This window comes from Loxodonta africana, chromosome 22 (genome assembly GCF_030014295.1).
Source record: "Loxodonta africana isolate mLoxAfr1 chromosome 22, mLoxAfr1.hap2, whole genome shotgun sequence".
In the NCBI taxonomy this organism is placed as follows: domain Eukaryota; kingdom Metazoa; phylum Chordata; class Mammalia; order Proboscidea; family Elephantidae; genus Loxodonta; species Loxodonta africana.
Genome location: NC_087363.1, coordinates 42,908,264 through 43,484,979, shown reverse-complemented (window position 1 = coordinate 43,484,979; position 576,716 = coordinate 42,908,264). Strand labels below are relative to the sequence as shown.

The 576,716-nt window shown below is 43.0% G+C and overlaps 2 protein-coding genes and 1 long non-coding RNA gene across 13 annotated transcripts; all 3 read right to left on the bottom strand.

Moving 5' to 3' along the window:
- Positions 1-8,849: 8,849 nt before the first annotated feature.
- RAD18 (RAD18 E3 ubiquitin protein ligase) lies at positions 8,850-143,433 on the bottom strand. Its single transcript, XM_010590024.3, has 13 exons — positions 143,262-143,433; positions 139,564-139,645; positions 128,880-128,941; positions 127,163-127,233; positions 98,304-98,614; positions 96,149-96,248; positions 91,336-91,520; positions 79,688-79,764; positions 77,937-77,997; positions 57,097-57,234; positions 54,084-54,258; positions 25,159-25,221; positions 8,850-9,686 (listed from the first exon to the last, which is right to left on the bottom strand). The coding sequence occupies exons 1-13, from the start codon at positions 143,310-143,312 to the stop codon at positions 9,584-9,586; spliced, it is 1,479 nt and encodes a 492-aa protein (XP_010588326.2). The 5' UTR covers positions 143,313-143,433; the 3' UTR covers positions 8,850-9,583.
- Positions 143,434-167,532: 24,099 nt separating this feature from the next.
- SRGAP3 (SLIT-ROBO Rho GTPase activating protein 3) lies at positions 167,533-503,434 on the bottom strand. 11 transcript variants are annotated; one of them, XR_010319058.1, is made up of 23 exons: positions 502,669-503,433; positions 346,456-346,648; positions 319,265-319,427; positions 285,604-285,666; positions 259,755-259,940; positions 249,357-249,485; positions 247,713-247,934; positions 245,214-245,315; positions 241,759-241,956; positions 238,544-238,628; positions 228,099-228,126; positions 222,923-223,025; positions 217,334-217,394; positions 215,158-215,235; positions 205,718-205,852; positions 195,827-195,932; positions 195,387-195,614; positions 192,566-192,645; positions 181,998-182,178; positions 180,475-180,624; positions 178,022-178,349; positions 173,571-175,773; positions 167,535-172,710 (listed from the first exon to the last, which is right to left on the bottom strand). XR_010319058.1 is itself a non-coding variant. In XM_064274983.1 (22 exons), exons 3-22 carry the CDS (start codon positions 319,325-319,327, stop codon positions 175,360-175,362), a joined length of 2,940 nt encoding a protein of 979 aa, XP_064131053.1. In that variant the 5' UTR covers positions 319,328-319,427; positions 346,456-346,648; positions 402,829-404,146; the 3' UTR covers positions 167,533-175,359. The 11 variants fall into 11 exon arrangements, 9 of the variants coding, with proteins under 9 accessions (XP_064131053.1, XP_064131055.1, XP_023403755.1 ...); XR_010319059.1 differs by having other exon boundaries at positions 167,535-173,731; positions 174,088-175,773; XM_064274983.1 differs by lacking the exon at positions 502,669-503,433 and adding an exon at positions 402,829-404,146 and having other exon boundaries at positions 167,533-175,773.
- A 33,373-nt stretch (positions 503,435-536,807) lies between these two features.
- Positions 536,808-543,369, bottom strand: LOC135228495 (uncharacterized). Its single transcript, XR_010319057.1, has 3 exons — positions 541,342-543,369; positions 539,860-539,973; positions 536,808-538,465 (listed from the first exon to the last, which is right to left on the bottom strand). It is a non-coding gene; the product is annotated as an uncharacterized LOC135228495 (long non-coding RNA).
- Between the last annotated feature and the right edge of the window lie 33,347 nt (positions 543,370-576,716).

The window sequence follows — 576,716 nt, the reverse complement described above, 5'->3', positions numbered from 1 at the left end:
TTGGACCCATGACCCCTTCCCCTTCTTTCCCTCCAATTTTTTTCATTTGAGAATGGAAATGTAGACCCTATGCCTGTACCACCATTGTATTTTGGAAGCAAATAATTTGTATTCTAGATTTCACAGGTCCACAGATGGAGACAAACTTTGCTCCAGGACAGAATATACTCAGTCTCACCCATTCTTGATTTAGATAATTTAGAGAATTACATTTGCACTTAGAGTTGTTGCTGAATGTGTTACCGGATAATGGCCTCGGTTCTTGTCTTCAGTGTAGGAAGGAATTCAAACACTGAGACAAATAGTGCCAAGTGAGCAGAGGTTTATTAGCAAGCATAGGGTTAGTAGTAAAAGCACACTTGACTAAGAAGCGTCAAGCGGGCTACTCAGGTAGAGAAAGAGTCGGAGTGTCCCATAGTCGTCTTTTTTAGGGTTTTATACACTTTTTGTCTCTTATCTGTCTGTTAACATTTAAAAGCCAGGACAGGCCCCCTATGAAGACTACTCCCTTGGCTTAAGGTTTAATTACCAAGTTAGGGATCTTATCAAGTTAGGGACTTTATCAAGTTAAGGACTTTATCAAAGACCCTTGTAAAGATCATTTCCTTGGCTTAAAGTTTAACTATGTAGGGACCATCTTATTGAGGAATGTTACTACCCCATCTCTTCCCTTGTAGGGATTGTTTTATTGAGGAATGTCACCACCCCCTGCCTCTTCCTCTTCCCGAGTGCAAGCTCTCCTCCTCCCCCTTACAAATGGGTTGACTTTGGGGGATGCTGGGATGGATGCACATGGGAAAGACATGAACTTTTGGCGGGCAAGAGGACGAAACGTTATGGATTGAATTGTGCCCGGCTCCTAAATTATGCCGAAGTCCTAAACCCTGGTACCTGTGAACATGATCTTGTTTGGAAATAGGGCCTTTGAAGATGTTATCAGCTACGTTAATATGAGGACATACTAGAGTAGGGTAGGTCTTAATACAACTGAGTGGGGTCCTATAAAAGAGAAGAGACACAGAGGGGGAAGATGGCCATGTAAAGATGCAGCTGCAAGCCAAGGAACTTCAAGAAATGCCTGGGGATACCAGAGCTGGAAGAGACAAGTAAGGATCATTCCCTGGAGAGAACAGAGCATGACCTGGCTGATGCTCTGTATTTGGACTCCTAGCCTACAAGACTATGAGACAATAAATTTCTTCTAAGTTACCTAGTTTGTGGTACTTTGTTATTGCAGTCCTAGGAAACTGATACAGATGGGATAGAGAAAGAATCTGTTAGGAGTGAGATCAATGAACTAGGGGCCTGGGTGGTTTAAGAACTGATTGGGTAAAGAAATGGAGACAAACTCCTCTTTATCTCTTCCTACTGGGATTATCTGTTCTCACCTAAGAGGGTTTAAGGAGTTTGAAGGCACTCACTTGTCCCTACCCTCAACACTTCCTGTCTGGATCTTAAGGCCTGGATAGTCTTTCATGGAGAACAAAAGAGAGGGAGGAATCCTGCCTTAGGCGAAGTTGCTGCTAGATTCTCAGGCTGTCAATCCCAGGAGTCTGCAGAGCCACCAGTCCAGAGGTACCAGATAGGTCACTGGAGGCTTGATTTACCTGGAGTTAGAGTCTCAGTGCCATTCAAAGTAGCCTCAAAGAAACATCCTTCTTTCCTGCCCCCTCAGCTGGAGACTTGCTTTTCCAATGCCGCTTACAGTGCTGCCCTCTAAGAGCAGGTCTTAGTCGTAGGCAGAGTAGAGTGGACTCCTGCCTCATGCCAGAAGTCCGGTCTGAAATTTAGACACTGTGAGCATTAAAGCCAGAAGGTATCTGTTATAGACTGAATTATGTCCCTCAAAAGAAACGTGGAAATCCTAATCCCTGTACCTGTAAACATGACCCTGTTTGGAAAGAGGGGTTTCCTTTTGGTATGTTAATGAGGCCATACAGGAGCAGGATAGTCCTAATCACTTCTGAGTGGTGTCCTATAAACAGCAGAATAGACAGACACACACACAGTGGGAAGCCACTCTGAAGATGCAGGCAGATGCATCTATAAGCCTAGGAACACCAAGGCTTGCCAGGCAGCTGCGAGAAGCTGAATGCGACAAAGAAGGACTTCCTCCTAGAGCTGATGCCCTGAATTCAGGCTTCTGGCCTCCTGAACTGTGAGACAATAAATTCCTCTTCTAGAAAGCCAGGTGTGGTATTTTTGTTACGGCATCACTAAACCACTGAAAACCAAACCCACTGCTGTCGAGTTGATTCTGACTCATAGCGACCCTATAGAACAGAGTAGAACTGCCCCACAGCGTTCCCAAGGAGCACCTGGTGGATTTGAACTGCTGAATTCTTGGTTAGCAGCCGTAGCACTTAACCACTATGCCACGAGGGTTTCTTACACCACCAGGGTTTCCACAGCATCACTAGGTAACAAAAAATATCCAAAATATTATTTCCTCACTAAATGTTCCCCAACCTATAAAGGGAGGGGACTGAACTAAGGTCCCCTCTAGCTCTGACATTCTGGATTACAGTCTAAATGTTTTCTTGATGAGGAGGCAGAGCCCTGGGAGGGAAAGTGACCCACTCCTAGGAGAGTTGATCAGTCAGACTGGAAGCTCCATCTGAGCAGGGAATGTTTCTTTCTTGTACATCCTTTATCATCATGCCCTAACACAATATTCATGAATATTCATTTAAGGACATTGTTTTCTCTTTACTTAGTGGGTATTTTAGTGAAAATGGAGTGAGGAAAAGGCACATTTGAGGAGCTTTGGGCAAATGAAGGGCAGCCTGAAGGGAAACAGCCATGCCATGAAGTAGGAGAAAAGTGACAGAACACTGAAATCTAATTCCTGCCCACCTGACCTTTATCTCCTTCCAGGGACTACCGTCCCTCACCTTACCACCTGAACTGGGAGTAAGCCATTATCATTTTGTGTCTATGACATTCTCCCTGTCCCTTTCTGCTAATGCAAATTGAACTCATTCTTAAATGCTAGTCCAGGTCCCCATCGCTCACAACAAGTTCTAATTCACAGAAAAAGAAAAATACGCATATGGCTAATTTGTTACAATCATTGTTACATTTAATTAGCTTCGTCTGTTATTGTTTTGCTTTCTGTGTGATTGTGCTTCTTGTAAACTACATAAAGTTAGACTGTTCATTTTCTAAAAATTCAGTCTCAAACTGTCACACAAATGGCAGTGTATTGTTGGAGTATATTTTCACTTCTGTCTCAGTCTCCTCTATAAAATGAGGCTAATAATTGTGCCCACCTAATAAGGCTGTGATGATTAAATGAGTTAATACTGGCAAAGTCCTCAGAACACTGCCCAGTACATACTACCCATTTCATAAACGCTAAGTATTATTAACACTTGAGTTTAATCATTTCTATTTACAGTGAGTACTGATATATTTGGAGCCCTGGTGGCGCAGTGGTTAAGTGTTCGGCTGTGAACCAAAAGGTTAGCACTTGGAACCCACTAGCCACTCCTTGAAAACCCTATGGGGCAGTTCTATTCTGTCCTATAGGGTTCATTTGAGTTCAAATCAACTCGATGGCAACAGGTTTTTGTTCGTTTATTGATATACTTGGACTTATTGGATCATGAGATTTGAGATTTCTATTCACCATGCTTTTCTTAGTCCCCCCTTTTTAAAAAAGAAGAACCTCTTCTGCCTTGTAGGGTTTTGATCAGGTTTTCCCTAGACCCAACTTCTGGCTTGGAAAATACTACACTGTTTCTCTAAGGGTTAGCCTTAAAGCCTGAAAAAGTATCTTTGACTTAGAATGTAAAGTAGGTCAATGCCTCCCAAATAATACCAAGGGCCTCAGAATGCCTTAATATCCTGGCTCCCCTCTCTCATCTTCCATGTTGTCTGAAGTTTTATTTCCACTGTTCAATCTCCCACCATTAAGGCTTTTCTTCTTTTTTTCTTCTATATATATTTAGATTTACCAATAGGTTTACCAATTTCTTTGCTCACAACTGCCTTTTATATTCCACTAGTTTTCATCTGGATCCATTTCATTCTTAATAAAGAACATCCTTTAGCAAGTTACTGTTTGCCCATCAAAACTTAAGAGTGAAGTCTGGGTCCCTCAACTAATATCTTGCATGAGGAACAAGCAGGTTTAAACTATGCCACAGCCCAAACCAAAAAAAGCTAAACCTAACACATTGACATCTAGTCGGTTCTGACTCAAAGTGTCCATATGGGACAGAGTAGAACTGCCCCATCGTGTTTCCAAGGAGTGGCTGGTGGATTCGAACTGCTGACTGTTTAGTTGGCAGCTGAATGCTTAACCACTGCGCCACCAGGGATCTGTCACTATTATATTCTTTTACTTTTCAGGGGAGGTGGGGGCGGGGAACCCAGCCCTGAACAGGGTATGACTTTTAGAAAGAATTATTCACATATTTTCCCCTTCTGGATAGAAATCAGCAACGGTCCAAACTGTATGACCTTGAAATAGATCTATGTAAAAATTTGCCTCTATAAAGCCCATATTTCTATAAAGCTGACAAGATGAATAAGAACAGTTGCATGACAGATCAGAGATCAGGCTATGTTATGTTATTACAGGCTCTGTCTTAGCCCTATCTCCTTTAAGTCTTTTACCTTTTAAATAACTGAATACCATGTATTGAAAATATGAAATAAATTGCTCTATGTAGATGTCATGGTTTCAGAAATTTATTATTAAATCTGACAAAATAAATACATTTTCAGCAGATACTCTTCAGAATTCAAATAGTTAATATTATACAGCTGAAGGCAACAATGAATTTGAGGTTACCTAGAGGTACATTTTGTAGTGAAAACATGGAAAAGTCAGGGCTTCTCAAAATCAGATGCCACGCCAAAGGAATGATAAAATTCTTTTAAGATTGTGATGCAGTTCTTACTTAATCCAAACTGAAATAAACCATGCCATGTGGGATTCTGGAGTTTCCATGGTCACTTGTGTAGTTTCAAAACTGTAACACTGGGACAAAAAAACCTCCTTGCCTGCTGGTATTCCTGGGCCCGCCTGGCCCTCCATTCAAGTGAAAAATGTTCACAATAGGATGTCAGTCTTGCCACCTATTCATGTGGCACCCAAAGCATCTGGGTCCTTCTTGGCCAGTGTAAGAACACTAACAGCAACAGAACGTTGCCGGAAAATGTATCCAGCTACCGTCCAAAGCCTGGGAGTAAAATAGTATAAAAGGACATCCTTGCCATTCCCTGTAGAGATCCTAAATAAAAATACCAAGTCAGAAGAGGAAAAGTGCTTTTGGTTTTCGTTTGCTTATAACTCTATAGAAGTCTGCCCTCAATCCTCTTCAATTTTGGACGCTCAGCTCTAATAGTTAGCAGAAGTGGCCATAAGAAAGCTTTTGCACTTATTATGAAATTCCCACCGAAAAGCTCCAATATGTTTCTTTTTTAAAAATTTTTATTGTGCTTTAAGTGAAAGTTTACAAATCAAGTCAGTCTCTCATACAAAACCTTATATACATCTTGCTATATACTCCTAGCTGCTCTCCCCCTAATCAGACAGCACACTCCTTCTCTCCACTCTCTAGCACTTTGAAGGCTGGCCTCTTTGGGATGCACTGCGAGATGGCATCCTAGGCAGGACAGGATTCTCCCAGGATCAGCAGCAGGGCACGTGACAGCACTGGTGAGCCTGACCAGAGAGCAGCAACACATTCAGGCGTGGACATGAACAGTCCGAGGCCTGGGGATACCCAGAAATATCCAAGGAGGGGGCTGGAGAAATACCCACATAAGGCCTAAGTGTAGGTGGGGAATACAGAGCCAGTTCCGGTGGAGGAGTTCATGTTAGTGTGATCCGTTTATAGCCTCAAGATGGTTATTCCTAAGGACATCTGAAACACAAAGACTAAAGCCAAGGAAGAGCATCAAAATGGTAATGAACTTAATGGTTGTGATGACTTTTTCTTTCAAAGTTCATAATTACTTTCAGAATAAAAAATACATAACAGGAGAAAGTATGTCTCATTTGAAAAATCGCCGTTTTATCAGATGATAAGAATTTTGTAATCTATCGTTTCTGCCTTTTCCGTAGTTCAAGGGAATCTCAGAGCCCCGTTTAGTGTTCAAACACAGTAACTACATTAGTGTAGTAGTAGGTACAGTTGTCTGCTTTGCATTCTACAGGGTCAAAGGCCACACAGAAAAAAAAAAAAAAAAAAACACCTCTACAAAGCCTTTTCTTACTCTTTGGTCTATCCCCATCAAGACACGTGAATCTTTAGCACAATGTAGTCTTTAAAGGTATACTGACTGCCCTTTAGGACTCACGTTGTCTTGTGTGTAGGAATTATTTCTTCAACTAGGCCAGTGATTCTCAATGAGGGTAGGAAAAAGAGAGAAGGATTTAGAGGAGGAAAGGGTAACCTGACAGAACCATCTGGATGTCCTTTTCTAAATTACGCACCTGAACCTACCCCAACAGTAAGAATCACTGCCATTGTGAGGGGTGTAATTGCTGAGGGTTCTTATATCCCCGATGAGTGAGGAGAAAAAGAGAATTAATAACCAGTGAACGACTATAAGGTTGTTGAACATTGCATTTTCACTAAAAGGTGAATTTTAGAATCAGAAGCATATGGATTTCAATCCTGGGTCTAACATACACCTCAAATGGAGATTAAAAATAACTCTTTTTCAGTGTATGAATATTAAATGCATGCTAAGTGCTATCGTACAGAGCTTCAAAACCAAAACCAAACTTGTTGTGGATGAGTCGATTCTGGCTCATGGTGACTCCAGGTGTTACAGAACTGAGCTCCATAGGGTTGTCTTGGCTATAATCTTTACAACAGTAGATCACCAGGCCTTTCTTCTGTGTGCTACTGGGTGGGTTCAAACCGCCAACCTTTTGGTTGGTAGCTAAGTGAAAACTATTTGCACCACCAGCAATCTAACATATAGAGCTTGTTGTTGTTACGTGTCATCGAGTTGGTTCTGACTCAAAGCACTAGGTACAAAAGAATGAAACATTGCCCAGTCCTGTACTATCCTCACAATCATTGCTATGTTTGAACCCACTGCTGCAGTCACTGTTTCAGTCCATCTCACTGAGGGTCTTCCTCTTTTTTGCTTACCCTCTGCTTTACCAGGCATGATGATGTCCTTCTCCAGGGACTGGTTCCTCCTGACAACACGTCCAAAGTACTTAAGACAAAGTCTCACCATTCTCGCTTCTAAGGAACATTCTGGCTATACTTCTTCCAAGACAAATTTGTTGGTTCTTCTGGCAGTTTGTGGCATATTCAGTATTCTTCTCCAACATCATAATTCAAAGTCATCAGTTCTTCTTCGGTCTTCCTTATGCATTGTTCAGCTTTTGCATGCCTATGAGGTGATTGAAAATACCATAGTCTGGATCAGGACCCTTGGTGGCACAGTGGTTAGGAGCTGTGGCAAGCTACGGCTGCTAACCAAAAGGCTGGCAGTTCGAATCCACCAGGTGCTCCTTGGAAACCCTATGGGGCAGTTTTACTCTGTCCTATTGGGTCACTATGAGTTGGAATTGACTGGTCGGCAAAGGATTTGGTTTTTTGGTTTTGGGTCAAGTGCACGTCATTCCTCAAAGTGACATCTTTGCTTTTTAACACTTTAAAGAGGTCTTTTGCAGTAGATTTGCCCAATGCACTACATCATTTGATTTCTTGACTGCTGCCTCCATGGGCATTGATTGTGAATCCAAGTAAAATGATATCATCGACAACTTCAATATTTTCTCTGTTTATCATGATATTGCGTATTGGTTCAGTTGTGAGGATTTTTGTTTTCTTTATGTTGAGGTGTAATCCACACTGAAGGCTGTACTCTTTGATCTTCATACAGAGCTTAGCACAGAGCAATTGCTCAATAAATGCCCTTTAGGTCTATTTTTCAAGTAGACTTGTGAGTTCTTTTAGACCGCGGATTTTTCAACTTTGACAGCCTGACATTTTGGGCTGGATAGTTGTTTGTTGTGAAGGCTGCTCTACGCATTGCAGTGTATTCAGCAACAACCCTGGCCTCTACCTGCTGATACAGGAACAACGCCTGCCTCCCCCTGTCCAGTGGTGGCAGCTAAAAATGTCTCCACACATTGCCAATGTCCCCTTGCAAATTACTTTTGCTATAGTTAAAGTGGTGATTACTTCCAGTTTATTTTACAGCAGACTGTGTAATTTTTAATGAGACAAGCAGCTTCATTTTAGGATAATTTCTGGCAACTCAGTGACGCAAATACCACATCAACGTTAAACCCTACTTCGTTTGATATTGCTCACTTACCTCACATCAGATCCTTTGATGGATTCAGTGGGTGGTGCTGCTTTTAGTCTCCTTAATGCATCACTCATGATTTTTAGTAGACGAAATGACTATGACAAATTCTTATGGAACCATTTAAAGCTCAGAAAACTCTTAAAGAAAACAAATGACCATTTAAGTGTGAAAACACTGAACCCTCAGCCTCAATGAGACTACACGTTATCTACAAATCCCAAAGCATAATGAAAAGCCAGAGTCAATGGAGACACTCTTTGGAAAGAGGAAGTCATGAATGTGCCTGGCACATTCATAACTGTGTTCTCTTAACACTGTCGGCATCTGCTGTCATGTTATTGGAAAGCTGAGGTGTTTGGGTTGGGGGCAGGGAGGGCTGGCTCTGAAATGCGAGAGAGGCATTATGAACTCTGGAAGGAAATGGACCCTCCTGGACATATTGCAGACAGATAACAATTTCTGACCAACCCCTTCCAATGATATGTAGCATATATTCAACTATTCACAGGATATTGTTTCAAAGACATTATTTTAAAGTGATATAGAGTCTATTCACTTAAAAAATCCATTTATTGCATACTTTTTGTTTAATAGCTAGGGTGCAAAGTAATAAAACATTCTATCCATCCAAGTGGCAAAAAAACCTAATAGTAATAATTTCTAAGTACTATTTCAGAAGAATATGCTCAATGTTTCAAAGTTGCTGTTTATGACTTCTTTAAATTACAATGTTGACAACCTACCCAAGTAATGTGTAAGCACATGTCTGACCAGCTACTACATTAAACTTGGGCAACAACAATCATTAACTGGGTGCTTACACACACCAAGGGTTTGCATTATGACATTCAACCTTTCCAAAAATAAAGAAATGTTTAAATCCTCCGCTGCTCCTTGTGGTAGAGAGGTTGAAAACAATCCTGTTTTGAAGTTGGTTTCTCCACGGAAGAGAAAAACATTCTTAAAGACATTCTTAAATTTGAAAACAAACAAAACAAAACCCCTTTACCAAAGAGGCCATCAAATTTGCAAAGTGGGTGAACATGTGGACGTGAATATTTTCAGGGGGAGATATTTTAGAGGTAGGAGGTAACTGACCAAGAGAAGGCGTTTTGTTAAAGAAAAAAAAAATTTCTGGAAAGGCAACAAGGAAAGAATGAAAGTCAGTTAACCATAATATTTAGAATTTAACATCTTCTTTTAGGTATTTTAAAACATGAAATCTATATGGCAACAAAAAGTACCATATTTCAATCACTGCATTGGAAGTCAGCAAAAGCCCACACTAATTCCTATTATGCTTATTTCTTGGTTCAATCTCTGCATTTTCAGCGGCTCTTTTGCGACAGGTCTCTCTTGGACTTATTTCCGTATCTGGAAGATGGCTTCTGAAAAGAGAAAAAGGCATCTTAGAAAGTGATGATCATTATTCTACAGCAGTCTCTTGTTTACAAGTGCTTTCACAGGCATGATTTAAACCCCCAAACAGCTCTCTGCTCCATTGACAAATCTATTCTCACTATTATTCCAACTTTATAAGTGAAAAAACAGTGAATTAGCAAGGAGGGACAGTTAGTACGAGAGAGAGGCAGAACTTCATTTCTTTCTTCTGAATCAAATTCTTGCAAAGTTTTACACTTCTTAGTATGCAGTAAGCTGTAAAGTAAAACAAAGCAAAACAGAACAAAACATTGTTCCCACCATAGAAACAAGAAAAGCTCTGGATAATCTAGCAAAGTTGAAACTTTTCTTGAGCCTGTTAGAGAGCTGAGGCTGTAGGGCAACCTTAGAAAACAAAATTCCAGAGAAAGATAAGCCCCTTCAAGGAGAGATGGGCACACAAATTCTCCCACTTTTGGCAGGGCATGGGAGAAAGAGGTAGCTGCCATATACCCTGGTTAGAAAAAAAATCCACTAAAATTTTAATGAGCTCTTAAGTATGAGCTCAAACATACCAATGATCATGAATTGAATAACAAAGAAAGACACAACTATATGCTGTCTATAAGTAAGCCCAACATAAATATATCAAAAACCGTAAAGTCTGAGATTTTGCCCTATGTGCACGCTAAAGAGTTTAGCCTGCCACAACTTCATAGATACCGGCAGAGGACACAGGACTCCTAGGTAGAGGGGAAGGACAGTTTATTATTCACAGCCATAGTTGTAGCCAGAACTCTTGTGCATTGCTGGTGAGAATGTAAAATGGTGCAGTGGCTGTGGAAAATAATGTGGCAGTTTCTTAGAACTACCATACGACACAGCAATTCCACTCCTAGCTATATACCCAAAAGAACTGAAAGCAATGAATCAGACAGACACATGTACGCCAATGTTTGTTGCAGCATTATTCACTATAATCAAAAGGTGGAAACAATCCAAATCCCATCAACAGACGAATGAATTAACGAAGTGTGGAATATACATACAATGGAGCATTTATTATTCGTCTATAAAGAGAAATGCAGTTGATATACGCTGCCACACGGATGAACTTTGCAAACACTGTCAAGTGAAATAAGCCAGACACAAAAGGCCAAATATTGTATGATCCTACTTATATAAAATATCTAGAATGTGTAAATCCATCAAGACAAAAGATTAGTGGTACCAGGGCTGGGAGGAGGGGGCAGCGGGGAGCTTAAAACAAACAAAAACTTTGTAGACTTGAAGACCTAAAATGGGTGATTTTTACTGATCATAAACCCCAAAACCACTGCCACTGAGTCGATTCCAACTCATAGCAACCCCACAGGACAAAGCAGAACTGTCCCAAAGGATTTCTAAGGCTGTAAATCCTTACAGAAGCCAACTGTCAAATCTTTTTCCCGAGGAACTGCTAGTAGGTTTGAACTGCCAACCTTTCGGTTAGCAGCTGAGCTCTTTAACCACTGTGCCACCAAGGCTTCTTTACTGATCATACCTGATATAAAAATAAACATCTATCATAGTTCTAGGAAGATATCATATAATACACTTATTATGTTTGCACTCTTTAATTTTATTTTTCCCTCTGTAACTGTTAAATACTTGCCTTTATGAGTCAATGAAAACTTAAACTTTTTTTTTTTTCATCTATAATAGTATGATAGCCTTAAATGGAATATCTGTTGTTCTATCCAAGGTCACAAAGGAAATTTGTTTTCCTTTTTAAAGCAAACTGCAATACAAGTTACATTACACATAAGGTAAGTTTGCTTGATGAAGCATACTGACAACACTTTATTGCAAAAACATAATATAGCAATAAAATACAGCTAATTTTTTTTTTTTTTTTTAATGAGTCAGGGTGTGCTTTGGCCACCCCGCAAAGACAGGATGGAACTCCTACCCAAAATATGGTTTGGATATGGAGAACAGTGACAGCATACACATGCCAAGAGGGTATGAAAAGGTTTATTACTCACATAGTGAGGCTTTCTGGGGAGAACAGGGCAGACTTTCTAAGCTGGTCCAAAGATGGCTTGAGACCCAAGAAAAGGAGACTTGTTTAGGGTTTTTATGGTGGTCAGGAGGAGGGTTCCCACACATGGGCAGAGTTTTGTGTGGCCTGAACATCCTGCAAGTGCCAAAGGAAGGAGCACCTGGGCTTTCTTAGCAGATTGCCCAGATGTGGGGGTGGAAAAGGAAGAGGGAGGTGAGGCTTAAAAGCTATCAGCAGTCAAACAACAACAACAAAAAGAAACCAGACTCTTTATTACAGGTTGTAAATTGATGAAGAACTCAATCCAGACAGAACATTTGAGTATAGCTGTGTAGCACTAATTGACAGGTATGGCACAGTGGGAAAAGTACTGGACTTGGGCTTAGGAGACACAAGTTTGAGCTACAGCAATGAATCAGACGTGAGATTCTAGAGAATTCGCCACCCTTCTGGGCTTGAATTTCTGATAAAACAAAATGATTATAATTCTTTATCTACCTAGTTATCACAGGGATTCAACAATAAAATGAATATGAAAGTACCTACTTAGGTAAAACAGCACATATTAGGAATTTGATAGATATGAGGTGAATGCCTGACATTTGTCTTCTCAAATACTCAGAAATAATTTTGGTAATTTCATTAGTATCTACTACTTAAAAAATAAGGGCATAAAAGAAAGAAAAAATATCAGCCAACATGCAGCCTTTCTTGGGATAAAACTATTTCTGTCTCTGGATAAAGGCCTCTTAAGAGGGATGGGTCTCTCTGCTTTTGTTGCCAGATGAAAGAACACTCTTTGGTAGGCAGTATTAAACCAGAAAGGAGAACCAGTATGCCACATGAGAGAATTGGTTTCCAAAACTTTCTGTACGAGCTGGAGGCATAAGATGAATCATAGACAAGATAATAAATGTAAGGACCTGTATTTGATTCCAGAAACTATTTCCCAAATTCAGAATAGGAAAACATGGTTTAATGGCAGCACAGAGGTACTGACTTCAAAAGAACAGAAAGTGAGAGATGGCTGTCAATAGTAAAAAACAAACTTAACATTCTGAAAAGTCAACTAAGTGATAGAAAATAGAACTGCACCATAGAGTTTCCAAGGAGCACCTGGTGGATTTGAACTGCTGACCTTTTGGTTAGCACTCATAGCACTTAACCACTACACCACCAGGGTTTCCATATTTGTGATAGCCCTAGTATATTCTGCATTGTAGTACTTACTAAATTTCGTTCTCGGTACATTTTTAAAGGAACATGGATAGAGTCTATAGAATGTGCCTGGGACTTGCGAAGTCAGGAAGCTTTCCAGATTTTATTCTCTTAAGGAACTCCCTCCCACTCACCATTACAGGCCAGGCCACTGATGAAAAAGATCACTGTCTAGAGGTAAGCCCACAGGCACACTCTGTCTTTAGCCTACTTGGCTCTCCACCCACCAAGAACTGTAAACAAGGTGAGGTTAGGCCCACCCACAATAATCCTTTAGTGGACTTTTTTCCTTGAAAAACTATGTGCTTTCCTTTCCCACCTTTATTCTCATCTTACTCTAATTTTCAAGGTTTTTTTTTATTCTTTCTATTTTTGTTTCATGTATTTTGGGGCTCTGTTGTTAGGTACACATATATTTATAATTGTTATGTCTTCTTGAGGGATTTACTCTTATCATAAAACATTCTCTTTCTCAGTGTAACAATTTTTGTCTTAATGTTTATTTTGACTGATATAAGTACAGCTACATCAGCTCTGTTTTAGTTACTGCTTGCATGGTCTACCTTTTTATATCCTTTTGCTTTCAACTTATTTGTGTCTTTGAATCTCAAATGTGTCTCTTGTAAATAGCATATAGTTGGACCATGTATTTTCTCCATTCTGTCAATCTGTGCATTTTAATTAGAGTGTTTAATCCATTTATACTTAATGTAATTACTGATAAATTAGAATTACACATGCTATTTGCTGTTTGTTTTCTATAAGTCTTATTTTTTGTTGTTGTTGTTGCTCCTTTATTCCTCCATTACTGTCTTCTTTTGTGTTAATAGTTATTTTCTAGTGTACCATTTTACTTTCTTTGTCTTTTCTTTTACTATATTTTCAGAATTTATTTTCTTAGTGGTTGCCCTAGGGATAAAGAGCCCTGGTGTGCAGTGGCTAGAGCACTTGGCTACCAACCAAAGGTTGGCAGTCTGAACCCACCAGCCACTCCGCAGGAGAAAGATGTGGCAGTCTGCTTCTGTAAAGATTTATAGCCTTGGAAACCCTATGGGGCAGTTCTACTCTATTCTATAGGGTTGCTATGAGTTAGAATCAATGTGACAGCAGGGGGGTTTGGTCTGGGCCCTGGGGGATTACAATTAACTTTTTAAAAGTTTGTTATTGTTGCTGAGAATTTATACAGCAAAACAAACACCAATTCAACAGTTTCTACATGTACAATTCATACACTGACTACATTCTTCGAGTTGTGCAACCATTCTCACCTTCCTTCTCTGAGCTGTTCCTCTCTCATTAACATAAACACACTGTCCCCTAAGGTTCCTATCTAACCTTTAGAGTTGCTGTTGTCAATTTGATCCCATATAGATAGTTCTTAAAAGAACATAATGGTCAAGGCAGGCACTTTTTACTAGTAAAGCTAAGCCATTGTTTGGTTTTAAGAAAACTTCAAGGGATATTTTTGGTTTAAGGTCTAAAGATTATCTCAGGGCAATAGCTCCAGTCTGTGGAGTCCATGAGAATTTGAAATTCTATTCTGCATTTTCACCCTTTTGATCAGGATGCTTCTATGGAATCTTTGATCAAAATTTTCAGTAATGGTAGCTGGGCACCATCCAGTTCTGGTCTCACGGTAAAGGAGGCAGCTAATCATGGAGGCAATTAGTCACACATTTCATTTCTTCTTCCTAGTCCTGACTCTCCTTCTTCCTCTTGTTCTAGACAAATAGAGACCAATTATTATGCCTTGGATGGCCACTTGCAAGCTTTTAAGACTCCAGGCACTATGCAATGAATTAGGAAGTACAAGAGAAGTACTAAACATGTTATTAGGCCAATAAACTGTGATAACCCATGAACCAAATTCCATGAGGTATTTGGCTGTACCTAAGCAGCCTCAGCACCTACTCTTTTTTTTTTTTTTTTTGTCATTGTAAATATGTCTATCACACAACTTTTGCCAATTTAACTTTTTACAGGTAACACAACTTACTGACAGCACCTACACTAATAGATTGTGCAACCCTATCCTTAATCAATGTGATTTTTTCATCACTGTAAACTGAAACTCAGTATTCCATAAGTAATAACTTCCTCTTTCCCCCTTCCCTCTTGCTCCTGGCAACCACTAATAAACCTTGGTCTTTATACATTTGCCTTTTCTTATCTTTTTATATAAGTGAGGTCATACAATATTTGTCCTTTTGTGTTTGACTTATTTCACTCAGCAGGTCTTCATGCTCCATTCATATATAATTATTTATTTGGCTTCTGGCTCTGTATGGGGCAAAGGACCCATACAGAATACCAGTGCATAACCTTGATACCAAAACTTGACAGGCACAACATGGAAGAAATGTTGTAAGCCTATTTCTCTCATAAGCATAATAACAAAAAACCAAAATATTAAGGAACCAAATCTAGCAATACATAAAAAAGACAAATAATCATCACTAAATTAGGTTTATTTCAGGAATGCAATATTGATTTAACATTGGAAAAACCAATCAGTATAATTCACCACAGTGGCATAATAAAGGAGAAAAGTCACATGTTCATCTCAATAGATGCATAAAAACTTAAAAAAATTCAATACCCGCTCATGCTAAAAACTAGGAATAGATGGTAAAATATTGAATGTTCTCTAAGACTGGGAATGAGAAAAGAAAAGGATGTTTTTATTACCACTTCTATTCAACATTTAACTAGAGGTCCTTACCAACACAATTAAGCAGTAAAGAAGATATAAAAGGTATTAGAAGGAGATGACATGGCTACATATGTTAAAAACAAAACAAAACTATGAATTATTAGAATTGAGCAAATTTATCAAAATTGCTGAATACAGGGTCAATGTAAAAAATCAATTTTAGTTATATACACTAGCAACAAGCAATCAGAAAACAGTAAAATAGAATACCATTCTCAATAGCATCAAAAATACCAAATATCCAGAAATAAATCTAACAAAAGATGTATATAACCTCTCACAGAAAACTACAAAACAAGATTAGAAACTAATGATTTTACGAATAATTAGAACATAAACAAACACTTATGATACCATATTCACAGATTAGAAGCCTCAATATAAAAGAGCTTTCTGAAGATAACATAGGAAAATACTTTTATGACCTTTGGATAAACAAAATTTCTTACAAAGAACATAAAATATGCTAACCATAAAGGAAAAGATTATTAAACGTAACACTATAATTAAGAATTTCTGTTCACCAAGGCATGGCACGAAAGCTCCACAGACACATCCAAACTCCTTGAAGGGCTGAATTACTGGACTGAGGGCTGGGGACCATGGTCTCAGGTAGCATCTAGCTCAAATAACATAACATAGTTTATAAAGAAAATGTTCTACATCCTACTTTGGTGAGTAGCATCTGGGGTCTTAAAAGCTTGTGAGCAGCCATCTAAGATACTTCACTGGTCCCACCCCATCTGCAGCAAGGAAGAATGGACAAAACCAAAGACACAAGGGAAAGATTTGTCCAGAGGATTAACAGACCACAACTACCACAGCCTCCACCAGGCTGAGTCCAGCACAACTAGATGGTGCCCAGCTACCACCACAGACTCTTCTGACAGGGATCACAATAGAGGGTCCTGGACAGAGCTGGAGAAAAATGTAGAACAAAATTCTAACTCACAGAAAAAGACCAGACTTACTGGTCTGACAGAGACTAGAGAAACCCCAAAAGTATTTTTCCCAGACACCCTTTTAACTCAGTACTGAAGTCATCCTGAGGTTCACCCTTCAGCCAAAGATTAAACAGGCCCATAAAACAAGACTAAATGGGCACACCAGCTCAGGGGTAGAGACAAGTAGGCAACGGGGGTCAGGAAAGCTGGTAATGGGGAATCCAAGGTCGAGAAGGCGAGGGTGTTGACATGTCGTGGGGTTGGCAACCAATGTCACAAAACAATATGTGTATTAATTGTTTTATGAGAAACTAATTTGCTCTGTAAACCTTCATCTAAAGAACAATAAAAAAGAAAAAAAGAATTTTGGTCCAAAACACACCATTAAGAGAGTGAAAAGGCAAGTCACAGAGTGAAAGAAGATGTTTGCAATGTATACATCTAACAAAAGACTCATATCCAGAATACACAAAAAACTACTATAAACAATAAAGGGATGGAAAAAGGTAACCCAATTAATAAAAAGGGGGAGGGGTGCAAAAGATTTGAATAGGAACTTTACAAAGCAAGATAGCTAAAAGACATTGTGTGTATAAAAATATACACAACATCATTAATCAACTGAGAATTATGTTCAAATCACAATGAGATACCACTACATACCCACAGAATGGCTAAAATTAAAAAGAATAAGAATATCAAGTGTTGATGAAGATATGGAGCAACTGGAACTCCCACTGCTGATAGGGGTATACATTGTTACAACTACTTTGGAAAAATGTTTGACAGTATCTACTAAAGCTGGATATGACGCAGCAATACCACAGTTAGGCATATACTCAACAGAAATGGGTGTACATGCACCAAATGACATTTATAATCATATTCCTGACATCTTTATTCATAATAGGCAAAAATTCTAAACAAATCCATATATCTGTCAACAGCAGAATGGATAAATGGTGACTTATTCATACAATGGGATACTACAGAGCAGTGGTTCTCAAACTTTAGCATGCATCAGAATCATCTGAAAGGCTTATCAAAATACAGATTGCTGGGCTCCACCCTCAGAGTTTCTGATTCAATAAGTCTGGGGCAGGGCTCAAGAATTTGCCTTTCTAACAAGTTCCCAGGTGATACAAATGCTGCTGGTTTAGGGCCCACACTTTAAGAACCACTGCTATAGATAAAAAATATATATATAGATAGATAAAGCAATGAAGAATAAACTCCTGCTATACGCGGGCATGAAAAAAATCTCACAGACATAATGTTGTTCCAAAGATCCAAAGAGCACATACTATATGATCCCATTTATATGAAATTTAAAACCAGGCAAAATTAATCCATGGTGCTAGAAGTCAGACCAGTACTTACCTTTAGTGGGGTAGGTTTTGAATGATATGAGGCATAAAGGAGGCTCCTAGAATGCTGGTAATGTTCTACATCTAGATATGGGTGGTGGCTGCACATGTATTGTGATAATGTTACTTTGGTGGCCCCCAGTGAACCATACTTCTTGGTATTCATTCCTTTGTGTAGTCCCCTCTAATAGGTTTTAGGGCCAGTTCCATGACTCACTTAAACAAGAGAATACAGCAAAAGTGATGCAGTGCTAGTTTCAGGACCAAGTCTCAAGATGCCTGACAACTTTCATATTTGCACTCTTGGGAGATTTATCAGTCTGAGTTCCATCAGGAGGAATAACTTGCACAATAATTTGAACACAGAAGTTTAATATAAAGAAATGCTAACTATAAAAGTAACAAATGAATGGTTAGTAAAAGAGAACTTTAAGAATATAAAAATAGCAGAACTCTAAAGAATATAAAAACAGCCACCATATGCAGGGCTGAGATAGAGTACTCAAGAAAGAGGCCAACCCCGCAGGACAGATCCAGACCTGGTTGGGGAGGGCATGGCTGTAGCTAACTGAGAACCACTGCGACAGATAGGGCAAGAGCTGCTGGCCACTGTGCACTGCAGGAGCCTGGAAAATGAGTACTATACCAGAACCAACAGGCAAAACCCTTTCCTCTTGCAGTGCCTTTCCAGTGCCCTCTACTGATAAAACTCATGAGAGCTAGCAAAGGAAAAATAATTAAAGGGCACAGTTCAGTGTTTTCAGAGCAGGCAAAAAAGATGAATTTGCCGCTGAGAGGCAATAAATTGATAACTAGCACAGGAACCCTGAACCTCCATGTAGGAAATCCAACTATCCTGCTGGAAAGACCATGTAGAGACGCCACACGAAGAAGATGCTCCAAGACTACATGGACAGAGATGGAAGTCCAGACATCTCAGATGAATATATATAGCCCCCTACTAACATGCAAGCAGAATGCAGACATATAAATGACCACCAGCAAGGCCAGCAGAAGAACCACTCAGCTGAGCCCGGCCAAGACTGAAAAATCATAAGCAAACAAAATGGCTGTTGTTTAAGCTCCTAAGGCTTAGGGTGGTTTGTTACACAGCAATTAAAAAACAAAAGAGAATGCTATTTCTGTTTTGGTTATCTATTATTGTTGTTGTTAGGTGCCGTCGAGTCGGTTTCAACTCATAGCTACCCTGTGTACAACAGAATGAAACGCTGCCTGGTCCTGCACCATCCTCACAATCATTGTTATGCTTGAGCCCATTCTTGCAGCCACTATGTCAATCCATCTTGTTGACGGTCTTCCTCTTTTTCACTGACGCTCTACTTTACCAAGCATGATGTCCTTCTCCAGGGACTGATCCCTCTTGATAATATGTTCAAAGTATGGGAGATGTAATCTCGTCATCCTTGCTTCTAAGGAGCATTCTGGCTGCACTTCTTCCAAGACAGATTTGTTCGTTCTTTTGGCAGTCCGTGGTATATTCAATATTCTTCGCTATGACCATAATTCAAAGGCATCGATTCTTCTTCAATCTTCCTTATTCATTGTTCAGCTTTCATGTGCACATGAGGTGACTGAAAACACCATGGCTTGGGTCAGGGGTGCCTTAGTCTTCAAGGTGACATCTTTGCATTTTAACACTTCAAAGATGTCTTTTACAGCAGATTTGCCCAATGCAATGCATTGTTTGATTTCTTTTTGGTTATCTATTACTACAAAACAAAAAAAAAAAAAATTTTTTTTTTCTTTATTACTACAAAACAAATCGTTCTTAAACATAAGAGGCATAAAACAATGCAATCATTTATTTGCTCATGATTCTGAGATCTCGGTAGGGTTCAGAATAAACAGTGTAACTAGTTCTGCAGGTCCACTTCCAAGATGGCTCACTTACATGGCTGGCAAGTTGGTGCTGACTTTTGGCTGGGAGATCAACTAGAGGTGATGGCTGAGTCCTCAGTTCTCCTTCAGTTGGCCTCTTCCTGTGCCTAGCGTGTTAGGCTTCTCATAGCAGGATAGCTGGCTTCCAAAAGAGCCTTCCAGGAGTGAGTGTTCTGAGAGGACAAGCCCCCATGTACAAACGCTTATCAGGTTTCTTCTCACACCTCATGGCCAAGCCCAGAATCAATATGGGATTCAAGGGTGTGAATACCAGGAGGTGTGGTTCATTGGGGGTCACCAAAGTAACCCCAACCCCAGGTATATTTAGCTTCAAAAATTCATTGACTATGTACCTAAGATTTGTCCACTTTCATGAATGCATGTTAAACGCCAATTAAAAAAAAAGTTCTAAAACAAAAAAAAAGACAATCAAATTATTAATATTCCTCCATGAGAAAATATGACAGGCTAATAAGTATATGCAAGTGACTTCTCATGGGGTTAAGATGAAAAGCAGATTATCAATAGAGAAAATGATTATTTCTTTTCAGGTTTTATAAGAATATTAGAAAAAGTTATTTTCTAAAATTTTCTTTTTAAGGCACCATGAGATCAAGAGTAAAAAGATTCTGAAGTGGCAATCCTTATCCATTCAGATTCCTGAAGCCATGTAAGCTGCGTTCCCAGTAACCCAGTGCCCTCGAGTCAATTCTGACTCATAGTGATCCTATAGGACTAACTCCTAAAATCTACTTGCCAGTAGATTCAAATCCATTAAATACTGACTGACTGAATGACACATTCATTCATTTACATACTTATTGCGTATCTGCTGTGTGCCACCTCGGCACGGTGTTAGGTGCCAGAGATTCAAAGTCCAATGGACTTATTCTCTAGAAAGGGAGTCAGGTGTTAAGTGCAGAGTGTGGCAGAAGCAAAGACAGTGGCTTCTGAATGAAGTTGTGAAGAAAGGAATGACAATTCCTATCTCAATGAAGAAAGGGGAAATTGCAATTCAGACAGAAGCAACAGCGTGTGCAAAGGCACAGGGGCAAAGGCAGTATGACTCATTGTGGCAATGCTGAGCAGCTCAGCTTGGAAGAAACAAACAGGAGGGAGTGAAATGCCATGAGCCAGCCAGGTAGGCTGGGTCCAGAACCCAAAGAGCCTTAGATGCTGGGGAGCCCTTTAATGACTTTAAAGTATGAGGGAAAGAACACAGTGTATTACAGATCTCACCAGCAGAAAGAACCGGTAATGACTAAAGGCAAACACACAGTTGAACAGCTGTTTTAGCAAGCTGTGGAAAAGGATGAAGGGCCCGTACCAGGCAGCGGCACAAAGAGAAGGACAGAGATATTAGGGAGGTGATCTATAGTAGTGCTACCTGAAGTATGGTCCCTAGAAACAGCATTAGTCACACCTGGCAGCTTGTTAAAAATGCAGATTATTAGGCTCCATCCCAAACCTACTGAATCAAAATTCTCAGCATGGAACCTACTAATTTGTGTTTTAACAAGCCCTCCAAGAGATTCTGATGCATAATTAAGTCTGAGAACCACTTATCTATAGGACTTTGCAACTGACTACATGTGAGAGATAAGGGAGAGTTTCAGGTTTGAATTGTGAATAAATTATACTACTACTATTCACTGACATAGGGAAGAGCTGATGAGGAGCAGGTGTGGAGAGGAGGGACTCAGACTCTCTGAGGCATTTTTCCCACACATTTTATGTATAAGGAAACAGACCCTGAATCATGAATACACCAGGATCATTTTCCTTCTTGTTTTGATTCTGTCCAACATAATTATACCTTACAGTTCAAAATGGTGTGATGAACAAATATATGTTTTATTGACATAAGATCCCAAGACCAGTCTGTACAAAACAAGCTTTTTTTTCTTTTCTGGCTGCTTATGAAAATACTGCTTTATATGGGGCAATGTGTTGCAAAGGGAACCTCTAAATCATTTGTGGAACTAGGAGAATCTGTTGGAACTGAAGTAGCATATTCTAAGACTAAGATCTTAAATATGCCACTGTGGTACCACAAAATATGCCTATAAACTTAAGATGGGTATTTGTAGACCTAACACATTTTGTTGAAAAAGGTAGCTGTCGAGGCTTTTCCTGACTCTACTGGTGAAGCTAAATCATGGTATAAGCTCACACACAGCAGGATCCATGGCTGTTTAAAGGGTTCTATAATCAGCTGAAATCAGAAGCCCTGGTTTCTGATCCTGGCAGTGCTAATAACTAGCTGTGGACCTTCACCCAGTCATTTCACCTCTCTGGAGCTCAACTACCTTCTGCATAAAATGAAGGGATTGGACTAGATGAGTTCTTACATCCCTTCCAGCTTTAACATTCATTACCTGTGAGGATTAAGGGACAATATTTGTGTTCTAAGAGCTTTCTTATAATAATGATTTTAAAAGATCATCATTAAGAAATCTTTGGACTCAGGAATTCTGGGCTACAGTGTGTCACAGCCATTAGTATCTGAGTTTAATTCAGAATGAACAGGGTGATTCGTGGTACAGCAAAAAAGTAGTTACCTAAGTTTTTTTTTAAGGAGTAACTTTCATAGAACCCAGAGTTAACACTTAGGTGGAGGTAGTGCAGGTAGCCAAGATCTCAAACTTTAATAAAACGCTGCTGCTTCAATCACCAAATATCTCATTGGCCCAATAAACCTACTCACAATGTGTTCCCCAGATGCACCGTGCTTCCACTGGGCCAATGATTCAGCTATGAAACTATAAAATGTCAACCGCAGACTAAACCCCTCCTTCTTTGGAGAGATAGTATAGTTTAACGGTTAAAAGCACTGACTCTGGACACTGGGTTAGTAGCTCAGCTCAATCACTCATCACTTAATTGTTATGGGGCCTCGGACTAGAGGTTTCCATCTTTAAGCCTCAGTTTTCTCACTATACAACAGGAATGATACTAGTACCAACATTATAGTGTTATCATATTTAAATGATATTACATATATAAAGCAATTACTGTGGGTCAAGCTTGTGTTGACACTGGGACTACAATGTTAAACTTAGGCCAGTTGGGGAGATGGACAGTGTGCTGGAAAAAGGACACAGTGCTGTAAGAGCCTATAACAGGAGGATCTGATCTAGTAAGAACGGTCAGTGAAAACCTTGAGGAGAAGTAACTCCTGGGCTGATTAGGTGTAAATATGTGAAGAACACCTGAGTAGAGGGATAAGCCTGTTCAAAGGCCCTGTGACGGGAGGGAGCTTGGCATGTAGGAACTAAAAGGTCTGTAGGAATGGATCAGAGAGAGAATGGAGCATAGGAGTATAATAAGAGGTGAGCCTAGCCAAAGAGACCAGATGACTTTTAGGCCTAATACAAAGTCCTCTCTTAATCCTAAAAAGGAACAAGAAGCCAATGAAGATTTTTGAGGCAAAGGGAAAGTAACAGGAATCCTGTTTTGCATTTTGAAAGGATTACTCTAGCTGCAGTATGGAGAAGAGATTGTAAAGAAGTCAGAAAATAAGGACGGACAAATTAAGAGGCTATTGTCTAATCAAGACAGATTGTAACATGGATGATGGTGATGAGAGAGGAGGAAATAAGTTGATGGGCTCAAGAGATATTTAAAAAGAAAAATCCATAGGACTGGTCATGGATTAGACATATAGGCAATGGGGAACAAGATGCCAAGAATGACACCTTATTTTTTGGCTTAAGCAAATGGCTAAAAAGAAACATTGGAAAAGGATCACGTTTTTATATTACGTTAAAATTTGGAGGGAGAGCCTGAGCAATAAATAAGATCAAGTGTACCGCTTTTTATAAGCTGATTTTGAAAGATCTTAAAAATATCCAAGAGGAGACACCAAGTAGTTGAATACACGTCTCTGGGGCTCAGGAGAGGTATGGGCAGGAGATATAAATTTACTTGGAGATAAATTTAATCTTCACCAACATCAACAATCAATGGCCTGGCTAAGGATGAACCAGAAAAAGCAGCAGAAAAGAAACGGCTGGGGAAACAAAATAAAAACCAGGTTACTATAACTTATTAGAAGCCAAGGAAGTGAGACATTCAAGAAAAGTGAAGAGGTCAATAGTATCAAACACTGCTATGAAGCCAAGCAAGATGAGGCCTAAAAAATGCCTCTGGATTTAGCAACACTGAGGTCTTCAATGACATTAGTGAAAGCTATTTCAGAAAAGTGATGAGGAAGGTAAGGAAATGAAAACTACAAGTAGAGAATTACATTAAGAAGAGAAGGAAAGATAGAATGGTACTTGCAGAGGAGCCTGAGTGAGGTAGTTCTTATTTGTTTAAGATGGGAAAGATTTGAGCATTGCAGAAACTCTGCAAGAAAGATAGAGTTGAGAGGGAGAGGCTGCCTACACAAGAAAGAAAGGGGAGAAAGAATAAAGTTAAGTTCTTGACAAGAGGGAAAGGATGAGGTGGAAGGGGGAATTAGCCTCAGATAGGAGGAGGGGCATCTCCTTTATTAAAAAAGAGGAATGAGGATAAAATATATAAAAAAACAGGCAGATTTATGTCTTTGGCATTGGGAAGATGAGGATTCCCATATGATGCCTTCTATTTTTCTCTATAAAGAAGAGAAGAGGTCTTTAGCTGTGGGTGGAACCATTGAAAAGAGGTGAGGTCGGAAATAATCACGGTAAAGAATGGAAGAAAGAACTGAGCACAGAAACATTAAAGTTGCTAGGTAGTTTTGAGGGCCCGTTTGAAGTGTGTGACAATGAAATGATAGTGAAACCAGCCAATGTGACCTGGTGTATTACAGATCACTACTTGTAGGGGGAGATTTATGAAACTGTAATATTCTTCCGCATGGTTCCTTTCCTCTTTACTGACCAGTGGGGTCTAGAATAGGTCCCCTTCATCCACCGACATTCTTAGTTCCCTGACTGATTCATAGGTGGAATGAGCGAAGGAGTGATATTCATTTATCTTACACTAAGCCGGTCTCATGACTGGCAACATCCAGGAAGGGGTTAAATTCTCTAAATATCTTGAGCCAGTACTTAAAGCCGAACTATTAACTGCCAGTAAGAATGATTTATCTTTAGAGAAACAACTTCTGATAAGTAACTAGAGTCATTACACTAAGATCCCATTTCTAAGCAGAAATACAGAAACGAGTAGTAAATAAGGAAATCTTTACCTGTATGTGGATTGTTTTCTTATGTCAGCACAAATATTCTTGTGTTTGAAAACCAACCGTACAGAATTATAATCTCTCAGGTCAAAGTATACATTTATTTCTTGATTATGAGAACTCACCTATGTGATGCTTCCCAGGCTTCCTCTTCTTCTAGGAGATCTCTTATGATGTCTGAACTAGAACTAAAAGGATATGTACATCGTCAATATTGCCAGACAATAAAAGATTGGATGGTTTCATTTATATAAAATTCTAGAAAATGCAAACTAGTCTGTAGTGACAGAAAGCAGACCAGTAGAACAGTGGTTGCCTGTGGCAGTAGGGGCAGTAGTATGGGCACGAAGTGGCACAAGGAAACTTGGGGGTAATGGATATGGTCATTATCTTGACTCTGCTCAAGGTTTCATAGCTACATACATACGTCAAAACTTACCAAATTGTGCGCTTTAAATATCTGCAGTTTATTATACATTAATTCAATCAATAAAGCTGTAGAAATTTAATAAATTTACATAATAATAATAAATCACCAGGCCTTAAAATAAACCCTTCAACATAAAACCTGGATTCAAATTGAATACACTCATGAGTCTTGTCACGACTATGACACGATTCCTATGGCAACTGAAGATCAAACTGTGTTTTAAAAACTGCATTAGAATAATGAGATTCACAAGTGATACCAAGTCCTTAAGTGGCTTTTAGCCTCTTTTAACTAAAATATAATTTAATTAATTTGAATTGTGCTAATAGTGGAATTTGTTATAATGCAACCTGGCTTAAAGCGCTGTGTACCTTTGGCCTACCTGTGCAGGGGTGCAGGGTAAAGACTGTTACTGAGGGCATGCTTCATTTCTTTAAGACAAAAAAATGAAGGCTTTTAGTGACTTGTTCTTAACCAAGTTAATTCCTACCAATCCTACCAATAAGTGTTTTTGTTTGTCTCTTTGTTTTAAAGATATGTACATCAATATCAAAAAGCATGTGTTTAGACATCCAAGCAGCAGAAAGTCCCAGGCACTGTACTAAACAACTGAGAAATAGGGTCACCACCCCAGGGCTGAAAAGGCTGAAACAAAGGAATGAAATACCATTCTCTCTCAGGTGAGAAACGACAGGTTTGGAAATGTTAGTGGTAAACATATTTCTACTGATACTCAAACAAAGAGCAAGAATTCAAAAGTTATGAAGAGTTAAAGTGCTAATGAGTAATTCCCAGCCACTTTGGACAACTCTTTGAAACAAGGTTTGTTTATGATGCCTGTACAGAAGAAGGCAACACGGTTATTAAATATAATTCTGTACCAAATGTTTTACTTGAAGATTTCCCCCTAAATCACCAAGACTACCACAGAGTTACACGCAGGGTCCCTCTGAATGTGAGTCATACGTGCAATGGTCTACGTGCGGGGTTCCAGTAGCACTGCTAGTGTACTGACCTCCTAATATATCTTACACCATGCTTCCCTGATCGTTTCAGGAGAAGAATTCTCAGATTGCAGTATCGAAATTTTTAGTTATTTGTGGCTTGGGAAAATACATAGTGATAAAGAACTATTATAAATTCATCAATACTTTTATCTGGTGTTTTATTCACTATAGCAGCATGCGCACGCAGTTTTCAAATAGAGTACATGGATTTTGGGGGCATTCTTTATTTTGTCTACAGACAAGCCTTGATGGGCATGTGCTTTCGCACCTCCACTGCAATAATTCCTCCAGGTCCCTGGTTTGGAAACCACAGATTAAACCTGTCAAGGTCCCTAGGCAGCGACCACTCCTTCACATTGCAGGTGGCCCCCTGAGAACAGTAACACGTTAATTCAGCATCAGTCATTTTCACCTTAGTGTGAACTGGCTTATAACAATCTTTCCATTAAACTGCTAGCTGAAAGCAGTTTTCATTAGGAGGGAAGGAGGGAAAAGCATCCAAGACAGATTTCACCAACTTTATTATTTTTTATGTATTATTTTTATCCTAAGAGATAGACCCACACAGCCACTCACTAAAGAGTGCTTATATTCGCTGCCACCCCTATCACCTTACTTTGGAGATAACTATTCCAACTTTGAAAAGAAAACTGGTGCTGTTTTAAGTTAACTTTTTCAGTCTCTTCTCTCTACCCTGTAGTACCTTGATATCATAATCCATTCTTCTTTATTTGGACAGAGCTAGAATAGTATTTCGCAACCTTTTTTCATTATCGTTCCCTAAGTAGCCTTTCCAGACTTTTTTTCCCTAATCACTCCCCAGCCCATGTAAATTTAATGCCACAGATATAATGTATACCTGCTTACATACTGTATATGTTTTTGTGCATATTATACATAAAGATTAAGATTTTTTTGCCACCCTTTCCCCCAAGAACCAATTTCTGCCCTTTGGGGCACTATCGTTTCTACTGAGAACACACAAACCAGGGAAATGTGACATGGTTATGCAGCTCCGGGTCCTAACAGAGGTCACAATGCTAGAGAAATAGTAAAGTCAGCTTCTTGACAACACCCCCCTCAATACACACGCACATGCACAATTTTTTTTAAATACAGGAAGGTTACAAAGCACCCCTAATATTCCAGCTAAGTAAGCAGGATGGCCAAGCCTGTCAACAAACCTAGTATATTCTGTGATCAATGTACCTTGGGGTTTCAAATCACCAGCACAAATCACTGATTTGTGAAAGGAAAATATTTGCAGTACATTTAATGACACAAACCTAAGAGGTTTTTGTTATGCTACCTCAGTGATTGTACAGGAAGTTTAAATAAAGCTCACAGAAAACTTGCCTGCCATCTCCTCTTCCTCCATGACTTCAATACCATTGACTAGGAAGGCTGTACAGCTCCCTGGTTTTCTCAGTTCTCATTATCTTTCCTTCTAATTCAGCTCAGTCACTAACCTGAGTGATAACCAAATCACTAGCCTAAATAATAAAAAGGGTGGGAGGTTTGAGGTTCACCTAAAATGAAGTTTCAGGATTCTCTGATGCTACGATTCTACGTCACCACTGAATAACTGAGGGTGGATGCTAATACAATTAAAATACCAACCAAAACCAAACCCACTGCCGTTGAGTCAATTCCAACTCACAGTGACCCTTTAGGACAGAGTAGAACTGCCCCATAGCATTTCCAAGGCTGAAATCTTTACGGGAGCAAATTGCCACATCTCTCTCCCATAGAGCAGCTGGTGGGTTCCAACCACCAACCTTTGGGTTAGCAGTTGAGCGCTGAACCACTGTGCCACCAGGGCTCCCTAAAGTACCAACAGAACTGTTGTTCCTTTTTTAAGTAACGTACTTACTATGTTCTACTTAAAAATTACATTCCTGAAATTAAATATACAGTTTCACAATAAGATATTACAAAGAGACTATTAGGCATGACCATCTGTGTTACTCAAATCATCACTCTCAGATTTCTTCCCCATGGACAGAAGCAATTAATATGCCTTGAAGATCAAAATTTCTTTTAATATACTTTTGATATTTAGAAATTCCTCCAGAGAGGAAAGGAGAATGAAGAACACCACAGACACAAGGTAATCATAAGCCCAAGAGACAGAAAGGACCACGTAAACCGGAGACTACAATCAGCTTGAGACCAGGAGAACTAGATGGTGCCTGGCTACAACTGATGACTGCCCTGACAAGGAACACAACAAAGAACCCCTGAGGAAGCGAGAGTAGTGGGATGCAGACCTCAAATTCTCATAAAAAGACCAGACTTAATGGTCTGACTGAGACTAGAAGGACCCTGGAGGTCATGGTCCCCAGACCTTCTGTTGTCCAAGACAGGAACCATTCCCAAAGCCAACTCTTCAGACAGGGATTGGACTGGACTATGGGATAGAAAATAATACTGGTGAAGAATGAGCTTCTTGGATCAAGTAGACACACGAGACTATGTTGGCATGTCCTGTCTGGAGGGGAGATGAGAGGGCGGAGGAGGTCAGAAGCTGGCTGAATGGACACGAAAATAGAGAGTGGAGGGAAGGAGACTGCTGTCTTATTAGGGGGAGAGCAATTAGGAGTATCTAGCAAGGTGTATATATACATTTTTGTATGAGAGACTGACCTGATTCGTAAACTGTCACTTAAAGCATAATGAAAATTAAAAAAAAAAAGACTAGAAGGAAACAAAATATATCATATTACCGATCAAAAAATTCTTCCAGAGAGGGGTTCAGAAGCTGGCTGAATGGACACAAAAATAGAGAGTGGAGGGAAGGAGTGTGCTGTCTCATTAGCGGGAGAGCAACTAGGAGTATATAGCAAGGTATATATGTTTTTGTGTGACAGACTGACTTGGTTTGTAAACTTTCACTTAAAGAATAAATTTTTTTTTAAAAATTCCTCCAGAGAATAAACCACTCACTTCAGTATACACAAGGTCAGATCACACACAACCTTACACAGCTCTAGCTTTTAAGTCTATGACAAAGAATTTTTTAGTAAATTTTAGCTTCTCTGCTATTCGGGTTTGGAACATTCTGGTAGATGCTTTAAGAAGCTATATAAATATGAGATCTGGTACATGAAAGTTAAAGCTCCCCTAAGGGAGGGCATTTAAACCATGCTCTGACATCACTGCCAGTCCAGGTTAGAGTGGATACTAATATATAGATTAAATACACATGAGAAAGACTGACAGGGAAAAATATCAATCCTGAATTTATGCACTTCCCAACCTCTGTTTAGGAAGATTCTGGTAGGCTTCTACTGTTTAGGCCTTATTTCATTTCAAACTTTCAGAAGCATAAGCTCTTTTGTGTATGCTTTGGCCTAGTTGGCCTTCCCACACTATTTTATTCTTGCTATTCTCTGACCAAAAGCAGCACTTCTCATCAGGCAAAGGAAAACCCTATCCTTGCATATTCCTGTTGTAACATCTCATTTCATTCTACTAGTGAAGATTTTACCACCAAAGCTAAAAATACCTCTGGTGAAAGTATGGCTGGTAATATTACCCAAAGTCAGACAAAGCTGAGGTTTCAGTCCTGTTTCTGTCACTAACTGTGTGACCTTGGGCAAGTTGCTTAATTTTTCCAAGTCTCAATATCCTCACCTGTAAAGTCAGGATAATAATACATGTATTTCATAGTGATGTTTTTAAGATTAATGAACAAAACACATGAAATGTTTAGCATAGAGCTTGGCACATACTAAGTGTTCAATAAATATTGATTCCATTTCAGAAAACAGATTTGGGTCTGAGTTACCTGAATAACTGCCTCAGCATTATGCTTCATTTTGCCCTAGGAAACCTGATCACTGTGTGCTTTATTTTAATCTTTGATTTCTACTGTTTCTGCAACACCAGGGTACACATTCATCAGAACCTGTTGTTTATTCAGCATGGCAGGTACACAGAGTACTGTGGGGAAGGAAAAATGCAAACATCCGCTATAAAAATCCTATGGATCAAGGACTTCTTACAAGTAGAATTTTTCTACTCTCTAGTAGTTACTCCCCTCCCCAACCCCCAATCTATTCTCTTAATTGTGACATTAATTTGAATATGGTTGAGTGTATCCAATTTAAGAAAACTGTTCCCTAAGGACAGATCACTGGAGGACTGATGGAGAGAATGCAATGCCTACCAGGCAGCAGGACTTAAGTAAAAGTTAGCCGCTACCATGAGAAGCTTTGTCAAACATTTATTTTTAGTAATCTGTTCTGTGGGGTACATGATTTCCTATCAAGCTAACATGATCAAGATAGTTCTCTACTGGCTTAAAGAGAAACAGATCAAAGGAACAGAAAGAAGTCTAGAAACACAACTACACATACAGCTGATTGAGACTCAAAAAAGGTGCCCAAGTAGTTCAATGGGTAATCTTTTCAACAAACAGAGCTGGAACACCTGGCTACTAGATGGAAAAAATGCACTGATTCATAATTTACAATGTGCAAAATATTAACCTGAAATGCACCAAAAATCAAAACATAAAAGATGAATATCTCTACAATCTTACAAAAGGCAAAGATTTCTTAGATTGCATCTAGAAAGCAACAATCATAAAAGAAAAGAAAATTGATAAAATTAACTTCATCAAATTTTTAAAAAGCTTCTACACATCAAAGAACACACACTTAAGAAAATGAATAGGTTACTCACAGATTGGAAAAATTTCTTCACAATACATATATGTAACAAAAAACTTGTATTCAGAATATATAAACAACTCCTGTAATTTAAAAATAAAAAGGCAAAGAATCCAATTAAATAATGGGCAAGAGACTTGAAAGACAATTTACAAATGAAAATATACGAATGGCCAACAAACTCATTAAAAAGTACCCAATATCATTAGTCATCAGGGAAATGCAAATTAAAACCTCCACAAGGTACAACTACACACCAACTAGAATGTATGTAGTTTTTAACTAAAATTAAAAAGACTGATACTATCAAGTGTTGGTAAAGATACACAACTGGAGCTCTGATACATTGTTGGTGGGGATATAAAATGGCATAACCAATCTAGAAAAACATTTGGTAGTCTCCTATAAATTAAACATTTACCTAACCTGCAGTTCCAGTTAGGTATTTACCCAAGAAATATGAATATATATATATATATATACACACACACACACAAAAAGACTAGCACAAGAGTATTTATAGCAGTTTTATTTATAATAGCCCCAAACTGAAAACAACTCAAATATTGGATAAATAATATTTTCATATAAAGGAATACTAATATTGCAATGAAAAATGGGTTACTGATACACACAATAACAATGATACATCTCAAAAGATTATGGTGAGAAAAAGCAGACCAAAGCATAAGAATGCAAACTGTATGATTCCATTTATACGAAATTTGAGGATAGGTGAAAGAAATCAGAACAGCAGTGGGGACTGGCTGGGAAGAGGGATGCGGGTTCTCTCCAGCATGATGAAAATATTCTATATGTCGATAGAGCTGTTGGTTACAAAGCTATTTGTCAAAACTCACCGAAGTACACTACTCCTATGATCTTTGTATTTTACTGCACATCTTCTGCCTCAACTTATTTAAAAAAATGAATGAAGAAAAATATAGAAACCAGATCATAACACTCGCCTAGTTTAAAACCCTCCACTGTCTTCCCATTGCACTCAGAATAAAATCCCAACTCCTTACAAAGTCCTATACAATGTGACCCTACCTCTCTGAACTTATCTCCCTCCACTCCTCCTCTCACTACCCAGTAAGTTCTCACCTTGCCAGCCTTTAACATGCTGAGTGTGTCTCCATCTTGGACACTCTCATTAGCTACTCTCTGTTACAATGCTCTTCTCTCTGATCTTTGCTTGGTTGAGTCTTCATTGTTTCTAACCTCTCAGTTTAAAAATCACCTGCTCAGAGAACCTAAGCTTAGCCACACTTCCTATCACTCACTATGACCTATTCTAATTATTATTATTATTATTTTTGCTGATTTTCTGGTTTATCTATTCAGTCATTTAACTGTTAATAAAAATATGGATATAATTTGTCTTGTTCACAGTCTTATCCAGTATCTGGAAATTGTGCTTGGTATATAACAAAGCCTTGAGGCAGAGGTTGGCTAGGCACACACCAAGCCCACTCATTCTTATTCCTGAGCATAAGGTAACAACATTTTCCAGCCTCCCTTACAGGTAATGGTGGTCCATGTGATGGAGTTCAAGCCAAAATAAGACTTTTAATGTGTTAGAGAGCCAAAAAATCTCAACTAAGATAAAGCATTGGGGATGTATGAGTTATTCCTTCACAAGAATAAGATGGAAGAGGTAAAATGAGCGCAATATTCTCAATAATTGCAAAAGACACAGCTGAAAGCCCCTAATTCTTCATCATCTGAGGATGGCTTGACCAGTTTGCTGAGATTGAAAGAATTGGCTGAAGAAAAGGGAGGGAAACAAGCATCTGACCTGATTTTCGTACCTGTTCAATTCGGGTCCCACTCTGATTATTTGAAAAATATAAGGCTAGGTTAGGAAGCAGACAATTAACAGAAACTTAAAGGAGTTCTGGCTGTTCTTCATCAAGCAATATATGTGATGTGTACTGTCATTAAACTATTCTATTCTTTTTTACTACTGTCTGAGATCTACAATGATAGTTGCATTCCACAATAGTGGATATAATTTTAACATGATTTATCCATGATTTCTAGGGCAACAACTGTTTAAAGGTACAGGCATCCAAGTTGAAATATTGATCTTTAAATGTTTAGATCTAGTTCTAAAAAATAACTTGAAACGAATTCTCCTGCAATAGTCAAATCTGTTCCCTCTTTTCTAACCATGTTATCTACCATAGTTCCTGTACCCTCTCCACCTCCACACACAAACCAAGTAAACCAATTCAAGTATTTCAATCACAGCTGGCATGCCTTCTTCTGGATTCCTAAAACTCCCCACAGCCAGGCTTTTCTACTGAAGGGACGCATAACACTCTATTTTTAGAATAGACTCTAAATCTGAAAATCATATACTTCATACATGCACTGATAATTTTTTCATTTTAAAAGCATGATAAATGCTACTCTGAAACATAGCAACAGACTGGATTTTTCTTCCAATACATGCTTTACCCTCTATGGTTCTGCAGTTCTATGAAAATAATGGAAGGGAAAGCTCATAAGCCTGTCACTTTTAATTGTTCATCTGTTCATTCAGTTCCACTTCAACAAACACAGAACTTTAATCTGGCCTCAGTGCCTTCCAAGGATTTTGGTGAACAGGAAAACCAAGCATGAAAAAGCCTCTGTATCCTGGTATGCCACACAAATACTATTATTTTCTGTGTGTGAAAAGGGTTAGGAAACACTGTATTAAAGAGAGAAGCATTCCTCTTCAGCCAATCGACTTAAATTCTTATAAAACATGAAGAAAACGGCTGCATTTTCTAAGGAAGGTAAATACAAAAACACTATGTTAAGTCCAATATTGGATTTCTCTGTCTGGAAAAATATGATTAAACATTTGCCCTTATAAACCAAAACCAAACCCACTACCGTTGAGTCGATTTTGACTCATAGAGATCCCAGAGGGTTTCCAAGGCTGTAATTTTCTACAGAAGCAGGCTGGCGCATCTTTCTCCTGCAGAGCCACAGGTGGTTTCGAACCACCAACCTTTCACTTAGCAGTCCATCGCTTTAACCACTGCATCACCTGGGCCCCTGTGTGTACTTATAGTTAACTTATAAACTTAATAAATAAAAGAAGATACCAACTCTGGGAATCTAAGGGAAAAAATTTTAAACTAGAAAAATTGTCACTGCTACAACTAGATACTGAATCAAACTCTCAAGTTAAGTGGGCAGGGGGTAAAAATGCTTCATTTTATTTTTATTCTTTCTACTGTCAACAACATAAATGGCCAATAAAAATAAAAAACAAATACTAAAAGATAAGGAAATCACAGTAATAGGTTACAGAGAAAAACAAAAATAGGCAACATGCCAAAGATAAAAATTTTCTCTACCACTTAAGGAATTTTAATTTGATTACAAATTTCTTTGCTAACAGGGGCCAAGAGGTTGAATATGAAGCTGGTGATGAGAATGGCATATCTTCTGCATAGCCAGGCCTCCCACACATGTTCTACCCGAGTACCATCCTGACAACGTACACTCAACTGTGCAAATGTGGTATTCCTGGTCAATGACACGCCCAAACCATAGGAACCCAATATCAAGTCAAACCACAGGCCATAAAATTCCAGCCTTTAATCTGCTCAAGGAGGAGAAGAATTTAAAAACTAACTGACTATATGACTAGATTTTAGGCAGTGGATAATGCATTAGACTAAATGATCTAAAGTGTGTGAGGAAGAATTATCCCTCTAAAACTGTATTTATGCCTAACATTTAATGTTCTGATAGATATTTTTAATTTTTTTTTTGTACTACTACCCACACTCCAATAACAGGTCACAAATGGCTCTAATAAAACATGCTTACTAGGACAAGAGAAGCATCCCAAACCCACAAATTAACGAAATCTTTAAGGCTTCTACAATTGCCTTCTGCAAAATTATCTGGAAAAAAAAAAAAAAATCAAGCCTCTGCATTTGAAACCTATCATGCTTTAATGCTTGAGTCCCTCTGAGGAACAAGAACACTGTGCACTTCCGTGGTAAAATAAACAAAAGTAAGCAAAATCAGCAATTTAATATGTACCCATGTTCCAGAATGTGATTTGGCCCTCAGGATTTGTGTGGGAGTAAACAGAAAAGAAAAGACATGCAAATTAACACCGCATGTTCTTCTAACAAGGCGACCACACGATCTATCATCCAAACCCAGACATTTCAGAGAGTGACATCGGGTACTAGGAATAATTATGGCTTGACAAGAAATGGAAACCAACCTATCCCAGGGAAATCAGACCATATGGTCATTCTATGTCTAACTATATCTAACAACTCCATTAAAATGCTACTAACAAAAGAGGCGATGGTGTCTAAGACGTGGCCAGACAAAAACTCTGACACAAGTGGGGACACACCTGGGCTGACTCTACTTGTGGAGTAAGTCACATCACCTCCAGAGGCCGCCATTTCCTTATCTGCTAAATGAAGTGACTATATACAGTGACTTCTCAAAGGACCTTCTAACTTGAATATGTTTGTATTCTAACACACCTTTTCCCTGGTTCTGAGGGTTTCTGTATCTCCTAACATCTGTTTCTCTGATTTAAAAGCAAAGATAATATGAAATGAGGAAAGAGGAAAAAAGCTCTGATTTTAACAACTTCCAAGGAGATTGTAATAAAAGATAAAGTTGATCAATTGAGTAAAAACACAAAATCCCAATAGCATGATTATTATAAACTACATACTATTTATATGTCATTCAATTTAATTCACCAGAAGAAGGCCAAATAGATTTTGCTTTTTTTTTTTAAACCACAGAAAGCTGTTAATGTTTGGAGGACCAGGGATACTGACCTACAAACCATTATTAACTGTGTGTCTAGTATTCAGAAGGAGCTGGTAGTTCCTTCAAGGTCTCATATTTACTCTAAATAATTCTGAAAGGTACACCTTCACCTACTTTTTTCTTTTTTAATGAAGAACTGAATTCTGAACTAGTCAAGATAGTATCTCAGCTTTATGAATCAAGCCAAATATATGCAAAAGCAAATGGGTCAAGAATGCCTATAAGGTTTACAAAATGTCTGAAAATTTAAAAAGGGAAAGTAAGCTTTAAAAAATTCAATCTTACGAATGTATTACTATGACTTACCAATTTCAAACTCTCAACACTACAACTACTGTGCCAAAACTGTGGGTGACAGCCAGACATGCCACATGCTATGAAACTGAGGGTATCATTTAATAAGACTGGGACCTGGAAGGAACCGCCAATTTCAATAAGGATTTTAGATACACAAGTAATGATCTAGTATGGATTTCTCAAACTACCTCCTGGTACAGGATACTGAGGGCTTTGAGTAATTTTATGGAGAATCTCTATGTCAAGGCAGTTCATAAGTTTGGTGAAAACAAACAAAAATATCTGCCACTTAGGGTTGACTCAGAATGATGAAAAACCAAGAATTCATTACAAAACAACAAAAAAGCTATTATAAAGAAGCCCATCAGATTGCCCGATGAAAATGCATAATTAACAACCCCAAGAAGTGCTGACATGAACTGCCGGAGAATAAAAAAAAACTTATTACTCAACAGCAAATATCTTTGGCAATGAGTGCTGGAGAGAAGAGAAGACTATTGTATTTTAACACTGTTCTTGGAGTATCACTACTTAAATCACTTTTACAATCATATATTCACTAATAAGAACAAGGAAACCCAGGAGGATGAGGCATATTGTAAATTTCTGCATGTGTTTTCTTATGATGAAAAATAAATGTATGAGGTGACACCAGTCTTTAAAATAAAAATATTAGCACAAGAAAGCAAAGTTAATAAAAGTAAAACAACAGAGAGGAAAATATAATTCTTCCTTCATGCTACATTTATGTATTAAATTTTAACAAAGAACAAAATAATACACCCACTCCTCACTTATTGACTTGGTTAGGTTCCAAAGACCATATCATTATGCAAATATCAGGGTTATGCGAAAATGGAGGATGACCACATCAGATCACAAAAAATGGAGAACAACTACATCATTACATAACTGCCAAATTACATCATTACATAACTGCCATACCACTGAGAACCATGGCCCAGCCAAACTGATGAATAACCTTAACCATCACAGCTACTGTTACTCTTGCCTTGCACCTCAGCATTTGACACTGCTAGATGTATGTCATTAAAGTGCAAAACGGGTGAATAGTAGATTTTTTACTGTTGTTGTAAATGCTCAATGTCAGATAACAGGACAGTTGATAAATGAAGAGTAGGTGTACTGCATTTAATAGGATTCATTAAAACAAGATTTTATGCATTTATATAACTAAATGTAACAAAGTATTATACGAAAAGGAAAAAAAGACTAGTTTAATAATTAAACTTTCTATACCCTAGAAGCAGTGTTCAATTTACCATTGAAGAAAAATGAAGTTTTGATGACTTCAATTTTCCAACATCAAATACATCCTTTGAATATTTTCATACTGATATTATTCTTTGATGTTGTGATGTACTTTTTTAAAATAAACTTTTTATTTTGGAATAGTTACAAAAAAGTTGCAAAGATAATGCAGAAAGTTCTCATACACCCCACACCCAGTTCCCTCTGTTGTTAATATCTTACATTGCTCTTGTTAGGTGCCATAGAGTTGGTTCCAACTCATAGCAACTCTATGTACAATAGAATGAAACACTGTCTGGTCCTGTGCCATCATCAAAATTGATGCTATTTTTTAACCCATTGTTGCAACCACCATGTCAATCTATCTTGTTGAGGGTCTTCCTCTTCCACTGACACTCTACTTTACCATGCATGATGTCCTTCTGAAGCGGCTGGTCCCTCCTGGTAACATGTCCGAAATACGTGAAACGAATTCTCACCATCCTCGCTTCTAAGGAGCATACTTCTTCTAAGACATATTTATTTGTTTTTCTGGCAGTTCATGATACATTCAATATTCTTTGCTAAAGCCACATTTCAAAGGCACCAATTCTTCTTCGGTCTTCTTATTCATTGTCCGGCTTTCCTATGAATATGAGACGACTGAAATCAGTAATCCATACTGAAAGCTGTAGTCTTTGACCTTTGTCAGTAACTATTCCAAGTCCTCTTCGCTTTCAGAAAACAAGGTTGTGTCATCTGCATATTGAAGATTGTTAATGAGTCTTCCACCAATCCTGATGCTGCATTCTACCTCATACAGTCCAGTTTCTCGGATTATTTGTCCAGCACACAGATTGGATAAGGATGGTGAAATGATACAACCCTGACACACACCTTTCCTGATTTTAAATCACACAGTAGCCTCATGTTCTGTTCAAATGACTGCCTCTTGGTCTATGTACAGGTTCCTCAGGAGCATAATCAAGTGTTCTGGAATTCCCATGCTTCTCAATGTTATCCATAATTTCTGATCCACAAAGTTGAATGCCTTTGCATAATCAATAAAACACAGGTAAGCATCTTTCTGGTATTCTCTGCTTTCAGTCAAGATCCATCTGACATTAGCAATGATATTCCTCATTCCACGTCTTCTTCTGAATCTGGCTTGAATTTCTGGCAGTTCCCTGTCCGTGTACTGCTGCAACCATTTTAAAATTATCTTCAGCAAAACTTTACTTGTGTGTGATATGAATGATCTTGCTTGATAATTTCTGCATTCTGTTAGATCACCTTTCTTTGAAAGGGGTACAAATATGGATCTCTTCCAGTCGGTTGGCCAGGTAGCTGTCTTTCAAATTTCTTGGTCCTAGATGAGTGAGCACTTCCAGTCTTGCACCTGTTTGTTGAAACATCTCAATTGGTATTCCGTCAACTCCTGGAGTCTTTGTTTTTCTCCGATGCCTTCAGCACAGCTTGGACTTACATTAGTATGGTGTATTAGGCATAACTAATAAACTAATATTCATACATTATTATTAACTAAAGTCTATACTGTATTCGGATTTCCTTAATTTTTACCTAATCTCTTTTTTCTGTTCCAGGATTCCATCTAGGATATCACATTATGTTTAGTTGTCACGTCTTCTTAGTTTCCTTTTGGCTGTGACAGTTCTTCAGGCTTTCTTTATGTTTGATGACCCTGACAATCTGCAGAGTGTCAAGCCAAGGTCCAGGGTGGCTAACAATAGTATGACTTACACACAGGCACTGGATGGACAACTCTTTACTCACATAAAGAAGAGACAGAGTAAGATCAAGGTCAGCTTCAATAGTAGGCACCAGTCCCCCAAGGGCAGCAGATCACCTTCTGAAGCTGGCACAGGGCAGATGTTCTGCACACACATGTACAGGTCCTCTTCCTTCCCAGTTGGGAACACATACAGTAATGTGGTTGGTCAGGGGCCATATAACACTTGCACATGAACAGAACAGACAGAAAGTGTCTGTGTACTCTGAACAGGGAGGGCGGTTCTCTGAGAAGAAGAAATTGGAAGACAGCCTCTGTTATCAGGGCCTATGCCTTCTGATTAGGCAGTCCAGGTAGAGGTCAGAAGGCTACGTGACAGACTGCTTTCCCACTTTTCCAACAAAGAATATCAGTTAAGTATTTTGTGGAATGTACCTCTCTTCTACCTCAGCTGAAGTTTGCCTGATGTTTTCCTCATAAGTAGAAAAACATCAGGTTTTTAGGAGGAAGACCACAAAAGGTAGTTTCATTCTCATCACATCACATCAAGAATACATGCTTTCAACACGACTTTACTGTCGATGTTAACTTTGAACACCTGGCTGAGGAAGCTTCTGTCACATTTCTCTACTGTAAAGGTCACTGCCCTGTCCTTCCATACTGTACTCTGCTCACATTTAAGGTGTGGGGAGCTATGCATCACCTCCCTGAAGAGAGAGTATCTACATAAATTATTTGGAATTCTACTGCACAGGAAATTTGTCTACTCTTTCCCCATTATATCAGTATGGATTTATGGATTTTATACTTTCGGTTATAATTCAATACTACATTATTTATGCTGTTGCTTAAATTGTTCCAGCTTTGGCCACTGAGAGCTCTTTTAGTTAGTTCAAGTGTCCCATTGACATACCTCACTCATAGCTTCTGCTGCTGCTTCTTTGTTTTAGAGGTCTTCTTTGCTTCCTGGTACTCCAAAATGCTCCAGGCTCATCTTATCTTCTTGTTTCAGCCCTAGAATCAGCGGCTTCTTAAGAATCCGTGGTTCCTTTCCTTGGAGAATGGAATTAGGAACCAAGATCTGGGCAATGAATGTGATTGTTGCCACTGGAGTGTCATTGTTTCTCAGCTCTCTCAGCTGACAGAGGAAGGAAATATATGTGTGTACCCTAGCTGACTTATGTATGTATCCATCTGCATCTACATTAAGCTAAACATGAGTTCACACTGATGTCTCCAACTCTAATCTAGTACCACATGGATCATTTTAGTCCTTCTCCCTTACTTGTTTATAATCTCTCACTCCAACAGTAAGAAACCTGGCTCCCAACATCCACCATCTATTGTATAGACAGGGATACATATTTAATGTCACAGAAAAGATTATACTAAGCTACAGATGGTTAGGATTAGAGAAATGTTTTTTAAAATGACAAATCAAAGAGAAACTTCAGAGGGTATATACGAGAGAAATATTTGAGCTCCATATACCAGTGCAAAACCAAATAGTACATTTCAAAATACCACCTTCTAGCTCTTAAGCATAAAGAAGCAATTACATGTTAAAAAAAAAAAAAAAGTAATAATTACCATTAAATGTGTCAAACAGAAAGTTGGCTTTTTTTTTTTTTAAGTCCAAGGAGAGTTCAAAGTCACACGATATTGTTATCTACTAACAAGATGCTTTTAAAAACTTTCTAAAAAAGACAACAGGTTTATATTCTGCCACAGCCAGTACAGTAACTTTAGAAGTGGGAGAGGATGTTTACATACACCACAAGGCCTTTTAATAGTAGTCATACCTCAATTAAGGAGAAACACAGCAGGATAGTAAGAAAACACCCCCAAGGCAATCAAAGAACTCCTAGTTTTGTACCTATGATTTTTTTTGCCTAAGGCCAAGAGATTTTTATTTTAGTTTTACTTTATTTAAGTTTGAGGATGGATTACTTTGTACTTCAGTTTATTATCAGACAAAATGAGAAGGAAAATTGTTTCTCACAATCACATTTCTCCCTTCATTTTGTGGACCCATTTGGTTCAGAGAATACAGGGCGGGAGGGGGGGGGTAGTGGTGCAGTTGGCAAACATAGAAGGCGCGTTATTTGCATAAAAATTCAGGAGCAATTAAGATTTCTTTACATTATCTTTTTGCTCTCTTGTTCTTAAGAATTTTAGACAGAAGTTTTGTTAGGTACCATTCAGTTGGTTCCGACTCATAGCAACCCCATATACAAGAGAATGAAACAGTGCCTAGTTCTGTGCCGTCCTCACAATCATTGTTATGTTTGAGCCCACCGTTGCAGCCATTGTGACACTATCTCACTGAGGGTCTTTCTCTTCTTCGCTGACTCTCTACTAAGCATGATGCCCTTCTCAGGGACTGGTCCCTCCTGATAACAAGTCCCAAGTACGTGAAATGAAGTCTCACCACCCTTGCTTCCAAGGAGCATACTTCTTCCAAGACAAATCTGTTCATTCTTCTGACAGTTCAAGGTATATTCAATACTCTCTGCCAACACCATAATTCAAAGGCATCAATTCTTCGGTCTTCCTTATTCATTGTCCAGCTTTCGCATCCATATGAGGAGATTGAAAATACCATGGCTTGGGTCAGGAGCACCTTAGTCCTCAAAGTGACATCTTTGTGGATCCAAGTAAAACGAAATCCTTGACAACTTCAATCTTTTCTCCCTTTAGCATGATGTTGCTTATTGGTCCAGTTGTGAGGATTTTTGTTTTCTTTACGTTGAGGTGTAATCCACACTGAAGGCTGTAGTCTTTGATCCTCATCAGTAAGTGCTTCATGTCCTCTTCACTTTCACCTAACAAGGTTGTGTCATCTGCATATCAAAGGTTGTTAATAAGTCTTCCTCCAATCCTGATGCTAAGCTCTTCCTCAAACAGTCCAGTTTCTCAGATTATTTGCCCAGCATGTTTTTATGTAGGTTGAACGAGTATGTTGAAATGATACAACCCTGGCACACATCTTTCCTGATTTTAAACCATGCAGTATTCCCTTGTTCTGTTCAAATGACTGCCTCCTGATCTATGTACAGGTTCCACAGGAGCACAATTACGTGGTCTGGAATTCCCATGCTTTGCAATGTTATCCATAATTTGTTACGATCTACACAGTCGAATGCCTTTGCAAGGTCAATAAAACCCAGGTAAACATCTTTCTGGTATTCTCTGCTTCAGCCAACAACCATCTGACATTAGCAATGATATCCCTCGTTGCACATCCTCTTCTGAATCCAGCTTGAATTTCTGCCAGTCCCCTGTCTGTGTACTGCTGCAACTGTTTTCAAATTATCTTAAGCAAAATTTTACTTGTGTGTGATGTGAATAATATTGTTTGATAATTTCCACAATCTGTTGGATCACCCTTCTTTGGAATGGGTACAAACATGGATCTCTTCCAGTCAGCTAGCCAGGTAGCTGTCTTCCAAATTTCTTGGTATAGATGAGTGAGCACCTCCAGCACCAGAGTCATTTGTTGAAACATCTCAATTGGTATTCAGTCAATTCCTGAAGCCTTTTTTTTTTTTTTTTTGCCAACGCATCCAGTGCAGCTTGTAGTCTCCCTTCAGTACCAATGGTTCTTGATCACATGCTATCTATCTGGACAGACAGCTCTTTCAAAAATGATTGAAAAGCGAAAAAAAAGTCGTAGCAAAATATATGAAGCATATGGCCAATGGTTAATTAGCCATTTTGTCAAAGTGTCTGTTGTTCTGTGCCTTCTGTGATGTTGGGCTTCCTACACAGATTGTTGCTACTAACTTAATATCAGAGAAGAGGTGATAGTTTTGCCAGGAATTGTGAGAAATGATAAAACTCATTCTTTCACTCACAACTTATTTGACTCAGGTTCTTTTATGAGCAATCACTGGCGTGTGCAAGAAGACTCACCAAGTTGTGAAATAAACTGGTCTTTCTGAGTACTGAAATCACAGTCCCCACTTTATTAGCCTAGGATCTCTAACATACCAAGGCAGAGATAACCGTGCCTAGGTGGTTCGGAACAGGCTGGCTGAAATAAATGAAAACCCTATACACCAAACCATCTAGACCCTTGGCTACCTCTTTTTTTTTTTTGTCAGAAAATCACAAATACAAATCTTTCCTTTGAGAAAATCTCCTAAATGTATAAATCAGCTATTTCTCTTCCTTATAGTATGAGTGAACTTTGATTATAAACAATGATTCTTAAAATTTTTTTTAATTTTTAATGATTTCAAGCATATAAAAAAGTAACCCTTATACACCTCACCAAGATTTTCTAATTGTTAACATTTTGCCCGTTTGCTTTATTACTAGGTGTGTATGCCCACACGTATGTATGTTATTTTTTAACTACTTGAGAATAAGTTGCAGACATTTGGCCCCTTTAGTTCTTCAGTGTGCTTTTCTTAAGAACACATACATTCACTTACATAACTACAATGCAATTATCAAAATCTGGAAACTGAGTTTTAATACAATATTATCTAATATACAGACCTTATTCAAATTTCACCAGTTATCCCAAAAGACAATGTCTCTTTTTAACTTATTTTGCCTAGACCTAAGTGCACAAATATTTTATTTCTTAAATAATTATCTAAAGGTTCTTCCAAGAAAAAGCATGACTATTATTCATTCCTGCAGGAATATAAAGCTTTTTCTCGAGGGTCATAATCAAAAGCATCTTTTATAACTTAGCCCTCAATAAAAATGCAGCACCCTCTGCCTGCCAAAACTTGGGAACAAAAGCTCTCTCTTCTTGATTAAGTAGAACAATAAGTTAATTTACAGAAGGCTGGACAAGTCTCTTGAACTCCTGGAAATCATCTATTAAGAATTTGTACAAAAAAATCTAAAATTCTTATCAATTTATCATCTATCTTCAGAGAGGATCCATATCACATTAATAATTAAAATTTTATAAATAATTACTTAGAGGTTAAGAATCAAGTCAGTTAACAAGGGATATTTTTTATAATAATTATTTGGATTAGATATATCTATTGGATCTTAAAATAAGATTATTCTTGGTTGTCAGCAGTCTGCCATATTATGTAAGCTTGATTATTGCTCTAACACAAAGAAAACGAGCATCATTATTATAACATGATATTAAAATCTATATTCTGTATTACAGTATGACTGCATGAATTAAGAAAGCAATCTATATTTATACTCATGTCAGACCTAAACCAGTATGAATTTTGTTAAAAAGAAAAAAATCATATAAAAAATGACAAAATAATGTGGTCCTCCTTTTTTCAAGACATGTATCTATCTGTCCATACCTCCATATTTAGAAGCATGTACATATGAAAGCGTTAACTGTATTTCTGGCTAATAAAAATTTAAAATTTCATTCTTTTTGCTTATCTAAAATTTCTATTTTTCACAACAAATATGTGTAACACTTACTGTTAAAAGTACATTTGAAAATTTGTGGCCTCAATGAAAGCAATAAGCCTATCAAAAAAAACTTTTTAAGTGAAAAATTTTTGTAAAAAACGTGAAAGGGATAATAAAGAGAAAAACTTCTGTATAAGGCATAAATATAATTCCAGACAGTTGATTTGCATTTGCAATATACAAATGGTAAAAGAGCATAAAAATCACCAACTATTATACCATATTTAAAATAACAGGATCACAGAATTTCAGGGTTGGGAAAGATCTGAACAGTCACTACCTGTAGTGCCCCATCTCCCTCTCCTCTGAGGCCTGAATATTGTGGAAAGTTAAAGTGGGACCAGTACCATTACATAATCCCTAGAACGGCTAAAATTAAAAAGACTGATGTTACCAAGTGCTGATGAAGGTGTGTAATAACTGAAGCTTTCATACGCTGCTTGTGGAAATGCATACCTGTAGAACCACTTCGAAAAACAGTTTGGCAGTTTCTTAAAAAGTTAAATACTCACCTACCATACCATTCAGGCATTCCTCTCCTAGGTATGTTGTTGTTACTGTGTGCCTTCAAGTTGATTCCAGCTCACAAAGACCCTATATGACAGAGTAGAACTGCCCTATAGGGTTTCCTAGGCTGTAATCTTTACAGAAGCAGATTGCCAGGTCTTTTCTACCATGGAGCCACTGGTGGGTTCAAACTGCTGATTTTCAGTTAGCAGCAGAGCTCTTAGCCATTGGCACCACTAGGGCTCCTTTCTCCTAGGTATATATCCAAGCAAAACGTAAGCATCTGTCCATACAAAGACTTGTATGTGAATGTTCACAGCAGCTTTATTTGTAACAGCCAAAACCTGGAAACTGTCCAAATGTCCATCAACAGTTGAACGGATAAACAAATTGGAAACCCATACAATGACTGCTACTCAACAACAAAAAGGAACAAATTATTGATACACAACATAGATGAATCTCAAAATAATTATACTGAGTGAAAGAAACCAGGCAAAGAAGATTACATACTGTATGATTCCATTTCAAACATATTCTAGAAAATGCCAATTAATCTATAGTGACAGAAAACAGATCACTGATTGCTGGAGAATGCAGTGAGTGGAAAGAGGGAGCAATTACAAAGGGCATAAAGAAACATTTTGGAGTTACAGGTGTGCTCATTACCTTGATTTTGATGATGATTTCCCAGGTGTATATGGACGTCAAAACTCATCAAATTGAACACTTGTGCAAACCAGTCCAGGGAGACTAAGATCACCCACCTCTGACACCAAATTTTGTGGTGGATAACAAATCCCACTCCACATACCAACTGCATCCTATGGAAATCTCAGCTTCCCTTCCCTGTTCAGTTCAGATCCCAGCTGCCCACGCAGCCCTTCTGTCTCTCATCCCCTGCCACCCAGGGCTAGGTCAGTGGGTACTGGCTACAAGCCTGGTAGTCCACATGACTCCCTCTACTTCAGACTGGCCAGCTTGCCCTGCTCTTTTGTGTCCAATAATTCACTGGGACAACTCACAAAATTCATAGAGAGGACATCAGATCTGCAATAACAACTTTAATACGACAAAAGGACACAAACAAAGAGACACATAGGGTGAGGTCTGAGCGGAGACATGGTATGAAGCTTCCATGTCCCAAGGACTGGTGCTACCCTCTCCTGTGCATGGTCACCACCAGGAAGCTCCCTGAGCCTCCATCTTCCAAGGCCTTTATCGGCCTCCCCACGTGGCCATGACAGATCATGTCATGCCCCCTGAGGCTTAGTCAGCATCAGACCCCAGGTGGTCCCTCTTAGACTGTTCAGCCCCTACTCATTTGCCTCAGGTGTTGGTATAGCTCAAAGGAACTGAGAACAAAGGGCCAACTTGTTTTCTGCAAGATGATTCCATACCACACAACACTTTAAACATGTGCAGTTTATTTTATACAAATTACACCTTATCTGTTGTTAGGTGCCATAGACTTAATTCTGACTCACAGTGACCCCATACTGACTCCACAGAGAATTGTACTATAAAGCATGGAAAAAAGACTAGGAATTTAAATAAATTATTAAAATGTTAAAAAAAGTTTTTTTTAAAGGTGGACCAAATAAAGATCCCTTATCTCTAATATGCTATGATCCTACTAAAGGTATTTGGTTGTGATGGGTCCCTTCTTACTTCCAACTCTTTTCCTGGTTTCTATGGCTAATTAAGTGGTTATCTCTCGACTAAATTTTGGAGTCAATAAATAACACCGGCATTAACCGATGGATCACTGCATTTTGTGAAAACCTTCTACCAGGCTACTACCAACTAGTATTGTGCTGTTGTTAGGTGCTGTTGAGTCGATTCTAACTCATAGCGACCCTATGTACAACAGAAGGAAACACTGCCCAGTCCTGCATTATCCTCACAATTGTTGCTATGTTTGAGCCCATCATTGCAGCCACTGTGTCAATCCATCTCGTTGAGGGTCTTCCTCTCTTTCACTGATCCTCTACTTTACCACTGACCCTCTACCAAGCATGATGTCCTTCTCCAGGGACTACTGCCTCCTGATAACATGTCCAAAGTACATGAGACAAAGTCTCACCATTCTCCCTTTTAAGGCGCATTCTGGCTGTACTTCTTCCAAGACAATTTGTTCATTCTTCTGGCAATCCATGGTACATTCAATACTCTTTGTCAACACCGTATTCAAAGGCACCAATTCTTCCTCGGTTTTCCTTATTCACTGTCCAGCTTTCGCATACACATGAGGCAGTTGAAAATATCATGGCTTGAGTCAGGCGCACCTTAGTCCTCAAGATGACATCTTTGCTTTTTAGCATTTTAAAGAGGTCTTTTGCAGCAGATTTGTCCAATGCAATACATAATTTGACTTCTAGACTGCTGCTTCCATGGGCATTGATTGTGGATCCAAGTAAAATGAAATCCTTGACAACTTCAATCTTTTCTCCATTTATCATGATGCTGCTTATTGTCCAGTTGTGAGGACTTTTGTTTTATGTTTTGTAGGCATAGGATTTTATCTTACATTACTGTTGTATACATATAAAAATCTATGAAATAAATTGGTTAAAGTATTCTCAAAAGATCTTCAGATTCAGAGTCTGACTCTTCTGCATCGTTTTTGCCTCAGCTTCTATGACGTCTGGGTTTTTCCCGACAAGGTCATTCTCCACACTGACCAGAAGCACTGGCGACACAGCATTTCTCAAAACTACTTGACTGTTGTCTTTGGGAATCTCACCACAGTCACCGACACCCTTTCTGCAAACTAAACTCGGAATTGTTTTCTTTCCTCACTTTTTATGTACAGCTGGGAGGTAAACACGTTCTGTTCAAAGACGGCATGAAGCATCTGACAGACTCTCTGACGTCTTAACAACAGTCCTTTACAACACATGAATCAGCCATGCCAAACTGTTACTGCTTTGAAATTTCTTCCACCTATTTTTAGGGATTTGGCCATTCTCCTGCCTTCGCTTGGTCGTGTAACAGGCAATCCTTTGCACGTAGCTCAGTAACAAATGTAACAGTCTTCATCTACTTGTGAGTTTCTTTCTTAGGTCCCATCAACAGTTGTTTTGCAAGAAAATACAAAATTGTGGTCCTTCACTCAATGATGAATACTACCTCACTAACATCAAATTTACTCCCTGCTGCACTTTTTCTGTACCTTTCTTCACACAAAACAACTTTTTTTGTTTCAACACCTTGTTGAAGACATTTTAAATAATAAACTACTGTAATGCCAGCAATCCACGTAACTCAACTGAAGGGATGACAATATGAAGAGCCGTGATGAAGTTCAAGCCCGCACATGTCCTGGCAAATACATCATGACTATAACCTGGCTATAGTGACAATAAGATACCGTTGATTATAAGATACATCACAATTTCAGATATTAAGATGTAAAAAAAAAACATACATATACATCTTAGAATCAACAAAATGAATGAGATTTACTCATTCTTTAATAAAGGCCTTATAGTAGCCCCTTATGGAGGGCTTGGTGGCACAATGGTTTAGCACTCGGCTGCTAACGGAAAGGTCAGCAGTTCAAACCCACCAGATGCTCCTTGAGATAAAAGATCTGGTGGTCTGCTCCGATAAAGATTTCAGCCTAGGAAACCCCATGGGCCAGTTTTATTCTGTCATATAGGGTCATTATGAGTCAGAATTGACTGGACAGCACACAACAAAAACAGGAGGCCCTTAGTAGGAGATTTTTTTTTAAGTAAGTAGCACAGACTCAGTTCTTAAGGATATTGATGAGTAATAACAAGAATGACAAAGATAGTCAAATAACTGTAATACAAGATGGGATTTGATTTAGATAAACTGCTATGGGAATTCACAGAGAAAGGAGAGGTTGAATCAGCCCCTCCTCCACCCCCTCATGACACAATGGAATGAAATGCTAAATGGGAAGAATAAAACAACATAGAGATCAGAGGAAGGGCTGAGATAAAGGGGCCATCCATGAGCAAACTTAAGGAATAACTGATGGGGCAATGTCTTGGAGGAGGTGCATGAATTATTCTTAAGAAATAACAAGTGTTTATCTCACTATTGTTAGGGAAGATTCTTAAGAAATCTCTTAAGAAATATCTTTCCCTTAAAATTAACAGGAAAAAAAGAGGACAGAAAGTACAAGAAATCTTAAGATGGAAAGGAAGGCACCGGAAACAAGGTCAGATTAGCAGTCCTCAGTAAACTGGGAGACAAGATGTCTATTGAAGTAAGGAAACAGACACAGGCAACTGGTTTGGAACAGGTGCCATGGAGAACGTAATACGGCATAAATGAGAAGGCTGCCTCATCAGTGAGGACCCAGCTGAAGGTGAACTAAATGAGTTTCTAATGAAATTAACCAGCCTAGGTTCACACCCTTCTCCAGCAATGTGCAGAAAAAAAGTAGGGGGGTGGGGTAGAAGACTGTGGGATTTTCTCTACAATGTAACCTAATCTTCATGAAGGAGTCCAGGGTTGTGAAAGCACTTCCGAAAAGTTCAGCCATAGAGTTCTAAGTTTTCCAGTATTACTAAGAAAACACAATTGATTTTGTTGTTAAAAAATACAAAAATAATCACATATTTATCAAAAACTTTCACATCTATTATCTCATTTCCTCTTCCCAACAGATCCGAGATAGATGATATTTTTATTTTCTTTTCATTGGTATGGTAACAGACTTCAAGGGACTGAATCCAAACTCACTCAGCAGAACTTGACCTCAAGCCACTCAAATCTAAAGCCACCACTTTTCCTGCTACACTACCGTGGCTTTCTGCTGTATGCTCACTCCTCAACGATCTCCACCTGAGTCAGGTGCCAAGTGATCTGCCCTGGTATCAAACCACACGCCATCAGTTAAGGCGCACTTCATCCCCACTCTCCCGCTAACCTGAGCTTCTAGGCCTACTACACAAGGAACGGCCTTTACCTTCTAAACTTGAAAATCTTAGACTGACAAAACAACAGGGGGTAAAGCAAAAGAGGGCATAAAAAAGAAACCAAATAAAACATTTTAAGGAATAATACACTGAATATGTACAACGTGTATAACACTGATTCATACTTGAGACATGGGTAATAGAGGAGACACTACCCACTGTTTCTAAGCAAGCCAGGCAAATTCTTACATAACACCATCAGAGAAACCAGTCTTACAAAGTATCCAGGTGAACTCCATGATTTTTTTTCCTTGTTAAACTGCAAATAGAAACAACCCACACGTCCATCAACTGATGAATGGATAAATGAAATGTGGTCTATCCATATAATGCAGTATTATTTAACAATAAACAGGAGTAGTACTGATACATGCTGCAATATGGACGAACCTTGAAAATGATACGCAAAGTGAAAGAAGCCAGGCACACAAGATCATCTTTGGTATGATTCCATTTACATGATATGTTCAGAGTAGGCCAACGCACAGAGACAGAAAGTACATTAGTGGTTGCCAGGGGCTGATGAAGTTAGGAGAAAGTGAGGAGTGACTGCTGACGGGTATAGGGTTCCTTTTTGGGATGATGAAATTTTTCTAAAATCGATTGCTGTGATAGCTATACAACTCTATGAATGTGCTAAAAACCACTGAATTACACACTTAAATGGGTGAATTGTATGGTATGTAAATTATATCTCAATGAACCTGTTAAGAACTTGAAATTAGTAGCCAATTCCACTGACCGATGAGTTTGTGTGTGTTGGTTCAGAAATATACACATACATACCTAATTATTTAAGACTGACTATAACAGCTTATATTTATATAACAGCTTACATTTGAAAAAAAAAAATTTTTTTTTTCTTTAAATGTTTTGATCACTGCTATACTCCAGCATCTAGAATAGTGCCTGGTACACGATACATATTTGTTGAATGGACGAGTGCAATGCTAGACCCTATTATGGACAAAGAAGAAGGGCCAATCTAGCACCACTATGCTTATTTTGAGTTGCTAAAAAAATTTTCATCTCAAAATGTCTCATAAAGCGGACCCTACAGGACTCTTACCAAGAGGAAATCATTACAGATGGGCAGAGACACTGTCTGATAACATTACCCAGGATCTGGGTCAGTAGAAAGGTAAAAGACCAACCCCCTAACGATTTACTACGAGGAATTAGGAGATGCCCAAGTGGCAGCAGGAATAGTAGGTGACTGTGGATAAGCTTAAAGGTACTTAACTCTTTGCTGAGTGAAGAATTACAATAACCAGAATCTGGGCTAAAATGACCCAACAAGGTTTACTCCATTTCCCCCTCAGCCATATTTCCTTTACGCTTTCTATTAAAACCATAGCCTGTCTACTGTTTACTGTATTTCCTGCGTCAAGACATGCCTAAAAGCAATGCCACCTTCCTTTTTAATAATTCTATCACAGTTCAGTTATGCCAGTAAGTTGTGTGAACCAACTCATCCTATTTACCGTCCTCCAGATAAACATCTGCCTGTCATGTATTTCCCCTTTCAGTTTCCTCCATTCCCACTCCAACCTCACAAATATTTCCCGTTTTACCCTGGCATACTGAAACATTCAAGCATCCCATAACTGCAGTTAAAACTAATCTTACTCCCCTTGACTCTGATTTTCCTCCATTTGCACCCTTGAATTCCTAGAAGATGGAGCCCTGGTGGTGCAATGATTAAGATTAAGAGCTCGGCTGTTCTGTGAGAGAAAGATGTGGCAGTCTGCTTCCATAAAGATCACAGCCTTGGAAATCCTATGGGACAGTTCTACTCTGTCCTATAGGGTAGCTATGAGTCGAAATCAACTCAGTAGCAACGGGTTTTTGGTTTTGGTATTTCTAGACTCGTGTCTAAAAACAAATACAGCTCACTGGTCTTGCAGGAATGGCCTAGTCTAGAATAACTGTACAGCAGGCAGCACCACACTCTGGGAGAAAACTCAGGCCACCAAGTGTGTTCCCCTCAGACCTGAAATACAATATGCTTTTGACTTTGAAAACATGGATGGGGTGGGAAGATTTTCCCTTCCTAATACTTGATCCTGAATGATTTAAGACTGTTTGCCAAAAAGCCTAGGAAAGCAGAAGGGCCCTGGGTATACTCCTTTTATAAAACTTTATTTCTTAATTTGATGTTTCAGATTAATCTATCATCATGTTAGGGCACTGTTAGCAATTTCTAAATTAACAAATATCAAAGATTAAATTATTTCCAAGACACGTTTACATTCACATGCTATTGGTATAACATTTAAAATTGGTAATATTCATCTGGAAAGCAATGATAACACCTACCAGGGTCAAAATGACATTAATGGTCAAGAAATAATACAAAAGAAGCAAAAGGCTCTATGCAAGAAGAACTGTAGCATAGCAGCAGGCACACAAGCAGAACACTGGGAAAAATGTATATATCTTAACAAGAAGTGAAGGGTCTGGTCAACTATGGTAAAGAAACACAAGAGAACACTGCATTCATTAAAAACAACAGTCAGAAAGATGAGGTAGAAATATGGCTAATGTTTGTGATATAAGTGAAACAACAGAACATAAAGTGGCAGACGGATATAGACAGATCATGATTTAACCCTATATAACTGTCAAATCTTCTAAAAATAACATTTTCAAAAATAATTTGGGAAAATGGCTTACCCCCAATTCTGGGGAAGGCAGCACAAATTGTAGAAGGTAGTAAGGTCATGGAAGCTCCATAGACACATTCAAATTCCCTGAGGGGCTGAATTGCTGGGCTGAGGGCTGTGGGGATTATGATCTCAGGGAACACCTAGCTCAACTGGCATAACATAGTCTATAAAGAACATGTTCTACATTCTACTTTCGTGAGTAGCATCCAGGGTCTTAGAAGCCTGTGAGTGGCCATTTAAGATCCTCCACTGGTAGGTCTCACCCTGTCTGGAGCAAGGGAGAATAAAGAAAACCAAAGACACAAGGAAAAGATTAGTTCAAAGGGCTAATGGACCACAACTACCATGACCTCCACCAGACTGAGTTGAGTACAACTAAATGGTGCCTGGCTACCACCACTGACTGCTATGACAGGGATCACAATAGAGGGTCCCAGACAGAGCTGGAGAAAAATGTAGAACAAAATTCTAACTCACAAAAAAAGACCAGGCTTACTGGCCTGACAGAGACTGGAGAAGCCCTGAGAGTATGGCCCCTGGACACCCTATCAGCTCAGTAATGAAGTCACTCCTGAGGTTCACTCTTCATCCAAATATTAGACAGTCCCATAAAACAAAACAAGAGCTAAAGGGTTATACCAGCCCAGGGACAAGGACTAGAAGGCAGGAGGGGACAGGAAAGCTGGTAATAGGGAACCCAAGGTCAAGAAGGGAGAGTGTTTATATGTCATGGGGTTGTTAACCAATGTCATAAAACAGTATGTGTACCAATTATATGAGAAGCTAGTTTGTTCTATAAACCCTCATCTAAAGTACAATTAAAAAAAAAAGTCAGTCCTAAAAAAACGGCTTACCATAAAACCTCTAATTTATAAAGCTCCCTCATCTATTCTACTCACTCAGTTAAACTTTTCCATTTTTCTTTACTGTCCTACATAACGTCTTTCTGGTCCTCTTTCTTTTCCAGTGTAGTTGTCTTTATTGCCTTCACTCGTTGTTTTGACAAAAATTTCACTGCCAATCATGCTTTCTTTTCCAACTCCAGGGAAAACACTTATACAAATGCTACAGAGGGGAAAACAAAGCCACTGTGTGGTCACTGCACATACCCTCCATATCCTGCCTTGCTATCACTGCCGGCAACACAGCAGTAAAAGGAGACTGGAGAACTGTACCATGCTTCAGTGCTATTTTCTAGGTATTTTTGCCTATCTCAGAGTGCACAGGAAGTAGACAGAGATGTAGAACAATCGACTACCACAGGTCTCTCACCTATTGCATGAGTCGGATTCTGGTGGAGAAGGAGCTGCTTCTTGAATATCGGCACAACTAGAAGAATCATCTGATATATCAGGCCCCAACTTCCCTGGGCAGTCCAGCGCCGACTGAGGAAAATGGTTTGTTACCGATGTCATATCTAGGAACTTCGCTTTATTATCTCCCTGTCCTAAAAAGGAAAAAAGAAGTGAAAAAATAAATAAAAGAAACCATTCACAGTACCTTAAAATCTACAGCCCCTGTATGTCTATTACTTCTATAATATTTAATATTGCTACTTGTACTTAGTAAAATACAATTGTACATAAAATTGATCCCAAAGCTCTAGTGACAGCTAGAGAATAAGAATCGAAACTACAATGGTATCACCTAATTAAATTGTCCACCCCGTGTTTTTCCAAGATTACTTAATTTTTGAACAAAATCTCCTTTAAAACCAGGAGTGGGGAGAACCTGGTAATTCTAATGGAGCATCTATTTACAATATTACCAAGGAATTCTTGCATGTTTCATTGATTAGGGAATAGTGACAAACAAAAATAAAAAGCATGACAAAAAAAGACTAAAGATGAATCTTTTAACTAATAAGAACTAATAAGAGAACCACAATATTGGTCATTGACTACTACGTGGTAGTGAATCTATCCGGACATTGTTCTAAATTTGTTTAAAAAAGAATCTATTTATTCACTATGGAAAAGGAAAACTAACCATAGTAAATATTTATTATTATTACTATATATCACATTTCTATGCATCCCTTGTCACATTCTCAATTTCTGAGATCTCTTATTGTAGATGAAGGTCTAGGAAGGCTGGAGGGATGCGGTGACAGTGTTTGCAAGAATGTGACCTGCAGGTATGGCCAAATGCCTCCAAGTATGAAAACAATACCCATGAAGGATTCTTTAGTGTATAGGACGGACTCTCCCTCTCACAATTTGTGCCAGGACTGTGCTGGGATTTTCAATTGTCCAGTCCTTAAGATTCAGGAACTGGGTAAATACCTAACGCGTAAGCCACAAGTACCAACAGTATGGTGCTCCCCCTTTCGAGAGTTTCATCACAGAGAAGCAAAGCTTCCACAAATCACTCATCCAGTTGCTTATAGAAAAAGTGACCTTTAACAAAAGACACCCAAAGAATTTTCTAGGTTTTCTTATGCAGAGAAAATTTATGGGAAAAGCATAGGACAAATTCCCCAAAAAGCTTTTCTAAGTCAATATAGTTACGATTTTTCCGGAAATAGTTATAAGTTTTTGTTACACTGGGAGAACAGCACACATCACTAGAGTAATTTCTATAAATAAGCTCCTGATGTTGCCAGGCTATCAATAAGCCATCAGTACCAAAACAAAACTGCACCCTCTAATGCTTATCTGGGAAAGAGAAAAAGGAAGCTAACCAAGATGACCATCCAGGATCTCTAGGATCTCCTGTTGTAAACAGACCCTGGGATCAAGGTAAGAGGGATCAATTACCCTTACCCTGTAAACTCACTGAACCCAGGCAACTCTATTATTCAATGGGCCAGGAGAATTCAATCAAGCTTGGAAACCAGGGAACAGGAATTCAACTTAAAACAATGTTCTATTTTTGTACTTTTATCCATTTTCTTCTCCTACTTCTTCTCTTCTTACATAGCTTTTAGAATATAAATTTCCTCTTGGGAAAAACATCATTTAGCAATTAGTGGGCATTGAAAGCCAGTTATCCTTCATCTCTGCTCTTAGATCTCAGAATGCAGGACCTCAAATAGAGGCCCAAACTGTGAGGCTGGGACATCAGACCTCCTCACAGACATGCAACAAAAACAGATTCTGCTTCTTACTTGAGAGAACATGCCTCTTGATGACTTTATTTTGGTACTTCAATAAGCAAGTTTATTCTAAGGAGCAAAAATTACACTAGTTGTATGATGTTATATAAAACTCACCTTTTCAGTCAGTGTCCGTCTGTCTGTCCTCCTCTCTCTCATATTCCCCACCCTTCCCAGACATGCTTATTCATGCACAGCACTCTACCAGCAACCTCTGAATGCCAATGAGTGCAACATTTATGTACATATACACATATAACCCCCAAGCAATCAATCATATTTGAGGGATTCAACCAATATACAAAAAGTTCTCCTGATGGGAGCTATGAAGCCAGATTTTCTCAGGAGCTTAACTACTTTCTAGGAATATCTTTTAGCAACTGCATGAACAAATTCAAATTGGTCAAAGACCATGAGGCATATACTGAGGCAGTAACTACTAAACAGCACCAGGAGAATTTAGGACAAAAATAAGGAATGATAGTTCTTATACTACATGGAGGTACTGAACTGTGAAATATAGTTCCCTGTACATTTTCTTCCCTATTATGATTCTGTTTTGTTCACTGGCCCAAAATCCTGGCAATAGAAATATAATATTAATCTCAGATTTTAAAAGGAGTCAAAATGAAGGAATGTGTCATGGTTTGGCATACCAGGTGTATTAGCCTTACTTTTTTTTTTAAGGGTTTATTGTGGTGAAGTATACATGACAAAAGATTTGCCATTTCAGCCATTCTGAAGTGTCCGTTTCAGTGACATTAATTACATTCACCACGTTATGTGCTCTAGATTTTTTAGCAGAACGTTCCACTCAAAATAATTACCAGTGTTCTATAAGAAAAACAATTAATCTCTGTAGGATATCTTAGGATCTCCCGCAATAAATCCTATACCTAGAAAATATCCTCAAGCTTAAAAGAACTAAAAAACTTGATTATCATTAACCAAAAGGAAGACAGATTTTAGATACTCTGTTTCTTCAAGATATTCTCCCCATCACCTTTCCCAGAGTAATAAACCTAGTTTATCTCCAAGGACTGCTATATGAAGTTTATCTTAAAAATACTTTTGCCCATTTCAAATACCTACTAACTTCAAAGTAAATTCCTTTAATTTTATTTTCTTTCATATCACAAGTAAATACTGAAATTCAACACGCTTCTGCTTTTAATGAAAGTCTCTTACTCATGCACACAGGTAACAGTTTTTCTGTAGATTCATCTTCTCTTTTTGTTACTGTTTTTTTGGACATTTCAACAGTTTTCTTGTATCCTTTTCTGGCCTGATCGACCAGAAGCTGAAATTCATTCTGATGTTTTTTACCTGAAATTCAAAAGATCTTCTTAGAAAAGCAGGGACTATAAAGGTTAGCCATCCACAACTAACAAAATAAATATCAAGAAGTGTACAAACTTGCTCTAAAACCGCACTCTTAGGAATCACTTGCAATGAATTTAAAAGCTGCCAAGCACAAGAATACAAACATGAAAATGATATGATATTCCTAAGGGTATTCCACGCTCTAGAGAGGCTTTTGATACAGCATGAGAGCCACTGCTTCCTTAGTATACCATTAGAGAGGGAAGGTGCAAACCCAAAAGACATCATTCTAATTTCCAAGATACAAAACAGTACTAAGATGAAGAGTAGTAATTTGGTTATAAAAACAAAGGATATACATGCCAATTCCTTTATTTTTCTTGCCCATTTCCCACTACAACCCTGTTACTTTAACGTTCTAAGAACGTCCCCCAATCCACCTTATCTTAAGATATTATAATAACATCAATCTTAATTTACTACCAAAAAAAAAATTTTTTTTTTTAATTAGTAGAGGAGCCCTGGTGGTGCAGTGGTTAAGAGCTTGGCTACTAATCAAAAGGTAGGCAGTTCAAATCAGCCAGCCATTCCTTGGAAACCTTATGGGGCAGTTCTACCGTGTCCTATAGGGTTGCTATGAGTTGGAATCGACTTGACAGCAACGGGTTTTTTTAAGCATAAGTTAATTAACCCTGACCTCAGGTCACCATTATTAGTCATACATTATTTTATTCAATAAACAGTAGCCTGTCAGCTTTAGAGCAGGAAATTTCTGACATCTGTTCGTGATTCTATATCATGGTTTAAATAGCCGAGGTTGCAGTTCACTTATCTAGCAACCATAAACATGTAAGCCATGGTTCAAGATAATGTCATAAATTCTGCATGATACATTTTAGAAAAGAATCATACTACAAACAGTTTTGGAACTGTTTTCAAAAAATAACCAACAATATACTATTTAATCACATGGTGTCTTCCATTTTCTCTGTAGCAAAATACTAAAAATAAGTGGGTTTAAGGGGAAATTTGTGCTTCATCTGAAAACTATGCATTGTCCAGAGCCACTCTTCTAGGATTTGAGTCTTTCATTGCCTTTGAGCTATGTTACAACTCTGTAAATCGTAGATAACTGAGAGCAACGGAAAATAACCCCTGTGGTAGTACAGAGGTTAAGAGTTCGGCTGCTAACCAAAAGGTCAGCAGATCACATCTACCAGGAGCTCCTTGGAAACCCTACGGGGCAGTTCTACTCTGTGCTAGAGGGTTGTTATGAGTTGGAATCAGCTCGACTGCAACGGGTTTGGTTTGTAGACATGCAAATTTCTGTCTGGTAGAAGTTGAACTGACTTCCCTCCCCAAATGTGGAAGAAGCCAATTTTGCCTGCATTTGTACATTCATTTTAATATTCCTGATCTATAAATGTGTCTGTTCTTTGGACTCTCCTTTGAATGCTTTATAATATCTAAGGGCACTCTCTAATAATGAGTTAAATAAAATCCGTAACACGTGTTTATTTTATATCTATATGGGAGTGTTGATTTTACCTGTGTTTGAAAATAACCCTTTCACATGGGATAAGAGAGCACTAAATTATGAAATAAAGAAGAGAAAAGTTGGATTCCTATATTTGGATATTTATAGGCATAGGAAAGACTGCTCATAGTTTCAATATATTTAGGTGATACCAATGTACTGAGTTGTAAAATTTCTGGTAAGTTTTAAATATGAGTCTGATTAAAATATCTGCTAAAGAAATGTAGGCTGGCCATAAAGATTTAGAAACAGGTGAGATTCTGTCTAGAAAAATACAAGCTAAGTAATTTCTTTCAAGTCCTATTTAACTTTATGCAGTTAAGGGTAATTATCTTGCATTTCTTCAACTCCACAGAATCAATGGGCTACCACCACCACCACCATTACGTAGCTTTTGATAGCTAAGGGTAATACAGCTCTGTGGCGTTTACATCACCTAGTGAGACAGATCCAGGCCTTCTGCAGAGCTGACATTTTCCTAGTAAGGTCACTTCACTGTGTACATCTGGATTATGAATTTAAGAATTACTCCAGAAACTTGCTAAAGCAATCTCTATAACCGTTAAAGATACTTAATGAATTCATCATTTCAAGTAATAAAATCCCAGATTCAAAAGAGGCTGTCTTTTTCTTTTTTTTAACTTTATTATACTGGTTGGAAACCAGAAAGTAAATGGCAGCCACTGCTCTGGCCGGGGTCCAAGAAGTCCAACACCCTGCTCAGAAAGTGAACGAGACCAAAAGATTATGCCTAATGAAAATTGTTCTCACCTGTTCACCTCATTTTAGGCACTCTGCCATTTGGCAAGGAGTACTCCAGAGTTTAAATTGTCAGTTCTGCTGGTTACTTGCCTTGAATTTACCTCTTAAAACTTTTAAGTGGCTCAGCTAATCGTGGGATCTGATGAATAAGCCCCCACTCACCCAACTCATATTCTTCAAGGTTTTTAATACTTGAATCATACCACCCTTTTTGCATTTTCAGGTTGAAATATCCTAATTTTTTCTAGCACCAAGTCGGGCTCTTCACTCCCTGCTCACTGTAACTATTCTTTTTTGGACCAGCTTTTACTGCCAGAGTGTCTCTGAGTCTGCCCAGTGGTGCACAAGGCTGAAACCAGGCTCTCCAGAAGTGAGACAGACTCACACCCCTCTACAGTGATGCCACTGAGATACTTATTCATCTACTTTAAATCAAGAAACTGGTTTGGAGTCAGTGTATTCCAAAGTAAAATCCCGTATTATTTTTTTCACCAACCACCTATGACACCCAAGCAGCTAAACATGGATGGAGAACACAGTGACAATAAAAGCTAACATTCACTAAGGGCTTATCCTTTAGTCCTGAACAGGTGAGTCTCACTTTAAATTCATAATCATAAGTATCAAATGAACACTCAATAGTGCTGTACAACCCTTCTATCTTTCTTTAGTGAAGTTTGCTTTACCATTCTCCAAAATGACTACTTCACACTTTTTTGTCTTTATTCAAACCCCAATACACCCTTCTCAGTGTTTCAGTTGGCCTCACGCTAATTTGAAAACACAGAAACATTCTAACAGGAACTCTATCGTCTCCCAGCCACCATTATACCTGCATCTGTGCACATGATGATCTATCTCCCTTGTTGCTAACATGTAACAACTGTCCTTGCTGAAATCAAACGCCAAGTAATATTCTGGATCCCATCCCGAAGGCCTTCTCAAAGACAATTCCTGCAATTATCTTTTCTCTTGCCTATATCGTCTATTTCTCTCTTTTGAATCTTTCCACTGGCATACAAATATGCCTGATGTTGTATTTCTGAAACTGAGAGTGTGGGCTTTGAAAACGACTTTGTAGGTTCAGATTAGCACTTTTTCTTAATAAAAGAATAAGAACAGAATACCAGACTGCATTCAAAATGAAAACCAATATTGTTTTATGAAGCTTTTGTTTCAGTAATGTGTGTATATAGCTAGTAGTGACATAAAATATATTTCTCACTATAGGTTGCAGTCTGAAAGGTCTAGAAGCCAGTAAGTTAAGTATGTCCCAAATTAAAACAAACAAGTAAAATTTTCCCTTTCCCCAACATCCACCTCCAGCTACCACATCATTTCTGACAAAGTAAAGCTTCCCCTAAAGAGATGTAAATGGTAATGGTCTCCCTTCTTCACCTCCAACTTGGCCTCAACCAATTCTAAGTGCTTCCGATGCGTCTTCTCTGATGAAACTGTTCTTGCAAAAGTTCCCAAAAACCTCCAAGATGTGAGATCCACTGGTTACTTCCATCTCCTCTTACTCAACCTTTCAGCAACATCTGACACAATTCACCATTTCTTCTTTCTTGAAACAATTTCTTTTCCTAAATTTTCTGATACCACATTTCACAGTTTTCCTCCTGTCTTATGCCCACTTCTTTACATTCTTAGCTTGCTCCTTCTCCTCTGACCATCTTCTACACTCTAAAATAGCAGATTTCAAAGTGCACTGGCTGACTGCTAAGGTTTCTTAGACTCTTTCAGAGGGTTGATGAGGTAAAACCTGTTTTCATAATAATACTAAAAAGTTATTTGCTTTTTTTTATGTTAACATATGCACTGACAGTTTAATATCAATCGTGAGTAAAACTGCTGGTAGCATGCATCAAGGAAGTGACATAAAACTGTACTAGTAATCACTGTATATAACACAGACATGCACTCACAATTAAAGATGTCCTTGATAAAGCAGTAAAAATATTATTAATTTTACTAAATTTTGAGCCTTGAGTCTTTTTAATAACCTCCATGATAAAACAGGAAGTAGGAATAAAGCACTTCTGCTGCATACCAAAGTACAATGGATGCTTGAGAAAACATTTGTGTGATTGACTTGTGAGCTAAACTAGCCACTTTTTTCATGGGACACTATTTTTACTTGAAACAATGACAGAAGACAAACTATAGTTATTCAGACTCAGTTATCTGACACAGGTTTTTGTCAAAAACGAATGAGGTAAGTCTGTCATTTCAAGGAAAGCAAGTAACAGTATTTACCACTAAAGATAAAATTAAAACTTCCCAGTGAAAATCAGAATTGTGGATAACTTGCATCTACCACTGTGAGCTTGACAGCTTCCCAACTTTTCTGATGAGATTTGGAGAAGTATTAAGGAATGCTGATTTTTTTCATATCACATAATGAAATGTGCAAACATTTGGAAAATCTGAATAACTCAATGAACCAATATTTCCAAATAACCAACAAATCATGTTACAAAATCTGCAGAGGTAAAATATCCATTCAAAGTACAAGACAGATCAGTGGATTTTAACGTAACAGATAATGTCACTAAGTTATGATTTCAGGATGAGTTTCTTAAAAAATTCATGTATGGTCATGTAACTACCACCACAATCATGATATAGAAGATTTAAATCACCCAAAAGAGCTTCTTCATGACCCTTTGCAGTCAATCCCCTTTCCACCTGAAGCCCCTGGCAGCACCAACTTGCTGTCACTATTATATTTGCCTTTTCTGGATTTCATACAAATGGAATCATATAGTATACTATCTTTTTTGTCTGACTTCTTTCTCTTAACATAATGTTTCTGAGACTAAACTTTGTTTCATGTATCAGGAGTTCATTCTTTTTCATTGCTGAGTACAGCCTTGGAAACCCACTGGGGGAATTTCTACCCTGCCCAATAGGGTTGCTATGAGTTGGAATCAACTCGAGGGCACATGACAACAACAACAAGAATTCTTTATATAATATAAATACTACTTCTTTGTCAAATATAAGTTTCACAAGTATTGTCTCCAAATATGTAGTTTGCATTTTCATTTTCATAACAGTATCTTCTGAAGGGCAGAAGTTTTAATTTTAGTGAAATCTAATTTATCAATTTTTTTTCTTCTGTGGTTCATGTTATTTGTGAGCTAGCTTACCCAAAGTCACAAAGATTTCCTTCTAAAAGTTTTATAGTTTTAGCTGTTATACTTAATCCTGTGATCCTCAAGTTAATATCTGGGAACGGTATACAATAAAAGCTTTTTTTTTTTTTTTTTTGGCGTTTGGGTATCTAATTGTTTTGCCACCATTTGTCGAAAATGAATTATACCCATTGAATTACATTGACGTCTTTGTCAAAAATGAATTACATTATATGTGTGCATTTAGCTCTGGACTCTGTTTTGTTTAATTAACCTATATGCCTATCCCAATGCCAATTCTTTTTATCAGCTTCTGCAGTCTGAAATTGATCGAACATACAATCAGGATGCATTGGTAATTACTGGCGATTGGAATGCGAAAGTTGGAAACAAAGAAGAAGGATCAGTAGTTGGAAAATATGGCCTTGGTGATAGAAACAATGCCGGAGATTGAATGATAGAATTTTGCCAAGACCAACGACTTCTTCATTGCAAATACCTTTTTTCAACAACATAAATGGCAACTATACACATGGACCTCGCCAGATGGAACACACAGGAATCAAATTGACTACATGTGTGGAAACAGACGATGGAAAAGCTCAATATCATCAGTCAGAACAAGGCCAGGGGCTGACTGTGAACAGACCATCAATTGCTCATACACAAGTTCAAGCTGAAACTGAAAAAAATCAGAGTAAGTCCACGAGAACCAAAATACAACCTTTAGTATGTCCCACCTGAATTTAGAGACCATCTCAAGAACAGATGTGACACGTTGAACACTAATGACCTAAGACCAGACGAGTTGTGGAATGACATCAAGGACATCATACATGAAGAATGCAAGACGTCACTGAAAAGACAGGAAAGAAAGAAAAGACCAAGATGGATGTCAGAAGAGACTCTGAAACTTGCTCTCGAATGTCAAGCAGCTAAAGCGAAAGGAAGAATTGATGAAGTAAAAGAAGTGAACAGAAGATTACAAAGGGCGGCTCCAGAAGACAAAGTAAAGTATTATAATGACATGTGCAAAGAGCTGGAGATGGAAAACCAAAAGGGAAGAACATGCTCGGCATTTCTCAAGCTGAAAGAACTGAAGAAAAAACTGAAGCCTAGAGTTCCAATAGTGAAGGGTTCTATGGAGAAAATATTAAATGACGCAGGAAGCATCAAAAGAAAATGGAAGGAATACAGAGTTCTTACACCAAAAAGAATTAGTTGATGTTCAACCATTTCAAGGGGTAGCCTATGATCAGGAGCCGATGGTGCTAAAGGAAGAAGTCCAAGCTGCACTGAAGGCACTGACGAAAAACAAGGCTCCAGGAATTGATGGAACATCAAGTGAGACGTTTCAACAAACGGATGCAGCGCTGAAACTGCTCACTCATCTATACCAAGAAATATGGAAGTCTGCTTCCTGGCCAACTGACTGGAAGAGATCTATATTTATGCCTATTCCCAAGAAAGGTGATCTGACTGTGGAAATTTTCAAACAATATCATTAATATCACACGCAAGCAAAATTTTGTGGGAATATCATTCAAAAGCACTGCAGCAGTTTATCGACAGGAAATTGCCAGAAATACCTGTGTTTTATTGACTACACAAATGCATTTGACTGTGTGGATCATAACAAATTATGGATAACATTGCAAAGAATGGGAATCCCGGAACATTTAACGGTGTTCCTGAGGAATCTTTACATAGATCAAGAGGTGGCTGTTTGGACAGAACAAGGGGATACTGAGTGGTTTAAAATCGGGAGAGGTGTGCGTCAGGGCTGTAACCTTTCACCATACCTATTCAACCTGTATGCTGAGCAAATAATCTGAGAAGCTGGACTATATGAAGAACAGGGCACCAGGATTAAAGGAAGACTCGTTGACAACCTGCGTTATGCAGATGACACAACCTTGCTTGCTGAAAGAGGACTTGAAGCACTTACTAATGAAGAACAAAGACCACAGCCTTCAGTATGGATTACACCTCAACATAAAGAAAACAAACACCCTCACAACTGGACCAATAAGCAACATTTCGATAAAGGGAGAAAGGATTGAACTTGTCAAGGATTTCATTTTACTTGGATCCACAATCGACAGCCACAGAAGCACCAGTCAAGAAACCCAAAGACGCATTGCATTGGGCAAATCTGCTGCAAAGGACCTCTTTAAAGTGCTGAAAAGCAAAGATGACACCCTGAAGACTAAGGTACGTCTGACCCAAGCCATGGTATTTTCAATCGCATCATATGCCTGTGAAAGCCGGACAATGAATAAGGAAGATCAAAGAACTGACGCTTTCGAATGGTGGTGTTGGCAAAAAATATTGAATACACCATGGACTGCCAAAAGAACGAACAAATCTGTCTTGGAAGAAGTACAACCAGAAAGCTCCTTAGTAGCAAGGATGGTGAGACTGCATCTTACATAATTTGCACATGGTGTCAGGAGGGATCAGTCCCTGGAGAAGGACATGATGGTCAGTAAAGTTCAGAGTCAGCGGAAAAGAGGAAGACCCTCAACAAGCTGGATTTCCACAGTGGCTGCAACAATGAGCTCAAGCATAACAACAATTGTAAGGGTGGCACAGGACCGGACAGTGTTTTGTTCTGTTGTGCATAGGGTCTCTGTGAGTTGGAACTGACTTGGTGGCACCTAGCAACAACAAAAATGCCAATTCTAGTCTTAATTACTGTGGCTTTACAGTAACTTTTTTTTTTTTTTTATACTAACTCTTGAACTCATGTATAGTAAATCCTTCTTTGTTTTTCTTTTCAAAACTGTTTTGGCAATTTCACGTTTATGTCCGTTAGTTCACATGTTTGGCTTATGTTCCAAGGATATATGCATATGTATGTGTATGAGTGCGCATACACATAAAAATACATGCATTTTTGTATATCTATAAACCAGTATCTAAATAAATGTTACTTTCTTTTGTTTTGTCTGCTCTAGGTCCTTTGCATTTCCATATAAACTTTAGAATCAGCTTGTCAAAAGTGTGGTGAGACTGTGTTGAATAGAAAGGTTGATTTAGGGAGAACTGACATCTTAATAGGGCCCCAGTGGCACAGTGGTTAAGAACTCAGGCTGCTAACCAAAAGGTCAGCAGTTCAAATTTGTCAGCCGCTCCTTGGAAACCCTATGGGGCAGTTCTACTCTCTCCTACAGGGTCACCATGAGTCAGAATCAACTCGACAGCTACAGATTTGGTTTTGGGGCCATCTTAACAATAATGAGTCTTCTAATTCAAGAACACAGTATATGTCTCCATTTCTTTAGGTCTTCTTTTATTTCTCTCAGTGATGTTTTGTAGCATTCAAGGTACAGGACTTGCACATGTTTTGTTAAGTCTCTGCCCAAATATTTCATATACTTAATGCTATTGTAGGTGGTGGTTTTTTCATTTCCAATTATTTGTTGCTATTATATAGAAATACAATTGATTTTTGTATATTTTCCTTGTATTCTGCAAACTTGTTAAGCTTATTATTAATTCGAGGAGCTTTCTGTAAATTCTTTAGGGTTTTCTATACAGATGATCATGTTTTTGTGAATAAAAACAATTTTGTTTCTTCCTTTCAAATCTCTGTATTGTTTATTTCTCCTTCTTGCCTTTTACACTGATTAGTGTGTGAAAGCACCAGAATTGAGGCGCTTGACCTTAGTAAAATGGCTGCCCCAGGTCTGAGTCCAGACTCCATCTTTACTTCTGCCCACTTACCCAGGGATTATAAACCTTTGACAGAGATTTAAGCCTGTAGTTAAGAAATGTTTTTCCTTGTGGTTAAGCTAAGGGTGTGGAAAGAGAGTTTTCAAAGGGGGTCTGCTATAAATAGCTTATCAGGAATCTCCTGCTAAGTAGCCCTCAGGAAATATCTTGCTCAAGAAGCTATTTTAACAGAAGTCTCAGAAACAATGCCCTGTGATTGCCCCCCTTTAGGCATGTACTCCTATATTTTAAGAGAGTAACCAACCCAGACAATCCACATATACGCTTTATACCAATCCCCTTTAGTCCCCCACTTCAATATGTCCTGCCCCTCACTTGCCTAAAGGCTTGAAAATCAACCAAAAAACTATTGCTAGTCCCTGATTCCACTGTATAAATGTACCTATTCAGCTTCAGTTCCTCAGAGTGTCTGGTTTCATTGTGAGATCACATGTATCCCCAGTTCGAACTGTCCTGAGCCCTTAATAAATCTCTTTGCTTTTATTTTTACGGAGTATGCGTTCTGACTCTTTGATACTAGGACCTACAGTATGATGTTAAATAAAGTGGCAACCAGGGGGAAAGCATTCACTATTTTATTATTAAATATGATGTTAGTTGGAGGTTTTTTCCAAGATATCTTTTATCAGATTGAAGAAATTCTAGTTTACTGAGAGTTTTTATCATTAATGGGTGTACAATTTTGTCAAATGCTTTCTCTACATCTCTTGAGGGGATCATACAGTTTTTTCTTTTTCAGTGTGTTAACATGGTGAATTACACTGATTGATTTTTAGACATTAAACCAATCTTGCATTTCTAAGATAAATCCCACTTGACTCAGATGTATTATCCTTTTTATGGAGCCCTGGTGGCACAGTGGTTAAGAGCTATAGCTGCTAACCAAAATGCTGGCAGTTCAAATTTACCAGTTGCTCCTTGGAAACCCTATGGGGCAGTTCTATTCTGTTCTATGGGGTTGCTATGAGTCAGAATTGACTTGATAGCAATAGGTTTTTTTTCAGGTTTTGGTGGTGAAACAACTAAGTGCTTGGCTGCTAACTGAAAGTTTGGCAGTAAGAACCCACCCAGAGGCTCCAAGGAAGAAAGACTTGGCAATCTGCTGCCATAAAGATTAAAAAAAAAAAAAAAAAAGCATAGAAAATCCTATTAGGCGGTTCTACTCTGTCACATGGAGTCACTATGAGTCAAAATTGACTCAATGGCACCTAACAACAACAATCCTTTTTATATATGCTGGATTCAATTTGCTAAAATTTTGTTAGGGATTTTTGCATCTGTGTTCATGAGAAATATTGGTCAGAAATTTATTAGAAGGTCTTTGTCTGGTTTGGTATCATGAAAATTCTGGCCTCACAAAATGTGGTTAAAAGTGTTCCCTCCTTTTCCATTTTTTGAAAAGGGTTTGTGTATAATTGGTACTTCTTTTCTTATGTTCCACAGAACTCATCAGTAAAGGAATTAGGACCTGGAGTTTTCTTCCTGGGAAAGCAAAATAAATTTCTTTAATAGATGTAGGACTATGCAGCTTATGTACTTCTTCTTGAGAGTTGCTGTTGTTGTTGTTGTTGTTAGGTGTTGTTGAGTCAGTTCCGACCTACAGCAACCCTATGCACGACAGAACAAAACGCTACCCAGTCCTGGGCCATCCTTACAATCGTTGTTATGCTTGAGCTCATTGTTGCAGCCACTGTGTCAATTCACCTCGTTGAGGGTCTGCTTTTCCACTGACCCTGTACTCTGCCAGGCATGATGTCCTTCTCCAGGGACAGATCCCTCCTGACAACATGTCCAAAGTACGTAAGACGCGGTCTCGCCATCCAGGCCTCTAAGGAGCATTCTGGCCACACTTCTTCTAAGACAGATTTGTTCATTCTCTGGCAGTCCATGGTGTATTCAATATTCTTCACCAACACCACAATTCAAAGAGATCAATTCTTCTTCAGTCTTCCTTATTCATTGTCCAGCTTTCACATGCATATGACGTAACTGAAAATACCATGGCTTGGGTCAGGTGCACCTTAGTCTTCAGGGTGACATCTTCGCTCTTCAACACTTTGAAGAGGTCCTTTGCAGCAGATTTGCCCAATGCAATGCGTCTTTTGATTTCTTTTTTTTTTTTTAATAATTTTTATTGTGCTTTAAGTGAATGTTTTCAAATCAAGTCAGTCTGTCACAAATAATCTTATATACACCTTACTCCATACTCCCACTTACTCTCCCCCTAATGAGTCAGCCCACTCCCTCCTTCCAGTCTCTCCTTTCGTGATGCTTTTGCCAGTTTCTAACCCTCTCTACCCTCCTATCTCCCCTCCAGACAGAAGATGCCAACACAGTCTCAAGTGTCCACCTTTTACAAGTAGCTAACTCTTCATCAGCATCTCTCTCCAACCCACTGTCCCGTCCCTTCCATGTCTGATGAATTGTCTTCGGGAACGGTTCCTGTCCTGAGCCAACAGAAGGTTTGGGGACCATGACCGCTGGGATTCCTCTAGTCTCAGTCAGACCATTAAGTCTGGTCTTTTTATGAGAATTTGGGGTCTGCATCCCACTTCTCTCCGGCTCCCTTCTTTTGATTTCCCTACTGCTGCTTCCGTGATTGTTGATCGTGGATCCAAGCAAAATGAAACCCTTGACAACTTCAATCTTGTCTCCCTTTACCATGATGTTGCTCACTGGTCCAGTTGTAAGGATTTTTGTTTTCTTTATGTTGAGGTGTAATCCATACTGAAGGCTGTGGTCTTTGATCTTCATCAGTAAGTGCTTCAAGTTCTCTTCACTTTAAGCAACACAGGTTGCTAACAAGTCTTCCTCCAATTCTGATGCCCCGTTCTTTTTCATACAGTCCAGCTTCTCGGGTTATTTGCTCAGCATACAGATTGAATAGGTATGGTAAAAAGATACAACCCTGACGCACATCTTTCCTGACTTTAAACCGCTCAGTATCCCCTTGTTCTGTCCAAACAATTACCTCTTGATCTATGTAAAGGTTCCTCATGAGCACAATTAAGTGTTCTGGAATTCCCACTCTTTGCAATGTTAACCATAGTTTGTTATGGTCCAAACAGTCGAATGCCTTTGCACAGTCAAAAAAACACAGGTAAACATCCTTCTTGAGAGAGGTTTGGTAATATGTGTCTTTCGAGGAATTCATTCATGTATGTTCTCAAATTAATTGTTACAAAATTGTTCACAATATTCCCTTTTTATTCTTTTCATATCAGTTAAGATCCTTAGAAATTAACCCTGTTTTAGTCCTGATATTCAAATTGACTCGACGGCAGTGGGTGGATTCATAATTTGTGTCTTCTCTCTTTTTGTTCTGATCACACTTGCTAGAGGTTTATCAATTTTATTGCTCTTTACAAAAAACCAGTTTTTGGTTTTATAAATTCTCTCTGTAGTTTTTGTTTTCCATTTCATTGATTTCTGCTCTTGTCTTTACTGCCACCTTCCTTCTGCTTACTTTGGGTACAGTTTGGTCTTTTTTTTCCTAGTTTCTGAAGATGAAAGCTTAGATCACTAATTTAAGACCTTTTTTCCTTTTCTAATATAAACATTTAATGCTATACATTTCCCGCTAAGCACTGCTTTAGCTGCATCTTACACTGATACGATGTATTCTCATTCAGTCCAAAATATTTACTAACTTGCTTTTACCTGTCCAGTGAATTTCTCAATTACATATGTTCATCATCTAAGGAATTCCACTAGGGTTTTTTTTTTTTTTTTTTACATCTTCCATTATCACCTCAGCAGAATCCTTATTCTTCTGCCTTGAGTATATTTGTAAATATTTTAAATATTTTTGTCTACTAATTTCTTCATCTCTGGCATTCCTGGGTCTGGTTCTATTGATAGATTCTTCTCCTGTTTAAGCATGTTTTCCTGCTTCTTTGAATTTCTAATAATTTCAACAGGATGTTGGATACTGTTAATTTTAGAGTTGATTGCTAAATTTTGTTCTGTTCTTAAATTGGGTGATATTTTGTTCAGGAGCACATCAAGTTACTTAGAACCAACTGAATGCTTTCAAAGCCTGCTTTAAAATTTTATTAAGGCAGATTACAGCAGCCTTTAGTCTAGAGCAGAGGTCAGCAAACAATGGCCCGCGGGCCAAATCTGAGTCACAACCTCCAGCTAAGAAGGGCTTTTATATTTTAAAAGAGTTGTAGAAACAAAACAAAAAAGACCACGTGACAGAGAAGGTATGCAGCCTGCAAAGCCTAAAATATTTTATCATCTGGCCCTAAGGTAATTTAGCCGTTATTAAAATTCTGCCCAAATGCTCCATATACTACAAGGTTTTTCTACTCTGGCTGGTAGAAACTCAAACTATTCTTTGCCCCATGTAAGCTCCGGAAACTGTTCTGCCTAATGCTTTCAGTGGTTCTTCCCCTAGTCTCAGGCAGTCTCCTTTCCTGCATGTGCAGATTGCTAGAAAGCCAAATACCTAATAGGATCCTTCTGCACATCTTTAGAGCTTTCTTCTCTATGCATTTCTTTCCTGCCTGACATTCTGTCCTGTAAATTCTAGGCACCTTGGCCCTCCAGAACTTTGATTTCTGTCTCGACTCTGTGATACCACCAGGCTGCATTGTGGCGTTCTCCCATCCTTTGCTACAGCCTAAAAATCACCTACAGACTGTAAGCTGCTAGAATTGTAGAGGCTACTACTTTGTTTCTTCGTTCTCTCAGGGATCACAGTTCTGTGTTATTTTCCAGCACCTGAAAACCACTGTGTCACACATTTCATCTGGTTTTCTCCAGTTTTTTAGTGGAGAGGAGTAAATATAGCCTCTGTTATTCCATCTGGGCTAAGAGTAAAGATCGTCATTAAAAATTTTCTTTTAACAAAATGTCTTTTATGTTAACATGTAATGGATTTACTGTTATCATTTTTAAATGAGTTAATAAATATTTTTGAAATTTCCTGGTTTTATTTTCTTCTTTGACCCATGGGTTACTTGAGTGTATGTAATTTAGTTTCCAAATATTTGGTTATTTTCCAGAGAGCTTCTTGTTACTGATTTCTAATTTAATTTCATTGTGGTCAGAGAACACATGTTGTATGCTGAATGAATACTCGAGGTCTCCACTCTGGTGCTCCGTCCTATAAATTCTAGCTACTTTGATTTCCCTGGTCCCTCAGCTCTTTCCCCTTAACTCAGACTCCACTAGGCTCTGCCTGGGTCCTCCTCTCCCTGAACTGCAGCCTGGAAACTCTCCTAAAAGAGTAAGCTGAGACAATTACTTAGCTCATTTCATTTTTTCAAGGATTCCTGTCCCTTGCTGCCTGATATTCAGTGCCTTAGAAACCACTGTTTCATATGATTTGTCCACTTATTTTGGTTGTTTCAAGCAGTAAGATAAATCGGGTCTCTGTTGCTACATTATAGCCAGAAGCAGAAGTCCTCTAAGTTTTATTTTGTAATGTAATACATATCAATAAATATAAACCATACAAACAAAAGCTGGTAATTTTTTAGAGTGTACAGAGCCTTGGAGAACTAAGAACCTTTATTATAAATGCTGGAGTACCCCCGACTTACCCTTAGGTACTGCTTCCTAGCAGCACTCTACTTCCAGGTTATCTTATCTAGTAAATGCTACCTGTAACCTAACGTCTTCAAATACGTCTTTTTAGTCAGGTAGACTCACATATTCATGGCTAATTCTCTTTTCCAGTCGGATATCCAATAGAAACCAAAAGTTAACACAGACAAAACGGAAATTTTGATTCCATTTCTCCATCCACAATCTTCCCCTGGTCTTCTCCATCTCAGTAAATGGCACCATCATCTCCCTCCCCAGTTGTTTAAAACGAAAATGGAGGAGTTATTCTTGATTCCTTTCAGTCATCCACACATTCAATTCATCAATAAATACTACCGCTTCTATTTTCATAGTTTACCTGGAATAGCTCACTATAGTCCTAGATTGCAACCACTCTAGGCTAGGCCACGTCTCTGGCCTAATTTACTGCAATAGCCTCACTTCATTCAGTTCTCTCCTCATACATCACATCACTTCTCGAAGAGCCCTTCCTGGACCACCAAATCTAAAATAGCAGCTCCATCACTCTCTATCCTTGCCTTGTATTTCTTTATGAAGTGCTATCACACTTATCACTATCTGACTATTACACATTTCAACTGTCACTCTCCCCATTGTGCATGTGGGCAAAGACGTAGACTGTTTTGGCTAATGCTATATTCCCAATACCTAGAATATTGTCTGAGATGCAGTAATTGGTGATCAATAAATACTTGAGTGATAAAACTCCTGATTGATTTTCTGGCTTTTTTTTTGTCCCACCCCTACCCTGCTGCAATTATTTCTCTACTCAACAGACATGATTTTTTTTAATGTAATAGATAAAAATCACTTATCTTTTTAAACTTCCCATTGACTTCCCACAGGAGCCCTAGTGGCACGGTGGTTAAGAGCTCGGCTGCTAACCAAAAGGCAGCAGTTCAAACCCACCAGTCACTCCTTGAAAACCCTACAGGGCAGTTCTACTCTGTCCTATAGGGCTGCTATGAGTCAGAATCAACTCAACGGCAATGGGTTTAATGGCTTCCCACTGGGTTAAAAATAAAAACCAAAATAAACTTTTTCAAGTTCTTACATGGTCTGGCCCCCTGCCTTTCATCATACCATCTCCTCTCTTACTACATTCTACCCACACTTGCCTCCTTTGTTTCTACTTTAGGGCCTTTGCTCTGGATGCTCCCTCTGCCTGGAACTTTCTTCCTCCAGCACTCTTAAACAGCTGCTTCTTTATTCTTATTTTACTTAAGACTCATACCAAATGTCAACCTTTCAAGAAATGCCTTTCCCTGACTACCTTATCTAGTGCCTCCCATAATTTCTATGATATTACTGCTTTATTTTCTTCAAAATACTTGCCACCTAAAATTGTGTTATTATATGTCTGCTTATTTATTATGTTATTTATCTATCTCCTACTAGAACGTAAGTTCCACAAGAGGAGTGACCTTGTGTACCTTGCTTACTGCTGTATTCCCAGTACCTAGAATACCAGCTGGCACATTGTAGATGCTCAATAAATGTTTATAAAATTAATGAATTTCCAAACAAAGGAACGAATTAAATTATGCTATAATGCCTTGCCTACTTAACAAGATTATGTTGGTGCTCCCAGGAAAAGTTTCAGGAAATAGTGTTCATTGAAGTTCTTTCTAACCCAACCCAGAATCCAGTGCCGTCGAGTTGATTCCGACCTATAGCGACCACACAGGACAGAGTAGAACTGCCCCATAGAGTTTCCAAGGAGAGTCTGGCAGATTTGAACTGTTGACCTTTTGGTTAGCAGCCGCGGCACTTAACCACTACGCCACCAGGGTTTCCGAAGTTCTTTCTAGCAGACTATAAAACTATATTTTACCAAAGTAAAGAACATGAAGATTCCAAAAATTATGTCTTAATTAAGAACACTTACTAAAAGTATCTGATATCTGAAATTCACAGGTAACTCATTCGATTCAACCTCTGTATCAAATACACTTTCTTCAGGTCCTCAACCAAAGCTCAAATTGACTGATTTTACTGTTTCTTTACTTAAACGAGAAAGTCATGAATATCATTCTATCCCAAAGGTTGCTAAAGAAAATAAAAAAGACATATCATCACAAAACTATCAAATCAGCCCATTCATAAAATTAAGGTCATTGTTGTTTTAAGTGTTATAACCTTAAATTAAAGCTTAAACACATAAAAAGGTTTCCAAACATGCAGTTATCCTTTCAGCTTCAAAGCAGGCAGCAAAGTACAATGCAAAGGGCATAGACGTGAGTAACTGGTATTTCCAGTACTGATTTTTACTAGCTATAAGGGCAAATTGCCCAACATCTCTGAGTCTCAGTTTCTTCCTCTATGAAATGAAGAGAATACTCACTTTACAGATTTGTTGGGAGGATTACTAAGATAACATGAACTCTGGGCACAGAGTATATACTCAACAATTGTGATTTCTGTCTTTTCTTTTAAAAAGTGACAAAATGGAAATGAGTAGAAGACTGTTCAAGTCAGAAAATATGAGGTAGCTGAGCCATAACTGATAACTGCTTGGCACGTAGAGCTAAACTTACATATTTCTTCTCAAAAGGAAAGTAAAATCAAATAGTGAGAGATATGGAAAAATAAAGGAAACAAAAGATAATCAGAGTGATTGGAATATAATAGACTTATAAACTTGAGAGTAATGGAAAGCCACTGAAAATTTTCTGATAATGGCTGGGGGGCAATGAAGCAGGAACGACATGATCAGAAGATTCACCAATTTTATCTTAGCATATCTTCATTGTCGTTGGTTGCCAGATTCCAATTCATGGTGACCCCACATGTGCAGAATAAAATGGTTCCATAGAGTTTTTAAGGCTGTGACCTTTCAGAAGGAGATCACCAAGCTTGCATTCCAAGGCACCTCTGGGTGGGTTTGAACTGTCAAACTTTCAGCTAGTAGTTGAGCATTTAACTGTTTTCGTCACCCAGGAACTCCTTAGATTTACCAATTTTAGAAGATGACTTTGGCTTCTGAGGATTAATGGATCAGGGAACAGCAAGAGAAGATGGGGAATGACTAGCTAGGTGGCAACTGTGGCTAGGATCATGGCAGAGGACAGAAAAAGAAGTGCATAGAATCAGAGATATTTAGAAAATAGAGACTGACAGAACTGGATGAACTGAACATGAGTATGTCAGGAAAGGAAAAAAAAAATTGTCACATATGAAAGACCAAGAATCAGAATGGCAAGGTATTTACTGAGAGCAATGCCGAAAGCTACAAGACAATGGAAGAATTCTTCAAAATTCAGAGGGAAAAGTCTTTCCAACCTAGAATTCTATACCCAGCCATACTATCAATCACTTGTAAAAGTAATATTTTCAGTTATGCATGCATGGTCTTAAAAAATATTTCTCTATATACCTTTTCTCAGGAAGATTCCTGGAAAATCTATTCTACCAAAACAAGGAAAGAAAATGAGAACATTTGGATCCCAGATAAAGTGAGTCAACACAGGAGGGAGGAGAGTAGAATCCTCAGATTCTATTCAGAAGTAACCTCAGAAGGTTTGCAAAAGGAAATTCCAGGATAGCGGCTATATACAAGGCCCAAAGAGCAACCAAAGTATATTGGATGTAGGCAAGATATTCCTGAGAAAACAATAAAGTTGAAAACAATTAATGTGTTTAGGGGTTTAGAGAGTGATTTACACTTCTGGTGGAAGCCTGAAAATAAATTAGTACTAAGCATATAGTCTGTCTTGGAAGAAGTATAACCAGGATGCTCCTTAGAAGCAAACATGGTGAGACTATGTCTCACACATTTTGACCATATTGTCAGGAGCGATCAGTTCCTGGAGAAGGACATCATGCTTGGTAAAGTAGAGGGTCATCAAAGAAGAGGAAGGCTCTCAATCAGATGGACTGACACAGTAGCTGCAACAAAGGACTTAAGCATAACAACAATTGTGAGGATGGCACAGAACCGGGCAGTGTTTATTCTGTTGTACACAGGGTCACTATGAGTTGGAACCAACTCAACGGCACCTAAGACAACAACAAAAACAACAAGGTATATAGTAAGGTGGAGCCACGTGGTTAAGATCTCAGCTGCTAACCAAAAAGTCAGAAGTTCAAATCTACCGGCCGCTCCTTGGAAACCTGATGGAGCAATTCTACTCTGTCCTATAGGGTCTCTCTGAGTCAGAATCGACTCAACGGCAACAGTTTGGTTGTTTTTTATACAGTAAAATAAGCATATAAAAGAGAATTATTAATTCCAGGAAAAACATGTTTTCCTGAAAGGCATTATAACCATAGCATGTATACTGCCTCGCTCAACTATAAACAATGTATCTAATTAAATACTGATCTTACAAAGTTTACTATATAACAATATTCAGAGGATGGGAGGGTGGCAAAGGCAGGGGTCAGGGTGTATAAAAAAGCTAAATCTTTATTTTTCATATTAGGCAGTCAATGGTTAACATGTTAAACTGAAAAACTTTAAGAAATAACAGAAAGAGCAATCTTTTTTTATAAATATGAAGCTAAATACCAAAAGAAAAGCCAAAAGGCTTGAGAGTTATTATCTCTAGGGAACAAGAATGGAGGCAGGTTGCTGGTGGAGTAGGCAGGGGATTGCTGTTTTTTACAATAAACCTTATAGAATTACATGGTTTAAAAAAAAAGTGCATGTAAATTATTAAATATTTAAAAGGAGCGGAGATAGCAATAGTATATTTTTGATACTAAATCAAAAAATATGACTAAACTGTAAAGCTAAACATTAAAGATTTATGAAGTGCATAAAAGTTTAAAAATATATATATATTTCCCAGGTTTTTTTAGAGCTAAATTAATGAATTTAACATGACCTGTTTATTAAAGATAAACTTTTTTTAAGATACTTGAATGGTGGGCAATAGATATTTGTATATTTTCTTGCCTGTATCTTGTACACATTTTTCTTAGTGTGGTACAATTTTTAGACATCATCCCTTGAGTGATTCGAATTTCTTTCTCCCTGTGCAAATTTTCTGGTTTCCTTATTTTTACAAGCTTTATTTTTGTCAGTTCAGTAATCATTTGATATTCCCTTCTCTATCTCCTCTCTGGCTTCTCAAAAGTTTATCAAAGGCACTCACATCATACTCATCTTTCTAGCGACAAAATAACACAAGCTTTTGTTGTTCGGTCTATGGTCCATGAATACCCTCGGTTCCTTTTCCTACTCTAGTAAGGCGTTGGCCATCACACCCATATAGAGTGCTGGTGTACTTCATCCTCCCTCCTCTACAGTAGAGCACTCCTGAACTTTCCCCTTCAAAATTTAAGAACTGGGAAAAGAAAACAAAATTCTCTTAGCATAATTAAAACGTACCAAAACAGGGAGTATTCATTCAACATACATTAAAATATTAACTATCTACTGCTTCCCAAGCACTTAAATTTAAGCTAAAAACCAACCAAACAAAGAATAACAACAGTCAATTGACAAAACAGTAATACGTTAGCCCCAGGAAAGATATATAAAAAGACCATTTAAAGAAAAGGAAATGATAAAGTTAGGAAGTTAGTAACAACTAATAAAGTGAAAACTATTTTTGGCACAAATTTGAAAGTTATAGAGGTGTTGACATTCTTTATGGAAGTGCCCTCGTTGAGTGGCCCAAGGATAGGATGGACAGTCAGTTTCCATTTTAAACCCATTATCTTCTCACAGAGATGCTTTGAAAGCAGCAACTAATTAATACTTGCAAAGTGTTTTGTCATAAGCTCAAAGTAGAATATTAGTCATAAATCAAAAAGCAGGCACACAGAGTTATAAATAAGGTCACTGTTTGAGTAAACACTTAACTAAAATTCAGTCTCTTAAGTAATGTTAACAAGAAAAGTTTACATTCAGCATTAATGTAAAACTTAAAAAAAAATTATTGAAGAGGAAAAACTAAGTAACCCAAATCCTTGTTGCAAATAAAAAACACTGCACAACTTACGGTATGTACTATGGATTTCATCTATTTCCTTTTCTGTTTGGTCCTTTGTAAAAACCATGATCTAAAATAATACAGAAAAAGCTCATTAAAAAAATTTTAACAAGATAAAAAAGGGAAATGAGTTCTACAAACTTTAAAATCTCAAATGCAATATTTAACAAAGAAAAACAATAATCTCTTCATCTCTATTTTACACAGACCTAGTAAAAGTAATTCTAGTGTTACTTCCCTTGAATAGGAAACTCTGGTGGTTTAGCTGTTAAAAGATACTGCTGCTGACCAAAAGGTCGGCAATTTGAATCCACCAGGCGCTCCTTGGAAACTCTATGAGGCAGTTCTGCTCTGTCCTATAGGGTCTCTGTGAGTCAGAATTGAGTCGACGGCAACAGGTTTGGGTTTTTTTTTTCCCCTTGAATAGGATGTTTTCATAATTAGTATACATTTCACACATTACTTTTTTTCTCATCGGTAGAAACCGTAACACTAATTCCATTATAATATATGAAAAATTAGCATAATGATTAAGTTTCCTATTTTCAGTATTTAATTTTCACATTCATTAACAAAACAGGCAATACTTGATGCTACAAGACTGAAAAAATTCAGCGTCTCCATTATTAAGGCTGCTCTTCTTGTCTATCTTTTGTTTCCAACCTAACTTCTCCAAGGTAATACTAGAAAAGAAATACACATAGAAAATGCAATAATACAAGTGTAGTGCATCAAATTTCTAGTTCCATTTTTTTTTTTCTTACCTTAAAAGGTCAGAAATCTATTTATACAATTCCCATCTTACAGGTAGCACAGGTAATAAAGTCAATGGAAACCCCATTTTTTCCTACTGTCTGGTTATAAACTCGGAGCCCTGGTGATACAGTGGTTAAGAGCTTCGCTGCTAACCAAAAGGCTGGCAGTTCAATCCACCAGCTGCTCCTTGAAAACTCTATGGGGCAATTCTACTCTGTCCTATAAGGTAGCTATGAGTCAGAATCAACTCTATAGCAGTGTGTTTGGTTTTTGGTTATAAACTTACTTCCCTAAGGCCACTGCTTTCTTAGAAACTCACTACCGGTACTCTAGGGAAAAAAAGCCTGCTTGGGAGAGCCCAAAACACCTCCTCCAGTATCACAGGACACAGTGACTATTTTCTTCTTTGGTAACTCTTTCCTCAAGTTTTGGATCATCAAGCTAGAGGAAGGCAGCAACAGTGAAGAACTTTAGATCTCTGAATCCCTCAGTAAGCTGAATAGAATACTCAATCCTCATAAATTTTTACAATGTACTTAGTTTCTCCATACATAGAATCTCAGAATTGCAGAATGCCAGAGCTAAAAAGGGATCTTAGCGGTCATATATTTCAACCCCTTAATTTTACAGTTAAAGTCCCTAAGAGCCACTGAAGTTAAGTAGCTTAACAAACGTCCCCAGAAGAGAAAGAACCAATATTAAGGCTACCTGAGGAACAGGTATATGTTTTCTTCACAGGACTCCAGTTCACTAATAAACCCTAAATAAGCTCTAGTTCATTAATAAACTCAACTTGGGATTGCATTTTGTGCTAGAAAACTGCTAAATCCTAATAGTATTTTGTATTAAAAATGAGCTGCAAGTAATCATATTACGTGGAAATGTGTTCCAGTACATTTTCCGCTGAGCAGATTTAATAAGGGCTTGCTTTAATATTAGTAGGGTGTGAAACTTTTCCTTCCTTCTTCTCTACCAAGCTACTGAAACAGATACCATCAACATACATTTTCATTGAGTTTACTAGCTTCGAGACGCATCCTAGTCTTCTCCATATTTTCAATTTCTTTAGCAATTTCAGCAGCTGTTAAAATAAAGACATACAACCAATGTTAATTTCATGCTTTTTATCATTATACTAAGATTATCTAACATGTTAACATTAAGGGGAGCTGGGTGGCAGGTATATGAGAACTCCATGTACTATTTCTGCAATTTTTCTATAAGTCTAAAATTATTTCAAAACAAAAGGTTAAAAGGATAAGGACATAGAGTTAAATCACTAAGCTCTTATACATGCGCAACAGTTCAAAATATAACTAGAGGAGTAAATTCAAAGCATTTTGTTTTCTCCTCTGAGTACGTTAAGTGTAAACTGCCGTCCCAACAGGATACGAAAATTGATTCGTTAGTGTGAGTTCAATTCTTAGGGAATGTCTATTCAAATTCCATGTACTAAACGTAGTACAGCAGTCTAGTTTTCAAGCAGAGAGAAAGTCCTTCAAAATATCAAGGAAAAAATTATCTTGACTCCAAAACCTTTGTCTGTGGGCACAGTTACTAATCACACACATCAAAGAGATCTGTAATACACCCTGTCATAATACATAAATGCCTTTGAATGCAAAAAGCACAGAATTTGCAAATGCCACCTTTCTACCTCCAAAGTCAACATATTAAAACTAAAATACAGATGGTATAGAATAAAAATCTATAATACCTTCCACACTGAAATACACATAAAAAGAAATGACATCTGGAATTTGTTTAAAAAATCATCAATGGGAGGTATAGATGGTAGATGAAACGAGAGTAGGCATGGGTTGATAATTGTTAAGTTGATGACAGGTAGATGGGGGAATCATACTCTTCTCTCTACTTCTACATATGTTTAAAACAGCCCATATTAAAAGGTTAAAAAAAATCCTACAGTACTTGAAAGGATCATTTAAGAACACAGTTTCAAGTTTGTTTTCTAAGCACTGAGAGAGATACCTTTTGCCTCTCTCTACTATAAAACTGGTAGAAACAATGTAAACAATATTTCCCTCCATGAGCAGGAACAGCTATCAGTTCTCTCCTAATTTACCAAGCCATGGGATAACAAGTTAGCAAAAGGATCATTTGTATTCTATCCAACCCATTAACACAAGTATAATTCAAGACAGAGAACATCTGGCAAGCCCTCTTCTAAGGCATTAAGAAAACTTATTAGGATTAGGTACAAATTTAGGGGCTTAAATGTTTTTCAGAGAGATTTCTGATTCCATTTAGGATGTAGAAACCTGGAAACAACAAGAAAAAGCTGAGGTTGGGTTGGGTTTTTTGGCCTCTTTTGCTAGGTCTTTATTGTGTGGGGTTGAGTAAACCTTTTCAGCAGCTGAATGTGGTTTGGGTTTTGTTCTTGCTATAGGTGCCCTCAGTTCACCACTGATTTCACATTCCTTGAGAATTTCCTTGTACTTAGGCTGGTGACTGAATTGCCAGAGAATTTCTTTATTTTTATTTTTTTTTATGTTCCTGTGTCATTCATAACTTGGCTTTCCCCATGAGCCTGCACCTCAGAGAGGGTCTTTCTCCATGCTCTCACTACTCTCCTAGGGGTTGACTGCTGTTATTTGTCACTTGGAGCATGCTAACTTGGAGGTAGGATGTAACCTCCTGGTTAGCAGCCATAGCACTTAACCACTACGCCACCAGCTTTCACAAAAGAGAAGACATGTTCGTTTCCAGGCACAAATACTATTTTCTTCAGTGTTTAGATTCCTACATACAGTCTGGTTTTCAACCAAAACTTACAAGACACAAAGCAAAAACAAACAAACAACAATATCAAAACTATACTCAGATACCACCCACTTGTTGGAACCATCAGGCATGAAATTTAAAATAACTATGATTAATATGCTAAAGGTTCTAGTGAAAAGGTGAATAACATACCTGAATAAGTGGGGCATTTCAGTAGAGAGATAAAACTAACAGAAATAAAATAGAAATGCTAGATATAAAAAAACACCGTAACAGAGATGACTCAATTCAGCCAAGGAAAGAACCAAACCAAAAAACCAAACCTGTTGCTGCCAAATTATTCCAACTCATGGTGACCCCATGTGCCACAGAGTAGAAATGCCCCATAAGGGTTTCTTAGCTGTAATCTTTACGGAAGAAGACTGCCAGGTCTTCCCTCCACGGCGTCACTGGGTGGGTTTGAACTGCCAACCTTTAGGTTAGGAGTCGAGCACAAACTATTTGCACCACCCAGAGGCCTTAAGAAAGAATCAATGACTTTGAAATAAGAGCAACAATATTACCTCAACTGAAACACAGAAAGAAAAAGGGTGCAGCTGAGTGCCTAACCACTGTACCACCAGGACTTCTATTAAAAAAGGGGTGGGGGCGAGATATCAGAATAGAACATTCATAGCTGTGGGACAATATCAAAAGGTATAACATACATGTAATAGAAATCCCAGAAGAAGAGAAAGAAGAAAAAACAATATACGAAGAGCTAATGGACAAAACTTGCCAAAAATAGTGAAATACATCAAACAATAAATGCAAGACTTTCCGAGCACACCAGATACAATACAAAAACAAAAATAATAAATGAACAACAACAACAAAAGATAACATGCACAGACACAAAGAGAAAATCTTGACACCAACCAGAGGCAAAAAAGCATATTACATAAAGAAAAATAAAGAATTACAGCACACTTCTCAACAGAAGACAACGGAGTGACATCTCGAAAGTATTGAAAGAAAAAAATTGCCAATCCAGAATTCTATATTCAATGAAGGTATCTTCTAAAAGTGAAAGAGAAATAAAGGCTTTGAGACAAACACAGAATTTATTATTAGCAGACCTGCACTACAAAAACGTGTTAAAGAAAGTTCTTCAAGCAGAAGGAATATCAAACCAGAAAGAAACTTTTATCTCCAAGAACAGAGTGCTAAAAATGATAAGTATAAATTACACTTTCTACCTTATTTTTAACTACTTGAAAAGAAAATTGACTCTTAAAAGTAAAAAAAAAAAAAAAAATTGATTTTTTAATCCAAAAACAATAACTATATTGAGTTAATAGCATAAAAAGTAAAACATATGATGACAATAGCACAAAAAACAATAGTTCGGAATTGGGAGTACATTGTACGGTTCTTCCACTACAAGCAAAGGAGTATAATATATCTGAAAGTGTTGTTCTTATTAGATGCCGTCGATTTGGTTCCAATTCACAGTGACCCCATGCACAATAGAACGAAACGCTGCCCAGTTCTAAGCCGTCCTTACAATGTGTAGCCTGCGATTAATTAAGAACATACATTGCAAACCCTAAAGGAACTACTAAGATTTTTTTTTAAACTGGTAAAATTATATGCCAAGAGTAGAAATAAAATTCAACAATAAAAAATGTTCAGTTAATCCAAAAGACAGCAGAAAAAAAAATTAAATGCAACAAACAGAAAACAACCAGCAGGATGTTAGATTTAAAGTCAATTGTATCAATAATTATACGGACTGTAAATGGTAAAAAAGCACCAATTAAGAGAATGTCAGACTGGATAAAAAAGCAAGACCAAACTACATGCTATCAACAAAGAACCAATCTTAAAGACACAGACAGGCTAAAAATAAAAGAATAAAAAAAAGGTATATTACTTAAAAAAACAAAACAAAACACCAAACTCAGAGCCGTCAAGTCGATTCCGACTCATAGTGACCCTGCAGGACAGAGTAGAATCGCCCCACAGAGTTTCCGAGGACCACCTGGCGGATTCGAACTACCGACCCTTTGGTTAGCAGCCGTAGCACTTAACGAGGACACCACCAGGGCTTCCTATATATATTATTTAAACATTAATAAAAAGAAACCTGCAGTGGCTATACTAATACGAGGCAAAATTGACTTCAGAACAATCAATATTATCAGGGACAAAGTGGGAAACTACGTAATGATAAAGGGGTCAATTCACCAAGAAGACACTGCAATCCTAAATCTGTATGCATCTAGAACAGAAACTGAAAATACATGACAAAAGACTTCCAGCTCTGAACAAGATAGAGCAGACTCACTTCTTCCTGTTCTTCCCCCACTAAGTACAACTAAAAACCATGGATATAAAAAAACAATCCTAAGAGAACTCTGAAGGGTGGAAAGGGGAAGATGGACTGGTTATCTCCGGATCTGCGTAACAACTCGGTGGTGAGTTCCCTAGGCTTTCTTTTTATCTCCTGTTTTTTTTTTTTCGGTGGTGAGTTCCCTAGGCTTTCTTTTTATCTCCTGTTTTTTTTTTTTTTTATGTTAGAGAATGGACTCTGGAGAAGCCTGCAACCCAGAACCAACAACAGGCACAGACACAAAAGCCCCAAGAAAAACCTGCTCTCTCTAAGCAAAGGACTAGAAAAGGGGCAGCTCAGAAGCCGTTTTGATAAGACCAGCTAAACATCCAGACCCCACAGTATCATCAGAGAGCAAGTGGGAAATCCGAACTTTCAATCCCCTCACCTGACAGGAGCAGGAGGCATGCATCAGTGGAGGCCTGGTGAGGAGTACAGACTTTCACCCCCAGCCCAGAAGTAGAAGGCAGGACCCTCACCCTCTCAACTAGTAATGGGAAGGAGGATCTCAAAGAGAAAGAACTTGTAGAAAGGCATTCTTTAAGCCTGCATTGGAAATCCTGGACATACCCCTGACCAACTCACACATGACACTGTTCAGAATTATACACCAAATGATTTGAGAACTGAACTGTAGGGTGAAATACCACCTACACAGGTTTTCAGAGTGGCCTCCAGATAGCACATAAACCGGAAGGCATACCAGAATAGCACTGCAAGGTCTCTGAAAACTAAATTGCCCTTAGAATCACAGCCCACAAATGGAGGCCAGAATCTGCATACTAAACCTAAACAGAGAGACCGTCTGCTAAAATTGAGTAGTTAAATAGGATCCAGAGATTCTTAACATAATACCTAAAATGTCCAGGATACCATACAAAACACTCATCATACTAAGGACCAGGAAAATCACAACTTGAATGAGAAAAGACAACCAACAGATGCCAACACCAAGATGACTCAGATTTTCCAATTAATTTATAAGAATTTTAAAGCTATCATAAAAATGTTTTAACAAGCAGTTACGAATACTCTTTAAAGTAAAGAAAACAAAACTGATACTGTATGTAATACTTTTATGATTGTAGTTGGTCCATTACATAAAAATATATCTCTTGGGTAATTTATATGTTACACTGAAGTTATTAATTTCTTATAATTCGAAAGGGGGACTAAAAAACGACTAAAATTGGAAGCAAAGTGAAAATAATAAACCCAGTGGTATTTCCAACAAATAACATAACAACAATGAAGGGAGATAAAAAGGGACTTAGGAACACAGTATTCAACCACATACCCTCAGCTGGGGGGGCTGGTGGGGGACAGGCGGGGAGGGGTAGGTTCATTCTGTAGTAGTGCATCGGTTAGGATGAAGCAATTGTGAAACCACTTTAGATAAACAAGTTAGTAAATGTGTTGATGTCGGGAGGGAGGGTTCTCACTATGGAAAAAAGGGAAATATAGATATAAAATAGAAAAAGTAAAGAAAAACCTGTGGGGTTGGACTGAAGCAGAGGTACTGGTGTGTTCTCATGATTCTAAAATATGTAAGTGCAAATGCATTTATGTGTATATATATAGTACACATACGTACATGGCCCAAATGGCTTGTGCTGGGCTACTAACCAAAAAGTTGGTGGTTCAAATCCACCGAACGGCACGACAAAAGAAAGGACTGGCGATCTACTTCCATAAGATTAAAAAAAAACACAAAACCCCAAACCAGTTGCCACCGATTCTGACTCATGGCGACCTAACGTGTTACAGAGTAGAACTACTACGTGGGGTTTTCTTGGCTATAACCTTAACATAAGCAGACAGCCAGGCCTTTCTTCTGTGGTACTACTGGGTGTGTTTGAACCACGCAGTTCTCCTCTGACACACATGGGGTCACTATGAGTCAGATTCGGCAGCAACACGTTTTGATTTTTGGTTTATAGAAATGGCTGATTTCAGGGCTGCAATATCTTGTTATGCCAGAAATAAGAAAAATGATAAGGAAAAACAAAACAATGAAGGCATGTCACAAGAACCAGGAGTCAGCATGAAGAGGCTCCCACTGGTCAAATATGGAACAATATAAACACCAAAATAATTAAGGATGGTAATAAATTATAAGTCTGTGAGTCCACTGCAATAATAGAGAAATAAGGAAAAGAATAGAAGAGAAAGGATGGCTCTTGTCTTTAGAATCATGTCAAGTACCAACTGGTAAATGTGGAAGGATGGCTGAAGTTAGTAAATCACCATTTTGCAACTATCAGAGAAAAGATTAGTTCAGGCAAAAATTACCAAAGGATGCTAAATATAGGGATAAAATTTTAATGATATAGGTGTTAAAGGGTCTCTCCATAGATTTATTAGTGGGATGGGGGGGAGTATAACTATTCAGTGGAGAAACTGACCAGGTAATCAACCTGACATCATAAATGAGGGGCAGATAGATGTCAAGTGCCTCTGGATATGATATTCTGAGAAGGATGTCACTTACACAGTATTCTAGCAGAAATGTACAATTCAAATGTAATCACAAGAAAACATTGGACAAAGCCAAAATGAGAAATATTCTATTTAAAAAAACAAACGCTGTATTCTTTAAAAAACACCAATGTCGGGGGTTTGGGGACCATGGTTTAAGGGGACTTCTAAGTCAATTGGCAAAATAATTCTATTATGAAAACATTCTGCATCCCACTTTGAAATGTGGCGTCTGGGGTCTTAAATGCTAACAAGAGGCCATCTAAGATGCATCAATTGGTCTCAACCCACTTGGAGGAAAGGAGAATGAAGAACACCAAGGTCACACGATAACTAAGAGCCCAAGAGACAGAAAGGGCCACATGAACCAGAGACCTACATCATCCTGAGACCAGAAGAACTAGTTGGTGCCCGGCCACAATCGATGACTGCCCTGACAGGGAGCACAACAGAGAACCCCTGAGGGAGCAGGAGATCAGTGGGATGCAGACCCCAAATTCTCACAAAGAGACCATACTTAATGGTCTGACTGAGACTAGAGGAATCCCGGCGGTCATGGTCCCCAAACCTTCTTTTGGCCCAGGACAGGAACCATTCCCGAAGACAACTCATCAGACATGAAAGGGACTGGAGAGTGGGTAGGAGAGAGATGCTGATGAAGAGTGAGCTACTTGTATCAGGTGGACACTTGAGACTGTGTTGGCATCTCCTGTCTGGAGGGGGGATGGGAGGATAGAGAGAGTTGGAAGCTGGCAAAATTGTCACGAAAGGAGAGACTGGAAGGGCTGACTCATTAGGGGGAGAGCAAATGGGAGTACGGAGTAAGGTGTATATAAACTTATATGTGACAGTCTGACTTGATTTGTAAACGTTCACTTGAAGTTCAATAAAAGTTAATAAAAAAAAAAAAACACCAATGTCATAGAAGACAAAGAAACACGGGAATTGTTCCATACTGAAAGAGACTAAAAAGATATTACAACAAAATGTAATACATAATCCAAGACTGGACCATGAACAATAAGAAAAAAATGCATAAAGGCCATTGTTAGTTCCACTGAAAAAACTGGAATACAGGTGACAGACTAAGTAAAAGTATTGCAACGAAGTGAAATTTACTGAGATTGATAACTGTACTGTGGCAATAAAAGAAAATATTCTTTATTTTAGAAAACACACAATGAAGTATTTAGGGGAAAAAGAGCCAAAATTATATAGCTGATTCGCAGTTTAATAAAAAAAATGTGTGTGTGTGTGTGTGTGTGTGTACACAGAAACCCTCAGTGGCACAAACGGTTAAGCACTCAGTTACTAACAAAACGGCTGGCAATCTGAATCCACCCAGACACACCACAGAGAAAAGATCACAGCCACTGAAAATCTTACAGAGAGCAGTTCTACTCCGAAATACATGGGGTCGCTGTGAGTCAAAATGAACTCAGAGGCAACCGATTCTCCCCACACACAAACACACACACAACACACTCATACATAGGGAAAGAAAAGGAAACTGTAGTTCATAAAGTAACTGGGGAAAAATGCTAACAATAAGTAAGTCTGTGTAGACAGTATATAGGTGCTCTTTATGATAGTCTTTCACCTTACCTGTAATTTTGAAATTATTTCCAAATTTAAATTTTTTAGAAAGAATACAAAATTATGACCATTTCAGACAAATAAAAGCTAAAAGAATCTGTCTCGAAAGCATACCTACACTATAACAAGTATTAAATAAAGTTCTCAGACAAAAAGAAAATGGTACCAGATGGAAATCAGAATCTATACAAAGAAATGAAAAACAGATGAAATGGTAAATGTGTAGGTAAATATAAAAGACTTTCCTTTTCATTGTTTTTTTCTCTATAAAAGAAAATTGACACGTCAAGGCAAAAATGATAGCAAGGTATTATGGGGTTTATAACATATGAAATATCTATGACAACAATAAAACAAAGAATGGAAGCATACTATTTTAAGATCCTTATTATGTGTGGGGAAACCCTGGTGGCACTGGGGTTAAGAGTTTGGCTGCTAACCAAAAGGTCGGCAGTTCAAATCTACCAGGTGCTCCTTGGAAACCCTATGGGGCAGTTCTACTCTGTCCTGTAAGGTCGCTATGAGTCAGAATCGACTCGATGGCAATAGGTTTAGTTGGTTTTGGTTTATTATATGTGGAGTAGTATAATATTATTTGAAGGCAGGTTGTGATAAATATGCATATGGTATACCAAAAACCAAACTCATTCCCATCAAGTCAATGTGGACTCATAGGGACCCTGTAGGACTGAGTAGAACTGCTCCACAGAGTTTCCAAGGAGCACTTGTTGGATTTGAACTTCCCACCTTTTGGTTAGCAGACGTACCTCTTAACCACTACACCACCACGGTTTCCAATAGGCCAACAGTGAAGATAAAATGGAATAGTAAAAAATACAAAATTAATCCAAAACGAAGCAGGAAAAAAGAATGATAGAATAGAAAACATACAGAAGAAAATAAGGATAACTGTGGAATTCTATGAAATAGAAAACAGACACAAAATAAAGAAAAATCAATAAAACCAAAAGCTGGTTCTTGGAAAGATCAATAAAACTGATAACCTCTAGGCAGAACAATCAAGAGAAAAAGGAGAGACGATATACATGACCAATACCAAAAATGAAACAGAGGGCATTGCTACAGGTCCTACACACATTAAAAAACTAATGAGGAAATATTATTTTTTAAATTCTATGACTGTAGAAGGATACCCTAGTGGCATAGTGGTTGAGAGCTATGGCTGCTAACCAAAAGGTTGACAGTTCGAGTCCACCAGGCGCTCCCTGGAAACGGTATGGGGCAGTTCTACTCTGTCCTATAGGGTCACTGTGAGTCGGAATCGACTTGATGGCAACAGGTTTGGTTTTTTTGGTTTATGACTGTAGAGGATATACAAATAGCCAACAAACACATGAAAAGACACTCATTATTAACCACTGAGGAGATGCAAATCAAAACCACAGTGAGATACCACCTCACCTCTACTAGAGTGGCTATGATTAAAAAAAGAAAGAAAAAAAGAAAAGAAAATACCAGGTGTTGAACAGGATGCGGAAGAGGAACATAAAATATTGTAGTAGCTTTGGAAAACACTCTGCTAGTTCCTCAAAATGTTAAAATAGAGTTATAATACGACTCAACAACTCCACTCCCAGAAAAATGAAAACATATGACTACATAAAAACTCCGTACACAAATACTCTTAGCAGCATTCTTCATAATTGGCAAAAGGTGGAAAAATTCCAGACGTCAATCAACTGATGAATGGATTAAAAACTGTAGCATATCCACACAATGAAACAGTATTCAACAATGAAAAGGAATGAGGTATTGATACATCACAGATAAACCTAGAAAATATGCTAGGTGAAAGAAGGCAGTCACAAAAGACGACATGTTGTATGATTCCATTTATATGAAATATCTAGAATAGGCAAATCTATAGAGACAGAAAGTAGATTTGTGGTTGTAAGATATGTGAATTTTATCTCAATAAAGCTATTAAAAACCAATGTAATAAACCATACCACATAATAATTTTAAAAAACCCATATGACCATATATGCATACATCCAGCAAAAGATCTGTACCCAGAAAAGGTCAAGAACTCTCACAAGTCAGCAAGAAAAAGTTAGACCCCCAGCACAGAAAAAACGGGCATAACACATTTCACAAAAGAGGACATCCAGATGACCAATAAACATGTGCTGACCATCATAAGTCATTGGAGAAATGCAAATGAAAACCGTAAGGAGACACTACCACAAGCCACCAGACGCATAAAATGAAAAATTAATAATACTGATGTTGTCAAGGATGTGAAACAGCTGGAACTCTCATGCCCTCCTGATAAGAGTATACATTGGTAATGAGTTTTTGGCTGTGTCCGTGAAAGCTCAACATCTGCAAATACGTAACATTCCACTCCCACAAGACGTGTAAAACATTATTTGTACCAGTATTGTTCTTAATGTCCAAAGAGGGGGAACAATCCAACTGTTCATCACCACTGAATGGATAAAGTGTGATACATTTATACAAAAGAATACTGTATAGCAACAAAAATGGAAAACCACAAATTCACACAAAAACATGGATGAAAATGCACAAATGATACCAGATTCAAAAGAATACATAAGCTGTGATTCCATTTACATGAAAATCAAAAACAGGCAAAATTACTATATGGTGTTGAAAGTCAAGACAGTGATGGAGGTTAACAGTTGGGAGGGGAGAGGACAGGCCCTTCCGGGATGCTGGTGGTATTCTATTTTTTGATCGGAGGAGTGGCTGCAAAGGCATTTTTACTTGTGATAATTCATCGAGTAGTACACTTGTAATTGTACACTTCCTCTTTGCATGTTATACTACACTTCTAAAGAAATTAGACAATTCTATTTTTATATGTGCTAGTAATAGATCTCCAAATTTTGTGTGGTTAAATGAAAAACATAAACCATAAAACTGTATAATACTCACATTTTAATAAAAAAAAGATGAAGGACGTATGTTTATGTGTAATAATCACAATGGTAACATTTATTGAATGCTAACTACTCACCAGGTACAATACCAAGCACTTTACATACATTTTATCATTTATTCCTCTCAAAAACACTTGGAAGTCGATAGTATTATACCCCTTACTTTACAGATGAGAAAGCTGAGGTATGGAGAGATGAAGTAACCTGCCCGAAGAAGTTACCTAGCCACAAAGCAGCAAAACTGAGATTGTAACTCAGGTTCTCCAGCTCCACCCTGAACCACCACACTATCTCTGGAAACTGGCAACCATGGTCGCCTCTGAGAAGAAGATTTGGGGACCAGGAGACAGACTAAGAAAAAAGCTTGTTTATCACAGTATACTCTAGGTACCTTTTGACTGAATACAATTACACGTATTCTCTATTATCGAAAACGTATTTATTAAATTTTCTTCTATTGCCCTATGGTTTATAAGCCCTGAGCTACTCAGAAAAGCTTTATTCAGAGGGCAAGCATAACTCATTGCTTTACCTGATTTAGGGTGCAGAGCATCACACTGGGCATTGTACATGTGTACAAATTCCTGGTGCCTTTTAATGAGCTGTTGTTTATTTCCTTGAGTAGATAATCCATGCTGTTTTAACTTTTTCTTTAAATCGCGATCAGAGAGCAAGTTATATACAGTTTTGGCCAGTGGCTTTCTTTTGCAAACAGAACTGAAAAGGAAAAAAAGAGTTCACTGAGGATTACTGTTAATTTAAATGCTTTTCATGTAAACAGTAATTTACCTTCTGACTCAACACCTGGGTGACTGGGAGAACATTAGAGCCATTAAGAAAAAAAGGGAAAGGAGGAGGAGGATCAAGTCTGTGGATGATGTTGACAGCACTCGACATGATGCATCTGATGTGACTGCGGTACCCTCAGATAGCGTGTAGGAGGCAGCTGAAAGTGACAGACTTAGGTGTCAGAAAGAGGTCAGGCCTAAAAATGCAGCCTTGGGACCCATCTAGAAGGCTTATAGATCAAATGCTTGAGAACTTCACTTAGAATCACAGTTAGGTGGACCTATTCAATTCTCCACCACTTTAAAGCAAGTTTTTCCTAAAATGCCCAGGGTTTCCATGCAAAATCCCTGTAAAAACCAGTTATCTCAGGTGATTAGAGTGCAAAAGCTATTGAGGGTTAGGCTTCGGACTTAAGGATATATTATCATATTTAGCTTTTGGGGAAAAAAAAAATTCTGATCCACAAGCAAAACTGCTCCCTTAAGCCCCAGGCAATCAATTTGCAAAAACACTAGATGAATAATAAAAGAAGACCTGTTAGGATGGTTGGCTTTACCCAATTCATTACCACCAGGGAAAAAAGAAATCAGAAAGTTGGGGGATAGACGGTATTCTTGCAGTATCATCTTCAAAGAACACAACTGAAAACAACAAAAAACACAACTGAGTTTTGTTCAACTTCAGTAACTTGTACAGCACTACAAAAAGTGTACTAGCAAAATCGTCACCTGGCTTTTCATTGTATTTACATAATTACTACAGTGATAATCACTAAGCCACAATTTTAAATATAATAAAGCCATATTAATATACTTTCTCCCACTCCCTCCAAAGGAAGAAATAAACATTGCTTCTTAAAATGGAATAGAATTCAAACTACCTAAAAGTACCAATGACTTGAGACCATTTTATTATGGTCAAGTACAATGCCTAGCTCAGTGCTATGGCAATTAAAAAAAAAAATGGCAATTAGGTGTTTAATAAATACATATTAAAGGTGGTCATTACAATTGCAATCATGTGCAACTGAGAATCTGAAACTAATAGGTTTATCTAAAAAATAAGATTTTATGAAAGACTTGTATATAACTAATTTCCACAAGGCTGTGCTTTCTAAACTTTAGTGTACCTCAGAATCAACTAGAGCGCTGTTTAAAATGCAGATTCTCAGGATCCTTCCCCACCAAAATCAAAAACCAAACCCACTGCCGTCGAGTCGATTCCGACTCATAGCAACCCTATAGGACAGAGCAGAACTGCCCCATAGAGTTTCTAAGGAGCGCCTGGCGGATTCTAACTCCTGACCTCTGGGTTAGCAGCCGTAGCACTTAAGCACTACGCCACCAGGGTTTCCTCCTTCCCCACACCACCCACCAATTCTGCTTCAGGTGTGAAGTGGAGACCTAAAATCAGTATTCGTAACAAGGTTCCTCAGGGTAAGTCTGATGCAAATGGTTCAAAGGCCCATCTGTATAGATAATAGCCTGAAACCAATAAAACATTTCTCTATTAACCATCAGTACCATTCCCTGGCTAAATTAACTTTTTTTATGCTCTGTTGATAAAGTCTAAAAGCCAGAGATCACTACTTTAACTGTGGAAAGGCCTGCAACCCCTCAGCAGATTACATTTTTCTGAAAATTGTTCTTCTTATAATAACAGCTCATTGGATACTAAAAGGCTGATAGAATTATGGCATAATAAAATCACAGTAGGTAGCAACAGCTGAATCATTTTGTAGGTGGTTATACAAACACAGTGAGGGACAATTCATTAACTTCATATCTAAAACATTTATTTTATCAAGGATAGATGATTAAACTTGTAACTGTAAAATTCCAGTGAAAAACTGTACTATTCACTGGCATTTACAATGGAAAGAACCACCAGAGTTCAACAAGTTCCATGAAGAATTTTAAAATATGACACCTGATAAACATTTCCCCAAACATCAAAATGACACTGATCTTTCTTCCTTGATTTAGTAGCCCTGAGTAAAGCATTTAAGGGGCTCTGAAGACATCAAAAGGAATAGGGTATTGTTTGAGTCAACTCCTGGTATCAATCTATAGAATGGGTTAAGAGTCGTCATTCACACCTAAGAGATGCCCTGACACAGTGTTGGGGAGGGCATTTAAAAACTGACGAAGGCTCATCTATGTGACCAGACCCCAGGATGTGGCTCAATGCTTCCCAAAGTGTATCTTCACAAACACTAGTTTTCAAAGACGTTAATATATATAACTAATGAGGACAAAAAGGTTTTGTGGTCAAATAAATTTAGGAATCACTGGGTTAAACAATCCAACATTTATCTTTGATGTAGGACTTCTCAGGGCCTTCAATGCACTCGCCTGTATAGTGAATCTCTCCCTAAGGGCAAGACACAGTATGCAAGCTCCTTTGTTGCACTACAGAGCAACCAGCAGGATTTAGGAACCATTATTGGAATTTAATCTTAAACACATGGAAGAGTATGTCTGTAGGAGAAATTGGCAGAACTAAATGTGCTAGAAGAAATACGACAGATGCGTCTAGAAAAAGAGGGGTCCAAGCAAGATTATCAGTGCTGATTCTTTACTCTTCAAAGAGAAAATGCTAAGCTTCTATATTCCCAACTATTCTTCAGGAAGAAACATGTCTGAAGAGAAGATCAGCTCATCGGGTTATTACAGTTTACAGGAAATAATCCTTGGGATTATACATTTATTCCAAATTTTCAATAACTAAGCAACCTAAAAAGTGTAAACTTTATTCTTATCAACCAATTTACCTATTTGGAGGGGTACTGTGTATGCAAGACTGCCGCCAGGTTTCAACACGTATGTTGCTGAATGTAAATTAATAATGCATCATTGAGCTTTATACATTAGCTTTTGTAAGTTATAACATCATGAGTTTGTCCCTCAGAACCTGCATTCCCCTGATTAACTCATAAAAAGTAAGTGACTTTTTTTTATCTTTAGTCACAAAGAATAATAATAGTAACAATGAAAAAATGGTCCTGCCTAACTAATATGGTCTTTGGAAAATACTCTTCCAAGTCCTTCAAACCGGTCAAACACGAGAGCCAATCATTCTATTCATCTCCACCTCTCAGGTAGCATTAATTTCTTCAGCTTCCCTCCTCATTACTAACACCAAATTTCTCTGTATTATCACCTATTCTCTCCCCCGCTTACTCCTGTTTCAGAATAAAGACCCTTTCTGCATGGCAAGGTTAACCTCATTACTAGACTCATGATCTCTTGTGCTCCTGACCTTGTTTCATTTATCATCTGCTTTCTGCCTGGAGACAGTGGAAAGAAAGAGACTAAAGGCTTAAATAACCTCTATTTTGAAAAATAAAATCTTCCTTTGATCTTAGTGCCCGTTTCTTCCCCAAACTACCAATTCATCTATTTTCCTCCCTTCGTCACCAGACTCACTTGATACATAACATACCTCCTGCTTCCTTATTATTTTCACTGACCACTGATTACTTACAACTCTATAATTCAACTTTGACTAAAATTTCGATCCTGAACAACATACATGTAACAGTACCGCACTAGCTTAACACATTGAAGGAGGCCTGGTGCACAGTGGCTAAGGCGATTGGCTGCTAAACGGCCTGAGCCCACTAGCCGCTCTGTGGGAGAAAGATGTGGCAATGTCCTCCCACAAAGACTGACACTCCTGGAACCCTATGGGACAGTCCTACTCTGTTCTATAGGGTCGTTATGAGTCAGAATTGACCCAACAACAGTGAGTTTAATAAATCAGTGTGACTATGATGTATAAAACAGAACGACATAGTAGTTTGAGCACAAATACTGAGGTGACAACTTATTAGTTGTGTTATCTGAGTGGTCTGAGGTGAAGGGAACATTACATCCCATACATACCCTTTTGAATCTTTTTATATCACGTGTACAGGGATGGATTACCCAATATGCAAGGTACGCCACGGGCTTACTTCTGCTTAGTTACTTTGTAGTGCAATTTCACAGTGAAACCCACGTGAAATTGTGCGCTACAGATTAGTAAATAAGCTCAAGTGAGCCCGTGCATACCCTGCTTACTGGTTAACCCACTCTTGTATGTGTATATAACTGCCTATTCAAAAAATTTTAATTAAATTCTTGAAAAAACTTGATCTAAATATTTTAAACTTCTGGCCTTTTTAAGAACCAAAGAAAGATTTTATATGTTTTACATTCAGAGTCTAACTCTGCTTTTTTTTTGACCAAGTGGCTTTACAGTAGTTCTAAAATACTAAGTGAAGAAAACAAGTTTAAAAAGAATTTAATTCTAAGTCACTAATTTCTTGTTACGTAAAATTTTATTAGGAATTCAAGCATTCAATATAGTATCTAGCAAAGTGAGAGCTGAGAGACAACAAGGAGAGGGAACACAAGAGTTGGCCAACTGGATTAAAAGAAAAAGCAAGGGGGAAAGGGAATATGGCAGCTGGTCACCAGAATAAAACAAGCACTGGATTTTTTTTTTCAAGTTTATAAAGCACGAAAAGTAGCTAGCTAAAGTAAGTCAATGGTTATGCTTAACTTTCTTACCTTCTGAGGCTTTCTTTCTTCTCTTCACGTGATAAACAGCTGTCTAAGTGCTTATTAATGTGATTTTCTGAAATACTAACCCCACAAACAGGACAATCCACTGTAATTTTTAAAAAGAGAGAGACTTCATTAAAGGGTCAAAATAATATAACCTGGCATCTTCCAGCTATTAAGATAAAAAAAAATACAGAATTCCAACCTTAACATGAACTTAGGAAAGAAGGAAAAAAATAAATAAAAGACACATAAGGGCAGCAGGAGTGGGACAATCTGGTACTGGGCAATGGCTGAACAATTGGAATCCTGGGCCCCGAGGAAAAGACTGCAGATAAACTTGGAACTTCGTTTATTAGAAAATACTTCAGTTAAGTTTTTTCTGCCAAGGTCTGACCAGACTATAAAACTAATGTTAAATTTTCTCAAGCCATCCATGTTTAGTACAGAAGTAATCACAACACCCTGCGAAAGACATACCTGGTGGGGGTGGGGAGGATAGGCACAGCTAGATTACAGCATTTACTGGATTAGGCCAACTACTGTTCAATTCTGTCAATGGTTACAAATTCATTAACTTAGCTCTCGTTTGTAATTACAAATGTAAAGTTAAGATTAGAACATGCGATAGTTCTTAAATGGTTTCATAGAGTTGCATGAATTTGTGAAGGTATCTTAGGGCCAAGAGACCATCAAGGGTAATGTAACTATCAAACTAAAAGCACTACAATGAGAACTGTCAATTGATAAAAAGACTCAGCCAGGATGACACATGCTAAGAAATGTGAGTAAAACTTACATATCCGTATAAAATTTAAGCATTTGAGTACTAATAAACTAAGTTAAATCAAGTTAAGTTTAATAAACACTGAAGCCCTGCACTACATGTGGCATGGGTATAGTGAAGATGTCTAAGACATAGTTTCTGCCTAAAAGGTGCTCAGAACTTCACTGGTAAAACAAAAGGGTAAACAAGCTATCATAGTCATCACAAAGTTAAGCAAATGACACATGAAACAATCCAGAAAACATACTTTAGTGATGTGAAAAACCAATGGTATCTAAGCTAACCAAAGAATAATTAGGATCTCAATAAAGTCAAGGTGTAGAATAGGGTCAGCAAACATTTTCGGTAAAGGCTGCCGTTGTTGTTAAGTGCTGACAAGTCGACTTTCAACTCATAGTGACCCCGTGTAATAGAACTGCCCCACAGGGTTTTCTTGGCTGCAATCTTTGCAGAAGCAGGTCACTGGATCTTTCTCCCACAAAGTTGCTGGGTGGGCTCGAACCGCCAACCTTTCTGAAGCAGCCAAGCACTTAATCGTTGCACCATCAGGGTTCCTCTCAGTAAAGGAGCAAACAAACAGTAAATATTTTAGGCTTTGCAGGCCATATGGTCTTTTATGCAACCACTCAACTCTGCCTCTGTAGCAGCAAAGCAGCCATAGAAAATAAGTAAACAAATGGATGCAGCATGTTTCAGCAAACCTTTATTTACAAGATAAGGTGGCACGTCAGCTTTGGCCCATAGGTCATATTTTGCCAATCCCTGATGTAGAACATAGTTATTCCAGAAGTTTAAAGTTCTTCAGCAAAAACCTGGAGATACCTACGCACAGAGTGTATTGAGAGAACAGTGGGGAAATCAGCGTGGCTAGAGCAAGTGTTTTTTTGGCAGGGAGAGGTGAGACGTGAGGCCAGAAAGGTAGGCAGGAGTCAAACTGTCAAAGGCTTTAAATGCCAGACAGAACAGCGAGGATTTTATTCAAAACACACTGGGCAGCCACTGGAGGCATTCAAGCAGTGTCACAGTAAGATAAAAACAGCCCTTGAAAATTAAACCAGAATTGATACGTAGAAGGAGAGGAGTTGGGGTGGGGTCTAAAGCTGACAAGTAGAAAACTAATGCAATACTTCAAGTGTGAACTAAAAGTGCTTTGTTTTTGCGGCAGCCAGCCAGAATTCCTATTCTATGGGAGAGAAAGAGAAAAAACATAACTAGAAGCACTGCCATGTCAATCTCTGGGATTGTAATAAGGTGAAATCTAGTTTGCCCTTTCCCACTCCTTCCCCCTCAAAAATTGCTGCTCTTTTATTCTTATGTGATGTGGGGTGAGAAGATTTCCATTAAGAAAACACACATAGGAAAACATTTTCCTACCTTTAGTAACTTGTTTCGAAGTAGATGTAGAGGGTGTCTCGGGAGCTGTCTTTTCTCCAGGAGTTGTCTTTTTGTTTTCTGCAGGAGTGTTGGCCTCTTTTTGACGGCTGAATTTACTTTCATTTTCTTTTATCAACTCTGACGTAGAACTACCAAATTCTCGGATCAAGAAATTGTCCATTAACTTGCTCCCTGGCTTTAGAGAATGTCTGGAACCTACAGGAATATGCACTTTAACAGCAAGATTCTTTGAAGAGGTGGAAACAGGAGAGGTGGGTGGTGACTCTAAGGCAAACTGCAACAGATGATTCCTTGAAGCACAAAAGACACAACAGATAATTAAAATATCAAATTACACATAATAAATTAACTACATAAGTTGTTTCTCCAATTAATACTTGTTTCTATGAAATACAGAACTTACTCTATGATGACAACCAAACCAAAGTGGTTTCTTCTAGAATAAAATATAAAACAATAAATCTGACTTAAAAGGGAGTTAATCTGTCTACAAAAGAAAATGGAGGACTTCAGGTTCTGGCTATGGAGAGTAGTTATTATCAGACTCACTCTCCAACCATAAACATCTTTAAAATCTAGATAAAACAATTGTTTGTCGGCACTGGGCTATAGTCAACACAAGGCTGCAACTCTTGAGAGAGAGAGAAACATAAGGTGATCCACCACTCACGCAAGCTTTACCCCGTAAGCATTTTCTAGCAGTTGAGCATTGAACTGGAGCCCAAACAGAGAATAGCGTTCTTATTGGGTAAACAGAGATCAGAATTCTAGGCAATGGTGGCTGGAATTAGGGGGCTGAGGGTGCTGGAGAGGGGCAAGGCACAAAAAGGAACCTCAAAAGTCTGCTTAGAAATTCTCTTTTATTCCTGATCATCCCCAGGGCTGCGCGTGCAAACTACAAAAGGTTTGGGAGGCTGAGATTCCAAAGGTCAGTGCTGGATAGAGGTTGGAGTTTGAGCCCAGCCAAAACTGAGTGACTTTTATGAGGGCCTTGGATATTCCTTTAAGACCCCACAAAGACTATACCTTAAAAGAAGGACCACATTCTAGAAATATACACGAAAGTGAAAAAGACTCAACCCAACAAAACACTAAATCAGGCTTTGACAGAATAAAGGTAAAAAGCTGATAATTTAACTGCCTGCCAGAACAAAACTCATCAACCTTCAAAGGAAGATAACTCACAGCCTCTATATATATAATATTTCATTCACAATGTTCAACACATTTAAAATTTACTAGACATGCAAAGAAGCAAGAAAAAGTAGCCACTAATCAAGAGATAAAATAATCAATAGAAGCAGACCCAGATGTAATCCAAAGAGTGGCATTATCAAATAAGGACTTCGAAATAACTATGACGAATATTTTTTAAAAAAAAGAAGACAATATGGACTAATGAATAAAGAGATAGTATATTTTAAGACAGAAATAAGATCCATTAAAAAAAAAAAGACTCAAACATTCTAGAATTGCAAAATATAATATCTATCATTATTATTATTATTAGGTGGGTATAACAGCAGACAGAAGAAGAAAAGATTAGTAAACTTGAAGACAGATCAACAGAATATATCTAAACTGTGACACAGAGAGAAAGAAGTACTGTATAAGAGAGGTATGGGATATGGTTCAACATTGTGTAACTGGAATCCCAGGAGGAGCAGGAAGAGACAGCAGAACATAAGCAAAATTAGAGTAATGGCTGAGAATTTTCCAGATCTAATGGGGGAAAAAAATCAACCCACAGATTCAAAGACAGCAAACTCCAAACAAGATAAAAACAAAGAAAACCAAATCTAGGCATATTATAAATAAGCGGCTAAAAATCTAAAATAAAGAAAAAATTTTGTAAACAACCAGAGAAAAATAAGTGGGCAATGGTTAAGCACTCAGCTACTAACTTAAAGGTTAGTGGCTCAAACTCATCCAGCGGTTCCACAGAGAAAGAACTGGCAACCTGCTTCCATAAAAATCATAGCTCTCAGCCTCGGCACTATTGACTCTTTGGGCCAGATAATCTTCTTGTTGTGAAAGGCTGTTCTGTGCACTGTAAGATACTTAGAGGCATTCTACAGCACCCACTAAATGCCAGTAACATACCTTCCCCACCAGGTGAGAACCAAAACATCTCCAGACATTGCTAAATGCCCCCTGGCAGCAAAATTGCTCCCAGTTAGGAGAATAACAATAACAAAATACCACTTACTGCTCAGCAGAAACTATGGAAGCAAGAAGGTAATAGAATGATATCTTTAAAGTATAGAAAGAAAACAAAACTGCCAAGAATTCTACTCCCAGTGAAAATATTCTCCCAAAATGAAGGCAAAATAAGGACACACTCATGCAAACAAAAGCTAAGAAAATTCCTCAGACAAGAAACACTACAAAATATGTTCTTCAGGCCAAAGGAAAATGATCCTACAGGGAAACATGAAAATGCCAACAAGAGCCAACAGCTCCAGAAAAGATAAATATATGGGCAAATACAAGACTATTAGCTGTTTTAAAACACCAACAGCAATGTCTTGGTAGATATATAACATATACAGAAGTAAGATATTTCAAAACATAGGAAAAAAGGGATTAAATAATGCAAAAGTATTGTAAAGTTCTTGCACTGTGCAGGTCATGGTAAAAGCACTAATTTACGGTACACGTAAGGGTATATTTTGCAATTTCTAGGGTATTCACTTAAAAGAGTAACATTAAAAGATATAAAGAAAAAACAAAAGAGATAAAATAATAAAACCTATTAATATTATTAAAAAGACAGGAATGGAGGAATAACAAAAAAAGATGGACAATTAGAAAACAAAGAGCAAGGTGGTAAATAGTAGCTACATTAAATGTAATGGACTAAACACTCCAACTAAAAGATAAATATTGTCAAAAATGGATTAAAAAACAAGACACAATTATATGCTGTTTAAAAGAAAGACTTTAAATACAAAGACTCAGGTTGAAAACAAAAGGATGAAAAAAAGACATACCATGCAAACACTAAGAAAAAGCTGATATGGCAACATTAACAGCAAACAAAATAGGCTTCAAGGCAAAAAATATTATGAGAGATAAAGAGGGAGATCTTGTTCTGACAAATGGTTGATTCAGTTGGAAGCCATAATAATCATAAACGTATATGCACCTAATGGCATCACTTCAAAATGCATAAAGCAAAAACTGACGGAACTAAAAGGAGAGATAGCCAATCCACAATGATAGTTTAAACAATAGTGTGTTTAAATCTAATTAATAAATAATTGAATAATTTTAAAAAAAGAATAATTATTATGAATTAATAATTATTATCATCAATAGATAATAGACTAGACAAAAAATTCTGTAAGATTACAAAAGATTTGAACCAACCACATAACTAACAAATATAAAACACTACATCTGACAACTTCAGAATACACATTCTTTTCAAGTACACACAGCACATTTATCAACACAGACTATATTCTGTGCCATAAAACAAGTCTCAACAAATTTCTAAGGACTGAAATTATTGAGTCTATCTTCTCTGACCACTGTGGAATTCACATGGAACTCAATAACAGAAACAAAGAGAACAAATGTTAAAAAATTAAGCACCACACTTCTAAATAACCCCAGTCAAATCACAATAGAAATTAGAAAATATTCTGAGTTGAATGATAATGAAACTGCAATATATCAGAAAGTGTGGGGGTTTGCTAAAACAGTTCCTAGAGATTAAGTCATAGTTTAAATGCACATATTAAAACAGCTGAAAATCCATACTCCAAACTTTCAACTTAAAAGCTAGGAAAAAAAGAGCAAACTAAAAAAAATAACAATTAGTCCACTAGAAAAGAGACATATAAGAGAAAGTGAACAAAGCTAAAAATTGGTTCTCTGAAAAGATTAAGAAAATTAATAAACCACTACCAGTACTGGAGCCCTGGTGGCATAGTGGTTAAGCGCTCAAGACAGAAGCGACTCCACGGCAGTGGGTTTGGTTTTTTTTGTCTTTACCAGTATTGAAAAAGAAAAAATGAGCAAAATAAAAACTACCAAAACAAAAGTAGACATCCTTACAAATCCCACAGAAATTAAAAGATAACATTTTATACCAATAAATTTGAAATTTTAGATGAAATGGACATATGAAAAGCATTCATTGAAAAACACTATTCATCAAAACTGACAAAGGTGTGTGCATATATCAAAATCCAATGAATTGTACACAAATGTATTTCACTATATATATATATCTCAAACACAGTGTAAAAGTGTTTACAGTAACAAAAGTCAAGAGACAGTAAAAATAACAATTTTTAAAACCTCACTGATATACTACCACAAACCACCAGAAAGGCTAAAATTAAAAATATTAAGAATACCAATTGTTGCCAAGAGACAGAAACGGCCACATAAACCAGAAACTACACCAGAAGAACTAGATGGTGCCCAGTTACAACCGATGACTGCCCTGACAGGGAACACAACAAAGAACCCCTGAGGGAGCAGGAGAGCAGTGGGATGCAGACCCCAAATTCTCATAAAAAGACCATACTTAATGGTCTGACTGAGACTAGAAGGACCCTGGAGGTCATGGTTCCCAGACCTTCTGTTAGCCCAAGACAGGAGCCATTCCTAAAGCCAACTCTTCAGACAGGGATTGGACTGGACTACGGGATAGAAAATGATACTGGTGAAGAACGAGCTTCTTGGATGAAGTAGACACATAAGACTATGTTGCCATCTCCTGTCTGAAGGGGAGATGAGAGGGTAGAGAGGGTCAGAAGCTGGCCAAATGGACACGAAAAGAGAGAGTGGAGGGAAGGAGTGTGCTGTCTCATTAGGGGGAGAGGAATTAGGAGTATATAGCAAGGTGTATATAAATAATTTTTGTATGAGAGCCCAACTTGATTTGTAAACTTTCACTTACAGCACAATAAAAATTAAAAAAAAAGAATACCAATTGTTGGGGAGGATATGAAGGAGCTAGAACTCTCATACTTTGCTGGCATGGGTATAACTAAATCTAACAATTTTGAAACTAACTTTAAAAATACAAATAAATGAATGCCTATGAACTAGCAATTATATTCCTAGATATATGCCAAGAGAAATACAGTAAAAGGGCATGCATGAGAATGTTCACAGCAACCGTATTCAAGATAGACAAAAAGAACCTATAAAAAACCCAAATGTCTATCAATAAGAGAATTGTTGCTGCTGTTAGGTGCCATTGAGTCAGTTCCAACTCATAGCAACGCTGTGTACAACAGAACGAAACAATGGCCCAGTCACGCGCAATCCTCACAATCATTGATACGTTGGAGCCCATTTGTGCAACCACTGTGTCAATCCGTATCGTTGAGGGTCTTCCTCTTTTTCGCTGATCATTTACTTTACCAAGCATGATGTCCTTCTCCAGGGACTGATCCCTCCTGATAACATGTCCAAAATACTTGAGAGGAAATCTTGCCAGCCTCACTTCTAAGGAGCATTTTGGCTGTACTTCTTCCAAGACAGATTTGTTTGTTCTTCTGGCAGTTCATGGTATATTCAATATTCTTCACCAACAACATAATTCAAAGGCATCAATTCTTCTTCAATCTTCTTTATTCATTGTCTAGCTTTCACATTCATATGTGGCGACTGAAAATATCATGGCTTGGGTAAGGCGCACCTTAGCCCTCAGAGTGACATCTTTGCTTTTTAACACTTTAAAGTGGTCTTTTCCAACAGATTTGCCCGATGCTTCTGTGGGCGTTGACTGTGGATCCAAGTAAAACAAAATCCTTGACAACTTCAGCATTTTCACTCCTCATTGTGATGTTGCTTATTGGTCCAGTTGTGAGGATTTTCGTTTCTTTATGTTGAGGTGTAATCCACACTGAAGGCTGTAGTCTTTGATCTGCATCAGTAAATACTACAACACAGCAACACACAAGCCAACACAGTACAACAAACCAACATATGAATGGTGGAATAAGGGAATTAAGAAACAAATTATGCACATACTCTCACCCGAAATCCAAAAACTCAATAGAAAAAGATCAAATGCTGACCACGATGATATATTATTTGATTGGATTTTCCTGTCTCTATTGGCCTGAAGTCAACAAAATCACTCTATCAACACTCATACCACTTAGGGGTTGGCTGCTTCAGTGAGAGGACATGGTATAAACAGAACAAAGTAGCAATTGTTCTAGTCAGCTTCACAGTTTTACAGAAATTCATGAAAATTCTGTTTACAAATACATACACACATCAAGATGTCCTGCTTCATAACCTATTTGTCAGCCTTCAGAGAAACATTTTGACTCTTGTAAATATGTCCTGAGACTAAGAAATATTACCTAATACTTTAAAATGAATAATCAGTGTTGGGGGAAAGTGAGTAGAGATATAGAAGAATCAAGATTGTTTATGAGGAGGCAAATGTTTGAGGTAGATGATGCATTTATTATACAATTTTCCCTACTTTTGCATATGTTTGAATTTTTCCACAATAAAAAGTCTGAAAATAAATAAGTAAAAGCTACAGAGGCAGGAAGGTTTTCCTTTGAAGAAAAACAGAAATACAATAAAAATACAGAAGCACAATCACAACAGCCTCTTGTCCTTCCAGGATCTGGATTTGGTGCAAAGACGGCTCTAAGAAAAGCTTTCACTGCATTATGGCAAAGTAAAGCACACACCATTAACTAATAGATAAAACCGTCTGGAGTGAAACACTTCCACATTACCACAGGAGGATTTCTCTTCATCTCAGCGTTTACTAGAGATAACTCTGCTTTTTGTTTTTATTCACAATTCAGATGAATTTACTTCTGCTACTTTGCTCTGTTACTTTAATACATGCCAATAAAGAGAGTGTCAGGCTATAGTATCGTTGCAATGTTAAAATAATCCCCTATCTTAAAATTAAAATTCAACAACTTATTCAAGTGCTAGTTGTCCTCATGAAGCTTACACTATAGTAATGGAAGACAGAAAAGACACACATAGCATGTGGGAAAAGTGCTATGAAAAAAATAATAATAAAGCCAAGTACGAGGAAGTGTTACGGTTTGAATTGTGTCTCCCCAAAATGTATGTCAACTTGGCCAGGCCATGATTCCCAGTATTGTGCGGCTGTCCACCATTTACAGCAATTTATGTACCTTAAAAAAGATACACAGCTTCATTAGCCATCAGAGAGATACAAATCAAAACCACAATGAGATACCATTTCACTCCCAATAGGATGGATAAGTAGGGAAACCCTGGTGGTGTAGTGGTTAAGAGTTCGGCTGCTAACCAAAAGGTTAGCAGCTCAAATTCACCAGGCACTCCTTGGAAACTCTATGAGGCAGTTCTACTTTGTCCTATAGCGTCGCTATGAGTCGGCATCGACTGACGGCAATAGTTTTTTTTTTTTTTAGGATGGGTAAGCAGGAAAAAATAGGAATAACAGGATCTTTTTTTTATACATACAGAACCCCCAAAGAGTCCACAAGAAACCTACTGGAACTAATATAAAGATTCAGTAGAGCAGCATGATACAAGATCAACATATAAAAATCAGTTGGATTCTTAGATACCAACAAAGGGAACCTCAAAAAGGAAATCAGGAAAACAATACCATCTATAATAATTCCTAAAAGGATAAAATACTTCAGAATAAATCCAACCAGAGATGTAAATGATCTATACAAACAAAACTACAAAACACTATTGCAAGAAACCAAGAGACCTACATAAATTGAGAAACATACCCTGCTCAAGGATAGGAAGGCTCAACATTGTGAAAACGTCAATTCTACCCAAGGCAATCTACAGATATAATGCAATCCTGATCCAAATACCAACAGCATTCTTTAATGAGATGGAAAAACTAATCACCAGTTTTATAGGGAAAGGAAAGAGGCTTCAGATAAGCAAAGAATTACTGAAAAAAAGAACAAAGTAGGAGTCCTCACATTGCATGATCTCAGAACCTCCTATACATTCACAGTAGTCAAAACACCTGGTACTGGTACAATGACAGACACACAGACCAAAGGAACAGAATGGAGAACCCGTATGTAAACCCATTCGCTTTGGGTCAGCTCATCTTTGACAAATGACCAAAGTCCATTAAATAGGGAAAAGACAGTCTTTTTAACAAATGGTGCTGGCAAAACTGGATGTCCAGCTGTAAAAAAAATGAAACAGGACCCATATCTCATACCATACAAAAAAACTAACTCAAAATACATCAAAGACCTAAATTCCCTGATGCCATCCAGTCAATTTTGACTTATAGCGACCCTGCAGGACAGAGTAGAACTGCCCCACAGGGTTTCCAAGGTTGTAATCTTTAAGGGAGCAGACTGCCACATCTCTCTCAAAATGATAAATAAAGACCATGGCAGAAAAAATAAGGACAACACTAGGGACCCTAATACATGGCACAAATACAATATAAACCATAACTAGCAACGCACAAACACCAGAAGATAAACTAGATAACTCGGAGTTCCTAAAAATTAAACACTTACGCTCATCAAAAGACTTCACCAAAAGAGTAAAAAGAATCTACAGACTGGGAAAAAATTTTTAGCTACGACAGATCTGACAAGGGTCTAATCTCTAAAATCTATAGAATACTACAAAACTTCAATAACCAAAAGACGAATAATCCAATTTAAAAAATGGGCAAAGGATACAAACAGACACTTCACCAAGGAAGACATTCAGGCAGCTAATAGACACATGAGGAAATATTCACGATCATTACCCGTTAGAGAAGTACAAATGAAGACTTTACTGGCACTAATCTAAATAAATAAATAAATAACAAACATTGGAGAGGTTGCAGGGAGATTGGAATTCTTACACACTGCTGGTGGGAATGTAAAATGGTACAACCACTATGGAAAACAACATGGCGCCTCCCTAAAAAGCTAGAAATAGAAATACCACACAATACAACAATCTCACTTCCTAGGAATATATCCTAGAGAAATAAGAGCCATCACATGAATGGACATATGCACATTCATGTTCATTGCAGCATTATTCAAATTAGCAAAAAGATGGAAACAACCTAAGTGCCCATCAATAGATGAACAGATAAACAAATTATGGTACATACACATAACGGAATTCCACCAATGATAAAGAACAACAGTGAATCCGTGAAACATCTCACAACATGGGTGAATCTGGAGGGCATTATGCTGAGTGAAATAAGTCAATCGCAAAAGGACAAACATTGTATGAGGCCACTATTATAAAAACTCAAGAAAAGGTTTACACACACAAAAAAAATCTTTGATGGTATGAGCGAGAGGAGGGGTGGGGAGGGGAAATCACTAGCTAGAGAGTAGACAAGTATTAACTTTGGTGAAGGGAAAGACAACACACAATATAGGGGAAGTCAGCACAATTTTACCGAAGCAAAAACACAGAAGTTTCCTAGACACATCCAAACACTTTGAGGGACCGAATTGCTGGGGCTGGGGACCATAGTCTCAGGGGACATGCAGGTCAACTGGCATAACATAGTTCATGAAGAAATGTTCTACATCCTACTTTGGTGAGCAGTGCCTGGGGTATTAAAAGTTTATGAGCATCCATCTAAGACACATCTATTGGTCTCATCCCGTCCAGAACAAAGGAAAATGAAGAAAACCAAAGACACAAGGAAAATACTAGACCAAAGGACTAAAGGACCACAAGAACCAGAGACTCCACCAGCCTGATGCTAGAAGAACTAGATGGTGCCCAGTTACCATCACCAACTGCTCTGACAGGAATCACAACAGAGAATCCCAAGTCAAATGGGAGAAAAATGTAGAACAGAATTTAAATTCACAATATAAAACCAGACTTACTGGTCTGACAGAGACTGGAGGAACCCCAAAGGCTATGTCTCCAAGACGCTCTGCTAACTCAGAACTGAAACCACTCCCGAAGCCCACTTTTCAGACAAAGATAAGACAGGCCTATAACAAAATAAAAAATAACACACGTGAGGAACGTGCTTCTTAGCTCAATCAAATATACAAGACCAAATGGATAACTCCTGCCCAAAAGCAAGACGAGAAAGCAGGAAGGGACAGGAACTGGACGAATGAACACAGGGAACCTGGGGTAGAAAGGGGGAGCATGCTGTCACATTGCGGGGATTGCAACCAATGTCACAAAAAAATGTATATATACATTTTTGAATGAGAAGTTGAACTGTAAACTTTCACCTAAAGCACAATAAAATCCATATATATGCACACCCTGGAGTCTTCCTAAAAATGAACAATAGTTCGGCTCAACCAGCAAAAAAGGTCTGCCTCCAGACTTAATGGTCTGACTGAGACTAGAAGAATCCCGGCGGTTGTGGTCCCCAAACCTTCTGTTGGCACAGGACAGGAACCATTCCCGAAGACTACTCATCAGACATGGAAGGGACTGGACAATGGGCTGGAGAGAGATGCTGATGAAGAGCGAGCTACTTGTATCAGGTGGACACTTGAGACTGTGTTGGCATCTCCTGTCTGGAGGGGAGATGGGAGGGTAAAGAGGGTTAGAAACTGGCCAAAGGGTCACGAAAGGAGAGACTGGAGGAAGGGAACGGGCTGACTCTTTAGGGGGAGAGTAAATGGGAGTATGTAGTAAGGTGTATATAAGCTTACATGTGACAGACTGACTTGATTTGTAAACTTTCACTTAAAGCACAATAAAAATTATTAAAAAAAAAAAAAAAAGGTCTGCCTGGGGCATTATGTTTTTTTTAAGAACTATCTATATGGGATCAAATTGACAACAGCAACTCAAAAGATTAGATAGGTACCTTAGGGGGCAATCAGTTTATGTTAATGTGGAGGAACAACTCAGAAAAGGAGGGTGAGAATAGTTGCATGACTCGAAGAATGTAATCAATGTCACTGAATTGTACGTGTAGAAACTGCTGAATTGGTGTACTTTTGCTGGGTATATTCTCAACAATAACAAAATGAATTTAAAAAAATTTTAAATCCTACGGGAGGGAAGTGAAGTGGGTAAAAATATTAATTCCAAAACTGACATTTAGAGTTAAATTGGACTGGTAATTTTCTTAGTTTTCATAACCGCTACAAACCTATATTAAAGTGAAATGGTATGACAATGTCTATTGTAGCACTCGGGTTTACTAACTTGATCAGTCACTCAGCTAGTTAGGAAGTGTGCTAAGACTAGACCCCAGATATGCAGACACTTAGTCCAGTATATATATTTGCCCCCACATGTTTTCTTGCTCTGAATAAATAACTGTGACTCAAGATAGTAAAGGAAAATCTCGTCATTTATTAACTATCCAATAACCTTACCTCTTCAGAATGCAGCTTAGAATCAAGGGTCAAATAGGCCTTTTGGTAGACATGGACATAAAATCCATGCAATCAAATTCATGGACTTCAGTAACTGGTTAAAGTCCCTCCAATGCTTGTTCTGATCTGAAACATGCAAACAGCAGTCTGGGACCATTTGGTTAAATAGGCAAAAGCCCACCAAGCACAAATTCTTACTCTCTCTCTCTCTATATATGGCATCGATGTATGATAGGACAATATAATAATAAATATAGGTAAAAAAATTTATGATAATATTAATAATAGCAATCTTTTCTTTTTTTTTTTTTAAATGTCCCTTTGTTCCAGGTACTATGCGGGGCATCTTTTACTATAACTTCTCATTTCTAATCCTTACAATAATCCTTCCAGATAGCAACAGTATCATTTTTCAGATGAGAAAACAGAACCAAAATAGGTTAAATATCTTGATCACAACATCAGAACTAGTTTAGGAGCCCACTTCTGCCTGAACGCAAAGCCAGTTTATGCTTCAAACTACACTACAAAGAAAGGTTAAATTATAGTCTATATACTCTCTGTGACATGCCATGGGTAATAATTCTCTTCTAAAATGTTTCAATTCTTAAAGCTGGAGTGCTTGGAGAAAGCCTCATACCTCAATGGTGAATAAACCAAAGCTGTAAATGCTGTTCTGTGCTCTCAATTCGTACAAATGTGAGAGATGCAGACTGGCTGTGATGCAAAATCAGAGAAATGATATTTTCTTACCTAGGTAAAGATGTCTCATACAAAAAAATTTCTCATAAAATTTTTGCTCAACACAATAGTTTAAGAACATTGTTTTAAATAAAACTGAGTCAAGAAAAAACACATTACTTGAAAATAAAAGGCAGAGATCAGAAGAAAATATAATACTTGCATGTCAGCCTTGTGTCCGAAAATTTCCAAAATTACTTCCAATATACTTCTATTATTCAGTTTAGAAAATTAAATTTTTAAAAATCGTAATGGCACATAAAATGACAATGACAGATGGGAAAGACAGGAAGAAATTAAATTGACAAGCAATATAAATACCTTACATTTTAGTCATATGATTAAACTTCCTCCCTCATCATTAGTGTTTGGACAAGTAATGAAAAAGATTAGCTTAAATTTCATCCCTACTAATTTTGCAAACGAAATACCACAAATGTCCACCATAAGGATAACGCTAGTAAGAATGGCAATTCCAAAAAGGCAAACAGGGAGAAGCAAATGATAAAATCCATACCGTATCTACAAAGAATGCTTCCCACCCCACCACACTCATTATACCGAATAATTAGCCTATTCCTTTTTGGGGGGATTGGCGGGGGAGAGAAGGAGAGTGCATCCATTCCAAGTTCTCCCTTTAAGTTACCCAAAGGTCTGTGATCCCAAAGATACTAATCATTTCTCTTCAACAAGCAGCTGCTATTACTTGTAATGCACCCTTATCCTAGCACAAAGGTCGTTAAGCTTTCAGCAGCGGCACAGGAAAAAAGCCTTGGGACATAGTTTACTGTCTCAGAGAAAATCAAACACCCAATAAATTCCAGGCTGGAAACATAACATGAACAAATCTGCAGGACATTACGCTGAGTGAGATAAGTCAATCACAAAAGGACAAATATTGTATGATCTCACTCTTATAAAAAGACAAGAATAGGTATACATACAGAAATCAACGTTCGCTGGTGGTTACCATGGAGGTGGGGAAGGGGAATCTCCCTCTAGAGAGTAAACACTTGTTACGTTTGGTGATAGGAAAGGCAATACTGAATGTGGGTGAAGTGTACACAACTTGACCAAGGTAAATGATGACACTAAGTACACAAGAATAAGGGTCGTTTTTGGCAAACGCTATGACATATACAATTTTGCAACAAAAGCAATAACAAAAAACATATACATGCATGGTTACATAAGTAGATATGTATGTATATAAGTGTATAGGAAGGTATATGTGTGTATATACATGTGCTGTATACAGGTGTATCTATATAGGCACATATATGTACATGTATATGTGTGCTGCACATATATTCACATATATAATAAAGCACATAGGGAGCAGGGTTATGGATATTTCCTAAACATAACAAAATACCTCGAGGGATTGGTTTACTGGATTTGAAGGCTTCAGACCTCTTGCAGGACAATTCAGTCAATTGGCATAACATAGTTCATCAAGTTTATGTTCTATATCCTAGTTTGGTGAGTAACACCTGGGGTCTTAAAAGCTTGCAAGTGGCCATTGGTTTCTACTTGTCTGGAGCAAGCGAGAAAGAAGGAAGCCAAAGACTCAAAGGAGAAACTAGTCTACAGGATTAATGGCCTACATGAGCCAACACCTCATCTATCCTGAGACCAGAAGAACTAGACGGTGCCTGGCTATCATGACCAACCCATTCTGATCAGGGACACAAGAGATGTCCCAGATAGAATGGGAGAAAATTGTACAGCAAAACTCAGATTCTTAAAAAAAAAAGGTGGGGGGGCAGAGTTACCTCCTAAGAGTTAAATAATCTATGCTCCATCAAAAGACTTTACTAAGAGAGTAAAAAGAGAACCAACAGACTGGAAAAAAATCTCTGGCAATGACTACCTGATAAGGGTCTGATCTCTAAAATATATAGAAAACTTCGGCACTTCAACAACAAAAAGACAAACAATCCAATCAAAAAATGGGCAAAGGACATGAACGAATACTTTCAAGAGGACATTCAGGCAGCCAACAAATACATGAAAAGATGCTCACAATCATTAGCCATTAGAAAAATGCAAGTCAAAACTGCTGTGAGATACCTTCTCACCCCTGTAAGAACAGCAATGATCAAAAAAACAGAATACAACAAATGCTGGCGAGGTTGTAGGAGGATTAGAACTCTTATACATTGCTGATGCGATTGTAAAATGGTACAACCACTATGGAAAATGATATGGCTAGAAACAGAAATATCTTATGATCCAGGAATCCCATTCCTAGATATATATCTTAGAGATTTAAAAGCAGTGACATGAACCTATGTTCACTGCTGCATTATTACAAGACAGTAACAACCTAAGGGTCCATCAACGGATGAATGGATAAACAGACTGTTGTACATATATACAATGGAATAGTATGCAACTATAAAGAGCTATAAAGAAGAGTCTGCGAAACATAATATGGATGAATCTGAAGGATATTATGCTGAGTGAAATAAGTCAATCACAAAAAGACAAGTTTTGTACGGTCCTACTATTATAAAAAATCAAATAGATATACACACAGAAGGCAAAGTTCTTTGATGGTTACCAGGGATGGAAGGGATAGGGAGGGGGAATCAATTTCTAGACAGTAGACACTTGTTACTTTTGGTGATGGGAAAGACAAGACCAAATATGGGTGAAATCAACACAGCTTGACCAAGATAAAGACACTAAGACGTACAGGAGAAAAAGGGACAATTAAGCTAAATACTATGACATATACAATTTTGCAACAACAGTAAAAACAATCAAATACATTATGTGTGTGGTTACATGGATAGATATGGATACATATATGTGTACTGAATGGCATACACAAGTAAATACATGTGTGTGCATAGGTGTATCTGTAGGCATATGAATATACATGTATAAAACAAGCCACATGGGGCACAGTTATGGAGGCTTCCTAGACATATCCAAATAGCTCACGGGAATGGTTTACTGGGTTAAGAAGGCTTGGGACCAGAGAGCAACTTAGTCAATAGGCATAACATAGTTCACAAAGAATGTTCTACATCCTGGGGTGGTGAGTAGCATATGGGGTCTTATAAGCTTGTGAGCGGCCATCTGAGATACAACTATTGGTCTCTACTCATATGGTGCAAAACAGAATGAAGAAAATCAAAGGCTCAAAGAAGAAACTAGTCCATGGGACCTACTGCCCACATAATCCACAGCCTCCTCTAACCTGAGACCAGAAGAACTAGATGGTTCCTGACTACCACTACCAACCATTCTGACCTGGGACACAATAGAAGGTCCCAGACAGAATGGGAAAAAAGTAGAACAAAACTCAAATTCCTAAAAAAGGCCAGACCTACTGGATCGAGACAGACTAGAGGAACCCCTGAGACTATCACCCTAAGATAATCTTTGAATTTGGATTTGAAGCTATTTCTGTAGGTCACCTTTCAGCCAAATAGACTGGCTTATAAAATAAACAATATCCATGAGTAAAGTGCTCCCTAAAACAATTAACTATATGAGACCAAATGGCCAACACTTACCCAAAAGTAAAGATGACAAAGCAAAGAGGGAAAGGGAAGCTAGGTCAATGGAAAGAGAAAGAACAGAAGGGAAATAATGAGAATGCTGACACATTGTAAAAATTGTAAGGAATGGCACAGAACAATATATATATGAACTGTTAAATGGGAATCTAATTTTCTGAGTAAACTTTCACCTAACACAATAAAGTATTATTAAAAAAAAAAAAAAGCCAGACTTACTGGACCAATACAGACTAGAGCAACCACCAAGACTGTTGCCCTGAGACACCCTTTAAACTCTGAACCGAAACCACTCCCGAAGGTCACTTTTAGCTAAATAACTGTTTGGCTCATAAAATAAACAGTATCACCTGTGAGTACTGTGCTCCTTTTAAAAAATCATCTATATGAGACCACACAGTCAATATTTACCCTAAAGCAAAGATGAGAAGGTAGGTGGATGGGGGAGCAGGGAAGCTAGATTAATGGAAAAGGAACAACCAGAATGGAAATAATGAGAACGGTGTCCCACTGCAGAAAATGTAACCAATTTCTCTAGACAGTATGTACAAAAATTGTAAAATGGGAACCTAATGTGCTGTGTATGGTATGGTGAAAGAATACAACCTTGATGCACACCTTTCCTGACTTTAAACCAATCAGTACTCCCTCGTTCTGTACAAACAACTGCCTCTTGATCTATGCAAAGGTTCCTCATGAGCACAATTAAGTGTTCTGGGATTCCCATTCTTCGCAATGTTATCCATAGTTTGTTATGATTCACACAGTCAAATGCATTTGCATAGTCAATAAAACACAGGTAAACATCCTTCTGGTATTCTCTGCTTTCAGCCAGGATCCACCTGACGTCAGCAACGATATCCCTGGTTCCACGTCCTCTTCTGAAACTGGCCTGAATTTCTGGCAGTTCCCTGTCGATATACTGCTGCAGCCATTTCTGAATGATCTTCAGCAAAACTTTGCTGTCGTGTGATATTAATGATATTGTTCCATAATTTCCACATTCGACTGGATCACCTTTCTTGGGAATAGGCATAAATATGGATCTCTTCCAGTCAGTTGGCCAGGAAGCTGTCTTCCATATTTCTTGACATAGATGAGTGAGCACCTCCAGCGCTGCATCTGTTTGTTGAAACACCTGAGTTGATATTCCATCAATTCCTGGAGTCTTGTTTTTTGCCAATGTCTTCAGAGCAGCTTGGACTTCTTCCTTCAGTACCATCGGTTCCTGATCACACGCCACCTCTTTAAATGGTTGAACATCAACTAATTCTTTTTGGTGTAATGACTCTGTGTATTCCTTCCATCTTCTTTTGATGCTTCCTGAGTCATTTAATATTTTCCCCATGGAATCCTTCACTATTGCAACTCGAGGCTTCAATTTTTTCTTCAGTTCTTCCAGTTTGAAAAACACCAAGTGTGTTCTTCCCTTTTGGTTTTCCATCTCCAGCTCTTTGCACATGTCATTATAATACTTTGTCTTCTCAAGACGCCCTTTGAAATCTTCTGTTCGGTTCTTCTACGTCATCAATTCTTCCTTTTGCTTTAGCTGCTCGACGTTCGAGAGCAAGTTTCAGAGTCTCTTCTGACATCCATCTTGGTCTTTTCTTTCTTTCCTGTCTTTTCAATGACCTCTTGCTGTCTTCAGGTATGATGTCCTTGATGTCATTCCACAACTCATCTGGTCTTTGGTCACTAGTGTTCAATGCATCAAATCTATTCTTCAGATGGTCTCTAAATTCAGGTGGGATATACTCAAGGTCATATTTTGGCTGTCGTGGACTTGCTCTGATTTTCTTCAGTTTCAGCTTGAACTTGCATATGAGCAATTGATGGTCTGTTCCACAGTTGACCCTTTGCCTTGTTCTGACTGCTGATATTGAGCTTTTTCATCATCTCTTTCCACAGATGTAGTCGATTTGATTTCTATGTGTTCCATCTGGTGAGGTCCATGTATATAGTTGTCGCTTATGTTGGTGAAAGAAGGTATTTGCAATGAAGAAGTTGTTGGTCTTGCAAAATTCTATCATTTAATCTCCGGCATTGTTTCTATGACCAAGGCCATATTTCCCAACTACTGATCCTTCTTCTTTGTTTCCAACTTTTGCATTCCAATCGCCAATAATTATCAATGCTCCTTGATTGCATGTTCGATCAATTTCAGACTGCAGCAGCTGATAAAAATCTTCTGTTTCTTCATCTTTGCCCTTAGTGGTTGGTGTGTAAATTTGAATAACAGTTGTATTAACTGGTCTTCCTTGTAGGTGTATGGATATTATCCTATCACTGACAGCGCTGTACTTCAGGACATATCTTGAAACGTTCTTTTTGACGATGAATGCAACACCATTCCTCTTCGAGTTGTCATTCCCAGCATAGTAGACTATATGATCATCCATACCTGTTCAATCTGTATGCTCAGCAAATAATACGAGAAGCTGGGCTATAAGAAGAAGAATGGGGCATCAGGATTGGAGGAAGATTCATTAACAATTTGTGTTATGCAGATGACACAACCCTGCTTGCTGAAAGTGAAGAGGACTTGAAGCACCTACTAATGAAGACCAAAGACCACAGCCTGCACTATGGATTGCACCTCAACATCGAGAAAACAAAAATCCTCAGAACTGGACCAATGAGCAACATCATGATAAACAGAGAAAAGATTGAAGTTGTCAAGGATTTCATTTTACTTGGATCCACAATCAACAGCCACGGAAGCAGCAGTCAAGAAATCAAAAGACGCATTGCATTGGGTAAATCTGCTGCAAAGGACCTCTTCAAAGTGTTGAAGAACAAAGATGTCACCTTGAAGACTTAGGTGCGCCTGACCCAAGCCATGGTATTTTCAATTACATCCTATGCATGTGAAAGCTGGACAATGAATAAGGAAGACCAAAGAACTGACTCCTTTCAATAGTGGTGTTGGTAAACAATATTGAATATACCATGGACTGCCAAAAGAACGAACAAATCTGTCTTAGAAGAAATACAGCCAGAATGCTCCTTAAATGCAAGGATGGCGAAACTGCATCTTACATACTTGGGACACGTTGTCAGGAGGGATCAGTCCCTGGAGAAGGACATCATGCTTGGCAGAGTACAGGGTCAGCAGAAAAGAGGAAGACCCTCAACAAGGTGGAATGACACAGTGGCTGCAACAATGAGCTCACGCATAACAACGATTTTAAGGATGGCTCAGGACCGGGCAGTGTTTCATTCTGTTGTGCATAGAGTCGCTACGAGTCGGAATGAACTCGACGGTACGTAGCAACAAAAACAAGCAATGTGCTGTGTAAACTTTCACTGAAAACACAATAAAATACTACAAAAAAATAAATTCCATGCTAAAGACATAGGTCCACCCTCTCTTACAGTCTTCAAAAAGTAACTGCTGAAAAACATTAAAATAAGAAAAGCAATGAACTTTAATCATGAGATTCAGAGAGACCGTTAGAGTTTCTTAATCTAAGGAAGTATACCACCTTTTTATGACCTTTGCTTGGGGACACAATTAGCCAGTCAATTCCTAGACTATCTTTTAGATGACTTCAGAGCACTAAACTTGATCATTTTTATGATGGGAACCAATGAATAAACGTGAAACTCTATTGTAAGAAGTCACCTTACATTTTTAGAAGCAATATCAGGTAACTTCAAGAACGTTCCAATAAGCCTGGAAGTCATACATTTAAATACACAGGCACCTAACTGTAATCTAAACATGGTACATTCTTAGTAAAAATTTCTGCTTGACTTGCACGATGATAATTCAAGAAGGACTTCTGGCCAACATGGCACCATTGACAGAAGCACCACGACAACCCTCCACAGCAAAGACCCGAAAAACGAAGTAAAACAGACAAACGTCATTCCTGGAACCCGAAGTATCAAATGAAGAGATAAAGAAATCAGCCAAACACTGAATAGAATAAGAAGCTGACAGAGAGCAAGGAAAGATATGTGCAGAGGTTCCTTATCAACTAATGCAGAACAAATTTCCCATCTCGGACTCCTGTCGGAGATCGGCTGACAGGGAGCATAGGAAAGCAGATTCACAGAGCTCCCAGCAGGGGACAGAGCACCTCATAACCAGGGATACGTGCCTTCCCACCCCTCATCCTCTCCCCACTACTCTACCTCCAAGCTTCCTGGCTGGCTGCGGTAACTCGGCTGGCTGGGAAGTTCAGCATCTGTGCCACTTAGATTCGCCCCGCCCACATCGCATTTCTGTGGACAGGGAATATGGGAAAGCAGCTTCACAAAGTTCCCAGCAAAAAAAAAGAACACCCGTTACCAAGCCATACACACTTGCCTAACCCCCACCCTTCTTCCCCCCCTCCTTCAGCCTCCTCTGCTTCCTGCCAGCTGCAGTCTCTTGGCTGGGAGACAACTGCTTCCACCCCAGGCCGCTTGGATTCGTCCCACCCACACTGGCCAGGTCCGTGAGCTGTTGTTACTTCTTTCCATCTCTTTTGGCTTCTTCCATGCCTCCCACCACCTCCTCCTCCTTTCTCTCAAACACCTGGCTCCATGTGCCATCTTTGCTTCTTCTCAAAAGGCTGTGAAGCCCAGCTCGACTGGGGAACCACTCCCCCAGCCCACGACACCACACTGCTGGGATCCCTGGGGCTTTTTTTTTTTCTTGTTTTGTTTTGTTTGTATGTTATCTTTCTCTTTTTACACTTGGGAGCCCCTTCTAGCAGGGCTGCACTGCATGGCTTAGAAGCTACTCCCCCAATCTGCAAAGCCACACAGACAGGATCCCTGGGGGCATTTCTTTTCTTTTTCTCTCTTTTTCCCTTTCTGTCTTTCTTCATTTCTCAGTTCTCATCTGTCTGTACTTGCCTTCTTTTCCTGTCTCCTGAATATCTGGTGCTGTGTGACATCTATACCCACTCTAGCAAGGCTATACTGAGCACCCTGGGAGGCTTCCCTAGTCTTCGTGGCCACACCAGTGGGACCCCTGGGGGCTTTTCTTTTCTTTTTTTTCTTTCTCAAATTTTTACCTAGTTATTTCTTTTACCCTTTTGCTTTTTTTTTCCTTTTTGCTTTTCTCCATTTCTCGGTTTCTCATCTTTCCACTCCAATGGCAAGGTTCCTTTGCAGTCTTTTTATTTCGTCTTTGTTTGTGGCTCGTGTTTCTTTCTCCTCTTTTCCATATCCATATTAGATCCATACATAACAACCTCCTCCTTCTTTCCTGCCTACATGCACTGTGCATTGCACATCACACCTCTGAGCAGCACTGGCATGGCCCACTGCAACCTGCCCGGCACTGACTCTTGGCCTGCCATGTCGGCCCTCGTACGTGCCACAAACAACCCATCCCAGCCCCTCCCCTTCAGCTGGACCTGCCTTGCTGCACCACACCTGGGTGACTGGCCCCACCCATTGGACAAGGAGGTGAATGTATCGCAACCACAGATGACCAAACAACAAAGACCACACAGCCCGCCTGCTCAGACATAACCAAATAAAACAAAATAACAGGACAAAACAAATCTACAATCAATAAACAAAGAAAATAACTACTGAATGTCCCAAAGACAGAAGACAATATCAAAACATATAAAAAACAGGACAGGATGGTTCCAGTAGGTGTCCAAAAAAAAAACACCAAATGACTTTCCAGTAGAACAAAAGGCATTAGAACTACCTGCTGGGAATTCAGATCTTTAATATTCAGAGCTATTCGAGAATTGAAGCAAAAAGCACAGAAAAATAAGAAAAAATAGACAAATTTATGGAAAAGGCAGACAAATTCATGGAAAATACAGACCAAAAAATGGAAGAATTCAGGAAAATAATACAGGACCAAAATGCCAAAATAAATTCACAACTAGAAACCATACAAAAACAACAATTAGAAATCCAAAAGATAAACAACAAGATTTCAGAAATAGACAGTGTTGTCATAGTAGGGCTGAGGAGCAGGTCTGAAATGATGGAAGACAAGATCAGTGAAATTGAAGACAAACACTTGGCTACAACTCCATTTGAGGAAAAAGCAGAGAAAAGAATGTAGAAAAATAAGAAAACCCTGAGAATTATGTGGGATACAATCAAAAGCAAAAATTTCCGAGTGATTGGGGTTCCAGAACAGGGACAGAAAACGGAAAACACAGAGAGGATCATTGAAGAATTGCTGACAGAAAACTTCCCCAACATCATGAATGATGAAAAGGTGACCCATTCAAGAAGCTCAACAAACTCCATATAGGGTAGACCCCAAAAGAAAAACACCAAGGCATATCATAATTACACTCGCTAAAACCGAAGATAAAGAAAAAATCCTGAGAAAAACAAAAAGTCACATATAGACGAGAAACAATAAGACTAAGCTCTGATTATTCAGCAGAAGCCATGCAGGAAAGAAGGCAATGGGATGACATCTATAAAACCTTGAAAGAAAAAAATTGCCAGCCATGATAATACACCCTGTAAAACTTTGGTTCAAATATTAGGGTAAAATTAGGACATTTCCAGATAACAGAAATTAAGGCAATATGTAAAAACCAAACCAAACCTACAAGAATTATTAAAGGGACTCCTTCAGTCTGAGAACAAACAACATCAGACACACAGCCTGAATCTAAGACACAATATTGTACCAGTCAGATTCCAATGTAGAAAATGAACTCTAAAGGACTAATCAAAACCAAAAGAATTGCAACAGGGAACAAGAAAGGTTAATCTGTAAATGACAACAACATCAGAACAATAAAAGAGGGAATAAACGGTATAGGTATAGAACTTTCTAACGGAGAGGAAGGCAAGGCAGTACCAAGTAATAATAGACTGGTTCAAACCTAGGAAGATAAGGGTAAATTTCAAGGTCACCACGAAGAAAGCTAAGAAACCTACTTATCAAAATAAAGAAGAAAAACATACAGTCTCAATAAAAACAAAATCTATAAAAACGAAATCCACAAACAAAAGGAACTCAGCACAGAAGAGTAAGAGGAACAAAGAAGATATCAGCAGCATAAAAAAAGCACTACAAAATGACAGCAATAAACTCACACCTATCAATAATTACATTGAACGTAAATGGTCTAAATGCACCCGTAAAGAGACACAGAGTGACAGAATGGATAAAAGTACAAGGTCCAGCAATATGCTGTCTACAAGAGACACAACTTAGAAACAAAGACATAAATTTATTAAAAATCGAAGGATGGAAAAATATATCAAGCAAGTAACTACCAAAAAAGAATGAATGGCAATACTAATCTTAGATAAAATAGACTTTTGAACAAAATTCATCATAAAAGACAAAGAAGGGGGACTATATGATGATTAAAGGGACGATCCATCATGAAGACTTAACCATAATAAACATCTATGTACCCATTGACAGGGCTCCAAAATACATAAAACAAACTCTAGCAGCACTGAAAGGAGAAATTGACAGTTCCACAGTAATAGGAGAGTTCAACACATTCTTGATAAAGGACAGAACATCTAGAAACTCACCAAAGACACAGAAGAGCTAAAGAGCACAATCAGCCAACTTCACCTCATAGACATATATAGAACATTCCACCCAACAGCTGCAAAGTACACATTCTTTTCTAATGCATACGAAACGTTCTCCAGAATAGACGACATCTTAGGCCACAGAGCAACCCTCAACAAAATCCAAAACATTCAGATAATACAAAGTATCTTCTCTGACCACAATGCCATCAAAGTAGAAATTAACAATAGGAAGAGTAAGGGGAAAAAATCAATTACACAGAAACTGAGTATCACCCTGCTTAAAAACCACTGAGTAACAGAAGAAATCAGAGATGGAACCAAAAAATTCCTAGAATCAAATGAGAATGAAAACATATTATACCAAAACCTTTGGGACATAGAAAAGGCCATCCTCAGAGGTCAATTTATAGCAATAGATGCAAACATCAAAAAAAGAAGGGACAAAATCAAAACATTAGCTACACAACTTGAACAAATAGAAAGAGCAAAAGAAGCTGACAGCCACCAGAAGAAAGGAAATAATGAAGAACCAAGCAGAAAAAAATGAAATAGAGAATAGAAAAACAACAGAAAGAATCAACAAAACCAAAAGTTGATTCTTTGAAAGGATCGACAAAATTGACAAACCACTGGCCAAACTGACAAAAGAAAAACAGGAGAGGATGCAAATAACCCAAATAAGGAATGAAACAGGGGACATTACGATGGGCCCACTGACATAAAAAGGTTCATCACAGAGTATTATGAAAAACTATACTCCAACAAATTTGAAAATCTAGAGGAAACGGATAAATTTCTAGAAACACAATGCCTGCCCAAACAAACACAAAATGATGTTGAAAATCGAACAGACCCATAACAAGAGAAGAGATTGAAAAGGTAATTAAAAAAAAAAAAAAAAAACTCTTAACAACAACAAAAACAACCCTGGCCCAGACGGCTTTACTGGAGAATTCTACCAAACATTCAGAGAAGAGCTTACACTAGTACTACTCAACCTATTTCAGAACATAGAAAAGGAAGTGACCCTTCTGAATTCATTCTATGAAGCCAGCATAATCCTAATACCAAAATCAGGCGAAGACACCACAAAAAAAGGAAAATTACAGACCAATATCTCCCATGAATATAGATGAAACAATTCTCAACAAAATTCTAGCCAACAGAAGTCAGTATCATATCAAAAAAATAACACACCATGACCAAGTAGGATTCATACCAGGTATGCAAGAATGGTTCAAAACTAGAAAATCAATCATGGGGATGCAAAAACACTTAATAGACAATAGATAAGTGGTAACTCTGGTGAAGGGTAAGACAGTACACAATACTGGGGAAGTTAGCACAACCTGTACAAGGCAAGCCCATGGTAGTTCCACAGACACATGGACCTGAGGGACCGAATTGCTGGACTAAGGGCTGTGGGGACCATGGTCTCAGGGAACCAGTAGCTCAACTGGCATACAGAATTTGTTAAGAATGTGCTCTACATTCTACTTCGGTGAGTAGTATCTGGGGTCTTAAAAGCCTGTGAGCGGCCATCTAGGATACTCTACTGGTCTCACCCCTTCAGGAGCAAAGAAGAATGAAGAAAACTAAAGACATGAAAGATTAGCCCAAAGGACTAATGGACCACATCTACCACAGCCTCCACCAGACTGAGTCCAATACAACTAGATGGTACCCAGCTACCACCACTGACTGCTCTGACAGGGATCATAATAGAGGGTCCTGGACAGAACTGGAGAAAAATGTAGAAAATTCCAACTCAAAAAGAAAGACCAGACTTGCTGGCCTGACAGAGACAGGAGAAACCCTGAGAGTATGCCCTCCAGACACACTTTCAGCTCGGTAATAAGGCCACTTCTGAGGTTCGCCCTTCAGGTAAAGGCTAAAGAGTCCCATGGAACAAAACAAGACAAAAGGGGCACAACAGCCCTGAGGCAGGGACTGGAAGGCAGGAGGGAATAGGACAGCTGGTAACAGGGAATCCAGGGTTGAGAAGGGAGACTGTTGACATGTCATGGGGTTGTTAACCAATGTCATACAACAGTGTGTGTACTGTTTGATGAGAAACTAGTTTGTTCTGGAAAACTTCATCTAAAGTTCAATTAAAGAAAAAAGAAAATCGACGTAATCCACCACATAAATAAAAAGAAAACAATCACATGATCATCTCAATCGATGCAGAAAAGGCATTTGACAAAGTCAGACACCAATTCCTGATAAAAACTCTCAATGAAATAGGTATAGAAGGAAAATTTCTCAACATAATAAAGGGCATCTATGCAAAACCAACGGCCAACATCATTCTTAATGGAAAGAGGCTGAAAACATTCCCCTCGAGAATAGGAATGAGACAAGGATGCCCTTTATCATCATTCCTATTTACCATTGTATTGGAAGTCCTAGCTAGAGCAATAAGGCAAGAAACAGAAATAAAGGGCATCCAAATTGGTAATGACGAAGTTAAACTGTCTCTATCTGCAGATACGCAGAAAACCCAAAAGACTCCACAAGAAAACTACTGGAACTAATAATAGAAAGATCCAGCAGAGTTGCACAATACAAGATAAACATACAAAAATCTGTTGGACTCCTATACACCAATAAAGAGAATGATGAAAGGAAATCAGGAAAACAATGTCATTTATAATATCCCCTAAAAAAAATAAAATATTTAGGAATGAATCTAACAGGGATGTAAAATACCTATACAGAGAAAACTACAAAACACTACTGCAAGAAACCAAAAGAGATCTACATAAATGGAAAGACATACTATGCTCATGGATTGGTAGACTAAACATTGTGAAGATGACAACTCTACCCAAAGTGATTTACAAATACAATGCAATAACAATCCAAACACCAACGACATGCTTTAAAGAGATGGAAAAACTTACCATTAACTTTACATGGAAAGGGAAGCAGCCCTGGATAAGTAAAGCACTATTGAAGGAGAAGAATAAATTAGGAGGACTTGCACTACCTGACCTCAGAACCTATTATACAGCTACGGTAGTCAAAACAGCCTGGTACTGGAACAACACATACATTGATCAATGGAAGAGAATCAAGAACCCAGATGTAAATCCATCCACTTATGGTCACCTGATCTTCAGCAAGGACCCAAAGTCCATCAAACGGAGAAAAGACAGTCTTTTAAACAGATGATGCTGACAAAACTGGATGTCCACCTGTAAAAAAATGAAGCAGGACCCATACATCACACCATATACAAAAACTAACTCAAAATGGATCAGAGACCTAAATATAAAGCCAAAAACCATGAAGTTTATAGAAGAAAAAAATAGGATCAACGCTAGAGGCCCCAATACACGGCATTAACAGGATACAAACCATGACCAACACACAAGTTCCAGAGGATAAGCCAGATAACTGGGATCTTCTAAAAATTAAACACTTTGCTCACTGAAAGACTTCACCAAAAGAATAAAAGGAGAACCTACAGACTGGGAAAAAATTTTTGGCTATTACAAATCAGACAAAGTTCTAATCAATAAAATCCATGAGAAAATCCAACACCTATACAGCAAAAAGACAAATAATCCAATTAAAAAATGGGCAAAGGAAATGAATAGACACTTCACCAAAGAAGGCATTCAAGCAGCCAACAGACACATAAGGAAATGCTCACGATCTCTAGCCATTAGAGAAATGCAAATCAAAACCATCTCACCCCAGCATTACTGGCACGAATCAATAAAACAGGAAATAACAAATGCTGGCAAGGCTGCACGGAGATCAGAACTCTTATGCACCGCTGGTGGAATGCAAAATGATAGAAATAGAAATACCATATGATCCAGCAATCCCACTCCTACGAATATATCCTAGAGAAATAAGAGTCGTCACACAAATAGACATATGCACACCCATGTTCACTGCAGCACTGTTCACAATAGCAAAAAGAAGGAAACAACCTAGATCCCCATCAACAGACAAAGGGATAAACTGTGGTACATACACACTATGGAGTATTACGCAACCATAAAGAACGATGATGAATCTGTGAAGCATGTCATAACTTGGATGAATCTGGAGGGCATTTTGCTGGGTAAAATAATCACAAAAAGATAAATATTATATGAGACCACTACTGTAAAAATTCATGGAAAGGTTTATATATAAAAAGAAACAATCTTTGATGGTTATGCGGTGGAGGATGGAAAAACACTTAATAGACAATAGATAAGTGGGAACTCTGGTGAAGGGTAAGACAGTACACAATACTGAGGAAGCCAGGACAACCTGCACAAGGCAAGGTCATGGTAGCTCTATAGACACATCCAAACTTCCTGAGGAACTGAATTGCTGGGCTGAGGGCTGTGGGCACCATGATCTCGAGGAACATCTAGCTCAACTGGCATAACATAGTTTATAAAGAAAATGTTCTATATTCTACTTTGGTGAGTAGTGTCTGGGGTCTTAAAAGCCTGTGAGCGGCCATCTAGGATATTCCACTGGTCTCACCCCTTCGGGAGCAAGGAAGAATGAAGAAAACTAAAGATACAAGGGAAAGATTAGTCCAGAGGATTAATGGACCACATTACCACGGCCTCCACCAGACTGAGTCCAGTAAAACTAAACGGTGCCCGACTACCACCACTGACTACTCTGACAGGGATCACAATACAGGAGCTGGAGAAAAATGTAGAAGAAAATTCTGGCTCAAAAAGAAAGACCGGACTTGCTAACTAGCCTGACAGAGACTGGAGAAACCCTGAGAGTATAGCCCCCCTCAGCTCAATAGCGAGGTCACTCCTGAGGTTCACCCTTAGCCAAAGATTCATCAGGCCCATGGAACAAAGCAAGACTGACTAAAGGGGTGCACCAGCCCTGGGGCAGGGACTGGAAGGCAGGTGGGAACTGGAAAGCTGGTAGTAGGGAACGCAGGGTTGAGAAGGGAGAATGTTGACATGTTGTGGGGTTGTTAACCAATGTCATAGAACAATGTGTGTACTGTTTGATGAGAAACTAGTTTGTTCTGTATACCTTCATCTAAAATACAATAAAAAATAAATAATTTGAGATATTGTTTGATGAAACATGCCTTTTTATATTCCTTTGGGTGACCAAACTCACTTTCACCATCATGCATTTGTCAGTTAAGAAGTGAAGCTACATTTCTGAGCTTCATAAGTATCAGCAATTACAGAGTTCACATAGCACATCATTTTATACAGGCTGAGTAAATAGATTAAGAATTAATAGATTAATATATAACAGATACAAAAGCAATTAGAGATGTCTGTAGACACAGGTTAGTATACACATATGCATACATAGATATACTACCTAGCTCTGTCCACTAGAGGGCCTAGAAGCAATAACACCCCAGTAGCAACGACCACACCCAGCACCCAGATCTTGGTTTCTAAATACCATTATCCAATAAAAGGAATCAAGGCTCATTAGAGAAATGGCTGATGTGAGGCTGGAGAAGAAAAAATACAAGATGAACTTGAAATATTTCTGTAGCACCCAAAAGTAAGAAAGCACTCAAATTTGCATTTTAACTCTAAATTGTTTTCTCTGACAGGAGAATTTCTTTTAAATAAAGGATGAAAACCTTGCTATTAGATTTTTCATTTGTGAATAAGGACTATTGATTCTTTCCTTCTTTTACCCCCAACATAAACCACTCTGCATTCCCTAATCCAAAAGTGCACAGAGTAAAGAAGGGACACATTTAAAACGCATATCAGTTAGGGGGGTTAGTCACAAAATTAAACCATACCGTGCAAAATTCACACTCTTTACCAGTTCATCTAATACACGGTTATTTTTCAGGTCCGGCTCTGTGACTGCCTAGAAAAGAAAAACAATAGATGAGAAAAAGTCAGAAACATTAATTAACTTGTCACAGTCTTGTTTTCAAAAATGTGTGACACATCCTCCAGAAACCCCACATCCCACGAAATCTTCCAGGCAAGCCTCAAAATAAAGCTCACTTATCTCATACCCACATACAATTTTAAAATAGTGAATCAGTATCTGCTGCCTGAAAGCCTGATAAAAGATCTCCAAAGCGCTTGGTAAAATCATATATATTCTGTACTCGCTAAGATAAAACCTAATATGGGCAAGAATCCTTCTTTAAAATGCCAGCATTGGTTCCCCCAAAATTTCTCCTGAAAAGCAGAAGAGAGGTGCTCTTTGAAGTAATAACATTAGATGACATATTAAGTGTTTGAAGAGAGTTTAAAATAAGACTGGTTTTCAGAAATGCAAGAGAAAAATGATAAATCATTTAGCAGGACTGGCGTAGTTACCATCTTAACAAGAACAATGTAGCACAGAGCTCAGATTCTGGAGTCAAACTGCACCATTTCTGACAGAAGGAAATAGATCAGAGAAGTTCAATGTCTTGCTGAAACCACGTGCCTACCGGAGAAACCTAACTAGAACCCAAACCTTTTAACTAGTCCCAGTGTCTTTTCTATTTGACCTCATTATTTCTTTTTTCTTTATTCCCACTTATGTTTAATTTCCCTTTTTACCCACCTTTCCATCTATTCCAACTACTACAAATACTTTAGAACTAGAACAACAAATTTCCTAGTGTTTTCCCTGAAAGTCTGGTTTGGCAATGAGGTAAGGGAGCAGATAGGTTGGGCTACGCCCAATGGCCATGAACCTTTGTCTCCTACATCAAAAAAACCAAACCAAACCCATTGCCACTGAGTCGATTCCGACTCACAGCAACACTGTAGGACAGAGTAGAACTGCCCCATGGCATTTCCAAGGCTGTAAATCTTGGAAGCAGATTGCCACATCTTTCTCCCGCAGAGCCGCTGGTGATTTCAAACCACTGGCCTTTCAGTAGGCAGCTGAGTGTTTTCACCACTGTGTTACCGGGGCTCTAATACTTACACCAGTACTTTACAAACGAACATCAGATTTATTTTTTTATAATTTCTCTCAGATTCCCCACCCAAGGAGAGAAATTATAAAAAATCAGGAATCATAAAAACATGGTTCATAAAATTTAAAGAGTGCTACACCTGGTCTTAAAAATTAGTTTTCACTTCCTAAAATACATTGAGGTTATCGGCAATCTTAAGGAAAAACTGAGCAAAGCCCAGTTCTCCTTATATGTATTTTAAAGTTCCTTTCAGAAAATGTCTTCGTAATTCATAATTCGATAATTATGCCTCTTCCTGTGGGCTTTTTTGTACACTGATCCAGTTGCTGTCAAGTCGATTTGGACTCATGGTGATCTGAGGTATGTCAGGGTAAAACTGTGTTCCACAGGGTTTTCAATGGCTGATTTTTCAGGAGACAGCCAGGCCTTTCTTCTAAGGCACCTCTGGGTGGACTTGAACTTCCAACCTTTTGGTTAGCGATCAAGTATGTGAACCATTTGTACCACCCAGGGACTACTTTTTGTATACATGAAGCAGAAATACTTGTACCAAAATTATTAAGTTAAAAAAAAAAAAAGAAAAACTCACCACACAACAAGTTGGACATTGAGTTTTATAGGACAGAAATTTTCTTATACAGAGAGAACAGTCTGCAAAAACACAAGTGCAACATAATCAGTTAATTAAGGTATATTAACAATACAGGAACCTGACTACTAACAAAATCTGACTTATATCACTATTTTTAATCAGTGATTTTTAACCTAGGGCATTTTGAAAGCCCTAGAACATTACCATCATCTAAGATATAACATTTTAACCTCAAATTTCTAGTACATCTCCGCTATTCACATGTGCAAATGTAACTAAATACCATTTTCAGGAAACAGAATATGAAAATCTAGAGGGTATAGGCCACACAGCCCACACAAGGCCACCCTCACTTTGCTTATCAATTGCAAGTCTTGGGGATTCCCCAGACCACCCTTACTTCTGACATTAATTGCAAGTCTGGGGGTCCCCAAGACAACCTTAGGTTCAATAATTCACTAGAAGGACTAACAGAACTCACTAAAAACTGTTATACTCACCAAAAAAACAAAATCCATTGCCATCAAGCCAACTCCAACTCATAACGACCCTAAAGGACAGAGCAGAACTGCCCCATAGGGTTTCCAAGGAGCAGCTGGTGGATTCAAACTGCGGACCTTTTGGTTAGCAGCTGTAGCTCTTAAACACTGTGCCACCAGTGCTCCATTATACTCACAGTTACAGTTTATTACAGCTAAAGGACACAGAATAAAATCAGGCAAGGGAAGAAGGAGGGGGCAGAGTCCAAGAGGGTACCCACTGAAGAGCTTCCAATGATCCTCTCCCCATGCAGTCAGCATAATCTTACTCTCCTGGAATTCATGTGTGACAATACAAAGAAAAAAAAAAAAAAAACTCAAAAGTTCTTATGAATATTGCCAAACAGGTAAGCTTACCCATGCCTTAGTGTCCAGGGTCTTTACTAGAGCTCCATCAGGTAGGAACAGTTGACTGCCTACCTGATTTCAGTTTCCAGCTTCTCAGGAAGTCAAGCTGTGTAACCCAAAGTCATCACCCTACACAATGTTGGTAGGGCTCAGAGCCCCCCCCCCCCACCTTAAATCACGTTGTTACTATCTAGTAGCCCCCAGGTAAAGAAATGTGCTCTTATCAGGCATGACATTCCAGGAGTTTAGATTTTACTTCCCAGAAGCCCAGGACAAAGGCCAGACCTCTTTTGCCCACAGCCGTCAAGTTGATTTTGACTCATGACAACCCCATACGGTTTCCAAGGCTGTAAATCCCTATGGAAGCAGACTGTTACATCTTTCTCTTGTGGAGCTGCTGGTGGTATGGAACCGCTGACCTTTTGGTTAGCAGTCCATCGCTTTAACCAGTGCACCACCTCTCTTTGGGCAGGGATAAATTTGTTTAAAACATATCAAAAGACAGGATAATCGTGAGTTCCTAGGATGTCACAGCTTCATACGCAACACTCTGTGTATTCTCTGTCTGTAAATATGGAAAACACACATGGAAGACCTGCGCTAGGTATTACAGAAACATATCTCAGATAACTCCACTGCCTAACATTCTAAAATGTAAGTTTTGAAATAAGAGGTATACACATGTTAAAAAAAAAAAATTAAGAACACTATATATTCAAGTTATCAGATTAGGGATTTTTACATTCTAACTCTGTAAATGATGTCCACCTCTCCACATTCCATAAGCATTGTTGTGACAACTACTAAGAAGAGCACATAAGGAAAAGTTCTTGTCCTCAGGAAACTACAAGGTAGTGAATGACAGACAAGCGAACAAGCAATGACAGTACAATTTGGTGTAATAAATGCTAAGGTAAGGAAAGCAGGAAATCTATAGCAACTAAATTCATGTCTAAGGCAGTATAAAATGAAGTCCCAGTCAAAAAAAAAAAAAGATGTGACTAATAGAACGGTATCTTAACCGGTACCAGTTGCCTTCGAGTTGATTACAACCCATGGCAACCCCATGTATGTCAGAACAGAATTGTTCTCCATTGGGTTTTCAGTGGCTGATTTCTCAGTAGATGCCTTTCTTCAGAGGTACCTCTTTGTTGGATTCAAACCTCCAATCTTTTAGAGTAGAACTATGCTCTATAGGGTTTTCATTCACTAATTTTTCTGTAGATCACCAGGCCTTTCTTCCAAGGCACCTCTTGGCAGATCAGAACCTCCAACCTTTCCATTAGCAGCTAAGCACATTAACTGCACCACCCAGGGATTCCAGACTGGTACCTTACTGGCAGCTATTTACCAGTAGCCCAAGTTCAGCTTAGTTAAGGGGCCTTGTTAAAAAGGATTCAGTCTAGTTAAGGAGGGGAGACTGTATTATTTCAGGTACAGACATGCAGGAAATGAATAATTCTTGCCAGCCTCAGGAAGAACACTCCAGTAGACAACATAAAAAAACATGCTAGAAGGATAAAGCAGGCAACAGGGTAAGTTCTTTTGGGAATGAAGATGAATAAAGTGGGGGAGGTAGAAGTCTGACATCAAATTATCAAAAAAAAAAAGAGAGAAAGAAACCATTATGCGAGCAAAGAAACACAGATGACTGGGAGAGTGGAACTTATCAGAGGCTGTCAGGGGCAACTCTGTCAACCATGATTATCTCCAGAACCATCTCAGAGGGCCTTCTCTTTCTTCTAGCACTAGGAATCAATCTGGGTATGCTCTCTTTGCTTCAAACACACACTTGGGTCATTGGGGTCATTTAAACAGAGTAACGTGGGTAACAACATGGCTGAAAGGAAGGGAAAGTGAGAAGACTGGTAAAGGGGCTACCGCTGAGTATTGTAATTACATAAACATTTTTACGGGTTCAGTTTGAGAATGGCTTTTTAACTACAGAGGAAATTAAAGATGACAAAAATAATGATAGGAATTCCTCAAAATATAACTGAGCTCAAGTTCCTCATTAAAAAAAAAAAAAAAAGTACCTTATTTTAGAAATGAGAAAGCTAAAGCCCAGTAAGTATGTCACGGTTACAGTCAGAGCACTAGTCTAATAGCAGATTCAGAATTAAAACTCATTCTCTTGACTATGAGTGTCACTCTCTTTGCTACAAGATGTCCCCAGGTAATACTGTAGGTCAACAATTCCCAAACCTGGCTGTTCGTCTGGGTCAGCTGGGGAGACTGTTGTTTAATTATTTCCCAAGCTTTATCCCCACTCATACTGATTCAAAGGATTTTGGTCAGTAAATCACATTCGTAACATTCGATTCTGATTCAACAACAATTATTTTTAAAAAACCAATACCAGTTGTTTCTATTAGATTGAACCATATGAAATTGCCATTTTTGGTTAGGTCAAAAAGATCAAACATTGGCAATTTCATGTGGTTCAACCTAATGCTGCACACTCATTGGGTGTTCTGTTCTTTTGATTCTCACAGTAAACCTGAGGCTGGAACTAATATTAGTCCCATTTTACAAGTGGGAAACTGAAGCACAGGACTCACCCAAGATCACAGAGTTAACAGGCAGCAAAGGCCAGTCACCAGGGCCCAAGCTTTTAACATATTAATATTTTAATTAATTATTTAAAGTATTTAAATACGGAGAACCAAGCATTAGTCTTAAGTAGATCAAGACCTTGGCTTAATTTCAGTCTACTAGTCTACTACCAGGAGTCCCTGGGTAGCACGCACAGTTAAGCGTTTGACTACAAGCCCACAGATTGGCATTTCAAACCCACCCAGAGGCACCTTAGAAGAGCGGCCTGGCAATCTGCTTCCAAACGGTCACAGCCTTGCAAACCCTATAGAGCAGTTCTACTTTGCACATGGGGTCGCCTTGAATGGGAATCTTCTCAAGGGCAACTAACAATAGTCTATTACCAAGTAGGTGCTGGTGAGCTACCCGTTGCCATCAAGTCGATTTCAACTCATAGTGACCCTGTAGGTGAGAGTAGAATTGCCCCATAGGGCTTCCAAAGACCAGCTGGTGGATTCGAACTGCCAATCTTTTGGTCGGCAGCCGAGCTCTTAACCACTGTGCCACCAGGGCTCCTAAAGTCCAACATAATTTATTCTCTAGTGAGCAACCATGATATTCCATTCAAAGAAGGGTGATGAAAAGCTTTGAATCCATGTATTCCTGGAAGAATTTATTTAAATTACTTGTAAAGCTTGTTTTTTCACCCAAGACCTCAACTATGAGATGTGTGGGCAGAGCAGGGGAGGGCAGAATAACAATAGTGAAGTAAAAGGTAGATTCACAGACACACCGAAGGGGAGGGGAGCAGGGGGACACAACAGCCATCTCTAATCTCAAACAGGATACAGTTATCTACTGGCTTTCAAATATCAAAAGAGCCTCGTATCCTAATAGCCAAAAACAAATTTCTAAAACTGAAACCAATATTTTTCATGTGCAATCGTAAGGATTTTATGAGAAAATGAACCATTTCAAAAATAATTCTGAGGTGTCCACTTAAAAGCAGAAAAGCCAGCTCTCAGTTCGAAAAGAATTGGAAAAAGCTGAGAAGGCTGTGCCTTGGCCTTCGGTGCTAAGTGACAAGGGAGGTGATGACAGAATAACTTCCCTACAACTAAAGACCAGCACTCCTGAATTTCCAGAAGTGCCGTTCTCACAGCTGTGTATCCCTTCTGTGTGTAGAATTCTCTCTCTTCTCCCCGGCTCGGTTCACAGCACTGCCTCATGAGAATACAAAAGGAAAGAAATACACTGATTATTTGCCTAATAAAATCTTATACTCTCTTAATTTAGCAAAGGTGAACAAATGGAATATTTCATATGTCAGCTTAAAAAACAAAATTAAATTGCTTTTTACTCCTACACAGGCCTTGATTAATTTTCTGAGTCAAAATACCAAGAAAGGAAAAGGAGAACTGAAGGCCCATCTTCCAAACAGTAGTAATTTAACCACGTCTACAATCCAATGATTTAATCTAAGAGCAAATATGTTGAGTATCTCCCATTATCGAGTCAGAAAAACTGTTCAAGTGCAAAGAAAACTGGTACTTAAGCATGTGAATCTCTCAACAAGACCGTTTCTCACAGTAACAGTGTTTTATGTATAGAGCAAGTCACTTTCTACCTACCAAACAATACTCTTAATAGCATAAATTGGGATCAATTTCATTGACCTGCATTCTGCCAATGCACTCCACTCAAACCTTGATAACTAGAAAACTGCAAGTATATCATTCATTACTCATATCCAAAAATAAAACTAAACAGCAGAACAGAATAAAATGATTCAAAATGCTAAATTCTGAAACATTTAAGAAGTAACAGTAAGTGGCTACGATTCTGGATCACCAATTCTGGTTAATGCAGGAAACAGTAAAATTTGACAGACCTGGCTCCTATCAAAGCTCTGTGGGCTTCTGTGTCAAACAGTATTGCAGACCAACAGCAACTCGTAGACTAGTGAGAACCGGTTAATAACTGGTGTTCAGTATCCATCAAAAAAGAAAAGGTCTACCAAACCATGGGAGCTAGTGCTCAGAACACAATTTATCATTATTGAAGGGCTCTCCACCCACTTCCTCTAAGCTAAAGAGCATTAATGACAGCTTTGAATGCCAAAGAAGCAAGCAAAGAAAAAAAGAATGGAAGAAAACGCTCTTTAGCTATCAAGTAGAAGTCACTGAATTCATAAAAAGTAAACCCATTTCCCAAATGACATATGTAATTAAAATCCACAGAAAGATTTCCACTGCTGTGAGGAAGTAATGGGGTCAGACTTACCCTCCTGCCGTAAACTAAAATTATTAGGAAAAATTATGAAACAATTATTTCAGACATTGGACAATGCCCAGGAATAAGGGGAGTTCTATCACAGTCCAAGCTTTCTATCTAGAGGAAATTTATTGACCTCACCACGGGGAGGATTGTCAAACGGCACCCACTAGTCTCACTAGTTAAGGAAACATAGATCAGAGTTCAGGGAGATCCAGGTAACTAGAATTTACAAGGCAGGGTACCAGAAAGAGAAGTTACACACGGAAAGACCTCCAGAAATCTGAATAGAGAGCTATTGGATTCTATGGCTGAATGCAAATCTATGCATACATACGGTGAAATCCCCGAGGCCAGACAAAGAACAACTTCCAAGGAAAGAACGATAACTGGAGACGTCACAGAGGGCCATGAGCTGTTAAAATTTCCACCAGCCAGATGGGAGAGACCTCACTGAATGCATAGGGCATTCAATAGAAGCCCCAGGAGGTCACACCTTAGCGTGAGAGTAAATTATCCCTAAAGTAAAGGTTACTCTAGAACCGCTCTAACAAAGCTTAAAAGCAAACCTTGAAAGAATCAGTCTGATCCACAAGTAACTGCCTGTCACAACAAAGCCCAACACTCCAATAAAGAATATAACAAAATCAATGGTACAACCACTTTGGAAATCTATCTGGCGTTTTCTTAAAAAGTTAGAAATAGAACTACCATACAACCCAGAAATCCCACTCCTCGGAATATACCCTAGAGAAGCAAGAGCTTTCACACAAACAGATATATGCACACCCATGTTTATTGCAGCTCTGTTTACAATAACAAAAAGCTGGAAGCAACCAAGGTGTCCATCAATGGATGAATGGGTAAATAAATTGTGGTATATTCACACAGTGGAATACTACGCATCGATAAAGAACAGAGACGAATCTGTGAAACATTTCATAACATGGAGGAACCTGGAAGGCATTATGCTGAGTGAAATCAGTCAGAGGCAAAAGGACAAATATTGTATAAGACCACTATTATAAGATCTTGAGAAATAGTATAAACTGAGAAGAACACATACTTTTGTGGGTACGAGGGGGGGAGGGAGGGAGGGACGGAGAGGGTTTTTTACTGATTAATTAGTAGATAAGAACTGCTTTAGGTGAAGGGAAGGACAACACTCAATACACGGAAGGTCAGCTCAATTGGACTGGACCAAAAGCAAAGAAGTTTCCGGGATAAAATGAATGCTTCAAAGGTCAGCGGAGCAAGGGCAGGGGTTTGGGAACCATGCTCTAAGGGGACTTCTAAGTCAATTGGCAAAATAATTCTATTATGAAAACATTCTGCATCCCACTTTGAAATGTGGCGTCTGGGGTCTTAAATGCTAACAAGCGGCCATCTAAGATGCATCAATTGGTCTCAACCCACCTGGAGCAAAGGAGAATGAAGAACACCAAGGTCACACGACAACTAAGAGCCCAAGAGACAGAAAGGGCCACATGAACCAGAGACCTACATCATCCTGAGACCAGAAGAACTAGTTGGTGCCCGGCCACAATCGATGACTGCCCTGACAGGGAGCACAACAGAGAACCCCTGAGGGAGCAGGAGATCAGTGGGATGCAGACCCCAAATTCTGATAAAAAGACCAGACTTAATGGTCTGACTGTGACTAGAGGAATCCCGGCGGGCATGGTCCCCAAACCTTCTTTTGGCACAGGACAGGAACCATTCCCGAAGACAACTCATCAGACATGAAAGGGACTGGACAGTGGGTAGGAGAGAGATGCTGAAGAAGAGTGAGCTAATTATATCAGGTGGACACTTAAGACTGTGTTGGCATCTCCTGTCTGGAGGGGGGATGGGAGCATAGAGAGTTGGAAACTGGCAAAATTGTCACGAAAGGAGAGACTGGAAGGGCTGCCTCATTAGGGGGAGAGCAAGTGGGAGTAAGGAGTAAGATGTATATAAACTTACATGTGACAGACTGACTTGATTTGTAAACGTTCACTTGAAGCTCAATAAAAGTTAATAAAAAAAAAGAATATAACAAAATCTAGACACTCAAAAATGTAAAAGCCACAATGGCAAGTATCCAATCAAAATTTACTAGACATCCAAACAAGCAGGAAAATGTGATGTATGGTGGGGGAGGGAATCAGTCAACAGATATAGATGTGGTCCCTACATAACCTGACTCCCTCTCGACTTCATCTCCCACCACTCCCCTCTTGCTTATCCAGCTCCAGTCATACTGGTCTTCTTGCTGTTTCTCAAACATGTTAATCACACTCTGACCCTAGAGACATTGTACTTGCTGTTATTTCTTGGCGAAATAGTGTTTCCCCACATATCCACATGGTTTAGTCCTCCACTTCCTTTGGGACTCTGCTTATTACAGGTCATCTTCTGTGGTTATCTCTAACGATCCTATAAAGAATATCAAGCTCACATCTAGGTCAATTAGCATAACAAAATGTATTAAGAAAACGTTCTGCATCCCACTTTGGTGAGAGGAATCTGGGGTCTTAAATGTAAGCGAGCAGCCATCTAAGATGCATCAATTGGTTTCAACCTACCTGGAGCAAAGGAAAATGAAGAACATCAAAGCCATATGGTAAAGATGAGCTCATGAGATAGAAAGGGCCACATAAACCAGAGACTGTATCAGCCTGACACCAGAAGAACTAGATGGTGCCCAGCTACTGCCTATCACTGCCCTGACAGGGAACACAATAGAGAATCCCTGATTGTGCAGGAGAACAGTGGGATGCAGATCTCAAATTCTTGTAAAAAGACCAGGCTTAATGGCCTGACTGAGACTAGAGGGACCCTGGAGGTGATGGACCCCGGACCTTTTGTCAGCCCAAGATCAGAACCATTCCCAAAGCCAACTCTTCAGACAGGGATTGGAGTGGACTATAATGATACTGGTGAGGAGTGAGCTTCTAGGCTCAAGTAGACACATGAGACTATGTGGGCAACTCCTGTCTGGAGGCAAGATGAGAAGGAAGAGGAGGTCAGGAGCTGGTTGAATGGATACCAGGAACACAGGGTAGAGTGGAGGAGTGTGCCTTCTCATTAGGGGGAGAGCAGCTAGAAGTACACAGCAAGGTGTGTGTAACTTTTTGTATGAGACTGACTTGATTTTTAAACTTTCAAAGCACAATCAATCAATAAATAAAGAAGATCAAGCTCACCCCCCTCCTCATACTTAGGTGTGTTTATTTACTTTTTCCATAACACTTCTAACACGTGCTGTGTGCAGCCTTCTTCTCTTCCCTTACTATAGTGTAAGCTTCATGAGGACAACTGGCACATTAATAAATCGACAAATTCTAATTTTAGGATAGGGGATAACTTCAACCTTGCAATGATACTACAGTCTGTCATATTCTTTATTGGTATGCATTGAAGTAACAGAGCAAATTAGTAGAAGTAAATTCATCTGAATTGTGAATAAAAGCAAAAAACAGAGTTATTGCTAGTAAACACCAAAATGAAGAGAAATACCCCTGTGGTAATGTGGAGGTGCTTCACTTGTGACGGTTTTACCAATCAGTTGGAGAGTGTGTGCTTTACTTTGCCATACGCGATGAAAGATTTTCTTAGAACCATCTTTGTACCAAATCCAGATTCTGGAAGGAAAAGAGACTATTGTGACTGTGCTTCTGTATTTTTATTGTATTTCTGTTTTTCTTCGCAGGAAAACTTTCCTCCCTCTGTAGCTTTTACTTATTTATTTTCAAACTTTTTATCGTGAGGAAGTTCATACGTGTACAAAAGTGGAGAAAATAGTATAATGAACCCCCATGTACCCATCACCCAGCTCAAACATTTATCAGCTTATCAATGATCCTGATTCTTCTATATCTCTACACACCCTCTCTCAACCCTGATTATTCATTCTAAAATATTAAATAATGCTCACTAGTCTCAGAACATACTTACAAAGGTCAAAGCATTTTTGGATTATGGCTGACAAATAGGATATGAAGCAGCACATCTTGATGTATACGTGTATTTCCAAAAGATCACAGCCTTGGAAACCCTAAAGGAAAGTCCCACTCTGCACACATGGGGCCGCCGTGAGTCGGAACCACCTTGACGGGAACGATCAATAACAATAACGTGGCAGACACGGAGTTCTGCATATTTAACTGTCACAACTATCTTCTACGGTAGGAAATACTCACATCTATACATTTGAGGAAATGTTGGGCAATCAGCAAACATCTGTTTGTGGTGAGGTCAAGAGTCAAGCCTCGGTCTATCTTTAAAGCCCGTGTTGCTATGTCTTCTCTATAGAAACTTCTTCACACCAAAGCTACTATCCACTAAAAGTATATATTTTTAAGCCTAACTTGATTTTCTTTAACTTTCCAAGACAAATCAACTTGAAATAGAGGACAAGAAAGGCTGAATCTAGATAACACATACACTTCATGGTCAGCTGATGAACAATGATAGCCTGACCCCTAAAGGCTAAATACTGCAAGTTACCATATAAAATATGTTTACATACTAGGTTCATAAAGACCAATACAAGCGACTTCCAATTTGTGAGTCTTTCCAGCATCACCCAACAAGTGAAGGGATGAAACTGTCTGTAATAATCTTCAGTAGTAGTGTTCTCTCACTGGGGAAATATCCTCATTGTTACAGAGATTGTTAAACTCTGCATTCTACACCAGGAGAGCTTGGTTTAAAACAAAAATTCTGAAACTTAACACCTAAAATACTTGGCAAATAAAAATCATATATTATGACCAAAATCTTTGCTGCCTTAAATGATAAAAGCCATAGAAATATTCAAGAGGGGGGTGGCAGGTAAGACAGGAGCCTTATAAAAACTTCAATATTCAAGAGGGAGGTGATACAGAAGACATGAGTTAAACATCAGAAATAAATACGTGCACTTATCTCTGGTGTTCAATTAACACTACCTTACGTAAAAATCACACTGTTACTAGGTTACAGAAACAATACCCACTTACAGTTATGAGAACACTGAGGAATCATCATTGCAATGTTGAAATATTCAAAGCAAATTCCACACCGCAGCAAATCATCTATCGTCTGAAACGTAAAAATACGTATATACCATGGTTAGAATATCTGCTACACAATTCTTTCTCCAACCCCTAAAAAATAACTTAATGATACTTCTTTGACAAATATGCAAACTCAAAAGCTAATTCCAGATAAACTGCAGAGGCTCTTGACAAATAGAGAACAACCTCATCCATATGATTCTTACACATTCACATCTCGGGTTACCCAAGCTGCTTTGAACAGATACACTTGACACAGATCCCTGTGCCCTACTGTCAGCCCTTCACAAAAGGGCTACTCTAGCTCTGCCTCGCTTCCCATGCGTTTCTACCTCTTACTCCAGGCCTTTTCTTCTACCCCATCCCCTGGCCTGCAGTCACTATTGGGGTGAAAGGGACCAGCAGCCATAGTCACCACACAGGTTAAGAACCAAATCTGAGAATATTAAAGCCAAACATTGGAAGTGATCTAGTTAAAGCCCTTAGTTCACAAATGAGGAAACTTGTATCCAATACGGGCACCGGGCAAGCCAGGGCTAAAATGACGCCTCCCTACTTGCAGTCTAGTGCTTTCTGCACTGTACTACACGGTAGAGTCAAATGAGGGAGCCCTGGGAATGGCTGAGGCTGGTGACAGCAAAGGCTGATAAAGGAGTGGACAGTACGGAAAGCTCAACAGCTGTGTGTCAACCTGGAACGCAATCCAAACAGGAAAGGATCTATTCTAGCAACTTAAATCTTATTACATTAAAATGCTAATCCACTCAGTACAATCCTGAGCAAATACTAAAAAAGGAAAAGAGGGTGTTCCCCTATGTATTGATACGGAAAGATGGCCCAAATACGTAGTGAGGTAAAAGAAGTAAGCAAGGTGCAAGCAATACACGTGGTATGCTACCTTTTGTCCAAAGTATGGTGGGGTGGGTTAAGAATGCATTCCATTTTTATCTTACATATACATATAAAGAAATTCTGAAAAGATGCATAGGAAAATAACAGATAATGGACACTGGGGGTCAGAAAACTGCAGAAATGAGGGACAAGGTAGAGGGGAGGCTTCTACTTCTCATTTTATGTATTTCTTAAACCATGTTAATATATTGCCTAAATTTGCAAAAAGTAACCAAAACGAAAACACTGTTACTGATAGCACACATGAAGAAATTACATAACCGTTAAAAAACACATTTTCAAAGAATAATTAATGCAATAGGAAAATGTTCATGTTTTGATGGAAATTAAAAAAAAAAATCAGAGACCAAATCAACAATAATACATAATAATAGTAATTATGTAGTTTAATCTTCATAACAATCTTATGAAGTCTATAGCATCAGTATCCCAAAACTGAGAAATTGGCAGATACATTACAAAAAGTATTAAAATACTGGAGGGGGCTGGTTTCCCCACCTCAATATTCCGTGATTCAAATGTGAGCCCAATATGGGTTCAGTCAGCCCCAGCACTGAACACCCTCTGGTGCTGAACCCTGTATTTATTTATATAAAGAGTTGGAGTCTGGTTGGATTTATACACATATGTATACATACAGTCAGAGAAGACAGGGAAGCTGCCACTAGAGAACACTGTGGAAGCTGTGAAAACACATAAAATATGCTGAAGTCTACAAAGCCAGTAGATGTACAGGTTACAGAGCTCTTTGGCTTTCTCTATCTAATTCAATCTTCAGACAGCAAATAAAAAGAAGAAGGAAGGGCACAGAACTCATTAAATGCTAATAACAATAAACCCCAAAACCAAACACACCGTCATCCAGTCGATTCCGACTCCTGGCAACCCTTTAGGACAGAGTAGAACTGCCGCATAGGGTTTCCAAGGCTGTAAATGTTTACAGAAGCAGACTGTCACATCTTTTTCCTGCAAGCAGTGGTAAGTTTGAACTGTCAAATTTTGGTCAGCAGTTGAGTGCTTTAACCACTGCACCACCAGTGCAGGCTTCTGCTAATAGTAATAAAGATACATTAATTCAATTCTTACTACATTTCAGATACCTTCAATCAGTCAACAAATAATTGTTAAGCACCCACTATATGCCAGGCCGTGTTAACCACAATGAACAAAGTAAAAGGATCCCAACCCACATACATCAACTCGTTTAATCAATCCTATGAACTGTTTTCAGACAGCAGCGGTGGTTCAGTGGTAGAATTCTTGCCTTCCATATAGGAGACTGAGGTTCCACTCCAGCAAAGTCACCACCACCCATCTGTCAGTGGAGGCTTACATGTTTCTCTGATGCTGAACAAGTTTCAGCAAAGCTTCTAGACTAGGAAGAAAGGCAGGCCAGGAAGAAAGGCCTGGCAATCTACTTTCAAAAATCTGCCAATGAAATATGCATTACAACAGTCTAATTCCATTGTGCATGAGGTGGCCATGAGTCAGAGGCTGACTTGACAACAATTAAGAACAACATGAACTGTCCATTTTTGCCTCCAGTTTAGAGTTGAGGATATTGAGGCTCAAAGAGGTTAAGTAACTGACTCAAGGTCACAGTTAATAAGAGGCAGAGTCCAGATTTAACCCAGGACAATTGGAGCTCAAAATTTATGCTTTTCTCCACTCTATCTTGGCACCAAAGCCACCACAACTTCGAAACCACAGTTCTCCTGGATCCTTCCACTTTTTGTAGGGTAAAATGAGGATGTCTTAAGTCACCAAGCACAAGAGATGACACTTGCTGACAGTAGGAAGAACAAGGTCTTATCATTATGCTAGCCTCCCCAAGTCCCTTCACTTGATCCTCAAAGTCAGTCTTACAAGTTAGAGGAACAGATACCATAATCCCCAGCTTACAAATGAGGAAAAGAACAAGAAAGTGATCCTCCCCACAATCACAAAGGTTAAAAAAAACAAGCAACAAATGCTAACCAGCACAGCAAAGTGAACATGTTCTTGAGCAAATCTAGCAGGAATCCAGAGGTGATCAAAAACTGGTATGCCTTGCCAAAACAGGAAGTAGCCATAAAAATAAATGCTCATTTAAATGAAACTTTTTTTTTTTTTTCAAATCTATTGAAGGCTAGTGCTGAGCCTTGAGTCCTGATCTCTTTGTTTAGAAGAGAAAGAAATGAGGAATTGTTAGAGAGTTGTTAGAACATGGTAGGGAGGAATTAGGGCATATGTTAGCACAACCCAGCACGAAGCCTCTATAGGGTAATTAGAAGAAATGAAAAAGAATATAAAGGAGATTACCTGCTTCGTTACAGGATGTTATTCGATGCAGTGTCCTCAAAAAATCATGTCCAATGTCACTTTGGTAAATTTTCAACTAGTGTACTGTAAGAGCTTATGGACTGCTTGGCACAAAGTAAGCCCTCTGAAAGGGTTAGCTGTCATCGTCGTTGTCACCGTTTACAGTGGTTTTTCTCGATGTCACTGTTACTGTTATGGCTGAACCGCAGAATACCCGGTTCCATAAGCCAACCTCAGCCCACCATGACACACCGAGGCTTGTCCTCGCCACTTCTCAGGGGAGGAAACTGAGGCCCAGAGGCACGCGGACAGCAAAAGGCAGAGAGGGTCGAAAACCCAGGCCCAGCTCGCCAACTCGTCCTTTCCCCTGACGCTGGTCCGGCCTTTGGCAGGCGCCTGGGCGCCCCCTCCCTCTCCGAAGCACTCACCTTCATGACTGCTAGGCCTGGAGGCCACTGGGGCTCGGCCAGGGAGTCCATGGTCGCTTCTGGGGAAGCTGGGGGTCCGCCTCCCACTGGTCTCCCGCGCTCCACGGCCACTCGAAATTCCCCGCGCTACTGAGCCACGACATCAGTCCACGACGCAGCTACGGCCTGCGCGAAGCCTGCCGGGAGCTGTAGTACGTGGGCGGGGCGCAGCCAAAGGTGCTCGCACTGCGCACGCGCCGGGGTTATGCCCTGCCTCTCATCGATGAAGGGGAAGGATGGGTGATTCAAAGGCTTGGAGACCGTTTTGTACCAGATCTTTGACAAATAGATGGCTATCGAATGTTAGGAAAAGGCATTCAGGAATCAAAATAAGCCAAATCCAAGCCTTGCCAAATCTTTCGAGGTCAGGCTCATCCCTCCTCCTTCGAGTCGCCCTCCCTGATTGCTGTATTGATCTGAGCCTGCTCTGAACAAAAAAAAAACAGGGGTTATCATATCCATTATTTCACGCCACTCCCTATCACAACACCGGGAGGTAGGTATTATCATTGTCAGTTTACACAAGAAGAAGATGTAGTCCAAAAAAGTGAAGTTTCCTTAAGTCAAACAGTGGTATCGACTAAACTCCAAATCTAGCCTCTGGGTTTTAAATGTGAAGCTCTTTCTTTTACCTAAACGAGAATGTTCGTTTAAAAGTTAGTCCCGCTCTTTAGAGATAATCACTGTTAACTTTGGACTATGTTGTTGCTAGTTGCCATCAAGTTGGTCGACTCGTGGGGCCCCTTATGTATAACAGAAAGAAACTTTGCCAGGTTCCGTGCCATCTTCATGATCATTGGTGACAACGGCATACAGACTTCCGTGTATTTCCTATGCAAATATAAACATAGATACATTTTCCCCACAAATGTTATATTAAATGCATAACTCAGACAACTTGTTTTTCTTGTGTGCATTTGTTTCAGGGCTTTGACCTGTTCCTTCCAATTGGAATCCTGGCTGAGAACATGCATTTTCTAAGAAGTTCCCTGCTGGGAATTTGCATTTCCACCGCAGATATACTGAGTCAGAATCTACATTTTAACAAGACCCCAGGTGATTCTTATGTATAACTGCCTGGGAACTTGTTGGAATCACCTGGGGATCTTGTTAAAATGTAGATTCTGATTCAGTATATCTGGGGTGGAAATGCAAATTCTCAGCAGGGGTTTCAAACTGGTAGGAACTGGTACAAAGCCCTGGTTTGTTTGCTTAACCATACATCTTGAGATCTCTCCATGTTAGTACATATAGTTTACCTTATTCTTTTTAATAGCTACATAATCCATAAAATAGATGTACCAAAATTTATTCATCTACTCCCATATTGAGGTGTGATATGGATTGAATGTTGAATACTTAATCTCTGTACCTGTAAGTGTGACCTTGTTTGGAAACAGGAAGTTTTCTTTTAGAAGAAGAACGTGGCATCAGGATTGGTGGAAGACTCATTAACAACCTGCGGTATGCAAATAACACAAGCCTGCTTGCTGAAAGTAAAAAGCACTTGAAGTACTTACTGATGAAGATCAAAGACTACAACCTTCAGTATCAATTACACCTTAACATAAGAAAACAAAAATCATCACAGCTGGACCAATAAGCAACATGATGATAAATGGAGAAAAGGTTGAATGAAGTTGTCAAGGATTTCATTTACTCACATCCACAATCAATGCCCGTGGAAGCAGCAGTCAAGAAATCAAATGATGTATTGCATTGGGCAAATATGCTTCAAAAGACCTCTTTAAAGTGTTGAAAAGCAAAGATGTCACTCTGAGGACTAAGGTATGCCTGACCCAAGCCATGATGTTTTCAATCACCTCTCATGCATGCAAAAGCTGGACAATTAATAAGGAAGACCAAAGAAGAATTGGTGCCTTTGAATTATGGTGTTGGCAAAGAATATTGAACATACCATGGACTGCCAGAAGAATGAATAAGTCTGGCTTAGAAGAAGTGTTCTTTGGAAGTTAGGATGGCGAGACTTCATCTCATGTACTTTGGACAAGTTATCAGGAGGCATCAGTCCTTGGAGAAGGACATCATGCTTGGTAAGTAGATGATCAATGAAAAAGAGTAAAACCCTCAACGAAATGCACTAACAGAGTGGTTGCAACAATGGGCTCAAACATAGCAACAATTGTGAGGATGGAAGACTAGGCAAAGTTTTGTACTGTTGTACATAGGGTCGCTATGAGTTCGAACTAACTTGAGGGCACCTAACAATGACAACAACTTTTATTATGTTAATGAAGTCATACCAGCGTATGGTGAGTCATAAACCTAATCACTTCTGAGTTACAAAAAGAGCAAATATGTACATACAGACAGGAACACAGGGGGAAGAGGAAGACAGACTAAGGGGACAGATGCGTCTATAAGCCCGGGAGCTCCAGGGATTGCTGGCAGCTTCTAGAAGCTGAAAATAAACAAGGAAGGGCCTCGAGCCACACTTTGAATTCTGACTTCTACACCCCTGAACTGTGAGAAAGTAAATTTCTGTTCTTTAAAGCCACCCACTTGTGGTACTTCTGGTACAGCAGCACTAGGTAACTAAGACAAGGACGTTGAGATCGTTTCCAGTTTCTCACTATTACAAAGAGCTGCGGTGAACGCATTCACCTGTATAAACCTTGGCACACTTTTTCCAAGGTATCTGGGGGGTGATGTCCTAGAAATGGAACTACTCAGCCAATTTGTTGCTCTTTTAAAACTGTGATAGCTAGCAGTAAATAGTTCTCCAAAAAATTTCATACCAATACATTTACACTTTCACTGATAATATGAGAGGGCCTGCTGTCCACATGAGAAACACTGACCAGCTCAGTTTCCAGCCTGTCTGCTCAACTCAGCATTTATTTACTGACTTATGGGGACCTCTGTTGCACCATGTCTCACGGACAGCAAGTAAGAACAGATATTTGGCTAAGGGCAGAGCCCTGCAGCTTGTCACTGTCACCCTGTGCTTACCATGGGCCAGGCACTTGAGCTTTGTCTTAGGCTGGGCTCTCTAGAGGAGCAAAACCAGTAAAGCATGTAATTATATACATAGAGAGAGAGATTTATATCAAGGAAACAGCTCACGTGTTTAAAGAGGCTGGAGCACGCCAAGTCCATAGGTCAGAATAGAGGCTTCCCCTGATTCACATAGCTGCAGGGGCTGTCGAACTCGAGATCACCAGGTTGGAGAGCAGGGCTCTTGCTCACAGGCTGTGAAGGGCAACAAATCCCAAGATCAGCAGGCAATACTGCAAGCCTTTCCCTGATTCACATAGCTACAGGGGCTGGTGAACCCAAGATCAGCAGGTCAGAGAGCAGGACTATAGCTCACAGGCTGTGACGATCAAAGAATCCCAAGATCAGCAGGTAAGCTGCTAGCTCAAGTCTGAGAAACCGGAGGTCAGATGAACAAGAGGCAGCTGTAGGATCCAGAAAGGGCAAAAGCTCAAACAAACATCCACTTATATTCGGATGCAGGCTACATATCCAAGGAAACTCCCTTTCAACTGATTGACTACTCACAGCAGATTGAACAACTACAGGGAAGCAGAGATTGTTTTTGGAGCCTGGAGCCAGCGTCCCAGTCAGGTGGCTTCATTAACATTGGAATTTCCTGAGCCAGAGGGAGAACTGCTCCGTGGGTTTTTTTTTTCCCCCTTTTTTCTTTTTTTGGTCTTTTCCTAACCCATTCTTCCGGCCTGAGAGAAGCAACCACAAAAAACACAGGGACCAAAAATCCTTCCCTAATTGGACTAAAAACACAGAACCAGCTCCAGCCAAGCATATGTGATCCACCCTCTCCGGCTTTCAACCCTATAGGGAACAAGGTGGCTATTATAATGCAAAGGCGTTTCTGATAGGGATCTGACTGCATTTTTTTTTTTAGCGGATTTACTGGAAAGACAAGTTTCCCAGGTCTGATATCTCTGCGTATTCAACAGAGCCCTCACTGACCCACAACAGGGAACTGAAGCTGAAGCTCCCCCTAGACCACCTAGCCTCCTGCCTTAGGGGTCTAAGGAGGGTGACACCTACCAATCTGTAGAGGTACTTGCATTGGGGACCTAAGGTACAGCTGCAGAGCCCACCCACCAAGGTGCTTTAGGAATAGAGACACACCTACCTCACTGACACTTGGGGGAAGACTGTCAGCATCCTGCCCCCCCAGAGTGTGAACCCCAGCTTCTACTAGAATCTGGTGCACACAACTATCACAACTACTTCTCAAGGTGGGTAGGTGATAGGGTGCATCACACACTTGATGCCCCAAAATCAGGTTCTACTCAAGAATAGTGAATGGACTCAGGCATATATATCTGGTAACAGCCCAAACCAGCTGGTAATAGGTCATAAGTAAGTCAAGGGCTACAACAATCAAGACGGCACAATCTAGTAGCCCATCCACATATATTGAAAGAAAACAAAGCAAGATAAGACTCAGTGAGCAAATATAGAATAAATCACTACAATATCTTAGTGATGGCTCAGAGACAGCAGTCGATATCAAACCACATAAAGAAGCAGACCATGACTGCTTCTACAACCCCCCAAACAAAAGAATCAAAATCTTTCCCAAATGAAGATACAATCCTGGAATTATCAGATACAGAATATAAAAAACTAATTTACAGAATGCTTCAAGACATCAGGGATGACCTCAGAAATGAAATAAGGCAATCTGCAGAAAAAGCCAAGGAACATACTGATAAAACAGTTGAAGAACTCAAAAAGATTATTCAAGAACATAGTGGAAAGATTAATAAGTTGCAAGAATCCGTAGAGAGACAGCATTCAGAAATCCAAAAGATTAACAATAAAATTACAGAATTAGACAACGCAATAGGAAGTCAGAGGAGCAGACTCGAACAATTAGAATGCAGAGTGGGAAATCTGGAGGACCAGGGAATTAACACCAACATAGCTGAAAAAAAATCAGATAAAAGAATTAAAAAAAATGAAGAAACCCTAAGAATCATGTGGGACTCTATCAAGAAGGATAACTTGCGTGTGATTGGAGTCCCAGAACAGGGAGGGAGGACAGAAAACACAGAGAAAATAGTTGAAGATCTACTGACAGAAAACTTCCCTGACATCATGAAAGACGAAAGGATATCTATCCAAGATGCTCATCGAACTCCATTTAAGATTGATCCAAAAAGAAAAACACCAAGACATATTATCATCAAACTTGCCAAAACCAAAGATAAAGAGAAAATTTTAAAAGCAGCCAGGGATAAAAGAAAGGTCTCCTACAAGGGAGAATCAATAAGAATAAGTTCAGACTACTCAGCAGAAACCATGCAGGTAAGAAGGCAATGGAACGACATATACAGAGCACTGAAGGAGAAAATCTGCCAGCCAAGGATCATATATCTAGCAAAACTCTCTCTGAAATATGAAGGCGAAATTAAGATATTTACAGATAAACACAAGCTTAGAGAATTTGCAAAAACCAAACCAAAGCTACAAGAAATACTAAAGGAAATTGTTAGGTCAGAAAACCAATAATATCACATACCAGCACAACACAAGGTCACAGAACAGAACATCCTGATATCAACTCAAATAGGGAAATCACAAAAACAAATTAAGATCAATTTTAAAAAAAAATGCTCAAAATAGGGAATCATTGAAGTCAACATGTAAAAGATCACAATAATCAAAAAAAGGGACTAAATATAGGTGGCATAGAACTGCCATATGGAGAGGGATACAAGGCGTTATAGGACAATACAATTTAGGTTTTTACTTAGAAAAATAGGGGTAAGTATTAAGGTAACCACAAAGAGGTGTAACAACTCCATAACTCAAAATAAAAACCAAGAAAAACGTAACGACTCAGCAAACAAAGTCAAATACTATGAGAATGAGGAACACACAATATACAAAGAAAAACATCTCAGCACAAAAAAGTAAGTGGAAAATTGAAATTGTCAACAACACACATAAAAAGGCATCAAAATGACAACACTAAACACATACTTATTTATAATTATGCTGAATGTAAATGGACTAAATGCACCAATAAAGAGACAGAGAGTCTCAGACTGGATAAAGAAACACGATCCATCTATATGCTGCCTACAAGAGACACACCTTAGACTTAGAGACACAAACAAACTAAAACTCAAAGGATGGAAAAAAACATATCAAGCAAACAATAAGCAAAAAAGAGCAGGAGTAGCAATATTAATTTCTGACAAAATAGACTTTAAACTTAAATCCACCACGAAGGATAAAGAAGGACACTACATAATGATAAAAGGGACAATTGACCAGGAAGATATAACCATATTAAATATTTATGCACCCAATGACAGGGCTGCAAGATACATAAATCAAACTTTAACAGAACTGAAAAGTGAGATAGACATCTCCACAATTATTCTAGGAGACTTCAACACACCACTTTCGGAGAAGGACAGGACATCCAGTAAGAAGCTCAATAGAGACACGGAAGACCTAATTACAACAATCAACCAACTTGACCTCATTGACTTATACAGAACTCACCACCCAACTGCTGCAAAGTATACTTTTTTTTCTAGCGCACATGGAACATTCTCTAGAACAGACCACATATTAGGTCATAAAACAAACCTTTGCAGAATCCAAAACATCGAAATATTACAAAGCGTCTTCTCAGACCACAAGGCCATAAAAGTGGAAATGAATAACAGAAAAATTAGGGAAAAGAAATCAAATACTAGGAAACTGAACAATACCCTCCTGAAAAAAGACTGGGTTATAGAAGACATCAAGGAGGGAATAAGGAAATTCATAGAATGCAACAAGAATGAAAATACTTCCTATCAATACCTCCGGGACACAGCAAAAGCAGTGCTCAGAGGCCAATTTATATCGATAAATGCACACATAGAAAAAGGAGAAAGAGCCAAAATCAGAGAACTGTCCCTAACTCTTGAACAAATAGAAAGTGAGCAACAAAAGAATCCATCAGGCACCAGAAGAAAACAAATAATAAAAATTAGAGCTGAACTAAATGAATTAGAGAACAGAAAAACAATTGAAAGAATTAACAAAGCCAAAAGCTGCTTCTTCGAAAAAATTAACAAAATTGATAAACCATTGGCTAGACTGACGAAAGAAATACAGGAAAGGAAACAAATAACCCGAATAAGAAACGAGATGGGCCACATCACAACAGACCCAACTGAAATTAGAAGAATCATATCAGATTATTACGAAAAATTGTACTCTAACAAATTTGCAAACCTAGAAGAAATGGATGAATTCCTAGAAAAACACTACCTACCTAAACTAACACAATCAGAAGTAGAACAACTAAATAGACCCATAACAAAAAAAAAGATTGAAACAGTAATCAAAAAACTCCCAACAAAAAAAAGCCCTGGCCTGATGGCTTTACTGCAGAGTTCTACCAAACTTTCAGAGAAGAGTTAACATCACTACCACTAAAGCTATTTCAAAGCATAGAAAATGACGGAATACTACCTAACTCATTCTGTGAAGCCACCATTTCCCTGATACCAAAACCAGGTAAAGACATAACAAAAAAAGAAAATTACAGACCTATATCCCTCATGAACATAGATGCAAAAATCCTCAACATATCAAAAAATTAACCCACCATGACCAAGTGGGATTTATACCAGGTATGCAAGGCTGGTTTAATATTAGGAAAACCATTAATGTAACCCACCACGTAAATAAAACAAAAGACAAAAACCACATGATCTTATCAATTGATGCAGAAAAGGCATTTGACAAAGTCCAACACCCATTTATGTTAAAAACTCTCACCAAAATAGGAATTGAAGGAAAATTCCTCAGCATAATAAAGGGCATGTATACAAAGCCAACAGCCAACATCACTCTAAATGGAGAGAGCCTGAAAGCATTTCCCTTGGGAACGGGAACCAGACAAGGATGCCCTTTAGCACTGCTCTTATTCAACATTGTGCTAGAGGTCCTAGCCAGAGCAATTAGGCTAGACAAAGAAATAAAGGGCATCCGGATTGGCAAGGAGGGAGTAAAATTATCTCTATTTGCAGATGACATGATTTTATACACAGAAAACCCTAAAGAATCCTCCAGAAAACTACTGAAACTAATAGAAGAGTTTGGTAGAGTCTCAGGTTATAAGATAAACATACAAAAATCACTTGGATTCCTCTACATCAACAAAAAGAACATTGAAGAGGAAATAACCAAATCAATACCATTCACAGTAGCCCCCAAGAAGATAAAATACTTAGGAATAAATATTACCAAAGATGTAAAAGACCTATACAAAGAAAACTACAAAGTACTACTACAAGAAACTAAAAAGGACCTACTTAAGTGGAAAAACTTACCTTGCTCCTGGATAGGAAGACTTAACATAGTAAAAATGTCTATTCTACCAAAAGCCATCTATACATACAACGCACTTCCGATCCAAATTCCAATGTCATTTTTTAATGTGATGGAGAAACAAATCACCAACTTCATATGGAAGGGAAAGAAGCCTCGGATAAGCAAAGCATTACTGAAAAAGAAGAAGAAAGTGGGAGGCCTCACTCTACCTGATTTCAGAACCTATTATACAGCCACAGTAGTCAAAACAGCCTGGTACTGGTACAACAACAGGCACAGAGACCAATGGAATAGAATTGAGAATCCAGATATAAATCCATCCACATATGAGCAGCTGATATTTGACAAAGGCCCAGTGTCAGTTAATTGGGGAAAAGATAGTCTTTTTAACAAATGGTGCTGGCATAACTGGGTATCCATTTGCAAAAAAATGAAACAGGACCCATACCTCACACTAAGCACAAAAACTAACTCCAAGTGGATCAAAGACCTAAACATAAAGACTAAAACGATAAAGATCGTGGAAGAAAAAATAGGGACAACCTTAGGAGCCCTAATACAAGGCATAAACAGAATACAAAACATTACCAAAAATGACGAAGAGAAACCAGATAACTGGGAGCTCCTAAAAATCAAACACCTATGCTCATCTAAAGACTTCACCAAAAGAGTAAAAAGACCACCTACAGATTGGGAAAGAATTTTCAGCTATGACAGACATCTCCCACCAGCGCCTGATCCCTAAAATCTATATGATTCTGTTAAAACTCAACCACAAAAAGACAAACAACCCAATCAAGAAGTGGGCAAAGGATATGAACACGCACTTCACTAAAGAAGATATTCAGGCAGCTAACAGATACATGAGAAAATACTCTCGATCATTAGCCGTTAGAGAAATGCAAATTAAAATTTCGATGAGATTCCATCTCACTCCAACAAGGCTGGCATTAATCCAAAAAACACAAAATAATAAATGTTGGAGAGGCTGTGGAGAGATTGGAACTCTTACACACTGCTGGTGGGAATGTAAAATGGTACAACCACTTTGGAAATCTATCTGGTGTTATCTTAAACAGTTAGAAATAGAACTACCATACAACCCAGAAACCCCACTCCTCGGAATATACCCCAGAGAAATAAGAGCCTTCACACAAACAGATATATGCACACCCATGTTTATTGCAGCTCTGTTTACAATAGCAAAAAGCTGGAAGCAACCAAGGTGTCCGTCAACGGATGAATGGTTAAATAAATTGTGGTATATTCACACAATGGAATACTATGCATCGATAAAGAACAGTGACGAATCTGTGAAACATTTCATAACGTGGAGGAACCTGGAAGGCATTATGCTGAGTGAAATTAGTCAGAGGCAAAAGGACAGATATTGTATAAGACCACTATTATAAGATCTTGAGAAATAGTATAAACTGAGAAGAACACATACTTTTGTGGTTACGAGGGGGGAGGGAGGGAGGATGGGAGCAGGTTTTTTACCGATTAGTTAGTAGGTAAGAACTGCTTTAGGTGAAGGGAAGGACAATACTCAATACACGGAAGGTCAGCTCAGCTGGACTGGACCAAAAGCAAAGAAGTTTCTGGGATAAACTGAATGCTTCAAAGGTCAGCGGAGCAAGGGTGGCGGTTTGGGGACCATGGTTTAAGGGGACTTGTAAGTCAATTGGCAAAATAATTCTATTATGAAAACATTCTGCATTCCACTTTGAAATGTGGCATCTGGGGTCTTAAATGCTAACAAGCGGCCATCTAAGATGCATCACTTGGTCTCAACCCACCTGGATCAAAGGAGAATGAAGAACACCAAGGTCCCACGATAACTAAGAGCCCAAGAGACAGAAAGGGCCACATGAACCAGAGACCTACATCATCCTGAGACCAGAAGAACTAGTTGGTGCCCGGCCACAATTGATGACTGCCCTGACAGGGAGCACAACAGAGAACCCCTGAGGGAGCAGGAGATCAGTGGGATGCAGACCCCAAATTCTCACAAAGAGACCATACTTAATGGTCTGACTGAGACTAGAGGAATCCCGGCGGTCATGCTCCCCGAACCTTCTGTTGGCCCAGGACAGGAACCATTCCCGAAGACAACTCATCAGACATGGAAGGGACTGGATAATGGGTTGGAGAGAGATGCTGATGAAGAGTGAGCTACTTGTATCAGGTGGACACTTGAGACTGTGTTGTCATCTCCCGTCTGGAGGAGAGATAGGAGGGTGGAGAGGGTTAGAAACTGGCAAAATTGTTACGAAAGGAGAGATGAAAGGAGGGAGCGGGCTGACTCATTAGGGGGAGAGTAAGTGGGAGTACGGAGTAAGGTGTATATAAACTTATATGTGACAGTTTGACTTGATTTGTAAACGTTCACTTGAAGCTCAATAAAAGTTAAAAAAAAAAAAGATCACACAGCTTGTCAGTGACAGGGCCCAGACTTCTAGATCTTTTAACCACAAACCAGAAGAGCTCACTCAATGACATCTTTTAGGAAAAATTGAGTAGACAAGGCGGCAGGGTAAAATGAGTTCCTTTGCTTTCTGAGTATGCAAATAAACTCCAGGCTGAGTATGAAGTTATGGCTAGTTCTGGAGGGAGAGAGAGTGGGGTAGGCTTGCAGAGGGGAAGGAAATGAGACTGAGACCAGGTCCCTGGTTTGAGTATGACAGTAATCTTTTCTTTATTGTACTAAAACCAAAAACCAATCCTGTTGCTGTCGAATCGAACCAGATTCACAGTAACCCTAAAGGACAGAGTAGAACTGCCCCATAGGGTTTCCAAGGAGAGGCTGGTGGATTCAAACTACCAACATTTTAGTTAGCAGCCCAGCTGTTAACCACTGCGCCACAGGGGTTCTTTATTGTACTAGTTTGTTACAAGGTGACTAGTTGCAGCAGAGTCTACCCCAACTCATGCCAACAAAATGTGTGTCAGAGTAGAACTGTGCTCCATAGGGTTTTCAGTGGCTTATTTTTCCCACCTTTCTTCCAAGGTGCCTCTGGGTGGTCTCGAGCCTCCAACCTCTTGTAATTAGGTTTAAAGTGACAAATGGCTGGGAAGGTGAGAGAGGGAGAGAGGAGATGGGAAAAGAGAGAAAAGGTGAGGGAGGGAAGAAGGGAAGAGAGAGAGGAGAGAGGCGGAAGGAAGAGAGAAAAGAAGAGAGACAGAGATGCATCTTCCCATCCAACCATGAAGGCAGTTTGGAAGCAGACATTACTTCTTGGTTATGGTTTCCAAATCCACCTCCCTCACTCTGGACCAAGGAAGCCTCAGGACAGTGCCTGGTTCCATTCATCTCTAAGTCCCTGCCTGCCACCAGCTGTTCCGTGAGGCTGAATGAATGACCAAATCACTGAAGAAACCCACACTCCCATAAATCTTTTCTTCCCAAACTGGGTGTTTCTCTTCCTGCCCTCCTCAGCAGCACCCAGGGTGAAAGACTCCACTCCGGTCTACCTCTGGGCCCCAGGAAGGAAAGTTCAAGGCCACAGCAAGCTCTGAAAGTCTACTTTGGGGTCAGGACAAGACATTTGTCTTGCCCTTCTCTTGGTATTTATTGGCCCTTGGGAGCCATTCTCCTCTAACAAGCTCCTGTTTCCACAGACAGCCTCCTTCCCTTAGATCAATAAAGAGATTGTACTCCCTTATCCCTTAAACAAAATGTTCCATGTTAAAAAAGAAAAAATAGGCTAGTGATCAGTGGAATCGCACCTGATACTTAACACAAAGTAAGGATCAGGGAGGGGGGCTGCCAGGTAAAACACAGGACTCCCCTTATGGTTGAATTGTGTCCCCCAAAATGTGTGTTGGAATTCTAAGCCCTGTACCTGTGGGTATAATCTAATCAAATCATTTTCTGCATGCAATCAAACGTAACGTAACCAGTCAGCTGAGGTCAGACCAGTGTAGGGCGGACTCTAATTCTAATCATTTCTGAGTTATACAAAAAGCAGCACAGATGCAGCCACAGGGGAAAACAGATGCTATCTGACAACCAAAACCAAAAAACCCACTGCCATCAAGTCAATTCTGACTCATAGTGACCCTATAGGACAGAGTAGAACTGCCCTATAGAGTTTCCAAGGAGCACGTGGTGGATTTGAACTGCTGACCTTTTGGTTAGTAGCTGTAGCACTTAACCTACACCACCAGGGTTTCCTATCTGACAATGGAGGTAGGTAATTCTGCAAGCCCAGACACTCCAAGGGTTGCCAGCAGCTGCTAGAAGCTTAAATAGACGAAGAATGACCATTCCCTAGAGCCATGCCCTGAATTTAGACTTCAAGCCTCCTGAAATGTCAGAAAATAAATTTCTGTACCTTAAAAGCACCCACTTGTGTAATTTCTGTTACAGTAACACTAGGAAACTAAGACAACTCCCACTTACATTTTAGTTTCAGATAAACAAGTTTTTTTTAAATAAATATGTCCCAAATACTGCACAAGACATATTTATACTAAAAATTATTTGTGTGTATCTGAAATTCAGATTCACCTGGGCATCCTGTATTTTTCTTTGCTAGATCCAGGGCTTTAAACTGGTTCCTTCCTATTCGAAACCCTGCTGAAAATTTTCATTTCTAACAAGTTCCCCTCACCACTTTTTCAGTTTGTCCTACTGTGGTGATTTGCCTGTTGCTGCGATACTGGAAGCTATGCCACTGGTATTTCAAATACAAGCAGGGGCACCCAGGGTGGACAGTATTAGTGGAGCTTCTAGACTAAGACAAACTAGAGAGAAGGGTCTGGCAATCTACTTAAAAAAAAAAAAAAATTGGCCAGTGAAAACCTTATGAATAGCAGTGGAACATTGCCTGAGAAGTGCCTGAGCACCTCAGGTTGGAAGGCACTCAAAATATGACTGGGGAAGAGCTGCCTCCTCAAAGTAGAGTTAAGCTTAATGACATGGATGAAGTCAAGCTTTTGGGATTTTTGTTTGCTGATGTCACATGACTCAAAATGAGAAGAAACAGCTGCAAGCATCCATTAATAATTAAAACGAATCTAAGAAAATTGGAAGTCTTCAAAAATGAAATGGAACCCATAAAGATTGATATCCTAGGCCTTAGGGAGCTGAAATGGGCTGGTATTGGCCATTTTGAATTGGACAATCATATGGTCTTCTGTGCTGGGAATGACAAATTGAAGAGGAATGGCGTCATGTTCATCGTCAAAAAGAACATTTCTAGATCTATCCTGAAACATAATGCTGTCAGTGATAGGATAATATCCATACGCCTACAAGGAAGACCAGTTAATACAACTATTATTCAAATTTACGCAGCGAACATTAAGGCCAAGGATGAAGAAATTGAAGATTTTTACTAACTTCTGCAGTTTGAAATTGATCAAACATGCCATCAAGATGCAGTGATAATTACTGGTGATTGGAATGTGAAGGCTGGAAACGAAGAAGGTTCAGTGGCTGGAAAATACGGCCTAGGTGATAGAAATGATACCAAAACAGCACGATAGAATTTTGTAAGACCAACAACTTCATTCATTGCAAATACCTTTTTTCAACAACATAAACAGTGACTATACACATGGACCTTGGCAAATGGAATACACAGGAATCAAAGAGACTACATCTGCAGAAAATGATGACGGAGAAGCACAGTATCACCTGTCAGAACAATGTCAGGCGCCGACTGTGGAACAGACCATCAATTGCTCATATGTAAGTTCAAGTTGAAGCTGAAGAAAATTAAAACAAGTCAGTGAGAGCCAAAGTACAACTTTGAGTATATTCCACCTGAATTTAAAGACCATCTCAAGAATAGATTTGATGCATTGAACACTATTGACCGAAGATCAGATGAGTTGTGGAATGATATTAAGGGCATCACACATGAAGAAAACAAAAGGTAATTAACATGACAGGAAAGAAAGAAAAAAAAAAAACTAAAATGGATGTCAGAAGAGACTCTGAAACTTGCTCTTTAACGTAGAGTAGCTTAAGTGAATGGAAGAAATGATAAAGTAAAAGAGCTGAACAGAAGATTTCAAAGGGCAGATGGAGAAGACAAAGTAAAGTATTACAATGACAAGTGCAAAGACCTGGAGTCAGAAAACCAAAAGGGAAGAACATGCTTGGCATTTCTCACGCTGAAATAACTGAAGAAAAAATGCAAGCGTCCAGTTGCAATTTTGAAGGATTCTATGGGCAAAATATTGAACAACTCAGAAAGCATCAAAAGAAGATGGAAGGAACATACAGAGTCACTATACCAAAAAGAATTGGTTGACGTTCGACCATTTCAGGAGATAGCATATGACCAAAAATCAAGGGTATTGAAGGAAGAAGTCCAAGCTGCACTGAAGGCATTGGTGAAAAACAAGGCTCCAGGAACTGACAGAGTACCAACTGAGATGTTTCAACAAATGAATGCAAATGCTAGAAGCACTCACTGGTCTATGCCAAGAAATGTGGAACACAGCTTCCTGGCCAACTGACTGGAAGAGATGCATATCTGTGCCCATTCCAAAGAAAAGTGAACCAGAAGACTGTGGAAATTACCAATTTTTTTTTTTATCCTTAGTATCACACACAAGTAAAAATTACTGCAGATCTTTCAAAAACAGTTGCAGCAGTACATCAACAGGGAACTGCTAGAAATTCAAGCCAGATTCAGAAGAGGACACGGAACAAAGGATATATAATTGCTAATGTCAGATGGATCTTGCCTAAAAGCAGAGAATACCAGAAAGATGTCTACCTGTGTTTTATTGACTATGCAAAGGCATTCGACTATGTAGATCATAACAGATTATGGATAACATTGCAAAGAATGGGAATTCCAGAACACTTAATTGTGCTCATACAGAACCTGTGCATAGACCATGAGGCCGCCATGCAAACAGAACAAGGAGATTCTGCCTGGTTTAAAATCAGGAAAGGCGTGTACCAGGGTTGTATCCTTTCACCATACTTATTCAGTCTGTATGCTGGATGTGAGAATAATTCAAGAAGCTAGATTATATTAAGAAGAATGTGGCATCAGTATTGGAGGAAGACTTAGCAACCTGCTATATGCAGACGACACACCTTGCTTGCTGAAAGTGAAGAGGACTTAAAGCACTTACTGATGAAGATCAAAGACTACAGCCTTCAGTACGTATTACACCTCAACATAAAACAAAACCAAAAACCAAACTCAGTGCCATTGAGTCGATTCCAACTCATAGCGACCCTATAGGACAGAGTAGAACTGCCCCATAGAATTTCCAAGGAGTGCCTGGCTGATTCGAACTGCCGATCCTTTGGTTCTCAGCCATAGCTCTTAACCGCTACACCACCAGGGTTTCCAATATAAAGAAAACAAAAATCCTCTCAGCTATACTGATAAGAAACATCATAATAAACGGGGAAATTATTGAAGTTATCAAGGATTTCATTTTACTTGTATCCACAATCAATGCCCGTGGAAGCAGCAGTCAAGAAGTCAAACGATGTATTGCATTGGACAAACCTGCTGCAAAAGACCTTTTTAAAGTGTTGAAAAGCAAAGATGCCACCTTGAGGACTAGGGTGCACCTGATCCAAGCCATGATATTTTCAGTTGCCTCATATGCATATGAAAGTTGAGCAATGAATAAGGAAGACCAAAGAAGAATTGATGCCTTTGAATTATGGCGTTGGTGAAGAATATTGACTATACCATGGACTGCCAATCAAATGAACACATCTGTCTTGGAAGAAGTCCAGCCCGAATGCTCCTTAGAAGCGAGGATGGCAAGATTTTGTCTCACATACTTTGGAGATGTTATCAGGAGGAACCAGTCCCTGGAGAAGGACATCATGCTTGGTAAAGTAGAAGGTAAGTGAAAAAAAGGAAGACCCTCAATGAGATGGGTTGACAAAGTGACTGCAACAATAGGCTCAAATATAGCAAAGACTGTGAGGACGGAGCAGGACTGGGCAGTGTTTCGTTCTGCTGTACACAGGGTCGCTGTGAGTTGGAACCAACTCGACCACACCTAACAACAACATATTATATTTAATTAATAATTATTATATATAGTATAAGGAATTGTAGTGTTGGCAAAGAATGTTGGATAAGCCATGGACTGCCAAAAGAACAAACAAATCAATTCTGGAGGAAGCACGAACAGAATGTTCCTTAGAACCAAGAATGGCGAGACTTCGTCTTGCTTACTTTGGGCATGTCATCAAGAAAGACCAATTGCTAGAAAAGGACATTAAGTCTGATAAAGTAGAGGGTCAGTGAAAATGAGGGAAACCTTCCATGAGATGGATTGACGCAAGAGACTCCGATATACTGATGATCACGAAGACGGCACAAGACCGGACAATGTTTGGTTCTGTTATACGTAAGGTTGCCATGAGTCAAAGCGGACTCGACGGCAACTAACAACAACAGTGAAATATTACTTTTTCAGGCAATGATTACAAGTGGATGATAAAACCATTATGTGGGAGGTTCTTGGGGAACCGGGTATTTGTCAGGTTCCAGATGATCAGGCCACCGTTCACTTGCTGCTCGCAGGGAAAACGCAACTTTTCAATGGAGAGATGAGAGTGAACCCACCTGAAACTATGGATCAATCTTATTCCTAAAAGTGGGCACCAAACAGCAAGCAACTCCCAATGTGATAGAATAAAAAGTACACATCACCTAGGAACCCGAGCAAACATTTAGATCCAACGTCCAGTTTACAAGGCACTCTGGGGAGGACGGCAACTAACCACTGGAAGAATCAGTCAGGCTGTGACTGGGGGGAATTCTCGCAGAAAACTGACCAGAGTTTTCGAACAAGTCATGGCGGGGGGGACTGTTCTGGAATAAGAGAGACTTAAGAGATGTAACATGTTGCAACTATGACAACACGTTTGGATATTGATTTGAACAAACGAACTTTAAAAAGACATTTTTAGAACAATCAAGGAAATTTGAATATAGATTAGGAATTATGTTATATTGACAAGTAATTATTATTATTAATTTATTAGGTATATTAATAGGATTTTTTACATAAAACATGTTTGTATTTTTTAGAGATCCATGCTGATGTATTTTAGGTCGAAATGGCATGAAATAAAAAAAAAAGCCAAATCAAATTTGTAAAAATGTAAATCATTGTTAAATTTAGGTGATAAACATAGTGGGTTGATCATCCTATTCTTTCTACTCTCCTGCGAATTGATATTTTTCACAGTAAAACTTGAAGACCACTCATTCTGCCTGCCATCTTACAAATTGCCACTTGGGGGCAGTAGAGGATCAGGCTGAATGTGAGCCCAGCCCTTTGAGGAGGAAATGCAGATAAGTAATAGCTCCATTCTTCATTCTTTACTTATTTATTTCGTCTCATTCTTTCATTGAACGGACCTTTGGTGAGCATTGGCCATGTGCAGGGTTCTGTGCTGGGGCTGGGGGGACAAAGAATCGAATTCACCCTCACCATTCCTGAAACCACTTGTATAAATTTTTTTTATTATTATTCCTGAAACCACATCTGTGAATGGGGGACAGGGTTCCTGGGTGACACAAACGATTTGCACTTGAGTATAACCAAAAGGTTGGCAGTTTGAATTCACCCAGTGGGGCCACGGAAGGAAGCCTTGGCAATCCATTTCTGTAAAGATTACAGCCAAGAAAACCGTATGGAGCAGTTCTACTCTGTCACATGGGGTCGACATGAGTCAGAATTGACCTGACAGCAATGGGTTTTGGTTTATAAGGGTCCAGGAAGGGACAGTCACCAGCAGCCTCTGACCTGCTGGGTCTCTACGGACCCGGTGTCTCTCTGTTTAATCTCACTGCAATGGAGGCCTTGACTGGGGATGTCGGAAGCAAAGAAATTCATGTGAGGTTGGGGGAACCTGGCCACTTGTGTGTGTAGACTTATTCTACATGCATTCCGGTTTCCCACTTACCAACTTGTGTCATCTTGGAAAAGTTACTTTACCTCCCTGAACCTCACAGCACTAAAAATAGCTCTTACCGTATGGTTTTTCTATTAGGAGAGAATGAAATAGGCTATGGAAATTGCTTAGACCAGTGCCCGGCACACAGTAAGTGCTCAATGTGAACATGCCATACTAGTTGCCGCCAAGTCAATTCTGAATCATGGTGACCCCACGTGTGTCAGAGTAGAACTGTCCTTATAGGGTTTTCAGTGACTGATTTTTTAGAAGCGGACCACCAGGCCTTTCTTCCAAGGTGCCTCTGGGTGGACCCAAACCTCCAACCTTTCAGTTAGCAGCTGGGCACATTAACCAACCAGGAACTCCCTTCCTGATAATAGAACCCATCTAACCAGCCTCCCCTACTCTCAACCATGTGGTCAGACAAAGTCTGACCCCAACATCTGGCTCAAGAATGGTCAGTGACAGTAGCACCCACCCTTCATGGTGAGCATGTGACTCAAGCTTGGCCAATCAGAGAAAATCCTGAGACTATTCGTCTAGTGGGAAAGAGATACACTGCCTTCTGCTGGAGTAGCTAAGGTACTAGGATGTAGACCTGGAGTTGCTTTGGCTGTTTTGCCATCACTTTGGGAAGGGCTCTGGTGGCACAGTGGTTAAGAGCTCAGCTGCAAACCAAAAGGTCAGCAATTGGAATCCATAAGCCGCTTCTCGGAAACGCTATGGGGCAGTTTTACTCTGTCCTGTAGGGTCGCTATGAGTCTGATTCAACTCTATCGCAGAGGATTTGGTTTGGGTTTTTGGGGGAGGAGGCAGGCTGAGAATGCAGACAATGTGGAGGAGAGCTTAGCTTACTATCAATATTGCTGGAACACCTGGACCCAGTCTGGCCTGAACCCAGTATTACCCCCGGACTTTTCAGTCAGAGGGGGCAAAATGACTTCGTTCCATTTGAGCCAGTTTGAGTTGGGCTTTTGTCACTTGCAAGCAGCCAAGTCTTGGCTTAATATCTTTCTCAACAACTCACCGAAAAGCAGGAGGAGCCAAGCCATTTATCAGGGGATCAAAGGCCTGTGAGCACTAAAGTGGCTGAAAGTATGTGAGGAAGGGAATCTTGTTCCGCAGAAGACAGAGCCCTGTACACTGCCTGCAGAGGGAGATCTGTGGTCTGCTCTGTGCGTGGGCCATTGATCTCCAGCTTGGAAAGCTCTGGAATCATCCCCTCGGAGGGTGAGAATGAGGCTTGGGTGGGCGTGTGGGTGGGGAAAGGAAGCAGAGCTGGAAGCCCAGAAACAAAATTGAGTGGGGCCACTCCAGGAGCATAAATAATACAATTGCTCCTCTGTCTCCTTCATCAGACCTCAGGTTAGGAGAAGTTGCTGTTGGCTGCCACTGACTCATGGGACCCTCAGGCACGATGGGATGAAACGCTGCCCAGTCCTGTGCCATCCCCATGACCAGTTGTAGATCTGACCATTGTGATCCATGAGGTTTTCATTGGCTGATTTCCAGAAGTAGATCACCAGGCCTTTCTTCCTAGTCTTAGCTGGAAGCTCCACTGAAATCTGTTCAGTGTCATAGCAACACAAGTTGCCACTGACAGATGGGTGGTGGCTGCACATGGGGTACATCAGCTGGGAATTGAGCCCGGTTCTCCTGCATGGAAGGGGAGAATTCTACCACCGAGCGACAACGGCCTCATCTGTCTCTTCTTAGCATCCCTTCATTTAAGCATAAATCCCCGCTTCCTACCAAAAGGAAAACTACCACTCCTGCTGCTGCTGCTACCGCTGCTGCTGCTGGTCTCTTCTCCAAGCCCACCCACTAACTCCTTCTCCACACCCCTCTATGGTGCCTCTCCTCTTCCAGCCGCTCCAGGGGCGGGTCCGGCTGCAGGGGCACATGCGAAGGCCTGTTGCTGTTGAGTCAATTCAGACTCATAGTGACCCTATAGGACAAAGTAGAATGGCCCCATAGGGTTTCCAAGTAGTGGCTGGTGGATTCAAACTGCTGACCTTTTTTTTAGTTAGTAGCCCAGCTCCTAACCACTGTACCACCAGGGCTCCACGTGTGGAGGCAGCAGAGGGGTTATTTCTAGACTCCTTGGTTTGGGGTAGTGGACAGTCATTAGGCAGGGTGTTTCCAGGAAGCACCCCACCACCACCACCACCGCCCTCACCTCTCCCTTCTCTGGATTTTTCCAACATCATATGCACAGGTCAGAGGAAGAGCCTTGGCAGCCTGGGCAGGACGGCCTGGGAGAGCCTTGAATTCATCCTCTTCTTCTTTGTGGACCATATGAGCAGCAGCCAGCAGCAGACAGATGACCACCTGTCTCTGCCCAGTTCCCTCAGTGTCAGCACAGGCCCCTCTGGGAGAGGTAGCTTGGATCCAACAGACCCAGACTGCCAAGCTCATGGTTATACACTGTTTACTGTTCGAAATCACCTGCAAAGGCCCCATCCAGTCCTCAGGCCTGGGAGGGGGTGGTGAAGAGCCAGGCTCTAGAGTGAGACTTCTATGTCTGAACCCGAGCTCTGTGACCTCCCGGCAGTGTGTCCTTCAGTGAGTTGGGTAACCTCTCTGTGCTATTTCCTCATGGGTAAAGTGGGAATCTACCACCTGTCTGTCAGTTGGTTGCACTGTGGTGTCATGTGTGTTGCTGTGATGCTGGAAGCTATGTCACTGGTATTTCAAATACCAGCATAGTGACCCATGATGCACAGGTTTCAGGGAAGCTTCCAGACTAAGGAAGAAAGGCTTGGCAATCTACTTCTGAAAAGCAGCCAGTGAAAACACTATGGATTACAACCGAATATTGTCCAGTGGAGTGCTGGAAGAAGAGCCCCATAGGCTGGAAGACACTCAAAAGACACAGTGGCTGCAACAACGGACTTGAGCATACCAACAATTGTGAAGGTGGCACAGGACCGGGCAATATTTTGTTCTTTGTACGTGGAGTCACCATGAGTCAGAGCCGACTCAACAGCAAATAACAACAACAAAAGTGGGAATAATAATAGTACCTACTTCGTAGGGTGGTTGAAAGGGTTAATGAGTTTGTTGTCATTTGTGAAAGGGCTTAGAAGAATATACGGCACAGAGTAAGTGTTCAAAGCATGTTGTCTGATATCCTTCTTTTCTCTTTTTCCTTGTGACTGCAAGAAACAGAAACCCACTCAAGTTACACCTCCTGGTCTTAGAGAAAACCCATTGCTGTCAAGTCAATTCCAACTCATAGCAGCACTATAGGACAGGGTAGAACTGCCCCATAGAGTTTTCAAGGAGCGCCTGGTGGATTCGAACTGCCGACCCTTTGGTTAGCAGTCATAGCATTTAACCACTACACCACCAGAGTTTCCAAAGGGAGCTGGTAATTCCGAGGTACAATCAAGCCTCAATACTTCAGATCCTGCAGAAGGCTATCAGAATCCTGGAAATGTCTGAACTGCTTAAGAAAGTATCATGAGAGGAACTAAAAAACAAAACAAAAACAAAAAACCATTTCCCATCGAGTCGATTAAAACTCATATTGACCCTGTAAGGCAGAGTAGAACTGCTCCATTGAATTTTCAAGAGTGGCTGGTGGATTCAACTGCCAACCTTTTGGTTAGCAGCCATAGCTCTTAACCACTGCGCCCCCAAACTAGCACTCCACAAATTGTCCTCAGGTTGGAGTCCTATCGGCCTTGACTTAACATATACACAAGATTCACTCTGTAATTAGCACCTCTACCACCTGCAGCTTGTAAGCAAGATGCTCCAAATCCCTTCATGTGTGCAGTGTGTTTCCCCAGGTCCCCGTGGGAGCCAGACCTGGCCTTGCAGAACGATGGATCTGACTCAGTGAGACTTTACTGCACCCGCTCCTTAAACAAGTGTGTATTCTTGAGGTGGGGGTTGGCTGACTCATTCTGAGACTTGCCCAGGTTGACCTCTGCCCTCTGGCTCCTTAGCATAATACAGTCACAATGTGAAGGAGCAGCCATCCCCAGGCCAAGTAAAGGACTTTGAGTGTAAGGACTGCCAACATCAGGGGCTGAGGCAGGGATGGGGCCAGTTACTCTGACCCTGTTTGTGGACCAGGTGGTTTTGCACTCACACCAAAGGTGGCTCCTTCATTTGCCTCACTTTACCAACCACCTTTCTCATGTTCACAGGGTCCCCTCTCCATGACTTCAGCCTCTATGTGGTCCATAAGGGCCACCAGCTTGCCTCCAACTCCTCATCATGAAGGCCTTTCTTTGCTGCTGCTCTGTTGTTACTTCCTGGTCAAACTTCCTTCAAAAGGCCATCTATCAGCCCAGCTTACCAAGGACTGAAGTTACTAACCAGTCTACCATTAACTGCCTTTGGGTCAGCAGCCACCCTTGGCCCAGTCAGTTGGAGCAAGGGTGTGGGGTGACATGATACCAAACACAGCCGCCAGAGCTCAGGGGGTACAGCTGGTTCCTTTAGAGAGCACACAGCATGACAGGAATGGGTGGCGACTCCATGGGTGTTTCTGCAGCTGTAGCCTTCTGCCCAGGCACTGAGTGAGCCCTCAGAGCTGGAAGACAGTAAGGACAACTCCTTAACACCGTTACTTATAGATGGGGAAACTGAGGCCTAGCCTGGGGAAAAGACTTGCTCAAAATCTGGTAGACAATAATTGGCCAAGTCCTAGTTCAGCTCTCCCCTTAAAGCTCTTTTGGTCCAGCCATTCGTCAGATGCGTGACAACCTGCTTTTGCTATCCAGAGAGCATGAGAGATGAGGCAGGAACTCTTTAATGAGTAAGAGCAACCAGGGTCTAACACAGCAGCATTTGCCAAGTGCTTGGATGGCCCGGGCAAGTTACGCAGGTCATCCTTTCCAGACCTCAAACCACCCTGGGAAGTAGTTCTCCTCTTAGATCCATGTTACTAAGGAAACAGAGGCTCCGACAGGTTTTGCCACTTGCCAAGGTCAACCAGCCAATAAAAGTCAGGGCTGGGGCTCATACTCGGGTCTCTGAATCTGGAGCCTTCACACTGAACACCTACATCTAAAGCTCCTGAAAATCACCCAGGCAGTCACTGTGGGACTTAGGAGTAGGAGGGTGGTGAATGAAGAGAGTAGCTAGTTCAAGGGAGCATGGGCCCCGTGTCAAGAGAGCCAGAGTCTTTTTTTCTCTATCTGGTACTGGAACTTTGGGCGAGTCATGGTCCCATCTGTTTCTCAGTTTCTTCATCTGTAAAATGAACAACCCACCTGCTATAAACCTATCTGTTCTTTGGAAAGCTGGAGTAAAAATTGAGACAATAGTAGGTGTTCTCAGCAATAGTGTAAAAGTAGCATGGTACAGTGTCATCAGGCCTCCTCGTCTGACTTCACAGTAGAGGAGGAGAATCAAGAGCAACAGCCCAGGGCTGATTTCTATAGGGTGGAGGTCAGACATATCTCCTCCCTCCAACCGTTTTTCCAATTCTGACACCAGCCGTCCCCCCTCCTCCCCACCACAGCACTCTCTACTTCTCTGCTGGGCTCAATAATTTGTTGCAATGGTCACACAGAACTCACAGACAATACTCATGATTATGGGGTTTATCAGGGAAACTGTTAAAGTCATCGAGTTGGTTCCAGCTCATAGCAACCCTATAGGACAGAGTAGAACTGCCCCATAGGACTTCGAAGGAGCAGCTGGTGGATTCGAACTGCAGACCTTTTGGTTAGCAGCTATAGCCCTTAACCACTGTGCCACCAGGGTTTCAATTCAGGATCAAGAACGACTTAGGATACAGTTCTTCAATGAGCACTGCTTCTTCTCAGCTGTGCCCTCAGGCAACCCTCTCTCTGGCCCTTGGCCTCTTGGCCTAACCTCTGCCTTGCTCAGGCAAGCATTACAAAGCACTTTTAGCTCTGCTAGTAAGTGCCCAGAGGCACCCCGCTCTGCCTCTAAGTGTCCTGCCTGAAGGCGGTCATCTCTCTGGCTCTGTGGGTCAGCACATCCACTGGTCGCCCCCTCACTCCACGGGCTAGGAAGCCTACTGTGCTGTCTTATGCCAGTCTCCTGGTTCTGCTCCCACTGTTTCTCTGCCACCACTTCTTGCCATCTTGTGCTGTCTCTGGTGTTACAGCTTTCTCCCGGGTCTAGGAGGTTCTTGGTGCAGGGACCCCAGGTCCAAAGGACAAGCTCCACTCCGGGCTCTTCTTTCTTGGTGGTAGTGAGGTCTCCTCTCTGTGCTGGAATTGGCTCTCTTTTAAGCCTAGCAGGATGGCAAAATTGACCAATTCCCTTGTTAGGGTTCCATGCACCTTATTTGCACGGTTCCACCCCACAGGGGTTCCATGTACCTTATTTGCATTTTTAGCAGGCCATCCAATCCCCTTGGTGGGCCACACATTATTTACATAGTCTCACTCAATCATTGTGTGGGAGTCATAAGACCGTGCATGGCTAGAAGGGCCATATTAAGTAGTCCACTGTACCACAAAGAATAATAACAAGTGTGGCACTAATGCAGAGCATCGATAATACTTACTCTCCTCAATATTAGGCTTTAAACGGAATTGATGACTGATAGAGCTATCACAGGTTCCCAGGAGAAGCTGGGATAGACTTGGGTGGTTGTCAGGGCAAGGACACCTCCCTACGTCCAGGCTCTGGGACCACAGAATCCCGGCTGTGAAAAGGCTGAACTAGGAGGTAGTTCCTACGTTTCATTGTGCAGGCAGGATAGCAGAGTAGCAACAGGTTTGGGATATGGGATCAGCAGTTGTGGAGTCCTGGACTTAAACTCTGAACTTCAGTTTCCTCAGCAACCTCAGAGGGTTGTGAGCACTCAGTGAAGAGCTCTGCACCATGTCTGACACACAGTATGCACTCAATAAATATGAGTTGTATTATCGTTAAGTTAACCTGAAGTTCATGGTCACGTGCAAAATGTTAACATATTTGCGTACGCATTTTTCTAGTGTATCGTTTAGCTATTGCTGCCTAACTAACCACTCTAAAACTTAGTGACTGAAAAAACCTCCATCTATTATTTATCATAAGTCTGCAGAATGAGGACAGTCCCCAGGATCTCCTTTGGGGAACTTTTCTTCCTTGACACAAAGTTTGGGTGGGGTTGACACCACTCTTAAAACCAGGGGTTGTTAAGCCAGTTAGCTTAAGGGATGCATACGTAGCTCAATTCTGGTCAGTGAGAACCAGGACCAAGACTTTTAATTTATTAAGGCTGAGGAGGTGTAGGCAGGGGGCTTCCACCGCCACTGGGCAATTACAGGACGCCAAACAGCATGTCTGAGCATAGAGTAACACAGTGCTGAGCTGTGGTCTGGAGACAACACTAAGTCCCCGCATCACCCAGGGACTCCAGGTCACAGACACTGTTATAATAATGGTTGTCATATTGACTGAAGTTGATTTCAGAATTCTGGAGCGATTATTTTTTGTAATCAGTCTGTAAGCCAACTGAGGGTAGGAACTGGGTCTGATCCCTCTGTTTCCCCAGCAGCTAACCAGGGGCAGGCACATAAAGGGTATTTCATACACGCTCAAGTGAGCCCTGGCGTTATGAGCAGGTAAACCGAGGGCAGGTTGTATGCTAAGCATAGCCTCTCAGCAGGTCTCATAGCAGGAGTCTGGGATTAGCCAGAGGACATCACTGAGTGTAGAAATGGCTATGGTGAGAATCACTGGGTCTCTGAGGCTGGGAAAAGAGTCCGCTGTCTTCTGCAAAGAGGCCCTTCTGTAATGACCCACCAGCGGGTTTATCAAATAGAACAGGCCCTGGACAGGCAGGCAGCACTTTACCTTTACGCGTGCATGTACGAGGAGAGACTGTAAAGGGTATGGCTTTGGAGTCAGACAGACTTGGTACAAATTCTGGCTCCCCCACTTCCTAGCCCAATCTTGGGCAAGTCACCTGACCACACAGAGCCTCAGTCTCATTGGCAGAATGGGGCATAATAAAGGTTTGGCTGTTGTTAGCTGCTGTTGACTGGGCCCCTGACTCATGGTGACCCCATGCACAAGGCAACAAAATGCTGTTCGGTCCTGCACCATCCCCATGATTGGTTGGGGTCAGAACGTTATGATCCGTAGGGTTTTCATTGGTTGATTTTCAGAAGTAGATAACCGAGGCTTTCTTCTTTGTTCACTTTAGTCTGGAAGGTGTGCTAAAACCTGTCCAGCATCATAGCAACATGCAAGCCTCCACTGTCAGACGGGTGGTGGCTGTGCCTGAGATGCGTTGGCCAGGAATCGAATCCGGGTCTCCTGCATGAGAGGTGAGAATTCTACCACTGAACCACCAAATGCCCATAATAACGGTACTTACCTCCAATGGCTGTTTTGAGAATTAGATGAGAAAAAGCACGTACGGGACTTAATTTAGTGCCTGGGACAGACACAAATAATCATTAACTATTCACACAGGCACATAAACATAGACAAAAAAAGTCCAAGAGGCCGTATCATGCATGCATGGACCATGAATACTGAAATGTTACCTATGCCTTCACACTGGAAGTCAATACCCTATGGCCCCTGGTGATTTGTCTTAAACTTCTGGAGACCCTTTCAGAAGACAACAGCTCCTGCTCCCATTTGCCATGGCTTTGACATTTCCAGTTCCTGCTTTCCCAGCAGTCACCAGGCAGTTACCTCCTACCATTAGCTCTACAGTTGAAGCAGTCTGCCCCTTACATAGCCCTGGCCTTCACATTGCTGGTTCTGAGCTAAAGGGCATTGCAGAGGCAGAGGCTGGGGAAAACACACAGACAGAAAGGACAGGAAGGCAGGAACACACCACACACCCCCCCTAAGGTCCCTCCGCCCCCATGGCACTTGCCCCTTCAAAAAGCCACCAGAGCACATCTGAGAAAAGTTAAGCTGTTTTATTTCACAGGAAAGCTCCACGTCAAACCAGCAGGCACCATCAGAATACGCGACAGAGGAACCAGTCAGACACTCTATGGGACAGGAGTTTGGTCGTAAGGTAGAGAAACAATATCCAGGAGGGGGCAACACTTGTCATCACTTGGGGACAGGCAACCAGCAATTTCCTAGGGTGGTTTCAATTTGTTTTTCCTGACACAATTTGGGGAAGAAAGAAACCAAACAGAACGAAATAGACCAGCCACTCTGAAGCAATCAGAATCAAACCTATTGCCAAACCATGTAAACAGTCACACTGCTGGGCAAGAGAGCCAGAGCAGAACTCTAGCCAGGGTCTACTCCCAGCCAAGGAAGGAAAAGTGCACTCTAGTTGTTCTGGTTCAAGGAACAGAAGCTTTGTGATTTGCCTGGGGCAGTTCCCACAGAAAGGAGGGGTCGGTGAGGGGCAGCGACGGCCATTTAGCCAGTCCCAGAAGATGGGACAGTGGGACACGGGCAGATCAACCCCAGAGAGGCCAGGAGGACTCAGACCTGACAGCAAAGTCCCTTCTTGCAGCTCCCCTGGGCAGCGTTGGGTACGTGGGGGATTCTCTACATTGCTGCTCAGGAAAGAGGAGACCCCCAGAGAACCGGGGAAGTTGACATGAAACGTCAGCATTAGCTCTGCATAGCAGAAAATCAGCTACACCTCGGCTCACCCCTTTCTGCCTTTTCCTCCTCGTCCCCTCCAAGTCCAACAGAGCCCACCACCATGGTTGTGAGCCAGCCATTCTTCTTTCTGGGTTCCTCAGGAGAATGGGGCATTTGCCCTAGGTTGGAAGTATCTGGATGTGTGAAAAGTTAGGACTAGAAAGACTGAGAGGAAAAACCATTAGTCCTTGTGATGGTTTTCCGTCAGCCGTGTACGTGCGCTGAGTGCCAAAACACGACCAGGTCATGGGCAGGCCTCCGTATCCATGCCTCCTGAATGAGAAAGAAATATACCCAACAAGGCACTCCAAGGGACTCCAACAGAGAAGAAAGCCCACATAAAGGCCCTTCCCTACACCGGCTCCCCTTTGTGTACCGCAAACCAGTTCTGAAATGTTTATAAGGCAGATCTCTGAACTGCTGGTTCCAGCCGGTAGCCAAAAGATGGCTCGATTTCCCTGTGTCTCTTCCCACTCTGATTTCTTCAGTGAACAGGAACCTTTCATCCCTTGGGAATCCATTTGTCTTCTGACCTCTGGCCTGGTGACCTCAGAGAAAAGACTTCCAAGTCTAATTCCCAAGCCCACTATTCCCTCCAATTGTGCGCTCTGTTCAGGGTTCAAAAGGCGCTTCGAGGTGAGAAATCATTAGCACTGAAAACAAGGAAAGGCAAGAGTATTCACAGAATCCCACAGTTCAGAGCAGCTCTTTAAGAGGAAAGGGGAAGAACGGGGGAAGGAGAGTGGGGTAGGAAGCACGGCTTGTTCTCAATTTTATCCCAGAAACGTTGGCCACTGGTGGTCTTCAGCAGCAGCTGGGCCATGAGGCCCAAGAAACTGGACCAGGAATTAACTGTCTTTGGTCAGTTTTAAATGAACATCTTGCTGGTTCATTCCTAAAAGAGACTGAACATCGGTTACACGTAGAGACGAAAGGCTTGACCTCAGGGCAAGTCAAAGTTTAAGGAAAGAAATCACTCTGTGAAGCAAGTTATCAACTAACTCATCAGTACAGCTTTCAGCGATGGCGATGGACAAGTAGGTAAACACCACTTCCCCTTGTACAATTGGTTATATTGAGGACTACTAACTAGGTTACTACATTTCCCCCCATACTCACTGTACAGTTAAGTTTCGGTATTGATTTTTACATTGATCTATCTACTAGGTGCAAAGATTTGGTGAGTGGCATTGGCTATAATTTAATTGTAACCTTTTTAAAAATTACAGTTTCACATTTTAACAGTCACTTTCCAGCATTGAAGCAAATACACCAATATATAGTGGACTAACACAGGCAGGAGTCAGGAGGAGATGCCAATGCCCGGGAACGCCGATGGGATTGAACACACGTGGAGGGCGACGGAGACATGCATAGCGCTGGGTGAGAAGGTGAGCAGCAGGGGTGTAGCGTTCCATTTGGCTCTGCATCAGGGCTCAGATCAGGGGCTGGGTGAGTGGGGACACGTCCTCCACCTCCTAAATGTGCGAGCTCTCCTAAATGTGAGGCCATCAACCACTTCCCAATGGAAAAGTGGGTGATTAGAGAAATCAGCTAAGGCTCTGCCATGGTGGTGTGAGTCGGTGGAAGGCAGGTTCATTCCTAGTAAGGGATAATAAAGTTAGTCCATTCAGAGACTGGTGTTACATGTATCAGGCAACAGATTAGTCAACTCAAATTTTCACTTTTTGTTTGGTAGTCAGGGCAGAGAACACGACATGACGTGGGAGATTACTAGATTTAAGGTCAGACAGTATCTCTGGAGTAGAAACGAGAAGTTTTGTGTTCTGGATGGACAGCATAGCATCCTTGCAAATAAATGACTTCACTAGCCTGAGACAGTCCACCCTAGGCTATCCATGAGATCTCGGGCAAGTCACCGCACATCCCAAAGCCTTGCTTTCTTAAGCTGTAAAATGGACTAATATCTTTTTGCTCAAAGGGCTCCCAGCTGAAGGCCCTTTCATCTCCAGGAGCTATAAGAGAGGGGTTCATTCTAGGTGAAACGAGGAAGGTCAAGTTTGTCATTGGCCTCCCCCTGCCATTCTTTTTGTGCCCTTTCTCAATTGTTGCCTTCACCATGTGGTCTCGATGCTGGCGCTTTCAGGCATGGCAGAATGACTGCAATTCCTATACACCCAGGTACCAGTCTCTTAAAGGCCCCACCTTCTGGGGTGTATCTGCCTTTTTAAAGAGAACCAGAGGAGAGGACAAAGCTGAATCCAGTGAGTTGCAACGCTAATGAGGGGATTTCAAGCTTCAGTGAGGTCACTCTATCTGTAGGGCTCTGCTTCAGGGCTCTTACTAAGCTGGTAGGGAAATTCCACCACCCACTTCTCAAATACCATTAGGAAGTTTCAAAAGGTGTGTTTGTGAGCTAAAAGACTAACCTTGCTAATGATAATAACAAGAGCAAAGGTGTTTGTACAATGCTTTCCAATTTTCAAAGCTCATTCACTTACATCACCATTTTATCTTTATTATTCTCATTTTATGGAGCAGGAAACTGAGGCTCAGTGAGGTGGAGTGCCATGCTCCAAGTCACCCAGTTCCTGAGTGGCAGGGCTGGGACTAATACAAGATTTTGACTCCAAACCACAGCCATGGAGATACATGCAGAGGCCTTGAGAGAGGAAAAAGAGATGCAGCTTGAGTACAGTGGGAAGGAGACCCTTGGCTTGGCCGTGAGGCAGTAAGTCAAAACGTCCCGTTAGAACAGGAGGCACCTGCATTCCATTATCCAGAAACAGGCTACCTCTAGAAAACAAAAGTCAAGAGATCAAAAGAGGAAGTAAAACACATTCAAATCAGAACGGACCAGAAGGCCCTTTCCCTGCCAGGAGGCAGAAGCCTTGCTCATTATTTCTGAAGATCACCCACCTGTCTCATCACCATATTCATCTACATTAAATGCTCTGGAGGGTTTGATGGGGGGAGGGGAGGGAGTGAGGGAGGGTATTTCACTTGCATAAACTCAACTGCGATGGTGGTCTCTATTCAGAAAGTGTGTCGGATCCCCCCTCTTCAGCCCCTGGTCTGAGCTGGGCGCTTTAGGCTCAAGCGCTTCATGCAACAGGGCACCAGCCAAAGTCTTCAAGGCCTGACAGGAAATTAGATGGACTCAAAGCCTCCTCGCCTGTTTAGTTCCAAATCTGACACAGTATAATTAGTAGAAAGAGGAAAAGAAGAAATCAAATATTTTGAAAACGGTAGAAGTTAAAGCTCTATGGTTGCCACAGGGTTTATTCCTACAGCATTTCTAGGTTTCGAAGTTTTCCACACCACTGTATCGTTATTATTTTTCCAACCACACATAACACTGTGCTATGATGGGGCTTAGGTTCTCATTGCCCTCTTCTTCTACGTACAAACACAAGGGGTCCATGGTCTGGGGTTCTTCTCGCCAACTTCCTCCCGTGCTTTGGGGGGTACAGTTGGCCTTTGGCCTCCGGGTGGAAGGGCAGGGTCTGTGGGGCAGAAGGGGGTTTTCCATGAAGGGTTCCCCGCCTCTAGGAGCAGCCTGCTTGGGGTACCGCCTGCCCCACCCTTCCTTCAGGGGCAGACTGTTCTGGAAGGCCACAACTCTGAAAACAGTGGGAGAGTGTTTTTGTTCTGTTTCTGCAGGTGAGTGGTGTATTGCTTCATTCGCAGTTACTGTGGGCCTCTAGATTCTCCCAGAAAAGTCCCTGCAAGTCCCACCAAATCACTCAGCGGGAGATGTTTGGTGGCATGAGTCTGAGGTAAATCTAAGTTTCATAAAAAGAAAAAGGAGATACTATATACATTTAGCATGTGTGTCCAGATCTAGTATATGTATACAGATGCATAAATATATATATATACACACACCTACAGACACATACATACATATATGTGTGTATGCATATATGCATACACATATATATGTGCATATGTATGTACGTAGAGAGAATAATTTTCCAGTGACACTATGTGGGAGACTCCAGTTAACATTTGCCACAATCTGAGGAAACACTCTATTTGGGGCTGCTCTTGCTCCTGCCCTCCTTGGGGTGTCTGTTTACACACGAGGGGTCCGTTGGATCCACATGGCTGAACACGAGCTGCGGCGAATGCCCTTGGCCTCAGCTCTGCACAGACACAGCCTCCCAGGTTGGCCTTCTGGTCTTTCCCATTAGGCCAGGGCACTGGGGAGGAAGTGGAGGCCACCAGAGGCCACCCTAGGCCATGGTGCGCCACAGTGGGCCACAGCGGTGCCGCCCCTCCTGTAGGTCACATGGTGCCTGACTTGTCCGCTGAGCTGTTGGGGAACATCTTCTCAGTGGGCGTCACAGCTGGGCTGCCCATGCCCGAGCTGCTGCTGCTACTGGACCGGTGCTGGACCACCGGCCGCACTGGCCGCATGGGGGGCGGACGCAGCTGGGCGCCTGCAAGGCGGGCGGACAAGGCTGGCTTGAAGGTGGTCATCATCTCGGTGGAGGAGCTGCTGCTTCGGCGCATGGCAGCATCTGGGTCGCGAATGACGATGGTGTGCAGAGGACTGGCGGGCTCCGAGCTGATGGGGCCCGGCGGGTTCTTCAGAGGCTCCAGGGTGTCTAGCACCACATCTGGCGCCTGCTTGGCCGTGTTCTGCCTCTCGAGTTCCCGCAACTCATGCAGGGCCGTGCTCATGGTCTTCTCGATGTCCTGGGGACAGAGAGAACTCTGGTCATTACACAGTCCAGAGGCCTGGGTGCTAGTCAGCTTGTGGCCTTCTTGGGATGGGGGGGTGGTCTCATGGCTGGGTTGGAGATTAAACCCCCAAGTCATCTTAGGACCAAATGAGAGAATCAATGTGGGTACCCCCCCGTGCAATGTCCTACACAGTAAGGAGACCTACAACGGCCAGTTTAGACCATTGCTTAAGAGGGTGGGCTCTGGAAGCAGACAGACCTGGTCAAATCCCAGTTCTGCCGCTTCCTTGTTCTGTGATCTTGATCGAGTTACTTCACTTCTCTGGGCCTCAGAATCTCATTTAGAACAAACTCTTATTTTATTAGGCAAGTATAAAACCGATTGCCACAGAGTCGGTTCAGACTCGTGGTGACTCCATGCTGTCAGAGTAGAATTGTGTTCCACAGGGTTTTCAACGGCTGATTTTTCAGAAGGAGATCTCCAGGTCTTACTTCCGGTGCATCTGTGGATGGATCTCACCCTCCAACCTTTCCGTCAGCAGCCAGGTGCATTAACTGTACCACCCAGGGACTCTGGAAAGGACAAAGGGCCCTGGAATTTTGAGAGAAGAGACTTGCTGGCTCTGTGACCTTGGGCAATTTTCAGTTGCTCTGAACCTCGTCTGTGAAAGCTCCTAAGTCTACTGTGAAGATGGCATGAAAGAACGGATGTGATGAGGCTTTGTAAGCAGCCAGACAGTGGTTTTCCAGCTCCTTCTAGCCAGAGCCTGTGGCTCACCTCGAATGGTACAGAGGCTCCTCGACCTTACACAGATGAAGAGGAGCCGCTTAGGCTGAGCTGGGCCAGAGCCCAGCCACTGGCCATTAGGGGACAATAAGACCACTGCTGGAAGCCGCCCTCCACAAAACGTGGTTATTTCTCAAGACAGATTGCTTTTCCGCCTGCACGGAGGCTAATCCTGAAAAATGCACGCATTTAGTGAGGCTGACAAGGTAGAATTTTGGATATGCTTTGCCAGTCCCTTTCTGTACCAAGTCTTCTTTCACATCCTCTCCTTTCTCGGTCCTTGGATGCCCAGGCCCCCCAGGATGATTCCAGTCTGGCCTCCGACAGGGTCCCCTGTTCTTCCTCACTTCATTGTCCTAGTCTCTCCTTTTGGATTTGTTAAGGGACTACTGCTCTAAGAGCTAATATTGGCTTTTATGCTTCCCCATAACACTTACCCCTTGCCCCATGACATCGTCAGTCTTAAGAAGGGGTCTTTTACCCCTTAATCCAAAAGAGTAGGTGTGGGGGGATTTACTCGTGAAGGGAGAGACAAAGTACTCTCCCCTTCTCTGATGGGGATGCTGTCCTCATGCCACCCCAGCAGTGATCAAGCCTGCCTGCACTATCATCACTTGCTCTGCTTAAATTAAAACCTCTATGGACAGCACACAACAACACATTATTAGTAGTCCCTGGGTGGCACAAACAGTTAAGCACTGCACTTCTTACTGAAAGTTTGGTGGTTCGAACCTATCCAGAGGTGCTTCAGAAGACAGGCCTGCTGACCTGCTTCTTAAAGGTCACAGCCCTGGAAATTTTTTTTTTGGTTTTTTTTAGTTCTACTCTGCACACACGGGGTTGCCAAAAGCAACTGATTTGTTTTGTGATTTACTGACATCACTACTGTCTGTTTGCTCTAGGCCAGCATGAGCTGAAAGGCATAACTTTAATAAGACGTAATTATCACCCCTCCACCACCGCTCTACCCTGTCAGAGTGTGAGCCGGAAGAAGAGAAAGCTCAGAGACAGATCAGCTGAGTTGTTTAGGCAGCGCTTGCATTAGTCCAGCGTGGAGATGGGGAGAGACACGGTGGGGCGAGGGGCTGGTGGGGACCGTGACCGCTCTCCACCTCCTCCCAAAAGAAAGCTTCACACACACTACTTTTGTTGGTAGTGTTCCAAGTTCCCCAAACAACCTCTTTAATTGGGTTCAAATCTAAATCCTCAAGGACATCTTGAGACCAGAGAATTGGTGGGAACTCTACTACCTGGATCCCCTGAGCCCCAGCTCCCCTTTGTAGCTGCACAGTCCAGAAAAGCCAGCTAGTGGCTGCCCTCAAGGCTTTCCTGCCACCGGGAGGGCCAGCGGGGAAGGGCAGCCAGAGAATTAGCTTTGGTTCTGGCTCAGCCTTGAGCCTGGCCTGAAGGCTGAGGCGGCCGTCCACTGTGCAGCCCCCTCCCGCAGCCCCTCAGGGGTCTCGCTAGCCCTTACTTCTGCCAGGGCCTCAGCCTCCAGGGACTTGTGGTCCCCCAGGCTGCTGTGCCTGGTGGAGCCGCACGTCGACCTCATCGAGTGCCCCTCTGAGAGCGCCTTCTTGTCGGGATAGTTGATGCTGCCGGCGCTCCCAAACGTCGCCATCCGCCGCTTCTCGGGGCTCTCGATCCTCCCCCTGGTGAGGGGGACTTTGTGGGGACTGCTGGGGCAGGCGGCGGCCCGGGGTGGCGTGTCTATGCTGGGGCCCAGGCCGCGGGGCGGGCTGTGTGTGTCGCCCCCACTTCGGCGCCTGGGGATGGCAGCTCCGTCAGATCGCAACCGCACTCTGCAAAGGAGCCGGGGGTGGGGGGCAGGGGCAGAGGTCAACCCCGGCAGGTCTCAGAGTCAGCCCACCCCACGCCACGCTCGACACCCCCGTCTGGGGAGTGGGTACAGTAAAGCCTCAGGGATTCTGCAAGGCGAGTACGGGCTGCAGACGGAAGTTTACTCTGCACTTTGCTTACAAACTGCAGATAGCACCTCATTTGCAGACAGTAGAGGTGCTAATTACAAAATAAATCTTGTCTACAGGTTAAGTCAAGACCAATAAGATTTCAACCTGGGGCACTCTGTGGGTGGTTAGTTCAGCTCAAGAAGCAATCTTAAGCGGTTCAGAGATTTCCAGGACGCCGACGGGCTTCTACAGGGTCTGAAGTATAGAGGCTTGACTGTGCCACAGTCACCAGCTCCCTCCAAGCACAGCAAGAGCCCCCTGGGAGTCGAACAGAATCCAGTGTTGTCATCCACCCCCAGCAAAGGGCTACTTCCATGAGGCCTTTTCAGAACTTGGAAAACTAGTCACTTGATAACCCATTGCCGTGGAGTCAATTCCGACTCATAGTGACCCAATAGGGCAGAGTAGAACTGCCCCTTAAGGTTTCTAAGGAGTGCCTGGTGGATTTGAACTGCCAGCCTTTTGGTTAGCAGCTGTAGCTCTTAACCACCATGCCACCAGGGTTTCCTAGTCACTTGATGGGACACCCCTTTCATGCATTGGAAATCTTTCACTCCTTGTGGAGGCTCCATGGAGTGAAAAGGGGACCAAGGGTGTGTCGGGGGGTGAGTCCTTGTCCTGGCTCTGTCACATGCTGTCCTGGGTCCTCTTTCTGATCATTTTATTAATCTGTTAAATGAGCATACTATTCCTGGCCCATCTTGGAGGGAGGTTCAGCAGGTATGAAAACACCTTGAAGATGAACAGGTCTACACCCAAGAGACTCTGCCACATCCTATGAGGTCCAAAGGATCCCAAGGCACTAGTGAGGGGAGGGGAGGCTGGAAGTGGTAAGGAGGGCTGGGGAGGAGGGCCGTGTGCTAGGAATGGATTGTGACTGGGGGACCAAGTTCAGTATGGCCAGAAGCCAAGCTAAGCAATGCCTGTGGGCACCCCCACAGGACTAAAGCACAGGTGTCAGAGAAGGAGACGTACTGAGAAAGAAGAAAAAAGTAGGTGAGGGAAGGAAGAGGGAGAGAAAAAGAGGCAGGAGATTTGGCCCTCTTAGAAGTCCAGGGACCATGGCTTTTTCATCTACCTACCCTGGCCTTTCACTTTGCCCCAATTTTATCATCTATCTCGTGCCCTGAGCTACTTGCTGAACTGAAGAGGGCATGCCCAAAAGAGGCAACAGGGCTTCTGCTGAGATAAATTCATAGTTAGGCTCCATTGTGACTGACTTCCTTGGCTCTATGGCCAAGTACCTACCCTTGTGTGTTGATCACATGACCCCGCCACGGTAAGACACACAGATAGGACACTTTCAGAATCTGACTAAGAAAGTAGTCAGAGACCGTCCACTTTTCTTTTCTTTTTCCCTTTTCTTTCTTCTTTTTTAACAGCCACATACTTTGGACTATATCCGTCCTGAAAATGACATGCTAGAAAGGTCATGTGACACAGCCTGGCCCATACCCAGGCAGCAGAGAAATTGAAAAATCTGCTCCCACTAAATAAATGGGTGGTGCTGAGTGTCAGTTTTCCCCACGGCATGAGTGGGTGTGAGTTTTCTGTTTATGTAGGGCATTCCAGGGAGCGTATGAGTTTTAATTTTTTTTAATATAACAAGTCTTCCACAGAAAGTGAGGAGGAGGTGCAGGAACTGGAGAGAGAGGAATAATACTGGCTGATTTGTAACTCTCTCTCTCCTTTTATTATTATTATTTTAAATAAAAGCACTGAGTTGCCAATATGTCTTTCCTCCCCCTTCTCCATGATGCTACCCCATGATGGGCTTGTTTTATATCCGGCACTTTTGGGCCAAATCCAGCCAGCCCACCCAGTTGGGCCAAGATCACATCTTGTGGGGAAAACTGGGCCCCAGCAGCCTCCTTCTCTCCTTCCTGCCCCCTTGCTTACACTCAATCAGACATGAACTGGTCTGGCATTAGCAGGGAAAACGAATCCAGTTTCCTACCGGCCCATCACCCCCCCAAAGCCGTAGTCCGAGATGTGCTCCGTGGGGGACTGGAGGTCGTTTTTGGAGGAGGCCTTGTCATCCAGCAGTGGCCCACTGCTGGCCTCGCTGTCAGCCTTTTGGCTCAGGCTGTCCGAGAAGGCATCGTCCCTGGGGAGAACGACAGACATGAATTGGGGGTGCATTCCTCCAGAGAACCCAGGGCTCCTTGAGATCACCCTGAGGGGCTGAACCAACACGTGCCTCATGGCTCAGTTGTGCCCACAGCTCAGGACGACCTACCTTCCCACGCCATGCTCTGCACCAGGCATGCCCTCAACATCGTTTCTGAACTCAGTTTCTCCAGCAGAGACCCTCTTCTATCCCACCGCCCAGGCCTACCTTCCCCTTTGCCCTCTGTTCTTCTCTCTCAGGCTGCTCTGGGCTAGGACAAGGCTAAATGCTAGAGGGTGTATTGGTGAAATGCGGCGGCGGGGGTGGGGGTGGGGGTGGGGGTGGGGGTGGGGGTGGGGGGAGGTAAAGTCTGTAAGTTGAGGACTGAGTGTTGACTGCTGAGTCTGTGGCTCCACGAGGAATGCTTTGGGGCTAAACAAGGGAGGAAGAAGGACCCTCCATCCCTCATCTCCACACCCACGGCTCTGGACAACTGTGAGGTGGCTTGAGCTCATTTGGGTGCCCTGCCAGCCTCTTTCCACTGCCCTGTCCTTCCCAGTGACTTGCCCCTGCCCTAAGAGCCTGGGAACTTTGGAAGGCTGCCATGGATGCTCCATTTTGGCAGACACTTGGAGTTTGTATGGTCCTGGCTTTTTCTCTGGCTTCGGACCTTCCCTATCCCATCAAAACTTATGCCTTTCATTCCTTGCCCTTGGGATCCAGCTTGGTGGCTGCTTCCCTGACAGATTAATTCCAGCTAAGATTGACAAGAGATCATAAGGTGTGTATGTACTGGACCCTTCAATAGCTTTCAAAGAAACGGAAGGTGCGGACTGTCTGGGCCTTCTGGTAGGGCTAGGCATTTGGAATGCAAGGTCTTTTTTTAGCCCCAGGAATCATCATAAAAAGTAGTGCCCTATTAACTCGAAAGGAAGAGGGTTGTTTCTGCCCAATCCCTTAAGAAGCCACCTCAGGGTTGGAGCACAGCAGGCAGTTAAGGAGGCAATGGGCTGGCCACTGGCTTACACAATGGCCCAGGAGGGTGGAGGTCCATGGCAAGATCCACTGGACCCTGAGACCCGCAGTGGGTGATGAATGCCCTGAAGGCTGTCACATGGGTCAAAATGGTGGGCCAGAGGCACCTAATGCTGTGTCTGTATACTCTGAAGAATGAGCAATTTGCGTATCTGTCAAGTGGATCACCATTTAAGGGGAAGTTAGATACAACTCATTCTTAGAGAAGACCAGGTGTATTGTAACAGGGAGAGCAAATAGCTGGCATATAACTCAGCACCTCCCTGCCTGTGCCCCTTCCAGACATCACCAACCCATTACTGCATTTTTCATATAGGGTCCCAACTCCCACTCACATGTCCTGTACGACTATGTACTGATGTGGGATGAGTCCGTCCACGCCGTTGTGGCGGCCCTCCCACCAGTCCTCTGAGGCGCGGTGGTACAGTAGCAGTGAGGCCCCCTTCTTGAAGGACAGCTCACGGGGGGACCGCCCCACATAGTCAAACTTGGCGATGGCCTCAATCTGCTCCACTTCTAGAAAGAAAGCAAGGGAAAGAGCGTCCATGAGATCAGCAGAGGTGCAGTCTGGGAGCCTTGCTTGGAAGGCCCTGGCTTCTCTGGGGAAGGACAGGAAGCAACCTGCTGAAGACAGCTTGGGCTGGGGCTCAGGATGCTGCAGTTGTAGGCTCTGATCTGCACTCTGCTCTGTAACCTCAAGCAAGTCATCAAACTTCTCTGGACTTTGGTTTCTCAAAACATAAAACAGTAGTTGACCGTAATACCATTTTCTTAAAATGCTGTCTTGACACAATTTTGAGGCAGGTCTGTTCCTCTTCGGTAAGTCCACTATCCAATCACTCCCCTTATCAGGCTCTTAGGTTCCTGGGCTACTATGGACCAGTTCTAACTGCCCTGGGGCCAGGTACCCAATACCTAGTCTACAGAACTATTCAAAACGCCCAATCCCCAGGAAGCTTGCACAAACTCACTAACCACACCCTGCTTCCATATATAAGCCCTCTCCTACAATTCCTGGTGGTATAGTGATTACGTGCTATGGCTACTAACCAAAAAGGTTGGCAGTTCAAATCCACCAGGCACTCCTTGGCAACTCTATGGGGCAGTTCTAGTCTGTCCTAGAGAGTTGCTACGAGTCAGAATCAACTTGACAGTGGTGGGTTTGGTTTTTGGTTTTCCTACAATTCCAGCTTGTCATTGTCTTGTCCCTGGTGCAATGCCCTGTGACCCTGCATCATGGCATGCTGTGGCCCCCTGTCTCTGGGAACGGAGTGTCATTAACCTAGTGACTTTTCATGACCTCTCTGATTCCTCTTCTCTGCTTGGCACCTGAATTATCATTCCACAAATCTGTTACTGTATCCTTATTTTCCACTGTGCCTCTTGTTCCCAGTTTTTAGTTCTTATTAAGACAATATTCTAAAAAGTTATTTTTCTTCTGTACCTTAACACAGGAAATCCTGGTGGCATAGTGGTTAAGTGCTACGGCTGCTAATCAAAGGGTCGGCAGTTCGAATTCGCCACGTGCTCCTTGGAAACTCTATGGGGCAGTTCTACTCTGTCCTGTAGGGTCGCTATGAGTCGGAATCGACTAGACGGCACTGGGTTTGGTTTTTTCTTTTGGTTTACCTTAACACAAATTCTGTTTCCGTTTTTCATGAGTCCTTTCCTCTTTGTCCTCATACAGCACATTTAGTAGTTCTTAACCTTTTGGAATGTGGAAGGTCAAACAGATGGTATATGTGGACTCCCATCTGTGCAAAATGTTGTACACAATTTTGAAGGGCTCCCAGACCTCCTCAAAGCTTATGGAGTCACTTTGGTGGAAAGGGGTGTGGGGGGTTCCTATTTAGGCTACAGCCCAACCATATCTCTTCCCACACACACGTTTATCCATCAAATACTTCCTCCTCTCTAGCCAGCCCCAACTGGGTTAAACAGTGAGGATATGTCTCTTGCCCTTGAGGTACTTCAAGGACCGAGCTCTGTCACTCCCTGTCTGTGTGACCTTGGGCAAGTTACACCTGTACTTCTGTATACCTCAGTTGCCTTATCTGTAAGGGTTGTTATGAGGAGTAAAAGATAACACAAATTGGAAGCAACCGAGATGTCTTTCCATAGGGGAGTGGGTAAGCAAACTGGTGCATTCATACAATGGAGTATTATTCAATGATAAGAAGCAACAAGCTATAAAACTACCAAAAGACTAGGAAACCCAAAAAACCAAACCCACTGCCGTCGAGTCAATTCCGAGTACCTTAAATTCATATTGCTATGTGAAAGGAGCCAGTCTGCAATGGTTGCATACTAGATGATTCCAACAATGTGACATTCTGGAAAAGGCAAAATTATAGATGCAGTAAAAAGATCAGTGGATGCCAGGGGGTCAGGAGGTAAGGGGAGGGATGACTAGGTGGAGCATGGGGCATTTTTAGGGCAGTGAAACTGGTCTGTGTGATACCGTAATGGCAGATACATGACATTATGCATTTGTCAAAATCTATAGGATTGCACAACACAAAGTGTGACCCTTAAACTATGAACTTTACTTAATAATAGTATATCAATATTGGTTTGTCAATTGTCACAAATGTGCCACAAGAATGCAAGACGTTACTAAAGGGAGAAACAGTGTGGGGGGAAGGGGAGGACGTAAGGGGATATATGGGGGCTCTCTGTACTGTCTGCGAATGTCTGCACAATTTTTCGGTAAACCTAAAACTTTTAAAAATAAAGTCTATTTTTTAAATTACCATAGAAGTCAAACCTCTTGAAATCCTTCAGAAAGTAAAACGCTCACAAGAATAAAAAGATGGAAGAAGAAAAAAAGATAATGCATGAAAGTGTATAGTGTAGTCCGGACATACAGCTGGGACTCAGTCAATGGCCGCCGTCGTCATTGTGAATACAATTATTAAGGGCTTTAGCCGATGGGTACGTCCTGACCAGAAATCTAAGCCGCAGGGAGATTAAGTGTTTGGCGAGACCATACAGCTAGTGATGTTTGGGGAAAAGAGTTTTTGGGAAGCAGGGAGGTTATGCCTATGATTTATTTAACCTCCATTATAGGGTTGCTATGAGTGGGAATTGACTCAATGTTCCATGGGAGAAAGAAGTAAGTAAGTGGCAGTCTGCTTTCTTAAAGATTACGGCCTAGGAAACCCTATGGGGCAGCTCTACTCTGTCCTATAGGGTTGGTATGAGTCAGAATTGACTCGAAGGTAGTGGGTTTGGTTTTATAGCTTATATCCTGAGGGGTGCCCACACTTGGTAGAAACCTGATTGTGTGTGAGTATTAATTTACTCATATTTCAAAGCAAGCGCAAAGATCTTTAACATATAAAAATAATACTAACACTGTGTCTGCATACACTGTAGGATTTTGTTTTTAAATTCTAATGGAAGGTAGGGTAACAGAAGTGACCCCACAGAGTCCTTTCCTCTGCTAAGCTTCCTCGGCGGTCACTGTCAGCTCCACTCATCATGAGTTATTGGGTATAAACCCATCCATCCACCCACCTGTCCACCACATAGCCAAGGTACCAATGTTTACCTGGGTATCCTTGGACAACTTAGTTATCCTTTCTAAGCTTCAGCCTTCTCATCTGTAAAGTGGAAATCACAATGACAGTACCCACCCCATAGGGTTGTTTGTGAGAAGGAAATGAGTTAATATACATAAACTGCTTGCAACAGTGTCTGGCACACAGCTAGCTCTGTCTAAGAATTAGATGTTGTTGCTGTTTCCAGACTCGATATTCTTCTATGGGCCATGGATGGCACAGAAAATCCACACACTCCACACACACACTAGGGCTCCCCTGGGTAAGCAGGTGACTCACAAAGACTGCGCCTGGGCGCCCTGAGATGCAGCAGCACTAGGAGGATCTCACTGCCTGTTGTCTCCTGCAGCAAGCAGGCTTCAAACAGTTGTCAGCTTTCCCCAGCTGGCTCCCTGACAAATATCTTTAAAAGCTATTCTGACACAGGCGAGGCAAGGAGAAAAAAAAAATAGAAGAAACTACACCACAGCTAAATGGGTCAGATTAACTCAGATCTTGACTCAGGGTCATCTTCTCAGTAAAAGAGGGACATCTCTGTCCTTCTCCCTGCTGCGGTGTTTCTGAATCTCCCACCCAGCCATGGGCTGGAGCTTCCCAGAAACCTGTCTGCCTGCCTGCCCGGCAGCAGGAGAAAGACCAGAGGGTTGGCAAGCCCAGGAGCTGAACCCAGACAGGCTTCGCTCTCTCAGGGCTTAAAAGCGCTTTTCGCCCCAGGGATTTCCTTTGAACGAGATTTCCCACTGCTGATAAAGGAGCTGACCAGGTTTTCCAGGTGTTTTTAGGAGCACAGAGAGGCTCAGGCAGCTACTGGGCTATTGTCTGGAGCTGGGGATGTGGGGCTGGGGGTGGGGGTGTAAAGGGAAGAAGACGGAGGCACAGGGCTGAGCTGCAAGCTAAGAGGAAACGTGTGTGTGCAGAAGTCATTACGTAAGTGTGTGTGGTAGGAGCAGGAATAATCGCTACCATTTACTAATAAATTTATTATTTGGGTTTATCATATCTAAAACAGAATACGTGATTCTCCCACACAACCTACCCAAACTTAACTTCATGCCCTCATCGTCCCCATCTCAGAACGTTTTTCCATGATTCCAACTCATGGCGACCCCATGAGTGTCAGAGTAGAACTGTGCTCCATAGGGTTTTCAATGGCTGATTTTTCAGGACGCCAGACTTCTCTCCTAAGGTGCCTCTGGGTAGAATTAAACCCCCAGCCTTTGGGTTAGCAGCCTATCTCATTAATCTTAATTGATTGTATCACCCAGGGTGTCCACCCAACAGGAAGCTGGAATCCCCCTCTCTAACCACGCCCTCCCAGAAGACTCCAGTCAGGTCCTGAGTCCTGCCTGCATGGTAGAGGAGACGCTCCATCCTCTCAACACCACCTCACTCCATCCCCACGCACTGCAGCTCCTGCCTCAGAGGACAGGCTTACTAGGGGCCCAGAGGAGATTTGGTTTACGAGGGGTCAGGGTCACTGTGCTAAAGGTGGGAACTTGTATGCGCCCCCTCTCCTCTCTCAGCCTCCCTGCACCCAAAGTAAAAAATGACCTAGGGCCTGTCCTTCGGCCTCCCTCTGCTCTCTTCTCACTCACAACCTTGGTTCATTCATTGCCTCAGGCTACAGCATCAGTTGATATTAAGATTAAGACTTGGTTTAGGAGGAAGGGAGAGACCTCCCTAGGTGTCAGGCCTAAGCCACAGGGTGTAGGGTGTAGGGTGTCTCTGCACTAGGGATTAGGAACATCAGCCAAGTTAATAATAAAGTGGCCACTTGTTATGGGTTGAATTGTGTCTCCCAAAAGTACGTGTTAGAATCCTAATCCCTATACATGTGGATGTAATCCCAGTTGGGAATAGGTTTTTCTCTGTTATAAGGCCCTACCAGTGTTGGGTGTGTCTCATGCCTAATCACTGCTGAGTTGTAAGAATCAACATGGATGCAGAGATCAGCAAACACAAAAGGGGGAAGATAGAAGCCACGTGAAGTTCGCCAAGGAACTCAGGAACAGAAGCTGAAAAGAGACAAGGCTGTTCCCCGACAGCTGACAGAACGGGAGGCTTCCCCTATTGCTGGTGCCCAGAATTTGGACTTCTAGCCTCCTAAACTGAGAAAATAAATTTCTGTTCTTTAAAACCGCCTACTTGTAGTACTCCTGTTACAGCAGAACTAGGAAACCAAGACACCACTATTGTCTTTTTTTTTTTTAATCACTTTTTACAGGGAGGGTGGTCATGATTTGGGCAAAATCAGGGCATTCGTCACTCAACTGACTGCAGTACCATTTAAATATTATCACAACCTATTGTCATTCACACAACATGGGCAGATCTCAACATACTATACTGAGAGAAAGAAGCCAGACCCAGAAGACTACATTCTGTATGATTCCATTTATATAAAGTTCTAGAACAGGCCAAACTAATCTATGGTGAAAAAAATCTGGACAGTGTTTGCTTCCGGGGTAGTGGGGAGAGGAAGTGACTGGGAAGGGGCATGAAGGAACTTTCTGGGATGCAGGAAATGTTCTATGTCTTAAGAGGGGTTTCAGTTGCACAAGTTTTTGCATTTATGAAAACTCATGGGATGATACACTTAAGATGTGTACATCTCAAAAAAGTGTAGGTAAATTTTACTTCCAATTAAGGACGACAAACAATATTGAGTTAATTATTTGTATGCTGAAGTGTTTGGAGGTGGTGTATACTAATGACTGCAACTTACATGGAAATGCATTACAATGCAATGGATGGGTAGATGGGTAGACAGATAGTAATCAAGCAAACCGAGCACAGAGTTAGTAATTGTAGAAACTAGGTGATGGGTACACTGGTGTTCACTGTACTTTCTTTCAACTTTTCTGTGTTTGAAAGTTTTTACTAAGAAATGTTGGGAACCACAAACAAACCAATAAAATCCTTACCCTGATTTCTAGTAGATGCCTAGAACCATCTGATGAAAGCTATGGACCCTCTTAGAGGAACGCACATCAATAGAAACAAAATTTTCCCACAATGGACTTCCTAAAGCCCATTTACAGAGCCATATGTGTGTCCAAGTAGATAAGGTTAACAACCCTTGGCTGAATAGCTTTCTAGATGTGGATGATGGGGAGGGGTCAAAGGCAACTCAGAATTTTGGGAAAATATCAGTGAGAAAAGGAGCCGTGCTAGTATAGTCGTTAAGTGCTCAGCTGCTATCTGAAAGGTCGGTGGTTCAAATCCACCAGCTGCTCCATGGGAGAAAGATGTGGCAGTCTGCTTCCTAAAGATTACCCACTGCTGTCTAGTCAATTTCGACTCATAGCTACCCTATAGAACAAAGGGATTTCAAAGCCGTAAATCTTTATGTAAGCAGCTGGTGAGTTCAAACTGCTGATCTTTTGTTTAGCAGGTGAGCACTTTAGCCACTGTGCTACCAGGGATCCCTCCGTAAACCCAACTGAGCAGTTCTACGCTGTCCTATAGGGTCGCTATGAGTAGGATCAACTCGACAGCAGTGGGTATCAGTGAGAGAATGGAGGTACAATTAAAATTGAAAACTGATACACTGTACCTATATAAACGTGCTTCTGTTACCTATTTGAATGGTTTTTTAAACTGGCAAAATCATTCCTCATCTAGCATCTGATTCACAAGGTTGCTCTTGAATAGCTGCGTTGATTTTTCTTTTATTTGGTTTTGTTTGGACAATCAGGGCTTCTCAGCCTAACCGTGGTTTCTTTATAAATCTTGGAAACCAGTGAATGTGCACAGATGTATTTTCCAGTCATGTAACCACAATATGCCAATACACTCAAAGCGGGACACAGGCATCAGTCAGTACAGGTTCTGTCAAGACAGCAACAGATGCCCAAGTAACTAAACTGTCCATCCAATGTGGTCATTCATCAGTTGACCCTTCTACTACAAGAACATGCAGTCTTGGTTCTATGGCTAATTTGACCTTTGACATTGGCTGGATTCCATTCATTCAAGTGTTTCCAAGAGAAAAGAAGAAATTAATGATCCCCCCCCCCCCACACACACATATGAAGTGGCTTAGAGGAAATAGGCAAAGAAACCAGGAAGTTTAGGCTACCACTGATCTGCGGTAAACTTCTCTGAGACTCAGTTTCCCTACCAGAATTTGAAGGACTTACACTTGATACAGTGAGCCCTGGTGGCACAGGGTTAAGCACTTGGCTGCTAACTGAAAGGTTGGTAGTTTGAATCCACCCAGCAGCTCCGAGGGAGAAAGATGGAGCAATCTACTTCGTGAAGATTATGGCCTAGGAAACCCTACGGGGCAGCTCTACCCTGTCACATGAAGTCATTATGAGTTGAAATCAACTCAACAGCACCTAACAACAACATACTTGATATATAGTCAATTAATGTTTCTTACCCACCTACTTGTCCCAGGCACTGGGCTAAGCTGCTTTGCATAGGTTACCTCGAAATTCTCTTGATGGTGTCATTCTCATTTTCAGATGAAGAAACTGAGGCCAGAGGTTACAAGGCTTGCCTCAGATCACATGGCCATAAAGGTTTCCCTTTGCTTTCAAATCCAGATTGCCTTTCTTTGTGACCAGACAGCACCCTCAACTGTCCCTGCAGCTCCATATTTCTGTGATTGTTTCGGTGGGGGGTCCGCATGAATGTAAACATCTAGAAAAGGCAATTAGTTTTCCTCCAAATAATGGCCCAGACTCACCCCCCTCAGCACACCCCGAATTCTTCGAGGGCCTCAGGGAGCATGAGGGTACCTCTCGCCGGCATGGCTACAGACTTCCAGGATGATTCTCCCTGCCTTTCCCATTCTCAGAAACCAGCAGCCTTACAAAGAGCAAAAGAAGCAAGGGTCCTCGGGCAGTGGATACAATGCTGGGACTCATTCCGTTCCAGGGACAACTGTGAGTCTTTGCTGGGGGCAAGGGGGGCAGCACCTTCTGGGAGGTGGTCCTGGAGTGGGGAGGAATCTGCTGGGTGTGTCTCATGGCAGCTTCTTCGCCGACCCAGCAAGCCCCATCCTCTTTGTCCCTCAGTCATCCTCAGTCTCGATGCTCACAGCACCCTCTGCCCATCAGACCGAGGAGCTTCAGAAAAACCGCCAGGGAAAGGATGACAGACAGCTCCAGGAAGGTGGAAATGTGGGTCAACTGCCACCGCCAGCAGCAGCCCTGACAAATCTTAATTCTGAAAAATCACAGTCTATCTCATTTGACATGAGAGGTAGCTCTCTCCCCTCATGGAACAGAGACCGAGAGCCAGGTCTACAGCAAGAGAAACACACACACACACAGAGGAACACACACACACAGAGTCAGAGACTCAGAAGAAGAAAGAGAGGAAGAATCAGGGGTGAGAGTGACAAACACGAATCTAGAAATAAAGAAAGCAACAGATGGAGAGAAGCAGAGAAGGGGCGGGGGCTGGTAAAAAAGATGGGAGATGGGAGGGAGATGGAGAACTGGAGGTGGTATAGAGAGGGAGGAAGGGAGAAAAAAAGATGAGAGAAAAGCAAATCACTGCAAATAAGCAGTAGGTGGATGCCTTCAAATCTCCTAACAAAGGCCCCACAGGACAGTCTCTCAGTTCAGGATGACCTCAGCCTTTCAGGATTCGGAACATTACATCTGGATTTGCTTTCCCACGTCTGTGACCCAGGCCTGATCCATTAGCTTCCTTTTGGGCCACAGTGATTGGATTATGCTTGAGCATATGACCCAAGTCAGTCCAAAGAGACTCAATCCCAGGATCTTTGTTGGAATCATTGTAGAAAAGAATGGAACTTTTGGCTACAAGGATGGTGAAAGCCTGGACCTGCCAGAGGCCACTGTACAGGGATATCTTACTTGAGAATGAAGCCAGCACAGAGGGAAGCAGAACCGGAAGATGGAAACAAAATCCTGCAAAATCATCTGAGCTCCTGGATTCAGCTGTGCCTGAAGCCATCCGTACTTCCCCTAGAACTTTGCAAGTGTGTGAGCTGATTACACTTCATGGGTAAGTCAGTTCAAGTTGGAGAATTTGTCACTGGCAACTGAAATAGTCCTACTAGAATGTGAGAACTCATCTATCAGTCTGGCCTGTTTAGCCAACTCCCAGAACCTCTACCTGACTCTCCTGGTAAATGTGGTGGCCTGTAGGGCCTGGGGCTGTTCCACAAGGGAAATGCAAAAGCCAAGTAAGAGAAATGCTAAGTAATGATTAAAAACAAACAAAGAAAGCTTTCACAGGGAGAAAGGAGAGTTATGCTTGGTCCATACAGGGACACGTTATAACTTTTGTGGGCCCCTGGTACTTGTATCTTCATGTTCCCCTTCCTTCATTTAAAAAAAGAAAAAAAAAAGTTAAAAATTGTATTATACCACTGCATTGGTGTAAAGATGAAATAATCCAGGCTGGATCATGTTCATTTATCTCTCCTGATTTTAAAAGAAATTAAAACATCTTTGTGGGCTCTGGGTGCTGTGCCTATTCTGTCTAAGGGATAAGTTGGCCCTGGGTCTATATTACCCAGATTACATGTCTACGTAGTTCAGTTTCTTCTTGTCTAGAAGGGGTAGGGGAGCCTGGTAAGTCCTGCAGAGCTTGGGTTGGCCCTACCTTTTCACCCTCTGCTATACTTTACGTACCATCACCCTTGGGCTTCACCTCTGGGTGCCCATAGCACTGGAGACACATCTGTAGTCTGACATTGTCACTCAGTGTCATGGGGAGCTGCTTGCCAGGCTGTGTAGGTGAGGTGATGACCAGACAGGAGTCTCATTCACTGCCATGCTCCAGTGCCTAGCATAGGCCTAGTGCAGAAGATACTCAACAAAGGTTTGCTGGAGGGATTGGGGCGTGGGTGGAGGCAAAGTTGGCTTCCTACTTGGGACACTATCATCACTTAGGATCTGGGTCATGGGCTGGCAGGATATGTAAATGGATGAAGCAGTGGGTGTGAGGTATGGTGAATTGGAGTGCACTGGGTCCCTATCTCTTCTGAAGGATGAACGGCTGATTTGGAGAGCCGGAGGGGTTATATGGGTCAGCCCTGTGGTTGGGCCAGTAAACAGCCAGCGTCACTGGCTCCTGGAGGAGTTCCTAGGAGTTCCTGGCTGGTACAAATTGTTAACACTCTCAGCTGCTAACTGAAAGGTTAGAGGTTTAAGTCCTCCCAGAGGTGCCTTGGAAGAAAGGCCTAACAATCTACTTCAGAACAATCAGCCAATGAAAACACTATGGTACAGCACAGTTCTACTCTGACACACATGGGGTCATCATGAGTCGGAATCAATTGATGACAACTGGTTTGATTTTTTTTTGTCTGGGGGAGTTCCTTGGCCCCAACCCCCACCCCCCTCACTCACCTTCATCGCTGGTATGAGGCTCAGTGCCATTGTCATGGTCAACTTCATCAATGGTCCCTGGCTCGCTGTGTGGGCTGTCACTGCAAGGAAACACAGGAAGGTGGACTCACCAGGGGGCTGTCTACCCTGACACCACTCACAGCCTCCTGTGGGTGTAGTCCACTCCACCTCTGGGCCTTCACCCCCATCAGGCCCAGGCCCATGGTATCCTGTCTTCTCCATTTTGCTCCATCCATGGGCCCTCCTTCATGAAGCTCCCCTGAATTTCTCCTCCAGCTCCCCTGCAGCCCTGCACTTTACTAATGAGGTTCAGGGTCCCTGAGGGCTGCCTGGAGATGCTGCTGGGCAAAAGCCCCAATCCTCCCGAGGGTGAGAGCAGGCTCACACTCATGATGTGTATGGTGGCTGAGTGAATCTGGGTCCACCACGTTTAGTTAAGAATGTGCTGGCATCGTTTCACCATCTGCTACTCCGTCACTAGATTATAAGCTTCTTGAGGCCAGGGCTCACTCACATAGTCAGTCTTTTTACTAAGCTCTTGGTTGAGTCCTAATACAGGTCAGGCACTATGCTAGATATAAGGGATGCAATGATGGTAAGGCAGATAAGGTCCCTGCCCTCCTGGAGCTTACATTCTAGAGGGGGAACAGGAAAAAAAACACAAGTAAACAGGCCAGTAAATAAAACAGTTATAAGCTGAAATACGTGTTATATAGGAAACAAATGAGCAGAGACAAGAATGGCACAGACTACCAATACAGGGTGGTCAGGGAAGGCTTCTCAGAGAAGATGACATTTTAAATGCCATTTCAGGGGATATGGACTTTATTATTAAAGATTCTGCATTGCCTGCTGGATAAAGTCCAGATTCTGCAAAATGGCTTCCATACCTGGCACCTGCTAACCTACAGAGCCTTCTTTCTCACCACTCCCTTGTTACACGCTACACTTGGCCATGCTAACTGTTTTTCATTTTATTGAATGCTCTGGGCTTTTGCACATGCTGTTCCCAGGACCTAGAACATTCTTTGCCCACTCCTCACCAGGCCAACTCCAGTTCACCCTTCAGGTCTCAGTTCAGTCTTTGCTCCTCTAGGGGGCCCTTTTTGAGTCCTGAGATTGACCTAGGAGCCCTGCTTCTGGAGCATCCTCTTTCCTCCTTCACTAGAGTTCCCTGGGCCAGGGGTCAATGTGGTCACATCCCTGCCTCACAGGCTAAGGCTGGGCCTATGACAGATGGTGCTTGGCAACCATTTGTTGAATGAATGAATGAATGTTGTCTACTTGATTAGAGACCCTCAGCCAAGCCCCGCTTTTTGGCCTTGAAAACTCCATCAAAATTACCATGTAATTAATAGTTTTCCTTTCTCATGGGAAATAAATGAGATTAAGAAAAGCGTGGTTATTATGGTTTGTTTTTTGATAAATACGCTAAGATCTGTGTTTCCTTTGTAGAACATTAATTATATATCACAGCAAGGAAAGGGAATTGGTAATCATTGCAAAAACTGTGTGAAAAGCTCCTCTTTGTCCATAAATTATGCTTGGTGGCTGTTAAATGTTTCTGTTACAGAACAGGGACCAACTTGCTCCTGAATGCCCTCCATGAGATTAGACAGCTGTGATTAGACATTACTATGGCCCATTATTTCTTTGTGGGGAGGGTAACAAAGGGGCTGGAACACCTCCCTCCTTTGAAGCAGTTGCCCAAATATGTCCACAGAACTAAGGCAACTCAAGAGTCCAGGAATGCTTCAATAATCCAAAGACAAACTCCTCTGTATGCACTTGGTTGAAAGCAGTACAGGCAATACCTAAGTATATAGCTGCAAATTGTCTTGGACTGGAAATAAAGACATACTTAGAACCCCTTTGACTGGTCTTTGTCCCTTGGTGTTCTGAATTTCCTGTCTTCACCACATTGTGGGTTTTTTTTTTTTTTTTTACCACATTGTAAGGTCTTTGCCTAGGGAAGGTAGTCAGCCCTGATGTTAATAAGGTTGTAAAATATTCCTCCTATGACCAGTGCAGCACCAGGTACACAGAAAGGCTTACCTAAACATTGTTGACCTAGTGTAAACCCAATGCCGTCACCTAGTGTGGAGCACTCAAAAAAAGTGAACTTACTTTGTGTAGAAAAGAGAACTCCTAGCTGGGAGGAGGAAATGGTGAGAACTGTCACTCTCATTTCATGAGGAGGTGGTGTGGATTAGTCACTCCCCTGCCTCCTTGTGACTCGACCTGGTTAGTTAGAGCATTACATCCCCCTACCAATGCGATTGGTTCAGGGGCCGGCACCAGACCAAGCCTCGCCAACGAGACACAATTTCTGGGCTTGTGTTGGGACATTTGGAGAGGAGATGTTCTTTTTCCACTGGGGATGCTGAGAAAATGGGTTCTAAATCTGGAGTTGCTGGCTGCCTTCTTGCAACCACCAAGGGAGAGGCTACCTGAGAATGAAGCCAATACAGAAGAAAAGCAGAGCCAAGAGATAGAGACTCCAGGACCAAGTTCTGACAATAACATTTGAGCCCATGGATCCAGCTATACCTGAAGCCGTGTTCCCAGACTTTTTAATTAAGGAAACAAATAAAATCCCAATTGGCTTAAGCCAGTTTGAGTTGTATTCTTTGTAACCAACAGAGTCTTGACTGATATTCCTATCTATTGCATAAGGGGCTGTTGTGAAGCTCAAAATAAAAAAATGTCTATGGAAGTACAGGCAGTAAGGCAGTAAGAAAATTGAAGAGCTTCTTACTGTTCCTGGTGAACAACAACAACAATGATGATAACAATAATAATAAGAGGAGTGGAATCTTACCAATATTCTTCCCCTCCAGCCATGCATTTTTCATACACAGGCCCCTCTAGCTCCCGGGGGCTGGGGAAGATGGCTTCATGATGGATGATGATGGTTTTGATGACTTCATTGACGTGTGCCTGGCAGGACACAGGGTCCTGCCCATCAGGGATGTGCATGAGGGTGGGCCCGAAGCAGATGGCCAGGTTGTAGGGATCCATCATGTTCTCGTCGCTATACTGGGAGAGGCTAGAAGAGAGGAGGGACCCGCAAGTTACGTGGGAAAGGCCAATCTTCCCCCTGAGGTCTCCTTCTTTGGGGGCTGTGCTCAAATCCAGTAAGGTTCTGTGTTCTGTTTTGAAAATAGTAGTACCACCAAAAGCCTCAGTATACCCCCTCCCAGGAGGCCAGGGCAGAGTCAAAGAAGGGCCCCCTTGGCTAGGCAGGCCAAAGACACTCACTGGTTGAGGAAAGCGAAGAGGTATCTCATGACCACGATGACCACACGGGGCAGGGTGACGAGGATTTGTTGGATCTGGTGCACCCTCTCAGCTGGGGTCTCCAGTTCTGTAACATAAAGGGGCTTTTCAGGGTGCGTTTTATCCTCAAAAGTGTACTGGTTCCCACCTCTTACAGAGCTCAAGTGGTTCAAGGAGGGCCAGCTCTGCTGTGACTCTGAGGATCAATGTGACCCAGTCCTGGCCAATCAGAGCATCACATTCCCTTGGCCAGAAGGATTGGTTCAGGGAGGGGGTACGGCCTAGTCAGAGCCAATCAGAGTTCATCCTTGGGACTTCAGGATGGAGAAACCTACAGAGAGGTGCCTTCTTGAACTTGGGTAGAGGGGAGTCTGGAGCAACAGGGGGCTACCAGGCAAGAAGAGCTTACTTGAGAGTGAAGCTGGCAGAGAGATGGAAAGGGACAGATTCGTTCCGATGTTGTGTGAGGGCCTGGATCCAGCTGGGCCTAAACTTTTTGGGTACAGGAACCAATACATTCTCTCTTATGGATGAAGCCAGTTTAAGTTAAGCTTCTGTCACCTGCAACCTAAGAGTCCTGACAAACACCACAGGGTCCACATTTTATTATACTCTTTATAAACAACAGCTGCAGCATAGGTGTGGCACATAGTAGGTGCTCAGGAAACGAGTATTGAATAAATAACTACCTCTATTGGCAAAAGGCCTGGCAGACGCTCTAGAACTGACCTCTGGCTATCCTAAAGAGACAGACAATGGTATTTTTAACAGGCCAGGGGTGGGCTTGATAAGGAGATAAAAGTGCCTCTGGGCCTTTGTGGAGAGCTAAAGAGAGCAAGCAGCCAGGACTCTGATATTTATTTACAGGGCTGATTCTCAAAACAACGTCAGTTTCTTTTTCTTAGAATACGTCTCTTTTACATAGCCCTTCTCTCTGGCCTCCACATTCTGTCAGTGTGTTGCCTCTAAACCACAGCTTTTCCCATTTCTCTTCTGCATCCACGGCCCTTCACGATGTGGCTGCAACCAACCTTGTCTGCCTCGTCTCCTAGCACTGCTCTTTCCCAAAGAATCTTGAGATGATCTAGAGCTTTGTTTCCCAAATGAGGGAGGGTGCACCCCAGGGGTATTTAGAAATGTATGGGGCATTCTTTGGAGTTGTCAAAATGACTGGAAGGTGCTACTAGCATTTGGTGTCCAGGGGCCAGGGTGCTAAGTGTCCGGAATGTGTGGGACACACAAGATATTGTTCTACCTAAATGCCAACAGCGTCCCATTGAAAAACCCTGGGCCAGGCCACCTCATCCAGTCTCCCTTTCACAAAGGACTTTCCTACCCTGGGTCTCTGCACACACTGATAAGCCTTGTTTTCCACCCAGCACATTCTAGCTTACCTCCAAGGCGTCTAGGAAGGCTTGCTCAAAACTCCCCACAGAGTTAATGGCTCTATTCATACACATAGATTCTACCACCCATCACTACAGTGTTTTCTCAGCCTCTATCATATTATGCATTCATATTGCTTTCCTTAAATACATTTATTTTAAAAGGAAATTTTACATCATTCTGTAAGTGAGAAGCCAGGATCACTTGCCATAATTAGAAGGTAGCTGTCATGGATTGAATTACGTCCCCCAAAAAATGTGTGTATCAATTTGGCTGGGCATTGTATGGTTGTCCTCCATTTTGTGACTGTAATTTTATGTTAAAAGGATTAGGGTGGGATTGTAATACCACCCTTACCCAGGTCACATCCCTGATCCAATGTAAAGGGAGTTTCCCTGGGGTGTGGCCTGTATCACCTTTTATCTCTCAAGAGATAAAAAGGAGAGGAAAGCAAGCAAGCAGAGAGTTGGGGACCTCATACCACCAAGAAAGGAGCACTGGGAGCAGAACATGTTCTTTGGACCCGGGGTCCCTGCACCTGAGAAGCTCCTCGACCAGGGGAAGATTGATGACAAGAACCCTCCTCCAGAGCCGACAGAGAAAGCCTTCCCTTGGAACTTAGACACTGAATTTGGACTTGTAACCTACGAGACTGTGAGAGGAAACCCTGGTGGCGTAGTGGTTAAGTGCTACAACTGCTAATCAAGGGGTCAGTAGTTTGAATCTGTCAGGTGCTCCTTGGAAACTCTATGGGGCAATTCTACTCTGTCCTATAGGGTCTCTATGAGTTGGAATCGACTCAACGGCACTGGATTTGGTTTTTGGTTGGACTATGAGACAATAAACTTCTCTTTGGTAAAGCCATCCACTTGTGGTATTTCTGTTACAGCAGCACTAGATGACTAAAACTGTGGCATAAAAATAGATACAATTGAGACAGGCAGGGTTAACTGCGCTGGTGGAACAAAAGAACTGTTAAAAGATTACCATCTAGAAGTTGGATAAACGGGAACCACACCCTGTCAACATGAGATAAGGTTGAAACAACCCATGAATTACTATCTCCTTCTTAGTGTTTTTCTAGTCCCTTCCCTCTTTACAGGCTCCATGTGCAGAAGAACAAAGTGTGACCACTGTTGAGCCTTCCTTAGCCCTCCGAAGGTGGCGATGTAGTGCCAAAGATCAGTGCGCTTGCACTATATCCCATAATAAGTGACTTCAAGGGCTGCTGAGAAGACCCCATCTTGAATATCAGCAGGTTCCATCTTGGATTCCAGATGTGCGTGCAACCTAATTAGCATGCACCGTCATTCTGAGAAGTACCTGCCCCTTGAAAGAAGCCCACTAAATATTCATTACTCTATTGTCTCCACCAAACCCATATAAACCCTAGCCTTGCTTCCCTTTTCGAGTCAGTCTTTTGGAGAGGCTTAGTCCTCCGCTGACTCCTTTTGCTTGACTCAAGCAAAATAAAGCTTGTTGAAGATAAAGTTTGTCTTTCACATATATTCTTATTCGGGAAAAGACAAGGACCCTTTGTGCCAGATTGCTGATCGGTAACAAAATGACTCCAAATTGAAAAAGAAGTAAAACTATCTCTATTTGCAGATGACATGATCCTATGCATAGAAGATCCTAGAGAGTCCACAAGAAAACCACTGGAATAGAAGAATTTTGCAATGTTGCATGGTATAAGATCAACACACAAAAATCAGTTGGGTTCCTCTGTACTAACAAAGTCTACTCCTAAAAAGAAATAAAAAAAAAAAATTTACAATAGTCCCCAAATCAATAAAAATACCTAGGGATTAACTTAACCACAGACATGAAAGACTTATCAATGAAAATTATAAAACAGTACTACAAGAGGCTAAAAGAGACTGTCTTAGTCATCTAGTGCTGCCATAACAGAAATACCACAAGTGGACGGCTTTAACAAAGAGAAATTTATTCCTTTACAGCAAAGTAGGCTAAAAGTTCAAATTCAAGGCGTCAGCTCCAGGGGAAGGTTTTCTCTCTCTTGTCGGCTCTGGACTGAGGTCGTTGTCCTCAATCTTCCCATGGTCGAGCAGCTTCTCAGGCTCAGGGACCCCAGGTCCGAAAGATTCACTCTGTTCCCGGTACTGCTTTCTTGGTGGTATGAGGTCCCCAACTCTCTGCTTGCTTCCCTTTCCTTTTATCTCTTGAGAGATAAAAGGTAGTACAGGCTACACCCCAGGGAAGCTCTCTTTACCTTGGATCAGGAAGGTCACCTGAGTAAGGATGGTGCTACAATCCCACCTTAATCCTCTCAACATAAAATTACAGTCACAAAATGGAGGACACCACACAATACTGGGAATCATTGCCTAACCAAGTTGACACATTTTTGGGGGGACCTAATTCAATCCATGACAGAGGCCTACAAAAATGGAAACACATCCTGTGCTCATGGATTTGAAGACTTAATGAAGTGAAAATGTCAATTCTACCTAAAGCAACCTACAGATACAGTGCAATCCCAATACAAATTCCAACAACATTCTTTACTGAAATAGAAAACCTAATGACCAACTTCATATGGAAAGGAAAGCAACCCTGAATAGCCAGAGCAATATTTAAGAGAAAGAACAAAGCAGGAGGCCTCACACTGCTTGATATCAAAACATACTATACAGCCACTGTAATCAAAACAGCCTGGTGTTGGTTCAACGATAGACACATAGTCCAGTGGAAAAGAATTGAGAACTCAGAATTAATTAAATCCAGACATCTATGGACAACGGATTTTCGAAAAGGGGTCAAAGTCCATTCAGTGGATCAGAAACAATTTCTTTAATAAATGGTGCTGGCAAAACTGGATATCCACCTGTAGAAAGATGAAACAGAACCCATACCTCAAAGTATACACAAAAACTAACTCAAAATGGATCAAAGATCTAAATGTGAAACTTAAAACTATAAAATTCTTGGGAGAAAACTATGGGACTTAATCTTTTATAAAAATGGGATAACAAACATAAGAAATGCACAAATAGAAGAAGACAAAACAGATAGATGGGACCTCATAAAAATTAAAAACTTAGGCTCATTAGAAGATTTTATTAAAGAGTAAATAGACAACCTAAAAATTGGGGAAAAAATCTTCAAAAATGACTTACCTGCTAAAGGTCTAGTCTCTAAAATCTATAGAAAAAGGCAACAATTTAACAGCAAAAAGAGAACCCAATCACAAAATGGGCAAAGGACACGAACAGACACTTTATCAAATAGGACACTCAAGCAACCAACAAACATATGAAAGGATGTTCACGATCATTAGCCATTGAAACACCACACCCATTGCTGTTAAGTCAATTCTGACGGATAGTGACCCTATAGGACAGAGCAGAACTGCCCCACAGGGTTTCCAAGGAGCTTCTGGTGGATTCAAACTGCTGACATTTTGGTTAGCAGCCCTAGCACTTAACCACTATGCCACCAGGATTTCCATTAGCCGTCAGAGAGATGCAAATCAAAACTACAATGAGATACCACCTTACCCTGGCTAAAAGGGCACTGATAAAAAACAGATAACGACAAATGTTGGTGAGGATGTGGGGAGATTGGAACCCTTATCCACCGTTGGTGGGACTGTAAAATGGTGCAACTACTATGGAAAACAGTATGACACTTTCTCAAAAAAACTAGAAATTGGACTGTCCTATAATCCACCAATCCCATTCCTAGATATATACCCTAACCCAGTAACCCAGTGCCGTCGTTGGATATATACCCTAGAGACCTAAAAAATAATGACAAAAACATACATATGCACACCTATGTTTGTTGCTGCTTTATTCACAATAGAAAATAAATGGAAACAACCAAAACGCCCATCAGCAGATGAATGGATAAGCAAATTGTGGTATATACAACACCAAAGTGTTGAAGAGCAAAGATGTCACCCTGAAGACTAAGGCGGGCCTGACCCAAGCCATGGTATTTTCAATCGCATCATATGCATGTGAAAGCTGGACAATGAATAAGGAAGAAGAGTTGACGCCTTTGAATTGTGGTGTTGGCGAAGAATGTTGAATATACCAACCCACCACCACGGACGGCCAAAAGAACGAACAAATCTGTCTTAGAAGAAGTACAACCAGAATGCTCCTTAGAAGCAAGGACGACGAGACTGCGTCTTACATACTTTGGACATGTTGTCAGGAGGGATGAGTCCTGGAGAAGGACATCATGCCTGGCAGAGTACAGGGTCAGCAGAAAAGAGGAAGACCCTCAACGAGTTGGATTGACACAGTGGCTGCAACAATGAGCTCAAGCATAACAATGATTGTAAGGTTGGTGTAAGACCAGGCAGTGTTTCGTTCTGTTGTGCATAGGGTCGTTATGAGTTGGAACTGACTTGGCAGCACCTAACAACAACAACAACAACATACGATGGAATATGACGCAACTGTAAAGAACAACGATGAGTCTGTGAAACATATCATAACATGGATGGACCTGGAGGGCATAATGCTAAGTGAAATAAGTCAAGCATATAAGGACAAATATTATATGATCTCTCTTTTATAAGAAAACAAGAATAGATAAATATAAACCCCAAAACTCAATGCCATCAAGTGGATTCCAACTCATAGTGACCATACAGGACAGAGTAGAACTGCGCCATAGGGTTTCCAAGGAGCGGCTGGTGGATTTGAACTGCTGACCTTTTTGATTTAGCAGCCAAGCTCTAAACCACTGTGTCATCAGGGCTCCAGATAAATATAGAGAGACCAATATTCACTGATGGTTATGGGGGCAGGGGAGAGGGAAGTATACTTTATTCTGTAGAGACTAATTATTTTTGGTGATGGGAAAAGTGGAACTGAATGTGGATGTAGTGAGCACAGCACAATCAAAGTAAAAATGAGTGTTCGAGCACATATGGATGGGTACAGGAAAATTGGTATAGAAGTAGGTACAGGTGTGTACATAGCTGAGGACAGATAGAAGTATCTACAGGTATGTGTTAATACAAATGTGTGGGTGCAGGCACATATATTCATTGAAGGCACAAGTACCGATACTCCCCAGACATAACTAAACACCTTCCAACATTGGTTTTCTGAGTTTGAAGGCTTAGAACCATAGTCTCATGGGACAACTCAATCAATTGGCATAGCATAGTGCGCAAAACTCATGATCTGTGTCCTAGGGAAGTGAGCGGCTTCTAGAGTCTTAAAAGCTTGCGAGCGGCCATCTAAGACACAACTATGGGTTTGTACTTGCCAGTGCAAAACAGTAAGAAGGTAACCAAAAGCACAGGGAAGAAACAAGTCTACTTGAGTGTCATGGATTGAATTATGTCCCCCTAAAAATGTGTGTATCAACTTGGTTAGGTCATGATTCCCAGTATTGTATGGTTGTCCTCCATTTTGTGACTGTAATTGTATGTTGAGAGGATTAGGGTGGGATTGTAACACCACCGTTACTCAGGTCACCTCCCTGATCCAAGGTAAAGGGAGTTTCCCTGGGGTTTGGCCTGCACTACCTTTTATCTCTCAAGAGATAAAAGGAAAGGAAAGCAAGCATGCTACCAAGAAGAAAGCACCAGGAGCAGAGCATGTCCCTTGGACTCGGGGTCCCTGCGTGAAAAAACTCCTATTCCAGGGGAACATTGATGAGAAGGCCGACAGGGAGAGAAAGCCTTCCTCTGGAGCCGACACCCTGAATTTGAACTTGTAACCTACTAGACTGAGAAAATAAATTTCGCTTTGTTAAAGCCATCCACTTGTGGTATTTCTGTTATGGCAGCACTAGATAACCAAGACAGTGAGCTACAACATCATCTACCCTGAGACCAGAAGAATTAGATGGGGCCCAGTTGCCATCATTGACCATTCTGACTGGGGTCACAATAGTTGGTCCCAGATAGAATAGGAGAAAAGTATGGAGCAGAACTCAAATTCTTAAAACAGACAAACTACAACAGTAGAGAACAACAAAGAACTCCCTGAGACTATCACACTGAGACACTCTTTAAACCTAGAACAAAGCCTATCCACTGAGAGGATATTACCCATAAGATGAGTGCCTTACTCAAAAACCATCACTACGAGACCAAAAGGACAACAATTACTCAGAAGCAAAGATGAGAAGATAAGAGGCAGGGAAACTAGAGTGCTGGAAAGGGAACAAACAGAACACAATTAAAGAGAACGTTGACACATTGTAGTAAATGCAACCAATGTCACTGAACAATTGGTGTGAAAATTATCAAATGGGAACGTAACTCGCTGTGTAAACATCCACCAAAACTTAATAAAATATTATTAAAAAAATTAGAAAGTAAAACAATGTTACTAATTATAGCTAGATATTCCTACCTACGAAATTTCTGAGGCTAAGGCCTGGCTCTGTGTTTAAAAGGGAGATTGGCAGGTGAGGGCTTCTTCTCGATGTCATGAGAGGACTTGGGAAGAAACTAAGAAGGACTTTCTGGTTCACAGTGTGATTCGAGGTCTGCAATGTCATGACCTTGTGCCCAGTGGACATCCCTGTCTGCTCAGGACCTTGTTCAGGAAGTGGACTACTGGGAGTTCTGGAGTCATGGATTGACCAGGTGACACAGAGCTCAGAGAGAGTTGGGGACTTTGTGGTGCAGAATTTCTGAGATGTGATTTGGGTCTGGAAAGATGAGCAAGAAGTTGCATGAAGGGCAGAAGGGCTATGGAAGGGTCTTTTGTGCAGGCCTCCCTCTCCTCTTGCCACCTTCGGGGACAACTTCCTTGCTGCAAATCTCTCCCAGCATGCCTTAAGTAACATCCCTAGTGAAATTGGGTGTGGGACAATTTTAAGCATTCTAAAATAAAGGTTTATTAAAAAAAAAAAAAAAAATCCTCAAGAGGTTGTCTTGGATTTTTGGCATCTTACAGTCAAGGTGCCTTGACTTCAGCCCCCAAGATTGGGCTCTTGCCTTGATTCACAGAAATATACTAATCAGCTAAGTGGTAACTTTGGTGAAGGGTAAGACAGTACACAATACTGGGGAAGTCAGCACAACTTGACCAAGGCAAGCTCATGGATGCTTTATAAGCACATTCAAACTCCCTGAGGGACAGAATTACTGGGCTGAGAGCTGGGGACCATGGTCTTGGGGGACATCAAGCTCAATGTACATAACACAGTTTATAAAGAAAATGTTCTACTTTGGTGAGTAGTGTCTGGGGTCTTAAAAGCTTGCTAGCGGGGCCTAAGATATGTCTAAGATACTCCACTGATCCCACCCCATCTGGAGCAAGGGAGAATGAAGAAAACCAAAGACGCAAGGGAAAGATTATTCCAAAGGGCTAATGGACCACAACTACCACAGTCTCCATCAGGCTTAGTCCAGCACAACCAGGTGGTGTCTGGCTACCACCACCGACTGCTCTGACAGGGATCACAATAGAGGGTCCTGGACAGAGCTAGAGAAAAATGTAGAACAAAATTCTAACTCACAAGAAAAGAGCAGACTTACTGGTCTGACAGAGACTGGAGAAACCCCGAGAGTATGGCCCCTAGACACCCATTTAACTCAGTAATGAAGTCACTCCCGAGGTTCATCCTTCAGCCAAGGATTGGGTAAAAACAAAACAAGGCTATATGGGCACAATAGCCCAAGGGCAAGGACAAGAGGGTAGGAGCAGACAGGAAAGCTGGTATTGGGGAACCCAAGGTTGAAAAGGGGAGAGCATTGACATGTCGTGGGGTTGGCAACTAATGTCACAAAACAATATGTGTATTAATTGTTTAATGAGAAACTAATTTGCTCTGTAAACCTTCATCTAAAGCACAATTAAAAAAAAATACTAATCAGCAGGACTCTCACAGCTAGCAATGTCAGAGGAGGCACCTAGTCAACTTATTTTCACCATTTCCCTTGTTTTTCATGCCACTGACCTGACTCCCAAACCTTCCATGGCTCCCCATTACCCAAAGGAAAAGGTGCAAAACCCTTGTAAAGCATTCAAAGTCTGCCCATTCTTGCTCCATGCACTGGCTGGGACACTTCCTTCTGGTCCTACTGGTCTGTGTCCTCAACCTCTGCAGGATTCCCTGTATCCACTCCTCCGGAAAGACTCTCCTCATACCACTCTCTCAGCTCTGATCTGTGAAGCCAAGTCCCCCTCTGCATCTTCTCCTCTGAGCCATTGCCTTTAGCTCTTTTGTTTTTATAAGGAATGGTATTTAGAGACCAAGATCTAGGTACTAGATGTGCTCATTGTACAGGAGTGTTATAAATGGCTTCTAGGCCCTTTCAGTGTCCAGTGTGTGTGTGTCTGTGTCTGAGTTCATAACAACATTCCACAACTAGATTTTAAGTTGACTGAGGACAAGGGTCATACTTATTTCATAATATCCCTTCTCTTTGCCTAGCACAGTGGTGAGCTGTAGCACAACTCAATAAAGAATTGTCAAGGAACTGATCATTCCACCAAGTTAAACCCCCTCGCCTGCCTGCCTCTTCCCATTGGTACTTACTAATAGTAGATATCAAATCTTGAAACCTTTCCTTAGGAAAGAGCGGGTTTTCCAGTCCTCGGAAATACAGTTTTAAAACACCAGCAACTGAATTGATATCTCGTTCATTTTGATCATCCACAAGCGGGTCTTCACCTGAGTGGAAACAGGAGAAGATGTTTCAGCTTGGTAAGCAGGCAACCAACACATTGATGGCAGGAGATTTGTGCTGGCCAGCCTGTGCTGGAGGAGCTGTCGATAGGACAAGCCTCACTGACACACACCCATTCCCAGCACACTTAAAGGTCTCTCTGCAGCTTTTTAATTTGAAAACATTCAAATATAAAGAAAAGTTGTAAGGACGAAATATGTACACCCATTGCCCTTCATTTACACCAAACAATTGTTCAAATCTGGCAATATTTGCTTTCTCTCTCTTTATTTATATTTATTGCTATCACTGCTCAACTGTTTGAAAATATTTTGTATACCTCACAACATGTCACTGTGAAATATTTCAACACATATCTCTTAAGAATAAGGATGGTCTCCTACATAATCGCAATACTATTACACCTATGAAAATTAATAGTACTTCCAAATATCATGTAATGTACAGTTCACATTCAAATACCCCCAATTGGCCCCATGAGGTCTTTTTTGGATTTTTTAAAAATCTCAGATCTCGTCAATGTTCACACAGTTCACTTGGTTGTTATGTCTCTTTAGTCCTCTAAATGTAGAATAGATCCCAAATTTTTGTTTGTTTTTTATAAAGGCAACTTTTTTGAATAGTCCAGGCCAGTAGTCTTGTAGAAAGCCTCCCATTCTGGGTTTGTCTGATTGTTTCCTCATGATTAGCTTCAGGTCAAATACTTTTGGCACGAATACTACATGGGTGGTATCACTGACACTTTATTACATCCCATCAACAGCCACATAATGTCAGGCTGTCCTGCTGCTGGTGATGCCGTTTGGTCACTGGGTGAAGGTGGTGGTCTTCAGGTCTCTGCATTTGAAAAGTATACTTTCCCCTCTGCAATGAGTAAGTGATTTGTGAAATGATACTTTGAGACTGTTTGCATATCACCCTCAACAGTGTTTCACCCTATGGTTTAAGCATCCGCAATGACTTCCACCCAAATCAGTGATTACACAGCAGTTGCAAAATAGGGATTTCCTGATTGTCATTTCTTTTAGCCGGCATTCTTCTGTGAGGGACAGCTTTCCGCCTGCCCCCACCCCTCTTATTATTTTAGCATAGACTTATTTTTTAATTTTTAATTCAATGTACTGTAATCTATTACCACCAGTATTCTTTTGGATGTTCAAATTGTCCCAAATTTGGCCATGAGGACTCCTTTCTTGTGTCCTTTTAGTGTGACCTCTTTATTGGGCCTTTTCTTGCTTTCTGGCACAAAAGATTTTCCTGGATCACCTTGCCCTTTTCTTGACCCAGATCTGGGATCAAACATTTCTTCAAGGAGCTCTGTTTCCTTTTTGTAGGGAATGGTATTTAGAGACCAAGGTCTAGGTACTGGGTGTGCTCATTGCTACAAGAGTGTCATAAACAGCTTCTAGGCCCTTTCAGTGGATACTGTGTGTGTGTGTGTGCATGTGCACACATGTGCATACGAGTTCATAACATTGCCAATTCATATTTAAGATACAAAATTTCCCTTACCTTCATTTTATATTGTATATCTTTTTCTTACAGTGCAAATCCTGGTTCCCAATAACATTACCATATTTATTTGCTTTATCCTACAATGTACATAAAATAGACTGACAATTTTAATACTAATATTACTACTAAAATAAACCTACTATATAAGTTTAAGATCTCTCTGCAGGTTTGTGTGCCTGCTTGTGGTGTGTTTGTGTGTGTGTGAGAGAGAGAGACCATCTCCTTATCTGATATTTCCCATTTATGACAACATTTATGACCATTTTGTACCTTTACTGGGAGCCCATATGACGGCGTGGGGGAAAGGAGAAGTGCCAAGGTCTGAGAGAGGGATGGAGGTCACTGATGGTTCATATTACCTAGGTTGAGGGGGAGGAGCTAGGCCAGGCCTGCAGTGAGTGTGGGGCGGGCAGGTGGCATTGCAGGAGGTGGGGGTGGCCAGGCTGTGAGCAAGTGGGATGTAGCAGGAGGCAGGTCGGGGGCTCAGAAGTCCCTTCTTCCAAAGAGGCTTCTCTGCCACTTCCTCAGCCTATGTTGGGCCCAGGTGGTTGGGGCTCACCTGCCGGCAGGCCTGGAAGCCACCTGCCACTGAAGCCTATCTCCGGGGCCATTGGAGTGGGAAGGTAGACACAGAAGATGTGGGGGTCCCAGTGGCAGCCTGGAATGAGGCCAGGTGATAGTGGGCCCCTGCTGCTCCGCAGGTGACAAGCAACCCCTGACCACCACCACCACCCCTGACCCCCATAGGCTCCACAGTGGTGGAGAAGGTGTGGTGCGGCAGGGGGGTCTGCCACACCATGCGAATCCTGAGACATGCCAGGGGCACCCAGCAGGCAGTGAGCAACTGGGGTGGGGACACCAGCACCAAAGACAGGGCCTGGCCCCTCTTGTGTAACGCAGAATTTGACATCAGGACCTCGTCTTTGGAACATAACCATGTTGATAAGTGAGGGTTTGGTGTATAATTAGAAGATAGGAATACATTAGTGGTTGCCTAGGGCTGGGAGCTGGGGATTGAGGTTGGAGGAAATAGAAAGTACTGCAAATGGGTATGAATTTTTTTTGGGGGGGGGATGATCAAATTTTTCTGAAGTTAGTCGATTACGGGGATGGTTGCACAACTCTGTAAATACACTAGAAACAGTTAAATTGTACCCTTTAAATGAACAAACTTTATGATATGTAATTGATATCTCAATCAAGATATTAAAAATACATGATCACAGTACATATTCAAAGGTTATTCTCTATGTAGTTATGTTACAAATTTGATACACAGTTAGCTCATTTGTTTCTATTTGCATTCAATTTTAGGGATTCTTTTTAGAAATTTTTTTTTTTTAATTTATAGTTTTGAAAAAATAAAACATTCACATGGTCCAAAAGTTAAAACCATATAAAAAGTTGCAGGCAGGGAAGCCACACTCTTATCCTTCTCCCCTCCACACCCCACAGTAAACCATTTTCATTACTTTCTGGTTTGCCCTGCTATGTCTCTTTCTGTAAAAATAAGAAAATACATACACCTGTTTTCATTGCCCCTTACTTCTTCCATAAAACGTAGTATACTACTATATACACTCATTTGAATCTTTTTTCCTTCACTAAACGATGTTGTTAGTTGCTGTCGAGTCAATTCTGACTCATGGTAAACCCATGCATGTCTGAGTAGAACTGAGCTCCATAGTATTTTCAAGGCTGTGACCGTTCAGAAGCAGATTGCCAGGCTTGTCTTCCGAGCCACCTCTGGGTGGGTTCAAACTGCCAACCCTTCAGCTCATAGTTGAGCACTTAACCATTTGCACCACCCAGGGACTCCTTAAAAATAACAATAAATTCTTAAAAATAATTTTTAGAAATCGCTGTATATCGGCTCATAGGGATCTTTCTCATTCTTTTTTCTTTTCTTCCTAATGGCTGCAAAGAACTCCATTTGATGGACAGACCATAATGTATTTCACCAACTGCCTATGGATCGACATTTGACTTCTTTCCCATATTTGGCTATTATAAATATTGCCACAGTGCATAACATTGTGCAGGCATTTTTTGTATTTGTAGAGGCACATCTCTGTGGTAAATTCCTAGAAATAGGATTGTTGGGTCAAGGGTAAATGCCTACGTAGTTTTATCAGCTATAGCCAAATTTCCCTCCTTAGAAGGACTCCATTTTACTTTCCCACCGGGAACATAGGAGAACGCTGTTTTCCCATAAGTCTGCCCACGGAGTGAATTTTTGCCAGATGGATAGGGAAGAATGGTATTTCAGGGCAGTAGCACTTTTCAGTTTAATCCGGGGTTGCTGAGCTAGTTTGTCACTGGGAGTCTCCCTTGGGGAGTCGAAAGGAAAGCAGAGAGCCATCTAACTCCTTCCTAAAGGTGTTGAGAGGCAGCTGTACAATGGACACTCCTCCTCGCAGCACAGCCCAAAGCCCACCTCTCAGACTTCTCAGACAGACCACAATCGAAGAGCGGGACCAGAAACTCACTCTCAGACCTCTTTATTCTGCCTCCGTAGGAAGAGAGCTCATGACCCCATCGGGGACTCTGCTAGCCCCAATATGCTTTAGTGTGAATTAGAGAAACGGCCCCCTTCTTCCAGCAGACAGTCCGGTACCAGGGCTCACAGCTTACAGAGTGTGAGCTGGCATTTGGCTCCCACCTGCCCTTTGGCTGGCCCCTCTGTGCATAGCCTGAATGACTATGCGTGGTGGCCCTGACAACCTCTCAGGTGTCCCCAAAGGAGAAGGGGAGAATGCTCACCCAACAGGATTTCTTTGTGGAGAAGGAAGAGAGAACACATTAAAAAAAAAAAAAAAAAAAATTGTTCTCACATTGTACTTACACAGTGCCAAAGAAGACCTCCCAAACCTTCTCCCCTTCAAGATTGCTTAGGCCCCCGACTCTCAAACAAGCAGACAGACAATGCAGCTCCAGGTCTCCTAATGCCAGAGAGATTCCTTCTGCTATCTGTGGTTTTCTAATCTATCTGCTGTCTGTCTGCCTACCTGCCTATCTATCTTCCTACTTCCTTCTTTTGCAGCAGAACCTAACCTTTTTTTTTCCTAAGAAAAAAATTCGTAAGACATTCGGACGGAGTTGTCTTAGCTGTATGGGTAGAGGAAGAGGATCCATGGCCTACATCCTCAGCCTCCCTCTCTTTCCCTGTAGTGGTCCTTTGAGGCCCCTTTGAGGGGCCCTAAGGAGTTCAAAAACTGCACTATACTCAACTGTATCCCTATTAATTAAATTACTCCTGTGGCCTCATGACTCAAAGGCACATGAATTCTTTTTTTCCTGATTGCCTATGTGCTCCCACTGTTAAACAGAATTGACGTGTTGGCTTCATGTACATATGGATACACACCAATAAACAACATCATGATAAATGAAAAGGAAATCGAGGTTGTCATGGGTTTCATTCTACTTGGGTCAATAATCAATGTCCATGGAGGCAGCAGTCAAGAAATAAAACAACTTATTGCATTGGGCAAATCTGCTGCAAAGGCCTCTAAATATTTCAAAAGTAAAGATGTCACTTTGATAATTAAGGTCGTCTGATCCAAGCCATGGTCTTTTCAATCCCTTCATATGAATGCAAAAGCTGGACAATGAAAAAGGAAAAGACAGAAGAATTGATGCATTCGAGCTGTGGTATTGGCAATGAATATTGAATATACTGTGGACTTCCTGAAGAATGAACAGATCAGTCTTAGAAGAAATACAACCAGAATGTTCCTTAGAAGCAAAGATGGGGAGATTTTGGCTCGCTTGCTTTAGACAAGTCATCAAAAAGACCAGTAGCTAGAAAAGGACATCACGGTTGGTAAAAAAAAAAAAAAAAAAAGATAGAGGGTCAAAAAAGGTGAAGGAGACCCTTGACACAGATTGACACAGTGGTCAAAACAATGGACTCAAACATACCAACGATCATAAAGATGGCAAGCCCTCTTGGCATCACCTGGTTATACCCCTCTTCTTGGGGCAGGAAAGAGATCTTAGAAGGGCCAGACCCACAGTCTAGAGTGTGGAGTAACTTCAGCCCCAAATCCAAACCCCATCTTGACCTACACAGGGTGAAAGGGCTATCGATCCCCTCCCATCCGTTGTCCACACGAGGAGAGACCCAGCAGCTATCATCTCTGTGTACAAACAGCACACCGGGGAGAGGTTTGTGAGGAAGGCAGAGTGGTGGAAATGACCTGGGGAGGCAAGAGCCCCAGCTCTCCCCAGGGCACCGCTGCTGATTCCAGCCTCCCCAATATGTTTTCTTCTTAACCTTGCCAGAAGATTACAGAAAGATCTCAAAACTGGAGCAGTGAGTTAAAGATTTATTGACAGCACAAACATAATCCTAACTAAAACCCTGGTTGACTCGTGTCAGGAGGAAAAGAGAGGAATAATAAGCCAAAATGTTATAATTTTTGGTAAGTTTACAGAAAAGAACTGTGCTCCTTTCAAAAGCCTTTTGCAAGGAATGGAGGGAAGAACTTCTTCCCTGGAGAGAGAAAAAATGGAGCCAAGAAGAACAAGATCCAAATCTCTTTTAACAAGTGGTCAAAATGTAGGCACCCAGTAGGGATTGGAGCATTTAAATTTCAAAACTAAAAAATAAAAGGAAGAAAGGAAAACACAACGCACTGGTTTGAGAAGAGAACTCATCACAGGTTACACCATGCAGGACTTGAGGAGGTGCTGAACTGTGCTTGGCTCAAGCCACACATGTAACACGGAAACGTGGTGAAAAGCAGCAGGTGGAAAAAGAGAGAAGCGGAGTCTGAGGACAGGTGAGGGAGTGTCTGAAGGTACGGAGCCAAATGCACAGCAACTGAGAATAGGTGATTCATCCATGCATGACATGCACGGGTTTTTCTAAATGACATATGCCAGGAGCTATTCTTTTAGAATAAGACACGCTCACTGTAGGCTCAGGTGAGGCAGGAGGGCAAGACTGGCGAGAGAATGTGATTCATTTGGGACTGATGAGAGAGGGAGGGGGGCCAACTGTGTACGTGAGGCAAAGAAAAAGCAGACACTATGATCTACAGCTGAGCGTTTGGGTCAGCCAATCTCTGCCCAGCCATGCTCTGCCAGGCGAGCCAAGGCTTGTTAGGAAAACAGAAGTCTTTTAAATTGCACATCACCCTTGCAAGGCACCCAAGCAAGTGACAGGGGGTGCTGGCCTTAGGAAATCACATTCAAGAGGGAAGTGCTGTGGGGTGGGGAGAGGGTCTGGCTGCCTGTTATAAAGAGGCACCTATAGAATATGGAGAAGCAGGGAGATGCTGGGCAAGGCACTCGCCAGGCTGGAGGCCCAAGCAGTGTGTGTACCCATGAGACTCAAAGCAGGTCACAGAGAGTTCTGCATAACTGATGAGTCCAGGAGGACAGAACCAGCAAAGGTTCCAGACCATCCCTCTTATTTACAATGAACACAGGAGAGCTGGGTTGCTAAGGAGTTTGGGGGAGATAAAGAAACAAAACTCTCAGTTAGGTGGCCCAGTGAACTCAAGAGAAGCTCAGGAAGATGATGAGTGGCACTTCTGTCAGGGATGCTGATGGGGGGCACAGTGCCTCTTCCTTTCTGGCCTTTGCCCATGTTGTTCCCTCGGCCTGGAATGCCCTCTCCCTGTCCTTGCTTCTCCTGGCTCTTACTCTTTAAACTTCCACTCAGGCATGTCCTTCCCCAAGAAGCCTTCCCTGGCTTCACTAACCCCATCCCCTGCTCTCCTTCCATCCAAGCTGGGATAGAGGCTTCTAACCATGCTGAACCAAACCCGTTGCCATGGAGTCGATTCCAACTCATAGTGACCCTGTACGACAGAGTAGAAGTGCCCCGTAAGATTTCCAAGGAGCGGCTGGTCGATTCAAACTGCTGACCTTTTGGTCAGCAGCCCAGCTCTTAACCACTGTGCCACCAGGGCCCCCTAACCATGCTACCCAGTGCTTTTCCATCATTGCACTGCTCATGCTGTCTGCTTCCTAAACTGTCTCCCCACCGCCAGTGACTGTGTTGTATTCATATTGTATTTCCAGGGCCTAGTCCATTACATCTGGAGTCCCTGGATGGTGCAAAAGGTTAATGCCCTTGGCTGCTAACAAAACGCCGACAGTTCAGGTTCACCCAGAGCCTCCATAGAAGAAAGGCCCAGTGATCTACTTCTGACAAATCAGCCACTGAAAACCTTATGGAGCACGGTTGTACTCTGACTCACGTGGGGTTGCCATGAGTAGGAAATGACTCAACGGCAACTGGTTCTTTTAAGTCTGTTACTTAATGAATAAGTAGATGAATACGTGCCTGAGTAGGAGGTGGGAGCAGGAGAGTTCTGGGGCTCTGGTTCTCAGTGCCCAAGATCCTGGAGAAGATTCCAGAACTGAAGCCCGCTTGGGCCCCAGGAGGCCACTGAGCACCACATCCCGCCATATCTACCTCTCTGTGCTGGGATCCCAGTCACAGGGCCTGTGGTGGTGATGGCTAGGGCTGGAAGAATGTTTTCTCCACTCTGGAGCTACACCACAGGATGGAACTGGGAGCACAGGGAGGCGGAAAGATGGCTCAGGAGGCAGCCCCTCCAGGGGAAGCCCTATAATGGGCAGGGAGGATTCTATGGCTGGAGTCCCCAGGGAGAGGTCTGCTCAGAACACAGCCTAAAGGATAAACCACTGCCTCCCAGGGCTGTTAGGAGGATTACCTAAAATAGCGGGTACTACAGTGTTGTGTAAATTGTGATGTGATGTACTACTGGGTTTGGAATTGGGGTCCTCAGACCAAACTTGATACTGGACCCACTCAAAGAAAAAAGTAGTAAATCTGAGTCAAGAAGGAGCAGACTGGGGAGAGGTGATCTTACCGAAATGCTGGAAAACTGGAGGCAGAGATATAACTGGGATGCCCATATATGAATTCTTTCCTCCTCTGGGATAAGGATATGGACTGGCTAGTGCTATGACAGGCTCAAGAATCAGGGAGCATGGTGTTTGACAGTATTCCCTTGAATAAGAATGCACAGGTTTGCAGTTCTACTGTAGTGGTGAGATATGCCCGGCTAAAAAACGCAGGGGTGCAGCAGGAATTGAGCTTTTCCTGATCCAGTAAGTCTTACTTTGCACGGATGCTGCCTCTGCCCCCACTGGGAACTCTGAGGCCAAGAGAGGCTACTCTAAATAAGTCACATTGAGGTGGCCAACCTCTATTCAAACAAGCTTTTATATCCTTACTTAATCAAAGTGGGAACTAGGTAACCTCACGGTTGGGGAGTGTGTGTGGTATGATGTATGATCTCTTCCTGACAACATATAGCTTGTCAAAAACACTGCATAAAAAAATGAAGAATTAGGGTATTCTTAAAAACCATTTAGTGTTATCCATGTTCTTCCAACTTTTCTAAAATACTGCAGCATCCTTAATAGAGTTATCTAGATATGCCAGAGTTCTTTACAAGACCCTATTTTCCTCTAACCAGTGTAAGATCCACTGGAGAAAATCACCCCTAGGCAATTGTGTGCTGGTAGATGTTGAACAGCCAGCTTTCCAGAGGGGAAAACAAAATTTTAGCATTGGCCAATTTCTGTGGTGTAAATATTCCCACCATGGTTGATTTCAAACTGCCACGGTCAAGTCACTGATGGTGAAGTTGGGAACAGATGTACATAATGGGCTCTTGCAAGCTGGTACAAGCCAGCTCTGGCACACCACTGGCCCTAAGACATGTGCTAACACCCATGCTGGTCTCCCCTGACCATGAGCTCGAGATGGTCACACTGCACCTACCTCTCTCAAAGGAATTTTTGATGTCATTGACTTCCACCTGAGATCCTGGCACTCTGAAGATCCCCTGCTGCTGGAGTCCTAAAAACGAAGAAACAAACAGAAAATGCCATGAGGCCTTGAGCTCATCGGATCACTGGGAAGAACTGTGACTCTCCCCACTGCTTTTCCCTTGCTCTCTACCATCCTTTATGAGAGAGGCATTCCCAATGAAGGTCTCCTGGTAGAAGCCCACACTAATGGCTTTCTCTGTGAAATAATACTCAGACACACCCTGTCTTCATACTCCTGGGACCACCTGTCCAGGCTTGGAGGAAAGGCCATAAGAAGTTTATATCAATACTGGACTGACAGACCAACTGCCAATTTTAACCAACAGGTCAGCTCAGGCATATATCTGGCTTGATGCACTTTGCTCACTGCGTTCCTAGTTGCACTGGCACCAAGCCTGCCCTTAAAAATGCCACTCTGGGTGTAACAGCCACAGATACCTGGAATAGGAATGATCAGTGCCACTCCCTCAACAAATCTCTCCCCCTATATAGGTACCTTCTTCTTTCAAGAAAAGCTGGAGTCTAGAGTGCATCGTGGCCTAGGGATCAAGGAGTTTAGGGGAGATTAAATTATTAAAGAAAAACAATCTCATTTTTTTTTTTTTTACATGTTTCTATAGGCCACAACAAAGAGGAGACCTTAATACCTGACATAACAGTAATGGCATAATAGCAATTTTAGGACTGCAGGAATTAAAAAGGCCTACCTCATTTTAGAAGACCTGGTGGCTCAGTGGTGAAGAGCTTGGCTGCTAACCAAAAGGTCGGCTGTTCGAATCTACCAGTCAGTCCTTGGAAACCCTATGAGGCAGTTCTACCCTGTCCTATAGAGTCGCTATGAGTTGGAACTGACTAGATGGCAATGTTTTTCCCCCCCCCCAACACCTCATCTTAAATGGGAATTAATGGGGGAGGCTGTGATCCTTTCTTTGTGCCTCAAACAGTTTTTCTATATAAAACAATTCTCTGCATTATAATCTAGGAATGTTGGCCCCTAACACGCTTGCAAACAGTTAACATTCTCAGCTGCTAACTGAAAGATTGGAGGTTCAAGTTCACCCAAAGGACCTTCAGAAGAAAGGCCTGGTGACCTACTTCCAGAAATCAGCCATTGAGAACCCCATGGAGAAGAGTTCTAATCTGACACACACGGCCTCACCACGAGTCAGGGGCGACTCGATAGCAACCAGCACTGGTCGCCAAAGCTTGGTTGGGACCTAATATGTGGCCGACAAGTGCCTGTCCACGTCTTTAGTGAACAAATACTAAACCTCTGCCACCTGACTCCACCCTCCTGGCTCATTACCACTGGTCCACACTGGCCTCCTTCCCATATTAGGCCAGAGCACTGGCCATTCTTTCCATCCGGACTGCATGGCGGGGATCTTCTATTCACTGAAGTCTTAGGTCAACTGTCACCCCTCAGAGAGGTCTCTTTGCATCACCTAAGCCAAAGGAGTCCCACCTTCCTCCAGCCATTCTTTATCCCCCTTTGATTACCTTCATGGCATCATCACTACATTGCATTACTTATTTCTCTGCTCGTTTACTTCCTTTTCTTTCTAATTGGATATGTACGCTACTTAGGGCAGGCATCTGTCTTGTTCGCACTTATATCCTCAGTGTCTAAACACTGCCTACCATGTACTCAGTAAGTGTACTTGTGGAGGAATGAATAAACGGATAGGTGGAAGCACAAGTTAGGTGCTGGGGATTCCATGGTTAGCACATCCCAGATACTGTATTTCCTTCACTGGAGCTTACAATCTAGTAGATATAACGGCTTTATTGGCCAACTATATTCAGGGCTAAGAATGCAGAGTTGTGGGGTTGGATGGGAGTGAAGAAGGAATTAAAATGGTTCTCCTGTCTATAACCTCCCTGTGCCTCAGTTTCCCTAGTTGTTCCTGGGCCTCTCATCACCACCTCCCATCCCCCCAACACACTATAGTTTGAAAGACATCACGCAGAATAGCAGCTGTTCCCTAGAGTATTTTCCCCCCTGGAAGCAGAGCTATAACAGAAAATTTCCCAAGGTGAATCAGAATCTCACTTCCTATCAGAACGGCCTAGTTGAATGACCAAGCTGAAAACACTGACCACCCCCCCGCCAAGATCAAGCTTACCGTATAAATTGATGTATCGAATACAGCTCTCAACTACAAGTGGTATAGCTTGTCCTGAGTCCTTAAGAAAAAAAAAATTGTGAGTTTTATTGGTCCTGGCAACCACCACAGGAAAAAGACACTTCAAACACAAGTTATAAACTCAAGCCAGAATATTAGTACCATTATGTTAGTAGGAAAACAAGCAAGAAACTGCTAATCCTAAAGTTTCCATAAACAGTTAAAATAGAAAATCATTGGTTATGTGCAGAAAAAGGCATAGCTACGTTAATTTTAAAGAAATGCTCTGTCTTGTTCCCCAGCTGGGAAGGTTCTAGAGTCAGGACGCTTGACAGGCATATCTGGGTAGAGGAGTGGGGTCCATCACATGGTCAGGCTTCCTTGGTTCTTTGGAGGGGGCTGGAGTCAATTCTTGGCCTCCCACTCTACTTTGCCCCAACTCAACACTGTTCTCAGGGTTTAGGGATAAAAAAGCAGACTCAAGGTCTCATCTTATTACTACAGTACCTAATGCAAGACTTAAGAAGAACACACCATGGAGGAAGCAAAGCTGGCCCCCAGGGTCACTTTGAGCTCTAAGAAGGGAAGACCTCTACACAAGATGTCACAACCCAAACATCCAGGTGGATACTCTGTGTAACAAACATGTTACAAGAAAAAGTTTAAGAAGCAGTTATGTCAGCCATTGACCATCTAGTATCCAACCTTAGTCAGGAAGACTGACTAAGATGCAATTCTAAACATATCCACCGGGGGTGTGACTGTGTTTTCAATTACATCTTCCTAACCCACTGCCACCAAGTAGATTCTGACTCATACCGACACTATAGGACAGAGTAGAACTGCCCCATACGGATTCCAAGGAGAGGCTGGTGGATTCAAACTGCCAACTTTTTGGTAAGTAGCCAAGCTCTTAACCACGACGCCATGAGGGCTCCTCAAGAGGCAATTCTAAACATATCTATAGGGGGTACAAACGTGTTTTCAATTACATTTTCCTAGACTCTGTTAAAGAAGCCAGGGTGGTGTAGTGGTTAAAGAGCTCATTTGCTAACCGAAAGGTTGCGACTTGAACCCACCAGCTCTTCCACAGAAGAAAGATGTGGCAGTCTGCTTCCTTAAAGATTTACAGCCTTGGAAACCCTATGCAACAGTTCTACTCTGTCCCATAGGGTCGCTATGAGTCGGAATCAACTGGATGGCAGTGGGTAGACTCTGTTATACACAGGGTCACTGAGTCAGAACTCACTAGATGGTCCCTAACAGCAACAACAGACCGGCTTACAAACAAAAAGGGCTGGGCAAGGGGAGTTTCTCTTTTGCCTTCTATGATCGGTTGACCTCTCTGCTATTCCTGGTCTCCAAGAAAGCACAAAATGTTTTTTAAGCTTTCTTAAAAAGAGAACAAAATCAATGACTAGCCCCCTAGAAGGTGAGGAAACAATGAGGCATATGCAATATGCTCCAGAAAAGGGACAGAGAAAACCATGAATTTGGATGTTTGCTTGGCTCTTCCACACCCTACCTTTGAAACCTTCCCTTGATTAACTATGGCCAGGGACAGGACGAGAATATGGACCCATGTGGCAATAGGCAAGGCGGGCTCTGTTCTCAAAGTCAGTACTAAAGACAGGTTCCATCCAGCTGAATGGGGCTAATGGGCCTTTCTAGTAAATACCTGGTTCCTGGTTCGAGCATTTCTTCTTCCTCTGATAACAAAAAATAAACAGGCAGCAGAGCAGGAGAAAAAGAAAAGATTACGCAGGAATAAGATCAGTTAGAGTAAGCAGATCCTTCAGAGTCCGTGAACGCCGAAATGCAATGGCAGCCAGCAAAGGTCCTGGGGAGCCTGCCAAATAGTCTGCCTGCAGGAAGGGCCACCCCAGCCTCAGTGACTCATGAGTGATCTGGACCTGCCTCCAGCCAGCCTTCCAATATGGCTGCCTTGGCTTCCCTCTCAAGACACCAGGGGACCCATGAGCCTCTTTCTGTCCTTGTCAAGCGCAGGAAGTGTGTGTATTGAATCCCTTCCTTATCCCATTTCTAGCTTCTCCTCAACACATGGAGCTGTTGTTCACCAATGGGCAAGAACCTACCCAAGACCCCTTAAGGAAAGCCCACCTTCCCACAGAAAAGAGGGAAATACATCTGTGTCTGTCCCTATTTTGTGAGGTGGGGAGCACCATCAGCTCTCTCCCTTCACATGTGTGGAGGCTCTAAGGTGGTACTATGTCTCATATGGGCCCCATGAGGAGGCCAAGCTAAGAAACTGGAAGATACGTGCCCTCTAGCTGTGTCATTTGTTCAGTTCCTGGCATCTCAATGACAGGAATTAATATGTTAACAGACAAACATTGGCTAAACCTACCAGAACGCTAGAATTGAGACAACAGCCTCATCAAATGGAGCTCTGTGAGTATTACCCTAAAAGCTAGTGATAACGGCAATAATAGCCAATACTTTCTGTGCACTTACAAAGTGCCAGGCAGCACTCTGGAATCCTAGTGTATATTCACTCCCTTCATCCTCCTAACAAACTCAAGAGGTAGGTAACTATCATTCTCATTTTATAGAAACAAGGTAGAGATTCTCCCCCTCCCCCAGAGGTCCAACTCCTAGGCTTCAAAATTTATTTGTATGATAAAAATTGGGTTTCCTTCTGCCTGAGAAAGGAGCCCTGGTGGCACAGTGGTTAAAGCACTGGTTGGCAGTTTGAGCCCACCAGCCGCTCCGCAGGAAAAAGACATGGCAGTCTGCTTCCATAAAGATTTACAGCCTTGGAAACCCTATGAGGCAGTTCTACTCTGTCGTATAGGGTTGCTATGAGTCGGAATTGACTAGACGGCAGTGAGTTTTTGTCTGTCTGAGAGGAGAAAAAAAGCAAGGATGTGAAAAGGAGTCAACTCAATGTAGGGTCCTAGGAATTTATAAAAATAACTCCAAAAATATTTATCCATCATTATTAACTTGGGTGAGCTTCTCTGTCCCTCTTAGCCACTATAATCATGGAGTCCTGGGAGTGTCATTTCACAGAAAAACTTTTCACGGGAACGGTATTTCCAAGCTGGGGACTCTTAGTTCATACAGGATGGCCTTCTAGATAGCAGGTGACTCATCAGAGAAAATGAAATTCCATTCATGATAGTTGAAGGATTGAGTAGGTATCAGTGTCTTTTCATTCTCTGAAAGTCAGTCATCCTTGAGAGCAAGGATCCTGCCATGTGGAGTTTTGTTACCCACTGCCCAGCTCACAGCAGGTGCGCAGTATGAGTTTGTTGAACTGCACTGATGGTATGTGGTAATAAGGTCAGTGTGACTATAAGGAAAGGTAATTGAGTTTAACAAATATAACATATTTTTCTCAGTCAGATGAGTATGATTCTTCTAAGTAGTCCCCTGGGGAGGCTGTGCACTTATTCTAACGATGCCGCCATGCTCAGAGGGCCAGTTGACCAGCCCCACTGTAGCACATTCCTCTTGTCATTTTGCTCCTCTGATGGCTCTGCAAAGCTGAGCTTTGCATGACCTTCACATTCCAATATGCTAAGGTATCCGCTCCAATACAGAGCACTGACATTACTGATAATGACACCCTGCTACAGGCTCTAAAGAAGACTTAGCAAAGCAGTTGGGGCAATTGCTTTATGTTAGGATAAGAATGTGGTTTCCAAGGTAACTACCTCGAAGGAGCAAACATATGATTGAATAAGTCCTGATGTATTTGTCAGGAGGAACAAAGTCATTTCACTTTATAGTCACACATTATTTGTAGTCTCTTCCTATTAAAAGGACATTTAAATGGAACACCTAATTATCCAATATTGTCAGGTAAGAGCCAGCTGCTGCTTCCTGACTGATCACTCATTTCCAAGGAGCTGGGAGCTGAGTCAATGAGGGGATGTGTCCTTGTCTCTGAGCCTTCACTCAGTCTGTTCCTCCTTGCAGGAATTCCTTCTGTCCCACTCCTCTCCTTGTTACTCCTTCCCTTTCTTCAAAGCCTTGCAAGAAGCCTACTGTCCTCTCTTGCTCTGAATTCTCACAGAACTTGTTTCATGTAGATAATTCTGCAAGTGTATGTCTTGAATTGTCTTACACTCTCAGTTTTCGTTTAAAAACCTCCCAAGCTGCGCTATGAGGGCAAGGAGAGCAACTAATATGACTTCCCAGTCCCTCTGAGCTATGGAGAGTGGCTCTTTTGGGGACAAGGGTAAACGAGAAGACAGTCTTGGAGGAGAGGGAGGGAGGATGAAGAAAGAGAAGACTCTTGACACAGCCCCATCCCACAACATACTGGATGGTAAACTGCTCCTCTTTCCTGATGCACCCACCTAACGTGGCCCCTCCTTGGGCATCCCCCAAGCTTCCTGTCTCTCAAAGTTCCCTGCTCCAGGCAATCCCAACTTGCACTCTCCTGTTCTGCTTTCTCTTCCCCCACTTGCCCTTCTCAGCAGTTAGCCCATAGGCAGAGACAGTCCTAGAACAGAGGCTGGTCCTGACTGCCCTCTCCCATCCCTGAGGCAGATCCAGAATCCAGTCCCTCCCTCCCCTGTTAATCCTGTGCTGCACCCTGTCTGAGGAGCTGGAGCAGAGGCTGCCACCACTACTCCCAAGTCATCAGCAAAGCCCGAGAACCTTTGCATCTCTCCTGATAGATCTCAGTCTTGTTTTCTGCAGGAAGCATCTTCACTGGGTGGTGGTGGGCTCTCAAGTAACTGGCATGGATTTTCCTCCCCTTTCCTCCTAAGTAACATTAAGAAGGTATCTTCCCTTCCTCACATTCTTTCCCCACCCAGTGCCCTTTACAATTCCATCACCATCTTACTTTGCCTTCAGCCATTTAATCTGGGGTGGCTTTATTTTGTACCCCTGGCATCGAGGAACAAAGAAAGAAACTCAACTAGGTGAGACTCTAATTTTTAGTTTAAAGTGTAAAGGATTAACCTGGAATTCTAAACGGACTTCCTCAACCCTTCTCCTCCAAATTCACCCAACAAGAAGCAAAACTAGGTGGGAGGGTTTTTTTTTCTCTTAAGAATATTATGTGTTTCCTTTGCTGATATGCTCTTGGCTAAAGTTAAAAAAAAAAAAAATCACTTGAATAAAAACACACTATTATCTGCAGGGATTTTCTTTGTGCTGCTTTCAATCAATCCCCCTTGGGAAACATGGGAGGGAAGCAAGGTAAAAACTTTCTCTAACTGTGCCTCACACTTTAGGATCGTTAGGATCGTGCCTCTCAACAGTGGGAGGTGGCTGGCTAGGACGGCTGTGCTGGCATCTTAACGCCCTGGCATCTCAACCCTGCTTGGGTTTCACTGGCTTTCATCCTGACCTTATCCCTCCCCAAGGGCTGGGAATCGCAGGAAGACACTTAGGAACAACTGCTCAGATGCAGAAGCAGCTCTGGCTGTAAGTCCTCACTGAAGCTTTAGAGCAGGCTGCAGCCGGGAAGTAGCTTGCATTAGGGCCGGGCAGATGGGTCATAAATTCCAGGTCAGGCAAGGGCTGTGACCGGAAGAGAATTTGTGTGCAGAGAGGCTGCCATTACATTGGGCGCATTCGCGGACTCTACGGCTCCCCAGCAAGTACCTTAATGAACGCTTCCATACTGCCGTTAAAGAGTTTATGGCTATACACTGAGAGAGGCCTAGGTCTCCTCATTTTCTGTGGTTTAGGGGGAAGGCAGGGGGGCCTAGGGGAAAACGGAACAAAAGAAATCAAGAAAACAACCAACATAAACATACAACTGGGAAAGATGTTCTTAAAACCTGTGCCTGGAGGAGAACACAAAATGCAAACGGAAGCTCCTGAACCCCCAGTGCATTGGTGGCCAATGCTCCATCTGAAGGCCTTTGGATGATTAAGGGAATCTTGATTTACCCAGGATGTTAAGCAGAAGCAGTCTTACATAACACAAACACATTCTAAATCATAGGTGGGAAATAGTACGTGTCCAAGAAACCACCGAAACCCAATCAGAGACTGTCATCCTGCAAAGCTGACCAGATGGAGGGGGAGTCAGGGGAGAGAGAGGTAATCTGCAGCCTGAGAAAGCAAGAGACTTTCAAAGATGAGTGGATTAACTTTCATTATTTTGGCTTAAGTTCATCTCCAAGTCTCCCAATGTACCAGGGCACTGATGTTCTTAATACCTCTTGGCATTTCAAATGCACTCGACTAATCTTTATTTCATTGATCTAAGGGCCAGGCAATTATTATTCTCGTTTTAGAGATGAAGAAACTGATGCCAAGAGGGAGGCTGCAGCTTCTTTGGGTTCCCTCCCAGTAGAAAGTAATAATCCTGTTCTTTAGTGAAGTATGCCTCCAGTTAAGGTGTTTTCAAACCCATCATCACATTTAATGTGACCTCAACCCTGTATACTGGGATTTCTAGAGGTCCCGTTTTATAGAGGCAAGAACTGAGGTCCAGAGAGGAGCGCTGGCAGAACTAGATCCCAAATTCTGGCCTATCTGGCTCCAAGGTCAGGATTTTTTCCACCAGGCCACATTCATGGAGCATGAAGGCACTTTTTCATTTCCAGCCAAGGACTCATCCATCCCATTAACCCTTGCCAGTGGAGGATTCATGGTCGGGTTGAAAGTGTCTTGCTTTACTTAAGGCTCAATTCCCTGTGTTCCACTCTTGGCTACAGGGAGAGAAAACCACATCACGGTTCACTAAGGACAGTGAAACAGCCACAAACACTGGACCAGATTCCAGGGTTGCTCACCATGCATATACCTGTGTTGGCTTATTTGCTCATCTTTTGCCACTCAAGTTGACCTGACTTAAGGCTGCCAAGGATTTCTGAGAATAGGAGGAAGGCCCCTAATCAAGAGAGGCAGTTCATTTTCCAGTGGCTTGGTTCAAGATTGGGGGAACAACAACAGAGGACCTAGCCTGGCACAGATAAAGCTCATACATGATGAGCAAAGACCTGATGCCCCACCAGGAAGACTTACTTAATTGATTTCCAAGAATAAGCAAGAACTTTTATGGACTTTGCAGCCAATCAAGATGAATGGGGTTCACCTCTGCCTCTGCTTACTGGGCTTACCTTTCTTCTTCAGTAGCCCAGCCCATCTAGAGAATGCTAACCAACTTCTTCTAGGTGTTTCAGTACTGAGCAAATGCTGCTAGCTCCAGGACATGCATGGGCAAAGACACAATCGAATTCAAATATCATGCCACCCAAAAAGAACCAAAATAACAGCACAGACCAATGGACTCAGTCTCACATAGATAGGGAACTTAAAAACAAAGGAAAAAATTTTGAAAAGAAACAACAAGCAAGGTTATTTTGAGCTCATCTTGCACCTATGTCAATTTGGTTAGCTAAGTCCATGTCATTTTTTTTCGTAAGTTACTTATTTTTTGAGGATGTGTGTATGTGAGGGTGGCAGTTCTTATACTCAAACTGCTTTTGAATTTCTAAATGCAAAAGCCAAAAGAGAGTACCAAAAATGTGACACGAGGCCTTAGGTTCTAAGACTTGAGATGAGAAGTAACTCGAGCATAGCAAACTTCGCCACCTATTTTTCATCGTGTTTTGGGCTTCTGTTTTTGAGCATTCCTGGATCGTTTCCTTAGCTCACTTTGCATGATACCCTCACAACAACCCTGTGAGGTAGGCAAGAATCATTCAACTCATGTTACACATAAGGCAAATGAGCCTACCAGAGAGTAAGATTCTTGCTCAAGGTCACACACATAAAATGTGATTGAGCTGGGAGGATACCTCAGCTCCTCGTGTGAGTGTGATATTGGGAAATGGTTTTATCACAGACCATCCAGCAGTAGCATTAAATCCCATTTTAAACTCTCATGGTCAGGAAGAGCGGAGACTCTTAACGCGGGTGTGAGACACCCATTATAAAAAAAAATCTAGGATGCCCACCTGGAGGTTTTCTTAAAAGAAGTCCTTAGGGTTTTTTTGTTTGTTTTTGTTTTGTCTTTTAAGTTTACAAAATGGAATAAAGAGAAAAAAAGATATTTTTTCCCCCGATTTCTCTTGCCCAATCCAGAAAGCAAAGGACTGTTTGAATCAAACTGGGCTTCCTTTCTTTGTGTGGTGGTCTGGGCACGGATTGGGAGCGCTGACAAGGAAACGTAGCTATCCCAACTTTGCATGACATCAAATCGATCCAGACTTACTGAAGTGCTGGGTGGAGCACAAAGTGGGGAGCAGGGGGGCAGCTCAGCCAAGGAAAGTGGGGCAGCCTAAGCCTTCCATCTCTTCTGCTGCTCAGTGGCAGAGCAAAAAGGAAAGAAAGAAAGAGAAAAAGAGAGAGGCAAGGAAAACAGGAACAGAGAAAGCCACAGAGAGGAAGAAAGAGAAACCAGAGACCAATGTCCCCTTTCTGCCTTTCAACCAAGATTAAAATTAACATATGTTGGCAACACAGGAGTTGGCTTCAAAATTATTCTGTGACCCAAAGCATGATAATTAAAATTTGTCCGATACAACCCAATAAATTGATACCCACATGGGTGTCAATGTTCAAAATAGTGGCAATATGGCAGTTCAATGGCAGTTAGGCTCCTGGGACTGTGCTTGTGTGGGCACCTGGTTGCATTCATTTGGGCAAGAAATCTCAAGTGATTTCACCTCTAATCTAGACAATAGTGGTTAAATCGACCTGGGTTAGGGAAGCCAGACTTTAGTTTGAACAATTATAATCCAACCCTATGTTTGCATCTTGCTTTGCCATTAACAGTAAATATGCTTTTCAATTGCAGTTATCTCATACGACCAGCCTAAATTACAGGGTTATTATGAAATTGGTCTGTTCTAAGATAAGTGTTCTCTTAAATGTGAGAAAAATATAACAAGTTGCAGCCAACATCCAAAAACTGGTCCATCTACACGAGGCCATCAGGGCTTGGCTCAAGGGGACCTGCTGCAACTGTCATCTAAAATGACGCCAACCATATACAGGAAACGATGGAAGACACAGGGAGCCATTTTCCAAGGGCCTTTAAGATTAATTTTGAAACTACTTCCAACCTGGCAATGAGTTCCCCAACGAGTAACAAATGATTTTGGAAGAGATGGGTTTTTGTTTACTAACAAAGTTTCCTTTGACCTTGGCCAGGGACCAGAGTACAGATGGCTGGGTTTGCAATTTATTGCAGTATAAGTGGGAGGTCTGGTAATCCCAGCTTGTCTTTTCCAGGCCCTAGGTCAAAGAGGGTGTGGAAGACAACACCTCAGAGGTCTTTATTTAAATAAAGCCAAACCCCTGCACTTTCCCTGGGGAAGGGTGGTGGGAACTGGCCAAGAGCTTGATCACAAATCGCCTCTCCTGCAATCTGCTGGAACAATCTTCGCCCCCATGAGTTCTAGGAATTAGCAGGAAGCAAGGAACAGCTCAATTTGTCTGCCATCTGTTTCACTGTTTGCAGGCTTTGGTGTAAAATGTGGCTTCTGTTGTTCTGGGACTATGATAACATTCTCTTGCTAGAGGGGAAAAAAAAAATTAAAGAGTTTGTTTCTAAAAGGTTCTTAGAAAGAGACCCTGCACATCTGCTGACCCATGTACTGGGAAGGCCTCGGCCTGGCCTTATGTCATCCTGATGTTCCCAAACCGCCGAGGCCCAGAGGAACAGCTGCACAGGCTAAACTTCTGGAGAGCACCCGGTCTCCCCCAGCCTGGGCCCAGCAAACTGAAAACCCAAGGGCTTTTCCAAGCCTCTTTCCAGCCAACTCCCTTCCAGAGGAGCAGGAAGGAGTTGAGGATCCATCTTCCCTCTTGCCAAACACAGCAGCTTTCCAGGATTCTGGGCCACTGGGAAGAATCTGTGGGAAGAGGATCGCCTTGGGTTGCTGGGCCCAGAAAGTGAGGCGAAAAGTAGCTCTCAGCTGCCATATGATGGAAAAGCGCAGGCCTCTGGGCCATCGGCTGAGCGCATGTTGAACAGTGGCTATTGTTTACACAGCCTGGGCAAAGGTTGGGAATTCAGAAATGGATGGGCTCTCAGGAACAACCTGGGTAAAAGAAGAGCCCAGTTGCTGAAAGTCACTTGCCAGCTCTCAGCTGCCAAGTAGAAAGTGTTCACTGGCTCTGGTCTGCTGAGGGAGAAGTGCAAGAGGTAGCGTTGAGCAAGCCAGAGATAAAGCATGAGTTGCCCATTTGTTGCTTTCCCATCGAGGCATCTCTCGTCAGCCCATCCCAGTGCCTGTGGGTTCAAAGCCAAGGTGCGGCAGTCAGGGTGTTGGTGCCTGCTTGGGTGTATATGCGCATGCGCAGGCCCATACCTGTGCAATGGGAGCCCAATCCAAAGCCTTGGCCAATTCTGACTGGGGGCCTAAGCTGGACCCCCAGCCCAGGCTGGCCTCAGCAGCCACATAACAGATGGGGAGAGAGGTCAACAGCCACCCAGTCTCTGGCCTCTGCTCGTTGACTTCCACCACTCTGGGATATTACAGCCTCGCCCCATGGATAGCCCAAAGGAAAAATACCCACTGCCCCCAGCAGCTCTGAAGACTCGCCTCCCCCCATTGCCAGCCTGGAGGGGGCGTGGCTGCATCAGTCTAATGCTACAAGCAAAGCTGCAAAACAGCGAGGTTGCCCTCCCTCAGCACACCCATACCATCCCCATAGGGACAGTCGTGAAGAGCTGGCCCACTCCGAGAGCACCCTAGGTCCTCTGAGCGTCAGCAGTGTCTGTCTTCCCATTACCCTCCCACCCCCCGCTTCCTCTCCACCTCACTCCATCCCCCACCTCAGGCCACCAGGTGAAAGAAGACTCTCCAGCTCTTACCTGGTGGTGCCACATTCTGCTCTTTCCCCTAGAAAGAAAAGTATACATTGATTTGTACTTGGCTTTTCTTAACCAGAGAACATCCATCTTTTGATAAAAACTCAAAAGCAAGTGGTCTTAATTGCTTGTGCTATGTGAAATCTAATTATGCCCAAGGTATGGGTTTTGGAGGACAACTGCAGTTTATTAATTCCCCAGCGCCTATTTGTAGGGCTGCGTTCACTTAAATTTTTTCAGTGATTCTCAAACTACAGTCTGCTGACCACTTGCATCAGAATCATCTAGATTTCTTGTTAAAAATACATATTTCTTGGCTCTACCAGGCACCTCCTATATCAGAATCCCTGAGAAGAACCCAGGAATCTGCTTTTGAACAAGCACCCCCCAGCTATCTATCCTTTCTATGTATATCAAAGTTCTAGAACTTCTGCACTGTTCTATTTCAAATAACATTTGTTGAGCATCTGTCATACGCTGGCTCTGAAGGACACCAGCCACAAGATACCTGTGTGGCTTCTAATCCCTGTTATCGCTCTTCGGAATCTGGAGTATATTAAACACGCCTGAATTCGCCATAGTCACATTTCAAGTGTTCAGCAGCCACCTGTGGCTAGTGACTACCATATTGGACAGCCCAGCTCTAGATTCTAGAATTTCATCCAGCATTAACATTCGGGACTTGTTAAAGAAAGAGCAGGGCATTTACTTTCTCTATGAAAAACAATGCAGAATGGGGGCAGTAAGGGAAACGAGGGGATGAAGAGAGTAACCAGAGGTCTAAATTAGACCTTGGAGGAAATCTACACACAATTCCTGAGTTCCTGAGCAAAACCACAAACAGTTACAAGGGTGACTGCAGTTGGGTAAATTGAGCCAAAGGGACAAAAGCAGAAAAGGAGAAAAGCTAGGTAAAACAGGTAAATTTGTACTGTTTAATTTGATTTTATGTCTGGGGCCTGGGACAAATTCCTGCCAGACTTCAGTTAGTCAGTTACCATCTCGTCGACGCCAACTCACAGCGGCCCCATGTGTGCCAGAGTAGAGCTGTGCTCTACGGGGTTTTCAGTGGCTGATTGTTGGGGAGTAGATGGCCAGGCTTTTCTTCAGAGGCAGCTCTGGGTGGACTCTACATCCAACCTTTCAAATAGCAGGCAAATGCACTAATCATTTGCCCACCCAGGACTTCTATCAGACACCAGTTTTAGTGAATTTTTCATTTCAGATCTCTGTCTAGAGCTGATGGCAACCCCTGACACAAAAGGGCCAGCCAATGACCTGGGCTGTATTATATGAGGAGGGTTCACGTAAAGCACGCCGCCTCCCTCAGGGCGGCAGACAACTTTGATTCTGATTTACAAAGGGAGTTTCAGGAGGCATTTCTTGCTCCTCCTCCTCTTGGCTTCAAAATTGTCCACTCTTCTATGAACTCACAGGATCCAGTCACGCTGAGCTTCTTTTAGTTCTTCTAACCGACCACACCCTTTCCCTCCTTTGCGCATGCTGTCCCCTCTGCCTGGGGGACTCTTTCCCCAGTTCTTCATGTGTCTGGCACCTTCTCATCCTTCAGTCTCTGATTAAACATCCCCACCCCAAAGAGGTCTCTCTGGTCACCCAATTTAAAGGAAGTCCGTCTACCCCTGCTACGTACACGTACAACTGTTCTCCATTTGAGCTCAGATGAATTATAACTCTTTGCTCAATTGTTTGCTTATTGTTTGAGGTCTTTCTTCTCCACGAGGGCAGGTACCTTGTGTCTTGTATACCACTGTATCCTCAGTACTGGCCCAGCACAATGTCTGTGCTTTTGGACAGATGGATGGACAGATGAAGGGACAGATAGGGACTGAGGGAGAAGATGGGGCGAGGTAAGGAATCAAAGGGTTTAGGTCCTGGAATGGAATATCAGAACACACTCAAGACAGATGTTCCTCTAACAAGGAGTCTAATACATTATCCTTAAGCTTCCGAATCACATTCCAGCTCTCAAAAATACACCAAAGCATTCACCGATTCAACAATTTCTACATGTATAATTCAGGGGCGTTGATTACAGTGTATCAATTTCTAACAAACATCAAAATAAAATATGCTCTGGGCTGCACGACATGAACAATGTAATCAACGCCCCTGAATTATACATGTAGAAATTGTTGAATCGGTGAATGCTTTGGTGTATTTTCACCACAATAATAATAATTTTTTTAAAAATGTTCCGCCCTTTATGTTCTGGTAGTTCTTGGGTGGTACAAATGGCTAGTGCACTTGGCTGCTAACTGAAAGGTTGGAGGTTTGAGTCTACTCAGAGGCACCTCAAATGAAAGGCCTGGTGATTTACTTCCAAAAAATCAGCCACTGAAAACCCTATGGAGCACAGTTCTACTCTGACACACATGGGGGTGCCATGAGTAAGAGTCAACTCAATGGCAACTGGGTTTCGTTGCTGTTGTTATCTCCTGAGGCTTGTTGGGATTCAAAAACATATTTTATTATTGGTGGCTCAGTCACTTTCTAGAAGGTCAGACTACCTGATCCTGGTGGGCCTTTTGCTCTGTAAAGGGCTATGTCCCATCTCTTTTATGAACAATGCACTCTTCATCCTTGAGAGGCTTTAGTAAATTGAAAACCACCAGCATCATAGGTGTAAGCCCTGGGCTTACTACCCAAACCCCAGAGTACTAAAAAGGTCACAGATCTAAGACTCAGAGATGAGGATAAAATGAGAATTCTCTGGTCAATAAAACAGTATAGCACAGCCAGGGGCATATAACGGTGTGTGCTGTTGTTCCCAAGATGTGCCGGTGATATCAGTGGTAACAGGGAATGCCAATTTGCTGAGCACATAGAAGCCTGTTGACTTATATGGCTGAGCTCAACCATGCTCAAAAGTCCACTTCTAAGTAAAGGTGATTCAGAAGACCTTGTGTTTCCTTTAACTTGTGGCTTCTTTAAGCTGAGTACTTTAGAGAAATTGAGGCACTCGCCATGATAATTCATTTCATGGGGAGTGGGGCGGTGGTGAAAAGCCTTGTATCTTTTCAGCCAAAATATCTCACTTGGCTTTGTATTTCACACCTGTTTTAGAAATTTCCAGAGCCTTCTTCCCCGTACCAAGTAACCCTCAGATGACATAAAAGGCCACTGATGCAGGTGTAACCTCACCCTAGCCCCACCCTTAGGAGAATGTTCTGAATGGAAGAGTCAAAATGCGCAGGTGGTGGTGTCTCCTCCATTGACACTCAAAAGAATGGATTATCGAGGATTTTGAGCTCTCGTTGGCCTGCCCACCGAGAATTTTTCCAACCCAAAAAGATCAAAAACACAAACCCATTGCCGTCGAGTCAATTTTGACTCATGGTGGCCCTCGAGGAAGAGCAGAACTTCCCCATAGGGCTTCCAAGGAGCGGCTGGTGGATTCGAACTGCCGATCCTTTGGTTAGAAGTCATAGCTCTTAGCCCGAGTCAATGCAAATTCTCCTGCTTGCTAAATACCCCCCTTTCACTCAATGCCCTATGAATTCACACATACCTTTACTACATGGTAGAAGAATAGAAATGGCTGAAGATTTGTTTTCAACTTATTTAGCTCCAGCAGAGGACAGAAATTCCACGTGCATGAAATTTCTAGGTAACTGACGCTTATTTCTGTTATACTGTAACCTTATTTCATAACTTGTTTCAACTATTTATTAGCAGAAATATTTTTAAATATTTTACTAAACACAACAAAACATAATATTTTCTAAATATTTTCAGGGGATCATTACCATTAACACTGGTAATCTGGTGAGCTACAGTGATATCCTAGGTGCTGCTGAGGGAGCTGGAATTGTTTTACTACACTCAAGGATCCAGCCCTATGGTGTAGACCAAGATACATAAAGGGCCAAATAGTAAATATTTTAGGCTTGTGGGCCGTATGGGGTCTCCATCACAACCACTGAATTCTGCCTTGTAGCGCAAAAGCTGCCATAGACAATATGTAAATGAATAAGTATAGCTGTGCTCCAATAAAACTTTATTTACAAAATCAGGAAATGGCCATATCTGGCCTGCAGGCCATAGTTTGCTAACTCCTGGTATAAACCAAAACCCACTGCTGTTGAGCTGATTCAGACTCATAGTGATCCTACAGGACAGAGTACAACTGCCCCAAAAAGTTTCCAAGGCTATAATCTTTAGAGAAGCAGACTGCCACATTTCTCTCCTGCAGAGCTGCTGATGGGCTCAATTCACCAATCTTTTGGTTAGCAGCCGAGCTCTTAACCACTGTGCCACCAGGGCTCAACTCCTGGTATATGTATAGTCATTTACAACTCTCTCAGCTTGTTGGAGTTCTTTCTCTTCCTTCTTGGAATCACTACTCACTACTTTGGGTGTCCTGCTGCTGACTCACGGCCTTAGTTTACCAGGAATGTGTAGGTGAGGCGTAGATGGTTCTACCCCATCTGTGCGGTAAACTGCAACACCTTTCCCAGGGCTTGGACACTCACAGCTCTTTCGTTTTGTTCCAGGTTTGTGGTAGTGCTTGGAATGGCTGACACTTTCAGATGACTGACCTTTAAAGACCGTTAAAAGGATCCTTTCCTAACTTTGTTCATGAACTCCCAGATGTTTCAACAAGACGACAGGCATCTTGCCTCTGCTTGAGGATTTCCAGGTGATGGGGAAAGCCCAGTTGGACTGGTGCCTCTGACACTTCATCCATAAGTGCAGACAGCCACCTAAGTGCAGTCTCCCCTCTGTATGTCACGGGCTAGCTTGTGCCCTTGATGTGACATGATGAGAATGCCGCTTCTCCCATGTGGCCTTCCTCCAGAGAACACATAGTCCCGGTGTAATCACAAGAAAAACATCAGACAAATCCCAATTGGATATTGTGCAGAGTACCTGACCAGTACTCCTCAAAGCTGTCAATATGTATCATCAAAAACTAGAAAAGTCTGAGAAACCGTTAAACCTAAGAGCCTAAGAAGACATGACAACTAAATGCACGTGGTATCCTGAGTGGGATACTGGAACAGAAAAAAAGGTATGAGGTAAAAACTAAAGAAATCTGATAAAGTATAGATTTTAGTTAGTAATGATATACACAAAAATAGCAGCATTTACAAAAATACCTTATAGGGGAGGGCAAAGTTGGCAAACAAATATAGAAGGTGCATGTTATTTGCGTAAAAACACAGTGTGTGTGTGTGTGTGTGTGTGTGTGTGTGTCTGTTCATTAACTGGGACAAATGTATCGTACTAATGTAAAATGTTAATAACGGGGGAACTGGGTGTGGAGTATATGCAAATTCTGCACTATCTTTGCAACTTTTCTGTGAACCTAAAATTATTATAAAATGAGAAGTTTATTAAAAACAAAATCAAAAAAACAAACTTCCCCAAAATTGACTGATCTAACAAGACTGATTCCAGTTATCGAAAGAAGCGCAGTGGGCTCTTTTCACAGCTGGCTAACTAGGAAGCAGAAACGTGAAGATTCTTCTAGATGGCTTTTCTTAGCTGTACCCATACTCCTGAAACTTCATTTTCCTGGAGTTTTTTTTTTTTTTTTTTTGGTGCTAGTCAGTTCAAAACTTGGAAGAAGGACTGGTAAATCACTTCTCCGAGCAAGGTGTGGCTGAAGGCTAAATAAACTCGGAAGTCTAAAGGGGCCAGGAGTTATGCCAACCAAAACTAATTATTATTATTATTCCATTAAGGCCATGCAGGCAAGGACAGTAATAAAAGTTGCATCTGATAGTGCTAGTGGAGGAGTTGAGAGAAGCACTTTCTCCTCCCAGTCAGAGGACTCATCTAGCATCTTATCATTATTATTCTTTTTTGAAAGGATATCTGCTTCCATAAATCCAGGGCACATGATTTCAAAAATTCAAGTAGCCACCAACTCACATGGGCCTGCCTTCTGTTACATGGCTCATGAGAAAGAGTCCCCAGCTCCCAACCCCATGACTATAAAAACCAATCATCCTCTTTCATGTTTGTCTTGGAAGCTGTCCCCACCACACACTCACCTTGAGTTCCTCTCCTTGTCTTTCTCTCTCTTTTCCCTTCCTCCTCCATTTTTTTTTAAATAGTATTTTATTGTGTTTTTGGAGAATGTTTACACAGCAAATTAGGTTCCCATTTCACAATTTCTACACAAACTGTTCAGTGACAGTAGTTACACTTTTCATAATGTGCCAACAGTCTCTTTGTGTTCTGGTTGCTCCATTTCCAGTGCTCTAATTTCCCTGCCCACTTACCTTCTCATCTTTGCTGTAGAGTAATTGTTGATCTTTTGGTCTCACATGGATGGTTTTTTAATGGAGCACTGTACTCACAGATAATATCCTTTATTTTGTGTTCCAATCTGTTATTTCACTAAAAAGAGACCTCATGGGATAGTTTCAGTTCAAAGTTTAAAGAGTATATCAGGGCAATAGTCTCAGAGAGTCCTCTAGTTTCAACTGGTCCAGTAAGTCTAGAGTTTTTAAGAATTCGAGTTCTGTTCTGCATTTTTCTCCCATTCTATCAGGGTCCTTCTATTGTGGACCTGATCAGAATGGCTGTTAGTAGTAGCTGGGCACTATCTAGTTCTTCTGGTCTCAGGGTAGACGAGACCTGGCTTGTGTAGGCTATTATCTCTGTAAACTAGTTTCTTCTCCAAGACTCTGGTTTCCTTTTTACTCCTGATGAGTAGAGACCAATAGTTGTATCTTAGATTACTGCCTGCAAGCTTTTAAGGTCCCAGACACTACTCACCTCACTAGGATGTAGAACATGAACTTTGAACTATGTTATACCAATTGACTGAGTTGTACCATGAGACTAATGTCTTAAGCCTTCAGATCCAGAAAACTCATCTCACAGGGTGCTTGATTATGTCTGAGAAATTTCTGTAGCTGTGTCTTCTATGAATATATATGTGTGCATACAGACATCTGTATGTACACATATGTATAGATACTTCTATCTGTGCATGCATACGTATATACCTGTACCTATCCATACACATATATGCCTATACATATATATGTGTGACCATACACTCATTTTTTGGTGGTGCTGCAAAATTATGTATGTGATATTCTTTAACACAAACATCTTTTCTTTTATGTGCTTCTCAGTGGCATTGTTTACTTTGGTCAAGGTGAGCTCACTACACTCACAGTTGGTGCTGCTTTTTTCCAGCACCAAAAATAACAAGTACCTATGATCTAGAGAGTGATTCTCTGCTCCTCCCATCCCCAAAACCACCAATGAACATTGGTCTCTGTGTGTATATCTATTCTTGTCTCCCTATAAAAGTGAGGTCATACAATATTTGTCTTTATGTGATTGACTTATTTCACTTAGCATTATGTCCTCCAGATCCATCAAGAGTATAATATGCCTCGTGGACTCATTATTGTTCTTTATGGTTGCACAGTATTCCATTGCATGTATGTACTACATTTTGCTTGTCCATTTATCCACTGAGGGCACTTAGGCTGTTTCCAAATAATGAACATAGGTGTGCACATGTCTGTCTGTGTCTCTTCTATTAGATTTCTAGGGTATATCCCTATGTATATAGTGGTTAAGTGCTATGGCTGCTAACCAAAAGGTCGGCAGTTCAAATCCACCAGGTGCTTCTTGGAAACTCTATGGGGCAGTTCTACTCTGTCCTGCAGGATCACTATGAGTAGGAATCGGCTTGATGGCAATGGGTTTGGTTTGGCTTTGATTTAGGGTATATACCTAGGAGTGGGATTATTGGATCATAAGGTATTTCTATTTCTAGTTTTTTGAGGATGCGCCATACCATTTTCCATAGTGGTTGTATCATTTTACAGTCCTACCAGCAATGAATAAGGGTTCCCATCTCCCCACATCCTTGCCAATATTTGTTACCTTTTTTTATCAGTGCCATTTTAGCCAGGGTCAGATGGTATCTCATTGTAGTTTTGATTTGCATCTCTCAATGACTAATGATATAAGCATCTTTTCACGTGTTTCTTGGCCACCCTTTCTCCTCCTTTGCTGTTGTTTTGCTTCCCTCTTTGTCTAAAGTTGCCTGCCCTACTCTATGGCCCCACTCAAGCCCTAGCCCAATACTGAAGTGTGAGGATAGATCGAGATTAGAGAGGTGGTGGAGAAAAAGCTCATTGCAAATAACTCTCCACTCAGCTGTCAATCAATAAGTTTTGAAAAATGTATACACCCATGCATAACCATCACCCAAATCAGGATACAGGATATTTCCATCATCCCAAAGAGTTCCCCAGCTCTCCCTAACAAAACTAATCTCACCAGTCACTGTTGAGTCGACTCCGACTCATGGTGACACCATGTGTGTCAGAGTAGAACTGTGCTCAGTAGGTTTTCCAAGGCTGTGATCTTTCAAAAGTAGATTGCCAGGCCTTTCCTCTGAGGCATCTCTGGGTGAGTTTGCATCACCAACCTTTTGGTTAGTAGTCAAGCGCTTAACTCTTAAACTAATGTACGGTGATAGATACCAGATTAGTGGTTGCTTGGGATAGAGGATGGGAGGATTGCAAAAAAGCACAAGGGAACTTTTAGCAGTGATGGAAATGTTCTATATCCTAATTTGGGTGGTGGTCATACAAGGGTATATACATTTGTCAAAAATCACTGATTTCTACAGATAAATCATACATCAACAAAGTTGATAAAAAACAAAATTCCAATGATGCTATTTTTAAAGCCCTGGTTATTATTCTTCCTGGAAGCCTTTCTGGCTTTTACCAGGGTCCTATGGCGATCCCTCCTCCTCTGACCACAGCCCTCAGAGTCTATATGTTTGACCTGGCAATCCATCCTGTATTGCCATGTGACAACGCTATTGCTATTTAACTTTTTATGAATTCATCATGAGTTGTTTCCCAGCTAGAGTATAAGCTCCTCAGGAAGTGGGAAAGGGTTTAATTTCTCACCATATCCTCTAGAGCGTGGAGCTGACAAACACCATGCATCCACAGATATCAGGGACAACTCACACAGCCAGAGCACAGCCACCAGAATGTATACCAGCTGGGAGAAGAGAGTGGTCCAGAGAAAGAACAAGGACATATCTACACAGCTGAAACCCAACAGCTAACAAATCCCCCACAACCCAGTACAGCTCCCTTCCTGTCATCCTCCTCCTTCCCCAAGAAACTGCTGGCTATCTTCAGGCCTGCTTCAAACTGTCGTCCTTGGATCTACTGGCACCATCACCCTGGATATTCCCTTCATCTCTCATGCTGGCCCCCTATGTCTTGGACCCAATGTTTTCTTTCTTTTTGGTGGAGCACCTCTTTCAGTAAACAGCCCTCTCCCCATAGAACACAAGACTATAGCTGGATATGGGGCTAACAGTGCTCCAAGTGGGGCCCAGAAGCTCCAGAAACCCTAGGTCAGGCCTAGCTGAGCTCCTGTGTTCACAGCTGAGCCTCACATCAGGTTCCGGGGCCACCAGGTCTGGAACAGACCAGCCCTTGCCTTCAGCCCTGTGTCTAAGTTCATGTCCTGGAAACTGTTCCATCAGTGTTCATTCAGCAAGTGTTAATTAAGTGCCTACTGTGAGCTAGGCATCATTCCAGGCACTGCAGATAAAGTGGGGAGCAAAATAAGCAAGGAAGTCCCTACTCTAATTGAAGAGGTGATATTGTTGGGGGCCAAAGACAATAGGTAAGTGAACAAATAATAAATAAGGTGATTTCCCATAGTAAGAGAGATGAAGAACATTGGAGAGTGCTGGGACAGAGGTAGTGACTTCTTGTGATTGAGTGGCAGGGTGGTTCCCTCTGAGGAAGTGACATCTGTGCTGAGAACGGCAAGTTAAGATCTGGGGGAAGAATATTCCAGGTAGAGGGAACAGCAAGTGTAAAAGCCCTGAAGCAGGAATAAGCTTAGCAGGTTTTGAAGGACAGCAAGGAGCTTAGTGTGGCTGGGGCGTGGTGAGGGCGGGAGAGTGGATCGAGGAGGAGCAGCCAGAGGTCAGATGATCTGAGGCCTCGTGTGCCGTGAGGTGGATTTTATTCCAACTGTAGCTGGATGCCTTTCGGTGCTTTTAAGCCCATTTACCAAGTCCTTCAATGACAAGACCCTGCCTTACACTGTGATTTTCCTTCTCTGGATCTAGAATCCTGGCTAGGCACTCCAGCAATATTCCTGAGGAGAAAATCGCCCATGTGTCCCAAATCCCAGCCCCCACCTATCAGGAACCTTTCTCTCTGCCACTTTGCCTTGGACCCTCCCCTACAACCTAAACGAAGGCTGTGGCTGTCCCATATTTTCTGCAGCCAGACTGGACCCTTTTCAGCATACGTATCAGGGCCTACTTCCCCAGTTTGCTCAATCCTGGTAAGTGGGTCCAGTGTGGGACCCCATCCTGCCAAGGGCCGAACAGCTAGAGGGGCTGTCACAAACCCAATGAAAGCCACAGCCTCTCCTCAACGGCCTCCGTCCAGACTCACCTTCTCCCAGGGTCTGCTTGAGTAGGTCATGCTTGGCCTGCAGCTTGGTGATGAGGTTACTGCCGTTCACATATTCTTTAAACTTCTGTAAGACACAAGGCACAAGGAAGGTACAGATCATGGGGCCAGGTAACGGGGAAGTCAGGGGTCATGGACCCACAGGGCCCTCCTCCTCTCTGTCCAAATCCCAGACTTGGCCAAACCGTTGTCTGGCCCTTTGTGGGTTCCAGACACTTCAGGTCAGGGTTTAAGAACACAAAGAAATCTTGGGGAGAAGGAGAGTGGTAAAAGCCGCTTTTGTCAGGTGAGGCCTGCAGAAACACAAAGCAAAGGGCTTCCTTAGTCGTCAAAGCCCACTGTTCTTCTGAGAGGAGAGTGATAAAGATGGGAACCATCCCGGGGCCATGGGGCTGAGGCCAGAGAGCTTTATCAGGTCTGCCAGAAAGGAGCCTCGGAACAAATCTTTCTTTTATCTGGTTTCAAGATGAAGGCGGAAGGGCTTTGCAGGCCCCTGAGAGACTTTCCCGTTGAAATCACCCAAACTGCATGGGGTGTGATGATTTGCTCTTTTTACAGAGGAGACTGGCGAGGCTTGGCACAGGGAAGCGACTTGCCCTAGGTCCCTAGGTAAGTCCATGGTGGGCTGGTTAGATGACCACAATCAAAAGGTGTTAATCAGTAGATCAATACCAACCAAGCTGCATGTTTTAAACAACTCTGTCTTTGGCTTTGGCCCTGGCATATCTTATTAGTTGGCTTTTTGGGACAAACTTTAAGGTGTAGATGCCATGAACAATAAATCTGCAGATGACACAAGGTTTGAAGAGGCAGCATATATGTTGAACACCTGGATCAAGATCTTGACAGCCTGGGACCACAAAATGAGTCCATCAAGAGGAAATCTAATTGGTGATAGAGGTAAGACCTCTCCAAGAAATCACCTACACATCCTTCAGGAGGAAGGAGGCCTGGTTTAATGATAGTATGCAGGCAGCAAAGATTTTACTGATATTAAATTAGCTTTGAAATAACTAAGGAAAAAAAAAGACCATGATTTTAGGATGCATGAATGGGGGTACAGTACCTCGTAAGGAAGCAGTGAAAGTTTTGCTCTATTCATTGCTGGCCAGATCACTGTTGGGAGTCTCACTTTTACAGAGATAGCCACAAATTGAACATGTTAAGGAGACAGTAACTAGGATACTGAGGCCACTCAAAACTAAGGCTTATGAGGCAGAATTGAAAGAACTGGGTATGTTTAGCCTGGAGAAATGAAAACCCAGCTGCCTGCAACCCTGGGAGGGACTGTCATGCAGAATTAGCCTCGCTCTGGGTAGCCCTAGAGAATAGAATCGAGATCACTGACCGGAAACCTTACTGAGGCAGATTTTTGAAGACAACAAAGATGACGCAAAAGGTTATGCAGTGCGATGGATCACTTTTATACGGCCTTCCTAGCCATGGTCTTGTAACTCCCACCAAATGACTGGGTGGAACTACATAAATAAGGAGCTTGTGACCCACCAAGGTGATTGGACAGCTAGCTAAGAAAGCAAATAAGATGCATGGTAGGACCATGCAAATAAGGTGTATGGAACCCTAATTAGGGGATTGGTCAGTTTTGCCATCCCTCCAGACTTAAAACGAGCCCTCCCAGAGGCAGAAAGTAGGACCTCACTACAAGCAAGATAGAAGAGCCGGGAGTGGAGCACATCCTTTAGACCTTGGTTCCCTGTGCTGAGAGCCTCCTAGACCCAAGAGACAATGAGCCATAACACCGGAGATGGCATAAGACAGTGAGAAGTGCTGGCAAGCGCAGCATAGAACTGGCAGAAACAGAACCAGGAGGCACTGGTAGGGGATGGTATGGTGGGCTTCGCAGCCCGCAGGGTAAGAAAGCTGAGCACCTTCAGGCAGGAGACTTGGTGGTGGAGTAAGGTGCCTCCAGGCACTTGTCAGCAGAGCTAGGCTTGCTGATCCATGAAGCTAGAGAGCTAAGAGCCTTTAGGCCAAGTTTTACTGGCAGAGTAGGATACCTCTGGGTACTTATCGGTGGAGCTAAAGAGCTTTGTAACACTTGCCCTAGCAGGGCAGAGGCCAGGCTGGGCCAAGGGGCTGAGGGCTGAGAGGTCAAGGGCCAGAAGAGAAGCCTACTTGGGCATGGCTGAGAAGCTGTCCTGACCAAAGAACTGTATCCTGAATCCTTCCTTATCCTGAATTGTAACCTATTACTTCCGTAATAAACCCTATAATTGGGAGTATTGTCTGTGAGTTCTGTGTGGCCATTGCAATGAATTATCGAACCTAACAGAGAAGTAGAGAGTGCCATGAGAGAGACAGCTGCTGTCAGAATTGGTAAAAAGGTTGGAGGGTAGAGGTATGTCTTACCTCTGCCTCATAGGAATCAGCCCCGGGCTGTTGATCTTGATTCTCTTTCCCCCTTGTAATGTCAGAGGAGGTCAGATGCCCCTGTCTTGCTATTTTTACAGGGTATAATATTCAAAGCCAGCTACAATCCAAACAAAAGGGCTGCTTTGGGAAGAGGGAGCTTTCAGTCCTGAGGGCATCCAAGTAGAGTCTGTATGACCATTTGGCAGGGATATAGTTGAACAGAATCAAGCATCAGATGGAAGGTTTGGACTGAAGTGTTTTAAGGTACCTTACAACTCTAAAATTCTATGCTCAGTAAACATATGCTGAATTAAAGCCCCAATTCCCTTTTTCTTTGCCCCTCCCTACTCGTGACAAAATAGGATGTAAGTAATCTGGGACCTTACATGAAGGGTTGGCAACTCCTGAGCAATTTGCTTGGACTAGGGAGGGTATTGTTTTCAAAGCCCACACCCAAATTGAAGACAATTCAGCATGACAGTCCATACACATAACTTTAGGGTTGTTCCTTGGGGATTGCGCCTGGCTCCCTTAGCCATTTTCTCCTCATCCTACTGAATACAACTTTCTCTCTGGCTCTTTCTAGAGCAGGGAAGTTGCAAAAACCATCAACCCGAGCTCAATGCCAATGCTTCTGTTGATAATTCACTTTTTGCATTTCCGAGAACCGAGCCGGGCAATTTCATTGTAAAAGCATATTAGAAAAGTCTTAGGTCTAATTGACCCACGTTCTTTCATTGGCTCCCATTGGTTTCGATTTCTCTCCAAAAGTCACTGCCAGTGGTTCAGCAGACAGTGGGTTCTGGGTCTAGGACCCTACTTACTGTAAAATAAAACATCTCTGTCTCTTGTTGGTTGGCTCTCCTTTTGGCAATGTTGATCTTGCTCATGTAGGTCTCAGAGGCAGCAGACTTTACGGACTCTGTAGATCGACTGTGTTGGAAGGCATCAGAGACATCAAAATCCTCCACTGTGAGCATATCCTGTAGGGTCTGCATAGTAGCATCCAGGGTTTTTCTAACCTGGGGAAATACAGTAATATCAACAAAAATCCTTTATCCTCATAATGCCTTTCACATTTCAAAGTCTTTTTCCCAACTGTTACTTTATTTCTTCCCCATAAAGTCCCTAGGAGATATGCAGATTATTATTCCCTTTATATTGATGTGAATAGTAAGGCAAATTAGTCACGGCCCAAGATTACTCAACTGGTTAGAGTGAGGAGCCAGGTTTTCCAACCAAAAGTCATTTTATTGTATTGCTTCTGCCAGAGAGAACCTTGGAAAATGTCGCTATGAACAAGGAATCCAGATTTATAGGCCAGTTTCTTATTACCTCGATTACGTGGCCCCCATATACCTCCTCCAATAGGGACAACACTAGAAATACTCTTGCTTTTCTTCATCCAGAGGAAGGGAGGAGAGAAAAGTGTGAACAAACTCTCCAGCTACCTGCTCCCGGACTCCTATCAAAAGCCTCGCTGAGAAAAGAAACACTTGAGGAAGACAGATGCTGCGGCTTACCCCATTGGGTCAGTCCTCCAGCACTTCAACAACTCTCCTGGAATCTACTTACACCACTGGGGGATCTCAAACATAAGACATTAAATACAACAACTTGCTACACATGCCCTGACCTCACAACATCCCTTTGCTGAATTGTCTCCAAACGGCAGACCCTACGCTTTCATGGAAGGAGCGCTGATGGCGCAATGGTTAAGCGCTTGGCTGCTAACCAAAAGGTTGGTGGTTCGAACCCACCTAGTGGCTCCGAGGGAGAAAGCCCCAGTGATCTGCTCCCATAAAGAAAACACCACAGGGGTTTTGTGTCTCCCCAAAAGTATGTTGACATTCTAACCCCCTGTACATGTAAATACGACCTTATTTGGAAATAATGTCTTTGGAGATATTATCAGTCAGGTTAACATGAGGTCAGACTGGAGTACGGTGGGTCCTAACGAAATATGAATGATGTCCTTAAAAAAAGAGAAGAAACACACAAAGAGACATAAAGGGAAGGTGGCGACGCGAAGGCAGAAATCTGGAGTGATGCATCTACAAGCCAAGGAATGCTAAGATCTCTGGCCATCACCAGAAGGTAGGAGAGACGCATGGAGCACATTTACCCTCAGAAGGAATCAACATGGCCGACACCCTGATGTGGGACTTCTGGCCTTCAGAACTACAAGACAATGAATTTCTGTTCGTATAAGCCACTCAGTTGTGGTACTTCATTATGGCAGTCCTAGGAAACTAATGCACTAATGCAGTGGCTCTCACTGTCTAATATTTTTCTTATTCATCCATTTGTCATCTCATTTTTGTGTTTTAGTTATTACTTATCTTTTCTCACTAGAGTATAAAACTCTTATTCACTCTCTTTTTATCTAGAACGAAGCTTAGCACACAGTACATGCTTAATAAATACTTGAATAACTATTAAATATTTGTTGAATGATGAAATGAATGAATGAATTCTCCTTTCTTGCATAGCTTGACAGAAGACTCAGTTTAAAATTAAGCACATTCATGGCCATTAACAGCCCATACAGAGAAGCATTTGCTTCATCCTCCTTTCCACGGCCTGAACTCCAATTGAAATTCCATCGGCATTATTATCCATGTCCTTTTCCTCTTCCATGTAAACAACTTAAAATTCCTTGGGGGAATGTTATGGATTGAATTGTGCCCCCCTCCCCCAAATATACATTGACATCTTACCTAACCTTAGCATACCTGTAAATATGACCCTGTCTGGAAACAGTGGTTTTTCTTTTGTGATGTCAACGCAGCCATCCATACCAGTGTATACGAGGGTATGACCTCATTAGGTTTACGTGGGTCCTAAGCCTAATCACTTCTGAGTCACAAAAGAAGCTGAATAGACACAGAGACACATGGGGGGAAATGTCATATGAAGACATATGGCAGAGGTATCTGCAGCCCAGGAATGCCAAAGATTGCTGGCTACGAGAAGCTGAAATAGACAAAGAAGGCCCTCGCCCCTGAATTCAGACTTCTAGCCTCCATAACCGTGAGATGATGAATGTCTGTTCTTTAAATCCACCCACTTGTGGTATTTTTTGTTACGGCAGCACTAGGTAACTAAGACAGGGAAGATGTAGGATAAAAACAAAGAAAATTCTCAGCTCACCTCCTCTCTGTTCTCGAGTTTGAAAACAAATATATAATTTGTCTCTATATAACCTCTCCCAAGAGAATGCTTTGATTCGTTATCATCCTGAGCTAAAATCTGTCTCACATTCATCCTAGGTCTGTCCTTGGTGGAGACACAAAGCAAACCTGCTCTCTTTGACTTGGGACAGCCCTCTTTAGTTTGAAGACAGGGACTATGACGCCCTACCTTCATCCATGACTGCATTTCTCGGGGATAAACCTGTCCAGGACTTTCAATCAATCCTCGGGTGATGTCCCCACACCCTGGTGTCTTTCTCCAGAGGCTCCAATTGGTTGACACCCTCCCTAGAGGCTGGAATTTGATGTTTCCCATCTGGCCTCATAGGTCCAGGTCAGAATGGAACCACCACACCTGGTATTTCCATTTGTGTGAAAGGCCTGGCAATCTACTTCTTCAAACCAGTCAGTGAAAACCCCATGGATCACAGTAATTCCATCTGCAACCTATCATGAAGATGGCTCAGGACCAGGCAATACGTCATTCCACCGTGCATGGGGTCACCGTGAACCAGGGGCTGATCTGATGGCAGCTAACAACAACAACAGTGGTAGTCCTGTGTCACCAGCTACAGGAGATGTGTGTGAGCATGGGAAGACTGATTCCCTGGAGCTCAAAATCCACAGCACATTAATTTGCCCTGAGTTGTTGATTTCATTGTATAATGTAAGACATCTCCAATTATTCCTGGTGATAGAAATAATATAAACTTATTGTAGAAAACAGAGAAAAGCACAAAGAAGAAAGCAGAAGCCACCTATTATCTCACACCCCAGAGATAACCACCATTAACATTTTAAAGTATTCTTTCCAGTCTTTTTTCTATGCATATGAGCACACACACTTTATCTAGTTACAATCATACCGAACAAAGCTCTACCTCCTGTTTTTTTCTTAATTTAACATTTTGTGAGCATTCACCCAGCCTTTAGACATTGTTGGTACATGTGGTTTTCAAGGTAGTGTAATATTCTAACTTGTGGATGAACCATAATTTCTTACACATTCCATGGCCAGAGTGGACTCCCAAGACACTCCAGGCTTCTGTAAGGAAATCCACCACAGGAGCGAAGGGCTCACTCACCTCCTCATTCTCTATTTTGAGAGTGGCCAGTCTGGACTGCAGCTGGTGGTATCGCATGAGCAATTCCGTCTGGACGGGCTGCTGAGCGCTGACCTGGCACACCTGCAGAAACAACAGCCACCACCTGCAGTTGCCCAGTGCCCTTGTCACCTGTGGGGAGCTAGGACAGGTGCTAGCATTCGTATCTCTATCTACAGACGCGGAAACTGAGGCCTGGAAAGGTTAAGTGACCCACCCAGTTTACATAGCTAGTACGTGGCAAAGCAGGGTCTTTCTACTCTTAAGTCCTCCCTCTTGCCAGTACAATGGTGGCCTCTCAATCATGATCTTCTGCATTGGTGCAGGGCTTGAGGGTTTCCTAGGAACTTGAACATAATCTCATTTAGTGAGACCAATTAGTGCATTTCGAGGCAGGAAGTGGTAGTAAGAAAGCAACTGCCTGAGAGAAGCCAATGGAAAGGATGGTGGATGGGAAACACTCAGCAGAGAACTCCCATTCCCAGCAGGAGGACACTTCAGTCAATGGTCAGGGAGGTGCACTCTCTTAACTCTTTTTCCCCATTTGGTCGATTGGGGGAGGGATGGAGGAGGAGAAGAACCAAGAGAAATACTGTTCCCCAACTTCTATACCTATTCCATCCAGGACTATATTGCTACCTGCAGGCTGGGCCTGCCTGCCTTGCCTCAGTGCTGCATCCCTCCCAAAACACAGCTGAGATCCTCAGGGACAGTGGGGTTCTGTCATTGATGCCAGTTATTTACCACTAACTAGGCAACCCTGGGTGGTGCAAATGTTTAAAGTGCTCAGCTCCTAACCAAAATGTTGAAGGTTTGAGTCCACCTACAGGTGCCGTGGAAGAAGGGCCTGGCAGCCTACTTCTGAAAAACCTTATGGAGCACAGTTCTACTCGAACACACATGTGGTTGCCACGAGTTGGGACTGATTTGACAGCAATTGGCTTAGGCAACGCAAACTTGGCAGTCACCCGTGTAACCATGAGAACAGGATTTTCAGGTCTAGGTGATGATCTGGAAGGGCTGGCCATAAGGACAAAGTGGATGGATCAGGAGCAGTGTTGAAGCCCTGTAGAAGGCCTCTATTTCGCAAATGAAGAAAGTGAGCAGAGCCATCTGAAGGACACAGGAAATGCCATCTCCTAAAGGCCTCCTTGTCCCTCCCTACCACACTGCTGTAGTGGGTGACCCAGCAGAACTCCTACTGGGATTCAGAGGCAGACTTGGTCCAATATACTCTTAGTCTGGGTCTCTCCGGTTCCCATGTGTACGGATAGGATATTTTTAAGTGGAGGAAAACAGGGCCAATAGGCAGGAGTTCTGTGCAGTGATGGCAGAGATCGGGAGACAGATGTGGGATCTGATCCTACCATCTGGTTCCAGGGACCAGGGCCTGAGCCCTAGACAGGGAGGAATGGCACAGAAAAACTCAAGGAGCTATTTGCATAAAGGATTTTGTGAAACTTGGTAGTGCTTCTTTGGGGCTAGTGGCAAAGTGTCCTCTCCCCATTATTTTTCCACAATACAGCAGGATGTGGGCAGCACAGCAAATACTGAAGGATACTGGGTCTCTTGGTATGACCAGCGTTCCCAGTGTGGGAGGACAGGCAGTGCCCTAGTGAAGGCCACCAGCCAGAGTGGCTGTGTGAAGCTGCTTGAGGCCCTGCCTTCACGTGGTCCACGGGCATCAGAGGGAAGAACTTGAGGTGACTGTTGTGAGTGGATGTGGGACTCTCTGGGGTCTCCTAGACAATACTGGGAGGATTTTTAAGGGAAACTGAGGCCCTGCACCACCACCTGTCTCTCAATTTGTCATGCTGTGGTGGCTTGTGTGTTGCTATGCCACTGGAAGCTATGCCACCAGTATATCAAATACCAGCAGGTTCACCCATAGTGGACAGGTTTCAGCAGACCTTCCAGACTAAGACAGATGAGGAAGAAAGGCCTGGTGACCTACATCTGAAAATACACCAATGAAAACTCTATGGATCACAACAGAATATTGTCTGACATGATGATAACGAGCTCAAGTGAGATATCCACTACACCAGTGGTATATTGTCTGATACAGTGCTGGAAAATGAGCCCCCTAGGTTGGAAGGCACTCAAAATACACAGTGGCTGCAACAATGGACTTAAGCATACCATGTATCATGATGATGGTGCATGACAGAGCAGAGCTTTGTTCTGTTGTACATGGGGTCACCATGAGTTGGCATGGACTTGATAGTAACTAATAACAACAACAACAACAAGGCCCTGCAATTCTGCAGATGGGGGACTTGAGTCAGCTAGGTAAGCCCAAGATTAGTAGTAAACGCCTCAGCTGGGGAAGCCCATGAACCATGAACTTGACCTCAGGCCCCTCAGGTAAACATCCTGTATCTGGAACCAGGGCTGATGTTCTCCTCCCATCTGTATTCCAGGATCACGTGGGAGAACAGACTGGAGCAGCCGTAGCTCGGGCTCCCAGGAGAAACCTACCTCATCCCCCATGTGGGGCTGGAACTCGAACTTGAGTGGTGGGCAGAAGACCTGGTTGCACATGTCCATGACTGTGTGCTTGTCACTTCTGGAGTCGAGGTTGTCCACAGCATTCTCAATGACATCCAGTCCCTCGTGGCGTGAGGTCTCCAGGTTGTATTCGGCTGAGAGGTAGGTCCGAAAGGTACGGGCCAGGCTGGCATGAAAGCCCAAGTCACAGCACTTAAGGAGAGACACAGAGAAGGGAGTGTTAGAGTCTGTACGCAGAGGTGGTGATCACTTGCGCTGCCATTTCCATCCTACCGAGTCATGGTTACCTAGCGTTCCACAGCCAGATCTGTCAGCCAGAGCCCTGGTGCATTCTGGAATCTACCACACAAATCACACCAAAGCCCTTATAAGGAGTTGGGGATTCAGATTTAGGCAATAGTAGAACTTCTTTTGGCCTCTAACTCCACCATGTTCTTTCTCCTCCCTAGGTTTCACACACGCAGCTGCCTCTGCCTGGAATACTCCTCTCTCTCCTGTCTCAATGCTTTTCCTGCAGGTTTCAGTTTAGAGGTCACTTCCTCTAGGAAGCCTTCCTTGATGTTCTCCCTACTCAAAGTTTAGGTCAGGTACACCTCCACCCCCTCACTGTGACACTTATGACTCTGCATTGCATTCGCCTATCAACGTATCCCCTAGAGTGTCAGCTCTGTGAGGGAAGATCTGCTGACCCTGGCCCACTGCTGCCACCAGCACCCAGCTCAAGTCCTCGACCATAGGAGGTGATCAATAAATATTTGGCAAATGAATAAATGAAAGGGCTTAAAATTGAAAAGGAAAGTCAAAGAGCAGGAAGGAGGGGGGTGGGGCAGCTCCCCGAGCCTTGGGAGGGTGATAAGGGGCTCCCCTCTGCAGCTATGGGGAAGGCAGTGACCTTCCAATCCTGGATACACCAGGGTCAGAGGACAAGGACCCATCAACCAGTATTAAGCCTTTTATGATCATCTACTGGGGCAGATTCCTGTCTGCCTGGGAAGGGGAAGACGAGAAATAGTCCTGGCTCCAAGCTAGATGAGACAGAAGCCACCCCCAATGGCACTGCTCACAGTGTTCTTTCTCTAAGCCTGGCTGCCCTACAGTGCATCCTACACAGCCGGTACTTGGGAGTCAGCGTTCCTATCTCCACTTGTTAAGCTGTCCAATTTCTCCCAAGATAACATCCCCACGTAAAGCCAATCTGTATAATTCTGCCTCATTCACTAATTGCTTTCACGTGTATATATGTCGGTGTGGGTGTGGGTGTAGGTGTGTGCAGCTAGATGACTGGACATGGAGTGGAGGGGATATGAACATATAAACATCTCCTTTGCCATAAGGGGAAATCCCCTAGGTCATCACCTGTGATTCATCCTTGTACCCCCAAATCTAGTCAAGGAAGGACTTGGCAAGCGCATGCTGAAGATATGAATGCCCAACTCAAGTATGCAGGGCATGGAGAGGCCCACCTCCCACCCATGGAGTAGAAACCATGAGGTAGACTCATCTCCCAGGCCCCAAACTCTCACTGCCATTCCCCTCCAGCAAAGCCACCCCAGAATGCTAGCTAAGGACAAAGGCCGACCCTTCTTTCAGTCCCAGACTCCCCAAGGCGCTCACATCGATTAGATCAGAAACGTCGTGGATGTAGTATTTGCTTATAGCTGCGTTGGTGGCTGCCAGATTCAGCAAGTAGTCATTCCGGGCCTTTGTGCATTTCAGCTTGTTCTCAGAGTACTTTGCCTGCCTCTGGAAGAAGAAAAGGGCAGATGTAGAGCCAAGCCATAGATGGGAGGGATCTGTGACTTCCTTTATGATGGCTGCCTGTGAGTCAATCCCACACACACCCTGGAATGCCTTTCAATGCTAGGTAGGATTTGGGCCCTGTACAGGCAGTCCCTGGATTATGAACGAGTTCTGTTCCTAAGTCTGTTTTTAGTCAAATTTGTATGTAAATCGGAAGAGTTAGGTAGGGTTCATACCTAGCGTCAGTCAGTCAAATGTCTGTCTTAGTATATAGTGTACCTTTGTATGCATAAAACACGTTAAAGAAACACTTCCAGATACATTAAAACATCTTTAACATAGTAATACAGTAATAAGAAAAATAATGTTTTAACAAAAAAAAAAAACAACAAAAACCCTCTACTGTTGATTCCAACTCATAGTGAGCCTATACGTGTTGCAGAATAGCACCTGTCTATTATTATAAACCGCTGTGTGTTTCTCAGATTTTTAATATAATAGGCTTTAGAGGGGGTGGTTCATAACTATGAGTTGTACGTAAGTCAGGGTAACCTGGGGACTGCTTGTACTCAAAAAACTCACCTTATATTGCACATATGCAGCTAATGACAACTACAACACTATTTGACAAGCATAGGGTTGGCAGATTCCTGGCTCTTGGGCCACATTACCCCTCTGGCATTCACCCCAGGCATCACAAATAAACTAGAGAATTCCTTCCCTCTGAGCCCAGACAAGGCCTTCGAAAACCGATCAACGCAGCAACCCTGGCAGCTGCCTCCAGTGGGTCAGAGTTGGACAGCAAGATGGAATCTTTTTGTGTTCCCTGCCCCGAGGCCACTGCTGAATCCAATTGCATCCCCCAAAAATATGTGTTGGAATTCTAACCCCTGTACCTATGAGTGCAATCTAATCTAATCTAATCTAATCACCTTCCATAATGCGATCTAATGTATATAATCAATCAGTTGAGGCCATATTAGTGTAGGGTGGATCCTAAACCTAATCACTTCTGAGTTATTTAAAGAACAGCGTAGACACAGAGACATGGGCATACATAGCACACATACCGAGGAAGACAGATGCCATGTGAAGATTGTTTACGAGCCCAGGAACCAAGGAATTCTTGGGAGTATCAACAAGAAGGGAATCGACATAGCTGAGACCCTGATTTAGGCTTCTAGCCTCCAAAACAATGAGAAAATAAATTTCTGTTCTTTAAAGCCACTCATTTGTGGTATTTCTGTTACAGCAGCACTAGGAGACTAAGACAGTCATGGACAAAGGGTATGGGAACAGAGAGGAGTGAACGTGTAACTCTGTTGTAGTTGTTGGAGAATTTATGGAAATGGGCCATTGGAGTAGGCCCTGAGGCACACACTGCCCAGGTGGGCCTTGGAGTTTAAATAAGAGATCACTGCTTAATACCCCACAAGGCTTCCCAGCACCACAGCAGCTGCTGGTGCTGGCATATACAGCCCTCCATGACTGTCATCCACCTCTGGAGCAGAGTCCCATCTCCCTCACATCCGCCCTTGCTCGCCCAGCTCCGGCCTCATTATTGATGTACAGGAGGTCAGGCTCATGACCACTCTGAGGCCAACAGACTTGCTGTTCCCTCTACCTGGCAGATATTCTTCCAAATCCCTACATCCCTGCTCCTTCGCATCATCCAGGGCCTTGGCCAAGGTCACATGGCCACAGTGGCCTTTGACTAAAATACTCCCCCACTTTCCCCTTTCCCCCAGCTCTCTATCTCCTCACCCTGCTCTGTTCATCTTTATTAGCATTTTTCACAGCCTGAAATTGTGTTTTTTACCTCTTTGTTTACTTGTTGATTGTCTGTGTCTCCCACTAGAAAGGAAGCTTTGTGACGTCAGGGACTTGACCTGCCTTGTTGGTCTGCAGGACTCAGAACAGTCCCTGCACAGGTAGGTATTGCCAGCTTTTTGCTGGCTGAAGGGTGGTGGGAGGGAGAGGAGGCAGGATGGCTGTCTGGATGTGAGTGGTGGGCAGAGGCAGGCTGGGGCAGCAGGAGGTGCCAATCCTGGCTGGGAGGACTACTGTCTGACTGCCCCCCTGGGAGGCTGCTTCTGTGCTGGACCAGCCTGGGCAGGAGGGAGTAAAGAGTAAGTGGGTTGGAAAGCTATTCCCATGACCTTTCAGACTGATGAGTCCCACTGATGGGCAAAAGGACCAATTACAAACCAGTTGGCCCCGCAGTTAGTTGATTCCAACTCATGGTGATACCCTATGGGGTTCTTTTTTTGTTTAATTTATTTTGTTGTTGAGAATATACGCAGCAAAACATACACCAATTCCAGTTTCTACATGTACCATTTAGTGGCATTGATTACATTCTTCCAGTTCTGCAACGATTCATTCTCACCCTCGTTTTCTCAGTTGTTTGTCCCCCATTAACAGATTCACTGCTCCCCAAGGTTCCTATCTAATCTTTCAAGTTGCTGTTGTCAATTTGATCCCCTATAGATCTTTAAAGAGCATAATGCTCAAGGCAGACATTTTTTACTAGTGAAGCTAAACTATTGTTTGGTTTTAAGAAGATTTCAGGGGATATTTCTGGTTTAAGGTTTAAAGATTATCTCAAGGCAGTAGTTTCTGGGATTCATTCAACCTTCATGGCTCCAGGAAATCTGGAGTCCATGAGAATTTTAAACTCTGTTCTGCATTTTCCCCCCTTTGACTAGGATTCATCTATAGAATTTTTAATCAAAATGATCAGTAATGGCAGCTGGGCCCATCCAGTTCTTCTGGTCTCATGGCAAGAAAGCAATTATTCATGAACGTAATTAGCCACACATTCCATCTCCTCCTATTCCTGGCTCTCCTTCTTCCTCTGTTGCTTCAGGCAAATAGATACCAATTGTTGCACCTTGGATGGCCACTTGCAAGCTTTTAAGACCCCAGGCACTACACAACAAACTAAGAGGTAGAACAGAAGCACTAAACATGTTATGAGACCAATTAACTGGGATATCCCACAAAACCATGACCCTAAACCTCCAAAACAAAACAAAAAAAATCCCATGAGGTATTGGGTTTTTTGTCATTGTTGTAAATATATCTATTATGCAACTTTTGCCAATTCAACTTTTTATAGGCATACAACTTATTGACAGCAATTACAATAATTGACTATGCAACCTTACCCTTAGTCAATTCAATTTTTCCATCACCATTAACCCCCCCTTTCCGCCTCTTTCCCATCCCTGGTAACCACTAGTAAATCTTGTTCTTTATATATTTGCCTTTTCTTGTCTTTTTATATGAGTGAGGTCATAACATATTTGTCCTTTTGTGATTGACTTATTTCACTCAGCATAACTTCAAGCTCCAGCCATACTATAGCATGTGTCAAGACTTCATTTCTCCTACTGGCTGAGTAGTATTCCATTGTATATGTGTACCACATTTTGCTTATCCATTTATCTGTTGATGGCCATTTAGGTTGTTCTCACCTTTTGGCTATTGTGAATAGTGCTGCAAAGGGCAATGGTGTACAAGTCTCTGCTTGAGTCTCTGCTTTCAAGTCTTCTGGGTATATACCTAGGAATGGAATTGCTGGGTTGTATGGTAGTTCTATTTTTAGTTTTTTGAGGAACTGCCACACTGTTTTTCACGATGGCTGTATCATTTTGCATTCCCAACAGCAATAGATAAAGGTTCCAATTTCCCCACATCCTTGCAAACATCGTTATTTTGGTTTTTTTTTTTTTTTTTTAATCTTAGCCATCCTAGTGGGAGTGAAATGGTGTCTCATTGTGGCTTTGATTTGAATCTCTCTGATGGCTAATAATGTTGAGCATCTTTTCATGTGTTTGGTGGCCATTTGAGTTCCTCTTTGGTGTAAGGTCTGTTTAAATCCTTTGCCCATTTTATGATTGGGTTGTCTTTTTGTTGTTAAGTTGAAGTTTTATATATATTTAGGTTATTAAATTCTTGTCAGACATATGGTTTCCAAAAATATTCTCCCAGTCAAATAGCTTGTCTTTTCACTTTTTTGGTAAAGTCTTTTGATAAACAAAAGTTCTTAATTTTTATGAGGTCCCATTTATTTATTTTGTCTTTTGCTGTTTGTGCTTTTGTTATTAGATAATTCATTGTTAAAAGCTAGGCCTGACAGCATTGCCCCTGCTTGTTCTTCTAAGAATTTTAAGGTTTTAGTTTGCACATTTAGTCTTTAATTCATTTTGAATTTGCTTTTGTGTATGGTGTGAGGCATGGATCCTGTTTCATTTTTCTGCATTTGGAAATCCAATTCTTCCAGCACCATTTATTGAAAAGACTCTTCTTTCCCCATCAAATGGACTTAGCATCCTTGCCAAAAATCAGTTGATGATAGATGTGTGGGTTTATTTCTGGACTGTCAGTTCTATTCCATTGGTGTATGTATCTGTTGTTATACCAGTACCAGGCTGTTTTGATTACCATAGCTGTATAATACGTTTTAAAATCAGGAAGTGTGAGTCTTCCTACTCTATTCTTCTCTTTCAACATTGCTTTAGCTTTTTGTGGCCTCTTGCAATTCCATATAAAGTTGAGCATTGGTTTTTCTATTTCTGTAAAGAAGGCTGTTGGGATTTGGATCAGGATTGTGTTGAATCTATAGATGGCTTTGGGTAGTATTGACATATTAATAATATTAAGTCATCCAATCCACGAACATGGAACATCTTTCCATTTATTTAAGTCTTCTTTAACCCTTTGGTGGTTAACTTATTTTCTGCTTTGAAAAAAAAACTTTTCAATGCCATGTGTTTTCAGTAATGAAGGCATACTGATCATTGAGTGTGTCTGAATTCCTGGTAGGTATTATGGGTAATATGTGAGACACCTATATCCCTGTGGACTCTGGGGGTAGGATTACGTGGGATACCTATGTCCCTATGGACTCTGGGGGCAGGATTATGTGCAACACCTATGTCCCTGTGGACTCTGGGGATATGATTGGTGAGACCACAGGTGCGTACAGTGAATGGCACCTGAAAATGAGGTATTCATGTGAACATGGAATCATTGCAAGTAACACTACTTCCAAACAGGGACATGAAAATATAAGCTTATCTCCCACCGTAAGAGCCAAAAGAGACAAAATTTGCAAAATCACACCTATAGGATGCACTGCCTAATACCCTGTAAAATCAGTAATTTGTGGCACACACCCATTTCTTCAGTTTTAAACAGTTACACAAGCCCTAGCCTTGCAGTAGAATGCCCTGTAAGTGAGAAAGCAGCTTCCCAAGGAACCCCAAAGGCATATGGGGGCTGTATAGCCCACAGGGCAAAAAATTAATCTCTATCAGCAGTGTTTTATAATTCGTTGTATGAGTCCTTCATGTCCCTGGTTAGATTTATTCCTAGGTATTCTATTCTCTTAGATACTATTTTATACTATTATAAATGGATTTGTTTCCCTGATTCCCCTTTCAGATTTCTCATTGCTAGTTTTTTTTTTAGTGTATGGAAACTCAAGTGATTTTTGTGTGTTGTATCTTGCAACTTTTCTAACTTCCTCTATTAGCTCTAGAAGTTTTCTTGTGGACTCTTCGGGGTTTTCTATATGCAGTCATACCTCAGAATCCATGGGGAATTGGTTCCAGGACACCACGTAGATACCAGGGTCTCCAGACGCTCAAGTCCCTTATGTAAAATGGCAGAATATCTGCATATCACCTACACACATCCTCCGTATACTTTAAATCATCTCTAAGTTACTTATGATACGTAATACAATGTAAATGCTATGTAAATAGCTCTTGTGCTGTATTGTTTGGGAAATAACGGCAAGAAAAAAAAATCTGTACACGTTCAGTACAGTCACAACTATTGTAGCCCTAACTACATAGTAAACGTCAGACACGGGGTGAACAATGCTCAAAAAACGAGTGCTGGAGAGAGATCAAGGATTTGTGAAATGGTGGGAGGCTACAGCTGGGTATGCCTACACATCGCTTTTTTTTCCCCCAAATATTTTTAATCCGCGGTTGGCTGAATACACCGAACACATGGATGTTGTTGTTGTTGTTAGGTGCTGTGAGTCGGTTCTGACTCATAGCGACCCTATGCACAACAGAACGAAACACTGCCTGGTCCTGAGCCATCCTTACAATTGTTGTTATGCTTGAGCTCATTGTTGCAGCCACTGTGTCAGTCCACCTCGTTGAGGGTCTTCCTCTTTTCCGCTGACCCTGTACTCTGCCAAGCATGATGTCCTGCTCCAGAGACTGATCCCTCCTGACATGTCCAAAGTATGTAAGACGCAGTCTCGCCATCCTTGCTTCTAATGAGCATATTGGTTGTACTTCTTCCAAGACAGATTTGTTCGTTCTTTTGGCAGTCCATGGTATATTCAATATTCTTCGCCAACACCACAATTCAAAGGTGTCAATTCTTCTTCTGTCTTCCTTATTCATTGTCCAGCTTTCACATGCATATGATGTGATTGAAAATACCACGGCTTGGTCAGGCGCACCTTAGTCTTCAAGGTGACATCTTTGCTCTTCAACACTTTAAAGAGGTCCATCGCAGCAGATTTAACGAATGCAATGTGTCTCTTGATTTCTTGACTGCTGCTTCCATGGCTGTTGATTGTGGATCTAAGTAAAATGAAATCCTTGACAACTTCAGTCTTTCCTCAGTTTATCATGATGTTGCTCATTGGTCCAGTTGTAAGGATTTTTCTTTTCTTTATGTTGAGGTGCAATCCATACTGAAGGCTGTGGTCTTTGATCTTCATTAGAACACATGGATACAAAGGTCTAAAGTATAGGATCATATTACCTGGTACCCAGATGGGAAATAGAAATAACTTTACTTCTTCTTTTCCAATCTGGACACCTTTTATTTCTCTTTCTCATCTTATTGCTCTGGCTAGGACTTCTAATGCTATACTGAATAGAAGTGCTGAGAACAGGCACCCCCATAGGGTTTTCAATGGCTGATGTTTTGGCAGTAGATTGCTTGGTCTTTCTTTCCAGGTGCCTCTGGGTGGACTTGAATTTCCAACCTTTTGGTTAGGAGTTGAGTGCGTTAACATTTGCAGGGACTCCTAGAGCAAAAGGATGTTGTTGTTGTTATTGTTAGTTGTCGTCGAGTTGATCCCAATTCATAGTGACCCCACGTGACACAGGAGAACTCCACTCCATAGGGTTTTCAAGGCTGTGACCTTTTGGAAGCAGATTGCCAGGCAAAAGGATAGGCCTCCTTAAGGAAGCAGGATTTCCTCTCTTACCTACTCGCTCTTAAATCTTCCTTATCCCAGACGGAGTTCTCTTAGCCTTTTAGCAGAGGTGTCCCCTTTGTCAACCTTTTAATTCTCTTCAGAGATATCCTCTGACCTTTCTCCAGGTCCTCTTACTCTGAGAATTTCCAGAAAGAGACTTCTCCCGGTAGTTACATCTGGTACTGCCATGCACCCAACCCCCAAGAAGAGTCTGGATACTCTTGGCTCATCTCCAGTGGCTCACTATGACCCTGAGACCATTGTCAGCCATTCACGCACTCATAAACTCCTATATCTGGAAAGGATTTTAGAGGTGTCTTAGTTTAATTCATCCAGTTTATAGGTGAGGAAATGAGAACTAAAGAGAAGTGGCTTGACCAAGAGCCAAAAAGCTAATTAGGCATACAAATCTGAACTATAAATTATCCTCCAGACTCCTCAGCTACTACTCCATCTACCCCTTTATACTTTCCTCTTTCAGAGTCCTGTAATAATTTCCTGCCTGGTTTTTTTTTTTAGTTATTTTCACAGAGTAGTACAACCATCTCCCCTTTTAGCTTTAGAATATTTTCATCACCCAAAAAAGAAACCCCATGTCCATTAGCAGTCATTCTCCATCTCCAATTTACCTACTTCCTGTCTCTATAGATTTGTCTGTTCTGGACATTTCACATAAAGGAATCATTCAGTGTATGGTGTTTTGTGTCTGGCTTCTTCCACTTAGCATAATGTCTTCAAGGTTCATCCATGCTGCAGCATGTATCAGAACGCATTCCTTTTTATGGCTGAATAATATTCCATTGTATTGATATACCACATTTTATTTCTCCTTTGATCAGTTAATAGACAGTTGGGTTGTTTCTACTTTTTGGCTATTATGTATAATATTGCTATGAATATTCATATACAAGTTTTTGGGTGGACATATGTTTTACTTTCTCTTAGGTAGACAGATACCTAAGAGTGGAATTGTTGAGTAATATGGTAACTCTATGTTTAACATTTTGGGGACCTGCCAGACTGTTTTCCAAAGCAATTGGCTATACCATTTTTCAGTCCCATCAACCAAGTTTAAGGGCTCTAATTTCTCCACATCTTTGCTAGAACTTGTTATTGTCTGTCTTTGTGTGAAATGGAGCCCTGGTGGCGCAGTGGTTAAGAGCTTGACTGCTAACCAAAAGGTCAGTAGTTCAAATCCACCAGCCACTCCTCGGAAACCCTATGGGGCAGTTCTACTCTGTCCCATAGGGTCGCTATGCATTGGAATGGACTCAACAACAATAGGTTTGGTTGGTTTATTAATGGGCGTAAAGTGGTATCTCATTGTGGTTTTGATTTGCATTTTCCTAACGACTACTGATGTTGAGCATATTTTCATGTACTTACTGCTATTTATATATTTTCTCTGGAGAAATATCTATCAGAATCCTTTGCCCAGTTTTTAATTGGGTTCTTGCCTGGTTATTGTAAAGCATATTTTTCTTTGCTTTCAGTAATTACCCTGAAATTTTATCCTAGTTGCTCCCAGCCACATTTCCAGTTTACCCAGGTCCTGTTGGGTTTTGTTGCCACCCAATCTCCTATAATTTTTAGAGCTAAAAGATCATAACATCATAGAATTAGACTCACAGACACCCAAATAAACATGTGGTACAATGTGTTTTTTTTTAGTTTACATTGTGTGGCATATAAAAAGATCTCAGAAAATGTTTGCTGACTGCAGAGAATGAATGAATGCAGAGAATTCAGTAAGAAAATCCCTTAAGAAAGTAATCTGAGAAGTTGCCTAGCCTAGGGATGACAAAAAAGCAGCATGTACACCACTCTCTAAATTCCCCCGCTGTGACAGACATCATCAATTGATCACGGCACTCTTTTTAACTAAGCCTGGATAGGAATGCACAATCCTCAACACAGTCCTCCGGCAGCCACTGCCAATCAATCAGAGTTGACACCAGAGATGAGACTATCTGCTATCCCTGTTAATGGTCCAAGGAATCTGCTGTACAGGTCTGACAACTGCGGCTCAGAGAGGTAATGTATAGTACAAGTAGCCTCTTATTTACGGTGGGGTTCCGTTCCAATGACTCTGTCGTAAGTAGGTTCTGACTTAAGTCGAATGCCTAACTTTTTTTTTTTTTTACGATTTCATTATTATTGCCTTTTATTATCAGTAACTTTATAAGTCCGCAGTGTTTTGAACAGTAAATCATAAAACTGAACATCTGTGAGTGAACACATAAGAACGATAACAGCAGCAAATTACATGCTGCAATATATTGCCAACGATAAGATGTAAAAAACAAAAACAGTCGTAAGTGCGGCCCGTCATACCTCGAATATGGCGTAAGTCGGGGACTGCCTGTATTTTCAAGGCCTGGCCTGACTTCAAAGCCAGCACTCCTTCCACCATGCACTAATCAGCTGCTGTTGAGTCAGCTCCAGCTCATGGTGACCCATGTGTGTCACAGTAGAACTGCTCTCCATAGGGTTTTCAATGGCGGATTTTTTAGAAGTAGATTGCCAACCTTTTCTTCTGAGGCTTCTCTGAGTGGAGTTGAACCCGTCTTTGGTTTGGAAATGGCAGTTTCTAAATGGGCCCTTCACCAGGTCCCCACACGCTTACTGGAAGCCTAACGCTCTTCCTTCTTGGTAGGGCACATTCAGTCACAACTAGCCCCCAGCCACCAAACCGGCCTCTGGAGCAAGACCCCACTCCCCTGGCTAAGGAGCTCCCATCACACCCACTGAGAACATGCTCACTGGGCGAGAACCTCATCCCAGTTCAGCAATCTTGTTAGCTGAGCTCCTTTCCCCACCTGTTGACTGGTGCTAGGACAGGCCTCACATGTGCTCACCAGAGGCATGGCTGGCCCTCCCTCCTGCGTGACACTGATCTTCAAGGGAGGAGGTGCTGGCAGCACCTGTCCACCCCATAGCCCTGGGGTGTTGGGGGGAAGAAGGGCACCAGGCCAGGGCTCTCAGCTGGGAGCACAGCCCTCCCCTCCCTGCCTGGAGCCCCCACTCGCCTTCTCCTTCATCTTCTCAATCTTCTTCACAGAGCTGCGGCGCTGTGGCCGGTCCTCATGCCGGAGCAGGTTCATGCTGAGGTCTCCCGACTTGTTGAACTGCTTCTCCTCCTGCTTCTCAGCCTCCTTCAGCTTGCTTTCCGCACTGATGCTCTCCGCATGGTACATGTGGTAGGTTTTCATGACCTGGGGACACACAAGTGCAGGAGGTCAGCAGCTTGTTATGGCCCAGCATGGGCTGGCCCTATGGCTTCAGCCCCCTACAAGGTTCTGTGGTCCAGTTAGATCTGCACCTGCCCTCTTCCCATACCACACTATGAGCCCCTACACTTCTTTACTTTTTTAAATTCATATAAACTTGAATTATTATAGAAGCAGTACTTATTCATTGCACAAGATTAGAAAATACAGGAAAGCAAAAACACAAAGTAAAGACATTGCATTCCCATGGCACAGAGATGACCATGGTAACACTATGAATTTTTTCACACTTCTTTATTTTTGCACAAACGCTCTAGGACTGGAAATGATGACCAGAAGCAGCAGCAGCAGCTACACCATTATCACCATCACCATCATCATCATTGCGACCTGTCATTAAGTTCTTACTAAGTTCCAGGTCCGCCATCCATCGTCAATTTTCTGTACCATGGTGGCTTGTGTGTTGCTATGATGCTGGAAATTACGTCACCAGTATTTCAGATACCAGCAGGGTTACCCAAGGGAAAAAAAGGCCTGGATATTTACTTCTGAAAATTAACCAACGAAAACCCTATGCGTCACAGAATACTGTCCAAGACTTTGACTCATTTATTTTGGTCATCAGGAGGGACCAATCGCTGGAGAAGGACATCATGTTTGACAAAGTGGAGAGCCAGCAAAGATGAAAGAAATCCTCAATGAGATGGACTGACACAATAACCACAGCAATAAACTCAAACATACCAACAATCATGAAAATGGCACAGGACCAGACAATAAATATTTTGTTATGTTGTACATGGGATCATCATGAGTCAGAGCCAACTTAATGACAACTCATAACAAGCACCAGGCATGGGCTAGTAAAGAGGAAATTAAAAGGGTAACCATAGCCCTTGAGCATTTGGAGGTTCTCAGAGGTGATGTGGCAAACTTGGTCCTTCCTCAGCTGTCCTCTCCAGCCCTGCCAGTGTAACTCTTGCTCCCCATCCCCAGGTGTCAACGGGAAAGCTCTTCCTCAGGTGTTCATGGGGCTTCCATGAAGAACATCCTTCTTACTCACGTACAAATCATTTTTTCAGCTGTTCCGTTAAGTAAAATTGGTCTTCAAGTGGCTCTGTCCCCAAAAGGAGTATTAGTATATAACCCAGTAGCTATTCTGTGTCTGAAATAAACTTATCCTTGGCTATAAAATGACTTCCTGTAAGGCAAATTTCCCTTTACTACTCTCCTTCTGTAACAAACATCAGATACTGTTGTAACAAGGGAATTTAAGAGTCTGAAGAAATCCTAGGCATCAGCTAATCCAACCACCAACTTTTACACATAGGAAAACTGAGGCTCAGGGAGGACAAGTGGCTTGCCTAAGGCCAAACAGTATATCAGTGCATTCTCCAGACTTTACATCCATGTAGTCATCACCCTAATCAAGGTACAGAACATTTCCGTCGCATCAAAAGGATCCCTTATGCTCCTTTGCAGTCAATCCCCCACGCCTGGCCCCAGGCAACTTCTGATTTACTTTCTGCCACTGTAGATTTGTTTGGTATGTTCTAGAACTTCATATAAATGGAATCACACAAAATAAACTCTTGGGTCTGCCTTCTTTCACTTAGAATTTTTTTGAGATTCATCTATATTGTTGCAAGCATCAGTAATTCATTTTTATTGCTGAGTGGTAGTCCATTGGATGGATATACTACAATTTGCTTATTCATCTGTTGATGGTTATTTGGGTTGTTTGCAGTTTTGAGCTATTATAAATAAAGCTGCTATGAACATCTGTGTACAAGTTTTTACGTGGACATGTTTTCACTTCTCTTAGGTAAATACCTAGGAGTGAAATGGAAGGTTCCATGGTAAGCATATATTTAACCAGATTGGAAATCTGGTCTTTTGCCTTTTAATGTACCACTTTTTGTACCTGATCATACTGTTTCCTTACTTTATTACCATATTCTCAGCAGACGTGAATCCTTTTGGCAGCCTTAGAAAGACTGGGCATTCCCAAACCGACAGCATTCTGTCTCCAACTGGTTTCCAACTAGGAGTACACTTTTCCTTTACAATATCAAGTTTATGATCATCTCTCTATGCTAAGAAGCACAAGAAATTTATGGAATCCATGGCTTCTGAACTTTGTTCATTCTTTTCTCTTGCTGTTTAGATAATTACAGCAACTAATTAAGCAGAGGTTCCCAACAGGACCCACCACCAGGGATGGGACGTGCTCCTTCCTACCTAGTCCCTGTAAGTCAGGGAACTTGGGAGTTCACACAATGAATTCCAGCCAGTTCTATAACACTATTCATTCTCATTCAAAGTCCTGCAAAGTGATCGTTAGAATGAGGAATTCTTCTATGACTATGACTTTTTTTTCTATGACTGTTACTTTTAAATCACAGACTTGATCTGTTGCTCAGAAAGTTCCCTTTGCCATAGGCCAAGAGTCAATGGGGACACCATCTGTTTTAGGGCATGGTAGTTAAGAATATGGACTCTGGAGCCAAATGTTGGGGCTGAATCCTGGTGCTGCCACTTAGCCACCATGTGACCCTGAGCACATCACGGAACCTCTTTGACCTCTGCTTCCTCATCTGTAAAATGGGGATAACAGCACCTACCTCAGAGGTTTGTGGTAAGGACTAAATGAGTTAATTTTTGTAAAGTCCTGAGAACAATACCTACAACATGGTAAGAGCCATATAGGCCTTAGCTATCATCAGGAGGTAGGCTGAGGCCAAGTTGCTGAGACCCAGTCTTCAATTTGGGATCCCTGAAGGGCCCCTCAGAGGCACCCATGCAGCTTAATGGGAGATGAAGGGGGGTTCACTTTCCAGGCCTCCAGACTGTATCAGGGAGGCCTCCTCTCAACAGTCTAGCCACCAGCTGAGAGGGACCATGCAGGAACACTTCAGACTGCTGTTCTTGGACTCATGGATTCTCAGAATGTAAGAGCCAGGACCCCAGCTGTCTATTAGCTTGTCATACTGTGGTGGCTGCATGTTGCTATGATACTGGATGCAATGCCACCGGTATTTTAAATATCAGAAGGGTCACCGTGCTAGACAGGTTTCAGTGGCGCTTACAGACTGACAGGCTAGGAATAAAGGCCTGGCAGTCTACTTCTGAAAATTAGCCAATGAAAACATTACGGATCACAACAGAACACTGTCTGACCTGCTTGCTTTGGACACGTCATCAGCAGGGATCAATTTCTGGAGAAGGACATCAGGTTTGGTGACAAAGGGGGCCAGGAGGACATGGGAGACCCTCAGTGAGATGGATTGGCCCAAAACTGCAAATATAGACTCAAACACGCCAGTGATTGGGCAGATGACACAGGACCAGGCAACATTTCATTCTATTGTACATAAGGTTGCCATGAGGCAGAGTCAACTTGACAGCAGTTATCTCTCTCTTCTCTATCTACCTGTTATAGATTGAACTGTGTCCCCCCCCAAAATATGTGTTGTAAATCCTAACCTCTATGCCTGTGGTTACAATCCCATTTGGGAATGGGTTGTCTTTGTCATGTTAATGAGACAGTATTAGTATTGGGTGTGTTTGAGTCAATCTCTTTTGAGATATAAAAAAGACTAAACAAGCAATTGAGAGAAGCAGAGATGGGGTAAGATAGATGTCACACCACATGGAGATCTCTAAAGGACCAGGAAGCAGAAGTTGAAGAGACAAGGACCTTCCTCCAGAGCTGGCAGAGAGAAAGCCTTCCACTGGAGCTGGCATTCTCTGAATTCAAACATCTAGCCTCATTAACTGTGAGAAAATAAATTTGTTTGTTAAAGCTATCCACTGAGGCTGAGTCTTCGGACCCCTAGGTGTGCCGTTTCTGGTACTCATGCTGCCTTTTGCTGAGTATATGTTGCCTTTTGCATCTTCCCAGATCCTCAGATCATGAAAACAGGAAAGTATTATCCGTTCAGTCCTTAGACCCTCATTTAAATGCAAAAGAAGGCAAATAGAGTCTGGAAGTTGACAGCATCAACAAAGGGACATGCTGGGGCAGGGTAAGGATCAGTTATAAGAAAACAGCTTCTCAACAATGCAGTCCATGAGGGCTTCCTCTGTCCCACAGGCAGGGCCCTCCTGGGCACATCAAGCTCTCTGCTGCCAAAATCTGTGTATGGGTGGAAACTCAGGCTAATGTGTGCCAAGACACCCTTGAAGGAAAAGAGAAGCCCAGAATTTCAATCTCACCACTCACATTCTGTGTAGCCTATGTTCTCCACAGAATTTATTAAAAAAAAATTTTTTTTATCTCATTTATTCATTTTCCATGTTTGCAGATGGTGCCTCCCCAAATGCAAGAGTGCAAAGTCCAAGAGGGCCAGCACCTTGTTCATGATCGTATGCCCTGTAATAGGGAAAGATTAGAATCTAGTAAGTACCAATATTTATTTGTATGGATGGAGGGATGGATGGGAGGAAAGGAGAGGGAGAGAGGAAGAAGGGAAGGAGGAGAAGGGGGAAGGAAAGGAGGCAGGGAAGGAGAAAGGAGGAAGGATGAAACAGGGGAGGTGCAGCTCTATTGCCTTTGACCTGGTGAATATATTGGAGGAATGGGACAGCTACGCCTTCAGTCATAAATATTTAGAGAAGTTTATTGTGTGCCAGGTACTACACCAAACGAAGCCTATTGCCGTAAGTCAATTTCCCCCATAAAGAATTCATGTGTTACAGAGTAGATTGCTCCATCGGGTTTTCTTGGCTGTAATCTTTACAAAGTAGATTGCCAGGCCTTTCTTCTCTGGCACTGCTGGGTGGTTTTGAATCACCAACCTTTCAATTAGTAGTCGCACGCAAACCATTTGTGCCACCTAGGGACCTTAGTTACTATACTTAAAAAAAAAAAATTTTTTTTTTTTTTTTGCTGAAAATACTACAGTGTGGAAGACAGATAGGGCTTCTGCTCTCACAAAGTACACACTCCACTGGGGAGACAGACAATTAACTATGTGATTATCACATGATGTAATAAGTGCTATGATGAGCTGAGTGTTGTTGCTGTGTGCCGTCGAGTCAATTCCGACTTATAGTGACCCTACAGGACAGAGCAGAACTGTCCCATAGAGTTTCAAAGGCTGTAATCTGTACAGGAGCAGATCATGCAAGGTCTTCCCCCGCAACCCCCCGAAGAGCTGCTAGTGGATTCAAACCAACAAACTTTCACTTCGCAGCCAAGTGCTTAGCCATTGCACCACCAGGGCTCCTTGATGAGGGGAGTACCCAGAACGATGAGGGGTGTACAGGGTGCTAAAGGAAGTGTTCCTGGAGAAGTGATGTCTCCAGTGAACTCTGAATGAAGAGTGGCTGTTAGCTGAGTGAACAGGGCATGGGGTAAGGAAGCAGTGCTCCAGACAAAGGGAGCAGGATGAGCAGTAAACCCAGGAGGAGCAGGAGCCAAGCTGGTTTGAGAAAGAGCTTATAGGTTGAAGAACATCAGGTGTTTGTTCATTTGAGCGCTAGACAAAGGAGCCACTTCCTTGTCTTTCCCCAGGTACTCCCCCCTCAGTGGACATCTGTTGTTTTTCTCTGCAGGATCATCCAGTTCTCCTTCTTCTAAAACAGCTTGCTGATTTTCTTTGAGGAAACTCCCAGAATTCCTCTTCACCACTCTCAGTCCGTGTGGTTCACGTGAAACTGACTGCACACTCTACTTCTGGGGGTGGACACCAGACCCAGGCTGGCCAATCAGTAAACACTATGTTAATCTGACCACAGTGATCGGGGTCATGATTCCAGCCAGGCCAATCAGAGACAGCTCTGGGACTTCTGCTGAAAAACTGGGAAGGGGTGCTCTCTTTCCACTAGCAGGGCTGATATGGTAGACAGGGAGCTTGCAGTGCCTGGGGGCCATCTTTATCACCAGGTGGAAGAAGTCTGCCTGGTTCTAACCTCAACACAGAGGCATTGATTCTCTAACGTGCTGTGGGACTCCTGGATCCAGCTACGCCTGCTCATGTGACCCAACAAATTATCATTCTTATAAAAACTAGTTTTCACCGGATTTCTGTCCTTGCCACTGAATGAGTCCCAAAAGGCAGACTTCCTTCCCTTCTAGCCTCCCCATGATCCATATCAAGCCTAGTCCAACTGGTCAAACCTTATGCAATGACTTGTAAGCAAATAACATTGACTGGGGGAGCAGGAGAGCTCAGAGCTGCTCGTCCCACACAGCCCTTCCTGCTCCCTGTGGTTGTACATGCTTCCTCTGCCTTCTTCTGCACCCAGGAAACTTCCTCTGTGTTCCAGATCCAAAACAAACACCATGTCTTCTTTGCTGCCTTCCTGACACCTCCCCCCCATGTCCTCACACTGTGTCCATATCTTCATTAAGACACTTGTCACACTGTGTACCTGTTGAGGACACAAGCTGTGTCTCATCCTTCTGGACGCAGTTGGTGATCCAGAAGTGTGTGCTGAGTGAATGAATATCTTGGCAGGAGAGCTGAAAGAGGCGAGAGGGAAAACCTCATCTCCCAGTTCTTCTTAGGACAAATTCTACCCATAGATGAACCCGCACACACACCCAGACCAGTGGGACAGTGGGCCAGCAGAGCCTGCGGCGGTGCCCTGAGTTGGAGACACTCCTGTCCTCTCCTTCCTAGGCCACAGTGGCATTCAGATCAAAGCTCGAAAGGACTTTCAAAATTCCTCCAATTCCGTGCCTTCATCCCATAGTTGGGGGAAACTGAGGCCAGAGTCCAGGTAACTTGCTCTAGGTCAGTGTTTCCCAAAGTGGGAGAGAGGTACCGATTGATGATTTTAGGTATTACCTGTGTTATTAAATACTACGGACTCCCCACAACGAGGGGCTTACACCCTTCTCGGTTGTCATGGAATCCTGCTGACGATGGCAGGAGGAAAGGTGCTGTTTGGTGGTAGTACGTCCTCAGTGCCTCTCCGCTGCTCGTCTCTGGCAGACTCCAGCTACTTTTATTTTCATTTAACCTATGGAACCCTTCAATTTATACCAAACTGGTTTCCATTTGCTGATGTGGAATATAGTTTTCTTTCAAAATAAATGGATGTAAGTAGTTTCTGTATGTTTATATAAACAGTTGAATGCAGTTGTATAAGTAGCTTAGTGTCTGAGCACACAGACTCTGGAGCAGGCTCTGCTACTCCCCACTGGGTGACCCTGGCTGCCTTCCTGGCCTCTCTGTGCCCTAAGACGGAGATGGTAATCATAATACCTACCCCAAAGGGTTATGTGATGACTAAATTAGCTAAATGTAAAGTATTTAGACCAGTGTCTGGCATGGGAAATCACCATCTAAGAGTGGTTGTTGTTAGCTGCTGCGGAGTTGGCTCTCGACTCACAGTGACCCCACGCACAACAGAACGAAATGCTACCCGATCCTGCACCATCCCCACAATCAGTTGTGGATCAGACCACTGTGAACCATAGGATTTTCCTTGGCTGATTTTTGGAAGGAGATTGCCAGGCCTTTCTTCCTAGTCTTTCCTAGTCTGGAAGCTCTGCTGAAACCTGTTCAGTATTCTAGCAACACACAAGCCTCCATGGTCAGACAGGTGGTGATTGTGCATGAGGTACACTGGTCAGGAATTGAGCCCAGGCCTCCTGCATGCAAGGTGAGAATTCTACCACTGACTTGCCAATGTCCCCTACATAACAGTGAAGGCTGTAATTATTACTGAAACAATTCCCAAAATACAACTACAAAAGCAAGATGCAGAATAGTACGTAAAGCCACTTGTGTAAAACAGGAGTGTGTGGGGACATCTCTGTACATGTGTGCCACTTTACTACTACAATCTCTCTAGAAGGAGATATTAGTAAATTAAACTGTACAGGAGGAGGAGGGAGAGCCAGGCAAGAGGTGACACACTTCTCACTCTGTACCTTTCTGTTCTTTTTACTCATGTTCATGTATTATCCTTAAATTAAAAAATTTAGTAATTCTTAAAAAAAAAAAAAAAAAGTCCCTCCAGCCCAAGCATGAAGCATGTGTAACATAGGGCAAGCCTGGAGGATGGAGACCAGTCAGGAGGTGGCTGTAATTTTCAGGCCAAGCTGCCTTAGGGCTCAGGCTGGCACAGTGGCAACGAGGGCTGGAGGAGACAGGAAAGATCCAGAACTACATAGGAACCATATTTGTGCTTCACTCTTTCATCAAATACACAATTATTTAGCACTAATGTTTTCCAGGACCCCTGGGTGGTGCAAACAGTTAATACGTTCAGCTGCTAACCAGAAGGTTGGAGGTTCAAGTCCACCCAGAAGCACCTTGAAAGGAAGGCCTGGTAATCATCTTCTGAAAAATCAGCCATTGAAAACCCTATGGAGCACATTTCTACTCTGATACACATGAGGTTGCCGTGAACTGGAGCCGGTTTAATGTTTGCCAGGCACTGTACTACATCCTACTCACATGCCTCTCCTCAGAACGACTCCTGGGAAGGGCTGACGCTCAGGGGGGTTGCCTGACTTACCCAGGGTCATATCAAGTAGTAAGACCTTGACCCCAGGCCCATCTGACTCCAAAACTGTCCTCTTTCAGGATACAAGCCTGCTTTGCTGCTAAAGAATTAGGACTGAGAAAGTTTTTTTAAAAAAGGGGGTAGAGGGGGATCAATTTACAGAAGAATGTCAAGTAAATGGCAGAGGGCTCAATCACATGGTGAAGCCATGGTAAGGGCACATGAATGACTACAGATTTGGAGATATTGCTCTAGGAAGACACACAGCAAGCCAGGGATACAGTTGGGAACAGAAGTCACATTCCTGGGCTCCCAGTCTCAGGTTCTTACCACCTGCAACCCTGAGGGTGGTCATTAGGAGGTAAACAGCCTTTGCAAAAATTTGCCTGGGCCTCTCCCTCCCCCGAGTTGATTTCTTACCCCTAAGCCCAGTGCACAACCAAGTCAAGGCTTCAACAAGTGAAAGGTGTTGTTGTTGCTTTTAGCTGCCTTTGAATAGGCCCTGACTCACGGCAACCCCATGTACAATGGAATAAAGTGGTCCAGCGCCATTCCCTTGATCTATTGTGGATTGAACCATTGTGATCCATAGGGTTTTCAAAAGTAGCTTGTCAGGCCTTTCTTCCTAGTCTGTCTTAGTCTGGAAGCCCTACTGAAACCTGATCAGCATCACAGCAACACACAAACTTCCACTGACACACGAGTGGTGGCTGCACATGAGGTGCGTTGGCCAAGAATGGAACTTGGGTCTCCTCCATAGAGAGGCAAATTCTACCGCTGAGCCACCAATGCCTCGTAAGTGAAAAGTAGACCCCTTTTATTAGTGCAGTTAGCATCTACCTGGAACCAGCTGCTGCTGGCGTGGACTCTCCTCCTTAGACCCTCCCCACGTGGCCCTGAGCAAAGTCACCAGGCCCAGCCTGAAGCCCTAGACCTGGCAGCCCTGCCTGGGGAGGCTCAGAGCAGAGTTAAGGAGCACAGAGGAGGGGCTGCAGTAGGCAGGCCGCGATGCTGGTCAGTTAATAACACAACAGATGGATTTCATGGGCTAGAAGTATATTGAAGATCTGAACATATTTTTAGCTGAACAATGAAATGAAGTGGGTTTTTTGTTGTTTGCTCTTTTGTTTGGGCCTCTTCTGGAAGGATTTGGCATGTTGGCCCACACGCTCACCTTCTGCCCTTTTTCCCTCCCAGGCCAATATACAATCAAGGGCTATATTGTGTCTTGACAGTGGAGTTCAGGGGAAAAAGAGGTGATGTAGTGTGTGCGTGTGTATGTGCGTGTGTATGTGTACGCACACTATTGCACTTTAGAAAGGAAAGCACCGTGAGGTGGTGGGAACAGGGCAGAGGGAAGGCTTGTTGAATGAATGAATGAACAAACAACTAACAAACTGCCCAGCCTTGCAGGGCATCTGCATCCTTCCTGGTCCCAGGTGGAGGCAAGGCTTTTCCCTAAATCAGGTGATGGATGGCCCTTAGCATTTCTCTCCATCATCATTATGCCCAGGATCCATTATAATTCCCCCTGAAAACTACCACCACCTCCTTTATAAAAAACTTAATAGAAAAAAGTCTGGCATATCGAGTAATCCTTTCTCCACATTTGTTCCTCAGTGACTGTGGCCATTACCCTGGAGTTCCAGGGGCTGGCGGGGGGGAGGGGGGGTGGAAATGACTGTGTAAGCAGGTATAGTAACTAGAAAGTGCTCAGAAGATCTCCCTAGCAATGAAGCATGGGATTTGGGGTCAGCAGCTGCAAGGCTGTCGCTGACTGCTTGCAAAGATGGCCACAACAATCCCTCCCAAGAACAGCAGGCACACCCCAGTGCACTGTGACTCTGCAGCTCCTCCATCACTTTTTCCACCCCATGACTCTGGGCATGGCCAGGTGACTTGCTTTGGTCAATAGGATATTAGGCCTTAAAAGTGCTTGCACGCTGGGGTTTGCCTGCTTTTGGCTGTAGTTGGAGCCCTTAGGCCAAGATGTGAACGAGCTTGAAATAGCCTGCTGGGGAGGCCAGATGCAAAATACCCAGGATGCCAACCACCAGACATGTGAGTGAGGCCATCTTAGACCATCCAACCAGGTTTATCAGCCAGAAAATTGTGGCCCACATGAGTGGACCCAGTTGAATTCAGCCCAAATTGCTGACCCACCAGATCATGAGCAAATAAAATGATTATTGGTTTAAGCCACTGAGTTTTGAATTGGTTTATTAAGCAGCAATTGATAACCGACACAATGGTCTTAAGCAAGTCATTTACTCCTCTGTGCCTCAGTTTCTTCATCTATAAAACAATGTTAACAATAGTACCTAGCTCACAGGGTTATATGAGCTTATACATAAAGTACTTAATACTGTATGAGGTACATTCTAAGCACTCAATAAATGGCCACAATTGTTATTATTATCCTTGTTTTGACAATAAAGAAAATGAGGTCCAAAGAGGTTAATTGACTTAGCCAAGCCAGTAGGTGGTACAGCAGAAATTCAAACCCTGGTCTGTCTGTGATAAGTTTGCTGTACGTTGCCTTCCCTGCTGAGAATTCCCTTTCTCTTCCTCTCTTCCCCTCTGCTGCTTTAATCCCTACTCATCTGTCTTAGTTATCCAGTGCCGCTATAACAGAAATACCATGAGAGAGTGGCTTTAACAAACAGCCATTTATTTTCTCACAGTTTAGGAGGCTAGAAGTCCGAATTCAGGGCATCGGCTCTAGGGGAAGGCTTTCTCTCTCTGTTGGCTCTGGAGGAAGATCCTTTTCTCTCCTGAGCTTCTGCCCTGGGTGATCTTTACATGGCTTAGCATCTCTGTTTCTCCATTTCTGCTTCTAGCTTGCTGGTTTAATCTCTTTCTATCTCAAAAGAGATTGATTTAAGATGCACCCTACACTAACTCTGCTTCATTGACATAACAAACACAACCCATTCCCAAATGGGATTATAACCACAGGCATTGAGGTTAGGATTTACAACACATGTTTGTGTGGGGGACACAATCCAATCCATAATACCATCCAAAGGCACCAAGCTCAAAATCCACCCTTGATCACAGCAGCCCATCTGGGTCCACCTCATTTCTAAGCCCCTGGGCTTCTCTTCCTCCCTCCTTCCCTCTTCCTCTCAATGGATCTCTCACACATGTGCACACTCGCTCTCGTTTCTTCTTTCAACAAATAGGTACTGGTGACCTACTATGTGCCGAACACTGCCGTGGGCTCTGGGAACACCCACCCAGCTCACCATCTCGGCACCCTCCCCTCCGATCCACATATTCTGCAGGTGCTATTCTCTGTGCCCAGGTTATAAATTACTTGTGGACAAATCCAGTTTCTTTCATTTATTCATACATACCTCCCTCCCTCCTTTGCTTCAACGAGCAACCTGGGAACGCCAAGATATGTAAGCAACTCTGACAGAGACTAACCCTCGAAGTGTTCAGAATCCCCCACTGGGCCTACCGCAGAGCTGAGCTCACAGCAGGCATCCTGAAATGCTTGAATTTAACTGGGTTTCTGGGTAACTGTCTTAGTTTCCTGGAGTCCCTGGGTAGTGTAAACATTAATGCACTCGGCTGCTAACCAAAAGATTGGAGGTTTGAGTCCACCTACAGGCACCTGAAAAGAAAGGGCTGGTGATCTACTTCTGAAAATCCAGCTACTGAAAACCCTAAGGAGCACCACTCTACCTTGACACACATGGGTCACCAGGAGTTGGGGTCAACCTGATGGCAATTGATAAGGTAAGTCTTAGTGTCCTAGGGCTGCTGTGACAAAATAACCGCAAAATAGATGACCTTAAAGAACATAAATTTATTGTTGTACAGTTCTGGAGGTTAGGAGTCCAAATCAGGGTATCAGCCATGTAGACTCCTTCTGAGAGCTCTGAGAGGAAATCTGTTCCATGCCTCTCGCCTACATTCTGGTGGCTTCCAACAATTCTTGGTGTTTCTTTGCTGCTTATAGATGCATCTTCACATGGTACCTCCCCACTCTGTTGTGATTCCATCTCCTTGTCCGTTCTCTCCTTTTGTAAGACACCACTCAAAAGAGATTAGGATACACCCTATTCTAGTATGACCTCATTAACGTAACATTGTCAAAGAAAAACTCTATTTCCAAACAAGGTCACATTTGCAGGCACCAAATCAAACCTGCTGCTGTCAAGTCGATTCCAACTCATAGTGACCCTATAGGACAGAGTAGAACTGCCCCATAGGGTTTCCAGGGAGCAGTTGGTGAATTTGAACTGCCAACCTTCTGGTTAGTATTCATAGCTCTTAACCACTACGCCACCAGGGCTCCTTTGCAGATAGATACAGGGGTTAGGATTTCAATATCTTTCTACAGGACTTAGTTCAATCCATAACAGTAACTATTGAAGACTCAGCATGAAGCCAACAAATGACCTCGGAGTGGGTGGTGTTGGCACCCTGGAGGCTCTGCCTCCCCCATATGTAGCAAAAGAAGAGTGCTGGAGGCTCTGGACCCTTCCTCCTCCTCCCGTTCCTGGTACCCATGACCAGGCTGCTGTGAGCATGCCAAGGTAGGTATCATCCTGGCATGGTCAGAGCCAGCCTGCCTGGCCTGGGTGTCTGACCCAGTGGCACTTCTATCCTGCTGCCCTGCCCCATGGTCAGCGTGGGTAGATGTGAGTGGATCACCTGCTGGACTCAGACACTGTGTGGGGCAGAGCACCAGAAGGGACATGAAGAGGCACTACCATCCTCCTGATCCCTGACCACTGCCTGGACCTTTCCAGTGGGCAAACTAGAGAATGGCACTATTACCATCCCCAGTTTTCACAGGAGATGGAACTAGGAAACTGAGAGGTGAAATGACTGGCCCAAGCCCACACAGCTTGGCAAGTCCTTAAGTTCAGTGTTCCACGGCCAAGCCCTGACTCCCAGGGAGATTACACACCAGCTGGGGAAACAGGATAAAGCCTATAAAGACAACTAATAATACAAGGTGTTATGGATTGAATTGTGTCCCCCAAAAAGATATGTTGAAGTCCTAACCCCCATACCTGTGAACACGACCTTTTCTGGAAATGGGGTCTTTGAAGATGTTATCAGTTAACATGAGGTCATACCGGAGTAGGGTAGGTCCTAATCCAATATGACTAGAAAAAAGATATGACTAGTGTCCTTAAAAAAGAGGAGAAGAGACAGAGAGAGGTACAGGGGGAAGACAGTCATGCGATGAAGGAGTTAAGCTACAGGTACAAGCCAAGGAACACCCGGGACTACCAGAAGCTGGGAGAGACGGGGAAGGATCTTCCTCTGGAGACTTTGGAGAGCGCATGGCCCTGCTGCTGACATTCTGATCTCAAACTTTCAGCCTCCAGAACTGTGAGACATAAATTTCTGTTCTTAGAAACCACGGGATTGGTGGTATATTGTTATGGAAGCCCTGGGAGATGAACACACAAGGGACTTTTGTAAAACTGCCAGAGGAATCGAAGTTCAGAGGAAATGTCTTTCTGAAGGCGTAGGCTTGGCCTAGTTAAATCCTTTGCCGAGTTCTGAGTAGGAAAGCCCCATTCAGTTATCTGCCTCACAAATTGGTCCACCACCCTCCTGCACCCCAAGTATGTACAACAGCCTCTTTGGACACTTTCCAAAGAGGTGTAAATAATAATAATAGCCATGGCAATATTAAGAACTTCTGATCTACCAGGGCTTATTGTCTTCTTTGTTCTAAGCTGTGCCTTACATATGTGATCTCCTTTAATTCTCACAAGTGTGCAAACCTAAGGGATAGAGTCTAGATCGGAGCCCAGGTCTCTGTGGTTTAAACCATTAGGCCATTTTCTCCCCTTGACTCTCCACAGCCAGCTGAATCAGAGCAATATGTTTCCCAAGCAGCAATTCTTCTTTTGTCTTAAGCAATAACCCAACTAAAAATTGTCCAGGACTCGAGCTTTGCTCCTTACTTGGAATCATAGACTCGAGAGTTTCATTCTTAAAAATTACTCCCTAGGAACTCTCACCCCATTTTACTGATTGGGAAAACGGAGATACAGAATAACAAATGCCTTGCCCAAAGTCCTGTAGCTGGTTGAATCCAAGGCAAACCTTCTGATCTGAGGTCCAGGCTCTTGGGCAAAGGCTCTGAGCCCTCAAGGAATTTATTATGTACTGGCTACACAGGACATAACATAGAAAAATAACAATACCAAAGACAGGGGTCTTCTCACAGCCTGCTGTTCCTTCCCTTCATGCCAGGGGTTTTCAAATACAATTTCAGCAGCAGAATCTCTTCCAACCTGCATTAAATCCACTGCAGTCGAGTTGATTCTGACTCATATCGACCCTACAGGACAGTGTAGAACTGCTCCATAGGGTTTCTGAGGATGTACTATTTACAGAAGCAGACTGCTACATGTTTCTCCCACCCAGTGGCTGGTAGGTACAAACCACTGACCTTTTGGTTAGCAGCCAAGCATTTAACCACTGCACTACCAGGGCTCCCCTCCCCTTTTATAAGACTTCCCTCCCACACTCCTCTTAATGAGAAACTTGATAAGGAATCCCTATATATTTAAATCCTAGTTTCGAGGTAGCAGGGCCAAGATGGCAGAGTAGTCAGATGCTTTCTGTGGTCCCTCTTACAACAAAGACCCAGAAAAACAAATGAATTGATTATATATGACAATCTAGGAGTCCTGAACATCAAAGACAAAATTGAGGAATTGGACTGGGTGGCAGGGGGAGGGAAAGAGAACTCAGAAGCCGTGAGAATTTGCCAGACCTGACCTGGCCAGCATCCTGCTAGCTGGATTGGATGGTGCACATGGGCTGAGGCAAGCACTAGTGCTCAGGACTTGTTTCCCACACCAGGAAAAAACGAGCAGCAGAGTCTGCACAAGCCTCCGGAACCACGGGAAAACGGCACTAGATCTGCGAAAGTTAAGTGCAAGCGTCTAACCTACCTTGAGGGATCAAAAAAACCATTCCCCCTCTGGGAAGTAGCTCTTTCCCATTTACCCACCCCTTCCCCACTCTGCTCCAGTCCTGGTCTGGCTTCAGCTATAGCCAAGCCCCCTGGGAAGGAAGTGGGACCCATCTCATGCCCCATGTCATTCTCTCCACTTTGGAGAGGGAACAAATTCACATACAAGTAACAAACAGGAAAAAATAATTTGCCAGCTCCCCTAAAGCAGGACCTCAGAGCAGGCACAACCCCTTTACCTAGGCACAAGCATAAGGGGTCCATGGACTTTGAATGCCTTTCACCCTTGCCTAGACCTATATGGGCCCATTTCAACAGCGTAGGCCCTCATTAGCATAGCACAGCAGGATACATACCTGAAGCCTATTTTCAACCGCAACAGCTAAGGGGGAATGGCAGATTTGTGACATTTGACATGCCCTACCCTTTAAGCAGGGTCCTCACCTACCCACATCAGGGTCCTGAGGACTGGTAGCTTCACCCATTCCACCTTGCCACCCAAAAGACAGAGGTCTGAGAATAAATGGTGTCTCCCAGTCCTTACAGCCAACAGCATTGGGTGCCCAAAGTCCCACTGCAAAACCCACCCACCTATGTGCTCTAGGAAATGGGGACACGCTTGCCACCCAGGCATTCAGAGGCAGCCGTCAGCCCCCTACCTTGCTCAGCACATAACCCCCTACTGCAGCCAGATACCTGTGCCTGCTCCAATCACCCCTACATAGCCCTGCCAGTCTAGGACTGGCACCACACACTATGGACACTTGAGCTGAATTCACACAAGAAAATTAAATGGACTACTGGGCTCACATACCTAACAGCAGCTCTAACCACCTGGTAACAGGGCATGAGAGCTTCAAAGACGTCAATAATCCAAGTAGCTCACAGCCTATTTGAGCAGATGAAAACAAAACAAAGCAAGAAACTAAGACAGTAAGCAAACTAAATAAATAAACATAATAACTTATATTGGCGACAACAGTCAATATAAAATCACATAAAGGGGCAGATCATGATGGCTTCAGGAAGCAACCAAAACAAAGAACCAAGAAACCTCCCAGAGGAAGAAAAGGTCTTGGAATTATTGGAAGTAGAATTCAACAGATTAATATACAGAGCTTTTCAAGAGATTAGGAAGGAGATCAGGCAAATGCAGAACAAGCCAAGGAAAGCACAGACAAAGCAATAGAGGAATTTAAGGTTATTCAAGAGCATAATGACAAATTTAACAGACTGTAAGAATCCATAGAAAGACAGCAAATAGAAATCTAAAAGATTAACAATGAAATTTCAGAATTAGACAACTCAATAGGAAGTCATAGGAGTGGAATTGAGGCACTGGAAGTCAGAATTAGTGAGATTGAAGATAAAGCACTTGACATCAATTTATTTGGGGAAAAATCAGATAAAAGAATTTAAAAAAAAATCAAGAAACCCTAAGAATTATGTGGAACTTTTTCAAGAGAGATAACCTACGAGTGATTAGAGTACCAGAACAGGGGAGATAACAGAAAATACGGAGAGAATTGTTGAAGATTTTTTGGCAGAAAACTTCCCTGATATCGTGAAAGATGAGAATATATCTATTTAAGAAGCTCATCAAACCCTACGCAAGGTAGATCCCAAAGGAAAGTCACCAAGACACATTATAATCAAACTTGCCAAAACCAAAGATAAAGAGAGAATGTTAAGAGTGGCTAGGGATAAACAAAAAGTCATCTACAAAGAAAAGTCAATACGACCAAGCTCTGACTACTCAGCAGGAACCATGCAGGCAAGAAGGCAAAGGGATGACATATGTAAAGCCTTCAAGGAAAAAAAAAAATGCCAGCCAAGAATTATATATCCAGCATAACTGTCTCTCAAATGTGATGGGAAAATTAGGGCATTTTCAGATAAACTGAAGTTAAGGAAAAATGTAAAAACCAAACTAAAATTACAAGAAATACTAAAGGGAGTCCTCTGGTTAGAGAATCAATAACATCAAAGAACAACCAGGACTAGAACGCAGGACAGAAAAACCAGATATCAACCCAGATAGGGAAGTCACAAAAATAAGTCAGAGCTAAAACACTGAAAATAGGGAAACAGAGACAACAATATGTAAAAGATGACAACATTAAAACAAAAAACAGAGACTAAATAATACAGTCATAAAATTTTCACATGGAGAGGAAGTCAAGGCAATATCAACAAATAAAAAATTGGATTAAACTTAGAAAAATGGAAGTAAATGATAAGGTAGCCATAAAGGGAACTAACAATCCTACACATCAAAGAAAAAAGAAAAAAAGAAGACTCAGCAAATACAAAATCAGCAACAATGAAAAAGTTGAAAAGAAAATACATTAAAAAAAAAAAAGCACAGAAAATTAAGTGGAACAAAGAAACTGTCAACAACACACAAAAAAAGACATCAAAATGACGGTGCTAAACTCATACCTATCAATAATTACACTGAATGTAAATGGACTAAATGCACCAATAAAGAGACAGAGAGTGGCAGGTGGATAAAAAAAAACACAATCCATCTATATGCTGCCTACAAGAGACACACCTTAGACTCAAAGACATAAACAAACTAAAACTCAAAGGATGGAAAAAATATATCAAGCAAACAGCAATCAAAAAAAAAGCAGGAATGGCAATATTAATCTCTGACAAAATAGACTTTAAAGCAAAATCCACCACAAAGGATAAGGAATGATTAAAGGGTCAATACTTCAGGAGGACATAACCATAATAAATATTTACACACCCAATGACAGCTTTCCAAAATACATAAAACAAACTCTAACAGCATTGAAAACGGAAATACACAGCTCCACAATAATAGTAGAAGGCTTTAATATACTGCTTTCGTTGAAGGACAGAACATCTGGAAAGGCATGGAAGATCTAAATGCCACAATCAACCAACTTGATCTCATAGACATATACAGAACACTTCACCCAACAGCAGCCAAGTATACTTTCTTTTCCAACACACATGGAACATTCTCCAGAATAGACTGTATATTAGGCACAAAGCAGGCTTTAACAGAAACCAAAACACTGAATTATTATAAAGCATCTTTTCTGACCATAAAGCCATAAAAATAGAAACCAGTAACAGAAAAAGCAAGGGAAAAAAAAAATCAAATACATGGAAACTGAACACCACCTTGCTCAAAAACTTCTGGGTTATAGAAGAAATTAAGCACGGAATAAGGAAATTCACAGAACCAAATGAGAATGAAAACACTTCCTACCAGAACCTTTGGGACACAGCAAAAGCAGTGCTCAGAGGTCAATTTATAGCAATAAAAGCACACATCCAAAAAGAAGAAAGGGTCAAAATAAAAACTTTAACCCTACAACTTGAACAAATAAAAAGAGAGCAGCAAAAGAAGCCCGTAGGCAACAGAAGAAAGGAAAAAATAAAAAATTAGAGCAGAATTAAAAGAAATAGAAAAACAATTGAAAGAGTTAACAAGACCAATAGCTGGTTCTTTGAAAAGATAAACCATTGGCCAAACTGACAAAAGAAAAACAGGAGAGGAAGCAAATAACCCAAATAAGAAATGAGATGGGCTATATCACAACAGACGTAACTGAAATTAAAAGAAATTTGTCCATTTCCTCTAGGGTTTCAAATTTGTTGGAGTACAATACGAAAAATTGTACTCCAACAAATTTGAAACCCTAGAGGAAATGGACAAATTTCTAGAAACACACTACCTACCTAAACTAACACAAACAGAGGTAGAAAAGCTAAATAAATCTATAACAAAAGAAGAGATTGAAAAAGTAATTTAAAAACTCCCAACAACAACAACAACAAAAAAAATCCCTGGCCCTGATGGCTTCACTAGAGAATTCCACCAAACTCAGAGAAGAGTTAACACCACTGCTACTAAAGGTATTTCCAGAGCATAGAAAAGGATGGAATACTCCAAAACTCATTCTATGAAGCCAGCATAACCCTGATACCAAAACCAAGTAAAGACACCAGAAAAAAAGAAAATTTCAGACCAATGTCCCTCATGAACATAGACATAAAAATCCCCAACAAAATTCTAGCCAATAGAATTCAACAACATATCAAAAAAATAATTCACCATGACCAAGTGGGATTCATACCAGATATGCAGGGATAGTTCAACATTAGAAAAACAATCAATGTAATCCATCACATAAATAAAACAAAAGAAAAGAACCACATGATCTTATCAATTGATGCAGAAAAGGCACTGGACAAAGTCTAACACCCATTTAAGATAAAAACTCTCAGCAAAATAGGAATAGAAGGGAAATTCCTCAACATAATAAAGGGCATGTATACAAAGGCAGCAGCCAACATCATCCTAAATGGAGAGTCTGAAAGCATTCCCCTTGAGAATGAGAAGCAAACAAAAATGCCCTTTATCACCACTCCTATTCAACATTGTGCTGGAGGTCCTAGCCAGAGCAATAAGGCTAGAAAAAGAAATAAAGGGCATCCAAATTGGTAAGGAAGAATTAAAAGTATCTCTCTTTTTTTGCAGATGATATGATCATATACACAGAAAACCCCAAAGAATCCACAAGAAAATTACTGGAACTAATAGATTTCAGCAAAGTATCAGAATACAAGATACACATACAAAAATCAGTTGGATTCCTCTACACTAACAAAGAGAACTTTGAAGAGGAAATCACCAAATCAATACCATTTACAATAGCCCCTAAGAAGATAAAATACTTAGGAATAAGCCTAACCAGATATATAAAAGACCTATACAAAGAAAACTACAAGACAGTACTGCAAGAAACCAAAAGAGACAAACATAAGTAGAAAAACTTGCCTTGCTCGTGGGTAGGAAGACTCAACATTGTGTAAATGTCATTTCTACCCAAAGTGATCTACAAATCCCATGCAATTCCAATCCAAATTCCAACGACATTTTTTAATGAGATCAAGAAACAAATCACCAACATCGTATGGAAAGGGATGAGGTCCCGGATAAGTTAAAGCATTACTAAAGAAGAAGAACAAAGTGGGGGTTCTCATGCTACCTGATATTAGAACCTATTATACCTCCACGGTAGCCCAAACAACCTGGTACTAGTACAACAACAGATACATAGACCAATGGAACAGAATTGAGAATCCAGGTGTAAATTCATCCACCTATGAGTAGCTGATATTTGACAAAGGCCCAAAGTCCCTTAAATGGGGAAAAGATAGTCTCTTCAACAAATGAACAAGACCCATACCTCACACTATGCACAAAAACTAACTCAAAACGGGTCAAAGACCTAAACATAAAATCTAAAACGATAAAGATCATGGAAGAAAAAATAGGAACAATACCATGAGCACTAATAACGTGGCATAAACAGAATACAAAACATAACTAACAATGCACAAACAAGAGAAGAGAAACTAGATAACTGGGAGCTCCTAAAAATGAAACACTTATGCTCATCAAAAGACTTCACCAAAAGAGTAAGAAGACTACCTACAAATTGGGAAAAAATTTTTGGCTATGATATGTCTGATCAGGGCCTGATCTCTACTATCTATAAGACACTGCAAAAACTCAACAACAAAAAGACGACTCAATTAAAAAATGAGCAAAGGCTGTGAGTGGCATCTAAGATACTCCATTGTTCTCACCCCTTCGGGAGCAAGGTAGAATTAAGAAAACTAAAGACACAAGGGAAAGATTAGTCCAAAGGACTAATGGACCACAACTACCACAGCTTCCACCAGACTGAGTCTAGTACAACTAAATGGTATGGTGCCCAGCTACAACCACTGACTGCTCTGACAGGGATCACAAAAGAGGGTCCCAGGCAGAAGTGGAGAAAAAAAAATGTAGAACAAAATTCTAACTCACGAAAAATGACCAGACTTACCAGCTTAACAGAGACTGGAGAAACTCCAAGAGTATGGCCCCCAGATACCCTTTTAACTCAGTAATGAAGTCACCCCTGGGGTTCACCATTCAGCCAGAGATTAGACAGACCCATAAAACAAAATGAGACTAAAGAGGCACACCATTTCAGATGCAAGGACTAGAGACAGGAGGGGATAAGAAAGTTGGTAACGGGGAACCCAAGGTTGAGAAGGGAGAATGTTGACATATCATGGAGTTGTTAACCAAGGTCATAAAACAATATGTGTACTGTTTAGTGAGAAGCTAGTTTGTTCTGTCAACCTTCATCTAAAGCAGAATAAAAAATTTTTTAAAACTGTTCGCACTTCAAAGGACACTACCAAGAAAGTGAAAACACAACTCACAGGACAGGGAAAAATAAATAATGGGCAAAGGATATGAACAGGCACTTCACCTAAGAAGACATTCAGATACCTAACAGATACGTGAGGAAATGCTCACGATCATTAGCCATTACCAAAAAAAAAAAAAAAAGCAAAAACAACCAAACCCAGTGCCGTCAAGTCGATTTTGACTCATAGTGACCTTACAGGACAGAGTAGAGCTGCCCCATAGAGTTTCCAAGGAGCTCCTGGCAGATTCAAACTGCTGACCCTTTGGTTAGCAGCCATAGCACTTAACCACTATGCCACCAGGGTTTCCCATCAACCATTAGAGAAATGCAAATCAAAACTACAATGAGATACCATCTCACTCCAACAAGGCTGGTATTAATCCAAAAAAAACACAAAATAATAAATGTTGGAGAGGTTGTGGAGAGATGGAACACTTATACACTGCTGGTGGGAATGTAAAATTGTACAGCCACTTTGGAAATCGATTTGGCACTTTCTTAAAAAGCTAGAAATAGAACTACCATACAATCCAGCAATCCCAGACCTTGGAATATTGTTGTTGTTGTTAGGTGCCGTCAAGTCAGTTCCAGCTGATAGCAACCCTATGCACAACAGAATGATACACTGCCCGGTCCTGAGCCATCCTCACAATCATTGTCATGCTTGAGCTCATTGTTGCAGCCGCCATGTCAATCCATCTCGTTGAGGGTCTTCCTCTTTTCCGCTGACCCTCTTCTCTGCCAAGCATGATATCCCTCTCCAGGGACTGATCCCTCCTGACAACATGTCCAAAGTATGTAAGACATAGTCTCGCCATCCTTGCCTCTAAGGAGCATTCTGGCTGCATTTCTTCCAAGACAGATTTGTTCGTTCTTTTGGCAGTCTATGGTATATTCAATATTCTTTGCCAACACCACAATTCAAAGGCATCAAAATTCTTCCTTATTCGTTGTCCACCTTTCACATGTATATGAGGTGACTGAAAACACCATGGCTTCGGACAGGTGCACCTTAGTCTTCAAGGTGGCATCTTTGCTTTTCAACACTTGAAGGAGGTCTTTTGCAGCAGATTTGCCCAGTGCAGTGCATCTTTTGATTTCTTGACTGCTGCTTCCATGGCTGTTGATTGTGGATCCAAGTAAAATGAAATCCTTGACAACTTCAATCTTTTCTCCTTTTATCATGATGTTGCTCATTGGTCCAGATGTGAGGATTTTTGTTTTCTTTATGTTGAGGTGTAATCCATGCTGAAGGCTGTGGTCTTTGATCTTCATTAGTAAGTGCTTCAAGTCCTTTTCACTTTCAGCAAGCAAGGTTGTGTCATCTGCATAACGCAGGTTGTTAATGAGTCTTCCTCCAACCCTCATGCCCCGTTCTTCTTCATATAGTCCAGCTTCTCGTATTATTTGCTCAGCATACAGATTAAATAGGTGTGGTGAAAGAATACGACCCTGACGCACAGCTTTCCTGACTTTAAACCAATCAGTTTATATCCTAGAAAAATAAGAGCCGTCACATGAATAGATACATGCACACCCATGTTCACTGCAGCAGTGTTTACAATAGCAAAAAGATGGAAACAACCTAGGTGCCCATCAACAGGTAAATGGATAAACAAATTATTGTCTATATATAATGGAATACTACGCAACAATAAAGAACAAAGATGAATCTGTGAAACATAACATGGAGGAATCTGGAAAGCATTATACTGAGTGAAATTAGTCGCAAAAGGACAAATATTGTATGAAACCACTATTATAAGAACTCAAGAAAAGGTTTAAACACAGAAGAAAACATCATTTGGTGGTTACAAGGGTGGGAGGAGAGAGAGAGGGGAATTCACTAATTAGACAGTAGACAAGAATTATTTTTGGTTAAGGGAAGGACAATACACAACACGGGGAAGTCTGCACAACTGGACCAAACCAAAAGCTAAGAAGTTTCCTGAACACAACCAAACACTTCAAGGGACAGAGTAGCAGGGGTGGGGGTCTGGGGACCATGGTTTCGGGGGACATCTAGGTCAAGTGGCATAACAAAGTTCATTAAGAAAATGTTCTGCATCCCATTTGGTGAGTGACATCTGGAGTCTTAAAAGCTTGAGAGCAGCAATCTAAGATGCATCAGTTGGTCCCAAATCACCTGGAGCAAAGGAAAATGAAGAACACCAAAGACACAAGGAAAATATTAACCCAAGAGAGAGAAAGGGCCACACAAATTAGAGACTCCACCAGCCTGAGGGCAAAAGAACTAGATGGTGCCTGGCTACCACCACTGACCGCCCTGACAGAGAACGCAACAGAGTTCCTGATGGAATAGGAGAAAAGTGGGGTGCAGAACTCAAATTCTAGTATAAAGACCAGACTTAATGGTCTGAGACTAGAGGAACCGCTGAAGACATGGCCTCTGGACTCTCTGTTAACCCGGAACTAAAACCATTCCCGAAGCCAGCTCTTTAGACAATGATTAGACTGGACTATAAAACATAAAATAATACTTGTGAAGAATGTGCTTCTCAGTTCAAGTAGATACACGACACTACATGGGCAGCTCCTGTCCGGAGGCAGGATGAGAAAGCAGAAAGGGACAGGAGCTGCTTGAAAGGACGTGGGAAACCCGGAGTGAAAAGGGGAAGTGTGCTGTCACATTATAGGGATTGTGACATGGTCGCATAATAACTTATGTCTAAATTTCTGTATGAGAAATTCACTTGAGCTGTGAACTTTCACCTAAAGCACAATAAATAAATAATAAAATAAAACATACAGTTTTTACTCTGTTCCAACAGGAGGGGCTTGGAGCTCTACCTGTCCCCAACTTCTCCCCAAGGCTGACCCTGCACCCCTCCATCTTCCTCTCTAAGGAGGCCAAAGGCTTCTTTGAGCACAGCCTGTGAATCCCGGCACCCCAGCCTAGAGAGCTTGTGTTCCCCCATTCACTCACCCTCTTGGCTTCTAAGCCCCATCCCAAGTCCACTTAGATCTTGACTCCAAGAATGTGGCATGTACGGTTCTAGGCCCATTTATGACATACTGAAATTATCCCTTTGCATTGGCAAGGCATGCTTGCCCCCATAATCACATGTGACCCCCAGAACAGCCCTGTGAGGTGGGGTCACTCCCACTTGACAGATGAGGACGCTGAAACCCAGATAAGGACTCACCTGCCTAAAGTCCCACAGTCAGTAAGTAGCAGGCTTCGGCTTGAGCTTGTCCTACCTGAAACCTAAACCCACATCCCTGCCCCAAAAGCTTTCACTCCAATGGCCCCCAGCCTTAACTCTGTGTCTTTCATTTTAGTAAACGAATCGTGTCCTCTAAAATATGAGTTGACTTCCTGGCCCCAGTACCAAACAGGGTGTGATCCTGTTTGGACCTAGGGTTTTCCTTTTGTTATGTTAATGAGACCATGACAGAGCATTGTGTGTCCTAATCACTTCCGAATTAAAACAAAGAAAGAAAGAATAGGTGTAGAGACACACACAGGAGAAAGACAGATTCCATGTGAGGAGCTATCTACAAGCAGAGGAAGGCCAAAGATCTGCCAGGGCTACTGACAAGGAAGGACCTCCCTCTAGAGCTATGCCCTGAATTCGGACTTCCAGCCTTCTGTACTGTGAGGAAATAAATTTCTGTTCTTTAAAGCCACCCACTTGCAATATTGCTGTTACGGCAGCACTAGGTAATTAAGACAGGAGGTAACACAGTCTCACAACCAGCAGGTCATTTGAATCTCTTTTGAACATTTAAAAACTGCAGATGCCCAAGGCCCTGCCCCTCATGTTCAGAATCAGATCTGGGGCTGGGGCATTGTATCCTGCCATGGACAGCCATGTCACTCCTGCACAAGACACAGCAAAAAGTCCCAGGGTCATCCCAGACCTCTGTTAGCCTCCCTCCAGTCCTGGGCACCAAAGAAAGGTGCCCCAATCTGAACCACAGCAGAGGCTGGGAGACTCACCGTGTAGAGCTCGTTGGTGACCTTCAGGAGCTCCTCATGCATCTGCAGGCCAATCTCCTTGCTCTGGAACATGGAAGAACAAATGTCAGAGGACATCTATCAATTTCTTTTCAAATACAGAAAAATCAGGAATGTTTGGGGTGAGGTGGGAAGTGGGGCAGAAATCATCATAAACCTCATGGATCTAGACCTGAATTTCTCAGCTTGTGTTCATGAAACAAACCCACAGAGGGAGGCTCCTTGCCAAAGGAATTCTCTGGTCACATAGGTTCAGGAACCCTACATATCACCTCTCTACCTTGGTGATTCACAGTGACGTTAGCATATTAAATATTCTGAACCGTCCTACAGCCAACCTGTTCATTTCGCTTTAATTCTGCACTTCTTCAGCTGATTTGCCAGAATATGCATTCCTTGCTCAACGCTTATTAACATCTCATGAAAGCAGGGCTTCTCAGAACGCAGTGTGGGAAACGATGTAGCATCTTAGTTCATGGTGAGAGTGACTGGTATTCTCAGGTCATCCCAGGAGCCTCCTGGTCAGTGCCCTCCTGGTTCCTGGAGCTTGTCCTCCTTGACTAGGAACCAGCTGTTGACTCCTGTAAATCAGTGTCAAACAAGTCCAGAGAGGCTGAGATCACCCACCTTTGACACCAAATTGTGTGGTGGACAACAAACCCCAGTCCACACGCCAGCGGCATTCTATGGGAATCTCAGCCTACCTTCCCTGGTCAATCCAGACTCCAGCTACCCACACAGCCCCTTCTCTCTCATCCCCACTAGGTCAGCGGGTACCACCTCAGGTCTGGTTAGGTTCTCAGGAACCAGGACCAAAGGCCAAATTGTTTACGGCAAAGGGGTCCCACACCTCACAACACCCATTTGGCATGAACATCTTGGTTTTCAGAGCCTGGTTACCACAAATGCCTGGAGCCCTGGTTTGGCCCCAAATTTCAGTCCAGCCTCCCCTGTGCTCATTCCCATGCCTGGTTAACCTCATCTACTGCTGCTCAGATCCTGGCAGGATGACAGCTCCACACCCTCAACAAATTTGCTCCACAAGTTAAACAGGAACAGTACAGGTCAGTGCTAGCAGCGGCCTGTGTGGCCTTGGTAAGTAACTTCCCGGTTTGAGCCTCAGTTGATGCATCTAAAATAAAAAACTCAAACTAAAGCAGTGCTTCCCAAAGCATGATCTGGAGGCCACTGCTGGGTGTAACTCTAAAAAGGGGCAGGGCTTCTGTGGCCAAATACTACCTTTGAGAAAAGCTGGTTAAACAAAACCCATTGCCCTTGAGTTGATTCCAACTCACAGTGACGCTATAGACTGAGTGGAACTGCCCCAGAGAGTTCCCAGGGAGTGGCTGGTAGATTCCTATTCAAACTGCTGACCTTTAGTTAGCAGCCGAGCTCTTAGCCATTGCGCCACCAGGGTTCCGGTTAAACAAAGTCAGGCAGATTTTCTTGACTCTGGGACTTCCCAGAGCTTTAATAGCCTCATGTGCACAGAGGCTTTCCCAGAGGGGGCTGGGGGTGTAGGTTAGTTGACTTCAGTCCTTCTTCCCTGAGGTGACTTACATGACTAGTCTATTAAGGCACAAGATTGAGAAAACAATGAAGAAATGATCTCCAGGGTTCCACTCTACCTGAAAAGTCTAGGATTCTTTGTTACTTTATTTATGTTTTATTATTATCATTTTGGTAAATACTTCCCCTACCTGTAAAATCTGTTGCCATCGAGTTGATTCCAACTCATAGTGACCCTATAGGACAGAGTAGAACTGCCCCATAGAGTTTCCAAGGAGCACCTGGTAGATTCGAACTACAGACCTTCTGGTTAGCAGCTGTAGCACTTAACCACTATGCCACCAGGGTTTCCAATACTCTCCCTGGGTGGTGCAAATGGTTAAGTACTTGGCTACTAACTGAAAGGTTGGCAATTCAAATCTACCCAGAGGCACCTCAGAAGAAAGGCCCAGTGATCTCTTTCCCAAAGGTCACAGCCTTGAAAATCTTATGGAGCAGTTCTCCTCTGACACACATGGGATCGCCATGAGTCAGAATCAACTTAATGATGACTGGTTTGGGTTTATTTTGTTTGTTTTGCCTGTACCATCAAGTTACATTTCTGTATAGAAAATTTGAGCTCTGACTCTTCCCTGAGGAGCTGAGTCATCCTGCTCTTACTTCAGCTCCAGCGGCCTCACAGCTTGACCATATGCGGATGGGCAGAGACCAGCCTTCCTCCTGCCCCCATGCAGGTTGGGAGCCCCTGAACTCCTTACTGAAGCCCGTTCAGCTGTAGCGGAGGAAGGCTCAGTGTCAGACACCATCTCTTCCCAGGTGCCTTCTCCTTGCCCCACAGCCTTTCTCGCAGCTGCTGGGCCTGGGATTTTGCCAAGAATTACCCCTCTGAAGGTAGGCCCAGGATCTCTCAAGAGACACCAGAAAGCTCTGGGGAAATTCCAGAGATCTGTGTAGGCCTCCCTCAGCTCTGCTGACTAAAGACAAGGGAGCCAATTCAAAACCGCAGCAGAGACTGAGCAGAACTTCTGTGCAGTGCTCACTGGGGACGGTCAGGAGAGTCGTGAGCATACCTAGTGGTGCTCAGTGAACCCGACCAGATAGCCACACCTCCTTCTATTCTTGATTTTCTCAAATGGGAAATCCGTACCTCAGTTCCCCCTGTGGCCCATTTAGCCCCCTGTTGCCGGCCAATGCAGCTCACACGCACCCCCATCCGTCAGTGAAGGCTTACATGTTGCTACGATGCTGAACAGGGTTCAGCGGAGCTTCCAGGCTAAGAAGGACTAAAAAAAAAAAAATGACTAAAAAAACACGCAGCCCCCATTCGTCAGTGAAGGCTTACATGTTGCTACGATGCTGAACAGGGTTCAGCGGAGCTTCCAGGCTAAGAAGGACTAAAAAAAAAAAAAATGACTAGGAAGGCCAAAATCAGCCTGTGAAAACCCTGTGGATCACAACAGTCCAATTCTGTCATACACGGGTCACCCTAAGTCGAGGGCCAATTGAGGGCCAACTTGCCAGCAGGTAACAACAACGAACGACCTGACATTCGCCCACCACTGCTGACTGCAGACTTTCCAACACGCCCTTGGCCTCCTCTGTGTCCTCAGTCTCACCACCACCTCTGATACCCAAGACCCTCTTTCTTAATATATTTACTTTTATGAGCTAACTTTTTTTGATAAGTAACAAATGTACATGGTTAAAGAAACTCTAACAGCCAACAAGGTAAAAAAAGTAAAAGGTTAAGTCTCCCAGGCTCCCAGACCCCGCCCAGAGGCAAATGCTGTTAAAAGTTTCTTCTGATACCTTCCAGAAATAGTCTATGCATATGTAAGATTACATCTGGATATCATATGTTCTTTTTTTAACACAAATGAGAGCATACTATGTACACCTTTGCACCTTGCTTCTTTCATTTAACTGCGTATCTGAAGTATTGTTTCCATAGCAGCCTGTATAGCAGTCCCATCCGCCCCTTTCCACAGCTGCTAGAGATTCCGCATACCAGATGCGTCTGAATTAATTTAACTAGCTCCTGAGTGATAGGCATTAGGCTGTATCCCGTCTCTTGTTATTTCAAACAATAATGCAGTGAACACCCCCGTTTCTTGTCACTGTGCACTGTCCATGTGGGCAGGGACTCCTGACAGACAAATTCCTGGAAGCAGCTCTGCTGGAAAGGGCCCTGCCTTCAGGACCCAACCTGGCCTATCAGCCCCTGCCCAGCTGGCTCTCCTGTGTACTCCAGGTCTCAGCTCCCATTTGTCTGTCAACAGCAGCCAAATCACCATCCCACCAGCCTCTCTCCCGGGATCTGTCCTGTACAACCTTGGGTCCAAGGTCAAAGGTCCAATACAGTCTGGATGGTCCCTTATAACAAACTCAAAATATCCAGAAGTGAACCCCTGAACTTTTCCTCACCCCCTTGATTTCGGCAATGGGATAACATCTTCCGAGGCATGTTGCCTCAAAATCTTAGGGTTATCTTTGAAATTTTTTTTTATCCTTTCTCCTCAATCCACAGCCTGTGACTGTGTCCTGCCTTTAAACTGCCCGACCCTTTGTTCTCTGCAGCAGACAATGCCGGTTACTTCCTCAACATTCATTCTTGCCCTTCCTACTTGCTAAAAGAGCTGTGAATCTGGCCCTGCCTTCGTCCCTCCAGCCAAGTTCTTCCGGGAAGATGGTGGATTCTGGTTTGTGTTGTCAATTCAGGGGTGAACATGTGGCTTCACTGGACAGAAGAGAAAGACTTATGTGGTTGAGTGGAAGGCTGTAGCCCTTCTACCGACTGCTAGCAAAAAAGCACATATGCTGAGTTTCTGTTAAAAAAAAACCCCAAACCAGTTGCACGGAGTCTACTCTGACCACGGCAACCCCGTGTGCGTCAGAGTACAATTGTGCTCCATCGGGTTTTCAATGGTTGTGATCTTTTGACGGTAGATCGCCAGGCTTTTCTTCTGAAGTATTTTGGGTGGATTTGAACTGCCAACCTTTAGTTAGTAGCCAAGTGCTTGATAATCTGTGCCTCCCAGGGACTGCAGTTTCTATTAAAGGTGATGGAAAAATTTGGAAAGGGAAGTGGTTATGGTTGCACCACACTTCAGACATAATTAACATTACTGAATTGTACATATGATAAAAGTTGACATGGTAAATGCTCATATATTATATATATTTCACCATAATAATTTTTTTTTTTTTAGAGCATGTAACCCCAGTGGCTGCCAACAGCCATCTTAGGACCAGAAGAGGAGCCAGCCTTAGGACGCAGAGCCAAACAACCCGGGTCCTGGATGACCTCGCTGAGCAACAGCTGAACAACTGAGCAACAGAGCCTGCCTCCCACTGAACACCCACTTCTGTGGCTTTAACGTTTAAGCCGCTTTGAGCTGAGGTTTTTACTTACTTGCAGCCAAAATCATCCTAAGTCCCATTGCTCCCCATCAGTCCCCAGAACAAGCACAGTATCATCACAGGCCCAGATCCCTGGAGGAGCCTCCTAACAGGTCCCTGATTCTTGTCTCTTTGAGCTAATGGTCTATCCTGCATGCCAGGGCCAGCGTAATTTCCCAAAAATGATTTCATCGTGTCCCTCCAAAGCTTCTGCCGCACTGTCTGCAGGATCAAGGCCCAGCTCCTTAGCTTGACTTGCGAGGCTCTACACGAGTAGCACAGATCTGGTTACACAGTAGAAAGGGGTGAATTTTGGAGCCACAGGGATCTGGATTCGAGGCGGGACTTAAAATCATTTAATCTCTCGGCACTTCAGCTTCCCTGTCTGTAAAATCAGCACCCCGTTTATGTCCTTTTCACTTACAACCAAAAAAAAAAAAAAACAGTCGCCACGAAGTGGATTCCAACTCATGGCGACCCCATGCGTGACGGAGTAGAACTGTGCTCCAGGGGGTTTTCAGTGGCTGATTTCTTAGAAGTAGATTGCCAGGACTTCCTTCCCAGGAGCCTCTGGGTAGGCTTGAACCTCCAGCCTTTTGGTTAGGGGCCTAGCATGCTAACCATTTGCACCACCCATGGACTCCTTGTACTTATAAAAGGGTACATAATTATCTTTCTTGTTTACTTGTAAATTCATTTATTACATGCTTTCCCCACTTGAATGTGAGCCTCATGAGAGCAAAGGGATTTTATGGTAGTGGATGCTGCCATGTCCTGCTCAGATCCCACACCTGCTGGGACTGCAGAGGGCTGTCTCAGGGATGGCCTCAGCAGACAAAGTGACATCCTTCCCAGGGTGGCCCTCAACCAAAGGCTGATCCATGTAGGGTACAGAGACCTGTCTCAACTTGTACAGCTCTGAAGGGTTGTTCCATCTTTAGAACCCCCTAAAGAGTTGCTAAGTCCTCTAGTGAGGCTGCCTACATCACAGCTCAACCTCACCCTGCTTCCTCCTCTTCCCCGCCAAGGTGCTGAGCCCGAGAACACTCCCAAATCAATCCCCTTTGTGCTAAATCCAGGCGTCTCAGAGTCTGCTTTCTGGGGCACCCAGTCTACAACATCTCCCTTCCCCATGCCTGTGTTCCTGGGACACCACCTAGCCTGCCATGTAATGGGTGATTAGTGAACGTATTTGTCGAATGAACAAATGAAGTGACAGCTTCTTCAGCCTTGGTTTGCTTCTCTATAAACTGGGATGACAGCATGTGTATCCCTGAGTCCCTGGGAGAATGGAAAGAGATAATGCCTATGGCAGCACTTGGCACCATGACAGGCACAAAGTACTAATAATGGGCTGAATCGATGCCCACTGCATGCCAGCAACAAGGCTAGGAAGGGTACACAGACAGGAATAAAAAATGGAATCTTTTATTAACTCTTCCCTTAAGAATCTCCCAGTCTGGCAGGGTAGAGGATCAAGAACACAAATAATTCTAAGGCAGAGAGCAGGAAGGGTTGCAAAAGGGTGATCAGTGAAATAAGGTGGGATGAAGTGATAGGAGGATGGAGGGGGTAGTACCAGAGCAATCTCGCCTGGTCTGAATGGCCGGAGAGGGCATTCTAGACAGGGGCACAACCCAAGCAAAGCCTCGCAGACTGACCAGGAATAGCAAAAAGTCTAGTTCGCAAAGAGAGAAGTATAACAACAGAATAGCAGGAGATAAGCTTGGAATGGAGATTGGGTCAGAGTCACAGAGGCTTCTGGGGTGCAACCTCATTCCAAGTAGGGTGGGAGCCCCTGAAGGTCTCTGAGCCAGAGAATACGATAATCAGAGCTGCGCTTCCGGAAGATAAAGATGACAATGGTGTACCTACCACCTGTTGTCATTTTGTTGTACTGTGGTGATTTGTTGCCGGAAGCTATGCCACCAGTATCTTAAGTACCAGCAGGGTCACGTATAACAGGCAGGCTTCAGTGGAGCTTGTAGGCTAAAACAGACTGGAAAGAAAGGCCTGGGAATCAACTTGCAAAAATAAGCCAATGAAAACCTTAGGGACCATAACAGAAGGTTGTCCAACTTGTTTGCCTTGGACATGGCATAAGAAGGGATCAATCACTGGAGGAAGATGCCACGTTTGGTGAAGCAGAGAACCCGTGAGGGTGAGAAAGGCCCTCAGTGAGACGGACTGGCACAACAGCCCCGTGATGGACTCATATATGCTGGCGATTTTGAGGATAATGTAGAACTGAGCAACGTTTCATTCGTACATGAGGTCATCATGAGCCTATCTGCACAATGTACAGAGAACGGGTTACATGGGAGTGGTTGGCAGTCTGGCTCCTGTGTTTCCTCAATAGGACTTTAAGCCTCCAGATGGAATCTACCCACGTCTCTACTCCTCTCTCCATCAGCGCTAAGCACAGAGGCTGGCCACACAGCGATCCTCAGTTGCTGAACTGCATAGAATTCCAAAGAATTGTGTCCTTTTTTTTTTTTTAGTAGTTGGGGTTAGTTAAGAAGGGAAGTATTCTCCACTGCAGTTTCAGAAACTACTGGATAAGGAAACCAAACCAAACATTCCACCAGGAACAAGGAGGCCAAAACCCCGATAATCTCTAGCAGATGCATTCACACCCAGCCCTTGGGGACCCAAGTGGCAACGTATTAACACTTGAGATCCATATTTCTCGCATTGCTTTCATGCCTGCAGAGGTAGCGGATCGCAGGGTGTTTCCTTTATGCACAAGACATGTGTGGACTGTGGAAAATGATGAAATTGGGCTAAGCAGAGTTTAGCCATGGCAGCCATGGTTACTCGGGGTTGAAAGGACAGAGTCCTGGTTCTGACCCAAATAAGCCTGTGAAATCAGGCGAACCCAGCCCCAAGGGCCAGCCACCCTGAGGGTGGGTCACTCTAGGCCCTGCCTGGTTTCCCGTCCTCTGCCTGGTTTTTCTGCCCGCAGCTAAAGCCTGTCAGACTCCCCTCAGCACTATTGATATTTGGGGCTAGTTAATTCTTTGTTGTGAGGGGCTGTTCAGTACATTGTAGGGTGTTTTAGCAGCATCCCTGGCCTCTACCCACTCAATACCAGTAGCATTCCCCGCCCTCATTCCCCAAGTTGTGACAACCAAAATTATCTCCAAAAACAAAAAACCCATTCCCATCAAACCAATTCTGAAAACTATCTCCAGAACTGTCAAATGCTCCCTGGGGCAGAACCACTGCCTTAGACCAAGGCCTCAAAGTGGCAGCTTCTCTGGCCTGCAGACATGTTTTGTTTGGCCATTCAGTGTTTTCAGAAAATCTGAATACTTTCTTGGCACTTAAAATTATGGAAATTTCTCTTAGATGTCCTGACTTTTAGCTACTCTTGAAAAACTAGAAACATCCAGCCACACTGAGCCCCCATCTCCACACGGCGGCCCTGTAAAGAGGGCTTGTGCTGTCTGTCGGCCACAAAAAAAAAGCCAAACCCACTGCCTTTGAGTCAATTCCAACTCATAGTGGCCCTGTAGGACAGAGTAGAACTGCCCCATAGAGTTTCCAAGGAGTTCCTGGAGGATTCGAACTGCCGACCCCTTGGTTAGCGGCTGTAGCACTTAACCACCACACCACCAGGGTTTCCGCAGTGCCCAGCATTTCGCTTCCTGACCCACGTCACCCATCTCCATGGAGGCATTCAGGCTGAGCCAGAACCTCTGAGAGTACCTTTCGAACTAGCACCCTTCTCACATCCCAACATTTGAGAGCCACTGAACAGAGTCTTGTTCCTGAAACCAAGCCTTGGGCTCCCCAGTGGCCCCCACCACCACTGCTGTGTGGACTCGCAGCATCCCCTGGACCCAGGGTTACTGTCCCCAACCCTTCTGCCTGTACTCTCTCCTCTTGGACCTCTGTGGCCAACTCCTCACCTAGCTTTGTTCAATTTATACAGATAGTTACTGAACATCTACTAGATAATAGGAGCCCTGGTGGCGCAGTGATTAAGAGCTCAGCTGCTAACCAAAAGGTTGGCAGTTCAAATCCACCAGTCGCTCCTGGGAAACCCTATGTGGCAGTTCTACTCTGTCCTATAGGGTCGCTATGAGTTGAAATTGACTTGATGGCAATGGGTACGAGACACCAGCCTCAACCAGGCACTGAAGACTCAAAGCCGAATGAGACGTGGTCCCTACTTTCAAGTAGCAGTCATATCAACAGCACCTGGCATTCACAGGGCACTTTCCAGTTGCTGAATACTGTCCTAAGTCACTTCCATGCGTTAGCTAACCAAAACCCTGTAAGGCACATAAAAAACAGAAACAGTTGCTACAAAGTTGACTCTGACTCGTGGTGACCCTATGTGTACCTGAGTGTAACTGTGCTCCATGGAGTTTTCAGTGGCTGAGTTTTCAGAAGTAGATCACCAGGCCTTTCTTCTGAGGCACATCTGGGTAGGCTTGAACCTCCACCCTTTCAGTTAGTAGAGAGCACATTAACCATTTGCACCTTCTAGGGACATTACATCTATATATACATTATGAGGTCCCTGGGTGGTTCAAACGGTTTGCCCTTAACTGGTAACCAAAACGTTGGAGGTTTGAACCCACCCAGTGGTACCGCAGAAGAAAAGTCCTGGCGATTGCTTCTGTAACAGTTCCAGCCAAGAAAATCCTATGGAGCAGTTCTATTCTGTAATGCATGGAGTCACCGTAAGTCGGAATCACCTCAGCAGCACAAGACAACAATATATGTTTATATATTAAAAAACTATCTATGTCTATATGTATAACCCATATATAATAATATATACAAGGTAGGTCCTACTGCTATTCCCACTTCACAGATGAGGATGGGAGGCTCAGAATGGTTGAACAACTTGCTCAAAGTTGCACAGCAAGAAAGTGGCAGAGCCAGGATTTGGTTTTTGGTTGGTCCATTGTATGGTTGGTCTGTGGTATGCTTCCTCAGGGCCCCGTGGGAGCACAGACATTCAGATGAAAAGAAGCCATTCCAATGCTGTAATAGAGATGAATCCAGACTACAAGAAAGTTATGAAAGAAGATGTGTCCCCTGGACACTGTCTACCTTTCTCATCACCTGTGTAGGAATCTGCATCCCTGGCACTCCCCCTTCCCTTACTTGTAGGCCGGTCTAGCTCTAAGCCCTGGTCCTCCTTGACCCACCCTGCCTTGCCATGAAAAAATCAGCCATGATTGCCATCTCTTGTTTTTCCCTTCCTCCTTCTGATAACAGAAGATAAGGTATAGGTGGGACTGACTCTTGCTTGCCTTGCCACAAGAGATGGTCTATTGGAGCCAGTGATTGGTCGGAGATAGAAACATGTCCCAGGGGAGCCAATAAGCCCTATCTTCCCTGGGAACTTTCTAATAATCCTCTCCCAAAGATCATCTCTCCTCTCAGGTTGCTAAGCTAGGACATCAGGAGTCTTCGGCTGCCTGTAGTCACTGTGTCCACCGCGAGGAGAGCGCCAGAACCTTGACAGCAGCCTTTGAGTCCCTAGATCTACTGATGCCTGAACAGGATTTATCTCTGGACCTTTTAGTTAAAGGATCCAATAAATTTTCATTTTCACTTATGTGAAAGAATATCAGCATAAATCTGTGCTCATGTAAATCTCAAGATACCAAAATGACCCCTGAGAGTGCTCACCTTCTGAAAACCCTCCCCCCAAGCAGCAGCCTTCAAACAGTCCCTGCAGAAGGACGAATTTCTGAACAATTAGAACAGAAGCTCCTTATAGGGACCTCGGCTTCGTGGTGTCTCCCATAGTGCTGACCGGGAAGGCTTACACCCAGAAGGAGCTCCGCAAAGGCCTGCGGACTAGCTCATCAATCTGCAGACCACTGTCAGTTGCCATAGAGTTAATTCCACCTCATGGCGACCCCATGTGTGTCAGCGTAGAACTGCATTCCATAGGGCTTTCAATGGCTGATTTTTTGGAAGTAGACTACCGGGCCTTTCTTCCAAGGTGCCTCTGAGTGGACTCGAATCTCCAGCCTTTCAGTTAGCAGCTGAGCACATTAATAGTTTGTACCACCCAGGGACTTCGGTTGATATGCAGAACCAGTACAAAATAGAGAGGGGCAAAAAGTGGCCACCTTTGAGTCTCATTTCTTTGCAAACAAACAAAATCACACATTCATAACAAGATGGGGTCGCTGAAAAACTTTTCTTGACATCAGACAATTCCTGAGTGAAATCAATTTGTCATGAAAATCTTGCCAACGGTGGCTTGATTTGTTTTGAAATGCAGTATTAATCATGCTTGGGGTGAGAGGGAACGGGGGACTTGAAAATATTTTCATAGGTCCCAGGACTTTACGAGCTATATTTGAAAAGTTCTTTGTTTAAAGGGCATGTCTCCATCTGCCCCAAACCAACTCAAGGATGGGTCATTTCCAGGGCTAAAAAGCCCTATGTCTAACAAATAACACTCTCTTAAAGTAATGGGTTTTAATGACAAACCTGTTGCCATCCAGCTGATTCTGACTCATAGCAACAAGGCCCACATTTATTTCTGTAAAGGAGACCAGCGCAAACAATCTTTAGAAAAGTCTGAGGCAGGAGTAAGGACATCTTTGACTCCATGTAAGAGACTTGTCACCTCTCAATTATCCTCGGGGGCCTCCAGGCCTCTCTCCTCCCATCCCATCAGACATTGCTACATCAAGTTCTATCTCTCTTTCCTCATGCCTTGCTTGGAGAGATATTCTCATGTTAGGTTATGGGGTTCAAAACAATAACAAACAAACGAAAACAAAAAAAAACTCTGTCTTTCAGTTCTAAACACTGGCCAATACCGTTCACTGGTTTTCCAGACTCCCGCTTGTTTTCACCAAATAACAAAACTAGAGGCCCACAGATGTCCTCCATTTGAATATAGAAGTACTGGCCACCTCCCAAAGCAAGTGTGTTTTCATCTCCAAGCAAAGGCTTAAAAGGCATGTCTCAGAGGGATCAGCTTCTACAGTCTATCCCAGAAGGTCAGCTCGGCCCTGAGAACAGCAGCTTGGACAGCTGGCCAGGTAACTGTTCCTCCTAGTCGTGTCCCCGGTAGCCAATGCCCAGGCTGTCAGCTCTCAGTCACCTCACCACTCCTTGCCTCTGGACATCGTCCTTAGCTTAGTTTCTGCCCCGCCTTCCATCCTGACCCTTGTTTTTCTCCTTTCCCATCCTCTCCTTCCCTTCTCTGCTCCTGGACACCGCTCTTCTTTTCCTCCCCTTCCCAGACAAATTTATGTCTCCTGTTGCTGCAATTCCAAATGTTGTCATCTATTTGTTTTTGCAAGAAGATGGAATGCAGATTTGAGTCCTGAACTCTCCCCCCTGTTGCCAGGCTGGGATTTCATTCTGCAAGGAAAAAGGAAGGCTCTGGGACCACTCATCGGATGTTCGTGGCAGAGGTGGGGCCCACTAACGCCTACCCGGCAGCCTAGCGATGGGCTGAGGCAGTGAGCCTAGCTCCCTCCTTGTTATCTTCTTTCCCCCGTAAGTACTCCAGTGTCTCTTTGAGACTCTGTTTACTCTGGAAGCCTTCATTTGTATTTTCAGAAATGCTTAAAATAACAGGCCAGAGGGAGTCCTAGGATACCTCTGAATGGCTATGAAGAGGTGACCTGATGTGGTCACGGTAGGAGTTCCTGGATCACTACTAATAATACTAAATACCATTATTAATAATACTACTTATTATCATCGTTAACAATACCGCCTAATACTATTTCTACTGATAATACTTATTATGAATAACAAAAACAAAAATAGCTATCATTTCTTGATCTCTTAGCATGTACCGGGCACAATGATTACTGCTTTACAGACAATACCTCTTTTAAGCCTGATATCAGCCCTTTGTGTGAGGCACTACCATTAACCCCAGGGGGCAATGGTAGAGCTCAGTGGTAGAATTCTAACCATGCATGCGGGAGACTCAGGTTCGGTTCCCAGCCAATGCACTCATGTGCAGCCACCGCCCGTCTGTCAGCGGAGGCTTATGTGCTGCTATGTGCTGAACAGGTTTCACCAGAGCTTCCAGACTAAGACAGACTAGGAAGAAAGGCTTGGTGATCTACTTCCAAAAATCAACCAGTGAAAATCCTATAGATCACAACTATCCTATCACAACCGATCATGAGGATAGTGCAGGACTGGGCAGGGTTTTGTTCAGCTGTGCATGGGGTCAACCATGAATCGGGCCGACTCTGCAACAACTAACATTATTAACCCCACTTTAAAGATTAGGACAAAGAGGCTCAGGAAGGGTGAGTAATACACCCAAGATCACAGAGTCAGTAAGTGTGATACTAGCTCTGGTGCCTCCATTGGGAAAGCTATCGCTTTATGCACCTGTGATGGTTAAGATTGTGTGTCAACTTGGCTGGGCCATGATTCTCAGTGTCTCTGTATGATCACTCCCATAATTGAATCTGCTGTGACTAGCCAATCAGTTGAAGGGAATTTACCTTGGGGGTGTGGCCTACATCCAAATATAAGCAGATGTTCTGGCTTCTTTGCTCGCTCTGGATCCTGCTGCTGCCTCCAGTTCATCTGACCTCTGGCTCTTGGGACTTGAGATGTCAACTTATCTGCAGATCTTGGAATTCGTGGATCCACAAAGCCTGAGAGCAGGAGCCCTGCTCTCCGACCTGCCAATCTTCAGTTTACCAGCCCCTGCGGCTACATGAACTGAGAGAAGCCTCTATCTTGATAAATGGACTTGGGACGTTTCAGCCTCTACAATCATGTGAGCCATTTTCTTGATATAAATCTCCCTCTCTCTCTATGTATATACACTTTGCTGGTTTTGCTTCTCTAGAGAACCCAGCTAAAGACAACGCCTTTAGCATTTTTTCCCAAACATTTAAAAATAATTATAAAGCATGGATTCACCTCTGCCTTGGCATAAAAAGCATACCGATATTGACAAGGCTCTCTCTGCTTTGGATCATCATAAATACAAGATGACACACTATGTCTTCCCAGTGCCATTTTGCAGAACCTCCCACTATCTGCAACTAAGTCCAGGCTCCTGCCCCTGGCTTCTAGGCCAAGGCAGATGGAGATAGTGTGCAATGATGCACTGAATCGCCAGGACTTGGAACACACCAGGAGTAATCTTCCCTGACTGTGTCTCTGATGCCTGTCTACATGTTTCTGCCATGAATCTCTGCCTCACAGATAAGGAGTGATGGCTGAGGGTGGGTTGAAAGCTTGCACACTCGGGGCAATGTGAGAAGGCCTTCTTCCTAGAGAGTCAGTATCTACAGAAACCTGAAGCTGCTCACTTTTGAGTTGTTTTCTCCCTCTCTGCACTATCTTCAAGGTGAACATGGTGTTGATGAGCATATTTGTTGGATTCAAAACATTAGCCATCACTTATTACTGCTGAATCACTGACCTGAGACATCTCTTTAACATCCTTGATTTTATAACCTGATCTTCTCTTTCATTTGCATTGTTTGTGAGTGGAATGTCAGTGAAGATCGCATTGACACTTCAAAAATTTGTCCACCCTTCTATCCACACACAGGTATATGCACCGCATATTCATACTCATCCATCCATTCGTGCATCTACATACCCTTCATCCTTCCACCCATCCACCCACCCTCTCATCCAGCCATCTCTTCCCGCCCCTTCCTTTCCATTCTCATCTCAACTACCTTGATCCAAGCCCTTATTACCTTTCACCACTAATACTATAAACATATAACTGCTCTCCTTGAAGCAGTCCTTGGGTGGTGCAAATGGTTAAGCACTTGATTAATGGTTAACTGAAAGGTTGGCAGTTTGAACTCACCCAGAGGTACCTCAGAAGAAAGGCCTGGCTCTCTGCTTCCAAAGGTCACAGGCTTGAAAACCCTATGGAATGCAGTTCTACTCTGAAGTACATAGGGTCGCCATGAGTCGGAATCGACTCTACAGCTACTGGTTTGGGTTTCTTTGTCTCTCCTTGAGTCCAATAGCTCTCTTTTCAATGGCACCTGATACGTACACCAAACTGATCACCCTTACATTTGGTCCTGATTGCTTCACCCCATGTTCAAGAACCTTCAAGGGTTCTCTAATATCTAGAAAATAAAGCCCAGATTCTCAGTCCGACACCAAAGGGCCTTCTTGCTTTATCTCCAACCTGTCTCTTTTTTTGCCCTAAATTTCAATCCTTCAATATTTAAAATACACAAGAGTACAGAGAACACCTATGAACACACTAGCCAAATTAGATAACTATCAAGATTTTGCCATTTTGCTTCTGAATTATTTTTAGGACAAGTGTTCTCTGTCTCCTCCCTTGCTCTCTCATTCCTTCTGTAGCTGGTGTGTATTCTTACAGTCCACATTTGTAAAGTTTTATTTAAGTGGCTAGAAACAATATGAACTACTATTCTGTGCTTTAAATTTTATAAAAGTATCACACTGTACCTTGCTTTTTTCACCCAAGACTATGTTTTCAAGTTTTATCCACATCGATACCTGTAGATCTAGTTCCTTTACCTTAAATGATGTATAATATTTCATTGTATACCTACCTACTCCTCATTTATCAACTATCTCATTATCCAATATTTTGCATTTATGACAAGAGTAAAATAATCTAATATTTGGCCATTTTGCGCGTAAACAACAGATGTCTGGTAGTAACAGACACCAAGGTATGAGGCAAGAGTAACGCTGGCTGTGATGGTTAAGATTATGTGTCAGCTTAACTGGACCATGATTCTCAGTGGTTTGGCAGTTACGTAATGATGTAACTTGGCAGTTATGTAATGATTTAGTCATCCTCCATTCCGTGATCTGATGTGGTCATCCTCCATTTTTGTATAACAACATGGTCTTTGGAACCTAACCATGTCAATAAGTGAGGAGTGGGTATATTAGCTTACTTCCACATCTAATTTAATCATTTTCTTAATGATGAACACTTAGGTTATTTCTGTTTGCTTATTACAAACACTACTACAGCAAAAATTTTTGTACGAGGTTTTGTGTGCATGCAGATATACTAGACTATCTTTAGATTATACTTAGAAATCCACTATCTGTCCATCAGTTTGACATACTGTGGTGGCTTGCATGTTGCTATGATGCTGGAAGATATGTCACTGGCATTTCAAATACCAGCAGGGTCACCCAGATTTCAGTGGAACTTTCAGACTAAGGCAGACCAGGGAGACAGGCCTGCTATCTACTTCCAAAAATTAGCCAATGAAAACCCTATGAATCATGATAGAATATTGTTGGATATTCTTACAGATTGAATTGTGTCCCCCCAAAATGTGTGTCAACTTGGATAGGTCATGTTTCCCAGTATTGTATGGTTGTCAATTGTGTCATCTGATGCGATTTTCCTACGTATTGTAAATCCTACCTCTATGATGTTACTGAGGCAGGATTAGAAACAGTTATGTTAATGAGGAAGGACTCAATTTACAAGATTAGGATGTATTTTGAGTCAATCTCTTTTGAGATATAAAGGAGAGATAGGAGCAGAGAGACAGGGGGACTTCATACCACCAAGAAAGCAGTGCCAACAGCAGAGCATGTTCTTTAGACCCAAGGTCTCGTGCTGAGAAGTTCCTAGACCAGGGGAAGATTAATGACAAGGACCTCCCTCCAGAACCAACAGACAGAGAAAGCCATCCCCTGGAGCTAGTGCCCTGAATTAAGACTTCTAGCCTACTAGGCCATGAGAGAATAAATTTCTCTTTGTTAAAGCCATTCACTTGTGGTATTTTTGTTATAGCAGCACTAGATGACTGTCATGGATTAAATTATGTTCCCCCAAAGTATCTGTCAACTTGGCTAGGTCATGATTCCCAGTATTGTATGATTGTCTACCATTTTGTCATCTGCTGTAATTTCCCTGTGTGTTGTAAATCCTATCACTATGATGTAATGAGATGGATTACTGGCAGTTATATTGATGAGATCTACAAGATTAGATAGTTTCTTAAGCCAATATCTTTTGAGATATGAAAGACAGAAGCGAGCAAAGAGATATGGGGGACCTCACACCACCAAGAAAGCAGTGTCAGGAGCAGAGCATGTCCTTTGGACCTGAGGTTCCTGCACTGAGATCCCCCCAGACGAAGGAAAGACTGATGACAAGGACCTTCCTCCAGAGCCGACAGAGAGAGAAAGACTTCCCCTGGAGCCAGTGCCCTGAATTCGGACTTCTAGCCTACTGGAGTGTGAGAGAATAAACTTCTCTTTGTAAAAGCTATCCACCTGTGGTATTTCTATTTTAGCAGCACTAGATAACTAAGACAATAACTAAGAACAAGACAAACAACCAACTGAACCAGCGCCGTTGACTGAACAGACTATTGTTTCCATCTATTTGTAATGTACTGCTGCCATACACCGGGTTCCTGTTTATGGAGGGCTCTGCTCCTGGGCTCTCTGTATGTCCCAGAGATCAGCCTGTCTAGCCCTGCTCTAGTCCTACCTGCTTTACTGACTATCTCTTTCACAGAACTCTTGATATCAGATAGGGCAAATACCCCAGCAAATACCAAAAAATTGTATCCCATGGGCCATATTTTCTGAGTATAATGAAAAAAAACTTAGAAATTAAAAACAAATAGAAAGCTTAAAATTTTTTTGAAAAAAAAAACCCCACAATTCTGAATAATTCATGGTGCAAAGAAGAAATTCTAATGGAAATTATGAAATATTTATAACTGAATGACAATGAAAACATCACTTATCAAAACTTCTGGGATGTAGCTAATTTGTAGCATTAAGGGCATTAATTTTCATCCTTGTTTTCTACTATGTGCATTTAAATTACATTTTCTAATTGGATTTGGCTTGCACACAGGAGCATTATTAATTTTTGTCTATTGATCTTATAACCGGCCATCTTGCTGAGCTCTTTTCAGTAGGAAGTATGATATTTGCTGCTGTTTTTTGCTAAATACCGTTCCATCAGCCTACAGAAGTTCCTATCCTTAATTTGCTAAGAGTTTTTGTCTTAAATCATGAAGTGTTGGAAGCATGCCTTTTAAAAGTCAGGAATAAGACAAAGATGCTCCTTCTCCCACTTCTCAACACACTGTACTGGATGAAGGTCTTAGCCAATGCAATAAATCAAGAAAAAGAAATAAGAGTTGGGAAAAGAAACAAGACCATCATCATTTAGAACTAATCACTGAGTGGAAACAAAGAAGAGGGATCGGTGTTTGGAAAATACGGCCTCGGGGATAGAAATGATGCCAGAGATCACAAAATAGAATTTTGCAAGAGCAGTGACTTCTTCATTGCAAATATCTTTTTTTCAACAACATAAATGGCAACTATACATGTGGGCCTCACCAGATGGAATACACAGGAATCATATCAACTGCATCTGTGATAAGAGATGATGGAAAAGCTCAATACCATCAGTCAGAACAAGGCCAGGGGCCTACTGTAGAACAGTCCGTCAATTGCTCCTTTGCAAGTTCAAATTAAAGCTGAAGAAAATTAGAATAAGTCCACAAGAGCCAAAGGACGACCTTGAATATATCCCACCTGAATTTAGAGACCATTTCAAGAAGAGATTTGATGTGTTGAACACTAATGACCAAAGACCAGATGAGTTGTGGAATGACATCAAGGACATACACGAAGAAAGCAAACACCCTTTTGGCTCAGTAATGAGGTCACTCCCAAGGTTCATCCTTTGGCCAAAGATTAGACAGGCCCATAAAGCAAAATGAGAGTAAGGGAGCACAAGAGCCAGGGGCAGGGACTAGAAGGCAGGAGGGGACAGGAGAGCCAGTAGTAGGGAGCCCAAGGTCAAGAAGGGAGACTGCTGACATGTCATGGGGTTGTTAACCAATGACATAAAACAATATGTGCACCAACTGTTTAATGAGAAATTAGTTTGTTCTGTAAACCTTCATCTAAAGCACAATAAAAAAATAAAAGCAAGAGGTCACGTCTAGGGTCTTAAAAGCTAGGGAGCGGGCGTCTAAGATGTATCAATTGGTCCAACCCACCTGGAGCAAAGTCGAATGAAGAACACCAAAAACACAAGGAAAATATTAGCCCAAGAGACAGAAAGGGCCACATAAACCAGAGACCCATCAGCCTGAGACCAAGAGAACGAGATGGTGCCCAGCTACCATCAATGACTGCCCTGACAGGGAACACAACAGAGAGTCCCTGACAGAGCAGGAGAAAAGTGTGACGCGGAACTCAAATTTCAGTAAAAAAGATCAGGCTTAATGGTCAGACTGAGACCGGAAGAACCCCAGAAGACATGGTCCCCAGATTCTCTGTTAATCCAGAACTAAAACCATTCCCGAAGTCAACTCTTCAGGTAAAGATTAGACTGGACTATAAGACATAAAATGATACTCAAGAAGAGTGTGCTTCTTAGTTCAAGTAGATACATGAGACTAAACGGGCAGCTCCTGTCCAGATGTGAGATGAGATGGCAGAAAGGGACAGGAGCTGGTTAAACAGACATGGGAAATCTGGGATGGAAAGGAGGAGTGTGCCATCACATTATAGAGAGAGTAACTAGGGTCACACAACAATGTGTGTATAAATTTTTGTATGAGAAAACAACTTGAACTGCAAACTTTACTTAAAGCACAGTTAAAAAAAACTACTGGAAAACACAAAAATTAAAAAAGAAAGCAAGACGTCATTGAAAAGACAAGAAAGAAAGAAAAGGCCAAAATGGATGTCAGAAGACACTCTGAAACTTGTTCTTGAACGTTGAGTAGCTAAAGAGAAAGGAAGAAATGATGAAGTAAAAAAGCTGAACAGAAGATTTCAAAGGGCAGTTCAAGAAGACAAAGTAAAGTATTATAATGACGCGTGCATGGATTGAATTGTGCCCCCCCCAAAAATGTGTCAACTTGGTTAGCCCATGATTCCCAGTATTGTGTGGTTGCCCTCCATTTGTGATTGTAATTTTATGTTAAAGAGGATTAGGGTGGGATTGTAACACCCTTACTAAGGTCACATCCCTGATCCAATGTAAAGAGAGTTTCCCTGGAGCGTGGCCTGCACCACCTTTTAACTTACAAGAGATAAAAGGAAAGGGAAGCAAGCAGAGAGTGGGGACTTCATACCACCAAGAAAGCAGTGCCAGGAGCTGAGCGCATCCTTTGGACCCGGGGCTCCCGTGCAGAGATGCTTCTAGTCCAGGGGAAGACTGATGAGAAGGACTTTTCTCCAGAGCCAACAGAGAGAAAAAGCCTTCTCCTGGAGATGACACCCTGAATTTGGACTTTTAGCCTACTTTACTGTGAGGAAATAAATTTCTCTTTGTTAAAGCCATCCACTTGTGGTATTTCTGTTATAGCAGCACTAGATGACTAGGACGACATGCAAAGAACTGGAGTTAGAAAACCAAAAGTGAAGAATGTGCTCAGCATTTCTCAACCTGAAGGAACTGAAGTAAAAATTCAAGCCTCGAGTTGCAATGTTGAAGGATCCTGTGGCGAAAATATTAAACGATGAAGGAGGCATCAAAAGAAGATGGAATGTATACACAGAGTCACAATAACCAAAAGAATTGGTCGATGTTCAACCATTTCAGGAGGTAGCATATACCAAGAATGGATGGAATTGAAGGAAAAACAGGGCTCCAAGAATTGACAGAATACCAATTGAGATGTTTCAACAAACGGATGCGGTAGTGAAAGTGCTCACTCGTCTACGCCAAGAAATTCGGAAGACAGTTTCCTGGCCAACTGGCTGGAAGAGATCACATTTATGCCTATTCCCAAGAAAGGCAATCCAACCAAATGAGGAAATTATCAAACAATATCATTAATATCACACACAAGTAAAATTTTGCTGAAGATCATTCAAAAGAGGCTACAGCAGTACATCGACAGGGAATTGCCAGAAATTCAAGCTAGATTTAGAAGAGTACGTGGAGGGAGGGATAACATTGCTAATATCAGATGGATTCTGGCTGAAAGAAGAGAATACCAGAAAGATGTCTGCCTGTGTTTTACTGACTATGTAAAGTCATTCGACTGTGTGGATCATGACAAATTATGGTCTAACATTGCAAAGAACAAGAATTCCAGAGCACTTAATTATGCTCACGAGAAACCTGTACGTAGATCAAGAGGCAATCGTTCGAACAGAACAAAGGGAGAGTGCGTGGTTTAAATTCAGGAAGGGTGTGTGTCAGGGTTGTATCCTTTCACCATACCTATTCAATCTGTATGCTGAGACAATAATACAAGAAGCTGGACTGTATAAAGACAAATGTGGCATCAGGATTGGAGAAAGACTCATTAACAACCTGCGTTATGCAGATGACACAATCTTGCTTGCTGAAAGTGAAAAGGACTTGAAGACCTACTGATGAAGATCAAAGACTACAGGCTTCAGTATGGATTACACCACACCGCAACATAAAGAAAACAAAAATCCTCACAACTGGACCAATAAGCCACATCATGACAAACGGAAAAAAGATTGAAGTTGTCAAGGATTTCATTATACTTAGATCCACAATCAACATCCATGGAAGCAGCAGTCAAGAAATCAAGAGATGCATTGCACTGGGCAAAGCTGCTACAAAAGACCTCTTTTAAAGTTTTGAAAAGCAAAGATGTCACCTTGAAGACTAAGGTGTGCCTCACCCGAGCCATAGTGTTTTCAATCTCCTAATTAAAAAAAAAAAAAATTATGCATGTGAAAGATGGACAATTAATCAGGAAGATCGAAGAAGAGCTGACGCCTTTGAATTGTGGTGTTGGTGAGGAATATCGAATATACCATGGACTGCCAAAAGAATGAACAAATCTGTCTTGGAAGAAGTAAAGCCAGAATGCTCCTTAGAAGCAAGGATGGCAAGACTATGTCTCATATACTTTGGACATGTAATCAGGAGGGACCGGTCCCTGGAGAAGGATATCATCCTTGGTAAAGTCGATAGCACTATTTTTTTTTTTTAAGTAGAGGGTCAGCGGAAAAGAGGAAGACCTTCAGCGAGGTGGACTGACACAGTGGCTGCAACAATGAGCTCAAACATAGCAAAGATTGTGAGAATGACACAGGACTGGGCAGTGTTTTGTTCTGTTGTACCTAGATAGGGTCGCTAGGAATCAGAACTGACTTGATGGCACCTACCAACAACACCTGTGTACAAGGTAGGCATTTTATGTCATCATTTTAAACTCTTACAATAACCCTGTTGTCATGGATTGAATTATGTCCCCCCCAAAAAAGTGTGTATTATCTTGGTTAGGCCATGATTCCCAGTATTCTGTGGTTGTCCTCCATTTTGTGATTGTAATTTTATGTTAAAGAGGATTAGGGTGGGATTGTAACACCGCCCTTACCCAAGTTACCTTCCTGATTCAAGGTAAAGGGAGTTTCCCTGGAGTGTGGCCTACAGCACCTTTTATCTCTCAAGAGATAAAAGGAAAGGGAAGCAAGCAGAGAGTTGGGGACCTCATACCACCAAGAAAGCAGCACCAGGAGCAGGGCGTGTCCTCTGGACCCAGGGTCCCTGCACCTGAGAAGCTCCTCAACCATGGGAAGATTGAGGACAAGGACCTTCCTCCAGAGCTGACAGACAGAGAAAGCCTTCCCCTGGAGCCGACCCCCTGAGTTTGGACTTGTAACCTACTAGACTGTGAGATAATAAATTTCTCTTTGTTAAAGCCATCCACTTGTGGTATTTCTGTTATGGCAGCACTAGATGGCTAAGACACCTGTGAAGTAGGTATTATTATCTTATTAACTCCATTTTGAAAATGAGAAAACTCAGAGGGTTTAAGAGTCAGGCCAAGTTCACATGCCTGGAAAGTGAGGGAACAGAGATTTGAGCCAGGGTCTGCCCCTATACCTAACCACTGCTCTAGACTGCAATCCCAGCCTACTGCTCTTGATACAGGGCCCAGAATTTTCTGCCCATCAACCTTTGCTTTGGTATGGAATCCCATCTCTCACTTTTTCCCAAATCTCTGTATATCTGTTGTGGACAATATGATTCTGTCCTACCCAGATCCCCTTTGATACTAAGACATATTCCCCCAGCTGCTGGGCATACTGCTGTCAGACAGCCTTCAACTGTCAACCCTTCTTGGGAATTGCCTTAGCTGAAGAGTCATCTGTCCAAGGCCACACAACCCCTTCCAGAAGCAGTCTACATCCAATGGCTGATTGACAACTCGGGACAACTGTGACAGGCCATCCATGTTTCACAGCTTCCCAAGGAGTCAGCTGAGCCCTTTGTTGTGACTGCATCACAGCCCAACTTCTCCCTTTGCAAGTTTCTGCTTGATCTCTTTCTTCTCCAGGTGGTGATCCCAAGAGCACTACCTAATATACCCCTCCCTGCACTGTAATCGGAAACCCTGGTGGTGTAGTGGTTAAGTGCTACGGCTGCTAACCAAAAGGTCGGCAGTTCGAATCCGCCAGATGCTCCTTGGAAACTCTATGGGGCAGTTCTACTCTCCTATAGAGTCGCTATGAGTTGGAATCGACTCCACGGCAGTGGGGTTTGGGTTTGGCACCATAATCACCATCTCAGAGTTCGTGACCTGGAACACAACCTGGGAGAGATCCTAACCCTCAGGGCTCATTTCAAGTGCAGCCTTCCCACACAGAACCTTTCCTGAGCCTCCCAGCCCAGAATTAACTTCTGTGATGATGATCATTGTTTTCTGTATTGGAGTTACTGCTCCACATCTCTTTTAGCTTCCATACTATACTGTATATCGTATGTGCTATACTGTAGCCTCCTTGAGGGAGGACATTGGGTATGATTCATTTCTCCTCTTTAGCACCTGCCTTTACTACCATTGAGCATGGACTCTAGAATCAAACATATCTGGATTCAAATCCCAACTCCACATTTACCAGCATCAGTTTCCTCATCTGTAAAATGGGAATGATAGTTTCTTCCTCTTAGGCTTTAAGAATTAAATGTATATAGTATGCTTAACCCTGAGCCTGGCACGTAGTAAGCACTCAATGATTGTTATCTATGATTATTATTATTTACCTGCTGTATTACAACACTAATATGCGTTTATTTAGAGTCCCTGGGTACTGCACATGGTTAACACGCTCGGCTGCTAACCAAAAGGCCGGAGTTTCGAGTCCACCCAGGGGCACCTTGGAAGAAACGCTTGGTGATCTACTCATAAAAGTCAGCCACTGAAAACCCTGTGGAGCACAGCTCTATGCTGACACACGTGAGGTTGCCATGAGTCGGAGTCAACTCCGTGGCAACTGGTTTTTCACTGGTTATGTGTTTATTGAATGAGCTGGGAATGCCTGCTGCTGACCAACTCAGCAGGCTCTGCTGGCAGAGTGATGGGTCGTGACTTCATCTCCCTGGGAGACCGTGGCGGTTGGCTGAAGGTGCATCATCCATTGGCAGTTTGCCTGCTTTGCTCTCTCTCTCCCTGCTGGCCTCATAGCTGGATCTTCCAGCATGCGAACTCTCACTCTCTCTTGCAACCAAAAAATAAGTAAGCTTGGCATTGAATCCAAGGCCACTGGTGCTTTTGATCTCAGTTACAAAGCAATGCAATTACTGGACAAAAAAGCACTGATTTATTTATGAAATGCTATGGACATCTTTGAGGCGGGAATGAAAAAACTCACTCAAGACCGAGCCCTTGTTGCCACACAGTGAATGGCTGCTTTCAAACGCAAGCCTCCCAAATGCTCTCTCTTCTCTACTAAGAGTCTTTCCTCATTAGCTCTTCCTCTAGAACATTGCTGCTCCCAACAATCACATTCGCATCACAGCCTGGGCAAGTAATTAAATTCTGCAGGCATCAGAGCATGGAATAATGGATGGCTATTAGGGAACCTGAAGAACACAGAATGAGGCTGAGAATAGAATGGGCTTCAATGCTCAGTCTCAGTAGCAGGGGTGGGAAGAAAGAGCAAGCAGGGTGCAGACAGAACCCCCCAGCTGGTGCCCCACGTGGGCTAGTAGACTGGGTACTGGACCTGGAGTCAGAAAACTGGGTTCGGGGTCAGACTCTGCCACTTACCAGATGTGAGCCTCAGTTTCCTCATGTATAAAACAAGGTGGTTGGACTAGGTTAAGTCATTCTCAAAGTGTGGTCTCTAGACCAGCAGCAACAGCAACACCAGAGAATTTATCAGAAATGCACATTCTCAGGCCAAACCCTAGACCTACTGAGTCAGAAACTGTGGAAGTAGGCCAAGCCATCTGTGTTTTAAAAAGCTCTCCAGGTGACTTGGATGCATGCTAAAGTCTGAGAATCTTAAATCTATACCACTGTTTCCCTAAGCTTGGGATATAATGAAACAGCAGATAATTCCAGCACCACTGTGCTAGCAGAATAGCTGACTCTTGTCTACACTTTACCAAAGACCCTTTCTATTAGCCTCAGTAAAGGGTGTATACACATTATTTCCTAGAAAAGAGAAGAGCAATTAAAAACCAAAACCAAATCAACAGTCCCATCTTGCCACATGGAGAGTTTGAGAACCACCGGTAGATAATGTTTAAAGATGAAACCACAAACTCAAATGCATAAAAGGTCCAGGAGGTAAAACAAAGGAGGCAAGTGGGTATAATATACTGGATGGTAGCAGGGTCCATGGGGCAGTGGAGACAATATTTGTTGTTGTTGTTATTACTGGCCATTGAGTGGCCTCTAATTCATGGCAACCTTATGCATAACTGCGGTGCAATGAATTACTTAATATGGCTCTTCTAGCCATGGTCCTGTAACTCCCACCCAAGTGATTTGGTGGGACTGTGAAAATAAGGTAACTGTGGCCCACCAAGGGGATTGGTCAGTTTTGCCATTCTGCTAGGCTTAAACGAGAGCCAATTTCTGGGCAGAAAGAGGATCTCACCATCACCAAGGTAGAAGAGCCAAGAGCAGAGCATATCCTTTGGACCCAGGATCCCTGCACTGAAGGGCTCCTAAAACCAGGAGACTGAGAGACAAAGAGAGTTCTAACACTGAAGACATCAAGAAGTGGTGGCATAGAAATGGCAGCAGAACCAGGAGACCAACAGGACACCATGCAGTGGGAATTCTGGCCCACGGAGTGAGAAAGCTGAGTGACTTAGAGCCAAGGCTTCCTGGCTGAGTGGGGTGCCTTTGGGGCACTTATCAGCAGAGTTAAAAGTGTGTTGTAACACTTGCCCAAGCAAGGCAGAGGCTGAGGGCCAGAGGGAGGCGTGCCTGAGAGCACAGCTAAGAAGAAGAAGCTGTTCTGAACAAAGAACTGTATCCTGAATGTCCCTGAACCTGAATCGTAACCTGTTACTTCCCTAATAAACCCCATAATTGTGACTATTGTCTGTGAGTTCTGTGTGGCCATTGCAATGAATTATTGAACTCAGCAGAGAAGTAGAGTGCCATGGGAAGGATGGTTGGTGTCAGAATTGGTAAAGACGGCAGGGAAAAGTGGCATGTCTGGCCTCCACCTCACAGGAATCAGCCTTGGGCTGTTGATCTTGATTCTCCTTGTGAAGTTAAAGGAGGTCAGATACCACAGCTCCCATGCCATTATTACAATAACAAAACAAAATATTGCCTGGTCATGTGCCATCTTCATGATCATGGGTATGTTTGAGTCCATTGCTGTGACTATTGGGTCTGTCCATCTCATGGAGGCATGGAGGGTTTCTCTCATTTTCAGTCACCTTGTACTTTACCAAACATGATGTCCTTTTATAGGGAATGGTCTTTCATGATGACGTGGCCAAAGTAAACGAGCTGAAATCTCACCATTCTCACTTCTAAGTGGCATTCTGGTTGTATTTCTTCTAAGACTCATGTCTTAGTTATCTAGTGCTGCTATCAGAAATACCATAAATGGATGGCTTTAACAAACAGAAGTTTATTCTCTCACAATCTAGTAGGCTAGAAGGCCAAATTCAGGGCACCAGCTCCAGGGGAAGGCTTTCTCTCTCTGTCAGCTCTGGAGGAAGGTCTTTGTCATCAATCTTCCCTTGGTCTAGGAGCTTCTCCACGCAGGAACCCCAGATCCGAAGGATGTTCTCTGCTCCCAACGCTGCTTTCTCGGTGGTGCAAGGTCCCCATGTCTCTCTGCTTACTTCTCTTTTACGTCTCCTAAGAGATTGCCTTAAGACACAACCTAATCTTGTAGATTGAGTCCTGCCTCATTAACAAAACTGCCACTAATCCCAGTTTATTAACATCACAAAGATAGAATTTACAATTATCATAGGAAAATCACATCAGATGACAAAATGTTGGACAATCACACAGTACTGGGAATCATGGCCTAGCCAAGTTCACAGATATTTTGGGGGACACAATTCAATCCATGACAACTCATATGGTCATTCTTCAGCTACTCAGTTCCAGCTGACTACTGCCAAGTGTGAAGCCAAATGATTTGTTAAGAGAAACACAAAATCCAGATTTTTATGTGAAGTGTCCACATTTTTAAATGTTGTCTCAGTTTTTCTTAACATAGTGAAGGCCAAGCAGATTATACTCGACAGCCAAGTTCAGCTGCAGACCACCATTTGCAGCCTCTGTTCTGAGATGCCTTTGACTTCCATTATGACATACTCTATCCACCATGTTCTGGACTTTTTCTGAACTCCCAACCTCCCTTTCCCCCTTGACAGACTCCTGTTCATCCTTCAACACCCAATTCAAGGGTCATTTCCACTGTGAACTCATTCTCAATTCTCTCCCCTGCTTTCTACCTCTCCACTAGGAAGGTTGAAAAGAATCAAACACAGGGCAAAAGAATTGCCACATAAAAGAAATGGGGAACATGGAGAGGTTATAAAACAGGTTTTTCTCACAGAGAAGGCATTAGGTCTTCTTGTAAAAGTTACCCTATTTCTGCTTGAAAAATCACTTACATGAGGACACTGATCTCATCTGACCAGAATCTAATAAAAAGAAGTTTTGAAAGAGCAAATATAAAGAAATACAAATGCAGAATTCATAGGATTGGTTAAAAAAACAGGTGGTACAAAAATTACCTAGGGATTTTGGCTGGCTGGGAGCTCAAAGTGAGCCGACTGTGTGGTGAGATTAGCATTAAAAAGCCAAATGCCTTCAGCGGTTTCATTATTAGAAATCAAGAGTTTAGGCAACCCTGAGGGCAGTGGTAGGTCAGTGGTAAAACTTTTGCCTTCCATGCTGGAGACTCGAGTTCTATTCCGGGCCAGAGCACTTCATGTGCAGCCACCACCCGTCTGTCAGTGGAGGTTTGTGTGTTGCTATGATGCTGAACAGGTTTCAGCAGAGCTTCCAGACTAAGATGGACTAGGAGGAAAGGCCTGGAAATCTGTTTCTAAAAACCAGCCAGTGAAAACCTTATGGATCATGATGATCTGATCCACAACTGATCATGGGGATGGCACAGGACCGGGCAGCATTTTGTTCCATTGTGCATGGGGTCACCATGAGTGAGGGCTGACTGGACATCAGCGGACAATAACAGGTAACTCTGCTCCACTCTGAACTAGTCAGACTTCCCTAGAATATTCTGATTGATCCTACACATTAACTTCTGCCAGTCAGAGAAGACCTGGAGCATTACTAGGGGAGAGTGACACAGGTGGGGAGAAAACGCATTCAAGTCACAAGGAACAACTGGAGGAACGTGGAATGTTTATCCAGAGATGGGAAACCTTAGATGGGTGGTCATGATTTCTGCCTTTTAGCAAATGATGGATTTCCATGCAGATTTAATCTGTGAGGCTGTCAAGAGTATGTCCAGGACCGAGGAGTGGAAACACAGTAGGATTTCACCTCATTTGGGGACAGAATTTTCTATTAATCACAGTTGTCCCCAGATGGAATGAGCTGTCCTGAGAGGTCATGAGTGCCCCTTTATGGAGAGAGATTTAGCAGAGGGAGGGATCTAGCAGACAAGAAGAGCACGACTCTCTGCAGAAGATGACAGAAGGACGCAACAGAGGGCCTATTGGACATTATTATTTTATTTCTCCCTTTCTTCTTGGAAGAAACCAACTAGTTGCTGTGGAGTTGACTCTGATTCATGGCGACCCCACGTATGTCAGAGTGGAACTGTGCACCATAGGGTTTTCAGTGGCTGTTTTTTTCAGAAGTAGAGTATTAGGCCTTTCTTCTATTTTTCCAGAAATTCCACCTTCACCCATCCTTACCGCCATGGCTCAGGTGGAGGCAAGTGTACATCTGACTCCAGGAGTGGGTGTGCTTCCCAGGTCAGGAACTGTGTCTCCCTGGCCACAGGCACAGCTTCAGGAGAGCACCACGACCCATGCTGGCCCAATCACAGCCTGTAAAACCCAACTCTGGGGGAAAGGAGCACTCACTTTCTGCTTGAGCTGACAGGGGCCATCTGATTGTTGTACAGGGAGAGGCTAAGAAAGAGCCCCCAATCCCATACACACACAAAACGGAAAACAGAAAATTGGAGCCAAGAGCTGCAGAGAGACCAAGTTCTGACGACATCATTTGTGGAGCTAATTCCTGAAGCCAGGCTTCTCTCTGGAGAGCAGGTAAGCTCCCTTTTTCCCAAAGTCAGTTGAGCTTGGGTTCTATAACTTGTGACCCTAAGATTCCTGATCACTACAGATGGCCTCCAATATCGTGTTCGATTCTGTGTTGTTATGGCTGACCCTCATCTCACACTTAAAGTAAGGTCCACCTGCATACATAAGCCCGTTTGTCCAAATGAATTCTAAAATGGTTTCTGGAATTTGAAGCGCTGCCCGCAGTCATAATAACAGACTTCACTGCAAAAGGGAAAATGGAGAACCACGAAAAGGTATGCAAACAGCATCTAGTATCAGTGATAGGACTGAGAACCTGGTAGGTAGGGCAGCTGCCCCAGGCTCAAGCCAAAAGACCAGCACAGAAAGGGCCCCCTCGCCTTTCCCCTGGAAGCCACCCCCTTTCTGCAGACCCATTGCCAGAGTGGCTGAGCGGGGTGGTCAAGGAAGACCAACCCTAAGCCCTAGGACTCTAGATTAGGCATGAGGAGGGGTCCCATTCTTAGGGATCACTAGTGAGTGAGCCACGATTTAATGAGTACCTACTGAATGCCAGGCTTGTTCTGGTCACTTGACCTACCCTATTCCTCAAAGCAGCCCCTCAAAGTAGGCATTCTTATTCTCTCCATTTCCCAGATGAGAAAACTGAGGCTCAGAGAGACTTGCCCACGCTCACACAGTTAGTGAGAGGCAGTTCTGAGACTGATTCCAGAAGCCCAGCCACGCTGCCTCCTACTAGCGATGACAGTGGGCTGAAAGTCGCCAAGTCGGGGTTCTCCTTGCAGCGTGAAGGCTCTACTTCTTCCTCTGTAAAATGGGGTGAGTGATGCTCTCGTCCCCCATTCTGACCAGAAACCAGCTGCCATAAGGGAAAAGGACAGTTGCTGTGAGGTCTGCAGGAACTATTCTACCTAAGGAGTCCAAGCCTTGCTTCTGAGATTATATATAACTGATTTAACACAGAGGGGCCAAGCTGGGCTAAATGGGCCAGTCAGGCCCAGGCCCCTGCCCGTCTCCCGGCCCGTGGGGATTGGGTCGTTTCCTTTGTTCCAGGCATGGTAACAAGGCAGCCAGGAGCTCAGCTGTAGACATTTTTTCATTATTTTCTACCCTGTTAACCTCCATCACAAGGCAGGCTGCTGTCAGCCTAAATGAGAACTGAAAAGATTTATCTCACTTGTCCCAGGGCTCAGCTCAGGAAACAGACCCTTCATTTCCTAAAGGCCCTGCTGACTCTTTCTCTGTGAGTCACTCCCACCCAGGAAAAAAGATGTGACAGCAGCGGCAGGTGTGCGGTCGTGACGGGATCAATAGTCCAAATTTGCAGACGTCTAAATCAATTCAATTGGGCTCTGGAAAGCACTGTGGGATTTTCCTTTTTTTTTCTGCAGTGTATTTACCTCCCTAAAGGAGTCTTGGTGGCACAGTGGCTAAAGCACACAGCTGCTAACCAAAGAGTTGGCAGTTCAAACCCACCAGCTGCTCCGAGGGAGAAAGTTGTGGCAATCTGCTTCCACAAAGATTACAGCCTTTGAAACCCTATGGGGCAGTTCCACCCTGTCATAGGGTCACTATGAGTCGTAATTAACTTGATGGCAGCAGGTTTCAGGCTTTCGTTACCTTCCTAATTATGTTTGCTAATGTAAATATTAAACTTAATAAGCACAGCCTCAGAAGGAGACCAGAAGCATATTGTATAGCAGGAGGAAAAGAGACTAGGATGGCAATTTTGCTATGTGAGTAATCCTCAGAGTGGAGAGTCCAAATCCAGACAATGGAGAGATTATATTTAGATTGACTTTTCCTCTCCCTTGTGCTTCTGGGAATCCCAGGTCACCAAATCCCTAAAACCGGCACCTACCAAAAAGAGATGAGCTAGATTATTTTAGCAGTAATAAAACCGAAACCAAACCCATTGCCGTTGAGTTGATTCCAACTCGTAGCAACCCTACAGGACAGGGTAGAACTGCCCCCCAGGGCTTCCAAGGCTGTAATCTTTACAGAAGCAGCTGCCACATCTTTCTCCCATGGAGCAGCTGGTGGGTTCAAACTACCAACCTTTTGGTTAGCTGCCGAGTGCTTAACCACTGTGCCACCAGGGCTCGTTTTTAGTAATAATGGCCCCTTATAAGCCCACTGCATTGAGTCAATTCCAACTTATAGCGACTCACGGGGTTTCCAAGGCTGTAAATCTTTATAGAAGCAGACTGCCATATCTTTCTCCCACAGAGCTGCTGGTGGTTTCAAACTACTCACCTTTCAGTTAGCAGTCGAGAGCTTTAACCAATAGCCTCTTATATTTGTATGATAATAGCATTCACTAAATGCTTACTAAATGTCAGGTGCTGCTCTCCAGGCCTTACAACAGCCCTGGGGGTATCTCTTCCCATTTCCCAAATGAGGACACTGAGGCATAGAAAATTTAAGTAACAAACTCAAAGACACATAGTTAATAAATAATGGAACCAGGATTTTAAGAATTCTGGACCCGGAGACTCCACCCAAACCACTTTGCAATGATGTCTCTCTCCTTCACATGCACCATTTCATTTAACCCTCAAGCTGCCCCTGGGAAGTAGTTGGGCTTAACCCCATTTTATAGACAAAGAATGTGAAGTTCACAGAGGCTTGGTGACTTGCCCATTTTACAGACAAGGGAACCGAGGTTCACAGAAGTTCAGTTCTGCAAACATTTAGGCAAACCCTTCAGAAAGCAACTGGGCACACTATCAAAAGCCTTAAAAATGAGCATATCTTTTGGCCCTTATTATATAAATAAGACTCTATGTATTGGCCCCAGGTTGTTTACTTCTTCATAGCAAGCTGAGGACTGATAGCCCAGAAAGCCCACTGGTTTCCAAACTCTAATTCTTACACATGCAATTATTTTTAAAATGGCCCCAATAAGCAGATTTTTAGCCACTTAGAGCATCTCTGCTTTACCTATCCCAATAAACTGCACCCAACACCTGCTAGCCCTAGAAAGATAAAACCTTGTAGGTATAAAGAACCCCAGCTGTGTCTGTCCTTCAGCACTCTCTGACCCAGAGACTCCCCACCTTGCTGCAGAAGTACATTGTCTCAGTATAAGTAATCCTTCCCCCTTTTTTCTCCTCTCCTCCAGGGCTTCTTTGCCCCTTCTGGTGGTTCCCTGAGGCACCGGCCCCTGGAGGCCCTCTGGCTGTGAGGGACCACTCTGTACATGCAGCTGTCAGTGCATCGGCCCCAATAAATAACTTGGCGTGCAACACTGCTACTTCATGTTCTATCTTCTTCCTTGATCATCGCCAAACTCCCTCAAAGTCACTACAACCCTAAAATTCCTGTTGCGGAGACCAGTCCTAAGAGAATAACAGTGGTTGTGACAAAGGCGTCTTATACAAAGAAGCTCACAGCAGCATTTATTTATAAGAGTAAAACAATAGAAATAACCTAAGTGTTCAACAGTAAGAGATTGGTTAAATGAGGGCACATCAATATAATGAAATAAAAGAGACCTGGTGCCATAACAGTTAAGCACTAGGCTGCTCATCAAAAGGTTGGTGTTTCTAACCCATCCAGTGTTTTCATGGAAGAAATACCTGGCGATCTTCTCCAATAAAGATTATTACAACCTTGAAAACCCTATGGGCCAGTTCTACTCTCTCACGTGGAGCTACTGTGAGTCAAAATCGACTCGACGGCAACCAACAACAACAATATATAATGAAATACTACGTCATTATTAAAAATGTTATAAAGATATATTTATTGATGTGGCAAAATTTTATAATAGATTGCTAGAAGACATAAGCAGATAGTAAAATCATAAGCACACTATAATCTTATTTGGGAAAATGTATAAATATAAGCATCCATAGAAAATATATTTGTATATGTACATGTGAAAAAATGTCTAGCACACCAAAGTGATTATTTCTGAGTGGAAACATTTCAGGCTATTTTAATTTTCTGTGTGTGTACTCATCTCTGTTTTTCCAGATTTCCTACAATGGACATGTATTACTTACCTAATGACGCAAAGGTTTTTATTTTTGTGATGGTTGTTGCTGAAGTGGCTGAGATCACATAGCCTTTAAAAGGAATATTCAGAGTTCAGGCTCAGGATCTCAGGTGCCAAGTCCAGTGCTCAGCCCCTTGTACCCTTCAACACACCTGCCACAGACACTCACCCTGCCCTCCTGGACCCATCTCCCCAAACCACATCCTCCCCTGGCTAGCACAGTATTGCCGTGGCCAGCCTGGAATAAAGACCAGGGCAGGTGGGGCAGCCCGCTTGCCCACCTTTTTGAAGAGCCTGATGACATCCTCGCTGATCTGAGAAAGGCGGACGATGACATTGTTCATGAAGATGTCATTGAGGGTAGCATGGTCTCGGCTCTCCCGCCTGGTCTGATGCAGGACCAGATACCAGCAGTTCACGGGCGAGAGAAGGTACTGATCCTTCCTGTGGAAACCAAAGCAGCTCTGGTTGGCTTCATATGTACTGTCATCTACAAGGTTTTTACACTGTTGCCCACCTTAGCTCTTTGACACTTGCAGCCTCCCCTCCAGGCTGGTTTTACTACGATACATTTTAAGGCTGAGGAAATGGAAGCCACAAGAGGTGAAGTGATTCTCCCAAGGTCATGAAGCTAGCAGAGCTGGGCCTAAACTCAGTCTTTGATGATAAATCCTATCCCATTCTATTCTTCCACTGAATTTAGCATTTGCTACACACACTTCTCCCTTCTGAGAGAAAGCTGCCTTCCTTGGGGCTAAGAAATACTAGACCAATTGTGTTTGAAATATTTGTATGATTTCTAGAATTATGCAGTGGAAAGAACAGAAAGTGGACACCTTTTTTCTTCTTTCCTGCCTCCCCCAGGCCCTCAGACTCTTAAACCCTTTGCTCTTCCCCAGGTATCACCTTCTGTCTCTTGGCTTCCTAGAAACTAGCTTACACATGGCTTTGCCCCTTGATGAAGCTAGGGGAGAGGGACAGGGAGTCTGTGTTTAGGAAGAGGGGTTAAGGAAAGCTACTTTGAGTAAAATAATCTGAGAAGCTGGACTGCATGAAGAAGAACAGCGCATCAGGATTGGAGGAAGACTTATTAACAACCTTTGATATGCAGATGACACAACCTTGTTAGGTGAAAGTGAAGAGGACATGAAGCACTTACTGATGATGATCAAAGACTACAGCCTTCAGTGTGGATTACACCTCAACGTAAAGAAAACAAAAATCCTCACAACTGGACCAATAAGCAACATCATGATAAATGGACAAAAGACTCAAGTTGTCAAGGATTTCATTTTACTTGGATCCACAATCAACACCCATGGAAGCAGCAGTCAAGAAATCAAACGACATATTGCATTGGGCAAATCTGCTGCAAAAGACCTCTTTAAAGTGTTAAAAAAAAAAAAAAAAAAATGCTACTTTGAGAACTAAGGTGAGCCTGACTCAAGCCATGGTATTTTCGATCACCTCATAGGTATGCAAAAGCTAGACAATGAATAAGGAAGGCTGAGGAAAAAGTGATGCCTTTGAATTATGGTGTTGGTGAAGAATATTGAATATGCCATGGACTGCCAGAAGAACAAACAAATCTGTCTTGGAGGAAGTACAGCCAGAATGCTCCTTGAAAGCAAGGATGGCGAGACTTCATCGCACGTACTTTGGACATGTCACCAGGAGGGACCAGTCCCTGGAGAAGGACATCATGCTTGGTAAAGCAGAGGGTCAGCAAAAGAGAGGAAGATGCTCAGCAAGATGGACCAACACAGTGACTGTAACAATGGGTTCAAGCATAACAACAATTGTGAGGATGATGCAGGAGCAGGCAGTGTTTTATTCTGTTGTACATGGGGTCACTATGAGTCACAATCGACTCAACAGCACCTAACAACAACACTTTGAGTAAGGCACATCCAAGACAAACCTTTGTCCTACTATGACTGATAGATTCTTAGCATATACTGAGTATTATCACAAAACAGTGGTTCTCAAAGTGGTATCCCCAGACCAGGAGCATCAGCATCACCTGGGAACTTGTTAGACATGCAGATTCTCAAGTCTCACCCCAGACCTGCCGAGTCAGGAGACCTAGGGCTGGGCCCAGCCATTTGGGTTCGGCCGATCCCCCTGGTGATTCTGATGTTCTCAGATCTGAGAACCACAGATCTATCCCATTGTTTCTCAAAGCTTAGGATACTAATGAAACAGAAGGGTATCTGTCTTACCTACACTTTACCAAAGATCCCTCTGTTAGGGTGCACATACACTATTCTCTAGGAAGGAAGAAGGGAGGGCAATTAGAAACCGAAACCGAAAGTCAAACCAAGAATCCCATCTTGCCACATGGATTATCTGTCATGCAGTTCTTGCCTTCTGCCCCTGAGTCTCTCCCTTACTCCACTTTCCAGTGCAGGCAGGAGGGGTTGGAAAGGCCGGATGTGAGGGAGAGGCCTATGCACCAGCTGAGAGTGGCCAGCTCTAAGGGTCCTACCAGGCCTGACTTGCTCTACCCCTGCCCTTGAGCCTGGGCCACTTCCCAGAACTGGCCATGGTTCTGCTCTCAGGAAATGCAGCCTCCCTCTATCTGCGTATTTACCAGCCACCAGTTACCATGGGGAACCCCTGGTGGTGAAGTGGTTAAGAGCTATGGCTGCTAACCAAAACGCTGGCAGTTTAAATCTACCAGGCATTCCTTGGAAACCATATGAGGCAGTTCTACTCTGTCTTATAGGGTCGCCATGAGTCAGAAACAACTCGATGGCAATAGGTTTTATGGGTTTTAGTTGCCGTGGAGTAGATTCTGACTCGTGGTGACCCCATGTGTGTCAGAGTAGAACTGTGTTCCATAGGGTTTTCAATGACTGATTTTTCAGAAGTAGATCACCAGGCCTTTCTTCTGAGGTGCCTCTGGGTAGACTCGAGTCTCCAACGTTCTGGACAGCAGCCGAGCACTTTAACCGTTTGCCCACCCAGGGGCTCCATCAGTGTGTTTAGGGAAGAGAACTCTGCTGACTCTTGCCATGACTACTCACCCGCCCCAAAGGCACGTGGGGGTGCCAGATAGTACAGCCCTGAGGGCCCCTGGGCTACCACACCCACCTCCCAACTCCCTGGGTTTGGGAAGGATAGGTGAAGAGAGGTCACTTAACAGAGAAATTTTTCTTTCTTTCACCAAATGGGCTGAAAATCTGTCAAGGTGGGAAGAATTTGGGAGAAGGGAATTTGGTTTAGATAGAAGACAGATATGTTGGGAACTGTCTGGGGAAAGGAGAGGAAGGCAAAGCACATGAGACATGCTGCTATAGGAGAAATGAACAGAATTCTTCTTTGCTTATAGCCTAGAAAGAGCCAGAACACGACATTCAGCCACCCAGCCAGAAATCACTCACCGTTTACTTATGTCAGGTCTCTGTTAGGCTCAAGCACAGAAAGGTGACCTTGACATAGACCCTGCCTTGGAGGTAGCACAGTCGAATGTTGAGTCAGAAGAAAAGAATTAACAGTGGAAGGCAATAAAGCATGATAATAGAGTCACACATGGAGCATCAATTCTGCTTGAGAAGTTGGAGAAAGCGCTGCTCTCCCGCCGTGCTCTCTATGTACCAGTCACAGTTCCTTCTGCTTATGTGCCAAGTTCTTTCCACCTGGGACCTTCATGCATGCTGTTCCCTCCACCTGGAATGCGTTAGCCCCTGCTCGTCTCTTGACTGTCTCCTTCTCTTCCTCTAGATCTCAGCTTCAATCGTAACTCCTGATATGGATTGACTTCTGTCTCCCAAAAAGACATGTTGAAGCCCTAACCCCAGCACCTGTGAGTGTAACCTCATTGGGAAATAGGGTCTTTGAAGCTGCTATTAGTTAACATGAGGTCATAACGGAGTAGGGTAGCTCCTAATCCACTATGACCAGTGTCTTTATAAGAAGAGATGAAGACACACAGAAACAGGGAAGATGCCCATGTGAAGACAGAGGCAGAGACTGGAGTAATACATCTACAAGTCAAGCAATGCCAAGGATTGCTAGGAACCACCAGAAGCTACGAAGAGGCAAGGAAGGATCTTACCCTACAGCCTTCAAAGAGAGAGCATGGCTCTGCTAACACCTTGATTTTGGACTTCCAGCCTCCAGAGCTGGGAGAGAATAAATTTCTGTTGTTTTAAGCCACCCGGTCTGCGGTACTTTGTCAGGGCAGCCGTAGGAGACTAAGACATATCTCTAGAGAGGACTCCTCTGACTATATGCTAAGGTGGGGACTCTCAAAGTGTGGTTCCTGGGTCAGCTGCATCAGCATCACTTGGGAACATGTTGGAAATGCAAGTTCTTAGGGCCACCCCAGACTTACTGAACATGAAACTCTGGGGGAGAGGCCCAGCATCTTTGTTTTAACCAGCCCTCTAGGGGGTTCTGATGCACACTCAGGACTGACAGCCTCTGCCTTTGGAGTTTCCATTCTCCACCCCTACCGTCCCTTACCTGACTGTAAGACCTTTGAGAACAGGGACTGTTCCTGTTTTATTCACCACATCCAGTGCCCAGCAACTTGCCTAACACACAGTAAATACTATGGAAAAGAGACCTATGAGAGGAAGTCATATTTGCGCTGGGTCTTGAAGGATGGAGTTTTCCAAATGGACAGAAGGGCAGAGAAAGAATGGAATTGTAGGCAGAGGGAATTGTGGGTATAAAATAGGGAAGTAGCTCAGTAGAGATGTAACTCAGAGTGTGGTAAGGGAGGACGTGAGCCTGGGGAGATAAGTTAAGAGCTCGATTGTGGTGGGTATTGAATGCAAAGCTAAGGAGTCTGAACTTTATCCTCTAGGCCACATGGTGCTCAATCTGAGTAGGACTTTAGAATCACTTGGGGAGCTTTTAAAAACACCAAGACCCAGGCCACATCTAAGATCAATTAACTGATACTTTTTAAAACGCTCTATAGAAGATTCTAAAAAATCTTATTGTGCCTAGGTCACCATGAGTCGGGGGTCAACTCAATGGTAGCTAACAACAACAATAAAAGATTCAAATGCGCAGCCAGGCTTGAGAACCCTTCCTGTAGGCAGTGGGTCATCAAGAAAGTCATTAAGCAGAAGTATGAGTTAACCAGGAGCCCTGGTATCGCAGTGGTTAAGCCCTCAGCTGCGAAACAAAAGATCAGCAGTTTGAGCCCACCAGCCACTCCACAAGAGAAAGATGTGGCAGTCTGCTTCCATAAAGATTTACAGCCTCGGAAACCCTACGGGGCAGTTCTACTCTGTCCTATAGGGTCGCTGTGAGCCAGAAGTGACTTAACGGCAATGGGTCTGGTTTTCTTGTTTTATGAGCTAATGGATGCATGGTTTAGAAAGATCATAGGAGGCAACTTGGAGGATGGACAGATGGATGGGCGGATGGATGAATGGATGTAGGTATCGTGCTGGAGGCAGGAGGTAATCTTAGTCCCAGAGAGGAGGGACAGTGAGGGCCAGGTGATGGCAGTGTGGCCAAAGAAAACTGGACTTGAGAGACTCAACGTGAGACCAGATAATCTTAGAGACTGCTGGAAATAGAGGGGACAGGGAGGTGGGTTGGATGGCGATTCTGAGGTCTGGACCTCAGGCGACTGAGTAAATGCTGATGACATGAACTGAGATAAGAACTGCAAGGGTAGGTTTAGGCAGAAAATACTTCATTTATCCCATTTTTCACAGCTCACTAGGTGATGATGGAAATGGAAAGATTAAAGGAGAGATGAGAAAATTGAGCTGTTACCTAAATTACTTCAGGGGCTTAGCTCAGCCTGGGATAAACCAAGTTGAATGGCATCAGAGAATTAAATGTGCAAAATTCATGGAAGTCAGAGCAACAAGGTGAGTTTCAGAGGGAAGAAAAAAGACAAGTGATCTTGAAAAGGTGCAGAGGCACTGGGACAGCTTGGGGACCATTAATTAGGTCACCTGGCCAGAGAGATACCATCAGAGGAAGAACAGAGAGGACAGCTTTTCTTATCAGAAACAGGACCAGGAGGCAGTGCCGCCTAAGGCAGGCAGAACAAGGAGCAGGAGGAGGAGGAAGTTACCCAAAGCAGACAAGGGCTTGTCAAGTTGAAGTGTGCAGCCTCTGGGAAGCTTGACTACTTTCACTCATTCATTGTCTGTCTTGGTATGTGCATACTAGGTGCTGTGATGCCACAGAGACCAGGGCAGGCAAGGCCCTGCTCCCACAAGCCTTCCCTTGAGCCAGGGAGACACACAAGGAATGAGAAAACCATGATACAGCCTCATAAATGTAGTGATGGACAGGCAGGAGGCTACGGAGCAAAGGAGGGGCACTCACGCAGGTTTAAAGATGGGGTGGTCATGGATGGCTTCCTGGAGGAGATGCTTTCTAGGCTAAGAACTAAACGCTGGAATGGAGTTTGATGGGGAAGAGGTTTCTAGATAGCGATATATGATGAACAAAGGCCCAGAGACTGGCAGGAGAGAGCATGTTGGTGGGCTGAACATGGCTGGGGTGAGCACGGTGTTCCAGGGTGGGAACTGGAAATGAGGTTGGAGAATTAGGCGGTGGCCAGATTGCAAAGGGCCTGTAAGTCCCATTAAAGAGTTTGGGCTTAGTCCTGAGGTCAGTGGGAGCCACTGAAGGGTTCAGAGCAGGGGAGTGAAGGGAGAAAGTTGCGTTTTCAGACTCTCACTCCAGCTAAAGTGCAGAGAGCGGGCTCGAGAGAGTCAAGAGAGATGTTGAGGGATTCCAGAAATACTCAGGTGGTAAATTGACTGATCTTGGAGATTGACTGGATGGGGGCTGGGACTGGAGGTTGGGAGTAAAAGATGTCCAGGACAACTCCCAGGTTTTCTGGTTTGGGCCCCTAGGAGAGTAGAAGTGGCATTTATTAAGATAAGGAGAAGCAACCCTGGGGAGAGATGGGGAGGGAAAACATTGAGTTGAATTTGAACATGACAAGTCTGAAGAGCTTAGAGAACATCCAGATGGAGCTATCTGGGCTAGAGAGACAAATGCGAAAGCCGGCAGGAAGTGCTTGGAAGATGTGTGAAACCGTGGACTGATATGAACGCTCTACAAATGTGCGTGACCACAATGCAGTAAGAGGCAAATCCCCAGGAGGTCTGGCAAGGCTGTGGCCAGAGGGATGGGGCAGGGCCAGGCCACTGTGGCTCCCTCCCTGGCCAGTCACCCGGAAAAGGGCTAGGCCCTATTTGGGATGGTGACGACGTGCCAGCCTGTCCTCGGCAGAGATGATTTCCAGACTGCCATCCAGCCAGTGCCCTTGGTTCTCCCAGAATTGGGATCACCCACACTCACCCACCCCGGCTCTCTTCTGTGGAGCAGCTTATTTGTGAAATAAAAGGTTGGGGTGAACTTGGCTGGATATAACCAGGGTCTGGGTGGAGTTGACCACTCTATAGAAACCTGGCTTCTGTGGCCTTGACCACATGGCACCAGGCTCTCCCCACATGAAAAAAAAAAAGAGGGAAGTGGGTCAGAACCAAGGCCACAGATGCCAGCATGATGAAATAGAGACATCTGGACACAGGGGTGGGCTTTCACCCTGAGTCTGCCGTACCAGCTGTGTGACCTTGTGCAGGTCACTTACCCCTCTGGCCGGCTACTCAAATCACATCATTCAACCTGAGGCTAAACACCAGAAAGCAGCTCTGAGGTCGCTCATTCAGTCGTTCATCCATCCAACAAATTTTTACTGAATATTTCGTATTGGCCAGGCCTCAGGGACATGGTTTTGAGCACACATAGACACAGTTCCTGCCTCCATGGAGCTTAGAGTCTAGTGAAGGAGAGAAACAGATATCTCTCAAGGATTCCCATAAATGTGTGCAAAGTCCCAACTGCAGAAAGAGCTAGAAAGGAGAGAGCATGGTGCCATGAAAGCCCACACAAGGTGACCTGACCTGATTTGGGGGTCACTTAAATGTCTCCGAGGAAGAAGTCATTAGGTTGAGATCTACAGGAAGAGTTGGAGGGGCCAGGTGAAGGGGGTTGGGAGGGTGGGCTGGTGGGAGAGAGTTCCAGGCAGAGGTAATAGAATGGATAGAGGCTCACTGTAGTGGGAAGTTTTGTGCATTTAAGGAAAGGCCAGCAGGAGTGGCTGGAGCCCAGGAAGCAAGGTGTAGGAGGAAGGGTGCAGGGCGACACTAGAGGGGCCTGTGGCAGGAGAGGAGTGGGGAGTGGTCTCTCAGACTCTGGTGAGCGTGTTGAGCTTCATTCCTCTGTCATCTGGATTTCAGTGGGTCTTTAGGAAGGAGCACCCAGGCCCCATATGACAGAGCCGGACACTGGCCTTCCGGGCTATTCAGGCTCTGCCCTTCCGTTTTCAGCAGGATGCTTTTCTCTTTTGAAAATGGAATCACCTGGACTTGGGATCCAGCACTCCATACCAACAGTCACCGTGGCTAGTTCAGCCTCCCTTTTGGAACAGATGTCAAAACACACCTGGCCCAGGCACTCCCTCCTCCAAGGCACATTCTGAGTGTTTTTTCTGCTTTTCCAACCTTGCGTCCAAGTGTCCACCCAGCAGGCAGAAGCTGCTGAGCTAAGTCATAATGTTAGAACTTTCACATACATATTTTCTTTTCTTTTCTTACAGCCAGAAAATAGCAATTAAAATTTCTGGTGAGTCACAGCTTTCTTTCTTTGGCTGGGGGAACTGGGTAAGAGGCTCCAAGAAACTGCAGATAGAGGAGCAAGCTGTCTGCTGGGTTGGGCAGCTGAGGCCTTGCCAAGCTGGTGAGTTAGGAAAATGAAATTAGCAGTGAGCCAGCTTCTCCAGCTTCTCAGCTAGGGGTAGGAAAATTCCGCTTAGCCAACAGAACCCACTTCCAGGCCTACAGAGCTCCACGTTGCAGATGAACCCAATCCACTGCTCTGGGATCTTGGTCCTTCTAGGAGGGAGGTGAGCTCCTGCAGCAGGCAGTCCCCAAGATGCCCGAGCCCCTGCCTCTTGCTTCTTGCTCCCTTCTAGAATGTTCTCAGGTCTTACATTGGGCTTGCTGAGGCAGCTGCCAGCAAAACTGCCTCTGAAAAAGATTATTCAATTAGGTCCGGAGCTAGAAAGTTGTGGCTAACCTCTTGCTACCTAAGTGTCCCAATCAGGATTTATGATGCACTGTACTTGCCTTGGGAAACCTGGTGGCATAGTGGTGAAGTGCTACAGCTGCTAACCAAAAGGTCAGCAGTTTGAATTCACCAGGCATTCCTTGGAAACTCTATGGGGCAGTTCTAGTCTGTCCTATAGGGTCACCGTGAGTTGGAATCAACTTGATTGCAACGGGTTTGGTTTGGTTGGTTTGGTACTTGTCTTGACACCCTGGTGATGCACTGGTTAAGAACTTGGCTGCCAACCAGGTTGGCAGTTCAAATCCACCAGCTGCTCTTTGGAAACCCTATGCAGCAGTTCTACTCCATCCTATAAGGTTGATATGAGTTGCAATCAACTTGACAGCCATGAATTTTATGGGTACTTGCCTTAGGAGCCTTGGAGGCACAGTGGTTAAAGCACCTGGCTGCTAATCAAAAGGTCAACAGTCCGAATCCACCAGCAGCTCCATGGGGAAAAGATGTGGCAGTCTGCTTCCACAAAGATTTACAGCCTTGGAAACCTTATGGGGCAGTTTTACTTGTCCTAGGGTCACCATGAATTGGAATATACTTGACAGCAGCGGGTAGGTGGGTACTTGCCTTATAATTACTTATAATTCCTGGGTTTTATAAAGCCAGGTGAGTCCCTGGGTGGGGCAAATGGTCAACACACTGCTAACCGGAAGGCTGGAGGTCTGAGTCCACCCAGAGGCTCCTCAGAAGAATGGTCTGGTGATCTACTTCTGAAAAATCAGTCATTGAAAACCCTACGGAGCATAGTTCTGCTCTGACACGCATGGGGTCGCCATGAGTTGGACATGACTCAACAGCAACTGGTTTTGCTGGTTTGGCACTTGCCAATAGGATGACCATTAATTCATCAAATATTAACCAAGTGCCCGTTTTGTGCCAGGCAATGATAAGCAAAAGTAGCCACATGGAGATTTCGGGGCGGGGGGGGGCTCACGAAATAATCAAATAATCACATGAACAAATAGAAAATTGCAACTGTGATAAGGGTTGTGAAGGAAAAAGACACGGTGTCATGACCTCATCTGGGGAAGGTGCAGGCGGGCGTTGGTTGATCATGCGTGTCCTTCTTGCCATTAAGATCTTATTTGAGCTACCCCTCCTCATTGAGGCCTCCTCTGAGCCCCAGTAGCACCCAGACTCTCCATCACACCACGTTATTTTATTGTCTTAACAATTTCGTATCCACTAGCCACTCCTTGGAAACCCTATGGGGCAATTCTACTCCGTTGTTGTTTTTAACAGCACTTCCAACCCTGGTATTTGTCTTTTTCCTTTATTGTTTGTTTCTAGTCTGTGTCCTCCTCTCCAGTTTATGTCTATCCTGAACAGTGTTCAGCACTGTTTGTCTAGGGCCAGACACTGCTGGCTACACAGTCGGCCCTCAGGAAATACTTCTTGAATAAGTGAAAGGTGCCCCCTGACAGGGAGCAGAAAGGGTAGGATGAAACATGCCACAGGAATAAGGAAGAGCAATCCTAGCAGTAAGTGTACTTGGGGCGCCTTCTAGAACTGGGAGAACATGAGTGTGGTCAGAGGGCAGAGGCGGAGGGATGATGGGTGGAGTCAAGGCTGGAGAGGTAGTACAAGCTGGGTCTGTAGGACCTTGTAGGACAAAACGAGCCTTTGGGGTACTACCCAGGTGGATCAGGAGGCTTGAGAAGGGTGTATGTGCTCACTCAGGCATCTTTCTCCTGGCCCCTAGAGGACCAAATGGACCTCCTACGGAGAGGAGGAGGTCTGAACTCGGCTAATATTCAAGGCTGGCCCAATCTTCCTCAGCCTTTCTCTGCTCACAGAAACCTTCTCCAGGCACCGAAGCTGGGGCCAGGGATGGGTTTCTTCATTTATCTATTTCTTGGCCCCCAAGGAATCTGAGGCTGCTATACTGGGAGTTGGAGAACATGGTCCAGGTCCTGGCTCTGCTGCTAACTGGCTGTGTGTTCTTGGGCTTATGGCTCTATCTCTCTGAGGCTTCAGTTTCTCATCAGCCAAACGAGGGGTCAGTGAGGGCCTTTCAAGTCTCTTTGACAACAGCATCCGTATTCTCCAAAATCAAACTGTGTACACATGATCTGGCAAAAGATATTTTTTGCCAATTTATTTATTTGAAAAGTCTAAAAAGCACAAGATGAAAACAATGGGTGGCCTTTATCGATGCATTTACCATGTCTATCTTCCATGGCAGGAAAGTGAAGCCGCTGGCATCTGGGGAGGATGGGAGCTCTGCCTAGGTCACACGTATTCCCGCTTCAGCATTTCTGCATGTTCTGGCTTCCCTCCCCTGGAATGCCTGCCTCTACTCCTTCCATGAGGTCCCTGGGTGGCATGAATGGTTTGTGCTCCACTGCTAAGCTAAAGGTTGGTGGTTCAAACACACCTAGCAGCACCATGGGAGAAAGGCCTGGAGATCTGCCTCCTAAAGAAAACTCTATGGCATATAGTTCTACTCGGTAACACGCAGAGGTGCCACCAATTAGAATCAACTCGACAACAATTAATTTAGTTTGGTTTACTCCTTCCATGCAGCTAAATACCGCTCCTCGAGGTTTACTTCAAACGGCTCTGAGACTCCAAGGATCATCTCAGGCCCATAGAATGTTCTGTCTGTACCACTCACTGATCAGCACCAGTTGCCACTGAGTAAATTCCAACTCATGGTGACTCCATGTGTGTCAGAGTGGAACTGCGCTCCACAGGGCTTTTCTTGTATGTGTGTGGTAAATATATATGTAACAATGGCCATTTTAGCATTCTTTGTCAACGGCTGATTTTTCAGAAGTATATTCCCAGGCCTTTCTTCCGAGGCACCTCTAGGTAGACTTGAACCTCCAGCCTTTCTGTCAGCAGCTGAGTGTGTTAACAATTGGCGCCACCCATTTTGATCTTTTCACGCAGTTACCTCTGGGTGATGTCTTTGAGGTTACTGCTTAACTCAGGTACATTTCACATGCTCGGGGGTTGTTTCATCACCTATTCGATAAGCCCCTTGAAGGCAGGAATGATGTCTTACATTTCTTTGTATCTCCCCAAGCCCCTGGCAGAATCCAATCCATTCATTCTTTCACTCGTCTAATTGTTTTTTGTTTTTTTTTTTGTATCTACTATGCACCAGACAGAGCCCTGGTGGCACAGTGGATAAGAGCTCAGCTACTAACCAAAAGGTAGGCTGTTCAAATCCACCAGCTGCTCCTTGGAAACCCTATGGGGCAGTTCTACACTGTCGTATAGGGTCGCTATGAGTCAGAATCAACTCAATGGCAGTGGGTTTGGTTTTGCTCTTGGTACGTGCCAGGCACTATGCTAGTCACTAAGGACTAGAGAGATGACTGGATGTGATCTGAATAAACTCCAAATCTAGCAGAAGAACTGAGGACAAACCAAGCCATAGTATGGCTATAGGTCAGGACACGTAGTAGAATGTCAGAAATATTCACAGTGGCTTAAGCAAAAATGAGAATATATTGGATCAAAAAAATATAAAAGAATAGGGGATAGTTGGTCTCAGGCATAGCTGGATCCAGGGGTTCAAAGAATGTCCTCAGAACCTGGTCTTACTCTCTGCATCTCTTGTTTTTGCTTTCCCCTCTCTGTGTTTATTTCATTCTCAAGCAGGCTCTCTCCAGATGAAAATATTCTAAATGTTAGCAGTCCCAGTGGAAAGAGAGCTTTGCCCAGAAGTTCCACCAATAGTCCTGGGTTTGCATCTTAGTGAAGGGGCTTGGGTTACACCCAAACCTAAAGCTTTATAGCCAAGATGATGTAATGCTGGTCACAGGCTTACCATTGCTCATGGATGGTTCCCCAGAGGAAAATTTGAATTTTGTTATCAAAAGAAGGGGGAGGAGATGCTGAGCAAACAAGAGCAACAGATGCCTACTATGTTATGCTGGTTGGGGAATGGGGCCCCAGAGGAAGAAGTGAGTGAGTGGTAAATTCTGCCTTAGAGTAGATGAAGAGTCACAAGACCATTTGCACTGGGCCTTGAAGTTCACATAAGAGCTTGCCAGGTGGAAAGGGTGGTGATGGGGCGAAGCCTGTGTGCAAAGGTGTGAAGTTGTCCTGGGGCTGGAAAGAAGCTCTATATGCTGAGGCAGTCTGCCTGAGGCGAGGCAGGGCATGTGTTAGGAAGGGAGGAGCCAGGTCATCAGGGACTCAGAGGTCAAGGCTGAATGAAGCTTGTAAGTGGACCAGTGATGCAATCGCTGGGGCAGGAAGGCCTGCTGGGAAGTGGAACAGCTGACCAGGTGAGAGGGGAAGAGTTTGAACTGGAGCTTTGGCTTGGCGCAACTCTAGTCCATACAGGAGAAGAACCATCTCATGGCAGATGGGTGGGCCTAAGGCTTCAGAGCAGGGGGCTCTTCTTTGTGCCAGCTGAAATCTTCTGACTTAGAAGCCACCTACGGCTGATGCCAGCCCTGGGACAGAGTAATTTCAAAACAGAGGGATTATATTCATTGGTTCACCTGGCTGAAGCACTACTTGTGTGGGGGTGCTATGGAGTCAAAAGACTGGGGCTCAAACACTAGTTCTGCCTCTCACAAGCTAGGTAAACTTGGAAAGTTAGTTAAACCATTTCTTTCCTTAACCGTAAAACAGGGTTGATAATATCTACCTCACAATGTTTCTTCAAGGATTAAAAGAGGTGATTCATGTGACTCAGCATTAAACCCCCTCTCAAAAAAAAAAAAAAAAAAACACTGCCATGGGGTCAATTCCGACTCATAGTGATTCTATAGGACAGAATAGAGCTGCCCCATAGGGTTTCCAAGGCTGTAAATCTTTATGGAAGCAGACTGCCACATCTTTCTCCCATGGAGCAGCTGGTAGGTTGGCATATAACAATAACCCGGCATAAAATAATAATAATAATTATTATAATGGGGCCCTGGTGGCACAGTGGTTAAGTGTTTGGCTGCTAACCAAAAGGTCGGCAGTTCAAGTCCACCAGCCGCTCCTTGGAAACCCTATGGGGCAGTTCTACTCTATCCTATAGGGTGGCTATAAGTTGGAATTGGCTCGATGGCAACCAGTTTATTATTATCATTGCCATCAGTGCTTCATAAGGTTGTTGGAAAAATCCAAGGACTGATGTACATAGGTGGCTCATAGGTTTTATGGGTTGAATTATATCCCCTCAAAAGATATGCTGAAGTACTAACGTCTGGTACCGGTTAATGTGACCTTGTTTGGAAACAGGGTCTTTGAAAATGTTACCAGTAACATGAGGCCACGCTGGTGTAAGGTAGGTCCTAATCCAATATGAGTGGTGTTCTTATAAAAGAGGAGAAGAGACACAGAGAGAGACAAAAGGGAAGATAGCCATGTGAAGACAAAGGCAGAAATTTGAAATGATGAATCTACAGGCCAAGGAGTGCCAAGAATCACTGGCCACCACAGAAACTAGGAGAGAGACATGGAACACATTCCTTCTCAGAGGCCTCAGAAGGAATCAACACAGCCAACACCCTGATTTCAGACTTTGAGCTTCTAGAAATATAAGACAATAAATTTCTGTTTATATAAGCCACCTAATTTGTTACGGAAGTCCTTGGAAACTAAAACAGTAGGTTTCCTACAAATGTTGGTTTTCCTGCCATGACTACCCTTTCCTTCTGCAAACTCTTATGTGCACTTCAAGGCCCAGTGCAAATGTTCCTACAACTCCTCCTTCATCCTGAGGCAGAATTAACTACTCACTCATTCATTCCTCTAGGATGCCATTCCTCACACCTCATCATGGTGGCACATGGGGTGTGGTATCCAGCAGTATCTGTGAGCTCGCCTTTGACTTACTGAATGTATTCTTGGTACCAGAACGAAAATCTCGGCCTCATTAGGCAAAACCTGGACAACATCAACTTCTCTTCCCCTGCAAGCCCCTTTTGACTTCATCCAACTGGACAGTAGATGCACAGCCTGGTGTGTTTAGCACCAGACAGAGGAATGGGTTCTGATTCAAGGTTCCTCTGGTCAGTTCTGTCACAGGTCAGTAGTGTGATCCTAAGCTAGGACCCACCCTGTCTGGCCTTTAGGTCCCTTGTCTAACAACACCTTCCCTTACTCCTCTTCCCTTATTCCCCAGCTCCCTGCCAAGTATTCTTGGGAGGATTTACGCAGTTAAAGGATGGGGAGATACTTTGCAAAGTATAAGGTACTATCTAGTCCTTAAAGGTCATTGTTATCCCATTTGCCTAGCAGAATCATATTATGTGTGTGCTTTTAAAATCTCATTTATTAGAACATCTATTCTTCATTTTTAGAATTAACATTTTATATATATATATATATATATATATATATATATATATCATAGCAACTCATACTTATAGCGACCCTATAGGACAGAGTAGAACTGCCCCATAGAGTTTCCAAGGAGCGCCTGGCAGATTCGAACTGCCAACCTTTTGATTAGCAGCTGTAGCACTTAACCACTACGCCACCAGGGTTTCCTATGAGTCAGAATCGACTCGACAGTAGTGGGTTTTCTGGTATATATATATATATATATATATATATGCATACATGTATATCAAGCATATACATGCATCCCAAAACCAAACTCACTGCCACTGAGTCAATTCTGACTCATAGTGACCCTGTAGGACAGAGTAGAACTGCCCCGTAGGATTTCCAAGACCGTAAATCTTTACAGAAGCAGACTGCCACATCTTTCTCCCACAGGGCAACTAGTGGGTTCAAACTGCTAACCTTTTGGTTAACAGCCAAGCACTTCACCACTGCGCCACCAGGGCTCCTCATAACATGCATACATATGCATAAATAAGCCATCATGGTTACTTCTTTGGAGATTGTTGATTACAGTCCCTGAGGATTCCAAGAAACTTGGCGTGGGAACTGGGGAAGGACCAGAAGGAAAATCTGGAAGGAGAAACAGGCAGTTGAGAAAACGTGATTTGTAGCCATCATATGGATCACCCTTTAGGCCTGGCCTCCTGCCTTATGATCCCTCCCAGGGATGAAAAAGGAAGGCAGAGGGTGGAGAGGGCAGAGATAAAGACATCCACGCTCCAAGAGGAACTGGAAGTGGCCTGGGGGGATCTTTTGCTGTCTTCAGGATTTCTGACAATCCTGCACACCCCCATACTTAATATCTCCCTTTCAGTTGTCTTTTTTTACTTAAATAAATTTATTTACCAAGGACTGCCTCTACGCTAAGTTTAAAAAAAAAACAAAAAACAGTATTACTCACAACAAATAGAAGGTAACCGAAAAAATTAATTCAAGGGGAATAAAACATTATTCAGTCCTAGACAGATGTTGATGCCCAAAGTCTGTTCTCCATTTATTGTTAAAAGGAGATTAGAGAGGTGTTAACAACACACTAGTACCAAACTGAGACTTTCTCCTTGAGGCAACTGAATTGGTTGAAGAAAATTGAATAGACAATTCAATATTTAATGATTCATGTGCCATCAGTGATCCCTCCCTCATTTTGAGGAACACTGACCTGGTCTGACCACCCAACATGCTACGGAAATGCTCTGCTAAAATACCTAGCCTTTGTTTACACGCCTCCACTGGTTGGGAACTCATTCCCTCCCAAGGCAGCCCTTTCATTACTGGACAGCTCTGGTTCTTAGAATGTTCTTAAGGTTGAGTTCCACCACCCATCTGTCAGTTTATCATACTGTGGTGGCTTGCGTATTGCTATGATGCTGGAAGTTATGACACTGGTATTTCAAATACCAGCAGGGTCACCCATGGTGGGCAGGTTTCAACAAAGCTTCTAGATAAAAACAAACTAGGAAGAAAGGTCTCGGAATCCACTTCTGAAAATTAACCAGTGAAAACCCTATGGATCACAATACAATACTGTCTGATATAGCACTGGAAGATGAGCCTCCTAGATTAGAAGGTGCTCAAAATACAGTGGCTGCAACAATGGACTCAAGTATACCAATGACTGTAAAGCTGGTGCAGGACCAGGCAGCATTTCAATCTGTTGCACATGGGGTCACCATGAGTCAGAACCAACTCAACCTCAACTAACAACAAAAAAGGTTAGGTTGAAGTCTGCTGCTCTGAAACTGTTCCCACAGTTTGTATATCTGTATATAAACTTTGTATGTTTGAAGAGAGCATTCGGTAGTATCTAGTCTTGTCATTTATTCATTCAAAAATTTTTGATAAAGCTTCTATTATATATCAGGTGGAGAGAGACAGAGAATAGAAATGGCCTGTTGCCTGGAAGGCAAATGACTTGGGGGACATCTACGTCAATTGGCACAACATGTTTCATAAAGACAATATTTTATATCCTCTTTTGGTGAGTAGTGTTGGGGGTCTTAAAAGCTTTTCAGCAGCTGTCAAAGAGCAAAGAAGAGTGAAGAAAACCAAAGACTCAAAAGAGCCATTAGTCCAAAGGACTAATGGACCGCATGAACCACATCCTACACAACCCCGAGACCAGAACTAGATAGTGCCTGCCTACCCCTACCAGCTACTCGGACTGGGATCGCAGCCGAGGCTCCCGGGCAGAGCGGGAGAAAAATGTAGAACAAAAATCAAATTCACAAAAAAGACCAGATTTCCTGATCTGACGGAGACTGGAGGAACCTCTGAGACTACGACCCTAAGATACCCTTCTGACCTGCAACTGAAGCCACTCCAAGAGACCACCTTCCAGCCAAACAATAGACAAGCCCATAAAATAAATAATAACACCCAGGAGGAACATGCTCCTTAGAACAATCAATTATTGAGATCAAAAGGGCAATATCTGCCCAAAAGCAAAGATGAGAAGGCAGGAAGGGGTAGAAAATTAGGACAAAAGGACATGAGAAACCCAGAGTTGAAATGGGGAGAGTGCTGACACATTATGGGGAATGAAACCAATGCCATGAAACACTTCATGTACAAACTATTGAATGGGAATCTAATTTGCTCTGTAAACTTTCACTTGATGCACAATAAAATAAAATAAAAAGACGAAGCAACGACCCCTTGCTCGAGCAGCTGGCAGATTAACAAGGGAAAACCAGGCATACGAATTGGATCATCCCTCGATAATCTGGCCAAAGCCCCATGAGGGAGACACAGACAGAGCCCTGTGGGAGGGCACAGGAGACAGCAGCTGACTGTGGGCCTGGGAACAACAGCAGGGGCTTCCCAGAAGGGGTGACTCCTGAGCTGGATCTTGTGGGATAAGCAGGAGTTGACCAGGGGGAGACGAGGGTAGCCCTGACGCCCACACAGGAAGGATGTGGTCTAGACTGATGGGTGACCCTTGGGGAACACTAAACCAGCCCAGAGAGGTGAGGGGACAGTCCAAAGACATGAGCTATAAGCAGTTTTGCATTTTGGATCCAGATAAACCAAGATCCGAATCCTAGCTCTGCTACTTTCCCGCTCTAGCTGTGTCCCTCTGGGCGAATTACTCAATTTCTCAAAATCTCAATTTTTTCAACTAGAAAGATGGAGAGATTACCTGCCCCACAGGTCATGAAGGTTACTGTGAAGATTTTAAATGAGATTATGCATGTAAAACATTTATTAGAGTGCATAACCAAAAGCCAAACCCACTGCCCTCGAGTCAATTCCAACTCACAGCAACCCTATAGGACAGAGTAGAACTGCCCATAGAGTTTCCAAGGAGCACCAGGAGGATTTGAACTGCCAACCTTTTGGTTAGCAGCCGTAGCACTTAACCACTACACCACCAGGATTTCCAATAAAGCACATAGCACAAGGTAATATGGATGTGGGAGGATGTTTGAAATATTAAACAACCTGCACAGCACAGGCACCCAATAATCAGAAAGAGCGTATGGGAAGAACACCAGCTTGAAAGTAGGCTGCGAGTGGGAGCTGCCGAGACTGGTGAAACATGAGTAACAGTAGTTGCTGTGAATGGAGACCAAGCCCCACCTGCAAGTCTTTCTCCACTATCCTCACCTGATTCTGAACAAGCCTTTTAATTCTGACTCTCTTGAATATTTATGGAATCGATTTACATGTTACAAGCGTGCTTCTCTGTTTAGGATGAGCCTGGAAGGCTAAGTCAAGATTATAGCATCTTTTTAGGGAAACGCTACATCTGTGAAAAACTCTGAGATGCTGTACCCTCAGTAAGGAGTGTTTTCTTGGCAATCAAGTTAGGGACTCGATGGTATCCTCCCTTCCAACTGCTCCTTGGAGCTGAAAGATGCTTTAAAAACTGCTTTGAATAGTGTACTAGCCATTATTCATTAACTACCCACATGCTTCCCAGCTCTTTCCAAATTCTAATTTTCCCCAAACACTTGAAACATATTTGAATACAATTTGCCCTTCCTTCCTTCTTTCCTTCCTTCCTTCCCTTCCTCCCTCCCTCCTTCCTTCCTTCTTTCCTCCCTCCTTCCCTCCCTTCCTTTTTCTTTCTTTTTTTGTCTGCTGTTCAAATAGCAGCAACCAACACTTAAACCTCCCAGATATAGCATTTTTCACTAGGTAAATCCCGTGGGAAGGGAGGGGTAGCAAAACCAAGTGAGTCAGAATAGAAGGGGCTTTGTCACCTAAAACACAGCACACTATTCGAATAAAAAAAAAAAAATTTTTTTTTTTTTATTCGAATAGAATACCTCTATTTCAGGGGAAATTTGGCGTTTGTCTAGAACAGAGCTTTTCGACCTGGGTCCTGAGGGATGCTAGTTTTGTAAAATATTAATATATATTATGGGGGAGGTATGCTCCTAGGAAGGAGCCCCAGCGGCTCAGTGGTTAAAGTGATCGACTGCTAATTGAAAGGTCGGTGGTTCGAAACCACTAGCGGCTCCACCGGAGAAAGATGTGGCGGTCTGCTTCCATACAGATTTACAGCCTTGGAAATCCTGTGGGGTTGCTGTGAGTCAGAATGACTACACGGCAGTGGGTTTGGTGGGTGGGTTATGCTCCTAGCAGCCCTGGTGGCACAGTGGGTAAGCATTCAGCAGCTAACTGAAAGGTAGGTGGTTTGAACACACCAGCTGCTCCACAGAAGAAAGATGTAGCAGCCTGCTTCTATAAAGATTTACAGCCTTGGAAACCCTATGAAGCAGTTCTACTCTGTCCTATAGGGTCACTATGAGTTGGAATTGACTCATAGGCAGTGGGTTTGGTTTTGGTTTTTTGGTGTGCTCCTACGGTTAAATAGCTTCCAAAAAGAAATCAACAGGTGTATTTATTGCAAAATACCAGAGGCTTCCAAATACTAATGCTTGAGAGGCACAGGGCAGGCATGGTTCCCAAACTGTGTTGCCCACAGAACCATCTCTTTCTCACTCTTTCCCTTTTGTTTTTTAAACCAAACAACTCAAAGTATTGGTGCTTTACAAAACACATCTCTGGAGAAAGAAAAGAGTCTTAGTTCCAGAAAACCTCTGGCTTCTTGGAATTATGCAACTTGTTTGAAGGTGAACAGCCACCAGGACAAGAGGAAGGGTGTGAAGCCCCTGCTGTCACCGCCCTTCATGCCTGCACCTGCTAAGGAACACGTCCCAGCCCCAAGCCTTCAGAAGGGAACGCCAACCTCAGGTAGGCCTGGCCTGGAAAGGGCAATGAGTTAGGGATTTGTGCTGGTGAAGAGGAGGGGTGTGGAAGGCCAGAGCAGGAAGAAAGCGAGTTGTAAACAATTTATCATCTAGAAAATCACCATGCCCAGTGGCTCCTAAACCTGAACGGTCATCAGGATCCCCAAGAGGAGATTAATCTGTTGACCTCCAGAGTTTCTGATTGAGCCCCAGATTCTGCATTGCTAACATGTCCCCATGTAAAGCCAATGCAGCTGGTCCAGGGACCACACTTTGAGAACTACTGCTCATCCTTCTGCTGGTCCTGAGTCCCCAGATGAGGAGAGCATTGGAAAATCCACATCTGTCCTCTCGTCAACCTTGTATCTGATGCCAGGTGCATGAGTGGGTGACCCTTCACCCGATGGCCTCACCAAGGTCCTAAGGCAGTCAGAAGACAAATGTGCCCCCTTCCTTGCCCCCCAAACCCCCAAATCAACCAGTTGCCATTGAGTCAATTCTGACTCACGGCGAGCCAATGTACGTCAGAGTGGAATTGTGCTCTTTAGGGCTTTCATTGGCTAGTTTTTCAGAAGCAGATCACCAGGTCTTTCTTCTGAGGCACCTCTGCGCGGACTCGAACCACCAATCTTTCGGTTAGCAACCAAGCACTTATCCATTTGCTCCACCCAGGGCATTCCCACCCCAACCCCCCGACCGACTCTAATTACCACTTGACCTTCATCCATTCTTTCAACCAACCAACATTTTGTAAGTAACAACCATGTGTCAAACCTTGTGCCAGGTGCCAGAGGTGCCAGTTAACAGCCACCATCCCTGCCATCTCAGAGCTTGTAATCTAGGGGTTGTCAAAAAGGGGACATTCCAACACAGGGTGGGAGCTTCTGCCTCACACCGCACCCCCTCCCTAAGTCGTTTCCATCTCAAGTCAGAAACGGGGACATCCTTGATCTCTGTCTTTTCTGCAATTCTACCTCTGAAAGAGTGCCCAGCATCTTTCCCTGCCTCTGCCCACTTCTCCCCATGTGCTCTCCTTCTCCCCAGGCCAACATCACCTCCTGCCTGGAGAGCTATAATCACCCCCTGGTTCCTGTGATCTCCTCAGTTCCACTCTTGCCCCCTCCAGTCCAAGGTGATCTTTTAAAAATATAAATCAGACTGTGCTACTCTCTGCTTATGATGACTCAGTGGCCTCCCCCTCCCCTCATTCACTAGTTCCAGCCTCACTGGCCTCTCTCCCCTCACGCTGTGCCCATGGCTGCGCCTCCTCATCTCTCAGGTCTCAGCTGAAGCACCACTGCCTCCAGAAACCTTCCTTGATTGCCGCTTTAGCTCTGTGTGGTGAACAGAAGAGGATTGCCTCTGACACTCCACTCATTGAAAAGAGGGGTTCATGTCCACTCTCCTTGAAGCTGAGCTGGGGCTATGGCAGCTTTGACCCACAGAACACAGGGGAGTGACACCATGCCGGTTTTGGGCCTAGACTTTAAGGGGACTACAGCATTCACCTTGCTCTCCTGGAGCCCTGAGCTACCATGTTGGAAGTCTAACACTGGCTGGACAGTCTAAATGAAGAGGAAGATGGCTCTGCTGAGCCAGTCCCCAGCTGATCCACCAAGGCATGTACGTGAAGCCACCTTGGACCCTCTGGACCAGACCAAACAAAACCCGTTGCCGGAGTCAATTCCGACTCAAAAAGACCCTATACATGACCAGCTAGTTAACACCGAGTGATACACTCCATACCATCTAAAACAGAAAAACCACCCAGTTGAGCCCTATTCATATTCCTGCACCACAAAATCACAAGGTGCATTAAGTTTTGGGGTACACAGTTTTGGAGTATCACTGTTACACAGCCGCAGATAACCAGAAAACTTAGTGTTATATTTGTTTCCATCTTAGCAGTCATTTGATTACAGTTTGTCTTTTTTTTTTTTAATCTTTTATTCTTTATCTCCTCCACTAAATGATAAATTCCACTGTAGCACGAACCAAATCTATCTTGTTCACCACTGTCAATGCAGGGTTTGGCACACGGTCCTGTTTTTTCCCATTGCCACGGAGTCAATTCCGATCATGGCAATCCCATGTGCTACAGAGTAGAATTGCTCCATAGGATTGATTTCCTTGGCTATAATCATTATAGAAGCAGATCACCAGGTCTTTCTTCCAAAGAGCAACTGGGTGGGTTCAAACCTCCAACCTTTAGATTAGTAGTCGACCACAAACTGTTTGCGCCACCCAGGGACCTCTGGCACGTGGCAGAGCCTCAGTAAATGCTGGCTGAATAAACAAATACATAAATACAGATTATTACAGGCACGCAGAGGAAGGTACCAGGCAGAATCAAGGAAGCTTATCAGACGAAGTGACGACTAAACTTTGAGGCCTGAAGGGCAAGTGGGGACAGTGTTCAAACACCAGAACCACAGGGTCTGGGTGCCGGGCCTGACTACTGGGGGTTCCCCAAGCCTGCTCTTCTCTCTCAAGAGAGAGTACAACATCAGAGAGCATCTTGTTCATCTTTGTAACCTCAGCACTGAGCCCAGAACAGGAAAACAAGAGGTCCTCAATGAATGCAGTTTAAATAAATGAGCGACCATGTGGCTTCTTGGAAAGAGAAGCCCGAGCCAGAAGTTGGGGTCCCTGGATTTTCGAACTCAGCAGTTCACAGTGCATCCTTGTTAAATAAGTCATTCGCCCCTTCTGGTGCTCAGTTTGTGTGAGACAAAACCCTCTGCTCCTCCACTACTTCTCTGGGTTATCATAAGGACTGTAAGAGAGCCAAGATGTCAGAGTGTTTTGAGAGGTTTGTTCGAATAGAAATATGTGATGTGAGAATGAAAACATATGATGATATTGTTGTCTGTGTGTTTCACCTACCCCAGGTAAGCCCTCCGAAGTCAGCATCTGAGCCTTTCTTTGGGTAACATGCCACCTGGAACTTAGCCCAGAGACACAGCACCTCCTGGGCAGCTATAACATTTTCAGTTGCTCAGGTAGACAGACGTCTGGGCCTATCGCCCTTAGAGAGAGGTGGACCATAGAGCAAATGGAGCACTGGACTCAGGTCAAGAGACCTGAGGCCTTGTCTGGTTCCCCCACTCGTTTCCTGTGAGACCTTGGACAACTCACCTCCCTTCCTAAACCAAATCTCTCAGCCAAGGTGGGCTTTATAGAGCAAGGATATCTCCTTCCTCCCTCCCTCCCTTCCTCCTTCCTTCTTTTGTCTCCTCTCTCCTCTCCTCACTCCTACCTCCCTTTCCCCCTCCCTCCTTCCTTCCTTTCTCTCATCAGAAACACTCAGTCTCCACCCCCAGCACTGGGGCCATTGCTGGGGGAATAAAATGGCAAGACCTGGCCCTGCCCTCAAGGTGCTGAGAGACTCCTTGGAACACAGATGGACACTCTTAAATGAAGTATCAGTAGGACAGCCGGATGAGGGTTCTCAGAGAGCCAGGATGAAGGGTCTCCAGTGCAGCACAGGCCACAGGCACTGAGCTCCAAGAGGAGGCAGCTGGGTCACACTGGTTGGGCCTGGGGTCAAAGGGTGAGTCCAGCCTGCCCTAGAGACTCTCTGCTTCCAGAGCCACGGTACCACACCATCACATTAGCATTGTGCAGAGGGCCCTCCCCAGCTGCAATGGTGTGGGCCCACGTCCTAATTAAACCTTCATGGTGTGTCACTCAGCCCTGTTCACCCAGCTGCCAGCTGCGCCTCTCGTTCCGTCTGGTGGCCTTGGTTAATGAACCCTTGAAGGGCTGACCGAGCTCATTACAAGCAATGCAAAGGATAAGGGGACCCCTCCTCGATGCTCCCTTGGTCCCTGCCCTCCTCTATCTCTCCCTCACATTCACACTGGGAAGGGGAGAGGCCCCACCCCCACCACACGCAGCCTTGTGCCTACAGCTGGTGATGGCCGAAGACACAGAAAGTTCCAGTGACAGCTCAACCAGAGAGGTGAGTTTCTGTGTGTGTTTGTACCTGTGTGCCCAAACACCTGCTGTCCTCAGGCTGGCCCAAGTCCCCTCTCATCTCAGGCTGGGCTGGCAGAATAAGGGTGGCAGGTCCAGGTCTGCCTCTTTCTAATTGCAGGTCCATGCACATGTTTGGACAAGTTGCCTTCTCAGAGTTTCAGTGTCCTCATCTTTTGTGTGTGTGTGTGTGTTTTAAGTAAAAGTTTACAATTCTCTCAGTGTCCTCATCTTTTAGATGGGCAGTAATACCCACCTGGCACAGAGTAAGCACTCAGTTATGTGCTCAGGAATTATTATTGTGTTGTTGTTGTTAGTAAAAGACAGTCAAGGAAGCAACCACGACACCCTTCAATAGGCAAACGGACAAACAAACAGTGGTACATACATACCAAACACACTGCCGTCGTCAATGCCGACTCATAGTGACCTATAGAACAGAGTAGAATTGCCCCATAGAGTTTCCAAGGAGCGCTTGGCAAGTTTGAACTACTGAACTCTTGGTTAGCAGCCGTAGCACTTAACCACTATGCCACCAGGGTTTACATACATGCATACAGTGGGGTATTATTCAGCAATAAAAAGCACTGAGCTGTGAAAAGACATGGAGGAAACTTACACGCATACTGCTGAGGGAGTGAAGCCAGTCTGGAAAAGCTACATATTGTATGATTCCGACTAAACGTCATTCTGGAAAAGGTAAAACTATCCAAAATCAAAAACCTGTTGACGTAGGGTAATAGAGACCCTATAGGACAGAGTAGAAATGCTCCCATAGGGTTTCCAAAGCTGTAATCTTTATGGAAATAAACTGCAAAATCTTTCACTGCAAAATCTTTCTCCCACGGAGTGGCTAGTAGGTTTGAACCGCAGACCTTTTGGTTAGCAGCTGAGCTGCTTAACCACTGTGCCACCAGGGCTCCTTGACAAAACCCCAGAGGAGTAAAAAGGTCAGAGATTGCCAGTAGTTCGGGAGGGATGAACAGGCAGAGCACAGGACATTTTAAGGGCAGTGAAATTATACTGCACGATGCCATATGGTGGGTACACACATTATGATGATACACATTTGTCACAACCTACAGGCTGTACAAACAAAGTGTGAGCCCTAATGTGAATATGGACTTTAGTTAACAATAATGTGTCAATATTGGCTCATCAATTGTAACAAATGTATCACACAAATGCAAGATGTAAATAAGAGGGGAAATGACGGGCAGGGCACGGGGCGGGTATATGGGGCTCTCTGTCCTTTCTGTGCAAGTTTTCTGTTAACATATAACTGCTCTAAAAAATAAAGTGTACATAGATACATAAAGACAGTCAATAACAGAAGCCAAATGTGAGCAGTGGTTCCTTACGATTGATTTTTTTTTTCTCCTACTTTTCTGTATTTTCTAAATTGTGTGTAATGAACGTTTTACTTTTATCACTTATAAAACCACAAATCCTCTCAAAAAATACATCAGAGAAGTGAGATTATGTGTATGAAAGGGGCTAGACAGTGCCTGAGAGGAAGTTATTAACAGGAGTTTCCTCCTGCAGTGAAAGTCTTAATAGAGGAGATTGGGTAGAAAAAGAAGCAGGTAATTTGCTAATGTCTAATGCATTTTTTGCCCTTTAATAAAGCAATTTCTTATCCCTAAATGTCAAGAGAAGAAAACATATACCTGAGTGTTGAAGTGCTGTGGCACTGACTAAAGGAGATGTTTAAGGAGTTTAAAGGGGAGACGAGTCCCTGGTTGGTACAAACGGTTAATGTGCTCAGCTGCAAACAGGAAGGTTAGAGGTTTAAGTCCACCCAGAGGTGCCTTGGAAGAAAGGCCTGGTGATCTACTTCTGAAAAATCAGCCATTTCTACTCTCACACATGGGTTGGAGTCCACTCGAAGGCAACTGGTTTAGCGGAGTTTAAAGAGAGAGAGCTCCCTGGCCAGAGCAAAAAACATAGAAAGCAAAATGGATGGAACCAAGAGGACGGAGCAGGGGTCAGATGTGACGAAGTGGTTGCACGTCTCCTGGGTTGAGGGTCAATCGCTGGAAGATGAACTGAGGAGGAGAGGAAAGCCCAGGAAGGATGGCTGAGGAAGACTGTGCTAGATGGGGTGGCCTGCGAGAGGAGCCCTGTGTGGGGAACACGGTCCATGCGAGGTCTGCCACCTCCTGCGTCCCACCCCCCGGAATGCTGTGCAGCTGGGGGATTCAGAGCCCACCGCATCACTGCCCGAGCAGCTGGAGCCCAGTAGAAGAGGCAGCAGGAGACAGTCATCACACACTCAGAGCCTAGGGGGTGAGAAACTAGGACTCCGGGGGGTTTGTGTACCACTTCCACACGGTATATAAGGCAGAGAAGGAGTTAGTGCACCCAGGGAGTGAGGAGAGGAGTGCTTTGACCGTCAGTTCCATGGAAAAGAATTGCTAAGGTAATTATCCTGAAGGACTTTGGAAGTGGGCTGGCTGGCCCCCCCAGGTGAGAAGGAACTGAGTCAGGTCACGATGTCCTAAAAGGAGGAGGGGGTCTCATCTGGGCACAAAGGGAGGCCAGCTCGTGCCTGGGGCTTGGTAGCATAATAACAACAACAATTTACTCAGAGCTTACTGTGATAAGCACGCCTCTTGGATTACTCATTTATTCCCTGCAGCAACCTTATGCATAGAAATTATTTCTATCTCCACTTTACACACAAGGAGGACTAAGACTTACACACAAGGAGGACTAAGACTTAGTGGTATAAGTAGGTTGCAGCCCCAAGGCCTTAAAGGCCCGGCCACCTGCCTCTAATGAGTCTTTGTCCCCTTTCTGCTTTGCCACCAACTGTCCACCCACCCGGCATCGCTTCCCTTCTCCCTAGACCCTGCCCTTCTCACTTGAACTGGTGCTCCCGGGAGCTGCGGATTTTGGAGGAGAAACGCTCAGCCAGCTTCTCCAGGCTGCGGGAGTACTCGAGCTCAATCTCAGCTTTCCGGCGGAAAAACTCCTGGAGGTCCTGGAGCAGCTGCAGCCGCGACTCGGATTGCTGCTCCAGGCATTTGAACTGCTCCACCAGCTGCGTGCGGATCTCTGTGGGCAGAGGCAAGGGGTGGAGACTGTTAGGCTGGTGATGGGGACAGCAATGGGACCCACCAGCTGACCCATAGCCCCAGGCTGGCAGTGCAATTCACGCTGCCCCCTCCCTCAGAACCTCCACCCTACGCACATCTCTCTGAGCCTAGTCAGAGACAGGATTTTGGCACAAAGACTTGGCACAAGCCAGCTTCTGCCACACGGTTTCTTACGATGTTTCCCAAACTCGAACCACTGCGCATCGACTTCAGTATTTTTGCCATATTCACATAAAGAAAAACACAGTTGCCGTTGAGTTGATTCCAACCCATGGCAACCCCATGTGTGTCACAGTAGAACTATGTTACGCTCCACAGGGTTTTCAGTAGCTGATTTTTCAGTAGATTGCCAAGCCTTTCTTCCAAGATGCCTCTGGGTGGGCTGGAACCTCCAACATTTCGGTTAGCAGCTGAGCATGTTAACCACCAGCATTATTGTTTCCTTCATTTGATCTAAAAAATTGACTCTCTCTGTACTGAAATGAATTTACTTAAAATGAGAAGTTTCCTATAACTACAATAAGAGGAAAACTAGAACCACATGTTATCCTGGTACATAGAAAATTAATTCAATGGAAACAAAAATTCTGTAAAATTCTATCTGGAGCATGTTATTTACCTAAGCTGCTTGCTCTTTATCAACAAAAGCAAATGGCAGTGTGAGAGATGTAAAAAGAAAGACTTTCTTCTGATATAGTCAGGACTGAAGGAGAGCTGAGAAGGGGATACCTGTCCATCTTGTGCTGCAGTGTGACTTAATGCTATGACTGTGTTACACTTTAAATTACCTTGAGTTTCATCTGTACTCTCAAGTTCCATGAACCGAATGTAGCCCACATTTTAGGAAACACTGATTGATCAAACCAGTTGTGTGCAACCAGGGCAAAAGTTCCAAAGCTGGTTCAGAGGTAGAATTCTCATCTTCCATGCAGGAGACCAGGGTTTGATTCTGGCCCATGCACCTTATGCACAGCCACCACCTGTCTGTCAGTGGAGGCTTGCGTGTTGCTATGATGCTGAACAGTTTCAGCGGAGCTTTCAGACTAAGATGGACTAGGAAGAAGGGCCTGGCAGTCAACTTCTGAAAAAATTGGCCAGTGAAAACCTTATGAACAGCAGCCAGGTATTGTCTGATATAGTGCCGGAAGATGAGCCCCTCAGGTTGGAAGGTGCTCACAATACGACTGGGGAAGAGCTGCCTCCTCAAAGAAGAATCAACCTTAATGACGTGGATAGAGTAAAGCTTTTGGGACCTTCATTTGCTAATGTGGCATGACTCAAAATGGAAAAAGCAGCTGCAATCATCCATTAAAAATTGGAATGTAGAATGTACGAAGCATGAATCTAGGAAAATTGGAAGTCGTCAAAAATGAAATAAAATTCATAACAATCAATATCCTAGGCATTAGTGAGCTGAAATGGACTGGTACTGGCCATTTTGAGTCAGACAATCACGTGGTCTATCATGCCGAGAATGACAAATTGAACAGGAATGGCATCGCATTCATCGTCAAAAAGAACATTTCAAGATCTATCCTGAAGTACAGTACAATGCTGTCAGTAATAGGATAATATTCATATACCTACAAGGAAGACCAGTTAACATGAATATTACTCGAATTTATGCAATGACCTCTAAGGCCAAAGATGAGGAAATTGAAGATTTTTACCAACTTCTGCAATCTGAAATTGATCAGTAATTTTCAAGATGCATTGAAAATTACTGGTGAATGTAATGAGCAAGTTAGAAACAAACAAAAAAAAAAAGGATTGGTAGTTGGAAAATATGGCCTGGATGACACAGAAATGACACTGGAGATCACATGATAGAATTCTACAAGACCAACGACTTATTCATTGCAAATATGTTTTTTCAACAACATAAATGCAACTATGCACCTGGACTTTGCCAATGGAGTACAAAGGAATCAAATTGACTACATCTGTGGAAAGAAACAATGGAGAAGCTCAATATCATCAGACAGAACAAGGCCAAGGGCTGACTGTGGAACAGACCATTAATTGCTCATATGCAAGTTCAAACTGAAGCTGAAGGAAATTAAAACAAGTCCATGGAAGCCAAAGTATAATCTTGAGTATATCCCACCTGAATCTAGAGACCATCTCAAGAATAGATTTGAAGCACTGAACCCTAGTGACCAAAGACCATACGAGTTGTGGAATGGTATTGAGGATATCATACATGAAGAAAGCCAAAGATCATTTAAAAAACAAGAAAGAAAAGACCAAAATGGATGTCAGAAGAGACTTTTAAACTTGCTCTTGAACACAGAGTAGCTAAAGCAAATGGAAGAAATGATAAAGTAAAAACGTTGAACAGAAGATTTCAAAGGGCAGCTCAGGAAGACAAAGTAAAGTATTACAATGGCATGCGCAACACCTGGAGTTAGAAAAGCGAAAGGGAAGAAGACACTTGTCATTTCTCAAGCTGAAAAAACTAAAGAAAAAATTCAAACCTCTAGTTGCAATTTTGAAGGATTCTATGGGCAAAATATTGAATGACACAGGAAACATCAGAAGAAGATGGAAGGAATAAACAGAGTCCTTGCACCCAAAAGAATCAGCTGATGTTCAACCATTTCAGGAGGTAGCATATGACCAAGAATGGATAGAACTGAAGGAAGAAATCCAAGCTGCACTGAAGGCACTGCCAAAAAACAAGCTTCCAGGAATTGACAGAATACCAATTGAGATGTTTCAACAAACAGATACAACGCTGGAGGTGCTCACTTGTCTATACCAAGAAATTTGTAAGACAGCTACCTGGCCAACTGACTAGAAAAAAAAAAATCTGTTTATGCTTATTCTCAAGAAAGGTGATCCAAACAAATGTAGAACAATATCATTAATATCACGCACAAGTAAAATTTTGCTGAAAATCACTCAAAAGCAGCTGCAGCAGTATATTGACGGGGAACTGCCAGAAATTCAAGCCAAATTCAAAAAAGGACATGGAACAAGGGATATCATTGCTGATGTCAGATGGATTCTGGCTGAAAGCAGAGAATACTGGAAAGATGTTTACCTGTGTCTATGCAAAGCCGTTTGACTGTGTGGATCATAACAAATTATGGATAACATTACAAAGAATGGGAATTCCAGAACACTTAATTGTGCTCATGAGTAACCTGTACATAGATCAAGAGGCAGTTATTTGGACAGAACAAGAGGATAATGCTTGGTTTAAAGTCAAGAAAGGTGTGTGTCAGGGTTGTATCCTTTCACCATACCTACTCAATCTATATGCTGAGCAAATGATCCAAGAAGCCGGACTATATGAAGAAGAATGTGGCATCAGGATTGGAGAAAGGCTCAGTAACAACCCTCGTTATGCAGATAACACAACCTTGCTAGGTGAAAGTGAAGAGAACTTGAAGCACTTACTGATGAAGATCGAAGACTACAGCCTTCAGTATGGATTACACCTCAACATAAAGAAAACAAAAATCCGCACAAATGGAGGAACTGGGGCCAAGACGGTGGAGTAGTCAGATGCTTTTGGTGAACTCTCTTACAACAAAGACCCAAAAAAAAAGTGAAATGATTATATTTATGACAAGGTAGGAACCCTGAACATCAAATGCAAAGTTAGAAAATGGACCGAACAGCAGGGGGAGGAAGAAACGGTTTAGAAGTGGAGAGGATTTGCCGGATCTGAACTGCCGGGAACCCTCAGGCTGCGGTGGGCTAATGGTAGCATTTGGCCCAGTTTCCTCAGGGAGAAACAGCCAGCCGCACAGCCTACTCACACCTCCGGAACCAGAGAAGAACAGCGCTCTCAGGAAAAGCTAAGTACTTGCATATATTTTACTGTGCACCCCACCCCCAAGCCGCCTTCAGTGGCTGTCAATTTCCCTGGACCTGAGATAGGTCCTGCTGCGTGCCCTGAGCCACTCTCCAGCCTTGGAGAAGGAATAAATTCACAATTTGGGAAAAGATAATCTGCCGGCTCCACTAACCTGGGGAGTTCAGGACAGAAGCAGCTCCTGTCCAGGCATAACAGTCCATGTATTTGAACACCTTTCCCCCCTGCATGGACCTGTATGGGCCTATTTCAGGAAAATAGGCCCTTGTTGGCAGACTACAACTGTTTCATCTATGTGGTGGAGAGGTGGATGTTTGATGTTTGACACTGCTTTGCCTATTAAACAGGGTCCTCATCTACCCACATCAGGGGCCTAAGGACTGGTGGCTCCACTGAGGACACCCAGACACCCACAACAGGGGTCCAAGGATAACTGGCACCTCCCAGTCCTTATGACCAAAACCATTGGGTACCCATGGTCTATCTGCAGAACCCACCCGCCTGTGCGCTCTAGGGAACAGGGACCTGCTTTCCTCACAGACATTTGGGTGACAGCTGTCAGCCCCCTGTCTTGTTCAGAGCATGAGGCCCTGCTGCAACCAGATACTGGTACCTATATCAATCATTCCCGCCCCTCTAAGACTGTATGACAGAGCCTGTATCACACACTTGATGACCAGCTACCTGGATACCTGAGCTGAATCCATACAAAAAAAGTGAATGAACTCCTAGGCTCATATACCTGATAACATCTCTAGCCATCTGGTGACAGGACGTTAGTGCTTCAAAGGTGAAAACAATCAAGATAGCTCACTCAAGCAACCTAACTGGGCATATCAAAACAAAACAAAGCAAGAAGCTAGTATACAGTAAGCAAACACAAAATAAACTAATACAGTAACTTATAGATGGCTCAGAGACAACAGTCAATAACAATCACATAAAGAAGCAGTCCATGATCATTTCAACAGGCTCTGAAAACAAAGAATCAAGGGATCTTCTGGATGAAGGTACTGTCTTGGAATTACCGGGTGCAGAATACAAAAGATTAATATACAGAACTCTTCAAGACATCAGGAAGGAGATCAGGCAAAATACAGGACAAGCTGAAGAACACACAGATAAAGCAGTTGAAGAAATTAAAAAGGTTATTCAAGAACATAATGAAAAATTTAATAAGCTGCAAGAATTCATAGAGAGACAGCAATCAGAAATTCAGAAGATTAACAATAAAATTACAGAATTAGGCAATTCAGTAGAAAGTCAGAGGAGCAGAATTGAGTGAATGGAAGGCAGAATTGGTGAGATTGAAGATAAAGCACATAGCACCAATATCTTTGAAGAAAAATCAGATAAAAGAAATTTTAAAAAAATGAAGAAACCCTAAGAATCACGTGGGACTCTATCAAAAGAAATAACCTACAAGTGATCAGAGTACCAGAACAGGGAGGAATAACAGAATATTCAGAGAGAATTGTTGAAGATTTGTTTGCAGAAAACTTCCCTGATATCATGAAAGATGAGATGATATCTATCCAAGATGCTCATCAAAATCCACATAAGGCTGATCTTAAAAGAAAGTTACCAAGACATATTATAATCAAACTTGCCAAAACCAAACATAAAGAGAGAATTTTTAAAGCAGAAAGGGAAAAAGGAAAAGTCACCTACAAAGGAGAGTCAATAAGAATAAGCTCGGACTATTCGGCAGAAACCATGCAGGTAAGAATGCAAGGGGATGACTTATATAAAGCATTAAAGGAAAAAAAAAACGCCAGCCAAGAATCATATACCCAGGAAAACTGTCTCTCAAATATGAAGGCAAAATTTGGACATTTCCAGATAAACAGAAGTTTAGGGAATTCATAAAAACCAAACCAAAACTACAAGAAATACTAAATGGACTTCTCTAGTTAGAAAATCAATAATATCAGGTATCAACCCAAGACTAGAATACTGGACAAAGCAATCAGGTGTCAACCCAGATGGGGAAAACACAAAAATAAATCAAGATAAAAAAATGTTCAAAACAGGGAAAAGTGATGTCATTATGTAAAAGAAGATAACATTAAAACAATAAAGAGGGACTAAGAAATATAGTTATAGATCTTTCATATAGAGAGGAAGACAAGGCAATATAAAGCAATAAAAGTTAGGTTTAAACATAGAAAAATAGGGGTAAACGTTAAGGTAACCACAATGGAGACTAACAATCCTACTCATGAAAATAAAATAAAAAAAAAAAAAAAGAGACTCAGCAGAAACAAAATCAACAACAACGAATAAAAGAAAAAGACAATATATAAACTACTCAGCTGAAAAAATTAAGAGTGAAAAAGGAACTGTCAACAACACACAAAAAAAGACATCAAAATGACAGCACTAAACTCATACCTATCCATAATTATGCTGAATGTAAATGGACTAAATGCACCAATAAAGAGACAGAGAGTGGCAGAATGGATAAAAAACACGGTTCATCTATATGCTACCTACAAGAGACACACCTTAGACTTAGAGACACAAACAAACTAAAACTCAAAGGATGGAAAAAGATATATCAAGCAAACAACAATCAAAAAAGAGCAGGAGTGGAAATATTAATTTCTGACAAAATAGACTTTAATATTAAATCCACCACAAAGGATGAGGAAGGACATTACATAATGATTAAAGGGACAATATACCAGGAGGATATAACCATATTAAATATTTATGCACCCAATGACAGAGCTGCAAGATACATACAAGAGACTCTAACGGCATTGAAAAGTGAGACAGCACCACAATTATAGTAGGAGGCTTCAACACACCACTTTCGGTGAGGACAGAACATCCAAAAAGAGGCTCAATAAAGACACAGAAGATCTAAATGCCACGGTCAACCAACTTGACCTCATAGACATATACAGAATGCTCCACCCAACAGCAGCCAAGTATACTTTCTTTTCCAATGCACATGGAACATTCTCTAGAATAGACCACATATTAGGTCATAAAGCAAGCCTTAGCAGGACCAAAACCATCGAAATATTACAAAGCATTTTCCCTGACCATAAGGCCATAAAAGTAGGAATCAATAACAGAAAAAGCTGGGAAAAGGAATCAAACACTTGGAAAATGAACAATACACTGCTCAGAAAAGACTGAGTCACAGAAGACATCAAGGATGGAATAAAGAAATTCATAGAATCCAATGAGAATGAAAACACTTCCTATCAGAACATTTGGGACACAGCGAAAACAGTGCTCAGAGGTCAATTTATATCAATAAATGCACACATACAAAAAGAAGAAAGGGCCAAAATCAAAGAATTATCCCTACAACTTGAACAAATAGAAAGAGAGCAATAAAGGAAACCCTCAGGCACCAGAAGAAAACAAATAATAAAAATTAAAGCAGAATTAAATGAAATAGAGTACAGAAAAATAATTGGTGAAAGAGTTAACAAGGCCAAAAGCTGGTTCTTTGAAAAAATTAACAAAATCAATAAACCATTGGCCAAAATGACAAAAGAAAAACAAGAGAAGAAGCAAATAACCCAAATAAGAAATGAGGTGGGCGATATTACAACAGACCCAACTGAAATTAAAAGAATCATATCAGATTACTACGAAAAATTGTACTCTGACAAATTTGAAAACCTAGAAGAAAAGGAGGAATTTCTAGCAACGCACTACCTACCTAAACTAACACAAACAGAGGTAGAACAACTAAATAAACCCAAAACAAAAGAAGAGATTGAAAATGTAATTTAAAAATTCCCAACAACAAAAAAAAAGCCCTGGCCCGATGGCTTCACTGCAGAGTTCTACCAAACTTTCAGAGAAGAGTTAACACTACTGCTACTAAAGGTATTTCAGAGCATAGAAAAGGACAGAATACTCCCAAACACATTCTATGAAGCCAGCATATCCCTGATAACAAAACCAAGTAAAGACACTACAAAAAAACAAAATTACAGACCTATATCCCTCATGAACTTAGAAGCAAAAATCCTCAACAAAATTCTAGCCAATAGAATTCAACAACATATCAAAAAAAAAATAAAATTCACTATGACCAAGTGGGATTCATACCAGGTATGCAGGGATGGTTGAACATTAGAAAAACAATTAATGTAATCCATCATATAAATAAAACAAAAGACAAGAACCACATGATCTTATCAATTGATGCAGAAAAGGCATTTGACAAAGTTCAACACCGATTCATGATGAAAACTCTCAGCAAAATAGGAAGGAAAATTCCTCAACATAGTAAAGGGCATTTATACAAAGCCAACAGCCAACATCATCCTAAATGGAGAGAGTCTGAAAGCATTCCCCTTGAAATCAGGAACCAGACAAAGATGCCCTTTATCACCACTCTTATTCAACATTGTGCTGGAGCTCTTAGCCAGAGCAGTTAGGCTAAAGAAAGAAAGGGCATACAGATTGGTAAGGAACAGGTGAAAGTATCTCTATTTGCAGATGACATGATCTTATACACAGAAAACCCTAAAGAGTTCTCAAGAAAACTACTGAAACTAATAGAAGAGCTCAGCAGAGTATCAGGATACAAGATAAACATACACAAATCAGTTCGGTTCCCCTACACCAACAAAAAGAACATCGAAGAGGAAATCACCAAATCAATACCATTTACAGTAGCCCGCAAGAGGATACTTAGGAATAAATCTTACCAGAGATGTAAAAGACCTATACAAAGAAAACTACAAGACACTACTGCAAGAAACCAAAACAGAGCGTGGAAAAGCATACTTTACTCGTTGATAGGAAAACTTAACGTTGTAAAAATGTCTATTCTACCAAAAGCTATCTATAGATACAATGCAATTCCGATCCAAATTTCAATGACATTTTTTAATGACATGGAGAAATAAGTCACCAACTTCACATGGAAGGGAAAGAGGCCCTAGATAAGTAAAGCATTACTGGAAAAGAAGAACAAAGTGGGAGGCCTTACTCTACCTGATTTTAGAACCTATTATACCGTCACAGTGGTCAAAACAGCCTGGTACTGGTACAACAACAGATACATAGACCAATGGAACAGAATTGAGAATCTAGACATAAATCCATCCACATATGAGCAGTTGATATTTGACAAAGGCCCAAAGTAAGTTAAATGCGGAAAAAACAGCCAGTTTAACAAATGGTGCTGGCATAACCAGATATCCATCTGCAAATGAATAAGACCCATACCTCACACCATGCACAAAAACTAACTTAAAATGGATCAAAGACCTAAATATAAAATCTAAAACGATAAAGATCATGGAAGAAAAAATAGGGACAACACTAGGAGCCCTAATACATGGTATAAACAGTATACAAAACATTACTAACAACACAGAAGAGAAACCAGATAACTGGGAGCTCCTAAAAATCAAATACCTATGCTCATCCAAAGACTTCACCAAAAGAGTAAAACGGTTACCTACAGACTAGGAAAAAGGTTTTAGCTCTGACATTTCTGATCAGCATCTGGTCTCTAAAATCTACATAATACTGCAAAAACTCGACTACAAAAAGACAACCCAATTAAAAAATGGGCAAAGTATACAAACAGACACTTCACTAAAGAAGACATTCAGGTAGCTAACAGATACATGAGGAAGTGCTTATGATCATTAGCTGTTAGAGAAACGCAAATCAAAACTACAATGAGATTTCATCTCACTCCAACAAGGCTGGTATTAATCCAAAAAACACAAAATAATAAATGTTGGAGAGGATGTGGAGAGACTGAAACCCTTATGCACTGCTGGTGGGAATGTAAAATGGTGCAACCACTTTGGAAATCAATTTGGCACTTCCTTAAAAAGCTAGAAACAGAACTACCATACAATCCAGCAATCCCACTCCTTGGAATATATCCTAGAGAAATAAGAGCCTTTACACGAATGGCTATATGCACACCCATGTTCATTGCAGCACTGTTTACAATAGCAAAAAGATGGAAGCAACCAATGTGCCCATCAATGGATGAATGGATAAGTAAATTATTGTATATTCACACTACGGAATACTATGCATCTATAAAGAATGATGGTGAATCCATGAAACATTTCATAACATGGAGGAATCTGGAAGGCATTATGCTGACTGAAATTAGTCAGTTGCAAAGGACAAATATTATATGAGACCACTATCATAAGATCTCGAAAAATGGTTTAAACAGGGAATAAAATATTCTTTGATAGTTACGATAGTGGGGAGGGAAGAAGGGAGGGAGAGGGGTTTTCACTAATTAGATAGTAGATAAGAACTGTTTTAGGTAAGGGAAAGACAACACACAATACAGAAGAGGTCAGCACAACTGGACTAAACCAAAAGCAAAGAAGTGTCCTAAATAAACTGAACACTTCCAAGGCCAGTGTAGCAGAGGTGGGCATTTGGTGACCACGGTTTCAGGGGACATCTGAGTCAACTGGGATAATAAAATATATTAAGAAAACATTCTGCATCCCACTTTGGAGACTGGCGTCTGGGGTCTTAAATGCTAGCAAGTGGCCATCTAAGGTGCATCAATTGGTCTCAACCCACCTGGAGACAAGGAGAATGAAGAACACCAAAGACACTAGGTAATTATGAGCCCGAGAGACAGAAAGGGCCACATAAACCAGAGACTACATCAGCCTGAGACCAGAAGAACTAGGTGGTGCCTGGCTACAACCGATGACTGCCCTGACAAGGAACACAACAGAGAATCCCTGAGGGAGCAAGAGAACAGTGGGATGCAGACCTCAATTTCTCATAAAAAGACCAGACTTAATGGCCTGACTCAGACTAGAAGGACCCCAGAGGTCATGGTCCCCAGACCTTCTGTTAGCCCAAGACAGGAATCATTCCCAAAGCCAACTCTTCAGACAGGAATTGGACTGGAGTATTTTATGGGATAGAAAATGATACTGGTGAAGAGTGTGCTTCTTGGATCAAGTAGACACATGAGACTATGTGGGCAGCTCCTGTCTGGAGAGGAGATGAGAGGGCAGAGGGGGTCAGAAGCTGGCCAAATGGACATGAAAACTGAGAGTGGAAGAAGGAGTGTGCTGTCTCATTAGAGGGAGAGCAACTAGGAGTATATAGCAAGATGTATAAAAGTTTTTGAATAAGAGACTGACTTGGTTTGTAAACTTTCACTTAAAGCACAATAAAAATTAAAAAAAAAAAAAATTCTCACAATTGGACCAATAAGCAGCATCACGATAAAAGGAGAAAAGAATGAAGTTGTCAAGGATTTCGTTTTACTTGTATATACAATCAACTCCCATGGAAGCAGCCGTCAAGAAATCAAAAGTCAAATTGCGTTGAGCAAATATGCTGCAAAAGGGCTTTTTAAAGTGTTGAAAAGCAAAGATGCCACTTTGAAGACTAAGGTGCACCTGACTCAAGCCATGGTGTTTTTGATTGCCTCATATGCATGTGAAAGCTGAACAATTTTTAAGGAAGACTGAAGAAGAATTGATACCTTTGAATTGTGGTGTTGGCAAAGAATATTGAATATACCATGGACTGCCAAAAATAACGAACAAGTCTGTCTTGGAAGAAGTACAACCAGAATGCTCCTTAGAAGCAAGGATGGTGAGACTTCATCTCACATACTGTGAACATGTCATCAAGAGGGATCAGTCCCTGGAGAAGGATACCATGCTTGGTAAAGCAGAGGATCAGCAAAAAAGAGGAAGACCCTTGACAAGATGGATTGACACAGTGGCTGTAACAGTGGGCTCAAGCATAACAACAATTGTGAGGATGGCAGAGGACCAGGCAGCATTTCATTCTGTTGTACCAGGGTCTCTGTGAGTGGGAACCGACTCGAAGGTACCTGGCAACAACAAAGAAAGGTTATCCAACAGAATGCAGAAATTATCAAACAATAGCATTAATACTACACACAAGTAAAATGTTGGTGAAGATAACTCAAAAAAGGGTGGAGCAGTACATGTACAGCGAATTCAGCCGGATTCAGAAGAGGACGTGGAACCAGGGATATTACTGCTGATGTCAGATGGGCCTTGGCTGAAAGCAGAGAATACCAGAAAGGTGTTTACCTGTGTTTTCTTGACTATGCAAAGACATTCAACTGTGTGAATCATAACAAATTATGGATAACGTTGAAAAGAACGAGAATTCCAGAACACTCAATTATGCTCATGCAGAACCTGTACATAGACCAAGAGGCAGTCATTCAAACAGAACAAGGGGATACTGTGTAGTTTAAAATCAGAAAAGGTATACGTTAGAGTTGTATCTTTTCACCATACTTATTCAATCTGTATGTTGAGCAAATAATCTGAGAAGTTGGACTATATGAAGAGGAATGTGGCATCAAGATTGGAGGAAGACTCATTAACAACCTGTGATATGCAGATGACACAAGCTTGCTTGCTGAAACCAAAGAGGACTTGAAGCACTGACTGATAAAGATCAGAGACTACAACTTTCAGTATGGATTACATCTCAACATAAAATAAAAATCCTCACAACTGGACCAATAAGCAACAATATCATGATAAATGGAGAAAATATTGAAGTTGTCAAGGATTTCATTTTACCTGGATCCACAATAGACACTCACGGAGGTAGTAGTCGAGAAGTCAAATGACGAATTGCATTGGGCAACCTGCTGCAAAAGACATCTTTAAGTGCTGAAAAGCAAAGATATCACTTTGAGGACTAAAGTGCGCCTGACCTAAGCCATGATATTTTCAATTGCCTCATATGTATGCGAAAGCTGGACAATGAATAAGGAAGACCAAAGAAGAATTGATGCCTTTGAATTATGGTGCTGGTGAAGAATACAACATGGACTGCCAGAAGAAGGAACAGGTCTGTCTTGGAAAATATACAGCCACAGTGCTCCATGGAAGTGAGGATGGAGAGGCTTTGTCTCATGTACTTTGGACATATTATCAAGATGGACCAATCCCTGGAGAAGGACATCATGCTTGGCAAGTTAGAGGGTCATCGAAAAAGAGGAAGACCCTCAACAAGATGGATTGACGTAGTGGCTGCAACCATGGGCTCAGGCGTAACGACGATTGTGAGGATGGTGCAGGACTGGGTAATGTTTTATTCTGTTGTATATAGGGTCACTGTGAGTTGGAACTGACTTGACAGCACCTAACACCAAAAATAAAACGAACAATTTAAAATGTTGGTGTTAGCATATCCTCCTTCAATTAACCAAAAAAACCTGCCAAGGAGTTGATTGCAAGTCATGGTGACCCCATGTGTGTTAGAGTAGAACTGTGCTTCACAGGGTTTTCACTGGCTGATTTTTTGGAAGATTGCCAGGGCTTTCTTCCAAAATGCCTCTGGGTGAACTTGAACTGCCAACCTTTCTGTTAGCAGCCGAGCTCATTAACCATTTGCACTACCCAGGGACTCCTCCTTTCATCAAAAGACCGTAAAAATCCTTGTTACTCAAAGTGTGGTCCTAGGACCAGCATCATCATCACGCGGGAGGTAGTAGGGAATGCAGAATCTCGGGCCTCTACCCAGACTTTCTGAATCAGAATCTGCATTTAACCAGGGAGTTCTTACACACCTAAAGGTTTGAGAAGCACTGCCAGCAGCCACCCCATCTGTCTCGTTATGAGAAGCATTTCCCATACAAGTTTACTTTTTATGTTTAATAATTATTTATCAAATATGCAAAATATTTATGTTGTTTTGATAAATTATGTACTAGTGATGATTGTAATAATAAATCATTCCAAAAGATATTTACAGTTTTAGATCAAAGGAAAATTTTTTAAGATGTTCATTTCAATTTACATACATATTCAGGTAAGAGTAAGTATGACAGTGTAATCAATAAAAAATGTTTCAAGCAAACCATTCCGAAGCCCACTCTTTAGACAAAGCTTAGACAGGACTATAAAACAAAAAATAATACACGAGATCAAGATGCTTCTTAGTTCAATCATATATACGAGACTACATGGCAGCTCCTGTCCACACGCAGGATGAGAAGGCTGGAAAGGACAGAACTAGTCGAATGGACGTAGGGAACCCAGGGTGGAGTGTGCTGTCACATTCTGGGGATTGCACCCAATGTCACAAAACAATATGTGTATGAATTTTTGAATGAGAAATTAACTTGAGCTGTAAACTTTCACCCAAAGCACAATTAAAAAAAAAAGTTCCAAGCATCAAATTCTATGAAGGGAGTGCATTGAAAATACAAGCTCAAGGACATAAAAATATAATGCAAAATTTCTGACTTGTTCAGGTAAATTTTTTTTATTGTACTTTAGATGAAGGTTTACAGAGCTAATTAGTTTCTCATTAAACAATTAATACATACATTGTTTTGTGACATTGGCTGCCAATCGCACTGACATGTCAACACTCCCGCCTTTTCGACCTCGGGTTCCCCATTTCCATTCATCCAACTTTCCTGTCCCTTCCTGCCTTCTCGTCCTTGCCCCTGGGCTGATGAGACCATTTAGCCTCAATTTGTTTTATGGGCCTGTCTAATTTTTGACTGAAAGGCGAACCTCAGGAGTGACTTAGGTTCTGAGTCAAAAGGGTGTTCAGGGGTCATACTCTCAGGTTTCCCCAGTCTCTGTCAGGCCAGTAAGTCTGGTCTTTTTTTGTGAGTTAGAATTTTGTTCTAAATTTTTCTCCAGCTCTGTCTGAGACCTTCTATTGTGATCCCTCTCAGGGCAGTCAGTGGCAATAGCCAGACACCATCTAGGTGTGCTGGACTCAGTCTAGTGGAGGCTGTGGTAGTTGTGTTTCATTAGTCTTTTGGACTAATTTTTCCCTTACGTCTTTGGTTTTCTTCATTCTCCCTTGCTCCAGACAGGGTGGGACCAGTGGAGTATTTCAGATAGCCGCTCACAAGTTTTTAAGACCAAAGGCGCTACTCACAAAAGTAGGATGAAGAACATTTTCTTTATAAGCTATGTTATGCCAACTGAGCTAGATGTTCCCCGAGACCATGGTTCCCAGCCCTCAGCCCAGTAATTCGGTCCCTCAGGGAGTTTGGATGTGTCTATGAAGCTTCCCTGACCTTGCCTTGGTCGAGTTGTGCTGACTTCCCCAGTATTGTGTACTGTCTTACCCTTCACCAAAGTTACCACTTATCTACTGTCTACTTAGTGATCCCCCACCCACACCCCCCAGTAAGAATTAAAGGTTGTTTTTTTCTGTGTGTAAACCTTTTCATAAGTTTTTATAATAGTGGTCTCATACAGTATTTGTACTTTTGTGATTGACCTATTTCACTCAGCATAAAGCCCGCCAGATTCATCCATGTTGTGAGATACGTTGCAGATTCATCATTGTTCTTTATCATTGAGTAGTATTCCATTGTGTGTATATACCATAGTTTGTTTAACTATTCATCTGTTGATAGGCACTTAGGTTGTTTCCAAATTTTTGCTATTGTGAACACTGCTGCAATGAACATGGGTGTGCATACGTCTATTTGTGTGATAGTTCTTCTCTCGGATGTATTCCTAGGAGTGGGGTTGCTGGATTGTATGGTATTTCTATTTCTAGCTTTTTAAGGAAGCACCGTATCATTTTCCAAAATGGCGGTACCACTTTCCATTCCCACCAGCGGTGCGTAAGAGTTCCAAGCTCCCCTCAGCCTCTCCAACATTTGTAATTTTCAGTTTAGGTTATTTTTGATGGAAGGTGGTACCAAAGTACTACAAGTATTTCTCCTAAGACCCAGTAATTCCACCATGGATACATATACCTCCCAAAATCAATGCTTATGTCCACCAAAAAACACATACAAGGATACTCATAGTAGCTTTATAGCCAAAAGTTGGAAACAACATAAAACGTCTAATGAGAGCAGAAAACACTTTTAAACGTGAGATAGTCATTCAGTGAAATACAGCAATGAAAAAGAATGAACTACTGCTACCTGCGGCAACATGCTTGAATCTCACAGACCCAATGTTTATTGAAAGAAGTGAGAGAAAATGAGATGATGCAGAAGTTATTTATGGTGAAAGAGGTCAGAGAAATGGTTATCTCTGGGGGACACAAGGGCACCTTCTGGGGTTCTGGAGATATTCCACCACACCTTGATCTGGGTAGTAGGTACATTGGTAATTAATTGAGCCACGTTGAGCTTCTGTTAAGGGTGATAATATAATTTAGGAACAGATAAGGGTGCTGGTTAGACAACATGATGAACTTAATGTCACTGAACTGTACACTTGAAGCCTGTTTAAATGTCAAATGTTTTGTGACGTACATGTTTACCACAACTTAAAAAAATCTATGCCTTGCAAACCTGCAAATTAAATAATCAGAGTGGATAAGCTAGAGAATTTCTCAACAAACACTTCAGTGCCATGGAACTCTTGAAAAATAAACAGCCACAAGTCTAAAGAACATGGGATCAGTGATGTTTGGAAAAGTACAAAACATGCTTTAAAATGACCTTGATATCTGATACCCACCTAAAACATTTTTAGAGGTATAAAATATATGGTCCTGAAAAATGCCCCCCCCCCAAAATTTAACTGAGCTGCACGCTTAAGATTCACGCATTCTACAGTGTGCAAGTGATACTTTAATTAGGAAAAAAAAAATTTTTTTTTTTAATGCTGTGTTAGTTTCCATTTGATGTATTTAAGAGAGTGGTAATATTTTATTTCCAAATGTCAATATTTACAATATGGCTGAGACATATTTTTTGTAACTACTTAAACTGACAATGAAACATTTTAGGCATCAAGTTAAAACCTGTGAAGCAGAAGGGATTTTTCCCCCAAAGTTCATTTAGAGGGCAAGCAAGGAAAACGCTTGAAAACCACTGCTGTGGAGCCCACATCAAGCACCACCTCTCCCAGAAAGTCCTAGGCTACCCAGCCCTCGTCTGAATTCCCATGGCACTCACAGATCATCTCACGCTGTCTCATTTTTTTTTTTTTTAATTCTTTCACATATACATTTCATACCTGCCTTCTCTCCTCAAACGAAATTTAAATTCTGAGGGTAGATTCTCCCCAGCATATAACAGGTCATCAGCATAGCAATATCTGTATACTGAATTACAACGTACCAAGTGCTTTTACCAAAGTACATTAAGCGTTATGATCATGGAAGCCTCACTCACACTCACATATACACACACACCCAACATAAATCCAAAACCAAACCTGTTGCCGTCGAGTCAATTCTGACTCATAGTCATAGCGACCTTATAGGACAGAGTGGAACTGCCCTACAGGGTTGCCAAGGAACAGCTGGTGGATTCATACTGCTGGCCTTTTGGTAGGCAGCTGAACTCCTAACCACTATGTCAACACCCAACACGGATATTATTAGCCATTTTTACAGATGAAGAAGCCAAGGTTCCCAGTAAACCCAGATTAGAGATTTGCGCAAGGTCACACATTGTTCTATGAAACACAACAAACTGCACAGAGGTGCCTAGTACCTGGCCTGTTTGTTGAACTGGATTGAGGCGTTATCACTCCCACAAGACCAAGCACCAGCATATCAACACATGACTATAAAAATGCTTTCCAAATATTTTTCAAATTGTTTTTAGACCATCCACGGTTTGGAACTCCTCATAACGTTAATAATAACTGCTAACATTAACAGAGCATAGAATATGTTCCAGGCCCCGTGCTGCGTTCTTTCGATATTTACCTCACATATTCTATACAACATGCCCTATAAGGTGGGTGCTCTGGTGTTCCCCACGTTTCCCCCATAGATGAGGAGATGGAGGCTCAGAGGGAAGCCACCTGCCTGTGGTCATATGGCTGGCACACAGCAGAGCTAGGAAGCAAACCCAGTTCCCTTGGACAGTAACAAAGATGCTCCCGACCACTATACTAGACAGGCTCTATTTTTTTATGGAATGTGGCCCGCGTTTTGTTTATGAACCGTGTTGTCCACCTTTTATATCCTTTTTGGAATGGGATGGTAGTCTAAAGAGAACTGAAGAAATGCTACAGTCACTGCCTTCCCTTATGCCAGGGCATAATCAGAAGCCGATGGTCTCATATTTTAGAGGAAAGCTCATAAATCACACTGTGATGACAAATCTGGAAGGTACACAGAAAACCTCTCCTAATTCACACAACCAGCCAGAGTCTCTCAGGCTGGGCCTTGTGTGGAACCCTCTAGCCTTTTAGAGGGCTCTGTCTAGTCTTTCTAGCAGGAAATGGCCCTGGCACCGCACTCACTCAGCCTGTCCGGGCCCTGGAACCCTGAGGGGATTTGATTACCCATCTCCTTAGTTCTAACTCCCTTCCAAGCTACTCCTTGGAGCCAGCACAAATTTGTTTTTGCTTCTTGATGGTTTTAAAAGGAAAGAAAAAAAATAAAGCACAATTGCTCCCAAGGCACAGACTTCATTCAGCAGACTCCCCCTTCTACCCCTCCCCCCACCCCACCACCAGCCCCGCAGGGGTCGGAGGAGATGGTTCAGGCCACAGCATAGCACCTAGTGGCAGAAAAATCAAAAGGGGCTGGGGCCAGGCAGGGGAAAGGGCTTGGAAAGTCAGAAAGGCTTTGACCTCAGGATCTGAAAGCTGAAGGTGACCTCCCTGATCACCTAGTACAGCCTCCTGGTTTTACAGACAGAGACATAAGGCCCAGAGAAGGAGCAGAACTAATTGCAAGCCAGGTCCGTAAATTACAGCTGTCACCCTGTCATTCTCTTAATCAAAAGTCTCCATGGCTCCCCATTGCTCACAGGGCCAAGTCGAAGCTCCCCTGACATTCAAAGCCCAAGGATTGACAGCCTGTCTACCATCTCCCATGATGCTCCTGCTCACTCTCTAAGCAAGAACCACACCAAAGACCACTGTGCCAATGCCACTGCCCATGGCATACCCAGGCAAACTACCATACGGGAGAACAAGGCTTCTCCATACTCTCCACTACCCATCACGACCTCATGTCCAAACAGAGGGAGCAGGGAGAGTCTAAGGATCCAAGGTAATTAGGAATTCTTTTTTTAAATAGGAAATATAGAAATATATATATGTATAAACCCAAACCCATTACCACCGAGTCGATTCCTACTCATAGCGACCCTATAAGACTGAGTAGAACTGCCCCATAGGGTTTCCAAGGAGTGGTTGGTGGATTCGAACTGCCAACCTTTTGGTTAGCAGCGGAACACTCAACCACTGGCACCACTAGAAACTCCATATATATGTACATGTTATCATTAGCTGCTGTCAAGTCTGCCCCTGACTCGTGGTGACCCCATGTAGAAAGGAATGAAACACTGCCCAGTCCCCCGTCATCCCCATGCTCAGTTGTAGATCAGACCATTGTAATCCACAGGGTTTTCACTGGCTGATTTTTGGAAGTATATTGCCAGGGTTCCTAGTCTGTCTTAGTCTGGAGCTCTGCATCATAGCAACACTCAAGCCCCCACTGACAGACAGGTGGTGGCTGCACGTGAGGGACATCAGCCAGGAATCAAATTCGGGTCTTCTTCATAAAAAGGAAGACAAGAATTCTACCAATGAACCACCACCTCCTCTCTCCCTCTCTACATATACATATATGGACATATATACACACGTATATATATGTATACATACATATATGTAATTTCAAATATATTATTTAATGCCTATCGTTTACAGTGTACTGTTCCTTACCTTTTTCTTGTAATAATACATTGTGGAGATTGGTCCCTATCATTGTACACAGAACTTCCTCATTCTTTCTTACCCCAAAAAAACCAAACCCACTGCCATCGAGTCAATTCTGACTCACAGCAACCCTACAGGGCAGAGTAGAACTGCCCCACTGAGTTTCCAAGGAGTGCCTGGAGGATTTGAACTCCCGACCTCTTGGTCAGCAGCTGTAGCTCTTGGTTAGCAGCTGTAGCACTTAACCACTACGCCACCAGGGTTTCCTTCTTTCTTACAGCACTATAAAATTTTAGCCAGTCCCCTTTGATAGACATTTAGGTTGTTTATAATCTTTTGTTATCATCTACAAAGCTGGAATGAAGAACCATATTGAAGCTTCATTTTGTGCCTGTGCAGGAATATCTGAATAACGAATTCCTAGAAGTGGAACTGCGAAATCAAAGGCATCTGCAGGAAGCTTTCACTTAAAGCACAATAAAAATAAATAAATAAAGGCATTTGCATTCGTATTTTGAGATTGCTAAACGGCCCTCTCCTGAAAGTGCTCTAATTTATACTCCCACCAGAAATTTATGAAGGGTCATAAGGACTATTTAAAAGGCAGAAATGCTGAGGGATGTGTGGATGAGTGGGAGTGCGTAGGGTTACAGATAAAACAAGATTGGCCTTGAGTTAATTGGTGAGGTTTAGTTTTAGCGCTGGGTATGGGGAAGGCGGTGGTTATACTATTCTCTCTACTTCTGTAAGGTTGGAAATTTTCCATAATTAAAAAAAAAAAAGAAAGAAAGCAGACAAAGCCAGAAATCTGATGCAAAGCCTAAAGCTCTGGTCGACAGGTCTGACCAGTTAGGAATGCCAACAATTTGCCCTCAGAGGCCTCTGCCCACAGCCTGCAGATGGCTCTCCTGGGTCAGAAAGAGAGGGCCAGAGTATTACCAGAGCGCTGTTTTAAATGCAGCTTCCCAGGCCACACTCCAGTTCTAATCCAAGGACCATGTCCTGAGAACCCGGTAACTTTTCTGACACCACCTGGGATTGTGAAGCCCCTCACTCACAGTCTATATTTGTACTGAAAGCCAGGTCAAGCGAGCTTTTGCCCCTCCACCCCACAGAAGCAGCTGCTATACCCACCCGGGTGTGAATTCTGGGTTAACACGCTCAGCTGCTAATGGAAAGGCTGGAGGTTCAGGTTCACCCAGAGGCACCTCAGAAGAAAGGCCTGGCATGTAATTCTGAAAAACCAGCCATTGAGAACCATATGGAGCACAGTTCTACTCTGACACACATGGGGTTCCAGGAGGCAGAGCTGACTCCATGGCAACTCGTTTGGGTTTAGTTTAACAAGGTGGATGAAACGTACAGCACATTACAGTTGACATGCTTCACCACATCCATGCACAATCATGTCAGATTATTACAACATCTTATGAGGGTGATATTATTATCATTTCTACTTTATAGATGAAGCAACTGAGGCTCAGGGATGAGAAGTGAGTTTTCCAGGCCCATCTAGCAAATGGCAGAGCCAGGGCCCAAACACAGAGGAAGAGGCAGATAGGAACCAAGGTCACCCCATGCCTAGGTCAGGGCACTTTCACTAGGGGTCACATCACCTCCCTTTCAGGGATCATGTCCCCACCCCACCTCCTGTCTCCACCCTGCATCCATCTGTCATTTCAGTGCCATGCGCACAGGGCCTGGCCCTGGCGGTCATCATATCCATGCCAGCACATCACTGACCATGACCTCAGGCTCACACCTGAGCTCTGTAGTACAAGGTAGCAGGCTCTGTTCAGCTGGGCGACTTTGAGCAAGTTTTCTCATTTCCTTGGGACTCAGTTTCCTCTTAAGGTGAGGATGATAATAATAACCTCTACCTTGTAGAGTTGTTATGAGGCTGGTAAATGATAATGCACGTACAGCTCTTAGCACCGTGCTTCACATGTATTAACGCTGCACTGTCCAACACAGTGGCTATTTACATACAATGTTGTTGTTGTTGTTGGCTGCCATCAAGTCAATTTCAACTCCTAGTGACCCCATGTGACAGAATAAAACTGCTACATAGGGCTTTCTAAGGTATAATCTTTATGGAAGAGATCTCCAGGTATTTATCCCATGGAGCCACTGGGTGGGTTCAAACCACTAACCTTTCACCTAGCAACTGAGCACTTGGCTGTTGTGCCACCAGGACTCCTTATTTACACACATACAGCTAATTAATTAAATTTAAAAATTCACTCCTCAGTTGCACTCGCCACATTTCAAGCGCTCAAAGGCACATGTGTCTCACGACTACCGCACTGGACAGCACAGAATGTTTCCATCACTGCAGAAATTTCTACTAGATTGCATTGTATTGGAGGCTTAATACAGGTTACTAAGATTGTCATTTATTATTATTTATTTCTGTGGCCATTTCTCATGTCCCCAAATGGAAAATAAGGTCCTGAATGGCAGGGATGACACCCATTTTATTACTGAGAATTTGTGCACAACCCCTTCAACAAGAGCAGTGTAACGGGGTCTATGAACCCTCCAGAACAACATGATAATGGAGTCTCACTCTCATTGCCTCAGCCCAACACCCAGGATCCTAAAGGGGTCTTTTGCCCTCCAACTCTAGCCTTCAGTGCCTTCAGAGCAAATTGTTGTTGTTAGATGCCCTTGAGTAGGCTGTGACTCTTGGTGATGCCATGCACAATGGAATGAAATGTTGCCCGGTCCTGTGCCATCCCCCATGACTAGTTGTAGATCAGACCTTTGTGATCCATAGAGTTTTCATTGGCTGACTTTCAGAAGTAGTTCTCCAGGCCTTTCTTCCTAGTACATATGAGTCTGGAAGCTCTGTTGAAACGCGTTCAGCATCATAGCAAAACACAAGCCTCCACCGACAGATGAGCGGTAGGTGCACGTGAGGTGCATTGGTCAGGGATCCAACCTAGGTACAGTGGATAGACCCAGCAGAGTCTGGACTCTGGAGCCACTGCCACAAGGTTGGATATTGTCTCTGCTATGTATTCATTGGAGCCCTGGTGGTATAGTGGTTAAGAGCTCAGTTGCTAACCAAAAGGTTGTCAGTTCAAATCCACCAGCTGCTCCTTGGAAACCCTATGGAAGAGTTCTACTCCGCCGCTATGAGTCAGAGCCGACTCGGCAGCACTTAACAACACTGAACAGGCAAGTCACTATGTTCTCTGAGCTGTTTTCTAATCTGTAAACAGGGGTAACTATTCCTATCCTGTAGGGTTGTGCAAGGATCAGACTAGAAATAAATGGTGCAACATGGTAGGCACATCATGACCGTCAGCCAACAGCATCTGCAAGGTGGTGGCATGGCAGAGTGGGAGGCAAGGGCACACACTCATATAGGCTCTGGGGACAGCCAGCCCTGGACTCCACACCTTGTTTTCTGTACTTCAGGGAAGTTGCCCCAGCTCCCTGAGCCTGTTTTCACCTCTGTAAAGTGGGGAACACCTTTCTCAAGGGGTCGTCAAAAGGGCAAGGGATGGTATGCACATAAAGCATTTGGCGCACAGTGGGCATGTAATAAATGGCAGAAATGCACCATCCCTGAAGCCGTGGCCTCCTACTGTGAGCATCGGTCACGCCGGGCACTGCTCTAGGCCTTTCCCAAGCTCCACCTTGTTTGTGTCCACCCCCTACAGCCCGACCAGGAGGGTTGTATTACCCCACGACCATCATTTTTTTTTTTTTTTATCATCCAGACTTTCTGCCCTAGTTTCCTTTTTCCTTCCCAGCCCTCCCCGCAAGCCTGGGCCCACCTTTCACTCCTCCCCTAGTCCCCTGCACAAAAGGTTCCGGAGGTCCTGGCGCTGCCTCCCCATCCCGCCCCTCCTCCCAGGCTCCTGCCTGTGAAGAGGCGGCTTTTCGTGGGGGCCCCGCGGCCTCCGAGTGCGCCAGGATCAGCGCCACGGCGCAGGACACCAGCTGCCTGGCCAGACGCAGCGGCGCGCGCCGTTTCCCCAGCAACCCCGGCCGGGCCCAGCCTCGCGGCCGCCGTGCCCTACAACCGGTGTGGAATCGGCCTGATGTCTGGAACCAGGCCCTAGGCATGTCCTTTCCGATTGTCCCTGTACAGACCCAAGCCAGTTCCTGGCACCTTGTGTTTTCTCCTGCCCGTCTCATTCGGCCGATTCCTGACACTAGCCCCCTACCGACGACATCAGTCTTTCCTTTATTAACCTTTATCAAGCCCGTTCATACCCATCATCTCTTCTGACCGCAGTAGAGGGCGGCGGCAGGAAAGAAATGGGTATGGCACCATTTTACATACGAGCAAACTGATAGCCAAGAGAAGGGGAAGGACCCACCTGGATCACAGGATTCAAACCCTGGCCTGCCCAACTCCAAAGCCCACTATAGACTCTGTCAGGCACTACTACCCTGGTCTATTCCTGCTGGCCACCACTCCCCGGCTCTGCCCCACAAGGCTGCTGATTCTCCAATCTCCTCACCACTGCCTCAGCCCTCATAAACGGGCTGCAGTGGCCAAGACCTGAGTCTAGGATCAGGCTTCCAGAGTTCGGAGCCTGACCTGGATACTAGCTAGCTGTGTGATCTTCAGCAAGGTAGCTAACATTTCTGGGCCTTCGTTTTCACATCTGCAAAACAAAGGGAACAACAACAGACGTTTATGCAGCTGAGCACTTTCCATAAATTGTCTGGTTGAAAAATCTGCTATGGCCTTAGGTGGTAGCTACTTCTGTTATCCTATTCTGAAAATCAGGAGAAGGCGCAGAGAAGTGAATTGACTTGTCTAATTTCACCACAACTTAAGATTTTTGGCTCCAAGTCTTGTGCACTTGCCAGGAATGTTTCCTGGAGGCTTGCCATACACATATTACTCTAAGGCAGTTTTTACACTCTGTCTTTAGCCATCTCAGAATTATCCAGGGAAGGCCAGGCTTAGCGCAGATCATCAAAGCATATCAGCTCCTGAGGCTTCCTTGGAGCAAATTATACTGGCTTCCAGATTTGGAGGGTGGGGGTAATATGCAGGGAAGGGGTTGGGGGAAATGACTGGCAATTCCCCCTCCACTTCATGCCACCACTACCTCCCCCAGAAAGGAAGCACAATGTATAGGCTAATGCTTTTGCAAAAATAAGGACTTTAATAATAGTGATGATGACGATGCTGTCAACCAGGAAATTTTTCCTTCACATAAGAGGAAAAATTTCCTGGTTGACAGCATCGTCATCATCACTATTATTAAAGTCCTTATATTTCCCAAACACAGGAGGGAATTAGCATTGTTATATATCCCTGGCTGAAAAGAAGAAAGATGAGAGTCCCACCTCCCGCCACGGTCCAAAGCAAAGACCCAGCTCTGCACACCCTGACCATGCTACCCAGGCTGTTAAACCAATTCATGAGAGCAGGAAGTACAAAGCATAGTAGGTGCCGAAGGGGTTTCCCCATAGCATCTGTGCCATGTCCAAATCACAGCCATTCCCTCCCATGAAGAAATCAGGCAGAAGTTCCTCCGTGCCTTCTGGATGTTGGGTGAAATGCAAAGAATGACCAGCATGAGGCCACACCTCCTGCTATCAGGGACTCTGAGTTAGAGCGGGCCGTGATCAATGTCAACACAAGATTAATAGTCACGGCTCTGCTGCTCAATGATCCCTGAAGGATCAGATGCATCTAAATGGGAAGAGATCAGAATTCATTAAAGCTAAATTTCCAGCTGGGTCCTCTGATTGAGGCTGCGTCTCTTATTTTTTCACTTATATCCTCCTCCCAGAGCTAAGATAGACATCAAAGAACTGGGGGCTGGCCTGGAAACATCTAAGCATTTACCAAACTTCAGAGCCATCTTTATAATGTGTCCCCTCTAAAAAACTACCTGTCCTATACTAACTTAACAGATTTCTTCCAGTCATCTCACTTTTTACATGGGATGCTTTCTACCACCGCCACAAAGGAAAAACCTGAACCACCTGCCACGAATAGCCATGAATAGAAGGTAACTGTAAAAAACAGGGAACACAAAATAATGTTCTTAAATTCTATCTAGATTCTGTAGCCTGTTTTCTTTTTTATAAAAGGTGTTTATCAAGTACTAGAGAAAGTGCTGAAAATACAGTAGCATCAAGCAGTCACTCTTAAGGTAAGCAGAAGGGTTGAAGGAAGATTCAAAGGCCCTTGTTAATTAGTTCTGTCTCTGTAAACCATCAAAAATCATGATTTATATATTTGTTGTTGTTACCTGCCATCAAGTAGGCCCCGACTCATGAAGACCCCATGCACAATGGGATTGGACCCTCGTGACCCATAGGGTTCTCAATGGCTGATTTTTGGAAATAGACCACCAGGCCTTTCTTCCCAGTCTGTCTTAGTCTAGAAGTGCCAGTGAAACCTGTTCAGCTTCACAGCCACAGTCAAGCCTCCACTGACAGGTGAGGTGGCTGTGCTTGAGGTCCACTGGTGGAGAATCAATTGAACCCGGGTCTCCCACATGGAAGGTAAGAATTCTACCACTGAACCACTAAACCAAACCCATTGCTATCAAGTCAATTCTGACTCATAGCGACCCTATAGGACAGAGCAGAACTGCCCCACAGGGTTTCCAAGGAGCGCCTTGTGGATTCAAACTGCTGACATTTTGGTTAGCAGTCATAGCTCTTAACCACTACGCCACCAGGGTTTCCTAATGAACTGCTACTGCCCTCAAATACACACACACACACACACACACACACACCATCAGTGGTATGTGTCCCTCACTTAAGGAAACAGTGACTTTTCCAAATCCTGAGTTCACAAAAGAGGAAACTGAAGAACAGAGAGCCTCAATCCAATGTGGTACCAGAACTTGGGTCTCCCAGCTGCCGGGCCAGTGCTCAGCATTTTTGACCACAGGTCTTCATGTATAAGTCCTTTCTGCCCTGTTATAACAGGCAGATAGCACAGTGCCAAGTTGGTTCCTCACAAATATGTTTCAATGAATATATTCACCCGTCAAGTAAAATGAAGAATGTAGTAAGCTGAATAAAGGCTCCTCAAAAGAGATCTATGGCCTAATCCCTGGACTCTGTGTTACTTTCTAGAGTAAAAAAGAGCTTTGTAGATTAAGTTACGGATCTTGAGATGGGGAGAATATCCTGGATGCGTTCAGGGAGACAGTCACATTTTTCTTCTCTCTTTATAAGAGAGAAGAAAAATGAGATTTGGCAGAGAAGAAGAGGAAAAGGCAATGTTACTATGGAGGCAGGCTGGAGCGATACGGCTACCAGCCAAGGAATGCCCCCAAAACTGGAACAGATTTTCCCCCAGACACCATGAGGTGGGTACTATCATTGTCATTTCCACTTTACAGATGAGAAGGCTGAAGCCTAGAAAGGATAACTAAGTTGTCCAAGGTTACCCAGGTAAAAAGTGGTACCTTAGCTCTGTGGTGGGTAGGTGGATGGATGGATGGGTTTATACCCAATAACCCATGACAAGTGGAGCAGACAGTGAGCACCGAGGAAGCTCAGCAGAGGAAAGGACTCTGTGGGGTCACTTCTATTACCCTACCTTCTATTAGAATTAAAAAGCAAAATCCTTCAGTGTATGCAGACACAGCATCAGTGTTATTTTTATATGTTAAAGATCTTTGTGTTTGCTTTGAAATATAAATAACTTAATACTCACACACAATCAGGTTTCTACCAAGCATGGGCACCTCCCAGGGTACAAGCTATAAAACCAAACCCACTGCTGTCGAGTTGATTCCAACTCATAGCGACCTTATAGGACAAAGCAGTACTGCCCCATGGGGCTTCCTGGTGGTATAGTGGTTAAGTGCTACAGCTGCTAACCAAAAGGCCAGCAGGCACTCCTTGGAAACTCATAGTGCCTTTGAAGAGAGTGCAACCCTGTTGACACCTTGATTTCAGCTTAGTGAAAGTGATTTTAGACTTCTGGTCCCCAGAACTGTAAGAGAATCATTGCATGTTGTTAGGTGCCATCAAGCCAGTTCTGACTCAAAGTGACCCTATAGGACAGAGTAGAACTCCCCCATAGGGTTTTCAAGGAGCAACTGGTGCATCCAAACTGCTGACCCTTTAGTTAGCAGCTGAGCTCTTAACCACTGTGCCACCAAGGCTCCTGTAAGAGAATAAACGTGTGTTATTTTAAGCTGTCAAATTTGTGGCAATTTGTTACAGCAGCAATAGGAACCTAATACAGTGTACATTACACCACTGTGAAAGCACTGAAGAATCTGGAGGGTGGTGTAAGGAGTGAATGGTACAGAAAGTAAGACGGAGGAGGCAGTGGAGGCCTCAGGAAGGACTAAGGCTGAGGCGGGCCTTGCAGAAGCTGACCAGCAGAGAGAAGGAGAGAGGCATTCTATCATACATCCCACACCTGTTTCCCCATCACCTCCTATGTCTGCATTAGGGGGCGGGAGGAGTGGAGAGAGGAAGAGGTATAGAACAGGACCCCAGTGTAGTGGGAGGATAAAATAATAATTGGCAAAATGAGATGGGATAATTCTCCTTCCAGCATCAGAGGCAGACACACACAAAAAAAAGTTATGTGCATGGATATTTATCACAGTGCTTTTTACGAAAGTGAAAACTCGGGCACAGCATAACTGTCCAGCAATAGTGGATTGGTTACATAATCTTGGCACATCCATGCAATAAACGACTGTGCAGTTTAAAAATCATGTCATATAAGAATATTTAATGACCTGGGAAAATGTCCATAATACTCTGTTAAAAGACAATAGTAGGTTATAAAAATAGGATGTATGATTTGGTCCTCCCAAAATGTGACTACCTACCTCTATTTACCCAAAGAAAAGACTGGGGAATATACACCAAAATGTTAAGCATGGGTATCTCTAGGCGGTGGGGTTACAGAATGATTTGTTTCATCAGTAAATATTTACTGAGTACCTACATGCTAAGCCAGGGTTCAGCAAACCTTTTCTGTAAGGGCCGGAGAGTGAATACGTTAGGCTTTACAGGCCACACAGTCTCTGATGCAACTACTCAACTCTGCTCTTGTAGCACAAATGTAGCCATAGACAACGCATAAATGAATGGGTATGGCTGGACTCTAACAAAACTTTATTTACAAAAGCAGGAGATGGGCTGGATTTGTTTGGCCCGTGGGCTGAAGTTTACAAACTCCTGTACAAGCTACGCTTTTCTGTATTTTCCAAATCATCTACGTAGTAGGTATTACTTCTCTAATACAGGGGAGGGGAGAGGAAGAACAGTAAGTTTAAAAAAAAACAAAACTCGGTATCAATTGGCCCTGGAAGGGCCATGGTTGAATCATAGTAGCATAGTATTTCCCCGAGGGGTCCATTTATTGCTGTCGAGTCAATTCTGACTCATAGTGACCCTATAGGGCAGAGTAGAACTGCCCCATAGAGCTTCCAAGGCTGTAATCTTTACAAAAGCAGACTGCCACATTTTTCTCCTGGGGAGGTGCTGGTGGGTTTGAACTGCTGACCTTTCAGTTAGCAGCCAAGCGCTTAACAACTGTGCCACCAGGACTCCTTCAATAGTCATCCTAGTGGAGGTAAAGTATTATCTTATTGTGGCTCTGATTTGCATTTCCCTAGTGGCGAATGTCAAATTCACTTTTTAATTCTAAGGCTGTATCTGCTAACCAAAAACCATCTCTAAGCCTCCAGCTATGACTCCAGAAAACCTTCCCAGCAAATACCACTGTTGCTAGTGCTGGTCCTACTGGGTTCAAACCTAAAGCAGGGTAGCCCCCTCTCTGCCACAGCTGTCTCCACCTTGACCCCATTAACTCTCACCAAAATGACCAGCCTGGGCAGGAGCTGCTAATCGTCACTGAGAAGGTGCCTCCAGCCATTTGTACATTCACCTGACGGTAATATGATGCAGGATGAATTTCCTCCACCTTTTGATGAGAATGCCACATGGGAAACTATCCAAGGCCGCGGGGAAGTCCAAATATTTTATGCACATTGCAGCTACTACTTACGAAGACTCGCCACAGGATGGAAAGCCAGTCCATCAGGCTGAGTGATTTGTTTCTGAAAGCCACGTGAGTTATTACCCATTACCTCATCCTGGCAACTCTGCAAGTTCTTGCCAACTGATTTTTGGAAAGGAGAGAAGGAGAAGCAAGAAGGGTCTGATTTCATGCTCATGTGTTTTTTGTTTGTTTTTGTTTGTAATCTTGGTAAAACTCTACAAAGTCTTTCAAAGGGAAATCTATATCTGTTCTACAAGGGCAAAGGTTACATTTTCAAGGGGGTTGTGAGCAGGGCCTGGTTATCTGAATGATTTAATTTTACAGTGCACTTCAAGCAAGTACTTATAATCACCAATATCAATTCTTGTTGTCAATCAATGAACCCTCAAGGTAACCTTCAGAAGTCTCCCCCTGCCTTTGAGGATAAAGAGAGTGCACAAAGACATAAGGAATTCAGATAACCTTCTAGTACCTTCACAAATGCTGAGTCCAGAACACTTTTAGGAAAGGTCTCAGAAAAAACTACGTAATTATTATAGTTACCTAGTGGCTTAATAACTGCATAGATAATGGTATACACATGTGCTGAAGTCTGGTAAGGCTATTTCATACTTGAACATGGACTTGAAACAAGTTTCATACCAGCCCTGCTTCCAGGCATTAACCTCATCTGTTTCCTCATCTGTAAACTAGGATTAAAGATACCTACCCAAGAATCATGGTAAAATCAAATTAGGTAATATGCATACATGAAAGGGTTCTGGGAACAGTAAAAAGTTATACGACAGGTGTGGTTTTTCTTCTTTGTGTGAGTAGTATCACTTTATAAAAACCCACTACCTACATGAACTAGAGACTATATCATCCGGAGATCAGAAGAACTAGATGGTGCCCGGCCACAACTGATGACTGCCCTGACAGGGAACACAAGAGAGAACCCCTGAGGGAGCTTGAGAACAGTAGGATGCAGACACCAAATTCTCATAAAAAGACCAGACTTAATGGTCTGACTGAGACTAGAAGGACCCCGGTGGTCAGGGTTCCCAAACCTTCTGTTGGCCCAGGACAGGAACCATTCCTGAAGCTAACTCGTCAGACATGGATTGGACTGGACAATAGGTTGGAGAGAGATGCTGATGAGAAGTGAGCTACCTGCACCACATGGACACTTGAGACTATGTTGGCATCTCTGTCTGGAGGGGAGAGGGGAGGGTAGAGGGGGTTAGAAACTGGCAAAATGGTCACAAAAGGAGAGACTGGAAGGAAGGAGCGGGCTGACTCATTGGGGGAGAGTAAATGGGAGTATGTAGTAAGGTGTATATAAGTTTATATGTGAGAGGCTGACTTGATTTGTAAACTTTCACTTAAAGCACAATAAAAATTATTTTAAAAAAAAAAAAAGGAAAGGGAAGCAAGCAGAGAATGGGGACTTCATACCACCAAGAAAGCAGCCCTGGGAGCAGAGCGTGTCCTCTGGACCCAGGGTCCCTGCACCTGAGAAGCTCCTCGGCCACAGGAAGATTGAGGACAAGGATCTTCCTCCAGAGCCTACAGAAGAGAGAAAGCCTTCTCCTGGAGCCGAAGCCCTGAATTTGGACTTTTAGCTTACTTTACTGTGAGGAAATAAACTTCTTTTTGTTAAAGCCAAAAAAAAAAACCCACTGCCTGCAAATGAGTACAAAATTTCGCTTGCATGTCCACTGACTGCAATACTGACACAAGATCAAGCAAAGCGGAAGCAGTAACGGCTCCCTTCTCATAAGCATCTCCCAATGTCAAATCAAATTTCAACAGTCAGGCTGGAATCCAGTCATTCACACTTGGGCTCAGAGCAAGCACTTACTACCCCAATATAAATCTGTATGCGTCTTTTTCACGCAATATGAAACTCCCTGCCAAGTTCATATTTCATGTCTTGGGTCCTATTACCAAAGAGGAAAAACATCTCCTGTTTATTAGCTTGACACTTGGCAGCCTAGTGCAGTGGGTTCTTTCTGTTCCCTACTCAGGCAACAATTCTTTGTGAGACTTTGGGGAAGTAGCTTCACTACTCTAGGTCAGTCAGCCCATCGGTTGCTTTTGTGGTCCTAGTATGAACCAAGCTCTGAGCCTAAGTTTTGCAGAAAGTAGGGTAGTTGGATTAAGGTCAGTTTCAGCATTAAGAACCTACTAGATGTCAACCAAATGGGCAACTTCTTAGATTAACAGAGTTTGTGCCCCCTTTTTGGCATAAATCAGATTATATGCTCAGTAATCCCATAGGGGATTTCTGGGTGGTGTAAATGGTTAAAGCAGAAGGTTGAGAATTCGAGTCTACCCAAAAGCCCCTCAGAAGAAAAACCTACTTCCAAAATTCCAGCCACTGCAAACCCTGTGGAGCACAGTTCTACTCTGACATATATGGGGTCCCTGTGAGTCCGAGTTGACTTGATGGCAACTGGTTTGTCTGTTTTTAAGTCCCATAGGAGTCACCTCCAGGCCAAGGTACCACCACCTGCATAGATCACACAGAGATGAACTCCACCCCCCTAGTCCTTTCCCTTCCTCCCCTCCTTGGCCTCTAGTAATTTCTCCCCAGCACTGAAGTGGGTTGCCTAGTGCAGTCAGCTCTCGAGAGAACACGACGAAAGCAATTCTAACTATAGCTGCACCGCTTGTTCCCATCCCTTTGACTCACGTTCTCCTTTCTGAACGAGGGAGGCTGCTGGCAGGTGGCTTATCAAGGAAATGAACGGATAAAATGCCATCTGATTTTGCATTCCAATTTCCAGGGCTAAGTCTTTTAGATCCTGAAAATACTTCATAATAGAAAAAACATAAAATGTCAACAAGTAATATATCAGAGCCACAAATGCCAGCGATGTTGATTCCTTGTCACTCTCTGCCTTTGAAGGGTCAAGAAGCACTGTGCAAAACCGCGAATGCTGCAAGGCTCTGACATCCCTCTTCCTTTCCCCTCACTAACAGGAAAGGTGCATAGCGAATTTACAAGTACCTGACAGCAAGGGAGAAGGTCTGGCCCATGTCCTACTTTTGGAAATACTAGGGACCTTCAAGATCATCAAATCCAGCATTTCCCTCCAGGGAGTTCTACAGAACCCCTGTGCCTGAGAGACGCTTTCTTGAATTTCCACCGTAAAACTCCACCACCACCACCCCACTTCAATACTCCTTATTTGAGGAACCAAACCTATTGCCTTCGAGTTGATTCCAGCTCATAGGAGCTACAGCTGTTAACCAAAAGGCTGGCAGTTCGAACCCACCAGCTACTCCTTGGAAATCGTACGGGGCAGTTCTACTCTGTCCTAGAGGGTCACTATAAGTCACTATCTGAGGAAAGGGCGCCTCTATTCTTCTATTTGGAGTCCCTGGGTGGTACAAATAGTTAACACACTTGGCTACTAACTGAAAGGTTGGAGATTCATATGTACCAAGAGGTGCCTTGGAAGAAAGGCCTGAAGAACTAGTTCTCAAAAATCAGCCATTGAAAACCAGCCCTAGGGAGAGCACAGTTCTACTATGGCCCACACAGGATCAGAATCAACTCAATGTCAACTGAATGGTGATGATGATGATTCTCCTACTTGCTCAAGCTAGAATCTGCCCATCACCCTTACCTCTCCCTCACCCCCAATCCCTCATCCAGCCCATCACCAAGTCCTCTATTCTACTGCCTCACCGTTTCTCAAATTCATCTATGTCTCCTTACCTCTACTGCCACCACTCTAGTTAAAGTCCCCATAATCTCTGACCTGGACAACAGCAAAAGCCCCCTAAACTGGTTCCCACATCACTTTTGCCCCCTTCCAATATTTCCAACTCATTTCTTTGGAAAATAAAAATCTAATTCATGCCACCAGCAGCAAGCCCTCTCCTCCCCCGTCTCCACTCCAGATTAAAATCCTTCAATGGACTGTCATTTATTTTTAGGATAAAGACCAAAACCTTAACATAGTTTTAGAATAATGGACTCATGTCTTAATGCAGCCTACAAGACTCTACATGGCATGGTCTCCATCTCCTTCCATGGCCTCATCTTATTCCATTTGCCATCTTGTTCACTGTCTTCCAGTCCTCTGGCCTTCTCTCTGCTCCTTGAACATACCAATCTCTTTCCTGACTCAGGACATTTGCACTTATTATGTCTTCTGCCTGGAATGCCCTTCACTTCTCTCCACCTCTCCCTCACTCCTGTCTAACTCCTATTTACCCTCAGATCTCATTTGCAGAAACTGTGGCTTGGAGAGAGCCAGTAACGACCTCCTGGTGTTGCTGAGAGCATTGAATGACATCATGCATGTAAAGTGCTTAGCACCAAGCCTGAGTATTCAATAAATTTTACATATGCATTAGAAGCGTTTAACTCTGAAAACCCATTCTTACTCATACCATCTATTTTTTCTTTCTTTCTTAACTTAAGAGCCCCTCGACTTTATGACATTTTCCCAGAATCCTTAAAAGGGAAATGGCATTTTCTTGGTCCTACCTAGACCTGGAAATCTCATAGATATTTCTCTTTCTCTCCATCTTATTGACGCTTTTGTATTTTACTCAAATACTCAGAATCTTCCTTTCTTCTAAGAAATGGATCACCCAATTCATAACTAACTTTCTGCTTCCACACTCAATCGTTCATTCACACACTTATTCAACATCTATTAGCATGCCCCAGGCTCTGTGCTAGGACAGGAAGACACACCCATGGGGATGACTCAGGACTTGCAGAGGGGCAGGTGGACTGTCGTGGGAGGAGACTGGAGGTCAGGACACCAGTTAGGAGGATACTGCAATACTACAGTCCAGACAGGAAGCCTCAATTGAGAGATACTTTATTAAAGTTCCGTCCACTGAGCAGACATTGAACGTGTTGACTGACAAATCCTGGTTTACTAACTTCTAGAACAACCCCATGCATTCAGTGTCACAAGAGCAATTTTAAACGCTGTTTCCAGTGGTAAAGATCACACACATCATTTCCTTCACAATGCCCAGTTCAGAGTCCTGCTCCGCCTGTTGCTGGTGATAATGGCAGTGATACCATGTTGCTATAATAAAAAACAAAACAAAAACAAAAAACCCTTTGCCCTTAAGTAGGTTAACTGCCCCATAGGGTTTCCGAGAAGCAGCTGGTAGATTTGCACTGCTGACCTTCTGGTTAGCAGCTGAGTTCTGAACCACTGCGCCACATGGCTCCGCTGCTATAATAGCAGGGGGGTTTTAGCTCAAACCCAGCATCTATTTGTAAAACTGATTTCATTAACTGAGGGAAAGGAAGTCTGGGAGAAGAGAGCATGGAGTCAGGTTGACAGATGGCTTCTAAGTAAACTATAAATGTTACATTTTTCATATTTATCCCTTGCCTGGAGAACTCCTACTGGTGCTTCAAACCCCAATTCAGATGTCATGAGGGGCACCACGAGATTTCATGACAAAACTTGGTAGATTTGGAGGGAAGGGCTTCCTCTGCACGTTGGCTTAGAACAGGGCTGGTTCTAGGACAATGCAGACAGAAGGGGACACAGTGGCACCTGAGGGAGTACAGCTTGGAGAGCACCAGGGACAGGTCCTGGACCAGGAAGAGTCATCTCCCAAGGGCACTCCCAGCTTGTGTGTCTGCAAGAAGGAAAGGTCAACTACAGCACAAGCAGGCCTGTTCATGCACGTGCGAGATACCCCTGGAGACCCAGGAGACTAAATGGTGACAGCCTGCTGTTGTGCAGTAGGGACCACAGAGGCAGAATTATTTTTTATTTTATTGTGGCAAAATATATATATAACAAAGTATTTGCCATTTTACGTGTGGCCTGCATCTGAATATAAGCGGACATTCTGGCTTTTGCTCGTTCTGGATCCTACAGCTGACTCCTGTTGTCTGACCTCCGGCTCTTGAGCTAGCAGCTTAACTGTGGTCTTGTCTGCCAATATTAGGATTCGTCCATCTTCACAACCTGTGAGCAAGAGCCCTGCTCTCCAGCCTGTTGATTTTGGGTTCACCAGCCCCTGTGGCCACATGAATCAGGAGAAGCCTCTATCTTGATCCACAGACTTGAGATGTTCCAGCCTCTACAACTGTGTGAGCCATTTCCTTGATATATGTGTGTGCGTGTGTGTGTGTGTGTGTGTGTATACACATATACATAAATATATAGACACTTTACCGGTTTTACTTCTCTAGAGAACCCAGCCTAAGACAGAGGACATCAGTATTTCATACAATGGGTAGAGGAAAAAGAGAGAATCAAGACTGTCCATGTGGCTAGGATCAGGTATGAAAAAGTTTGAGTCTATAATGGTGGAAAATAACAGAGCTTATTTCTCTAACTCTACTCCTTATCAATGTTATGTATTGAATTGTGTCCCCCCAAAATATGTATTATAAATTCTAACCCTATACCTGTGGTTGGGGCCCTGGGGCACGGTGGTTAAGAGTTGGGCTTCTAACCAAAAAGCCGGCAGTTCAAATCCACCACCCGCTTCTTAGAAACCCTATGAGGCAGTTCTACTCTTCGTATTGGGTCACTATGAGTGGGAATCCACTTGACGGCAACAGGTTTAGTTTTGGTTTTTATACCTGTGGTTATAATTCTACTTGGGAATGGGTTTTCTTTGTTATGTTGAGGCCGTATCAGCATAGGATGTGTCTCAAGTCAATCTCTTTTGAGCTATAAAACAGCAGATTAAGCAAGCAAGGAGAGACAGGGAAGAAGAATGCCATGCCACATAAAGATCACCAAGGAGCCAAGGAATAGAAGCTGAAAAAAGACAAGGCCCTTCCCCCAGAGCCGAAAGAGAAAGAAAGCCTTCCCCTAGAGCTGACACCCTGAATTCAGACTTCGACCTCCTAACTGCGAGGAGCCCTGGTGGCTCAGTCGTTAAACACTCAGCTGTTAACCTAAAGGTCTGTGGTTTGAACCCACCAGCCACTCTGTGGCAGCCAGCTTCCATAAAGATTTACAGCCTTGGAAACGCTACAGGACAGTTCTACTCTGGACTATATGAAGAAGAACGGGGCATCAGGATTGGAGGAAGACTCATTAAAAACCTACGTTATGCAGATGACACAACCTTACTTGCTGAAAGTGAAGAGGGCTTAAAGCACTTACTAATGAAGATCAAAGGCCACAGCCTTCAGTACAGATTGCACCTCAACAAAAAGAAAACAAACATCCTCACGACTGGACCAACGAGCAACATCATGATAAACGGAGAAAAGATTGAGGTTGTCAAGGATTTCATTTTACTTGGATCCACAATCAACAGCCACGGAAGCAGCAGTCAAGAAACAAAAGACACATTGCATTGGGTAAATCTGCTGCAAAGGACCTCTTTAAAGTGTTGAAGAGCAAAGATGTCACCTTGAAGACTAAGGTGCGCCTGATCCAAGCCTTGGTATTTTCAATCGCATCATATGCATGTGAAAGCTGGGCAATGAATAAAGAAGACCGAAGAAGAATTGATGCCTTTGAATTGTGGTGCTGGCAAAGAATATTGAATATACCATGGACTGCCAAAAGAATGAACAAATCTGTCTTGGAAGAAGTACAACCAGAATGCTCCTTAGAAGCAAGGATGGCGAGACTGAGTCTTACATACTTTGGACATGTTGTCAGGAGGGATCAGTCCCTGGAGAAGGACATCATGCTTGGCAGAGAACAGGGTCAGCGGAAAAGAGGAAGACCCTCAACGAGGTGGATTGACACAGTGGCTGCAACAATGCACTCAAGCAGAGTAACGATTTTAAGGACGGTGCTGGACCGGGCAGTGTTTCGTTCTGTTGTGCATAGGGTCGCTATGAGTCGGAACCAACTCGACGGCACCTAACAGCAGCACTCTGTCTTACAGGGTTGCCATGAACTGGAATCGACTCGGCAACACTTTTTTTTTTAAACTGTGAGAAAATAAATTTCTGTTTGTTAAGGTAAAAAAAAAAAAAAAATTGCCATTTTAACCATTTTTAAGTGCACGATTCAGGGACATTAATTACATCCACCCCGTTGTGTAAGCATCACCAATATTTTTCAACACCCCAAGCAGAAACTCAGTATCTCTTCAAGTGGTAGGATCTGAATGCAAACACGACTCCCCACACCCACATGTTGGAATGGCCAGAGGTATCTGAGTTCTAAAAATCACTCAGCTACGATTTATCAAGTACCCGTCCTCTGCCAGACTTTACATACGTTACATCTAAAGTTTCCCTACAGTGTAGGCAATATCATCCCCATTTTAAAGGTGAGGAGGCTGAAGTTCAGAAAGCTTAAATAACTTGCCCACCACGCAGCTGCAAGAAATCCAAACAAGTGTGTCTGCCTTCAAACCCCCATTATTGCTCCCCTTCTAGACCATCTCCAGACAGAAGTAGACGTGTAACAAGTGAAACACTTTATGGAAGTCTGAGGCTGTCAGGCCCCCGTCTGGATTTCCCCTTTTGTAGAGGAGTCTGTGGATGACATAAACAGCAAGTCTGATCAACTGCTAACCAAAAGATTGGCAGTTCAAATCCACCCAAATGTGCCTCAGAAGGAAGGCCTGGCATCTACCTCCGAAAGATCCACCATTGAAAACCTTATGGAGCATAGTTCTACTCTCATACACATGGAGTTGCCATGAGTCAGAATCAACTCAAGGGCAACTGGTTTTTAGAGGACAAGGGCAGGCACCAGGAGAGAGGAATCAGTAGGCACCAGTGTGGACTGTACTCTGGGCCAAATTACCCAATAAGCAAGGTACGCACAGGCCCAATTGTGCCTTCCCACCAATCTGCAGTGCACAATTTCACCTGTCCCCACCACATCAAAGATGTGGGGAAACCCATGTGCAGTGCTCACTACATGTTAGCAAGTAAATACAATGAAGCGAGGGCATACCTCGCTCAATGCAAGTAGGTGCATACCATGCTTACTGGTTAACATGCCCTGATCAGATGCAAATCCCTGATCTCCTTTAATGCTAAAAACAAATCAAGAGGACCTTCTGGATGGGAAACTGAGGCTCAGAGAGGTTAGTGAGTCCCCTAAGGCCTCAGCTAGCATATGGTGCAGCTGGAGCCTGAGCCCAGGACTGCGTGAGCCCAAGCCGAATCCTGGTCCCCTGAATCAGAATTCCTGGTTCTGGCTACCCAGAATCATTAGCCAGATGAACTCTTCCTGGGGGGATTCTGGACACAATGATTCATGAGAGAGCGAAGGGAAAATAACAGCATGCTCTCAGCGAGAAGCGTTACTGTGCTTCTGGTAGTGATGCGGGAACTGGACACACTCGGAGCCAGGTGTTTCCACACAGCCATCCAGAGTTACAACCTTCGGAGAGATGAGAAGCCTCAGAAAGGGGAATGCAGCCTGCACCTGAGCCCCGACACAGATGGTGTGGTGCAAGCCAGAGTCCCCGGGGGTTCAGGTGGGGGCCCTGTGAATTCATCAGCATTATTCTGGCCTCTCCTTCCCATCCTGGAAGGCCCATCTTTCAAAACCCCCTTTCAAAGCTTGGGAATGAAAGGCCTCAAGCCCCACCTTCCACCCCCAGGACTGTCTCCAGAGCCAGAGGGGCTGTTGTGGATTTTTCTCCAAAACCAGTGGGAGATATGCCTACAGATTCAGTTTAACTCTAGTGCCCAAGGGAACCTTCCATTAGCATTATAGAGACTTTGTTAATCACCAAGGGGAAGGAGCCAGGAGAAGAGGCCTGTTTCTCCTTCTTGAACATCAACTTGACCGACTATTGGCAGGGATGATGGAGCAGGGCTAGAAAAACCACCAAGCCCAGCATTTCTCTATCCTGGGCAGACAACAAGCAGAGAGTTGTGCAATCACCAGCAACTTTGTAGGCAGAACTGCATGGTGTTAACACAGAAAAAGGACACCTAGTGAGCCGGGCTTGTCATTCTCTTGGACTTTACAGAACAATTTGCTCCCGACCATCTCCTCTCCTGGAGAGACACAGGAAGTGCCCTGGGGTGAACCCAAACTTGTCAAATGGCTACTTTGGCAAAGGTGGTACCCCTTTCTAATAATATCTTATAACCGCATAATGCTTGATGCTTTTCAAAACCCATTTACATCCATTATTCAGTAGACTGAAGAGACCAGCTACTTAGAATGGGGAGCCCAGGAGGCTGGAAGCTCAGGATGCTGGGCTGGCAGGCAGGTTCCCGGTCTTGCCCTCCATGTTCTCCCCACTGCCCCACACTCCTCCCCAGGTCTGCTGAGCGACTGCCTGTGTAAGAGGAGTCCTGCTCCCCACCTTACCCAGCACTTTACAATTTATAAACCTTCTCAAAATCCAAGAGCGGAATGAAGCAAGAGCGCAAGAATTAACTGTAATTTTGTGAGATGGATGGGACAGATATCACCACTCCCATTTTTCAGGTGAGGAAACTGATACTCATGAGTCCACCTGACATTTGTGACTTCCCCAAGGCCACAGTTAGCTGTGAACTACACCCGGTGTGGCAGGTTAATTGCATTAATGGCCCCACTTCTTCCATCTCTCCCTATTCTCAAGATCTTTGTCACGTGACTTTGCAATTCCTCTCTCAATAAAGGAACAAAATCTATTACCCCGCCCCTTGAATCTGTGCAGGCCTGTGACTTGTTTGGGCCAATAGAATGTGGTGCCCAGTTTCAGCCTGGGCCTCAAGAGGCTTTGAGGGGTTCCACTTGCCCTTGTGCATCTCACATCGCCGTGAGCACATGCCTGGGCTAGCCTGCTGGAGGATAAGAGAGACACATGTAGTGAAACTGAGTTGCCCTAGTTGCCTGTCTTAGTCATCTGGTGCTGCTATAACAGAAATACCACAAGTGGACGGTTTTAACAAGCAAATTTATTTTCTCACAATTTAGGAGACTAGAAGACCAAAATCAGGGCGTTGGCTCTAGGGGAAGGCTTTCTCTCTCTCTCTGGGCTTTGGGGGAAGGTCTCTGTCTCTTCGGCCTCTGATTTCTGGTTCCCTAGAGATCTCCATGTGGCTTGGCATCTGTCTTCCCCATCTCTGCTTCCTTAATCTGCTCCTTTCATATTTTGTAGAAGACTGACTCAAGACACACCCAACACTAATCCTACCTTATTAACATAACAAAGACAACCCATTCCCAAATGGGACAACCACAGGCATAAAGGTTAGCATTTACAACACGTATTTTTTGTGGGGGGTGGTGGTGGGAGGAGGGCATAATTCAATCCATAACCTTGCCCTAGCCCACCCTAGCCAAAAACAACAAGCCTCAGACCAGTGAGTCCAGCCAAGATCAACAGAGCTGCCTAGCTGACCTCCAGATAACTTTAGACGCTGAGTAGTAAACACTTGTTATTGTATGCCACTGAGGTTATGTGGTTTTTTGTTATGCACAATTCTGTGGCCAAAAATCAGAAAACCCATTGCCTTCGAGCTGATTCTGACTGCTCCATAGGGTTTCCATAGGGTTTTGGTTAGCAGCTGAACTCTTAACCACTACACCACCAGGGTTTCTAATTCTGTGGCAATAGATGACAAATACATCTGATCTACCAACTTGTTTCATCCACATATCTATTTGCCCATCCGTTCCTACATCCCCCCATCTCCCATCCATCCACCCATCTATCCATCCATCCACCCACCCACCTAGACCTCCATCCATTCATCCAGTGTATTTGTTGAATGCTTACTATGCATGCAACACTGTGCTAGGCACTGGGGATAAAGCAAGGCAGACCCTGTCCCTACCCTCATGGCGTTTGTAGACCAAGAAGGAGGACAGAAAAGCAATTACAATTCAGTGAGATGGATGGTGGGATAGGAGGAGTACAGGGTGCAGCACAGGCAAAGGGGAGGTGAACCTAACTGACATTATGGCGGGGCAGGGGTCAGGAAGCGTTCCTGAAAGGAATGACATCTAAAGGCCAGGAAAAGAGCTGTGTGTGTGTGTGTGTGTGTGTGAGAGAGAGAGAGAGAGAGAGCTTTGTGTGTGTGTGTGTGTGTGTGTGTATGTGTGTGTGTGTTGGGGCGGGGGAGGGGGAGATGTTGGGGAGAATGTTCCCAGCAGACGACACAGCCTTGGCAAAGGCCTGATGAGGTCAAACCCAGAAGCGAGAAGGCAGGGAAGGGAGTCCAGAGAGGCCAGTGCCAGGAGGACCCAATCTTCATCCCAGGTACTTTTTCCATATTTACTTTCTCAGAAGAGGAAATAGGACTCTTTTCGATGAGCAGATAGAGAAACAAGGCAAAGGCTACAGAACATCTCCAAGACACTCAGAGCAAGGCAGGGCCTGCACCAACCTTGTAAGGGCAGCAGCAGAAGGTTCTTTGCATTTCAGTTCTAGTCTCAATGGTAAGGGACATTTGCCACCTGCCTAAAGGAGCCCTGGTGGCCAGTGATTAAGAGCTCAGCTGCTAACCATGAGGTCGGCAGTTTGAATCCACCAGATGCTCCTTGGAAAACCAATGGGGCAGTTCTACTCTGTCCTATAAAGTCGTTATGAGTTAGGATTGACTTGACAGCAATGGTTTTTTGTTGTTGTTGTTGTTGTTTTTAAGCCTCAGGTTCTTTGCTATTTCTCACACAGGACCTGAGACAGGAAATGATGGTTTGCTGCTAGAATCTACAGCACTGTTCTAAAGTAGCTACTCGGAGGCAAACAAAGGTATACTTCACCTTTATGGAGAAAAAGGGAAAAAGAAAATCTCAGGGAAGGCTGCATGTTGCAGCATTCATTCATTCATCCATCCCTTCATTCATTCAGCCAATAAGAACTCTCTATTTGGCCACATTTTGCCAGCCCCTGACCACACGCCGTGAAGGAATGAAAGATGAACTAGCCTCCATCTTGTCCTCAAAGACCTTCTGGTCTAGAAGAAACTGGGACAATGCCAGACTTTCTACATAAGTGGAGCTTAGAGGTGACGATCTGTTGGAAGCAGACACTGGGAAATTGTCTCAAAGTTGGTTGAGAATAGCAAGACTCTGTTTTTACTTAGATTATGTATTTACCTGGAATAGCTTGGGGAAGGAAGCCACCTTTTTCCTCAGTCACTGAGTAGGAAAGATAAAATATATGTGGAGTGACTTGCAATACAGTTAACACACTTGACTGCTAACCGAAAGGTTGGAGCTCAAGTCCACCAAGAGGCACCTCAGAAGAAAGGCCTGGTAATCTACTTCTAAAAAATCAGCCACTGAAAACCCAATGCAGCACAGTTCTACTCTGACACACATGAGGTTGCCATGAGTCAGGACTGACTCAACAGCAACTGATTTTTGTTTTTTAAAGGACAGAAGAGAGATTCAGATGGAGTTTGAGGGCTTTGGAAGAGGGCCAGATGGGCGATAACTGGCCAAGTGAATCAAGCAAGTTCTCTAGAAAGAGAGATAAGTCCAGGACTGAGGAGAATGGGGGAAGGGTAGGTCAGGGAAAGGAAACCACACAAAGGCATGGAGGTAGGGAAGCCTGCAACTAATCTGAGGACTCATTCTGGATGCTTGGAATACAAGATTAACAAAATAGAAAAAGCGAAAAGTCAGCTGGAAAGGCAACTTGGGGCAAGTTCAAGGAAGCTCGAAGATGCCAAGAGAAGGAGGTTGGACTTTACCCAGAAGACAATATTGAGTCAAGGGATATGACATCAGAGGTGCATTTCAGGAATATTAATGTGGCTGACTAATGAGAGACCAAAGCCAAGAGGAGCAGTTAAGAAGATGCTGCCAGAACTGGTAGGAGAAGAGGAGACACATGTGAGGACCAGACTCCACAGGACTTGACACCAGGATGGGAAGAGTAGAGTCAAGGATCAACCCAGGTTTCAGGTCTGTGAGGATGACTGGGAAATTCACTCCAATGGGAAAGATGGGATGAGGCACAGGCGCCATGAGAAGGTGGGTGAAGACACAGTGAAGCTGAATTGTCTTAGGAGCAGGCAAGAGGGAGCTCAAGAAACCAGTAGAACACAGGGGAGCCCCGGAAAGTTGAAAAATAAGGAAAGCAAGGAGTGGGGAGATGGTGGAGACAAAATTATTGAAGCTGGGAGAAAGGAGATAACAAAGGATCAGGCTCTGAGAGGGTCTCCTCCCACTCCTCTTCATATCATCTGTATGCCTTATGAAAATGCTGGCATACGTCCCCCACCTCTGCCTTGAGCATGTCTCATTTACTTCTTCACAGCCAGTCTCCCCCAGTAGAATGGGCTCTCCTGGAGGGCAGGGATGGTTGACCGTTTTATTTACTGCTGTATCCCCTGTATTTAGAACACTGCCTGGAACATAATAGGTGCTCAATGGATCCTTGTTAAATGTCCCATAGACACGTTTATAGCACCCAAGCTGGCCACGACCCTGGTAAGGGTAGTTATGGAAAGCCGGTCATGTTCTTATAATATGGTCCAGCCCCCGTTACTGGGCTAGGAATAGGTGCTGATCCAAGCTGGAGGTAGGGAGGGGTCTAAGATAGTCAGTCTCTCTCTCTCTTAAGCATTTAAACTAAGACACACAAGTGTTGAGGCCAATTGTGATGGGCCCTGGAGCCTTAAATATGCAAACTCTGGGCTGTGTTCTTCTTGGGCCATGTGCAAAGTGAGCAGGCGAAGAAGCTGATCTGCAGAGAGGCAGGAGAATGCAGCACAGAGAACCAGAGACAAAACCCACACAACGCCTAAGAGATGAGCAGAGCGGCCTCCATTCCTATTCTTCCTGTTCCATCCCTGGAAAGAGAGGCTGAACTTGTTCTCAGTGCCTGGACTTGTGGTGGGCACCATGAAGCAGCACCAGATTGCCATTCGTGAAGAAAGGCCTTACTCTCCCAGCTGCTGGAAGCTGTCAGCCCTCTGTAGAGATTGCCTCAGCTGAAGAAAACAGCCTTGCCCTAGGTCACACCTAGACCAGGGCCCCTTGCTCCAACTTCAGACAGCTCTGAAGGGCCTCTCTAGTTCCAGAGTGCCCTCTGGAGTTGGATGAGGCCTTCACTGGGATTGCATCACAGCTCAACTTCGCCCTCTGCTCAATCCTGCTTCCTCTGCCCCTCTTCCATGGGTGTTGATCCCAATCAGGCTCTCCAATAAAGGCCCGGCATGCTAACCCCCATCTCAACACCTACTTCCCTCGAACCCCACCTGTGACAGCCCTAACATTGCCTGTTATATCCTTATAATAAACCCTTTTTATATTACCCAGCATAAGTGAGTCAGTTAGGCCATCCCATGGTATCTGTGTTTGCAAAACCCATTTCAATTACGGTGACTCCGTCCCTTGTATTCCCAAGAGCACTTATTACAGCTTTTTGCAAATTATGACAATAATAATAATGATGATAATAACAGTAGAAGCTAACATTTATTGAACTAGTATTATATTCTGGCCTCAACCCTTGTGTCTCCTAGTTTAAATGTTAAAGAGAGGCATTGTTCTAGATCATTTAATCCTCTCAGCATCCCCATAAGGTAGATATTTTTATCCCCATTTTACAGATTTAAAAAGAAAAAACAGAGGCACACTTTTCCCACCGCAGGGGTGAAGACAAAATGAAAACCTTCCTGACGCAAGAACCCGTGCCCTTAACCACATTCTACCCTGCCTCCCACATCAAGGACACGTAAGATTCGACAGATTTTGAGCTGGGTGGGGGTTTATAAATTATCTAGACCAGTCATTTTATTTTACTGAGGCTCAAAGGGATGATTTTTATGTTCAAGGTCATACAGTGTAGTCACATCGTACAAGCACTTAAGTTACACAAAATCAAAATACGCATGTGCAAAAAAGAGAGCTCGATAAAAAGATAATTTACACTGAGTTTCTGTTAGTGGTGATGGAATTTGGCAATGGATATTGGTAATGGTTACACGACATGATTAATGTAATTGATGTCACTAAATTGGAAACTCTGGTGGCGTAGTGGTTAAGTGCTACGGCTGCTAACCAAGAGGTCGGCAGTTCAAATCTGCCAGGCGCTCCTTGGAAACTCTACAGGGCAGTTCTACTCTGTCCTATAGGGCCACTATGAGTCGGAATCGACTCGACAGCAGTGGGTTTGGTTTTTTGGTTGGTCACTAAATTGCACATGTGAAAAATGTTAAATTGGCAAACATCCTGTTATATATACTTCTATAACAATAAAAAAGTTATTTAAAGAGTGTAATTTTTTTCATAAAAAATTACCTTGTTACATGTACTCTATAATTTATGGCACATTACCATATAGCATACGTTATACACATGCATATTGCTGTATGGGGTGTATACACTAAACCAACTACATTATATTTTGAGGACAAGTTAAGGAATTTTTGCCTTGCATGCTGACTTTGGAATCTAAACCCAGTAAAATGGGATCCACCTCTGAAAGAGCTAATGGCAAGAACAGGGCAGGAACCTGGGTCTCTTGACTCATGACCCAGCTTCACTCCACCACTCCCACCCACTTTCCCTCCATTTGTTTATCTGATTTTATTTCAAAGAAACCAAGCTGGTCTTGAGCATTGCAACACTACCATTTAGCAAAATTCAGAGCCAGAGACTCAAGCAATTGAGAAATCCACGTGAATTACCACACTGCAGCCACACTTTCAAGATCACTGTTTCTAATTAAAGGACTGGCTGACACATTACGTAGCTTCTTGGGAAGCAACCCATCACACTACACATTCTCCCAGATGTCCCTGGATCTCTCCTTCTTGCCTTTTTTATTGGTGTTCTCACCCTCATCACCAAAGAGTGTTCATTTGTTCACCACCACCATCTCTGGGGAATGATGTAAAACACTCAACAACGTGACTCAAAACAGACCAGCCTCCAGCTCTCCGGGAGGACACAAGGATACAGGCCAATATTCAAACATCTCTGGCCCGGAGCAACCTCACCTCCTCCTCCCAAACCCCACCGCCATCGATTTCATTATTTCTCAAGACGCTCCAGGTGCATGTCTACCTCTAGGTCTCAAGTGCCCTTCCCATTCCTCTCCACTTACTTAAATTCCATCCTTCCTTCAATTCCCAGGATAGGTGCCACCTCTGGGAAGACTTTCCTGACCATGTGATAGAAACCCAGAGAGCTAGAAAAAAAAAAAAAAACAGTTGCCATTCAGTCATTCTAATTAATGGAGACCCATGTGTGTCTGGGTAGAACTGTGCTGCATGGGATTTTCGATGTCTGATTTTTTTTTTTTTTCCAGAAGTAGATTGCCAGTCCTTTCTTACAAGGTGCCTCTGGGTGAACTTGAACCTCCAACATTTGTGTTAGCAGGCACATTTAAACACTGCCTATACCTGAGGTCACCACCTGCAGTTGTATTGAACCTACAAAGTTCTGAAGAGCTCAGCATGCTAAAATTTATGAATTTTTGCAAACTCTTAAACCTCAGGAAGTGTCACGTGAAAGTTCTGGCTTTCCAATTTGGCTTGGATAGCCATTCATCTGGAAACACTGGCCTTACAATCCTTCATAACAACAATCAAATGAAAGGGAGTAGAAACTTCCTCTCTGCTGCATCCTTTTTTTCTACCCCCAACAAAAGTTTTGGTTTTGTTTTTTCACAGTCAATAGGTATATAACTTTGCAACCAATATGTTTTACCAATTTCTAGGCTGTTTTTTTTTTTTTTTTTTTTTTTTTTTGCAGCCCTCTTTTTACCTCTATATTCACTTTTCTTCTTATTGAAGTTCATCCTTTAGTATTTCTTTCAGCAAGGGTCAGTGGGTATTAAATTGTCTTATTTTTGTATATTTGAAAATGCCTGTATATCATCCTCACTCTTGAATGCTAGCTTAGTTGAGTATTGACTTCTAGGTTGACATTTTATTTCCTTAGCATTTTCAATATACTTCTTCATTGTCTCCTGGAAGTTGTTGTTGCTGATGAGAAGTTTGTTGTCAGGCTAATTGTTGTTCCTTTGGAGATAATTTATGTTTTTCTCTCTGGAGCTTTTAATGGTTTTTTCTGTGTTCTTGAGGCTCTGAAGTTGTACTATAATGTCTTGTTATGGATTTATTTTTATTTGTCCTACATGAGACTCACTGTGCTTTTCAATCCTGGAACCCATGTCTTTTTCAGTTATGAGAAAATTTCCATCCAATATCTTATCAAATATTGTTTCTCAGTCATTCTACCTCTTCTCTTCTTCGGAACTCTGACTGACCTATATGGGAGCCGCTCAATCTATTCTCCGTGTCTCTCAGCTGCTCCTTCATATTTTTAATTTCCTTATCACTCTGTGATGTGCCCCTGATGAACTCCTCAGTGCTGACTTTTAATTCACTAATTCTTTCTCCAGATATTCCCAGCGTCAAGTCTATTCCATCTATTGAGGTTTTATTAATAAATGCAGAAATATATTCTATACTTCCTGATTTCTAACTTGTTCTTTTTATATCTCGTTCTTGTTTTGTTTCTGCCTGCTTTTTATTTCATCTTTTTCTTATTCTACTTTAATAGATACCATTCATTTTTAGCCCTTTGAGAATCCTCGACAAATATATTTTCAAGTTATTATCAGTGTCTGCTCTTATTTCTTGTAGTCTGAAGCAAATTCAACTCCTTATTATGGATTGTGTTAGCTTGAGTTGGAGGTGTGTTTCGTGTTTGTCACATTCTGTCTCTCTCTCTCATTCAACACGCTCTCTGAGGCATTTTGTGGTTGGCTTTACCTGGCCTACCACAGTCCCCAGGAAGAACCAGGCGGGAGCTCAGAGCTCCAACCCCATGGTGATATTGGGGATGATGCAGCTCGTGCCACTGAGCTGCTAGGTGTCTTGGCCAGTACTGTCTGTGATGGCATGTTAGTCCATCACTCTGTAGTCACCCTGGGCTTAGGCAGCAGTCAAGGGAGCTTTTTCCAACCTCATTTTCCAGGTCAGGGAACCCCACTCCAGCCCCAGATTTTAAGCCTCTTGTAGGAACCTTGCCTCTTGTAGGACATTTTTAGACCCCTTCCCCTTCCCATTGATGTATCTGAGGGGGAGTTACCACTCAGCCTCATCAGTGAAGTACTGGGCCTTTAGCCCAAGTGTAGGGCAGAGCTGCACTGGCCAGAGGCATGAGATTCATTAACATATTCCCCACTGGACTTCTACTAGTCCCAGGAAGTGGGGAGCTGCAGGGAAAAGCTTGGGTATGCATTCTACCAAGCAGGATGCAGCCAAGCAGAGCAGGGCTGAGTATCTCAAAGCGTCACCCCCCTTAACTTCATTCCCTGCAACAAATATTTATTAAGACCCTACTATGATTTTTACAACATTTTTTTAAAAGACCCTACCATGCACCCCAAAGGAGTCCCCGAATGGTGCAAATGGTCAAAGCACTCAGCTGCTAACCAAAAGATTGGAGGTTTGAGTCCACTCAGAGGCATCTTGGAAGAAAGGCTAGAAAAATAAGCCATTGAAAACCCTATGGAGCACAGTTCTGCTCTGACACACACGAGTCAAAATCAATTCAACGGCAACTGGTTAGGTACCCCAGATACCCTAGTTTTCTTTAATGTTCCAAGTATGGACTCATGGATTTATCTGAACCTTTCAAGATGTTTCTATTTCCAGGGGGTATATTTTTCTTGGAGGTAATAAATACCATACGTGCTACTTAAAAAAAAAATAATAAGTGACATTTATTGAGTGTTCATTATGCACTAGTTACTGTCTAAGCACCTTGCACACATTAGCTCCTTTCAGCTTCAAAACAACCCTGTGAGGCAGGTACCGTTATCCTTACTTTATGGAAGGGAAACTGAAGCTTGCCTAAAGCCCACAGCTAGCCATGGTAGAGACTGTCCCCAGAACTCCAATTTTTTGACCACTATACAGTCTGCCTTCACTAAATTACGCTGGGGGAATACCAGGATTCAAGTAAGAAGACCCTAAGAGGAAAACGAAACCCAGGCCGAAAGGTATTTTTAAACAAAGCGTGCCTTCCACATTTGTTTGCCAACCGCACCCTCATCTTGCAACATATATTTTCATAAGTGTGCTATGCTGATGTTTTTTTACAGTAACATGTAAAAAAAAAAAAAAAAAGCTGACTTAGTGGCGCTTACAAAAAATGGCTTGAGGGGGGTGAGCGCAGCTGGCAAACAAACGTAGAAGGCATGCGTTATTTGTGTAAAACTACAGTACATCTATAACCTACACATACGTAAACACCAAGCTGTTAAAACACAAAATCTTAGGCTGCTACAGGCAGGAGGGATAACTGATGATGTAACACAGGAAGTCACGTAGGAAGTAATCCTAGAGGACTGTTTTTAGGCTTGAGGGAAGATTCTTCAAGGAGAAACTGAGACCCAGAAGTTGCTTTTTTTATTATTCAATGAATAACAGCTATCGTCCAAGTAAAATAAAAGCCCAAGTAAAATAACTCTTTCTGGTATGATCAAAAAGTACGGAGCCTGGCTGAAGCTAGGCTGTCATGACAACCCCGAGGCTGGTGCTCCAAGGGGCCGCTAACGTTTTCAACAAAATGCGCAAGAACAAAGCCCCTTCCAGGCTGCAGTTGGAGCCCTGGGGCCCAACCAGGGATTCTCTTTCTGGCTCTGTTGTCTTCTCACACCTGGGACGGTTCTATATACTACTTTAACAGAAGCTGCCAGTCCTTTCTTTACAAAGAGCTGGGAAGGGGGAGAAATTCTGGTAGAACTGAAGGCTTGTATGAAACCAGGTTCTCCTTGGGTTTTTGCTCCCAAGCCATAGAAGGGTAGGATGCCATTTCTGCAGCTCCCCTGTGAATGTGACTGGGACATCCAGTTTCCATGTAACGAGGGGCCCACTGACAATGTTGATATCTTCCAGCTCTCACCAGTGGAGTCTCTTTCACGGTAATATTCCCTCTGGTTCACACAGCACTGCACTGTTTGAACAACGAATTCACACGTGTGATTTGAATTCATTCTCACGAAAACTCCAAGAGGTAGCTGTCCCTTATCCCCATATCCCAGATGAAGAATTATCTCATGTCACCTGCCCAAGACCCCACAAGAAGCAAGTGGCAAAGCTGGGCCTCAAATCACTAACTTAAGCCTTCTCTGTAGAGAAATTTGAGAAGCTATTATGTCTCTTTGCACAGCAGGAAAAGTAGAGAATCGCAGGCAGGTGTCCATGTTTGTTCTGTTCCTTGGGTCTCATTTGCAGTGTAGCTCTGGGTTTCTCTTAAGGAATTAAACATTAAAAACCCCTTGACAACAGGTTAACCCACACTCCAGTCTGCCCCATAACCTACAATTTGGGCATGTGAAGTCCTCAGCAACCTGCAGAAAACACTGTGGTGGGCCGACCCAAATGAAGCCCTTCCCATCTTCCCAAGCCTGCCTGCAGGCTCCCTCCCTCCCTCTGCCCTGGCCCTGAGCCCTGACAGCCCACTGGCAACCACAGAGCCTCCCCAACACACTCTCCTGTTCATATTCCTGAGAAAGAGCCCCTCTGACACCAGTTCTGGCCCAGACAAGGTCAAAGGGCACCAAAGGTCAAAGGGTCTCTTCCCCCTGGCTCTGACTCACATTCTGTGCTCTGGTCCTGGGGCCATAACTCTTTGCCCACCTAGATTCCAGGTGCTGATACCTGCCTGCCCCCTGAGACGCCCCTGCCAGGTTCCTCCTGACTTCTGGCTTCCTCCTGTCCTTGAGTTTGGCCCATTTCTTATTGCTTGTCAGTCTTTGTAGAGCCCTGATGATGCCTCTTCTGCTGTGAAAATCTGCTAACTGTCCGGCTTAGTCTTGCCTTCTTGGGCCAGATGCTTCCCTGACGTAGTATGCTAGACTATGTACTGTTCTCCAAGCTTATCACATATTTTAAAATTTAGAGAAAAACCATTTGAGCATCAAAATCAATAATGATGGGTATGGATTATAACCCATTGAACAAAATAGGAACTCATGCGTTCACTATGATATAAATGAATGAATGGGTAAATAAATAAATAAAGAAGAGGTGAAAGCTCTACCTTGCAATAAAATTCCAAGTAATAAACATAGAAAGAATGATGAAATTATAAAATCACCACTTGGCACCCTCACAGAATTATCAATTGATGCTAAACTAGAGAGTGAAAGCGTGATAAGAAATTGAATATTTACATAGTCTCAAAGCAGTTCCTGCAAAATACTTATTAAATGCCAATTAATTAATGAGTACAAAATACTTGTTAATTAACTTTGCAATGGAGAAGCTTTGCAGATACTATCTTAATCAACTGATAAATGTCAAGATCACCATAATGAGACAAAACAGTATCATATGCCTCCTGACATGATGCACCGAAAGGACATAACATCCCTTCTGTACTGTCCCAGCCAGAAAGGCACAACCTGACTCTGATCATGAGAAAACATCGGACAAATTTGAGGGCCATTCTACAAAATAAATTTTTAGAAAAAGTCAAGGTCACAAAAAACTGAGCAACTGCACCAGAGTGACAGAGATTAAGGAGACATGCCTACTAAATACAATGCATGATCCTTGACTAGATCTTGGACCAAAACTAGAAAAGTGATTAAAAAGGATACTGTTGGAATAATGGGTGAAACTTAGTAAAGCCTACAAATCGGATGGTAGTATTGTATCAATAAGGAGCCCTGGTGGCATGGCGGTTAAAGTGGTTAGCTGCTAACCAAAGGGTGGGTGGTTTGAACCAACCATTTGCTCCATGGGAGAAAGATATGGCAGTCTGCTTCCATAGAGATTTACGGCCTTGGAAACCCTTTAGGGTTGCTATGAGTCGGAATCAACTCAACAGCAATAGGTTTGGGTTTTGTTGTTGTTGTTTTATTGTATCCATATCGATTTCCTGGTTTTGATGGATGTACTGAGGTGATGCAGGGCAGTGTTCTCGTTTTTAGAAATACATACCGGGATGTTTGGGGGTAATGGGCATTGAGTCTGCAACTTACTCTCAAATGACTCTGAAAAGTTATTCTTGCAATTTTGAAATTATATAAATAAAAGTTCTTCAAATTTAGAGAAAGAAGAGGCTTTATGTATCACTTGATGCAAGTCTCCCATTCTACATAAAGAATTGAAGTCTCAGAGAGGTTAGTGACAGGGCCAGGACCTAGGACTCCAGACCAGAACATAGGCTCTTTACCTCCCCCATAGCACTACAGCTCTACAAGGTAAAAGGTTTTTACTTACATTTTTATTCCTCTTTGCCTTTACTTAAACTGTCCCTTCGGCCTGGGTTAACCATCCCTGTCCAGGGAACCCTCTGCTCCTTTTCGGCTCTTCCTCTGTAGAGCCTCCGTCTGAATTAATTGTTCCATCATCCTAGCCCACATCTATCTTGTTGGAACCTCCTATCATTGAACTTAGTTTACTCTGCCTCGTACTGTGCTTTATTGTTTAGGTGTCCACCTCCCTGTGATCTAGAACATTTCTATGGGCCGAGTCTGTCACGTTCATACCTTCAGCACCAACAGTGCCTAGTGAGTGGGGGTTCCTGTTGACTGGATACATGTCATGTGGCAGACAATGCACCAACAAGCACTGGACATGAGTCATCTCACCTGATCTTCCCAGTGACCCTGGGCTCTGAGAAGTGAAATGACTTCCCAAGGTCATGCAACCAGTGAGAGGCTGAGGCAGGATACAAGCCCAGCTCTGGCCACCTCTATGCTGGACTGGCTCCCTTAGGCACTCACTAAATGTTGGATCAAGTCCTTTGTGTAGCTCCAGGAGGTTTATGGGAAACACAGAGCAGTTGCCCCGGACAGAGTTGCATCCTCTTTCCTTCCTTTGATAAATGATAGAACCAGCAATGGGAGGGAAAAAAAGTGCTAGATGTGGAGTCTAGAGCAGACTCTCAGCACTGCCCCTCACACACCAGGCACTCACTCAGGCTTCCTGGGTCCCCATCTCCCCACCTTTGGACCAGGGCAGTGGTTTTCAAACTACTTTTAACAGCAAAATTCTTTTTTTCAGGCAAACATTTTCCTAAAACTAGACGAAGCAAAAATAGGAAGTGGGATTTAAGAGAACCCCTTAGTCGCCCAGTAAATGTCCCTAAAGAATCCCCACCCCTAAGGAACAAATGGACTATTTCAATCCTAGCATGTGGGGCTCTGGGAGCAAGGCCTGCCCATGGAGCTGGCTTCCTGCAATCTCCAGTCCTGAGTAGTGGCTGCTCCTGCTGCTGCACTTGGCGGCCGCTGTGATGAAGCCCACAGGACAAACCACAGTGAGAACAACCCTTGCAACACAGGGGCAAGGCCTCCAGGGTGATCTGGGAGGTGGGAGCACACACAGCTGTCTTTGGGGGTGGCTTGGAAACCCTATGGGGCAAATCTGCTCTGTCCTATGGAGTCACTATGAGTCTGAATCAACTTGACAACAATGGGTCAGGTTTGTTTTGGGGTAACCCCAAGGACGGGCAGGGCCAAGTAGCATGGGCTCTGCAACAGCCTCACAGGCTGGGCTCGTTACTCCATGGCTTCCAGCCCAGGTGACCTTGGGCAAGTCCATTAACCTCCCCGAGCCTCAGTTTCTACATCTGTAAAAAGGGAACGATAATAAGAGCACCTACCTCCCAGAGCCTGTTGAGGATTCATTGAGATAAAGAACCTGGCATTGTAAAGGATCCCCAAAACAGAGTAGGGGGAGGTATCATGACAGAGGCAGTGTTGGGCAGGGGTCAAGGTTTGAGCTTTGGAGGCAAGTTAATTTCAATCCCAGCTCTGCCATTTATTAGCTGTGTGATTTTGAGAACGTTACTGAACCTGTCTGTGTTTCACTATCTACCTCTGTAAAGAGGGTGAGAATCACATCCATGGAGTCCCTGGGTGGTGCAAACAGGCAAATGTGCTCGCAGCTAACCAAAAGGTTAAAAGATCAAGTCTACCCAGAGGCACCTGGAAAGAAAGGCCTGGTGATTTACATCCAAATAATCAGCCACTGAAAACCCTACAGAGCACAGTTCTATTCTGACACACATGGGGTCTCCATGAGTCGGAGTTGACTCCTTGGCAACTGGTTTTTAATCGTATCCATTTCTTAAGTTACTATGAGGTTTAAGTGGGTTGATACAGGTGAGGCTTTTAGAACAACGTCTGGTACATGACAAACATTTGATAAATGTTAATGATTGCTATTAGCATCATCTGCCCCAGGCCTCTGGCTGACTGAGCTTCCTAAGGCAGCAGCCCTGGCTGAGACAGAGGGATGGAGCCCACATGATGAGGCCCAGTCTGCCTGAGCCAAACCCAGATTCACTGTGGCCAAACCAAACACAGGCTGTGGGGCCCGTTCCTACAGCCCAGCCCTCACTTCCAACCTGCTGCTCCAAGCCCAGACGGCAGAGGCAGGGGGCCTCCCCAAGGGCAGTTCAACTGGAGAAGCAGACAGAAGGAAATAAGATTGTTTTTCAGTCTTTCCTCAAAAACAAGCAGAGGGCGTGGGCCCCTCTGCTAGCCGAACATTTGTTGCTTCTGTGGTCTTGACCAAAGATATTTTGAAAATGTGGTCGCCTCTTCGCTTTCCCCTGGTCTTCACCTGTGGCTCACCACTGAAGCCAGAACTAAATTTAGGCCACTTAGCTGAGTGGCCTCCACTGAAAACCTGCCACTTCCAGAGCAGGGGTGGCAGGTGAGGGGGATGATGGGCTGTGGGGGATACAGGAAAAAAGAGGCAGGCCCCAAAAGGCTTCTGGACACTGAATCTTAGCCATTGGCCTGGCTGGAACCACTGGAAGGCCCTCCTCTCCCAGTCTCCAGCAAGCCGAGCCGGAGTTAGTTTTTATACAGTCAGGGATGGGGTGAGTCACAAACCCTGGGACCCCACCAGTGGCAAACGTCCTTCATAGGAGACTCTGACACAACCAGTAGAAACCCTGTCACTGTCACCACTGGAGTACACTCAGCCCATCACTTCGCAGATGAGGAAGTTGGGGTCTAACCATTGTTTCCATTTAATGAGCACCTACTACGTGGCACGCACTGTATGAAGCTCCTAACGTGTAGCATATTTCATACGATGTTCCCAGAAGCTACTACTATTTCTATTTTACTCCTGGGTGGTACAAACAGTTAACATGCTCAGCTGCTAAACAAAAGGTTGAAGGCTCAAGTCCACCCAAGTCCACCTCTAAAGAAAGGCCTGGCAATCCACTTCTAAAAAAGCACTCATGGAAAACCCTAAGGAGCACAGTTTCACACTGACACACATGAATAGGAGTCCACTCATCTGCAACTGGTTTGTAAGTCACATGGCTGGAAAATGACACAGTAGGATTGGAAACTAGGCCAATCTTTTTCAGAACCTCATGCATTTAAACACTGTAATCTACCACATAAATTGGTGAATGAAATGGCTCAAGGTCACTCAGCTTAGACCCTAAATCTCCTGACACCCAGCCCAGTTCACACACAATCACACACACAGATTTACTCTGAAAAATATCTCTAAAGGAAACAACGGATATGGCAAATGCTAAGCCTGTCATTGCCAGCTCAACACAAATCACTTTCTTGCTACATAGCATGTTATTGTGATTGTTGGGTGCCACCAGTCAATTCCAACTCATAGCGACCCATGTGCAGAGTACAACTGCCCCATAGGGTTTTCTTGGCTGTAATCTTTATGGGAGCAGATCACCAGGTCTTTCTCCCATATAGTTGCTGGGTGAGTTCGAACCATCAACCTTTTGGTTAGTAGTCAAGTGCTTAACCATTGCACCACCAGGGCTCCTTGCTACACAGCATAACATTTCAAATAAATTTCATATCCATTCCGTACTTCAATTAATCTATATTAGTATAATCAGTGTCCACAATATTCACATTGTACTCACTGTTAGGCGATCTTTCCCTTTGATCCTCTTAGAAACCTTCCCTTTTACAGATGGGAAAACAGAGAAAGTCACATGGCTGGTAAATAATCCATGTGGGAGGCTACAAACCCAGTGCCCAGCCCAAATCCAGACCCACTGCCCCATTCCTGGGCCCGAGGCCTGGCCTCTAAGTGAGTGGAGCCCCGTAATCCCATAGGTTTTGTAGCCTCCTATGGTTCCCCTCCAGGGATTTAGAGACAAGCCAGGGTTAACTAGGGTGAAAGTCCAGATCTTTGGACCCAGAGAATCCTCCAGAATCTGGGCTCCCTGCCAGCCACCAGTGCCACCTTCAGAGGAAGTAAGGGCTGCAGCAGAGGAGACATAAACACCCCCCACCACTGTCTTGTCCTACCAGAAGGGGAGAGTCAGGCCACCTGGGAAGGTGCCATGCTGGGATGAGGCACCTACAATGCTGGCCAGCAAGTCTGGCAGCCACTGAGCCTTTCCAGGGAAGGCCCCGGCACGCAGCCCCGCCCCAGTTCTAGAGGGAAGCCTGAAATTAACGAGCCCCTTCCCTGTGCCACCCATCTGCTCCTCAACTCCCCACCTCCATGGTCCCTGTGAGCCACAAACCCCACCAAGCTGTCACTCCATCCTCCCTGCTCCCTCACACGGCTCAGCTCTGCTCCATCTGCCCCCAGGGCCCCTTTCTGACACTTCTCCTGTGTTGTCTGGAGCCCTATACTACCGCAAAGACACTTCCTCGCAGGCTTAACTTTTTTCAGAGTCCCGATCATGTCACTCCTCCTGCTAAAAACGCTTATATGGGTTCCCTTTGCTCTTAAGATAAGAAAAAAACCATTGCCATCAAGTCTGTTTCAACTCATAGTGACCCTATAGGACAGGGTAGGACTGCCCCATAGGGTTTCCAAGGCTGTAATCTTTTTTATTTTAGTGCTTTTTTAAAATTATGCTTTAAGTGAAAGTTTACAGTTCAAGTCAGTTTCTCATATAAAAATTTATACACACATTGTTATGTGACCCTAGTTGCTCCTCCCCCTGTAGTGTAACAGCACACTCTCCCTTTCCACCCCAGATTTCCCACGTCCATTGAACAAGCTCCTGTCCCTTTCTGCCTTCTCATCTCACCTCTAGACAGGAGCTACCCATTTAGTCTCATGTATCTACTTGAGCTAAGAAGCACACTCCTCACAAATATCATGTCATGTTTTACAGTCCAGTCTATTTTTGTCTGAAGAGCTAGCTTCAGGAATGGTTTTAGTTTTGGGCTAACAGAGAGTCCAGGGGCCATGTCTTCCATGGTCCCTCCAGTCTCAGTCAGACCATTAAGTCTGGTCTTTTTACTAGATTTTGAGTTCTGCACCCCACCTTTCTCCTGCTCCATCAGAGACTCTCTGTTGTGTTTTCTGTCAGGGTAGTCATTGGTGGTAGCCAGCCACCATCTAGTTCTCCAGTCTCAGGCTGATGGAGTCTCTGGTTTATGCGGCCCTTCCTATCTCTTGAGCTAATATTTTCCTTGTGTCTTCAGTGTTTTTCATTCTTCTTTGCCTTAGGTGGGTTGAGACCAATTGATGCATCTTAGATGGCTGCTCACTAGCTTTCAAGACCCCAGACGCCACTCACCAAAGTGGGATGCAGAACATTTTCTTAATAAACTTTATTATCTAAGGCTGTAATCTTTACAGAAGCAGACTGTCACATCTTTCTCCCACAGAGTGGCTGGAGGGCTCGAACCACCAAACTTTCAGTTAGCAGTCGAGCACTTAACCACCGTGCCACCAGGGTTCTCGGCTCTTAAGATAAGGACCAAAGTCCTTAATACAGTCTTTAGGCCCTGCATGTGCTTGCCCCTGATTCAATTCCAACGCCCTGCTGCCCACCACACCCACCCTGCTTCAGCCACAGCTGCCATATTTCTGTCCCTCCACCCCCGGGTCCATGCCCATGTTCCCTTGGTCTGGAGTGCTCCTCACCTAGTTAGTAGTTGCTCATCTTTCAAATCATCATTCCCTGAGCCCTCAGTCTAGTCAGGTCTCTGTGTGAACTGCTCTCATAGGTCCAAAATCTGCTCCTTCCAAGCCATCTCAGGTGGTAATTACACATCCCATACATGCAATTATAGGATTAATGTCCATGTGCCCCATTAGGAAGAAAACCCCATAAGAGTAGGCACCGTGTCTGACTTATCTCTGTACCCACATCATCGAACTGCAATATAGTAAGTGCTCAATAAATACTTGTTGAATAGACAATGAATGAATGAATTTTTGTTGTTATTGTTAGTTGCTGTCTAGTCAGCCCTGACTTATGGTGACCCCATGCACAATGGATCAAAACACTGCCTGGTCCTATGCCAGCCCCATGGTCAGTTGCAGATCAGGCCATTGAGATCCACAGGGTTTTCACTGCCTGATTTTTGGAAGCAGATCACCAGGCCTTTCTCCTTAGTCCATCTTAGTCGGGAAGCTCCTCGGAAACCAACTCTGCATCACAGCAACACACGAGCCTCCACTGACAGGCAGGTGGTGGCTGCACATGAAGAGCATCAGCTGGGAATCGAACCCAGGTTTCCCTCATGGAAGGTGAGAATTCCACCACTGAACCACCACTGCCCCCGTGAACTTTTCTCTATCTACTGCCTTAACCCACATCTAGCCTTGTCTGACAGGACGCTCCTCTTCACACTCCTCTCCTATGAAGGCTGCTCATCTCCCTGTCTCATGTGTTTAACTTACAGCCTTCACGCAAAGCCTTCTCTTCCTCCCCTGAAGACCACACCGTGTAGTTAAACCTTCCCTGCTAGGCTACAAGATTCCTGAGAATAGGACTGTATCTCTCTTCTGCACCTCCAGAATCCCAGTACCTAGCACATAACAGGTGCTCAGTAAATATTTGTTGAATGAATGACTTCCCATCCTTAGAGCCATCTGTGTCAGACTGCTAGATGGTCCCACAAATTTTATTCTCCCCTTTGTCCAAAGGGATAGAGTGCTAGCTAGGCTCATAGCTGCCCCCAGACAGAAATTCCCCAGCCTCCCTTGCAGCTAAGGATGACAATGTGACTAAGTGCTTTCCAATGGAATGTGAGCATGTGGCCCTAATACTCCCCAGCATGTCTTCTCCTTTTCAAAATGGACGACTGAGAGCTTGACATAACTAACACCATGATGAACCTATACTTTTTTTTTTTTCCTGCCTTCTCCTTTTTGCATACCTTTGTTAATGACTTTGTTTTGCTCTGTCCGGCCACCTGTGACTTTCAACCCCCCACAAGAAGATTAGAGCCCAGATGTCTGGCATGTATCTCTTTAGCCTGATAAAAAAAAGAGTCTCTTGTAATTATCTTGTAATGAATAACTCATCCAGCCATGCCATCTGTGGGCTACAAAGACACTTCCAACCTTTATAAAAAATCATATATAAGCTGTAATGTAAAATTGCCTTTTGGGACACCATAAAGACAGCCTGCGTTGCTGCCAGATTCCCCATTGTTGATACCTCCTAAATAAACTTTCTCTATCTGACTTGGAGTACATTTCATTGGCTCGACTGCTCCAGGGCACGGACCCTAATTGGGCAACAAACAGACATGATGGTGACTCAGCTTCAACATGTTGGTGAATGCAGCATCCTAGCAATGGCAGAACAATGAGGAAGGAATCCAGGTCCCCAAGTGACCTCATGAAGCAGAGCTACCCTGCCAGCTTGAGCCAGCTGGACTGACGTGAGAGAGAAATAAATTTCTATCATATTTAAGCATGGTATATTGGGATGTCATTATATAAACAAATAATTTCTTTTTTAAGGATCAGCACAAAGCTGGTTCCTATGAGGCAGAGGTTAAAGATGTCCCAAATGTCCAATTTTTCCAAGCTGCTGTACCACTCCATCATCTCCAACATCAACTACTACCTCTCCCCTCAGTACTCTCCCCCGCCCCCCCGCCCGTCTTGGGCTCCGTAATTCGCTGCAATGTCTCACAGAACTCAGGAACCATATAAAGGAAATGCCTCACGAGGTTGTGGAGGCTGGCAAGTTCCAAATTCGTAAGTCAGGTGAAGGCTTCTCCCTGGCCCTCAGTCTCTGCCCAGAGATACTCAGCTTTCTCACTCTGTGGGCCCAGAAGCCCACTGCGCTATCTCCTGCGGGTCTCTCCTGCCAGTCTCTCCTTCCTTGATGGTGGTGAGCTCTTCTCTCTGCTCTGGAATTGGCTCTCTTTTAAGGCAAAACTGACCAGTCCTCTTGGCGTGCCACAATTATCTTATTTGCACAGTTCTGCCCAATCACCTGAGTGGGAGTTACAAAACCACTGCGAGAAAGGCCCTATTAAGTAATTCATTACACCGCACTATATTAACACACCATCATTTACAGGCCAAACCACACCCTCAAGAGCAACTGTGGCCTCGGTGCAGGTACACAGCCTTCCTCAAGACTTACACTCTATCCATCGTCTGAGGCCATTTCAGTAAACATGCTGATGACCCATTAACACCCTGACTTCATTGCTTATCCTCACTAATCTGATAATCTTCAACTCCACCCCTCCTCAGCATCCACTCATATGGCCCACCCTACTCTTGTCAACTCCTGGGAACTGCCCTACCTCTGAAATTGTAAACTCGGAAATCCCTTCTTCTGATTACAACTGTCTTAGAGACCTAAAAAAAAAAAAAAAAAACCTGTTGCCTTCAAGTCGATTCCAACTCACAGTGACCCCATACCTAGTGCTACTGTAACACAAATACCATAAGTGGGTGTTTTTAAAGAACAGAAATTTACTTTCCCACAGTTCTAGAGGCTAAAAGTCCAAATCAGGGTCTTTGGTCATGCTGATTCCTTCTTTGTCACTAGCCCCGGGAGTTCCTGGGTTCCTTAGCATTCCTTGGCTTATAGTTGATCTTCATATGGCGTCTGTCTTCCCTCTCTGTGTATCTCTGTGTCTATTCTGGTGTTTTTAAGACTCAGAAGTGATTAGGACCCACCCTAATGGTATGACCTTATTAACATAACAAAAGAAAGACCGGCTTCCAAACAGGGTCATATTTACAGGTACTAGGGTTAGGATTTCAACACATATTTTGAAGGGACACAATTCAATTCATAGCAACTCCCCAATCCTTTACTTCTGCCGCTACCTAACTCCCAACTACACCTGTTCTTCAGCCTCCTAGAGACCTCTGGTCCTGGGAGCCTCAATCCTTTTTGTGAACTAGCAGCCTTGAGAGCTTCCCACCATCAGCAGAAGCTTACTGATGACAATGACCCTCACAGGCAGGAGAAAGGGGGAGTACCTGACTCTCAAGGAGCTGTGTACAGTCCTCCTACTGGCCAAACCCAATGAGCCTTTTCAATACTTACCCTGCCTGTCCTCACTGCAGCTCTTCCCTTGGCTGCCCTTTCCTTCCCATGATTCCAATTTGAATAATCTGCAAGAGGCCCTTCCTCACCTCTTCTGGTTTTCCCTCTACTGCATCTTCACTCCCTCTCATTCTCCCTTGCTAGCTCCCCTTCTCTAGTTAAACATCAGACACTAGGTATTCCCAAGGGTTCATCTCCCTCAATCTTCTCTCACATTACCTGTTCTCCTTAAGCAGTCCTCCCCATGCATGTGCCTCCTCTTCAGACATGTGCCGGCAATGGTCACATCCATGTCCCAGTCTCTGATCTCGCTCCTGAGTTCCAGGGGCTGATATCCCCCTGCCTCCAGGAATCCCTGAGTCACAAAAATGGTTAAATGCTTGGCTATTAACCAAAAGGTTGGTGGTTCGAATGCACCCAGATGTGCCTCAGAAGAAAGACCTGACGAATTTGCTTCTGAAAGGTCACAGCCGTGAAAACTTATGGAGCACAGTTCAACTCTGCACAGGTAGGTCACCATGAGTCAGAGCCAATTAGATGGCAGCAGGTTTAGTTTGGTTCCAGGACAGCCACCAGATGCACCTCACCCTCAATACATCCGAACAAAATGTATCATCGTCTCCTGTTGCGCCAAATGGGCGCCTTCTCCTGTATTCCATGTCAAGTTATGGCACTCGATAAATATTTGTGCAATGAATGAAGGTGTGAATGGCTCTGAAGTACAGATTTGACATGGACAGGCGTGGGAAGGGTGTGCTGGATGGAGGGAACATCTGAGCAGGGGTGCAGAGGTGGGTGTGAGCGTGGTGTGACTGGCAGCTGGCAGAGACCCGTCCCTGTGGACTGTGAATTGGGCCCTACCTCCCTTTGCCAAGTCCTAGCTTTTGGCTGGATCATGCTCAGGATATGCTAGCTCCCAAACACCACTCTACAGCATCTGCTGAAGCCCATCAGGAACTTTTCCCACTCCAGGCTGAAAGCAAAGACTATTTTCTCCACTTCCAAACAGGAGCCGCAGCTGGAAACCCTCCCAGTCTTCAGCACGCCTGGCTCAGCAAATGCAGCTGGGAGCAAAGTGTCCCCCAACAAGAATGGCAAGAAAGAACCACCTAATGACAAAAAACAGTGGTTAGAGCACTGATGCAGCCCCTTCCAATTCATAAAGCGCTTTTTTAATAAACATTAGCTCACTGACTCCCCACGACAATCCTATGCAGTAGGTGATATTCTCCCAGTTCTGTCCAGAAGGGTTAAGAGACAAGAGACATGTCAAAAGACCCAGTTAGCAAGTAGCAGCCCCTCTAGGTCAACGGGAGATGAGACAGAGCCAGAAGCTAGGTACAAAATGACGGGCTGACTTCTCCACCTAAAAGCCTAACAGAGAGAACTTTGTCCCCAGGCTGTCTCCCATCTCTTGCTTTGACCTGGACAAATACAGACATTCTTTAGACATTTTCCTCCTAACCAGAGGCCAGTTGCCATGGAGTGGATCCTGATTCATGGTGACCTCACGTGTGCACAGTAGTACTGCTCCATCAGGCTTTCAAGGCTGTGGCACAGTGAATTACTTAATATAGCCATAGTCTTTGTGACCCCCACCAAATGACTAGATGGGACTATGCAAATAAGGTGCTTGGGGTCCACCAAGAGGGTTAGATAGCTTGCTAATAATGCAACTAAGGTGCACGGCACCCTCATAAGGGTGGGACTGTGCAAATGAGGTGCATGGAACCATAACGAGGATATTGGTCAACTCTGCCATCCCATTAGGCTTAAAATGAGCCATCCCAGAGGCAGAAAGAGGGGACTTCATTACCACAAAGAAAGCAGACCTAGGAGCAGAGCAGGTCCTTTGGACCCAGGGTCCCTGAGCTAAGAACATGCTAGACCCAGGAGACAGAAAGAGAGAGAGCTATGACACTGGAGACGGTGCAAGACAGGGAGAAGTAGAGGCAGAAAAGCGGAGGCAGCAGAACAAGATTAGTATGAGACGGCACAGTGAACTTCCCAGCCCACGGAATAAGGCAGTTCCAGTGGGTGTGCCAAGCCACAAAGTGAGAGAGCTGAGCACCTTCAGGCCAAGCTTGCTGGCAGAGTGGGGTACCTCCAGGCACTTATCCGCAGAGCTAAAGACCTCTATAACACTAGGTCAAGCAGGGCAGAGTCCGGGCCAAGGGGCTGAGAGGCCGAGGGCCAAAGGGAGGCCTGTCTGCAGGGACGGCTGAGAAGGGGCTGTCCTGATGGAAGAACTCTATATCCTGAGTCATTTCTGATTCTGAATTGTAACCTATTACTTCCCTACTAAACCCCAAATCACGAGTAGGGTCTGTGAATTCTGTGTGGCCATTGCAACAAATTACCGAGCCCAGCAGAGAAGTAGAGAGTGCCATGAGAGGGACGGCTGGTGTCAGAATTGATTAAAAGTTTGGAGAGAGGAGGTATGCCTGACCTTCGTTTCAGAGGAATCAGCCTTGGGCTGAGGCTGATGGTGATTCTCTCCCCGCCTCATTGAAGGTAGAGTAGGTCAAACGCTGCCACCATGCCATTTTTACAAAGGCTGTGACCTTTCGAAAGCAGATGGCCAGGCCTATCTTCCAAGGCACCTCTGGGCAGGTTCCAACCGCCAAACTTTCAGGTAGTAGTTAAAAGCTCAACTATTTGCACCACCAGAAGCCCAACCATCAGCTCTGCTTTTAGCAGCCACTCCCGGTACGCTCTGAAAGTCACCTGCTTCCACCTCAGCTACCCCATTCAGGACCCACGCTGAGGCCCTGCTAGTGGCCCCAGAAACCAGCAAGGGACACATTATGCACAAGCAGAATGTGCAGTTCTTGCCTCTGGTTTCAAAACCAAGCCATTGTTTCAGCTCACCTGTGGCTTTTTAATACCCACTTAACAACTTTCCATAGGTGCAAAGGTGCCAGACTGAGTTTACTTAGAATAAAAGATGCCTGTGTAACACAGCTCCAAATAGAGCCCTCTTTCTGGGTTTTAAGCCATTTCTTTGTACCCACTAGGAGACAAGTCAATAAAAGGTGTGCTTCCTAAAACAAGTCACTTGTTAAGCGACAACCTATTCGTGTAGATATGTGTATAAAGGGAAGAGAGACAAAGAAAAGAAAAACAAAAAAAGCCTATTGGTTTATTATCTCCCTTTCATCCATTTTTAGGAGTCCCTGGGTGGCGCAAATGGTTAAGCACTCAGCTACTAACCAAAAGGTTGGCAGTTCGAACCCACCCAGAGGCACCTCAGAAGTAAGGCCTGGTGATCTGCTTCTGAAAGGTCACAGGCATGAAAACCCTATGAAGTGCAATTCTCCTCTGACACACATGGGGTTGTCATGAGTCAGAGTCAACTTGACAGCAACTAGAACCAGAACCCTTCTGTGCCAAACACTGGCACTATGTATGACTATGTATAGTTATAGTCACCATACGTTGTAGTGGTTACAAACATGGACCCTGGAGCCAGCCTCAGGGTCTCTGCCAGACCACAGGGTGCCTGTGTGAGGGTTAGAAAAATATACCCCTCCCCCTCAACACTCACAGACCTGCACTAGGGTGTGAGTGTGATTTCAGCCTCAACTGATTCCTGTGTCAGATGCCCTTGTGCAGTGCACAGCCAGCACAACTGTACATGGCAGCACTGATTTCCATTCCTACTTTACTATGTAACCTCGGGCAAGTTTCTGAGTCTGTCTGTAAATCTATAACTTCATCAGGAGTTGAGGATAATAATAGCATCTACCTCCTATGTTGTGGCCCCCACGTGTCTATCAGTTTATTATACTGTGGGGGCTTGCTTGTTGCTGTGATGCTGGAAGCTATACCACCAGTATTCAAATACCAGCAGGTTCACCCACAGCAGACAGATTTCAGTTGAACTTCCAGACTAAAACAGACTAGGAAGAAGGATCCAGCAGTCTACTTCTGAAAAGAATTAGCCAGTGAAAACTTCATAAACAGCAACGGGGCACCGTCTGATATAGTGCCGGAAGATTAGCCCCTCAGGTTGAAAAGACACAGTGCCTGCAACAATGGGCTCGAGCACAACAATTGTGAGGATGGCATAGGACCGGGCAGTGTTTCGTTCTGTTGTACATAGTGTGTCTGTGAGTCAGGATTGACTACAAGGCATCTAACAACGCAACAACATATGTCGTGGAGGGTGAAGTGAAAAGCGTGTAAAGTGTTCAACGTACAGCCTAGCTGCCAAGAAGCACTTTGTAAGTATTAACTGTTATTAATTATCATTGTGTATAAGATATAGTTCCTGTCCTCACGAAATTTAGTCTAGTGGGTTGCAAAAATTCTTACAGACCAATGTGATAAAGAATAGAGGTCCATGCTGCAGGAAATTCAGAGGGCAGAGCATCTATTTATGACTGGGACTGTGGGTAAGGGTAGCAGGACATGAGTCAGGAAACAGCTCTTGAAGGATGAATAGGAGTTCACCAGGGAGAGACTCCGAGGAGGTGGGGATTGAGAGGGAGAACATTCAAGGCTTTGAGAACAGTATGTACAAAGGCAATGAGGCATTACATGTCATTGCATGTTCTGGGAACGGTAAGAAGTTCCCGCACTATTAACTACTAATCATGAATTTTGCTGAGCTCAGGTGCATGGTAAGTGAGCAAATAACTCCCTCTGGGCACCAAGCTTATGAGCCCGAACACTTGACTTTGAAAGTCAAAGTAGCTGTACTTTGGGTCAATTAGGCCAAAGCCTTTTGCAGTACATAGCAGCTTTGAATTCACCGATACCACATTTGCCAGGTTTAACCGGGATGTGTGGATGTAACCACCAGAGAGTGGCAGAATTAAGGCTGCCTCCGGAACTCACTCCACCACCGGTCTGTCGGTTGAACTGTGGTGGCTTGCACTGCTGTGATGCTGGAAGCTATGCCCCTGGTATTTCAAACGCCAGCAGAGTCACCCATCGTGGACAGGTTTCAGCAGAGCTTCCAGACTAAGACTAGGAACAAAGACCTGGTGATCTACTTCCAAAAACTAGCCTATGAAAACCCAACAGATCACAGAAGTCCGAGACTTTGACTTCCTTACTTTGAAAACATCATCAAGAGGGACTGATCACTAGAGAAGGACATTAAGTTTGGTAAAGTGGAGAGCCAGTGAGGCCAAGGGAAGCCCTCAGTGAGATGGAGTAACACAGTGGCCAAAACAATGGACTTAAACACACCTACAATCATGAAGGTGGTGCAGGACCAGGCAACATTTGTTGTGTTATAGGTGGGGTCACCATGAGCTGGAGCCAACTTGACAGCAATTAACAACAACGACAACTGAAACTCACTAGGCAAGTCCTAGCAGTAGCTTAGTCCTTCCCTGAAGAGGAGCAGGAAAAGCCCTGGAAGTCAGGATGCCTGGGATGCAGTCCCACCTTCTAGGCCCGTCACCATCCCCCTTTCTGAGCCTCAGTTTCTTTGCCTGTAAAATGAAGGGGCTGAACACACTTCACTAAAGAAGATATTCAGGCAGCTAACAGATACATGAGAAAATGCTCTCGATCATTAGCCATTAGAGAAATGCAAATTAAAACTACGATGAGATTCCATCTCACTCCAACAAGGCTGGCATTAATCCAAAAAACACAAAATAATAAATGTTGGAGAGGCTGCGGAGAGATTGGAACTCTTATACACTGCTGGTGGGAATGTAAAATGGTACAACCACTTTGGAAATCTATCTGGTGTTATCTTAAACAGTTAGAAATAGAACTACCATACAACCCAGAAATCCCACTCCTCGGAATATACCCTAGAGAAATAAGAGCCTTCACACAAACAGATATATGCACACCCTTGTTTATTGCAGCTCTGTTTACAATAGCAAAAAGCTGGAAGCAACCAAGGTGTCCATCAACAGATGAATGGGTAAATAAATTGTGGTATATCCATACAATGGAATACTACGCATCGATAAAGAACAGTGACGAATCTGTGAAACATTTCATAACATGGAGGAACCTGGAAGGCATTACGCTGAGCGAAATTAGTCAGAGGCAAAAGGACAAATATTGTATAAGACCACTACTATAAGATCTTGAGAAATAGTATAAACTGAGAAGAACACATACTTTTGTGGGTACGAGAGGGGGGAGGGAGGGAGGGAGGGAGAGGGTTTTTTACTGATTAATTCGTAGATAAGAACTGCTTTAGGTGAAGGGAAGGACAGTACTCAATACATGGAAGGACAGCTCAACTGGACTGGACCAAAAGCAAAGAAGTTTCCGCGATAAACTGAATGCTTCAAAGGTCAGCGGAGCAAGGGTGGGGATTTGGGGACCATGGTTTAAGGGGACTTCTAAGTCAATTGGCAAAATAATTCTATTATGAAAACATTCTGCATCCCACTTTGAAATGTGGCGTCTGGGGTCTTAAACGCTAACAAGCGGCCATCTAAGATGCATCAATTGGTCTCAACCCACCTGGATCAAAGGAGAATGAAGAACACCAAGGTCACACGACAACTAAGAGCCCAAGAGACAGAAAGGGCCACATGAACCAGAGACTTACATCATCCTGAGACCAGAAGAACTAGTTGGTGCCCGGCCACAATCGATGACTGCCCTGACAGGGAGCACAACAGAGAACCCCTGAGGGAGCAGGAGATCAGTGGGATGCAGACCCCAAATTCTCATAAAAAGACCAGACTTAATGGTCTGACTGAGACTAGAGGAATCCTGGCGGTCATGGTCCCCAAACCTTCTTTTGGCCCAGGACAGAAACCATTCCTGAAGACAACTCATCAGACATGAAAGGGACTGGACAGTGGGTAGGAGAGAGGTGCTGATGAAGAGTGAGCTAATTATATCAGGTGGACACTTGAGACTGTGTTGGCATCTTCTGTCTGGAGGGGGGATGGGAGGATAGAGAGAGTTGGAAGCTGGCAAAATTGTTATGAAAGGAGAGACTGGAAGGGCTGACTCATCAGGGGGAGAGCAAGTGGGAGTACGGAGTAAGGTGTATATAAACTTATATGTGACAGTCTGACTTGATTTGTAAACGTTCACTTGAAGCTCAATAAAAGTTAATAAAAAAAAAAAAATGAAGAGGCTGAGCGAGAGTGTCTTCAAACAGGGAGACAGGTCACCATCATTACTTAGAGCCTGGACTTGAGAGTCAGGCAGATCTGCACTTGACAACTGCTATGAGAATAAAAGATGACTTTAATATATGTAAACGGACACAGTGACAGACTCATAGGAAACACTGAATAAATGACAGAGCTTTTGGTCACTGCCACTGAAGCAGTGCTGGTCTGCAGAATCTGTCAATAAATGTTTGCAAAGTAAAAGGACCTTCCGTCTCGCAACCCTCAACCCTGCAAACCAAAAGTCTTTTGGCCTTTGGGAAGTTTTCAAGCCTGTAGGAGCCCTGTATCAGGACAATGCAATGAACTCAATAAACCTCTGACTCAGTAATACTGTCTGTGTGGCTTTAATGAATTTTCCAGACTTTTTACATGGAAAATACTCACATGACAACTTCAGAGTGGTGGCGGGAGGAATCAAGTGGAATGAAACGCTCTGGTGATGGAAATCAGAGGAGTTTTCTGAAGAGGCCAAAACTCCAAGAGAATCTGAGTCACGCCCTGACCCAACAAGAGAGTCAGACGGAGCAGAGCTGGGCTTCGTTTTAGGAAGTCACAAATGGTTCTTTTTGGCTCCTCGCAGGAGAAGTTTCTATGGCATTTTCCCTTAAGATTCATTCTCTGTGATTACCACGAGTAACAATGAGATCAGCCTTTACAAAGAGCTCCAGCATACACCCATCCGGGACTCCTCACCTCTGCCCAGCAAGGTGGATGTTCTTATGGAGCTCACTTCACAGGAGTGGGTGGAGGCTCAGAAAGGTGATGTGAAGGGACCTACCCAAGGTCACGGGGTTGCAGAGGCATAAGACTCCACACCCTATGACCCTTCCTCTCTACCAACTCGTTCGGGTGTTGGTGAGCGATGAGCACTTTCTGCATCGTAAGGTGGCACTACAAAGTGATCTCGGACTGCTTGTTGTTGTTGTTAGTCACTGTCGAGTTGGTTCCAACTCATGGCAATCCCATGTATAACAGAACTAGATGCTGCCTGCTCCTGCGTCATCTTCGTGATCGCCAGTATGCTTTAGTCTATTGTTGCCTTCCAACCTAGGGGGCTTATCTTCCAGCAGTTTATCCTGCTGTGATCCATAGGGCTTTCATTGGCTAATTGTTAGAAATAGATCACCAAGCCTTTCTTCCTAGTCTGTCTTAGTCTGGGAACTTTGTTGAAACCTGTCCATCATGGGTGGCCCTGCTGGTACTTGAAATAGTGGTGGCATAGCTTCCAGCATCATAGCAACACGCAAGACCCCACAACATGACAAAAAGACAGGTAGTGGCTTGGGACCACATGCTGTCATTATAGCCCAGCTTACTGGGGGTCAAGGCCACAAAATTCAGTTCTGTCTAGGTTCCCCCAGCAGGAAGACAGTTCACTGGCCTGAGGAGCATCAACCCCACTCTTGGGCAGCCTGCTCCCACCTGGAGCCTCCTCCGAGCTGCCGTGTCCTCCATAGGTGACCCCTTGAGGGCCCAAGTCCTACATGGAACATAATGGAAAAGGCTCTAGCAGGAGCCCAAGAACCCCTTCGGCCCCCACTGGCCAACCTGGAGCCCCTTTGAGAATCAGAAAAGTCTTGGCGGGATCATGTTCCCTCTTCCTCACTCTGGGCCACCAGTGCTCACTTGCCGTTGAGCCATCCCACCTGCTCCAGGTTCAATGGAAGCTTTGAGAGCACGGAAAGAACATAAGAGTAAAAAGACCTGCATTTAAATCCCAGGTTTACCACTTAAGACAAATATTTAGCTTCTCTGGGGCCTCAGTTATCTCCTCTCCAAAATGGGAATGCTAAAAGTGCTAACCTCACAGCGTTGCCTAGAGGGTCAACCCAAACCAAAAAAAAAAAAACTTTTTGCCGTCCAGTTGAGTCGACTCGTGATGACCCCACGTGTTACTGAGTGTGACTATTCCTTAAGGTTTTCTTGGCTGTAATCTTAGAGAGGCACATGGCCAGGTCTTTCTTCTGCAGCGCCACTGGGTGGATTCAAACAGCCAACCTTTGGTTTGTAGTTGAGAGTGAACCATTTGCGCCACCGAGGGGCTTCTTGAGGGTCAACTAGAATAATAAATAAGAAAGCCTTTTGTAAACTGGAAAGCCCTATAAAATATATGTGGAATTCTTAGCCTTAGTATCCCTTGCCCAAGGAGTCCTGGTGGCACAATGGTTAAGGGCTCGGCTGCTAACTGAAAGGTCAGCAATTCAAACCCACCAGCTGCTGCACAGGAGAAAGATATGGAAGTCTGCTTCCGGAAAGATTACAGCCTTGGAGACCCTATGGGGAAGTTCTACTCTGTCCTACAGGGTTGCTATGAGTCAGCATCAACTCGACAGCTATGGGTTTGGTTCGGTTTGTGTCCTTTGCCCAGCTAGCTCTACATCAGTTGGAAGGATATCAAAAAGTTTCTTATTGGAGTATTATTAAAATTCTTATTAGAGTCTTATTAAAAGGTTTTTTTTTTAATTATTAAAATATTTGCCTGGATGTCTCAAAACAGCCCTGTGTGTCCAAATTAAATACGATGTGAGGGGCACTGGAAAGCTAAAGGCAATGCCCCATGACCAGAAGTGAGAGGCTCTGAAGGTATTCAATCCCTGCCGCCAAGCACTGCCAACACCCCCCTCACCCGGCACGTACTTGGAGCCTGCATCGCTGGCTCAGCCTGCCTCCCCACGTGTCTGCCACCCTCATCTGTTTCCAGTCAGGCTGTGGGCTGTGCCGCCGTGGAATGTTCATCTCATGACTCCAAGACCAACCACGTCTGCCCCCCAGGAGCTGGTGCTCTCCTGGACACATCCACTTGACGGAGGAGCCACAGACACAACGGATCGGTTTACACTGGAACACTGTACAGACTTCCTTTCACAGTGGTGGGGTGAGCTGGGGTGGGACAAGAGGAACCCATGCGAGGAGGGTCAGCAAAGACAGGGAATAAATGCCCTGGAATCAGGCCACCACAGCGGGGTCACTGCAGGGGCTGTGCCAGTGCAGCTGCTTAGACACGAGGTGGCATGGGGGCGCTGCAGGCAGGGCGGTCAGAGGGAAAAGTAAACAGAGACTGAAGTCAAGTGAGAGGAAGCCGTGGCCACCAAGGCAAACAGGAGAGGTGGCAATGGCTCCCGACCACAAAACCCTGGGCACCGTGCACTGGGTGGCCGGTCAGCCAGGCTGGAGCAGCAATGCTGGACATCTGTGACTGAGGCTAATGCTGCTGGGGAGGGTTGGCCACATCTGGCCCAGCTCTGGGCAGGATGCTCCCTACACTCCTGCCGGAGGAGCCCTTTGAAGGCAATGGAGCAGGAAATCTTCTGCCAGCTGAAACGGACAGCATCATACACTGATACCTGCAAGGGCTCTGAGTATCACCGCACAAGCAAAGAGGCGGACAGTCATGTTGAGACACAAGTCCTGACACTTGTTCTAGGCCTACCCCTGGCTGGCCCTGGATGACAGAATGCTCCCTCCTGCTTAGATGGCATGGAGTACTGCCAATAAAAGGGTCAACCTCCTGAGATTTAGAGGTTGTTTTACTCATCTCTGTATTCCCCGTGCCCATCGTGGTTTATGACACATAGTTACAACCTCAGTAAATGAATGTGAATAAGGGAAAAAGGGGCTGGCGTCTTTCAGGGTCCCTGACACCTACTGGGATAGGCAAAAAAAAGGATGGCCAAAAAGCAAAATAAAATCGTTTCTGCACTCTAGCAGCTCACTGACTGGTGGGAGAAACAGCCAAGCAAATGCGCAATTTTAATGGGTTAGGATAAACGCCAGGGTGGAGAAAGCCATGGTGGGGGAGTAATAAACAGGGCCTGGGGCTGGCAGGACACTTCCCACAGGAGGGCAGAACCAAGGGGCAATCCAAGGACGGAGCTTCTCCCTACTCCTCCAACTAGTCAACTCTTCTGCACTTCAGCAACTTCGCCCATGATGCTCCTTCTGCTTGAACTTTCTTACCCCCTCACCTCATTTCCTGACACCCCTTCAGTACCCCAGCACCACCACTACCACCACCGTCCTCCCATCCCCCCATTGTTCTCCCTCCCACAACACTGTTCTTTGCCCTCATAGGCATATTCGTTATGTTGTTGTTAGCTGCCATCAAGTCGGCCCTGACTCATGGTAACTTCATAGACAACAGGCTCCGACCATTATGATCCATAGAGTTTTCATTGGCTCATTTTGGGAAGTAGACAGCCAGGCCTTTCTTCCTAGTCCATCTCAGTCTGGAAGCTCTGCTGAAACCTGTTCAGCATCAGAGCAACACTCAAGCCTCCACTGACAGATGGGTGGTGGCCGTGCATGAGGAGCATCCGCCAGGAATCGAACCAGGGTTTCCCCACATGGAAGGCAAGAATTCTACCACTGAACCACTACTGCCCTAGTCTTTGTCTTTGTATTACGTGTTTATTATCTTGTTTGTTTTTTAGCTGTCACCCCCAGAGGCTATAAGCTCCATGAGTATAGGGACCAAGTTCATTCCCCACTGCAGCCCTAGCACTTAGTCCAGCGCCAGGTTCATGGCAGGCGCTCAAGTGTTCATCAAATGAGTAAATGAGGAAGTAAGGGAGGGAGGTGGAGGGAGTACCAAAAAAGGAGAGAGGCGGGTGTTCCAGGCAGAGGGAACAGAAGGGCAGCTGCGGGAGCACCTGCCACCAGCACTACCACTTCCTTAGCACTTGCTTCGAGGCAGACCCCACACCGAAGGCTTCCTATTGACTGTCTCATTTAATGAACTAAAGTGCAAAGCCCCAGAGGTGAGAGGTCACGTAAGGCTATGAGAAACCATGAAAGAACTCTGGCCTCACCTGACCTTGCCCATGTGGGTGCCAGAGTGAAGTGGGGGGGTAGTCACAGAGGCCCTAATCCTCTACTTCTAAGAGGACTCCTCTGGGTCCCTGGGTCACAGAGGCCCTAATCCTCTACTTCTCAGAGGACTCCTCTGGGTCCCTGGGTCACAGAGGCCCTAATCCTCTACTTCTCAGAGGACTCCTCTGGGTCCCTCGGGGCTTTAACAACACGTAACATTCATAAAGGTGTTCTGCACATTTCATCTCATTTGAGGTTCCCAACCACCTTGTGAGGAGGAATTATTACACCCATTTGAGAGACGAGGAAACCAAGGTCCGTGAAGTGAAAAGCTGTGTTTGTCCCTGAGGCCCCATGTGAGTAATCTAGCAGGGTGTGGGAGGACATGGCAACTCTGGACAGCAGGAAGTCATCCTTCAGTGGACTGACGCACTGCACAGGAGTCGTTGGGGATGGTATTCTGTACCTGCACAGCCCCCAGGGAGCCCCACAAGCCAGCAACTCATTCCCACGTTACTCCTCCACCTGTGAGACAGGAAGGAGTTCCCCAGGGGGCCTTGGAACACACAGTGTGTCAGCCAAACTGGGAGACTGACAAATGGTTTGCCCGTCATCCAGATGTTCCGGCATCACTTTGCCATGAGCTTAAATCCCAAACCAAAACTAATTTTGTTAATTAAGAAATAGAAAGAAATCACTCATATCTCAGAACTCCCAGAGCACATTGGTTTATTTCTCTAATGGGGCACTTACCAGTCTGTCTGGTACAGTATTTTGGGTTTCTTATGGTTACTATTTTTATGGTTATGGTTACTTATGCATAGATAGGTCGCCCTACTGGACAATGGATGTCTCACAAAAAGAGGCAGTATTTTATTTGCCTCTGTATCCCCCACACCCACCACAGGTCCTGGCTCACAGAAGGTCCTCAATCAACATTCACAGAGTAAATATGCATTTTGTTCTGAACTAATTCAAGGAGTGACTCAGAACAGTATTCCACTGAGGGAGGACACAGCTGGATGGTCCAAGAAAGACCCAGAGATAGGCTCTAGGTGGGGTAGCCCAGGGGCAAGACTCCAGTCTGCTATGGGGACAACCTGAGGCACTGGGTGCCCCCAGACAGTGATGAGGTGCGACCCATAGCAACCCTATAGGACAGAGTAGAATTGCCCCATAGGGTTTCCAAGGAGTGGTCGGTGGATTTGAACCACTGACTTTTCGGTTAGCAGCCAAGCTCTTAACCACCAGGGTCAACATAAATCAATACTTTACCAGCGTGTCCCAAACTACGCGTGATTCATGGGCTGCTTCTAAGTGTCTGGAGAAAAAAGGAGTTCCATTATCAAGCAGTCCCTAGGTGGCGCAGACAGTTCATTCACTCAGCTGCTAATTGAAAGGTTGGAGGTTTGAGTCTACCCAGAGGCACCTCGGAAGAAAGGCCTGGTGATCTACTTCTGAAAAATCAGCCATTGAAAACCCTATGGAGTGCAGTTCTACTGTGACACACATGGGGTTCCCATGAGTTGGATTACAACTGTTGTTTTATTATTATTATCAACAAATATGGGTTAAACAAAGGCAAACCGGTCCTACCATAGGACTTCCACCCATCTTCAGTGGGAGGAAAACAGCAGAGTGATCATGTGATCATATGAGCTTGGACACATATCACTTGCCTGAATTTGAATCCCTAAACTACTTCTTCCTAGAAGGTAGCCTGGGACTTCTAATCTTTCCAAGCACTCATTTCTCCTCTGTAACAGGAGGTGATGATGGCATCCAGCTCACAAGGCTACTAGGAAATCGCTGGAAATACATGTAAATGACTAGTAAGGTACCTAAAAAAAAAAAATAGTAAACCCTCAATAAATGGTAGTTTTAACAATGATAATTAAAAATATAACAGTATTATTATTAAAGTATACTGTGAATCTCCAAGAGGAGGATACATTAGATTACACGGTATTTCCCAAACTTATTTGATTACAAATTTTCCAAGAACTAGTCTTCCATGGGACACCCCTTATGAGACATCAGCTTAAGTCAATAAGACCTAGATTGTCAGGAACACTGGCCTGGCGGGTCAGGGGAGAGGGGGGAACCCTCATTTGCATGGCCCTGCTGTAAATGAGCTGACTGTCCAACGTCTTGATTTTTCCATTTTTTCACTGGAAAATCTGAGGTTCAGAGATCGACTCTAGGGAGGCATACACCACTAAACACTCATGGAAAGTTGTGCATTTGAGGGCATACATTCACCCATCTATTACTGAGCACCAACTGTGTGCCAGGCACTCCACTGGACACTGGGGACTCAAAGGGCAGCAGAATCAGACCCCTCCTCTTACGAAGAGACAGACATCCCTCAAAGAATCATAGAAAAAATGTAAAACTGCAGTTAAATAGGGACCAAGGAGACATCCGCTGTGCAATGGGAACAAATTTGTTTGTTGTTAGTTGCCGTCAAGTTGGTGCCTACTCAAGGCAACAACAGAATGAGACGTCGCCTGGTCCTATGCCATATTCACGATCGTTAGTATCCTTGTGTCCATTGTTGCAGCCGCTGTGTGTTTTCAGTGCCTTCCAACCTGCTGACCTTCCAGCACCGTAGCAGGCAATGTTCTCTTGTGATCCATAGGGCTTTTACTGGCTAATTTTTGGAAGTAGATCACCAGGCCATTCTTCCTAGTCCGTCTTAGTCTGAAAGCTCTGCTGAAACCTGTCCATCATGGGTGACCCTGCTGGTATTTGAAATACTGGTGGCATAGCTTCTAGCATCATAGCAACATGCAAGCCACCACAGAACACAGCTGACAGACAGGTGGTAGGACAACACACATAGAGGAAGCATTAACTCAATCAGAGGGAACAGCAAGTTCAAGGCCCCTTTGAGGGAGGGAGCACAGTAATTATAAGGAACTGCCAGGAGGCCAGTATGGCTGGCCAGGGGAGCTGGTGGAGGCAGGACAGACCACGTAGCACCTCAAAGGCGATGCTAAGGAGTTCTGTCTTGTACATTTTTCTGGGGAGGGAATCCATGACTTTTATCATATTCCCAATGGGTTCCACGACCCTATCCAGTTGAGAGGAGTACCATTGTCAGAGCCCCAGGTTTTTGGCTTCATTAGAAACAATTAGACCAATGCTTAGATACTGACAAGGGCATCTGTGGTTTTTGTCTGCCTGACATTCTTTCCTCTTCTTCTAGTATTAGCACTTTTACGTTCCTTGTGGAAATCACTCCTCCCATTCTTACTCCATGTGGTTTCTGTGGGGCTAACTCTATCCCCATTTCTAGGGAAGATCAGGATACCCTGGTCTGGCCAATAAGAAGTATGCGTAGACCCAGAGATCGGCATGTGACCAAGCAGGACCAATAAGCAGCAGCCCCAGGACTTCTGCAGGAACTGCTAACAGATGTTCACTCTACTGGAAGGATGAAATCCTGGAGCAGCTAGCCGTCATCTAGAGATCTCGACCATGAAAGAAAGCATCACAGAGAGAAGAAGAGCCAAAAGATGGAGAGAGACAGACACCTGAGGACACCCTCTGAACCTCTGAATCCAGGCTTGCCTATAATCAGAGATATTGCTGGGCTTCTTCATCACATGAGCCAATAAATTCCTGTCTTCAGCCAGTTTGGATTGTGTTTCTGTCACTTGTAACCAATAGTTCCTACAAATGCATGTCTCCAGTCATAGTTTAAAAAATAGAGGCCCAGATTGGAATTGATAGTTTGACTTCACAAAGCTGGACAGGGGCGTAGCACGTGGGTCTTTCGATTCCTATACCAGCACTCTTCCAGCTACATACCACAGGCCCTTCAGGAGCCTGATGGCATCACCTCTCCTGATGTCTCCATTCTTCACCCTCCTCCTCTTCCCAGACTCTAGCGTGAAGCAGCTCTGGGTTTTACACTGGCCCTCTTCTAACCTCAAGGCCCCAGAATGAGAAACAACAAGGAAGACACAATCTTTGTTCTACCCCAGAACAGGAGATGTCTCTGGGTACTAATTTCCTCCTGTGGCTGGGGCGTGGGCAGCTGAGCGAACCCTCAGGCCACATCTGCAACAGTTAGTTGCTCAAACCAACTTCGGTTTCCTCGCTGCAGTTAAAGCCCTCTGAGGCCTGAGCCCATAAACCTTGCCCATATTACTTCCTACTGTTCCCCAAACACTTACTTTCTCCGTTCCCTTCTTGTCCCCCTACCCCTCCCCTGTTCACGTCAGCCTCTGCCTTTCTAAGTTCAAATTCTACCCATTGTTCAGGATCTTCTTCTCCAATAACTCCAGGCTGCAGGAAGCCATTCCTGCTTGATATTCACAGTCCCTGCCATTTGGGTCAGACCTTTCGGAGGTGGGTGTGATTACTACCAGTCTACCCTGTGGTAATGTGGTGGCTTGTATCTTGCTGTGATGCTGGAAGCTATGCCACTGGTATTTCAAATACAGCAGGGTCACCCATAGTGGACAGGTTTCAATAGAGCTTCCCGACTAAGACAGACCAGGAAGAAAGGCCTGATGATCTACTTCTGAAAATTATATAATGAAAACCTATGGATAACAACGGGCTCAAACATACCAACAAGCCTGAAGATGGCACAGATCAGGGCAATGTTTCACTCTGTTATACATAAAGTCGCCATCAGATCCAACTCGATGACAACAATAACAACCCCCTTACTACCCTCGTTTATACTTCTCTGGTTATTTCAGGCATGTCAGCTGGGTTGCCCACCTGGATAGGCATGTAACATAGAGGTTACAAGTCCCGACTTTGGAGTTGGACACCCGAGTTTCAATCCTGGTTCTGCGTCTTCCTGGAAGAGCAACATTTGGCAAGTTACTTAGCATTGCTGAGCCTCAATTTTCTCATCTGGAAAGTGGGGATGATAATAGGCATTATCTTCTCCGTCATGAAGAATAAAGGAGATAAGGCATGTAAAGGGTTTAACCTAGTATTTGACACATGGTAAGCACTCAGTAAATGTGAGTCATTAATGCTGTTATTGCAATTGGCATTAGACACTACCACTAGTGGGCTCCTTGTGGCTACAGCTAGACAGTAAAACAGAATAACACTACGACTAGGAAGCCGAGTATTTAGTTTCTGCTCCTACTCCTGCTCTTCAACCTCTCTGAAACTTCATTTGCTTGCCTGTAAAATGGGTACCTATCTCAGAACGTAAATGAGAAGATCAGACAAGGTAATGAATAACAGTATCATCTCCATAGAGCTTTACAGTTTACAATATGCTTTCAAAGTGCCATTTTATTCTTTGTAAGACATGGCTGTCACACTGAGGTCAAGTGACTAGCCCAGGTCACATATCTAGCAAGTGGTAGAACCAAGACTTCTGGTCAAAAGTTCTTATTCAGTGCTGAGTTCCTAAGGCCCAACACAGGGCCAGGCACATAACAGGTGTTTATTAAATATTTGAACTCTGGCTCCAATTTTCTCCATGATGCCACACTGGCCCTAAGCTGACACCTGCTAGGCCCGCAGTTCTGGGGCATCCCCATAGCACCTGGCACCATGCAGAGACGTAGGTGGGTCTCCTCACAGAGATGTATCAATGAAATGGGCTGTCGGACTGAACAGCACTCCAGGACAAGAGACAGGCAGGAGAAAGGAAACAAGTGAAGCAACTTCCACTGTCTCCTACAGCTCCCAGGAGCTGTGGCTTGAGGGAGATACATCATAAGTCACCTCAGCCATGCAGGGGACAAGACCGTCCCCATGCAGGAGACAAGAAGAGGAGACAACCCAGGCTAAGAAAGGACAAGTGAATATCGCTAAGGAACCTTTAACAGAAAGTGTCAGCCTAGGTGGACAGCTGCCCTCAAAAGGCCGTTAGGTTCCCACCCACAGAAAGACAAAGAGAGCTACTAAGAGTTACAGTGGGGTTAGCAGGAAAGCCACAGGAAGCGAGGCAGGGTAGGAAGTTATTCTCGGCCTTTGTATTTCCCTGCCCCTCGACTCTCCCACCTCTGTTCTTTCAGTAGCAGAAGCAGCAACCACATCGTGAACCACCAAGATGCCCTGGGAGGTGGGTGGGGAGGGCAGCCCTAGAGGCTCCAGGGCACACTAACTTCAGGTTTGACCCAGTGCCTGCCTGCAAGCTCCACCAAAGCAACTGGAGTCGGAAGGCGTGGGCAAAAGACATACCCTATAATCATACCGGAAACCCTGGAGGCGTAGTGGTTAAGAGCTACAGCCGCTACCCAAAGGGTCGGCAGTTCGAATCCGCCAGGCGCTCCTTGGAAACTCTATGGGGCAGTTCTACTCTGTCCTATAGGGTCGCTATGAGTCGGAATCGACTCGACAGCAGTGGGTTTGGGTTTATAATCATACCAGAAAACCAAACCCAGCCATTTCTCAAATTCTAGCTCAGATCTTCCTCCTCTGCGAACTCTTCTGGACAAGCCAATTCCCAGCCAGCTTTCTCTAGTCTGCACTGCAGTACCAAAAGCTTATCCCACTTCCAGCTGCAGACCCTGAATTGAAAGAGGCATCAGAAGGCACCTGCCAACACCCTCCCAGGGATGGCAGGAATTCTTTCTTCAGCATCCCAATTAAGCTGTCAATCAGCTTCTTCAGCTTGACCATTTCTCAGCAACAGGAAGCTCACTACCTCACCCACAGCCCACCGGGTTGGAGAGAACTATAACTGCGTTCAGGCAACAGATGTTTTGGGAAATGGAGGCAGCTGTGTGGGCTGTGGTAAAAAGCACATGTGATTTGGAAGCCAGAAACCTGGCCTCCAGCCCTAGTTCCATGGGGACTTGTATAAATCACTTACTTTTTAAGTATCGGTTTCCTCCTTTGTAAAATAGGGACAATACTACCTAAACCTCACAGGGTTGTTGAGAGGTTCCAGTGAAATTATGTGTGTGACACACATTGTGAAATGTCAACTGCTGACCAGGTGGACTCAGGAAGACCCAAGGCCCTGTGGAATTTCTAACATTGGCCATTTCTTTGACTTAAGGCACCAAAGGCGCAGTTCCATGGGAAGTAACTGTATTCGTTTTTTGCTGTCATAACAAATGACCGCAAAGCTAGCAACTTAAAACAACACAGGTTTATTTATTTATTTCTCACAGTTATGTGGGTCAGAGGAGTCCCTGGGTGGTGTAAATGGTTAGCGCGCTCAGCTGCTAATCAAAAAGCTGGAGGTTTGAGTCCATCCAGAGGTACCTCAGAAGAAAGGCCTGGCAATCTTCTCCCAAGAGTTTACCCGTTGAATAATCCTATTCAATAGTAGACCACAGTTCTACTTCAACACACACAGGGTCACCATGAGTGAAAATCAACTTAACAGCAACTAGCCTTTTATAGGTCAGAAGTCTGGGTTGGCTGAGCTGGTTTTTCACTTAGGTTCTCATAAGGCTGAATTCAAAGTGTCGGCTAACTGAACTCTTCCAGGGGATCCTGGAAAGAATCCACTTCCAAGCACACAGGGTTGTGTAGAATCTAGTTCCTTGCAGTTGTAGGATTGACTGAGGCCACCATTTCCCAGCTAGCTGTTAGCTCCTAGAGGCCTCTCAACAGTCTTTGCATGCAAACCCCTACATCTCAGAGCCAGCAGTGATGCCGGTGTATGGAATCCTTCTTTGGAATCTCTCGTTTCCCCTTCTGGAACACCTCTCTTCTGCCTCTAGCCAGAGAAAGTTCTCTGCTTTTATGACTTTTTTAGGGTTCATGTGATTAGATCAGAGACCCTGGGTGGTGCAAACAGTTAATGAGCTTGGCTGCTAACTGAAAAGTTAGCAGGGGTTCCAGTCCACCCACAGGCACCTTGGAAGAAAGGCCTGGTGATTTTTCAAAAAAACAGCCATTGAAAGCCCTGTGGAGCACGGTTCTACGCTGACACACGTGGGGTCTCCATAAGTTAGAATCGGCTCAACAGCAACTGGTTTGGGTTTGGTTTTGGTTTGTGATTCGATTGGTCCCACCAGAATAATACAGAAGAATCTCCCTAGTTTGAGATTTTAACCTTAATTACACCAGCAAAGACCCTTTGCCATGTGATGGAACACATTCATAGGTCCCAGGGTCTCTGAGGGCCATTATTCTGCCCACCGCTAACTCATCCTGTGATTATCGGCCTTCAACACTCTAGCATACTTCCTTATCAGATTGCTGAGCAGAGAGACCCCAGAGGGAAGAGCCACAGCCTGGGAACTTGGGAGAAGGAAGAAAGAGAGGAGGAGGGCAACGGAAAGGAAAAAGAAAGGAGGAGAAGGAGAAGGATCCAAGAGAACAGCCAAAGACAGAAGGCAAGTTGCAAAAGGGACTACTACAATCCCACCTGGTTATAAACAACACATATATGGCTGGCAGTGACAGGTACTCACCTTGCAGCCACATTGCCTGGGTTAAACCCTTTACACCTTCCTAAATCTCACTTCCTCACCCTTAGGAAGGGGAATATAATATCTAACTTCATAGAGATGTAAGATTTAAATGAGGTAATGAAAATAAAGCCTGCCTCACACTTACTATAAACCAAAAAACCCAATGCCGACGACAAGTAGTGACCCTGTAGGACACAGTAAGTAGGACTGCCCCATGGGGTTTCCAAGGCTGTAAATCTTTAGGGAAGCAGACCGCCACATCTTTGTCCCTCAGAGCAGCTGGTGGGTTGGAATAACCGACCTTTTGGTTAGCAGCTGTGTGCTTCACCACTGCGCCACCAGGGTTCCTTACATACCTATTATACAGATGTTTAGTTATGTATATATAACATTTACACATAAACAAGAGTCTGGGAGAATAACAGCACGGTGTTAAAAGTGATTACTTTGGATGGACGGGAAGAAGGACTTACAATTTTTACTTTATACACCTCTGTGGTATTTTAATTTTTACAGCAAGCGAATACTACGTTTATAATTTAAAGCTATTTGTAATTAAAAACATATATTTCCCCAAGAAACTAGTTGAGCACATCTTTCCACATCCACATAGTTGTGTTTTAATATTAAAACACAAATTCACTATTACATACACTCACACACACACACACCATAATGCTCACCTAAAGGCCTTCTCACTCACATCAGCCTTACCCCCCAGCCCTAGCCCTGGCCCCCTCAGCCCCCCGCAGCTGTACCCCTGAAATGAAACTCAATCCTCTGGGGCTTTCCTCTTTTGTGCAGCCAGATGCAGCGCAGGGCGCCTCCAGCCCTTCCCAGCTCTCAGCTTGCAGGCCCTCCCTTTCCCCACCCCCAGCCCTGCAAGCTCCTCGCCTCCCCTTGGAGCCGTGTGCTGAAAGGCTCTTTGTTGCTAGGCAGAATGCTTTTGGGGCCCGTATGAAAAACACTCTGCAGACAGTTCCATCTGCTCTCAGGGGTCCTCTCTCTAAGGCGCTTAAGGAAGCAAAGTACACTAGGCCAGGTGCCCTGGGTTGTGCACTCCTGCATCCTCCCCCACCCCCAATCAATCAATCAGTTGATTCACTTACAGAGATTGTGAACAAGGTGAGGCTGGAGGCCAAGGTGAGGAAGGAGCATGGCAATGCACTGCATAGTCATGGCCTTCAGCAAATACCTGTTTCAGTGAGTTGAAATGATTTCGTTTCACAGTATAGCACAGGGATTGAAGTACAGGCTTTGCATCAGATTTGACGTAAATCTGGAATGCCACAGGTTACTAGGTGTGTACCTTTGACACCTGGTTTTAAGTTCTTTGAGCCTCAGTTTCTTCATATGCCAAATGGGGATAAGCATACTTGAGGTATAGCATGAGGACTGAATATGTTATGCATGCAAATCTCTTAGCACCCAGAGTGCTTAGTAAATGGGAGCTGTTACTGTTGTTAATGTCAGTATTAATATTGGAAATGCAGACACAGATCCCGCCCTCAAAGTACCCACTGTTTAGAACAGGAAGTAGGCAAAACCACATGAAAGTTCAATGACAACTTGGCCACAATGTAAAAGGCATTCGCAGGCAAAGGGACAAACAAATTGTCAAGAGGAAAGATTAGAGGAGGGAGGTCATCCAGCCTGGCTTCTCACCCCTTCACCTCTTCTCCCAAGAGCCTCTCCCCCAGTTCTAGAACCATTCTGCCAAACCCCCATCACCAGCTGCTGTTGAGTCAACTCTCCAACTCATGCTAACCCCATGTGTATCAGAGTAGAACTGTGCTCCATAGGGTTTCCAATGGCTGGTTTTTCAGAAGTCGGTTGAAGGCCTTTCTTCTGTACTCTAGAACTCCCCTTACCAAATAGATAGTATTAATCAGCTCAGGCCCCAGGCCTCAGGCCTCATCCTGTAATAAGTGAGATGTGAATTCCCAGCATGACAAAAGACCCACCTTTTTCCCAAACCCTGGTGTAGGTGTTGTTCTAGTCACCTACCTGATATACCTTGCTCTTACCAAGCCTGTCCCGGACTGGGGCCTCCCCCTATGAAGCCCTGTCCTGGACTCCCTTTTGCGGTATTCCATCCAGTACTGCTACGCCCTTTGCTTGCCTGATTTCAACCTGTCATTAGCCCTTGGACACCGTGCCATGCCTTTTCCACCAGGTTGTGTCCCTCTATCCCACAGTTGAAGCACTGGTGGCACAGTACTTAAGAGCTTGGCTGCTAACCAAAAGGTTGGCAGTTTGAATCCACCAGCCACTCCTTAGAAACCCTAGGAGGGCAGTTCTACTCTGCAGAAATCTGCAGATATAGGGTCACTATGAGTCGGAATTGACTGGACAGCAATGGGCTTGGCTTGGGCTATCCCCTAGTTACTTGGGTCTAAGCCAGATGCCAGCCCCTGTCACTTCCAAGAGACAGCCAAGAGGACTGCAGCTGGCATGATCAAAGAGGGAGGCTCAGTGGCAGAAGGAGCCGTCTATGAACTGGGCTGGATGTACAGGAAGGGAGGGCATACTGACGGCACCCCCTTTGCAAGGCAGTTGCTGGACAAGTGTTGAGAAATACTGATGTTTGAGAATACAGGGGTCAAAAGACTAGAAACACATTATAACGAGCCTTGGGTGCTCTATTACCTTGGGTGTGTATAACAAAGTCCCACAAAGTGGGTGGCTTAAAGCATCAGAAACTTATTATCTCACAGTTTTGAAAGCTAGAAGTCTGGATTCAAGGTGTCAGTGCCACGCTCTCTCTTCTTTCTGTGTATCTGTGTCTCTTCTTTTATAAGGACACCACTCAGATTGGATTAGGACCTGCCCAACTGTGGTATGATCTCCTGTTAATTTAACTGATAACATCTCAAAGACCCTATTTCAAAACAAGGTCACATTCATAGGCACCAGGCACCAGACTTCAACGTATTCTTTGAGGGGATATAATTTAATCCATAACAGATGCCAAGCTTGATCCCTCCCAAAAAGCTCCCTCCCAGGAGGATTAGGTGGAGGAGAAGGGAATGTGGCAGGCACACAGGGTTCCACAAGGCCGAATGTTGGGGTGGCTGCACTTCCCAACCAAACCACACTACTCAGCACTCACCCAGTCCCTTGGCTGTTAGGAATAATTACCAAATCCCATTCTACTCAGGCCACACCCCACTACTTAAACTTCCTAGAAGAGCACCAAGTTGTCGCAAACCTCCTTGCCTTTGCACTTGCAGGCTCCTAAGCCTGGAATGCCTTTTCTCTGCTCTGCTGCCTTCAAAATCTAATTTGTGGGAGTCTTCCGCCAGGGAAGCCCAGTCTATCGCTCCCAGAGAAAATCTGTCACTGTCTCCTCTGGGTTCTCACAGAACCCTGAGTACCCCTCTATTACAGTATGATTTCCTGAGTATTGTAATGATTTCCTGAGTATTACAAATCTGTCTTTATTGCTTCTAAGACCAGAATGTTCCTTACAAGCGAGGATGGCAAGACTGCTGTTTGCTTACTTTGGACACATCATCAGAAAAGGACATCATGTTTGGTAAAGTAGGTCAGTGAAAGTGAGGGAAACCTTCAATGAGACAGACTGATAATAGCCACAACAATGGACTCAAATATACCAGCGATCGCGAAGATGGCCAGGCAACCTTTAAGACCGCCATGAATCAGAGCCAACTCAACAGCAGCTAACAACAATAAATTTATTGCTGCATTGTTAGTTCCTTAAGAATACTACTACTACTCGTTGCCATTGAGTCGATTCTGGCTCATAACGACCCCATAGGACAGAGGAGAACTGCCCCATAGGGTTCCCAAAGAGTGGCTGATGGATTTGAACTGCAACCTTTTAGGTAGCAGCCATAGCTCTTAACCACTACGCCACCAGGGCTCCTCCTTAAGAATGGGTATCCTGTATTACTCATCCCATAACAGCACCTGGGACTCTCAATAGATACTAACTTGTAGTACTATTAACACTACCACTTACTTATCAAATGCCTGCTGGATTCAGGGACTACACTAAATCCTGAGATACAAAATCCCGTTTAATCCTCACTTAGCTCTGCAAGATAAGTATTACCAACTCTATTTTACAGATAAGGAAACTGGCCTTCAGAAAACCTCAGCTAAATGGGAGATGAAAAAAATGAACCAGTGAGCAGGTCAACTCCAGGTCTCCCCAAACCCAAGCACTATACTCTGACCCTGGGAATAATTATGCCACATCCTTAGCCCAGAGGAGATGTTTATTTTCAGTTATTGAAATCCACTCAACTTGGTCAGTCTCATCGATAAGCTGCTCTTGAATAAACATCAGGGGCGTCTGTAATCCTACAGTGGGGCAGCTCATCGTTTCGACAGCCCCGGGGCAAGGTTAATTAGCCCTTTCTTTTTATGGCCCGTGGGTACTAAATTCTCCCTGTATCTTACTTTTTCTTTAGCAAATAGAGCTTTAATGGCAATCTTTCTAACAGGCAATGTGCCTCCGAGATAAAAAGTTGCAGAGACAGAGCTCGGTCAGTGAATTAAGCGAGGAAGGGGCTAGGCAGGATTTAATTATTGTCGCCCAGTAATTGAGGGGAGATGTGAGGTAATTAGGGGGCGCCATGCCAGCACAGACGCAAGCTCTGTGCTAAGTGCTTCACATCCATTATCTCTCAACCTAGGGAGATCTGCCCCACATCTTTAAAGAAGTAGTCTTTGCCAAACTCTCATCGCAAATCCAGTAGCCTGTTCTCAGTACTCACCCTCTTCATTCACTCCACAGCAGCTCAAGCAGCTGGCCACCCAGCTCTTCCCTCCAGGAACTTGCTACCACCACCGCTGTCATCACCACCACCACCACTACCAACACAACCACCACCAATACCCATCCCCACTCCCAGACCGCTTAGCTTGCATGAATCTAGACTTTGCTCTTTCTCTCTCTTTCTCAGTTATTCCTTGTTAATGAATCCCACTCTCCTCTCTTGTCTCCTTTTTCTCTGCCGTCCTCTTCAATCTATCAGGCTGCTCAAGGCCGTACCCTCAGTCTCTATCTCATTTCACTGTATGTTCACTCCCTGGGTGATCTCGTCCAAGCCCATGAAAGATCTGGCTTATACACATCAGCGATGCTCTCAGAATACCTACAAATCTTCACATTTGCCATAACAATGATGACTGAAACATAGAGAATCCAGATCTATAGCAAATCCCCCAAACTCATTTAGCAAATGACCCCCCACCAGAGACCTTCAGAAGCAATAGATTGGGCACCCGTGTCCCAGCCCCTTTCTGTGTCAATTCCAAATTAGAAGGGGGAGGAGTGAGAAAGAAGACACAAGAAAGTGATCATCAAAAGGAAGGCTCAAGCTGTACACTTATCAAATGTGTACTTTTCTGGTTGTATATTATATACCCACTCCTCACTTATCGACACGACTAGGTTCCGAAGGCCAGGTCATTATGTGAAAACGTAGGATCGTCACATCAGATGACAAAATGGAGGATGACTACAGCGTTACATACCTGCAAAGTTACATCATTACGTAACTGCCAAATGACATCATTACGTAACTGCCGAACCACTGAGAACCATGGCCCAGCCAAGCTGACACACAACCTTAACCATCACAGCCAGCATCACTCTTGCCTCGCACCTCACCATGACTGCCAGATGCTCGTTGTTAATGCACAAAATAGTCAGCAGATTTTTTTGCTATTGTCATAAATGCAAAATGTCAGATAACAAGATTGTTGGTAAGTGAGGAGTAGGTGGACTTCGATAACAATAATTTTGTAAAGACCCCAAATTAAACAAAAAGCAAACACTTGGAAAACTCATGGCCTGGATCAACAGCACTAGATAAATGAAGCAGAAGAGATAGGTAGAAATATAAGTTCACTTCCCTATTCCTAAAAATACCCAAGGGAAGGCTGAGCAAGGAAAAGCTTATAGATTATGAGCAGGTAATTAATATGCCCTTTCCTAATGCTACACAATGAAAATTCTTCAAGAAGTCTTTGACCAAGAGTTGCAGACCTAGAGGGAAGGACATAAAAGATCATCTAATGCAACATTTCATTTCATAGATGAGGAAACAGAGGCTGAGAGAGGGAGAGAGTTCTGTCTCAGTCCAGTGATCATCCACTACAAGCCTCCTCTGCTTTCTTATCCTCTGAGACACTGACAGAAACTGTGATGAGTGGGGCCGCAGAGGCGCAACCAATAATCAGCTGCTGTTAAGTCAACTCTAACTATAGTGAACCCATGAGCATCAGTGCAGAACTCTCTTCCAAAGAGTTTTCAGTGACTGCTTTTTCAGAAGAAGGTTGCCAGGATTTTCTTCCAAGGCACCTCTTGGTGGACTCCAACCTCCAACCTTTCACTTAGCAGCTGAGTGTATTAGCTCTATGTGCATCACCCAGGGACTCCACAGAGGCACTAAACCAACCAGTTGCTGTCGAGGCAACTCCGACTCACGGCGACCCCGTGGGTTGCAGAGTAGAATTGCACACCACAGGGTTTTCATGGCTTGAACCTCAACCAGAAGAAGATCACCAGACCTTTCTTCTGAGGTGCCTTTGGGTGGGTTCCGCCTGCGAACTTTTTGCTAGTAGCCAAGCACTTAACCATTTGCGCCAACCAGGGACACCACACAGAGGGACTAGGAGAGCTCAGATAGACTCTCCCATATTTCCTGAGCTAGAGGAGATTTTTTTTTTTAGAGGAGAACTCACAGCAGCCTGCAAGGGCAGTTACAACAAAGCATGCCATGCGTCTTTGGGGGCCCATCTTTTTTTCCTTTGATGTATGATGACTTAATTCCCTCCTTGCTTGCTTTTCGAAAGCAATCTAAATTAACGTGAACCCACAAAGGGCAAGGCTCTCTGTGAATAATTAGTACATGATAATAAATGCAAATAGGGAATGATGCGAAGTTGGGCTGGGGACTAGTGGGGCTACACCCTAACCCACTGTCTTCTCACTGGGAATTCCCTTTACACCATTAAAGAAAGGGTTCCAGCGAAACTGGAGAAAGGCGGTATTTCCAGATACAAAGAAACTGTTGAGTACACTGAAAGATGGCAGAAGGACAAACACAGCAGCTGAAAGAATCAGACCAGTGACTGCTACAGGATCTTTTCCTCTTTTCTAGCTTCTGCTTAAGTCAAAACACTTGTCTAAAGTTCTGTCGTTTAGAGGAGGAAATATCATCACAGTTAAGGGCCCTCTGTAGCTTGGTCCCATCCATCCAGGGTTTCCTCCCACAAACCCTTAGTTGTCTCCTTTCTGTCCTTGGCTAAAGCCAAATTTTCCCTACCTCTAACCTTTACTTGTGCTTTTCACTCTGCCTACAATTCCCTCTCTTCCCCCCACCTCTTGATGTAGTCAAGCTTATACATCTTTTAGAGATTTTCTCAAAGCCCTCTTTGACAATACCACTCTTTTTGGAAATCTCCTATTATTCTAGGGGGGGTGGCAGAAATTGCTGGTGCTCAGCAATACCGCATTTCTTCTCTCCTTCCTGGCCACACAGCTCATCTACATTTCCCAGCCTTCCCTGTAGTCCAGCATGACCACGTGACTGAGTTCTGGCCAATAAAAGGTGAGCACAAGTGGTGTGCACTCCTTCCATGTCTAGACCATATAGAATTCTTAGGGACCATCTCCACTCTTTCCCCATCTGCAGCTGAGCGGAGGCCTTGAAGAGGCACCAAGTCACAAGGTAGAAGGAACCTGGGTCCCTGAATTACTGTGTGGAGCAGAGGTTTCCCCACCAATGTGACCAATTCTACCTCTCATCCCAGCTCAGAACAAACTTTTATCGTCAGGCCACAATAAAAGATATTTAAAGGATTATGGTTGCAGCAGCTAGCTTTATATATTTTAGCTAACACAGAATGGCACGTAGGTTATATTTCACATGCCAGCTCTGACCTATGGTAGTGGCTACCTGGCACTCCATGATGAGAAGGATAGTTAGGCAACATCTGGGCTTACTAGGAAAGACAGTCATGATTGATTACTTATGTCTGCCATGAGCAAAGTTTAAAAAAAAAAAGTGGCAGCAATGCTGTGTTTTCCTCTCTCTGATCTATAAGATATGGTTTGGTACTTAATTCACATCTGATTTCACTGTTTTGTGTGCCTCAATCTTACCTCCTCTACAAAGTTATAAATTCCTGAGGGCGGAAACCAAGCCCTGTCAACATCTGCCTAAAACAGGACATATATATGCAAATATTCATTAACAACAACAAAGAAGTTACGATCGAGTCGATTCCGATTTATGACCACCCCATGTGTGTCAGGGTATAATTATGCTCTGTAGGGTTTTCGTGGCTGTGATCTTTTGGAAGCAGATCATCAGACTTGCCTCCCGAGGCACCTCTGGGTGAGTTCAAATTTCCAACCTTTTGGTTAATAGCCCCGTGCTTAAATGTTTGCGCCACCCAGAGACACCCTAATACTTACCGAAGTGAATTAACACACAATTGTTTCCAAAGGTGGAGATAAGGTGTGTTCAGGCCTTCAGCAAGACTATCTTGAATACGAGGCAGAGAAAACTGAACAAACTGAGATTTCAGAAGTGCTGTAACCAACAAGCTAAGCCCCTGCCTATCCTCAGCCCAAAGCTTTGTAACGAGTCCCTTCTGGAAGTCAGCTTATATCTGTTGTCATACTTGACAAACAGAGTGGTGTGGAAAGGGAATGGATTATCTATGGAGCCTGAAAATTGGGCTTCCCACCCCCTTTTATTTAAGATTATTAGATTATCAAAGCTAGAGAGGTCTCTACACATCATCTAGTCCAGGGATAGAAAAAGGATTCTAACTCTCTTGCCATCTAAACAATTTACGATAGCGGCTTGGGGGGGTCTATTAAGAAGAATCTGAGATCACATCTAGAATCTATAGGACACAGGTAAGAAACAAGGGTTCTATGCTCTTCATGTATTTGTCATCCTTGGTCTAACCCAACCCAATCATTTTACTATGCCCAAATTAAGATGTCAGGAGAATTGGCTTTATCCAAGGTCACAGAGTAGAACAAAGACTCAAGCCCAGGTTTCTCTGCATCTCCTATTTTCCTATAATTCTAGGGCTTAAGATAAGAGATAGATCTGAGAGTATAATTTGGAGACAAGGATAATCACAATACCCATAACCATTTATTAGTGCTTACTATAGGCCAAGCACTATCCTAAGCACTTTACCTGTATAATCTCATTTAATTTTGCCATAATAGTGAGAACGGTACTATAATCACTTCCACTTTACAGGTGAAATTGAGACATAAGAGAGGTTAAATAACCTTCCCAATATCACAGGACCAGGAAAGTGGCAAATTAGGAATGTAAACACAGAAGGAAAAATTCAGAAAAGAATAACTGGGTTTAGAAACATCCTTGCATAGTCAATGGGAGATTCTGCTAAATACATTAACACATACAAAGTCCACTCACATTGGGAAAACACCCCATGAAGCCCTGGTGATCTTTTCAAAACCGCACAAGGTTTCAGAATAAGGAGTGAAAACCAGGGCTTCGAACCAGGTCAGTCATTCCGGTCGGAACGAACCTGTTGGAAGCCCTGGTGAAAAGTTCCTGGTTATAGGTGCAGGGAAGAGCAGTGAGTGATTTAGAAGACAGGAGATGGGAGCAGATGAGTCAGCAGGAGTCATGAAGGAACTGTGCTCTTGGCATGAACATACAAGTTGGCCCTAAGAGGTGCCATTTTGCTCAAAAGAGTGCCTAAAACTAGAAATGTGGTACAATGGAATAACACTGGCTGGCTCCTATCCCTGGGGCTTGCTGTTTCAGAAGAGAAAGAGGTGCCCATCGGCGTATTTATAGGCTTAAAGCTGGCACTCGTTAAGCTACCTGGGGCTACTCGACATCTGTTTTAGTGCACGTTTCCCCATTTTTTTGTTTCATTGGGTTTTAATCAGCCAGCTACTCTGAGCCTGAATTAGGATTTCACACACATCCAGAGCCAAATAACAAAAAAAATAAAGAAACCCCAAGACCAAAACAGAGCTGGGGGCCAGCAGCCCAGCAAGAACAGTCTCCTGGGGACAGCCCCTGCCTGGGATCAAAGGAAAGTCAAGTGGTGTGTCACATCTGAGGGCTGGGGACCCTGGGGAAAAGGGAGTCCATGGCCTTGAGCTCCGCCAACCCAGGCCGAACACAGTCAGCCACTGTTTTGTTCCACGACCTTGGCCTAGAAAGCTTTTACCTCCCTTTTCTGAGCAAAATCGTGGGCATGCTTCAAGGACTAGCCCAAATGTCAACTTCCTTGGGAAGTCATCACTAACTCTACCCTTACCCCATCTCTAAAAAAAATCATAACCCTTCCTACATATTGCCAGAACCTTCTGTTCATGGTACTGTATCGCATCACAGTGAGCTGTCTAGAAACTATCTCCCCCACCAGACTGAGCTCCTCAGGACAAAAACCTGCTGCGGTCGAGTCAATTCCGACTCATAGTGAGCCTACAGGACAAAGCAGAACTGCCCCATAGGGTTTCCAAGGAGCACCTGGTGGATTCAACTCGCTGACCTTTTGATTAGCAGCCGTAGCTCTTAACCACTATGCCACCAGGATTTCCCTCCTCAGGACAGGGGCTGCATGTTCCTCTACTCTATGACCTCAGCTCCCAGCTCATTCTGAGTGTTCCAGGAATGAAGAGGAAAGGAGAGTAGAAGACAGCCCAAGGGCGGAGCCTCCCTCAGCAACTTGGAGGCAGAGCCAGGCTCAGGCCCTATAATCACTAGGATTATTACTATTAGCACATGTAAAGCAATGAAGAGAAAAAGCTGAAAAGGAATATGCTGCCAAAATTTTACTACCATGAGCATGTACTTATTTTATACTTGGAAAAAGATAAAACAAATATATTTTTTTAATAGACTACACACTCCCTGGGGACAGTGGTGGTTCAGAGGTACAATACTCACCTTCTGTGCAGGAGACCTGGGTTCGATTCCTGACCAACGCACCTCATGCACAGCCACCACTCATCTGTCAATGGGGGTTTGCATGTTGCTACAATGCTGAACAGGCTTCAGCAAAGCTTCCAGACTAGGAAGAAAGGCCTAGCAACCTATTTCCAAAAACCAGCCAATGAAAACTCTATGGATCACAATGGTAGAATCTTCAACTAATCATGGGGATGGTACAGGATGGGGCAGTGTTTCATTCTGTTGTGCATGGGGTCGCCATGGGTTGGACTGACTCAATGGCAGCTAACCACAATAACAACATCGCCCCACTCTAAGGGAGCTTACAGTGTTTCCTACTGCATGGGAATAGACACTGAAGGATCCAGAACAACAGGAGGCATTTACAGAGTGCTTTGGGTGCACAGGGAGGAAGAAGCTCAGCCTGCCTGGGGGCAGTAAGGAAGGCTTCACAACAAGTGGTGCTGCCCTGGAGACACGACAATGAGTGACAGCTCTTCAGGTGGACTAGAGGGAGGGAGACTGAAGGGGATTTAAGGAATGCAAAGGCTCACAGGTAAGAGAGTCCAGGTCAAAAGGTAAATCTAACTGTAGGGTGCTTGGGAGAGAGTGGTGGGAGCAGAGGATGAAGAGCTTGGCCTGGAAGGCTAATGAATTTGAACTTCACCCTGGAGGCAATACTTCTGGAACCAAAGGGTTCTAACCTGGGCATGACAAGGTCAAATGAACATTTCTGGAAGATATTGCTGGCTGCTGGTAGGAATGGCTGAGAGGGGCAGGACTGGAAGCAGGCTGAATCAGGCCAGGTAAGAAGAAATGAACTCGAGAGATATTACCCACCCATACTCGGTTTAGGTGATTCAGAAGATGAGATTTTTTAGAATTAGAGTGGTTGCTGAAATGGGTTAAGACTTTTGGGGATGCTGGGATGGGGTGAATGTATTTTGCACACTGGATGCACATGAATTTTGGGAGGGCCAGAGGGTGGAGTATTATGGATTGAATCGTGTCCCCTCAAAAGATATGTTGAAGTCATAACCCCTGTACCTGTGAATGTGACATTTTTGGAAATAGGATTTGTCCTTTGATTTCAGTTAAATCCAATCAGATCATACCAGAGCAGGGTAGGTCCTAATCAGTGTGTCACTAGGAGGGTGGACCACATCAGGTGACGCTGTCAGAGGGGATGACACCAAATGACTGTCTATAAAAACATCCTTATAGTTACAACAAAAACATTTTTCGTAATAAAAACTGAAATGATTGTCTATAAAAATATCTCTCTTGTTAATTATAACAACAGAAACAGTTTTCATAAGACACTTGTCAATAGACCCGCAAGTATAAAACTCTACGCTCATCTACTTTTTACCCCATTACAACGACGCTTTGAATCACGTGTTTCCACCTGCACACACTACAAGCACGTGCTGCTGTTTTCGTCGCTGCTGGTGTTTTTATATCACTGATTTTGTCAAATTGCTGGTGTTTGGGCTACAATATTGTAATTAGTATTTGCGAATCTATATCAGTAACTTTTTTGAGAATGAAGTAGTAATTAAAGGAAAAGAAGGAGTAATATACAGGAATTACCATTTATGGGTAAGATTTGTACAAAAAACATTACTAAGGATTCTGTCTGTGTGGTCTGGTACAGGAGGAGCCCCATGGGAGGAGGTGACACCATGAGTTACCGCACTGGGTGACACCAACCCTAGTGACGTCGCTGGTCCTAATCCTAATTCCTTCTCAGTGGTGATACCCTGATTTGGACTTCTAGCCTCCAGAACTGTGAGACAATAAATTTCTGTTCTTTAAAGCCACCCACTTTATGGTATTTGTCATGGCAGCACCGGGGAGACTGAGATAGATCCAATGAGGCTTGGTAGCCAATTAGACTCAAGGTGAGGGAGAAGAAGCAAGGACGACTCCCAGGTTTCTGGCCTGGGCAACTGGGTGGACGACGGTATCAATCATCCCAAGGGGAGAAGCAGATGTTTGGGGGCGTCCCGACGCCCAAGCCCAGCCTGGCTTCTCTCACTGTATTCATTTCTACAATCCAGGGTTGCTCTGTCCATTCTTTCTCATCTCCTTGAAGCCTTCTCTTCAGACCTCTGCCTGCAGCAATCACTTACAGATCTTTCCTCCTCAAAAACCACTAAAAGGTATGCTTGGCAGCTCTCCCTGAGCTCGATTTCTCTGCTGGCAGGATCACAAGCAAAGCATTAGCGCCTTCTGTGAAATGGGGAGCCAGTGGAGGCGTGCCCAGGTTGGGTGGCAGAGGCCTAGAGGAACAACTGATATGCAAGAAGATTTCAAACACCAAGACAGAGTCCTCAGCCAGATGCTGGGGAGGTGAGACCCAGATCGAGGTTACACTGGAGACAGGGTGAAGGGTCAAATGAAGTGGTGAGACGCAAAGGCTCTTTGGTCTGCAGTGAGTCTCCCCGTGGTCTAGGGCTGAGCTGCACTTTCTGCATTTCCAGGTGGGGCAGAGTCAGTGTGAGCAGTGGTCTGTCCATGCTTAGCTGGGGACCAGACATCACAAAGACTGGTCATGCCTTCCTGGGTGAAGGTGATCTGACCTGTCACTAAGTCTGAGGGTGGATCCTATGAATCCTGGCTGTGCTGTTACAACTCTATCGGCCCCAAAGGCAGTGCAGAGGCTGCAGCTGCCTCTTGGGATGCATCACTGGGAAATATTCATTACCAGCCTTCTTGGCTCCCCTGCTGCATCGCTGTGCACCCCAGACAAATGGCTAAGTGCACAGCTGGCTTCCATCCTCCTGGCCTTCCTCCTTCATATGCTTATTCAACAGTTATAAGGAAAGGCCTGAGCTGCAGAGGGGCTTGCAACCCATTCTCTCCAGAAGAGAGGAGAGACTGAGAAAGACAGGAGGTGGAGGGGGATAGAGCCAACCAGTTTCTAGGTCCCAGATTGGACCCTGATGTTGTAGCAAAGGTCTCTCATAAATTTTTTCCCATTAAGGGAATATGGACAGTGGTTGAAAGCACAGACTCTGGAATCAAGTGGACCAAGGCTGGAATCTCAAACTGACCACTTACTAGCTCCGTGAATGGGCAAGTCACTTAATACCTGAGCCTCAGTGCACTCACCTATAAAATAGAAAGGGGTGGGGGGACCCTACCCCATAGGGTTGATGTATGGATTAGATGAGCTAAGGCCTAGAGCTCTTTGTCTACAAGGAAGTACTCAATGACTGTCACCTATTTTTACTACTGGTACTCTAAGCCTGGCGACCAGAGAGGAAACTTTTGAGTGTTGGGTCCTATAGGGAAAATAGTGAGGCATGGTCCCTGCGCTTGGGTTAATACTCTGCCCCAAGCAGCTGAGAGGGGCTCAGTCTGAGGCCGTTCAGAGCTGGAAGCCTCCTGAGAGATCATCTGATCCCTGTATTCCATGAGGGAGTAAACAGAGAAGTAGAACAGCTTTCCTAACGTCGGCCATACAGCAAGGTAGTGGCAAAGCCAAGACCAGAACCCAGGGCTCCAGACTCCCATTCCATCATTCTTTTCTCTCCATGGAAACTTATGAAAACAAAATAGAGGATGCCACAAGTCAGGACACGAATAAAACATCAAATGACTTGCTGTAAAGGACACTGTTGTGACCTGTCCAAATCCCCTCTCCCAGGTTGTGAACTATCCCACACTTGCTGTGTTGGCTGCTAATGGCTCACAGCTATCCCCTCCTCTGGAAAATTGCCACTCCCTTCCACACAGATGGAAGCTGCCTCACCTGGGAGATCACACCCACTGCTATGCTAGCAAACATTTAACAACCAGCTCTCTGGTGGGGTGGGGGAATGGGGAGCCTCCATTTGCACATTTGCCATTTTCCATGGTGTAATCTATGGCTAATGTCAAGCCACCAACATAGTATCACTGGATGTGAAGTTGGGAATAGACGAAAAGTAGCTCTCCATTTGTGGTTCAATAGTAGAATTCTTGCTTTCCGTGCAGGAGAGCTGGGCTCAACTCCCAGCCAAGGCACCTCAAGCATAGCTACCACTCATCTGTCAGTGGAGGTCTGCATGTTGCTATGATGCTGAACTGGTTTCAGTGGCGCTTCCAGACTAAGACAGACGAGGAAGAAAGGCCTGGCAATCTACTTCCAAAAATCAATGGATCACAATAGTCTGATCCCACCTCAACACCTAGCAGCTAACGACAACTCTCCATTATATACTATTTCCACCACAAAGATAAAACAGACAAAACTAACTGCAAGAGAATAAACCAAAGACCAAACCCACTGCCATCGAGTCGATTCTGACTCATAGGGACCCTATAGGACAGAGTAGAACTCCCCGATAGAGTTTCCAAGGAGCGCCTGGTGGATTCGAACTGCCGACCTCTTGGTTAGCAGCCATAGCACTTAACCACTATGCCACCAGGGTTTCCAAAAGGTAAAATGTAGTGAAATAATTCGGAAGTGATAAGTTTTGAGTATTTATTACCATTGCTTTTTTTTTTTTTATGGTAACTCTATGTCTGACTTTTTTTTTTTTTTTATTAACTTTTCTTGAGCTTCAAGTGAACGTTTACAAATCAAGTCAGACTGTCACATATAAGTTTATATACACCTTACTCCGTACTCCCACTTGCTCTCCCCCTGATGAGTCAGCCCTTCCAGTCTCTCCTTTCATAACAATTTTGCCAGCTTCCAACTCTCTCTATCCTCCCATCCCCCCTCCAGACAGGAGATGCCAACACAGTCTCAAGTGTCCACCTGATATAATTAGCTCACTCTTCATCAGCATCTCTGTCCTACCCACTGTCCAGTCCCTTTCATGTCTGATGAGTTGTCTTCGGGAATGGTTCCTGTCCTGTGCCAACAGAAGGTTTGGGGACCGTGACCGCCGGGATTCCTCTAGTCTCAGTCAGACCATTAAGTCTGGTCTTTTTGTGAGAATTTGGGGTCTGCATCCCACTGATCTCCTGCTCCCTCAGGGGTTCTCTGTTGTGCTCCCTGTCAGGGCAGTCATTGATTGTGGCCGGGCACCAACTAGTTCTTCTGGTCTCAGGATGATGTAGGTCTCTGGTTCATGTGGCCCTTTCTGTCTCTTGGGCTCTTAGTTATCGTGTGACCTTGGTGTTCTTCATTCTCCTTTGATCCAGGTGGGTTGAGACCAATTGATGCATCTTAGATGGCCTCTTGTTAGCATTTAAGACCCCAGACGCCACATTTCAAAGTGGGATGCAGAATGTTTTCATAATAGAATTATTTTGCCCATTGACTTAGAAGTCCCCTTAAACCATGGTCCCCAAATCCCCGCCCTTGCTCCGCTGACCTTTGAAGCATTCAGTTTATCCAGGAAACTTCTTTGCTTTTGGTCCAGTCCAGTTGAGCTGACCTTCCATGTATTGAGTATTGTCCTTCCCTTCACCTAAAGTAGTTCTTATCTACTGACTAATCAGTAAAAAACCCTCTCCCACCCTACCTCCCTCCCCCGCCTTGTACCCACAAAAGTATGTGTTCTTCTCAGTTTATACTATTTCTCAAGATCTTATAATAGTGGTCTTACACAATATTTGTCCTTTTGCCTCTGACTAATTTCACTCAGCATAATGCCTTCCAGTTTCCTCCATGTTATGAAATGTTTCACAGATTCGTCACTGTTCTTTATCAGTGCGTAGTATTCCACTGTGTGAATATACCACAATTTATTTACCCATTCATCCGTTGATGGACACCTTGGTTGCTTCCAGCTTTTTGCTATTGTAAACAGAGCTGCAATAAACAAGGGTGTGCATGTATCTGTTTGTGTGAAGGCTCTTATTTCTCTGGGGTATATTCCGAGGAGTGGGATTTCTGGGTTGTATGGTAGTTCTATTTCTAACTGTTTACGATAACGCCAGATAGATTTCCAAAGTGGTTGTACCATTTTACATTCCCACCAGCAGCGTATAAGAGTTCCAATCTCTCCGCAGCCTCATTTATTATTTTGTGTTTTTTAGATTAATGCCAGCCTTGTTGGAGTGAGATGGAATCTCATTGTAGTTTTAATTTGCATTTCTCTAATGGCTAATGATCGAGAGCATTTTCTCATGTATCTGTTAGCTGCCTGAATATCTTCTTTAGTGAAGTGTGTGTTCATATCCTTTGCCCACTTCTTGATTGGGTTGTTTGTCTTTTTGTGGTTGAGTTTTGACAGAATCATATAGATTTTAGAGATCAGGCGCTGGTCGGAGATGTCATAGCTAAAAATTCTTTCCCAGTCTGTAGGTGGTCTTTTTACTCTTTTGGTGAAACCATTGCTTTTAATATCATTTATTTACCTATAAATTTATACAATTTAATTTTTAATAGTGGCTCACAAAATTCCTAAAAAGTTGACAATGGGGAGCCCATAGGAGCCAGCTCCAGCACACCCCTGACTTACACTCTACCTCAACCCCACAGCCTTAGGCCTGTGACTGACTGATGGGGGATGCAAAAGGTCAGCCCCCCTTCCCCTATCTTGGTGGTGGGATTAATTCCAGAGCCCCTAGTCCGTCAGGCCAAGGCTAGGCTTCACCTGAGGCCACATCCTTGCTCACCTCCTCCCAGGGGCAGATTAACCAGTAAGCAAGATACTCATGGGTTTACCTTAAGCAAGGTACGCAGGGGCGTACTTTGTTTACTTACTAATCTGTAGTGCACACTTTCACATGGGCTTCAAAGATGTGGTGAAAAACAGGTGAAATTGTGCACTACAGATTTAGTAAGTAAGCACAAGTAAGCCCCCATGTACCTTTCTTATTGAGTAATCCATCCCTGAGTCCCCCTTCCCTATCCTGCTTCCCCTACCCCCTCAGAGGTTTTCCCTGAATGGCCAAAAAAAACTCGTTGTCATCCAGTCAGTTGTGAGACTTATAGTGACCCTAGAGGACAAAGTAGAACTGCCCCATAGGTTTCCAAGGAGCAGCTAGTAAATTCAAACTGCTGATTTTTCGGTCAGCAGCCATAGCTCTTAGCCACTGCACCACCAGGGTTCTTGAAGGGCACACCCTCAATGAGTCCCTGCACCCAGAGAAATGGGCTCTGCTTGCCTCAGGCTCTGCTTCTAAGGAATCCAGCCTAAAATACTTGCACAGAGTAAAAGTTGGGAGAGAAAGCAGAAAAGACCAGTGAGGCTTTAGAGGCATCCAGGAAGGCTTTCTGAAGGAAGTGGGATCCAATGGTTTGATGGGATTTATTTAAATTTGGAAAAGAAAGGCAGGAAAATATTCCAGATAGACAGAGTGGCTCAATCCAGGTTACACCAGCCCCCAGGCAGATGGCAGAATCATCTACCAGGCTGGGGCAGTGTTCTCACAGGGACAAGGCACGGGTCTTGGGGGCCACCATTAAAAACCAAAAAACCCTAACCTGTTGCCATCAAGCCAACTGCAACTCATAGTGACCCCGTAAGACAGAGTAGAACTGCACCATACGGTTTCCAAGGCCGTAAATCTTTACGGAAGCAGACTGCCACATCTTTCTCCCACAGAGCAGCTGATGGGTTCAAACCGCCAACCTTCTGGTTAGCAGCCAAGCGCTATAACCACTGTGCCACCATGGCTCCTGGGGGGCCACCATTAGAGACTGCCAAATTGGAGGTGGGGGCGTTTCCATGCCTATGGTGTGATGGAGAAAGTGAAACTGGAGGTCCATCGAGATGTGTGATTCCCTCCCAAGGACATGATGGCATCCAAGTTTGAAATAGAAACATCATCTGCACCAAACCCTTCAGAGTTAGAAGGTCCTTTTCAGATCATCTAGTGCCCTTGAGGGATGAAAGAGTTGAGGCGGAACAAGGATAAATATTATTTGTTTTAATAGTTATGTTTTGTTTGCCTTTATTTTTCAAGTTACTTTCAGTATATGGCAACCATACTTAATTTTCATTTACAGGAGTATATCATGTTTCTCTTGAACATAATTTGTACAAAAATGGGTCCATTTATAGGAAAATATGCTCAAAGTAATAAAAGTGATACAGATATGGAAAAATCACAAAGGTAAAACATAAAAAGCCTAAATTTTTCAAACTAGCCCAACTTTTTAAGATAGCCAAGTTTACATTCAGGCAGGGGAAGGGACCAGCCAAAGACCACACACCCAGTTAGTTGCTGAAATAGAACCAGAACCCAGGTTTTCAAATTCCTAGTTCCATGTTTTCTACTCTGCAATGCTCCTCCTTTAAATAAAGAAATAAAAACGTGTTCTTGTCTAGAATACTCCTTCCCAAAGTTTCTGTCCTCCTCCTAAAAGATACATAATAAAGAACCTACAGGGTTTTTTTTTATTGCTGACATGAAAACCTACCTTCCCTTTTAAATCAAACTCTCTGATGGTTTTCAGATTAGAGAAGGGATGTGTGCTGGCCTGGAGAGGCCACAAATCATCTTGAAATCTGTCGCTCCTGAATTCATCCTTCTGCTAACATCAGACCATCAAAGCTTGAAAGAAAAGAAGCACTGACATTTTGATGACAGCATCTGCCTCCAGCTGTGCCTGTCAGAGGTGGCCTATCTGGTTTCCATATTAAAATCTTTGGCAGAGTTGATTTAAAGCTCATCTTGATGAGAATCGTGAATCAGGAGATCTGAGTCCTAGTTTTGGCTTTGCCACTAAATGACTATGGAACTACAGACTCCCTTCTTATCCTCTCCAGGCCTCAGTTTACCCATCTCTCAAACAGAAATAATTGCTTCTGTTTATTTCAATATCGTTTCAACTACCACTAAATGTTCTGTATAACAGTTTATGGTTTATGAAATATTTCTTCAGATCTAGCATCTCATTTAGGAGTCTGCAGGTGGTTTAAATGGTTAACCCACTCAGCTGCTAACTGAAATGTTGGCGGTTCAAGTCCACACAGAGGCACCTTGGTACAAAGTCCTGACGATCTACTCCTGAAAAATCAGCCACAGAAAACCCTATGGACACAACTGGACAAATATTGTATGACCTCGCTTATATAAAAAGACAAATGTATAAAGTTTATTAGTGGTTACCAGGGGTGGGAGGGAGGGGGAAAGGAGGGGTGATTGAAATATCATGTTCATTAAAGGTAGTGTTACATAGCCAATTATTGTAATTGTTGTCAATAAGTTGTACACCTGTAAAAAGTTGTGTGACAGATATATTTACAAAAAAAAAAAAAAAAAAAAGAGTAGTAGCTGCTGAGGCTGATTTTGTACAACCAAAATCCTGATGGGATTTAGTTACTTGGTTTGCAGATTTAGGGTCCTGGTTTCATGGGACATCCCAGTTAATCAGCCAAATAACATGTTTAGTGCCTCTGTTCTACCTCCTAGTTCAATGGGTAGTGCCTGAGGGATTAAAAGATTGCAGGCACAACAGTAAAAACAACCAAAAAATATGTATGTGGTTACGTAGGTAGACATGGATGCAAATATGTGTATAGGAAGGCACATGCACATACAGGTATCTCTGTAGGCTTATGTATACACATGTTTGTGTGTGATGCATATATATCCACATATATAACAAACCACATAGGGGGCACAGTTGGCTTCCTAGACATATCCAAACAACTCATGGGACTGGTTTACTGGGTCAAAAGGCTTGGGACCACAGTCTTGGAGGACAAGTTAGTCAATTAACATAAGATAGTTCACCAAGATAATGTTCTACATCCTAGTTTGGTGAGTAGCCTCTGGGGTCTTAAAAGCTTGCAAGTGGCCATCTAAGGCACAACTATTGGTCTCTACTCACATGAAGCAAAAGAGAATGAAGCAAATCAAAGGCTCAAAGGAGAAACTAGTCCACGGGACTAGAAAGCCCACAGGAACCACAACCTCTTTTAACCTGAGACCAGAAGAAGTAGATGGTGCCCTGCTACCACTACTGACCATTCTGACCAAGGACACAATAGAAGGTCCCAGATAGAACAGGAGAAAAATGTAGAACAAAACTCAAATTCCTGAAAAAGCCAGACCTACCAGATTGATAGAGACTAGAGGAGCCCCTGAGACTACTGCCCTAAGATAGACTTGGAACTTAGAGTTGAAGCTATTTCTACAGGACACCTTTCAGCCAGATAATAGATTGGCTTATAAAATGAACAATATCACCCGTGAGTAATGTGCTCCCTTAAGCAATTAACTATATGAGACCAAACAGTCAACATTTACCCAAAAGCAAAGATGAGACAGCAAGGAGGGGAAGGGAAGCTGGATCGATGGAAACAGAACAAACAGAATGGAAACAATAAGAATGCTGACATACTAAAAATTGTAACCAATGGCATGGAACAATCTGTACAAAAATTGTTAAAGGGGAACCTAATTTGCTTAGTGAACTTTTACCTAAAACACAATAAAATATTATCAAAAAAATTTTTTTAAAAAAGCTTGTAAGTGGCCATCAAAGGCACAACAATTGGTCTCTACTCATCTGGAGCAACAGGAAGAAGGGTAGTCAGGAATAGGAGGAGGATGAAGAACATGTGGCTATTTGCCTCCACGAACAACTGCCTCCTTTGCCATGAGACCAAAAGAACTGGATGGTGCCGGGCTACCACTACTGAACATTTTGATCAAAGATTCCATGGAAGAATCCTGATCAAAAGGGGGGAAATGCACAACAGAATTTCAAATTCTCATGGACTCTAGACTTCCTGGAGCCATGAAGGTTGGATGAACCCCTGAAACTATTGCCCTAAGATAATCTTTAAACCTTACACTAAAAATATCCCCTAAAGTCTTCTTAAAAGCAAACAAGAGTTTAGCTTAAGTAGTAAAGAATGTCTGCCTTGAGCATTGTGCTGTTTTCAGAAATGTCTATACGGGATCCAACTGACAACAGTAACTCGAAAGATTAGATAGGAACCTTAAGGGGCAGTGAATTTATGTCAATGGAGAAGGAATTACTCAGAAAAGGAGGGTGAGAATGGTTACACAGCTCAAAGAATGTAATCAGTGTCACCAAATAGTACATGTAGAAACTTGAATTGGAGTAAATTTTGCTGTGTATATTCTCAACAACAACAAAATAAATAAAATTATATATTTAAAAAAAAAAAAGCAAAATGCATTTGGAGGGGGTGCAACAGTAGCAGCCATGGTTGAAAGTTATTTGAAAAAAAGGCTTTAAAGTGGGAAAGAAAAAAAAAAACCTTACGGAGCACCCTTCTACTCTGACACACGTGGGCTGCCATGAGTTGGAACTGACTCAACAGCAACTAGTCTATGGTCTAGAGTTTCATTTATTCTGTGCAATTGTGTGATATTGGTGTTTTTATGTAACAGACAGAAGGACAGACTCCGAGAGACCATGTCACTTGCCCATGGTTGTGAGTGAGTCCCAAACCCCAATCTGATGATTCCAGACCACATATCTTAAAAATTTAGAAGTATATTGTCAATGTCTCCCACAGCATATTCTTCAGAATCCCTGTTCCATATAGCTACTTGCCAGTGACTGCTTTTTTAACAAGGTTTCATAGTCAAACGACACTGTGTTAAAAGTTCACCGTGGGACTTTAACTTGAATTATAAATCTCCAGTACAGCATGAAAGCACTTCCAAAACCAATTTGTCAGATCACTCAACTTAGACAGAATCTCTCTCTCTCTTAGAATAAATATTCCAAAGGATGTTCTGGGAATTGCGAAACTATTCTCCTGCAGTTACTCTTAGTTCTATTGTTACTAAAAGTCAGGACCCCTTTCAGTTACGGTGTCTGTTGCTTTACAGAAACCGGTAAACCTGCTGCTCTGTGTTGCTGTAAGAGCACAGGACTTTCTATAAGGCCTGTCTTCCAGGTCTACGATAACAAGGACTATCACAGCCTATCTATTGGCTCCAGGGAGCAAATCGTTGAATGGCAAGGCTTTCCCTCATCATATTTGATTATGTCCAGATGTTTGCAGAGAAACTGAGCATTTTGTATATGTCTTCATGGCCCAGCTGCATGTTTCAAGCAACTGGTGTTTATTTAACACTGATCTTGCCTTTTATCTGTGCTCTGTGGTCTCTGCATAGCCCCCTTGAGTCAAGGAAGACACCCGCTTCTTCTGAGGCTGCTCAATTCCTGCACACGGTAATAAGGAGGATTGAGCCAATAAAGAAGGAATAAATTCCTCTCCTTATAAAGGGTAGGAGTCCCTGGGTGGTGCAAATGGTTAATGTATTTGCTACTAACTGAAAGGCTGGCGATTTGAGTCTACCCCGCGGTACCTCAGAAGAAAGCCCTGGCGACCTACCTGCAAAAAGTCAGCCATTAAAAACACTGGGGAGCACTGTTCTACCCTGATACAGGTGAGGTCACCATGAGCTGGAGCTGACTGGATGGTAACTGATTGGTTATACAAGATCCTCTCAAGAAACAACTGCAGGCCGCACTTCCTGGGTGTGCAAGCTGTGTAGTCACATTGTGCCCGGCACTCAGAAGGGCCCTGCCCTTGGCTTAATGCTCTGTTGTCACCACCTCGAAATTCTTAATTTTTGAACAAGGGGCCCCACATTTTTATTTTGTCCTGGGCCCCATAAATTACATAGCTGGCCCTGAACAACCAATGTTTAATAAGTTCCATGAAGGCAAAGACCATATCTGTCTACTGCACCACTGTATCCCCAGCACTTAGCATTGTGCCTAACCTAACACATAAAAAAAAAAAAAAACACACAGAAGGTACAAAATGTGTACCTATCGAATGGATAGGTGCAAGGAAAAGTCTATGGAGAAGAGAGGCCTGGTCCTTCTGCTTATGACTTGTCTCCATGGCTTAACTTGTTGCCGTTCAGTCAATTTTGACTCATAACAACCCTATAGGATGGAGTATAACTGCACTATAGGGTTTCCAAGGAGCGGCTGGTGGATTCAAACTGCCAACTTTTTTTTTTGGTTAGCAGTTGTAGCTCTGGGCCACTGGGCCACCAGGGCTCCCTCCATGGCTTAAGACTGCCCTTTTGTTCCCCCCTTAGTTTTGGGAGGGTATTCACATGTAAAGCAGGATCACCCACTAAGCAAGAATGAAAAATGCATACACAAACAAGCCGGAGGTATAGGCTAGCACATAAAATTAAAAGCCCCACTTGTAGGAAGGCAAGCAAGGAAAAGACAGGAAATAGGCAGACACACTGTCCTCTCTTGCCCAGATAATGGTACATTTTCCAAAGCTCCTCCAGGGCGACGGCCAATTTCAGAAGAGAACACTAGCCTGAATGTGGTGCACTTCCCTTCCTGCCCCCGTCCAATATCTGCCCCCCTCCCTTTCCTTTCTGAACCCACTATCTCCCATCCCCAGCACCTCTGAGCTGCTAAAAGCCTGAAAGGCTTAATCTCCAAGAAGGATGCCCAAGGGTTCTGTTATCAGAGTTACTTAATTCTGCATTTGCAGTGGGCTTAATCATCTGCATCGGACCATGCTCCCAGGACGCACCACACACACTAGCTGTGGGAGTGGGGAGCTGTTCTCACTTGTCAGCACCTCAGAGGGCTTAATAAAGTGCAAGTGTAGTGGCAAAAGCGGGGGGGGGGGCGTACAGTGAGGGAGATTCAGTGTTTTGTTTTGTGTTTTTGTTTTTTAATAACACCAAAGGTCCAGCAACATTGATTGAAATTTTTCAAAAAGTCACACCATTCTACCCCCACCACAAATCAAATATTTTTTTTTTATTCTCCCTCGTTTCATTTCTTGCTCATTTTATATAATTGCCGTGACAATAAATGTGACTTTTCCATGTTGCTACATTGCCTTTGGGGCCTCGTTTCTAATGGCTGCGTAAGATCCCATCAGATGGTTGTGACCATCCCATGCTTATTTTCCTACTGTTAGACAGGACATGGGCTCTGCTTTTGTTTTGTTTATTATTATAAATAGCTCTGCGATGATCATTTTGAGAGCACGGGATTTGGAGTGAGCAGAACTGGGTTCAGATTTTGGCTACGTCTCTTATGAGCTGTGAGACACTGAAGAATAAATAACATATTCCCCAACTCAAAGCAAAGCTGCTGAGAAAGTGCTTTATAAACTATATACCAGTAGCTAGTTGTCTTTGAGTCGATTCCAACTCATGATGACCCCGTGTGTTATACATTGAATTGTGTCCCCCAAAAATACGTGTTGTGAATCCTAAACTCTATGCCTGTGGTTATAATCCCAGTTGGGAATGCATTGTCTTTGTTGTGTCAATGAGGCAGGATTAGTGTAGGGTGTATCTTGAGTTCATCTCTTTTGAGATATAAAAGAGATTAAACACAAGCTAGAAGCAGAGATGGGATAAATTAGATGCCAAGATAAATGGAGATCTCCAAGGGACCAGGAAGCAGAAGCTGAAGAGACAAGGACCTCCTTCAGAGCCGACAGAGAGAGAAAGTCTTTTTCTAGAGCCAGCTCTCTGAATTCAGACTTCTAGCCTCCTAAACTGTGAGAAAATAAATTTCTGTTTGTTAAAGCCATCCACTTGTGACACTTCTGTTATAACAGCACTAGATCACTGAGACACCATGTACGTCAGAGTAGAAACGTACTAAATCGGGTTTTCAATGGCTGATTTTCCAGAATTAGATCACCAGGACTTCCTTTAAGGCACCCGAGTGGACTCAAACAGCCAACTTTTAAGTTAGCAGATGAGCACATTAACTGTTTATACCATCCAGGGACTCCAGGCTCTACCACTGACCCACTAAATCCCATGGTGGGGTCCAACAATCTTCACCTTACAAAACTCCTCAGGTGATTGTGACACACTGAAGTTTAATAACCAGTAACAAAATGGTAATTTCCAAACACAAACCAAGTCACAGCTCCCCCAAGATAATAGGCTGTCAACAGTTTGGAAATGCACCAATGGAGGCCATGAGGCAGGAGTAGGGTGAGCATGTTGGCACCTCCTTCAAGCCAATTCCAAAGGCCCCCTCTGCCCTTGACAGCCTGCCAGTGCTGGTCCAGATGGAGATATTCCCTAATCAGGCAGACAACATTTTGTTGACTTATAATTGGTTTTCCAATATAAATGCTCAGTGACAACAAACCATACTTAAAGGACAGTGACAAGAGCCAACCATGCCATGCTTTGCCCCTCTTGACCACCACCTCTAACTCTCACAAATCTGACGGGTATATCCTAAGACACAAGAAAAGAAAGGGGAGAGAGAGCTGTTCTGACATCCACTGGTGATTGGACCTGTGTTGAAGCTCAGGTGATGGAAAAGCCCAGAAGCCAAGGCAGATGTTCAGCCAAATTAAGTGGTTCCAGGAGAAAACAAAAGCTTGCCTGCCGAGACATCTGGTGTCCATTAACCTCCCAAGCAGAGCTGCAGCAAAGCCATCTGCTGGAACAAACTCTCTGGAGGCAAGGAGCTTCCCCCACCTCTGTCTGCCTCTGTATGCTCACAGCAAAGGTCTGCCCTTAAGGGAGAGAAAGAGACTGGTCCATTTGCCTTCTAAGCCCTGTAACTGATCCCTTCCAAACTTGGGGGCCAGCAAAGAGAATGGTCAAGAAGATTCCAAGGCTACAGTCACAGGACTTGATGTTGGCCATCAGGAAAATAAACTGACACCAAGTAGAGCCTATTCAGCATCAAGTACATGTGATCCTCAAGGAGACACTGTACAAAGATTGTGGCTGCTCTTAGAGAAATGTGATTCCTAAGTGGTGCAACTGACAAGTAGAGAGTGGAAAGAAACTAACATTTAACGAGTACTACCATGTGCCTGGTGGCGTAGTGGTTAAGTGTTACAGCTGCTAACCAAAAGGTCAGCAGTTTGAATCTGCCAGGCGCTCCTTGGAAACTCTATGGGGCAATTCTACTCTGTCCTATAGGGCCACTATGAGTCAGAATCAACTTGACAGCAACGAGTTTTTTGTTTGTTTGTTTACTACATGCCAGGCAATGAGCTAGGCATTTTCAGATATATTTACCTCATTTAATCTTTATAACATCTCTGGGTGGTACAAATGGTTAATGCTCTAGGCTGCTAACTGAAAGGTTGGAGGGCCAAGTCCACCCAGAGGTACCTCAGAAGAAAGGCCTGACAATCTACTTCCAAAAAATCAAGTCATTAAACACCCTATGGTGCAGTTCTACTCTGACACAGATGGGGTCACCACGAGACAGAATGACTCGATGGCAGCTGGCTTAACCTTTACAACAGCTCTACATACTAGGTATTATGATTTGCATTTTACGAATGACAGGTTTGAGATTCAAACCAAGGTCTTCTAACTTCCAGAAAAAGTAGAATGCCTCTCTCACTAGACCACTGTGTAACAATTACGCCAGTTTCTTTGATTTGGAGGATGGGTGGGAAGGATGGGAGGGAAGGGTTATAACAAAAGCTATTTGTGGGGATATAACAAAAGATTATGCATGGATGGGGTTTGCTCCCTTTGATGCTTTTGAAGATGACCAGACTGAGGCTTGAAATGTAACCATGGAAACTGCTATGGTGGGAGCAGCAGCCAAATTAGTTCACCCTTGAGGCAGTTGAGTTGGGGGACTCTGGAGACTCTTTCTTGATGAAGAGAGCAAGTGATGTCAGCTCCCACTTCATCTTCCCAGCCTCTGCCTCCCCTGGTCACCAATCTGCTCCCAAAACACCAGCCAAGCCAAACCCCAGGCTTCCTGTGAAGCCAAACCAAAAAAAAAAAACAAAAAACAACCCATTGCCATCGAGTCAGTTATGACTCATAGCAACCCTATAGGACAGAGAAGAACTGCCCCAGAAGGTTTCCAAGGATCCCTGGTAGATTTGAACTGCTAACCTTTTGGTTAGCACATGTAGCTTGTAACCACTCCACCTAAATCACCCTCTAAGCCCCAATCCCAGGGTGCTAAACACTGTCCTCTGAGGCTTTCACTAGCCTGCCCGGCTCTAGCAGAGGCCTGGGCCCTACCCATGAACTCTCCTCTGGAAGTAGAGGTTTTAATGCCTGAGCTCAGACCTCCCTGCTTGCCTGCCTCCCCCTCGGTGCCTCCTCCTAGACTCCTGGCCCTTTACTGCCCACCCTCTAGAAACCCTTTGCCACTCTGTGGGAACCCCGAGCTGACATTGGGCCTGAATCACCACTGAGCCTGCCTTGGACCCCTATCATTTTTCCTGCCCAGCAACCGTTCCCCACTCCAGGGCCGCGGTACCACTCTCTCAGCTGTCTGGCATGTCCCTCTCCAGAACTTGCGCTAGGCAGAAAAGAGCCATTTCTCCATGGTCACAGCCTCTGCTGTGCGGCTGTGAGGATATGCAGTTCAGCCACCTCCCCCAGTTCAGGACCACTGGGAAGGGCCATCCCAGCTTCAGAGCTCCCTGTGAGGTCAGCTGAGGCTTTTCTTGTGACTGCATCACACTTCAGCTTCTCCCTCTGCCCAATCCTGCGACCTTCCCTCCACACAGATGTTGATGCCAAGAGCAAGGCTCAGGAAACTTGCTGCATAAAACTCAACTCAGAGTCTGGTTTCTAGAGAATCCGCCCTGTGAGAACCCTGGTGAAGACACATTTGTCCTCATGAAACTGGAGGGCACTCTGTCCCATGCCCCTGCCAGCTGCCCTACAGCTTGTCCCTGTACCACAGCCATCACTTGCTCTCCCAAGCTCGGGAGAAGCACCCTGAGCACTGAACTTGGATTCTAGTCCTAACTCTGCCACATTCTTGCTGGGCGCCCTGGGGAATTACTTCACCTCTGAGTCAATTTCCTATCTATAAATTGATAACTGGGCACTGGGGGCAGTTATCCTTGCAGCTCACAGGATTTTTAATTATCTTATTTATACAACATTTATTGAGAATTGACTACATGTTTCAATCTCTCAGATCCCAGTTTAGATGTCATTTCCTCCAGGAAGCCTCCCCCGATCTGCTAAGCAGAGATAACCTTCTTCTGTGCCTTGCAGCCCTGAGCTTACCCCTTACTGTAGCTCTTATCTCCTGAGTTGTAATGCCCTGCTTTTTGCCTACCCCTCCACTGGATCCTGAGCTCCAAGAGGACACAGAATGTGTTTACTTACCTTCGTATCCCCTATCTCAGAGCCTGGCACATGGTAAGGGTTCCCAAAATATTTGTAAACTTAAAAATTAATTAAATTAGGTACTGCAGGAAAAGCAATAATATCTTATGTTCGAGTAGCCCTTTACAATATACAAATTGCTTTCGTACCCAGGATCCCATTTAATCCTCCTGAAAACCTTGTAGGGTAGGCAGGGTAGGAACCATGTTCCACAGAGTGAGGCAGTGGTAGGTTCAGTGGTAGAATTTTTGCCTTCTTGTGAGAGACCCAGGTTCGATTTCTGGCTAACACACCTCATGCACAGCCACCACCCCTCCACCAGTGGAGACTTGCGTTTTGCTACGATACTGAACAGATTTCAGCGGAGCTTTCAGCTAAGATGAACTAGGAAGAAAGGTCTGGTGGTCTATTTTCAAAAATAAGCAAGTGAAAATCTTATGGATCATGACAGTCTGATCTGCAATGGATCATGGTGATGGCACAGGACGGGTAGTGTTTCATTCCATTGTAAATGTGGTTCCCGTGAGTCAGACAACAGCAACACAGGTGTGCCTAAGTGGCTTGCACCCTGAAGGAGCCAGGTCTCTTGATTGCTAAGCCAGTATCTGTCCCCTCCCCCAAACACAAGAAAGGCAGCTGCAGATCTCGCACTTTACAGTTTGACATCCCTAGGAAGAGCCTGCCCCCCATCACCACCCCAGCCCGTTCATGGGATCTGTGATGTCCCTCACTCCAGGCCCACCACCCTAACAATGAATGAATCAGGGAACCATCTTGGAAGCTATTTCGAGCTCAAGTCAGGCTGTCACATGTGACAAAAACCCAAGGAAGCAGGGCCCTGAGTGACACTCAGGAAGTAGGAGGAGGCAGAGGGCCTTTCAGAAATGCTTTGGAGGCCTGGAGGCCTTGCCTCCCTGACCTGGGCAGGGCACTAGCTGTGGCTTTTACAGAAGCCAGGAGTAGGGAGGGAGCGAAGATCAGCTGGGGCACTCGCCGGGGCCTGGCAGCCCCAGCTGCTACCTCGCACTCCTCCTGAGCTAGATGTACCTTTGCAGGGGGAGCCCTGCTTCCATGGGCTTCAGCTCTGGCTTATCTCTATTTCTGTGTTGAGCACTCGCAGTCTCAGCTCCCTCAATATCCTATCAGTAGGGAGATAACAAGAGGGGAGAGGGAGGGGCATGCACACAAAAGCTCTCTTCCAGCTGCAAAATAGAAATTCTTCTCCCCTCTGCCCCACCAAAAAAATAAAAACCAAAGGGAAAAAAATCTACCCCAAACACAGTACCAAACGGATCTCAACTCTCCCTTTTTTTTTTTAAGTCTTAAGTAGGTGAATGCATGATTTTTCCCTAAAGAAACTGCGATAATACAATTAGCAATACACAGCGGCCTTGGCTGGGAAAGCGCTGGCTCTCCCCATCCCCCAGCCCCAGCCTCCGTAGGAGTTAGGCTTTGAAATGAAGAAATCTATTGTCGCTTGGGAGCACGAAGCTGAATCACAAAGCCCAGCACAGTGGCGATGCTGAAACCCTCCCTTTGTGGAGGGAGCCCGAGGCTGCCCATTAAGGGACAGACGGATTTGCAGCAATGCAGGACCTATTCTTCTCCTGGCTTGTTTAAACTTCCATGGGCCATAAACATCGATCATCATTTAGGCTGTAGCACCTGTAGGGATGTAAATCATTGCTCCAGGAGAGAACCTCCTTTCAGATTCCGAAGGAATGAGGGGGGAGCACCCAGAAAAATGCTATGCTGTCTAGGAAAAATATAAAGCAAGCCACCTGTGTCATTTAAAATTTTCTGTGGAGTCGATTGACTCGTGGCAATCCCCATGTGTATTAGAGTAGAACGGTGCTGACCTTTCTGAAGTAGATTGCCAGGCCTTTTTCACAGGTGCCTCTGGGTGGACTAGAACTACCGGCTTTTCAGTTAGCAGAAGAGCAGGTTAACCACTTCCACTACCAGCAAAAAAAAAAAAAAAACCCATTGCTGTTGAGTTGATTCTGACTCATAGTGACCCTATAGGACAGATCAGAACTGCCCCATAGGGTTTCTGAGGCTGTAAGTCTTTATGGAAGCTGACTGCCACATCTTTCTCCCACAAAGCAGCTGGTAGCTTCCAACCACTAACCTTTGGGTTAGCAGCCAAGTGCTTAACCACTGTGCCACCAGGGCTCCTTCAACAGTCACAAACCCCTTTTAAAACATAAACCTGATCCTGCCATTCCCTTTCCCAAAATCAACATGGAATAAAAACTAACTTGGAACTCAACCCCACGTCTTTATCAGGCCCCCCAAGACTCTGCATGATCATGACATCTTGGTGCCTCTCCAACCTCATTTTCTACTTCTTCCCCTCCACTCACTGTGCTCCTTCTGCGCCAGCCTCCTTTATCACTCTTACTCTGCCAAGAATGCCCAGGGCATTGGCACGTAGGGCTCCTTTGACCTGGAATGAGCCTTTGCCACTACCTGCATGGCCAGTTCCTCCCTTCACGAGGGGTCTTTGCTCAAAGGTCCTGTTATGGATTGAATTGTTTCCACCCAAAATAAGTGTTGGACTTCTAACCCTATACCTGTGGGTGACATTTAATGTGATATAACGTAATCACTCACCACATGCAATCTAATGTAATGTAATCAATCATTCAGTTGAGGTCATACCAGTGCAGGGTGGATCCTAAACCTAATCATATTGGGGAAAACAGATGCATGTGAGGATTCCCAACACCAAGGAACACCCAGGGCTACCAACATGGAAGGAATCAACATGTCTGAGACCCTGATGTGGATATCTAGCTTCCTAACCGTGAGAAAAGGAATTTCTGTTTTTTGAAGCCACTAGCAAACTAAGACAAGCCCCTTCATCCCAGAGGCTTTTGTGTCCCTTCACCCTCAGGCCGGCATGCTCACCTCCCTATTCTCTTCATTTTTCTTCAAAGTACCTAACATTGATTGACATGTACTTACGTGTCCATTTCGTTACTGCCTGCCTCCCCCTGTTAGAAGGTTAATTCCATGAGGGCAGGGACTTCCCTTTGTTCCCTGCTGTAGCTCCAGCTCCTAAAAAGGTACCTGACACATAGCAGGTATACAATAAAGATTTGTTGAATGAATGATTGAATGCATAATTCATTGCGTGCTTCAGTTAATCCTCACGTAGGGTGACCAACCATCCTGTTTGCCAGGGACTGAGGAGGCTTCTGGGATGCCAGACTTTCGGTACTGAAACTGGGAAAGTACAGGCCAACCAGGACGAGTTGGTCATTCTATCCTCCCAGCACTGCACTGTGCAAGTTAGGTGCTATTATTTCCATTTTCAGTTCAGGAAGCAACTCAGATCCAGAGATGAAGGAACAGGGTCTCTAACCAACTGAACTTTGAGGCCCTTCCAGCAATCTGACTTTATAACCCCATGATTTTCACTGCTTAAGATCACATACCTAGAGTGTGGCCATATAGAAAAGAAAGGTTGTGCTTTGGACATAACTAGAACTGGTTTGAACCCGGTATCTGCCACCCACTTACACTAGGCAACCCATTTAACCTCTCCACATCTCAATTATTTAACCTGTACAATAGGGTTTTACTCAGGGTAGTGTAAGCAGTTAACATGCTCAGCTGCTAACCAAAAGGTTGGAGGTTCAAGTTCACCCAGAGGCATCTCGAAAGAAAGGCCTGGTGATTTACTTCTGAAAAATCAGCCACTGAAAACTATGGAGCGCAGCTCTACTCTGACACACATGGGGTGGTCGTGAGTCCGAGTCGACTCAGCAGCAACTTTTTTTTTTAAATCCCAAATCAAGGGTCTAATGAGAACACATTCAAATAACCCATACATCACAGGCTAGGCTCCTGGGAAGCAAACTCTGAGATGCAGATCGTCATGCAGTAAGTTTTTTTGTGTACTCTTAGCTTCGGACCTGTGGAAGGGAATAGAAGAAGCAGGACTGGGTAGTAGGAGAAGCTGGGCTACTACGCAGTCTCAGTGAAAACCTCTGCAGGCCCCATGGGGAAGCTCTGAAGCTGAGATGCCTCTTTGAAGTCGTCCCAAGTTGGAGTAAGAGGGCCAAGCCTTTATAGCTCCACATCCAGCAGTCATTGGACATAGGCTTCCCTGGAAGGTGGTGTGACCTTGGGTGAGGCAGCTCTCTTCAGTGGAGGCAGCTCTTAATAGGGATGACAGCTGAACTCCCAGCACCTGGTGGATATGTCCTTCAATTCTGAACAGAGGATCACCATGTCTACCACACCATGTAACACAGAGAGTAAGTGCTAAATGAATGATATTGTTGTTGCTGTTATTATAGAACATAATTCAAAGTCAGGTCTATCTTCCTGTAGTCTGTGCTCCCTTGCTCTGCCTCCTAGCTCTTTATGTGAGCCCCTCATGTCATCACTTGTACCTTAGTTCAAGTTATGTCTGAACGTATCCCGTTTCCCTACTCAGATCAGGAACCCTTAAGAGTAGGCCCTGGAACTGATTCATCGTTGTACCCCATTCCCACAGCTGTCCTTGGCACCCAAGGCTTCCTGGGTAACTAATGAATGAGCAAGTATATATCCACCTCTCCAGGGTGCCCAAGATTATCATGGATTTTGACCATGCTCTTTCTAGGTTTTCAATATCTCCAGTTATATTCAATTTTGCCAACTCGTTTATAGTATCCCCCAGGGTCAAAATACCTAAAGACCGGAAAGACCCCTAGAAACCACTGCAACAGTAGAGTTGGGGCTTGAAGCCCCTCTCTTCTCCCACTATCCCATATCTCTCTCCATTGGGCCAATATCCAATTGTCAACAGACTACTAATTTCTGCCACATACCAAAAAAACCAAACCCAGTGCCGTCGAGTTGATTCCAACTCATAGCCACATAGCAGACAGAAAACCCAGAAGGATCTTAGGGACTCATCTACATTTCTTGCCCACCCATCCCCCACCCCAGACTCTGCTGCCAACACATGCCTTTCTTTTCATTACAAAAAAAGAGAAGAGTTTTTCATGCATTTGAGACTAAAACTCACAGATCTTTCCAGCCATGCTTAAGTCAGTGGCTTCCTCACTGTACTATACCACCTTCCTGTGGACCTTCATCCTCAACTAAAACTCTCATGAAATATCCCCTTGACACTCAGTGCTAGGTCAGTTCATTCAATGCTTTAGGAAGGGAAGATGGAGGAAATCCTATTTAAGCACAGGTTATAGAGTCAAGCAAACCTGAGTATGAATCCCAGCACCAGCATTTGCTAGCTGTATGACTTTGAGCAAGTTACTTAAGATCCTGTGTCAGTTTTCACAGGGCAATAGCTGTACCTATCTTGCAGAGTTATTGCAAGGGTTAACTGAAACAAATGGCATACAGTATGCATTAAATTAATCTTAGCTATGATTATTATTATTAGGTGTCTCTGGGTGGCGCAAATGGTCAAGCGCTCTGCTGCTAACTGAAAGGTTGGTAGTTCAAACCCACCCAGAGGCACCTCGGAAGAAAGGCTTGACAATCTACTTCTGAAAAATTGGCCATTGAAAACCCTATGGGGCACAGTTCTACTCTGACACATATGGGGTCACCATGGCTATTCAATAGTAACTGGTTTTTTTAATACACTCAATTAATGTTAGCTATTATTATTTTTTTTTTTTATTACTACTACTGGGTCGTTTTTACTACTACTGGGTCTGGGTTTATTACTACTAGGAGCCCTGGTGGCACAATAGTTAAGCACTCAGCTGCTAACCGAAAAGTCAGCGGTTGGAGCCCAGCAGCCGCTCTGTGGGAGAAGGGCATGGCTGCTGGCTTCCATAAAGATTTATAGCCTTGGAAACCCTATGGGGCAGTTCTACCCTCTCCTATAGACTCACTGTGAGTCGGAATCAACTGGAAGACAGTAGGTTTGGTTTCTTTGTTGTTGTTGTTTGTTATTATTATTATTACTAGCAAGGGGCTAGGAGACAAAAGGTATCCAAATTCAATTCTCAGATTTCACACGAATGGAGGCTGTGCTTATAGGACACCGAAACAACTACATACAGGGTTTAAAAATCTGTTAATCATCCAGATGTTTGGTAGACAGAGCACACTCAGCTCTCTCCCCTATCAACATTTTACCTTCCACGTCTGGGGATATTATATTATAAATATCTAAGTGATGCTTGTAAAACGTGCACGGATCTTTTTCCTAACAGATATGATAACTTAAAAATGTAAAACATCTGTATAGCACATGCTATCATGAACAGAATCTAAAAAAAAAAAAAAAGGGTTAAGACAAGGAATAAAGCATTTTCAGTACATTTTACAAGCCGATTTCCTAAAACATAAAGTTTTTTCAAAGGCATATAAAAAGATAAACCAAGAGAAAAATTAAGAAAAGAACATATGAATGGTCAACAACCTCTCTAACAATGAAAGAAATGCCAATTAAAATGAAAATGAGACATTTTCCACTTGTGAGGTCAGAAAAGATTAAAATGTTTATTGTGGTCCACACTGATGAGTATGTGGGGAAACAGTCATTCTCACATGCTGGTGGCAGTGATGGGGTGAAAACTGGTGCCATCTCCCTAGAAGACAATTTGACACATTAAAAAAACCAAACTCACTGCCAAAGAGTTGATTCCAACTCATATCAACCCTATAGGACAGCGTAGAACTGCCCCATAGGGCTTCTGAGGAGCAGCTGGTAGATTCAGACTGCTAAACTTCTGGTTAACAGCCAAGCTCTTAACCACTGTGCCATCAATGCAACATAATTTATATCATAAAAAAAAACTGAAAACCAAGTAAATGACCACCAATGGGTTTCAGCTAAACACAATACAGTATAGCCATAAAATGGAACACTACAGAGGCATCCAAAAACAATGACATATTTGTCCACAAAAAGACTTGTACACAAATGTTCACAGCAGTATTATTCATGATAGCCAAAAAACAAGAAACAACCCAAATGTTCATCAACAGAAAAACAGACAAAGAAAATGGGGTATATTCTGAAAGGGAACACTATTCAGCAATAAAAAGGAATAAAGTACTGAGACATGCTACAAGATGGAGGAACCTCAAAATCATTGTGTTCAATAGAAGCAGATACGACAAAGGCAGGAGATAGGTTCATGGCTGCCGAGTATTGGGAGTGAGCACGGGAGTGGTTGAACGGGCACAAGAAATCACTTAAAGTTGAAAATGTTTTAAATTTAGACTAGGGACTGGACATTGGTTGCAGAGGGATGCTGGTGAGGAGTGAGCTTCTTGGATCAGGTGGACACTTGAGACTATGTTGGCATCTCCTGCCTGGAGGGGAGATGAGAGGGTGGAGGGGGTTAGAAGCTGGTGAAATGGACACGAAAAGAGAGAGTGGAGGGAGAAAGCCAGGGGGAGAGTAATTGGGAGTATGCAGCAAGGTGTATATAAGTTTTTATGTGAGAGACTGACTTGATTTGTAAACTTTCACTTAAAGCACAGTAAAAGTTTTTTTTTTTTTTAATTTTATTTAAGGCGCCCAACTATAGCCACCATGCTCGGAGTGCTCACTATGTATTATGCACTGTACTCTACATCTTTTACAATGTTATAAAATCTAAACTCACAAAAAAAAATTTAGACTAGGGTAACAGTTGCACAATTCTGAAGATTTACTAAAAATCAATGAACTGTACACTTTAAAAGGATGAATTCTATGATATGTAGATTATACCCCAGTAAAACTTACATTTTTTTAAAAATACAGTGATATCAATATATTATCACATGCAAAGGTGCCCAAGACTTTTAAAATTTTAAAAGAAACAAAAGAGCATAAATATTATTATCTGATTATTAAAATAATCATAACAATATATAGGTTAGTATATACATAGAAAACAATTCTGGAGGAATATCTAGCAAACAGTTAACAGTGATATTCTCTTCAGGAGGCAGAACCATGAGAACCTTTCATTTTTGTTTTTGCTTTTTTTTTAATGGTTCAGTCCTGATATATCTGACTTTTTTTCATTAGTTATTTTTGCTATATGTTTGAACATTTGGTATATATTTGAAAATTTTCAGGGGAAAGTGGGCATTACTTTTATAATCTGAGGGGGAAAAAAAAACACTGTAGACATTAAAATATATAGGTATATAAAAGCAGGTTGTTTAAAATCGACTTGTTCTGTTGATGCTGCCTTGACCCAGCTAAAGATATCACATCTGGTCACAAGATGTATCTAATCTCTAATTCTCCTGGCTCTACCACAGCCTGGAAAAAAAAATCTGAAAACCACCCAGCTCCGTCTTTCTCTGGTTTCAAGCTCCCCAAACCAGCTATGACTAATTTTGTTTCCTAGCCACCTTGAAGCTGGGAGAAGGAGAGCCCTGGAGAAGTGTATCCCCCTGTGTTAATCAATTCACTGACACCATGGTTTATAAAGCAATTTCTTGTGAGTTTGGCTGGGAAAAAAAAAAAAAATGGAATCCTCAAAGGCTGATCAAATAACCTGATTATTCAGTTAAGCTGAAGAACAGGTCAAGGCCCTGAGGACCCCGCCACAGTACAGAGACTAGTAAGGTCTGATGGATATGATCAACCTACCTCCCTGCCTTGATTTCTCTAAGCTCAGACCCTGGCAGCTTGACACATTTAAGTAGTGTTTTTTAAACTTTGTATTGAAGCATAACAGACACACAAAAAAGTGTACATATTTTAAGCAGCATTTTTAGAAAGAATCTTAAGGCTCAAGGACAACTCTCACCCTTTTCCAAAGGAAATCACAGTGCTACCTGTTTTCCTTTCTTCTCTTTTTCAGAGGCGAATGAAGGAGCCAGCTAATAGCAGTCATAAGCCAATGTTGGTCCCTCACCCTTAAAGGTTGGACTAAGGTGTATGTGTGTATTGTGAGTGGTGAGCATTGTTTCCCAACCCCTAGAAGTGCTCCACAAACAGCTGCCAACATCTCATGCCTTCCCAAGAAATAAAGCTCTTCAGTTGCCTTGAAGAAAGAAGGATGGAACGACCTCCATTAGACTATAAATTCCGTGAGGGCAGGAGAGCGTGTCTATCAGTTCATCACTATAAATCCAGTGTCTGGTACACAGTAGATACTCGTTAAGTATTTGTTAAAATAAATGTGGGTTGAATAAAATACAGTAGGTTAAGATAGACTCTGGAAATCAGGCCCCAAAGAGGAAACCTCAAGGGTTTGGGAAGGGCTACTATTAGCCCAAGGAGCCCTGGTGGCACAGTGGTTAAGCGCTCACCTGCTTACCAGTCATGGTTCAAACCTACCAGCCACTCCACAAGAGAAAGATGTGTCAGTCTGCTTCCGTAAAGATTACCAAACTACCAGGCCCACTGCTGTTGAGTCGATCCCAACCTGTAGTAATCCAATAGGACAGAGTAGAACTGTCCATAGGGTTTCCAAAGCTGTAAATCTTTATGGAAGCAGATTGCCACATCTTTCTCCCATCCGTAAAAACTACTGCCTTGAAAACCTTATGGGGCAATTCCACTCTGTCCTATAGGGCCGCTATGAGTCAGAATCGACCTGACGGCAACGGATACTGCTAGCCCATATGGTGCCTTTGTGCACATTAGAAAGACACCCCCTTCTCTCTTCTGATATAGATCCGTGCCAGGGCAAGTGGCTTGGTGAGCAGGGCTTGGGCTGGGTTTCAGGCCCCACTTACCCTCTCAACCAGGTGCCCTTGTTTGGGGACAACCTGTATAGTCATATTGGCAACCCTGCATTGGATTGCTGCTATTCCTTGTGCTCAGTGAGAATACAAATCCTGTAGACTATTTCCTGCCAGGCTTCTGGGCAGATGATCAGTTTGTCCACAGGAAAGCCTGGCCTGAAGTGAAAGTCGAAGACCTGGAAAAATCTACCTATAATCATTAAATGTTGGTCAATTAATTAAAGGAACATGTAGTCCCAAAGTGCATCGTCTGAGAAGGAAATGCAAAATTTCCCCCTGCCCACTTCCTTGACTCTCGCCATACTCCTAAGAGAAAGCAAACCAGGTGGGCAAAAGGAAAAGGCAGAGCATCCGACTTACCACCAGGAGACTATCATTTTCATACGTGAACAGTTACATGAGTTTCATACCCAAAGACCCTAAGGATGATTTTATCTGTGCTTTTTCTGTTGTGCAGTCATTATTACTGCAATAGCCCCTAACTGCTTCCCCTTACCTGCCAGCTGTCTAGTCTCCATGCTGTAGGAGAAGGGATCATTCTAAAGAAGAAAAGGAATCATGTCACCTCCATGCCGGACGCTTAACATGGCCCACAAACCCCTCTGTGACCACGTTCCGGCAACCTCTCCTACCTCTTCTTGTGACTTCTCCTCATTCACTCTTCCTGCCATACCTGCTTTCTTTCAGTCCCCTCTTTTTCTTAATCCTCCAAGTTTGTTGTTCCTGCCCCAGGTCCTTTTCATTTGCTGTTTCCCCAGGCCTGAATGCTCTTCCCCAACATTGCAGTCAGCTTAGGCTTTTCCTGATCTCTTATTAGGACTCCTCCCCCACCCCAAATTCCTTCTCTATTCCATTACTCTGCTTTATTTTCTTTTAAGAGCTATCTTTAACTGAATGTATTTATTAGTTTTATTTTATTTATTATTTAACCTCGTTATTGCCATTCTCCCTGCCTTCTGTCACTTTCCCACATACACCCCAGAATGAAAGCTTATTTTCTACTCTGTCCCTGGTATCTAAAACACAGTAGAAGCTTGATAAATATTTACTGAAGGAATTACAATAATGATAATTGCAAGCCCTTAACAGTTTGCAAAGTATGTGCATATTCATTGCCTCATTTAACCTTTACAAAATCCCTGTAGGGCAGGCAGCATAGCCCCATTTTACAGATGCAGAAACAGAGGCTCAGAGAGGCCAAGCAGCTTGCCAAAGATCTCATAGCAAAAAGGAAAAAGAAGCCTATTTGGACTCAAACCCATGTTTTCTGCCTCCAAGTCCAGTGTTCTTCCCCCAATATACTGATAACATCCAATAAGGCTTCTTACTCGCTGAGCAAACACTTTGCAACACTACCGGAGAAACAAAGCAGTTACTTGCAGGACTGAGTTAAGCTCCAAGCCAAAAGAATATATGAGGCTTTGAAACCATTTTGGAAATCATCAAAATAGGCAATTATGTAAAATGAGCTCTGTCTGAAATCCATGGATGAAGAAGTTGCAAGGCAGCCAGATGCCATATCTCAATTTTGATCTGTGCTTATGGAATTCTCTGATTCAAAAGAACAGCAGAGAATTTAGGAGAAGGGGAATATGAAGAGAGATGAAAAAGGCTGTATCTCCATCCAAGAGTTACAAAAAACAAACTATGACTAATAAGGAAAATTCATTGTAGGAAACTAACCACATGCTACAGAAGGATCAAATTTCTCACCCTTCAGACCAGAGAGTTAAAGGCATAAAAACCAAAGCATGTTTAAAGCTATCTTCTCAGCCCTGGTTCAAAGAAAATGAGAGTGAAATATCTCTGGGAGGATAAACTTGAGTGGCCGACAGAGAAGGGGAGTTGGGTGAATTGGAGGGAAACTTACTTTTTACTGTATTTATTATAACACTTTATATCTTTTGAATACTATACTGCATGTCTATATTACATATTTTAAAAATCAACTACATTTAAACAAACAAATAAACCAAAACAAAAAACAAAGAGAATGAGAGGGTGTCAGAAGCAATTTCAGCAGGTCAGCCCTTTCTACCTCCCCCCTCCCCTTTCCTACTAGATTTCATCTTTTCCAACTTAAATGAAGATAAGCAATCAGGCCTACGCTTCCCTCTTCCTAATGTGACATGTAGGAAGTTTTTCTAAGCTGCTTTCCCTTCAGATCATGGAGTCATAGAGCTGCAAAGGGCCAGCTTATTTTTTTTTATTGGTACTGGGTTGAATAGTGGCCCCCCAAAATTCGTGTCTACCCAGAACTTCAGAATGTGGGCCCTATTTGGAAATAGGGTTTTTGCAGATGTAATTGGTTGTTAACATGAGTTCATACTGGATTAGGGTGGAATCCAAATGCAATGTCCGATGTCCTTACAAGAAGGCTATGTGAAGACACAGAGACACACAGAGGAAAGATGGCCAAGTGAAGACAGGAGGCAGAACTTGGAGTGATGTAGCGATAAGCCAAGGAATGCCAAGGATTCCCAGGAACCACCAAAAGGTAAAGAGACAAGGAAGGATGCTCCCCTAGAGCCTTCAGATGGAGCATGGCCCTGACGACACTTTGATTTCAGACTTTTAATCTCCAGAATTGTAAGACAATAAATTTCTTGTTTTAAGCCAAGATTTTGGATCCCACCCTAATCCAGTAACTCAGTGGTAGAATTCTCACCTTCCATGCGGGAGCTCAGGTTCGATTCCCAGACGATGCAGGTCATGCACGAGCACCACCGGTCTATCAGTAGATGCTTGAATGTTGCTATGATGCTGAACAGGTTTCAGAGGAGTTTCCAGATTAAGACAGACTAGGAGGAAAGGCCTGGTGATCTACTTCAAAAATCAGTCGATGAAAACCCTATGATCACAGCGGTCAGACTCTCAACCAACCACGGAAATGGTGCGGGACCATTCCATTGCACATGGGGTTACCGTGAGTTGGAGGCCAACTCAATGGAAGCTAAAACAACAGCAGGAAACTAATACTTTCTGCAGACCTCTCATTTTACAGATTTACTTATGAGGCCCAAAGAAGGGAAGAGATTTTCTCAGTGCAGACCCCCGGCCTCTGTGTTATCCTCCTTCAGCCACTTTCTCCATTTGGCACTGAAAGGACTGAACCCCCTGGCACTGCACATATGCACATTTTAGAAGCACCATCCTACATTCCATTCTCTTCAGCCTTCTCTTTTCCATACTGAATCTATTTACACCCTCTACTTCAAATGCTGAGCCAGTGGGGGGTTTGCTTTGAATTGTCACGATGCCTGGGGATCACTCCCAGCATTTAGAGGGCAGAGGCCAGGGATGCTATGGGACAGTCCACCCAGTGAAGAATTACCCCACCCAAAATGCCCCCGGGACAGCAGCCACCACCTCAGCGTTGCTTCTCTGAATCCTCTTCCGCCTTGCTCCCATCCTTCAGGTTGGCCAGACTGAATGTCTGCAGAATAGTAGCACTGATAAACACTAGCTGAACATTATCAGAAATTAACTGCAGTAATGAGCAGCGTTTGAATGGACCCTTCCAGATAAACACTGTCACAGACAATAATTCTAACAACAGCCCTGAGAAGAGAACACAACTGTTCCTATGTAACAGACGAGGAAACTGAGGCACCGAGTGGCTAGGTCACTTGCCCAAGTCATGGCTAAAACTTGACCAGGCTGATGCTCATAAACCTAGTTTCCTGAATCCCAAATCCATTCTCCTTAAATTATACCCCAGAACTAGGACCTAGATGAAAACAGTGTTACCTTTAAAATAAACTGGGCTGTGGAAAAGTTAAAACATTAATAACAGTCAGTCATTGCCCAGCCCTGTGCTTCAGGCAGCCTCATATAACCCTTGCGTTGTGATACCAGATGATGTCTTTGAGATCCTCACAGGGGGCATGTCAAGTCCACGAACAAGGCTGTCGTGTTCAAACTTCAGGTTTCACAGTTCAGCAAGATTGCCCCTCCAAAAACTGAGCCAGTCTACAAAGGGTAGACAACATACAAAGGGAAGTAGGGGAGAAAAACTACCACAAATGTTTAAGAAAGGATAACACCTCATACACATATACACACATACCCAGGGAAGGATGACCATAGTTCAGAGTAAAGCACAGGCCTTTAAATAGATACAGTCAGCTTTATGGGACAATCCCTGCATTGTCCTTCTTTTCTTCGTGCTGCCGCAAACTGGGGGAAGCTTCATCAAGGACTGATGGTGGTCTAGGGGCCACTGGGCAGTCATTAGGGTGGACAGCCTCGTGTGTGACAGAATAGGGCCTGTGTCCATTGCTGTGCTGGGACCACATGGCTCCCCTGCAGGCCCCAAACTTGTTGAAGCCAAGCCACCAAGAGAATCCCAGAGGCAAGGAGGGACAGGAGGAGATGAGACCTGTGATGGCAGAAAGAAGCAGCAGGGCAGTCCCCCAGCCTGAAGCAGAATGAAGGCCCTTCCTCCCACAAGGAGCCAGTGGTGAGGAGGGAGGAGAGGAAGAGGGAGGCCGGTCCATGGGGGCAAGAAGATATGTTGCCCCTACTGGGTCTGGCTCTCCCGCCCTAAGGGTGCCTGCCCCCACCCCCTGCCCCCAGAGTCAGAGAATGTGCTAGAGCAGAGTCTCAGAGCTTCAGTTTCACAAACACAGAGGAAAAGCTAACACAACCTTTAAACTGCATTCACAGAAACAAGGGGTGTATTGTCAGCCCACTGGCCTCCCTGTGGGTCAGGCTGCTTCTGACAGAGCTTGGGCTCCAGATTTTAAGAAGGGCATTAATAAATGGAAAAGGTTATCAGTGGACTGCAGACCCCAAAAGGATCCTCCTTGATTCTGGCTCCAGGAGGCAAGCGTGTGGAGAGACCCCAACCTGGCCAGCCAGATGGGTCAAATCCGCCCTTGAGATGAATTAGGTAGAAGTCGTGGCAGCCCGATTGCTTTCACAATGTTGAGAAGCTGAAGTGTGGCAGGAAAAAGAGACCAGAGGGTGAAAGAATTAGTCACGTAAAAACCAAAAACCAAACACACTGCCGTGGACTTGATTCTGACTCATAGCGGCCCTATACAACAGAGTAGAACTTCCCCATAGAGTTTCCAAGGAGCACCAGGCGGATTTGAACTGCTGACCTCTTGGTTAGCAGCCGTAGCACTTAACCACTATGGCACCAGGGTTTCCAAGTCATGTAAAGCATGATAAAAGAATCTAAGCATAAGAATGCTTAGCAGAGAAAACAAATCTACTGCACATACAACACCACTCCCACCCCGGGGCCCATGGCAAAAATGACACTCTTTCCTACTGACCCTGGGACACAGCTTCAAAATCCTTCTCAACACAGTCCTCCACCAGCCACTGCCAACCCAACACAGTTGGCACATCAGACGTAAAAGATTTCCCATCCCTGACTTAGGAGCTGTCTGCAGATAATGGAAGAGTTGCCATGGGTCAGCTGGCTTGGACTTATTCTGGGTTGTTCCAGAGGACAGAGGCATTTTGCAGCTCTATTCTTGAAAGACCTTTCTAGCAGACCTTTCCAACAACAGGATAGTCTGATTCATGAGGTAGTCAGCCTCTCTACTGCAAGTTCCAATCAAAAGCTTCGTAGCTGTCAGAGATTCTTGCATGTGGTGGCATTAGGGCAAATCCTGTGATTCTAAGTAGGACTCAAAGTTGAGATACAATACCTATGTACGAAGCACCAGATGGGTGGCAGGGACAGGTACACATGTGATCATGATAGATATGATTGCTTCCATTTTACAGATGAAAATACTGAGGCTCAGGAGGATTACATACTCCCCCACATCCTGCCAGTTAGGAACTGGTAGATCAAGAATTCAAATCCAGGTCTTCTGACTCCAAATCCTGCAATGTTTTCTACCGCCTCTGTTAGAGGCCGCAAGCATAAAGAGGAAGCTCCCTCTGAAGCTCACCGGTGCTTAGATGGCGCCTACACTGGCTGCTCGTCTTCCAGTAAGATGTTACGCAGATTGCTATACAATGGCCCACCATCTGCTGCTCTAAAAGGGTTCAGCTTCAGGGGTAAAACTCCCTCATTGCTGGACAGCAGGCGTCATGTTTGATCATCACATCCCCAAACAAGAGCTCTCTCCACAAAGGGGCACAGATGGAATTCTTGACATTGGGTTTACTGTCCTCATCCTGAAATCCCAGGCACGTTCAGTTTTTGGGTTTCAGGTATTTAAGGCTTCTGTTCCAATGCAAATGTCACTAAAATGAGGTGACACATAAAGCCGCATCAATCACAACCCCTTAGAGTCCCTGGGTGGTGCAAATGAATGATTAATGCGCTTGGATGCTAATCAAAGTCTGGCGTTTGAGTTTACCTAAAGGCTCCTCAGAAGAAAGGCCTGGCAATCTACTTCCCAAAAATCAGCCATTAAAAGTCATATGGAGCACAGTTCTACTATGACACCCATGGATGGGGTTGTGGTGAGTTGGCATCTACTCGATGGCAACTAGTTTTAGATGATTCATTTACTTCAAGGTCCTGAGCAAATGGGACAGAGAACAGGAAACTTTTAATAAGGGAAGGGGATGGTTTGAAGAAAGGCAAAGCAACTGCACCAGCTCATTCTCACTGCTAGTCCTGGTGCAGCCTCGTAGCCCATTTCAGATACCTGGGACAGTCTTATACTCCACTCCCCGCCCTCTCAAGTCCCTCCTTGTACCACCACTCTAGCCACTGAATCTGCCTCGATTCCCAGTCCTAAGTCTTGCTCCTGAATTACCCACCCCATGGCCGGGCCCTGCTTTGTGCACTATCTTGTCTGCACTTTGGAGTATCCTCAACACAGACACCAAACACTCCCACTTGCAAGGGTCTGCACTTGCCAGCCTGCACACTTGGTGCTAGGTGTCTTTCCCCAGCACGTCGCCTTACCCCTAGGTGAGCAGTTCTGGCTCCCAGCCCCTCCCACGTGCCCCATCCTGTTAACATTCACCAGACCAGAGTGGACTGCGTCTCAAGCTGTTTCCCACTTTCCTGAATGTATTTCCCACTGCTCTCTAAAGTTACTTCTCTGGTCTTGTAAGGAACGTTCTAAATTTAATGCTGCTTACCCTCCCCCTTCACATGACAATTCTATGTCTTTATTTACTTTGATCTCCCTAGTCAAAACTGTTAGCCTCCCACTCACCCGTGTTGCTGTTATTTGCCATAGAGTCAGCTCCAATCATGGCGACCTTCTATGAAGAACAGAACGAAATGTTGCCCGGTCCTGTGCCATCCTCATGATCATCGGTATGTTTGAGCCCATTGTTGTGGCTCTAATGTCAGTCCATCTCATTTTCACTGATCCTCTACTTTATCAACCATGATGTCCTTTTCTAGTGATTGGTCTTTCCTGATAACATGTCCAAAGTAAGTGAGCCAAAGTGTCGCCATCTTCTCTTCTAAGAAACATTCTGATTGTATTTCTTCTAAGACTGATTTGTTCATTGTTCTGGCAGTCCAGTTTATTCAACATTCCTCACCAATATCACAGTTCGAATGCATCAATTCTTCTTCTGTCTTCCTTTTTCATTCTCCAGCTTTCCCATGCATATGAGATTGAAAATACCATGGCTTGGATCAGGCACGCCTCAGTATCCAAATGACCTATATTTGCCTTCTAAAACTTTAAAGAGGTCTTTTGCAGCAGATTTACCCAATGCAACACATCATTTGATTTCTTGACACTGCTTCCATGGATGTTGAATGTTGATCCAAGTAGAACAGATCATTACAACACCTAGCAGTCACATACTACCCTGAACAAGGCATTCAAACTCTGAGCCACATTCAGCGAGTCATTGCCACCCATGCCAATTATTCTGGTGGCTGGGAGTACAGTCTCTATATAGGACTCTCTGGACCTTTAAAGCAGCATTCCCCCAAGAAAGTCCTGCAGGATGCTTGCTCTAAAACAGGGGTCGGCAAACTACAGCCCATGAGCCGGATCTGGCCCCCAGCCTGTTTTACTGGCACACAGCCACGCCCATTCATTTCCATATTGTCTAGGGCTGCTTTTGCCCTATGACATAGTTGAGTAGTTGTGACAGAGACCATATGGCACACAAAGCCTAAAATATTTACTATCTGGTTCTTTATAGAAAAGCTATATACATCTAGAAGATGCCAATAAGTACACCATAAAGAGAAAAACAGTGCCTTAGTTACCGAGTTTGGGAAACAATAGGTTAAATAGGTTTCTTTTCTAGAGTACTTCTGAGCCTTTTATATATAAAAGTGCACTATGACTCTCTCAGTTGGGTGTTTACTAGAATGTTTCCTACACTCACTTGAACACAGAGCCCTTTTCACGGCAGACATCTTGAGGAAAGGGTGTTCCAAGGTCTCCAGGAGCCCTTCATCTATAGAACAGAGGTGATAATAACCTCAGCTCCATCTGCCTAACAGGGTTCTTAGGAAGAACAAATGCGACAAAGCTGTGTGTGCTCTGCAAACCTACAAGGCAAATGAGCACTATACCTTCATCCTAGTTACTTATCAGATGATCCAAAGGCATTTTCTCTCCATTTTCTGCCAACCACTCTGAGGGGAGGCACAAATGGCTTCAAAGAGTCAACTGTTTCCAAGAATCTGCTGATTCTGAAGAACTCGCTTGGCCTTCACAGAAAAGACATGCCTGTAAGCTCCATGGGAAGGGTTGCTGAGAGATTCGATTTGTTTCCACTAAAGAACATCAATTAATCTTGATTCTGGATGGAAGACAGGCACTTCTCCTCTCGAAGTTTTGATTAGCTCCCCACGCTGCATGGGAGTGAAATGGATTCCAGATAGATTGTTCCGTCATGCAAAGCCATTTCACAAGCCATCAAGTTCTCAAGGGGACAGATGCTCCTGAAGAGAACACCTGACCCTCTCCCCCAGCAACAGACCCCTCTTCCCGTTCTACACACACATAGTCCTGGCCTTAGTCCTTCCACATGACACCTACACAACAATTGCCAGAATGTAGGGCTTCGTCACTGAGTATCACCCAAGCCCAGTTAATGGAGCAAATCATTGAGACACAAAAACCAGTTGTCATCCAGTCAATTCCAACTCATGTAGACTGCATGTGTATCAGAGCAGAACTGTGCTCTTTAGGGTTTTTAATGGCTATGATCTTTTGGAAGTAGGTTGCCAGGCCTTTCTTCTGAGGTGCCTCAATGGATTTGAATCTCCAACCTTTTGCTTAGTAGCTGAATGCTTAACCATTTGTGCCACTCAGGGACTCCTCATTTAGACACAAGACCTCTCTATTTCTGACTCAGACCTAAGAAAGCACCCAGAGAAGGCTGAGCAAGTCAGGTAGGGAATGGTAGGGACCCCAAACTAGGAAGCAGCAATGACATTAGCAATGAGATGTCATGCCATTTACAAATGGGACATGGCCATTTCCATCCCAAAACAAAAAGTAGGGAGGTGGGGAAGGGGAGAGAAAAGAAAATGGAAGGTAGGTGGGCAAATGGGAACACCATCTCCCCATCCACCATCCTGCAAGCTTAGGTCTCCCAGGGAAGTTCACATGGTGTCTGCCCATCTTCTCCCCCACGTATGGACTCCAGCATCTTCCAGATGTCAAGCAATCATAGGGAGTCCCTGCTATTTCCAAGAGATAACATCTTCCTGAAATTCCCACAGTTCACAAGCACAATTCATATCTGTGGACAAAAAAAGGCCCTAATTAAAGGCAAGTCTTTAAAAAGAGAGATTAGGGAAAGGTGAAAAGGAAATAAAACTCAAAAGATGACTCAATGAAAGAATATGCTTAGGCAACTACAATAAACATACAAAATTGCCACCAGATGGCTGCTCCATGGAGACCCAGCCTTTTGTCTACACTAGAAATAACTCAGACCAGCAGGGCATTTCCTAAGTGATAAGCTCCAAGGTCCCATGCAGGGAGGGGCAGGCTATACAAGGAAGTAGTGCTGGATGGTAACCCTCCAGTTTTGAAGTCCTGAGTTGGACAAATTTCACTCTGAGAACCTAAGAGAAGAGAGACAAGCTCAAGCAATGTTGAGGTCTAGCAGATTCTATCTTGGAGTGGGGGGGGGGCAACTGAGTGACCTACAGGTAGGCCTCACTCCCCTCACCTCTTAGCCCTCAGACACTGAGTTAACAGCCCTTGAGAATTCCCCCTGCTTCTGGGTGAAGTTCCAGCAATTTCTGTCACCAAATACCAAAGCTTCATAAAAAGACTCAGTCCTTCTCATTCTCCCAGGCCCCAGAAGCTGGCAGAAAGTTTCTGGGCCTGGCATGGGGCAGCCTTTGGAGGGAATGGTGTTTTATGTAAAACTAAGGGCTTACAAGCAGAAGCCTCCCACCTTTGGACTCATCCCAAAGCAACACTTCTCAACCACCCTGCAGTCTGTCTGTCCCCCTACCCTGCCCCACCCCTTCTTCCCACCTAACCTCCCACCCACCCTCACTCTCTCCTGTCTCCTCAGGGCAAGGGTTGTCAGTGAGGTTCCAAATGAGAGACCACAATTAGCAAATCTCTGGAGGGCTGTGATGTGGGAGAGGAAGCCAATTGTCCTGCAGGGTTCCACAACAACACTACAAGCGTAGAAGTTACAGAGGTGAGGATTTGGGTCAATAGAAAGAATACCATTGGGAGACTTGGAGCAATTCAAAGGAACAGCTGGGGTGTTTGCTGAGATGACAGAATTGGGTGCTGATTGTAGATGAGCCATGGTTTTTCAGGAGCAAGTATAAAGGCATTTCTGCCCCCCGTTACCCCAAAACCCTTTCCCGCAGACTCCCAGCTGTCTGCTCCACTGTTGGGGAAAGGAGTGGGGTGCAGTCTGGCACCTTACCTTAAGGATGTCTCTGACAGTGCAGAGCATTTTAATACGACCTTAAAAATAAACATCACATGACACATGCCACAACGTGGATGAACTTTGAAAACCAGACACAGAAGGACAAGTATTATATGATCCCACTTATATGCAACATCTAGAATAGGCAAGTATATAGACAACAAAGTTTATTAGTGGTTACGAGGGGCTGGGGGGTCAGGGGGAGGAGAATGAGGAGTTGCTGCTGAAGGGGTACTGAGTTTGTCTTTGGGGTGATGACAAACTTTTGGAAATAAATAGCAGTGATGGTTGTACAACATGGTGGATGCAATTAATGCCACCGCTATATACACTTAAAAATGGGTTAAAACAGCGAATTTTATGTTATATATATTTTACCACAATAAAGTAAATAAATAAACATTACACCTAGGGTCACAGACTCCAGTACCTACAGGTCCAGGCAGGTCAGGGAACAAGGAAAGCTGCAAGGCGAAGATGGTGAGGACGGTGGCTGTGAGGACGGAAGCTCAAAGCAGGACACTGGGAGCTGGGCTCCAGCCAATGCTGCCGCACGGAATGTAGGCCCAGTGCTGCCAGATATTTGGACTTTATTAAAAGATGCTGGAAATCCAGATTTTATGTGAAGTCTCCTACTTTTTACTTGTTGGCATCTAATTCGCATTTTTAAAAAGTCACAGTGCAGGCCAAATAAAACACATCTGAAGGCTAGATTTTGCCTGTGTGCTATCTGTCCATTTGCAAGCTCTGCAAAAAAGTTTAGCTTAAAAAACTCACAAGTGATGTGCAAAACAGGCCCACGGCTGGCCCTGAGAAATGAAGCGGGGTCAGGGATAGGGCTGGAGCTGAGATGGGATTCAGGGATGAGGCAGAAGAAGTGACATTGTTTGCACAAAGTACCCGTAAACCAGTTGCCAGCGAGTCAACTGATTCATGGCAACCCCGTATGTGTCAGAGAAGAGCTGTGTTCCACAGGGTTTTCGATGGCTGATTTTTCAGAAGCAGATCTCCAGGCCTTTTTTTCAAGATGCCTCTTAGTAGACTTGAACCTCTAACCTTTCAGTTAGCAGTCAAGCATGTTACCCATCTGTAACACCCAGGGACTCCTAGCACAAATTAAATCAAACCCATTGCTATCGAGTCTATTCTGACTTACAGTGATCCTATATAGGGCTTCCAAGGCTGTAAATCTTTATGGAAGCAGTCACATCTTTCTCCTGCAGAGCAGCTGGTGGGTTCAAACTACCAACATTTTGGTCAGCAGCTGAGCGCTTAACCACTGTGCCACCAGCACAAATTACTTGGCTACAGATGGAAATTTATATTTCCATTTTAACAATATCTGATCAAAATGGCAGCATCCAATCAGAAAGAAAAATTTTGACTTTTCCTATGGAAATTATCCTCTTCAACTGGGCTCCAGAAAGCAGAGATCATATATGTCACCTAGAACAAATCTCCCTCTGATGCCTAAATCCCCACCCAGACAATCCTCTGCAGGGTTTCATCACCCAGCCTTGCACACCTCCTACACCAGTGAGTTCAAGGCTTCCTGAGGCTGCCTGCCTGTTCCGCCAAGACAGCTCTAATTGTTAGAAAGGTCTACCAGACTCTAGACTTCTAGAAACGCAGCCTAAAATCAGATCAGGGTTTTTGGCAGTTGCCTCATAATAATAACTCACACCAAATTCATTGTCAACGAGAACCTTAAGTCTTTCACAAGCACGGCTGCGAAGCACATCTCTCCCCAGCCTGTGCTTGGCCAGCAGGGGTTTCAAACCGAAGGCCAGGACTTTACACTTTTTCCTTATTAAATTTCAGCCCACTACATGCTGTGATGAAGCAGTCATCCATTCACAGGTACAAAGCTTTGCTGGTTTCCCAGATTTTTTTAAGAGGATCATGACCCTTCTTCTCTGCCCCAAGACCAGTGAGTGTATAAGGCTCTGCATTTAATCCATCACCCAGATGACAGCGTGGGAGCATGCCAGTAAATACAACCTGTTGTCTACCTTATCAGAAGCAGAAAATAAGATGGACTGAAGGTAGATTCGTTCCTCCAGATCGAAAACCTCAAACGCCCACAGGAGCAAAGCAGGTAACCTAAACAAGTGCAATGGGCCAGGTGGGCAATGGAGCAAGGTTGAGAAAGACCCCTTAGGAAAGGGGCGAATGATTTTTGCCTCTGAGAATGAGGACTCAGTGTTTCTAGATCTTCCCATTCTGCAAAACATGCCAGATGTCTGACTTTTTATGTGAACTCTCCTGATTTTTAAATGTTGGAGACAAACACATTTTTGGAAATGCTGCAAAAGCCAAACAAAACACGCCTGTGGGTCTCACTTTGCCGGCAAGCTGCTGGTTTTGCTGTGCGTATTCTCAATCTCATTCTTGGATCAAATCAAACACTCAGGAATCTGGGTAAAAATAATAATCGAGAGCACTTACTGAGTGTTGACCACATTCCAGAGATTGGGCTAGGCACCGAACATGGGTTATCTCATTTCATCCTCACAGGAATCCAATAAGGTGCCCATTTTAAGGATGAGGAGACTGAGGCATAAAGCGGTAAGCTGATTTGCCCAAGGTCAAGCAACTAGTAACCACTGGAGTTGGGATTCAGTCCCAGATCTGTCTGATTCAAGAGGCCATTGCAGAGCGCTTGGACCACACTATTTTGGGTAGAACTGCTTTTAGTGAACTGTGCTTTGGTGTTAAAACTATCAGCTTCCATTGAGAAACTTTAACTACTAAAAATGTGTTGTGGTGACTATTACAAGATTTAATTATGTCCCCCAAAAATAAATGTTGGATTCCTAACCTCTCTACTTGCGAATTGGAGCCCTGGTAACTCTATGTGCCAGTGGCATAGTGATTAAGAGCTCAGCTGCTAACAAAAACGTTGACAGTTTGAATCCACCAGCAGCTACTTGGAAACCCTACAGGAAAGTTCTACTATGTCCTATAGGGTCATTATGAGTTGGAATCAACTCAATGACTCAATGGCCATGGGTTTTATGGGTACCTGCGAATGTGACCCTGTTTGGAAACAAGGGCTTTCTTTTGTCATATTAATGAGGTCATACTACAATTTTTTTTTTTTTTTTTTTTTACTACAATAGGGTAAATCCTAAACCTAATCCCTTCTGAGTGGTGTCTTAAAAAAGGGGAAAACAGACACGGAAAGACACACACACAGGGGGAAGACAAATGCCTTGTGAAGATACATCCACAAGCAGCCAAGGAATGCCAAGAAATGTCAAAGAATGCCCAAGACTACAAATAAAGAAGGATCCTCCCCTAGAGCCGATGCCCTGATTTGGACCTCTAGCCTCCAAAACTGTGAAACAATCAATTCTGTTCTTTAAAGCCACCTAATTGTGGTATTTTTTGTTATGGCAGCACTAGATAACTAAGACAACCATCCACCACATCACCAGGTCCTGAATGGCAATCCTCCCTAAAGTTTTTCCTGCATCCAGACTTTTGATGAGGTAGACAGCAGGTCGTACTTACTGTATTTAAAGCTGAAGGTTCCCACCTCACTCCCCTCAAAATGGGTCAGAGTCAAACACACCACCACTTGCCTTTGGGAGGAGAGCATCTTGCCCTTGGTTCCTACGTCTAACTCACCCTTGAGGAGATGTGAAGGATTTGGTTAATAATGACAGGGAGTCTCTACTGTGAACTTTTAAAAGGTGGTGGTAAGTTGGAGGCATTTTTATATGGTAGACATCGAATCATTTGTTATGCCGTCTTGTGATTCTCATTGAACAGCTCTATCTGACGAGCATAATTTGAGATAGAAAATAGAGTATAACTTCTCAGCCTAACCCAGGAGTGGCAAACCCAAGCGCCTATAGAAGGCAGGCAGCTTAGGGGAAAGAGGGAACCAACGGTTGTGCAATAAGGGACGGGCAAGAACTCCAGCATACATGCCTCATCTAAAAGCGGTCCAAGGGCAGAGAGCAGCTAGGAGTACATAAACCAAAAAAACCCAAACCCAGGGCCGTCGAGTCAATTCCGACTCATAGTGATGCTACAGGACAGAGTAGAACTTGCCCCAAAGAGTTTCCAAGGAGCGCCTGGCAGATTCAAACTGCCAACCCTTTAGTTAGCAGTCGTAGCACTTAACCACTATGCCACCAGGAGTACATAGCAAAGTGTATATAAATGTTTGTATGAGAGACTGGCTTGACTTGTAAACTTTCACTTATAGCACAATAAAAATAAAATAATTAATTAAAAATATTACTTATGATTATTATAAAAATACTTTACCTCTTTTGTTAGATTTATTCTTAAATATCTTTTACCTAGATGCTTTTGTTGCTAATGTAAATGAGAATCTTCTTAAAATTTATGTTTTCTGTTGCTGGTATATGGAAACACACGAAAGTTTGTGTCCAAAAACCTTGCTAATCTTGCTCTTAATAGTTTGAATGATTTGCAGATTCTGCTAGAATTTATACGTAACTGTGTCTTTGTATAGTTGTAGTTTTGTTCCTTTTTCCCATTTTTACATATTTTATTTTTCTTGTCTTACTGCCCTGACTAGAACCTGCAGTACAATGTTGAATAGAAGCAATGATTGAAGTTGTCTTTGTTTGAATGGTGATGCTTCGAAGGCTTAATCATTCTAAGGTTTTATCAAAAAGTGTGTTTTCAGTAGATGCCCTTTATCTGGTTATGTAAATTCCCTTCCATTCCTAGTTTGCTAAGGTTTGTTTTGTTTTGTTTTTGTCATGAACAAAAGTAGTTTTGCATTTATCAAATGATTTTTCTGTATGAGCTGGTTAGAGTTTTTTTCTTTAATCTCTTATTGTGGTAAATTACACTGACAGATTTTTCAGTGTTAAACCCTGCATTCCTGTGATAATAAATAAATAAATAAATGAAAGTGGTGCAAACGGTTAAGCACTCAACTACTAGCCGAAATGTTGGCGGTTCAAACCCACCCAGAGAAGCCTTGGAAGACAGGCCTGTGTATTCGCTTCTGAAAGGTCAGAGCCTTGGAAACCCCATGGAGTCTTTCTACTCTGCACACATGAGGTCGCTATGAGTTAGAATCTACTCAACAACAACGAACAAAAACATAATCTAACAGTCACGCTCCTAGGTACTTACCGAAATGAGATGACAATGTATGCCCACAGAAATCTGCACATGAATGTTTGTAGCAGCTTTATTCACAATTGCCAAAAATTGGAAGCGCCCAAGATGTCTTTAAGCAAGTGAATGGATCAACTGTAGCACGTCAATACAATGGAGTATTATTCAACAATTAAAAAAAAAAAAGCAATCAAGCTATGAAAAGATAGGAAGGAATCGTAAATGCATGTTGCTAAGTGAAAGAGGAGTCCCTGGGTAGTGCAAACAGTTAAAGTGCTCAGCTGCTAACTGAAAGGTTAGAGGTTCAAGTACACCCAGAGGCACCTCAGAAGAAAGGACTGGACATCTACTTTTCAAAAAAATCAGCCATTGAAACCCTATGGAGCACAGTTCTCTGACACGCATGGGGTCGCCATGAGTTGGAATCAACTGGACAGCAATTGGTTTTAATGGTGCTGTCAGGCTGGCCTGTGCTTAGAGAATTGGTGCAGAAAAGAGAACAAAGTGCAGATTCATGGCAGTACATGAAATGGGCCCAGAGAACCAAAGCTGAGGTCAGCCCCTCTCTCTTAACTGCAGCTCCACCCCAGGGCTCCGTTTCTGGTTTTGCTTCTGGTCCTCCCCACACCATTCAGATGCAAATTACCAGGATCTTGGAGGTAGCATAGCCCCCCAAATAATTCTCCCAGTTTTGTCAAGCAACTGGAAGTCTTCCCCCTTCCAGGGGAAATAAGGCACTTGGTGGTCTACCAGCCAAGGTCCGGGGTAGAGGCCAAAGCGGGCCTTTGTCTGAGGAGCCTAGAAAAGACTGATTCCAGGGCTCTGACAAACAATGAATGAAATGGTGATCCAGGGGGCACTGCCCTTTCTTGGGAGACTTTTCTGCAGAGTATCAGGATTTGCCTTTTCACGATCTCATTCCACCCGTTTTGCCTTCCTTGGAAACAGCCCTCCCGCCTTTGACAGTAATGAGGATGGAAAGACCTGGCTCTGTCTCTTTAGAAAACTGGGCAATTAAATTTTCCTTAATGAAGTTCTTTATTTTCTCCTAGTAATATCATTCCTGTCATGGACTTGGATGATTTTTTTTTTTAATTCATTTAAATAGACAGGGAAGGCAATGTTTTCTGGAAGAGCATTTTAATATTTTCATAGGCCTACACCAAACTGTACATGTATGTTTTCTATCCTTGATAGCCATTCCAGAGCTTGCTTTGAATGCCTCCTGCGTGGCAGACACTCAGCACAAGAATTTGGGAATGAATAAAAACAAGGCCCCTGCACTCAATGCACTCACCGGGAGGCAGACACATAAACAAGCCACTGTAATGGTGTGTCCAGGGGAGGAGCTGGACAAAAAATAGAAATAATTAACATTTCTGCAGCACTCTAGAGTTTACAAAGTGCTTTCACACACACCACCTCATTTGATTTGCACGGCAACTACCCTTTAAGATAGAGAATGCCCTTGTTTTACAGCTGAGGAAGCTAAGATGCAAAGTGCAGGCATGATTTGTTCAAAAGACACATCGCAGATGGAAAATCAGGTCTTATGACTCTAAATCCCAGGCCCTGGCCTCAGCACCTGATTTAAGTCCAATAAATTAAAAGGCTGGGCTTGATTATTACACCCTTATATGAATCTCAGGAGCCCTGGTAGCACAATGATTAAGCGCACGGATGCTAACTGAAAGGTCAGCAGTTCACACCCGCTAGCTGCTCCATAGGAGAAAAGACCTGGTGATCTGATCCCCTGAAGATTACAGCCTAGGAAACCCTATGGGGCAGCTCTGCTCTGTCCTATGGGGTCACTATGAGTCGGAATCAACTCAATGGCACACAACAACATGCCAATCTCCTAGGATTTTGGAAGGTGGGGAGGGACACCTTCCTCACTACAGGAGGGAATAATCCAGTAAAATATTACATTATATTTCATTAATTATTCTTACAATATGTAATGAATACCATAAGTTCAAAAAAAAAGAAAACCTATTGCCATCGAGTCGATCGCAACTCACAGCAACCCTACGGTAAGTTAAACATAACTTAAATCTCTCTTACAGGCATTTTTCTTCCTTTCTCTTTCTTTCTTTTATATTATAGTTCAGCTGATACCTGAGCATCCTCCATAGCAGAAAAATTTGTCAATAAATTCCTTACTTATTGTCAACTTTCTAGATTTTTAATTAAAAAGGTAATTTGTGTCCATTATTTTACAAGTAAATAAAAACTGAAGATTATAAAGAAAAAAAGTCTCCTTTCCACTGTCCCTGTTACTACCATCCTGGCCCTCCCCCCAGCTCCACTTCATTCCTAGTCCCCAGGAGTAAACATGATTACCAATAGGTAAGAACCATCAGCTTCTTTTTATTCACGCCCAAATATATTAAGACACACACTTTAGGTGTTGTTGGGTTTTTGTTGTTGCTGTTGTTGTTATTTTCCCTCACTCAGCAATAGTCTACCTCATTACTGAACATTCTTTTGCCTTCAGAAAAAAAGATACACAAACAGTCATATTGGTGAGTTTACTACAGGCAAGGCCCAAGTACTTCAAGCTCTTGAAAGCTGGGGTACTGGTAAAATGCAGGCTCCCAGGCCTTTCTCCCAGGGAGTCTGATTAACAGGTCTGGGGTGAGATTGCAGAATGTGAATTTATTACAAGTTCCTCCCAGGTGACTCTGAAGGAGGCGATGCAGGAACCACACTGGGGGAAACACTACGGTAAGTAAAGAAAGGATCATGCCTAAGACTTACTAGAACTCTGCTTTCCCAGTTGCCCAAGATGGCACCTCCGCCTCTGCTGCTGGTCTTTTGGTACTACCCATCTTACGTTCCTTTCCAACAAGGTGCACTTACCAACGGCTTCACCGTTAGACTCAGGTTCACTGTCCAGGACTCTGAATGCTGGTGACCTGCCTGCTGGTTTAGCTAACATTTTCATTGTTTGATGAATTGATCATTCCACAGATCAACAACATCATGATAAATGGAGAAAAAATTGAAGTTGCCAATGATTTCATTTTACTTGGATCATCAATCAATGTCCATGGAAGCAGCAGTCAAGAAATCAAAGGATGTACTGCATTGGGCAAATCTGCTGCAAAAGATCTCTTTAAAGTTTTCAAAAGCAAAGATGTCACTTTGATGACTAAGGTGCACCTGACCCAAGCCAAGGTCTTTTGTATTGCCTCATATGCATATGAAAGCTGGACAATGAAAAAACAGACAGAAGAATTGATGCATTCCAATTGTGGTGTTGGCAAAGAATACTGAACATACCACGGACTCCCAGAGAACGAACCAACCAGTCTTAGAAGAAATACAGCCAGAATACTTCTTAGAAAGGAAGATGGAAAGACTCACTCACTTTGGGCACATCATCAGGAAAGACCAATCACTAGAAAAGGACATCATGTTTGGGAAAAGTGGAGCATCGACAAAAAGGAGGGAAGCCCTTAATGACATGGAGTGACACAGTGGCTGCAACAGTTGGCTCAAACATACCGATGATCATGAAGATGGCACAAGACTGGGCAACATTTTGTACTATAATAAATAAAGTCACCATGAGTCAGAGCCGATTCTACGGCAATTAACAACTGTGTCAAGGTGTCCTGGGAGTTCTAAAGGGTACTATATCAATTAACTCACACACACACATTGCACTGTGAGGTATTATTTTTCAAACGAGGAAACTGGTACTCAAAAAAGTTAACTTATCTGTCTAAAGTCATTCAGGTAATAAGCCATGAGCCCTGACTCAAACCTAGGTCTATGTGGTTCTGAGTCCAGAGCAGGCTCATCCATACCACAGCTGTCTCCTTTCACATTCTGTATTCTTGTCTTATCTACTCTCTGTGACCTTAGCTTAATTCCATCCAGCTAGGGTGAGTTTCAATCCTCTTCAGTTGAGCCCTGGCTTTAATTTCACCTTCAAAGCACCTACCCCTCAATCGTATTTACCATCCTGAGTATAACTACTTTAACATTCCTTTTCTGGAACCACTGCTATCTTTTATATCAGGAGTTGTTTGTTTTTCCCAAGAATCACTGATCTTCCTGACCACTTGAATATTTTGATGGCTCTCATCCTTCTCTAAATGGAAAGACGATTCTGTCTAGATCCCAAATAGCTCAGGAAATAATGACACTGAGATAAACTTAGCCAATATGATTCAGCTTTACAGATCAATGTCAGAAAATCACCACCAACATTTTCAACCATTTAGATCTGCTTGCTCTCTGCTCCCCAAGCACTCTGTATCACCTCTTTTGTAACACTCAACATTTTTTGTAATTACAAGTTACATTTTGTTTCCCCCCGCAAAGAATTATAATCTGTGAGGGAAGGGAACATAGTAGGAGCTCAATAAATATTTGCTAAACTAAATCAAAGTGAGCCAGCCCACCACATTCTCAGCATTTCTTTCCCACTAATCTCAAAAACATAGCAATTCTATGTTTCTGGCAGACAGCAGTAGGGCCTCTGCCATTTCTGGAGCAGAATTTGGATGAGATGCTCAGGGTGGGGCCTGAACCAGAGAATCAGGCCAAGGACAGAGCCCTAGCTAAGCTGAGGGTCAAGGGACCAATAAACTCAAAAGATAACAACCAAGCAAAGGGTCAGGAGTCCAGATGGTCAGGGCAAGGAGTAATCAATTATCAGATGTCAGAAGCCAGGGAATGACTGTTGTTCTGCCTCAGTTTCCCCAAGGTGATATATCTTTGGGAGACCCAAAGCATACTGTTTGGAGGTTATTGGCTAAATCTGCTTGAAAGTGTCCTACTGGGACAGCAGAAGGAGAACAGCCATGTTGTTCGGCAAGTTCCCATTCTTTATTGTTGTTGCCGGGTGTCATCGAGGAAACCCTGGTGACGTAGTGGTTAAGTCAGCAGTTCAAATCTGCCAGGCGCTCCTTGGAAACTCTACGGGGCAGTTCTACTCTGTCCTATAGGGTCGCTATGAGTCAGAATCGACTTGACAACTCTGGGTAGGGTGTCGTCATGCCAATTCCAACTCATAGCGACCCCACATGACACAGTGGGACTGCCCCATAGGATTTTTTTGGCTGTAATCTTTACGGAAGCAGATCGCCAGGTCTTTCGCAGAGCTGTTGGATGAGTTTAAACTGCCAACATTAAGGTTAGCAGCCGAGCACTTAACCTTTGCACCAACAAACCTCCTTTCCTATCCTTTAACACAAATTAAATCATGGAAATGACACCACTCTTTTAGATCTCTGAAATATTGTTAAGGTGTTTCATTGTTAAGAGTCCACTGACATCATCTCCCGCTCTTGTTTCTTTCAAGGCCCTACAAGCTATAGAATGTTCCCCTAAGAAGCCACACCATCTTGCTGAGATCAAATCTCTGTGAGACCTTTACCCACCTAAAGGAAATCAGGCCTTTCTGTTTGATAAATGGTTGGAAAACTTACTGATGAACAGTAAACTATTCTCTTAAAATACGCTCACCAACCATTAGAAGCAAGGACATAGCAGGTAACCACTGTTGGGAGCAGACCAGAAATCAGGAATCCAAAAAGTACCACTGAGGACCTGAGAAGCCACCAGATAAAAACAACAGGGCAGGAATGTGCTACCAGAAGAAAGGTACCAGAAGGTACTGAGGCCAAATTCTTTGCCAAGACGAGACTCTCCTTTTAATGCTTCCTGCCAAAGACAGGAACTGCTGCCTGGATCCCAACAGGGTAACAAGATAATAAAGTGCTTGGAAGGGGGAAAATTCTAGCTGAAAGCGGCTGGCACAGCAATGGGGTGGGAGGAAGTTCTTGATGAGTGAGGTCAGTTCCTCCCACTTTTATACACATCTACACAGAGGTGGAACAGAAGTGGCCAACACAAGCCAAAACACCACAATAGAATGGTTTCCAACAAACCAATTCCCTGCCCTAAAGGACTGTCAACACAAGTGGGAGATCATGCTTACTGACTGCCTTACTTGGCTATATCTATTTATTTTTAGGCTATACTTTGCCTATTTCATGCCCTAGGCACATAGGCCTATGATTATTTCCCTGGCAGCTTTATGTTTTTATTGTGGTAAAAATATATATAACAAAACATTTGCCAATTCAACAATTTTTACATGTATAATTCAGTGACAATGATCACATTCATCATGTTGTGCCAGGGTTACCATTATCCTTTCTCAAATTATTCCACCACCGTTAACAGAAACTCAGGGCCTTCTAAGCAATGATTCCCTCTTTTTCCCTCCCTCCCCTCCTGGTAACCACTAATAAACTTTGGTCTCTTTATATCTGCCTACCTCATGTAAGTGGGATCATACAATAATTGCCCTTTTGTGACTGACTTATTTCAACTCTGCATAACGTTTTCAAGGCTCATGTTGTAGCCCGTATCAGAACTCCACTTGACTTCATGTCATGGTTGAATAACATTCCATTGTATGGATGTACCACATTTTATTTACCCATTCATCTGTTGATGGGCACTTGGATTGTTTCCACCTTCTGGCTATTCTATAGTGCTGCAATGAACACTGGTGTACAAGTATCTGTTTCTGTTCCTGCTTTCGATTCTTTTGGGTATATATATACCTAGGACTAGAACTGCTGGATTGTACAGTAATCCTGTTTAACTTTTTGAAGAATCTCCTGGCATCTTTATTTTTATAACTTTTCATTAGAGATTACACAAACCATGCTGCGGCATGGATCACAGAATCTTATTTTTAAGAGAATACATGTATATGGCAGAGTTCTGCTAAGACAGGAAACAACATTCCTTTAGGTAGAGCTTCTTTAAACCATGGACCCCAAAGTCCTGTGAAAGGCATTTAAAACTAAAGCAAAATTTGCCAATATGTGGCAATAGCCTTAAAAATGGACACCCTCTTGGTCTGACTCTGCGGCTCCACTTATTTTGTATTCTAATGAAATCATCACGAAGCTATGCAAAGACTTATCTACAAGAATGTTCATCTACTTTAGGTGAAGGGAAAGACAACACGCACAATACAGGGGAGGTCAGCACAACTGGGCTGAACCAAAAGCAAAGAAGTTTCCTGAATAAACTGAATACTTCAAAGGCCAGTATAGCAGAGCAAGGGGTTTGGAGACCATGATTTCAGGGGACATCTAAGTCAATTGGCATAATAAAATCTATTAAGAAAACATTCTGCATCCCACTTTGAGGAGTGGAGTCTGGGGTCTTAAACACTAGCAAGCAGCCATCTAAGATGCATCAATTGGTCTCAGCCCACGTGGATCAAAGGAGAATGAAGAACACTAAGGACACAAGGTAATTACGAGCCCAAGAGACAGAAAGGGCCGCATGAACCAGAGACTACATCATCCTAAGACCAGAAGAACTAGATGGAGCCCGGCTACAACCGATGACTCCCCTGACAGGGAACACAACAAAGAACTCCTGAGGGAGCAGGAGAGCAGTGGGATGCAGACCCCAAATTCTCATAAAAAGACCAGACTTAATGGCCTGACTGAGACTGGAAGGATCCCGGTGATCATGGCCCCCAGACCTTCTGTTGGCCCAGGACAGGCACCATTCCCGAAGCCAACTCTTCAGACATGGATTGGACTGGACAATGTGTTGGAGAGGGATGCTGGTGAGGAGTGAGCTTCTTGGATCAGGTGGACACTTGAGACCATGTTGGCATCTCCTGCCTGGAGGGGAGATGAGAGGGTGGGGGGGGTTAGAAGCTGGTGAAATGGACATGAAAAGAGAGAGTGGAGGGAGAGAGCAGGCTGTCTCATTAGGGGGAGAGTAATTGGGAGTATGTAGCAAGGTGTATACAAGTTTTTATGTGAGAGACTGACTTGATTTGTCACCTTTCACTTAAAGCACAATAAAAATTATTAAAAAAAAAAAAAGAATGTTCATCTTGGCACTGTTTATAAAAGGGAAAATTGGGAACAATATCAATATCAGAGAATGGGTTAAATTAATTATGCCACCAATTACCAGTTTGAAGACTATGATCCCATTTTTTGTTATCTAATTTTTATAGATATAAAATAGATTTTGATAAGTAGATACAGAGATATAAAGACTGGAAGGAAATATATCAAATGTCTACAGTGGTTATACCATGTAGTAGCTTACAGAGTCTTTCTTTTTCTTTTTTTTTTATGTTTTCCAAATAATGAGTACCTTTTATTTCCATAATAAAGAAAACTGTTATAAAAATAAGATCCACATCACACTATCTCCACGGTCAGAGACTTATAGGATCCAGTGGTTAGAAATGAACTTTAAGCTACTTCCTTCCCAGCTTCATCTCCCACCCTCACCCCATTCCACCTGCTCTGAGTTTCAGCCACATCAGACTTCTCACCATTTTCCAAGTACCCAGCCCCTTTCATGACCCCCATGCCTTTGCACATGTGCTCTCTCTTCCTGAAATCCCTTCACTACCTGGAGATGAGGAATCCAAAAAGTACCACTGAGGACCTGTGAAGCTTCTACTCAACCTTCCAAACCCTACTCAAACGTCCTTTCCCCTAAAAGAACATCTCCTGCTCTCCCAGGCAAAGTTGTCACTTCCACTCTGAGTCTCCACAGTGTGTGGCTCCAGCACTGTCCCGGTACTTAACACACTGTATTATAATTGATCAATCTATTTTTATATCTGTCTTTCCTAGAAAACTACAAGTCTATCACAGGCAGAGGCAGGGACTATATTTTACCCATTTTTGTGTCCCCACCTCAGATACACACTAGGACCTCAAACCTCTGCAGCGTCCCTTGCAAATGGCCACACAGTCCCTAGAAATGAGGAATTCATTCTCTTCTAAGCCATCCCTTGGACGGCTCTGCATCGATACTACTGTCCCTTCTCTGCATTCTTCATCTCCTAAGTTACCTGTCAGACCAAGTTTGGGATAAAGCCTGGATCTGCTTCATCATCTGCCTCTGAACTGCAGCTCCCAGCATAATCTCCTGCACCTCAGAGCGCAATATCTATGTGTGATCATGTGCAAAGTCCATCACACGGACCTCTAAACTCATTCGTTCGTTCATTCAACAAATACTTCGATCACCTATTATATACCAAGTGCTGTTCTAGGTGCTAAAAAAACAGAAACGAACAAGAGAAACGAAAGTTTTATTCAATTCTGGTGAAGAAGGAAAAATAACAGGTAGCCGTAAGTGCTCTGCTGAGAATTCAAGTCGGCCGACCCAATAGAGAGCTACTAGATGGTGACAAGATGAGGTGGTCGAGAGGAACACTTAAGCTGATTCCTGAATGCCAAAAAGGGGCCAGCCACGTGCCAATCCAAGGAAAGCGCGTTCCAGAAAGAGGGAAAACTTAAGTGCAAAGGTGATAAAAGCTTGGAGAGTTCAAAGAACCAACAAAGGCCAGCATGGCTTGAAATTCAAGGAGGAAGAGGAGCGTGGAGAGGTGAGGTGGAAGAGGTGGAAAGACCACGGGCCTTGTAAGCCCTCACAAAAAGTTTGGATTCCATTCTCGTACAATGAGAAGCTACTGGAGGTTTTAAACAAGGGAATGACACGATCAGATTTAAAGTGTCTAAAGATTAGTACTATTGCTACTGTGGGAAGAATAGACTATGGGGACAGGAGAAGAGGCAGGAAAACCAGCTAGGACAGTGGCTATCAATGGGGGACATTTGGCAACATCTGGAGACATTTTCTGTTGTCATCACTATATGGGTGCTACTGATGTTCAGTGGGTAGAAACAAGGAACGCTGCTAAATCTCCCACGATACACAGGACGGTCCTCACACTAAAAAATTATCCAGCCCAAAATGTTAATAGTACCATCTCAGAGAACCCCTGAGTTAGGAAGACATTGCCATGGTCCCAGCAAGAGGTGATGATGGTGGTCTGGGCTAGGATGCTGGAGATGGAGAAAGAAGGAAATTCACAGCAATTAATATTTTGAAATATTGAGGATTTTCGCTCCATATTTCCTTGGGCTTGTTGGTCGCTATTCAGTCAGTAAGGACGTCCTGTGTCCATTGCCTCAGAGATAATACAGAGAAAGAATCAATTCTTGGCTTTTGACTTTCAAAAGCCTAGCCTCAGGGAGAACAAAAAGAAAGTGGGGTATGGACAATAATTTGACAGAAAGAGCCAGGATACCACCCCCAAAGACACCCCTACACATACACAGGCACTATAGATTTCCTGGGCCAAAGGGGAGACTTGAGTACAGCAAGGTGTAGGTAGGTATTATGGATTATAAGGAAAAAACCACCACCTGTCTGTCAATTTGTCTACTGTGTGGCATTTGTGTTGCTGTGATGCTGGAAGCTATGCCACTGGTATTTCAAACACCTGCAGGGTCACCCATGATAGACAGGTTGTGGCAGAGCTTTCAGACTAAGACAGTCTAGGAAGAAAGGACTGGTGATTTACTTCTGAAAACTAGCCAATGAAAACTACGAATCACAACAGAATATTGTCCAATATAGTGCTGAAAGATGAGCTCCCTAGCTTGGAAGGCGCTCAAAAAACACTGTGGTCACAACAATGGACTCAAGCATGCCAACGATTTTGAAGATGGCACAGGACCGGGCAACACTGCATTCTGTTGCACATGGGGTCACCGTGAGTCAGAGCCAACTCAATGGCAGGCAACTAATAACAAAAACAGAGAGGAGTTAGGTCACTTCCCAGGAAGAGCCCTCGGAAGGGACCAGAGGAGGAGTAAGAACTGGGTATGGCAAAACAGGCCTGGGACACATGTGAGGAGTCCCTCATGGCTCAGCATGGTGTGTGAGCAGCAGGATGACCTGGGGTGTCTGCAAACCATGTGGGAGGAGCTGAGGTGAGTGGACACAAGAAGGAGCCTCGGGGGTTGGGAACAAAGGACTCATTGGCATGGACCGGTTGCTGAAGATGGAATAGGAAAGAGGACATCTCAGCCATGGCCAAAGTAGAATGATGATGAACCACAACAGATGTCCCCACAATAGCCTTGGAGCTCCTAAGTCTCCCTGGGCCTGGAGACACAACCTTGGAAGAAAAATGAGAGAGTCCCAAATTGACTTAGCTGTATTTGTCAACCCAGTAGAACTGAGATGTGAAATGGAAAATGAGTTACAGAAAAATAAAAACATATTCCTGTGCACCTGAACTTGTGGCTAAGGTTTATTCACTCAAACATGCAATGGGCTATGGCCTTCTATGTGTCCATCTGCACCAACTTGTGCCATTTGGCATCCAAGGGGCAGAGCCCAGGTCCATTTGAGGCACGGGAACACTGCCCTAAAGCAGAAGGCACCCCGTTTACTGTTGCACACAGTCGCGCATGCGCGCACATGTAATACATATTGATTAGGGGTGAGCTCTTTCCAAATTACCATTTAAATCAATGGTTGAGTGCTCTGTAATTGGAAATGTCAAACCTCCATTTTCTAAGTGACCTCAAAACACCACATTGATATCACTTAGCTGAACTGGATACATACTTTCTTTCCCTGTTCAAGCTGCCCTCTGAGAGACATATAAAAATCAGGGAGCTAGGCAAAAGGCAAAAAGAGAAGGAACCTGGTAATCCACAAACTGCGTAGCCTGGCATTTTCTAAAATGTGTCATAAGGAACAGGGTCTGGTACGATAGTCCATGAAAAAGGTCTACAAGATTTAATAAGTTTGCACAGTAAGATACCACTCCACCTCCACTAGGATGGCTATGGTTAAAAAAAGAAAACAACAAATGTTGGTGAAGATGTGGAGAAACTGGAACCCTCATCCAGTGCTGGTGAAAATGCAAAGTGGTGCAGCTGCTGTGGAAAACAATTTGGAAGTTCCTCAAAAATTTAAACATAGAACTACCATAAGACCCAGCAATCCCACTCATAGATATATACCCAAAAGAATTGAAACCAGGGACTCAAACAGATACTTGTATACCACTGTTCATTACAGCACTATTTATAATGGCCAAAGAGTGGAAATGACCTAAATGTCCCTCAACAGATGAATGGATAAACAAAATGTGGTATACATTTGCAGTATACATTCCACATACAACGGAGCATTACTCAGCCATAAAGAGAAATACAATGTTGACACATGCTAGCTAGACATGGATGCACCTTGAAAATATTATGCTGAGTGAAATTAGTCAGGCACAAAAGTACAAATATTGTAGTATAACCTCACTTATATGAAATATCTAGAATAAGCAAATGTGTAGAGACATAAGCTTATTAGTGGTTACCAAGGGTGGAAGGGAAAGCTAAAGGGGGAGTCACTGCTTAGGGTGCACTGAGTTTCTGCTACTAGTGGTGGGACAATCTGGAAATGGATAATGGTGATGGTTGAACAACATGATGAACAAAATCAATGTCACTAAATTGTACCTGTAAAAAATGTTGAATTGGTAAATATTACACACAAACACACGATTTTTTTTAACACAAAAAGCTGAATAAGTCTGAGGAAATTTTGTGGTCCCAGAAGTTCTGTGGGAAACAAACCTATTTAACTCAGTTTACCCTAGAATGTCCAAAATCTATTTGACCACAGAACTGTTCTTTTTAACTGAACACTTCTTTACATCCTATTTCATGAAATGCACTTCGAGAAGCATAAACTGGTGTGATGATTCAACAGAATACAACCAAAGCCCTATCCCTGGCCAGACAATATACGAGCCATCAGGAATTAATCCTTTCCAACCGAAATCAAGCCCAGAACACAGCTTCCTGGGTACTATATTAGTCCAAAAGTTCTCAAGCTCAGCACCTTTAAGAAATTAATGGCTGCCCCATTCCTGGCAGCTATACAAGAAAGCTCTCAGTTTCCAGAATCAGCCTAGTTCATCTCCTTCCTGACCTCTCTGATCCTTACCCTGCTATTTCCTTGCCTCATTCTTCTCACCAGCGTACTGCCTCAGCTCTGCCTCCTCAGGCAACCACTACCACCCAGGCTTTCCCACCCACCAGAGCCATTCAACTCAACCAACATTTACTAACCACTAGCTAGATGCCAGGCATATAGGATACACCAATGAACTTAGCAGATACAGCTTCTGCCCTCATGGAGATAGAGTCTAGGACTAATCTGAAATTCAGAGTCTCTCCCTGAGCATCAGTTTTTACACCAGAAAAAAAAAAAAAAGGGAGAGTTGGACTATATGACGCCTAAAGTTTCTGATTCTGAAAATCTATATTTCTGGGTAGGTAGAGGAGTGGGCTGGCAGGAGGTAAGGCTGGCAGCCCCCATCAGCATCAAGCAGGAGGTGCTTCCAGTGGACACTTTTCCAGTGAAGACTCCCTGGGGTGGAGGTGAAGGGATCTAACTCAGCCTAGGTAACATCCAGTGGGGACTAGGAAAGATTGAATTAGAAGGAACGTGGAAGTTTTAGGAAGGGTGGGATGTCAAAGATTAAGACCCATCCAGACTGGGTCCCTATGAAGGAACCCCTGGTTACAGAGCCATGGTGTCTCTGTATGCATCTTGCTTTCCTGCACATCTGGAAGTTAGACCAGTTTAAACCCTAGCCCCGCCCAATAGTCACTGTGCAATCTGATGCAAATTATTTCTCTGAACCTCAGGTTTTAGTCTATAAAATGGGAATAATGGCAATCTCACAGGGTTACTGGGATCGTAAAATGAGATGTTCCATATATGGCCGAGACATATAAGCTAAATAAAAGTTACTTACCTCCCACTGCTAAATAAAGCTGTGTATCCTGAAGCACAGCTTGTAACGGTCACCAAATGAGTGAATGAATGAATAGTGGTTGCTGCAAAGGGAAAATTGCCCTTAACATATACACTCTGGTGGTGAAAACCCCATTAATGGCCAGTATGGACCCCAGATCCACTGATTCCCCAGCCTGGAAGAGGCCTGCAGTGCGTGTTCCTCAAACTGCACCCCACCGTGACTATGACAGGCACCACCTTCTCACAGACCGTCGGCTTTCAACACAACCAAACCCATTGCCGTTGAGTTGATTCCAACTCATGGCGACCCCATGTGTGCAGAGTAGAACTGTGCTCCATAGGGTTTTCAAGGCTGTGACCTTTCTGGAAGTAGATGGCCAGGTTTTCTTCCCAGGCACTTCTGGGTGGGTTCAAACTGTCAACCTTCCAGTTAGTTGAGCCTTAACTGTTCACACCACCCAGGGACTCTTTCACAGCCCTCACCAAATCTCCACTTATAAATATCTCCCAAACAAGAAATCCAACACCATGAAAAAAATATTACTTTTCTCAAGAAAACTCCTACTTTCAATGGAACAGAAAGCACAGGTGTCAAAGACAATAACTGCTTAAACTATGAGTTGTAAAACTTCTCACTAGTAACTTATCAGTCACTCCCTCAACCAATCATGTGCCAAGCACATTATGGAAACAAAGATAACCATAAGCATATCTGCCCTCAAAATTCATGGCCAAGGTCCTAAACACAAAATTGCAATAAAGGATAATAAGGTCCAGAATAGAGGGGCAGATATGAGGGAACAAATAAATTTGGCTAGGAGAGTGGAGTAGGCATCCTGGAAGAAGGTATCATTTGACAAGGTATTAAAGGATGATCAGGAGTTGGTCAGGCAAAAAAAGGGAGAGGGCATCTTAAATAGGGTAAAGTCTCAGATGGGGAAAGGTGTGGACGTAGGGAAGGATATAGAGGATTCGGAGAAAAGCGGTGGGTCCGGTGTGGTTACAAAAACACAGGCCTATCACAGTGAAAATGACTGAAGATGAAACAGGAACATAGGGTGAGGCCCAATCGCCAAGGCCTTTCATGGACTTCAGCTTGTAGGTCTGCAGTTGCATACTGGTGGCCCATGGGCTGAAACTGTTCTATCAAAATATTTGTTTAGCCAGAATAGTGTTTTTAAAATTTTGAGCAAACATTTCAAAATCAGGAGATTGTTTAAAATTCAGATTCCTTTGAAACACTGAAAGAACTAGCCACTCTGGGCTCACATTCCTGCATGGCAAAAACAGGTGGGAGTTAAGCAGTGTTTGTCTCCTCTAGGTGAGCTCTTCAGTTGGCCACAGTCCCCACCACTCCCCACTGTTTTCCCAATTCAGCCTGCTTTACTCATTTGACTCTGTTGAGGGTTCCTAAAGAGGTTCTCCAAATCACTCTATGGCATACTCTTTAAGCCTAAGCTCTTTTGGTCCTCAACTGGAAGTTTTGTGTTTGTTTTCTCCCCATCCCCTTTTCTTATTTTATCACCATATTCCAAGAAAACTCTTAGAAAGCAAAGAATGTATCATATACTCACAACACCCAGCCCAAGATTAAGTACAAAGTAAATGATCAATGTTTGTTGAGTGAATAAATAAACGCATCTCTGTGGTACTCCTCAATACCTGCTCTTCTTTCCTGAAATTCTAGATTTTGCTATCAAGAAGATGGCCTAAAATGAACATGAATATGTAATAAGAAATAAAACACTAAAGCTAATCACTGCATTTCTATTTCAATTTTCTATTAGGTTGAAATGGAAATATGAACTCTGAATAAATGCAGAACAGACCATTATGTCTGACAGCAAGATGAACTAGAGCCAGGATACTACGAAGGCCTGCAAATAAGATCACCATACACTATCAGTGGTCTTTGAGGCAATTGTGGAGAAGGGGATAGTTGCCAAAAAGCTGGACAAGGGCAAACCCTACAGACTACAGAATGTGATGTCACTCAGGCCATGTTCTTGAACAGATTCATAAAAGGGGCACTTGTGAGCACCTAGGACAGGAAGCAATGTCCATTTGGAGCTAGCAGGGGGGTCACCAAGAGCAAGTCATGTTAAATTCATTTCAGTTTCTTTGCTCTGACAAGGTTCCTAGCCTACCAGATTAGAGAAATAGAGCAGACATAATATATATGGTGCAATGCAGGAGTGGGCAGTGAAAGAGCTGATTCAACCCTTGGGTTATATTAATGAGAGCATTAGGTATAGCATGAAGGAGGTGACAGTTCTTTTCTTTCTTTGACCACATCTAGAGAATTGCATTTAGAACTTAATAGCATTCTTCAAGAAGGACACTAATAGTACAATTTTCTGGAGATTAATTTGGCAAAAACTCTTTAAAAATGTAAAGCTCTCATCCAGATTAATGGCATCTGTTGAAAAATCAAAAGATCTAGCTGGGCCTACATTCCCACATGGCAATAACTAGTTGAACCCAAGTAGTGACTGCCCCGTTTAGATGGGGCATGTGCTCTCTGGTCCACCAACCCCTTTCATATTGCCCTCACTGAGGTGGTGCGTCAACCTCCACAAATTATCTCACTTGGCCAGCTTCACTCATTTATTCTATTTGCCAAGCACCCAAAGGCATCAGAGTTTGCATTCCAGGGTCAAGTGGATCCAAAAGGAAGTGAAGATGGTAAGTGGTGGGGAGCCATCTTACATGAGGGTAATCATAGTCCAGGACCTATAATCTGAGTCTCCAAACACCCAATGGACAGTCATGGGGAAGAGGAGAGGCATCTGTCTTGTTCTACAATGTCCTAAGGGGCAGAAACTATAGGACCAATAGGTAGAGTATTTGTTGTTGTGTGCTGAAGAGTCAATTCCTACTCCTAGTGACCCTAGATGACAGAGTATAACTGCCAAGCCAGGTTTACCAGCTGTAATCTTTACAGGAGTAGATCGTCAGGTTTTTTCTTGTGGAGCAGCTGATGGGTTCAAACCACAGACCTTGCAGTTAGCAGCTGAGAGCTTAACCATTGCACCATCAGGGCTCCTTTTTTGGTGCAGTAGAGACACATTCAACCCAACATAAGAAAAACCGCTTACAATAGCTAGAGCTGTCCACAGGTGGGTATGTGGGCTGCGGAGGGGGTAAATTCCCCATTACTGGAGATGTACATACATCTGGCACATAAATGTTTTGCAAGTACATAATCAAAGGGATTCAAGTATTCAATGGGGCAAGAGAAGGCATGAGTCCAGAAATTTTTACAATAGAAGAAGTGATGTTTTAAAACATTCCTTTTTGTTAGGTCAGTAAATTCTTCAAACAGAAATAATAAGCAGTACGTCAACAAAGCACCCAGCATCATTTTTAAAAACTGCAAATTCCCTTGACAAAATTAACAATGTGCAAAATCTGACTAGGTGGAGCTTTTGCACCAGATCAGCCAAATGATACCCAGAGAGAAAAGTAATTGGCATCACACATTATTTTCAGTGATGGGTCAATCGTTCTTCCCGAGGCCGAGGCAAGCAACAAAGGCAACGGGATGAAAGTAAGAGGGTAAACAATGGAGCTCCAGCAACACGCAGCCAGTCCCCACCCCAAAACTGCCATCTGCTACTGACATTAATCCTTCAAGGGGCAGCTTCAGGCAAACAACATATCAGGGAGCACTATGCCTGGAAGGAAACCAAGAAAGGAGCCTTCAGGTTCCCAGCCTTGTGACCTTGGGCAAGTCATTTAACATCAGTGGGCCTCAGTTTCCTCACCTCCAAAACTGAGCTCCTAACTACCCTTTCTGTACACTGTGTGGGCCAACAGTAAGACTGTCTGGAAGCGAGCCATAGACGATGTAAAGACCTGTACATACATCAATCATTATGACAATTAGCACAAATACAGTTGCAAAAGAAAAGATTTCAGATGGTTTCAGGCACAGCAGTATCCTGGCCTAAATCTTATAGATGTCAGGCTCTCAAGAAATAAAATTAAACTTCTGTAACCAGAATGCAGAGGAATTTAGAGTCTGGAAGAAACAAGATCATTTGGACAAATTTCCTGATGAAATTCGTTACCTCGTATTTGCTAACGAGTTATCAAAATAAAGGTGAAAGAAAGGTAAAAATAATAGAATCACCCACAGAATAAATCCTTAATCGATCCTCAAGAAAAGTTCACCGGCCCAGTGGTAGGCACCCTTCAAAAACAAGACAAGCTTATTTCCTACCAAGGCAAGGCTTATAAAGCCCAAGCTGTTCAAAACGCAGCATCTCCTCCTCTATGAAGGCTTTTTTTTTTTTTTAATAAGAATCTCATTGAAAAAAAATGATAATAATCACCCACATTAGTTCTTTAAGACATGAACTCCCTAAAAAGTGCATATTCAAGGACTGACACAGGTTTTTATATTGGGTGAATTCAAATCTCTGATCAATAAAGGGCTTGCCTACCAATTTTCAGCAAAGCAGAAATATCAAAAGCCACTGTTTTCTACCCTGAACTGAAAACTAAACAGGCAGCAAGAAGGAAGAGAAGGGTTTTCCTGCTCATTTCACTCTGGCGTCTGCCCGGAGGTGATTAGCATGCCAGGTTTGACCAGAACTAAAAGGCAAAAAAGATTGTTGGCGAGACTGGGGAAAAACAAAGGCCTCCCCTGGCTACTGCCCCCCTCCCAAAGTTTCCCAAGCATCTGAAGCGTGTACAGCAGCTGCGGACGCCTGGCCTCCTGCAGCGCCTGGGGAGGCCACCCCGCTTCCTGGGCCGTGGAGTCTTCAGCTATAGTGGCACCCAGCAGCAGGTGTGGCAACCTCAGGTCATCTGAGCCCCAAATAGCCCACCTGCTTAGTAGTCTGTACATGACCTCAAGGATGGGCCTGACCCTCCTGCTGAAGATGTATTTTGTCTTGACTCTTTCGGTGCGAGAGAGACCACAACACACTCTGTGTCGCAGCAAGGACAGACTGACCAGAAAGAACACGGACAGGAAGAGGCAAGGGCCCAGCCTTCCCTGAGTGTGCATCCTCTGAGAAAGGGCGAGCATGGTGAACGATGTTTGGATGTTTTTTCCCTGCCAAAGCTGAGCCCAGACCTGGTGGGGGCGGGAGAAGCACTCCTCTGGCCTGGATGAAGAGTCTGCCTGCATTTCTCTATGTGACTGTGCCTGTTTTCCTATTCTGCCTTGCTAGTGTGGCTGCAGGGAGTCGGCCGCTGCAAGAAGTGTGGACCCAGTGGCACCAAAGCTGGAACGAGCAGCCGGAGGTCATCTCACCCTCCTGGCAGGCTTCCCTACAGACCGCTGAAGGCAGGCAGCGCCTCCCAGCCCGAATGGCACCCAAGCGGTTTGCCTTGAATGAAGGTTGCTGGCCCTAAACGTTACTGCACGGCTGGGCTCAGCGCTGCACACCACGAGATGATAATACATTTCTGCACCGACGCCTTCTTTCTGCGTAAATGCCTGCATTAGTTTTGGATCAATATGCCCCATAACAGCTCATCCATGGCAACCCAGGCCAGCTGAGACACCGACAAAGAAGTGCAGCCCGGCGATGCTGCCTCCCCGTGCACATGCCTGTGAATTCTAGCCCAGAGAGAGAGGCAAGGCAAAACAACAACCAAAACCGACAAGGGGGGTAAAAGATCTGTAAAAAATATCCATCAATATCAATGGGCTTTTACTATCTGGGGGTGGGGGCAGTGACGGTCAAAATAGCCTTAGAGTGACATGTCACCGCCAAGATGATGGAGTATCAGCGACACTCCTAAAGTCGGCTGTAGGAGCCTCCTCACACACCTGCAATGCAGTGATTGCCGCCCGTTCTATAATCCATACTACCAGCCCCAGCACTATCTGCAGCTGAAACCAGTTCGGACTTGTGCGGCTGCCACCGTTCCTCCTCACAATAAGATTATTGATGCATAACAACATTTCATGATGGCAGGGAGGAAAAAGGAAGGGGAAAAAAAGCCGGAGAGAAGGGAAAGGGGAGGGGAGGGAAAACTCCCCAGCCTGCATCTCACCTTTTATTTGAGCTTCATATTCAGCAATGATCTCTTTGTCTTTCTTGAACTTAGTTTGAGATGACATCTTCCGCAGCCAAAGGGACTGGCAAGCTGTTTGATTTATTTCTCCTTTTCTTCCCCAGTCCTCTCTCAAGCCCTGGTAATCACACGGCTCTGGTCGATTTCACAGGTTTAAGGGCTAATCTCTTTTCCTTGGCTGCAGAGTAGAGGAAAAAATCCGTCTCCTTCTGGGAGGAAAATTCTCTTTGCTCGCTGAAAAATGGCTCTAATGGCTTGCTCTGGTCAGCTCCTCTTGCAAAAGGGGAACCACCCTTTTAACACAGCAACCTGCCCCAGATTTTCAAGGTTTCTCTTCCAAAAAAATAAGAGCCTGGAGCCCTCACACACTTGCACACAAGCACATTCACGCGTGCACTCGCACACTCACCCGGACACGCATACACACAGTCACAGTGTACACACACCCTCACTCACACATGCATACACACTTGCTCACTCACTCACTCACACACACATATCCACGAGAGGCGCCTCCTAGGTCGCGCAGGCTTTCAAAGGCTCTGCTAAGGAGATGGTCAGGTTGCCAAAGTGCGGGTCATCTCGCATCCTCCCTCTCTTCGGCGCCTCTGGTCTGATGTACAGTGAGGATCAAAGCCAGGAGAGCGAGATGGAAGTTTTCCTGCTGCAACGCTTGAGCTCCGGTGAACCCAGGCTGGACTGCACGCCCTGCAGGGCTGGCTGAACGCTCCCCCACCCCTCTCGTCACCAGGCTCCGCCTCCTGGATTTTATAACAACTGACACATTGTAGCCTACAGGAGAGCAGAACTCACTGCATGCAAAAACGGGAAGAAACACTCACAAAAGAGAAGGCAGCAAGAAAAAGAATCAGGTTGGGAAGGTTTGAGAAGCCCCTGTAAAACTCCAACCTCCAGCAACTCTCCTAGGTGTCTTTGCACCCTGCAATTTAATTCAGTTTCTTGCAGTGACCACTATGTGACAGTTTGTCACTCTGCCTTGAGAATCTAGCAGAGGGTCTGGTCCATGTAGGGATGCACATTAATATTTGTTGAGCAATTACTAGGTGTCAGGGACTTTGCCAGCCAGGCATTTTGGACATACAGCGTAGCAAATGGGTTGAGAGCATGAGTGCTGGGTCAGTGACTCGTGGGACTTTCAGCAAGTGAAAAACACATTAAGCCTCGGTTTTCCCACCAGTAAAATGGACTGTCTTTGGAGACTCATTCATTCTTTCAACAAATATTTATTCAAAACTTGCTGGTCTGACAGAAACTGGAGAAACCCCAAGAGTATGGTCCCCGGACACCCTTTAACTCAGCACTGAAGTCACTCCCGAGGTTCACTCTTCAGTCAAAGATTAGATGGGTCTAATCTTGACAGCACTGGGTTTTTTTTTTTAATCTTTGGCCAACAATAACACAAGTGAGGGACGTGCTTCGTAGTTCAATTCATGCATAAGAGACTAAATTGGCACACCAGCCCAAAAACAAAGAAGAGAAGGCAGGAAGGGACAGGAAAACTGGACAAATGGAAACAGGGAACTAGGGGTGGAGAAGAGGAGAATGCTGACACATCGCGGGGTTGGCAACCAATGTCACAAAACAATTTGTGTATTAACTGTTTACTGAGAAATGAATTTGCTCCATAAACTTTCACTTAAAGCACAATAAAAAGAAAAAAATACATATATATATATGTTCAAACTTACTATATGTCAGGCACGGTTCTGGGAAAGGGGATAACAGCAGTGACCAAAATAGGCAAAAAATGTCTGCCTTCCTGGAGCTTACATTTCCATCAGGGCAGGGTCCCCATGTCAGAACACTCTGGGAAGTCACCACGATTCATGTTAATAGTCTCGGTAAAAGCACTCTTGAAGCACAACTCACAGTAGATTCTGAGTGGTGCTCCCCGAAGTTGTGCAAAGCAGGAGACCCAGAGAGGGAAGACAAAAGAAAAGTGTAATGAGTAAATTATGTAATGTGGCAGAATATAAGTGCCATGGAGAAAAAATATGGCAGTATAAGGGATATCAGGACTAAAGGGAGCTTTTGCTATTACAGCTACCACTTGTTGAGGGCTTACTATATGCCAGGCAGTGCGCTAAGCTTAATCATTACATTATATATGGGGCACAGTTCTACTCTGACACACATGGGGACTCCATGAGTCAAAACCAACTTGACAGCAATTAGAACTGCAACTGGGATTATTATTATATAATAATATCATACAATATTTTATTATATAAAGTATACCCCATCATATCCTCCCAACAACCTAACAGTATAAATACAAGTATCCCTCTTTCACAGATGGAGAAACTGAGACTCAGATATGGGAAGTGATGACCCAAGGACATATTTAAACCCAGGCTGTCTAATACCAGATTTTGTCTGTGGGAATGCTCATGCATTCCAGATAGAGTAAATCCATTCTGTAAGAAAGGAATCAAGCACTATAGGGCCACTGGCCACTGGGATGTCACATATTAAGATTGTCACTTACACGTATTTTCTGCTGAGTGTGGTATTTTCACACTCAAAATAAGCAAAGTCTGCAATTTGCCTTTTCTAAGAGTATATAAATATTTATATATTTGTAAGTATATATGGATATAAACACACTTTTCTAAGTATGTAAGTGTGGCAGAGTGAATTACTTAATGTGGCCCTTCTAGCCATAGTCTTTACCACTTCCACACAATGACTGGGTGGGACTATGCAAATAAGGTGTTTGTGGCCCACCAACGGGATTGAACAGCCTGCTAATAATACAACTAAGGCTCATGGAACAGTTGCAGGGGTGGGACCGTGCAAGTAAGGTATATGGAATCCTAACAAAGGGATTGGTCAGTTTTGCCATCCCACTAGGCTTAAAAGGGAGCCAATCCCAGAAGTGGAGAGGGGAACCTCACTCACTACTGCAAAGAAGTAGAGCCAGCAGTGGACCATGTCCTTTGGACCCAGGGTCCCTGCACTGAGAACCTCCTAGACCCAGGAGACAGATAGAGATGTAACACCAGAGATGGTGCAAGACAACAAGTAGCAGCAGCAGAGAAACAGCGGCAGCAGAACCAGGAGACCTGTGTGAGGCGGGCTGGTGAGCTTCTCAGCCCGCAAAGCAAAGTAGCTACAGTGGATATGCTGACACAGAGGGAAAGGCTGAGCGCCTTCAGGTAGGAAGCTTCCTGACAGAGTAGAGTGCCTCCAGGCACTTATCAGAAGAGCTTTGTAACACTTAACAAAGCAGGGCCAAGGGCCAGGGGCAAGAGAGGGAGCCTGTCCTCAGGAGGCCATGAGAAGCCCTGCATGGCCAAGAGGAGCTGAGAGAGCTGTCCTGCACTGAAGAAGGAAGACTTTGCCTACATGCTTCCTGATCTTGATCCCGAGTAGTAACTTGGTACTTGCCTAATAAACCCCATAACTGTGAGTATGGTCTGTGAGCTCTGTGTGGCCATTGCAATGAATTACCAAACCCAGCGGAGTAGAGAGTGCCGTGGGAGGGACTGCTGATATCAGAATTGGTAAAAAGATTGGATGGTGGAAGTATGTTTGACTTCTACCTCATAGGAATCAACCTTGGACTGATGATCTTGATTCTTTTTCCTCCCCCTTGTGAAGTTAGACAAGGTCTGAAGCCATCATGCCATTTTTACAGTAAGTATTATAGGAGTCCCTGAGTGGTGCAAATGGTTAATTTGCCCACTATTAACTGAAATACTGGCAATTCGAGTTTGCCCACAGGCATCTTGGAAGAAAGGCCTGGCAATCTACTTCTGAAAAATCAGCCACTGAAAAACCCTATGGAGCACAGTTCTACTCTGTCATACATGGGGTTGCCATGAGTGAGAGTCAACTCAAGGGCAACTGGTTTTATAAGTATTATAAATATAATAAATTATTTGACTTGGGCTCAGAAATGAATACATTATCCATGCCAGCATAATGGGGGCAAATAGCACAGTCCATTGAGGCTTTCTAGAGAAGGGCGTGGTTGTAGTGGGTTTCCCCGACAGGCATGGGGAAGAAGGAAGGAATACAGGGTATTCCTATGGAGGGAACAGCATCAGCTAAGGCCTACTGGTGGGGAAGCACAGGATCTGCTTGGAAAGTTCTAGTTAATGGATCACGGAGCTTGCTAGAACATCAATCTGGAGACAGGAGGTTGCAGAGTTCATATACAGATGCCGCTGGCCCTCAACCATTGCCATCACCTCCTGATCACCTTGCCCATGGGCATGCTCAGGCCCTCTACTGTTCCCATCTGACTAATCTAAACACAGGTTACCTGAGAAAGACGTGCTGAGAGACTGGTGCCCCTGCCTCAAACCTAAATTCTTGAAAGAAAATGGGTATTAATACCACATACCTTAGAGTGGAGCAAACTGTATTCCACTCCTGGCTCTGCCGTTAAGGGCTCTGAAAACTTGAGTTAAGAACTTAACCTGCTCGTGTGTCTATTTGTGGCACTGAATGTAGTAAATGTCAACTATTCTTACCGTTAACTTTTTAAATCCACAGATATTTCTGGAAGACCCACGTAAGTCACAGAAATATCACAAAAAATCATACGAAACTGAAGCCGGGTGTGGTATGGCACTGTGCGCTGACCATCAGAAAGAGCTGGATTTTGGTGATTCACATTGTGGCTCTGCCACTTACCTGATCTGTGTGTGGAGTGGGGGCGGGGTTCGCTTTGGTAGCTTCTGCACTTTCTCTGAGCCTCAGTCTCTTCATCTGTAAAATGGGGTTGATCTTATCCACCACATAGGATCCAATGCAATCATGGATTTCATGTGCCTGGCATATAGCAGATGTCCTATGGATGTTATTTCTCTTTTAGGGCCCAGCCAAGCTGGGTCTAAGACCTGAGCTGGTGCTCCACAGACATTTGTGTTTGGAGCAAAAGAAAGAAGAAGAAGGTTGTGCCCCTAGCAAACACTTTGCACACAATCAACCCACATCATCCCGAATCCTCTTTTCCCAAGAAGAGTGTGACCTGGGCAGGCCCCCTAGCAACTGCTCTGGCTCTGTCCCTTCCAATCCTCCCCCCCCAGCTCACCCCATCTCCCAGCTGCCCTTCTGTGACACCTTCCTCCAAGGGGCTACTTCTTTCTTGCTGTGTGAAAACCAACTGTTATTCCTGAGGTCTTACACTTCCCATGACAGTAACAGAAACAGATTTCCCTCCAAATAAACATGATCTAACAAAAGCCGTGGTGGCACAGTGGTTAAGTACTTGGCGGCTAACTGAAAGGTCGGCGGTTCGAACCCAACAGCGACTCTGAGGGAGAAAAATGTGGCAGTCCACTTCCGTAAAGATTGCAGCCTTGGAAACCCAAGGGGGAGTTCTACTCTGTTCTATAGTATCACTATGAGTTGAAATCAGCTTGATGGCAACGGGTTCTTTTTGTTGTTGTTAAATGTGGTCTGCAGCAGGGGAGGGGCTCTACGGTATGATATGATCTGTGCCAACCCCCAAGGATGGGAATACATCCTGGAAGGGTATGTTCCCTCTCCCTTGGGTTCATTTCCTGAGTTTGTTTAGATAGTTCTGATTTAGGCTAAGAGTTAGTATAAATTAAGCCCTTGTTTCATGCAGGAAACCCTGGTGGTGTAGTGGTTAAGTGCTACAGCTGCTAACCAAAAGGTCGGCAGTTCAAATCTACCAGCTGCTCCTTGGAAACTCTATAGAGCAGTTATCCTCCGCCCCATAGGGTCACTATGAGTTGGAATTGACTTGACAGCAATGGGTTTTAACAGGTTTTGTTTCATGCAGGCACTGGGCCAAGCATTCTACAGATTTTACCACTGACATCTTACTACAACCCAATGAGTCAGGTGTTAAAATTGGCCCTGCTTTACAGAAGGGGAAACTGAGGCACAGAGTAGTGCAGCAATTTACCCCAGATCATGCAGCCCTGGTCTGACTGCTTTCAGGGCCCGAGGGTTCATCAGTACCGTATCCCGGAGGAAGTGCAGAAATAACTGCTGTCAAGTTTTAACACATTTATTTAAATCTCTATAATTACACCTGTTTCAATATGGTGGTCAACCTAAAGTTCACCTTTAAAAAAAGAATTTAGGATTAAAAAACAAGGAAAACATGCCACCAAGGGCAATGGGTAAGGCTTAAGTTAGAATTACAGCTGAATAATAAATACAAAACCCACTGAACTGGTCTCTTTTCCTGGTAGAAAAAAAGGCTACACTTGGAGGAAGAGTGACCAGAATAGTTTTTGGTTTAAGGCAATTTTCTTTTTCTGGTCAAATATGAACCTCTTCCCCCAAGATGACTAATAAATAGTTGAAATCAATCGTTGCATGACATTCTCTACGTTTGTTATTAACTAACGCATCCTTGGCCAGGTCAGGGAATGGTTCTGCCCTTCAATCTCTGCTCTACAAAACGAAAGCAACAATAGAACTCAGCTACTCAGTGCCAGAATGTGATACAATTAAGAGTGATAACATGCCTTGTGTTTATATGTCACTTTATATTTCGTATCATTTATTTTGTATGATTCTCACAATAACCATGGGGGCAAGTCGGGCTGTTTTTAATCTCTGTTTTACAGATAAGAAAATGAGTGGATAAGCAGAAGCTTTGCTGGGAGAATTATTTTATAACCTCAAGTGCAACTATAGCCTTTCTAACTGTGTCACAAAACTCATAAGCCATGAAAGGCTGACAAATTCAACCACATAAAAAATTTTTTTTTAATTCTCCTGGGCAAAAATCACCATAAGCGAAGTCAACAGACAAATGGCAAACTGAGAAATGATATTTGCAACACCTATCAGTCCAATTTATTTTCCTAATATACAAAAACATTCCTTCAATTCAAACAAATGTTTGTACATGAATGTTCATAGCAGCACTATCCACAACAACCAAAAGGTGGAAACAACCACAATGTCCATCAATGAATGAATGGATAAACAAATTGTGGCATATCCATACAACAGATTATTATTCCGCCATGAAAAGAAGTGAAGTACTGGTATATGCTACCACATGGATGAACCTTGAAAACATCATGCTAAGTCAAAGAAGCCAGACAAAAAGGACAAATATTGTAAGACTCCACTTATATGAAATATTCAGAATAGGTAAATCCATAGAGACAGAAACAGATTAGTGGTTGCCAGGGACTGGAGGGGGGCGGTAATAGGGAGTGACTCCTTAATGGGCACAGGAGCTTCCTTTTGGGGTAATGAAAATGTTCTAGAACTTGATAGTGCTGGTGGTTACACAACTTTGTGAATGTACTAAATGCCACTGAGTCGTACACTTTAAAATGGTTATTTTATGTCATATGAATTTCATCTCAATAAAAAAAATACAGTTTTTTAAATGTTCCTTCAAATCTATGAGAAAAATACCAATAGCCCAGTAAAAAATGGCTAAGGAATCCAAATGGCAGTTTGCAGAAAAAGAAATACAAACAGGTCTTAAGCATATGAAAAGGCAATCAACCTCACTCACAACAAAACATAAATCAGGCATGGCTGGATCCAGAGGCTTTAACAATGCAGGACATTGTATGTCTTTCTCCAACTCTCCAGTCTGCTTTCCTGTCTGGGAGCAGGCTCTCCCCATAATGGCAAAGGTGGCCCCAGCAGCTCCAGGCGGGCTTACTTTCTCCCAATTTGGCAATCCAGGAAAGGTGAAGTTTTTCCTAGAAGTTCCAGCAAAAGCCCAGAAATGGTCAACCAGCGCCAGCTGGGGCATATGACTATCCCTGAACCGACCGCTGTGGCCAGAGGGATGAAGCATTCTGCTTGGTCAGGCCTGGATTGTGTGCTTGCCCCTGCAGCTGGGAGATGGGGTCAGCCCCAAACAAGCCACAGGACAGAGAGATGGGGAGAGTTCCCAGAAGAGGATCCGGGTGCCGTTCGGGAAGAACAAGGAATGGATGCTGCCTGGACAAAACCAACACGTATCTAGTGTGAAAGGATGTGGGAAAGGAGGAAGGGGCTTCACAGGAGAAATCTACAGAAAATGTAACGATAACAGTTTGAAATTATCCAACTTTACTTATAAAACACTTTCTCCAACACCCCTTTGAGATAAGTTATAAAAAAAAAAAAAGTTATAGTACCCCCATTTTACAGATGAGGAAATGAAGGCACAGGGAAGCTTAATGACTTTCCCAGCATCACATGGCTAATAGATGGGAGAGCTGGGCAAGAAACCAGGATAGCTGCCACTCCATCTGGTGTTCTTTCCCCACACACGCAGGCCCCAGGCTCTACTGAGATACGCACAGGAGAATTCACAGGCCTCGGCACGTGCCCACTTGGCTTGGACTGGCCCTGCCACACCTGAGTTGCTTTCTGGTTCCTGCCCTGCTAAGAAAAGGGAGGACATCATTTCTTGGCAATCAGGACTTGTCACTAACCCTGGGGAGGGCTGCCGAGTGAGGTGCACAAGCCCTCTGGCTGGAGCCCCAGCGACAGCGATTCATCGTTGAGCCTCTGAATCAGAGTTCTGGACAAGCAGAAAGAAGGGTTTTAAAACACTGAGCCCTTGACTCCATCACCAGTGAAGTTTGCTCGCCCCTAAAGATGTTGAGGCATTTGGTCTATGGCCTTCGCAGGGTTAGAGAGAACTTTCCTCCCGCCTGGAGAGAACTTAGCTAAACTCACACTTCCAGTCTCTCTCCCCAACCCTCACTCACTTCTCCCAGGGGCAAAGTGCCTTTGCTTATAGGTGAATTGTGAAGAGACAGAGTTCACCCTTTAATCCTGTCTTTTCAGGTCTGCCTGCTCGCAGGGAGGGTTCATTCTGCTCTGCTCTTTCAGCCTTGGCCTTGAGGTAGGAGTAACAGGGCCAGCTCTGTCCCTGTGGAGGAGATCTGTGATTGCCACAACTGGCTGGGAGAGGCTATCTAGTTCAGGGATAGAGTTAGCTAGCCTTTCAGGACACACACCTCCAGTCTCTCTTTTGTCATTAATAAAGCCTACATTTTGAGAAGCAGAATAGCAAGAAATAGATTCTGGCGCTGGGTTTGAAGCCTGGCTCTGCCACCTACTGGCTTTGTGACCTTGGGCAAGTTGTCCAGAACCTGATAAGTGCCATTTAAGTGTTTGTTAAATAAAACCAAAATTTTTATCTGTCTGTCTCCTATATCTACTTCTCAGTTGGTTCTGAACTTGAAAGGAGAAGAAAACGGTGTTACATACTGACCCTATGAAAGTCCAACACAAAAGAACTTATACCTTTTTATTTTTTTTTTAATTCTAAGGCCTGGGGTAGGTAATACCAATGGCGTAGTCAATGAGTGCCTTGTCATGTGGCAAGAACTCAGGTCAGAGCCTGCAGACCAAAAGATGCCTGAATGAGTAAATGAACAAAAGAAAAGGAACAAGAGATCATGCAACAAGAGCATACGGAGAATGTTCCAGAACCATGACAGACTAAAGACTGCCAGAGTCTTAGCCTCCTCACCTCTGCAATAGGAGAATAATACAACTTTTCACGGCTCTTGGGAAGATTAAATAAGATAAATGAATGAGAAGCTGTGTCATATAAAAAAAAAAATATGGGGAATTCTTAAAGTGACACACTGGTTCTTGATAATAACAAAAGGTATAGGGAAAGGAAGTAGCTATACCAAAGGATATAAATAACCCATTACCATTGAGTCAAAGGATATAAATAGAAGATTTTTATTAATTAATTTACTCATTCATTCAACAAATATTTCTTAAGCACTTCGTATGGGCTAGGCATTGAGTTAGTACTGAACCAGATAGACACAGTCCCAAATGGTGTGGAGATGTAGTTTAATGGAGGAGACAGTTAAACAAAGGTTTGCAATTAAGTGTTTGCAATTGACCAAGTGTTTCCTGACTACCTTAAGTGCCCTCTGTCAGGTGTTGGAAGAAGCAAGAGATGATGTGACTGGACCAAGGTCTTATAATTCATAAATGAAGCTGCGCCGTGGTACCAAGTCATCGACCATGCACTGAAGATCATCTCCACTATACCATGTAGGCCATCAACTGCCAGTGGACACATAAGAGATCTAGAAATGGTATAAGAAAGGAGGAAACCAGATTCTCATAGACTCATTGACTCATGTACTCATATACAGGGGCCCCGCTGGATTCACCTCTGCTGTCCATCACAAATCCCTGTGGCTCACATACTTAGGTTTCTGCCTCCACTCACCACCCCGGAGACTCTGAGGGCACACCCAGTTGTGTGGTTCCCTTGCATCCGGAGTACCTAGCATAGCACCCACAGGGGAGGGAATTAATATACGCTTGTTGAAAGAAACAAAGGGTCACTGATGAAAAAGTTGAGACATTTAGAGCTGGAATAGCCCTTAAAGGTTAAATAATCTCTCTCATTATGCAGATGAGAAAATTGACTCCAGAGGGTTAGGTGATTTGCTTACGTCAAAACAACTTTTCAGGGGCAGAATCAGAACTGGGGTCCAGTGCTCTTTTAGGTCCAGTCTCTTTCCACTTTACTAAGTTGCCTAACAAGACCTATTATACACTAGGTGGGCCTGGGGGTCGAGAAAGAGCAACCTGCGTGGTTGAATGCCAGTTTGGATATGTTTGGAACAATGAATACAGAGTAATGAACTAAGTTAGCACAAATAGCAAAACTAAAAATGTCGCGGTTGCTTTTGCTTCTTTGCTAAATGTTTAACTTGCAAAATGCTCTCTCTGGTTAGAGAGAGAAAAAGAGAAAACCCATTTCAAATTTTTGGCTCTCACCTGGTCTCAGGTAATAAAGCCTGAAGAATGGTTGTTTCAAAAAATAACAATAATTGAGAAAAAAAAAAGGGTATAGGAAAAAGGAAGTAGCTATAGCAAAGGATATGAATACAAGATTTTATTAATTCATTCATTCAACAAATATTTCTCCAGTAAAGGAACCCTGGTAGCTCAAATGATTAAGCACTCGGCTGCTAACCAAAAGGTTGGAGGTTCAAACCCACCCAGCAGCTCTGCAGGAGAAAGACCTGGTGACCTGCTTCCCTAAAGGTGACAGCCAAGAAAACCCTAGTAGAAAGTTCTACTCTGTCACATGGGATCACTGTGAGTCAAAATCGACTCAACAGCACCTAACAAGAACAACAGCAGACTTGACATTGAACTAGACACAATAGTGAAGCAGAAAGACATGGTCCTTATTGTTGTGGAGATCCTAGTTTAAGGGAGGAGATAATTATAATTCAACATGATGGGGAAGTACAGTTTCCATGGGATCTCACAGTTAAGAGCATTTGACCTAGACTTAAGGAGTCAGTGCCAGCTTCCTGGAGGCAGAAACTTCCAAGCTGAGCCTAGAAAGACAAAGAACTGGGATAGTATGTCCATGAGGGGAAAGGAAAGTGTTCTAGGCAGAATAGCTCCATGAGCCGAGAATAGCTGGAGCCTGGAGTTCAAAGTGGAGACTGGGGAGAGACAAGGCTGGAGAGAAAGGCAGGCAGATTCTGAAGACCCTCCTAAGCCCTGTTAAGTTTGGAGTTTAACCGTTAGAGTTCAGTCAGGAGTCCCTAAAGGGGACTGACCTCTTCCGATTTGCATTTTAGAAAAGGTGACTCCAGTGGCAATGCAAAAAATGGGCTAGAAAAGCAAGAGAAAGGCTCAGAAAAAAAGCTGTGAGGCTGTAACATCACTTAGAAGAGAAACAAAGGTGGGTTAGACAAGATAATGCCAAGTAATGGTGCCCAACTACTACCACTGACTGCTCTGACAGGGCTAACAATAGAGAGTCCCGGACAGAGCTGGAGAAAAATGTAGAACAAAATTCTAACTGAAAAAGAAAGACCAGATTTGCTGGCCTGACAGAGACTGGAGAAACCCTGAGAGAATGGCCCCCGGACACCCATCAGCTCTGTAATGAAATCACTCCTGAGGTTCACCCTTCAGCCAAAGATCGGACAGGCCCATAAAAGGAAACAAGACTAAAGGGGCGTACCAGCCCTGGGGCGGGGCGTAGAAGGTAGGAGGGAAGAAGAAGGCTGGTAATAGGGAATCTAAGGTTGAGAAGGGAGAGTGTTGACATGTTGTGGGTTGTTAACCAATGTCATAAAACAATATGTGTACTAATTGTTTAATGAGAAACTAGTTTGTTCTATAAATCTTCATCTAAAGTACAATTAAATAAATAATTTTTTAAAAAAAGAATCATATCAGATTACTATGAAAAATTGTACTCTAACAAATTTGAAAACCTAGAAGAAATGGACAAATTTCTAGAAACACACTACCTACTTAAACGAACACAAACAGAGGTAGAACAGCTAAATAAACCCATAACCAAAGAAGAGATTGAAAAGGTAATTTAAAAACTCCCAAAAAAAAGATAATGCCAAGCACTATTGTACTTTAACAATTACTATATTAAGCATTGGTCAGCTGCTTGAATCCACCAGGTGCTCCTTGGAAACTCTATGGGGCAGTTCTACTCTGTCCTATAGGGTCGCTGTAAGTCGGAATCGACTCTACAACAACAGGTTTGGGTTTTTGTTTTTTGAGTATTATCTCATTGCATCCTTACATTGGTAACATCATAAATTAGGTATTATTATTGTCCCTGAGGCATTTGTGATCCAGCGGTAGAGTTCTTGCCTTCCATGCAGAAGACCTGGGTTCCATTCCCGGCCCATGCACCTCACGCACAGCCACCACTTGTTTTCTGTCAGTGACGGCTTGCGTGTTGCTATGATGCTGAACAGGTTTCAGTGGAGCTTCCAGGCTAAGACAGACTAGGAAGAAAGGTCTGGTGAGCTACTTCCAAAAATCAGCCAGTGAAAGCCTGATGGGTCACAAGAGTTCCTTATGCCACGAATCACGGGGATGGCGTGGGACTGGGCAACATTTCATTCCATCGCACGGGGAGTCACCATGATCCGGAGGCTGACTCCACAGCAGCCAACGACAACAGCGACGGTATTGTCCCTGCTTTTTCAGATGAGGAATTGTCTGATTCAAATTCAGATTCATGCAGCCACAGAGATGCCCGCCATGAGCACTGCCTCCCTCTGAGGTTAGCTTCCGCCCTGTGTCCATGATGCCAAGGCCCTGTCTTCTCTCACCTGGACAATTCGAATGGCCTTCTTACTGGTCCCTCTGCCTCCTCTCTTGCCTCCCTATAATCCCTGATCAGCCCAGAGCCAGGGTGAACTTTTAACATGTAAATCAGATCATAACACTGCCTTGGTTAAAAGTTTGCAATGGCTTCCCACTACTTAAAATTAAATCCACATTCTACCCCGTGATTCCTCTGGATTGAGGTTCTGCCTCACTCCTGACCCTGCTCCTACTGCTCTCCCTCTTGCTCCCTCCTTCCGGTTGCACCATCCTTCTTATATTTCTTGAATGCTCCAACTACTTGCTGTTCACTCAGATCTTTGTGTGACCTGCTCCTCCCAGGATCTTGGCTCATGTGTCACCTCCCCCAAGAGGCCCACCCAAACCACCGTACGTATCCATAGGGCCAGTTTAGCACATTTTCCCCTTTTGGCACAAATGGTTAAACCCTCAGCTACTAACTGAGAGTTTTGTGGTTTGAAGCTACCCAAAGACACCTCGGAAGAAAGACCTGGTGATCTAATTCCAAAAAAATTAGCCACTGAAAACCACGTGGAGCACAATTCTACTCTGACATACATGGGGCCGCCATGAGTCGGAATCGGTTCAACAGCAGCTGGGGGTGGTTTTTCTTTTCTTCATAGCACCACCACATCTGAAGTTATTTATGTATTTGTTCACTTCATGACTGGTTCCAGACTCCCACCTCCCACCTCGGTATGTCCAACTGAATTTTTTGCAATGATAGAAATGTTCTATAGCTATACTGTCCAATCCAGCAGCCACTAGCCAGGTGTGGCTGCTGAGCACTTGAAATGTGGCTGGTGTGACTAAGGAACTGAATTATTTTATTTTAACCACTTTAAACTGAAATTGAAATAGCCACATATGGCTAGAGGTTATTGTATTAGACAGAGCAGCGCTAGGCTGTAAGCTCCAAGAAAGGAGGTTCCCTGCCTGTCGCTATATCCTTAGTGCCTAGAACAGTGCCTGACATACACGTAGGTGAGCAATAAACATTTTTGCGTTAATAAACAAAGATAGGAACAAACGAACCACTCGATTCTTTCAGGTCTCCTCTCTCAGATCTGCTGTCCACCTCATAGTAGAGGCCTGGGAGCCCCTACCCCCACCCCTAGGGGTGGTTTGCTGCACTGACCTTAGGCATTTGGCAGAAACCCCAGGTGCGACATCCGTGGAGTCAATTACTCCCTCCACTGCACTCCGTTTGGAGCCGGACACCCCCTGTGAGAGGTGGGACGGTAATGAGGCCTTACCAGGCCCCAATAAATGCTGCAGCTGTTTCCTATGCAGTCATTTGGGCTTTATGGAATGTGGAAGCAGCTCAGCCTATAAATCCACGTGAATCACTTTATTTGTCTATTCCTCCTCCTCCTCCTCCTTTGTTTAACGTTGGAAAGCACAAGGAGGGAGAACCAAGTCAGTGTCAGGTCAAGAGGCTGAATTCAATTAAAGTGTTATTTGGACCCAATCTCTTTTAGGAAATGAAATCAGCATTGGTCTGAATTTTTTTTTTTGCAAGTTAGGGTCCCTCCTGGGCTCCATTTAGGCAGAAAAATAATTCAGAACAGACACTCAGTCTGATCATAGTTCTACTGAGCGAGGATGAGAACATCTACATTACCCCATGGCAATAAGACAAGGTTGTACTTACCCCTTTAATAGCCCCAAATGATGATTAAGAAAGATATGGCTCCCAATGCCTCTGGAAAACATTAATTAACCTTAATTGTGCCCAGGATCAGATGTCAAGAGTGGACATAGATGCTTTGAGATATTAATGAATATGGGACAGAGAACAGAGACAATGGTTTAAGAGATGGGACAAACCCAGATCAACTACACAAAGGTGGCTCAAGTTGAACTTCCCAGAGACTCATGTCACAGCACAGCAATGGATGCTGTAGGGGGTCTGGTTCCCAGGAAAATGAAAGGACACTCTTGAGCTTACTGCTAGAGACTGAATTGTGGTCATATTAAGGGAGACAACAATAAGTGTAACTTCCATATTTTCCATGAGGCTTGTCTGAGAACAGCCAGTCTGAGATGTTTCAAGGAAAGAATGTATTATCTTTAGAGTTTAGCAACTGTCCTTTACTTTCGTGCCACAGTAGGATACAGGGGACTATAGCCAGACTCCTGGGTGTCAGGTATTGTAAAAACTATTACAGTAATAATAGTTGCCATTTAGTAAGCCCGACAATGTGCCAACCTCTCTGCAAAGCCATTTTCTACATTATCTCAGTGAGTCTTCACAACTCAAGGATAGTTATAACTATACCCATTTTACAGGTTAAAAAAAAATGGGGATCCAGAAGGGTTAACTCTTCTGCCATGTTGGAGAGGCCTGTGTGGCAAGTGACCAAGGAGGGCTTCTGGCCACAGCCAACAAGGAACTGAGGCCCTCCACCAAAAACCCATGAGGAACTGAATCCTGCCAACAACCACATGGGTGAGCTTGGAAGAAGATACTGTCCTAGTCGAGCCCTCTGATGAAACCTCAGCATCAGGTGACACCTTGACTACAGCTTGTAAGACACTGAAGCAGAAAACCCAGATAAGCCAAGTCTGAATCCTGACCCATAGAACCTGGAAGATAAGTGTGTGCTGTTTTAAGCACTAAGTTTGGGGGTAATTTGTTATAAACAATAGATAACAAACACAGTCACACAGCTCATAGGTGACTCAGGTCTGATTCTAAATCAGGTCACCCTGGCCCCAGAGCCCACTCATTTTTGCACTACATCACACTGCCTTTCACGTTTTCTTCTTTCCCTCTCCCCAAAAGTGCCCTACAGGGGCCTGTTCTTGGAAACAGTCTGATGCTGCCCCTTTTCCTGCCCCCTGTCCACCAGGAGTAAGAATGAGACCATGCCCACTCCAGGAGGCAGCACCACAGAGTGGAAAGAGGGTGCAATATGGAGGGGGTGACATGGGTTGGAATCACACACTTTGTGACTTTGGGCAAGCCACTTCCCATCTCTGAGCCCTCACGGGTCCTCTCTTGAAAGGCCATTTCTTGTAAAAAGCCTTCACTGCGAGGGCTACACTCTGTGGATGATTGTGGGTAAGGTCCCTTGCCTTCTTCTTTAAGGCTAACAAACATCTTCTCAAAGCAAGTGAGTCAATGGGCATTTTCCAAGGTGGACCAAAGTCAGGCCAGTCAACTTGGAGTCTAACAATGGATGTACTGCTCCCCAACAGAGGTGTGTTATGAGGCCACAGGGAAAAAAAAAAAAAAAACAGACCAAACCCAATGCCGTCGAGTCAATTCCAACTCAGTATAAGGCCACAGGAAGGGTTATTGTTTGACCAGATGGGGCCCCTAACAAAGCCACTAGTTACCTTTTCTTTAAGATGTCTGCCCACCTAGACCTCTTGAGTCAGATTCTTATTTGGGACTACTAGTCTCAGCCCTCTTTGCCACTTGCCTGGATAAAACCGTTACTTAAAAGCACTAAATGAGACGAGACCTGTTTGTAAATCTTCCCAAATACAACTGGAGCCATTCCACCCAAACTCACATTCCCAGCATCATCACGTTAGACGGTGATGAGAGTGAGTAAAGGAAGCCATTCACAAGTGCCGTCTGTGCTGGGAAATAGTTATCCCAACGGGAGGCAAAAGCCCAAACAAGCTACATTTAGCCTCATTACTACACTCAGACCACACCAATTTTTCTTGGTTGGGATAAGTTAACTCACTAATTACCTGTCATGACATGGTAATCCTTCTGATAAACTTATAGGAAAGTGTGAGCATCATATATGATTTCGTCTATGTAAAAATAAACAGATAAATAAGTGAAGGAGGGAAGGAGGGAGGGAAGTAGGGGAATGGGAGAGGAGGGGAGGAAGGAAGGAGAAAGGAAAGGGGGGGAGGGGAAGGAAGAGAGAGGGAAGGAGGGAGGGACAGAAGGGAGGGAAGAAAGGCATTGTAATGAAAAGGTTCTCAAATTAGCATGTATCAGAAACATCTGGGGGCTTCTTAAAACACATTGCTAGCCTCCACTCCCAGAGTTTTTGACTCGGTAGATCTGGGATGGGACCCCCAAATTTGCATTTCTAACAAGTTCTGTTGATCTTACTGGTCTGGGGTCCAGACTTTGAGAACCGCTACTATAAGAAAATATGCCAAGATGCCGTGGTTACCTATAGAAAGTAGATCTAGGAATGATTATTTTTAATGCTGCATAGTAATATTCTACATGATCGAATGTTAGGAAATAAATGTGTATATATTTTACAATTAGAAAAATATGTGAGTAGTATTTTAGGTTGGCAGTTCAAATCCTCCAGCCACTCCTTAGAAACCCTATGAGGCAGTTCTACTCTGTCCTATGGAGTCCTTATGAATCAGAGTGTACCTAACAACAACAACATTATACAAAGGGAGGGAAGTCAATCCTTAAATATGCGCATATCAAAGGAGTACATACTCTATGCTTCTTTTCATGTAAAGTTCAAGTACAGACAAAACTAATCTATGATGATAGAAATCATAACGATGGTTGTCTATAGGGGTGGGGACTGTCCAGCAAGTGTCACAGGGAACTTTTTAGAGTGATGAAAATGTTTACATTGACTGGGGTGATAGTTACTAAGATGTATACATTTATCAAAACTCATCTAATGATACATTTAAGATCTGCACATTTCTCTGCATGAAATTTAATTTATTTAAAAAAAAAAAACTGCGATCAGTAAAAAAAAGTATGTTGTCCAAGGCTGGCATTAATCCAAAAAACACAAAATAATATGTGTTGGAGAGGTTGTGGAAAGACTGGAACGCTTATACATTGTTGGTGGGAATGTAAAATGGTACAACCACTTTGGAAATCGATTTGGCGCTTCCTTAAAAAACTAGAAATAGAATTACCATATGATCCAGCAATCCCACTCCTTGGAATATATCCTAGAGAATTAAGAGCCTTTACACAGATATATGCATACCTATTTTCATTGCAGCACTGTTTACAATAGCAAAAAGATGGAGGCAACCGAGGGCCCATCAACAGATAAATGAATAAATAAATTATGGTATATTCACACAATGGAATACTACGCATCAGTAAAGAACAATGATAAATCTGTGAAACATTTCATAACATGGAGGAATCTGGAAGGCACTATGCTCAGTGAAATTAGTCTGTTGCAAAAGGACAAATACTGTAAAAGACCACTATTATAATAACTGGAGAAATAGTTTAAACAGAGAAGAAAATATTTTTTGATGGTTATGAGAGTGGGGAGGGAGTGAGGGAGGGAGAGGGGTTTTCACTAAATTAGATAGTAGACAAGAATTATTTTAGGTGAAGAAAAAGACAACACAATACAGGCAAAGTCAGCAACACAATACAGGCAAAGTCAGCACAACTGGACTAAACTAAAAGCAAAGAAGTTTCCTGAATAAATTGAATGCTTCGAAGCCCAGCGTAGCAGTGGCAGGGGTTTGGGGACCATGGTTTCAGGAGACATCTAAGTTAATTGGCATAATAAAATCTATTAAGGAAACAGTCTGCATTCCACTTTGGAAAGTGGTGTTCTGGGGTCTTAAATGCTAGCAAGCAGCCATCTAAGATGCATCAATGGGTCTCAAACCACCTGGAGCAAATGGGTCTCAAACCACCTGGAGCAAAGGAGAATGAAGAACACCAAAGACACAAGGTAATTATGAGCCCAAGAGACAGAAAGGGCCACATAAACCAGAGACTACATCAGCCTGAGACCAGAAGAACTAGATGGTGCCCGGCTACAACTGATGACTGTCCTGACAGGGAACACAACCCCTGAGGGAGCAGAAGAGCAGTGGGAATGCAGACCTCAAATTCACATAAAAAAAAAAAAAAAACAGACTTAATGATCTGACTGAGACGAGAAGTACCCCAGAGGTCATGGTCCCCAGACCTTCTGTTAGCCCAAGACAGGAACCATTCCCAAAGCCAACTCTTCAGACTGGGATTAGACTGGACTATGTGGTAGAAAAGGATACTGGTAAAGAGTGAGCTTCTTGGATCAAGTAGACACATGAGACTATGTTGGCATCTCCTGTCTGGAGGGGAGATGAGAGGGCAGAGGGGGTCAGAAGCTGACCGAATGGACACAAAAATAGAGAGTGGAGGGAAGGAATGTGCTGTCTTATTAGGGTGAGAGCAATTAGGACTATATAGCAAGATGTATATAAATTTTTGTATGAGAGACTGACTTGATTTGTAAACTTTCACTTAAAGCACAATAAAAATTTTAAAAATAGTATTCCAGTTAAAAATGACATCCAAAAAAAGTGTGTTGTCTATATACATGTGTGTACAATATAAATATTAAATATACACACATATACACAATACCTATAATCATAACTATGTATGTGCATAGGATAGGGACCAGATAATAACACAGCAAGCAAAAACAAGTGATTCAGAAGGGAGATGGGAGTCTAATAATTTTTTATTTCCATTTTGCTGTTACAATATTGTTTGAGTCAGGAATTAAAAAAAAAAAATCTTCTCCTGTTTTGTTTGTGCTGCTGGTATCTTGTGCTACCTTTCCAGGAAATGCCCTCCTTCTTGTACCAATAATTCCTGAAGAAAAAAGCAAAGGATGGGTGTATCTGAATGTGTCCTCATGGAGATGTGGGACATGCACACTGCACTGGGTGACACTGCCAGAGGGTCACCAAAGTGACTGTCTATAAAAATATCCCTGTAGTTAGTTATAACATCAAAAATATTTTTCATAAGCCCAGTTTACATGTATCGATATACCAACAAGGCTAAAACTCTATGCTAATTTTTTTCTTGAACCTTCTAATGCACTTTGGACAGAGCTGTCATTATTACCCAATCACAAGGATGCTTCATATCACACGGTTTTGTCTGCTACAAGCACATGCTATTGTTTTCGTTGCTGCTGGTGTTTTTATAGTCACCAATTTTGTCAAATTTTCTGGTGTTTCCGCCCTGACAGGGAACACAACAGAGAGTCCCTGACAGAGCAGGAGAAAAGTGGGGTGCAGAACTCAAATTCACTTAAATAGACCAGACTTAATGGTCTGACTGAGACTAGAGGAACCCCAGAAAACATGGCCCCCAGATTCTCTGTTAACCCAAAACTAAAACCATTCCCAAAGCCAATTCTTCAGACAAAGGGTAGATTGGACTATAAAACATAAAATAACACTCATGAAGACTGTGCTTCTTAGTTCAAGTAGATACATGAAGCTAAATGGGCACCTCCTAGCCAGAGAGAAGATAAGAAGGCAGGAAGGGATAGGAGCTGGTTGAATGGACACAGGAAATCCAGGGTGGAAAGGGGGGGTGTGCTGTCACATTATAGGGATAGCAACTAGGGTCACATAACAATATGTGTATAAATTTTTGTATGAGAAACTAACTTGAACTGTAAACTTCCACCTAAAGCACAGTAAATAAAAAAAGAGGATCAAATAAAAGAGTACATGTTTAAAAAAAAATTTATGGTGTTTAGCTACAATATCTTGGTGATTAGTATTTGTGAACCTATGTTTTTATGTCAATAACTTTAGTAGTAGTTAAAGGAAAAGAAGGAGTGATATACAGGAATTACAATTTATGAGTAACATTACTACAAAAAATAGTACTAAGGATTCTGTATAGTCTGGTAAGGGAGGAGGTCTATGGGGGGGGCACATGAATTACCACACTGGGTGACATCAACCCTAGTAACACCACTGTGTGCCTCACACCCACGTTCCTCTTCAGGGCTGAAATGCTCACTCCCACCTGCCCAGGAGTGTTGGCTGTTGAGGACGGACAGCCAAGACTCTCCTTGCCTTTAGCCAAGGAGAGTACTTCACCCAGGTTATGGCCTTCCCAGGACGGACGCAACCAATGGCTGTGGGGCAAAAGACTCCACCCCCTTGCCTCATTTTGAAGGACTCTAAAGGACTATACTAGCTTCAAGCTTCCCAGGGAATTGACTGAGGCCTCCCCCAATCCTGCTGCCCTCACTCCCTCATGGGCGATGTTGCTAGGAGCAAACCCCATAAGACTCCTACTCTCAAATCTCCAATTTGGAGTCCGTTTCTGGGGAGCTCAATTTATGACAATTGGTTTCCTCTTTGAACAAAAGGTGACACTTCTTAGGGCTGGGTTTCCATTACATTGGCCTTGTGTCAAAGCAAAATGAACGGGCAAGTCAAAGCATGGAGCCCAAAAGAAAAAGCACAGAGTGACAAAGGATATAGCATAGAATCAGTAACTTATCCTCTGTCCTGTTGCCTAGAACATATTAAGCCCAGAGACAATGTCTCAAGAATAAATGAACATGGGCAAAGAACTTGAATAGACATGCAGATGGCCACCAAACACATGAATAGATGATCAACATCATTAGCCATCATAGAAATGCAAATCAAAACCACCATGCAATACCATTTCACTCCCATTAGGACGGCTACAGATAGTTCAGCTGCTAACCATAAAGGTCAGCAGTTCAAATATACCAGCCACTCTTTGGAAACACTATGATGCAGTTCTACTCTGTCCTGTAGTGTCGCTATGAGTGGTAATCAACTTGATGGCAATGGATAGGATAGCTAAGATTTTTTTTTTTTTTTTTAATAACATGTTGGCAAGGATGAGGGGAAATTGGAACCCTTTAACCACTGCCGTAGGAATGCAAAATGGTACAGCCGTTGTGGAAAACAATGTGTGGCAGTTCCTTAAAAAACTAAAAACAGAACTACCATACCAAAACCCAAACCAAACCCAGTGCCGACTCATAGCAACCCTATAGGACAGAGTAGAACTGCCCCATAGAGTTTCCAAGGAGCACCTGGCGGATTCGAACTGCCAACCTTTTGGTTAGCAGCCATAGCACTTAACCACTACACCACCAGGGTTTCCAGAACTACCATATGACCCAGCAATTCCACTCCTAGGTATCTGCCCAAAAGACCTAAAAGCAGAGACTCAAGCAGAGACTTGTACACCAGCGTTCATTTCAGCACTATTCACAATAGCCAAAAGGTGGAAACAGCCTAAATGTCCCCCAACAGATGAAAGGATAAACAAAATGTGGTACATACATATAATGGAATACTACCCAGCCACTAGGAGAAATGAAGTCTTGATACATGCCACAGTGTGGCTGGAGCTTGAAGACATTATGCTGAATGAAATAAGTCAATCACAAAAGGACAAATGCTGGATAACTTCACTTATATAAAAAGACAAGAAAAGACAAATGTATGGAGAATAAAGTTTATTAGGGCTTACCAGGGGCAGGAGGGAGAGGGAAATACGGGGTTAACGGTGACGGAAATATCGCATTGATTCAGGGTAGGGTTGCACAGGCTGATTATACCAATTGTTGTCAATAAGTTGTACACCCATAAAAAGTTGAACTGGCAAAAGTTGTGTTATAGGTATATTTACAAAATGACAAAAAAAGAGTAGCTGTTGAGGCTACTTACGTATAACCAAACATCTCATTGGATTTGGTTGCTTGGTTTGGAGGTTTAGGGTCATGGTTTCATGGGACATCCCTAATTGACTTAACAATGTGTTTAGTGCTTCTGTTCCACCTCCTGGTTTGTTGCATAATTCCTGTGGTCTTAAAAACTTGCAGGCAGCCATCCAAGTCATGACAACTGGTCTGTATTTGCCTGGAGCAACAGAGAAAGAAGGAGAGTCAGGAATAGGAAGAGGATATGGAATGTATGGCTAGTTACCTCCATGAACAACTGTGTCCTTTACTATGAGACCTAATGAAGTGGGATGGTGCCCAGCTATCATTACTGAACATTCTGAGCAAAGATCCTATAGAAGAATCCTGATCAAAAGGGGGAAAATGCAGAGCAGAATTTCAAATTCTCATACACTCCATACTTTCAGGAGCCATGGTGGCTGGGTGAACACCTGAAACTATTGCCCTGAGATAATCTTAAACCTTAAACCAAAAATATCCCCTGAATTCTTCTTAAAACCTTAACTGGTAAAGAATGTCTGCCTTGAGCATTATGTTCTTTCAAGGTCTATCTTTATTGGGTCAAATTGACAACAGCAACTCAAACGATTAGATAGCAAACTTAGGGGGCCATGAGTATAAGCTAAAGGGAGAGAAACAACTCAGAAAAAGACGGTGAGAGGGGTTGCACAACTCAAAGAATGTGATCAATGTCACCGAAGTGTACATGTAGAAACTGTTGAATTGGTGTATGTTTTACTGTGTATATTCTCAACAACAATGACGAAATGAAAGTAATAAAATAATGAGGACAAAAAAAAAAAAAGAGGTACCCTACACCTGTCTCTCCACCACTCACCTGTCAATTTGTTGTACTGTGGTGCCTTGTGTGTTGCTATGATGCTGGAAGCTATGCCATGAGTATTTCAAATACCAAGAGGGTCACTCATGGTGAAGAGGTTTCATCAGAGCTTCCAGACGAAGCCAGACTAGAAAGAAAGACCTGGTGATCTACTTCTGAAAACTAGCCAGTGAAAACCTTATGGATCACAACAGAACACTGTCCAACTCATTGGCTTTGGGCATATCACCAAGAGGGATCAATTGCTAGAGGATGACATCATGTTTGGTGAAGCACAGGGCCAACAAAGGCGAGGAAGACCCTCAGGGAGATGGATTGTCACAACAGCTATACGATGAACTTGAACTTGCCAGCGAGAGTAAGGACGTAGGTAATATTTCATTCTGTTTTGCATAAGGTCATCAGGAGTCAGAGTGGATTCGTTGCAGCTAACAACAACACCTCACTCTACTTTTTATGGCACTTTTACGTTGTATTGTAATCACAACAGCAGGTCCTTTGCCTGAAGTTCTGAGATCTACTCCATTTCAGAACTACCGTAGTCCTGGAGTTTGGACATCTCAATACAAAAAGACTACAATGATTTTTTTTCTTTAAAAAAATTCCTTGTTCATAAACAGAATACAAAACATTACCAAAAATGACGAAGAGAAACCAGATAACTGGGAGCTCCTAAAAATCAAACACCTATGCTCATCTAAAGACTTCACCAAAAGAGTAAAAAGACCACCTACAGATTGGGAAAGAATTTTCAGCTATGACATCTCCGACCAGCGCCTGATCTCTAAAATCTATATGATTCTGTTAAAACTCAACCACAAAAAGACAAACAACCCAATCAAAAAGTGGGCAAAGGATATGAACACGCACTTCACTAAGGAAGATATTCAGGCAGCTAACAGATACATGAGAAAATGCTCTCGATCATTAGCCATTAGAGAAATGCAAATTAAAACTACAATGAGATTCCATCTCACTCCAACAAGGCTGGCATTAATCCAAAAAACACAAAATAATAAATGTTGGAGAGGCTGTGGAGAGATTGGAACTCTTATACACTGCTGGTGGGAATGTAAAATGGTACAACCACTTTGGAAATCTATCTGGCATTTCCTTAAAAAGTTAGAAATAGAACTACCATACAACCCAGAAATCCCACTCCTCGGAATATACCCTAGAGAAATAAGAACCTTTACATGAACAGATATATGCACACCCATGTTTATTGCAGCTCTGTTTACAATAGCAAAAAGCTGGAAGCAACCAAGGTGTCCATCGACAGATGAATGGTTAAATAAATTATGGTATATTCACACAATGGAATACTACGCATCGATAAAGAACAGTGACGAATCTGTGAAACATTTCATAACATGGAGGAACCTGGAAGGCATTATGCTGAGTGAAATTAGTCAGTTGCAAAAGGACAAATATTGTATAAGACCACTATCATAAGATCTTGAGAAATAGTATAAACTGAGAAGAACACATTCTTTTGTGGTTACGAGGGGGGGAGGGAGGGAGGGAGGGAGGGAGAGGGTTATTTACTGATTGGTTAGCAGATAAGAGCTACTTTAGGTGAAGGGAAGGACAATACTCAATACACGGAAGGTCAGCTCAAAAGCAAAGAAGTTTCCGGGATAAACTGAATGCTTCGAAGGTCAGCGGAGCAAGGGTGGGGGTTTGGGGACTATGGCTTAAGGGGACTTCTAAGTCAATTGGCAAAATAATTCTATTATGAAAACATTCTGCATCCCACTTTGAAATGTGGCGTCTGGGGTCTTAAATGCTAACAAGCAGCCATCTAAGATGCATCAATTGGTCTCAACCCACCTGGATCAAAGGAGAATGAAGAACACCAAGGTCACACGATAACTATGAGCCCAAGAGATAGAAAGGGCCACACGAACTAGAGACTTACATCGTCCTGAGACCAGAAGAACTAGTTGGTGCCCGGCCACAATCGATGACTGCCCTGACAGGGAGCACAACAGAGAACCCCTGAAGGAGCAGGAGAACAGTGGGATGCAGACCCCAAATTCTCACAAAAAGACCAGACTTAATGGTCTGACTGAGACTAGAAGAATCCCGGCGGTCATGCTCCTCAAACCTTCTGTAGGCCCACGACAGGAACCATTCCCGAAGACAACTCATCAGACATGGAAGGGACTGGACAGTGCGTTGGAGAGAGGTGCTGATGAAGAGTGAGCTACTTGTAACGGGTGGACACTTGAGACTGTGTTGGTGTCTCCTGTCTGGAGGGGAGATGGGTGCGTAGAGAGGGTTAGAAACTGGCAAAATGGTCACGAAAGGAGAGGCTAGAGGGAGGGAGCAGGCTGACTCATTAAGGGGAGAGTAAATGGGAGTATGTAGTAAGGTGCATATAGGCTTATGCGTGACAGACTGACTTGATTTGTAAACTTTCACTTAAAGCACAATAAAAATTATTTAAAAAAAAAAGTCCTTGTTATCTGCCAAAACAGATATACATCGAAAAACCATCGTAACCCGTGTTGCCACGAATTCATTGCAGTCTCACTGCCATTGTCCACTACAATCTGCTTTATTTGTGCAGCCACGAACACACCCACCAGTCATGCACAGCCATTGGACAATGTCAGTCAGTAGAGTGGTGTGATTTTTAAGTGTGTAATCACTTTTCAAAGGAGCCTTGGTGGCGCAATGGTTAAAGGCTCAGCTGCCAGCCAAAAGGTCAGCAGTTCTAACCCACCAGCCGCCGCTCTGTGGGGGAAAAGATGGGACAATCTGTTCCCATAAAGACTGTTATTAGGCGCTGTTAAGTCAGTTCCAACTCATAGCGACCTCATGTTCAACAGAACAAAACACTGCCCAATCCTGCACCATCCTCATAATGGTTGCTATCTTTGAGCCCATCGTTGCAGTCACTGTGTCAGTCCATCTCATTGAAGGGCTTCCTCGCTTTCGCTGACCCTCTACTTTACCAAGCATGATGTCTTTCTCCAGGGACTGGTCCCTCCTGATAACATGTCCAAAGCATGTGAGACAAAATCTTTCCATCCTCACTTCTAAGGAACATACTGGCTGTACTTCTTCCAAGACAGATTTGTTCATTCTTCTGGCAGTCCATGGTATATTCAATATTCTTCACCAACACCATAATTCAAAGGCATCAATTCTTTTTTGGTCTTCCTTATTCTTTGTCCAGCTTTCAAATGCATATGAGGCAATTGAAAATAACATGGCTTGGGTCAGGGACCTTCATGTCATGTTTGATCAATTTCAGACTGCAGAGGTTGATAAAAGTCTTCAATTTCTTCACCTTTAGCATTGGTGGTTGCTGTGCAAATTTTAATAATAGTTATATTAACTGGTCTTCCTTGTAGGCATATGGATATCCTATTACTGACAGCGTTGTACTTCAAGATAGATCTTGAAATGCTCTTTTTGACAATGAATGCAATGCCATTCCTCTTCAATTTGTCAGCCCTGGCATAGTAGACCATATGATTGTCCGATTCAAAATGGCCAATACTCGTCCACTGCAACTCACTAATGCCTAGGATATCAATCTTTATGCATTCCATTTCATTTCTGACAACTTCCAACTTTCCTAAATTCATACTAATAGGGGAACCCTGGTGGTGCAGTGGTTAAGCGTTTGGCTGCTAACCAAAAGGTTGTCAGTTCGAATCCACCAGCCACTCCTTGGGAACCCTGAGGGGCAGTTCTACTCTGTCCTATTGGGCTGCTCTGAGTCAGAATCAACTGAACGGCAATGGATTTGGTTTTGGTATACTAAAAGGCGGGAGGGAAATAAAGGAGGGAAGAATCTACTGCTTAGAAAATATAGTTTTCTTCATTGGGCTACAAAGATTTATTGAATGAATGAATGAATGAACAAATGAATGAATGTCATCACCAAGCCTTAGTCAGTGTCAAGATCCAGATGCATTCCAGAAGCTGCAGCCTCCAGTAATGTTAACTCCTTCTCATGCGGGAAATGGGGTGGAATGGAGAAAGAGTCCAGTTATTTAAGCACTTACTCTGTATTGAGCATTGCTGGGTGCTTCACAATGTTGTGATTAAGAACTCTTAACCAGAATGTTTGCTCTTCCCGTCATGTCAGGTCTCCTCCAAAGACAACTACCTCCAAGGTGTGCAGTGGTCAAGGCTCTCTTGGGGAAAAGCAGGGGACAAGAGGCCACCAGTTGGGTCATGCCCAGGAAGTAATTTGGGAATTGGAATGAACATTAAACCAGGCTTAAAATAAGCAGCCCCACTTGGCCACTCACTTGCTAAGTGTACATGCAATCAATCCTCAACACCCTCATCTGCAAAATAGGAATGATAAAACTGTGTTTATGATAATAGTGCTGTGCTGCTAGCACGTGACGAGAACAGTAGAGGTGTCACAAATGTAAGACTGTTATTTAAAGTCAGCATAGGATAGTGGAATGGACATATTCTTAGGAGCCAGGAGAACTGGGGTCAAATCTCAGCAATCAGGTATGCTGGTTAAGTTATATCACCTCTCTGAGCCTTGGTGTCTTCATCAATGGAAATACATCAGGACTCTTTTAGTTGTGAGTGACAAAAAAAAATCTCAAACTGACTTTTGATGCAAGAAAGAGGGGGAGAAGTTTATTTTGACTCAGTTATTTGGACTTGAGTCAAGGCACACAATATCATCAAATTATAGGTGTTCTTGATCTCTTAGGTCTGCTCTCCTCTGCACTTTTTCTTTCTCCTCAAATAGTAGCCCCAGCACATCAGGATTAATTCCAATGCCCTAAATAAGCCTGGAGCAAAAATTTCTCTTTCCCAAGAGTTCTAACAGAAATTCCAGAGTTAATTCTCATTGGTCTGACTTGGATCATGTGTTCATCCCATTGGACATCATGTGTCCAGTCATTGATAACATTGTTAAGAATATTTTGATTGGCCAAGTCCCAGAGTAAGAAAGGTCAGCAATCAAAAACTGAGCAAAGAATTTGATTGGACATTTCAACAAAGAAGATATACAAATGGACAACAAGCATACGTAAAGGTGCTCAACATCATTCCTGATAACATACCCAAAGTACATGAGATGAAGTCTCACCATCCACACTTCTAAGCAGCATTCTGGCTGTACTTCTTCCAAGACAGATTTGTTCATTCTTCTGGCAGTCCAAGGTTTATTCAATATTTTTCACCAACACTATAATTCAAAGGCATCAGTTCTCTTTTGGTCGTTCTTATTCACTCTCAGCTTTCACATGCATATGAGAAGATTGAAAATATCATGGCTTGGGTCCAGTGCACCTTAGTCCTCAAAGTGACATCTTTGCTTTTCAATACTTTAAAAAGGTCTTTTACAGCAAATTTGCCTAATGCAATACATCCTTGACTGCTGCTTCCATGGGCATTGATTGTGGATCCAAGTAAAATGAAATCCTTAACAACTTCAATATTTTCTCTGTTTATCCTGATGTTGCTTACTGTTGTCAGGGTTTTTGTTTCCTTTTGTTGAGTTGTAATCTATACTGAAGGCCGTAGTCTTTGGTCTTCATCATTAAGTGATTCAAGTCCTCTTCGCTTTAAGCAAGAAGGAAGGGTATTTGGAAAATTGGGCCTTGGTGATAGAAATGACACCAGAGATCGCATGATAGAATTTTGCAAGATCAATGACCTATTTATCGCAAATACCTTTTTTCAACAACATAAATGGCAACTATACACATGAAACTCGGCAGATGGAACACACAAGAATCAAATCGACTAAGTCTGTGGAAAAAAGAAAATGGAGAAGCTCAAATTATCAGTCAGAACAAGGCCAATGCCGACTGTGGAACAGACCATCGATTGCTCATATGCAAGTTCAAGTCAAAGCTGAAGAAAATTAAAATAAGCAAATGAGAGTCAAAGTACAATCTTGAGTATATCCCACCTGAATTTAGATACCATCTCAAGAATAGATATGACACATTGAAGACTAATGACCAGACGAGCTGTGGGATGACATCAAGGACGTCATACATGAAGAAAGCAAAAGGTCACTTAAAATACAAGAAAGAGGGGAGATGAGAAGGCAGCAGGGGACAGAAGCTGGTTGAATGGATACAGGGAATAGAGAGGAGTGTGTTGTCTCATTAAGGGGAGAGCAGCTAGGAGAACATAGCAAGGTGTATATAAATTTTTGTATAAGAGACTGTTGTGATTTGTAAACCTTCATTTAAAGCACAATAATTTTTTTAAGATTCAATAAAGAAAGAAAAGACCAAAATAGATGCCAGAAAAGACTCTGAAACTTGCTCTCAAACTAGAGTAGCTAAAGCGAATGGAAGAAATGATCACGCAAAAGAGCTGAACAGAAGATTTCAAAGGGCAGAAGACAAAGTAAAGTATTATAATGAAATGTGTAAAGACCTGGAGTTAGAAAACCAAAAGAGAAGAACATTCTTGGCGTTTCTTGAGCTGAAAGAATTGAAGGAAAAATCCAAGCCTCCAGTTGCAATTTTGCAGGATTCTAGGGCAAAGATGGAACGACACATGAAGCATCAAAAGGAGATGGAAGGAATACACAGAGTCACTGTACCAAAAAGAATTGGTCGACTTTCAGCCATTTCAGGAGGTAACATATGATTAAGAACCAATGGCAGTGAAAGAATAAGTCCAAGACACACTGAAGGCATTGATGAAAAATGGGACTCCAGGAATTGATGGAATACCAACTGAGATGTTTCAACAAATGGATGCTATGCTGGAAGCACTCACTTGTCTATGCCAAGAAATTTGGAAGACATACTAATGAGCTCGGTGTTGCCTTGTCATAAATAACCAGACATAGCATGCAATCTCTGGAACTGCACAACTGACTGGAAGAGATCCATACTGTGCCCATTCCAAAGAAAGGTGATCCAAGAGAATATGGAAATTATCAAAAAATATCATTAATATCACATGTAAGTAAAATTTTGCAGCAGATAATTCAAAAATGGTTGCAGCAGTACATCAAAAGGGAACTGCCAGAAAATCAAGCTGGGATTCAGAAGAGGACATGGAATAAGGGATATCATTGTTGATGTCAGATGGATCTTGGCCGAAAGCAGAGAATCCCAGGAAGATGTTTATCTGTCTTTTATTGACTAAGCAAAGGCATTCGACTGTGAGGATCATAACAAAGTACAGATAACATTGCATGGAATGGGAATTCCAGAACACTTAACTGTGCTCATGAGGAACCTGTACACAGGCTAAGAGGCAGTCGTTTGAACAGAACAAGGGGATGCTCCATGATTTAAAATGAGGAAAGCTGTGTGTCGGGGTTGTATCCTTTCACCATACTTATTTAATCTGTATGCTGAGCAAATAATCAGAGAAGCTGGACTATATGAAGAAGAACATGGTATCATGATTGAAGCAAGACTAATAAACAACCTGTGATATGCAGATGACACAACCTTGCCTGCTGAAAGCTAAAAGGACTTGAAGCACTTACTGATGAAAATCAAAGACTACAGCCTTCGGTAATTTAAACATAGAACTACCATATGAACCAGCAATTCCACTCCTAGGTATCTACCCAAGAGGTCTAAAAGAAGCAACACAGATACACGTACACCAATGTTCACTGCAGCACTATTCACAATAGCCAAAAGTTGGGAACAACTGAAATGTCCATCAACAGATGAATTCATAAACATAATGTGGTACATATATACAATGGAATACTACTCAGCCATAAAGAGAAATGAAGTTCTAATACATGAATGAACCTTGAAAACATTATGCTGGGTGAAATAAGTCAGACACACAAGAACAAATATTGTCTGATCTCACTTATATGAAATATCTAGAATAGGTAAATGTACAGAGACCAAACTTTATTAGTGGTTACCAGGGACTAAGAGGAGGGGGAAGGCACAGTCATTGCTTAGGAAGCGTTGAGTATCTGTTGGTGGTGATGGAAGATCTGGCGATGGGTGGGGTGGCAGCTGCATAACATGATTAATGTATCTGGTGTCACTAAATTCTTCATGTGAAAAAGGTTGAATTGGCAAATGTTGTGTTATCTATATTTTTACAACAATAAAAAAGGGGTAGATGACCCCACTAGAAACCGATAAACTGAGAATGAGGTGGTGGGGGGGGAGTGGTTCCCCAAAAGACAAAGTGATATTAACTAAAAAGGAGGAGATGGATGCTGGGCAAGAAACAACAGATGTCCTTCACAGAGCTGTCTCCAGGTTTAAATGAGCCTTGTAGATACATACGGAATCATGATGATTATAGAGGAGGACAGGGCTCTGCTAAGTAAAGTCTGAGCTACTGAGAAGTCAGTCTAATGGGAAGTAAAATGAGCAACCTGATTGAGGCAAATGTGGAGGGGATGGGGACCAGAAGCAAGGTGGTGGACTCTGCACTGGAATAGTGCTGGGTAGGAGTCTAGATCAGCCCCATAAGGAGGAATTTGGGGCTCAGAATGGGCAGATGACAAGATATGGTTGGGGTTGTAGCCAAAAGCCTGATGCTGATGGAGCCTGTGCCTCTGGCTTTTGGCTGAGTGGACAGCTTGTACCCCTTAAAGGACCAGGCCCAGCAGGCTGAGGAAACCATAGCAACCACAAGTTAAGGACGACAGATGAAAAGCTTGTAAACACAGCCTCCAGCCATGTGGCATAGCTTTGGGCTCCTAGGAGACAGCCACATAAAGGCCAGTCTGACTCATGGAGACCAGGCGAAAAGGGACATTTCTGGGCACGACTGTGGGCTGACTAGGAGTCTATGCACCAGACAAGCAAAAAGGAAAACAGGAGGTACAAATACAAACAGTGGTTACAAGTGCAAGCTGAGGCCTCGTGTGTCGCACTTCCAGCTGCTCACATGAACCCAGGGGCCATGTCTGCTCCCTTGCCACTGCTGCTCTGCTGTCACCTCCCTGCACCAGTCCATGTCCATCTTTCCTTCTCATCTCTTTGCAAACTTCTGACCTGGCCTTCCATGCTGGGCGGTAAGTGACCATGTACACAGTTCGGTGGTGACTGGGAAACCTACTAATGAGCTCTGCCTTGCCTCGTCATAAATAACCAGATGCAGCAAGCAATCTCCGGAGTTACACCACCGGCAATGTCAACCTTCGTTTCCATCTATCACCAGGCAGTGGTTGTGGGTCCTCAGCAGGATGGTGATAACTCCATTTTTCAAGGCCTTAGCCAAGCTGCTTTTCACTGCTTGAGAGTTAATTATGATTCTGCAGTGCTGGGTATGACAGTTCCCACCCAAACCAGACATTGAATAGAACATAAAACCTGCTTTCTCTCCAATCTGCTTTTCCAGAGGCAACAAGAGAAAAATCAGCAAACTCTTTTTGCCTGATAAACACTCAAAATTTTCAGTGCACAGACCCCAAACAGTTACTATGGCAACGCAAGCCACTCCAGGAAGACTAACACAGATTATTTCCAGCACAATAGCCTGGCTTGTGCTCAGAAGGCAGAGGTAATGCTGGCTGAAAGCAATTCCTGAATTGAGAAAAGGATCCTCCAGCAGTGGAAGCTTCATGCTTGAGTTTCTAGTTCCAGGCCTCTAGGATTCAGTGGCAAGAAGAATAACCCCTGCATGGCTATCTTGCCACTCCACACAAATGAGCTGATAGCCTCTTCTTCCTCTGCTTGGGCTTGTTCACTCTCCAACCACAAGGCCATTCAACCCCCAGGACCCACAGTCACAGCAGTGAGAATGTGGATTCTGAAAATTACAAAAGCAGACAACATTAGGGATGCCCTGGACTGACAGCCTCCTGAAGGCAGCCGAATGTGCTGCGTGTTCTGCAGACATCTGAGGACCTGGCCCACGGTGGGTGAAACTTGGTTACAAACGGGGAAACTGAGATCCAGGAAAATTAGGAGACTTGGCCATCATTACCCAGAGTTAGGAGGTAGCATGAACTCCTGGCTAAGGCCAGTGGCTATGGAGTAAGACAGATCGGGGTTTGCATCCTGGCTCTAAGACCCTTTGAACCTGGGTTTACTTAGGAATAATAACAATTACAGTAATGGTAATAAAAGGATCTGCCTTCCGAGGTTGTTGTGAGGAACACGTAGTCAGCCATACGGTATATTTAGCATACAACAGGTGCCCCCACCCACAATAGTGGATTCTATTACCTATTATAACCCTGATGGTGCAGTGGTTAAAGCACTCAGCTGCTAACCAAAAGGTTGGCAGTTTGAACTCACCAGCAGCTCCAAGGCAAAAAGATGTGGCAGTCTGCTTCCATAAAGATTTACAATATTGGAAACCCTATGGGACAGTTCTACTCTGTCCTATAGAGTCACTATGAGTTGCAATTGACTAGGCAGCAGTGGGTTTTGGGTTTTTATTAGGTATTATTAGTGGCAAAGCCAAAACTAGATCAATGTCTCCTTACTCCCCAGAAGGCTTCTGCTCCATTCACAGGAAATCCAATTTCTTCTTATGCCATTGTCCCACCTCTTTTCATATCCCATCTCTGACATAAACTGACCTGTTAACCAGCTCAAATTTAACAATCTTTTTCTGTAAGGCAGCGGTTCTCAAACATTTTGGTCTCAGAACCCCTTTCTATACTTAAAAATTATTGAGGACTCCCCAAAACTATTGTTCATGTGGGTTTTATCTATTGATGGTTAATGAATTAGAAATTAAAACTAAGCCATTTTTAAACTCTCTATTTTTTTTTTATTTATTAGTTTATTTTAAAATAATAATAAGCACTCAATTTGGCAGCACAGTTACTAAAAATGGAATGATGCAGGGATTAGTGTATTCGTTTCCCAGGGCTGGCATAACAAAGCCCCGCAACTTGAGTAGCTTCTAAGAGCAGAAATTTGTTGTCTCACAGTTCTGGAGGCTGGGAGTCTGAAATCAGGGTGTCAGCTACGTTGATTCCTTCTGAGAATTCTGAGGGGAAATCTGTTGCATGCCTCCCTCCTAGCTTCTGGTGACAGCCGGCAGTTCTTGGCATTCTTTAGCTTGTAGGTCACTCCAATCTCTGCCTCTGACTTCACTCGGTCTTCTTGCTCCTGTGTATGTTTCTCATCTTGTTTTTCATAAGGACACCACTCAGATTGGAAGGACTCATCTTACTCCAGTGTGGCCTCATGTTACCTTAACCGACAACATCTCCAAAGACCTTATTTCCTAACAAGGTCATGTTCACAGATAGAGGAGTGAGGACTTCAACATATCTTTTGGGGGGACACAATTCAAGCCATAACAATTAGCACCCCTGAATAAGGATGAAACACAAATTTGTAAACATTCTGTATTTTTTAGTGAGTACAGTGTTTCTATTTGGAGTAATGAAAAATATTTGGAAAGAGTGGGGATGGTTGTATAACACTGTGAAGTAAATAGTGCCACTGAAATGTATAGTTAAAATGGCAATTTTTATGTTACATGTATTTTACCACAATAAAGTTGTTTTTAACAATACTAAGCACCCCAATATTAACATAAGTTACATATTTTTCTGCAAATTCCAAAACAAAGAAACAAAAATTAATGAGAAGAGTGGCAAAGTTTTACATTTATGCAAATCTCTTTAATGGCTGGCTTAATAGAGGACAGCTGGATTCTCATACCTGCTTCTGTATTCAATCTATTGCAATATTTTGTTTTGATTGAAGTGTATGAGGAAAATCTGGTCTCACATAGATACATAGTTAGAAAAAGGAGTCTGCATTTTAATAGCCTTTTCAGATACTTGTATTATTCTTTGATACTACACCGAAACTCAGCAAGTGGTAGTTTCTCAAAGGTTAATTGGGTATAGAATATGAAACTGTGCCAATGAATTTTTTGTACTCAGTTTATTTTAAAATCTATGGATTTATCATGCATTTTGAATAGATTTTTTTACCTGTGCATGATTTTGTAACATCACGCATTGGTCATTTGGAAAATACTGAATTATGCAGATCTTCCAAACGCTGTCACATTTCATTATACAATATTACATTCATTAACATGACCACCAACCTCATAAGACAAACCAAAACCATACTCATTGCCATTGAGTCAATTCCAACTCATGGTGACCCCACTTGTTACACAACAGAACTGCTCCGTAGGGTTTTCTTGGTTGTAACATTTAAGGAAGCATATTGCCAGGACTTGCTTCTACGGTGCCACTGGGTGGGTTCAAATGGTCAACCTTTTGGTTGGTAGACAAGTGCAGAATGTTTTCACCACCCAGGGACCTCACTCTCATAAGATAAGTTTCTAATTACTGGGAAGCTCTGAAGTTCATGTTGGCTGATATTCCAATTTCCACTTGAAAGCTTGACTGTTATCTTTGGCAACAAATACTGTCAGTTGTTTTCCTTTACAGGCTCATTTCATTTGTTTTCTAGAAAATATCTGCCAAACACCCAAGCTGAAATAACCATAAAAAAAGTAAAAATAGTTTTTGTTAAAACATAATTTCCAAAAAAGGCAAAACCATGACTTTCATATAGATATAAAATGAACACATACTAAAGATTTTAACTCGTAATGAGGGAGCCAGGCAGATGTTATAACCAGTTCAAAGGAGAAGTTAAAGAAGCACAAATTTATATGGAATAAAAGAAGGTTGAAACGAATGTGCAAATGGACACAAAACTGGCTTTTCCACAGAAGGAAGTGTTGTCCCTCCACCAGCCAGACTTCATTTGCATGTCTATAGGCAAGAATTATTTTGCATTGCTATCAGAATCAGAATCAGTCAAGGGTATACTATAGCTTTGTTCCTCTGAAGCATACATGCACGGTCTTCCTTTGAAATATAAATCTTCCCTACCCGTGTCCGTCACTCATTCTTTCCAGCAAAAGTAGTGTTCCATGAAAAAAGCAGCTAGTTTAGTTCACAACTCAACAGTTGCACAAGCACTTTTCCTAAGACAATCGTCCTACTTTGGTATCCAACAGAAGTGCTTGATGTGTATTTCATATTTTATTACACAAAATGCTAAAAAGACGTGCATAAAAGTAGAGATTAATAAATTAATAATGTGTACTGCTTCACCAAGGACATTCTTAAGTGAAACTGGGTTTTTGTTTTGGTTATTTTGTTTTGCTTTGCTTTGCTTTGTTTAACAATGAGTATCTAGCAAAGAAGAACAAAAAGACTACTAGTAAATGGTCCACCGCATGTCTGTCAGTTTGTCATACTGCGGTGGTTTGCATGTTGCTATGATGCTGAAAGGTATGCTACCAGTATTTCAAATACCAGCAGGGTCACCCATAGTGGACAGGTTTTAGCAGAGCATACAGACTTAAGACAAACTAGGAAGAAAGACCTGGTGATCTACTTCCAAAAATTAGCCAATGAAAACCTTATGGATCACAACAGAATATTGTCTGACATAGTGCTGGACATCGAGCCCCGAGGCTGGAAAGTACTCAAAATACACAGTGACTAAAACACGGCATTAACAGGATACAAACCATAACTAACAACATACAAACTCAAGACATAAGCTAGATAACTGGGATCTTCTAAAAATTAAATACTTACACTCATCAAAAGACTTCATCAAAAAAGTAAAAAGAGAACTTACAAACTGGGGGAAAAAAATCTGACAAAGTTCTAATCTCTAAAATCTATAAGAAAATCCAACACCTCTACAACGAAAAGGCAAATAATCCAATTTAAAAAATGGGCAAAGAAATGAACAGACACTTCACCAAAGAAGACATTCAAGCAACTAACAGACACATGAGAAAATGCTTGCAATCACTAGCCATCAGAAAAACACAAATCAAAACCACAAAGAGATACAATCTTACCTGGGCATTACTGGCATGAATCAAAAAAAAAATAATAACAAATGTTGGAAAGGCTGTGGAGAGACTGGAACTCTTACGTGCTGCTGGTGGGAATCCAAAATGGTACATCCATTTCTGGAAAATGAAAAGGCGCTTCCTTAGAAAGCTAGAAATAGAAATATACCATATGATCCAGCAATCCCACTCGTAGGAATATATCCTAGAGAAATAAGAGCTGCCACGCGAATAGACAAATGCACACCCATGTTCACTGCAGCACTGTTCGCAATAGTAAAAAGATGGAAATAACCTGGATGCCCATCAACAGATGAGCGGATAAACAAACTATGGTACATACACACAATGGAGTACTATACAATGATAAAGAACAATGATGAATCTGCAAAGCAACTCACAACATGGATGAATCTGGAGGGCATTATGCTGACTGAAGTAAGTCAATCACAAAAGGACAAATATTGTATGAGACCACCACTATAAAAACTCATGATGGTTTACACACAAAAAGAAACAATCTTTGATGGTTACGAGGGAGGGGAGGGATGGGGATGGAAAAACACTAAATAGACAATAAATAAGTGCTAACCTTGGTTACGGGTAAAACAGTGCACAATACTGGAGAAGCCAGCACAACTGGTCCAAGGCAAGGTCATGGAAACTCGTTAGACACACCCAAACTCCCTGAGGGACTGAATTACTGGCCTGAGGGCTGTGGGGGTCATGGTGTCAGCAAACGTCTAGCTCAGTTGGCATAACATAGTTTATAAAGAAAATGTTCTACGTTCTACTTCAGTGAGTGGCGTCTGGGGCCTTAAAAGCTTGTGAGCAGCCACCTAAGATACTGCACTGGTCTCACCCCATTGGGAGCAGGGAGAATGAAGAAAACCAAAGATACAAAGCAAGATTAGTCCAAAGGACTAATGGACCACAACTACCACAGCCTCCACCAGACTGAGTCCAGCACAACTAAATGGTACCCGGCTACCACCACCAACTGCTCTGACAGGGATCACAATAGGGGAATTCTAACTCACAAAAAAAAAAAAAAAAAAAAAAACAGGCTTACTGGCCTGGCAGACCAGAGAAACCCCGAGAGTGTGGCCCCTGGACACCCTTTTAGCTCAGTAATGAAGTCACTCCTGAGGTTTACACTTCGCCAAAAATTAGACAGGCCTACAAAACAAATCGAAACTAAATGGTCACACCAGCCCAAGAGCAAGGACGAAAAGGCAGGAAGGGACAGGAAAGCTGGTAATAGGGAACCCAAGGTCGAGAATGGAGTGTTTACATGTCATGGGGTTGGTAACCAATGTCACAAAACAATATGTGTACTGTTTAATGAGAAGCCAGTTTGTTCTGTAAGCCTTCTTCTAAAGTACAATAATAAATATATATATATAATATATATATTTTTAAAAAACTTAAAATTGAAGCATTAAAAAAAAAAATACACAGTGACTGCAACAATGAATTTGAGCATACCAATGATCATGAAGATGGACCAGGCAAAGTTTTGTTCTGTTGTACAAGCGGTCACCATGAATCAGAGCCATCTTGGCAGCAACTAACAACAAGAACGGTAAAGGTCAGTGCCACTGCCTTGATCTGTGCTAAGGCGTCAACAGCTTTACTCTTCAGTGCTTTTGCACCATTGGTGCAAATGTCAACAAAGTGAAAAAGGCAAATGATGGTCTTAGAAAATCATTGTGACCTCAAGGATCCCCTGGCAGGGTTTCAGGGAATTCCATGGGTCTGTGGACCATATTTTAAAACTACTGCCCTAAGGTAATGTTGCAGATCAAGGAAATGGCCTAAAGGAGATTGAGCAAAGAATAAAACAAATAGCCAGACATCTGCAAATTGAATAATCAGGCTTCAAATGAATCATTGCTTGGGGAGGGGAAAGTCATCAGTGAGTATCTAAGAACAGTGGCATGGAGAGGGGGAAGGGAGAATTTAGACACAATAATCCCCATCCCAGTTGCTTTGAGTCAATTCCAATTCATGGCGACCTCCACCCCATGACTATAAGAGAATTATATTCCAAGGGTTTTCAGTGGCTGATTTTTTTTTCGATTGCTAGGCCTTTCTTCCAAGGCACCTCTGAATGGACTCAAACCTCCGACCTTTCTGTAAGCAGCTGAGGGCGTTTACCATTTACACCTCTTAGGTACTCCAAACACAATGATAAATAAGTTGGCAATGCTTTTGTTGTCCCTATGTACTGGCAATTCCAAACAATGCCAGTGATAATATAAAAAAAAATTTTTTTTCCACATGGGCAGACAATCCCACTACTCTCCCACATGTACACTGCTGTCCAGCACTACTGATCTGAGACACAGGAGTTCACTAACATTAGAGCAGCAGACTGTATAGCGAATAGTTGGCAACCATTCTATTTCTATCCTTTCAGTGGCTATCATAGAAATCTTAACATGGATATTTATCAAAGTACAAAATTGATCAGTATCTTAATTTTCCAAAACATACAAAATAAAAATGTGCTTTAATGTTTCAGTTTTAAGTCCAAATTCCTAGAACTCTTTAATCACTACCTTTCCCAACTTTTGGGCTATTGTCATCATATATTTTAGTTCTGTCTTGTTTTTTTATGCTTGTAAGACATTGTTATTGTCTTATAGAGATGTTTGTTTGATTTGTCCATGTATTTAGGGCTTTCTTTGCTCTTCATTCCTTCTCACATTTCATACCTTCCTTCTGCCTGAATTCTATATTCCACAGAATTTCCTTTGGTGGGGTCTGCTGGTGTTGAATTCTCTCAGATTTTGTCTGGAAAAAAAAAGTCTTTATTTCCTCCTCCTTTTGAAAAACATGTTTTTGCTGCATATAAAATCCTAGATTCACACTTAGTTTCTCTCAGCATATTTAAGATATCTCAATGGTTTCTATTGTTGCTGTTGAAAAGACAGTTGTCAGGATAATTATCATTCTTTAAAGGTAATCTGTCTTTTCCTCTGGTTATGTTAAGACCTTCCTTTTGTCTTTATGTTCTGCAGTTTAATTATGATGTGTGTAGGTGTGGATTTCTCTTTACTTATCTTGCTTGAGATTCACTGGGCTTCCTGATGGGTGTCTTTCACCAGTACTGAAAAATTCCCAACCATTATCTGTTCAAATATTATTTCTGCATCATTCTTTCTCTTCTTTCCTTCTGGAATACCAATATTGGCATATTAAATTATTTCACTGTCTTCCAGATCTCTTAACCTCTCTTTCATATTTTTAATCTATTTGTCTGTCTGTGCTGCATTCTGGATTTTTTTTTTTTTCTTTTCAAAAATCTCCCTGAGGTTATTCTCTCCTCAGCTATGTCCAACTAACTCTTGAACTCACAATTTTTCATTTCTAGAAATTCTATTTTATTGTTTTTCTTCAAATATACTTAGTCATTTTTATAGTCTGATTCTTTGATTCATATTTTATCCCCTCTTTGAATTCCTTAAATATGTTAGAACACTTTTATATTCTGGCTGATAATTCCCCTATTTGCAGTATTCATGGGTCTGATTCTGATGTCTGTTGTTTCTGCTTGCTCAACTCTCATGTTGCCTTGCTTCCTTATGTATTTCATAATTTTTAGGTATGAGCTGAAGTTTCTAAAAATTTTATCATGAAGAATTCCTTAAGGCCTGAGGGAAAGACAAGTTCCTTTAAAGGGATATGCATTTGGTTCTGCTAGACAACTTGGGGACACTACGAATTTAGCATCACTTTGAATTCTTAGCTTGAAATTTCTTAAATGGTCCAAGTTGTATAAATTCATGTTTTAAACTGTCATGAAGACTGGCCTGTGATAACAAAAAGTTTGTTTTTTTGCCCCTCCACCCATCCCCAGTATTGAGGACAAGAAATTTTTTTTTTTAATCCCTGAGGGGATAGGTCTATTTCTACATCACTTTTATACTAATTCACCCTTACACTAAAGTATGGTCATTTGATGTCCTAACTTTTTAGAAGGGGTCCTATTAGACCACTGCCTTGGGTAGGTTCGGGGCTTTATCTCCTGTCTCCCATGATTGAGGCCATGAAAAACCACTCAATTCAACAAATATCTATGAGGCAAAAGTTGGCTTCAGGGATTTGCTTACCTCTCTTCCTCAGTTTTTGGTCTCGGAGGATTCCTTAATAATCTGTAGCTCGTGGACATATTTTAAAATATGGCTTTATATGTTAACCAGCATTCACGGTTGTTTCTAGCAGGAGGGTCAGCTGAGGTACCTATTGCAGCATACTGCTAGAAATGAAAGTCCACATAAAAGTAAGTGGTGTGTAAATGGCAGCTGGTCTGATGCGGCTTGGTTATATGGAGTTGAAGTGAGGGAGGGCAGCAAGATTGGAGCCAAGAATGCACCTGAAAAGCTCAATAGGAGCTAGGCAATGAAGGGTCTTCTACATTTGAACTTTATCTAGTAGATAATGGAAATGTTTCCAAATTTGAACCACAAGACTCATAATGTTTGTAATATACTAACATTTTAAGATTCTATTGTTGTTTCCCTTTAAAGTAGTGTTTCTCAAAGTGTGATCCAAGTTCTGCTTTATCAGGGTCACTTATTAAAACTGCAGATTTCCAAGCCCTAACCCAGACCTATTGAGTCAGTATCCCCAGGGAGGGAGGAAAGGGGTTATCCTCAAGACCTGGGGAGCTACATTTTAACAAGCTTGTCAATAAATCTTATGCACACTAGCTCTGAGAACCTGTGAATAAGAGCAATGTTCTTCAAACTGCTGATGAGACCCTCTAATGGATTAAGAAATCATTTTTTGATGAAATGGAATAGGATAAAAACTCGCAGAGTATGTCTCTTGCTATGAGTACTATCTCATGAAATCCTTGTTTAGATGTTATAAAGTCTGTGTGTATGTGCTCGGTCAAGATGTAAAACGTGTTCCAAGTGTTTAAATGAAAAGAGTTAGAGGCACTGCATTAGGGGTTGTCCTTTACACTATTTTTTTATTGTGGTAAAATATATATATAACATAAATTTTTCCACTTTAACCATTTTTAAGTGTCCACACAGTGACATTAATTACATTCACGATGTTGTGCAACCATCACTGCTATCCGTTTCCAAAACTTTTTCATTGTGCCAAACAGAAACTCTGTACTCCTTAAGCAATAAATACCTCCCCATTCCTCCTTTCCACCAGCCCCTGGTAACCATTAATCCACTTTGGTTTGTACACATTTGTCTATTCTTGATATTTCATATAAGTAGGATCACACAATATTTGTCCTTTTGTGTCTGGCTTATTTCACTTAGTGTAATGTTCCTTTATGTTGTTTTTAATCAGACTTTACCTGTAATTAAAATATCATCAGGAAAATGAGTACAGTATATTTTCCTCCAGCCCTGCCCCTAGCATGCTGGGACACATCTATGTTTGTACATAAGCTAATTAATTTTGGCACTTCCTGACTCAAAATGAAGCAATGAAAAAGCATCTCTATGAGCCTGGTATGGGTGAAAACATGTTGTTAATTGTCACCTATTCAAGAATTGTTTTCTTATTTTCCTCAAGAGAGTGCAAAGCCTGCGTTCCAGCTCTTATTACATCTCACCAACCCTGTATTTAAAAAAAAAAAAAAAAAAGATGTTAAAAAAAAAAAAAATTTTTTTTTTAAGTATCACAAAATCCTGGCCCAACTAACTCCATACAGTCCCTTTGCTGTGCAGGTTTTGTTGTACTGAGTTTTGTTCCCATAAGGGGGTTGTAGCCTGGAACCATTTTTCTATTTGGATACTTCCCGTTGCAATTGTACTCACAGTATTGGGATTTGGTCTGCATTGGTATATATATACATATATATATATGACCTATTCTCCAGAAAAAAACAATGAACAAGGACAAGTAAAAATCCATCCATTCAGGCATCAGTACCACACACACACATTACTTTAAATATATTTCACAAAATTCAATCATTCACATAACGCGTTTATTATGTTTTCCATTTACACATACCTCTGGTACTATTACTTATTTCTTTTCTATAAATTAAATCACATTTTTATATAAATAAATTTATTTATAAAGAATACTTCAGAATTGGCAAATGTTGTGTTTTATACATATATGTATAAATACATAGATATATATAACAATTGTTTTAAAGGATAAAAATAAAAAAGAATATGGCCACAACCGATGACTGCCCTGACAGGGAGCACAACAGAGAACCCCTGAGGGAGCAGGAGATCAGTGGGATGCAGACCCCAAATTCTCATAAAAAGACCAGACTTAATGGTCTGACGGAGACAAGAGGAAACCCGGCACTCATGGTCCCCAAACCTTCTGTTAGCCCAGGACAGGAACCATTCCCAAAGACAACTCATCAGACATGGAAGGGACTGGCCAATGGGTTGGAGAGAGATGCTGACGAAGAGTGAGCTATTTATATCAGGTGGACACTTGAGACTGTGTTGGCATCTCCTGCCTGGAGGGGAGATAGGAGGGTAGAGAGGGTTAGAAACTGGCAAAATTGTTACAAAAGGAGAGACTGGAAGGAGGGAGCAGGCTGACTCATTAGGGGGAGAGTAAGTGGGAGTATGGAGTAAGGTGTATATAAGCTTATATGTGACAGACTGACCTGATTTGTAAACTTTCACTTAAAGCACAATAAAAATTATTTTAAATAAATAAATAAGAATATATCTCTTCTATAAATGGGAAACTAGTATCACTTGCCAAAAGAGAAGGTAACTGTAAAATAACTGTGGGGCAAGAGAACTGAGTTATGACACTCAAGCTAGAGCCTGTTGCCTGCCAAGAAAGAGAGACAGACTTTGAGTATTAAAGGCCTGTTGCTGTTAGCTGTCATAGAGTTGACTTTGACTCATGGCCACCCCATGTACAACAAAAAAATACAATGTCCAGTCCTGTGCCATCTCACAATTGCTGGTATGCTCCACCGTTGTGGCCGTTGTGTATTTTGAGTGCCTTCCGATCTAGGGGGCTCATTTTCCAGCAATATATCTCACAACGTTCTGTTGTGATCCATAGGGTTTTCATGGACTAATTTTCAAAAGTAGGTCTTTCTTCCTAGTCTGTCCTAACTTGGAAGCTCTCCTGAAGCCTATCAACCACAAGTGATCCTGCTGGTATTTGAAATACTGGTGACATAACTTCCAGTATCACAGCAACATACAAGCCACCACAGTACAACAAGCTGACAGATGGATGGGTGGTGGGTTAAAAGCCTACTAGGACCAACCGACTAGAGCCCTGGTGGTGCAGTTGTTAAGAGCTACAGCTGCTAACCAAAAGGTCAGCAGCTCAAATCTACCAACAGCTCTTTGGAAACCCTATGGGGCAACTCTACTCTGTCGTATAGGGTTGCTATGAGTCGGACTCGAATTGATGGCAATTGTTAATGGGTAGGACCAAATCGGGTCTTTTTCCATCACGTTATCAGAAGGCATGAGAGATTGGAAAAAGACGTAACTTTCTCCATAGTGATTCCATTTCATTTCGAGGCTGGATAGCCATCACTTACAATCAGCCATTTCGTTGGTATACCAAACTTTGGGAAACTTATAGATTTTTTTTTTTTTTATAGATCGACGGTTCTCAAACTGTAGCACATAGCAGAATCACCTGTTAAAACATAGATGGCTGGGCTCCATCCCCAGAGTTTCTGGTTCAGTAGGTAGGGCCCAAGAATTTGTAGTTCCAGTGAGTTCCTAGAGTCCCTGTGTAGTGCAAATGGTTAACACACTTAGCTGCTAACTGAAAGGTTGAAGGTTCAAGTTGATGCAGAGGTGCCTCAGAAGAAAGGCCTGGCAAACTACTTCTAAAAAATCGGCCATTGAAAAACACTGCAGAGCACAGTTTTACTCTGATACACATGAGGTTGCCATGACAGCAATTTGACAGCAACTAGAAAAAAACAAGTTTCCCAGGTGATGTTGATGCTGCTGGTCCAAGGACCACACCCTGAGAACCATGCATAGATAAATCCTTTACATCTTTCAAAACCCTGTTTATTGGATCAAATTGAGAACAACTTGAAAGATTAGATAGGCACTTTAGGGGGCAGTGAGTTTTTGTTAATGGGGGAGGAACAACTCAGAGAAGGAAGGTGTGAATGTTACACAACTCAAAAAATGTAATCAATGTCACTAAATTGTACATGTAGAGATTGTTGAATTGGTATATACTTTGCTGTGTATACTCACAACAACAAAAACACGAAAAAGAAAAAAAAAAAAACCTGTTTAGGTGAATCCCGCCTTATCCATGACGCTTTCGCAGTCTTTCTGTCCACAATAAGCTTCTCCTAAACTGATCACTGACTGTACTTCACACTGATTCCCAATTACTTCACCCAAATTGAGCTTATTATTCTTCCCCCGCAAATCCCAGGCTTTGAAACACTTTTTGCCTACCAAACAAAACACATTTATCAAGTAATAATTAATTCATTTTCTCATGTTTTATTTATCAAAGACAAGGATAACTATCAATCAGAGCTTCCAGTCAGCAGGGGGCAACTGGTGTTGCTATACTGAGTTGACATAATTCTAGCCCAGAGCAAAGAAACCTGATGTTTTAGTTTAATTAGCCTGTGCATCTAATCTCCAGTAAAAATGAGCTCTTTTGGTTTTTTTTTTTTTTTTGGTTAGTCTTTTTGAAGTACTGAAAATAGCTCACAGGCACCTCCCTCCCTCTTTTACTGCTATCTAAGACCCTTGGGGGGCTGGGAAGCTCAGGTTGGGACCACCTGGTATAGATCACTCATTTGGTAATTAATCACTGATTGTCCTCTGTCATTTCCAGATTTTGTTGTTCCCCTAAGAGCAGGAAGGGACTGTATCTAACCTTTCTTGTAAGCTGTATAGTACCTTGCTCAGGACTTTAGAAATGTTGTTGTCACTGGGTACCATCTAGTCAGATCTGACTCACAGCGACCCTATGTAAAACAGAACAAAACGCTACCAATCCTGCGCCACCCTCACAGTCATTGCTATATTTGAGTCCATTTTTGCAGCCACTGTGTCAACCCACCTCATGGAGGGTCTTCCTCTTTTTTGCTGACCCTCTACCACACATGATGTCCTTCTCCCGGGACTGGTCCCTCCTGATAACATGTCCAAAGTACATGAGACGAAGTCTCGCCATCCTTGCTTCTAAGAAGCATTCTGGTGTACTTCTTCCAAGACAGATTTGTTCGTTCTTCTGGCAGTCCGTGGTATATTCAATATTCTTTGCCAACATTATAATTCAAATGCATCAATTCTTCTTCTGTCTTCCTTATTCATTGTCCAGCTTTCACACGAGTATGAAGTAATTGAAAACACTATGGCTCGGGTCAGGCACACCTTAGTCCTTAAAGTGACTAACCAAAAGAGCCCATATTTACCAGAGATTAGATGCACAGGCTAATTAAACTAAACTTCCTAACACTTGGAAGAGGTCCTTTGTAGCAGGTTTGCTAAATGCATCTTTTGATTTCTTGACTGCTGCTTCCATGGGTGTTGATTGTGGATCCAAGTACAATGAAATCTTTGTCAGCTTCAGTATTTTCTCCATTTATCATGATGTTGCTAATTGGTCCAGTTATGAGGATTTTCATTTTTCTTGAGGTGTAATTCATACTAAGGCTGTAGTCTTTGATCTTCATCAGTAAATGCTTCAAGTCCTCTTCGTTTTCAGCAAGCAAGGTCGTGTCATTTGTATACTGCAGGTTGCTAATGAGTCTTTCTTCAATCCTGATGCCACATTCTTCTTCATATAGTCCAGCTTCTCAGATCATTTGCTCAGCATACAGATTGAATAAGCATGATGAAAAGATACAACTCTGACACACAACTTTCCTGATTTTAAACCATGTAGTATCCCCTTGTTCTGTTTGAATGACTGCCTCTTGGTCTATGTAAAGGTTCCCCACGAGCACAATTAAATGCTCTGGAATTCCTATTCTTCAAGACATTATCCATAATTTGTTATGATCCACACAGTCAAATGTCCTTGCATAGTCAGTAAAACACAGGTAAACATCTTTCTGGTATTCTCTGCTTTCAGCCAAGATCCATCTGACATCAGCAATGACATCCTTCATTCCACGTCCTCTTCTGAATCTGGCTTGAATTTTTGGCAATTCCTTGTCAATGTACTGCTGCAACTATTTTTGAATTATCTCCAGCAAAATTTTATTTACGTGTGATATTAATGATATTGTTTGATCATTTCCACATTCTGTTGGATAACCTTTCTTTGGAACAGGCACAAATAAGGATCTGTTCCAGTCAGTTGGCCAGGTAGCTGTCTTCCAAATTTCCCGGCATGAACAAATGAGCACTTTCAGCATAGCATCCGCTTGTTGAAACATCTTAATTGGTATTCTGTCAATTCTTGGATCCTTGTTTTTCCACAATGCCTTCAGTGCAGCTTGGGCTTATTCCTTCAGCACCATTGGTCCTTGGTCATATGCTACCTCCTGAAATGGTTAAACGTTGATCAGTTCTTTTTGGCACAGTGACTCTGTGTATTCCTTCCGTCTTCTTTTGATGCTTCCTGCATCGTTCAATATTTTGCCCATAGAGTCCTTCAACATTGCAACTAGAGGCTTCAATTTTTCTTTAGTTCTTTCAGCTTGAAAAATGCTGAGCATGTTCTTCCCTTTCAGTTTTCTCACTCTAGGTCTTTGCGCATGTCATTATAATATTTTACTTTGTCTTCTCAAGCTGCCCTTCAAAATCTTCTGTTCAGCTCTTTTAAATCATCACTTCTTAGGTTCACTTTAGCTACCCTATGCTTAACAGCAAGTTGCAGAGTCTTTTCTGACATCTGCTTTGGTCTTTTCTTTCTTTCTGTCTTTTTAATGACCTTTTGCCTTCTTCATGTATGATATCCTTGATATTATTCCATAACTTGTCTGGTTTTTAGTCAGTGTTCTATGCGTCAAATCTATTCTTGAGATGGTCTCTAAATTCAGGTGGGATATACTCAAGATCATACTTTGGCTCTTGTGGAATTTAGTTTTCTTAGCTTCAACTTGAACTTGCATATGAGCAGTTGATGGTCTGTTACACAGTTGGCCCCTGGCCTTGTTCTGACTGATGATAAGAAGCCTCTCCATTGTCTCTTTCCACAGATTTAGTCAATTTGATTCCTGTGTATTCCATTTGGTGAGGTCCATGTGTACAGATGCTGTTTATGTTGTTGAAAAAAACGTATTTCCAATGAAGAAGCTGTTGGTCTTGCAAAATTCTGTCATGCAATCTCCAGTGTCATTCTATGCCACCAAGGCCATATTTTCCAACTACTGATCCTTCTTCTTTGTTTCCAACTTTCTCATTCCAATCATTGGTAATTATCAATGTATCTTGATTGCATGTTTGGCCAATTCCAGACTGCAGAAGTTGCTAAAAATCTTCTATTTCTTCATCTTTGGCATTAGTGGTTGGTGGGTAATTTTGAATAATAGTTGTATTAACTGGCCTTCTTTGTAGTCGGATGGATATCATCCTATTACTAACAGCTTTATACTTCAGGATAGATCTGAAACGTTCCTTTTGACAATGAATGTGATGCCATTCCTCTTCAATTTGTAATTCCCAACATAGCAGACCATATGACTGTCCAGTTCAAAATGGCCAATACCAGTACATTTCAGCTCACTAATGCCTAGAATATATCAATCTTTACATGTTTCATTTTTGATGATTTCCCGTTTTCCTAGATATTATTTCATACGTTCCACATACCATTTAGTAATAGATACTTGCAGTTCTTTCTTTTCATTTTAAGTTATGCCACGTCAGCAGATGAAGGTTCTAAAAGCTTTACTCCATCCATGTCATTAAGGTTGACTCTAAGGAGGCCGCTCTCACCCAGTTGTGCTGAGCGTCTTCCAGCCTGAGAGACTCATCTACCAGCACTAGATCAATGTTCCGCTGCTATTCATAAGTTTTCACTGGCCAGTTTTTTTTTAGAAGTAGATCACCAGGTCCTTCGTCCTAGTCACCACCACAGTATGACAAACTGACAGGCAAGTGGTGGACTTTAAACAATTGCCAAAAAAAACCCCAAAACTATGGAATTCATTTATATATCTGACTATATTAAAATTGTACCAAGGGGAAAGTAATACAATAAAAAAAATTTGCAGTAAAACAGATCTGTACTGTAAACAGGAGAGCTAAACTCAAAAATTACCCTTCGGAAGAGGAAAATGAGTCAACAAAACAACTCCCTTTTCAGGATTGGGAAAGACAATTGAAAATAACCAGTTGCCTCACTGTGTTCACAAATATGATTCCATTTCATTATACTGCCTAGTAAGTCTGGAAGCTTCGTAACCGGGAAATGTCTGAAATGAGCCTGACGTAATCACAGGAGACAAACTAAGGATGTGGAGTGATGGTAAGAGCAGAACAAATCAGAAATACCTCTGCCTTCTTCAAGAGTATGCAACTCTTCTTTTTTTCAAAACTCTGCTTAAACTCCTGTCCTCCTGGAAGCCACCCCTAATGACCATCACCACCGCCCAGTCCTGTCTGATTCTGATCACATTTTCCCTCTGAATTCCCTTACCAGTATGGACTCATTACAGGTTGCGTTGAAATTGCTATTGAAGCCTTTTCATATGTCTACCTTTGGGAAGGCATTCCCTCTCGCTCCAAGAAGTAGTTCTCCAACCCACCTGTGATAAAGATATAAAACTTAACAATTGTAGAGAAATTTCTTTATTTGATGATCTTGCTTTTGCCAGGCATTTTCTTTCAAAATGCCAATAACCATAAGCTGTTATTCATCATTAATCTATTAATGCTCCTTTTCTGCCTTCACTGATGTTGTTTTTGTTGTTAGCTGCCATCCAGTCAGATCCTGACTCGTGGCACCCCATGCACACTGAAATGAAAACACTGCCCAGTCCTGCACCACTCCCATGACCACTTGCAGATCAGACCATTGTGATCCATAGCATTGTCATTGGCTAATTTTTGGGAGTAGGTTGCCAGGCCTTTCTTCCTAGTTTGAGTCTGGAAGCTCTACTGAAACCTGTTCAGTATCACAGCAACATGCAAGCCTCCACTGACAGCTGGGTGGTGGCTGTGCTTGAGATGGATAGATGCTCATATATTATTACTAGCCCTGCCTTGAATACAGGAAATTCCAAGGAAATCTTTTGACTACTGATAACTCTGGAAAAGATGCAACAAGCAAGATTTTACATTGTTTCACTTGTTCCAAAGACTTATTAGATTTAGCTGATTATACAGATTACCAAGTAAAAGATCTTACGGGTGCCATGTGATGAGCTACCCCATCACTCATGCCTGATTGAATAACATGGATAAAGTTCACGGAACTCTTCCTCTAATGAAGCGCTTGCTCTGGTTTGTTGCTACGGCAACGTAGGGCTTAAATCCAAGATGACAGCAAATACATTAAATACTGCAACAAATCCATTTTCTCCCTCTTTAGTGACCTCAGAGCCAAAACTGTATTTGATAGCATATAAGTTAGAAGTAATGTTATGCCTACTATATTTTTTCTTCCTTCAACATGGAAACCAAGCATATTTATATTGTCTAGCATAGTCCTACCCAGGTCACAGGCATTCAAAAAATATTTGAGAGGAACTAGTTATACTTGACGGATTGACTACACAAACTTATTTCTTCTCTTTCCTGCAACCCCACTAAAATGACAGTAAAGGAATAAAAAAGGAATATTTTCACAAAGTCAAAAAAAAGGGGTGGGAAGGTAACCACAGTGGGCAAGAGATTTCTGTTCATTTTTGAAAGATGAAAAGCAGATGGAGAGATGCTAACCTTCTTAGCAGAGCCAAGGCATTCATAAACTGATTGGTTGCAGAGAGTTTAGAGATGAGAAGCTGATTTGCCCTATAGAAGCTCTGGAAAACTCCGGACTATTTGGAGGATGGACAGAAGTGAGGGTGGGGGCTGAAAAGACCCTCTGCCCCAACAGCCAAGCAGTTACTCCTCACCCAGGCAGGAGACCAGAGGTTTAGTCGCTGGGGAATCTGGCATGGCAAGGCTCTGGGCACCGGTACCACTGGTCCAGTAGAGAGTGAAAGTGAGGCAGGGGTTCGAAATGTGGAGAATGAGTAAGCGCATACTGAGCAGAGGGACCCCCAGTTTCCTTCCTCCACTCTGATCTCAGAATATAGGCAACCATGTGTTACTGCTGGGCAGATTACTAGAGGATTCTTATAAGAAATTAAACAGCTCCAGAAGGAAAAACATAGATAGTGACATTTGGGTTTCCCCTAACAAAACAGCAAGGGAGCCAAAAGTCCAGTAGTGAAGGTCTCCACTTCATAAGCAATGTCTATGTACACAGGCTACTACCCATCTGTTCTTTCGTTGTACTAGGGTGGCTTGCGTGTTGCTGTGATGCTGGAAGTTATGCCACTGGTATTTTAAACTCCAGCAAGGTCCCCCATGGTGGACAGATTTCAGCAGAGCTTCCAGAGTAAGACAGACTAGCAAAAAAGGCATGGTGATATGTTGTTGTTGTTGGGTGCTGTTGAGTCAGTTCCAACTCGTAGCGACCCTGTGTACAGCAGAATGAAACACTGCCCAGCCCTGTACCATCCTCATGATCATTGTTATGCTTGAGCCCATTGTTGCAGCCACTGTGTTGATCCATCTCAATAAGGATCTTCCTCTTTTTCACTGACCCTCTACTTTATCAAGCATGATGTCCTTCTCCAGGGACTGATCCTTTCTGGTGATCTACTTCCAAAAATTAGCCAATAAATACCTTATGGATTACAACAGAACATTGTCCATCTTACTTGCTTTGGACACATCATCAGGAATGATCAGTTGCTAAAGAAGGGCATCATGTTTGGTGAAATAGAGAGCCCGTGAGGACAAGGGGAACCCTCTGTGAGATGCAGTGGCACAATAGCCACAACAACAGACTTGAACATGCCATTGATCGTAAGGACGGCACTGGACCACACAACATTTCATTCTGTTTTACATAAGGTTGCCATGAGTCAATGTCAACTCAATGGCAGCTATCTACCTATTTATCTATTTGTCTCTGTACCCAGGGCTTTCCAGCTAGGTTTTGTGCCTTAGTCTGAAATATGAAGTAATAACCAAGGATCGCTAGACATTTAAAAAAAGTTTCCATCATGAAAAACAGACCAAAACAAATGGGGAGAAAAAAGAACCGAGAAGAAATAGAGATGATACCAGGAACAGAAACCAAAAACCAAACCCACTGCCATCAAGTCGATTCCAACTCATGGTGACCCCATGTGTTACAGAGTAGAACTGAGCTCCATAGGGTTTTCATGGCTATAATCTTTACAGAAGCAGATCACCAGGCCTTTCTTCCGTGACACCACTGGGTGGGTTCAAACCTCCAAGCTTTTGGTTAGCCAGAAGAAACCTTCAAACAAAAATACCCCAGAGAGTTAAGAGAAGATATTTCATCTATCAATAAAGAAAAAAAAGAAAAAAAACCCATGCTATAAAAAGTAAACAGAGCCCTTAGAAATTAAACATGATTGCCAATATTAAAAAGTTAATAAACAAAATGGAAGTAACAAAACGGCAAAATTATGGAAAGTATTAGAGAGGATATAAGGATAAAAACACTTAAGAAATCTACTGATGTCAACACCCAACTAAGAAAAAAAAAGGGGGAGGAGATCATCAAAGAAGCAACTTAAGAAAAATGTCCTGGACATGAGTCTAATTGAAAGCACAATAAATGGAAAAAGACATGCCAATTTTCAGAATAGCAGGGAGACAGAGAATAACCTAAAAAGATAACAGAACAATGCCTACAAAGGAAAATAATTTTCAACCTAGAATTCTCTAAAGCCAAACTGTAAATCCAGAATCCAGGGTAGAAAGCAAGGACTCAAAAACTGTATCTCCCTACCATCACCAGCTGCTCTGACAGGGATCATAGTAGAGGGTTCCAGACAGCTAGAGAAAAATGCAGAACAAAATTCTAACTCACAAAAAAAGACTAGACTTACTGGTTTGAAAGAGACTGGAGAACCCCAAGAGTATAGCCCCCAGACACCCTTTTAGTTCAGTAATGAAGTCGCTCCTGAGGTTCACCCTTCAGCCAAAGATTAGGCAGGCCCATAAAATAAACAATAATATATGTAGCTCAACCATGTATACAAGACTAAATGGGCACACAAGTCAAGGACATGAAAGCAGGAGGGGACAGGAAAACTGGACAAATGGATTGGGGAACCCAACGTAGAGAAGGGAAGAGTACTGAGACGTTGCAGGGTTGGCAACCAATGTCACAAAACAGTATGTGTATTAATTGTTTAATGAGAAATTAATCTGCTCTGTAATCCTTCATCTAAAGCACAATACAAAAAATACATATGTATATCTCTCATGAACTCTTTCTTAGAAAGCAATGGAAGGATATGTGTCACCAAAACAAGGAAGTAAACCAAGACATGGGACCCAGGAAACAAGGGCTCTAACACAGGAGTTCAGCAAAGGGAACTCCCAGAATAACAGTTACACGGAAGGCCCAAAGAAAAAACAGCTTATACTGGAGCAGGAAGGTTCAAATGAGGAAAGTTCTAGATAGGGTATTCTATAAATCTGAGCATGATAAACCATTGCTAGGCCTATGAAATTTCTAATGGGAAAGAAAAGGACAGGTATGTAAGAAATAATGCAAGTGAAAAAAAGGAAGAGGAGAAGGAAAAGAGAGAAAGCATTATTGACTCCAGGAACAACAAAAAGTTATGGGAAAGAAGTATAATCGCAGTATATTTTTGGCTTTGCAAAGAACAAAAATGATATAATCATAATAGTATAAACAACAATTCTTGATTCAACTACAAAAGTGTGATTTGGTTATATGAGTTTATAGGGACAAGTAACAAATCTTTTTTTTTTTTTAATTTTTATTGTGCTTTAAGTGAAAGTTTACAAATCAAGTCAGTCTCTCATACAAAAATGTATATACACCTTGTTATGTACTCCTAGTTGCTCTCTCCCTAATGAGTCAGCAGACTCCTTCTCTCTACCCTGTATTCCCCATGTCCATTCAGCCAGCTTCTGTTCCCCTCTGCCTTCTCATCTCCCCTCCAGACAGGAGGTGGCCACATAGTCTCATGTGTCTAATTGAGCCAAGAAGCTCACTCCTCATCAGTACCATTTTCTATCCTATAGTCCAGTACAATCCCTGTCTGAAGAGTTGGGAATGTTTTGGGAATGATTCCAGTCTTGGGCTAATACAAGGTCTGGGCACCATGACTTCTGGGGTCCTTCTAGTCTCAGTCAGACCATTAAGTCTGGTCTTTTTAAGGGAATTTGAGGTCTGCATCCCACTGCTCTCCTGCTCTCTCAGGGGTTCTCTGTTGTGTTGCCTGTCAGGGCAGTCAGCGGTTAGCCAGGCAGCATCTAGTTCTTCTGGTCTCAGGCTGATGTAGTCTCTAATTTATTTGGCCCTTTCTGTCTCTTGGGCTCATAATTACCTTGTGTCTTTGGTGTTCTTCATTCTCCTTTGCTCCATGTGGGTTTAGACCAATTGATGCATCTTAGATGGCCGCTTGTTAGCATTTAAGACCCCCGACACCACTCACCAAAGTGAGATGCAGAACGTTTTTTTTAATAGATTTTGTTATGCCAGTTGACCTAGATGTGCACTGAAACCATGGTCCCCAGACCTCCGTCCCTGCTACTCTGGACTTCGAAGCGAAGTAACAGATCTTTATCTCAGGTAACAGTCAGTCAATAGCTGATGGCTAAAACTGATGAATCAAGTAATAGCAATATCGATATTTTATTTTGATATGTGGCAATGAATAATTTGATGATTACAACTGAAAACTTTTGGGAAAACGATGGCCTTCTGAGTCTTCTCTGACTTAGATCCTTTTTTGTGATAATGGTATAGATTCACTCTTTACCAGGTTCCTAGCAGCAGCACGAGCAGCACAGGTTCTGGATTCAGACTGCCTGGGTGCTCAGCTTGACCCTGCCACTTCTAATTAGTAGGATGAATTTGGGCAAGTTAAGGCACCACTCTGCCTCAGTTTCCCCATATGTAAAATAGGAAACATAATAGTACCTTCTAATAGAAGGAGGGGAGCCCTGGTAGCTCAGTGGTTAAGAGCTCAGCTGCTAACAAAAAGGTCAGCAGTTCAAATCCACCAGCCACTCCTTGGAAACCCTATGGGGCAGTTCTACTCTGTCCTATAGGGTTACTATGAGTTGGAATGGACTCAACAGCACAAAATAACAACAACAAACCTAACAGGATTATTTTAAGCATTAGATAATACATGTAAAGCACTTAAGCATCAGACCTGATGCACTGTACACATAAAGTACTAGTGATTACTATTATTTCTTATTATGTTATTATTATTATTATATATAATAATTATATAATTATTATTTAAACCAAACCCACTGCCGTCGAGTCCATTCCAACTCAGAGCGACCCTATAGGCCAGTGTAGAACTGCCCGCACCATAGAATTTCCAAGGAGCGCCTGGTGAATTTGAACTGCTGACCTTTAGGTTAGCAGCCGTACCACTTAACCACTACGCCACCAGGGTTTCCAGTTATTGTTTATATAATAATAATAAAATAATATGTAATTATTATTATTCCATAGGTTCTATCAGGTTATGCCATGCCCGTTACCTTTCAATATCCTTCCAGAAAGATCACTACAATAGAATTACAGGTGAAAGGATACAAAATAAGCAACTGGAGTTCAACCCCTGCTCCTTAAAGTTATAAATACCTAGATCCTAAATCCAAAGCTATGCAGGTCCAGTGTCTTCCTCCACCTTGCTATTTTTCTGCTTGGGGCAAGAACTGAACACAAGTGCGGTTGTATGATAAGAAGTAGTTAATAGCAAGAGTTCAAAGTCAGAGAGACCTGGGTCAGATTCTGACTTCCCACCTATTAACCACATGAGCTTATTTAAGCCAATTATGTGACCTCTTCTAGCATCAGTTTCCTTAAAGGTACAATAGTAATATAAATACCTCATGAGATAAGTGGAAGATAAATTGTACAGATAAGTGCTTACCATAATGCTTGGTACATAGTGTGTGCTCAGTAAACGTAGTATGATTTTTTTTAACTAAAACACAATTATTCTGGCCTTTTTTATAGTTTTTTTCTATAGTAAGAGAAGAAGAGTAGAGAGAAGCTGAATAACCAACTCAACCAGAATTATCCACGCTATTATAATAACATCATAATTCATCTTCTTGTCTTTAGCCTTGCCCTTTCAATTCACCCCCTGACAATATTACCAGAACATTCTTTCTGAAATAAAAATCTGGCTGTAATAGCTAGAATCCAGAGATGGTCTCCAACAGTCCCACTCCTCCCTGCATGCACGTCACTCCTCCCATCAGGGATGGATGCTGTGTCCCCTCCCCATGAATCTGGACTGTGCCTGTGATAGCTTTGACCAATAAAATGCAGAGGAAATGGCCTCCTGGGACTCCTGAGTCCAGGCATTAAGAAGACCTGGTAGCACATCTTGACCAAAGTAAACGATGCCACTAAGAAGCCTATAAGAGAAAAGGATGTTTGAACTAAAGAATATGACATATAATTTGGCAACAACACCAAAGATAACCAAAAAACAAGTGTATGTCACATACGTATGTGTATAGGAATATATGTGTATACGTAGGTACAGGTGAGTACATATATATGCACAGAAAGGAGTATCTATGGATAGGTACAGGTGAGTAAATATGTATGAACAAATAGAAGTATCTATATATACGTGTACATACGGATATGTGTGTGTATACACACATATGTATACACACATATTCATAGAGAACACAGTTACAAATACTTCTCGGACATAACCAAACATCCTGAGAGAATGGTTTTCTGGGTTTGAAGGTTTAGGACTTTAGTTTCGGGGGATAACTCAGTCAATTTGCACCACAAAGTTCATGTTCTACATCCTAGTAAGATGAGTAGCATCTGAGGTCTTAAAAGCTTGTGGAGTAGCCATCTAAGATACAAGTATTGGCCTCTACTCATCTGAAGCAAAAGAGAAAGAAGGAAACCAAAGTCTTGGAGAAGAAACTAGTCTACAGGGCTAATAGCTTACATGAGCCACGGCCTCATCTACTCTAAGACCAGAAGAACTAGATGGTGCTCGGCTACCACTACTGACCATTCTCATCAGGGCAACAACAGAGGGACCCTGATACAACTGGAGAAGAATGTAGAACAGAACTCAAATTCTTAAGAAGTCCAGACTTACGGGACCAGTTGAGACTGGAGGACTCCCAAAAGTATTGCCCTGAGGTGCTCTTCAAACCCTGAACCGAAACTATCCCCTGAGGTCACCTTTTAGCAAAATAATATGTTGTCACACAAATTAAAGAAATTTATCTGTGAGTATGCTGCTCCATTAAAAAACATCTACATGAGACCAAAAGGTCAATAATTACTCTAAAGCAAAGATGAGAAGATAAGGGGGAAGAGAATTGGACATAGACCGGAATGCAATTAAAGAGAATGTTGACACACAGTGAAAAATTTAACTACTGTTGCTGAAAAATTTGTGTAGAAATTGTCAAAGAGAAATCTAATATGCTGTGTAAACTTTCACTGAAGATACAATAAAATATTATTTAAAAAAGAAGAAGGCAGCGGTCTGGCAGCTTCTGTTTTCTGCCTCTTGGAGCCTTGACCCACCAAGGACAAGCTACTCTGCTAGAGAGAAAGGCTACAGGGAAAGACCCTAATGGATGAATACCAGATGGAGAGAGAAAGAGAAGACACACGGGGAACACCAAAACATCAGACATCCAGCTCCAACCATTCCACTGCGACTGCACGAGACACCCCAAGCCAGACCAGCGGAAGAACCACCCAGCTGCGCCCTAGCCAACCTGTGGACTCATGAGATATAATAAAATGGTGTTGGTTAATCAGTAAAATTTGGGCGGTTTGTTATGTAGCGAAAGAGCTGAAACACTGAGCATGTCACTGCCCTCCTTAAAACCCTGGGCTCTCCGTACTACATTTCTTAGCATGGCCTACGTGGAACTTTCATGAGCTGTGTGACTGATACAAGCTATCTAATCTCTCTGTGCACTTGCTTTCCCATGTGTAAAATGGAGATAATAATCCTCATAGGACCGCTGTGAAAATTAAGAGATAACATGTGTAAGACACATGGGAAAGTGTCTGGTGTATTGTAAGTGCTCAATACGTGTTAACTATCATTGGAGTCCCTGGGTGATATAAATGGTTAACGTACTCGGCTGCTAACTGAATGGTTGGCAATTTGAGTCCACTCAGAGGCACCTCAGAAAAAAGGCTGGGGTGATCTACTTCTGAAAGACCAGTCACTGAAAACCCTAAGGCGCGCAGCTCTACTCTGACACCCGTGGGGTTGCCATGAGTCGGAGTTGACTCAACAGCAGCTGGTTATCATTATCATCACCATCCTCATATCATCTTGCACCTCCCTATCACTCCAGCCTCCTCCTCATCCTCCCTTCATGCCCACTCTGGGGTGCCAAAAAAAATAAAAACGAAACCTATTCCCATCGAGTTGATTTCGACTCACAGAGAACCTACAGGCTGTAACCTTTTTGGAAGCAGGCTGCCACATTCACATCTTTCTCCCATGGAGCAGCTGGTGAGTTTGAACCACGAACCTTCCAGTTAGCACCAAGTGCTTGACAACTGCACCATCACAGGGTTCCTTCTATGAGGTACTGTCATACTAAAATATTCTTTGTTTCCCCAATATGTCACATTCTCTTCACAATGCCTTACATTCTATTCCTTCTGCCTGGAATGTCCTCCGCCCACCACCATCAGCCTGGAAAATTACCACATGTCCTTCTGTGGCCCCTTCTTAGATCTCCCCAGTCAGTTAGGTGTCGCCCTAGTGCTCCTCGGAACACCTAGTTCTTTTGTTTGTTGAGGGACTTACCACACTTTGCTGCGTGTGAACCTGTCTGTCTCCACAGCTAGACTCTAAATCCTTTAAGAACAGAACCATGCTCAATTCACATGCCAGCACGGAGCATGGCACACAGTAAGCTCTTAATACATGTCTCAGAAAGGGAAGGAGGAAGGAGCCTGCTTTTAGAGACAGAGGCTCTCAACAAGCAGGGGTAAGGGGGTGGGATTTTGTCCCCCAGGAGACATATGTCAATACCTGGAGACATTTTTCATTGACACAACTTGGGATGTGCTATTGGTACGAAGTGGATAGAAGCCAGGAAAGCTGCTACGTATCGTACAACGCACAGGACAGCTCTCCTCACACCAGCCCCGCAACAAAGAATGATCTGCCTAAATGTCTGTAGTGCTGAAGTTGAGAAGCCCTACTTTAGAGGATCATCACACACATTCTAGAGAGAGCCAACGGGCTGAACATACATGTGCTCAATAGCCTGGATGCCCATGCCCACCCCTCTCCCAGCTCAGCCCTCTCATGGAACCTGAGAGTACCGGGAACTGTTGTTATTAGCTGCCAGTGAATCAGGCCGCCCCATCCATGGCAACCCCATAAACAACAAAAAGCAATGCTGTGCAGTCCTGTGTGATCCCCAGGATCAGTTGTGGATCAGTCTACTGTGATGATTTTCAAAGCAGTATTGCCAGGTCTTTCTTCCTAGTCTGTCTTAGTATCCAAGCTCCACTGAAACCTGTGCAGTATCATAGCAACACACAGGCCATCACTGACAACATGAGTGGTGGCTCTGCATGAGGTGCATTGGTGGGGAATGGAACCCAGGTCTCGTGCATGGAAGGCAAGAATTCTACCACTGAGCCACCTCTGCCCCCATGGGGAAGAGTACTGTGGACAAATAAGAGTTTAAATCTGGTCTCATTTTCCACACCCTCTGGTCCCTTCCAGCCCTGATTGGCAGTCTATAGTTCTGCAGTTGGATGATGCCTGCTGTTTCTTTCTTGGCCAAAAGATGTTCAGTCAGTGCTGCACAGACTTTCATGTGCCAAGAAGGAAAAATTCCAGAGAGGCCAACCTGAGTCACTCAGAGTTTGTGCTACGTCCTGGATCTCTCAGGATTTACGTGAGCTTGCGTCCAGGTAGGCAGACGGCCAGCAGATTGCAGAAGAAACAGGATGGGGCAGGGGGAGGTGGCCCTTGAAACCTCTGTGGATAACTTAACTCTCATATAAAGAGGCCTCTCTGTCTGTCAGTCAAAGCACATTGTGTCTTTGCCAGGGATCAGGGAGAAGTCTGTGACACCTGCTCCTCTGTTTCCAGGAAAGAGTGGTAAGAAACCTCACCTGCTGAACAATGGCTTCTGTGAGGCAGAAGTCCTGCCGAAGAACAATGAGCGGCGTTGAAGCCGGTGGCTCCTCTGGAGGGCTTGGTTTTGCTGTTTTTAATTGCCTTAAAGAGGAAGTATGAGGCATTGGTAGTTCACTGGTAGAATTCACGCCTACCATGCGGGAGACCCAGTTCAACATATCCTGGGGGTGGCACAGGACTGGGCAACAGTTCACTCTGTTGTGTGTGAGGTCACCGTGAGTCAGAGTCAACTTGATGGCAACTAACAACAAAAAAAGGAAGTAAACTAGCATAGTGATAAAAAATCTAGTCCTTGGCATCAGACAAGAGTCCCAGCTCTGTCGCTGACCAACTGCGTGATCCTGGTAAATGACTTATTGTGTCTAAGCCTCAACTGTGAGATGGGAGCAATAATATTATCTGCTTCATAGGGTTGTTCTGGCGATGGACTGAGATAATGAATATAGAGTAAAGTTTAGTGGCAGTTATTACTATGACAGGATGTTATGGGATGAGTGAAGAGGCGAGGAATATGATGAATCACACTAAATTCTGGCATACATGCATATAGCCAGGTGGGATGCTGGTGAGTTAGAGTACGGAGAGCTAACGCCTTTATAGCTCTCAACACGTGCTTACAACTGCTCTCCATGCTTTACGTGCATTAACACACTTGATCCTCACAATGACCCTAGGAGACGGGTACTTTATTATTCCCATTTTATAGATTGGAAAAACGAGACACAGATGTTAAGTAACTGTCCAAGGCACACTTCTGGTAAGGGGCAGGACCAGTGTTTGCACAAGGTGGTTTGGCTCCAGGACTCCTAGCCTTGACAGTAGACATGTTGTTGTTGTTGTTGTTGTTGTCGTTAGCTGCTGTGGAATGGGCCCCACCTCATGTCAACACCAGGCACAACCAGATAGTACCATTACGATCCATCAGTATTCACCGGCTGATTTTCAGATTGTAGATCACCAGGCTTTTCTTCCTACTCCATCTTAGTCTGGAAGCTCCCTGAAGCCTGTTCAGCATTATAGCAACACACGGCCTCCACTGACAGACAGGTGGTAGCTGCATACGAGATTCACTGGCTGGGAATCGAGCCCAGGTCTCACACATGGAAGGCAAGAATTCTACCATTGAACCACCACAGTCCTCCAGCAGTAGATATACTGCCCCTGAATGACTATTGAGAAGGGTAAGGGAATGGGAGGAGTGCCCCCGCCCCCAGCCCCAGTCTGCTGCAAACCCTTGCTCTGCTCCCAAACATCATCTCCACTCCCAGAGGACAGAGCTTTGCAACTGCCAAGCAGGGAAGCACCTAGCTCCAGGTGGGACCAGCATAGGATGGTGTCTGTAAGGAAGGGCCCAGAAGAGGCTGTGGAGGACGTGGGCAAGAGATGCCACACAGTGGTAGGAAACAAATGGAACTCTGAATTGGACAAACTGGGACTCCACCCCAGCACCACCTGGTGACTGCGGGTGACTCTGGGTCCAGACACATACCTTCTCAGCACTTTATTTCTCTCCCTCTAAAAATAAAAGCTTAAAAAAAAAATAAGGGCTTAGACACAATCAAAACCCCTTTTAGTTCTAGAATTCTTGTACCATTTCTGGGAAGAAAAGGCTATGTCTGCAGCTGGGGCTTTGGTCAGATTCTATCTTGGGGGAAAGAGCGCCACCTACTGAACTGTTATGAGAATGTCGCACAGCATTAGGCTGGGACTAGGGAGACCAGGCTCCCAGTGGCTGCCCTGCCCCTCCTTAGCTGTGCTGACCTTCGACTCTCTGAATCTCAGAATCCTGATAGCTAAAATGACACCAAAAAATGGTAATGTGGTAATGTTTATAATAGCTAACACTTTTTGATTGTTTATTACATTTATGGCCCTATTCTAAATTTATTGGTATTAACTCATTTAATCCTCAAAATAACCATGTGGAGGAGGTACAGATAGGCTAAGAGATTTCCCCAGACTGCACAACTACATTTGAACTGTGGCACTGGCAAAGAATATTGAATATATTGTGGACTGCCAGAATAACTGACAAACCGGTCTTAAAAGCAATACAACCAGAATGAGCCTTAGAAGTAAAAATGGAGAGGCTTCAGCTTATTTACTCTGGATATATCACCAGGGAAGACCAATCACTAGAAAAGGACATCATATTTGGTAAAGTTAAGGGTCATGGAAAATGAGGGAAACCCTTAGTGAGATGCACTAACATAATGGCAACAACAATGGACTCCAACATGCCAAGGATGGTGAAGACGGCACAGGATGGGGCAAAGTATCAGTTCTGTTTTACATAAGGTCACCAAGAGTCGGAGCCTAACAACAACAGCAACCAAGAACAACAGCACAGCTAACTCCATCAAGGGACAAGAGACCACATCAATTAGGAACGGCGACAACAATAACATTTGTAAGGTGATTCACATGTGATAAGGATTACCTCGTTTAATCCTCACAACAACCCCCTGAGATAGACGTGATTATTCTCATTTTACAGTAAGGAATCTGAAGGCCACTCAGTCAGCAAATATTTGCCCACTGCATGCCAAGCACTGTACTAAGCCCTAGGAGTGCCCATAAATAAGGGGCTCAGAGACCCCCATCTTCATGGAGTTCTCTGCCTCTCAGAGGAGGGAGACATGACTAAGTACTCATGTGATGAGTAAACAATATGGGAAAATCTAGGCACCATAGGATGTAACTTGACCTGGGAGGGGAGAAAATGTCAAAAACGATTATACTCAGGGTCACATTGCTCCCAAGCTCTTCATGAATGCCTCGTCATGGAACACAGCACACTGTTTACAGGCCTGTTTGTCCACATCTGTCTCCCCATTTGGCATCTAAGCTCCTTGAGAACAGTGGTTTATGCCTAAGGAGACTTGAGTGCAGCAAAGTTGCACGACTTGCCCAAGGTCACATAGTTGGTAGGCAGCCCAGTCAGGATTTCAGGCCCGGTATTCTCACTCTAAAGCCTGTGCACTTAGTCCCCATGCACCCCTGTGCCTTGGCTTTCCCTGCCTCCTCCTCTTTTCCTACACTGAGCACCCAAGCATTGCCTGGCTGGCATGACAGTTGTCACGTAAGAAGGCTGGGCAAGACTACTGAATGATGAGAAACCATTTGGGGAGGGAGGCCCAATCACCCTAGTGTCCCAGCTGAGCAGCCACAATGACCTCAGGTGAGACCAGCAGAATTGGCTGGTCAAACCACACAATCATGACGAAGAATACATTATTGTTGTTTTTAACCACTAAATTTTGGAGTGGTTTCTGATGCAGCACTAAATAACTGAAATAACCTCTGACCCCTATTTCCGGGTCAGCTCCACTACCCTCTTTCCTCCTTTGCTTCATGCACTTTAGATAACCTTGGGAATAACGGCCCTCCCTGCTCAGCTTGACTGCCACCCTAATGTTACACTGCCCTACAGAGTAGCCGCCAACCTTGAGCTCTCAGGGGGAATCCAGACAATTAGGACCAATGTCATTCACCTGACTTTGAAAAAAACTGAGAGAAAACTACAAGGAACTGGTATTGCGCTAGCATGAGTGTTCATGTGTTCAGTCCACAAATGTCTACTGAGCACCTGTTATATGCTAGGCACGTGAAACTGTTGTCATTTAAAAGATTCCATAGAGGACCTTGAAATCCACTCATTGCATCTCATTTAACAATTGATTAATCAGAATTAATACTGTCATAGAATTTTTTTTAACAGTCTCTTGTTATAGAGATAAGAACACTGAGGACAAGAAAAGTAAAATAATTTCTCTGAGACCATTAAGCTAACTAGTGACAGAACCAAATCAGGGCCAGGTCTCCTTTTCCTTACAGAGGACAGATAGGGATAAACAAGCACTTCCCTGGATGAAGGCGGGTAAATACCAGAGTTGCTCGTGGACAGAGCTGTGTATCATTTTTATAAAAAAGCCAGAATGCCCAGTCTAGTGGACATTTATGGGTTCCTTATAGGGTCTCTATGAGTCGGAATCGACTCGATGGCAATGGGCGTATGTGGTTTTTTGTTTTTGCTAGCAACCACACCCCCCTTTTCCTGTCAACGGTAGCCTTAGTTCTTATCCTCCGCCACACAGTTTGGGTTGGATTGGCCCACCTTCAGCTCCAGAGCTGTACTCTGGCTGGCTTAAGTTAATCAACATATCCCACCACTGACCACAGTAATTGACTTAGGGATGGGCATGCAACCCAATCACAGCCAATGTTACTCAGGAGATGTTTGCTAGATGATGCTTCTGGAAAGAGAAGCTTCTGCAGGAGCTAGTGAAAGAGATATCCCCTCTTCCCAAGGTTATAAGGTCTGGAACTGCTACAACCAGTTGGTACCACAGGACAAGAACCTGCAGTCACCATGTGGAGCCTAAGCATGAAAAACCACTGAAGGCTGAGCAGAGGGATGGAATGAACTGGGCCCTTAGTGACATCATTTTAGTGGTTGGCTTAGGCCACAGCTGAAACTAGCCCTAGCCCTGAACTTTTCGGTTCTTCTTGGCTATAAGAGGTATTAAATTCTTTTAATTCTTTGAACTGCTTAAATACGTTTTCTGTCACTAGCAACCAAAAGATTTCTAAACTTACACACAACGACACTCCCAGGTTTAAAAAAGATATCTGAACTTCCAGCTGGTTAATAGCTAATTGTGATAAACTCTAGGAAGATAACTGTGAAGAGGTAGGAATATGCAGAAAAGGGGCAGGTGAATATTGATACCTACAAAATGCAAGGTAAAAATCTACACCAAATGAGACAATACGAGCTATTAATCACAACCCAGGGAAGAGATCTTGGCATGGCTGTAAACCACCAGTCAGCAAACTTTTCCTATAAAGAGCCAGCTAGTATATATTTTGAACTTCAGGGGCCATACGGTGTGTCACAATGACTCAACTCAGCCTTATAGTACAAAAAGAGCCATAGATAATATGCAAATGAATGTGTATGGCTGTGTTCTGATAAAACTATATTTATGGACACTAAAATTGGAATTCCATATCATTTTCAGGTGTCATGAAATATTCTTCTTTTGATACATTTTTTTAAACTCTTAAAAATGTAAAAGCCATTCTCAATTCACAGGCCATACAAAAACAAGCAGCAAAGAAGCCCTGGTGGTGCAATGGTTAAGTGCTCAAAGATTGATACATTTAAAAAAAAAAAAAAACAGGCAGCGAGCTGGATTTGGCCAATGGTTGGCCCATTGTTGACTTCTGCTGTAAAATATTCCCTAAAGTTAATGATGCTGGGGCTGGGTGGGAGTTAGAGGGGAGTACCCACACATTGCCACAACCTACCCTGCTATAATAAAACTACTAATCCAGTTGCCTTTGAATCAATTCTGACTCATGGCAGCCTTATGTGTGTCAGAGTAGAACTATGCTCCATACAGTTTACAATGTATTGTTTTTTCTAAAGTAGATTGCCAGACCTTTCTTTCAAGGCACCTCTGGGTAGACTCAAACCACTAACCTTTCCGTTAGCAGCTGAGCACATTAGCCATCTGCATCACCCAGGGACTTCCCCTGTTATAATACCAGGAGTATTTTCTGTTTGTCGGTGCTTTGCCTTTAGGATTGAACAGATTGTAACTGCAACTTCTCTATTATTTCTAAAATAATTTACATGCGTGCTAATGCAGCCACTTACCAATGCAGACAGCTCAACTGGATGGGTAACTGGAAGTTCAGCGGTGTCACGATTTTGTATCTAATCCGCACAAATGTCTACACACACAGGTCATGGGGGCCGCAGCTTTCCTCCATTACACTGAAAAATTGACACTTAGCTGGGATTGAATTTTTGCTGCCTGTTATTTTACTACAACCAATGACAGTGAATATCTCTGGGTCTAGCCAAGTGCTTAAGCCTTCATTTGCTCATTCAACAAACTTGTACTGAGCCAGACATTGGGCAGGACACTGGAAGCAATTGTGAACAACATGACTATGGTCCCTGCTGTCACAAAACAAACTGATTAGCAGGGGAGACAGATCACTGAACAGACCATTCTCTACCCAGCAGCTGAGTGATCTTTTAAAACAGAAAACAGATCATGTCCCTCCTCTGCTCAAAATCCTCCGTTGCCCCCGCCATTTCACTCAGACCTACAAAGTTCTGTGTGATCTACACCTCAACCCCAAGGCCTCTCTGATCTCAGCTTCTCCTTCTCTCCCCAACCCTTACTCCACAGCACCCACATTTGCTTCCTTGCTGTTCCTCAAACACATCAAGCCCCGACCTCAGGGCCTTTGCACTTGCTGTTCCTGTCACCTGGAATGCTTTTCCCCCAGATATCCACACGGCTTGTTCATTCATCTCTTTCAAGTCTTTGCTTAAATGCCACCTCCTGAATGAGTCTTCGCTCACCAGTTTATTAAAAATTGTAACCATTTGGTAATAGGGAACCTAAGATTGAGAACGGAGAGAGTTGACATGTCATGGGGTTGTTAACCAATGTCATAAAACAGTATGTGTACTGTTTAAGGAGAAACTAGTTTGTTCTGTAAACCTTCATCTAAAGTACAAAAAAAAAAGTACAACAACAACAAAAAAAAGACAAAGTAACCATTTCCCTGTCAGTCTTTATCCTCTTTCCCCAGTTTTTTCTACTTTGCACTTACCTACTTTTAATATGGCTTATAATTTACTTGTTCCGTTTCTTACATATTTCCACCCATGTTCAACTTAACTCCTTGAGGGTGGGGATTTTTGTCTGTCTTGTTCACCACTGTACCTTCAATGCCTGGCACAGGCTTGGCACATAGTAGGCCCTCAATAAATAGCTGTTAAATGAAAATACAGTATGATAAATGTGATCATCTGCACACAAAGGAGCCTATGGGAATACTGAGGAGAGCTATCTAACCCAGTTGTGGAAGTTACCAGTCAACAAAAAGATGGGTAGAGGCTCAAGTAAAGACACATTCCCTGTTCTCCTGGGCACACAGAGCAGGAGAGAAAAAAGGACACACGCAATGAAACGGGTACAATTTAGAGTTTTTTGTGTTACTATAGAGTCCTTACAATATGTGTTCAGCCTGCTGCTCCTCTCCCCACAGCTGAAGGGCTGTGATCCTCCAACTCCGGGTTTGGCCCTACTCCCAATTCCCAGAACAAACTTGACCCAAAATGGCAAAGACATAAGCAGCTCCACCCCTCTTTATAGAAACCAGCAACAAGTTAGCCCTCCTTGACATAGGGGCAGAGGAGGCGGCCTGCCCTTGGGGCCTGCGTTCTGCTAACCAGATTTCAGCCTCATTCCCAGTGCTGGACCCCTGTCTTGGCAAATTCCCAGCCCCTCTGGACTCCAGCTGGCCTTGGTGTGACCAGTTTTATCAATAGGTCTCTTCCATCCTAAGTAAGAAAATACCCAACCCAAAAGGCTTCAGCACTAGGGGTATCTGTTGGCTTCAATAACTAAACACTCTAGCGGTTGGGCTAGCCTTAGGCGCAGGGTTCAAATGATGTCATCCTGACTGTTTCTCTTCTTTTCTCAGTTCTGTCTTCAGTTGGGTTGGCTTCTTTCCTCCTCAGGCTTCCCAAAGGTCCCCAGCTTCTGCCAGCTATTTCAGGCTTTACCTTGGGGTATCAAGCCGCTGTAGCACCTCCCCCTCACCTTCTCCCAAATTTAAGTACCAATAGGAAGAGGTAGTGCGCCTCTTCCACCAATCCCAGAAAAAGCTCCCCTGCATTTCATTGGCTTTGGCTGGGTCATGTGCCCATCTGTGAACCAATCACTGTGGCTTCTTCCCCCACCCCCAGGTTGGGGGACAGGGGAAAGGACCTGATCATTTGATTGGCCAGGTGGGAATCATGTGTTCTAGACTGGAGCTGAGAATAAAGCCTCACAGAGATCCTTCTGACTAAGATGAGGAGAAAGCACAAATCTGGGCTGGAACATGAAGAAAGCGGAATGGCTGCTGGGGAGGCAAACAATAACTTGTTATAGCAAGTTTAGTTCCATAGCCCTGCCTCTAGTAACCCAGCCAAAGAGATTAATAATAGTCCTTAACTGAACAATGTGTTACACTGTAAAAATGGCATGGTGCAGGAGTCTGATTTCCTCTAACTTCACAAGAGGGAGGGAGAATGAATCAAGGTGAACAGCCCAAGGCTTATTCCTATGAGGTGGAAGTCAGACATACCTCCTCTCTCCTACTTTTTTACCAATTCTGATGCCAGCTGTCCCTCCAACTGCACTCCCTACTTCTCTGCTGGGTTCAATAACCCAGCAAAACTAATCAATCCCCTCATTAGGGTTCCATACACCTTATTTGCATGGTCCCAAAGAACTCACAGACCATACTCACAGTTGTGAGGTTTATTAGGGAAGTACCAGGTTACAATTCAGGATCACGAGTGACTCAGGATACAGTTCTTCCATCAGGCAGCCTCTTTTCAGCATTGTCCACAGGCAGGCCTCTCTCTGACCCTCAGCCTTTCAGCCTCTCAATCTGGCTTCTGCCCTGCTTGGGCAAGTGCTACAAAGCTCTTTAGCTCCGCAAATAAGTACCGGGGTGGGGGAGGCACCCTACTCCACTAGGAAGCCCCCTGCCTGAAGGCACTCAGCTTTCTCGCTCGGTGGGTCAGCACACCCACTGTAACTGCCTTGTTCCACGGGCTAGGAAGCCTACTGCGCTGTCTCTCACCTGTCTCCTGGTTCTGCTGCCACCATTTCTCTGTAGCAGCTACTTGCTGTCTTGCACCATCTCCAGTGTTACAGCTCTCTGTTTCCTGGGTCTAGGAGGTTCTCAGCACAGGGACCCTGGCTCCTTTTGGACCCACTCCGTTCCCATCTCTTCTTGGTAGTAACGAAGTCCTCCCTTTCTGCCTCTGGGATGGCTCATTTTAAGCCTAGCAGGATGGCAAAGGAAACCCTCATGGCATAATGGTTTAGAGCTACGGCTGCTAAACAAAAGGTCGGCAGTTCGAATCCACCAGCCACTCCTTTGAAACCATATGGGACAGTTCTAGTCTGTCCTACAGGGTCTCTATGAGTCAGAATTGACTTGACAGCAAAGGGTTAAGATGGCAAAACTGACCAATCTCCTCATTAGGGTTCCATACACCTTATTCGCATGGTCCCATGCCCGTGGTATTTTCAATCGCCTTATATGCATGTGAATGTTGGACAACGAATAAGGAAGACAGAAGAATTGATGACTTTGAATTATGGTGTTGGCGAAGAATATTGACTATACCATGGACTGCCAGAAGAACAAACAAATCTGTCTTGGAAGAAGTACAGCCAGAGTGCTCGTTAGAAGCAGGATAGCGAGACTTCATTTCACATGCTTTGGACATCTTATTAGAAGGGACTAGTCCCTGGAGAAGGACATCATGCTTGGTAAAGTAGAGCGTCAGCAGAAAGGAGGAAGACACTTAACAAGATGGATTGACCCAGTGGCTGTAACAATGGGCTCAAACACAGCAACAATTGTGAAGATGGCACAAGACCAGGCAGTGTTTCATCCCGCTGAACACAGGGTTGCAATGAGTCAGAACTGACTTGATGGCTATGAACAACAACACCCCCACAAGGATGTACCTTATTTGCATTATTAGCAAGCTGCCCAATCCCTTTGGTGGGCCACAAGCACCTTATTTGCATAGTCCCACACAATCATTTGGTAAGAGTTACAAGGCCAAGGTGAGAAAGGCCATATAAAAGCAATCCATTGCACCCTGCGTAAAACTTGCTGCCACATTCTACAATATTAAAAAATAAATGGTGAAATCAACGATGCTAAAATGAATAGCCAAGACATACAAAATATACGTAAGCCATTAAAACATATCGGGACCTAAATGATGATGACTTTTCAATATAATTTGCTTTCAGGATTAAAAAAAAAAGTAATGCCATCAATGTGCCCCTAAAAGAACAGGAAAAACAGGATAAAATTAGGGAAGATTCGGGAAGGGAAAAGAAATGATATGCCTATTCCATGAATTGAATTTCATCCTCCAAAAATATGTGTCAGCTTGGCTGGGCCATGATTCCCAGTATTGTGTGGCTGTCCTCCGTTTTGTGATCTGATGTAATTTTCCTCCATTTTGTGATTTGTTGTAAATCCTGACCTCTACGTGTTAATTGGAGCCCTGGAGGCACAGTGGTTAATAACTTGGCTGCTAAGCAAAAGGTCAGCAGTTCGAATCCGCCAGCTGCTTCTTGGAAACCCTATGGGGCAGTTCTACTCTGTCCTACAGGGTCGCTATGAGTTGGAATCAACTCCACAGCAACAGGTTTGGTTTTTTGGTTTATGTGTTAATAAGGCATGATTAGATTATGCTAATGAGGGTTTGGTTATGTTTGTTATGTAAATGAGGCAGGATTAGGGTGGGATTCAACACCCTTATTCAGTTCACAGCCCTGAGCCAATATAAGGGGAGTTTTCCTGGGGTATGTCCTGTATCACCTTTTATCTAATAAGAGATAAAAGTAGAGAGAAGTGAGCAGAGAGAGGAGGGACCTCAGTACCACCAAGAAAGAAGAGCTAGGAGCAGAGTGTGTACTTTGGACCCAGAGTTCCTGTACTGAGAACCTCCTAGACCCAGGGGAAGACTGAAGCCAAGACACATGGAGAGCTCCAAGGGATGCTAGGCTCACCAATGTTGAAAGGAGGCAAGGGTCTTTCCCCTAGAGCCAGCACCCTGAATTCAAATTTCTAGCCTAAACTGCAAGAGAATAAATTTCTGTTTGTTAAAGCCATCCATTTGTGGTATTTCTGTTATAGCATCACTATATAACTAAGACACCTATTATCAAAATCCCATTTCAACAGACCCCAAAGGCTGTCTGAAGTCCTCTCTGGGAATGAAATTTTGCTTTGTAAAATATTTCATGAAAGTGGGTCACTACTAGAGCCCTAAACTGTTTTCTTTTATAAAGATTTGCCCCACATGATTTTTGAAAGCTGGACTTTTAAGTTAAGCTACTATTTTTGGTCATCTCAAGGAATGCATCAAATAAAATGTTTAGAAATCAGCTATCCAAACTATTTCTAAAATTATTTTAAAACATTTGATGTAGTCATTGTTCTGCCCTGTAACTACTCCCTGCTAAGCATCTTGAGGCAAGAGAGGAGGCTGGAGGAAGGGATTTTTTTTTTTTTTTTTTTTTTTTAAGCCTGAGAAACTGAGACTTCCCTGCATTTCAAAGCACAAAGGCCTATTATTCAAGGAAAGGGGCCAGGGAGGCAGAGCAATTCAATTTTGTAGGCCACCCTGTACTTCTTCCTTTCTCCTGCCAAATCAAGGATCACACCAATCCCAAAGGGACTTCAATGGGGCAGTGCTCTGTGAAAAAGTGAAAGCAGTCGAGGAAAAAGAAGGGGCCAGCCAGAAGCCAGGCTCTTCCTAGAGCCTGGGGAGCACTCATTACACTTGAATGGAGCCAGTGAAAGGAGCCTTTGCAGAGCGGCCTTGGGGGAGGGGGACGCCAGGCTGCCGTGGACTCCATTCATGCTCCCATTGTAAATTCCATCTGTGTACTATCATTTCCTGACCCAGAAACAGGGAAATGTTTTGGCCATAAACTTCCCCAAGAGCTTGCCTGGCCACAAAATCATTTCCTCTGAAGCTGACCAGCTCCTTGGAGATTTTAAGACCATGTTTGCCTACGATTCCCTCTCCTCACTTACTAAAGGGTCTTCTCCCCACCTCTCTGTTTTCCTTCCAGACACTGGATTCTCAGTGAAGAGAAATGAAACTAGAATGGTTCTGAGGAAAACTCTGGGGGAAATGAGAAGCTCTTCCATCCTCATATAAGAAGTGTAAAATATCTGGCTGGCCCAAAGAGTGTCATAGAGTTGAAGTTAGCCAAGCATCAAGCAGCAACCATAAGTCTGGGAAACAGAGGCTGTAAGTAAGGAGAGAAGGCAGGAAAGATGGAGAGCAGAGCCGTGGTTCTCTGGCTCTAGAATGCATCAGAATTACCTGGAAGAGTTTCTGATTCTGGGCTAGGGCCTGGGGATTTTCGTTTCTACCAAGTTCCCAGTGATGCTGATGCTGCTGGTCCAGGGACCACGCTTTGAGAACCACTGATATAGGCAGTGGCAATACCAGGCCTCAGGGGTCAAGTAGGATGTTAGATACATTCAAAGGTTCAACATCTGGATGCAAACTCAGTAAACACAATCTCCACCACCTATCTGTCAGTTTGTCATCTTGTGGTGGCTTGCATGTTGCTATGCTACTGGAAGCTCTGCCACCAGTATTTCAAATATCAGCAGGGGCTCCCACAGTGGACAGGTTTCAGTGGTGCTTTCAGACTAAGACCAGACTAGGAAGAAAGACCTGGTGATCTACTTCCAAAAATTGGCCAGTGAAAATCTTACAGATCACAACAGAACGTTGTCCAATTCTCTTTTGCTTTAGATATGTCATTAGGAAGGAGGACATCATGTTTGGTGAAGCTGAGGGCCGGCAAGGGTGAGGGAGACCCTCAATGAGATGGACTGGCATAATAGCTGCAACGATGGACTCAAACTTGCCAGCAATAGTGACGATAACGCAGGACCAAGCAATGCTTCAATCTGTTGCACATAAGGTCACCATGAATTGGGGTCCCCTCAATGGCAGCTATCTATCTCTATCTAAATATGGGCTAGACTTTACCACTGGATTAAACCAAAAGCTAAGAAGTTTCCTGAATACAATCAAACACTTCAAGGGACAGAGTAACAGGGGCGGGGTTCTGGGGACCATGGTTTCAGGGGACGTCTAGGTCAACTGGCATGACAAAATTTATTAAAAAAACGTTCTACATCCCACTTTGGTGAGTGGCGTCTCAGATCTTAAAAGCTAGCAAGCGGCCATCTAAGGTGCATCAATTCGTCCCAACCCACCTGGAGCAAAGGAGAATGAAGAACACCAAAGACACAGGAAAATATGAGCCCAAGAGACAGAAAGGGCCACATAAACCAGAGACTCCATCAGCCTGAGACTGGAAGAACTAGATGGTGCCTGGCTACCACCATGACTGTCCTGACAGGGAACACAACAGAGAGTCCCTGATGGAGCAGGAGAAAAGTGGGGTGCAGACCTCAAATTCTAGTAACAAAGCAGACTTAATGGTCTGACTGAAACTGGAGGGACCCCAGAGGACATGGCCCCCAAACTCTCTGTTAGCCCAAAACTAAAACCATTCCCAAAGCCAACTCTTCAGACAAAGATTAGATTGGACTATAAGACATAAAATGATACTGGTGAGGAGTGTGCTTCTTTGCTCAAGTAGACACATGAGACTAAGTGGGCAGCTGTTACCCAGAGGTGAAGACAGAGGGGGACAGGAGCCAGTTGGATGGACACGGGAAATACAGGGTAGAGAGGAGGAGTGTGCTGTCACATTATAGGGAGAGGAACCAGCGTTACATAACAATGTGTGTATAAATTTTTGTACGATTTGAATTGTAAACTTTTACTTAAAGCACAATAAAATAAATAAATATGGGATAGGCTTACCGACTCACTGCTAAGAAACAGAATGTGGCAGAAGTGATGTTTTGTGATCTCTACTTGGCACTCTCTTGAGAT

What these genes read in the sequence shown, in the direction of transcription:
- RAD18 (XM_010590024.3), bottom strand. Translation starts at nt 143,312, where the DNA reads ATGGACTCCCTGGCCGAGCCCCAGTGGCCTCCAGGCCTAGCAGTCATG. An exon ending in AAGAAAGAAAGCCTCAGAAG is followed by an intron (nt 91,521 to 96,148) that starts GTAAGAAAGTTA and finishes TTTCCTTTTCAG; the next exon opens with TTCTGTTTGCAAAAGAAAGC. An exon ending in TGAAATCCATAGTACATACC is followed by an intron (nt 57,235 to 77,936) that starts GTAAGTTGTGCA and finishes TTTGAATTTCAG; the next exon opens with GTAAAAAACATCAGAATGAA.
- SRGAP3 (XM_003409772.4), bottom strand. Translation starts at nt 502,735, where the DNA reads ATGTCATCTCAAACTAAGTTCAAGAAAGACAAAGAGATCATTGCTGAA. An exon ending in TCACCAACGAGCTCTACACG is followed by an intron (nt 259,941 to 285,603) that starts GTGAGTCTCCCA and finishes GTGTGTCCCCAG; the next exon opens with GTCATGAAAACCTACCACAT. An exon ending in CTCTTCGCTTTCCTCAACCA is followed by an intron (nt 195,615 to 195,826) that starts GTGAGTGTCTTT and finishes CCTCTCTTCTAG; the next exon opens with CCTCTCCCAGTATAGCGACG.